This window comes from Choloepus didactylus, chromosome 23, assembly GCF_015220235.1.
Source record: "Choloepus didactylus isolate mChoDid1 chromosome 23, mChoDid1.pri, whole genome shotgun sequence".
NCBI classification, from domain to species: Eukaryota; Metazoa; Chordata; class Mammalia; order Pilosa; family Megalonychidae; genus Choloepus; species Choloepus didactylus.
The window spans coordinates 22905411-23465327 of NC_051329.1; the positions used below are offsets into that span (position 1 = coordinate 22905411).

At 42.7% G+C, this 559917-nt stretch overlaps 2 protein-coding genes and 1 pseudogene across 2 annotated transcripts; 2 read left to right on the forward strand and 1 right to left on the reverse strand.

Moving 5' to 3' along the window:
* The first annotated feature begins 308 nt into the window (after positions 1-308).
* On the forward strand, positions 309-165535 carry GRK3 (G protein-coupled receptor kinase 3). Its single transcript, XM_037816792.1, has 21 exons — positions 309-553; positions 43384-43460; positions 86771-86844; positions 101924-102025; positions 103847-103921; positions 107925-107986; positions 112304-112355; positions 114044-114135; positions 115553-115652; positions 122156-122234; positions 124003-124133; positions 126273-126367; positions 130581-130688; positions 142719-142785; positions 143384-143484; positions 147895-147961; positions 149677-149772; positions 153040-153202; positions 155446-155582; positions 157858-157971; positions 158917-165535. Exons 1-21 carry the CDS (start codon positions 441-443, stop codon positions 159076-159078), a joined length of 2067 nt encoding a protein of 688 aa, XP_037672720.1. The 5' UTR covers positions 309-440; the 3' UTR covers positions 159079-165535.
* On the reverse strand, positions 133756-135954 carry LOC119519102 (annotated as a pseudogene).
* Positions 165536-193233: 27698 nt separating the features above from the next.
* On the forward strand, positions 193234-449780 carry MYO18B (myosin XVIIIB). The gene is made up of 43 exons (XM_037816981.1): positions 193234-193380; positions 195136-195294; positions 200814-202136; positions 202666-202732; positions 203562-203674; positions 205056-205232; positions 209741-209939; positions 211835-211977; positions 212816-212916; positions 216215-216278; positions 225962-226106; positions 247432-247605; positions 250462-250552; positions 252941-253133; positions 255570-255650; positions 257699-257846; positions 264166-264325; positions 267095-267278; positions 268094-268316; positions 272272-272381; positions 288492-288557; positions 293194-293322; positions 295170-295313; positions 298012-298101; positions 310475-310594; positions 310910-311018; positions 314786-314907; positions 317487-317641; positions 321257-321380; positions 322060-322260; positions 326567-326677; positions 330239-330343; positions 348400-348552; positions 363791-363904; positions 364872-364988; positions 367165-367248; positions 368230-368367; positions 371135-371320; positions 407194-407324; positions 418555-418599; positions 419162-419299; positions 446192-447440; positions 449656-449780. The coding sequence occupies exons 1-42, from the start codon at positions 193342-193344 to the stop codon at positions 447426-447428; spliced, it is 7713 nt and encodes a 2570-aa protein (XP_037672909.1). The 5' UTR covers positions 193234-193341; the 3' UTR covers positions 447429-447440; positions 449656-449780.
* Positions 449781-559917: the final 110137 nt, after the last annotated feature.

Here is a 559917-nt window from a genome sequence, read left to right on the forward strand (position 1 = left end):
GAGGAGGAGAGGAAGTCCTCGTGGTCACCCCGAGGGGAAGGCGGGAAGGTGCCTGCGGGTAACACAGGCGCGAGGCGAGGGGCGGGGAAAGCCGGGGTGGGCGGGGCCTGGCAGATCAGCCCAGGCGCCGAGGGGGGACCAACGGTTGGGCGCGCGCTCCCCTGTTGACCCCCCGCGGAAGGGACGGGGGCGGGGGCGCGTGCGCGGGGACACGCGCGGAGGGGGGCGGGGCAGCGCGCGGCGACCCCGGCGGGCGCGAGTCTGAGGCGCGTGCGCGCGGGACGCTGAGGCCGCGCGGGGCGCGCGGGCAGGCGGGGGCGCGCGAAGGGGGGGCTGCCCCGGGGCGGCCCCCCCACGTCGGGGCGCGGCGGGCAGGCGGCGGCGGCGGGAGCGCGTCCCGTCCGGGTGCCGAGGAGCCGCCGCCGCCGCCGCTCGCCAACATGGCGGACCTGGAGGCCGTGCTGGCCGATGTTAGCTACCTGATGGCGATGGAGAAGAGCAAGGCGACCCCGGCCGCCCGCGCCAGCAAGAGGATTGTCCTGCCCGAGCCCAGGTACCGGCTCCCCGCGCCGGCGCCGTCCCCCGCCCCGCCGCTCCCCGCGGCCGCCAGCGACCCCCTGCGTCCGGGAGGGTCGGGCGCTCTGTCATTGCTGCCTGGGAGCCGGCGACCTCGGGGAGCGGGCGCTGCAGGCGGGCCTCGGCGTTCCCATCCCCGAAATGGGGGCATCGGAGGGTTGTTGGGGGGACGCCCGGAGAGGGAGCCCGAAAGTGCCCAGCGCGGCGCCCCACAAGGGGCTGGATGGGATGTGGTTGTGACTTCGATGATCCTCGTCGCCCCCTCCCGCCCCAGACCCGTCGTCCCTTCCTGGCCGGTCTCTGTCTCTTCATCCAGCCCTATCTCGGAATCCACTCCCTGCCCCATTTCTGCCCTCCCCTCCCTGTCAATCCCTATAGCCCCATCCTTATGGTCCTGCCTGCTCCATTGCCTTGGTTTCCCCTGCTCCATCCCCTTCTCTCCCTCTGCCCCATCCCATTCGTTCTCTACAGTTCCATCCTGGTCGTTCTTTCCCTGGATCTTGCGATGCCCCTTCCCAACTCCCTTTTCCTCTCACCTCCCTCTGGGCTCTTTAGTTGCGGAGTGCAGGCTTGTTTCCTTTTGTCCCAGGTACTTAAACCGGTTTTCTGTGCTTGCTCCTCTGGAGATCCATCAGTTGAAGTCAACTTCCTGGGCTCCTTTTCCTCTTTACCGTACCCCAGGCATTAATGAGTGGATTCCAACCCACCCAGTTTTCTTTTTGGTGTTCAGCGACAACTGAACTGTGGTTCCTCAACTTGTAGGTCTACTGGTGGCACTTTATTAAAAGGCTGAAGCGGGATTCATTTAAAAACGAACATTGCACTGGCCGTGTTGCCTTTAACAGCGACTTCCTTTCCCTTTTCCACCACTTCACCAAAGGTCTTGGCACAACCAGCTCTGAAATTTGTGTGTAGAATAAACATTAGTATCTGTACCAGGAAAAAAAAAAACCGAAAAATTCCTTGTTAATTCACCAAAAAAAGACCCGGATCAAATTGGTCAGGGGCTTGTTAAGGTCCATTCTGCATCGTAATTTTATCTCAAATAACTTATCCTTGTAGAGATTGCTTGGAGATATTAACTAGTAAAAGACTTAACTCTAGAAAAGAATATTCTTCAAGTTAATAGTGAGTTTCAAATAATATACCAAAGCAAACAGTGTAGGAGTTTTTTTCCTGGTTGCTTTCCTAATCAGCTCCATTATGAGTTATCCTGTAAATGTAGATCCTCAACTCTAGATTGCTCTTGTGTGGAATTGATGATAAAAAGAAGTATCTTCTTTGTGGTGCATTTGAAACCATGCAACTTTGTAAAACATTGGAATCTAAACCAAAATTATTCTCAGTTTTGAAAGTGTCAGTTCTTAGAGGATTGTATACCCAAGATTGTTGCCTTACATAAGAAATACATTCTTCCTTTGATGCTTAAGTGATCATCAGATCGTTTTTACAAGTCCATTCATTAGCCTTACAATATGGAAAATATTGGTCCCTTAGATTTATTTGTTGTGAAAAGCCAAATTCATGCTTGCTAGATATTTTTGGCTTGGTTTCCCTTCTCAGCTCACGCAGGGTGTTAGTTTGCAGGTGTGCTCTTTGAAAAACAGTGCCAAGCAGTGGAAACCAGGGAAGAGTGCAGACCTTTCTGGTGTGTTGTGAAATTAACATTCCTATTCCCGAATTTTTCTTAAGCTAATTGAAAAATCAGTGCTGTTTAAAATTTCTGGCAAATGGGAAACCAAATAAAACAAGGACCCCCAAATCAAACCTGAATTTCATTACAACAAACAAGTATACATATGCTTAATTCCTTTTTCTCCTGCCTTTTCTACTCTTTTATCCACCCCTCCAAGAAAGAACAGGGAGACCTAAATATGTAGAGTTTCTATATATAAATGCAACAAATCTCAGCTCCTGGGCTTCTTTTGGGGGGGGGGGATATCGTATTACTAAAATTAGGAACTTTTTTTTTTTTTGGTTTTAAACTTAATGTGACTTCTGCTTTTTTTAGTGTCTCTTGAGAACATACTTATTGGCTTAGGGTATTCACTTCCTTGTATGAATGCTTTTTTTTTTTTCAGTGGTATTCTTTGGTAGTGCTTTCTTTTAAGAAAGAATTAGTGGGGAACATATTTCTCTTGACATCTTAGAATTAAGCAATGTCAACAGGAAAGTAATTTTAGGTAGGATGCATCTCTTCAATGATTGTTATTTTATTCCTTTTTTTTAATTAAAAAAAAGACTCTTGAATTAGGCCATTGGAACCTCCTCTAGGGATTCAGATTTGTTTTCTATTTATCTCCACTGCTCTGGCTATAGTTTTGTGATGTAACTGTTCACCTAGTAAATTGTGCTGTGTTAGGGTTCTGTTAGATTGAGATTATCAGGTAAACATCTTGCAGATTTTTCTCTACCACTGGATGGCAGTTGGTAGTTTGTCTACCTGCTTGATTTTGGAGGGGAGGGAGAGTTGGGGGATTTCTCTAAACCAAGCAAGAAGGTTAGTTTCGTGTTAAAATGCCTCAGCCCAATGACTCAAAAGACTGGTATGACTGTGTTGGTAAAGGATACTGGTCAAATGTTTTCTGGTACGAGTTTCTCTTTCAGCTTCATTTTGGAATAGGTTGTGTGATCATCAGTCTCTGGTATTCTTGGTAAAGACGTTTAGATTTGTATTTTTAGTATCTAAATGAGAAGTGTACATCTTGGCATTGGTCTGTCACTAGTGACTTTTTATTTCCAGCTAATAATTTGGAGTCTCTATTGTATTTCTACATGCTTCCTTATTTTAGTTACTTTGCCTTTTTCCAACGCTTTAAACAGAAAAACAGAAGTAGACATTATCTAGCTAATTTAAATGAAACTCTGGGTCTGCATTTCCTTGCCTATTATGGGAGAATCTTAGAAAATGGAACATTCTGCCCAGGGGAGATGTGCTTCTCTGAGATAGCAAGAGGCAAACATTTTGTTATGTTGGCACGTTATTCAGTTAATGAACCGATAAGTGTAAATCCTGTAAAAGCTGACTGTTTGAATTATATAGCTGCTTTAGTTTACTGCAACGTTTGTTGGACTAATGTAGCTGTTAAAGGGATCCACTGGGAGTAATAAACTGGGACCCCCTGGGCTTGCCACACTGTCCTAGTTAAAACATGGGCATTCAGATGAGCATGCCAGTTGTTTCGAGCCATATTGGAAAAGAAATGCTTTTATTTAAGTAGGATCTAATTCATAAGCTAAGCCCTAGAAAGGGCCAGCTTCTTAAGTCCTGGCGTGATCAAGACCACTTCTGTATCAGGCTCTGTTACTCTTTTTCACCGTTTCAAATAAAATGCAATTCACTTGTCTTTCAGTCACACCTAGTTGAAAGTAGTTGAGTAACATGCAATTGTTCTTTCTCCTGGAGTCTAATATTTGTTTATTGGACATTGAAAATTTTGTATCATCTCTTGCAAAGCCTAACAGTTCAAGTGTTCACACAGTATAATAGGAATATGCCTGAAAACAAAAAATTTTAAGATGCTTTATAACTTTCTAGAGGTATTCTGCCTGTCCATAAGGACATTTGTGATGCTGCTTTTTACATATGCAGAACACTTTATCGAGATATTACTCAGAGCCAGGCATGGCGATACGGTGATGAACCAGTCACAGCCCCTTGCCTCAAGCAAGCTTACAGTCCAGTGGAAAGTAAGAGTTCAGTCAAAAAGATGTTTACTTTGACGTGTTGTCAATTGCTTGAAGTGTCTATTTAGCCACAGACAAGTAGCATTTGATAACTTTCATTATTCTGGGCTTATAGAACACATTATATTTGCAAAGTGCTTTTACAATAATTTATTAGTTATTCTCTTTGAAGAACAAGCTACACACAGAATACAGAGTATCATGGTAGTTTGCATACTCTTTTTTAATCATATTTTTATTGTAGAATATAACATATATACAGAAAAATAACAACTTTCCAAGTGCAATTTAACAAGTAGTTAGAGAGCAAAATTCAAAGAATGTTATAGGTTACGATTCCACAGTTCCAGTGATTTCCTTGTAATGAAACAACATATATACAAAAAGGTACTGTCTTCCAAAATGTGATTTAACTAGTAGATATCTAAGAAATTTCCAAAGTTATTATGAGTTATAGTACCATAGTTTCAGTCATTTCTTGATTGTGAAATCTAACATATATACAAAAAGGTATAGCTTTCAAATTATAATTTAACAAGTAGCTATATAACAAATTTCAAAGGATGCTATGGGTAACAGTTCCACCATTTCAATTTTTTCCTTCTAACTATTCTAATACCCTAGCAACTAAGGAGAAGAAAATTATATAAAGATTCAGTTTTCATTGCATATTCTTATTTGTAAGACCATAGCATGTAATTGATCTGGAAGAGTGGCTTACTTTCTTCTTACTTTAGTGGACATGGAGGAGTAATTTCTCTAACTCCCATCTGTGGGTGATTGGTGGAAAACATGAAATACTCCTCTTTGTTCAGGTTGTAGGGTGTCCTGTGCCTGCATCCCCCTGCTGTTCCCACCCCCCACCCCCAGGCTGACTTGGAACTCAAAAGTTAATATATGGCTGTCTCCAGGGAGGTTCTAACTAAAAAGTAGACATGTGTTTCCATATATTTCCTTTCTCATATATTTATGGCCCCGAGTTTTAAATTGCAACAAACAGCTTAATGAATGAAAATTACCTGCTGGATTTTTTTGATGCCTTCAAAATATAAAATGACTAGCAATCTTATCAAGGAGAGCTAGCATGGCTATAGCATTCCAATACTTGAGAAATGATTGAAAATCCCCTGGTTTACTTAACAGTTTGTGGCTGACCAACTTAGTTTTCAAATAGAAAATAACTAAATTGTATCTAGCATAAACTAGTAATGTTTTAAGGGGTTTGAGGAAGGGAGAACACAGTATTTCAAAGAAATTGGGACTGGTAAAAACTGAGTTAGTAAAGCAAAAAACCTGTTTAGTCCACAGCAGTCACTAGAATTAAGTTCTAGCAGAGCAGGGAGTTTTGTCTTTTTTATTCATTGATGTTTGCCCAGGGCCTAAAAAATGTGCCTGACACATAGTAAAAATGCTCATGAAATAGATGTCAAAAGAACAAATAGCCTACAGGAAGAAAGTATTCTTTGGATAGGATTATTTCTATGTATATAACAGTGGTGGGGTCTTCTTGCTTCTTTTTCACTAAGGTACACATTCAAAATGTAATTTGTTTTGACTTTTCAGCTATTATTTCATTCTTGGTCAAAATTAATTTGTGGCTGTGACTTGAAGATGCAAGTGCTGTGTGTAGTTGTCAATTCTTAGAAATAAATGTTCTAGTACAATCAATTTTGGACCCAGAGTCTGTCCCAAGTTGCACATTGTGAAATGGTTTGCATCAAGAGCCTAGTGGATCTCTCCGAGGTACAGGCAGTCCCAGCTTTTAGATGCAGTATGTTCTTAGAGGCAGCCTCTTACAAGTGCTTCCCTGTTGTTCTGAATCTGGCTTTGCCACACATCTGCTTGGACAGGAACTGAAACTTGAAACTGTTGGATGAAGGTGTTAAGGCTTGAAGAAGACAAGTGTGGGTCTTTGTCAGACAGTGGCTGGCAAAATAGTAGAGAGAGGGAACACCCATAAGCCTGACAAGGGAAAGAGAAGTTTAACTTACATGAAGTAAAAATATCGTAGAGACCACTAATTGAGAGCTTAGCCTATGCCCGATAGTTTGCATAAGAAGTTTATTTGTTCCCCACAATCATCTTCTCAGGTTAGTAGCCATAGCCCTGTTTTACAGAAGAAAGAACCGATGCTCAGAGAGGTTAAGGAATTTGGTCCAGGGAACGGCTGGCAGTGGCAGAAGCAGGATTCAAGCCCAGATTTTTCTAAGTTTGGGCTCTTTCCACCTGTCTGTGCTCTTCCCCGCAAGGAATAACGAACACCCTTGCCTCTTACTTTGCAAGGGATTGACTAAACCGTTAATTTTTTTTTTTTTTATTTGGAGGAAAAAATCAATTAGTGGACATTCTCGATCAGCTGCTAGAGCAGCATTTTGAAAAGTCAGGCCCATCCTCAGAGACTTGATAGAGAACAGCTGTTCCTCTGGGACCTGCGAAAACGGTAATTATGACTAAGGGAATAAGCTGTTTGTTCCTTATTTCCCAGGAGGAGCTTGAGGGTTAAATGCCTGTTCTGTTTAAAGCAAGAAGCACAGTCTTGCTGCTGTTAATGAGAAATTGTGCAACAGAACGCCTCACCCACCTTGAGCCTCTAAAAGGGCTTTTTACCTGTATCATTATTTAGAAAAAGCAGAAACTCCAGGAAAACAACATGTATAACTTTTTTTTGCAATGAAAGTCACTTTCTCATTTAAATAAACTCCCTTTGTTAATGAAACAGTATATTTGAAGACCACTCTAGGTGGAAATATATTTTGTGTGCAAGATTGTTCTTTCTCTTTATCATTCTCTGGACATTGGCAGAGGGGGAATGGAACTGATTAACTTGGCTACTTTACTCCCTTATTATTAAATCATTTGTATATTAGGCAATTTGCATGCTAATAGGGCTGGATGTTCTGGACCTACCTTGGCTTCTTCTCTTTCTTGCTTCTTTATTCTTCCCTTTCTATTTTTATCCTCGATTAGAAGTGAGAACCCCTAGGCCTTTTTTGACTGCTGTATGCATCTAAAATGCTGGAGGAGCAGCAATAACTTTGCTTCTAATATCCTGTACATGTATCTCCTTATTTTGGAAGGCTTCTCTTGGGTCATCTATGTGCAAGCTTCAGTGTAGAGTATAAGCATATTTTAATGCTTTCTATGTGGGACATTAGTAGGAAAAAACCCGTTAGAGAATACAGTGAGGATATTTTTGCCCTGCAGATATTTTGTGATTGGTGATTTGTGTAGGTCAGCCTTCACTCTGCCTTGGACCTGTATAACATAATATATGATAATTGAAAGGAGCCAGCCCAGATTTCCATCTTCAGGGTGCTTGAAAGCTGACCTGTGATCGCCAGCCCCAACTTTCCTGGGCCATCCCTACTATCTGTCATACTGTAGTAAAAGAAAAAGTTCTAGACCAGGGCAAGGAATATGGACCTGATTCCACTGGAAACTTTCCATGGGCCCTCAGTAAGTCACTGAAATTCACTGACTTGGATTTCCCTATCTGCAAAATAGGGTGTCTATTCTTTTCTGATCATAAAGTGTCCCAATAAAAATCTCTGTCTCTTGTGGGCATTTTCTACCAATCTAATCCCAAAGGAAAATATCGAAAGAAACATTAAAAGACATGATTTTTTTCTTTGACTTACACCATAGGGTTGTTTTAGGATTATGTGTGGTAAGAGATGGAACTGCACCTTAAAAAGTACAAAAATCATAACAAATAAGGGAGGATTGCATGGTGACTTTTGGGCCTTGTTCTCTGAAGAAGTAGCTAGGAAGGCAAGATTTCTTAAAAGTTGGATTGTTGGTTGGGGCAGGGAGAGGAAACGTTGACCCTCAGACCCAGAAGTGGATGAGCTTCCCAGATTTCTCCTCCATTTTCTTCCTCTGGTTGCTCATTGTGGCACTGTGTGTCTAGGACCCTTTCCCTATGGTGCCTCACTCAGTTCTTTTTCCTCCCTCTTTCCCTCCCTTCCTCCTTCCCTCCCTCCCTCTCTCCCTCCCTCTCTCCTTCTGTGTCTTCCATTCCATCCATCCATCCATCCATCCATCCATCCATCCATCCATCCATCCATCCATCCATCCAGTAGGCACTGGGCTTTGTTGGTTTCTGTGCAGAGGAGTTCACAAATATGCTACCCTTAAATGTATATAATTAGGCATGTAGGTGCATTGACTCATTCTTCAGAGGTCCTTGCTTCAGTAAAATGAACCAAAAATCATAATCCAAGGCAGCTGGCTTCAGTATTGAGCATAAGGTGATTCATTCTAGCCTTTCTCAGACATTAACAGATTGCGTATCTGTATGCTATATATAACATATGTAGAATTGTGGTATCTCATGCTGGAAAAGATCTTGGAGGATATCTAATTTAGTTGTGCATGTTATGGATGACCTACCTCTATAACATCCAGCTGGAGTGATTCCATCTGTGGAAGCTCTGTGGTATTAGAAAGTTCTCTTGTCTGTGCCCTGATCTCTTTCTATCCTTCTGTGGTCATGCAAAACAAGCTTAATCCCTCTTAATTATGACAGACCTTCAAATATTTGAAGGCAGGTAACTTAGCCTGTGATGTCTAGAATCTGTCCCCATCTCCTTTAGTCATTCCTCATATTCTGGCTAAAGTCTGCATAGTGCTTTGTGTTAATTTATGCTCATCAGTCTGAATATTCTCTAGCCAAGTAAGAATATTTAAATTTATAAAGACCAAAAATATCTGTAAGATTATCATAATTAACTTAGTAGTGGTAAAACCAGCAACAATCCTATTTTGAGTATGTGTCCCTCTAAAATTCTGTTACAGGGAGGACTCTCTTGGTTCCTTGGATGATTTGAAATGATTACACCAGTTTGATTAGGAGATTAATGTTTTATCAAAGTTTGGAAGTTAGGTATGAGTTGCATATATATTATGACAATAGCTGCCATATACTGAGTGCTAAGTGCTAAGCACTGTTTAATTCTTAGGTAATTATGGGCTAAAATATTTTAGGAAGAAAGTGAGCTTTAATTATGCTGAAAAAGTCTTCGGAGGATGTTAGGGATAGATTTCATATATTCGAGAACATGCAACCCAGTTAGCTGGGGAAGACAGTAAGTTTCTTTAATTCCGGCAATAAAACTTTCTTGAAGAACGTGCCCATAGTATTTGTGCTTTGTGTGGTTAAGTCAGCTCATTGTTTTTCATTATCTTATCTAGAAAGATAACTCTGGTTATATTTTCATATTTTTTCTTTTAAATTTTCTCTATCTGTATTGCTTTTGATAAGAGGTTGAATTAGAAATGAATGAAAAGTTACATTGGAAGGCATTTACACAGTAGCTGTTAAATACCGCAGACTTTTATTTTGCACTGTGAATGTCTGTGGGTGTGATGATATTTGGATATATCTTCCTTTAAAAATAGGAGGCTTTTGGACTTTGGTGATGATGGGGGCCTATACTCCATTTAAAAATGCAACTGATCCTAATGGGGAAGGTCAAGGAACTTTAATATGTATCTTTAATCTGGTTCTACTTCTTTAAATTACATTTACTATTCCTTTTCTTATATTATAATGACCCCCCCATTGGGAAAGGAATTATGCAATGAATCTTGTCATCACAGTGTTAAATATAGAATAGAGTATAAAGTTTTTGTGCCATCTTTTGCGTTCCATTTTGGATCTGCTTCCTTTTGTTTTCCGTGGCAGTGGAGAAAAGCTTGATATTTATGTAAAACATTCTTGTTAGAATTGTTCTATAAGGGAAAGGTTATTTCTGCACAGTGACAATTTCTAAGTAAGGAATGAGAGAATACTTATGTTAATGACCCCCCCCCCCACCAAAAAAAAAATTAAAAAAACAGAACTGTGAGAGTCTGTGGTCAGAGCGTTCTCAGATATTTTATCATTTGGTCAGTTGGTTGATTCTAGTAGATTTGAGACTTTTATTTTTTGTGGAAGACCTGTGGTATCTCTGGGCTTCTGCCTCTTAAAGGGATCTGCTTGATGCTGGATTGGTAGTATTTCATAGTGTTATAGGATTATTTTTTAAAAAAAATCAGGTTATGTTGTAAGAAAAGCTTATTTTTCTCTGGCTATTTCATACTGGAAAAATTTAATTAGGTAGATGGTGGAAACTCCTTCATATGAGATTAGTTTTAAATTAAGAATTATGGCTTATGGCTAGTCTTATTACCATCTGGGGTAGGACAGCAGACAGAAAAGCAAGATGAATTTGAAATGCCTTAGTGATTCTAACCTGTTTAAACTCTTTCCCGCACTCTTAGGAAACATTCTCCAAAACTGGGTCATAAATTGGATCAATATTGAAATGATCAGAATGGGAGGCCAACTTGCTAGAATTACCATTTAGAACATTGTATATATGTGCTAACTTGTTAAACCCAGTGACAGCTGATAATTTATTTCATAGTTAAGTGATAGATTTGAATTTGGAGTAAAAAAAACAAACCCATGTTTTAGCTTTTAGTTTTTTTTTTTTTTAGTTTTTATAATTAGTAGTAGGTGAAGCTTTAAAAAAAAATGGTTACTCAAGGCACATCCTTGTGGCAATGTTGGGATGTGTTTTGTCTATTTGGGGAAACACTGTCTTTCTCCTAAGATGCAGGTATTATTACTGTGGAGCAGGGGCGGCTTTTAGCCTTTCTGACTCAGAAACTAGCTTTTATCACTGTAGTATCATAGATGTGCTGTCCATCCATCTCTGCTCGAGACTCATATCACTCAGCCAAGTTTGCCCGACCAATCCATTCTCTTCTTGTAGGCAGTGGTTCTTATTTTAAATTAGAGACTCTGATGAAGTTAGGGGTCCCCACTTCCATCATGCATTTACATATATATTAGATTTATCTGAACAGCTAAATTATAATTAGACTGTCAGTTTTGCTGCTTTACGTTAAAACACTGGCTCTTGCAGGGGCCTGGGATCCTAGAGTCTGAAGGGCTAGCACGTTCTGTCTTGAGGTTTGCCCACCTGAGAGCCTACTGACAGCTCAGACTTGGGGTCGGATGGCCGGGGGGGGGGGCTAGTGGTTGGCCCTTCGGCTCCAACAGTTGTGATAGAGTCATCTTGCCATCAGGCTGTGCTTGACTCTGGAGGTGGAATTCTTGAAATCCCTGATAGTGGGTGGCTTCTGCAACCATGCCTGTTCTCCCCTCCTGCCATGTTTCCTTTTCTAATTGGTGGGCAGGCCTACCCTGGATTTGGTACGACAGTCAATGAAGTCATGGCCAAGAGTAGCCAGCCTAGCTAGGAGCCCTTGGCATTTTCTTTTGCCCTCTGTGTTGTGTCTTGATTTAAAATTTTTATTCTCAGAGGGCAATCTTGTCTTACTTATTTCCAGATTCTTGGAGATGGCTCCATAATAATAATCATCCCCATTTTAGAGGGAGCAAATTCAGGTTCAGAGAGAAGTTAATTGCTCAAGATCACATTGATAACAAATGGCACAGCTGAGCCTCAAACCAGGTCTTCTGAATCCAAATTCTAAGCATTTTAGTGGAAGCCACCAGACCATCTTTTACCAACGTGAATTTTATTCTAAGAGGAGAAGAGTCTTGGTTTGGGGTAGAGGAACGTCATCAAATTCGGTCAGTGACACCATTTGAAATGCATTGTCTTCATTTGATAAGGGATCTGAGGAGGTGCTCCAATAGCTTATATAAAATTTCACTGGAGGCTGATTTGATAATATTTATGAATGACTCCTTAGAAAATAAGATGTCATAAATTTCATGTTAACAGGATAGTTAATGATGGTAGTGTTATAAATACAGAAAGGGTACGTGCCAACAGTTCTTAATATTCTCTTACTCCAGGTGTCTCTTTGGAATTACAGAAGTACCTTTATTTATTTATTTTTTTAATTAAATTCAGTTTTACTGAAATATATTCACATACCATACAGTCATTCATGTTGTACAATCAGCTATTCACAGTACATCATATAGTTAATGCATTCATCACCACAATCTATTTCTGAACATTTTCCTTACATCAGAAAGAATCAGTATAAGAATAAAAAATAAAAGTCAAAAAGAACACCCAAATTACCCCCCCATCCCACCCTATTTTTCATTTAGTTTTTGTCTCCATTTTTCTACTCATCCATCCATACACTAGATAAAGGGAGTGTGATCCACAAGGTTTTCACAATGACACTGTCACCCCTTGTAGTCTACATTGTTATACAATCGTCTTAAGGAGTCCAGACTACTGGGTTGGAGTTTGATAGTTTCAGGTATTTACTTCGAGCTATTCCAGTACATTAAAACCTAAGAGGTATTATCTAGATAGTGCATAAGAATGTCCACCAGAGTGACCTCTTGATTCCATTTGAAATCTCTCAGCCACTGAAATTTTATTTGTTTCATTTTGTACCCCCCTTTTGGTCAAGAAGATATTCTCAATCCCACGATGCCAGGTCCAGATTCATCCCCGGGAGTCATATCCTGCGTTGCCAGGGAGATTTACACCTGTGGGAGTCAGATCCCACATAGGGGGGAAGGCAGTGCTTTCACCTGCCTAGTTGGCTTAGCTAGACGGAGAGGGCCACATCTGAGCAACAAAGAGATATTCAGGAGGAGACTCTTAGGCACCATTATATGCAAGTTTATCCTCTCCTTTGCAGTAACGAGCTTCATAAGGGCAAGTCCCATGATGGGGGCTCGGCACATCAAACCACCAGTCCTAATGTTTGTGACATCAGCATCAGTCCAGGTGAGGAAGTCCAACACTTCCGCAAGAAGTACCTTTATTTTAAAAAACAAAATTTAAAATTCATCTCTCCCTGCCAGTAGGTAAATGGATATTCTTGGCTTGAACATATGTGTCAGTTACTCTAGGTATACGTAGGATTTTTTTAATGTTAAGTGTGATAATTTTGTTAGTCGTACATTATAAATGTGATAGAAAATTAATGAAACAAATTGCATATTTAACTTATGCACAGAAAGATTTTTGAGATCACCCTGGGATAGAGTTCTGTTTATCAGGAATCCTTTTGTGCATCTATTTATGACTTGCCTTCTTCACCTAGGGAAGTGAGTTAAACTTTTCTTTGTCATTCAGAGACTGTATAGATCAGTCTCAGTCTTTTGAATTGCTACATATGTCATAGAGTCATTGTCTTCTTAATTCTATGTTCGTAATCATAAGTGAACATCCTTGCATGGTGTCTTTTGGACTTATGTGTGAACTTTTCTCTAGGATAGAAACCTAGAACTTAGAAAGATATGGGCATTTTCAGTTTTGACAAATGATGCTAAATCATCCTCTATATTTTAAGGATAAATAGAGCTGCAAAGAAAGTTTAAACTTCATTCAGAAGTCTTACTGTTGGCAGTAATGCTATTGTTAGTTTGAAATTAGTTCATCTAAATATTATAAATATATTCTATTTATATAATATAGTTGGTTAAAGCAAAAAATAATTTTTATTGTTAAGGACCAAGATTTTAACTGTAAATGAAGAGATGCATGAGAATAAGATAGGAGTTAAGTAAAAACTCTCTAGGGCTAAACTTGAATTGGAAAGTTATTTTAAATTCATGATTTTGTTTTCCTTCCAAACATATGTATGCATCAGCTCCATCCACTGAAAAGCCCAAGAAACAATTATAGTCCTGTAGCAGTGGGCAGCCCTGCACAACCGAACCAGATTCTGGCTATGGGTAGGAAATGTCTGACCTGAGCCAGGAACCTCTGTTATCTGTTTTATCAGAGTGGACATTGTATCTAGCAAACACAGGGCCCAGCAAGAAGGGGCTTCCACAGGCATCAAAAAGAATGTGATAGCAGTTGATTGAAACACTGTGAATAGATACAATCCTACTGTGGTAGGCAGAATAATGCCTCCCATCCCAAGACGTCTACGTCCTCTTCTCCAGAACCGGTGAATATGTCATGTTATATGGCAAGGGGGAATTAAGGTTGCAGATGGAATTAAAGTCACTAATCCATGGACTTTGAAGTGAAGAGATTATCCTGGATTATCTGGTGGGCTCAGTGTAATCACAAGGAAGGCAGACGAGTCATTGTCAGAGTGATATATCCAAGAGGACTTGACCAGCTGTTGCTGGCTTTGATGATGGAGGAAGAGGTCCACAAGCCAAAGAAAGCAGGCAGTCTCTAGATGCTGGAAAGGGCAAGGAGATGGATTTCCCCCTGGTGCCTCCAGAAGGAACATAGCCCTGCTGACATCTTGATTTTAGCCCTGTGAGACTTTTTTTCAACTTTTCACCGACAAATCTGTAAATTAATAAATTAGAGTTGTTTTAAGGCACCAAGTTTGTGGAAATTTGTTGTAGCAGCAATGGGAGACTAATACACCCTTGATATCCAAGAATGAGATCTGCAAACAAAAGAGAACAAGACAAAACACGCAGTAAAACTAGGAAACCAACTTTGTCTATGAAAATCAGCAATTAAAAAGGCAGAGAATTAAGCATTTATCTTGTCTTTTCTGTAAGAACTACATTTTTGGGTAACCAGAAAGGCCTAGTTGATGAGGCAAAATTCTTCTTTAGAGAAGAAATGCAGCAAATGAATGAGGAAGGAATGATGGAATTAGAAAATCACCATTTTCCGGTTTTTAATAAGAATACTGATTTAGGCAAAGATTGTCAATAGTTGAAATGTTGATGGGGAATTTTAAAAGGAGAATTTTTAAAAGGAGAGATTGCACTATCCCCAATTGAACTTACTAAGCAATTTTTGAATCATTAAGAGTGAAATAACTATGTGACTCCTTAAGTGAGGCAGTATGACATACCAGGACCACTAGTAAGTATTTCTGCACCCAAAAGGTAAACTGGAATATCATCAAGTCTTGAGAGCTAACTTTTAGTTTACAGGAAATATGGAGATAGAAGAACAAATTAAATGAGGAAGGAAACAAACAGACGCATACAGAATGGGGTCGTTCTCCAGGACATCTGTCCTGGTTGCCTGTGTAAGTCACTGGCATGAAGATAAAAGTGGGTGATAGGGAGGAAGGGGTGCTCTAGGTTGATACAGACTTAAGAGAGAGAGCGATCAGATCAATGCGTGAATTGCCATTGGATCCCAATGCAAACCCACCAAGTCTACGAAACACAACTCAGAGAATAATGGAAATTTGAATAGGGACTAGGTATTGGATTATCTTCAGGAACTGTTTTTATTTCTGAGGCAAAGTTGGGGTGATAATGGATTGTGGTTATGTAAGGAAAATGCCCATATTTTCTAGAAATGCAGACTGAAGTTGTAGGCCTGACGTGACGTGGTCTGAGATTTGCTTTAAAATGCTTCAGAGAAAGGAGGGAAAGAAGCAGCAGGCTGAAATCTTGATAATTGTTGACTGTGTTGTTGATTGAAGGGATACAGGGGTTCATTAAACTATTCTTTAATCTTTTACATGTTTGAAAATTTTTCTCAATACTTTTTAAAAACATTTGAGCAGGTGGTCAAGTGTTAGATCACAACTATGTTTTTACAGGGCCAGTGAAAACCCCAGTTGTCCCAATGTCATTTATAAGAGCACCCATGACTTAGGATATAAATTCCTATGAGAGTATCATACAGGTGCAAAATGTACTGAATCTCAAATAACTTACACTGAAGGAAGGGCAGTGTGCTTTTTGGAAACTGTGTTAGATGACTTTCAAAAGGAGGCTTCATGACACGGATTGTGAAGATGTGGGTAGAATTTTAAAAAACTCATTTACAACCAAAGAGTCCTGAGTAATTCAAGTGGTATGGACAGATTTATAACCTCTAGGCCTGAAGACATGCAGTAGAAGGATGAGAAAAGAATTGAAGAAGGCTGTCAAAGAGAGGAAATGTATTTCTTCTTAAACAAGAATTTTGCCTTATCAACTAGGCCTTTCTGGTTACCCTAAAATATATCTCTTTTGATGTATTTTAGAAAAATATAGCCACTTACTCTCTGAGTTCAAAGGACTTCACTGAACTTCATTCAGGTCATGAGTATATTTAATCGTACCCTTGGTATTTAAATTTAGAAGAAAAAATAATAATCTATATTATTTAAGATAATATATCCCTGAAGCATACTGTACATGCCTAATGAAATAATGCAATGTGAATCACTCTTGAGAAAATGACTTTAATGACTTTCTATTTCTAGACTACTTAGATATTTGTTAAAAACATTTCATAATAATTACTTTAAAATGAGTGTTTCCTAATGTGTTCCTCTAAACCAGATCTCACTAACTAATCACCAACAGGACCATTATGAAGGAAAACAAAACTTCATTAAAAGAAGTGAAACAAATCTGAATAAATGGAGAGATATAACATTTTTTGGGGTACAAGGACTCAATATTGTGAAGATGTCAGTTTTCCTCAGATTCATCCACAGATTCAAGACAATACCAATCAAAATCCAAACAAGAATTTTAAAGAAAGAACCTGACAAACCAATCCTCTTGCAGGAGAGAAAATAGGCAAAAATAACCAATACAATTTTTAAAAAGAAAAACAACAGATCTGCTCTACCAAATATAACACATTGCTTTAGCAATTAAAACAGTGTGGTATTGGTGTAGGAATAGACATGTAAGTGGTGTAGCCAACAAAGTCACATGTATGTATCTACTTGTATTCATATACAAGTGTATGGATAAAGGTGGCAGTTTTAGTCAGTAGGGAAAAGATGGCGTGTGATAATTGGTTATCGAAGTTGTAGTCATCCCATTACATGCAGGAGTAAATTCCAGAATGTTTAATGAGCCTAATCATAAAAATACTAAGATTAGAAAAAAATATGGGATTATATATTTTTATTTCTCTGGAGTGCAGAAGGCCTTTCTATAGAAGCAAACTCCAAACTCAGCAACCATAAAGGAGATTGATGGATGTGATGACACAATTAAGAATTTTTGTGTGACAAAAGACATTGTACACCAAATTAAAAGACAGGTAATAGAAAATTTACATTGGCTGATTTGTGGAGCATATTTGTGTTTGTAAATCTACTGACCTAGACAGTGCTCCTTTTACTAAAATTCCGAGTAGTTCATGTTGTCCTAGGGAAGAGTGGGGTGTAGGAGGGCTGGGGCTGTGTTTGGGTGGTGAGGAAGTTTGGCAGTTTGTATGAAACGAGTCAGCCTTTTTGCCAGTGGAAGAAACAAAACGTCATCTGTCAGTCTTGTTACAGAAATGGAAAGGGAGTGTTTGCTTTAAAAAAACCATGAAAAGCCTGACGCTAACTTCATGGATAGTGTTCTTCTTACACAGTAATAAAAATAAGCGAGTTCAAAAGTGGGCACTGTTTGTGGTCTGGCGTTTTTCTCTGTGTACGTTTTAAAGACGGTTTTTGTCTTTTGTGCATTTCATTCGATTATTTGGTGCAGGCTAACAGGATTTGTAAGGCCCTTCACAAGCCGTCCATTGCTTGGCCTTGGTCTTCATCTTTGCCAGTCCCCCCCTTCGATTCTGTAGTTCAGCCCCGTAGAGCCGGTCTTCCATAGCACCCTGTAGTTGCCTTGTTTGAAGCACACATGCCACATTGTACTGGACGTGACTTCCTTCTGGAAGGACCAGGATAGGGTGTGAGGCCTGTGTGTCCTTAGTATCTGGCACAGTGCCTGGCTCGTCCAGAGGATGCAGTAAATATCTTTTGAATGAATGAATGTTTAAATGACCAGCTAATATCTAATGGATGTGACTCTTTAGGGACAGCTGGAATTCTTGAGTTCTTTTGAGTGTCTGAAAATATTGTATAGGCTATAAGATTTTTAACTTCAAATTTGGATGGATTTGACATCATAACTTTTTTTTTTTTTAAACTAAGTAGAATAGTTTTCTCTAACCAATTCTAGGGTAGTTTATATGAGAAAAATTCTAGCCAATAGAAATTGGTAATTAATTAATGATTAATGAAATATGCGAATTTGAAAAACCCTGGGAATTAACTGGGGCAAGGGCAGGTGTTGTGAGTAGAAGTGTAAAATCTTTGGGAAAACTTTTTTGAAAGAATTTCTTTTGTTTTGAAAATTGATTTTGATTGCTTTGCATATTGCTGTAATAGGCCAGGCTTGATTCTGGCTTTTCTGGCTTGGATTTCCTTCATAGGCTGGGATGATTTGAGAAATTTTGATAAAGGGAAACTTCTTTGACCTTTGATTTGAATTGGAAGACCGTCTCTATTAGGGTGTAACTCAAGCTGTTGTAACAAAGAGGCCCTGAATTGCAATGGCCCAAAGTCAAGGCAACGCCACCAACCAATTAGATGAGGATCTCTTTGGTGGGGGCTGAGACATCATATTTTTAAATTCTGCCCAGGTGATCCCAAAGAACAGCTAAGACTGAGAACTACTTGTCCAGAGTTCTCATGAGCTGTCCCTGGGGGGACGTTAGCTCTGCAACCTGAGGCCATCTGCCATCCTCACTGTGGGATCTCCCTCTCTGGGACCAAGGCAGGTGCTTCAGTTACAGCCATTTCTGAAGCCAGCAGAAGAGGAGGGAAGGAAAAGCAGTGTGGCCATTTTAAGGTAGTGTTATTAGTCAGGGTTCTTTAAGGAAACAGAACCAACAGTTGATATCTGTAAATATGAGATTTTATGAAAGTATCTCATGCAACTGTGGGGATGCATGAGTCCAAATTCTGTAGGGCAGGCCATGAGCTGGCAATGCTGATGAAGGTCCTCAATGAACTCCCCAGGAGAGGCTGGCCGGCTGAAGAAGAATTGAATATTCTTTCTTCTCCCTTAGAAGTCTTTAACTGATTGGATTAAATCCAACTGATTGTGGAAGGCAATCCCTTAGTTGATCATAGATGTAGTCAGCCATAGATGCAATCAATTGACTGATTTAATAACCCAGCCTTGTGGTTTATTAACCAGCCACAAAATGTCCTTGCAGTAACGGTTAAGCCAGTGCTTGCTTGACCAGACACCTGGGTACAATCACCTGGCCAAGTTGACACATGAACCCAACAATCACAGGAAGTGATATGGAAGTAGTATATAGTGCCTCTCTTTAGATTCCATTGATGAGAACAAGGTCACATGACTATATCTAGTTGCAGGAGAGGTTGGGAAAATGTAATAGGTTGGATGGCTGTGTGCCCTGCTAAGTGTTGAGGTGGGAAGGTTTCCATTACTGAGAGGTAGAAGAGTATAATGGGTCCCATACCATTCATTAATTAAAAACTAATTTTTTTATCAGTTATAAATGACCATTTAAAAAATTGATCAGTGTTCAGTTATCTCATATATCTGATGATTATATGCATGTGAATAATTATACATACACACATATATATGCAAGCTATTAGCGGGAGGCAATGACTTGGTAGAGGCTTGCAGTTTTTAGTTTATATTAGTTATAAAGTAACTGGCTGCTCTTTCTTACATTATTTCTAAGAGTTATTTAAGAGTGAAAACACTGCTTTTGGTCTTTTCCTGTTCTTAAAAATTTATTTGACCTCCTTTAGTGCAAGCTGTTAAGACAGGCAGAAAATCGATTTTAGACAAGGTGTATTCCAGTGCTGTCAGTTAAAATGTGGGATCGTCACACAAAGTTTACAACAACTTCAAGAGTGCAGAGTCTAAGAATGTTAAGATCAAATAGATATATCATTTTTGGTAGGGTATCACATTTTATAGGGTTCCTCCTTTCATTATATACCCTTCATTATGTAAACCTTTATTGGGTACAAATTTAGTATTAGTGAATTAATTTTATTAATCTTCCTGTATTCTGTAAGAATATTTCCAGACTCTTATTTGATGCTCAGTAAATATTCACTACTTGAATATAATTATGCTATATACTTTCATGTAGTTTATTTAGAAAAATGATACATTTTTCTTCGCTTTGTGAATTTTTCACAATGACACTGAGTTCTCTGATATGCAGTAGTATTGGAGGTGAGGAATTCAGTGTTAGGATGAATGATGGTGTTCCTCAAGAATTCACAGTGTACTGGGAGACACAGGGACTTAAATAATTACAGTACATTGTGGGAAATGACACGACAGTGACATAACTACATGCAGTGGAAATGGAGGTGAGAGGGTTTTTCTCTGCGACAGCTGGGAAGGCTTCCTGGTGGTGACTTCTGAAAGGGATCCTGGAGGATAAGGAGGAGTTTCTCAAGTAGAGAAGGGCATTAAAGGGAATGGTATTATAGAATTATTGAGCTGTGAAAGAGTCTGTTTTTATCTCATGGAAAGTAGAAAATTCAAGAGTCACAGCTGTGTGAGAAAGAGCAGAAAGATGAGGTTGATAAGTTGAGGTCTATGTTGGAAATGGTTCCATAATGTGCTAAGGATTTCAGACTTTGGACAAAATGAGAAGCCCTTGGAATTTTTAAGGAGAGAATTATGTGGCTAGATTTATTATATTTCATAAAAATTACTCTTGGAAGATACTACAATCCCTCCTCAGTAGCCTCCTTGCCCCCAATACCCCTTCTTCCAGTGCTTTTCCACACAGAACAACCCAAAGTGTAGAATAAAACTGCTTATGGTTCATTGCTGATTTAAAATATTTAGATGAAAGGGTGAAAGAGCTCTGAAATGAAAACTAACCAATTTGAAGGGATGGTTTGGATTAGAGTTTTAGTAGGTGTGCCAGTTTGGATGTATTATATACCCCAAAATGCAATCTTTGATGCAATCTTGTAGGGGCAAATGTATTAGTGTTGATTAGATTGGAATTATTTGAATGAGTGTTTCCATGGAGATGTGACTCAATCAACTGTGAGTGAAACGTTTGATTGGATAATTTCCATGGAGGTGTTACCCCACCCATTCAGGGTGGGTGTTAATTGGATCACTGGAGTACTTTAAAAAGAGCCACACAGGCCCAGACGCAGAGCAGCTGTGAGTGACCTTCTGGAGAGTAACTGAGAGAGACATTTTGAAGACAGCTGTTGAAAGCAGACTTTTGCTCCAGAGAAGCTAAGAGAGGACAAATGCCCCAAGAGCAACATTTTGAAGAACACACAGGAACTGAGAGAAGAGCTAGAACACAACCCGGGATTAGCAGATGCCATCCACGTGTCTTCCCAGCTTAGAGAGTTTTCCTGGACGCCATTGGCCATCCTTCGATGAAGGTACCCAGTTGTTGATGCCTTACCTTGGACACTTTATGGCCTTAAGACTGTAACTGAAGAGTATGGGTTACGACAAGTGGGGAAAGGGGCAATGGGGAAATAGAAATGAGGGTAGGGTTGCTGTTTGAGGTGAAGGGAAATTTCTAGTAATGGATGGTGGGAAGGCGATAGGATTACAACATTCTAAATGTGATTAATCCCACTAATGGAATGCTAGGGAGGGGGTGGAATGGGAAGATTTAGGCTGTATATATGTTTCCACAATTGAGAAAAAAAAAAAAAGAAAAAAGACAGTCTAGATGACAACTGAAAGCCAAGGATGACCCTGGATGGGATCTGAGGATGGAGGACAGGAGGCTCAAATGGACACAGTTGAGACATAAGGAAAAGGAAATATAGAATGTAAGCTTTGTGTCATTGTTGAATCTCTTGTACTTCTTAGCTGCGCTTAATGGGATTGCATAAAAGAATGTTCTTGTTCATGGGAAGTGTATATGTGAATTACAGTGTTTGTTCAAGGATGTGTGCAGCTTGCTCTCATATGTTCAGAAGACAGAGCAAGAGATGATGGATGATAGGGAGGGAGGGAGGGAGGGAGGGAAAGAAATAGCGGTCTGACAACATGTTAAAGTTAGTGGATCAGGGTATTGGGGGTGGGGTCAAGGAATGCTGGAGTTCTGCGTATGGGGTGGGGTTTGTATTGTTTTTGCAACTGTTCCTGTAACTTTGGATTTATTTCAAAATAAAATGTAAAAGAAAGAAAGAAACAAACAAAAAAGACTGTAACTGTGTAACCAAATAAACCCCCTTTAAAAAAGCCAATTCATTTCTGGTGTTTTGCTTAATGGCAGCATTAGCAAACTGGAGCAGTAGATTTGACTAGGTAAACTGAGGATCCCATGAAATTTGTTCATCCTTCAAAATGTGTCTTTTGGAAAAGATGACTTTTTTTTTTTGTGGCCAGTGAAATTTTAAGTATGTTTAGTATCATATTAATATCAGGTTATATGTTGCAAAGAAAAAGGCATTAAAAAGAGAGTGTGGACTGGCAAAATATTGTAGGAAAAATAATAAAGGAACTTAAATTCGCATTTAGCTTAATTGAGTTGTGTGTCTTCTGAATGTAGCTTGTTACATGCTGAATTGTTTAATGTTGTGTAAATTATATACAAGGTTTTTTCAGCCAAAGATCTGTCTATCTGGTGAGCTGAGGAAACTTAGGAAGAGTTGACAGTAAACTGTGTAAGATACTTTTACAGATTGCTTCAGAATCGACTTGGTGTAGTATGGTTTTAAATCTTGTGGTAAAGTTTTTATTGTGACTTGGGATAATGTGGTCTGTTTTGAGTATTTAATCAGTAGTTAGTGGAAAATATTTCATAAGTCCATATGAAAGAAAGCAATTTCATTTTGGGGGAATTAAATCTCGGTATGGCTGTTTAATAATCTTATCTTTAAAAAAATATTTCCTTCCTGGGTTTCTTAATGGTCAGAAATAGTAACAACTATCATTGTGTGGTGCTTATAGTTTACAAAGCACTCTCTTATCATTTCACTTGTTTTTCACAACTACCCTATGTAGTAATAATTTGTTTTTTACAGTATGGTACATATTACTTTAAATATTTGATTAAATGCATTGTATTTTGGACATTAGAATGAAACAGAATTAAACCTTATATAGACTATAGAAGCTTTTAATAATTGGAGATTTCCTAGTTATGCTATAAACGTTATAGTTTCTCTGTTAGGAAGACGTTGAGATACAATCTGGACTACCTATTCTTTGGTCAGTATGGACCACACCTATTCTTTGGTCTTTCAATCACTTTAGTTGTAGAAAAATTAAAAATTTTAGGATGTAATATATTATACTTGCCTTGCCTTTATATAGCAATATTTATGACACACAATATTTATGCATTAACATTTACCTTGCCTTTATGTATCAGGACCCCAGTAGGCTGTGGCAGGTGGGGTTGCCCTAGCTTCAACCAGGTGTTACTCAATTTATTTTTTTAATAATCCATGGGACTGTAATCAATTATATTTATATTATATCTGCTTTATTTGGGCAAAGAGGGATGTAAAAGTAATGATCTAGGAGTCTAGAGGCCAGGATTTGATAATTTTAAACTTTCTGTAATGAAAATTTCGAACATGCACAAAAATAGAATAGTATAATAAAAATGATGTAACTATCACCCAGCTTAATCAATTATCAATCAATAGCTGATCTTGTCTCATCTTTACCTTGTACTTTCCTTTAGATTATTTTGAAGCATACCTAGTTATATCATTTTATCTGTAAATATTTCTATATGTGTTCCTAAAAGACATGAACTCTTAAAATATAAAAACATAAGCACAATACCATTGCCACTGCTAAAAAATTAACACTTCTTTAATATCATCAAATATTCTCTTTCTTTGTGTACATATTTTTGTTAGTTCATATTAGTGGAATATTACAATCTGTCCTTTTGTGTCTGGCTTATTTCACTCAGCAATTATGTCCTCAAGGTTCATCCATGTTGTCGCATGCTTCAGGACCTCATTCCTTCTTATTGCTGCATAATATTGCATTGTGTGTATATACCACATTTTGTTTATCCGCTCGTCTGCTGAAGGACACTTGGATTGTTTCCATCTTTGGCAATCGTGAATAATGCAGCTATGAACATCGGTGTGCAAATGTCTGTGTCCCTGCTTTCAGATTTTCTGGGTATATACCAAGTAGCGGAATTGCTGGGTCGTAGGGAAACTCAATATTCACTTTTCTGAGGAACTGCTGTCTTCAACAGTGGCTGTAACATTTTACATTCCCACCCTCGGTGAATAAGTGTTCCTATTTCTCTACATCCTCTCCAGCATTTATAGCTTCCTGTTTGTTTAATAGTGGCCATTCTTATAGATGTAAGATATTTCATTGTGGTATTGATTTGCATTTCAGTAATAGCTAATGTAGATGAACATCTTTTCAGGTGATTTTTAGCCCTTTGTATTTCCTCTTCAGAAAAATGTCTATTCTTATCTTTTGCTCTTTTTATAATTGGGTTGTTTTTCCTTTTATAGTTGAGATGTAGGATTTCTTTATATATACTGGATATCAAACCCTTATCAGATATATGTTTACCAAATATTCTCTCCCGTTGAATTGGCTGCCTCTTCACCTTTTTGACAAAGTCCTTTGAAGCACAGTTCAATTTTGAGGAGTTGCCATTTATCTACTTTTTCTTTCATTTCTTGTGCTTTGGGTGTAAGGTCTAAGAAGCTACCTCCTATCACTAGGTGTTGAAGATGTTTCCCTATATTTTCTTCTAGGAGTTTTATGGTACTAGCTCTTATTTTAGGTCTTTGGTACACTTTGAGTTAATTTTTGTATAGGATGTGAGCTAGGGGTCCTCTTTCATTCCTTTGGATATGGATATCCAATTCTCCCAGCCCCATTTATTGAAGAGACTATTCTCTTCCAGTTCAGTGGATTTGGGAGCCATGTCAAAAATCAGTTGACTATAGATCTGAGGGTCTATTTCTGAACTCTTAATTTGATTCCATTGATTGGTATGTCTATCTTTGTGCCAATGCCATGCTGTTTTGTCCACTGTGGCTTTATAGTAAGCTTTAAAGTAAGAAAGTGTAAGTCCTCCCACTTTGTTCTTCTTTTTAAGGATGTTTTTGGCTATTTGAGGGCCCTTCTTTCCCTTCCAAATAACTTTGATAACTAACTTTTCCATGTCTGCAAAGTAGGTTGTTGGAATTTTGATTGGTATTGCATTGAATCTATAGATTAATTTGGGTATAATTGACATCTTAATGACATTGAGCCTTCCTGTCCATGAACACAGAATGTTTTTCCACCTATTTAAGCCTTTGATTTCTTTTAGCAATGCTTTGTTGTTTTATATGTACCTTTACATCCTTGGTTAAATTTATTCCTGATACTTGATTCTTTCAGTTGCTATTGTGAGTGGAATTCTTTTCTTAATTGCCTCCTCAGTAGGTCATTACTAGTGTATAGAAACACTGCTGATTTTTGTGTGTTAATCTTGTATCCTGCCACTTTGCTGAATTTGTTTATTAGCTCAAGTAGCTTTGTTGTAGATTTCTTGGGATTTTCTAAATATAGGATCATGTCATCTGCAAATAATGAGAGTTTTACTTCTTCCTTTCTGATTTGGATGCCTTTTATTTCTTTTTCTTGCCTAATTGCTCTAGCTAGAACTTCTGGCATAATGCTGAGTAACAGTGGTGACAGCGGGCATCCTTGTCTCATTCCCGATCTTAGGGGGAAGGCTTTCAGTCTCTCACCATTGAGTAGGATGCTGGCTGTGGTGGGTTTTTTCATTTATGCCCTTTAGCATATTGAGGAAGTTTCCTTTGATTCCTACCTTTCAAAGTGTTTTTATCAAAAAAGAATACTAAATTTTGTTGAATGCTTTTTCAGCATCTATCAAGATGATCATGTGATTTTTCCCTTTCAATTTGTTAATGTGTTGTATTACATTGATTTTCTCATTTTGAACCACCCTTGCATGCCTGGAAGAACTCCACTTGGTCGTGGTGTATAATTCTTTTAATGTTCTGTTGGATTCAATTTGCAAGAATTTTGTTGATAATTTTTGCCTCTATGTTCATTAGAAAGATTGGTTTGTGGTTTTCCTTTTTTATAGTATCTTTATCAGGCTCTGGTGATAAAAAGAGTGATGTTAACTTCATAGAATGAGTTAGGTAGTGTTCCCTTTTCTTCAGTTTTTTTTTTTGGAAGAGTTTGAGAAGGAAAGGTGTTAGTTCTTGGAATGTTTGGTAAAATTTCCCTGTGAAGCCATCTGGCCCTGGGCTTTTCTGTGTAGGGAGGTTTTTGATGACTGATTGAATCTCTTTACTTGTGATTGATTTGTTGAGATCTTCTATCTCTTCTCAAGTCAGTGTAGGTTATTTGTGTGTTTCTAGGAAATTGTTCATTTCATCTCAGTTGTCTGTTGGCATATAGTTGTTCATAGTATCCTCTTATTATTTTAAAAATTTCTTTGGGATCAGAAGTAATCTTCCCCCTCTCATTTCTGATTTTATTTATTTGCATCATCTCTCTTTTTTTTTCTTTGCCAGTCTAGCTAAGGGTTTGTCAATCTTGTTGATCTTCTCAGAGAACCAACTTTTGGTTTTATTGATTCTCTCTTGTCTTTTTGTTCTCCATTTATTTCTGCTTTAATTTTTGTTGTTTTTTTCCTTCCACTTGCTTTAGGGTTAGTTTGCTGCTCTTTCTACAATTTCTTCAGTTGGTCAGTTAGGTCTTTGATTTTTAGCTCTTTCTTCCCTTTTAATGTAGGTGTTTATAGTTATAAATTTCCTCTCAGCACTGACTGTGCTGCATCCCATAGGTTTTGATAGGTTGTATTCTTGTTTTCATTTGTTTCCAGATATTTACTGATTTATCTTGTAATTTCTTTGTTGACCCACTGATTGTTTAAACTCCATATATTTGTGAAAGTTTTGGTTTTTCAGTGGTTATTGATTTCCAGCCTCATTCCATTATGATTAGAGGAAGTGCTTTGAATACTTTCATTCTTTTAAAAATTATTAAGACCTGTTTTGTGCCCCAGCATATGATCTATCCTAGAGAATATTCCATGAGTACTTGAGAAGAATGTACATCCCAGTGTTTTGGGGTACAACAATCTATATATGTCTGTTATGTCTTATTCATTTATCATATTGTTTAGGTTCTCTTTTTCCTTATTGATCCTCTTTCTGGTTGTTCTAGCTATAGAAGAGAACGGTGTGTTGAATTCTCCCACTACTATTGTAGAAACATATATTGCTCCCTTCAGTTTTGCCAGTGTTTGCCTCATATTCTTTGGAGGTCCTTCATTGGGTGCATAAACGTTTATGATTGTTATTTCATCTTGGTGAATTGCTCCTTTTGTTAATATGTAGTGTCCTTCCTTGTCTCTTTTGACATCTTTGCATTTAAAGTCTATTTTATCTGAGATTAGTATAGCTACCACAGCTTTCTTTTGGTAACTACTTGCATAGAGTATCTTTTTCCATCCTTTCACTTTTAACCTATTTGTGTCTTTGGGTCTAAGATGAGTCTCTTGTAAACAGTATATAGATGGATCATATTTTAATCCATTTTGCCAATCTGTTTCTTTTAATTGGGGAGTTAATGTGTTAACATTCAAAGTTATTACTGTATAGGCAGTTCTTAATTAAACCGTCTTATCCTTTGGTTTTTCTTTGTCAGATCTATTTTTTTCTCTCTCTGTCTTTATTCTTTAATTTATCCTTACTAACACTCTTTAATACTTTGCCCCCCTCCAAGTCTCTTTCTCCTTTTTTTTTTTTTTTTTTTTTTTTCAGCCATCGGAACTCCCGTTAGTATTTCTTGCAGGGGAGGTCTTTTGTTAACAAATTCTCTCAGCATTTATCTGTGAAAATTTTAAACTCTCCCTCACCTTTGAAGGACAGCTTTGCTGGATAAAGAATTCTTGGCTGGTAATTTTTCCCTTTCAGAATCTTAAATATATCATACCACTGCCTCCTTGCCTCTATGGTGCCTGATGAGTAGTCAGCACTTTATCTTATATGGCTCCTCTTACATGTGGTGATTTGCTTTTCTCTTGTTGCTTTCAGGACTATCTCCTTCTCTTAAGCATTTGACAGTCTGATTATTATGTGTCTTAGAGTGGGTCTATTTAGATTTATTCTATTTGGAATTCTTTGAGGTTCTTTGATTTGCATATTTATGTCTTTTATAAGGGTTGGGAAGTTTTCCCCAATTACCTCCTCAAATAATTTTCCTAGTGCTTTACTCTTCTCCTTCTGGGACACCAGTCATTCTTATATTTGTGTGCTTCATGTTGTCCATCATTTCCCTGAGAGCCAATTCAAATTTTCCATCTTTTTCACCATTTGTTCTTTTCTGTGTTCATATTCAGTTGTTTGGCCTCTAGTTCACTCACTTTTTCTTCTGACTCTTCAAATCTGCTGTTATGTGTCTCTAGTATATTTTTAATTTGATCTACAGTATCTTTCATTTTCTTAAGATCTGCTATTTTTCTATTCTTTCAAATTCATCTATATGCTCTTCTAGTATCCTCTTGATTTGTTTTATTTCTTTAGCTAACTCATTGAAGTTGTTTAGGAGATTTGTTTGAACATCTTTGATTAGTTGTTACAAATTCTTTGTCTTCTTTGTCTTTTGAATTTGGTCATTTGGCTTGGCCATATGCTTCTTTATGTGCTTTGTGCTGGTTTCTTGGCATTGATTATCTTGATAAGGTTATTTTGAAAGTTGATTTCCCTCACTTGTCCAAGATTTTATAGTTGCTGGGATTTGTGTTGAAGGTCTCCTTTGGCACTTGGTTTGTCAGTAATTCCCAGCCAATGCAGGAGGTGCAACACTTTTTCCAAAGTTTGTTAGAGGCTAGGCAGAAAAGCATTTTGCCAGACTTCACTTTCCCTGTTTTCCCAGCAGTTGGCACTCTTGGGCCACCTCTTCCTCACAACCTCACCTCTCCCTGACTGCGGCAGCCCACTGGGTAGGGACCCAGCCAGGCAACAATCCAATCAAGGCCATAGGTCTCTGTGCACACTGGAAGCTGCTGGCCCTGGGAGTGGGGGAGGCCCTGTGCACCTTGGCTGAGACCCCACCTGTGGGCACATTGTGCCTGGTGATGCTCAGGTTCCCATGTGGAAAGACCTCGGGCTGCAGGACTGAGAGGTTCAACTTCCCCAGCCAGCAGCCAGCCCAGGAATGCTTTGCTTTTTTGCCAGCCAGCAAGACCTGGGTTTATTTTAGGGCAGTGCTTTGACTGTTGGGTTGTCCATATTTCTCAATCAAAACAGGGCGGGTACCTGTGCAAGGGTGTAGACCAGCTCCAGTGGGCCTGGGATAGGGTCTGGAGAGAACCTGAAAAGTCTTACAGTTCCCCTGCACTTTCCAGGCTGCCCAGCAGATGGCACTGTATAGTGACATAATCATCCTCAGAAGCTGTTTACCTCCTAGAGCCCCAGCAGCATCTGACTGGGCAGGGCTGAACCTGCATGGTCCCTGTGCTCTCACCTCCCTGGCCCAAATCTGGCACAATGTGGGGCTTTGTCCCCCACTTTACTTGTGGCAGAGGAGTCTCCCAGCTGCCCCAGTCTGCAGCCATCCCCCAAGCAATGATTGGGCTCCCACTGTTGGTTTCCTCAAGGACAGGGGATGGGCACTAGAACCTAAGGCTGGAAACACAGTCTCTGTCCATGTTTTCTCAGACTCTTTGTCCCTCACTGATGTGGGCCTTGAAATGTCCTCCTCTTTCATCCCCCGGGTCCCCAAACAGTTGATTTGGGTATTTTCCTGGCCACTTGCTGGTTTTAGGGAAGATTTTGCAGTTCCCTCCCTGATCCTCTGTTTTGGAAGCTCTTCCTTGCTGCCCTTTTGTATTTCACCCTCCCCTGCAGCTTAAGCCCTGCTGGTCCCTGTGGGCTTGGGTCTCTGTGTCTGGATATTGGTGGGGATCTGTCTCCCTGCTGTGAGAGATTTTATAGACTGTGTCCCTGATGAGAGGCCAGAGGGATCCTGGCTGCTGCCTCTGGGCACTTCCTGAGCTGTGTGGGAGGGTAGAGGACCAGCTGGTCCAGGATGGAAGTTTCCTACCTGATATTTTTCTTTCTTCGATTGAGCATTTGTGGGATCCTTCTCTAGATTATACCTTATTCCAGAGTTCTGAACAAGTGAGAATTGTCCTTTTTTTTTCACTGAACCTCTGGGGAGAGGTTTTCAGTAGCTGTTTATGTCACCATGTTGATGACATCACCTCCTATGACTTGGTTTTATTCCTAACTCCTCCAATAAATGCTGAACTCTCAACAGCCTCTTGCTTCCTCTGGCCCTCCTGTAGATGTTCCTGATGTCCATTATGATTTCAGGGTCACCCCTTAGTTAATTCCAATCTCTTTTTCCAGCTCATTCATTTTTCTGGTGGAGGGAGCCACCTGTAAAAAGGCTTTTCATTGCCCTTTTACACCTCCACTGTCCCTGGAGTCCTTCATTTGCAGAAGAAATTCAGACAGAGAGAGAATGATTGATTTTTGAAAGTTAAGCCAACCTTGCATTCCTGGGATAAACCTCACTTTTTTTTAAATAGTTCTATTTGCTTTGCTTAAATTTTGTTTGGAATTTTTGCATCTATGCTTATGAGGAATATTGGTCTGCAGTTTTTTGTAATGCCTTTGTTTGGTTTCGTAACATAATGCTGGCCTCAGAGGCTGATTCTCTTCAATTTTCTGGAAGAGTTTGTGGATAATTGTCAGTATTTCTTTCTTAAATGTTTGGTAGAATTCACCAGTGAAGCCATTTTGGCCTGGAGTTTTCTTCATGGGAAAGTTTTTATCTACAAATTCAATTTTTTTTTCATTTTTATTTAGATTGTTCAAATACCATACAATTATCCAAAGATCCAAAGTGTACAATCACTTGCCCCTGGGTACCCTCATACAGCTGTGCATCCATCACACTTAATTTTTGTTCAATTTTTAGAAACTTTTCATTACTCCAGACAAGAAATAAAGTGAAAGATGAAAAAAGAAAAAAAGAAAAGGAAACTCTAATCCTCCCCATCCCTAACCAACCCCCCTCAATTGTTGACTCGTAGTATTGACATAGTACATTTGTTACTGTTTATGAAAAAATGTTGAAATACTACTAACTGTAGTATATAGTTTGTAATAGGTATATAGTTCTTCCCTATATGCCCCTCTATTATTAACTTCTAATTGTATTGTCATACATTTGTTCTGGTTCATGGAAGTGATTTCTAGTATTTGTACAGTTGATCATGGACATTGCCCACCATAGGATTCAGTTTTATACATTTCCATCTTTTGACCTCCAACTTTCTTTCTGGTGACATATATGACTCTGAGCTTCCCCTTTCCTCCTCATTCATACACCATTTGGCGCTGTTAGTTATTCTCACATCTTTCTACCAACACCCCTGTTCATTTCCAAACATTTAAGTTCATCCTAATTGAACATTCTGCTCATACTAAGCAACCACTCCCCATTCTTAAGCGTCGTCCTATGTCTTGGTACCTTATATTTCATGTCTATGAGTTTACATATTATAATTAGTTCCTATCAGTGAGACCCTGCAATAATTGTCCTAATGTGTCTGGCTTATTTCACTCAGTATATTGCCCTCGAGGTTTTGTCATCAACCCATTTTTTTTTAATATGGTTTTGTTCACTCACCATACATTCCATCCCAAGTAAATAATTGATGGTTTTCTGCATGGTCATACATTTATGTGTTCACCACCTTCACCATTATCTATATAAGAGCATCTACATTTCTTCCACAAGGCAGGAGGGAGAGTCAAAGAAGGTAGAGAGGCAAAAGAAAGAGGAAAAAAAAAGACAGCTAGGAAGCAGCAAAAGGAAAAATAACCTTAAATCAAAGTAGAATAAAGAATCAGACAATATCACCAATGTCAAGTGTCTAACACGCCTCCCCTATCCCCCCCTCTTATCTGCATTCACCGTGGTATATCACCTTTGTTACATTAAAGGAAGCATAATACAATGATTCTATTAGTTACAGTCTCTAGTTTATGCTGATTGCATCCCTTCCCCAATGCCTCCCCATTTTTAACAGCTTGCAAGGTTGACATTTGCTTGTTCTCCCTCGTAAAAGAACATATTTGTACATTTTATCACAATTGTTGAATACTCTAGATTTCACCAAGTTACACAGTCCTAGTCTTTATCTTTCCTCCTTTCTTGTGGTGTCTCACATGCTCCCCACCTTCCTCTCTCAATCGTATTCATAGTTACCTTTGTTCAGTGTACTTACATTGTTGTGCTACCATCTCCCAAAATTGTGTTCCAAACCACACACTCCTGTCTTCTATCACCCTGTAGTGCTCCCTTTAGTATTTCCTGTAGGGCAGGTGTCTTGTTCACAAAGTCTCTCATTGTCTGTTTGTCAGAAAATATTTTGAGCTCTCCCTCATATTTGAAGGACAGCTTTGCTGGATACAGGATTCTTGGTTGGTGGTTTTTCTCTTTCAGTATCTTAAATATATCACTCCACTTCCTTCTTGCCTCCATGGTTTCTGCTGAGAGATCCGCACATATTCTTATTAAGCTTCCTTTGTATGTAATGGATTGCTTTTCTCTTGCTGCTTTCAGGATTCTCTCTTTGTCTTTGACATTTGATAATCTGATTATTAAGTGTCTTGGCATAGGTCTATTCATATCTCTTCTGTTTGGAGTACGCTGTGCTTCTTGGATGTGTAATTTTATGTCTTTCATAAGAGATGGGAAATTTTCATTAATTATTTCCTCTATTATTGCTTCTGCCCCCTTTCCCTTCTCTTCTCCTTCTGGGACACCAATGATACGTACATTATTGTACTTTGTTTCATCCTTGAGTTTCCAGAGACATTGCTCATATTTTTTCATTCTTTTCTCCATCTGCTCCTTTGTGTGTAGGCTTTCAGGTGTTTTGTTCTCCAGTTCCCGAGTGTTTTCTTCTGCCTCTTGAGATCTGCTGTTGTATGTTTCCATTGTGTCTTTCATCTCTTGTGTTGTGCCTTTCATTTCCATAGATTCTACTAGTTGTTTTTTTGAACTTTTGACTTCTGCCGTATACATGTCCAGTGCTTCCTTTACAGCCTCTATGTCTTTTGCAATATCTTCTCTAAACTTTTTGAATTGATTTAGCATTAGTTGTTTAAATTCCTGTATCTCAGTTGAAGTGTACGTTTGTTCCTTTGACTGGGCCATAACTTTGTTTTTCTTAGTATAGGTTGTAATTTTCTGTTGTCTAGGCATGGTTTCCTTGGTTATCCAAATCAGGTTTTCCCAGACCAGAACAGGCTCAGGTCCCAGAGGGAAGAAATATTCAGTATCTGGTTTCCCTGAGAGTGTGTCTTAGAAAATTGCTCCACCCTTTGATGCCTTGGGTCACTGTGCTTTTCTGCCCAGCAGGTGATGCCTGTTAGCCTATAATTCTTGACTGGTGTGAGGAGGTATGGCCGTGTTCCCCCAGGCTCTGAGGTCTGGTTCTGAATGGAAAGGGCCCCACCCCTTTCCTCCTAGAGAAGACAGAGCCCCCAGGTGGAGGTCATTAGCATTTCAATGGTCTCGCTCTCTGCTTGTGCTGTCTCCACCCTTTTCTGCTTCACAGCCCTGGAAACTGAAAATGACTGGGGCTTTCTCCACTGAGTCAAAAAAGAAACAGATAGTCCCCTTCAGACCCAGTCCAAGGCAACCCTCCGGCTCTCCCAGGTCAGTCATCACTCATAGCCTCTGTCTGTTTTTTGGGGATGCGTACCTGTAGTGAGCAGTTCACACTCGCTACTTAAAACCCCAGTTGGAGCTCAGCTGAGCTATATTCGCTTGCTGGGAGAGAGCTTCTCTCTGGCACCACGAGGCTTTGCAGCTTGGGCTATGGGGGAGGGGGTCTCACGACTTGGATCCGCAGGTTTTACATACAGATTTTATGCTGTGTTCACGGGCATTCCTCCCAATTCAGGTTGGTGTATGATGAGTGGATGGTCTCGTTTGTCCCCCCACAGTTATTCTGGATTATTTACTAGTTGTTTCTGGTTTTTTGTAGTTGTTCCAGGGGGACACTCCTCTCTATGCTGCCATCTTGCCCCTCTCCCAAATTCAGTTTTTAAAATAGTTATAGAGCTAGTTGGGTTACATATCCCTTCTTGAGTGAGTTTTGATGTTTTGTGTTTTCCAAAGAATTTGTTTATTTTACCTAAGTTGTCAAATTTATTGGCATAAAGTTGTACATAATATTCCCTTATTTTTCGTATCTGTAGATTTACTACTCTCTCATTCTTGACTTTGGTAATTTGTGGTTTCTTTCTTTTTTCTCTGATCAGTCTGACTGGAGGTTTAGTAATTTTATTGTTTTTCTGAAAGAACTAGTGCTTGAGTTTATTGATTTTTCTCAATTGTCTTTTTCCTTATTTCTCTATTGTTTTCATTGATTTCTGCTTTGATCTCATTTACTTTCCTCTTCTTACTTTGGATTTAATCTTCTCCTCTTTTTCTAATTTCTTAGTGTTGAATCTGAGATAATTGATTCAAATCCTTCTTCTTTTTAAAAATAGGTATTTAGTGGTATAAATTTCCCCCTAAGTATAGATTTAGCAGCATTCCCCAAATACTGATTTGTTGTCTTTTCATTTTTATTCAGTTTGAAGTCTTTCTGATTTCCCTTTTGATTTTTCTTATGATCAATAGGTTATTTATACTGTGTAATTTAGTTTCAGAGTATTTGGAGATTATTGATTTCTAGTTCAGTTCCGGAGTTGTAACCTCAAATCCTTGTGGGTCTTTCCTGAGCCCTGTGTAGTTTTCTCACATGGAAGCCCTGATCAGTACTCTACTGAATATCCTGGGGTATCCCTAGTTTCTCTCTGGGCAACTCTCTCCTGTCCTTTCCTGTACTCTGTCATATGAACATCAGCTGCCTTGATCTCCCCAGTCTCCCAGCTTTGTCTCCTCAATCTTAAAGGAGTTCACTGTTCTTCACCTGTTACCCATCCCTGAACTGTGCCCTAGAAACTCTTAAAGGCAGTAAGCTAGGGCAATCATAGGGTTTACCTAGTTTCTTACTTCTCAGAGTTAACTTCCTTCATTGCTGAGGCCCAGTGTCTTGAAAACCACCTTTTCCCATATATTATTTCTGAATTTTTGGTTGTTTTAAATTGGGACATAAAATCCAGTCCCTGTTACTCCATTTTGGCTAGAAGCGGAAGTCCTCTGTGCTGTAATTTGATGTTTCTCTGTTCTTTGTGTTTCTGATGAATGATAGTTAAATCTAGAGGCTTGATTAAATAGTTTTTGTGTTTTTATTTATTTTTGGTCAGATTACTTTATAGGTGGATTTGTCTATTTCCTTCGGAAGGTACATAATGTCAGTCTTTTTGTGATGTTATCAGCCACTGATGATCATTGTTTACATCTGTCAATTCAATAGTGGTTGCAAAATGATGATATTTTTGTTTGGTCATTCCTTCTTTGCTTGTTAGCTGAAATATTTCTGTCCTGTATTTGGCCAGTGGGAGTTTATTTAGGTTGGTTCCTGAGTGCTTTCTAAAAAATTTTCTCAACAATTTCAAACTTGAAGTAAAGTTGCAAGTACAGTACAAAGCACTTTCCTTTTTCCTGAACCATTTGTGATTAAATTACTGATCTGATGCCCAGTAACCCTCAAATACTTTATTACGTATTTCCTACAAACAAAGACTTCTACATAACCACAGTACAATCATCAAATGCCCTTGCCTGCTAATTCTAACATCTGTGTCACTTCCGGATTGGTTCTGAGTGACTGATTTTTCTCCTCATTGTGGGCTGTATTTTCCTGCTTCTTTGCATTTCTGGTCATTTTTTATGAGATACCAGACATTGTGAATTTTATCTTGTTAGATGCTGGATATCTTGTATTCCTGTAAATATTCTTGAGCTATAATTTGCATTGCTCCCATATGATGTGGGTTAAGTTCCCATATGATCATTGAAATCAGGATATTAGCCTTGACCCATTACTAATATCCAATCTTCAGAACCCATCCAAGTTTCCATTTGTCCTAATAATGTCCTTTATAACAAAAGGGTAACAGTTCAGAATCATACAGTTAGTCGTGTCCCTTTAGTCTCCTTCACATTGGAAAAGTTTCTTAGCTTTTCCTTTGCTGTCATGAGCTTGACACTTTTGAAGATTATGGGCCAGTTATTTTGTAAATTTCCCTCAGCTTGGGTTTGTTTGATGCTTTCTTCATGTTAGATTCAGGTTCTCCTTCTTTGGCAGGACAAATTTTGTATAATATAAATATTTCATTAGAAGTTGACTAGAAAACCTGATAAATTTGAATAATTGTTAAACTAGTTATTTTTTCATAAGAAAAGGCAAGGAAGTTTTAGGAAATGAATAACTTAAATTTGTACCTGTTTTTATCACTCTTATTCCCAGATCTCTCAAAGGCTGGGTTCTTCCCTCTATGCATCTTTGAAAAACAGCCCAAAGTATAGAAATATGAAAAATGCAAATTTGGGTAATACTCCTGATTCTTAATGAATCAGTTACGCACTGATGCTCCTGCTTGATTTAGATTACTTTTGTAATTCAAATTGGGCTTGTAAGTGGAGTGAATATTGTTATTTTATGAACGTCAAGCGCAGTATACATATGGAAAATCTCCATTAAGACCAGGCACATTCATTGAGCTAATAATAAAAAAATGCAAGATATTAAAAATATTAGTAGGAATTGAATAGTGCAATGAAAAAAACCAAGGGTAAATTATGAGAAGAATCCAGAATTGTAGGAAAAACTAAAGATATAAGTATGGAATAGGTTTTTTTTGGTCAAAGAAGTTAGATTCTCCAGGAAGACTCTTACATAAAGATGTGTATCTTCTAAGAATCTAGTGACTCTTTCTCGGAAGGGAATAGTAAAAGTCATATCATAGTAGAAGTTGTATCTAAGAGGTTAATTAGGAAAAAAATGGAAACTAAGAATGCAGTAGTAAATTGCTGTATTTGATGACTCTGGATTTCTAGAATGTTTCTGGAAAAGCCTATAAGAGTGTTCATGGGGAAGAATGATAGGTGAATGATAGTCATGATAATTGAAAAATTGTCATGATAGGTGAAAAATCAATCATAATATACATGAAGTATTAGAAAATAAAAATCCTTTGAAGAGGAAGGAAAGATTGTCAGTCTTTGAAAAGAAGTGGTATAATCTGTGATTTGAATTTAGACTCAACTGAGTTTAGATTGCCTCAATCAAGGAAATATTTGACAATATGAAAATTGAGAGATGAAGAAAATTTTAATACTAAGCTTTTACTTTTAAACTCTCCTATTTGAATACTCTCCTATTTGAAAATTGTATCAAATGTTAAAATTTTGGAAAAACCTTTTTTCTCCATTATTTGATTTATTCACTCAGATGAAAATTTGAACAGGAGAGTATTATGAGTGATTAATTATAGCTTCGTGTAATTAAATGTAGAGGCAAGTAACTAGTTAAGATTATGTACTATTATCATTAGTGATAGGGCTGTCCCTGGCATAGTGTAACATTTGTTTTTTGTTATGTATGTTTTGCAACTTATTTGTAAAGTAAATGCTGCACTTCCATGAATGACTCTACTGAGACTCGCCATTTGCTGAATGTTGCTATGATTCAGGTGATGGACTTTATGTACCTAGAATCTGATTAATCATGGCACTTGATTCATGGCCCTGTTTCATCTTTGATGTATGCATGGCCCTCTTTTATATTATTGAATTATTTATTCTTTGTTCATTCCTTCACTTTCAGTAATATAATAAACGCTTCTGGAGGCATCATGCAACCTGAGAAGAAAGAGTAATTTTCCTCCACTTATGTGCTCCTCCCCTATTCCATCCCATGGCCTCCCTTTCCTTTCCCACAAAAGCAACCACTCATTATGAATTGTGTGTGTGTTTATCATTCTTTTACCTCTGTCAGAATTTACGGTTTATCACATTTATGTATTCCTATTTATTATATTGTTTATTTTTGGCTTTACATTTAGGGTATCATGCTCTTTGTTCAAGAGTTGTGGAACAATATCAAATGGTCTAACAACTGAGTAATTGGAGTGTCAGATGTATAGGAGAAATAGAGGATAGGCTAAAAGAAATATTTGAAGAAAAAGTAGCTGAAAACTTTGCAAAAATGAACAAAAGACAAGAAACCAGATTCAAGAAGCTCAGAAAGCTCTAAGCAGGATAGTGTGTGTGTGTGTGTGTGTGTGTGTGTGTGTGTGTGTGTGTGTGTGTGTGTGTGTGTAGGGCAGGGCTGTGGGGATTGTAGAACCATGCACATCTAGATACATCATTTTAGTATTCTAAAAATATTTTTCAACATGAAGCTGAAATAAAGAATGTTTTCAGAGAAAGGCTGAAAAAATGAACTGCTAATTGACCTACACTACAAGAAATGTTCGAGTTGGTTGGTTAGGCAGATGTATGCTATGAAATGGCACGTGGATCTATACAGAAATGAAGAGCACCAGCATAATAAAAACTAGCCTGAATATGAAATACTTAAAAAAAATTTTTTTTTACATTGTAAGAGAATTGAATTTCTAAAGCAAAACACTGATAATATATCATGAAGTTCATAATATATGTAGAAGTAAAATCTATGAACATAATAGCATAACGGATAGGAGGGGGGCATGTAAATATGCTATCACAAGGTCCTTACACCATGCATGAAATAGTAAAGTATTATGAAGGTGGACTGTGATAAGTGGAAGTATATATTGTAAACCCTGTAGCAACCACTAAAGAAGGAAAGAAAAAAAGTAGTATATTAAGCTAGTAGAGGAGATAAAAACGGAGTCATAAAAAACCAAACAAACAAAAAAACTGAATCCAAGAAGAGTCTGAAAAATAGAGAAAAAGAACAAAGAATGGACCAGAGAAGATTCAATGTTATTAAGATGGCAAATCTTCCCATATTGATCTATGGATTCAGTGCAATCCCTATCAAAATTCAAATAGGCTGTTTTTGTAGCAGTTAAATAAGTTGATCTTAAGATTTATATGAAATGCAAGGGACTTAAAATAGGCTAGACAATTTTGAAAAAGAACAAAATTGGAGGACTTTACTAGCTGATTTCACAACTTACTACAAAGCTTCTGTAATCAACATTGTGTGGTATAAGGATAGATGTATAGTTTAGTGGAACAGAATGGGATGTCCAGAAATAAACCCTACATTTATGATTTTTGAAAAAATGCCAAGGCAGTTCAATGGGGAAAATGATAGGCTTTTCAACAAATGGAACAATTGGAAAAAAATGTATATTTCATAAAGCAGTTTTATGGAGATACATTCACATACCGTACAATCCATCTAAAGTGTACAATCAATGGGTTTTAGTATAATCACAGAATTGTGCAGTGATCACCAAAATCAATTTAAGAACATTTTCATTACTCCATAAAGGAAAACCCCATACCCCTTAGCAGTTGCCTCTCAATCACTCTCTTTCCCCTGCCTTATATAGCCACTAATCTAATCTGTCTCTATGGATTTATATTTACATTTTTATAAATGGAATCATACAATATGTAGTATTTTGTATCTGGTTTCTTTCACTTGGCATGTTTTAAAATTATTGTTTCTTTTTAATTAGAGAAGTTGTAGGTTTACAAAAAGGTCACGTAAAAAATGCAGCATTCCCATATACTCCTCTGTTGACACTTTGCATTAGTGTGGTACCTTTGTTACAATTTTTAAAGAATATTGAAATATTACTGTTAACTATAGTCCATAGTTTACATTAGTGTATTTTTTTTTTACCATATACCACCCTACTATTAACACCTTTTAATAGTAATTACATTTGTTATAACTCATGGAAGAACATTCTTATATTTGTACTATTAACCACAGTCCATTTTCCACAGCAGTGTTCACTGTGTTCTACAGTCCCGTTCTATCTTCTAACTTTCCTTCTAGTAACATACATGACCCAAAACTTCCCCTTTCAACCACAAACATAATTCAGTGCTATTTATTACACTCACAATAATGTGGTACTGTCCTAGTTTGCTAATGCTGCCAGAATGCAAAACACCAGATATGGATCGGCTTTTATAAAAGGGGGTTTATTTAGTTACACAATTACAGTCTTAAGGCCATAAAGTGTCCAAGGTAACACATCAGTAATCGGGTACCTTCACTGGAGGATGGCCAATGGTGTCCGGAAAAACTCTGTTAGCTGGGAAGGCACGTGGCCAGCGTCTGCTCCAAGTTCTGGTTTCAAAATGGCTTTCTCCCAGGAAGTTCATCTCTAGGCTTCAGCTCCTCAAAAATGTCACTTAATTGCTCTTGGGGCGTTTGTCCTCTCTTAGCTTCTCCGGAGCAAAAGTCTGCTTTCAAAGGCCATCTCCAAAATGTCTGTGTAAGCTGAAGCTCCTCTTTCAGTTCCAGTGCATTCTTCAAAGTGTCCCTCTTGGTTGTAGCTTCTCTTCAAAAGGTCACTCTCAGCTGCACTGAGTTCCTTCTGTTTGTCAGCTCATTTATATGGCTCCACTGATCAAGGCCCACCCTGAATGGGTGGGGCCACACCTCCATGGAAATATCTTATCAGAGTTATCACCTACATTTGGGTGGAGTGCATCTCCATGCAAACAACCTAATCCAAACATTCCAACTTAATCCCCACTAATATGTCTGCCCCACAAGATTGCATCAAAGAATATGGCTTTTTCTGGGGGACATAATACATTCAAACCAGCACAGCTACCATCACCACTATCCATATCCAAACATGGACAATCATCCTAATTGGAAATTCTGTACAAATTAAGCATCTGCTCCTCATTCTCTACCCCCATTCTATCCCCTGGTAATAGATTCTAACTCTAAGAGTTTGCTTATTATAATTAGTTCATATCAGTGAGAGCTTACCGTATTTGTCTTCTTCTGTCTGGCTTATGTCATTCAACATGATGTCCTCAAGGTTCATCCATGTTGTTGCATGCATCAGGACTTCATTCTTTCTTACTGCTGAATAATATGCCATCGTATGTATATACCACATTTTCTTTATCCATTCAGTGGTTGATGGACAGTTGGGTTGCTTCCGTCTTTTGGCAATCATAATAATGCCACTATGAACATTAGTATGCAAATGTCTGTTCGAGTCTCTGCTTTCAGTTCTTCTGGGTATATACCTAGTAATGGGATTGCCTGGTCATATGTCACTTCTATACTTAGCTTCCTAGGAACCACCAAACTGTCTTCCAGAGCGTCTGTACCATTTTGCATTCCTATCAGCAGTGAATGAGTGTTTTATTCTCCAAATCCACTCTGATACTTGTAGTTTTCTGTTTTTATTTTTTTAATTGGGGCCATTCTAGTAGATGTGAAATGATATCTCATTGTGGTTTTGATTTGCATTTACCTGATACTGATGTTGAGCATCTCTTCATATGCTGTTTTATTTGTATTTCTTCTTTGGAAAAATGTCTATTGAAGTCTTTTGCCCCTTTTTAATTGGGTTGTTTGTCTTTTCTTGTTGTTGTTGAGTTGTAGGATTTCTTTATATATTCTAGATATTAAAACCTTTATCGGATATGTGGTTTCCAAATATTTTCTCCCATTGAGTAGGTTACCTTTTCACTTTCTTGACAAATTCCATTGAAGCACAAAGGTTTTTAATTTTGGATCCCTTTTATCCACTTTTTCTTTCATTGTTTGGGCTTTGGGTATAAAAGTCTATAGATTCAACACAACCCCAATCAAAGCCCCAGCAGGCTTTTTTTGAAATCTACATGCTGACTTTAAAAACTTAATATGAAAATGCAAAGGACCTAGAATACCCACCCCTCAAAAAAAATTGAAAGTGAAAAACAACGTTGGAAGACCTAAATTACCTGATTCCAAGATTTATTATAAATCTGCAACAAACAGGATAGTGTAGAATTTGTGTAAGGATAGACAATAGATCTGTGCAACATGATCTATTGTCATCTGGAGATGGACTCACATAATGAGTATTGAGTTTCAACAAAAGTGTCAAGGACTTCAATGGAGAAAAGATATATATATATATATATTTTTTTTTTTTTTTTTCAAGAAATGATACCAGAACAGTGAGCTATTCTATGGGAATAAAATGAACCTTGATTTTTATCTTACACCATACACAAAAGTTAATCTGAAATGGATCTTAGACCTAAACTAAAGCTTCTAAAAGGCAATATTGGTTAACCTCTTCATGACCTTGGGGTTATTGAAAGTTTTCTTAGCAGACTGCCCATCAAAGAAAAGAATTGATAAATGGAACTCATCAAATTTAAACACTTATGTTAGAAAGATTCCACAAAGAAAATGAATGTGAGGGGCTGACTGGAAGAAAATATTAACATCACATAAATGTGACCGCGTACTTGTTTCCAGGCTATAAAAAGACCTTTCACAACTCAGTAGTAAGACAAGTCACTTAACAGTTAGGCAAAAGTACTGAATAGAATACTTCACAAGAAAAGATATATGAATTCCAAGAATCATGTGAAAGATGTTCAACATCATTATTTGTTGGAGAAATGCAAATTAAAACCACGATAAACCACTATATACCCATCAGAAAACTAAAATTAAAAAGACTGACAGACTGAGTGTTGGCAAGAATGTGGAACTACTGTAACTTTCATACATTGTTGTGGGAGTTTTAAATGGCACAACCACTTTGGAATATAGTTTGGCAGTTTATTATAATGTTAAATATAGTTTACCATATGACCAGCAATTTTACTGCTAGGTATTTACCCATGAGAAATGGAGACATATGTCCACAAAGAGTGGGCTTATGCACAGATATTTAAAGCAGCTTTTTTCATAATAGCCCCAAACTGGAAACAGCTCAAATATATATGAACAGATGAATGAGAAAACAAATTGTGGGATAGTCCTATAATGGCATACTATTCAGCAATAAAAAGGAACTAAATGTGTTTGCATACAGCAACATGGATGAGGCTCAAAAAGATTATGTTGCACAAATGAAGCCAGATACAAAAGCCAGCATCCTGCATGAGTTTATTTCTGTGGAATTTCTAGAACTGGTACAAGTAATCTATATTACCAGAAAGCAGATTGGTATTTTCCTGGATTGCAGGATCTGGAGAGATTGACTGCAAAGGGACATCTTTTGGGGTGCTGGAAACAGTCTTTGTTTTGGTTAGGATAGTGGTTACATGGGTATATGCATTTGTCAAAAATTCACTGAGTAGTACACTTAAAATATGCATTTAATTATATAAATTATACCTCAATTAATTTTAAAAAGTAAAAAAAAAGAAATTAGTGCCAAATTGTTTGGCTGTGAGGTTTCCAGCTTTGCAGTCAAGGATGCCAGCAAGAGGGGCCTCTCAAAAACTTTCCTCGTTGAAACGAGACATCTATATGTTTTCATTTTAGGGATGGTTCTTCATGATCAAGACCATGTTTTTAAAAATCTGTTATTCTTATCTTTCAGTATTCGGAGTGTAATGCAGAAATATCTTCAGGAAAGACATGAAATAACCTTTGACAAAATTTTCAATCAGAAAATTGGTAAGTCCTGCTTGTTCATTTGGCATACCGTAAAGTCAGTAGTGATATTGGGTGACAACAGAGTAATGTATAAATGCTGCCCTTGCTACTTTATATGGTTTATAGCTAATGTGGAGAATGAAGGAAATTTCATGTAATTAACAAGACACGTAATGATTACTTATGTTCCCAGCAATATATCTTGTGAATAAGTTCTTGGGAAACAAGTTTAACTCTGGATTTATAATGTACTTTGCGGGGGGGGGGGGGGTTGTTAAAATCAGAGGATTGGGTACTCAATAACTGTTTTAGTTTCCTAGGCTGCTGTAAAGCAAATACCATGATATGGTTTGGCTTGAACAATGGGCATTTATTAGCTAACAGTTTTGAGGCTAAGAAAATGTCCAATCAAGGCATCAACAAGGCGATGCTTTCTTCCCGAAGATTGGCTGCTGGTGATCCTTGGTTGTTGTGCTACTGGCAAGGCACATGGTGGTGTCTGCTGGTCTCTCCCTTCTCTTCCAGGTTTTGGTGAAGCATCTTGCTTCTGTGGCTTTCCCTTTCCTCTCTCTCTCTCTCTCTCTCTCTCTCTCTCTCTCTCCATTCTGTTTATAAAGGGCTCCAGTAGTAGGATCAAGACCCATCCTGAATGAGGTGGATCACACCTTATCTGAAATATCCTTACCGAAACGTCATACTTACAGTGGTTTAACACCCACAGAAGTGGGTTAGATTGAAAAAACATGTTTTTGGGGGAGGTACACAGAGCTTCAAACCATCACAATAACCAAAAAGAAGTTCTTTCTATGTAGAACCTCGATAAAGCTCACTTGAGGTCCTCAGCTTCCCTTACTGCTGTTTTACTCTCTGTGATCACAGGGAGTTGGGCTGTGTCTTCATAAACTGCATTCTACTCTTGTGGTTGGCTCTCTTCTTCCAGAGCTTGGGGCTGGATTGATCTTGTCTGTTTTCACGGCTTTATGGGATTTGTGTGCCTTTCTTACTCTCCATTCGGAGTCTCTGCATAGCAGGCCATGGGGGACTTCCTCTGTCAGATACATTTAGGTCTGAACTTATCTGCTCCCCAATCCTGTGCTGCTGGTTAGGATGAAATATCAGTATGTGACCAAAAAAGTCCTAACCAATGCCCAGCTCTGGCCAATGCTGGTCTCGGCCTGAACGTACGTGTTATGTAGGGTGCTCTGCAGTTGCGTGGCGGTTAATGGATGGAGAACTTATGAGGAGTGAACAGGATTTGTTTTCATGTATCATCTTGAGGCCTATGAAGAAATGAGGTATTATGTTCCCTTTTGCCTTCTAAAAGGCTGGCAGTTTGTTTAGAGCTGACTGTCAGCAGGGTTAGATAAGAGCTGTAGTCTACATGCTTTTTTCTTTTTATTATTCCCACAAAACAGCTCCTGCTGTCCAGAAATTTCCTAAACAATATTTTGTTCTCAGCCAGGGTAGGATTCATCCTTTGGTCTGCCATCTAGCTATATTATTAATCTGCCCATAGTTATGTGATAAATGGATAGTTCTAGGACTTCTACATGAATTCAGCATAGCTGAATATGAGAAAATTTGATGCTCCTTTCTTTCACTTTACTTGCCTCCCACAGTTATTCAGATGGTTTGTTGAGGTATGGTGCATTGTAGTTTTCAAGTTATTTTATTGCTGGAGGGAATTACTTTATTTAAATGCCAAGAAATTAAGATCTTATTAAACTTCCCTAGACCTTTATTTCTGTTTGTGGTCTTGTTTCCATGATTAACAGATGTCGACTAGATAGGTCCCTTTGAGATGGAGTGTTCTTAGAGGGATTTCTGGGTTGCTTCTTTCATGTACAGATGAGGAGAAGTAGGGCACTGGGAGGTGAAGCGACTTGTGATTCTCTGATCACCTCCCTTTCCACTCTAATAATTCTTTAAAGACTACTGGGAAGGAAACAAAGAACATAAAATGTTACCATTGAGGGGGGGCTGTCACCCAGTAAGAACCAGATAGATTTTTTTAGAAAGATTTATGCTACTTTTTGTTCAAGTATGGTAAGTAAAATAGAAACCAGTGCAGAAAGTCTTTGGATTTTTGTGACCATTTCTTACCGTGTGTTCGAAAGTTATTAGTCTGGTGAGGCATTCTTCATTAGACACAGCTTCTGTGATAACTCGTGAAGTATAGTGGTAAAAAGGCAGGTGATGTGACATGGAGAAGGATATGAAGTGTGACCTGTCTGTCCTGTGAGGGCAGTTTGTGGATGTCACATATTGATATTTCATCCTGATCAGCAGCATTGGATTGGGGAGCAGATAACTTAAACACATTTGGCTTTCTTCTCATTTGTTATTGCTGCTTCTCATTATTTCCGTGGTGCATGGTTAAACGTCATGTACATAAAGGCTTTCTTTTGCTTCTGATTTTGTACTAAATAAAGAAAATAAAACTATCTTGATAACAAGATAGAGAAAAATTCCATATCTTTAGGAGAGAAGGTGTATTAGTTAGGGTGCTCTGGGGAACCTAGAGAACTCACGCACCTGGGAACGCATGAGTCCAAATTCCATAGGGCAGGTAGCGAACTGGTAACTCCGATGAAGGTGTTCGATGAATTCAGGAAACTCTTTATTGGCTAGCTGAAGAAGTCCCCTCTCTTTTTCCCTTAAAAGTCTTCAGCTGATTGGATTAAATCCGGCTGATTGAATTCTCTCATTGCAGAAGACACGCCCTTCATTGATGTAAATCAGTCACAGGTGCAGTCAATTGACGGATGATTTAATAAACCAGCCTTCTGGTTTATTAACCAGCCACAAATGTCCTTGCGGTTACACTGAGGCCAGTGCTTCCTTGACCAGACGCTTGGATACCATCACCTAGCTAAGTTGACACATGAACCCAGCCATCACAGAAGGGAAGAAGGAGTTACTTAGCTATTTATTAATTTTTAAAAATCTATTTTCCTACAGCTTTACTGAGATATAGTTCACATACCATAAAATTTTCCTGTTTAAAGTAAATAAAGTAAATAGTGTTCAGTGGTTTTTAATATATTCACGGCATTGTGCAACTTCACCACAATCGAATTTTAGAATATTTTCAATGCCCCAAAACTAACCCCATGCTGATTAAGTCAGTCATTCCCCATTCCTCCCCCTACACTCTGACCCCTTCCAGAAACCAGACTCTATGAATTTGTCTATTCTGGACATTTTACTTAAATGGAATCATAAAAGTCTTTTGTGATTGGCTTCTTTCACTTAGTTGAATGTTTTCAAGGCTCGTCCATGTTGCAGTATCAGTACTTCATTCATTTTTATTGCTGAATAATATGCCATTGTATGCATACCTGTATTTTGTTTATCCATTCATTGATTGATAGGCATTTACATTATTTTCACTTTGGGGCTATTTTGAATAACACTGCTGTGAAAGGAAGGAATTTAACACATTAGTCCCCTGGTATTAAGATGTAACCCCAGCAGTTCTGATTCTAGTTTCTGATCTGCACTGAAGGTCCTTTCATCCATTGTCTTTCTGTTTCTCTCTCTCTTCACTAACCCCTATCCTGTCTACTCCACCACAGTCCCCAACACATAAATCTCCAAAATGTGTCTTTTTCCATTGTTTGACCCTGGCCTTGGAGCATTTGATCTGAGCCCCTCTGTTATATCTTAGCTTCCTTCCTGCACAGATTCTTCCCCAAGAGCAGCTTCACTGGGCAGTGATTGCATGCAAATTTTATCTCAACAAAGTTTTTAAACATTTTTAAAAAAACATTTAAAACAAAGAAAGAAATAATTCCTTATTCCCTTCTCTCCAGTTTGGAAGTTTGGAGCAGGGCAGGAGAAGTTGAGTATAAACTTGTAAGATCACAGGAAAGAATAGTGACTGATTGTGGGGTGGGGAGAGAGTCGAGGTAAGCAGGCTGCCTGCATATCCATAATTATGTTTCGACATAGCGGTCTCTTTTACTCCCTTGTGCCTAATGCATGTCTCCCTCCTCTTTTTGCTGTGTAGTATTTTCATTTTCTGGCTTGTATCAGGATTGGGGAAGAATGGAAGGTGGACCATGAAAGAGTATAGTTGTCTGACTCCAGTTCTTCTTTCTGTCTTCCTATTTCAGCCTGCCCCTTCTCGTCTTTATCTTTTCCCTTCTGTTCCGTCAGCCCCTTTCTCTGGCTGCCTCCACGTGTTACCTACCGCCTCACTCTTTCAAGCACCCTCTCCTTCCCCTATCTCCTCGTGGTTTTCCTGTGCTCTCTTATTTCCCTTTCATCCCATCTTCCACCTATCAACTCCTTGCCTCTCTTTCCATTCCTTACCAGAATCCCCATTATCATAGGGTTGGGGGACTGTCCTCCAAAGTGTGCTCCAGCAAACTTGTAAATTCAGCTGTATTTTGTGAAATGACAAAATGTAGAAATCTTTTATTTACTTGGCCTCTGAGGCTTTGCTGAGATAATGGATGATGAGCAGACCTATTGGTTACATCCTGAACTGGTTGGTATTTCATTAGTTTCCTTATCTATGAAAGTGGGGATAATTATGGTGCCTACTTCATGAGGCTGTGTGAGGATTCAGCAGCTAATGTGTGTGAAGCCTAATACAAAGCTTGTTTCTCAGCACATGCTCAATGAATAAAAGCTCTTCAATGAAATTGTTCATTATGGAAATTTTTAGTCATGCCTCAAAGTAGACTAGAATAATGAACGCCTATAAACACATCACCCAGATTCATATTTTTCAAGGTTTTTCTATACTTGCTTCATCCATCCCCTTTTTGTATGTTGCTGAAATATCTTAAAGCCATTGGCAAACTCCTCATATCATTTCATCCCTGTACGTGTCACTAAAAAAATATGAATGTTTTCTTGTATAATCACATAGCTATATCTCAATCAGCAAAATTTATGATGATTTTTAGTATATTTTAATACTGGGTCTGTAGTCACATTTTTCTGATTATCTTAAAAATGTTTTTTTACTGTTGGTTTCTTTGAATTAGGATCCAAATGCTGTCCTTGTAAATAGTGTCTCTTTTACCCTATACAAGTCTCCCCACTAATCCTACCCACCCACTCCTGGGGTTGGTGGTGGTGATAATTGACTTATTGAAGAAACGGGGTCAGTTTATTAGGATGTCACATATTCTGGATTTCCATTATGCTTCTTTGTGGTGTCATTTAAATTGTACCTCCTCATTTCTTATAGTGAAAGCTCTAGATTACATTTAGATTCAACTTTATTGGCAAGAGTACTTTGTAGGGGGTGTGTATTTTATACCAGGAGGCACACAGTGTGTAGCGTCTCTTTGTTATATCTCTGAAGGGTGTTCAGGGGTGGTAAGCTGTCATGTTCCTCATCAAGCTGTCGTCTCCTGTTGTGGTTTTTCCTTCCCATTGACGATCCTTGCCTAAATCAATTATTTTATTAGAAAATGGCAAAGTGGTGGTTTTTCTAATTGTGCTATTCCTTCCACAACGATTAGCTGGAATTCTTCTTTCAGGAAGAACTTTGACCCACCAACTAGGGCTATTTGGTTACTTTTGAATAAAGTTCATATGGGAATGGCAGGTGAGACCTTACTCCGTGGATGAGTACCGTGAGTAATGTGGCAAGAAGAGATTTTGCAGCTCTGTTTCCAAGACTGTGATCTGGGTTGGCTTAACCTGAACACATGAGCCCTTTAAAAGCAGAGAGATGCCTCAGGCTGGTAGCGGAAGAGGAAGTCAGAGGGATTGGAAGCATGTGAAGGATTTGATCTCTGTTGCTGGCTTTGAAGGTGGAGAGGACCACATGGGAAGGAAGGCCGGTATCTCTAGTTGCTGAGAACAACGTCCCACTCACAGGCAGCAAGGAAACAGGAAATTCAGTCCCACAGCCACTAGGAACTGCATTCCACCAGCAAACTCAATGAGTGTGGAGGCAGATTCCTCCCCAGAGCCTCTGGATAAGAATCTACACTGGCTGACACATTGGTTTTGGCCCCTTGAAATCCTAAACAGAGAACCAAATCAAGGCCACCTGGATTTTCTGACTTTCAGAACTGTGAGATAGTAAATGGGTGTTGTTTTTAAGTCATCGAGCTTGTGGTAATTTGTTGAACAGTAATAGAAAACTAGTACAGCAGGGTAAATGCTTAATTCTTTCTAATTGCCAATTTTCAGAATAAAGAAGTACATGACAGCTGCTTTTATCCTCCTCCTCATTATATAGGAATTATATGTCTTAAAGGATACCAATTATGCTGATTCCTATTTTTCTGTAAGTAAAACTTACACATTTAGATATTGACATATTATTCTTGGTTTGGCTCATTGAAAGAGTGGTTTTAAAAAGATACTGGTTGTTGAGGAGACAATAAGACAAACCGATCAGTTATGGTTAAGATTATTTCGTTACTATTTTCCTGCTATAAAATATATTGAAATTATAATTTCATCATATGTGAGTAGAGGCACATGGCATTTGATAAATTCCATGTGTGTCTGTTGACAATCTATTTAGCTTCTCTGTCTGCACATTCACTCCTGTTAAAGGAGGATGTTTCAAATTATAAGGAGACTCCAAAATAGATACTTAATGCATGAAGTATGCAAATGTTATTCTCATGTATAAAGAACATCATGGTTAATGCAATATTATATCACGTATTGGCAAGGATGACATTTTATTTTATACCACTGAATTCAGAGTTTAATACCGAGTTTGAATATTAATCTGTTTGAATTTGTGTTGGTGTCTGAAATATGATTTTTGGCAAAAAAATCTCTGCAATTTTTACTTTAAAAAAAAAACAGTTTTATTGAGATGTAAATCACATGCCATAATATTCACCCATTGTGTAAGTGTATAATTTAATTCTTTTTAGTAAATTTACAGTTGTGTAACCATCACCACAACCGAATTTTAGAACATTTCCATACCCCAAAATATCACTCATGCCCATTTATAGTCATTCCCTTTCCCCTCCTCAGCCCCAGGCAACCACTATCTGGTTTCTGTCTCTATAGATTTGCCTTTTCTGGAAATTTCATGAAAATGGAATTATACCATATGCAGTCTTTTGCGTCTGGCTTCTTTCACCTAGCATAAGGCTTTTGAGGCTCATCTGTGTTGTTGTTTGTAATCAGTACTTCATTCTGTTTTGTTGCTGAATAGCTTTCCTTATATGGCCAGACCACATTTTATTTAGCCATTCACCAATTGATCGACATCTGGATTGTTTCTACTTTTTGGCTATTGCAATTACTGCTGCTATGAACATATGTATACAAGTGTGGACATGTTTTCATTTCCTTGGGGTAGATACCTAGGAGTGGAATTGCTGGGTTGTATGGTAAGTTCATGGCGAACATTCTTTTTTTTTTTTCTGTCTTTTGTATGCCTATATGATATGTTAGAGATAACAAAGATGATAATTTACTTTCATTTTCCATAAGGAGGATATGATATGACTACAGAAACACAACTACTATGCTTTAAGTAGGTTTTTTTTCCCCCTTAGTTTTTTTTTTTTTAAATTCAGTTTTATTGAAATATATTCACATACAATACAGTCATCCATGGTATACAATCAACTGTTCACAGTACCATCATATAGTTAGGCATTCATCACCACAATCTATTTCTGAACATTTTCCTTACACCAGAAAGAATCAGAATAAGAATAAAAAGTAAATGTAACAAAAGAACACCCAAACCATTCCCCCCCATCCCACCCTATTTTTCATTTAGTTTTTGTCCCCACTTTTCTACCCATCCATCCACACACTAGACAAAGGGGGTGTGATCCACAAGGCCTTCACAATCATACTGTCACCCCTTGTAATCTACATTATTATACAGTCATCTTCAGGAGTCCAGACCACTGGGTTGGAGTTTGGTAGTTTCAGGTATCCATCCCTAGCTATTCCAATACACCAAAACCCAAGAGGTGTTATCTATATAGTGCATAAGAATGTACACCAGAGTGACCTCTTGACTCCACCTGAAATCTCAGCCACTGAAAGTATTTCGTCTCATTTTGCATCCCGCTTTTGGTCAAGAAGACACCCTCAATCCCACGATGCCGGGTCCAGACCCATCCCTGGGAGTCATATCTTGCATTGCCAGGGAGATTTACACCCCTGGGAGTCAGGTCTCACGTAGTGGGGAGGGCAGTGAGTTCACCTGCTGAGGTGGCTCAGTTAGAGAGAGAGGGAGGGCGGCATCTGAGCAACAAAGAGGTACTCAGGGGGAGACTCCTAGGCACAGTTATATGCAAGTTTACATGGCTAACATTTTAAGAAATTACCAGACTGTTTTCCAAAGTGGCTGTACTATTTAACATTTACATCTGCAATTTATGAGAGTTCTGGATTCTTCACATCCTCATCAACACTTTTTGTCTGTCTTTTTAATTATTTCCATTCTAGTGGATTTGAAGTGGTATCTCATGGTGGTTTTAATTTGTATTTCCATCACGGTTAATGACATTGAACATGTTTGTGTTTATTAGCCATCTGTATATCTTTTTTTGGTGAAATGTTTATTCAACTCTTTTCCCAATTTAAGAAAGTTGTCTTATTATTGCATTTTAATTGGATACAAGTTATCATAGATATAATTTACACATATTTTCATCTAGTTGGTAGCTTTTCATTTCCTTAATGGTAACTTTCAAAGTACAAAAAGCTTTAATTTTGATGAAGTCCAGTTTATGGAATTTTTCTTTTATGAATCATGCTGTAGGTGTCATATCTCAGAACCTAACTGAAATCCACAAAGATTAGCTTCTGAGTTTCTTCCAGAAGCTTTATTGTTTTAGCTGTTAAATTTAGGTCTCTGATCTATTTTGAGTTAATTTGTTTGTATGGTGTGAGGTAAGGGTCTAAATTCATCCTTTCATGGGTGAATATCCAGTTATCTCAGCACCATTTGTTGGAAAGACTATCTTTTCCCCCACTGAATTGTCTTGGCACCTTTGTTGAAAGTTAATTGACCATAAAGGAAAGGGCTCATTTCTGGACTTGTAATTCTGTTCCACTGATGCAAATGTCTGTCCTTAAGCCCGCTCTACACTGTCTTGATTACTGTAGCTTTATAGTAAGCTTTGAAATCGGGAAATAAAAATCCTCCCAATTTGTTCTTCTTTTTTCAAAAATTTTTTTGGTTGTTCTGTGTCCTTAGTATTTCCAGATGAATTTTAGGATCAATTTTTCAATTTCTACCAAAAAATCCTGCTGGAATTTTGATAGAGTTTATTTTGAATCTGGAGATGAATTTGGAGGGCACTGACATCTTAACCATGTCATGTCTTCCAATCTGTGAAAATGCAATGTCCCTCTCTATATTTAGGTCTTCTTTAGTTTCTCTCAACAGTGTTTTGTGGTTTTTAGTCTTGTGTGCCTTGTTGAATTTATTCCCAAGTCTTTTCATCTTTTTGATGCTACTCTAAATGTAATTGTTTTCTTAATTTCACTTTTCATTGCTAGTACATAGAAATAGAATGAGTTATTTGTGTCTTGATCTTTTATCCTGTGATCTTGCTGATAGTTTATTAGATCTGTTTTTTTTTTTTTTGAGGGGGATTCCTTAGGCTTTCCTACATAAAGGGTCCTGTTGTCTATGAATAAAAACAGTTTTTCTTCTTTCTTTCCAATCTGCCTGTGTTTTTTCTTTTTTTTCAGTATTTACTTTTCACTTTGATTTCTAAATTTTTTTTATGTTGGTCTTAAACATGTTTAGCATGATTTCAAAGAGCATTTCCTAGAAATACTGCATAAATCATATGTAGCGTTTGGGGTTAAGACAATAAGAAGTATACTTGTCATGGGCTGTGAAAACAAAAGTACATGTTTTATTATAAAAATAACACATTGGAAAAACAGAAATTATTACCTTACATAGTCCTTTTTTTAAAAAAAAATTCTCAGCAGTCCCTATAGAAATTAAAGATGGACACAGATATGCCATAGGTGCCTATTAAAAAATTGGAATTATACAAGACCACAGAAATATTAAAAACACAAGCAACAGAAAACAAAACATTTTAGGATTTCTTTTTTGTCAGTTTCAAAAGTACAAAGTTCCCAATCAATTTATAAAGATTGCTTGAAGTGTTTTATGCTTTAAAGAATAATCGATCTTCTGACCCAATGGCTGGGGGTTACATTATAACCTCATTATAAATTCAGAACCAAAGGCTGGGGTTAAAATACGTCTTCATCATAAATTCTGAATCAAAGGCTGGGGTTAATTACAGCAAATTGAGCACTTTTCCACGTGGTTGTAGAGAGCACAATCTTAACCTGGGAACCAGCTTCTCTCTGTGTGTTTGCTTTCGTTTCTGCCTTTGTTGGGAAGTGTTTGTTTCTGTCACAGTGAAGGGACTTTCCCTGACAAATGCCCCAGACTGACAGTCTCCAAGCCAGGTTCTCACCCTCTCTTATCTACAAAACTTTCTGCAGCTGAGAGCAACCAACCATCACAGAGAAGAAAAAACCAGGGCCCCAGACAATTGTGCATCAATTAGCCATGCCTTTTTGGAGACTTTCAGTGAGGGAAAGAGTTAAAGATACATTTAAATTTTCAAGTAACAGCGATAAACACTTGACTAAGCACAGCTAATTGGATTTTCAATTGAGAAGGCAAGTAGCAGCTTGCTGCAATTGGTGAAGAGAACCTAAGGTAAATTATGACTACTAAGTCTGCACAGTTTCAAGTTGGATTTCTTAATAAAAATGCTGTCCAGAGAGGAAAGACACTGGGGACGGGGGCAAAGCAGTTACTGTAAAACCTGCTGGCAAGGTACCCTTTTTATCTGACTTCATTATCTATGTTGGATTAAACATGTCTGGGTAGTAGTTCCTATTGATGGAGTCTGCTCAAGCTAGGCCAACACCAGCTGCCCTTGCAGCCAGCCTCTAGTGCTGTGAACATTTGGGACACTGGAGAGATTTGGGGTAGAAGTAAGCCAGTTTTCAAATAGGATGAAGGGTCTAAAGCAGTTCTACAGAAAATTTGGGTGCCTTTTTTTAAAAAAAAACGAAACAAAACAGTTTATTAGGGCTGGTTGTCCTTTCTAAAGTCATTAGTCACGTGCTAAGAGCAGCTGTAAATTACACTTCCAAAAAAATCCAGAAAAGCTGCATTTTACTGGAATAAGACAATCCTTTAATGTCTGTGAATCACTAGAGCTATAGGAAGGCTGGGATCTGACAACTAGACACTGGACTTGCAGGCTGGCACATATAGCTATGCTCTTTTAAAATTTTGCTATCTAATATTCTCTGAACTCTTCTGATCCTGTAGTTGATAGTAATTACTATTAGTTTAAGTCAGCGATGGCTCCCTCTGTACTAAACACTGTACCGAAGATCTTATATGCAAGGTAAAATAATGTGACCGTATGTTCTGGGTTGCTAATGCTGCCGGAATGCAAAACACCACAAATGGACTGGCTTTTATAAAGGGGGTTTACTTGGTTACACAGTTACATTCTTAAGGCCATGAAGTGTCCATCACCAAAGGGTACCTTCACTGGAGAAAGGCCAGTGGCATCAGGAAAACCTCTGTTAGCTGGGAAGGCACGTGGCTGGCGTCTGCTAGCTTCCAGGTTGCGTTTCAAAATGGCGTTCTCCAAAGTGTCTGCATCGGCTTCTGACGGCGTCTTCAAAATGTCTGTCTCAGCTCCAGCTAGCTAAGACCTCCTTCCTTCTGAGCTTATATAGTGCTCCGGTGAACCAATCAAGGCCCATGCTGAATGGGTGGGGCCGCACCTCCATGGAAATTATCCAATCAGAGTTATCACCTACAGTTGGGTGGGTCACGTCTCCATGGGCACAACCTAATCCAACTAAATCAACACTAATATTTCTGCCCCTACAAGAATGCATTAAAGAATATGGCTTTTTCTGGGGGACATAATATATACAAACCGGCACAGCATGTTTACCCATGTGTTACCCACCTCGGAAGACATGGAGTGAGGCTATGATGCCCTGCCCTTCAGGACTGTGCTATAACTGCCTATCTGGCCAAGAAAAGCTAGTGTGAAAATTAGCATGCATATGGAGTGACCTTGTTTTTTAAATTAACAGGCTCAGACTCTGCAATTCCTATTCAGTATATAACGACACTAAAATTCAGAATTTGGGGCCAATGCCCAAAGATCTCCCTGTCGGTGGTCTATTTTATGTGCTTTGCAGAGTGAATCATTCACATCCCAAATACGTTTTGGCTGCTTCATCGGGAATGCCTCATTAAACAAAAAGGTGGATGAGAAAGACCTAGAAAGTGTCAGGCCACAGGATTCTTCCCCTCCCCAACCAGCTCACCCTGCAAAAGATGTGCAGCAAAGTGTGGATGCGAAGCTGACAGACTTCTGGCATTGCGGTATTGAACAGTTGTTAAATGTGTTCACTACTACCAAGGAGTCCCTAAGATTCGTGGAAAAGGCTGCTGGCTATTTTTCTGAGGCATGAATTTAAACCCCAAGGCAAGTGTGGGGAAACTTCTTTTTTGGCCAAGAGGTAGGTCTAGCTGATTGGCCAGCTGAACTCACCTGAACTCACTTGCTCTCTCCCTGCTGGGGTTCACCTATTTTAGGAAGATAATTGTATGTGCTGGCAATATAAACAAGTGTGGGGTCTCAATATATATTGCTAGAGGATGCCAAGGATGTGTTGAACATCATAATAGAAAAGTTATTCATATGCTTTTTGAACTGACAGTGGGGGACGACTGGATGTTTTTAGGATCTTAAGAACTCTCAGTGGGTTTTGAAATTCAAGGTGGAACTGCATTGTCATAATATCCCCTGATTTTATGTCTTTTGGAAATACCTTTTCTGAGGCCTTATTCTTAATTTATTTTAATATTTCTACTTCTAGTCAAAGTCAGACCAGGCAAGGTAGAGATATGCTGTGAGGTGATTATTAGGCTTTGCTTAAAATTTATTGTTAAAAATTCAATCAGTTATACAGTGAGTTTAACTATGTGCCTTGTATTCTTGTAAGCACTGGGGAATGCATCAGTGAACAAACACTGTGTCTTTACAGAGCTCACCTGCCATGGGGATGAGGGGAGACAGACCAATAAATAAGTAGAATCTATTCTGTCCCCATGGTGGTAAGCATTATGGAGAGTAACAGAGCAGAGAATCCTCAGGGTGTGCTGGAAGGGATGGCTGTTTGAATAGGTGTGCTTTGAAAAGGCCTCACTTACAAAGGGGTATTTGAACCAAGACCTGGGAGGAGGTGAGGGAGCCCAGGCCCTGAGTTCTGATCTGGTGGAGGAGGGTCAGGGAGGGGCTTTGGGGAACAGGCAGGAAGGCTGGGGCCTCATGGATGAGGAACTGAGAGGAGGCTGGGAGCTGTCATGACCGGAGCTGAGTGGGGGAAGGGGGAGGTGGAGGGACCTTGTAGGCTTTTCCTTGGCATGAGATGGGACACAGGGAAGTTTGAGCTGCATGAAACCTGGGCAAGGAGGCAAGGGTGGAAGCAGGGAGACCACTTAGAAAGCTTTTGCAGCCTTCTGGTGAGAGGTGGTGGTGACTTTTCAAATGGGGTGAGGTGAAGTAAAGGAGGTGGGGAAAAGTCATGGAATTAGATATTTTGAAGAAAGAACCTATAGGATTTGTAAAGAATTGGATTTGTGATACAGAGGGGGTGGAAAAGAAAAAAAACCATGGGAGAGAAGAGGGGAGAAGAAGGGGTTTGCAGGGGACCCAAAGACCTCAGATTTTAGTTATAGCCGAAAGGTGAAGGAAGGATTCATATAAAAGGTTAAGGATGTAGGGTGATGGTTTTGTTCATGCACCTTGGTATCTTGATTTGCACAGTGGGTTATTTGCTGATATTTGTCGTATCTCCTTTGCATTCTATACAAAGAGAAAAGCCAGGGCAGCTTTTTAAAGAAGTAAATGCCCTTACCTTGTCTGTAAGATACATTTAACTCTCCAAAGAAATCTTTATTTTTTAAAAGAAATTTTCATTGCATTTGCATATCAATAAAAGAATAACTGGGTTTAAAAAATCATTGTTGACCTTAGTGTTTGCTCTTTAGGAAACCATTTGCTTACTATATAATTTATGACTATTTAAGATTTTAATTAGTTTTGTTTCATGACTTCTACTTTTAAACCTACAAATGGGTTTAGAATTGGTTGTTGAAAAGAACTTGAAATAGAACAGCTTACTGGGGACACTAATTTGGGCCCTTTCCTTCCATTGTTACTTTATAGTCTATTATTTTCAGAATATGCCTAATTTTGTCCTCATGAGGTAACAAATACATGTGAATCCTCTTGTTATTTATGTTTGCTTTACTGATTGGTAAGCTGTATGCTTGTTGTGCTGTTTTGAATCTATTATGTACCCCAGAAAAGGCCAGGTTCTTTTAATCCAATCTTGTGGGGGCAGACCTATTGTGGGTGGGAACTTTTGATTAGATTATTTCCATGGAGATGTGACCCTGCTCATTAAAGGGGGTCTTGATTAGTTTACTGCCATCCTTTATGAGAGGATAAAAGGTAGAGACACTTTGGAGAGATGTTAAAATATGTAATCCAGAGTTTGCCCCTGGGAGAAGCTAAGAGAGGACCCCCAGATACTTAGAGAGAAATGCCCTGGGAGAAACAAGCAAGGATGCCCAGAAGGTGAGAGAGAGAAGCTAAGACAGAAACCCAGGGACATTTTGGAGAAAGCAACAGAAACCAGAAGCTAACCCTGGGAGAGGCCCAGCAGACTCCGGCATGTGCCTTCCCATGTGACAGAGGAACCCCAGATGCTATTCACCTTTCTTCAGAGAAGGTATCCTCTTGATACATTTTCATGGCTTTAGAACTGTAAATTTGTGAACTAATAAACCCCCATTGTAAAAGCCAATACATTTCTGGTATATTGCATTCCGGCAGCTTTAGCAAACCAGAACACTTGTGTTATTGCTTTTAAAAAACAGATTTAGGTAGAGAGGGAGGCGGGGCAAGATGGCAGACTGGTGAGCTGTATGTTTTAGTTACTCCTCCAGGAAAGTAGGTAAAAAGCCAGGAACTGCGTGGACTGGACACCACAGAGCAATCTGTCTTTGGGCATACTTCATACAACACTCATGAAAACGTGGAACTGCTGAGATCAGCGAAATCTGTAAGTTTTTGCGGCCAGGGGACCTGCGCCCCTCCCTGCCAGGCTCAGTCCCGGGGGAGGAGGGGCTGTCAGCTCCCGGAAGGAGAAGGGAGAATTGCAGTGGCTGCTCTTATCGGAAACTCATTCTACTGATTCAAACTCCAACCATAGATAGACTGAGACCAGACACCAGAGACTCTGAGAGCAGCCAGCCCAGCAGAGAGGAGACAGGCATAGAAAAAAAACAACACGAAAAACTCCAAAATAAAAGCAGAGGATTTTTGGAGTTCTGGTGAACACAGAAAGGGGAAGGGCGGAGATCAGGCCTTGAGGCGCATATGCAAATCCCGAAGCAAAGCTGATCTCTCTGCCCTGTGCACCTTTCCTTAATGGCCCTGGTTGCTTTGTCTATTAGCATTTCAATAACCCATTAGATCTCTGAGGAGGGCCGTTTTTTTTTTTTTTAAATCCTTTTTGCTTTTTCTAAAACAATTACTCTAAGAAGCTCAATACAGAAAGCTTCAAAGAATTGAAATTTGGGCACGTCAAGTCAAGAGCAGAGCTAAGAGAGCTCTCAGACAAAAGGCAGTAATCCAGTGGCTGAGAAAATTCACTAAACAACACAACTTCCCAAGAAAAGGGGGGTGTCCGCTCACAGCCACCATCCTGGTGGACAGGAAACACTCCTGCCCATCGCCAGCCCCATAGCCCAGAGCTGCCCCAGACAACCCAGTGTGACGGAAGTGCTTCAAATAACAGGCACATACCACAAAACTGGGCGTGGACATTAGCCTTCCCTGCAACCTCAGCTGAATGTCCCAGAGCTGGGAAGGGGGAGCAGTGTGAATTAACAGAGCCCCATTCAGCCATCATTTGAGCAGACTGGGAGCCTCCCAACACAGCCCAGCAGCCCAGAACTGCCCTGGGGGGACGGCACTCACCTGTGACATAGCACAGTCATCCCTCAACAGAGGACCCGGGGTGCACAGCCTGGAAGAGGGGCCCACTTGCAAGTCTCAGGAGCCATACGCCAATACCAAAGACTTGTGGGTCAGTGGCAGAGACAAACTGTGGCAGGACTGAACTGAAGGATTAGACTATTGCAGCAGCTTTAAAACTCTAGGATCATCAGGGAGATTTGATTGTTAGGGCCACCCCCCCTCCCCAACTGCCCAGAAACACGCCCCACATACAGGGCAGGCAACACCAACTACACACGCAAGCTTGGTACACCAATTGGGCCCCACAAGACTCACTCCCCCACTCACCAAAAAGGCTAAGCAGGGGAGATCTGGCTTGTGGAGAACAGGTGGCTCGTGGACGCCACCTGCTGGTTAGTTAGAGAAAGTCTACTCCACGAAGCTGTAGATCTGATAAATTAGAGATAAGGACTTCAACTGGTCTACAAACCCTAAAAGAACCCTATCAAGTTCAGCAAATGCCACGAGGCCAAAAACAACAGAAAATTATAAAGCATATGAAAAAACCAGACGATATGGATAACCCAAGCCCAAGCACCCAAATCAAAAGACCAGAAGAGACACAGCACCTAGAGCAGCTACTCAAAGAACTAAAGATGAACAATGAGACCATAGTACGGGATATGAAGGAAATCAAGAAGACCCTAGAAGAGCATAAAGAAGACATTGCAAGACTAAATAAAAAAAATGGATGATCTTATGGAAATTAAAGAAACTGTTGACCAAATTAAAAAGATTCTGGACACTCATAGTACAAGACTAGAGGAAGTTGAACAACGAATCAGTGACCTGGAAGATGACAGAATGGAAAATGAAAGCATAAAAGAAAGAATGGGGAAAAAAATTGAAAAACTCGAAATGGACCTCAGGGATATGATAGATAATATGAAACGTCCGAATATAAGACTCATTGGTGTCCCAGAAGGGGAAGAAAAGGGTAAAGGTCTAGGAAGAGTATTCAAAGAAATTGTTGGGGAAAACTTCCCAAATCTTCTAAACAACATAAATACACAAATCATAAATGCTCAGCGAACTCCAAATAGAATAAATCCAAAAAAACCCACTCCGAGACATATACTGATCACACTGTCAAACATAGAAGAGAAGGAGCAAGTTCTGAAAGCAGCAAGAGAAAAGCAATTCACCACATACAAAGGAAACAGCATAAGACTAAGTAGTGACTACTCAGCAGCCACCATGGAGGCGAGAAGGCAGTGGCACGATATATTTAAAATTCTGAGTGAGAGGAATTTCCAGCCAAGAATACTTTATCCAGCAAAGCTCTCCTTCAAATTTGAGGGAGAGCTTAAATTTTTCACAGACAAAGAAATGCTGAGAGAATTTGCTAACAAGAGACCTGCCCTACTGGAGATACTAAAGGGAGCCTTACAGACAGAGAAACAAAGACAGGACAGAGAGACTTGGAGAAAGGTTCAGTACTAAAGAGATTCGGTATGGGTACGATAAAGGATATTAATAGAGAGAGGGAAAAATATGGCAAACATAATCCAAAGGATAAGATGGCCGATTCAAGAAATGCCTTCACGGTTTTAACGTTGAATGTAAATGGATTAAACTCCCCAATTAAAAGATATACATTCGCAGAATGGATCAAAAAAAATCAACCATCAATATGTTGCATACAAGAGACTCATCTTAGACACAGGGACACAAAGAAACTGAAAGTGAAAGGATGGAAAAAAATATTTCATGCAAGCTACAGCCAAAAGAAAGCAGGTGTAGCAATATTAATCTCAGATAAAATAGACTTCAAATGCAGGGATGTTTTGAGAGACAAAGAAGGCCACTACATACTAATAAAAGGGGCAATTCAGCAAGAAGAAATAACAATCGTAAATGTCTATGCACCCAATCAAGGTGCCACAAAATACTTGAGAGAAACATTGGCAAAACTAAAGGAAGCAATTGATGTTTCCACAATAATTGTGGGAGACTTCAACACATCACTCTCTCCTATAGATAGATCAACCAGACAGAAGACCAATAAGGAAATTGAAAACCTAAACAATCTGATAAATGAATTAGATTTAACAGACATATACAGGACATTACATCCCAAATCACCAGGATACACATACTTTTCTAGTGCTCACGGAACTTTCTCCAGAATAGATCATATGCTGGGACATAAAACAAGCCTCAATAAATTTAAAAAGATTGAAATTATTCAAAGCACATTCTCTGACCACAATGGAATACAATTAGAAGTCAATAACCATCAGAGACTTAGAAAATTCACAAATACCTGGAGGTTAAACAACACACTCCTAAACAATCAGTGGGTTAAAGAAGAAATAGCAAGAGAAATTGCTAAATATATAGAGACGAATGAAAATGAGAACACAACATACCAAAACCTATGGGATGCAGCAAAAGCAGTGCTAAGGGGGAAATTTATAGCACTAAACGCATATATTAAAAAGGAAGAAAGAGCCAAAATCAAAGAACTAATGGATCAACTGAAGAAGCTAGAAAATGAACAGCAAACCAATCCTAAACCAAGTACAAGAAAAGAAATAACAAGGATTAAAGCAGAAATAAATGACATAGAGAACAAAAAAACAATAGAGAGGATAAATATCACCAAAAGTTGGTTCTTAGAGAAGATCAACAAGATTGACAAGCCCCTAGCTAGACTGACAAAATCAAAAAGAGAGAAGACCCATATAAACAAAATAATGAATGAAAAAGGTGACATAACTGCAGATCCTGAAGAAATTAAAAAAATTATAAGAGGATATTATGAACAACTGTATGGCAACAAACTGGATAATGTAGAAGAAATGGACAATTTCCTGGAAACATATGAACAACCTAGACTGACCAGAGAAGAAATAGAAGACCTCAACCAACCCATCACAAGCAAAGAGATCCAATCAGTCATCAAAAATCTTCCCACAAATAAATGCCCAGGGCCAGATGGCTTCACAGGGGAATTCTACCAAACTTTCCAGAAAGAACTGACACCAATCTTACTCAAACTCTTTCAAAACATTGAAAAAAATGGAACACTACCTAACTCATTTTATGAAGCTAACATCAATCTAATACCAAAACCAGGCAAAGATGCTACAAAAAAGGAAAACTACCGGCCAATCTCCCTAATGAATATAGATGCAAAAATCCTCAACAAAATACTTGCAAATCGAATCCAAAGACACATTAAAAAAATCATACACCATGACCAAGTGGGGTTCATTCCAGGCATGCAAGGATGATTCAACATAAGAAAAACAATCAATGTATTACAACACATTAAAAACTCGAAAGGGAAAAATCAATTGATCATCTCAATAGATGCTGAAAAAGCATTTGACAAAATCCAACATCCCTTTTTGATAAAAACACTTCAAAAGGTAGGAATTGAAGGAAACTTCCTCAACATGATAAAGAGCATATATGAAAAACCCACAGTCAGCATAGTACTCAATGGTGAGAGACTGAAAGCCTTCCCTCTAAGATCAGGAACAAGACAAGGATGCCCGCTGTCACCACTGTTATTCAACATTGTGCTGGAAGTGCTAGCCAGGGCAATCCGGCAAGACAAAGAAATAAAAGGCATCCAAATTGGAAAAGAAGAAGTAAAACTGTCATTGTTTGCAGATGATATGATCTTATATCTAGAAAACCCTGAGAAATCAACGATACACCTACTAGAGCTAATAAACAAATTTAGCAAAGTAGCGGGATACAAGATTAATGCACATAAGTCAGTAATGTTTCTATATGCTAGAAATGAACAAACTGAAGAGACACTCAAGAAAAAGATACCATTTTCAATAGCAACTAAAAAAATCAAGTACCTAGGAATAAACTTAACCAAAGATGTAAAAGACCTATACAAAGAAAACTACATAACTCTACTAAAAGAAATAGAAGGGGACCTTAAAAGATGGAAAAATATTCCATGTTCATGGATAGGAAGGCTAAATGTCATTAAGATGTCAATTCTACCCAAACTCATCTACAGATTCAATGCAATCCCAATCAAAATTCCAACAACCTACTTTGCAGACTTGGAAAAGCTAGTTATCAAATTTATTTGGAAAGGGAAGATGCCTCGAATTGCTAAAGACACTCTAAAAAAGAAAAACGAAGTGGGAGGACTTACACTCCCTGACTTTGAAGCTTATTATAAAGCCACAGTTGCCAAAACAGCATGGTACTGGCACAAAGTTAGACATATAGATCAATGGAATCGAATTGAGAATTCAGAGATAGACCCTCAGATCTATGGCCGACTGATCTTTGATAAGGCCCCCAAAGTCACCGAACTGAGCCATAATGGTCTTTTCAACAAATGGGGCTGGGAGAGTTGGATATCCATATCCAAAAGAATGAAAGAGGACCCCTACCTCACCCCCTACACAAAAATTATCTCAAAATGGACCAAAGATCTCAATATAAAAGAAAGTACCATAAAACTCCTAGAAGATAATGTAGGAAAACATCTTCAAGACCTTGTATTAGGAGGCCACTTCCTAGACTTTACACCCAAAGCACAAGCAACAAAAGAGAAAATAGATAAATGGGAACTCCTCAAGCTTAGAAGTTTCTGCACCTCAAAGGAATTTCTCAAAAAGGTAAAGAGGCAGCCAACTCAATGGGAAAAAATTTTTGGAAACCATGTATCTGACAAAAGACTGATATCTTGCATATACAAAGAAATCCTACAACTCAATGACAATAGTACAGACAGCCCAATTATAAAATGGGCAAAAGATATGAAAAGACAGTTCTCTGAAGAGGAAATACAAATGGCCAAGAAACACATGAAAAAATGTTCAGCTTCACTAGCTATTAGAGAGATGCAAATTAAGACCACAATGAGATACCATCTAACACCGGTTAGAATGGCTGCCATTAAACAAACAGGAAACTACAAATGCTGGAGGGGATGTGGAGAAATTGGAACTCTTATTCATTGTTGGTGGGACTGTATAATGGTTCAGCCACTCTGGAAGTCAGTCTGGCAGTTCCTTAGAAAACTAGATATAGAGCTACCATTCGATCCAGCGATTGCACTTCTCGGTATATACCCGGAAGATCGGAAAGCAGTGACACGAACAGATATCTGCACGCCAATGTTCATAGCAGCATTATTCACAATTGCCAAGAGATGGAAACAACCCAAATGTCCTTCAACAGATGAGTGGATAAATAAAATGTGGTATATACACACGATGGAATACTATGCGGCAGTAAGAAGGAACGATCTGGTGAAACATATGACAACATGGATGAACCTTGAAGACATAATGCTGAGCGAAATAAGCCAGGCACAAAAAGAGAAATATTATATGCTACCACTAATGTGAACTTTGAAAAATGTAAAACAAATGGTTTATAATGTAGAATGTAGGGGAACTAGCAGTAGAGAGCAATTAAGGAAGGGGGAACAATAATCCAAGAAGAACAGATAAGCTATTTAACGTTCTGGGGATGCCCAGAAATGACTATGGTCTGTTAATTTCTGATGGATGTAGTAGGAACAAGTTCACTGAAATGTTGCTATATTATGTAACTTTCTTGGGGTAAAGTAGGAACATGTTGGAAGTTAAGCAGTTATCTTAGGTTAGTTGTCTTTTTCTTACTCCCTTGTTATGGTCTCTTTGAAATGTTCTTTTATTGTATGTTTGTTTTCTTTTTAACTTTTTTTTTCATACAGTTGATTTAAAAAAGAAGGGAAAGTTAAAAAAAAAAAAAAAGATAAAAGACAAACAAGGGAAAAAAAAAAAAAAGATGTAGTGCCCCCTTGAGGAGCCTGTGGAGAATGCAGGGGTATTTGCCTACCCCACCTCCATGGTTGCTAACATGACCACAGACATAGGGGACTGGTGGTTTGATGGGTTGAGCCCTCTACCATAAGTTTTACCCTTGGGAAGACGGTTGCTGCAAAGGAGAGGCTAGGCCTCCCTGTATTTGTGCCTAAGAGTCTCCTCCTGAATGCCTCTTTGTTGCTCAGATGTGGCCCTCTCTCTCTGGCTAAGCCAACTTGAAAGGTGAAATCACTGCCCTCCCCCCTACGTGGGATCAGACACCCAGGGAAGTGAATCTCCCTGGCAACGTGGAATATGACTCCCGGGGAGGAATGTAGACCCGGCATCGTGGGATGGAGAACATCTTCTTGACCAAAAGGGGGATGTGAAAGGAAATGAAATAAGCTTCAGTGGCAGAGAGATTCCAAAACGAGCCGAGAGATCACTCTGGTGGGCACTCTTACGCACACTTTAGACAACCTTTTTTAGGTTCTAAAGAATTGGGGTAGCTGGTGGTGGATACCTGAAACTATTAAACTACAACCCAGAACCCATGAATCTCGAAGACAGTTGTATAAAAATGTAGCTTATGAGGGGTGACAGTGGGATTGGGAATGCCATAAGGACCAAACTCCACTTTGTCTAGTTTATGGATGGATGTGTAGAAAAGTAGGGGAAGGAAACAAACAGACAAAGGTACCCAGTGTTCTTTTTTACTTCAATTGCTCTTTTTCACTCTAATTATTATTCTTGTTATTTTTGTGTGTGTGCTAATGAAGGTGTCAGGAATTGATTTAGGTGATGAATGTACAACTATGTAATGGTACTGTAAACAATCGAAAGTACAATTTGTTTTGTATGACTGCGTGGTATGTGAATATATCTCAATAAAATGATGATTAAAAAAAAATAAATGCGTGTAGAGAAAGCTCTAATACAGCACAGAGTGTGATAAGTATCAGGAGAAATTACTAAGTGCTCTGGAAATTCAGAAGAGGGAGATGTAATGACTCAAATGTTATTCTTCTGAATGTTCAGAGAGAAATGGGATGTAATTTGGTCTCCCGGACTTAACACTTTATCTTTAGAACCCAAAATTTAGGGTACATAGTGTAAAAACTGCTATCATCAAAATGTGCCCCTTATTTTGTACTAATAGCCTATCATATTTTTAACCAAACTTTGTAACATGCAGAATATTAAATTCAATTGCTAAAAAAAAAAAAAAAAAAAACAGATTTATTTAGACATATGCCTTCAATAAACTGCATCCATTTTAAGTATAGAGTTCGAGTTTGACAAATGTGTACATCCTTCTTCTAGCTACCACAATCCATAATAGACATCATTTCCATCATTTAAAAAAATACACTCTTGCTGCTTTCTATTCAGTTCAGCTCATCCCTCGGCAACCATGGATCTGCTTTCAGCCATAATAGATTGCAATTGCCTTTATTAGAACTTCACACAAACAGAATCCAGCCCTGCACACTCTTCTGAGTCTGGTTTATTTGACTCAGCATCATGTTCTTGAGATTCATCGACATTGTTGTGTCTTTTGGTATTTTGCTTCTTTCATTGCTGAGTAGTATTCCATTGCATGGGCTTAACACAGTTCTCTTGTTCATGGACATTGGACTGTTTCCAATTTGGGACAATTATGAATACTGCTGTGGATGTTTGAATACAAGTCTTGTGAATATATGCTGTCATTTCTCTTTGGGAAATACCTAGGAGATGAATTGCTGATCCGGTACAATAGAGATGCTCACATATATGATTATTGTATTTTCTTGATGAATTGCTCCTTTATCATTGTGAAATGTCCTTCTTTATCCCTGGTAATGTATTGTTCTGACGTCTACCTTGTCTCATATTAAGGCCATTCCAGCTTTCTTGATATTAGTGTTGGCATATGTCTTTTCTCCATTCTTTTACTTTTTAACCTGTGTCTATATTTAATATGTATTTGTTATAGGCAGAACATGGTTGAGACTGCCTTTTTTAATCCAGACTAACAATTGCTGCCTTTTGATTAGAATATTTAGACTGTTGACAGTTAAATACATAAACTATGTTAAAGGGATTTAAGTCTCCCTTCTATTTATTTTCTATTTGTCCCCTTTTTCCTCCTTTTCCTGTCTTGTTTTGATTTGAGTATTTTTTAGTATGTTATGTTCTTGCCACTACTAGCTTGTTAGTATACCTCTTTGGTTTATTTGTTTATGTTTAGTGTTTCCAGGTGCCTGGGCTTCCCCAAACTCCTAGTCCCCTCCCCTCAGCTCTGCTGGGGATCCCGCTCCCTGCATCACTGTCCAGGAAAGTACCTCCAGGCAGAGAGCTGCCCTATCCTAGGGCCCCCTAGTTCTTTCCCTTCTCTCAGGGACCACAGCCCTTCCCACTTCTGAAAACAGTTCTTGCATAGTTTTTGTCCGGTGTTCTGGTTGTTTACGGTGGGAGGTTGAGTCTGGCCCTTGTTACTGTATTATTACTTGAAGCGTACATTTCTGATTTCCCTTTTTGAGGTAAAATATTTGGCTTGGGGTGCGAACGTAGGTTAAATATTTGAAACGGGAACTACCTATAATATCTAAGACATATAGCATCATTGTTATAACTTCACACAGTGATCGGTTATCAGATTACCCATACCAGCTCTGAAGGGAAATGCTTTATATACTGTGCTTATAAAGAGCTGTATCAGTACAGTTTGAATGATAACAGTTATTGAGCCATTAGATGCTCAGTGCTTTACCTATATGATCTTATTTAGTCCTCAAAATAACCCTGCAACAGGTAACTGTTAACCACATTTTACAGACTTGTTCATTGTCTTGCAGATAATAATGAACTGAGCTGAACTGATCTTATAGAACTGGAGTCTTCCACACTCCAAAGCTCCAGCACTTGGTCACTGTACTAAACTGACTAATCGTGATTAAGACATTTTTGAAAATTTTCCCAAATATGTAGTTCAACTGTTTTATGAGGCAGCAGTAGAGTTCAGATTAACTAGTGTCCAGATTAACTAGTTTGCAAGCTTCCATGAAGCGTGGTGGTTAGTTTCTTTCTGAGAAAGCTACTTATTGCCAGGACAAAAAGTATCATTGATTTGCAGTTCTCAAAAAGGGTTGTTCTGTAAAAACCAAGTATTTTATGTTTTAAAGTTGTTACTTGGATAACAAAAGTATGAGAAACATATTTTACTTCAAACATTTCTATATTTTGAATAAAATTCCATTTTAAGCTTGAATAACCTACAGGATTAAAGTTGAAGTGTATAGTTTTGACTGCAATAAACATTTTGTGTGCATGGAGAAAACTTTGGAGCTTGAACTCGGTATAGATCTTTATAGGTAAATAGAAATTTTGGAGAAAGGAAACATAATTTAGCAAATATTTTCTGTACCATTTTAATTGTTTGGTCAATAGTATGGTCTAATCCACCTAGTTTGATGTTATCTGGATGCTTACTATGGATTCTCATTGTCAGTAAGGATTTGTAGCTGACATATGCTTTATAAGCACATTTTTATGTTTTTATGTCATTTATAAAGATATCAATAAATGATTCTTGCACTATAATTTTTTGACTTTTGAAAGAGTTAACTGCTGAGCCTTTTACCACTGTGTTGGCTTGTATATATTACGTCCCCCAGAAAAAGCCATGTTCTTCAATGCAGTCTTGTGGGGGTAGACATATTAGAGTTGATTAGATTGGAGTTCTTTGAGTGTTTCCATGGAGATGTGACTCAATCAACAGTGAGTGAAACATTTGATTGGATAATTTCCATGGAGATGTTGCCCCGCCCATTCAGGGTGGGTGTTAATTGGATCACTGGAGTCATATAAAGGAAGTCACAGACACAAGGACCTGAGAGCAGCTGAGAGTGGACAGTTTGAAGAGGAGCTGTAGCAAAGAGAGGACAGAATGCCCCAAGAGCAACACTTTGGAGAATGCCATTTTGAAACGCAACCAGGGAGCAAGTAGATGCCAGCCACATGCCTTCCATGCTAACATAGGTTTTCTGGATGCCAATGGCCATCCTTCAGCGAAGGTACCCGATTGTTGATTCCTTACCTTAGACACTTTATGGCCTTAAGACTGTAACTTTGTAACCAAATAAACCTCCTTTATAAAAGCCAATCCATTTCTGGTGTTTTGCAAAAAGGCAACATTAGCAGACCAGAACAACCACCTTTGTTAAGAGATAGTCACCTAGAATTTAGGCTGAAGGCCTCTATCAAGCAGATATATGTGGTGGGGTTCTTAGAGAATCTAGCTTTGTAGCCAATTTCAGTGTAATTGTTCCTATTTATGACCAGTGTAATTGTTCCTGTTTATGTTAACTGTGCCACTCTTCTCCATGCCACCCCAGGTCCGACCTCCTAGGCCCTGTGGATGCCTCTCTCCCTGTCACTCATCTTCCACTCCTGCTGCCATCACCTTACCTTATACCTTTGTTGCCCTAATCCAGACAGTTCAGGCCCTTCCTAACTGACTCTCCAATTCTCATTATTTTCTTTTTCCAACTGTTATGAGGTAATCTGAAAAATACTATTTTGTCATGCCACATTCTTTTTCTAAACCTGTCCTTATCACCCACAGCAGGATAAAGCTCCATCTGCTACTGTCATTTGAGTTACAGTCCTCATCTTTTAATTTTTCGTTTTTGTTCTAGCACTCTCCTTCACTGATTTGTCTTTTTGTTCCATCATCTCACACCTTCATTCACATTCTGTCTCTCTCTTTGGGCCACCTCCTTTTATCCTATGCTTTTCTCAGTTTAAACTGTTTTACTTCTGACCAGAAGTAATCTGTTTTCCAGTGTTCCTGCTACACTTTTACTGTCTGTAGCATTTGGCACTAACTGGGGAAAATATAGTATTGCTGGGTACCTCTTTAATGTTTCCCAAATTGGAGTATAAATTCCTTGAGACCAAAGATAATCTCTTATGCTTTTTTTTCCTTTGCAACTTTAAGGTATCTAGTTCAGCATTTTACACATCAGAGGAACTGACATGAGTTTTTTATGGTTTCTTTTTTGGGGGGGAGGTTGACTTTTCTGCTTCAGCACAAAACCCTTTCAGTTGCCATTACCTATAAAACTCTTATTGGTAGCATTTAATGTAAGAGTATATTTGTATACTATAAGATTATTTTCTTACTCTGATAACAGCGTAAATAATAGCCCATCAGTTATATACGCAGGTGTCTCCTCCATCACTGTGGCTATCGCACCCCAAGCGTCTGTGCCCTGTTGGGATGGGTGATGGGATGATCCGCCGCGGAAATAGAATAGGACATTTGGGGGGCTGTTTTGGGTACGCAAATCATGGAATAGCAGCTGTGTCAGTTGTCCTCCCCTTGCACAAAGATTGGAAGGAGTGTTCTCAGATAAAGCCAATATTGCTTCCTGTAGCAAGATCCTCACTTCTGGGAAATGGTACAGGGCACTGGGTGTAACTGCCTTTAAAAAATTGTGAATGAACTCTTAGAGGTTTTTGCAACTTACCATATAACTTTAAAAAATATCCATATCATTGAATTGGCAACTTACTATAGTCAGTAGGTTGTAAGTTAGAACGAATTTGGGTGAAATAATCACAACCACCGTCTTGTTGCTTTAGTTGGTAGTCATTGCATATTTGTTAAATTTCACACTGCCTGTGGAATCAGGCAACTACCTCACGTGAGTGGCTTGAGGTAATGAAGCATCAGGCAGAGGGGCGTGATGGTTGATGTTTACAGTCAGGGTTCGCCTTCCCGTCCCAGGAGGGCAACTTGAGGGGCTGGTGGTGGCAGCCTCACCACCGGGCATTCCACTATTATTATTTTATTCTTTTGAGCCTGGAAGGCTTTTGATAGCATCTTCACATTCTAGTAGAAATATTCAGGGGGTGGAGGTAGGCAGGTACTATGAGCACATAGGGAGGGATGAGCCAAGTTCCTCTTTTCAGGTCGGTTTGGGGAATGGGATGAGGTTGCAAAGGGCCCTCAGGAGACAGGTGTCGTGGCAGCTCGGTGTTATGGAGCAGAGGGCTCTAGGGGGATGGAAGGGGACAAGACTTCATTTTAGCAACTTTCAACTTAGCTCAGGGCCTGCTATGTGAAGGACAACAAGCCCCTGCCCTAAAATCCTCAGATCTGGGTTTGAGAGCTGCGTATTTCTTATTCTATAAAACAGTTGCCCGCTTATAGTGAAAACTATTCCCCAGCAGGCTTTTGGCATTTCAAAGCTTTCAGCAAACACTGAGTTAGTATTGTATGACTGCTGAATGCCTAGTATTGGTATTCTTTAAAATGATGTCTCTGCCTATTGGATGAATTCCAGACTTCTTTCCACATTGAAGCCTCCACAGTGTGATAAATCATGTTTTTCCACCACTTCCCTGTAGGAACTTGCCCTGTCCAAATTTGAAGGCTCACTCGTTCCTTATCTCAACTTAAATTTCCTGCCCCTAGGCACTTGTTCATTCTTTCTTTCTCCTGCCCATTAATCTCTCTAAACCTAGCTTATTTCTTCCTGAAATCTGTGACCATACCACAGGCCGTGCTTCCCCTTAGTAAATTGGTCAAGTGTTTATTGAGTCAACCGAGTCCTAGCAATTGTGCTAGGGATTGGAGAGAAGTATAAACAAGAACAGGCCCTTTCCTTCATGTAGCTCATAGCCTAGTGAGGGAGATAAATGAGTAAATCAGTGCTATCTGTTGAAATAGGAAGAGGCACATCCTTAATAGGACACAGGCTGTTTCAAAGGCCAGTGTCGTGTTAGGAAGCGCTCAACGTGTTTCCGTCGATGCCAGGACCATGACAAGGAACTGGGAATGGGCACACGGTTCACCTAACCAGATGCCAAGGGCCTGCAAACCAAGAGTCACAGGGTCCTGGAGCAGCAGCACAGAACAGGCCCCGGAAACTGCTGAGCAAAAGACCCATAAAAGGAGTAAAAATGGGCAAAGGCTTCAGAAAAACAGGTCATAAAGAGGAAAAACAAATGGATTTTAGACATATGCAAAGATTAACCTCATTCAAGAAGAAGAGAAGTGCAAATTAAAGGTACTCTGTAATATTATTTTTTAGTTTTTCAAATTGGCAAAATATCCACAGATTTAATAACATATTCCTGATATGGGTGTGGGTTTAAAAACAGACATATTAGCTGTTGCTGGAGGGAGTTTAAATAGGTACTACTCCTATGGGGGATAATTTGACCATGTCTATTAAAATTGCAAAATGCATATAGAGCCTTTGACTCAGCAGAGTTACTCTGAGTCATGTATCCTGCAAATACACTTGGATAGACAAGAAATTTTGTATGTAGAGGGTTATTTATTGTAACAGTTTTGTAAAAGAAACGTATTGGAAACAACCCAAATGTTCACCAATAGGGAACAAGTCGTATAAAGTATGATATTCCTTGCAAAGAAATGCCATGCAGCTGTAAAAAGGAACAAAACAGCTCTCCATAATTGGTATTGAAAGGTATTCAAAGTGTAGAGTGTTAAGTGGACAAAGGCCGATGCAGATGGTGTGTATAGTGTGGTGGAAAAATAAGAGTTCATGTTTTTGTTTTTCTTTTTATTGTAATAGAAGGGAGCAGAAGAGCCTGTTAACAAGGAAACCTTGAAATTTCAGGGGTTTTACACATAGACGTTTTATTTCTTTTGTAACCACGCAGGGCAGGTGTGCCAGATTAGCTCGAAGTTTCCTTCCACATGCTGCCTCAGGGAACAGAGCTCCTTCCATCTTTTGGTGCTGCTGTCCCTTAGGAACTTGGAGTCCTCTGTTTCTAGCTAGTAAAAAAGAAGGTGAAGAAGTCAGACCAACTTCTTAAAAGCCTTTGGCCTGCTGTACACCACTTCCTGGTGCAGAGTACACCTTGGATGCAAGGGCGTTGCAAGCAGCTGCTTTCCAGCAACAACTCCACTCTACTGCAGCATAGTGTGAATTTCTGGGCTCACAGCTAGCCACATCAACTGCATTTGTATACCAAGAACTGCCTGAAAAGATACAGGAAACTTCCAGCTGTTACCTTGGTGGTACATTATTGGGAAGATGTGGGACAGAGGTGGGAGGGAAACTTTCCACTTTATGCCCATTAATAACTTTGAAAAATATTGGGTACATTTCATCCATTCATAAAATATAAATAAGTGCCGTATAGCAGGATAATGCCTTGAAAGTGGTGAGAACCCAGTGCTGTGGGAGCGTAGAAGAAGGGCAGCTCCATCTAGCCTGGGGAGACATTCAAGGTTTACTGCATTATGTCATATTTGGTTGAAGTCCTGAAGGTAAGGTGGATGTTGCCCAGGTAAAGTGGAGAGGGGATGGGGTGGTGGTGAGAAAGGGAGTGAAAAGAGTGCATGGAAGAGAATTGCCAGATGGTTGGTGAGAGGGAGTGGTGCAGAGAGAAGAGAAGGTTGCTTCAGTTAGAGATAGAAGGATGTGCGAGGATAAGTTGTTGAACTTCAGGTGCTTAAATCCGGCTGTGGTGGGCAGGTAAAGTGGCCTTACCTTCATATGTACTAATGTACTAATGTACATATGAAGGACTTTGGATCTTATCCAGAATTCTGCACAACACAATGAAAAATTCCCAAGCAGGAGGATGGCATGATCAGATCTGGGGTAGCAGCCTGAAGGATGAATGGAAAAGGAGCTTGGATGAGTAGCTGGGAACCGAGGGAGGGTGCTGTGCAGTAATCTGAGGAAGTCATGCTATTGTTTGAGTTCAGCATTTCTTGCCTATCAAGTGGAGATTTGGCACTTAGCTAATACAACGTAATGAGGTGTTATCTTTTTTGAGTATGTCTCTCAATATCTCCAATCAGATTATAATCAATTTGAGAATGACTTCATAACAGTTTATGTTTATAGTATCATTCCATAAATACTGATTGGTTAATTCTCTTTTGTTTTAAATAAACTTATTGAAATATAACATCCACCTAGAAAAGTGCCCGTATCATAATTGCATAGCTTGGCAGGAATTATCACAAAGTGAACATGGATGTATCATTTGGTTGATCCTCATTCTATTTCTTCCTTGTTAAATTGTGGTTGGACTCAGCACATTCACCCTCCTACCTTACCCTCCTGGCCATGTATGCCCTTAGTGTTCTCTCATACCCTACTCTCCTTAAGACGTTCCTTAAGAACATTTTGATAATTGTTCTTAGAGAAGTCTTTAGGCCATATAAATCAGATAGAGTATTTGAATAATATGTCTGTTTTATTTTGAATTTTTTAAGATCTCTCTTTATTTTAATCATCAGTTTGTTTACTGTTAGATATTCACAGAACTGTGATAAATGAAAAAAACTGACCACAATCTGGAAAGAGTAATTAGAATTGTGGTATAGGCAGAAAATTTTCACTTTTCTATCATAATTATGTAATGAAGTATTTTAAAAAGACCTAAAATAGTAAAAACTATTGGAAGGGTTTAGATAGAATTTTCTTGACATTATATTTACATATTTTCCTTCTAGCCTCGGTTTCCTTTGTTGCTTTTTCAGTTAAGAGCTAATTGCTTAGAACATTCCATGAGTTTTTTTTTTTGGCCACATTCATTATCATTTGTGTTTTTGTTTACTGGATTCTTAATATTCAGAGCCCCAAATCTCTCAATTGTTGCAATGAATGATCCCATTAATTAATCTAAAAATATTTTATTGACACTTTGGAAGAACATATATGTGTTCAGTTTAAATTGGAGTGGGATGAGTAACTTGAATTTCAGAACTCTATTTTCAATATTCCTAAACTACATTTCTTTTATAATCTTCTCCTTCTGAAAGGTTCTAAATCAAGAGGTGAAAGTTCTTGTTTTAATAAGTAGAGTTCAATAAATTATAAATGTATTTAAGGCTTACATGAAATAGATATAATTAGCTAAATATTTCAATTTGTATTTATTTAAAACTATTGAAACTTGGAAGGAAAAATGAAAGGAAGCATTATTTATTGGGAATCTGGGTTTGTAATCCTCGGCCAGGAAGCATATGCCATCCTGTGGGGGAGATTTTAATTTTTATACCTGTATGCTTTTTCCCATTATTTTTATGAGTTTGCTTTTCTGTTTGTCAATTTAAGATTTCCTTTATTTTCACTTTTGTATCCTGGATATGTCAGAGTTGTAGTTGTTTCTGACCTCTGTATTAGCAAGAATCTGTAATTACTTATTTCAGTCTTATGCCTATATGTGTGAATGATTTTATCTTCCATGCAAGGGTTTGGTTTTTGAACTAAGAATGAGTTTTACATTAGTAAAGGGTGGTTATTAAACAATAACATTCTAGCCATTTACCAGTTGGATATTTGAGTTGTTAGTCTTTGGACATTTATGGATGTAATGTGCTATATACATCTGTGTATGGATTTTTGTATGAATATAAAAATATGCATTTTCATTTCTCTTGGGTAAATACCTAGGAGGGGGTTGTTGGGTCAAATGATAAAGGTATGTTTAACTTTATAGGAAACTATTTTCCAAGCTTACTATTTTGCATTCCTAGAAGCAATCTATGAGAATTTCAACTGTTTTATATCCTCACTTGGTATTGTCTCCCTTGCCCCCCCATTCTAATAAGTATATGTGATATCTTACTATGGGTTTAATTGTACTTCCCAAAGGACTAATGATGTGAGAATCTTTTCATGTACTTAATTGCCATTTATAAATCTTCTTTGGTTTGTTCATATGTTTTCCTCATTTTTAAATGTTGGATTGTTTTTGTTCTAATTATTGAGTTTTGAGAGTTTTTAAATATACTTTGGATGAAAGTGTTATCAGATATGTATTTCACAATTATCTTCTCCAAAGATGTGGTTTGTCTTTGCATTTTATTAAGTGTCCTTAGAAGAGCAGAAACTTTTAATTGTGATGAAGTTCAGTTTATCAACTTTTTCTTATATAGATCATGTCAGACTTAAGTAATCTTTGCTTATTCAAGGTTGCAAAGATTTCTCATATTTTTTCCCTACAAATTTTATATTTTGAACTTATATATTTAAAGCTGTGATTCATTTTGGTTAATTATTGTATATGGTGTGAGGTAGGGATTGCATATTTTTGGGATTAGATGCCCAATTATTTCAGCACCATCTGTTGAAAAGAATTTTTTCCTCTTTTCATGGAATTGCTTTTACACCTCTGCCAAAAATCAGTTGGCCATATGTATATATTTCTGGACTGACTTCTGTTCCATTAATCTATGTATTTATCCACTGCTCCAATACTATATTATCTTGATTACTGTAGCTTTATAATAATTCTAATAAGTCTTGAAATCAAATCTAACTTTCCTCACTCCCCAAAGTTGTTCTAGTTCCTTTGCTTTTTCACGTAAATTTTAGAATTAGTTTATTGATTTTTATAAAAATCCCTACCTGATTTTGACTGAGATTGTGTTAAATCTGTAGATTGATTTGGGAAGAATTCACATCTTAACAACATTGAGTTTCTCAGTCCATGAACATGGTATCTCTCTTCATTTATTTGGCTTTGGGTTTTCTTTGATTCCTTCATCAGTGTTTTGTAATTTTCAGCATACAGATCAGGCATGTATTTTGTTAGATTTATTCTTACAAATTGAATTTTTTTGGTGTTATAAATGGCACTGCTTGCTAAATTTCAATTTCCCATTGTTTATTTGCTAGTATGTAGAAATACTTTATCAATAGTGGATACTCAACAAATATATGAATAAATGCATTAATTAGTTTATTTCTCAAACAGATTTTAATTTAGCATTATTTTGAGTCCATTATCTTTCAGTAAAAAGGCTGATTCTAGTATTTCAAGACAGTTTTTACAATAGTTTATTCTTGTTGTGTTTTAATGTTTTGTTTTTTTGTTTTTTTTCCTAACTTTTGAAAATTTAAAAAGAAGTGCATTAAAAATAATTTGATTCTTAGGATTTTTGTAGTTTAATACATCAGAATTATGGCAAGTGTTCACCATCTGTGTTTGGAGTATTTAATTTTTACTGCAGAACTGTCATGTTACTGGCTTCTTCTCCTGACTAAGGAGCTTGTCCCTGACTTTGAAGGTTTTCCAACAGCCAGCTTGCTTTTGTCCATTCTCTTTTCTTCTTTTCTATGACCTCATGATAATTAGTTATGTTTAAATATTCTTCACTATTCAATGACTTTATGCTTTGATTAGTCTTATTTTATTTAAAATAAGAGAAACTTGGAGTTGAAAAGATTCTGGAAATTAACTAATCCGAGACCTTTTTCTTTTAAAGTTGAGAAAATATACAAACAATTAGAGAGATCTAAATCCATTTTGTTTATTTGTTCACCTGGAAAGTTAAGACATGAGGTATAATGTATAATACTGTTGCCTGGTTTAGAGACAATTCTAGTGTGGTTGATGGGGCTGTCTCATGGTATCTGGTATGAGTTATGATATTGGATGACAATGACAAAGGAAATTCTTTTGAGATGCTTGAAGGAATTGGAGGGAATTTTAAATAATATGGGAGGTGGTATTCTTGCTTAGGGTGGTTTATTCTAGAGATTACATTGAAATGCAATACACAAAAGCAACTTTAAAATTGGTAGAAAAGATATTTTTAGAGGACTCTTGGAACATGTAATTTTAATTTAGTACATTAAAGCACTCCCTCCTTTTTTTTTTGTTTTCTCTCAGAGTTAATTTGTTATAGTGAAGTTGATATGCATTGCTCTAGTTAAATAATATTAACATTTCCATTATATTGTGTTTGTTCAAGGATTTAAAGTTCTATGTATTTTTTCCCCAGAGCAACCCTACAGTTTTTAGGAAAATAAGAAACTACTAATTAAAAAGGGAATAAATATTTGAAAAGCAATGTTGACAGCTATAATTTTTATTAGTCACACAAAAATTTATTTGTTACAAACCAAATTTCAGTTTTTTTCTCTGGAATAGTAAGATAACCTCCTTTCCCAATAATTTTATGGAATTTTAGCCATTAGTTTTATGAGTTTACCTTTTTATTATAACATTGCTTTTGATATAGTTTCAAACTTAGAGAAAATTTGCAAGAACAACACAAAAAAACATACGTACCCTTTAAATAGTGTTCCGGTTTGCTAGAGCCGCCATTATGCAAAATACCAGAAATGGATTGGTTTTTATAAAAGGAATTTATTAAGTTACAAGTTTACAGTTCTAAGGCCATAAAAGTATCCAAACTAAGGCATCAACAAGAGGATATCTTCTTTGAAGAAAGGTTGATGGTGTCTGGAACACCTCTTTTTCAACTGGGAAGGCACTTGGCTGGCATCTGCTTGTCCCAGGTTGTGTTTCAGCTCCTCTCTCTCAGTTCCTGTGCATCCTTGCTTCTTTCTCCTGGGGCATTTCTCTCTAAGCATCTGGGGATCCTCTCTTAGCATCTCCGGGGCGAACTCTGAGCGTCATCTCTTAGCTTAGCATTTCCACTCATCCTTCTTTCTGTGTCTGCAAGCATCTCCAAGTGTCAGCATCTGTGTTGGCTCCTGAGCTCTCTTAAGTAGTCCAGTGAACCAATCAAAACTTACCTTGGATGGGCAGGGTCCACATCTCCATGGAAATAATTCAATCAGAGTTACCACCCACAGTTGAGTGGGTCACATCTCCATGGAAATATCCTAATCCAAATATCCCACAAAATTGGATTAAAACACGGCTTTTATAGGGGCCATAATATATCCAAACTGGCACAAAAAGCTTTACCATTTTTATATATTTTCCCTCATTTGCTTTATCATTGTGTCTCTTTCATTATGATTTTTTCTGAACCACTTAGAAGTTGGAGACATCACACCTTTTTACCATTATGTGTTTGTCTGTATGTCTTAAGAAGAAGGTCGTTTTCTTATATAACCAGTAATTTTCAAAATCAGGAAATTTAACATTGATACAGTACTATTGTCTAATCCATGGGCCATATTCAGATTTTATCATTTGTTCCCCAAATGTCCCATTTTGCTATAATTTTTTCTGTTCCAGCATCCAAGCTAGGATCTTGCTTGAATTAGTTGTAGTATCTCTAGTCTTCAATATGAACTAGTTTCTCATCCCTCTTTGGCTAGATCTCTTGAGTGTAACATTTTTAAAGAATACAGGCTAATTATTTTGTAAAATGTTCATTTATTTTGACTTGTTTAATGTTTTGTAACAGATTTAGGTTATGCATTTTTGTCTAGACCATAGAAGATGCATTGTGTGGTTCTCAATGCCTCATTATATGGCTTTGTCCCAATACTGGTCATGTTAACTTTGATCACCCATTTAAGGCGGGTATTTGCCTGTGTTCTGCACTGTGAAGTTAAGAGTTTTCCTTTTAATCCATTATTCTTATTTATTTTGATGTTCACCTTGTCCACACAGCTGGCTCCTGTGTGCTTTTGGTATATCTTCACTGTTCTTTGAGCACATCTTTACTTTCGGGTGCAATGAGATGTCTAATGCTCATCTTGTATATTCTCTGTGTGCAATGAGATGTCTAATGCTCATCTTGTATATTCTCTGTGCTCATGCTCAGAAAGCAATCAGCCTTTTAGTTGCTTTTAATGAAGAATAGTGTTTACAAACCAAAATTTGGGCACTAGAAGCACTCCTTGCTACTGATAAGTCATTGCTTTTAGGTCCTCAAAGCAAACAGAAGAAGGTGTGTATGTGTGTGTGTGCCACGCACGTGCGTGTGTGTGCATGTGTGTACTTTTGTTTCTTCTGTCGAATCTGTTTGAAACAATGGTTTAAATGGGTATCCCCAATTGCAGTCCAATACCACAATGTACATTCTGTTCTTCATTTTTTCCACATTTTATATCTCTTCTCCAAGAAGGCTCCCATTATCCTCAAAGTATTTACTCATTTTTGTAATCCTATAACATGTTGTAAGTCGTTTCAGAACTCCTAACTCATACTATTGAGAAAAACAAACTGACTAACTCAAGTTAAATGTTTGTTTGCAGTTCTTTTTTAGGGTACATCTACTTATAATAATTTACAGAATTGAATTTTGGTAACTGCATCAACCCATGTAACCCACACATCTACCAAAATACAGAACATTTTCATCCCCAGGAAATTCCCTCATGTTCTTTCCCCAGTCAATTTCATTCTGCCAGAGACAAGCACTTTTCTGACTTTTTTAAACCATAGATTAGTTCTGCCTGTTACAGGACTTCATATATTTAGAATTATACATTATATATTCTTTTGTGTCTAGTTTCTTTTGACCAGCAAAATGTCTGACATTTACTTATGTTGCTGTACATATCAGTAATTTGTTTTGTTTTATTGCTAGCTGAGTAGTATTCCATTGTGTTAAAATGCCACAATTTATTTGTGAATTCTGTTGATGGACTTTGGATTGCTTCAAATAAGTTATGAATAATATTGCTATGAATATTTGTGTACAAGTCTCTTTGGGGACGTTTGTTTTCATTTTTCTTGGATAAATACTTAGTAGCAGAATTGCTGGGTTGTATGTTAAGGATATGTTTAACTTGATAAGAAATTTCCAAACTGTTTTCCAAATTGATTGTACATTTGTTCATGCTCATCAGCAATATATGAGAGTTCCAGTTGCCCCACATTCTTGCCAACATTTGGTGTTGTCAGTCCTTTTAATTTCAGCCATTCTAGTGAGTGTGAAGTGGTTATCCCAGATTGGTTTAACCTGTATTTACATGATGGCTAAATGACGTTGAGCCCTTTTCATGTGCTGTCTCTTTCTTTGTGAGGCATTCAAATCTTTTGCCTATCTTTCACTGGGTTATTTTTTTCATTTTGAAATCATTTTTTTGTAATGTATATGTAAGCTAGATAAAAGCCCTTTTTCAGGTATAAGTTTTGTAATATTTTCTTCCAGTCTGTGGTTACTTTATTTTCTTAACAGCGTTTTTTGATGAGCACAAGTTTTAAATTTTGATGAAGTCCAATTTATCATTTTTCCTGTACCTGCCTAAGAAATCTACCTAAATATTTTCTTTGAAGACATTCTGTATATTTGCTACAAGCTTTTTGATTTTAGCTTTTACATTTATTTCTATGATCATTCTTAATTTAATTCTTTGTAAGGCATGAGGTAAGGGATAACTTCCTTTTTCTTTCTCTAATTGGATGTGTTTTTCCAGCACAATTTGTTGAAAAGACTTCCTTTCTCCATTGAACTGCTTTGATGCCTTTGTTGAAAATCAGTTGACCCTGTGAGTGTGGGTCTATTTTTGGACCCTGTATTCTGTTTCATTGATTTAATTTTATGCAAATATCTCACTGTCTTGATTACTATGGCTGTATAATGAGTCTTGAAATCAAGTCCTATAAGTCCTTGAACTTTCATCTCCTTTCTCTAGGTGTTTTGGGCATTCTAGGTCTTTTGAATTTCCATTTAAGTTATGTAATCAGTTCATCAGTTTCTTTAAAAGGGCCTGCTGGTATTATGATTTGGAATTGCATTGAATGTGTAGGTCCATTTGGGGAGAATTAACATCTAAGCAGTGCTGAGTCTTGGAATCCACAAAATAAGTGTATCTTTCCATTTATTTGTTTCTTATTTAATTTTTCTGAATAGTGTTTAGTAGTTTTCAGCATAGTGGTTCCTATATGTCATTTATTTATTTATTTCTAAATATTGATTGTTTTTATTACAAATGGATTTCTTTTTAAAAGTGTGCTGTGAATACGTAGAAATTAAATTGTTTCTTGTCTAATGACCTTGTACCCTGTGGCTTTGCTGAATTTACTCATATTCTAGGTGAGTTTTGCTGTATAGAAAACCAAGTTGTCTTGAATAGAGTCAGTTTTAATTTTTCCTTTACAATTTGTATAACTTTTATTTCCTTTTCTTGTTTTATTGAACTGGCTAAGATCTGTAATACAATGTTGAAGAGAAGTGTTGAAGGCATGTTCTGGCCTTGCTTTATCTAGCATGTTCTATTGTTTGTTCATCTCACAGCTATTTCCTTGAAGAGGTCTTATTGCCCATTCTATCTGAAGTACAGCTTCCTCTTTTTATCATCTATCCCAGTATCATATACAATTCCCTCATATCATTTACCATTAGTTATGATTATTACTAGTTAATTTTTTGCTGTTGGTCTCTTATATCAAACTGTGGGCCCCATGATGGGAAAGCTGTCTTCACTGTTGCACCCCCAGTGCACAGCACACTGGCTCTTAGTAGGTTCTCAGTAAATGTCTAATAAAACAGTCAGTGTTGGTGGGAGCTTTCTGCAATTTTGCAGTCTGTCCTCTTCCCCAGTATTGGAATCTCCTTGGCAAATCTTAGGACAAGTATTATTTCTTGCAAGATTTTTTCCCACATTTCTCTTTACCTTTTTTTTGATTTTTAGAACGCTAAATTTCAAAGTTTCTTATAGAAACCACTCATTTAATACTTTGAAAAGCTGTCAACTCATTGCTATATTATAAAAAGCAACACAATTTTTTTGTACTAACTTTTGCAAAATATAGTGTTAGCAAGTTGTTTGCCTTCCCTTGGTGTTATATACTCTAAAAAGTTAATCACTATTCAGGCAATTTACAGTGGTTCAAATACAGAAATAAAGGTAAATGTATTCCATAATTATCTAGTAGGCAGGTGTTGGGTCACTATTTTTTTTATTCTTTAAACTCTGGGGAAATTGCACTGATGAAGTGAATGTGTAAGGCAGATTATTGCCTTATTTTTTTGCCCTTTAGTTTTTGTTCTAATCTGAGTAATGCTTCATTTGCTTTTTATGTAATTTAAGGCTGATGAAGGTAAATTGCTTTCAGACTGGAACACAGTGATCTAGAATGTATCCAAAAGGCAAAATATCTTTCTTCTTGTTTCTCCGTTGTAACAGCAGCTATGATAGAAAATAAAGCCTCAGTTTATGTGCAGACAAGAAGCTACTGCTTTTTTATGTAGTATGTAATAATAATTCTTGGTTCATCCTACATATTGACAATGGAAATTGCACAAAGAAGGAGGTAAAACATTCATTAAACCCTCTGCTTTCCTCTTACCCTTCTTTCTTTTCATCTCCTTCCTTTCCTCCCCTTCCTTCTTTCTCCTGAGCGCTGCTATGTCACAGTCACTGGTCTAGTTGCTGCAAATATGTATGTAGAGGATAAGACAGATGTGCTCTGTCCATATGCAACTTGTATTATAGTGGGGGAGGCAGACAATAAAATGCAAACAAACATGGTGGTTGTAAGTGCCATAAAAACATGGTGTGGGAGGGAAGACACAGAGGGGGAGAATGAATGAGAATCAGAAGACCTTGCTAAGGAGAGGGGTATTGGAGTTGAGTTCTGAAGGCCCAGGAAAAGAATGTTCTAGGGAGTGGGAGTAGCAGCAGGAAGTCCTGATTAGGGATGGTGTATGGTGTTAGAGGAATTGAAATGCGGACACTTGGCCTAGGCAAAGTGAACTTGGGGGGAGCAGGACGAGATGAGCCTGGAAAGGAAAGTAGGAACCACGCTGCAGAGGGCCTGATAGGCCTGGTGAAGCATTTCACTTTTTGTAAGTGGATCGAAGTGGAATTAGAAAGCCAGTGGCCCTTGTGTGATACTGTCATTTGGACATTTTAAAAACATTTCTAATATGAACAAAACACCTAAGTTGAAATTCTCACTTTCGTTTTCTCTTCCAAAAATAGGAAAAGAAATACATGAAGCAGAAACTGACAGAATTGAGATTAACAAATTCACGTTAGAATTGGAGATTTCAACATCCTCTGTCAGTAATGGAGAGAACAATAAGTAGATAATCAGTAAGGATCTAGAAGGCTTGAACAACTCTATTCAACCAACCTGATTTAATTGGTCTTTTTTTTTTTCTTCTGAAACACCCCACCCTACAAAAGCCAAATATGCTTTTTGTTTTTTTCAAGTACCCATGGAACTATTCACCCTCATATCACCCAGATGGACCAACTTTGGGCCAAGTACAAGTCTCAATAAACGTAAAAGTATTGAAATCACAACAAGTATGTTCTTTGACCACAACAGAGTTAAATATAAATCAGTATCAGAAAAATACCTGGGGAAGGTGTCACAGGTTTGTCTCTACACCTCAAACCTGTGCTCTCTGTTAGAAAAGGCCTGAACCTTATCAGTCATGATTCAGTCAGTTTGGGCTTCATCAAGTAACATCCCACGCAAATAAGAGTATAGGGACAGACAAGTTTAAAAGCAAAGCTCACTCAAGACAAGAATTCTAATTCAACACATATTTACTAAAGGAGCACTTAAGATAAAAGGAACAATTTTACAATGTAAACATAAATTGATGTATTACCAAGCCTGGGGACTTCTGCCCCTTCCAGATGTAGCTGGATATGAGATCAAAAGACCCCTCCAGTTTAAGTTAAAGAGTATGTATAGAGCCTTTGATTTAGGATACATTTAATTAAATCATATTCTATTTTTATATTTGACCCACGGGTGGTGAACTACAGGTGGGTCAAAAATAAAGGAGGGTATTCATGGCATTATTAGAGATTCAAACTTAACCTTGAATGTTTATAAAACTTTACTGAAAATATTTCTACTAATTAAGCTATAACTTCTGTAAGAGCAATACAATATACCCTTTATATAAAAACTAAAAATTAGAAGAGACATTTTTGTTGCTTATAGGTAACTTATTAAATTCCTTATTTTATTCTGTAATTTTCTAGCCATTACATCATATTATGTTCCTCACTTCCTCCTTTTCTCCTTGGGCCTATTTAGGCTCTCCCTCAGTACAATCTTCTAATATAGGATTCGAAGAATATGAATCATCTGTCCCAGTTATTATAGTAAGGCCTTTCCACTTCATTTCATTAGGAGATTATACGTGAGCATTTTGGGGTAAAAGTTCTGTTACACAGGCTTCTATAGCAAAAGGAACAACTGATTCTTCACTATCAGAATAGAAAGCTTCAGGTGGTATATGAGAGCAGCAAGGCTCCACGGCTGCCTGACCCTACACAGAAAGAAGGAGCCAGGTCTTCATTATCAGATTCCTCAGTAGAGATATCATCCTGTGGCAAAAGACCCCGAATATTTGGAAATTAAATGCCACACCTCTCAATGACCCGTGGGCAAAGAAAAAATGACGAGGAAAATTAGAAATTAACTTTGAAATGAATGACAATGAAGAGACAACTATTACTTTTATTTCAAATAAAAATATTAATCTGTGAAAAGGTAGAGATTTGTGTCCTCAACTCCTCCTTGTCTGCTGCTTGAATTGCAGCACCCCTCAAGTTGCTCAGTCATGTGCGCTTGGCTGTCCCTCCTGCTGCTTGGTGGCACCTGGCTCTGGTGAAGCCGGCCTGGCCTGTTCAACGAGGGAGACCTAATCATTTTCTTTTAGTTCAGGTGACAGAACACTGACCATTTTCAAAGGTCGTGTTTCTGGAACTATGGAGGGGAATTTATGGAATAGTCCCAAACAAATTCAAGTGACATGATTCTTACGCTGACATTAATTAAAATCTTGTCAGAGCTGCTTCCTTTCAGTCCCACCAGGTGAATTCTGGTCCATTCCCTCCCGCCATTTTAGGCGTTTTGTGAGTCTTTCTTCAGTTCCCTTCTGAGATTTCTGTTTCTTTGGATACTTCTTAAGTTGTTTCCACTTTTTGGAGTTCTGTGGTCTTTGAGAATCTCCTCCCTTGGTCTGGTGTCAGTTTGTCCATTTCAACTTCATTCATTCATCTAGGCTTGGCTATGTGCGAGGCATTAAACTAGGCTCTCAGTTTGCAAAGGGGGTGAAAGATAATTAATTAGAGCATGGTAAGGACTTTGACAGGGGTGTGTTTGAGGTCTTTGTAAATGCATTCATTCAACAAACATTTTGTGACCTCCTACTGTGTGCCAGACACCATGCAGGAGAGTCTCATCAGAGAAGGCTTCAGAGCAGTGGTAGCTTTGGAGTCCACTTTTGAGGCTGGGGAGCGGGCATTCCAGGCATAAGTAACCAATTGTTTAAAGGTGAGGAATGGAGTGTGAAGGCACAAGGGGTGACCTTGGGAGAGGTAGTCTGCTCTGTCTTCATGGTGGAGAATTGGGGGTGGTGAGTGAGTGGAGAGAGGAAAGTCTAGAAAGTTTATGAAAGTTCACCTGTCTTTTTAGGGGGCTTAGTCTGGTTTCTGTGGGCACATTATTTATTAGCTCCATGGGGACACTTAACACTCCATACTGCGAATCTGTCATATCTCTCGATTGCTATTCTACTCACTATAGCGGCGTTTTTAAAAAAGTAGGGGCAGAACAGGTATGAATAGAGAAGGGGTGCCCCCAAAGCAAGGAGCCAAGAGTGTAGTATTCTTCTACCTGGAGTTATTTCTTTCCAGGGTATAATCAGTCTCTTGAAATCTTTTATTATTATTATTTTTTAAGTAGGGGGAGGAAGAGGAAAGATATAAACAAATTACTTTGAGAATACCCTGTAGGGTTAAATTTCAATTTATTGTTCACCCTGAAATCTTTTATTCTTTTCCTTTAGGTTTCTTGCTATTTAAAGATTTTTGTTTGAATGAAATTAATGAAGCTGTACCTCAGGTGAAGTTTTATGAAGAGGTAAGAAGAAACTGTTTTACTAATGCTTTTATTTCAAAAGTGCATTTAAGTTGTACATTGGAAAATATTAAGACTCCGAATGCCATTTTGCAAATATTTAGAAATTCATTGAAAGTAATTAATGGTAAAGATATAATATGTGAATTGTTAGGGATGCTAAAAACATCTGTATAAAATGAACAAATTATAAAAATTATATTCTTAAGGGCATCAGAGGGATCTGAGGTAATGAAGAATAGTTGGACTAAAATTCCAGAGAGGGGAGAATCATTCAGAGATCTGCTGAGGATTAACCAGCTGTTTTACTTTCCATGGATACTTGCTGATTCTGGACAACACCAGCAGCCAGAGGGCTGCTGCAGGATGAAAGAGAAACTAGCAAAGGGAGTGACAAATTGTGGGACTTGGGTGTGGGGCTCAAACACACAACTGTTTTCCCACTGACATTTGGTGAATTCTAAGGCTGGAGGGTAGCTGAAGAGATAGGCCAAATGTTTCTGGAAGGCACACTGAAATCTCTGACAGCCTTATGTTGGAATCATAGACCTGCTAGGGTTGGAGTCTGAAAACAGAACAGGCAGGAAACGTAAGCCCTAGAGGGAGTGGCTGATTGACACTGAAGATCTACAGCTACTGATTCTAGGTGGAGCTGGAGAAGAGAATTGAGACTTGGCCCTTGGTAGAAGGCTGCTTCTGGGAGGCAAAAAAGCCAGAAGAGATTTCTGGGTCTAAGGTTAAAAAAAACAACAGAGACAAATTGGAGGAGCCCCAAATACATAGTCAGTCTCCCTCTCAAGACATATGCCATATTTTGAAGCTGAGTGGGTCAGGAGGCTAAGGACCTGAGCTGGACACCTCTAAGGGCAGAACTGAATCTAGTGGTGAGGAGAGATCTCACATTAAAATCCATGGAGGGCCTTGCTGTAGTAACAGGGACAAACCAGAAGCAGATTGATTCACTAAATAAGTGGCAACCCAGACCAAGCCAAGCTTCTCTTCTCTCTTCCATAACAGAGAATAAAGGAACCCTCTGTCTTTTATGACGGTGGAGGGTAACAACATCTAACGAATCTACAATGTTCAGCATACAGTAAAAAATTACTAGACTTGCTAAGAGGCAAGATCATATGACTCCACAAAAGGCAGTAGAAACAGGCCCACAGAAGAATCAGATCTTAGAGTTAGCTGACAAATACATTAAAAGAACTATGAACAATATGTTCAAGATAGTAGAGGAAAAGATGGACAAAAAAGAAGGAGAGAGAGGGAATTTCAGCGTGATTTGAATTTTTACCAAGAATCAAATGGGCATTCTAGAACTGAAAAATAAAATACGTAAAATTTAGAAATTGATGATTGGGTTCAATAGCAGATTGGATTAATAAACAGGAAAGCAGCTCAGTAGATAATCTCAAACTAAAGCACAAAGAAAAAAATAAATAGAAAAGAAAACAGATAAGATCATTAGAGATGTGGGTATGCTGAAAAGATCTAACATGTGGAGTTGGAGTTCCAGAAAGAAAAAAGACAGAATGGTGCAGAAGCTATATTTAAAAAGATAATACTAAGAATTTTACAAAAGGATGAATGATATTTGTTTACAGATTCAAAAAGCTTAGAAAACCCTGAGAAGAACAAATACAAAGGAAACCTAACTAGGCACACCAGTGTAAGATTATGGAAAATCTATGACGAAGAGATAATCTTTAAAGTAGCCAGAGGAAAAATCAAGGCATATTACTTTTAAGGAAGTAACAGCGTGCCTGTGACATCTTAATAGAAATGATTAAAATAAAAAAGAAAGAAAGACGATGAAAAGGCCGCCTTTCAAGTACTGAAAGGCAAAAAAAAAAAAAAAGACTGCCAACCTAGAATTCTATTTCTCATAAAAATTTCCTTCAAAAATGAAGATGAAATCAAGATATTTTCAGACTAACAAAAACTGAGGGAATTTGTCAGTAGTTGGCCTGCATTATAAAAATACTAAAGAGTGCTGGGAAAGCTGAATATTCACATGCAAAAGAATGAAATTGGACATTTACCTCACACCATACTTAATAATTAGCGCAATATAAATATAATGCAACATAAATATAAGAGCTAAAACCCATTATACTCATAGAAGAAAAGATAGAGGGAAATCTCTAGAGCCTTGTGTATGGCAATGGATTCTTAAATATGATGCCAAAAACAAGAGCAACAAAAGAAAGAATAGATAAATTGGACTACATTAGAGTTTAAAACTTTCGGGCATCAAAGAATATTATCAAGAGAGTGAAAAGGTAACCAACAGAATCATATATCTGATATGGGTTTAATATTCAGAATGTATAAAAACCTCTTACAACTCAACAAAAAGACTAGCCCAATTAAAAAATGGGCAAAGGACTTGAATAGACATTTCTCCCACAGAAGATTTACAAATGGCTGATAAACATTTATTATACCATCAAAGATGTGTATTGTAATCTCTATAGTAACCTCTAAAAGAATAGTTAAAGAATGTATGTTTAATAGGTTAAAAGAGAGAAAACTGGAATAAAACAATATTGAACTAATAAAAATGGCAAAAAATGTAATAAGTATGTAAAATAGTTGGGTCAAAATAGAAAATAGTAAAATGGTAGATGTAAACATAATAGTTAAATAATGTAAACAAATTAACTACTTCAAGTAAAAACTAAGTTTATCAGACTTGATAAAAAAGCAAAACCCAAATATATGCTGCTTATAAGAGACATATTTTAAACAGAGCAATGGCAAGGATACATTATGCAAACATTAACTGAAGCAAAACTGATCTAGCTACACTAAATGTCAGATAAAGTACATGGTAATGCTCCTTTGAGATAAAGTAAGGAATTTCATAATAATAAAGGTCAGTCCACCAGAAATCTTTCATAATCTTAAATCTGTATATTATAAATAACACAACTGCAAAATATATAAAGCAGAAACTGGAAGCTGTGAAACAAGACAAGTCCATAATGCTGAGACATTAGCATACACCTTTGAGCTTACAGAACAAGCAGACAGAAATTTAATAAAGATATGAATAAACTTGACATATACAGGACACAGCGCCCAGCAAAAATAGAATTCACATTCTTGAAAGTGCACATGGAACATTTATCAAACTAGATCTTGTGCTGGGCCCTAAAGAAAGCTTTTACACGTTTCAAGATTGAAATTGTTCAGAGTATGTTCTCTTGCTACGATGGAATTAAGTTATAATTCAGTAGCAGAGTTAACTAAGAAATCTTTAATGCCTGGAAATAAATACACTTCTAAATATTTTATAGATCAAAAATGAATTAAAACAGAAGTTAGAAAATGTTTTTAATTAAAATATATTTAAGAAATGACATACCCCTGTTATTAGCATGATGTTATCTTTACCCTAAAGCATTTAAAATGGTCTAAAGAATAGCATAATTAGGCCTGATGTTAGTAATTTTTGTGCAGTGTTGAAAATTGGAGGGATTTTCCTTTCCTTGCTTGTTTATTGGTATTCACGAGAAGTTGATTTTTTCTAGTTTTTATTACATTAACATATTTCCAGGAAGGATAGTCAATTATATGTATATTTAGCATCATTTTTTTCTAAAAAGCTAAATCCGAAAGGATTTTACTCAGTATGATGTAACCTTACTATTTCAATCTGAATCATGATTGGACATTTATCTGGTTGAGGGTCACAGCTTGGTCTGTCAAAAAAAATCTTTCTTGTATCCCTCATGGCTTCAAATCTCCCATTCCTACTTCCACTAAATTGCTTTGTCACGAAATCTCCTTGAGAAGATACTTTTACTAGGTGGAAACAGATGGGCAACCAACAAAGGATTAACAGTCACTTGGGGTTATTTCTTAAGCACATATTGCAAATATGGTAGCAAATACTGCTGGTGCGTTTCCATTGGTGTTTCTTTGTTGGCTTCCTCCCCAGCCCTCCTCATCTCTCTTCCAACTTGGCAAAAGATGGATATGGCTCATCAGGTTATCCCTTGACCATGTTCCAAAGTTTCTCAGCAACGTGTCCTTTTTACTCCAGTCTTTTATTGAACATATCACCCACCCTTGAGTGTTCAGTGATTATTCTATGCAGAAGGCTTCCAACCGTGCATCTGCAATTCTGACGTTGCTTCTTACCTTCCACCAGAAATCTCCTTCTGTCTTCTGGATATTTCTTAATGAATCACCTGCTTTTTCTTCAAACTTAAGGAATATAAGACCAAATGCAACATCTTCCCACTGTGGCCAGCTCTCCCCAATGAGTTTACTGTTTGTATCAATAGATTCAAAGTTTTCTAAATCAGTACAGACTTTAAACATTGAAGTTACCAATAATTCTCTGGCCTCTCTTTTTTCGTGCGTTTGGTGGACTCGTTAGTTTCTGGTTGTCATTTTACAACTCCAATCCACATAAAGCTCTGTTATCAGATACCTTGAACTATACATTTTGCACATTGTATTGCCAATCTCCTGTGTCCCCAAACGTTTAACAATTACCCATTTCCAGTGGTTTAAAGTCCTAATTGCTTATCCTGGCATTCAAGTCTCTGTATTAGTTATTATCTACCTTTCCCTCCTTATCTTTTACTAGCTTCTTGCATAGAATTTCCACTTTGGCCAAACTTGACCATCCAGCATTCCCCAAACCCACAAAGCCTATTGCTCTTAATGCTAATTTACTTGTCCTTTCCTCAGCCTAGAATACTGCTTTCTCTTCTCGGCTTGTTGAAAGCCTAACTTCTCTTAAGGCCTAACTGGATTTCTACATTCTCTAACAAGTCTATTGTACACTAACCAAGTCTTCTGTGATTGCTTGCTGTCTGCAATGTTCCTGTAACACTTAGCACATTCTTGCTTCTTATATGAACATAATCAGTAGTTTCGTCTAGACCATTATTTGATTCTAAGCCGGAAAGCCTAGCTAGGTGCAGCTGTACCTCTCACTTGCTGTGAGATTGGGGCAAGTCATTCAGCAGACCCTGAAGCATCTTCCATGGGTCAGTCCCTGAGCTTACAAATGTAAACAAAGCCATTGTCCCTGTACTTGAGGAGCTCACATACGAGGACTTAATATCTGAGCTTCAGTTATATCATATCAGCTGTAAAATGAGGTTGGTAATCCTCTCCTGCTAACCTTGGAGGCTAATTTTGGGGCTAAAATAGGATGCTGGATGACAGATTGATTTCCAAGCTATAATAAGGTGTTCAGGTATATGGGAGGGCATGTAACGTAGTGCTTGAGAGTTCCAGCTCTGGACTCAGACTGCCTGGGTTTGGATTTGGACTTGACTACTTGCTCGCTGGGTCAACTTGAGGCAGCAGTTTAGCTTCTCTTTACCTGGGTTTCCTGAACTAAGCATGAGGATAATGGCAGCCTGTCTCATAGGGTTGTCATGCATAGGTGCAACATACTTGGAATATGCCTGGTGTGTAGTAACTGCACAACAGTGTGTTGATTTACACCCTTCTTTGTTCCAAATAAATTTTAAGGTAGCATATAAAACAGAGTATATTATAACTAGATTTAAAAGTAAGTCATGGAAAAGTGAAAATAAATATAAGATCAGAGGTAAAGTTAGTATATAGAATTTTTTTCACTTATTCAACAAGTATTTATTAAATGCCAACATTGTATGAGGTATTGTTTAGATCAACAAGATAGACAAGTCCCTTGCTTTCTTCAAGCTTATATTCTGGTTGAAATAGACAATAAACAAGTAATAAATAAACAGGAAATGTATCAGGAAGCTATAACTGCTATGCACTGACTCAAAACAGGAGGGTGTGATATATTGTGACTCGGTGGCCAGTTTAGATAGATGAGTCAGAGACTGTATCAATGAGGAGGTGATATTTAAGCTGCGACTAGAATGGCTAGTTTTTGAAGATGGAAGCAGTATGAGAAGAGGATTCTAGGATAGAGCCCACAACTTTAGTGGGAAAGAACTTGGCATGTTTGAGGAACTGAAAGAAGACAAGTGTGGTGGGGCTTTAGTGGGTGAGGGGGCCAGGTAATACGAGATAAAATTAGGTTGAGGAGAGAGGCAAGATTTGGGAGCCAGAGTAACAAATTGAGATTTTATCCTAGGACTCATAAACAGTTTAAAGCAGGGAAGTGTCAGGTGTAGGTCAAGTAGGTTGATGTGATAGTCCTCTACATCTTCACTCATTTTATATTTAGTAGTTTTATCAGTTGCTGAGAGAAGGGTGTTAAAATCTCTACCATTGTAGACTTGTCTGTTTCTTTTATTGTCATTTTAAAAATATAGTTTGAAGCTCTGTTATTAGGCTCACACATATTTGTTATTGTTAAGCATTTCTATATGAAATGTCCCTCTAGCTCTGGTAATCCTTGTCTTAAAGTTGACATCACTGAATATTATTGTAGCCACTTTATGCTTTTTATGCTTACTGTTTTAATTGATAGATCTTTTCCCAACCATATTCTTTAAATCTGTTTTTATATATAAATTTTGTCTCTCTTAGACAGAGTTGAAGTGTTTCACTTTCTCCCCCATTCTGATGATCACTGCTTTTTAAATTGTGGCAGTTTTAGATACTGTATTTATCCTATGTGGGGCCTGAATTTCTTGAATCTGTAAATTTATATCTCTCACCAAATCTTGGAAATTTGGGGTCATTCTTTCTTTCTTTCTTTCCTTTTGTGTTTTAAGCAGTTTTATTGAGATATATTTATATACCATACGATCTATCTGAGGTGTACGGAGAATCTAGCCATTCTTTATAGGAAGAGAATCTTATCATAGTAGGAGTTGTATCTAAGAGGTTAACTGGGAAAAAATGGAAATGAAGAATGAAGTAGTAAATTGCTGTATTTGATGACTCTGGGTTTCTAGAAAGTTTCTGGAACACTCCTGTTCCAGCTTGCTAATGCTGCCGTTATGCAAAATACTAGAAATGGATTGGCTTTTATAAAGGGGGTTAATTTGGTTACAAAGCTGCAGTCTGAAGGCCATGGAAATGTCCAAATTAAGGCATCAATACAAGTATACCTTCACTGAAGGAAGGCCAATGGCGTCTGGAAAACCTCTGTTAGCTGAGAGGGCACGTGGCTGGTGTCTGCTGATCCCAGGTTGTGTTCCAGCTTCTCTCTCAACTTCTGTGCATTCTTCAAAATGTCACTCTCAGCTGCTCTAAGGTCCTTCTGTTTGTGAGCTCTTTTATAGGATTCCAGTGTTTAAATCAGGACCCACCCTAAATGGGTGGGATCCGTATCTCCATGGAAATAATTTAATCAAACATTTCACCCACAGTTGATTGAGTCACATCTCCATGGAAACACTCAAAGGATTCCAACCTTATCAACACTAATGCATCTGCCCCTACAAGACTGTGTTAAAGAATATGGTTTTTGTCAGTGGGACGTAATATATCCAAACTAGCACAACTCCTGTAAGAGTGTTCATGGGGAAGAATGACAGAGTCATGATAGGTGAAAAACCAATCATAATATACATGAAGTATTAGAAAATAAAAATCCATTGAAGAAGAAGGAAAGACTGTCAGTCTTCAAAAAGAAGTAGTATCATCTGTGATTTGATTTTTTTTTAAATTAGCTTTGTTATAGATTTTTCAGGGTTTCAGTATGTAGAATCATGTCATCTGCAAATAGGGAAACTTTTACTTTTTCCTTTCCAACTTGGATGCCTTTTATTTCTTTTTCTTGCCTAACTGCTTTGGCTAGAACTTTGAGTGCAATGTTGAATAACAGTGGTGACAGTTGGCATACTGGTCTTCCTGATGTTAAAGGGAAAGCTTTCAGTCTTCCACTGTTGAATATAATGTTAGCTGTGGGTTTTTCATATATGCCCTTTATTGTGTTGAGAAAGTTTCCTTCTATTCCTAGTTTTCTAAGTGTTTTTTTATCAAGAAGGGGTGCTTGATTTTGTTATATGCCTTTTCTGTGTTAACTGAGATCTCAATTGTGATTTGAATGTATACTCAGCTGAGTTTAGATTGCATCAATCAAGGAAATAGTAGAAAATATGAAAATTGAGAGATGATGAGAATTTTAATGCTTAGCTTTTACTTTTAAACTACTTATATTTCCAACCTCTCCGATTTGAAAATTGTATCAATAGTTAAAATTTTGAAAAAACCTTTTTTCTCCATTATTTGATTTATTCCCTCAAAAGAAATTTTAAACAGGAGAGTGTTGTGAGAAATTTATTATAGCTAGGTATAATTAAATGCAGAGGCAAGTAACTGGTTAGGATTATGTACTATTACATTACTGATAAGGCTGTCCCTGGCATATTGTAACATTTGTTTTTCATATATATGTTTTGTAACTTATTTATAAAGTAAATGCTTCACTTTCATGAATGTCTCTACTGAGACTTGCCATTCACTGAGTGCTTACTGTGGTTCAGGTGCTAGACTTCATGTACCCAGAATCTGATTAATCATGATACTTGATTCATGACCCTGTTTCATCATTAATGTATGCATGGCCCTCTTTTATATTATTGAATTATTCTTCATTCGTTCCTTCACATTCAGTAGTATAATAAACACTTCTGGAGTCATCATCCAACCTGAGAAGAAAGAAAGAAATTTTCCTCCCTTTATGTGCTCCTCCTCTATTCCATCCCATGGCCTCCTATTCCTTTCTCACAAAAGCATCCACTCATTATGAATTGTGTGTGTGTTTATCATTCCCTTGCCTCTGTCAGAATTTATGGTTTATCACATTTATGTATTCCTATTTATTATATTGTTTATTTTTGGCTTTACAATTAGGGTGTCATGCTCTTTATCCAAGAGTTGTGGGACAATATAAAATGGTCTGACATCTGAGTAATAGTAATTGAAGTGTCAGATGTATAAGAGAAATAGAGGATACGCTAAATGAAATATTTGAAGTTAAAGTGACTGAAAACTTTCCAAAAATCAACAAAAGACAAGAAACCACAGATTCAAGACTCTCAGAAAGCTCTAAGCAGAATAATGCGTGTGTGTGTGTGGGCGGGGGCGGGACTGAGGGGACTGTAGACTACACACAGCTAGATACATCATTTTAGTATTCTAAAAAATATCTTTCCAACATGAAGCTGAAATAGAGATTTTTTTCAGAGAAAGGCTGAAAAAAATGAGTTTCTAGTTGACCTACACTATAAGAAATGTTCAAGTTGGTTGGTTAGGCAGAAGGTGTATGTTATGAGATGACACGTGGATCTACACACAGAAATGAGGAGCACCCGTGTAATAAAAACTAGCCTGAATATAAAATGCTTTTTCTTGTAGGACAGGACTCTTGTTAATGAATTCTCTTAGCTTTTGTTTATCTGTGACTATTTTAAACTTTCTCTCAATTTTAGGACAGTTTTGCTGGATAAATAATTCATGACTGACGGTTTTTCTCTTTCAGTACCTTAAAATATATCACTGCCTTCTTGCCGCCATGGTTTCTGATGTGAAATCTGCACTTAATCTTATTGCATTCCCTTGTAAGTGACAAATTGCTTTCCTCTTGCTATTTTCAGAATTCTCTGTGTCTTTGGCAGTTAACATTCTGATTAGTATGTGTCTCAGAGTGGGTCTGTGGGGTTTATTCTGTTTGGAGTATGTTGGGCTTCTTGAATTTGCATATTCATATCTTTTGTAAGAGTTGGGAAATTTTCAGTCATTATTTACTCAAATATTCTTTCTGCTCCCTTTCCCTTCACTTCTCCTTCTGGGGCACCCATGATGCATACCTGTGTGTACTTCATGTTGCCAATCATTTCCTTGTGACTCTGGTCAATTTTTTCCATTCTTTTCTTCATCTGTTCTTTTTTCTGTTCAAATTTGGATTCTTTGTCTTCTAGCTCACTGATCCTTTCTTTCCCCTCTTCAAATATGCTATTCTGTGTCTTTAGAGTATTTTTAATTTCATCTATTTTTGTCTTTCACTCCCATAAGATCTGTTATTTTTCTTTATATGTTTCAGATTCTTTCTGTTCACCCAGTGTCTTCTTAATATCCTTTATCTCTTTAGCCATCTCCTCGAACTGCTTTAGGAGATTTGTTTGAACATCTTCGATTAGTTATTCTAAGTTCTGTATCTCCTCTGGCTTTTTAATTTGTTCCTTTGACCTGGCTATATCTTCTTGTTTCTTAGTTTGTCTTGTAATTTTTTGCTGGTATCTGAACATCTGATTATCTTGATGAGATTATTCTGAAGGTTGATTTCCCTTCTAAGATTTTGTTATTGATTGGGATTGTTTTAAAGCTCTTCTTTGGCACTTGCTTCATCAGTATTTCCCAACCAGAACAGGGCCAGGGTCCCATGCAGGGGTTTCGGATCAGTTCCAAAGGACCATGGGGAGAGGGTCAGGAAATCACATTCCCAAGACTATACTTTCCCAGCCTACCTAGCAGGTGGGGCTTGTTGGCAATCTATTCCCTACAGTCCTACAAAGGTAAGTTATTTTTTAGCCCTCTCTCACCTCTGCTCCTTAGGTGGGTGGAAATAATGGCACTGTGGGTGGTGCGGGTGTCTATCTGAAAAGGGCCAAGTCTCCCAGACCCAGAGAACCAATTTCACCTGCCAACAGTTGGATCTGAATTGTGCCCATCCCCCTATGTTCCTGAATGGGAGGGCTTCCCCTACTTTCCCAGTCCGCAGCCGCCCACTGGGTAGCATCCAGGCTGACCAGAAACTGCTGGCCTTGAGGGCGGGGGATGGGCACTGGGAACTGTGGCTGAGTGATTCCCTCTCTGCAGTTTCTCCACCTGTAGATTCAATGGCACCGCGAGCATCATGGGCACCTATCTGGAAGGAGCCAAGGCTGCAGGACCCAGAAGTACAATTTTGCTGGCCAACGGTTGGATCAAAACAGTGGTGTTTCCCACTCTGTTCTTGGGTGGGAGGGCTTCCCTGACTCTCCCAGTCCTCAGCAGCCAGGCAGGCAAGAACTGGGCCAACCAGAAGCTGCCAACCTCAAGGATGGGGGGTGGGCTCTGGGAACTGTGGCCGAGTTGAGTCACTTTTCCCCAGTTTCTCTGTTGCAGATTCTCCATCACAGTTTCTCTATTTCTTTGTTCATGTCTTCCTTGTATGTTGTACGGTCCTCCACTGCTCTCCTGAGCTCCAGAACAGCTGCTGTGGACACCTAACTGCCAGCATCAGAGGCACATTGTTGCTACGTATTTGCTGTGATAAGGCCATTCTGTTATAGCTAATTGATAGCTGACTTGATATTCTTTAATCAGTAATCTTACTGATAATAAAAAATGAATTATTAATTATAGCTGCCTCTCCTTATTCCACCATCTTCCCAGATGTCCATGATTTCTTAAAACTTTTTTTTTCTATCTTAATCTCTCTCTTTTCTTTTGGGATTCCAACTGTATGTATGTTTGACCTTTTGTTCTTGTCCTACATATTCCCTATGCTCTTTTCAATTCTTTCCTCAATCTTTTTGGTTTCTGTTTTTCAGATTGGATACTTCCTATGAATCTGTTTTCAAATTCATTGACATTTTTGTCATTTCTATTCTGCCATTATGTTTGCCATTGAATTATATTTTTCTGTTGTAAAATTTCCATTTGGTTCTTTTTATAGTTACTATTTTTTAGCTGAAATGCCCTATCTTTTAATTCATTATATGTACATTTTCTGTTATGTCCTTGGCTATAGTTATAATAGCTGCTTTAAAACCCTTGTCAGATAATTCCAACATCTGATTCATCTTGGGTTGGTTGTTGTTTGTTAATGATCTTTTCTTTTGAATATGAGTCACGCTTTCCTGTTTCTTCATAAGTGAAATAATTTTAGATTGTATCCCAAACATACTTGTTATATTGTGGGTTCTTTGAATTCTGTTATGCTCCTCCAAAGGGTATTATTCTTTTTGCCTCTTCCCTATGTTTGTGTACCTTTGGCCACTCTTCAATACTTTTGTGTAGTTGTATTTTATATATTGCTCAGAGTTTATAGTTGTTATCTCAGGAGGGTTGTTCTTTTAGTATTAACTGGCTGTTACCAGAAGCAGAGTCTGGGTCTGTGATGTATTTTCAAGGTAAAGCCAACATTGTTTACTGATCAGTTGGACGTAGGGGGTGATGTTGACAGGTGTGTGAACAGAAGAGTGGAATCAATTATGATTATTCTTTTTTTTTTTTTTTTTTGCTTCGGCACCTGTGAGGATGGTTTTACTCATTTTTGTGATAAAGAAGACTAGGGGAGAAGAATGTTTGGGGAGTAGAGAGGAGGTGGAAATCAAGAGTTTTAGTTAGACATGTTAAGTTTGAGATGCTTTTTAGGTATTCAACTGGAAGTATCAAATAGGTGGTTGGGTATTTAGAATCTGGGGCTCAGGGGAAGAATTGAGCCCTAGAGATCCAGATTTAATCCTTAGAATGTAATTGTTATTTGAAACCATGGGACTGAATAGCTTTACCTAAGGAAAATGTACCTAGTGGAAAATGAGTGCCTCCGTTCCATGCTTGGAGGCAGTTCAGGATTTAGAAGTCAAGCAGAGGGAGAGGGGGAAGAGCTACCAAAGGAGTATGAGAAGGAGGAGCCCATGTGACAATCCCTCTGGACAGCGATCACAGAAGTCAGGAAAATAAAGATTCAAAGAAGCCAGGGGTGGACCGCTGAGTTGAATGCTGCTGAGAAGTCATGAAGTAAAGGACAAAAAAGACACCCTTGGATTGGGCAAGGTGGAAGCTGTCGTTGACTTTACCAGATCATCTCACTGGAGCATTAATGCAGAAAATGTGACCTGGGAGAGTGGAAATGGTGACTGTTGTGGACCAAAAGTGCCTGCTCTTAGAGTTCAGGTTATTTAGGCTACATGTTTGGCTATAAGCTTTGTGATCACCAAAGCGGAAAGAAACTACATGATCAGTGAGTGTTTATTATTGGTGAAGATGTTTCTGTCCTGCTGTTGGGAAGGCTTTTGACCTTGAACCTAAACATCTGCCTGCTCAGGTTACTTGGACACCTAACTGCCAGAATCAGAGGCACATTGTTGCTACGTATTTGCTGTGATAAGGCCATTCTGTTATAGCTAATTGATAGCTGACTTCATATTCTTTAATCAGTAATCTTACTGATAATAAAAAATGAATTATTAATTATAGCTACACATTCTTTAGGCTCTTACTTTGCCTACTAAGAGTTATTTATTCTGTTGTTCAAGTCAGGGTTTATAAGCCTCAAGGCACTAGGTAAAGGCAGTATTGTGGTTTAGAGTATAATTTGCTAAAGATACTAGAATTTTCTGTATAGTAAGGTTCTAACAGTTCATGGAAACTTCCATAGAATCAACATTTATTTAGTGAGGTATCAGTTTGGTTTCTGTACCATGATTGTTATAGACTTATTGGAATAGACTTACCGTTCATTACATTTGTTTACAAGGGCAGTAGTTTCATAAAGACTTATTATTGCTTGAGCAGGTTCATATGTAAGGGAGAAACATTTGCCTTTGGTCTGTTAACATCCTACCTGTTTTAGCCTAGCATCTGGGCATTAGCCTTTTAACCTGCCTAAACCAAAACACAACAAAAGGAATCCACAAAGCCAAAAATCCTTTGTTCGCTTTTCTGCCTTTACTTTGGATTTTGATGTCTGGCTTCTGCTACCATGCAGCTACCGTACTTGCATCCAGTATGATACCCAAACTCTCCGGGCTGCTTCTCCTAAATTAACTTAGGGTGGTTAAGCACAGTCCTTTGGTTACACTAACATGGCTGGAATGCATCATATGACAGTGTTTTCCTCTTGGGTTGAGTTGGGCCTTTCCAATACTAGTCTGCCTGCTGTTATGTCAGGTTTTATTGTCTATTCCAAGAGTGGTCCAGTCTAAGCCCTGACAGAACATAAGTGTGCATTTCACCCATCATAGTGAAACACTGACTATCTTTCAGAACAATTGAGATGATCCCAACAGTTTCTCAGTGTACGAATGGGTTAGCCTCCACATGGAACCTTAGCATCTCTCTCTGTCTCTCTCTTTCTCACTCTCTCTCTCGTACACACAAACCCACCCCACCGTGACTTTACTTCTATTAAGAAATATATAGGATTTACTGGTTTTGATTTCAAAACTGTCAAATCCAGACTATAAAGTAACAAGGTGGTTTTATTTCCATTCAGTTTATCCTCTCTCCCATAGGAGTGGTTACCCCCATATTTTATCATACCAGAATAAAGAACACTGAACATAATAAATTGCTATCTATTGGGAACACATTTTCCAAAAATAAGTCCTACATTTTAATCATTCATTGTATTGAAGATCTTTGCTACAGTCCTTCTCCTAGCTCCATATTTTGTCCTTTGGATTTCTTGTCCTTTGGATTGAAAGTATTTCTATAAATAAATGGAAGCAATTCTCTGATCCAGGCCCTTCTGTTATCAGGTTATAGAGCATGTGGGTCATTCCTACATGCGGCAAATGTTTCTAAAGCACATTTTATTATTTGGCCTATCCTAGCATCAGGCTGTCCCTAAGTGTGTCACAATATATACTATTTAAAGCAACTTTTCTGTTAGTATGTTTATAGTATAGATCAGGTTCCAACTTGAAAAACCAGTGCTCTTATCTATGGGTTAATTCCTTACCAAAGTTTTATTTGTTTTAGTAGATTAAAAAAAAATCTCTTTGCAGGAATCTTGACAGTATTTTTTGTTTTTGTTTTTCACCTGTGTGTTTCATAGCAGTGTAGTTGAGTGAGACCCATCCTCATCATAATTCTTAGAACTGAATTACAGCCAAATATAAATTATTTTTTCTTTGGAGAGAGAATTGACAAGGATGAATAGTCTACAGCTCAGATGTTGTAAGATAATTGTAGCTGTGACAGTATGTTTCCTAATATTGTGTTTCTATATTTAAATGATAGGAAAACTCCACTTTTATGTTTTTAGTTGAATTTAAATTATTCCAACTCATTATTACAGCATTAGAAGAAGTTGTTTCCTGTGGAATAGCCACAATGATTTACTTTATCTTGTGTGGAAGTGGTTCCTGCCTGAACTGGTAATGTCTTTTAATAAAGCAAGTTTGAAGGTATACCTGCCTGACCATGATAACTTTTAAAAATATAGATAAAAGAATATGAAAAGCTTGATAACAATGAAGATCGCCTTTGTAGAAGTCGACAAATTTATGATACCTATATCATGAAGGAGCTCCTCTCTTGTTCACATGTAAGTATTTCTTTGTGTTCCATTATACTTTGGTTCTGATAAGTGTGAGGTGGCATTAAATGTTTCCAGAATGAAAGTAAAAGACTAGGGGGTGCTAAAAAATTTAAAATTACTCATCCAGAATGGAACCCATTTCTTTCTGTTTTGTAATTTGTTTCCTGATACCCCTATCACAATATCTGTCTTCTTCATATACTCTTCCTATGAAGCTGATACTTTCACTGCAAAAACTGGTGAAATAAAATAGCTAATTTTAACCAATTGAAGAAAAAGTTGGTCTCAATTATAGGCTTATTTTTAAAGAAAACTAAGGTTTATTTTCATTAATATCTATATATACTTAAATAATTAGGCTAATCAATTTGCCCAAAATAAATCTTAAATGGCTTCTTTTGAATTGATACAATTGTAATTATTGTGTTGATTTTGTTTGTTAATAATTATGATACTCAAAATATTGTTTTTCTTTATGAATCAGATAAACAATCCAGTTCATTCAATAGGACAAACTAGGTTTCTAGGAAATTATTCCATCAGGAGTGAGTAGAAAAATTTAGTAATGAAAATTTCCCATGTAGTATCCCTAGATTAGGACCATTTTCCAAAGGAGTGGCCTAACAGTCATGAACTGTACTGTGCAATGCAATAACCACTTGCCACACATAGCTATCTAGGTTTAAATTAATTAAAATCAGTTGGAATTCAACATTTAATTCCTCAGTTCCTCCTCAGCCACATTGTGAGTGCTCAATAGCCTCATGGGGCTGGTGGCTTTTGTGTTGGGTCAGCACAGATACAGAATATTTCTATTATTGCAGAAAGTTTGATTGGACAGCACCAGTCATAAAGTTGATCTATTTTAGTGCTTCTGTAAACTAGGAGTCCCAAGATTGGAAGAAACCCATTTATTGTTGCTTGTGAGCATCACCCTGCTTTCTAGTCTGTGTTTAAGTACGTGTTACCTTTATTGTGTTGTTTACGGTTCTTGTTAACATTTGAACAACTGTGGCTAAAGGTAAATCTCATAGCATACATTCTGCTCTGTTCTTTGAACCCACTTAACTTGCTGAAAGAATTTCTGAGCTAGAGCTAATTACCAGTGCTCTTTGCCTTACTGCCTTGCTGGTTATGACTGAACCCTTAGGGAATGCCAAGTGTTTGACAGAAAAGCTTCTGCAAACTGGGCTTCATGTAACTCAGCAGTTTGGAAGGTTTTTGCAGCATGATGTTGTTTTTAAGCCTTTCTTGTGAATTATTAAAGAAGACACAATCTGAAGATTTGGGGGAGGATACAGTTCGTGGTTTTTATCAGTGGAAACTCCATTCTTCTTTTGGAACCAATTCCACTCTGTGCCGGTTACAGCAATCCTTTCCCTAATTTAGAGCCTTTGTCAGTCTCGCTTGGCTTTGTAATCCTGGCCTTTAATTTTTAGGTTTATTTCATGAATTTATTTTCTCACAGATAGTAGAAATTTTACATTTTTAGGATCCCATTATTAGCTAATTTAATAAGGTGATAGTAAGATTCTTAGCACTTTAATATTGCAGTTATCTTGAACTTCTGTGGGATTAGGTATGTCAATCTGCTATGCCCATCCATGCTCGTTGTCCTTCTCAGCATGTTATCTAAGAACTCGGGAAGCTTGCCTGTAAAATATCCAACAGATTTTTTAAACAATTCATGTTAATATAATACCATAGGTTACTGTTTGTTAATTGTTGTGTTAAGCTACCTGTTTTGATATTGTGCAACATACAGAGATCTGTGAAGTTTTATTGTTATTTTTGTGGGAAAAAATTAATATTCTTAATTTTTAAAAGCCATTCTCAAGGCAAGCTGTAGAACACGTACAAAGTCATCTAGCCAAGAAGCAAGTGCCATTGACTCTTTTTCAGGTAAGATAAAATTATTTCAAAATAAATATATCTGATTTCCATAATGGTTGGACTTGAGGATGTTCTTTTGAGGATACGTAACTGTGCTAGAGGAATTGATTTATAAGACTGTATACCAGAAGGTTTTCTGGAACAATTAAAGTTTAATATTGCTTTTCTTATAATTGAAATGTGATCTTGTGACCAAATCTTTAGCAAAAGCTTTCCTGAAAAAGGTTTTTAGAGCTTTCTAGTAACATTATTTTCCATATATCAACCAAGATATGACATGAGGAGGTTTTCCCATTTGCAGGTGATTTACTTTGACATTCTCAGTATCTGTGATGAATAGGACTTTACAGGATTTGCTAGAGAAAAAATACTGTCCTTTCAGACCATTTCTGGTGACTTGAGGTATTGACTGAAATTTGCTATTAGAGTATTGTTTTAGTCAATAAAGTCTTTTAGGCACTGCGATTGGCAATTCAGTTTGCTACTTGAATTGCCAATTTAATTTTTAAAAATTTTTTAGTGTCAGAAGTGTTGATACTTGCAAAGATTATCCCCTGGTTGAAATAAGATTTGTTTTCAAGATTCAAGGGCGATGTTTGAATGACCTTTCTGAGTCATGACTTTGAGTCATGAACGGGGAATTGGATTTACCTTGGCTTCTGGAATCTTGAATGCAGTACAGTCATATAGACTTAAATTGCAAGGCTTGGAAAACGAAATTAATAGGCCTCATCTGTTTGCTGCTCTTTAGAGTTAATGGTTTCTCCTCCTCACAAAGGCCATCGCAAAAGCCATTTCCATTCAGTGTGTTTTCTATAGAGATGGCAGTGGCTTGCAAGCACACGGTCAAAATTCTCAGCTGAATAATATGCCTTTTATAGTTTCTATGAATTATAAGAAATATGAAAGAATACTTTTAAGTAATGTAATGATTTTCACAACTGAAAAGAATTCATTTATCCTTTCCTTGGATTATTCATTTTATTTGTTTACAGTGAGATAAATTGATTTTTACTTTATCTCCTTATGATGGTTTTTATTTATTTATTTATGCTTGCAAAGTGAATTTGATTATTCTACAGAGCAAATACTAATCTGGTTCTTAGAGCATCTGAATACAGTAACAAATTAGGTGTTAGCTGCCTGTCAAAATATTTAGATGGACTTTTCTTAAAATGTAGTTCCTACTCCTGTGGCCTAGTGCCCATCCCTATGGTCTGATTGATTATGGGCTCAGGCTCTGAAATCCACCGACCTGGGTTTAAACCCCAGGGCCTCCACTTCCTAGCTGGGAGACCCTGGGCAAGCCTCTGCTCCCCTACTGACTTCCGTTTCCTCCCCTGTGAAATGGAGATAACAGTGGGTCTCCCTCAAAGGTGGGATTGTGAGGTGTTAGTGGAAAGGTACACATGAGTTGCTTCTCACAGGTCCTGCCTGCCCCAGTACTCCATAAATATTAGCTATTATCCAATCCTTTACATTCAAAAAGTACAAAGTAACCATCCACTTTTTGTGGTCTCCATGATATTTTAGTGTGAAATTTAGTTTTCAGCTGACTTGTATATGGTGCATAGATAGTCTTTAGTCAATTATATTTATCATCGTTAAACTATACCTCATAATACATGAGTTTTGCAACTCTGATTTTAGCTTTTCTTATAGCACACATGATATTAAAAACAAAACAAAACAAAACTGATCCAGGTGAGAGCCAAAGACCATCAAGATTCTTTTCATGCCTTCAAGGAAATTCAATTTAGAAGCTATTTCTTCAGCATATCTTTCAAAAACACTTTGATTTATTTTGCTCATTAAAAAATGAATGAAAGTAATATTCTGGTAAAATAGATCTAAAATGGGTGGTATTCTTATTTCAAGGGTGAAATAAGAACTGTATTAATGCAATTCAGTGTGACAGGTACCATCAGAACATAGTAATTAAAGAATAAATGCAAGTTAAACTTCTGGTTCTCCTGTTCATATTAACCACAAAGTCAGTTGAATTTCTTTGTGTTGAAATTTCTTATCAAGGATAAAAAGATAGTAAACAGAAATAATCTGAAAGTAAATACAAAATGCTTCCTGTTCAACTCTTTCTGTTTGCAAAACTGACTTTAGAAATAAGTACCTGCATCGGCATATTTGGTGGCAGGGGCCCATGTGGAGCCCAGGCTTATATCTGGGTGCCTAAAATGTGCCAGAGATTGTGCTCAGCTCTCGACATTCTTAATCTTGTTTAATTCTCACAAAAGCTTTATGGATGAGTTTTGATTCACCCATTTTACAGATTAAGGAAACTGAGGCGCAGAAAGGTGACGCTCCTTGCTGATGATCCCATTATTGACTCTGGTTTTGCATTGCTTACCCAGCATCTTTTGTGTTTCCTTCTATTTGAAAGTATTAATAATGGTGTATTATGTGTGCTCTTGAGAATTTCTAGTAACTTTTATGATTACTTTTTATTTTATTAATGGAAGGTGTGTGGGGTGTTTGATAAAATATGGAAGAAAAACATTAACATAATAGCTTTGTAAATATAAAATCTGTGCTATATAAATTTAGCCTTTTCCTAGATCTGTGAATTCTTTTTGTGTTTGTTTTTTGGGGTCTTTTGAACATCTTGAGTCTTGCTGGTGGCCCTTGGTCTTTTGCATCCAGAGGACTTGACTAAGATATTATATGTGGTTTGAATGTTTGCTGTCGTGGCGTCACAGAATTTCAGGGCTGGAAAGCACTTCAGAAAGATAGTTCAGTCTCCCCTTTTACTGTCAAGGGAACAAGTCCTAGATGGTTTCAGTGACTGGTCTCAGCGTCTGCCCAGACACTGCAAGGTGGCAGAGGCTGCCCTGAGTGTCCTGATGGCCAGGCCAGCATCCTTTCTGTGAAAGAAGTCAGTCTCCTTGCAGAGCTGCGGCTGCCTTCTCACCTGGCTTTGGTTACTGTGGCTTTCTGCAAACTTCCCACTCTTGTCACTTGGTTTGGGCTGTTCTTGATCTGGACATTTCTTTTTGCACACTTTCAGGATGGTCTCTGAAGGCACAGAATAGGTTGAATTTTTAGCATGTAACGAGTTTAGGGCAGCAAGATAGTTTCCCAAACTATCCAATCGACTTTAGAGATGTTGCTGTTTTATATTTTTTTATAATTTTTGGTTTAAAATTCATCACATGGAAAATGAAAATTTATGCTGTTAATAAGTAATAGGTAAAGAAGCATGAAATTAATTAAAGCAGGTTTTTGTTCTCCATGAGGGGGAAAAGAGCACTGCACAAGTCAGCCGGGAGACCTCTTGTCAGTGCTGGCGTAGCTATTAAGTTGTTGAGGAACCCTGGTGAGTAAGCGTCCACCCCCACTCCTCACCCTCCTTCCGTGGGAGATGAGGAGGTGGGGTTGCGCCCTGTGGTTCCCTTTAGCTCTGTGATTCTAAGAGGCACAAAAGCAATAAGTAAAATAGCTAATTAAAAAAAAAAAATTTACTCCACAAGTCTATTAGCATTTAGATGATAAAAGTACTAATGCTGATTATAAATGCATTTCAGTCATTTACAAGATTGGCTACATAATGTATGAGGCCCAGTGCAAAATGAAAATGTGGGACCCCTTGAATTTCAAGATGGCAGTGGTAGAGCATTAAACCAAGTGCTGGACTCTTCTAAGTGTGGCCCTGGGTGAGTTCTCAAGGACACACACTAATGAAGCCAGCTCTGGTCATTTAAGAAGTGTCTGTGCCTTGCCAGCACCTGTGCTGTAGATATCCACGGGAAAATAAGACAGAGCTGTCCCTCCCTGCGTGGAATTCACAATCTAGTTATGTAGATTATCATTAAACAAATAATTGTGGTGATGAATCCATTCGTGAAAATCGTGACAAGTACTGGGAATGAGAAGGACAAGATGCTGTGGGAGTGTAGCTTTGGGAACTTCACGCAGTTTAAGTTTCCCATTGGCTTTTATTTTCATTCTAATATTTTACTATTTATGTGGTGTGGAATTTCTTTTTTATCCTTTCCAGCCATATATAGAAGAAATTTGTGAAAGTCTTCGAGGCAACATTTTCCAAAAATTTATGGAAAGGTATGAAACTTTATGTATAAAATTTTATATTATGTTAGGTGTACCTTATTTTACCCATTTAGAGCTGTCCTTAAAATGTATGTTAATTAATTCATTCAACAAGTATTTGTTGACCATGTGCCAGGCTTTGTGTTGGACGATTTTCTTAGTACATCACAGTATAATGTTAGGGTTTGCATAGCTTCATGCCACTCTGAACTTCAGTTCTTTAGCTTTAAAATAGTCTACAGTTTAAATAGACTATGAAACCTCAATATTAAAAATATCTTATAGGGAGGCCTTTTCTAATACAAGCATGACTCTATCGTTTATCTGATCCAGTTGTTCAGATTTTGAAATCTAATCACCCGAAGTGAGACAAGCCTGTACCTCATTCTTTATGTACTTATAGAATTTAAGGGTTTAGACATTAACTAATTAATTAATGGTTGTATATATCATTAATATATCTAGTAAATATGTCCCTTTGGTTCACTCAAACTCTGGAGCTTATCTGACATATTAAATTCCGAATTTTTCAATGATGCCCATGAAAGTGTTCAGCTACTGTGCTTGTCAGGCACCGCATCGTCAACTCCTCAGTATTTTGAGAGGTGCCTCTGTGACAAGACATCATTGGAATCGGACTTCCTAAAATTGAATCTGCAGTCACACTGCCTGTACTTTTCTTCATAAACTCAGCTAATTTCTAGACAAATGACATGATAACTGTGTCTCATTGCTAGAGCAGTGTGCAGCTGTTCACTAATTGCCCTTTTTTTAAAAAACAAATTCTACTTTTCTGCAGTTTTCTTCTCCGCATATTCAAAGAAGTAATTTTAAAGAGTTGTGTTGTGATTCTACTAGAGTTCAAGAGATAATTTTATCCTGGAGTAGAGTCAGTACTTTCGGAAACTGTTATTCATATGAATGATGACACTTCCCTGAGTAGTAACAGAAACTTTGCCAAAGAGCAGTGGAATCAAACCCAGAGGCTGGGGCTGCTGTTTAGGGCCGAGTCCCAGCCAAGCCCTGGGCTGTCTCCATTTGGTGCATCTAAAATCTGACCTTCCCCAACCCTTGGGTCAACCTGCTTTTGTGTGATCCTTATGTGGGATCAGAGAGATGGGGATGGTAATTAAATTTGGGGAAGAGACTTTTCCCTGAACCTCTTGACACTCTTTCCCCACCATGAGGTTAGCATATGTGGTCTTTTTCTACACTGAGTTAGCCACTCATTCTTAATGTTACAGGAAAGACAAGTGAAGCCGTTAATGTCTAGGCAAGCATGCACATTGCATTTTTGGAAGCAGTTGCAATTTTATATAAATGAATTCTTTTCAAAGTCAATTTCTTAAGTACATAATTAAATGAGTTAATTTTTATACCTCTTTAGTTCTCTTTATAGGAATACATTCGCAAATAAGAAAAAAAATCCATTGTCAGATCATGCATTTTGATTTTTGGGGTTTTGAAAAGTGCTCTCACAGCCCTTGGCTGCAGTGTATGGGCAGGTCGTTCGGCTTCTCCCGTGCCACTACAGGGACTCCAGACTAAGTTCCAGGTTGGCCTGATTTGGGGAGGGGAAGGCTGTCTGGCTTGTAGATGAGGCCTGCTATGATCCTGTTTCAGGTAGGGAGTGTACTTGCTCAGCAAAACAAAGGCTGGGTCAGGGATCGGAGTTAGAACCCCTACCCTTGTGACATCACAACCATTTCTGTATTTTTTACTCCTGATCTTTCCTTAGAGATACCTCCCTGTAAGCCTTCTCAAGGGCTCTGCCATGGTTCCCCTTCTGTCAAGAAACAGTATTCAGTGGCCCCCACTGAGACACCACTGAGCTTACTTACAGCTGTATTTAAATAGCAAAACTGGTGCAAGAGTGTTCTTTTGCAGGGGGGTGGTTTTTTGGGTGGTTTGCCAAGTGGTAAGAGATACGGACCACCATCCCTATTGCCACCTTTGAACTCGAGATAATCTGTGAGAGAAGAGAGTTAGGAACTAGCCCAAGAAACCCAGTGAATTCTGAAGTGCCAGTCTTGGATTTACAAATGCAGAGTGTGCCCAAATATGGTTTTGCTGTTTTGCATATACCATGCTTTAAAAAAAAACTGCTTGAAATAACTTTATTAGAAACTCTCAAAATACAAAATTGAATTTTATTTTACCAACCTCATAAAGATGTGAGGAGGATCAGTGAAACACTCTTTGTCATTTAGCTCCATTGAAAAAAGATGCTGTGTAATTACAAAGAATTCTGCTTTTGATTTTCAGCTTACTTATTAGCCTCAGAAATGTTTTTAAAGGCTTCTTAGAAGGCATGTTCAATGAAACCCCCAGGGAATTGTGGTATTTCATTGTGTTAAGGCACTGTATTATAATGCAGGATAACACCTATAACTGGTAGTTTGTAAGCCTGTCCTTCCTTTTTTCCTTCCTTCCTTCCCTCCATTCATCCATGTGTCCATCTGCTCATTCATTCATTCATTCATCCATCCATTCATTCATATCTCTATATAAAGAATCATGCTAGAAGCTAGATGAGATACACCATCTCTAAAAATACTCTGCTTTCAAGGAGGATTCTATCTAGAATGTATTTCTTTTGTAAATCTTTTTTAAAAACAAATACCCTGTGGATATATTTTGCTCATTAACAAAACAGTAATCAAAATAATAGCTTTATTAACTAGATATGGGATAGATATTTTTCTTATTTCATGGGTGAATAAAATACTCCTTAAGCAGTTGAGTGAATTGTGGGAGCATATCAGTGCAGTAGAAATTATTGCACCTTTGGATTCTAGTCTGAGAGTGTCCCTCCTGCACCATTTGCATCTTTGAGAGGCATTACCAAGTAGCAATTAAGAGGTCACTCTGGAACCTATTGGCCTGGCTCCACCTACTCCCTTACTATAACCTCAGGCAAGCCACTTACCTTTTTGATGCCTCAGTCTTCTCAGCTATAAAATGGGCATCACAGTTGTACCTGCCTCACAGAGTTATTGGGAAGATTAAATGAGCAACACCTGGTGCATGGTGTTCTAGTTTGCTAATGCTGCTGGAATGCAAAACACCAGAGATGGATTGGCTTTTATAAAAGGGGGTTTATTTGGTTACACAGTTGCAGTCTTAAGGCCATAAAGCATCCAAGGTAACATATCAGCAATCGGGTACCTTTACTGGAGGATGGCCAGTGGTGTCCAGAAAACCTCTGTTAGCTGGGAAGGCACGTGGCTGGCGTCTGCTCCAAAGTTCTGGTTTCAAAATGGCTTTCTCCCAGGACGTTCCTTTCTAGGCTGCAGTTCTTCAGAAATGTCTCTCTTGGTTTCTCTTGGGGTGTTTGTCCTCTCTTAGCTTCTCTGGAGTAAGAATCTACTTTCAATGGCCGTATTCAAACTGTCTGTCATCTGCAGCTACTCTCTCAGCTCCGGTGCATTCTTCAAAGTGTCCCTCTTGGCTGTAGCTCCTCTTCAAAATGTCACTCCCAGCTGCACTTTAGAATGTCACTCTCAGCTGCACTGAGTTCCTTCTGTTTGTCAGCTCATTTATATGGCTCCAGTGATTTAATTTAGACCCACCCTAAATGGGTGGGGTAACACTTCCATGGAAATTATCCAATCTGAGTCATCACCCACAGTTGGGTGGAGCACATTTCCATGGAAACAACCTAATCCAAACGTTCCAACTTAATTCCCACTAATATATCTGCCCCCACAAGATTGCATCAAAGAACATGGCTTTTTCTGGGGGACATAATATATACAATCCGGTATACATGGTAAGCCCTATTTAAGTGTTTGCTACTTTTCTTATGGTTATTTGTGAACGTTAATTTTTTTGCCATTTAGATCTGTGCTACCCAGTAAGGTAGCTGCTAGCCACATGTAGCTATCTGGCACTCAAAATAAGATGTTCTCTAAGTGCAAAATACATACTGGATTTCGAAGATTTAATATAAAAACAAGAATATTTCATTAATAATTTTATTTGATTATGGCATGTTGAAATTTTTTGATGTATTGGGCTAAATAAAATATATTAAAATTAAAGTACATATTAGGCTCTTGTTATCTTTCTGCTGAACAGTGCTGATTTGGACAAAATGTTTCCAGAGCATATGACAATTAAAGGAGAAGCGTGAAATCTTTCATATGAATCATAAAATAGAGCCGTGAACACTGGCAAATGGTTTTTGAAAAAATATTTGAGAAAAGTTACTCTATTTGAGAACCGATACAACCAACCATGCAATTCTAGTTTATCTTAAAACATTGCTCTATAAATTCAGTTAATTTGATGTTTAACTTTTCAGTAATGATTCATATTCTTTTTTAGTGACAAGTTCACTAGATTTTGTCAGTGGAAAAATGTGGAACTAAATATCCATGTAAGTATCTTTTTTTTTTTTTAAATAAAAACTTCCTCTGGCATAACCCCATGAGAAAATTCTCTATTCTGGAGAATGATCCCAAGGGAGCAAACATTGCCTAAACAGATGTCATTCTTACAGCCTTATGAATTAAAAATTCATCCTTCCATACCAATTATAAACAATTTTACTTTTAATTCTCTTTTGTTGTATTCATATAAAAATGTATTTGTTTATTTAAAAAGAGACATTTTAAGCTACAATTGACCTTTTAAGAGAAATAGAAGTAACAATTCAAGTCTTCTGCTTAATATGACTTAATATGTTCTTGTCTTTTGCTATCCAGGTAAAGTTCTTTTTCTTTTCTTATCAGATGAAAATCAAATAATAAAAATGATGATATCTTTTACTAGACAAAGGTTTTATCTTGTTTTATATTATTTTGAGAATGAAAAATCCATCCTCAAATACAAGCCACTTTCTAACATGTATATCCTTGGTTTTTAGTCTTCTTTTAGCTTTCAATGTCAGTAATTCTAGAGCATAATCTTCACTTCACTTTTAGAATGCACATTTCTTCGGACAGTGTGTCTTACCGTCTCTTCCACATTTTCCCTTCATAGACTTGCAACTGGGCAAAAGAAATAATCAACTGGATTTTCTTTTTGAGTTTTTTACTTCAATGATACTGCTAAAAGAAAAGTCTTTTTAGCCTCCCTTTTCTATCACATTTCCTGGCAGGATTTAGAAGAAACAATAAGCAATAAGGCACATTAAAAAAAAGTCCTATATCAGCTCTGAATCTTTCCTGTGCATCTGCTACTACAGCAGATGACATGTGCTTGTGGACTCAGGGATCAAACATGAAGCCTGTGGACCAAATGCCCATCACTTGGCTGTAGATACAGCATTTTAACGGTTGTTTGGGGGATGAGGGAAGAACCTTTGAAGAATGTGAACCTTAATTTGCCAGAATATGTAAATTAGTAGGTAGGCATTTGGTACTGTCTGATGGCCTCTTACTATATAGGCTTTTGTACCATTTAACGCTATCAAACTCACTTACAAAGCAGAGCATTCCTGAGATGTTATTGACAAAAGAGAAGTGCTTATGAATAAAGCCTCTTCATGTGCTTTACTCATACTTAGTCTTATTTCATGCTCACATGCCCAGCAGTAGTCCTCTTGATTCACTGATGTTATAAAAAAAAATTCACATGGCCTGCATCCATCAGGCTTTCTGATCATATGGCCCACTATTATGAAAACATAGATGCCCTTAATGTTGAGTCATATTTTCTACCATGTCACTTCCAGGAAATGTTGGAATGTTGGAATGTTCCCAAACCTTCGGCTTTTGATGTCTTTCAATTTTGGTTGGAAATTTCACACTCGCTTGTCTTCCATGTATACATCTAATAATCTTAGATTGATGAGATTGGAAAAACAGTCTAATCTGGTTCCCACACTATCATCTTCCCATTGGCCTTTGTTTTGTGCCTCATTTACCTTGGAGGTCAAGCAGGTTATAGAAGGTTATAGAAAGCCTCGTTACCCTCATACATCTAATCTTTCAGCTTGAAGAATCGTTCATGGGAAGGATAGAATTTGTATTTCAATAACTATATAATTTGCTTGAAAAAATCTTTCTGTGTGCTTAACATTTATGCAATTTTGTATTTTCTTCTTATGTTTTGAATTCGCAGTTGACCATGAATGATTTCAGTGTACATAGGATTATTGGACGAGGAGGATTTGGCGAAGTATATGGTTGCAGAAAGGCAGACACAGGAAAAATGTAAGATTTTTATGCTGATACGTTTTACTGGAAAAAGGGGTTTTATGTGTGTGTCAAAAGACAATCTCTACATAGAAATATGGAAGCTTGTGATCTTGGTCTTCAAGTAATTTACCTCAGAAAGAAATTGAATGTATTTAGGACAAAATGGCAGTTTAAACAATAAACATATATTGGGTGTTCACCATAGTGGAAGCTCTGGTGAGGATCTAGGGATCTAGAGATGAGCAAGAAACCATTCCTGACAATCCGGGAGTGCTGCCTTCAGTCTCCCAGGCAGATCATACTACAAGGAATTCTTTGCTTTGCAGAAGAGAAGTAGTCTTCTTCTAAATAATGACCTGCCTCCCTTAATCAAGTCAAACATGATTTAGTGTTTACAAGTCTTGGTTGACACAACATTTCAGTATTATCAGTTTCATAGCTCAGGAGATTGGGTGCTGGTGAGGGGAAAGTCGTGCTGACATGTCAGCAGTTGTAAGGCTCCGTCTCTCATCCAGTACGTTTTCTTGTGGGAGGTTGATGTGAGGTGATTAAGTGCATTTGAGCCAGCCAAAAAGTGAATGGTAGAGTTCTTTAGTAGGTGGGATTTTTTGATTTTTTTTTTAATACTAGAAGCAGGTTTCTCATTCCTACTCCTCTAAGTGAATACATTTCTGAATGGAAAAATAGGACTTAATGAACCCAGAATACAAGTTTGATTTAGTGACAATTGTGTTAGAACAAGGGGCAAGTTGATGTTTTTATCCACTTTTTGGGAGTTCTTATAACAAATCAATTAACAAGACATTAATCTCTCTAATTTCTGATATCGAATTGGAAAATTTGTATCTGTTTTGATATAATTCATGACATTACCAGTTATGATCAATTAGAAAGAATGGATTTTCTGTGTCCTACCAAGATAGGGTAATTGTCCGTATTGCCTACCCCAGCTATGTGAAGTAGTCCATCAATTTAGAATTTAAGGTCACACATGCAGAATGTGAATGTAATCGACAGCGCTGCGTTATATATTTCAGTTGGTTAAGAGAGGGGAGTTTTAGATTATCTGTATGTTACTAGAATAGAAATTAAAAAAAAAAATAGAACTGTACAACATAAACAGTATACCCTAATGTAAACTCTGGACTCTACTTTTAGTATATAATTATAATAATATTGTTTCATCATTGTAACAAAGTTAACACACTAATGCAAAGTGTTAATAATAGGGAAAAACTGTGTGTGAGGGGTGTGTGTATGGGAACTCTGTATGATTTTTCTATCAACCCACAACTTCTCTAATAAAAAATAATAAAGAAATAAAAAGATAAAAAAATTTCCTAAACATAAACTTTCACCAGTATGATGTGTATTGTTTAAATGTCTAGATATGTTTGCAGAGTAGATTTTTCAATAATATTTATATTTCTAGGTATGCAATGAAATGCTTAGATAAGAAGAGAATCAAGATGAAACAAGGGGAAACGTTAGCCTTAAATGAAAGAATTATGTTGTCCCTTGTCAGTACAGGAGTAAGTATTCAATTTTGAACTTTGCTTTTGTTTCTTTTTTTGTGCTATAGCGGGATAATGTACTTAAAATATAGATTTTTTTTTTCCAGCTGATTACAGGCTAGCCAGTTCTTAGGTGGGTTTGGAATCTGTAGAAGGAGACAGCAGCGCAGAGTTGATATAAACAGTGAATATTTAAAATATTACTGCCGTTTGAATTTGAAAGTTAGAAAAGTGCTGACAGCCTTTGTGATGCACACCCACGACTTCTCCGCCCTCTTGTGCCTATTTATTTGTCCTTGACTTCTTCCTTTGCTCTGCTGTTGGCACTTTGCGACGTAACTGGAATAGGGAAGCAGAGATGGCAGAAAATAATCATAACAGAAAAATCGTCACTTGAATATCGTTGAGAATTCACTGCGCGACTGAGAAGGATTGACCCAGAGAGAAATAAGTAAGAAAAGCTGCCCTGTGCTTCATGAGTAAATAGAGGGGAAACCCTTTGGTCTGGTCAAATCTGAATTTTCTCTTCAGGGTTGTCCGTAGTCAGTGTTTCATTTGAAGGTGACTTTATCTTCTCAGCTCTTGCTACTTTTTACCTACCGTGGACTTTGGTCATTTCCATTTCGAGCCCTATGTTTCCACTTGGTAGACATTTTACTTGCGTGTCCACCTGTAGCATCTAGCAGCCGACGTTTGCCCTGCATCATCTTTATGTGCAAAGCAGCTGCCCATACATCGTTCTTCTGTTAATGGTATTACCCAGGCTCAAAACCTTGGTTTTTATTTATTTGTTCAGGTGTCAGAAACCTGTGTGTGTGCGCGCGCGCATACTGTGTCATACAGCCTTCCGATGAGTCACTATATGGAAGGAAAGGCAGGAGAGAGAGTGGAGGTGCTGGGCCCATACCATGTAAATCACCTGCAAATTTAATGGTCAACACTGAAGCAAGGAAGGTTTATAGCAGTGAGCTATGTGGGGCCTCTAAATATCATCGCTGGATGCTAAATAAGGTCACCTTGACCGAGGATGTGAAAGAATCGATTTTTAGCAACGAATTAAAGAATCCATCTCATCCAGTAAATGAGGAACCTGAGACCCAGAGAGATTAATTTCCTTGCCCAAAGTCTCTGGACTCCCTGGCCAGTGTTCCTTTCTTATTGTCACTTTATAGGTTGTGTGATTTTAGTTCAGTTTATCACTTACATTTGTTGTATCATGGCTTATCTTTTGCTAACATTAGTTTTAAGTGGTTCTAGAAGGGCTATTTGCTGTCAAAGCAAAAAAGGGAGTATTATACTTTAGCTAAACTATAACACATGAGAACCCATACAGTAGCTAAAAATAACTTTCTAATTATGTGCTTCTACCTTCTAACATATGCACGTTAAGCATTTCAAATATGAGTTATCTCGTGTGGGTGGCCGGGTTTTTAACTGATTGGAATAGCAACCAAGAAGCCTGTGTACTGTATTTGAATCAGTAAAATTGGCATTGGCTTCTGTTTTCTGTTGGAAATGTCTTTGTTTTGGGGAGTGTTTGAATTTCAACACGGATGTGTGCTTATTGCAGATTTTAAGTGGTTCTTAAAATATTAATTTTTAACGGGCTATCTCAAAGCTCTGGGTATTTATTCTCACAAAAACCTATGGAAAAAAATGTGGGTGTTGGACAAGTGTAAGTACAGTTCTCATGTAGCATTTTTGTATTTATTTTATTCAGGTGAGGGGCTAGTTATATATGGTACCTCAGTGGCCTAACTCTAAGGATATATGTTTTTAAAATTTGGGTCCCTACTTTGAACTAATTTAAAAAGAATTATTTATATTTTTATCCAACTATCAAAAGTATAAATTTTAAAACTTATAAATACGTAATTTAACTAGAAGAATTGAAGTAAATTTATTTGGGGTTGTTTTTGCTAATCAAAGGCTACTTCTATGGGTTTTTAGTAATTCTGAATTTAAAAATTACTTTGTTGAAATAAACATTAAATCGCTCTGTATCAATACAATTTCCTAGGATGTTAGTATGAAACTGAACTACATTTACTCGTAACAGTTTTCTTTTTGGTGGAATTTTTTTTTTTTTAATCTCAAATTGAGCAGTCTAGCTTCCTTTCCCAGTAGACAGTAGGAAATACTTTTCCCAATTTTATTCTGTAATTCTTGGATGGTAACCTAAAGGGAAATATGCATGTTTGAGAACCAGAATAAGTATTCCATAGCTGAGAAGGACAATGAGCAAATTCATTAAATAAGTCATTTAGTGTTCATCGGGAGTGTTATTCATTCATTCCTTCAACCATATTTGAGTGCCTAGATTGTGCCGGGCACTTTGCTACATGCTGAGGATCCCAAAGCTTGACTTTGGTGCCTGCTTTTATATGGCTGCCTAGCGTGGGAGAAGGGAACTCTCGGAAATATGTGGGTAACTGGGTCATGTGAAAGACGGGCGCACAGGAGGAGGGAGTACGTCGCCTGTGCTCCTGAGCCAGAGGCAACCTGGTGGTGCTTGTGCATGTTAGGTCCAGAGAAGGGAAGAAGTTTCAGGAAATTGAAAGAAGGGCCAGTATAGCAGGGTCTGAAGTGATATGAGAGAGAGAGAGAGAGAGAGAGGGAGAGAGCGAGCGTGAGTGTGCGCCAGACCGAAAGAATGTTCTAGGTCAATATGGAGGATTTAAAAAAAAAAAATCTTAGAGCAGTTAGAAATAAGGTGTTTAAATTGGGGGTTGTCATGATAAGCCTTACAGTTTGAAAAGATTGTTTTGGCTATAATGAGGAGAATTATTTTTAAGGAAACATTTCATAGTCCCATTTTATCATAGTTTGTGAGTTCCTGCAAAGTGCAAGCTGTTTTGCCCAGTGCTGGTGGAAATTCAAAGAGTGTAGTTCTTGCTTAGGAGCTGTACTTAAGGATCTGCCCCTAAAAATCCGCTAAGTCTTTTTGTTACCCGTGACTTGTAATCAAGGCAGAACCTCTTAAACATAATTATCTGTGGAATTTTATCAACACCATTCATTAAATTGCTGTTTTTTTTATATTGGTCATTATTCAGTTCTTTGTGACCCAGAATCTACAGGAGTCTCATTATATTATCTCTTCTGCTCAGTGCCATTGAGAGATGAAGGATTGTAGGCTAATGAGTTCTGTAGGTGTACCCAAATTGTATCCCTTTAATGGCACTTTTATTTTACATTGCTGTAGAAATCTTACCTTTGTCAGTAGTGTAGTCTAATGAGAAGAACTCTACAGAGGGTTAGGAGACTTGAGATTAGCATCTTGGCTGGCTACCAAATTTCTTTGTGACCTCAGGCAAATCATTTCCCCTTTTTTTGGGGGGTGTGTGTGTGTGTGTGTGATTCTGTTTCCTTGACCTTAAAATAAAGAATTTGGACCAGGCGATTTTTTTTAAAAGAGCTCTTCCTATTCTGATAGCCTATGATTCTAAATCTAAAATTCATGTCCCACCTTAATAACAGAATATCCTTAGTGTACTTTAATCTTTTGCCATTTTTCTCAGGGCTGTCAGAAGGATCATATACTATCATGTTTAGAAATACCCCTTGGAAGGATCTGCATGACCCTTGGTGAAGTAGGTGCAGTTGACAACTCAAGCTGGGAAAGATCCTGGCTTGACTAAGTTTCATGTCTACTAGGTTCTCTGCTGGACAGATGAGTCACTCCTCAGATCAGGAACAAGAGCATGTGGGAAATCCCATTAAGAAGGGGTGTGAACTTTGAAGCTGAATGAGATGGTCATCTTCACAGGCTGTTGGGTAGGGCTGATGAAGCTTAATTCCAAGTAGGACAGTGCCCACCGGAAGGTCACGTGGCTTTCCACAGAGAAAGAATGGCACCTTTCCAAGGCCGAAAGGCAAAATAAATGTTGAAATCAGTAAGCACTAGCACCATCTCAAGAGAACTCTAAGGAAAATTAGGCAATCACAAAATGAGTTTTGTAATTTATTCTGGAGTGATTTCCCCCAGAAGATTTATGGGAGTTGAGTTCAGATTTATGAATTTTTAGTATATAGGAAAGTGTTAACTTAAATTTATCTATATGTCCTCAGCATAGAGGTTTGCACAATGCAAGTTCAGCTTACAGATTATTCTACTGAAATTTAATAATTCTCTTTGGCATTTAATAATTCTCTGTTTCGATTAGGAAAGCAGATATAGATTATTTGGTTTGGTTGAATAGCAGGTATAGACTGTAAATAGAGAATCTGAATGGATCTAGTTATAGGCCGCATAGCACCGATGGATTTTCACAAGGGAACATGTGCATATTCAGCACCCAGATTGGTATAGAATGTTACCAGACTCCAGAAGCTTCTTGTGCCCCTTTTCAGTCACTAACCCAAGGTAACTGTGATCCAACTTTCTAACACTGTAATTTGTTTTTTGCCTGTATTTGAACTTTTATAGCTGTACTCTTTTTTTCTGGTCTAATTTCTCTCACTCAGATTTGCTTGTCAGATTAATTTCTGTTGTTGCTCAAAGCAGTAAGTAGTTCATTCTCGTAGCAGGGTCAGCAAACTGTGGCCTGTGGACCAAATTTGGCCTGTGGCCTTTTCTGTATAGCCCATGAACTAAGAATTTTTAAAAAAATAATTTTAAAGGATTGTAAAAGAAAATAGCCAAAAGAAGAATATGCAACAGAGACTGTATGTGGCCCGTAGGCATAAAATATTTATTATTTAGCCCTTTACAGAAAAAGTTTGCTGACCACTGTTCTATAGTATTCCATTGTATAAACACACCGTAGTTTATTCTACTCTTGACAGACCTTTGGGCTATTTCCTGGCCTGGGCTGTTTTGAGTAGTGCCGTTGTGAACATTCTTATGCAAGTCTCTTGATGGGTGTAAGTACGATTCAGTGTGTGTGTGTGTGTGTGTGTGTGTCTGTGTGTGTTTTGCTGGGGAGGGGGGTATACCTCAGAGTGGAATTGCAAATAATGCAGCTTTAATAGGTACCACCAAACAGTTTTCTAAAGTGGACCATTTTACACTTCCACCAGCCATATATGAAATTCCAGTAACTCCCTACCTTTGCAACGCTTGGTATTGTCAGTCTTCTTAATTTTAGCCATTCTGGATTTTAGTCATAGCACATTGTGGTTTTAATCTGCATTTCCTTGGTGATGGCTGAGGTTGAGCATTTGTTCACAGGTTTGTGGGCCATCTGATTGCTTAACTTTTGTAACATGCCTGTTTAAATTTTTTTGTGTCATTTTTCTGTTGGGTTGTTTGCCCTTTTCTTTATTGATTTATAAGAGTTCTTTATATATGCCCTTTTTTATTAATTTATAAGAGTTCTTTATATATTTTAGATATGAGTCCTTTGTGTATTTATCGATTGCAAATATTTTCTCCCATTCTGTGGCTTGCCTGTTTACTCTGTTAAAGTGTCTTCTGATGAACTGTTCTTAATTTTAGTTTAGTCCAGTTTATCAATATTTTTCTTTATTTTTAGTGCTTTTTGTGGCCTGTTTAAGAAATCTTTGTGTAACTAAAGTTCATGAAGATATTCTCTTTTGCTTTTTTCTGGAAGCTTTATTGTGTTACCTGTCACAGTCAGATCTGCATCTTCCTGGAATTGACTTTAGTGTATGGTGTGAGGTAGAGGCCAAGGTCCATCCATGTTTTATTCTATAGATATCTGATTGCTCCAGCACCAACGATTAAAAAGACCATTGCTTCTCCCCGCTTCCTGTGTCACTTTATCACAAATCAAGTAATGATTAGGATTCTCTGTTCTGTTCTGTTGGTCTGTTTGTCTGTCCTTGGGCTAATACCACACTGTCTCAGTAACTGTTGCCTTATAATAAGCCTTGCTCTCTGACTCTATAAGTTTCCCAGCTTTGTTTTTCTTTAAGAGTATCTTAACTTTTCTTGGTGATTTACATTTCCATATAAATTTTAGACTTGGCTTGTCTATATTAATTTTAATTAAGATTGCTTGGAATCTATAGATTAATTAGGGGAAAATGTACCTCTTTACAATTGAGTTATTCAATCCCTGACCATTGCATATTTTTCCACTTTCCAAAGCTAATTTAATTCCATTTTTAGTCTCAATGTTTCAAGAGAATAATACAGAAAACACTTTCCCCTCTGTGGTATGGTTCTTCCAACTTCAGAATCAGAGATTGAAATGGATATTTGACTACTCAGAACGAAAATGTAGACCAATAAAAAGAAAACCAAGGCAGTAATATTACTTGTCTGTAGAATCCGAGTCTTTTGAAAAGGAAGTAATTAGCTAAAGTCATGATTGAATCTGAGTGAGCAAAGACCTTAAAGTTCATCTACTCCAGTTATTATTACTATGTCTCTATGCATTTTATCACGAGACCAAATCCATTTTATTGTGATTATTGAATTAACATGTGGGTATCTGTGCTTCTTGAACTGGGCAGGGGCATAGAAAAAATTCCACAGTACAGTGTTTGGTGATAGATGTGCTTTTCAGGAGAGCATTTGCTTTTCTAATAAACATATGTTTTTTTTACCCTAGGATTGCCCTTTTATTGTCTGTATGACCTATGCCTTCCATACTCCAGATAAACTCTGCTTCATCCTGGATCTGATGAATGGTATGCAAAGCTTGGGAAGTCTCAATTCATTGAAAGACTGGGGCATGGTGTTAAATCTTAGCATGTGTTAATCTAGGCAAACCAGTAAGTTGGGTAAACCTTTTACCCTTTGATTTTCAGTTAAACTTTATTTTAAAATCTTGAGTGTGATTTCCCTCTGGCCTTTCCCATTCTCTCCCCAGGAAGTTTCATTTTCTAGAAAAGAATTTCATAAAATACTGATAGTGATACTTGATTTTCTGGAATGCAGCTGACCTAGATCTTTAATTAGCTTGTTTCCTGGCTCTCAACATTTAATAATGAAATACCTCATAAGAATATAAGCCAAAGATAGAAATGTATTTTAGAAACCAGCTTTGAAGGACTGACTTTGAATCAGTATAGATTATATCCCAATTTTCAGTACCTTGTAAATCTGCAGAAACTACAAAAGATGAGCTGGAGAATTCCAGAAGATTTGGAGCTAGAAAAGTAGTTTTTTCTAGTACCATAAAGTGGCATGGAATCTGTTTTTAAAGTACTTTTGTCACAAGAGCTCAAATTAAAAAGCAGGCAGTTCAACAAATTAAATACCCAGTTCATTTGAAGTTTTGTTTTTTGAGTGTTTGATGTAAAACCTGATCTGTCCAGCAACATGAAGGAATTTCACAGACATAATTGATGAGTGAAAGAAGCCAGACACAGTAGCATATCTACTATATGATCTTATTTATGTGACTGTCAAAGAAGGTAAAACTAATCGTTGTTGAGAGAACTCCGAGTAGAGTTAACATTTGTCGAGGGGTGAGGTACTGATGGGACGGGCATGGGGGAGCCTTCTGGGATGCTGGAAATCTTTTACATTTTGATCTACAGTTATGTAAACACTCACTGAACTGTATGTTTAAGACTTGTGCACTTTGCTTTTTGTGAGTTATACCTCAGAAAAAAGAGAGAGGGGAAAAATCTTTTTTATCCTCTCTTTGGTGATAACTGTTTTTTACCTCCCCTTTTTAAAGGTGATTATCAGGTTAACCATTTGCCAGAACAACATGCATGTGGATGTATGTCATTTCTATGTGTGTGAGTGTGTGTATGTGTGTGTGTGACACACACTTGTAACAGCAAGGGCAATAAAGTTGGGGGCACATTAGCATTTGTAAATCAATAGAGGCTTTTGTGACATAGTTTATAAAAGCATTCCCTTACCCTGTTGGTGGCATTCTCTGTCTCCCTAATTTGAGGCAATATGATTATTTTCACTTTCCAATGTTTCATTATGAAAAATTTCAACCATATTAGCCAAGTTGGAAAAATTTTCCTGGGAACACCCAAATACCTACCACCTGGATTTTGCCAGTTAAAATGTTACTGTATTTGCTTTAACAATCATTAACCGTATGATAGGTTTTTAATTTTGTCTATCCAAAGAGCCAGTTGCTAAGCCCTCTGTTGGATTACTACATAGGTTGATTCAGTTATTAGGCATGAGTTCGGTAATCCAAGAAGATTAACTAATTCACCACTGATAGTGTAATTGGGAGCTGTGTTACTGACCTCAGAAGGATGGATTTGTTTTGTTATATTGTCCCAGCTATAGCAGCATTTCACATTTATCTTAAGTTTTCCCTATAATTTGTAATGTTTTTACAAATTGCAGAAATCAAAGATAGACAAAACAGAGGTATCGTTTACACTTTTCTAGTGTGTTGTAGCTATACGGATGACAGTGAGTTTTGTTTCCTTTAAACTAATGCACTTTGAATTAAATTCTGAATCTCGATTTCAGGAGGTGATTTGCACTACCACCTTTCACAGCACGGGGTGTTTTCTGAGAAGGAGATGCGGTTTTATGCTGCTGAAATCATTCTGGGGCTGGAGCACATGCACAATCGGTTTGTTGTTTACCGAGATTTGAAGGTAAGGAGAGTTCACAAATACATTCTGTTTCCTAGGTCCGTGTGGTAGGCATTGAGGTAATGGCCCTCTGCATGTGTCCTTCTCTTTCACAGTGTCCTGTCATTTTCCTACTAGCCCTCACCTCAGTCCAGGTGGAGGACTCATTGTCTCTTCTAGACGTCTCTCTATACCATGTCCGCCCTCGTCATCATGGGAACCACAGTGCCCAGTACAGTGCCTGGTGCAGCTCATAGGCTCAATCCAAATTCCTAATTGATTAGTGAAAAGAGAGGGTAGGAATTTTTTTGGTGTTGCCTGTTTTACCATTAGTTGTAATTCAGTTAATGTTCACCAAGCAACTGATCTGGCCGTGGCTCTTTGTGTTAAAATTGGGGATGTGCAAAGATAAACAGGAAGAGAGCATGTATTTTACGGAGCTTGTGAGCTGCTGAACTGTGACACAGAATGGCTGAGTCATAACTCATCTGAGGCAAGGCTAATCCTTTAGGGGGTGGAGTTGCCTATCAGCCTGCAAAATTCCCCCCAACAGCCATACTCAGTGCTTCACATTGTTTTAAGATTTTCTTAAAAATCATATAGCCCCAGACTGCTATGCTTCAGTTTTTGTTCTTGTTCTTTTTAAAAGCTCACCGGACTTGGAAATAATTAAATGGGTCTCTTCTGAGTTTTTGTTATTTAGACCATGGTGTTTGATCCTGAATTCTGTGTTAACTCAGCAACAGTCTGAAGACAGGAGAGAGATAAAAGTGACCCTGAAAAACTGTAGAAATGTTATGCAAATATGTAAATATATAAGTAATAATAAGAAGAAAAAGGATAGGGGTGACAATTTCCCACTAGGGTGAGGAGATTTCAGAAGGATATGCTTGCCTGCTATTTCAAGTTGCTCCTTGAATGATTCCACAATGGCCAACTGAAATGTTCAGTTTGTGTTCCTTTCTCTAGGAAGCTAAGATGTTTTTGGTTAGCTTTCCAAGGTTACTTTCTAAGAATCTATAACGTTCTATTTTATTTTTGAGCATATTACAGAGTGTCTTTTCAATCATGAACTACTTTGTAACCTTTAAAGTTTTCTGCAAGTGTAAAGTATTCCCTTATTTTTCATGTGAACTTCAGAAAGAAAAAATGCTTTTTTACTGAGTTAGAAATAATTAGACATTGGTTGGCATGTGGCATTTTATTTCTTTCCACAAGTTTTTCAGAAGAATATACTGCATGCTGAAGGCCCATGGAGTGCTTTTAAAATACATTTTAATTTAAATTTATAACCACTTTCTAATTATCTTTATGATGTGTTTTTGTTTTCTAAACTATTTAGTAAACACTGGCATTATTTAATTTCTATTCAAATTTAATTCTAGTCAGTCATGATTATTTATGCTTCAATTTTATAATCACATGCCATTTTTATTTCAAGCAAAACAGTTGATCTCCAGCAGAAAAATATTATTCAGATGACTGTAATTCAATGTATATTGGGGAGAGGAGCTTTGTTTTCCATGATTATGCTGACCAAATCTAATCTTAATGGATACATTTCATCAGAGTTGTGGTCAAATCATATTTGGTCATTTGGTAGGACCCTGTGTTGATTATATACTAATGAACAGTAATGACATTTCTCAGGATTAGTATGGCACCGTGGACTATTTTGATTTCTTAGGTCAGGTATTTGTGCATTCTTACAAGATTCCTCTCTGTTCTGTCCTTCCGTGGCCTCATTCGCAGGTGTCCTTGTGGTCCACATAAGCCCAGGGGCCAGTGACTCGCTGCCCATTGTTGAGAGCCACCCCGTCCTGGCCGTGTTACAGTTCTCGGTCCAGTGAAAAGGAAATGCTTTACCCGCAATGAACTGCAGTCTTAACCCTCCAGTGTTTCCTTGCCTGGGCTTCATTTTCTAATGAGTAGAGTCATTCGCCCCTGCCATTACCACTTTCATTCTGAAGTTAACATTCAAAATATTATTGTCAGCATCACGTCTGAGTTTGTTATGATGAGACTTAGTTATAATTGGTGTTTAGGATCAAACTATGATAAAATAATGAGTAGAATATCAAGTATCTCTAGTTTTAGAAGTTCTCAGAGGCCCTGTGATATTTTGGGACTCTTGAATAGACCATCTTTCCTGTGTTTATTTAGCCTGCAAATATCCTCTTGGATGAACACGGACACGTGAGGATATCAGATCTCGGTCTTGCCTGTGATTTTTCCAAAAAGAAGCCACATGCGAGTGTGTAAGTAAGCATGTCCCCTCTGTTCAGTATCATAACTCTAATGCAAATCGTTTATTTGGTCAGGCTATTTGCTCCCTATATTTTCTCTTGCTGCCGTGATTTTCCAAATATGGTAAGGCTAGATTAGGGGAAGCTCCAGCATCACAGGTTGTGGGAGAGAAGACGAGAATGGCGAGCTTCATATCACTCTGTCTGGGGAGTGGGGGACATAAATGGCCCCACATTGTAACTGACCCTACTCAGGGGCAGAGTGGTCCGTCGGAAGTAGTAGGGGACTCAGCAGACCTGTGTCCATGCTGGCTCTGGGACCCTACGTCATCCAGTCAACCTATTTGACCCTCAGTCTCTTCCTGTGTAAAGTAGGGATGCTAATAAAGCCGTCAGAGTTGTTACCAGGATCAATGAAAGGGCCAGTGTGCCAAGTACAATGCAGAAGCAACTGCGCAGAGCTCTCCAAGGAAGATCTCTCATATCAGATTTCACACTGCATATATTTTTCCTTCTTTCTCAAAAGGCTCCTTTTTTTCTGATGAGAACTTAGGAATCTTATTTATTTTTATTAAAGAAACAAATCATCTACTTGCAAGTCAAGCTTTTAACTCAGGTCATAGTATAGATTTGGGTATTACATCAACTCTCTCAATTGCCATGTGGAGTTAATGGAGGCCACAGTATTTAGCCAGTGCCTGACACCTCAGTGGACACCAAGCTGCTTCCAAAGGTGCATCTTGACCCTGGCCTGAGGAATTCTCCAAAACCTGGGGTTGTTAAAATGACAGCAGGAATGTTAGCTCCCCCAGAGCTCTGCAGAAACTGAGTGGAATATGTTCCGGTTTTAAATTTGTTTCTTTGATGTCGGTTTATCTAGGCAGGCAGTATGGATATGGTGTGCACTTTGTGAGAAAGCAGATGACTTTTGCTTTATTTTTTTCTTTCTAAATGTGTCATTCTGAGCACTGAATCTTTTAAAATTGCATTTTCATTGTACACATCTTGAGCTAACATTCATCACAGTGTTGCATGGTATTGAAGAAACTCTCTGGAGTCTCGTTTCATGCATTCCTGCAGAAAATTAACTACAGACCCTTCTTTTTGTGTAACTAGAAGGAAAGTGGTTCTGAATTGCAATACTTTATGAGGGACTGCGTTAAATTGGAACTGCCTTTTTAAGCTCTGATCAAAGGTTAATAGTGAATAGCACCATTTCTGTAAACATGCTTCTCTTTTTTCCTACAGAATCTGGGATATGTTGATAAAAGCATTAGCATTTTGCTACCACTTTACAATTATTAGGCCAGAGCCTGTGGTTGTATAAGCTTCTCCCAGGGAGTTCATCAGACGCTTTTAAGAGAGTCATTTGAATTTTTAATGCCACAGCTACTTGGTATGCTAATTTCTTCAATTTAGTAGAGTCATAACTAAGTATGAATCCAAGAGTTCGTAGAAGTTAATCTTCCAAAGGAATTAACTTTCAGATATAGGGTTATTTATTTACTTACAGGGCATAGCCTACTTCTTACTGTAATTCACATCAACTCTGAAAGATGGGCTGCTCATTGCCTGCTCTGGAAAGCATAGTATTTGAATAGCATCTTGAAAGGGGTGGGATGGAGAAGGTTGGAGTCCATGTTTAAATGATGGTAAATGAAAGACACCACTTGAAAAAGAAATAGACAGTGAAATACTATATTTTAAAATAAAGAAGGCATTTTGTAACTAAGATAAAGGAATTGAAGTCAACAGAGCTGAGTTTGAATCCCTTTCCCATGTTGTATCAGCCTCATTTTTCTCTGCTATAAAGGGGAGGTAATAATGATATTACCTCATGTGATATTTGTGAGGGTTAAATTAACTAATTCTTTCAACAAATTATTATCAACTTTTTGCTGTGTGCCAAGTGCTGGGGGTGGCACAATCCTGCCCCCCTGGGGACTGTCCACCCAGTGAATGCGTGTCCATGGCGGGTCCAGTGGCAGCAGCCTTGGTGGTTTTATTGGTGAAATATCAGCTGTCCTAGGCATGCATAGCTAGAGGCTTTTAATATGTCTTAACATTACAGAAACCACCCGATAAATTATGGGTATTATTATCTACTTTTGATCTTATGGACAAAGAGGTTCAGAGAAATTGAGTGACTTGAACAAGGTCACATAGCTTAGCCCTTGTGTAGATAGAATTCAGATTCATTCCTGTCCAATCCCAAGGCCTGTGCTCTTTACACTGTCCAGGTGAATCCTCTGAAGCTTTGAAATGATCTACTTAGAACGAGATTAAACATTTTTGGCTGGAATTTCACGCTGAACCTGATTTCTAAGTTCTTCTCAAAGCTGTAGATGTGATCCCTGGACTTTATCTAGTGCTGGCCTATCCCTCCTACAAAGCCCATGGCAGTCTCATAATCGAGGACCTGATGTGAGGCCTAGACTTAATCCATTTAGTGACGGAATCACAAATTATTGTAATCAGAAATTATTGGAGTAGACATGAAAAATTAAAGGAAAATGTGGGGGGTTGAGCAGATTGTCAGTGACTAATTTGAAAACTCATTTATTTTATCTGAGAATACAAAACTGTATGTCTCATGGCACAGCGTCTTAAAATGTTCAAGTGTTCTTTCGGAAATTAATAGTGGTGTGAATGTGCAGGAGAATGTTTCAGGAAGCACTGGTAGCTGCCGTGTAGACACAGTCGGAAAACCACCAAGGCAGGCAGTTGGTGTCCTTGCTTTAACTGTATGTGGTGTAAGCTCAGAGGAGAACTGATCCACAGATGCTTGTTCTGTTTGTCCTTGTAGACTTGTTTTCCATTCCAGAATTTAATTTTGAGCCTGAGAATTAGAAAATCATAGGTTTTGAGAGAGCCGCAGTGAAGGTCACCATAGAGGTCTCTCCAGGCAGTACTGAAAGCCTGCCCAGAAAATTATTTGGACCTGCCTCATAAAACTCAGCTTTTGCAGTGTGGTCCAATGGCCTGACCCCGCAAAATGCTGAACTCTAACTGGGAAGCTTTTCAGAGTGCTGGATCTGCCTCTGTCGACAAGTATCCATTCTCACTGACAAAACTCTTTCCAAATATACCCATTGAACAGAGGGCACTGGACCAATATAACTTTTTTTAATGATCTAGAATCATTTTTCACTGTTATTGCACATAAGTAAATTGAAGATGATTTATGATAAAATAAGAATTGAGATTAAGATCCTACATGTGCTGAGTTCTTCCTCTGCAGCACTATTCCAGGCCCATTACATATGTGTCATCTCACAGCAGCCCTGCGAGATAGGTGTTATTTTAATCAATCATTTTATTGGTGAAGAAACTGATGAAGGGGTTAAGGGCCTACAGATAAGGCTGTTTGCAGAGGCCTTTTCAGACTGAGTTTCTGAAAGTTCCCTACAACTACCCTTTACACTTTAAGATGGAACACTGCATGCTTAGCTCTTCAAGGAGGATGGAGAATTATAGAATGGGAAGGGATTTAGACTTGCAGATAGTGCAAATGATGCATAAATTGTTGTCCTCCCAAGTGACTTTCTCAACTTCCTGAAAATCCTCTTCCCATTGCTTAGCTGAGTCCTTTAATCTGTCAGCAGCTTTTGAAACATTACATGTGATTTCTCCATCACATATACTTGTTGGCTTGTGTTCCCACTTCTTTCCCAGGCCCTGGGGTCTGTTCCCCGACTGTGACTAAAGGAAGTAGCCCCCCAACATTAGCACATGTGATCTCGGGTCCCCAGCACGGGAAGCTGGCACCCCCCACAGGGAGTGGATGTCCCCAGGCCTTCAAGATCCTTCTCACTCGACGTAGTCCTCTGTCTTCTTTTCCTTCTTCCCTTTCCCCTGCTCCCCCAGCCCCACCACATGTGTCTGCACAAGGACCCTCAAAAGGGCAGGAGATCTTTTGTTCTTCATAGAAATAGTAGAGAAGGCCTGAGATTCAGATTTCACCGCATAGACTGTGGAGCTGGCATTTTTCATATTTATCTTATATGATAATTCATTTATATTAACTCATACACTAATTAAGGCAGAAAAGATTGTTTTCTCATTGGATGTTCAGTGATTCTTGTTTGCGTTAAAGCATGATTGTCCCCTCCTCGTATACAGTTGCTGTCACTTAATGAATGGCACCTGAGCCTCTTGGTGAGCTGTTAATGTCTGGCTGGGTAGGCATGCTCTGCCAACCACGTGTGTGCTTTCCTCTCCCTAGGGGCACCCATGGGTACATGGCGCCTGAGGTGCTGCAGAAGGGGACAGCGTATGACAGCAGTGCCGACTGGTTCTCCCTGGGATGCATGCTTTTCAAACTCCTGAGAGGGTGAGTGAATATATCCTTCTAGTGCTGTCATCACAGCATGTATTGGGATCAAAATCCAGAGTATTTACAAGTGACCAGAGACTGATATTATTGTATTTTAAAGCACACAGTGATCTTTAAGGCACATACTCATCTAGAAGATAGGTTTGACTCTTTCTGTCTTAAAAAAATGAGTTTCTTTTCCAAAAGCTTATAGGTAAAAACTTAGAGCTAACTGTTTTTGTTCCATACTATGTGAGTATTATAACACTTTTAAACCTACAGTAAGACTGCTTTGAAATATTTCCATTGATAAGCCATTTTCTGGTAGTAAGTGTTGTTTTGAAATGTAGAGCATTCTTGAGGGTAGGATAATATTATTTCCTAGAAATTAATTTACTCGTGATTGTCCTGTGAATGTAAAGCATGTTGAGGGTTACCAAAAAAAAAAAAAAAAAAGTTGATGACCCAAAGTAAAGACATTTTAAAGGTTTGCATTTATTTGTAAATATGCCAAAATTCATTTGTGTGTGTTTTTTAAAGCTAGTATTAAAAAAACCTTATGTTTTTATGGGTCAAGTATAATAGATGATGATGAAATTTAGTGGAAGAGATTGTGAACCCAAAGTGCTTTCAAAATGTTCTGATATTGAACACATAACAATTATGTTAATCTTTCCATTGATTTAAGAAAGTTTTTTAATGGGAATCTTAAGTTTTGTTTGTTTTTTTATTTTATTTTGAAATAAATTCAAAATTACAGGAACAGTTGCAAAAACAATACAAACCCCATACACAGCATACCCTGACCCCTCTCCCCCGATACCCCGATCCATCAACTTTAACATGCTGTCACACCGCCATTTCTCTTTCCCTCCTTCCCTCCCTGTCTATCATCCATCATCTATTGCTCTGTCTTCTGAACATATGAGAGCTAGCTGCACGCATCCTTGAACAAACACTATAATTCACATATACAATTCCCATGAACAAGAACATTATGTTATGCAATCCTGTTAAGTGCAGCTAAGAAGTTCAAGAAATTCAACATTGATACAAAGCTTACATTCTATATTTCCATTTTTTTTTTTTTTCCTTATGTCCCAACTGTGTCCCTTTGAGCCTCCTGTCCTCCATCCTCAGATCCCATCCAGGATCATCCTTGGCATTCAACTGTCATCTATTTAGACTGTCTTTTTTTTTTTTTTTTTTCAATTGTGGAAACATATATACAGTCTAAATCTTCCCGAGAATCTTAAGTTTTTTAAGTATGTTTTTGGATATTCTTCACTCACCAAGATACAAAAAGCACTTTGCATTGAAATTTCCCAGTCAAGATTTTTTCCCTTCAGTATTTCTCCTGTGAACACAGTCCCTGTTAATTTAGCCTAATTGAGCACCACTACATCTTATTCTATGTAGCACATTCCATACTTTCCCCCAAACTACTTTCTGAGCACCCATGCTACTTCCTCAGGACTCTGATAATCCAGTTGTCCTCTGCTCAGTGTATTCACTCAGGAACTGCAATTATATTATTGCCTAAAATGTCAGGTCCTGTTTTCCTTAATCGAATTATTGGATTTCTGGAGCCTGTGAGGCCTTGATTCATGTTATCAGACTAACTGACCTAATTAGAGAGTTTATGCAAAGCCAACCAGAGGAAACCATTTCCTCATTTAAGACGTTTTTATTCACCATGGGCACACTGTGTGCAGAGCGGGTGGCTGAACAGGTACGCCACGAGTCTTGATTCAGCGTATAATTAAAGACAGAGAATTCATATCTATAGGATTTTGAGATGAGAAAAAGCTCTGTGCAGTGGTTAAACTGTTGAATGCATTAAGTCATGATGCAAAAATCACTCAAAGTGCAACAAGGAAGCCTGCAGAGCTGGCATTTGGGGCTTTGTTTGCCTATTTCGTTTAATTTTTAAATTTTACTATTTTTGATCATACACTGGGGAGAATCTGGCATATTACTTCTTTACTTTTAAAAAATCTGGGGTTTTGTTTTATTTATTTATTTATTTTGCTGGCCATATTTTATTTGTCCTTTTTCTTTATACAGGATAACCAAAGATACAGACAGTATCCAGTAAAATAAAATAGATGAAACAAATTTCTAAGGCTGTGATGTCACATGCTACATTTAACCTGATTTTTTTCATGCTTTCCTTGGAACAAGGACTAGATCATTCAGTAAAAACATATAGTAAAAAGAAAATATGTCTTATCATGTACAACTTTTAAACTACAGTAATGATGTACCTTAATTACTTCCATGCACACAGATCTAACATTACAGGTTTTTCAAAAAATAAATACAATCAAGACTTCTAAAAAGTAATTCCTAATTTTTTTTTGTGCATAGATCAAGCACCTCCAAAATAAAAATTCCTGTATACAGTGGGTACTTTACATAAATTGAACACTTAAGTAAGTTAAGTATGTGGACAGCCTTGCAATAAGCTGACATTATATATTCAGCTAGGTAAGCAACAAACCATAGTGCAAAATGGAGAAAGTGTATTTGCAAATAAGTTTCAAAACCTAGGTTAACTTTTCTACAGTTAAGTACAGAAAATAAACTGATTTGTTAAAATACATAAGATGTGATGTATTAACATTTCACTATAGAGAATGCATACCAGAACATTTGTAAACCGTGAATGAATCTTATTAAGAATAGTTTACTATAATAAACTCTGGCAAGATAGAAATGCACATTGGGAGGCCCTATGGGTGGTATATGTTTTGCCACCTACTTTTTTTACCATGACATCGATAACACATACGTGCCAAATTTGTCATTCATCTTTCAGTTGCTGCTGGTATCCTGTGTTTTAAGAAATTTGTACAGTATGAAAAACTTGAAAATACTCATGAAAAATGTTTTAGGAAAAAAACAGATATTTCCATGCAATTATGTGCAGTCTCACTGTGTAAATTTCAAGGCAAGATTTTTGTGTCCTATAAAACAGATCGTTGTTCTTTGAGAGATTGAGTCTGGATTTTAAAAACCAGGAACTAATGAAATTCTTATTAAAATGACACCATCTGATTCAAGTAAAAAAATGACTTAAAAACTAGTGATAAAAAGACAAAACACATTTCATGAAGAATACGAAGAGAAATGTCTGCTGAGTGTTTTTGTTCAGAAGTTTCAGAATGCTGCCATATGTTTTATGAGGAATTTGAGAGGAAGCTTTCTTAGCAGGTTTTACTGTGGCCTGTAGTGACTTAAGTGGAGACCCAGCTGGACTGGGAAACTGTGGGATGCCTCTGGGTTCAAGCTGCTTGTTAAAAAAAGAACTCCCCATTGTTGTTCAGAAAGTCCTCCTCCTTTCCCAAGCTCCCCTTCCTTTAACTGGCTCAGTTTCTAGCATTTCGGCATCATCTTTCCTGCTAAAAAACCTGTGCAGGTAACTGATATAAGTATTTTCCTTCTCAGTTTGTTCATCCTTCCTAACCGCACGACAAAACTGACTTAAGACGAAACAGTCCCCCTCCTCCTCCACTCGCTCACAAACTGGCTATCCCAAGAAGACTGCTACAAAACTTCTAATTGAGCCAAACTTGCCGTTCCTTTTTCCTCTTTTTCTCGGCTTACAGACTTTGATATCAAGCTTTTCATTTCTAGTTGAGACACTGAGCTATTCAATGGATCAACAACATCAGTAGCTCATGTTGTGAACTAAGTTGAATAGTTCCTATATAGAGGAATCAAAGTCAAATCCCCGATGCTGTTCCCTTTCTTTTCCCGCCATTGCTCTGATGCTTCTTCTAGAACTCTCTGGGCTCTAACCAATCCATTCCTTTCACATTTGATTTGCCTTTCTTATCAGAGTTTTCTTTGCTTTGTTCTTTCCAATTGGAAAGATCTGTAATAAGTGTGGATTCATAATAATGATTAACTTCACTCTTTCTCCAAATTAAGTTATCTAAACATGATGATGACCTCATTTGGTAGTTACAAGTCTGGCTACACTCCATATCACAATATTTGTTTTCATAATGCACTTGATACCCCAGCAGGGCTCAGTAGAGTAATTGGTACCAAAAGCAGGATCCTCCAGATAGTTTCGTGATCTCCATCCAAATGTTTTCAAGGATCAACTTGTACTTATTCTTCATCAAAGGAATCAGCAGAGCTCTTGGGTCAAGCTGAACTGCCTCAGTATCAAAATTGTTATGTATAAGCCAAATCATGCTCTGAAAACTGACAATCACAGTACCTTTCCCAGTTGTAAAGTGACTGTGAGTTTCATCCATAAGCAAAATGTCCTCAGCTTCATCTTCAATATGAAAATGATGACTTGAAATTGGTTCATCTGTTGGAAAATAATATATGCTCAAGTAAGGATGGGAGAGTGCTTTTTCTGCTGTGAACTGGTCCATGGGGCTAAATGTCAGAATCTGTTCCAAGAAATCCAGTGCTTCTCAGCTAATTCCTGGACAGCTGAGATAAAAGTTTGTGTGGCTCAGTCATGTCATTTCCAATGTAAACTGGAATCATGCTGAGAACGCCTGACAATCTGCCTCATGTACAACAGGAATAGATTCTAAAATCAGTTGCCTCTGTTCAAGTTCATGTGCACCTGCATAGAGGGTTTTACCAGTCAGCATTTCAGCAAAGATGTGGCCTGCAGCCCACATGTCAATGGCTTTAGTATAATTATTAGAAGAAAGTAGAAGACGAGGAGACCTGTGCCATTTAGTAACCAATTCTTCAGCAAGGTGACCCTTTTGGAAATAATTGGGTTATGATCACCCATCTTCAGCACTAATTCTTCAGTATCAATGAAAAGATGATTAGCTGGTTGGAGATCTCTGTGCAGCGTGTTTGCAGAGTGAATGTACCTGCTCCCACGTAGCAGATGATACATGAAAAGTCTGGCATGCTCCTCCAGTAAGGCGCCCTGCTCCAGCACATTAGCTGAGTCTGTCTGCATGTCCTCCTGAACAATGTAAACACTGTTCAGTTCAGTAAGAGAGCCCACATCGTCTGTTAAGTGGCTTTAACTGGGACCAAGCATTTCAGATGCTTGCACAATGTTACCATGGTCAAGTCTTCTGATAATTTTCACGTCATGTAGTGCCTGGATCACCACACTCTGGAGATCAGTAAGGACAATTTTCTTGATGGCTACTCTCTTGTCATAGTCATTGCCGACAATAGAAGAAACCAAGCCCTTGCCTCCACAACCCAGTGGCTTTAAGTCCGTATACCGAGAGCCCAGAACAAAACCATGAATGTTCAGGAGACTTTCAAATTTCTCTGTCATTTTGCAACCCTCACTATTGCCTTTGTCTTTTGGATTGTTGATCTTGTGTAAATAAAGAAGAAAACTGTCATCAAAAGGAAAGATCTTTCAAAAAGAGAAGAGAAAAGTAATTTTGCTTCCACAGCAAAGTGGTTCATTTTGCATATGCCAACCAGGCCATTGTGTTCCTCTTAGATAATAAATCAAGTAATGTTTAATATTAGCTCTGTGTAATTCAACAGTGTGATTTGCGGCTAATAAAGTGAAATCTGTCTCAATTGGCTATAATTCATGTTTGGAGTACTTAATTGGAAGGTGTTAATTCCTCTGTGATGTCCTTGAACAGGCTTGAGTTCAGTATGGCTCCTGTTGAGTGGAGTTTGAATGACAGAAAGACATCCAGTGAATGATCATGAGGATGGGATGGAATGGATAAGCTAAGAACAGAAAGGTGAAAGATCTGGATTTATGGCCTATATGGAAAGGGGAGCCATACGATTGGCTTCAGCCATTGGAAGGCCCATCTTATTGGAGGGATTAGATTTATGCTGTATAGCTCCAGAAGAGAGGCATCTTGAGGGGAAAAATATTTTTTTGATACAAGAATGTCCACTCAAGCCTTTGATTACCCAGTGAAGGAGTGTTCTGCCTCACAAAGAACAAGTTTCCTGCCACTGTCTGGAGGACCATTTATGGAGCCTGGAATTGAAAGAATTCTTCCAGCAGAGGATAGATTGGATTAGCTGACTCTTCCCCACTAAGATTTGTGATGTTATGCCATTCCTATTACTTGTTCCGAAGTTATCCACAGGAAAAAGATATAGTGCTAAAACCCAAAAAAGCAGGGAAATATTTTTTGTCTTAAGTGATTTAAATTAAGTTTGGTAAGCATTTATTGAGTATCTACAATATGTGAGAGACTGTGCTTGATGCTGTGGTAAGAAAAACAGGGAGAGGCAGAGACCTTAAGGGCCTTGCAGTCCAGGAGGGGAGGAGACAAGTGCACTCAGACAGGGCCAGGAACAGGTGGGCCGCACTGACGTATTCAATAGCCCTGTGATGTGGGATCCTGGAAATGAGAGGACCAGTCCCGATCTGGAGGAGCAGGGCAGGATTCACACAGGATTTGGGCGAGGTAGACTTTGAAAGAGCAATGGGTAGGATTACAGTACAGAGATTTGGGGCGGGGGAAGAATGTCTTCTGTACAGAGGGGACAATCGGGAGCAGGTTGTTTTTCTCTGTCAGTGACCTGTGAGCAATGGTCAGCTGATTATCAAGAGGGGAGGTGTGATGGAAGATAATTTTGAGGCTGTGGGAGCCCTTGAAGTCCATGCTGTGCAGTTTGGGCTTTATTCTCTAGGCCCCAGAGACTGAAGGCTTTTCAACAAAGGAGTGGTATGGTGGGGTTACTTTTCAGTAAGATGATTCTGGCAGCAGCAAGGAGGGCTGCAGGGACAGAGACAGTGTAGGAACAGAGGCCACAAGCACTTGAGGTAGCACAGCAGGACTGAGACTGGAAATAGAAAGGAGGCAAAAGATTTAATAATATTGTAGAGTTAGAGCCCATAACCCTACAATGGATTTTCAGATGGATCTGGAATATTGAAGGGTGGGAGTTAAAGATGGTACCAGAAGATTCATGGTAACTGGGCGAATGGTGATATCACTACCAAGATTATTGTTTGTAAAATGTCAGTGGATCAAACTCAGCCGATGTTTAGTGAGGGCCTTTCAGGAGCAGAGCTCTCGATGGGGTCTGCATGAGGTGTGACTGTGCTTAAGAGCCTTGGTTTCCTCAGCTGTAAGCAAGAGGCAGTGTCACCTGTCCTACCTCCTCACAAGGTTGCATGTGGGCAAACCTCGAAAATATGAATATAGGTATCCTATACATTTTCATGTGCTGTACTTTCTAGAGCTGTATTTTCTCAGTCACAAGGGGCCTAAGAAGCTGAAACAAAGTGGAGCCAAGAAGTCCAGTGGGAAGAGCACTGGTCTGGAGCTGGAACCTCCTGGGCACAGATTCTGCAAGTCACCTGTCCCCTCTGCATCCTAGCACTCTGCAGCGGGCAGGTCACAAGGAATGAACCAGACACCATGCCAGCCACTGCCTAGTGCTCATCCTCAGCCAGTGGTCCTCAACAGGGCACATTTGGCAATGCCCGGAGACATTTTTGGTTGTCCCAACTGGAAAGATACTACTGGCAATTAAGGGGTAGAAAGCAGGGATGCTGCTAAACATCTTACAATGCACAGGACAGCGTCTGCAACAATGACTTCTCTGGTCCAAAATCTGAACCGTCTGTGATTGAGAAGCCCCACTCTACAGTAAGTCCATCCCCCTTCCTTCCCACATTTGTGCAGTAAGGTTGAACTGGTGATCGCCAAGGGTCCTTTTCTATGATGTAATACTCTCCCTGTCCAATGTCCCATCACTTCTGCTGAAACTCTTTTCTGTACCCCAGTTTGTATCGACACTTGAAGAACTCCAGCAGACATGGGGAGAAGGAATCTGGGTGGGAGAAAGTTGCTGAGGTATGCCAGTTTGAAACTCTTATGGACCCCAGAAAGGCCGTGATCTTTTAACCCAATCTTGTTGGGTGGAAACTTTTGATTGAGTGTTTCCATGGAGATGTGACTCACCCAACTGTGGGTGAGATCTTTTGGTTAGATTATTTCCACAGAGGTGTTACCCCGCCTATTCAGGGTGGGTCTTGATTAGATCACTGGCATCCTTTAAGAGGAGAAGCTAAGAGAGACATTTTTGAGAGAGAAGCTAGGATGTTTGGTCCAGAGTTTGTCCCCAGGAGAAGCTAAGAGCCAACACAGATGCAGGTGCTTGGAGATGCAGACAGAAAGACATTTGGAGATGCTAAGCTAAGAGATGAAGCCCAGAGTTTGCCCCGGAGAAGCTAAGAGAGGACCCCAGATGCTAGAGAGAAACTCAACCCAAGAGCAAAGGACCAGCAGATGCCAGTCATGTGCCTTCCCAGCTGACAGAGGTGTTCCGGACGCCACTAGTCTTTCTTCAGTGAAGGTGTCCTTGTGTTGATGCATTAGTTTGGACACTTTTATGGCCTTAGAACTGTAATTTGTAATGTAATAAATCCCCTTTATAAAAGCCAATCCATTTATGGTATTTTGCCTAACGGCAGCTTCAGCAAACCAGCACACGAAGCTTGAGAAGGTGTGTTCTGTTTCTGGACTCGAAGCCATGAGTTGTGGCATTCATACACCACGAGAATTTTGGGGTGCTGGTCACTACTGCCATTTTGAATAACTTTGTCAGATACTTGACAGCATCTGTGTATGAAAATGTTCCATGTTGCAAATCTGTGGTATTGTCGCCATGATCCTCAGTCCAGGTTTAAGATGTCTGTAAAGGAAAAGAGTCGACAACGTGACAAGAATCTTAATCTTGAGGTTGTCACATTGTCTGTCCCGGAAGGTGTCAGACGTAAAGAGAAAACCAGGGTGGTGGCTGGGAGAGTTGAGCTCTGTCTGTGACCCTTAAGTTTGTTCCTGATAGGGAAAAAAGGAATGCTGATAAATATTTTGGTTCAAAACACATATTTTATTTAACCTGCCCATCTTTTTGGTATTTTCTAAAATAAAATTTGTGAGTTTTTAACTGTAATAATAAATGCATTATCTTTGACTCCTTTTTTCACTGTGAGTTTGATGTATCTAAGGTAGTTTGTGTGTGAGTTTTTTCCCTGATCATTTATCATCTCTTGAACCATTTCCTCTCTCCTTTGGATGAAATGTGCAGGCCACCCACAAAGTCTGGAATACCATTTGACTAATTGTATGTGTGAATCTGATTCCTTCTGACATTCCCTAGTGCAGTCAGAACATCCACGTGTTGTTAAGAAAACTCAGCTCTACCTTGTAAGTCATCCACAGGCCTGTTACTTTCTCCTATTTACCGGGGAAGGCATTGGGGAGCAGCTGTGATCACACAGGGTCTGCAAGTACCACGTGCCTCACTCAGAATGGAGATCATTACTATCCAAGGCTTTCTTTAACATTTTCCAAAATAGAGGCAGAATCTTTGGTTTCGTTCACAAAGAATAATCAAAAATGCATTGGAAACAGATGTGCATCAGGATTTTCACTTGAAAGACCAAACTCTCTCAACATAGAATTGGGTAGCTGAAAAGCATAGCCGATTATTTCTTACTGAGTCAGACATGGAATAGCTATATTTATAAAATGGGAATTGTAGTGCTAGGGCCCATGTGCTGGAAACGTTTTTGGCACGGCTAACTTTAACTCTGGTCCCCTTGCAAGCCTCCCTCTTGTGTCATGAAAGACTTTTTAAATTTAGCACAGAGCGTTTCTGTCAGAACACAGCAGTCGTTCTGGACAAGTGTCGGGCACAGCCCTTTCCTTCCGGCGTCGGATGCCAGCGAGTACATGGAGGTCAGCAGCAGGCCCGGGTCCTCTGGTTTGCAAACAGGAACCAAATCAGAAGGATTTGCCGAAAAGCTGGAGAACTGTGCCCAATCCCTTCTTATACATTAAGGAAAGTCTGGAGTGGAAAGAGCTGAGTGTCAAGCGGAGAGACTAAGGTTTTCAATAAGATTTAATAAACTTTTATTCCTTTTCTCTCGAACTGTAAACATGTTGATATTTTTATGTATTTTGCATAAGAGAGAATGATAGATAGTAAAATTATCTTACAAATAACAAACCAATGAATCACTAATATTTGTTTTTATATTCTATTTGCTTTTTAAATGCGGTAATTCTACATTTTCTCCTTGGAAACAGTTAAAGTGAAAGGACTATTTCTGATCGAAATAGATCTTAAAGATTAGCGTATGTTTGCTCGGGGCTAATTTACCTTGTTTTGGTCTTTTTTCTTAAATTAATGAGATGGAAATTACTTTGTACTTAATTGCATGGTAAGGAAGAAAATAAAGCATTAGAGTGCCCTCTCTCGTACAAAAAGAAAATTAAAATATTTAGAGATGATAAATTTTCTTCAGGAGATGATTTGGAGTACAGCTGAACTTATGGAGTGCGATGGCCAGCTCAGCAGCAGTTATCAGCAGGGCAGTGATAAGTGGGGTGTCAATTCTTTTTTTTAATCCCATTGATTTATGTGTTCAACACCCTCATCTATTTTATGGAGTTAATGTTAAAATATTTTGCATAGTATCTTGCCTCAGATTATGTCATGTATGCCTTATAAATGAATTTATAGGATTAGCATTTTACAGGCACGTCTTGCTGTAAGAAAACTCTAAATATATATCCCATCTTTAATTTTCAATTACTTCATCATTTTTTCTCTGGGAATGATAAATATTTATGGCTTTTGTAGTTCTATAGTTTTGAATGAGCAGTGATGAACCCATAAGGCTGTGGTTTTCTAATTTGCATATTTAACAATGTCTTTTAATAAGATTTCCTTTAAAAGCCAGATTCCCCAGAGAGTTTTTTTTTTAATAGACTTTATTTTTTAGAGTAGAAAAGATTATGCAGAAAGTACTTAGTTCCCATCTACCCCTCATCTCCCCCCACTACCATAGTTTCTCCTATTATTAACATCTTACATTAGCATGGTTCATTTTTTGCAATTGATGATTATAAAATTGATTGTATTGATATTGATACATTATTATTAACTAAATTCATAGTTTGTGTCGGGGTTCATTCTCTGCATTGTACAACTCTATGGGATTTTACAAATGCATAATGCCATGTTGCTACCATTGCAGTATCACACAGAATTGCTTCCCTACCCTAAAACTCCTGTGCTGCTTCACTATTCATCCCTCCTCCTTTTTCCCTGAACCCCTGGCAACCGCTGATCCTTTTTACTAGCTCTGTAGTTTTACCTTTTTACTAACTCTATAGTCTTACTTTTTCCAGAATGTCATATATCCAGAGTAAGAATAATTCATTTGACACAGCTTATGAAGCAGATATTCATTTTGTAAAGGAGGGGGTGTCATCATTTTTAGTTTCACAGTTACTCTGTTAGTACCTACTGTATCCCAGCATTGTCTGGCCCCTCACAGGTGCCTTATTTCAGTTGCTCCCTTCAGCATTTCTGTGCAGTAGGAGATATCATCTCCATTTGGGAGAGGAAGGCATTGACGCTGAAAGTTTGCATTTCTGGCTCACAGTTGAACAGCGAGTAAGCAGTCAGGTCACCACTGGGGGCCACCCAGCATTCCTGGATCTTCACTCCGGGACCTTCAGAGCTCAGAAATGAGTGAGCAACACTCAGAACTCGGGGAGGGGGTGGCGTGCAATCAGATCATCTTTTTGTCATCTCGGAATGGATTGCTTAAAACTACTGGTTTCCCGGGGGGTCCTGTCCACCTTGATAATTTGGATTGCTTGCTGTTCCTTGGGTTGTTTGAGGGCTCAATATCCCTTTTGCTAACAAAACAAAACAAAACAAAAACAATAAAATTCCTTGAAAATTATTGTTAGCGCAACCACTATTATGAGAAATTCTATGTAAGTAACTCATTTATATGAATACCTGTTCGTCAAACATACACGTATATATTTGATGATATTTTAATTGGAAACCACAATTTCATTTTTAAATGAGGGAGCAAGTAAGATTTAAGGCTTGTTCTTTCAGGACCTAATATCTTTGATCATCATTTTTTTCTCTGGGAATGATAAATGTTTATGGCTTTTGTAGTTCTACAATTTTGAATGAACAGTGGTGAAACGTAATGCTTTACCCAAATACTAGTCAGTGATGTATACTAAATTACCTGATGTCATATTTTGAGAGAATATTCCTGTTTCTCAGGCACAGCCCTTTCAGACAACATAAAACCAAAGATAAGCATGAAATAGACCGAATGACACTCACCGTGGTAAGCGGACTAAAAATTAAACTCCTATTCTCATTGTAATTTTCATGTTTCATTCCATTAAGTCTAGTGTAAAAAGTTTTGTTCTTGAAATAGTATTTATACTTTATATATTTCTATTTTTAGAAATTTGTTATATATAATATAAAACAATATATACATCATATGTATATACTATATTAACTATAGATATGTAGGTAAATATAACATAAAATAGAATGTACTTATATATATTTATAGTTGAATTCCTAAGAGAAAAATGAATGGAAGTAGATAGCAATGCAAAAATCAAGATTTACTAACAAACTGCATGAGGAAGATGTAGAAAATTGGAACAAAACTAAAGAAATCAAATAAAAGGAGAAATCGCTGTGATGCAGAGGAGCAGGGAAACCTTCTGAGTCTTGTGGCCTAGCCCCAGCCTGTTAATTGACTTTTCAAAAGATTAGTAACCTAATTCTGTTTCTATAGAGTAAATATTAATTCAAAATGAATCTGTACATTTTTATACTATGCTTATCCGAGGAATAACCTTTAAATCTGGTGTGAGGGCGTTGTTTTCATAAATGGATTTTTGAAATCTTTCAATTCTTTTCCCCAGAATGTGGAGCTTCCGGATACGTTCTCCCCCGAATTAAAGTCCCTTTTGGAGGGCTTGCTCCAGCGAGATGTTAATAAACGGCTTGGTTGTCATGGAGGCAGGTGAGCCACTGTTTCTACCTTTCGTTATCTTCACCTTTTTAAAAATTACCTGTTCCTAGTCATTACAAATCTTCTATTTTAATTTGAGGGGAAAAAAAAATCACGAGGAAATATATGCATGCTCTCTTATGTGATTTGTAGGTAACAAGTTGAAAAAAATTCCTGTTTAACTTTAAAAATGTGCCTTGTAGATGATAGAAATGAGTTCTGATATTTCATAGTGCATTTGGTAAGTTTTATAATGATTATATTTGTAATTATGAAAGTTGGATATAATGATCAGGTCCTCATGTATTTTCTCTCCTGCAGGACTGACCAACTTCTATCCTGCTATCTATCTTACCTTCTATCTTGCTGTTCCTACCAAAAAAGAAAAAATATATATATGTACCTGGAAAGCTTATAGATAAGAGCTTGTAACAGCCTTTCCCGGACCTCTCTCCACCCTCAGTCTGGCTTTTCTTCCCATCACTAGGCTTGCTTCTCATAAGAAACCAGTGTTAACTGTATGTTATGTGTTATATATAATTGGAGTTACATATATGTGTGTACATATTGCACCTATATATTATTATATGTGCTTGTATGCCTATTTCCTCATGCATATTTGAGAGATTACCTATTCCTGCTATAGTAGATGAGGATCCAACTCTTTCATTCCTCTCTACATAGCCTCCCTTTTACCCCACCTCTCAAGAGAGTTGAAACATTATTTTTGGTTCTCTTTTGCTTATCTTTGTAGCTTTAAATTATATACTTACACAGTTGTGCCTTGTTCCTCTAAATAAGAACAGTCTCTTGACTGCCCACTTTATAAATTGAAGATTTTAGCATTCCCCTCTTTGCTTTCAATTCTCTTCTTCTCTCTCATTGACTCATTACTGTCACATTTATTTTTGTTTTTACATTGTTAAATTGCTCATATTTGCTCTCCATTCCGTGATCATAATCAACACATGCTTTGTGCATAGGTTGATTTCAGAAGTTGCAGATGACTCAGTAGTATTTACCCTCTCGTGACAACAGCAATGTTGTTCCTTACGTATTTTCTACGAAGCCTGGTAATGAACCTTAAGTTGTTTTGTTATTCTTTTCTCTCTCTATATATATATCAAAAGGTAAAAACATAGCTGTGTACTTTCATTTTTTCCTGATATTTCTTTCAGGGAAGGCTCAATTTACCACCTCCAGTGACAGCTGAGTGCTTGCTCTCTTCTCCCCAATCAGTTTCATACCATCTGACACTTCTCTTTTTCCCTCTCCTGGTTTGAATCTGTCATTTATTAGATCCCATGCCTTCTGTTTTCCCCTTTTTGCTAGAGCATGTTCTTAAGTAACTTCCTTAGAGAAGAGGTGTGGGAAGTAAGCTTTGTGGGTTCCTACATGTCTAAAAATATCTTTTTGCTTCCTCATGCTTGATTGATATCTTGGCTGGATATAGAATTTCAAAATTGAAAATAATTTTCTCCCGAACTTTGAAAATACTGCTCTCTGGTGTACAAGTGGACAGGGATGGTCATGAGACCTTGGTTGTCACCTGTCACTGCAGGCAGTCTGAGTCCCTCTCACTCGGAAGGTGCATGGTCTTCGGCTCAGGGAATGCTCTGATTTGATGTATTTGACATTTCCTCCACTCTGTTTTCTTGGTTCTCTTTTAGAACTCCTAATGGATGGATTTGGGGGTTCTAGATAGTTCATCTGTGCCCCTGATCTTTTCTTATATACTTTCTGTACCTCTGTCTTGATTGTTTGTTCCGCTTTTTGAATTTCTAACCCTTTTATTGGTTTCTTTTAAAGATCTTTAGCAGTTTTAATTTCTTAAAAGCAGAACCTTTAGAAGTCAACCCCATTAGAATAAACACCCAGCTCCAGGATATGGGGAAAGGATTGTGGGGGGTGTGTGTGTGTGCATGCATGTGTGTGCATGATACCCAGACTCCCAGTCAACATTCTGTCCTCAGCCCCTATCCCCCACCTCCCAACGCCTCTGCCCTCCCCTGTGATGATCCCAGGAGCTCCACACACAGGCTCTGTCCCCAGGGCTGCGGCAGTGCCATTCCTTGCCTTCAGTCACTGCCCTCTGTCTGCCCCCATCTTGTCTGCTGATGGTCCTTCTCTCACTCTCTTTGTGATGGATTTACATCTCCATGGTCCTATACTATCATTTTCATGATTACTGGGAAGGAGTGAAGCTCCATGTCTGAGCTCAATCACTGGCCTGAACCAGAAGTCTTCTCTCCTGGATCTTTTTAGTTGCTTGGATATATGCAAGTAAGCTTCTTATTTAGCTTCCCCCATTTACTGTGTAGACAGTGACAGACACAAAAGGGAACAGAAGAAGAAAAACATCTGGTGAAAAATACAAAGGGGCATGCTTTGGCTTTCATTCATCCTTTCACCCAGTGTTTACTGAGCACATACTGTGTCCCAGGTAGTGTTGGGAGTGTTGGGAATGAGGCAGTGACGGGACAGATGTGGCCCCTGCCTTCCTGGTGCTTAAAGTCTAGAGGGGGAGAAAGACATGGTACAAACAGTTGAATAAGTAAGATGACTACAGACTGTGAATCATGCTGAGAGGAGATAAACAGGGTGGTGGTGGGTGGGATGCCAGCCTTGGGAAGTGTCGGGGGTAGAACATTCCAGTGGGAGGGATAAGTGAGGGTAAGGCCCTGAGGCAGACTCAAGCTTGCCATGATCCAGAAAAGCAAGAAGGCCAGTGTGGTGAAGCCGGGGAGCAAGGAGGGTCCAAGCTAGGCCAGACAGGCTGGCTCAGGCCAAGTCCCACAGGCCCTGTCGTTAGAAGTGCAGTGGGGGAGCTTTGGAGAGTTTTGACCAGGAGAATGGCGAGATTTTTAGTAAGGTTATTTGGATGCTGTGGGAGTGGCGTGGGGCTGCAGACTGCGGGTGGGCAAGACAGGAGGCAGTTAGAGCACTCAGGCTTGTACTCCATTCAGTGTTTCTCAAAGGAGAGCGCGTTGCAGGACATTCAGCATTCCTTTGCCTGCCCACTAATGCCAGTAACCTCATGATCAAAACCACTACCCTCACCCTGCTTTGGTTGAGAATCGCCATGAGACTGGAGGTGGTGAGCAGTAACCGGGTTCCAGACTTGGGTTGGCTAAGGGGTGGGAGGAAGAGAAAGGATCACGGATGATCAGGGCTGTTGGCCTGAGATGGCAGGAGGTGTGGGGGGCCAGGCTTGGGGGACAGTTTAGGCCCCTTACGTTTGAGCTGATGATTAGACTTCCCAGTGGAGGTGTTGGGTGGGCACTTGGACATAAAGGCCCCTGGGAGCTCAGGACAAAGGTTGGTGCCTGAACTAGAAATGTGGGATTGCCTGCAAATAGACTTACAGGCCCGGGGCAGAGTGCGGTCCCGCAGGCAGTGTTGGTGCATAGGGGACCAGCCCTGGGGTTCTTCAGGTCAGACTGAAGCCCAAGCAGCAGGGGCCTCAGCCTGTGGGTGGGGAGAGAACCCCTAGTGCAGTGTGTGGGAGGGTGCCTTTGCCTGGCACAGAGGTTTAGTTGTTTCAAAGTGTACAACTTCTGTGCTGCATAAACTAAGCTTTAGTAATGATCTTCAAATGACAACGTTGTTTCCTGACATTAATAACTGTACTTAGTGTGGTTGCATCACTGAATATTCTTGTTCTTAGATAATACACATGGAAGTATTAAGTGTTCAAGGAGCATAATGTATGTAACCTGCTCTCAAATGTTTGAGAGAGAGAGAGGGAAAGAAGAAGAACAAATGTGGCAAAATGTTAAAAGTTGGTGAATCGGGGGTATCTGGGCAGAGTTTATAGGGGAGTTCTCTATATTGTTTTTGTATTATTTTTGCCACTGTCCTGTACGTTTGCAATTATTTCAAACTAAAAAGTGTTTTTAAAATGATCTTCAGGAAAATTTGCTTCATTAATTTATAAGGGGGGTTGGCATGCACCATTGTATTAGCTTTCTAGTTTGCCTTCAGATAAATATTTGATACTTCATATTCCTATCATTTTTATAGCATAATTTGTAGATATTTACTGCAAATTTATTTAATGAGTAAATCTCTGTTTTATTTCTTATTTAAATCATATTCTCATGACGGCAGAATCATTTGATATGTATGTGTGTGTGTGTGTGTGTGTGTGTGTATATATATATGAAAACTAAGTTATCTTAAACTAGAATAAACATCCTAAGTAAATTATCATATTGGATAATATTCTTAGATTCAGCATGCAGTATCTCTAAACATCAGAACATTTCCTGTGTTGCTTTGAAAGAAGCATATTTAACTTGCTTTCTTAAACTGGAAATAGTTGTTCCTCTGTGTTCTTAATAGGAGGCAATTTTTAAAAATTAGTTCTTATATTTACAAATGCATACTTTCCACTGTTATGACTTGTTCTTTCTTCTACAGTGCACAGGAAGTAAAAGAGCATTGCTTTTTCAAAGGCATCGAATGGCAGCATGTCTACTTACAAAAGGTACTCCCTCTGGGACTTCACTGGGCTCCGGGTGACGCAAGCTCTGCTCTCTTCTCTGTTTCCCTACCCACTGTGGCTGCCTCCCGCATGCTCGATCCCCAGAGCCCCTGCTCCAACTTCCCTTTCCCACAGTATACTCTTCTCCCCAAGCTTTACTGAGTGCCTAACTCCCCTTGGGGCAGCTTCTTTCTCTTCATTTCCCAAATATTAAAAATTTGGAAATACTTTCTATATAAATGTATAAATGTGAATTGGAGCTGCTCTCAAGCTAATTAAGATATCCATACAATTGAGAAATTTAAAAAAAATTGGTGCATTTTCTTGAATCCCTAACTTGATGTGCATGAATGTATTTTTTCATAGAGCAATATTTGTAAGAGTCTTTTGTCTCAAACTGACCTATATTTTTTTTCTAGTACCAAATAATTTGAGAGATAGCATGATTTCGTATTAACACAATTCCCTTTCCTTATTTTAAGGTTTATTATACTCTCATTGACACAGGCAAACATCCCGAATTAAATTTTTTAAAGTATATTTTCAGCTTTGGAATCATTTTCACATGAATGCAAACTGTAGAGAAATGATGATCTTGAATAGGAAAGAGGACTTATCTGGTAGTCCTGCCCAAAAGCGAAGCTCTGGTCGTTGCTAGGACTGAGGATTCTGGCCAAGTCTGGTTCCGTTGCACATCACAGCTCTAGCCGCTTGAGTGTGTTGCTGAAGCATCATGTGCTCACGTGCTTTTTCTTTTTTTTTTTTAAATTCATTTTATTGAAATATATTCACATACCATGCAATCATCCATGGTCTACAATCAACTGTTCATAGTACCATCATATAGTTATGCATTCATCACCCCAATCTATTTTTGAACATTTTCCTTACATCAGAAAGAATCAGAATAAGAATAAAAAATAAAAGTAAAAAAGAACACCCAAATCATCCCCCCAATCCCATCCTATTTTTCATTTAGTTTTTGTCCCCATTTTTCTACTTATCCATCCATACACTAGATAAAGGGAGTGTGATCCACAAGTTTTTCACAATCACACTGTCACCACTTGTAAGCTATATTGCTATACAATCGTCTTCAAGAGTCAAGGCTACTGGGTTGGAGTTTGATAGTTTCAGGTATTTACTTCTAGCTATTCCAATGCATTAAAACCTAAGAGGTGTTATCTATATAGTGCATAAGAATGTCCACCAGAGTGACCTCTCGGCTCCGTTTGAAATCTCTCAGCTACTGAAACTTTATTTCATTTCATTTTGCATCCCCCTTTTGGTCAAGAAGATGTTCTCAATCCCACAATGCCAGGTCCAGATTCATCCCCGGGAGTCATATCCTGTGTTGCCAGGGAGATTTACACCCCTGGGAGTCGGGTCCCACATAGGGGTCTCACGTGCTTTCTTAAAGTTGCGGAGGCGGACGCAGAGTGATAATGCAGCCTTGGGACACTTTTGTTTTATTTAATAATTATTTAAGACTTCAGATGTTAGTCTCCCCCTCCAGTCCCTTTAAATTATTCTAAAATCTGGGGTCTTCCTTTGGGCCTGCTCAATGCAAAACACTGATGTGAAATGTGGTCTAAGCTAGGCTGCAGTGCAGTGTAGCCTGTTGACGTCCTGCACCATGTTCTTTCGTAGAATACTAGGATGGGACAGGGCCGTAAAGGTCACCTGATAACTGTACCCTACTTCTTTGGCTCTTCCAGTACCCCCCACCCCTGATTCCTCCCCGAGGAGAAGTCAATGCTGCTGATGCGTTTGATATTGGCTCATTTGATGAAGAGGATACCAAAGGCATTAAGGTACACATGGTGGGCAGGGGTTCTTTTTTGGGGGCTGGAGGAATGGATTTTCTACTGGAAACCAATTAAACTTGGTGATTGTCCTCATATTGGGCTGTTTGTGGAATGTTAGCTTACAAATGGTTACCTATATAATTAATGTACAAGTCAAAGACCTAAACTAGTTAAGGACCCTGAAAGCTTTTTTTGTACTACTAATTTTATTTTTGATAAACTGCAGAATGGTGAGTTTTTAGAATATTTGTGGTTGAAATAAAATGTGAATGTATGCTAAACAGGAAAAAACAATTATGTAATATCAAACCTATCTCACCTAGCATGAAAGAGCAGTCATCTTAATTCTCTTAAGTTTTTAGATCCCTTTGTTGGGATGAAAAGAGCAAACAGCATGAAACATTTTGCATTTGTCAGTCAAAGGTGAAATAATCACTTTTTTTTTAATATAATTCTCTGCATTTTCAAACTTTCATTCATATCATTATTCTTCCATGTAGAGGCAAGACATAATTACAGGTGGTGAGTCATGAGAGAAAATAATCCTCTTTAGCATTCTAAGTCAAATTGTATTACTACGTGTCAAGCTGTTGTCTGCCCCCACTTACAGCAGCTTGCCCTATGCACTCCCACTCCCTCCTAGAGCCTCTCGGTCTCTTTTGAGCTGCCTGTATTTATGTCCTTCTTACTGTGAGCAACCTCATTATTTCTACCACATGGCTTCAGTCCCCTCCAGAAGGCTGCAACACTATTAAAACACACACCTGTGAAGTGTAAAAGAAAGGGCAGCCAGCAAAATGCAGGGTCGCAGCAGGTGCTCTAGCTGGAGACGCTCTGGGCTGGAACCAAAAGGGGCACGGGGACAGAAGAGGTGGGCACATGGCTGAAGAAGGATGTGTAGATTGGTGGGAAGGAGCAGCACGAGGAGGCTGAGTGGAGTTAGGGAATTGGGGGAAGAAACAGCACTCTGTTAGAATTGAGAGTGTCGGGAGGGGAAGGGCTGAGTTGTAAAGGTAATGGAGGTGTTCACAGGGCCAGCTGCCCAATAGGCACCCGGTAAAGTGGGCCACGGCCATGGGTGGTGGCAGAGGACTGACCGACACAGAGACACCCTCCATGGTCTGGAGCAGTGGCTCTCCTAGGGGATGCTAGTGCAACCGATAACCATATCTGTGCCCTACTATGCATCATCTGTGGCCTGAACAAAGAATAAGTGTCAGGTGTATATGTGCTACTTTATGTCAGCACCCCAAAGAGCAGTCCAGTCACAGAGCCATTTAAAAGATTACTGCTGTCACAATTGGATTTTGCCTTTAGATGCATTTACCATCCATCAGTGGGTATTCAAAATAACTTCTTTTATGTGGGAGCCCACAAAAATTTTTGATGTTCAAAAGAGAGTCTCACTCTGAAATTTTTAAGCCAATCGCAAGACTTTGGAGGCAGACAGATGGGGCTCACACCTGCCACTTATTAGCTGAATGAGTTTGGTCCATCTACTTAGGCTTGTTTTTCTCACCTGTAAGGTGGGTGGTTTTCACTGGCAAGATTTCTGTGAGGATAAATGAGAAACCCTGTGAGGCCACTGGTATATGATCCATACTTAACAAACTAGTTGCTTCTATTCTGTGGCTTTGGCTCTTCCTGACCAAGAGCTCATAAGGAGGACACTTAAAACCACAGATAATTTGTGGCAGGGCCACAACTAGACACGAGGAGCTGGGTCCTGGTCACTGTGGCAGCTTTGGTCAAGCTGGGGAACTTTGTTTTAAGAAACAGCTTGTCCTTGTCTTTCAAAAGCAGCCCAGATAATACATTGTTCTTTAATAAAAAGCTCATGTGATGTAAGCATAAATTCTCTTCTTTGTTCATTTTTTAATGACATATTCCAAGTCTTAAAGATGCAGATTTTCTGTAATTATAGAAGGTAGATAAGTTTGTATACGAAGCCAAAGTTGAGCACGTTGAGAACGACTGTCTTGAAAAGGAGCAATGTTTTCCTCTTGGCAAGCTCTTCAGAAGCTGTCCCCAGGGCTCCTGAGCACAGGGTACTCATCAGGTCCCCGGTCCTTAGACCCCCTGCATGGCTATGCACACCTCCAGCCACCCTCAGAGCAACTGAGCATTTCAAATCGGGGCTTAGCATGGGCATCTGAAGAATATTGGAAGGGGCAAAGAATCTCCAAATCAAAGTGATCTCAAAGTCAACACACTGTCATAATAGGTCAGTAAGAAGAGATGGATAAGGCCCCAGATCTGGACCTGGGTTACTTTGCTAAATGATGGTTGGCTGCACCTTAACCTCTTGCTCATTCTTTTCCTTCTAAGTGACTTGCCTTTTACAGTATCTAGCCTTGTCTATCTCTCAGGCAAAGGATGAGCAAATTAAGTCTCTAAAGAGTTGGTGCTTCTGAAAGACAAACGTGTTATTTTATAACAATAGTTGTTAGCATTTCTGCCATAAAACTGTAGCTCAAATACATAAAAAAATCATTTTCTTTGCTTTTCTTCAAAGCACAACCTCACTTATGGGGAAGTATGAAGAATTTTGACTAATATTTTGGAAGATAAATTTTGTCATTAAGTGTAGTTTTTAAGATTAAGTTGACGAAATTCTCCATGTATCCTGAGCTTTTTAAGTACAAATATGATTATACTGTTAAACTTTGATTAGTTGGAAGGTTCAGGGAATGAATAGTAATTCCAACTTGGTTTGTCAATTTTTTTATCTAGCTTTTCAGATTAATTGAAGATTAGGTTAGAAAATTCTGTTGGCTTCTCCCTTGCAATGGTGTCTAAAAGATAAGGGATCTTTTTTCCTACTTTTATAAATAAAACAACCTGACCATACTGACTTTTTATTGTGTTGATTCAGAATCTTTCAGTACCTTAAGTAAACTCCGATAGACTTTAGTTTTCATTGTCAGAAACGTAGTAAAGATATAGAAGATTAGGCTGAATTGAACTAATCCATGAGTATCCTTGGAAGGGTGTTTTCCTCAGTAAGCTTTTGTTACCAGATTATTTTTCTATTTTTATCTTTTTTTCTGAAAATGAAACCAGTTATAATTGTTTGTGGATCCTGGTTGCTTGAGTTGTCATTAGTAGAGATTTATGACAACAAATGAATTGTCTCTAAGTGATTATATGCGATCGACCAGTATTCTTCCTATATATAGTTTTGATACAGTCACCATAGAGATGGTGCTTTTGAATCTGTTGCCTTTTTAAGTATGTTAAATCATTATTGTCTTGATTTCTTAAAATAATAAGCTTCTTGATTGCGACCAAGAACTCTACAAGAACTTCCCTTTGGTAATCTCTGAGCGCTGGCAGCAGGAAGTAACAGAAACTGTTTATGAAGCAGTAAACGCAGAGACGGATAAAATCGAGGCAAGGAAGAAGGCTAAAAATAAGCAACTTGGCCATGAAGAAGGTAAAATAGCTCATGTGTCTTCTAACATTTCCAATACAGTGAATTTTTAAAATTTCTTGTAAAGCCAAAAAATAGTTGGATTATGAAATACTTTCTAGTAGAGAAAAAAATGCCATAAATAGTTTTAGTTTTATCTGTCTTGAAGGAGCTCAGCATAGTATTTCAAAGCCTTTAGTCAACATATAAATAAAAATGGATCAAGAGAGTTACTAGTGTTTTGTTACCATGTCCTCTTATCTTGGAGTGTTTGGAGGCTAGTTGGGAGGTTTTTCCAGGAAGAATTCAAATAATAAAGTGTCAGGATTAAGGCTGGCTTCAGGGGTGTATAACCTGTAAAGTTGCATAGGGCCCCACGCTCGACTTAAGGCTCTGTTGTTGTCATCTTGAAATGCATAATAATTTTTTGACAAGGGACCCGCATTTTCATTTTGCACTGGGCCCCATAAAGTTGTGTCCAGTCCTGATGAGGCACTTGGCATCACATATGTCACTTGTCAGTAAACAGCATTTACAAATTGCATTAAAGAATTGCTAAACTATATTTTTATTTTAAATAACTGAGTGCCTTAGTAGGTTTTCCAGAGTAGAACACAAAACATCCAGCATGAAATACACCGGCCTTTCTTGATTCCCTAAATATGGTCACTCTCAATTTTTCTAAGATTTCATGAATTTGGGATATTTATTTACTTTAGTTGATGATTATGGTAAGATGTTATTTCATTTTGCCTCTCAACTAAGACCTTTGTGAAGTTAACAGTATATATAATAAGAAAAACTAGAAACAATTTTAGTCTTTTAATAGGTTACTTTAGTGAGGGCCTCTCGATGCAGGACATATCAGCCTGATCTGAGAGTTTCCGAGGAACGGTTGTCTTCTACTTAGAAAAATATCCTTGATTCTCAATTAATTATTCCTTACATAAAAGTTGCCTGAGCTCACCAAGGAGATATTGCAGCCTTTTAACTGCTCACTTCAGTTCTGCAAGGAAAGGGGCTTTATTTCTAAGCTACTCTTTAGAGAACTCTTGAGATCACTCTGGTCTGTGTTTACCGCAGCACACTTCACACAGGAAATTGTATCAATGATAATTTGCTCAAGTGAAGGCCAGGATGTCATTAGAATCCTGACAAATTGGGCCCAGAGAGCATATATATCTTAACAACCTTTTTGAAGTATATCCTTTTAATTAGAGCTACAGTCAGATCATCTAGCAAGTTAATGAGTTTATCTTCATTATCTAAGTTATTAATTTGTGCATATCCAGTGCTTGGTTGGAGGTGTCAGAAGTCACCGTTAAAGAAAACTGTAGTCTAGACTTAGATCCCGGAGGTAAAAAATGCAGTACTTATAATTTAAATATACTTTGGAAGTGCAAGCGCATTTTCGATTAAACTGGCACGTTCATCAACTCCACCCCATCACTGCTGACCCCCCTTGGCCCCCTCCCAACTTTGCTCTTCACCCTCTTAGTTATTTATCTCCACATGATACAGCGTGGGTTTTGCTTCTCTGTTTGTTGTCTGATGTAAGCTCTCTGAAGGCAGGATTTCTGTCTGTTGTTCTATAGCATGCCCAACACCTAGTCATTCAATTCATATTTGTTGAATAAGTGAGTGAATAAGTGATGAGTGTGATTTTTAGCACAAATCACCAATGCCCTTAATGAATTTAATGCAAGCCACTTAAAATAAGCATTTCTTTTTAAGAGACAATATTCATCATGAAAATATAATCAGGACTCAACATGAGTTTGAATTAGCTTGGTCTGTTCACATAGCCATATATTTGAGGGACGAAAATTTTTTATTGTTGTGTTGCCTAAGCTTACTTGGACAAGAAACTCTTTGCATTACTATTATTATTTATAAGATAAAAGGTAGATTAAAGGGGGAATATCAATCCCAGCTAAAAGCAAAGATACTTTGAGGATAACGTGAATTTAAATACTTTGTTTTCCAGTTCTCATTATATATAATGAAAAATAGTTTGAAAGCAAATTAAAATTATTAAATTAATTTATCAGAATATTGAAAAGCCACCATGTAATATGTTAATAGCGACAGAGCTGAAAAAAATCTCTGTTCTTTAGAATCTTGGTTCATATGTGTTTAAAAATTGAAATAATGTGTTATATTTATGCTTTTTCCAGAAGTGTATAATCCTTTTTTTTCTAAGTCTAATCTTGATAAGACATTCTGTCTCACAACTACTTAATTTATACTTATTTTATATTCCTTAGATTATGCTCTGGGAAAAGATTGTATTATGCATGGGTACATGTTGAAACTGGGAAACCCTTTTCTGACCCAGTGGCAGCGTCGATACTTTTACCTCTTTCCAAATCGACTTGAATGGAGAGGAGAGGGAGAATCCCGGGTGAGTCTAAAGCAGTCATACTAAGCAGTTACTTTCATTGTGGTCAATGTCATCCAGTTATTTCATATTTCTGACATGTTTTATAAAGTATCCCCTACTGTGTATATCTATTCTAATGTGTATACATGAGATTTTAATGTTCAAACTTTAATGTTTAAACTTACAAGTAAAGGAAGAAGTTTATAATATCTGAAAATAGAATATGCTGTATAGTGGGGTCACAAGTACCACATCGTCAGATGGGTTTGAAGAAGTCTGGAGAACAGCAGGGTAGGTCAATAAAGAAAAAACACCTGGGAATGAGTCAGACAGAGATGTTCAGATTCACAGCTCAGGGTCTCTGGGACTTCGAGCTTGTTATATTGATTCTCTGAGCCTCAGTTTCCTCATCCTTGAAATGAGACAAATGTGACCTAAATAGAAATCATAATAACTACTTTAAGTTTTGCATGTCTATCATAGGCCGGGCACTGTAAGGGAAAAAAAAAAGGTCTCATTTAATCTATTTAGCAACCTTTGGGAGTCCGACCCCCATTTTATGACGAGGAAGGTAGGGCTTTGAGAGGAAATGTGTACAAGGTCCCTGTCCATCAGCTGTGGCGTGAGGGGGTGACTCTGAGACAGGGCTGCCTTGCACCCAAGTGCTCTGTGATACGGCCTCCCCTGGGTGGGGTCTGGTGAAACTGCCAAGTGACGTGAAGCCGAGATGATTGGCCCCAAGGGGGGGTCACCCATCATCACTTCCTTTTGTCTCCACCTTTTTGGACAATTTGTAGAGGGATTTCATCCTTTAGGTAGGAAGATGCAGCTGCTCCTTCAGGTCCTTTCGGGAGCTAATATTTGTGACTGAGATGAAGAGAAACTTCTGATCCATATTGTCCCTCTCAGCAAGTCAGCAGCATTTATTAAGCGCCTACTGGGCGAGGAGCCCAGGGCTTGCCCATCATTGTGGAAGGTGTGGCTCCTGCTCTTGGGGCAGGGAGCTGGTAGTCATTGTAAGCAGGACAACGGTCCCAGATGTGAAGAGCACAGTTTTTTCTCCCATTGGTTCTCCCAGGGTCAGAAATATGGAAAGGACGAGGCCCAAATATTGTATATTTGACTTTGGAATGTGTTTTTTAATCCCTTTTGATGAAGTTCCATTTAATTACAGATGATCACAACTGTGTATTATCACATTTCTTTAAAAATAAACTGGGTCTTCGCACTATTACTAGTTTTGTAGAAGACTTTTTTTTTTTTTGAAGTTCTTAGGTTCTGAGTTCCAATTAGTAAGACTCTTTGGAGGCCCTGAATTTTAACTCAGTTGCTAGTCAGTAGAAAGTAGCTCCCCAAAGTTCAATCTTTTTTCCAGATAATAAGTGGATCTGGGCATAATATGCATTTATTATGCAGTTTACGTTAGTCACTGTTTTGCACATTGAAAGAAAGTTGTCCCACTTTTCAGGATATTTGAAAGCTTAAGACATGCAAATTGAGTCTAGGGGAATAAATCTTCCTTTGATTAATATGGGATGCAATAAATTATCTTGCCTTTAAAAGATTCAATATTCAACGTTTTATTTAAGAAGCTACATACTATGTATGGGCCGATTCGTAAGTGTAAATAAGGGAAAAGAAAACTTGAGAGTTTATGATGATGTTGTTTTTCATTTAGGATTCCTGGAGTATTTACCCCAAAAAACATAAAATGGTAAGGTAATCATGACACTATAGCATTCACCTTAAGCTATAATGCTATAGACCTTATGTTACAGTCTTTTCAGGATGTCACCTGTATTTATTTGTAACATCGTTTTGATATTATCATGATATTGTTAGCTTATAAGCTAACATGACCATACATTTATTTAGTTGCCGTTTTAAAACTAAATTACACACCTTTTGCTCATGCAAATCATATGTAGCGCTTCATTGTTCCCTCACAGCTTGATTGATAGAATTCAGATAAGTGTGTGCTACAGAAATGTATATTTGAGATTCATAATCATTCAAAAATCAATTTTGTGTTGAGGGAACAGCTTTGCTGTTTTGCCTTATAGAAACATTTCTTTCTTGCAGCTTTTTTTTTTAGATATTATAATTTGAACTTTTGTATGTGTTCCTTCTAGCTTTTCTCCCCCTACTTCTAGAACATCATCAAAGAAAGAAAAAAAATACTGATTTTTTTTTTTTACTTTCTTCTAAGCTGGTAGTTCTCAGTATTATGTTTAATTTAATGTAAGCAATTATGTAATAATTTGAAGTAATTTCAAATTTTCATTTTTATGGTTAGCAAAATTTACTGACAATGGAACAGATTCTCTCTGTGGAAGAAACTCAGATTAAAGACAAAAAGTGCATTTTGTTGAGGATAAAAGGAGGGAAGCAATTTGTCTTGCAATGTGAGGTGAGTTTTTATTTTTCTTAGGTAAAATATAAAAATATATATAAAAATTCAAAGATGTCTTCTTGGTCATAAAATATGTTCTTACTCCATGCTTTATCACTCACACACTTGGCAAGAAAGCCCCAGTGACAAAGTTTTTAGCAAACTAACAGGTTTTGTTTTTTTTTTTTTTAAAGAATCAAATATTTGAGAATGGCAAGAGACGGGAGTGCATGAGATAAGTTGATTACCCTATCTGGAAATTCGGTCCACTATTTGATTTGGCCCAGAATTTCATTTGTTCTATAACTTTCCAGATCTTATCTTTCAACCTGTTTGAGGTTGAGGTTTTACATGTTTTTATGAACATAAGACACCGCAGTATCTTATGCCATCTTTCTTTTCCCTATAATTATATTGTAGCTCAAGTTTTGCTGATTTAATTCCCGAACATTTTTCTTACTAGGGATTATGTGTGTTTGAAGAGCATATTTTGAAAGATAAGCCAGCAGTAGAGTTTTAAAAAGCCATGCATTAATAACTTCATTAAGCAAGTATGAAGGTTCTTTTTTAAATTGTCAAAACCTATCCATAATATTTGATGTTATCTCCATAATATTTGATGTCTCAGCAGGATCCTCTATAGGCGGGACATACTATTTTATAGACTTCAGTTGTTGTAGGATGCAAAGGTAGTGTCTGCACAAATTAAAGGCAGTCTTTTTCCTAGTGGGATTGTAACAAAATCATTCCAAGAGCTTTCATAGGCCTTTCCTTTCTCCCTGCAAGGAGACTCCAGGAGTCCCTGTGCCACCCACCACTGGGAGGCAGAAAAAAAAGCACTCACCTCACTCATCTGGGATCATTTAGGCATTCCAAGAAGAGTGGCAATCATGAGAGTCTCCCAACACCTGCTGGCAAAACTAACAAACCTTTCCCAATTCCTGCACTTATATGTCAATGTAGAGCGATCCCGAGTTTGTGCAGTGGAAGAAGGAGTTGACAGAAACCTTCACGGAGGCCCAGAGGTTTCTGCGTCGAGCCCCGAAGTTCCTCCACAAGCCTCGGGCTGGTGTCGTGGAGCTCTCCAAGCCGCCCCTCTGTCACAGAAACAGCAACGGCCTTTAGTGCCCAGGGCAGAGAGGGTCCTGGAGAAGACTGCCTCGAGAGCGCCCACTCCCCCGGACGCAGCCCTTCCCGGAGAAGTATGAGGATTAGACACTGGATCTGCTTATCGCTGGGGTTTCTCCATGCCTGGGAAGACCCAACGCGCCGAGAGGCTTCTGCGCCTCAACCCAGACCTCCCTGGGCTCGGGGTTGGCTTGCCCTCCCCTGCCTGGTGCCTCCCTCCTCGGGCACATTTGTCCACACTCGAAATCTACTGAGGAAAGGAAGGTTCTTCTTTGCTAGACACTTATTTTTGGTACAGGCTGAACCTCAACCTTGAAATGATTCCTACTTATCACTTAAATTTTTATGTCTGGTATCAAACATATCTTAGACTTTCCAAGACGGAATTTAAAAGTCTTCAGCGTTGGGTAATCGATGGCCCTGAGTGTTGCCATATTTTCTCTATAAACAGTCATTGCTGATTTTATACGTCTTTGTCCATGCTACCGGGAAACGAAGGTCAATGGTGTGTTTCTTTTCCTTCTTTTGTGCAACGGTGTGAACTTTTTACTGTCCTGGGGTAAAAAGCTGAAGATATTTTCTGAAAATGTTGTACTCGGGCCTTTCACCTTGCAAGCTGCTCCTTCACCCCTCCTGCCCTGCCTCTGACAAGGACATACTGAGGCGTTCGTGAGTAGATGGGAATGAAGATAGCATAATCTCAAATTTTATGGTATTAATTAATAACTTAAAGCATCTAACAGTAGATCACTGGAAAGGTTTACAATGATTCTGAAGGCAAGGGGGTAGAGTTTTAGATTTCAGGGCAATGGCAATTTACAGATTTTTTTCACGTCATTGTTATCTTTGAGTCGGCGGGTGTTTCTGTGCTGGTGGGTGAGTCTGTCTTCTGGGTTTCAACAATAAGCAGTTGTGTGGCGCAGTAGTTCTGGTTCCTTTTGCCTCTGGAAACACATCAACAATGGATATGTAGAAGAAGGTAAAGAATTTCTCTGTTGTACATTTCAGTATAATTTAAAATTAATTTTATTGAAAAAAAGAATGCTGAAGAATGAATGTGTTTTAGTGGGTTAACTGTGCACATTTCTTTTTTGTTGTCCCTCACCTGTCATTAGTGAATAACACTTTGCACTGGGTTGTTCTATGACAGTGGTAACATTAGAATGTGAAGATCTTTTGCCTGATCCCAGCAGCATTCCCCTCCCACCCTATGGTTTGTTTTTCTTCATTGCTTTCCGAGCCCTTTTCATGCCCCCAAATAAGTGCTGGGTTGTAAGAATCAGTGTGTTTCCCAGCAAAGTCCTCCATCTCATCAGACTAAAAAAATAATAATAATTTTAAGTCACATGTTTGTCCTATTCTTGGTGTAATTTTATTGTATGTCTCTAAGTTAACTACTAACAATATAAATAACTTGACATTATAATTGACTGCATCATGTCTTTGATATTTTTAGTGGTTCCACATCTTTGTTTTTATATTCGCATGCTGTGTCCATTGAGAAAGTAAGCACTTTTTCATGAAATTATATTTTGAAAGTTTGGAAGATGATTTATTGAAACAATCTGTTATTTTATAGATGTTTCTTTGGAAAAAAAGTTTTGAAGTTCATTCTCCACCTCAACTACTGTTTGGGGTTAAAATGAACATAGATCTTCTACTATATGCAATTTCCAGTATGGAAGGGGATGTGTACTATTTACATGCATGCCCCTTATTTAAAAGGGAAGGATAATATTCAAATTCTGTTAAAAAAGAGAAGAAACAGGAAAGCTGTTGAGCTTCTTAAAGAGTGAGCTGGCACTCTCAGCTACGGTCAGTTATAGCTGTGGCTGTCCTGTTGGCACCTTATTGCCAAGCTGACACATGTTCAGCACTTAAGAGCTGTAGAGAAATAGCTGAACCGTCACCTCTCCTGGATAGGGTACAGGGCCTTGGGTGGAGAAGGCTTGCTGACCCCATCCAGTCTGGGCTTAACAGCTATGCCAGAGGATTCAGAAAAATTATTAAACTTCCTAGAGTGAGCCATTGCTCTTACTTGCTGTAAAATTGAGCCCATTTACATCTACTTCAAAGATATATTTGCTCTGGAGTAAAACATAAGGTTAATCTCTCTTTTAGAAAAGAAATATGAATTGGAAAATAGCCCGAGAGCTCTTTTGTCTCAAGCTTATTCCAAGGAAAATTTACACATCCCCAATTAACATTTGATTTATCCTGATGTGGCTGAGAAGTACATCTAAGTATAATTTGTTAAGAGTACACTGTGAGGTTGGAATGAGCTGCTTACTGGGGCAGTAGCAAGTTGTGATGGGGTCTGGTTTGGGGGTCCTGGGCGCATCCCCACAGCTGCTCTAATGGGACTGTTTCTGCTGGAAGAACTGAAAACACTGCTTTGCCAGCACCTGGTACTCGTGTGGTCAAAGGAAAAGTCAGTCGGTGTAGAAGTCTTTGTACCAGGCCATTTTAGAAGGGTTTAAGAGTATTACATAATTCCTAGATGTTTGATCCTTCTTACATTTGGCCTATTAAAAAGGACAAAAGTCAGCACAAACTTTCTCATTGTTTTAGATTTATGTGGTTGGGATATTTTAACATTGTCAGTGAAGATTATTGACATGTATATTATATTTATAAAATTATGTTATAATAAATCTTGATTTCATAATCAAAGGGAATCAATGAAACAAAGCCTAAAAATAAGAGATTCCTTTAAGCTGCTATATAACATGTGGAATAAATTTAAAACTTTTGTGAATCCAAGTTTATTCCTTTTATCCTAAAACATTCTCTTTGGTTCATTTACCCACTGACTTCATGAATTTGGGCTTATTGTTTTTCCTTCTTTATGTTTATGTATTTATGCTATTTCAGCAAAATGTCTGGGAGTTAGCTCTTATTTCACCTTTAAAGCACTTGTGCCTCTGATTAGTCACTTCCCTGTCATTGCAGTTTCAAATTCTGTGTGTAAAAAGGAGAGGCCAGTTATTGAGGCATTCTGTGGAAAGTGTGCAAAGTGTGCATCCCGATCAAGAAAAACAGTGACAACAGAACCCAATCTATCGTAAACAAGGTCTAGCTTTGATTAGAGGTTTCAAATATGCCATCCAGGTAGTGGGAGCAATTGTTTTAAGGGCCCACCGGCCATTACCAAATAGTGTTTACTGGTTGGCAATGGGATTTAATTAGATTAAAAATAGCAAAGTATGTTTCTTCTGATGTTTTTTTTTCGTTCTCTCAGAATTTGTAACTGGGCCAACTCAATACAACATTTGACTTTTCATGGAGTTGTTTTTTGTGATAAATGTTTCAGAATTTTAACATATTAAGAAAAAAACAAAGTTCTCAAAGTTTGACCTTGATCAGATGATGTAAATCTGTACACATACTTTGAAATGTGCTGATGTAAGATAAGACTTATTTGTATGATTTAATCACATGTAATTTTTTCTCATTTATGTTGAGGGAAAGGTTTCTATGCCATTCAAAGGTGTTTTTGCCAAATTAACTCCTCCCCATCCTGCATGAGGGATTGACTTCCTTAGTTGCTTGTACCTGGGAAGGATTTAGGCTTCCTTCGGGTCCGTGGCAGGTTGGGAGGGCATGGGGATGGGTGGGGTGGGTGTCACAGACAGAAGATAGTGGTGGGATGGGGCAAAGGAAGAAAGTTAATTTGCTGGTAAAAATCATTCCCTTTCAACCATAAAGCCCCAAAGAAATGACTTGAGTTAAGGGCTGTTTTTTTTTTCTTTTTCTTATAGCAGAGTAGTTGAATAATAATTATTATAAGATCGCGCTACTTTATTTTTGAGTTTGGAGCTGCCGAATGTACTCGGATGCCATTTGCTTTCCATCAGAACTTTGCGCAGGCGTCATGTTGCTCGGGGTGTCATCCAGGTGTCCCCGAGGTGAGGGTACACCTGGGTCCAGAGCACAAGCGGCTCTGGCAACCTCTGCCGACACGTGACCTCATGTGCGCTCTCAGTGAGTTGTCTGGTTGGTCAGTTGTGCTCATTGTTACAAATCCATTAAGGTTCTAGTAAAACCACTAAAATAACAAGATTTGGCTGTGTTCTTTGTGAGATTCATGATTCAAGAGGGAGCTTTAATTGTTTAAATTTTACAAAAAGAATTTCTTTTTCTTAAAGCTCCAATGTGATTTTCCCTGCCACATAAGGTTTACTTGAGAAACTTGAATTAATTACTGAAATTCATGCTCATATGAATGTTTTTATCCAACACATTTTTAAAAAATTTTTTATAGAGTTACAGAGAGTTGAACTCTGAAATGACACTCATTTGTTTCCCTAAGTAATAGTGAATATTACATTTTCTTTGTCCTCAAAGAACTGAGACCTATGCTATTAGAACAGAATAACGATATGTCCATTCATTCCTGCAGGCTTGGACGCTGCAGATGCTGCCCAATCCCCCCAAAGGCCTGGGGGTGGGGGGTATGGACGGCCAGTCCCTTCGCTGGCTCTGGGGCCAAGTTCCTGATGTTGCCATGGTAGTGTTGATTGATAAAGGCAGACCCCAAATTTTAAATTGCTTTTATCTTAAAAACACACACACACACACACAAACTCCACCACTACAGAAAGTGAGTTAACGGTAAATGCATTTGATTGAACACATATAGGAAAAAAAAAATTTTTGAACTGCATTTTGGAGAAGTCTTATAGCAGAGTTAATTCTTCTATTCCCCCTTTAGAAACTTCCATGAAAACTGGCAAATGTGTTTCTACATTTTTGGTTCTGTCCTAAATATAAAATGTCTTTGATGAAAGGGTAGGGAATGGAGAAATATTTCCAACTGTATACTCAAATCACAACAGACTTGAAACTTAATTTTTTCTTAGTTGATTATATTTCATGATGTATATATTAATGTGGTTTATAAGCTAAACACAGGTCATTTTTAGTTCTATTGTTAAATTGTATTTTTCTGTGTTTTAACTAATTATAATAGATTTGCCTTTTTCCAGGTAACATAAAGATTCCTAAGCTGCATATATAAAAAACAAGAGTTCTATTTTAGCACAAAAGCATTTTATATTATTTATTGAATCGTAAATTTGTTTTAGTCAAAAGCATCCCATATCATTTCTGCTCCTTTTTATTTGTATAGTGCGTTATTTAAAGAAATGGCAGTCCTTTTTCTGTGTTTCATAAAATAAAATTGAAATGATATTTTTTCCAATATGACTAATTTACCCTTTTGGAAAATTAGAAGTTTCCGTAAATGTAAAGTCAACTCCTATATAAAGAGTGTAGCAACGCGGGGGCACCCATGTCTTCTCACTACTCTGGAATATTTTTAACACTGACTTATCTTCTGGTCTGTGCTGAGAGGCGTACGCACTTTGATCGTCCCATCCGACAGCAAGCTTGCTGGGAAATCCTGCTTTCATCTACCTCTTCAGAAAGCCTCCTGCTTGTTTGCAAGTGCACTGAATGCTTTATTCTAGTTTGGCTGTATTATAAGAGAATGTCAGTGAGACATTGTCTTGTGATTCCTTATTTCCCAGGTTTGTTTTTAACACCCTAGTGTTATTTAGGGACTCTTGTGAGCCGGGCAGATAGAAATAAATCCCTTCTATGTATACTTTAGGATTTGAAGTTCTACTCTACAGCATAATGTCTTAACCCTTATTGTGCCAGAATCTCCCAGATTAGCCTTGCCATTGCCTCAAGACTTGATTATTGCACCTGATTTATCAGCTACTAAATGGGAAGGTATTCTTCTATACTCTCCTTCGGCTAGCCCTTCTTTAGACATGACAGGCTGTGTTTTAAACCACTGCTTTTAGGACTAGCACATTTGAATGTGACATTACTCCTCCGTTTCACAATGGTTTGGAAAATGAGAATCCTAATGGCAAGAGCCCTCATGTATGATTAAAATTTTGCAAGAGGTCTCCCTGTCTTAATTTTGAAGGCTCCCCTTAATGATTCATGCAAAATAGAATGAAGGTCTTTCTCTGTGAGAGAGAGTTTGTCCTCACTTGCTAATATTTTTCTTTGCCTGATTTCATAGCTACGTATCCATCGGACAGTAACATTCACCATATTCATGGCAAAGTACAAAACCATTAAAGAAATGAATCAGTTTTCTCTTGTACGTTGCTCTTCCAAGTGAAGCCAGTGAACTAGATATTGTAAATCTAGATATTGTATCTATAAAATTATCATTTGTTTTATCTCTTTTCATATTTATTGTGCCAGTGAAGGATTAAACTCCCTTCTCAGTATACTACTTGATAGTGCACTTTGAAATTGTCTCCTCCGTGGAGATCCTCATCCAAGTCCACGGTCACCACCTTGCCTGAGATGTGCCACACGGGTTCAAGTCACACCACCTGCGGCAGTTTTTTGGGAGCAGCGAGGCTGGTTTCTGTGTTGGTGAATTGCTTATATAACAAAATCTCAATAAAAAGAATCTGTGCAAAGATACTCTGGTGTGCTGTTTTCCCCCCTTTCAATGACCACTTTCCTTTACTGAGTCATCAGAAGATGACTCATTTTAAAGAACCCTGACTTTGGGAAATTCACGCAGAGGCTGATTTCATGGAAGAGAAGGGGACTGCCAACAAGCATCCCTGCTGTTTTCCTGGATGGTTGGAGCACAGCCAAGGTCACAGTTTCAGGAATTTGGAGACTAACAGCTTCTGCCTACCATAGGGCAGGTTGCAGGGAAAATGTCGGCCTCGGCAATGAGGAAGCCCAGTAGGTCCATCTTGGCTCCGGGAAGGGGACCCCTGACTCTCCACCTCTGACCTCATGGGGATGTGCTGAGGGGACAACATGGCTCAGCCACTTTAAACCAGAAACCCCAGGAGGAGGTGGTGCCGGATCACGGCCACCCGGGCAGTTCTGTCTGCTCCTGGATCTACAGGTGGGAGGCGGGGCTGTGTACTCGTGTTCATAAGCTGGAAGCACCTCCTGTCTCCAGAAAGAAGTCATGGCTGGTCCATGTAGCCAGTGCATTTCCCTCACTTGCTGATTGGAAAAACATTGAGCAAAATAGTTGACAGGAGGCCCAGTTTGGGAGTGTGTAGTCAGCTCTGTGGGCAGAGGGCAGCAGTGGTCACGGAACCCTGAGTCTGATGTGTTTTGTGACCAAGGGCTGCTCTCCAGCAACAAGACCTCAGAACTCTCCTGACAGCTGCAGAAATCAGCTCACTCCCTTGGCATCAGAAAGGAGGGGATAGTTTGGGGGACTCTACTCCCAGCACGCTGTTGGAAAACCACGTAATCTCTTTGGTTCTCAGTTTTCTCATCCGTAAGATAAAAGGGTTGAATTAGATCTTGAAGGACCATTCCAGCCAAAAAAATATCCTCCAAGTTTCTGGAGTAAGGGTAAGTGCAAGGGACTTATATTGAGATTATACTTGGGAAGCAAAAAGGAAATCGTTCCCATTCTTCCATGTTGCTTTAGGAATAATTGTGCTAATCTACCCCTTTAAACTGTGAGTTCCTTGGGGCTGTAGCCCCTTCCAATTTATCTGGGCACTAACCAAGTACTGAATTGAAGGTGAGGAATCTAAGGCTTTCTTTTACCAGTTTCGATACTACAATAAAAAAAAAAAAAAAAAAGGTTTTTCAGTTCAAATTATTTAGGCTGGCTCTTTCCAGGAGGTAGATAAACCAAATAAAACCCTCAGCCTTTCCTTTGGGCTCACATACACAGCACCGGCCGGGCACATAATTGATGGAGTCTGGAGGGGAAATTGACTCTTAATCTTTAATAGGGAAGGGAAAGGAAAGACAGGCAGTTACGGATAATCACAGCAAGGAAGTGCTTTGGCCTGATTGGTGGTGATCACAAACAACTGGCTTTTATATTTTATTTTTGTTTTTTGTAATCTTAGTAACTGGCTAAAATGCCCCAGTTCTTTCTTAACCCTTGTAGAGGTAGACACAGTCTTGATTCGATAGCCTATAAAACATGTCTCTGTGTGAGGGCACTAAAGGGTAGGAGGAAGTGGAGTCAGTTTGTCTGGGAGTGATGCCAGGCTCCCCAACTTACTCCCTGGGTGATCTCCCAGTACCTGCACCTCCTCATCCGAACGGTGGGGATAAGTAGCCATATCCATTAGAGGTCTTCTAAGCATTCAAGAGTTGTAACATAGTGCTCACAATAGTGTAGCCTGAATATTCTGAACTCAGTATTCACTCGGTACAGACTAACTTACTCTATTAGTGTTGTGAACTCTGTGGATCCACAACAGGGTATTTTGAACTACAGCTCCCTGCCCCAGGTGGGGAAGTCCCATCCAAGTGGAAGGACCTCCTGGTTCTCATTTCAGAAGCTAAGTGGAGAGTTGGGATCCTTCGGGAGAAGGTGGGAATGAGTCCCTCTGACTGCCTTTAAAATCTGCCCATCTGGCCAGTCTGAGTAAATAAATGCTTCTTTGAAATGTAAATAACTGAAATGTATTTAAAAGTACCGATTTACACCAATAACTTGAACTGCTCATGGGTACATGTGTTGTGTTCCAGCTCCTCTCTCAGCTCCTGTGCATTCTTCAAAATGTTGTTCTTGGGGTGTTTTGTCCTCTCTTGGCTTCTCTGGAGCAGTGTCAGCAAAAGTCTGCTTTCAATGGCCGTCCCCAAAATGTCACTCTCAGCTGCTCTGAGGTCCTTCTATTTGTGAGCTTTTTTACAGGACTCCAGTGGTTAAATCAAGACCCACCCTGAATGGGTGGGGTCCACAGCTCCATGGAAATAAGTCAATCAAACTTTTCACCTATAGTTTATTGAGTCACATCTCCATGGAAACACTCAAAGGATTCCAACCCAATCAACACTAATACATCTGCCCCCCACAAGACTGTATCAAAGAACATGGTGTTTGGGGAGACATAATACATCCAAACTGGCAAAGAGAGGAATGCGTGACATTAGATTCTGAGGGTGTTTGAGCAAGGGGAGCAGAACATGAGGCTGGAGGAGGGGGTTATCAATTTGGGAGTACTCTCTCCCAGCATACAAGATTTTACATCCTGACAAGGACCCCAGGTGACAGTGCAGACTCATGACGGTGGAAGGAGGGATTAAATAGCTGAGAGAGGTGGGCATGCTTGAGGGGCTATACAAAGTAAGGCCAGAAGCCCCACTGGATGGTTTTGGCCCCAAGATGGGGTGTGCAGCAGGACACACTGAAACCATCAGGAATGTGCTGATGAGAAGGGAAACAGTGCGACTAAGAAGTTCAGTGGCAGCTCTCTGCAGGCAGGGCTAATAGTAGGAAAGGTTTTATGGATCTACAGTTGGTCATTCAGTCATTCAAGAAACACTGAGCACCCAGCATGAGCCGTGTAGACTGGGACTTCCATTGAGATCTGGGCTCCAAAGGGGAACCCAGAGGCCCAGCAAGGGAAAGACACTTCCCTAAGGCTCGCAGTGAAGAAGCGCCTGGGATTGGACCTGGCCTCAAAGCCTGTGCCCTTTACATCTTACTTGACTCTTCCTGCAAACAGGGTTCTGAGATCTCTGTGCAGACACGCACCCTCTGGGCCCTGGTCAGAGGGGGAATTTGGGGGCCTGTCTGTGAGGACACTCCCACTTCACACTGCAGGCAGCTCCAGTCTTTGGTTCACTCGTTACATCACTCACCCAGGCCCTGTGCTGGGTGATGGGATGAACCAGAAGACTACGGACTGGTGAGGGACGGACAGACAGGCAGCTAGAGAAAGCATGTCACAGGACCAGGTCCTCAGACACTTGTTCCAGCCCAGTTTTCATGCACTCAGTTATTCATTCCATAAGCACATGTTGAGCACTTACTGTGTATATGCCAATTAAACAGACACAGACACAGGCAGACAGCTAACCCTCATTGTCACAGAGACAATGACACACAGCACAGGCCCCTAGTCATTCCTGAGGGTTCTCGATGGTCACATATGCAAACACACCCAGGATGGTTCTTCAGTTTATCAGCATGCTCATACATACTCACACATCGACACACACACATACACACAGTTCTCTGATATCGATGGGGATAATAGGACCCCAAAATGATAGAAAGCATCCCTTAACAATCAGAAGCCAGACAGGTGCAATCATCCTAATGAGTGGCAAGATGAGAGGGGCTGCCAGGGGATCCTGACCCTCAGGGACTTTGGAGACCAAGAGAATGTAGCATCCCTTGGGGCAAAATAGATACGCCACCAACAAGGGACCTATTCAATTGGTACCGTCAAAAAAATTAAGAATCATTGATCAAGGTGCTGAGGTCAGTCTCCCCAATAAAACATCACAATCCTATTGTCATTGTCATTTTGGGAACCCAGAGCTCATTGAAGAAGAGGCCAGTCTCCAAGAGGAAGGACCTGCAACCCATGGCAAGACTGCCCAGTAGTGACTCCTCTAGCTCTTCCCAAAAGGGACCTGCAGATGTTTGCACTGTCTGGACACCCCACAACATGGCACCATGATCCACTCCATGGGTGAAGCCATGCTCATTGGATTGGGGGAGCCAAAAGTGGCCAGTTTTGCAGAAGTCTTGCTAAAAATGCATCCTCTTTCTCGTCCTTTCCTCTCAGCTAAGGTACGGGGCCTGGAGACTGGGTGACAAAAGTTTCCAAAGGCCGCCTTCAGTCATAGCTGGTCCAAGCAATACTTGATTGTCCTGGGTGGTAGCAGCCAACCCATCAAAGGTGCCAGGGAAATAAGGTAATGATGTGCCAGGCTCCCTCAGAATGGACAATTCCCTTCAAGTCAACCGAATCATCCCTCTAGGGCACAACTCACAGTGAGCCCCCAGCCCTGGGCCCAGAGAGTCATTTCTAAGTGTCAAACCCACCCTTGTAGAGAGGCGGGGCAAGATGGCAGACTGGTGAGCTGTATGTTTTAGTTACTCCTCCAGGAAAGTAGGTAGAAAGCCAGGAACTGCGTGGACTGGACACCACAGAGCAATCTGTCTTTGGGCATACTTCATACAACACTCATGAAAATGTCGAACTGCTGAGATCAGCGAAATCTGTAAGTTTTTGCAGCCAGGGGACCCGCGCCCCTCCCTGCCAGGCTCAGTCCCGTGGGAGGAGGGGCTGTCAGCTCCGGGAAGGAGAAGGGAGAATTGCAGTGGCAGCTCTTATTGGAAACTCATTCTACTGATCCAAACTCCAACCATAGATAGACTGAGACCAGACACCAGAGAATCTGAGAGCAGCCAGCCCAGCAGAGAGGAGACAGGCATAGAAAAAAAAACAACACGAAAAACTCCAAAATAAAAGCAGAGGATTTTTGGAGTTCTGGTGAACACAGAAAGGGGAAGGGCGGAGATCAGGCCCTAAGGCGCATATGCAAATCCCGAAGAAAAGCTGATCTCTCTGCCCTGTGGACCTTTCCTTAATGGCCCTGGTTGCTTTGTCTCTTAGCATTTCAATAACCCATTAGATCTCTGAGGAGGGCCCTTTTTTTTTTTTTTTTTTTTTTTAATCCTTTTTTCTTTTTCTAAAACAATTACTCTAAGAAGCCCAATACAGAAAGCTTCAAAGACTTTCAATATGGGCACATCAAGTCAAGAGCAGAACTAAGAGAGCTCTGAGACAAAAGGCAATAATTCAGTGGCTGAGAAAATTCACTAAACACCACAACTTCCCAAGAAAAGGGGGGTGTCCGCTCACAGCCACCATCCTGGTGGACAGGAAACACTCCTGCCCATCGCCAGCCCCATAGCCCAGAGCTGCCCCAGACAACCCAGTGTGATGGAAGTGCTTCAAATAACAGGCACACACCACAAAACTGGGTGTGCACATTAGCCTTCCCTGCAACCTCAGCTGATTGTCCCAGAGTTGGGAAGGTGGAGCAGTATGAATTAACAAAGCCCCATTCAGCCATCATTTGAGCAGACTGGGAGCCTCCCTACACAGCCCAGCAGCCCAGAACTGCCCTGGGGGGACGGCACTCACCTGTGACATAGCACAGTCATCCCTCAACAGAGGACCCGGGGTGCACGGCCTGGAAGAGGGGCCCACTTGCAAGTCTCAGGAGCCATACGCCAATACCAAGGACTTGTGGGTCAGTGGCAGAGACAAACTGTGGCAGGACTGAACTGAAGGATTAGACTATTGCAGCAGCTTTAAAACTCTAGGATCACCAGGGAGATTTGATTGTTAGGGCCACCCCCCCTCCCCAACTGCCCAGAAACACGCCCCACATACAGGGCAGGCAACACCAACTACACACGCAAGCTTGGTACACCAATTGGGCCCCACAAGACTCACTCCCCCACTCACCAAAAAGGCTAAGCAGGGGAGAACTGGCTTGTGGAGAACAGGTGGCTCGTGGTCGCCACCTGCTGGTTAGTTAGAGAAAGTGTACTCCACGAAACTCTAGATCTGATAAATTAGAGATAAGGACTTCAATAGGTCTACAAACCCTAAAAGAACCCTATCAAGTTCAGCAAATGCCACGAGGCCAAAAACAACAGAAAATTATAAAGCATATGAAAAAACCAGACGATATGGATAACCCAAGCCCAAGCACCCAAATCAAAAGACCAGAAGAGACACAGCACCTAGAGCAGCTACTCAAAGAACTAAAGATGAATAATGAGACCATAGTACGGGAGATAAAGGAAATCAAGAAGACCCTAGAAGAGCATAAAGAAGACATTGCAAGACTAAATAAAAAAATGGATGATCTTATGGAAATTAAAGAAACTGTTGACCAAATTAAAAAGATTCTGGACACTCATAGTACAAGACTAGAGGAAGCTGAACAACGAATCAGTGACCTCGAAGATGACAGAATGGAAAATGAAAGCATAAAAGAAAGAATGGGGAAAAAAATTGAAAAAATCGAAATGGACCTCAGGGATATGATAGATAATATGAAACGTCCAAATATAAGACTCATTGGTGTCCCAGAAGGGGAAGAAAAGGGTAAAGGTCTAGGAAGACTATTCAAAGAAATTGTTGGGGAAAACTTCCCAAATCTTCTAAACAACATAAATACACAAATCATAAATGCTCAGCGAACTCAAAATAGAATAAATCCAAATAAACCCACTCCGAGACATATACTGATCACACTGTCAAACACAGAAGAGAAGGAGCAAGTTCTGAAAGCAGCAAGAGAAAAGCAATTCACCACATACAAAGAAAACAGCATAAGACTAAGTAGTGACTACTCAGCAGCCACCATGGAAGCGAGAAGGCAGTGGCACGATATATTTAAAATTCTGAGTGAGAAAAATTTCCAGCCAAGAATACTTTATCCAGCAAAGCTCTCCTTCAAATTTGAGGGAGAGCTTAAATTTTTCACAGACAAACAAATGCTGAGAGAATTTGCTAACAAGAGACCTGCCCTACTGGAGATACTAAAGGGAGCCCTACAGACAGAGAAACAAAGACAGGACAGAGAGACTTGGAGAAAGGTTCAGTACTAAAGAGATTCGGTATGGGTACAATAAAGGATATTAATAGACAGAGGGGAAAAATATGGCAAACATAAACCAAAGGATAAGATGGCCGATTCAAGAAATGCCTTCACGGTTATAACGTTGAATGTAAATGGATTAAACTCCCCAATTAAAAGATATAGATTCGCAGAATGGATCAAAAAAAATGAACCATCAATATGTTGCATACAAGAGACTCATCTTAGACACAGGGACACAAAGAAACTGAAAGTGAAAGGATGGAAAAAAATATTTCATGCAAGCTACAGCCAAAAGAAAGCAGGTGTAGCAATATTAATCTCAGATAAAATAGACTTCAAATGCAGGGATGTTTTGAGAGACAAAGAAGGCCACTACATACTAATAAAAGGGGCAATTCAGCAAGAAGAAATAACAATCGTAAATGTCTATGCACCCAATCAAGGTGCCACAAAATACATGAGAGAAACACTGGCAAAACTAAAGGAAGCAATTGATGTTTCCACAATAATTGTGGGAGACTTCAACACATCACTCTCTCCTATAGATAGATCAACCAGACAGAAGACCAATAAGGAAATTGAAAACCTAAACAATCTGATAAATGAATTAGATTTAACAGACATCTACAGGACATTACATCCCAAATCACCAGGATACACATACTTTTCTAGTGCTCACGGAACTTTCTCCAGAATAGATCATATGCTGGGACATAAAACAAGCCTCAATAAATTTAAAAAGATTGAAATTATTCAAAGCACATTCTCTGACCACAATGGAATACAATTAGAAGTCAATAACCATCAGAGACTTAGAAAATTCACAAATACCTGGAGGTTAAACAACACACTCCTAAACAATCAGTGGGTTAAAGAAGAAATAGCAAGAGAAATTGCTAAATATATAGAGACGAATGAAAATGAGAACACAACATACCAAAACCTATGGGATGCAGCAAAAGCAGTGCTAAGGGGGAAATTTATAGCACTAAACGCATATATTAAAAAGGAAGAAAGAGCCAAAATCAAACAACTAATGGATCAACTGAAGAAGCTAGAAAATGAACAGCAAACCAATCCTAAACCAAGTAGAAGAAAAGAAATAACAAGGATTAAAGCAGAAATAAATGACATAGAGAACAAAAAAACAATAGAGAGGATAAATATCACCAAAAGTTGGTTCTTTGAGAAGATCAACAAGATTGACAAGCCCCTAGCTAGACTGACAAAATCAAAAAGAGAGAAGACCCATATAAACAAAATAATGAATGAAAAAGGTGACATAACTGCAGATCCTGAAGAAATTAAAAAAATTATAAGAGATATTATGAACAACTGTATGGCAACAAACTGGACAATGTAGAAGAAATGGACAATTTCCTGGAAACATATGAACAACCTAGACTGACCAGAGAAGAAATAGAAGACCTCAACCAACCCATCACAAGCAAAGAGATCCAATCAGTCATCAAAAATCTTCCCACAAATAAATGCCCAGGGCCAGATGGCTTCACAGGGGAATTCTACCAAACTTTCCAGAAAGAACTGACACCAATCTTACTCAAACTCTTTCAAAACATTGAAGAAAATGGAACACTACCCAACTCATTTTATGAAGCTAACATCAATCTAATACCAAAACCAGGCAAAGATGCTACAAAAAAGGAAAACTACCGGCCAATCTCCCTAATGAATATAGATGCAAAAATCCTCAACAAAATACTTGCAAATCGAATCCAAAGACACATTGAAAAAATCATACACCATGACCAAGTGGGGTTCATTCCAGGCATGCAAGGATAGTTCAACATAAGAAAAACAATCAATGTATTACAACACATTAAAAACTCGAAAGGGAAAAATCAATTGATCATCTCAATAGATGCTGAAAAAGCATTTGACAAAATCCAACATCCATTTTTGATAAAAACACTTCAAAAGGTAGGAATCGAAGGAAACTTCCTCAACATGATAAAGAGCATATATGAAAAACCCACAGCCAGCATAGTACTCAATGGTGAGAGACTGAAAGCCTTCCCTCTAAGATCAGGAACAAGACAAGGATGCCCGCTGTCACCACTGTTATTCAACATTGTGCTGGAAGTGCTAGCCAGGGCAATCTGGCAAGACAAAGAAATAAAAGGCATCCAAATTGGAAAAGAAGAAGTAAAACTGTCATTGTTTGCAGATGATATGATCTTATATCTAGAAAACCCTGAGAAATCGACGATACAGCTACTAGAGCTAATAAACAAATTTAGCAATGTAGCGGGATACAAGGTTAATGCACATAAGTCAGTAATGTTTCTATATGCTAGAAATGAACAAACTGAAGAGACACTCAAGAAAAAGATACCATTTTCAATAGCAACTAAAAAAATCAAGTACCTAGGAATAAACTTAACCAAAGATGTAAAAGACCTATACAAAGAAAACTACATAACTCTACTAAAAGAAATAGAAGGGGACCTTAAAAGATGGAAAAATATTCCATGTTCATGGATAGGAAGGCTAAATGTCATTAAGATGTCAATTTTACCCAAACTCATCTACAGATTCAATGCAATCCCAATCAAAATTCCAACAACCTACTTTGCAGACTTGGAAAAGCTAGTTATCAAATTTATTTGGAAAGGGAAGATGCCTCGAATTGCTAAAGACACTCTAAAAAAGAAAAACGAAGTGGGAGGACTTACACTCCCTGACTTGGAAGCTTATTATAAAGCCACAGTTGCCAAAACAGCATGGTACTGGCACAAAGATAGACATATAGATCAATGGAATCGAATTGAGAATTCGGAGATAGACCCTCAGATCTATGGCCGACTGATCTTTGATAAGGCCCCCAAAGTCACTGAACTGAGTCATAATGGTCTTTTCAACAAATGGGGCTGGGAGAGTTGGATATCCATATCCAAAAGAATGAAAGAGGACCCCTACCTCACCCCCTACACAAAAATTAACTCAAAATGGACCAAAGATCTCAATATAAAAGAAAGTACCATAAAACTCCTAGAAGATAATGTAGGAAAACATCTTCAAGACCTTGTATTAGGCGGCCACTTCCTAGACTTTACACCCAAAGCACAAGCAACAAAAGAGAAAATAGATAAATGGGAACTCCTCAAGCTTAGAAGTTTCTGCACCTCAAAGGAATTTCTCAAAAAGGTAAAGAGGCAGCCAACTCAATGGGAAAAAATTTTTGGAAACCATGTATCTGACAAAAGACTGATATCTTGCATATACAAAGAAATCCTACAACTCAATGACAATAGTACAGACAGCCCAATTATAAAATGGGCAAAAGATATGAAAAGACAGTTCTCTGAAGAGGAAATACAAATGGCCAAGAAACACATGAAAAAATGTTCAGCTTCACTAGCTATTAGAGAGATGCAAATTAAGACCACAATGAGATACCATCTAACACCGGTTAGAATGGCTGCCATTAAACAAACAGGAAACTACAAATGCTGGAGGGGATGTGGAGAAATTGGAACTCTTATTCATTGTTGGTGGGACTGTATAATGGTTCAGCCACTCTGGAAGTCAGTCTGGCAGTTCCTTAGAAAACTAGATATAGAGTTACCATTCGATGCAGCGATTGCACTTCTCGGTATATACCCGGAAGATCGGAAAGCAGTGACACGAACAGATATCTGCACGCCTGTGTTCATAGCAGCATTATTCACAATTGCCAAGAGATGGAAACAACCCAAATGTCCTTCAACAGATGAGTGGATAAATAAAATGTGGTATATACACACGATGGAATACTACGCGGCAGTAAGAAGGAACGATCTCGTGAAACATATGACAACATGGATGAACCTTGAAGACATAATGCTGAGTGAAATAAGCCAGGCACAAAAAGAGAAATATTATATGCTACCACTAATGTGAACTTTGAAAAATGTAAAACAAATGGTTTATAATGTAGAATGTAGGGGAACTAGCAATAGAGAGCAATTAAGGAAGGGGGAACAATATTCCAAGAAGAACAGATAAGCTATTTAACGTTCTGGGGATGCCCAGAAATGACTATGGTCTGTTAATTTCTGATGGATATAGTAGGAACAAGTTCACAGAAAGGTTGCTATATTATGTAACTTTCTTCGGGTAAAGTAGGAACATGTTGGAAGTTAAGCAGTTATCTTAGGTTAGTTGTCTTTTTCTTACTCCCTTGTTATGGTCTCTTTGAAATGTTCTTTTATTGTATGTTTGTTTTCTTTTTAACTTTTTTTTTCATACAGTTGATTTAAAAAAGAAGGGAAAGTTAAAAAAAAAAAGAAAAGAAAGAAAGAAAAACAAGGAAAAAAAAAATGATGTAGTGCCCCCTTGAGAAGCCTGTGGAGAATGCAGGGGTATTCGGCTACCCCACCTCCATGGTTGTTAACATGACCACAGACATAGGGGACTGGTGGTTTGATGGGTTGAGCCCTCTACCATAAGTTTTACCCTTGGGAAGACGGTTGCTGCAAAGGAGAGGCTAGGCCTCCCTATATTTGTGCCTAAGAGTCTCCTCCTGAATGCCTCTTTGTTGCTCAGATGTGGCCTTCTCTCTCTGGCTAAGCCAACTTGAAAGGTGAAATCACTGCCCTCCCCCCTACGTGGGATCAGACACCCAGGGGAGTGAATCTCCCTGGCAACGTGGAATATGACTCCCGGGGAGGAATGTAGACCTGGCATTGTGGGACGGAGAACATCTTCTTGACCAAAAGGGGGATGTGAAAGGAAATGAAATAAGCTTCAGTGGCAGAGAGATTCCAAAAGGAGCCGAGAGGTCACTCTGGTGGACACTCTTGCGCGCACTTTGGACAACCCTTTTTAGGTTCTGGAGAGTTGGGGTAGCTGGTGGTGGATACCTGAAACTGTCAAACTACAACCCAGAACCCATGAATCTCGAAGACAGTTGTATAAAAATGTAGCTTATGAGGGGTGACAGTGGGATTGGGAAAGCCATAAGGACCACACTCCACTTTGTCTAGTTTATGGATGGATGAGTAGAAAAATAGGGGAAGGAAACAAACAGACAAAGGTACCCAGTGTTCTTTTTTACTTCAATTGCTCTTTTTCACTCTAATTATTATTCTTGTTATTTTTGTGTGTGTGCTAATGAAGGTGTCAGGGATTGATTTAGGTGATGAATGTACAACTATGTAATGGTACTGTAAACAATCGAAAGTACGATTTGTTTTGTATGACTGCGTGGTATGTGAATATATCTCAATAAAATGATGATTAAAAAAAAAAATAAAGATACATAAAGGGACCAAAAAAAAAAAAAAAAAACCCACCCTTGTAGACTGACAGCCTTGACAGGACATCAATGACAGAGAAGCGCCAGGAGACAACGTCTCAGGACCTGGCCCTGGGTGGGTTGATGTGCCACCTGCCAATGAGTTAGCATCATGGGGAGTAAAGAGCCCATCATCTTCAATTTCTTCATGGGGATTAGCATAAGATTCCAACGCTGCCCTCCATGCGGAGACCCAGGGGAACACCCCCTATCCTCACCCCGCAATCTCTTGCGTATTTCATAGACTGCCATTTCCAAAGCAGGCTTTGATTGGCTTTTTTATGAACTTCTAATGGAATGCCAATCTCAAGACCCAGAAGGAAAGAAGACTCCGGGAAAATCTTACTCTATCAGCTCTCAGGGAAGAACAACAACCACCTGGAGTTTTTGTTGACATGGTCCTTACAAGGAACAACATGCCATGCTCCAATGACCGTGGGCTTCAAAGTCAGAAAATTCTGGCTGTGAGTCCCAATTCTACCCTTCGCTAGCTGTGTGAACCTGCCTGGTTTTCTTAATCTATTTTTTTCATTTAGTTTTTTTTTTTTATTAAAGAACTTGTGTGTGTAATCATGCATAAAATACAGGATGCCCATATCCCACCCTATGATTAACACCTTGCATTGGCGTGGAATATTTGTTACAACTGATAAAAGCAGATTTTTATAATTGTACTATTAACTAGAGTTCATGGTTTAACTTAGGGTTCACTATGTAGTGCATGGATTTAAAAATTTGTATTCTGTACCATATATACATCTTAACATTTCCCCTTTACTTAATCTTTTAAAACATTTTTTATTACAACAGTTGTAGGTTAACAGGAAAACCGTGCAGAAAGTAGAGTTCTCCTGTAACTCCCCAGCCCCCCTGCCATACACACACACACACACACACACACACACACACACACACACAATTTTTCCTATTAATAACATTTGTCATTAATACATCCCTCCTTTTCTCCTTCCAGGCAGTGGTCGGTGCACTTTTTACAGTGTCCAGTTTGGTGTAGCTTTCAGGATTGTGTTCTTGGAAGGCAGCACTGCCTGGGTTTGAATCCTGGCCCTCCAAACTGCCTGTTGGGCAAGCTGGTTAACTGCTCTGTGCCTCAGTTTCCCCATCTATAAAATGGGCACGGGGGAGACCCTCCCTCCTTGGGTTGTTGTGAATATTAAGTGTGTCTGTCCAAACGCTCAGGAGCGTACCTGGCTTGTGATCACTGCTACATAAGCGTTTGCCGTGTTTACCTGCATCGATTGTTTAATAAGAGGCACTGACATTAGTCCAAGTTACTTCCTTCCCAAGTCCAGTGCAGACATGCTGAGGGGAATGCAGAGCTGGGCATCTGCAAGGGTCCGGCGGGCTGTCTTCCCCGCCCAGATCCTGAAGCCTCCAGTTATCCGCGTGGGACAGAGTGCGGGTGTGCAGCCCGAAGGCACAGGGTGACGGGTGAGAATGTGCTTGCGTCGGGAGCCGTCCCCTCCCCTGCTCAGCGCCACCAAATATGTCCATGCTCTCCCGCTGCCTGCTCAGCGCCACCCCAGGCTGCCGACTCCTGGCCAGACTTGGGGCTCACCGGCTAATTTTAGAAATGACTTGTCAACTCAGCTGCTGCTATCACATTGGCGAGGGGGGTGGGGAGGGCGGGGAGGGGCGATCAGGGGAAGGGGATTCATGTAAGTGTTTGAGGAAGGGTGATTCTGATCCTTGTCCTTCTCCCCTGCCTTTTCGGCTTGGTGGGGTGTCTTCGCTGCTAACTGGGGAGCCCTCTCTGGCGGTAGCGGTTCCTGGGACCCGTGGCCTCTTGTGAAGAAGGTACTGTCGGCCTGGGGTTTTATGAAGGGCACCTTGTGAGCTGATGGGCGAGTTTTCATTCCAGAATGTGTTTTTGGGGGGCTGCGGTGGCAGGCCTCCTGTCTTTCAGTCTATTTTAGGCCTTTCTGGCGTTGAGAATGCCTCACTGGTTGCCGGTTGTGGCTGTCTTAGAAAACAAGAGTATTTAGGGGCAGGATTTTAGAACAGAACTTTCAAGGCTCACCCTTGTCACGGCCCAGCTGTTTGGGAATCATTTTAGAAAATACGTTTAGAGTCATGAAATAACTTCCACTGTGGAATGTTAGCTGGCAGGCTTCAGGGTTCTTATTTGGCCTCAACTGCCAGTGATTTCAGCTTAACTGGTTTTCGATTAAGTCAGGGAGTCCAACTCCCCTCCTTTCACATTTCCAGCCCTGCTGAGGATAAGCCTTAATTTTAATGGCTTTTGTTTCAAAGCTGTGTGTGTGGTGGGGGGAGGGTGGTGGTGATTCATGGCTGAAGGTTTAAATATCATGCAGCGCCCACTTGATCCTCTGTTCTGTTCGAGGGGAGGTGTTTTACCTGGCACACCCGTTTCCAGGCATTTCTTTGAATGGAGCAGATTCACAGGCTTCAGTGCTTGGCAGGGGGTGCTGGGGGGGCTCTGTGCTTTGACACGGCCCTCCCGCCAGGAGCTCGGGAGTCACGAAGACCTCACCGGCTGCACGTCTCAGGCACGGAGGTGGCTGGAGGGAAAAGCCCTGGACGGCTCCAAGTTCCCCAGGCTGGCCTTGACCTGCCTGTGCAGGGACCTGGGATTTGGTCCCATGTGGCCCGGAAAACTTAGCTGTTACTTTCACTTTGTGCCATCCAAGAAGGTGGCTGCCGGTTTAGTGCACCAGTTTACGGAGGTCAGAGCATAACACTTGGGCTTCTAGTGTGGAACAGGACGGTGGTCCCCTCGGGGTGTCATCTTTGCTACTGGCCTGAGCTGTGCTCCCCTGTGTCTGGGTGATAGGTACAGGCTGTGCTGGGGGGAGCAGATGAGAGAAGAGAGGCACCCATGTGATCTTGGGTTATGGATGGTTCTAGGAATTAATAGCAGAGAGAGAGAAGTAAAGGGGAGAGAGAAGGAGGAGGTGGAGGAGGAAGGAGGGAAAGGAGAAGAAAAAGGAGGAGGAGTAGGAGGAGAAGATGGAGGTAGGACAGGAAGGAGAAGAAGAACGAGGAGATGGAAGACAAGGGGAAGAAGAAGATGACGACAACAGTGGCTCCTGGTCTCCTGAGTTGTTTTGAGGGCTGCACATCAACAATTAAACATTTGGTGCCCCCTGTCCACGAGCCTGGTCACCTTGGGTGGCCTGGTTTTGGCTCTGTGCACCTGTGACCTCTGACAAGTCCCTTCCCCAATCTGAGCTACTGTTTTCCCTTCCCAGAACCCAGGGGTTTGGGCGAGACCATCTCTGGGATCTCTTTGAGGATTCAAAATCCAGGGCAGTGCTCTGTCAAGTGTGTCTCGTCCACTGCCTCCATTAGCCTCACCTGAGGAACTTTTACAATACAGATTCCTAAGCCTCATCCCCGACGTACCAAACACTCCTGGGGAAAGGGGCCCAGAAACCTACAGATTTAAAGCCTCCCAGATGCCCATCAAGTTGGAGACACACAGATTGATCCAGGGTTGTCCTTTGAGCTACCAAAAACCACAGAGGGCTGCTGCTCAGCACCCACCTTATCAAACCTGGGGAATGTGCACAATGCTTTAGTGGGGTCTGGTTATTGCAAAGACTTGATCCAGGCCAGTGTTCACCCAGGAGAAGGACTGGACTCTCCTGATGGCATTTTGAGACTAGAACAGGGAGGGCCCTGAAGCTGAAGAGAACCTCCCTGTGCTGCCAAAAAAATGAGAATACTGGCTGTGCCTATTCAATGCCCTGATGAGACAGGCCTTGCTCCGGGTCCTGGCTTTACCCAGTGCTTTGCAGATAAGGGCAACCGGCAGGACGGTCCATTTTGAAGAGGGTTTGGTTACTGTGGTGTATGGCAAGCAAGTTTTAAATTACATGGAACAAAATTATTTGGAAAAATGGAGAAGGTGGGTCTGAGACAACTGGAGGACCCCAGAGTACTACCAAATCAACCCCATCTGCTCACAGATGGGGCAGCGGATTCACAGACAGGTGGATCAACTTGTTCAAGGATGCACAGCTCCCCTGTAGCAGCGCTGGGCTTAGAATAGCTGCCGACTTCAAGGCTGGTGTTATTCAGGGAGCAGCCTGGTGCTCCCCATTTTAGGAATAATAATCCGACCCTGCCCATTCCTCACTCCTCAAATCTTTATCTTCTTCCTCCAAGCTTCAAAGGAAAGGGTGAAGCCTCAGCTCTAGTTTGAGTGGAGGCAGCAAAAATGATATCTATTAACACAAGGCCTCAGCATCACAGTGACGGGAGCATTCACAAACATCAAGGCAGATGTCTCCCTCTCTCTCTCTCTCTCTCTCTCTCTCTCTCTCTCTCTCTCTCTCTCTCTCACACACACACACACACACACACACACACCATTCAGCCTGAAGGATCCAGTGACCCAATCAGCTTGCTCTGAATCACCTCCCCTGCAAGACATGACTCACCTAGGTCTGTAATTTTCCTTTTTAGCTCCGATTCTCACTGATGCTTAATTACTCTTAAGAAATACAGTTTCTGCAACCTAAGTGTCATCACCAGGTGAAATCATAAACAAAATGTGGTGTATACCGACAAGGGAATATTATTCTGCCATGAGAAGGAATGAAGCTCTGAGACAGGCCACAACCTGGATGAAACTTCAAGTCATGTCCAGTGAACTAAGCATGTTCCATGAGGACAAATACTGTGTGGTGTCACTTATAAGAAATAACTAGAAATCACAAATTTGTAGGGACAGAAAGTAGATTAGGGGCTACCAGGGATGGAGGGAGGGGGGATTTGGGCATTGTTGCTTTATAGGTAGAGTGTTTATGAATTTGGAAAGTTTTAAATTTAAAAAAAAATTTAAAATTAAGAAAAATACATAGTTTTGGAAATGAAGGAAAGATCCTCAAGAGACAGCAAGGTGGGTTTCCCAAATATGCAGCTGGTACTCCCATTCAGAGTGGCAGGAATTTCAAGGCTCAGACTACCAAGGGAATTTTTCTCCCCCAACAAAAGATTGAGTGCACTTTCAGCTGTTTCTTGGGAACCAATTGGGGATTGAGTTTCAATTTCATGGAGGGCAGCTGTATGCTGTATTAGCTGTAAGTTGAGGAAGAGACGGTTGCTCAGTGAGATTAAGTGTCCCATTTGTGCTTCATTTGCTATAAGTTTGGGCATGAGTCATTAGTTCCATTTTACAGATGGGAACATGGGACTTGGGGGCTTAAGTGACTCAAGATACACAGAGAGTGAAATGAAACTGGGACTCGGGGGTCCTTTCTGCTAGAGATGTATATATTTAGTCTAATCTAATAAACAACATGGGCTACAGAAGTGAATTTTCTAACACTGATTAACAGGGACAGATAAAGCCTGTTCTTATTCATTATCTCATTTAATCCATTGCTAAATCAAGGGGGGAGGGTGAGACTTTCCCAGTTTTATAGAGGAGGAAGCTGAGAATCAGAGAGGTTTAGTGACTCACCCAGGGTCATAGAGCCAGTATGTGAGTGATGGTCCCAAGAATTATTTAATCTCTGGCACAGGTGCCACCTCTATCCATTCCTGTGCCCATGGCAGACATTGCTAGTTGATCACAGAAAGCTTTCCTGCTAAATCCAGGGTGGCTCAGAAGCCTTCTCAATACAGAAGAGTTGGTGCTGGCATGTAAGAATAACACCACTGGCTATCCCTGTGCCAGGACATGAGACCCATCTCGTGGGGTCCAGTGTCTCATCAGGTGGTCAGAGTGCTGGGAAGCAGTGTGACCAACCTAGGTCAGTGGGGTGACTACAGATATGGGGAGGGGAGATCAGATGTGCTGGAGGAGCCAAGATTTTTCTCTCTAATCATTTTTGCTAAGAAAAACCCACTGCATGATTTAGGGGTGGAAGATGTGGGGAAGGTGATGGCTTGTCAGCCACTGATAGGAAAAATGTTTAGAGGTTTTAATCAGTCTGGGACTTGATGTGAGTCAACAGGGGACGTGGGTGCTGCAAACACACATTATGGCTCAGAGGCATACGGAGCCCCTGTACCTGTCTGCTCCTCGGGTACTTGCACCATCTCGTAAAGTGGACAAGAAATGCCCATGCCCCATTTGACAGATGGGCGAATTGCAGCACAGAGAGGTTGAAGGACAGGCAGAGTGGGGCCCCAGCTTAGGTCTGAGAACTCCAGGACTGATGTCAGCCCAGCGAAGGGCGGGAACCCACTGCCTTGCCCCGTGTGGAGAGAAGTGCCCATGTCTGCTGCAGAGCACAGCTGAGGAAGCTCCCAGGGACAGCGACTGGTGCGCTGAAGGACATGGAAGTCATGTCACCCGAGAAAATGGTTGAAGGCTCCCGAGGAGAAAATAGCTGGTGGACTCGATAGGTGTCCTGGACCTCTAATGTTCTAGAGAGCAGGACTGGGGCCAGCGTGTGGCTACCACATGAGATGGTGAGTTGCTGTGGGACCTTGGCAAAGTCACTTCCCCTCCCTGTCCACAACGGAGGTGTTTTTTTCCTTTTTTTTTTTTTATTAGAGAAGTTGTAGGTTTACATAAAAATCATGCAGAAAGTAATGAGTTCCCATATACAACCCCCCACACCCATGCACACAGTTTTCCCTATTGGGGGTTTTATGGTCTCCAAGGGCCCTTGCAGCTCTGGTTCCAAAGCAAAAAAGCAATTAGAGCAGACCTGAAATGTCTTACTTAGTACTGACCTCTCTGACATGGGACAAACCCAAGAGAGGACTTCCTCCAAGAGGGCTGGATGTCTAAGGCTCTGTCCACATATAAATGTCTGTCATTCTCTGATGGCATAGGTGAGAAAACTCCCAGGGACAGCGACTGATGCACTGAAGGACATTGAAGTCATGTCACCTGAGAAATGATTGAAAGCTCCAGATGAGAAAATTGCTGACAGACTCCTGGAGCTCTCGGATGCTCCAGAGAGCATGATTGGGCTCAACGTGGAAACCATGGGTGGGCTGGGGCATAAATTCCCTGACCCCTAGTTCCTCCCACACAAGGTCTGCTGCCAGTGCCTCCCACTGGCCAAACTCAACCGGAATCAGAGAGCCAAGGAGCTGGGGTTGGGGACATAGTCCGTCGGGGGCAGCTGTCTGGGACACAGCAGGTTAGAGACAAATGGGGGGATGGTGTATGAGGCACCCGAACATGGGCTGAGCCCCCCATGAGCCTGCATGGACTAGGGGCCCTTCCCTTTGGGAAACAGCCCCAGGCTTGGCTTCCTGGGAAAAGGGATCCAGAGTGGCGGCAGCCTAAAGAAGTTACTTTCAGAGAGTGGGCCGCATGGGTGCTGGAGCCGTGGCCTCGTTCTGCCAGGCTGTCATCCAAAATTCCCCTCAGCAGCTCTTCTCCTTCTCCAGGTAGGAAGGATGGCTATATAGCCATCCTGCTCTGGCAGGACGTGGATGGCTCACTCCAGTGGGGTCATTTGAGGACAGCTATTAAGGGCATTATTTATCAGAGGGGGGCAGGATTTAATGCAATCAGCAAGGGCTCTGCAAACATTGGCCTGCGGGTCAAATCCAGCTTTCCACCTGCTTTTTTTTTTTTTTTTTTTTTTGTCTTTTTTAAAATGTACTTTTATTGAGATAGATTCACACACCATATAATCCATCCAAAGTATACAACCAATGACTCACAGTATCATCACATAGTTGGCAATTCACTACCACAGTCAATTCTAGAATCTTTTCATTAATCCAAAAAAAAAAAGAAAGAAAAAGAAAAAAGAAAATCCAAAACATCCTATACTACTTATCTCCCCCATTTTTTTAATGTTTTATTCACACACCATACAATCCATCCTAAGTGTACAATCAATGGCTCTTGGTATAATCACATAGTTACGCATTCACCACTAGAGTTAATATGAGAATAGTCTCATTTCTTCTGAAGGAAAAAAATCCCATACCCTTTATATCCCCGTTATTGACGTTTAGCTTTGGTATAGTGCCTTTGTTACAATTAATGAATATTACAGTGTTACTGTTAACTATAGCCCTTAGTTTGCATTAATTCTATTTTTTTCCATATACCATTCCATTTTTGACACCTTAATAGTGATGTACATTTGTTCTTGTTCATATAAAAACTTTCTTATATTTGTGCAATTAACCGCCATCATTGTCCACTCTAGGTTTTGCTAAATTACACAGTCCCAGTTTTTATCCTCTAGCTTACCTTCTGTCCACCTGCTTTAAAAATAATGTTTGATGGGAACACAGCCACACCCATCACTTGCATTTACCTAGGGCTGCTTTCAAACTACAAAGGCAGAATTGAGGAATTGCAGTAGGGACCTTATGGCTCACAAAGCTGAAAAGGTCTGCTATCTGGCCCTTTGCAGAAGTCTACATAAAGGGTTGGTGCAGCACTCTGGGGTTAGCAACAGTGGGAGCTGTTACCTCCCCTGGGCCTGACATGGCAGGAGAGGAGCTGTCACCTAAACAGGAAAGGGAAGGGAGTGGAGAGGGCTGCTTGAAGACAGCCATGGCAACCCAGCAGGGAGGGAACTGGGGCATGGGCACCCTGACCGTGATTCCCATTAGCTGAACCCACCTAGACGTTGGAGCACTGGAAGCTGTTGGTGGAGGCCTCACTGCCCAGAGTCCATAGGAGCAGGGTAGAAGAGGTTGAGGTTGGGTCTGGAGGGGCAACCAGAAGATATGCAGCTCAGGGGCCAAGGACAGCAGGTTCAATTCTCCCAGCATCTTTGTTTCCATGCTATTTTCTGGTGCCTGCCTGCCTGACCTCCATCATGGCCATCAGAGAGACCAGGAGTTGGCCCCTGGATGGTCACCGCTGAGCCTCTTTGCCCTGCTTAGCTCATGTGCTGCTCCCAGGGGCCACCTCTTTGGTCTGCTTCCGGGACCTTGTGAGCTAGCTGGGGAATGAGCATTATACTCCTGCACCAAAACAGGGGCAAGGCAGAATTCAACATGAAGAGTGACACTAGCCACGTGACCAGCTGGAGCAGAGGCCAGGGGATTTGGGGGTGATTGGGCAGAGGATCAGGAGGCCACTAAAGAGCCCTGGGAGAGTGGCACTGGCCAGCCCTGAGGGATGGTGTCATGGAGGAGGAGGTCCAACAGGTTTATGAAAGATGGCGGACATAAGAGACAGGAAAGGGGAAGGAATAGGCACGGCGACAGGCGATGCCTGGAGGCCGATGTGTTACAATGGCCATGAGCACAGCCTCTGAAGTCAGACTGTCTGGGTCCAAGAACGAGCTCCACCACCTGTTACTGGGGGCAGGGCTCTTCCCCTCCTGCTGCCTGAGTCTCCTGAGAGGTGGGTACATGCAGAATCTGTCTTAGAGTGTGGGGCAGATCAGCAATCAGCACGGGGTAATGGGTAATTGTTGGTGGCACTATCATCAACAGCCCTGATTTTGTTGTTTTTGGTGGGAGGCCAGAGATGCAGAGTTGAGTAGAAGGAGCAGGGGCTTAGGCATCTGAATCATCCCCACACCCTCCAGTGTGACCTTAAGTGAATTCCTTAGCCTCTTTGATCCCCAAACTACCACACATCCAGTGCCCAGGCTGACACCAAAGGGATGCTAAATATCAGTGCCCCTATCCACCCAGCCCTACCTCTGAAAGTACCTACTTGAGTCAACTTCTTAGGGTTCAACTACATGCCACCAGGACACATGGCACCTCCAAGCCCCAGCCTGGCACCCCAGACAGGCCTCCTCTTATCATCACTACTGTGGGGGCAGCTGGAGGGACCAAGCTTTGAGTCGGAGCTAAGTGTGAGTGGGAGGAGTTGGGACATCTGGGTCAGGACTCATCACTGCCTTCTTGCTGGGTGACCTTGGGCAAGTGCCTCAATCTCTCTGTATTATGGTCTGCGCTATAGGACTGATGCCAACCACGTGGTGCTGTCAGGGAATGAAATGTAATAATGGATATTTTTTAAAATGTTTATAGTGGTAACATATGTAACACAAAATATCCCATTTTAACCATTTTTAAACACACAATTGATCACATTCGTAATGTTGTGCAACCATCACCACTATCCATTACCAACATTTTTTCATCACCAGAACACAAACTCTGCACCTATTTAGCAATAATGCCTCATTCCACCCCCTTCCTGTTAATCTGTAATCTGTAATCTACTTTCTATCTCTATGAATTTGCCTATTCTAGATATTTCACATAAATGGAGTCATACAACATTTGCCCTTTTGTGCCTGAACTATTTCATTCAGCATAATGTTTTTAAGATTCATCCAGGTTGTAGCACTTCATTCTTTTTTCTGGCTAAATAATATTCTATCATACGGACAGACCACATTTTGTTTATCTATTCATCTGTCAAAGGACACTTGAGTTGTTTCCATGTTTTGGCTATTGTGAATAATGCTGCTATGAGCATTGGTGTACAAGTATTTGTTGGAGTCCCCACGTTCAATTCTTTTGGGGGTGTATGCCTAGGAGTGGGACTGCCAGTTCATATGGTAATTCTATGTTTAACATTTTGAAGATCTGCCAAACTCCTTTCCATAGTGATTGATTTTAAGATAATTAATTTCCATGTCTAGTAGAAATTTAAGAGGCGTTGTGGTCAATTTAAATGTAAGGATCTATCCCAGAGCTTGGCATATAAGAGGTTCTCCCTAAACATGAATCATCTCAGGCTAGGTCCCCTCTTGAGGACTCCAGATCAGCTTCAACCATGAAATAAAGGAAACAATCGAGAGCAGCTATAGGTGATCAAGCACCTGCTTAGTATATGGCATCCTCCCATTTTACAGCTGAGGAAACAGAGGCTCAGAGAACTGCCAGGGGTAATGGTGGTGGCAGGACTTGAACTTGGGCCATAACATGCTGCCCCACTGTGTGTGGATCCAGAAAGCACAATGGGGGCTCCAGAAATCCCTGCCATAGAATTGTTGCCAAAGGCCTACTCTGTGCCTTCTCAGCCACACTCCTAATCATTCATTCATTCACTCATTCATTCATTCAACAACTATGTGCCAGGCTCTGGGGCTACATCAGTAAACAGAACAGATGAAAATTCTGGTCTTTGTAGGGCCAGGTTCTAGAGAGGGATTCAGAAATTAAACAAACAAAATATAAAATAGACAGCATGATGGACAATGACCAAGTACTATGGGGAGGAAAAAGCAGGGTAAGGGAATGGGGGAATCTGGGGATGGGAAGCAGTGCTGCCATTTAAATAGGGTGGTGAGGTTGACTCATTGAGAAGATGACTCTGAGTAAAGACTTGCAAAAGGTGAAAAAGTGAGCCATGCAGCTGTCTGAAGGAAGAGCATTTGAGACAGAGGGAACAGCATATGCAAAGGCCCTGTGGTGGGAACTTGCTTGGAAGGGTGCAGACCATCCAGGAGGTCAGTGTAACTAAAGTGAAGGAATAAGGAAGAGAGTCTTTAGGGGAGATGGTCAGGGAGAAACGGCAGGTCCAGATTGTGAGAGGCTCTGTGGGTCACCACGAAGACTTGGGCATTTATGAGGCAGGTGAAGTCACTGGAGAGAGCTGCTGTGTTGGGGGCCGAGGTTGGGAGCCCCAAGGGCCCCCTCAGATCCAGCATGTGAACACAGCCCCCCAGCTGAGGCCTGGCTGGAAAACGGTTTCTAGCCATCCCTGTTCACTAGTCTCCCTCACCCCGAAAGGGGAGACTTGAGAATTTGTATCATGAGTTCTCAGTGTCTGGGGCCTCCTTCTGGGCTTAAAACAGCTGATGAGGCAGGTGTGAATGTCAGGCCTGGAAGAGAATGTGGCGATAAGAACACTTGCTTAAATTAAGGCTTGACAAAGCCTCCCAGTAGGTTTGGCTCCTGGCCGTGGGTTAGTGGGGCTGGCTGAGCCTTCGAGGGGGCAGGACATGCGGAGTGAAGGCCCCACACGGAGCTCCCCTCTCATTGCCCCCATGTGCTATGCCCTTCTGGGTAGGCCAGCAGCCACAGCTGAGGACAGCACGAACCGACAGCCAGGATTCCCCCTGGAGCTGCGAGGCTGAGGGCGATTCTTGGGAAACAGCCGCTGGCCTGTCCCAAGCTGGACAGGAAGGGGAGCAGCCTCCTCACGTCAGGCCTATTCATAACCCAGCTTTCGCTCCCCAGGCATGAAGCGCAGTGGGCTCTGTGAGTCACTCGGGGGCCTCTCAGGTATCTCCCGAGGGGACAGTGGGGGAGTGGGTGTCTTTGTCCCCGTCCTCACTCCTAGCCCCTTTCCCCTGGGACCTGACTTCATGCCTATTTCCAGTCTCAAGTGCCTCTCTGAGTCCTGCCCTGACAAGTTGGAAAGCCCACATTATGGGGACGTTTTCGCAAGCCAAAGCCTTGGCTGTTTGCACTTGAACATATTTCTAGAGTCTTCCCTAACCACAAATGAAATGTCCCTTCTTGGCTCTCGAGATCGTGAAACTTCCTCCTTGTGAGGCTCTGTAAGTGCTGGGGGCCCAACTAGCAAGGTGCTGATAGCTGTTTAACGACTGACTCCCCGAGTAAAAGCCCTGATCTGCAGCGTGAGCAAATTTCTGAGGTGTAACACTCCTGAGGCAGATTTCCAGCTATTAACGCGATACCACACGATGCAGGGATGGAAAGAGATGGGCACGGCGGGACTCTCGCGAGATGATGAGGCACCGCGCCAGGTTCTCGCGAGAGGATGAGGGCACTTCACTAGGTTCTCGCGAGAGGATGAGAGCACAGCTCGGGGAAGTGGAGCTGCTCTCCTGTAACGCGAGAACGCCCTAAAACGTGGCAAAGTCTTTTTGTGACAGAAGAGTCGCCTTGAATGGCATATTGCAGGCTGGAAAAGCTTTGGAAATTTCTTGGACAATGGCTGCTGTGGTGGCCAGAGCCCCGGTGGGGGCATTTCCTAGGAAGAGGCTGAGAAGGGTGGGTGAAGAACACTGCTCAGACGACTGGGTGAGTTCCAAGCTGGGAGCAAGAAAATTCGAGAAAATTCGAGAAAAGCCGGAGGAAGAAGAGAGTCCTTCCCCCCACTCTAAACCCCCTCGGTTGAATCTTGGTGTGTTTCTTTCCAGTCTTTGTTCTCTATGAGGAATGTTTTGTAATTTGCTCACTTTAGACAGTTTGTGTGTGTGCAGTGTGGTCTCCCCTTTTCACTTCACGGGCCAACGCGAGAGCACCTTCCAGAATCACTGCAAATGCTTCCAAATTCCTTGCTGCAGGTGGTGCAGCCATTTTTGAAAACTGGTTTGTAGTTTCTTAAAAAGTTAAGCATAAATTTATCGTATGACCCAGACATTCTACTCCAGGCAATCTACCCAAAAGAAATGAAGACGTGTGTACACAAAAGCTTGTATGTGAACGTACATAGCAGCGTTATTCCCAGTAGTGGAGGCAACCCAAGTGCCCACCAACTGGTGAATGGGTAAAGGAAATATGATATCCCCTTATAATGAGATAATGGAATGCTATTCCACAACCAAAAGAAATGAAGTATAATACACACAACATGGATGAACATCAAAAATATTAAGCCATGTGATGAAGCCAGGTGTCAAAGACTATATATGGTATGATTCCAGTTACGTGAAATTCCCAGAAAAGGCGAATTTCTGGAGATGGAAAGAAGGTTAGTAGATGCTGGGTCTGAGGATGGGAATGGGGTGTGACTGCAAATGATGGGTGTGCCGGTTTGAATGTATTATGTCTCCCAAATGCCTTTCATTATCTTTGATGTAATCTTGTGTCAGCAGACCTATGGTGTTAGATTGTAATTCTTTGAGTGTTTCCATGGAGAGGAGCCCCACCCAACTGTGGGTGATGACTCTGATTGGATAATTTCCGTGGAGGTGTTGGCATGCCCATTCAGGGTGAGTCTGAATTAAATTATTGGAGCACGGTTACAAGATCAGACAGAAGGAGCAAGCTGCTACAGCCAAGAAGGACACTTCGAAGAAAACACAGGAGCTGCAGATGAGAGAGTTTGAAGACTGCCGTTGAAAGCAGACTCTTGCTCCAGAGAAGCTGAGACAGGACAAATATTCCAAGTGCAACTAAGTGACATTTTTGAGGAACTGCAGCCTAGAGAGGAACATCCTGGGAGAAAGCCATTTTGAAACCAGAACTTTGGAGCAGACGCCAGCCACGTGCCTTCCCAGCTAACAGAGGTTTTCTGGACACCATTGGCCATCCTCCAGTGAAGGTATCCGATTGCTGATATGTTACCTTGGACACTTTATGGCCTTAAGACTGTAACTGTGTAACCAAATAAACCCCCCTTTATAAAAGCCAATCTATCTCTGGTGTTTTGCATTCTGGAAGCATTAGCAAACTAGAACAATTAGTGTGAGGGATCTTTTTTGGGGGGGGGGGGTATAGAAATTTCCTAAAATTGGATTGTGACAGTGGTTTCACAAGTCTGTACATTTATGAAAGTCATCCCACTGTAAACTTATGATGGATGGATCTTATGGCATGCAAATTTACCTTAGTAAAGCTGTTCAAAAACAATGTCCCTGAAACACCCTCTGCAGTGGATTCATAACATACCTTTAAGAGTATGTACTCTAATTTACTAAACTTTCTCCAATTATTGAGCACTTCAGTTGTGTCTGCTTTTTTGATGGTATAAATAGCACAGGAATGAACTTTTCTGGTTTAGAACTACTTCCTCATAGATGTTTCCAGAAGAGGGCTCTTGAGGTCAAAAGCTATGAACATTCTTAAGGCTTTCAATAGGACTGAATCAGATCAGCTGGGCCAATTGAGAGTTGCGATTTCCTGCTCTCTCCTGATCCCCCCCACACACTGAGAAAACACACACACACACACACACACACACACACACACACACACACACACACACACACTGGCTGTTCTTGGGGGAACTGTGACTAGAAGGGGTTTCTGGGGACTGGTGTGCTCTGTTTATTTTTTGAATTGAGGTATGATTAACGTACAGTAAAATGTTCAATCAGTTGTACCATTGGATGATTTTTAAAAATATATGACACACCTTTGTAACCATCATTCAGCTCAAGTTATAGGAAAGCTCCCTCCTTTCCCTTCTCTGCCAAAGCTAACAGCTTCTCTGACCTCCATCACCAAGGGTTCGCTTTTGCTGTTCTTGAATTTCTTATAAATAGAATCATAACGGTTTTTTAATTTTATACAGGTGAGTTCTTTAGGCGAGAGCTGCTGAGCTGTATGCTCAAGTTGTACTTCTCTGATTATATGTTATACCTCAAAAAGTCGAAGAAAAAGTGTGGGGTCAAGGGAAAAGGATATCAGGGCACTGTTTCCCATGCCTGCGGCCTCCTTGCTGACCATTGCTTCTTGCAGGAGTGACAGTGAACTGAGTCCAGCTGTGCCACTCTCCCAGGTGTCTCAGTTGAAGTCTTTGGTGGGGGGTGGGTGGGGGTGGGGAGCAGAGGTGGGAGCTGGGCTGTGCATTTGAGCTAATCTTGCCTCTCTCTTCTCTCTCCTTTGTTTTCTGTGTCAGTGCCTTGTCCCATCATCTCATGTACTCCGTGTGTCTATAAAGCCTCATTCCGTGCTGTCTGGCAGGGAGCATCATCTCATCTCATCTCATCTCATCTCATCTCATCTCACGGCCCTGGCACTGCCCCAGCATGGCCATCTCATCACGTCTTGCCCTGTGGGAGCAGAAGGAAAGTGATGCTTGGGGTCAGGGCTATGGCTGCAGGGGCATACTCGAGGCTCGAGGATAAGTCGTAGCCCAGGTGGCCCAAGCCGGGCCCTCCACCTTCCCTCTCGGGCCAGGAATCTGACATTTTGCTCTGTGGCATGTGCAGCCCACTCCCATCTGCTCACAGCTTAGCTCGGTGTTGGTGACCATGTCCTCAACTCTTCCCATGGTTTCCTGGTGGACGGCTTTTCCCTGTTGTTCTTGCTTGGCTGGTGGTGTGGAAGTGAGAGTTGAACAGCCATCCCATCTCCATCTCCATGGCAGTTCTCATGAGCACAATGGATTGTGTGGGAAAGGGTGTGTGGGGTGGGGGGGAGGTCGGTGGGAAGTGGAGGCAGTGCTCTTGGCTGCCATGTTTATCATCTGGGGATGAGTTTCCCTTATCCCTTCCTTCTGTCACCATGGAAACTGGAAACAAACACTTCTATATGTGGTTTGATGAATTGGAGGTGGAAGGATGGGGTAGGCCAGAAGCTTCTTTCTTCCTGCCTTCTGGGAAGTTGAAAATTTTGAAGGAAGCAGATGTTAACACATGTTGAGTGAGTCTTAAGACTTGCTCACACTTAGGAGTGCGTGTCACTTTGCATCTGGAGGGAAGAAGTGTGATGTGAATGTGAGCCCAGCATCGCATACCCTGCCCACCCCACCCCACCCCACCCCCAAGACCTTCTCTCTTCCTGGCAGAGGTCTGCATGTACCAGCCTTCTCCCATGGCCTCTGCTTTGTCTCCTGGCCTCTCCTGTCTCCTTTAGATTCCCCCTTTATCTGCTAGGCTGCAAAGAGCAAGTCTGCCAGACACACACAGAGGACCTTGATAAGAATGTTATTTTAAACCATTGTGTAGCCCTTTCCTTATAAAGCACTGATGTTTTTGTTCTCACGGGCAGTCAGGTGATGCTGATTAAAGCCACAACCCAGTTGGCCACAGCCAGGCCCATGCTTCAGACCCTAGGGCCACTGTGGCCAATGAAGGGGCTTCAGCCTTAACCCAGGTCCAGCTAGTTCTGCACCACATTTCTGGGGTAAAATGTCAGTGTCTACTTTTTTAGGACCCAGTGTTGGGTAGTCCCTTGCTGCCCAGGTTTAAGGACCATCAGGAAGCTATAGCATTAGGTCAGTTGAGTGGGCTGAGGTCACACGGTTAGATCCGTACACAAACCTTGGCTGTAAGCACTTTCTATATTACCGTGTTCCTGGCACACAGTAAGTGATGAATAAATATTAGCTGTCATTAGTTCTGTTATATTAACTCTAATAACTCTAGTTCTATCATATTAACTCTTATAGCCCTTTGCTATAAGCTAGGGTGGGGAGTGAGAATGTGGATGGTTCCCTGTGATCCATCCCCTTCTGGAAACTAGAAAAGCTCCTTCTGGAGTAGGTCTTCCCAGAGCTGGGTCTGTTGCTTCCAAGGAAGGGAACTGGTGGCCTTGATGGTCTAAATTTGTATCATTAGGACACTTGGTCCAAGCTGAAAGCACATGGACTGCTATAACCTCTGTTGTTCGCACATTTCATTTTCATGCACTATCATGGGGCTTCCCAGAGCCCTGCAGAGCCTCACCCTGCTTTGCTGTGGCCTCCCATTGATGGGCTTGGTCATGTATGTCTCTCTTAGTTCCCCTTCAGGCTCCATCACAAACTCTTTGAAGGGCAACTTGCCCTCGCTGGTTCAAGGTTCACTCATTGAGTGCTCTCCTTTACTTCTGCAAAACAGATTCGGGAGGAGGATAAGAGCCCACCACCGTCCTCGCCCCCTCCCCTTTTCTCTGTCATCCCAGGAGGCTTCATTCGGCAACTGGTTCGAGAGACTGAGAAAGAGTCCAAGGAAGTGAGACGGAAGAATCAGGCAGTGCTTGCCTCTCCAGAACGAGAGGTAAGTGGCCCCACCGAATGGGTACCAGCCGCCTTTCAGTTCCCACTGTCCTCTCCTTTGAGTCTCATCTGTGCCACTTGCTATCCTGACTTTGCTCAGGCTGTCGTCACTCTGAGGAATGATCTTTCTCCAGCTTAGCCCCTTGAGCTCCTTCCTATGCACCTTTCAAATCCCAGCTCAAATAGCACATCTCTGGAAAACTTCTCCAATTGCTCTATTTCCTTTCTTTCCCACCATGTCCCCTAAGCCTGTCTTACTTGTAATCCATATAGTAATTATTTCATCACATGATTTATTTGACTAGGAATTCCGTAAGAACAACAACTAGCTCTATCATTCAACTTTGTATTTTGAACAGCTCTCATAGTAGCTGGCCCATAGTTAGTGCTCAATGAATGTTTAACGAATGAATGAATGGTATCAGTTGATATATAGTTGGTGGGAATCATTTTACCCCTACTTTTGCAGAAAGGGAAGCCTAGATACCAGCTAAAGATGTGTAATTAGTTCACTTTAAGCAAAGATATCCAGTTGGTACTCACTGGTGTAGCTGTAGTGGTCGTTAAAATATTGAAGCCCTAACATATCAGGTGGTAAATGGCCACGGCCCCAAGCTTCCTGAGCTCCAGCAGCTATGTTCACCAGGCTCTTCGCCTGAATCCCTTGGAATGGTCCAGTAATTAAAGGATTAATGCTCTGCACAGGTAGAGACCTCTGTAGCATGATCCAGCTGTCATCCCTGTTGATTGTTTATTTTCCTAAAAACTCATAACTACTTTGAATAGCACTGCTGGGGTGAAATGATGATTGGACGAGATGTAGCCCCTTGTTTAAGGACTTGCAAACTTGTCCCTGATGGTGGCCAGCACGATGTCCCTTCTTTTCTCCAGCTCCTTAGCCAGGATGCTTGGGCAGAATGACCAGGCCAGACACCAGAAAGGCAGCCTTGGAGCCCTGGTCATCTTGGGAGTAGCCCTGTGTCAGGCAGTAAGGGCATTTCCGGTGCCGCCTTGAGGCCAGATGAATGCTGCAATGATTGGGCAGGGAGGTCTGGTGTTTGCTTGAACCAAATAGCCATCCTGCCTCCCCCTCTGCCCTCAGCTGTTGTTTGCCGGCCAGTCCCACATGTGCCTCCACCCATCCGTTACAGCTACATTAGCGAAGTCCCCTAGCAGCTGAACAGCAGCAGCTGCCAAACATTCCACCAAGTCTTTATGGGGCAGGATGACACAGGAACACAGGTTCTGTTCCCACCCCTGCTTGACCCAAAGTGTAATTGAGGACCAAGGTCAACCCCAGTAGGCTGTTGTTCAGTCATGATAAAATGTTATGAGGTTATGTTTATCACTAGACAAAAGCGGTATCACTCATTTGATATCCTGGGAAGCAATGAGGTGGATGCGATTGTACCCACTTATTGGAGGTGGAGACTGAGGCCCAGAGAGGTCAAGTGACTTGTCCAAGGTCCTGAAGCCAGATAGAGGCAGAGCCAGGGCAAGAACTTGGATGTACGCCACTCTACCAATCTGCAGGGGAAGGACCAGTCTGGTGAGGAAGGTGGCTGGTGGTGGCCACAGAGGGGTGGGGAGGAAAGGTTCCAGGAGGCTGAGGCTGTGCTGGAGTCTCTGTGCAAAAGTTAAGAAGCAGAGCTGAGCATAGGATGGGGATGGATAGTCACTGCTGGGTCTGGCTGGAGGTAGAGCCAAGATGTTGGAAAGGCAGGCCTCAGAGCACAACAGGTGACTGTGCCCTGGGCCAAGATACTCCCCAGGGGCTGAAGAAGGGGAGCCTCAGAATATGTTCCTGTGAGGGAGCAAGCCCTAATCAGTTCCTACCATTTCATTTTCTTGTCCCAATCAGTAAATAACTCTGTACACTCTCCCCTTGTCCCAGCAAAACTGTTTCATTCGATCCTCTCATATAATCCTTGGAAGGAGTTACATAGTCCATTCTCATATTGCAGGAATAGAAAACAAGGCTCAGGGAGGTGACCTGATTTTTCCTAAGGCCACCCAGCCAGGGAAGGGCAGGGACAGGCTGCAATTACACTGGTGTAGAAAGAGACCTGTTTCCAGTGTCAGCAGACCTGGGTTCTAGTTCTAGCACCACCACTCTGTGTGGTCCAGGCCAAATTCCTTTCCCTTCTCTCAACCTTAGTTTGCTCCCATAATATGGATATGCTGTCAGTTTTCTCTCTGCCCCAGTAATTCTAGGGGTGCTACCTGCTGATGTATTCAGAATGTGCAGACGGGACTAAGAGCTCAGTGACTATGAAAGTCCAAAGCTAGAAAATTTGTGAGAGACTGGGGGTGGTTACCTTGCTTGTCCTATCCCCTTGTTACTGTGTCCTCCATGGTGGTTGGTTAAAAATAAGGCAGTGACTCCCTTTTTAAAAATTTAAATATATTTTTTAAAATTGTAGAGTATAACATATATACATAGAAGTGATAACTTTCCAAGTGCAATTTAACAAGTAGAGAACAAATTTCAAAGAATGTTATGGGTTACAGTTCCACAGTTTCAGTTATTTCCTTATTATGATACATAACATATATGTAAAAAGGTAATATCTTTCAAAGTATGATTTAACAAATAGCTATATAGGAAATTTCCAAAAATGTTATGAGTTTCAGTACCATAGTTTCAGTTATTTCCTTATTGTGAAATATAACATATATACAAAAAGATGATAGCTTTCAAATTACAATTTAAAAAGTAGCTATAGAACATACTTCAAAGAATCCTGTGGGTTATGGTTCCACCATTTCAATTCTTTCCTTCTAGCTATTCTAATACCTTAGCAACTAAGAAGTAGAAAATTATATAGAGAGTCAATATTCATAATCCTTTGTTAAATTCCATCTTGTCTGTTGCTACCCATTCCTCTAGTTTAATCACTTTCCTGATCTTCAGGATGTCTAGGCAGTGACCACCCTAACTTGCTCATGTTGAAAAGGGGTGTTAACATTATGGGAAAAGGGGACACATCTGGTTGATGTTCTTGAAGAGGCTGTTGCCTTATGGTATTGGGACTCACCTGGCGTAGGAGTTCTCTGGAGGATTTCAGTTTCTGAAGAATAAACTTAGTGAGTGAAATTTTATAGAGTCTCAGATAGGAACCCTGGTATTCTTTAGGGTTTGCGGGACTACTGTTGACTTGGGCTTATTATACTGTGGCCATTTGGGATATCTAGTTGAAGCGTGCATAGAAGTAAACTCCAGGACAGCCTCTCGACCCCATTTGAATTCTCCCAGCCTCTGAAACCTTACCTTGTTGCCTTTCTTTTCCCTCTTTTGGTCAAAAATGCATTCTCAAACCCTTGATGCCAGGGCCAGGCTCATTCCTGGAATCCGTCCCATGTCGCCAGGGATACTCATTCATCTGGGGGATCCTGTCCCACTTGGGGTGGAGGGTGATGAATTTATTTGCAGAGTTAGGCTTACAGAGAGAAAGAGTGACTCACTTTTGAAGATGGTGTAGATGGCAGCGAGATTTTGTGTGTGTGGCTGATCCCCCTTCCAAGGCTGTGTCCTGCCTGACTCCAGGAGATCAGACTGAGCCACTCGTCATAGGACTAGCACAGTGCTTCTCAGCCCTGGATGCACATTGGAATCACCCAAGGGGAGGGAGGGACACTATCCCGACCACTGACTTCAAACTCTAATAAGACTGTATAATAATTAATGCACTAGCCTTACAGTCAGAGAGACCTGGCTCTGCATTTGGTCCCTTGGGCACTTAACATCTTTGTGTCTGGTTTCTCATCTACAGTATGGGGAGAAGCCCGGAACCTCTCTTGGTGATTAGGAGGATCAAGTCAGATATTGTAAGAGGGGGATTTGGAGCCCATTGCAAGGGATCTATAAATGATAGCCATTATTATTATCACTTTAAAAAAGTAAAGATAGAGGCTGTGCTCTTGAGGCAACCTAACCTAAAACAAGAGAGAGACACAAATGGAAGCTAGGATGGAATGCAGGATGGGGTCATGGCTGCGGCAGGTATACTAGCACGGTGCTTGTGGACTTCATGGATGAGGGAGATGGTTTCTTGCTGAAGTAGTCAGGCACAGATTTGTGGAGAAGGTGGTATTTGAGTTGGGTATAGAAGGATGAGCAGGACTTGAACAAGCGAAGAGGGGAGCAGTGTTTCAGGAAGCAAGCTTGACATTAGCAAAAGTGTAGAAGGGTTGGGTATGGGAAGAGAAGCCCTGATGTAGCTAAAGCTCGGGAATGATCAGGGACAATTGGACCAGACTGGAGGTTGGGACTGTTCACTGAGGATCTTGCATGTCAGATGGTGACACTGAGTGATTTTCCTGTAGGCTGTGGGTAGCTGCCAAAAACTTTTGATCAAGTTTAAAACGGTGCTGGCAAATTGGAGGGACACCAGCTCAGAGGTTGTGACAATGGTCTGTGTTTGAGAAAGGAGACACAGAGTGAATCTTTGCAGGGTGGAATCAACATGATCCTGGGGCCGGTTTGAATGTAAGAGAAGGACAAGAAGCCCAGAGTCCCAGACATAGGCATCAGGGAGGATGGTGGTACCACTGTAGGACAGAAGAACCCAGACTAGGGCAGTGACGAAGCCTGTGTCAGGTTAGAACAACCGATGGAGCTCTTTCAGGCTGGTTTGAGGGTGAGGGGCTGTTCAGAACTGTAGCCACCTGGCAATAAAAAGACAGTGGGGATTCCTTGGGTGATATGTAACCCCAAATGTCTAGGTCAGGCAAGAGTGGAGGAGCCCTGGGGCAGAAACCAGAACCCTTGCTTGGTCTGGGCCATGGAATGTACAGATCAGGGCAGCAGAAGTAGCAGCAGTCTGTGTTTGTTCAGTTCTCTGCAATCTCCAAAGTGCTTTTCCACATCTCGTCCTACAAAAGATCTGGATGGTCAGGTGGTATCTGCCTTTACTGGGGGGAAACTGAGGCTCAGAGAGGAGAGGTGATGTACATGGTCACCCAGCTATAAAGTGTTAGAGCCAAGACTTAAGCAGGTCCTCTGATGACAGATTCCAAGTCCTTTCCCCAGTCCCTTCCTGGCCTAGCAGGAAGAATTGAGGCAGAAATAACAATAGTAATAACAGCAGTAGCAACTGCTACAATTATTGATAGTTTGCTCTGTGCTGGGCTCAGTTTCTGTATATTATCACAAATCCTCACACCCACTCGGCAAGGTAGGCCTTTATAATCCTTATTTCATTGGTGAAGAAACAGGCTCAGAGACGGGAAGAGATTTACGTAAAGCCACACAGCAGAGTCAGAGGTTGAACTTGGGTCTGTCAGGTTGTTCGAAAACCACTCTCTTCCCACTCATCACATGGTTTTGAGGTGCTGGGCCAAGGTCCAGGGTGTTGGGGTTTGGCTCATTGCCCAGCACAGTGCCTGTTGGAATCTTGGAGGTGCTTGAGGACCTTAGGATGGATGAATGGGTGGGTGAACAAATGAGTGAATGAATGAATGAACACTGGAACAGTTAAGTCAGCAAGCAATTAAGTGTGGTTGTGGTCTCTCTCCTAGACCCCAGACATTTCCAACAGCCAACCCACCAGCAAGTCTGACAGTGGTACCAAATCTGGAAGCCAACAGATTTCCCAGAGCAGCCAGTCAAGCTCACCCCAGGACCCACACATTCCGGGCAAGGAGAGCGAGGGGGCCAGCAGCACGGACTCTGTGCTGATGACCAGCATCAATGGCGAGAAGCCCCAGGACCCGAGCCCCAGTGGGGTACCAGTCAAAAAACCCCTGCCTTTCAGGAGGGGTGTGAGGAGGGGTGATGTCTTGTTGATGGTGGCCAAGCTGGACCCAGACTCAGCCAAGCTGGAGCAGAAGACCCATCCCCATGACTCCCTCACCTGCAAGTCCCCACCCCCATCCACAGACCCTGGAGGGGCAAAGAAAAGAGGGACTCCAGCTGCTCCTGGTAGCCCTCCGGCCAGCCCTGAGGACCTAGCCCAGAAGGCTGAGGAGACCCTGACTGGGGGTCTTCGGGACTCAGGCCAAGAAAATGTGCTACTTCCAAAAGGCGAGAAGGGTCAAGACTCAGTGGGGAAGGGGGTCAGGGCCCCCCAGACCAAAGAACTGAAAGGGGCTGAGCTCCAGGGGAAAGAGAGGCAGGGGACTAGGCCCCAAGCCCAAGGGTCATGTGAGGGAGAGCAAAAAGAGACAGTAGAGAAGGTCAGAGAGGACCCTCAAAACAAGATGGAAAAGGGGACTCTCTCCAAGGATGCAGTGGATGAAGGGAAGCAGGTTGGGGCCCAAGTTCAGATGAAAAAGTGGGGAGGTTCCCTGGACAGAAGGAGCAAGTGGGGTGATTCCCAGAATAAGAAGGACAAAGGTGAGCATCTGAGTAAAGGGGAGAAGACAGGTGAACCTGAAATCAAGATAGAGAAGACAGGCAAAGTGCAGGGGAAGGTGGGGAAGGTAGGGGGACCTCCGAGTATGACTGAGAGAGCAGGTGAGCCTCAGAGAACAACTGAAAAGGCAGGTGAACCCAAGACTAAGATAGAAAAGGTGGGCCAACCTCAGAGTAAGTCCACGGAGGTGGGTGAAGGTTGGAGTGAGACACAGAATGGTTGTAAAGCCCCAAAGGAGGAGGTGGCTACAAGCGGGGAGTCCCCAGTGGCATCTGAGAAGGAGGACCAGCTGGAAAACAGAGGGCAGAAAGCCAAGGAGCCCTGCCAGAGAGCAGACAATGGGGCCGAGGCCCTGGAGATGGAGCTGGCAGGACCCAGCCCTGTTCTGGAGAACCACGTGGAAAGGCCTCAGACACAGAAGGAGAATCAAGAGGGGCCAGCCCTGCAGGAGGCGGGCAAAGGAGGCCAGAGCAGAGACTCGGACCAGGTGATGGGGCTGCAGCCCCTGGTGTGGGAGGGGTGGACGATACCTTCCAGGGATGGAGAGGCAGGAAGCCCCTGGGGGTGTACAGGGAACTGGAAATGGATGGCTGGAGCAGGGGACAGACTCCAGAGGTGGGGGGACAAGCACTTCTTCTTTCAGGGGTCTTGAGGTTCCCACTGCACCTGTCCCTGGAGTGGGATTCTCTGTGGAGTGAAGGAAGGCCCCAAGAACATGAGGTGGTCCCTCGTGGCTGAGATTACTGACATCACACGGTAATTCTCAAACTTGGGGGTGCACAAAAAGTATGTTGCTAAAAGTGCAGATTCCTGGACTCCACCTTGGAGGTTCCCATTCAAAAAGCCAGAGGCTTGGGCCCAGGAATCTGCATTTAAATAAGCCTTCCCCAGCGAGATTCTGACTTAGTCTGACTTAGGTGGTTCCCAGACCTCACTGTGAGAAACCCTGATGTAAGAGGTTCACTCCACACATAGAGGTGTCATTTTACTTTAATTTATGTGATCTTCGTTCTCAGGCTCCTGAAGACAGATGGTATGAGGCCGAGAAAGTCTGGCTGGTTCAGAAGGATGGATTTACTCTTGGTAATAGGGGTATTAGGATCATCGGGAGGGGAGGGGGGGTCTAAGACTTTTCCACTTTTGTCCTCTGCTCCAACTGCTGCCAATCATATTGGCCAGGATCTGATTACACTTTGCGGGGAGAAAAGTGGGGTAAGGAGCAGCAGAGACCCAGGATGGGGATGGGTGGCTTTTTTGAGGTGAGGATAGTTGATGGTCGTTTTACCCTTGGCAGCTGGTCTACTAGATGTGTTTTCAGTGGCATTCAAGCATTCATTCATTCATTCATTCATTCATGCAACAAATGTTTGGTTCTTACACTATACAAGGTACTCAGAGTCTAGTGCAAATATGTAAATAAATTTCATCTCATGAGTCGAATCCACTTTCAGTGATTGGTGGTAGCTGACAACAGCGCTCTACTCGGTAGCAATTCTGTGACCCAGTCAGAGCACAGCTGGGAAGAGGATTATTGATGCCTGTCATGGGCACTGGAAGGGGAAATGGCAGCCTGTAGGCCAGATAATGTAGGCCATTATCTGGCATCTCAGGTCTAGGTATTAGATGGTTCAGTGCAGCTGGGTGTCTGGGTGCCTGCTGTGTGCCTGGCACTGTGCTGGCTGGTAAAAGTCCAAGGTGAGTTGAATCCAGCTGTTGTCCTGAAGGGGCTTGGGTCAGAACATTCCATGTGAATAGGCCGCAAGGGGAAAGGATGCAGCCCCTTTCTGATCTGTCCCAGGCCCCTCTCCAGCTTCCTGTCCTGGCTCAGCAGCCTCAGTCTCCACTCCTTTCCACCCCATCCCCTCCCTTTTCCTCTCCTCTCTCTCTTTCTCTCTGGGATTTCACCCACCAGCAACAGTGCTGAAGCCAGATGAGGGAACAGCTGACCTTCCGGCAGGAAGGGTACGACTTTGCATCGATGAAGACAAAACCATCATGGAGGTGGATGAGGAGCATATTCATCGGGTGAGCCCCCTGTCTGCCTCCCTACCTGCTCTACACCCTCTTTCCTCACCCCCACAAGGGATTCCTTGTACCTGACTGCAGATACTACTTTGACTTAATGCCTTGGAGGGAGTTGTAGGGAAAAACCCCTTGAATTCATCGCTCTATAGGAGGGATATTGTTAGGGGGTCATTTATTCTGTCCAATGGTGTCCCCTTATGAGGACACATCAAGAGACATGTTTGTCAGGTCTTGGTACTAGGAATTCTGATTTATCCAAAGAAAAAAAGCAATTTTTTTCATTTCATGGACATTGCAACTCATGCTGCAGAGCATGAGTTTTCCCTTTTCACCATGGCTGCCAGGGAACTCCGAGTCAAATTTGCTGCTTACCACTTTCCGTGGCAGAGATCCTGATAGCCTATATTTTGAGCATCAATGTTTCTTTTATTTTTGCTTTTTTAAAGTTATGTTACAAATATTTTTGTAGTATTCCATAAATCCTTTTGAGGATAGTCAGTGTATACTGATGGTGGTGGTGGTGGTGGGGATCTTATCTTGACTCTTTCCACCCCTTACAGCCTACTGATTGACAAGGAATTTCCCTCAGGAACTCTGTGAGGGCCTTGATCATCTACCCCTTTAGCTGCTCTGCCCACCTTAGGCCCTCCTCTCCCACTGTTTTTGGGAATTTGCCGAGGCCCAGAGCCCTCAGAAGAAAAGATGACCCATAGGAAGGCTCAGAGTTGACCCAAACCTCTGAGCATTAGACCTAGAAAACTCCCTAAATCTGGAAAGAGCAGTAGGAAGCCTCCTAGAATGAGTTTCTCAAGGAGAAGCTTCAGCCATACCTTGTTTCTAAGGGATTGCTGCATGATGGGCTATCAAAGAAATAGGGTGTTTTGGCCATTGGCCTTCACTCCTGGGAGTCACAGAACACATCCAGAGCTCCTCACGACTCAGTAAAGGAGCAAATAGTGGATGTTAACCATACTCTGGAACGCCATCAGTCTTTTTGTGGGGTTTGGGAATACAGAAGGCACCCTGTGTCTGTCTTGAGAACTCCCCCCCCCCCCCCGCCCAGTGCAGTGGGTGCAGGAAGGAAGGACCAGCTTGAGGAGAGGGGTGGCTTTTAGGTTGCCCCTCAGAGCAAAGAGGAAGGGTGGTCCCATTTCATTTGTAGGGTTTCATCACGCTCTCTTCAGCATCCTTGGGTTCTGTTCTGGTCTTCAGCACACAGCTCCTTAGAGACAGGATCGCCAGAACAGTGTGTATGTATGTGTGTATATGTGTGTGTGCGTGTGTGTGTGTGTGTCGGGTATTGGTGGTGGTGGTTTGGGGGCTGGTAGGCAATTCTGGGAACAGGAGGAGGCCAGAGGAGACGCTGAGCAATGATTCACAGGCCAACCCTCCTGAGCTGGACCAGGCCGAGGACCTGGCCACCCTCATCAGCGTGAACGAATCCAGCGTTCTGAACACACTTCTGCACCGCTACCGGGCTCAGCTGCCGCACACCTGCACGGGGCCTGACCTGATCGTCCTCCAGCCTTGCGGACCCTCAGCGCCCTCTGTAGGGAAGGTGAGGCAGGGACATGGTGGGCAGGGCCTGGGTCCCAGTACGGGAAGGAGGTTGGAGAGCCGAGGGGTTGGGGCAGCATCTGACCAAGAAGAAGATTCTGGAGCATTGTTGTACTCTATGGGGCATCATGGGGAATTGGGGACCATATGACCCCAGTTCCCTAGAGGGGAAGGATGAGTAACTATTAGAAATAACCACAGCAGGAGCATTAGAGGTAATAATGAGAAAATATTGAATGAATATTAATTACATGTCAGGCACTGCTTTAAGCACCTTCACATATTAATATCACCCCAAAAAGGCAGGGACTACCACCAGCTCATATTGCTGGTGAGAAACGCTGGCTTGGTCAAGTGGAGCCAGAAGTGAAGCAAAGGAGCTGGGAGAAAGCACAGTGCCAGGCTCCTCGGTTCCTCTCAAAGCTATGTCAGACTCTCAGTAGTCCTGCACATCACCCATATAAATAGGGAAACAGAAGCCACAGTTCTGTATATATATTTTTTCCTCCCAATGATGGCCAATTTCATTGATGGACAATAAGAACAAAAGAAGTCTGTCAGCACCACCTTGTGGCAAGACGTGTCATCACAGCAGAGTAATTTGTGCCCAGTCTTCATTCATTCAACACATACCGATTGAGTGTCTCATTGCCAGGCAAGGAGGAAACAGCAGGGAACAAGGCAGGCAAACACTCCCGCCCTCGTGGAGCTTCCATTCTAACGGGAACATGGGTCATAAACTAAGCATAATGCCTAGGTATATCATATTGTGAGAAGAGCTAGGAAAAATAGAGGGGGATAAGGGGAGTGAGAAGTGTCGTGCCTAGGACATGGGTGTGGGGGACTTCAGGAAAGGCCTCCCTGAAAAGGTGACATTAGAGCAAAGACTTGAAGGAGACGAGGGAATGAGCTCTGGGTAAAGAGTGTCCCAGGTGCAGGGAACAGCCTGTGCAAAGGCCCCATGGTGGGCGTAGGCCTGGAAGACTCAGGCAAGGAACCCAGAGTGGCTGGAGCGGTCTGAATGCAGAGGAGGGGATAAGCAAGGAGGTTTGGGAGAAGCAGGGACCAGGGTCTTGTTGGGCTTTGTCAATAGTGATAATGATTCTGGTTTTTACTCTGAGCGTGATGTGGCTACTGGAAATTTCCAGCAGAGCAGAGACATGATCTGAATTGTGTTGTAGAAGGATCCTGTTGGCTGCCTGGTGGAGGATAGACCACAGGGGGCAAAGGTGGAGGCAGGGAGATCTGTTAAAGGGGAAGCATCTTACCTGTGTGTGGTTCTGATGACTTGGGGAAGGGGAAGTCCCCTAGAACACCTGCTGATGTGCTGCAGGTGCCTTGGAAATGTGATGGCACCTCTCTGGTCTTGGTTTTCTCATCTGACAATTGGGGATAAAATGCCCTCTGGAGCCCCGTGGGACATTCCTAGGCCCAGCATGGTATTAAGTCCCTTGAAAGGGGGACAGTGGCCCTATGCATACCCCAAGGCTTCTCTTCTGCAGGCTGACCCACCCCCACCTCTTCAGTCTCCTCCAGGCCCCCCAGCCTGGCTGTACATGGTCAGGGGTCCATGAGGCCTCAGAAGCTCTGGGTGGGTGACAGCGCACATGTGCACTCTCCCCTCCTTTGCTGTGAGTGCCGTGCTGTTGCAGCCCAAAGCCTCCAGCCTTCTGAGAAGCTGAGTGACTCTTTCGGCTCCTTAGAAGCCCTTGGGAGAGGCACCGCCCACAGCACACCAGGTCCCCATTGGCCGCTGTCGATTGAGGCATCCATTTCTGAACCTGGACGCATATGTCTGAAAGTGCAGGCTTTGGGATACACCTTGTAAGGTGGACCTTGAGTCACATGATAGCCTAAGCCCTGGGGTTGGCAGGTGGGGGTGCTGCCCCCTGCCTCCCCTTCCCTAAACCCATCTAATCTCCCACACCCAAATCCACAACAAACCCGTCCTTTGGCTGAGTCATGTCTGATTCCTCAAATGGCCACCAGGTGGCAGCACAGACCTGCTTGTGATGCTGGGCCACCTTGAAGGTGGCTTGCGTGGGGTGCAGGACAGGGCTGGGGGCCAATCTCACTGGGGGGCTGGCACCCTGGCAGCTGGGAGCTGCTTGTGTGCCTGGGAGGGTGCAGGTCTGCGTGCACGGGAGTGCAGATGTGACTCCGTGGGATGTCGGTAAGCATGCCTCTGGGTGCACGAGTTTCTGCGGCTGTGGGGTGCAGCACGGTCCTATGAGCAAGACTGGATGCACACACTCACAGGCATGTGTGCAGGCATGCAAGGGCATGTGTGCATGCCCGTGCCTAGGGATGTGCACTAGGGCTTGGATGTGCAAACTCCCTCCTTCTCGCCCCAGGCAGTGAGTCCTGAGGAGGCCTGTGGACAGGATGGCCTGTCCCTAGAGATCTATTTTTTCCAGGGTGGATGTGACTCCAGGACTCTGAACCCAGGACCCCCTGCCTACCTGATGCTCCAAGGCTGTGTCTAGCCAGTGTTGGGCCTTGTTCTGCTTTTGCCGACAGCTTTGGGATCTTGCCAAGGCCTCGTGTTTTGCATTGTGATAAGGCCTTATGAGTGTTTCCAGTAGTTTTGGGGCAGCAAATACCGGCAGTGGATTGGGGGACTCTCAGCCTGGAGAACCACACTGGGGAGAGCAGATGGGGCCTTGCAAGGCCCACTGGTTGCCCACTTAGCATCCAGGCTTTGGATGTCCTCTTCCAGCTGCTGCTCATTCCCAGCACCCCTTTGGTGCTCTTGGCTGACCTCAGTGTCTCCTTTGGCCTTTTCCCTTCTCCCCAAAGACCACCCTTGGCAGACTTTAGTTGAAGTCACCAATGACCTCCATGCTGCCAAATCTGTGGTCAACTCTCTGGTCTCATCTTACTTGACCTTCATTTGAAGTTGGAAGCTCTCCCTTCCTTGGCCCCAGGGCTCCATGCTCTTGTTTTTCCTTCTGTTTTACTGGCTGCTCCTTTTCAGCCTTCTTCACAGCCTTGTCAACTCCCTGACCCCTCGACTTCGACTTTGACTTCGGAGTGCTCCAGTCCACGCACCTCTTCTTTGCTTTAACCACCCACTTCCTTGGTGATCTCATCCAGGCTAATGGCTTTAAAGTGACTGCTGTTTGATATAATTTATCTGTTTTGTTTATTGTTTGTCTCTTCCCACAAGAAAGCAAGCTCCACAGAGGCAGGAATTTTTTTTAAGTCTGGTTTTTTGAAGTATAATTTACATCCAGTAAAATTCACCCTTTTGGTGTGCAGTTCTATAAGTTTTTGACAAACATTTATAGTCATGTAACTGCCACCACAATCAAGATACAGAGCAGATGGCCCCAGAAGGCTCTCTGGGTCCCTGTGTAGTTTTCCACTTCAGCAACCACTCACTGTTTTCTGTCCCTATAGTTTTGCCTTGTCCCAAAGGTCATATAGATGGAATCATACAGTAAGTGGTCTTTTGAATTGGCTTCCTTTCACTTGACACACTGCAGTCAGATTCATCCACATTGTTGCATTTATCATCAGTGTAACCGTTCGTTTTACTGTGTGGATGGACTGGTTTGTTTATCTGTTTATAGAGTGACCAACTAACTGTCCCAGTTTTCCCAGGACTGAAGGGTTTCCTGGGGTGTGGGGATTTCAGTGCTAAACCTGGGATGCTCTGTCACCCAAGTTCACTAGTGGAAGGACATTTGGATGGTTCCTAGTTTTGGGTGATGATGAATTATAACCAACTGCAGACAGGGCTTGTTTGTGAACATAAATCTTCATTTCTCTTGAATAAATACATAGGAGTGTGATTGCTAGGTTGTAAGATGAGTCAGTCTGCTTTCCTGAGTGACTGCATCCTTTAACATCCCTGCCAGCAATGTATGAGAATTCCAATTGTGCTGCAGCCTCTCTGTTTCTTTTGACTTTTTTTTTTTGGCCATTTTAATAGGTATGTATTGGTACCTCGTTATGGTTGGCAGGGATTTCCTTGATCTGTTTTGGGTAATGCCGTCCCCCAGTGCCCAGAGCAGTCCCTGCTACACAGTAGTAGGCCCTCAGGGAACTTTTAACTGAATGAAGAATGAATGGCTGGATGAATGAATGGATGGAGTGGAAGGGACTTCAGGTATCACCTGAGTCTGTTATGGCACATGCACGGCATGTCCTTCCCCACTGCCTCACTCCCATTACTGATCAGTTCTCCCACTTCATCCAGCTGCCTCATTTCAGGCAGTTACCATATACCAATTTGAGTAGCAAGTGAGACGAAGCCCATGGGCTAACAGAGCTCTAGTTCAAGCCTCTCACCAGGCCCAGAGATGGATAGTAGGCTGCCCAAGGAACTCACAGTGAGTCAGTGGTAGGACTAGTCTTCTGGGCTGGGACTCTTCTATAAAATGTTAAGACTTCACTGATGAATGCTAGAGTGAGGATGGGAGGTGGGGACATGGGTCCAGCCCTGAGGCCTTGGGTGGGGCACTGTCTTGAGGTGGGAAAGCTAATGCCTGGATTTTCCTGCAGGTGCCCAGGGGCCGCTGGGATGGAATGCCTGCCCACATCAGCTCCCTGGCACAGCGGGCTTATTGGGCAATGCTGAGCCAGAGGAGAGACCAGAGTATTGTGGCCCTGGGCCGGAGTGGCGCTGGGAAGACCACCTGCTGTGAGCGGGTTCTGGAGCACCTGGTGGGGCTGGCAGGCAGTGTGGATGGCAGAGTCTCAGGTACAGTGGTCTCCAGGTGTCATGTAGCAGGGCGAGGGCAGGGAGGGGAGAGCTGGAGGGCGGTGTGGACTGCCCCTCTTTATATCCATTCAACTAGCATTCACTGAGCACCGGATGTATGCAGACCGTGTGCTTGCTCCTGAGTGGGGCTGCCCCTAGCACTTTGAGCACCTTTGTGTGAATTAGGAAAAGGCACCCCTCGCTCAAGACACTAGACTGTCATCTTCCAAAACAATCATCACACGTTGACGTTAAAACCAGATACTTGACTGCCATCAGCTGGGAAATCATACCAGTAAGAATATGCAAATCCATAGTAGAGGATGCAAATGATGCTCCCCTTGGATGTGGTGCCCTTGTGCAGTGCACAACCTGGTAAACTGTACAGAGGATCTAAAAGGCAAAAACAGAAAGCCTGGCTTCTGCCAGAGAAGAGACCAACCTGCACATAGACACCAAATGCAAATCCTCTGTGCAAAGTGCTTACAGAGTAGATTAGGGAGAGGCAGAAAGAGCACAGGGTAGGGGTGTAGGAGGGCTTCTCTGAGGAAGTGGGCCTTAAAGAAAGAATGCCAGTTAATAATGTTAATAATGATCATAGTGTACACTTAGTGAACACTTGCGTGCCTGGCCCTGTTCAAAGCATATTAACTTATGTATTATTTAAAATAACCCAATAAGGTAGATAGTGTTATTACTCAGATCTTATAAATGAGGACTTCAAGACTCCAAAGGGATAACTAACTTGCTCAAGGCCACAGAGCTAATAAATCCTAGAGATGAGATCCAAACCCAGGCAGTCTGGCTCCAGAGCCTCAGCCACTGGTTCAGTGTTTCTCAACCTTGTCTTCATTATCTGCCTCCTACGAAATCTTTTTAGGCATTTTTCCCTAACTGTCCCCCAATCATTAAATTTCAATACCGCCTCTATACTGCATATCTGTTTATGTGATATGTGCGTATCTGTACTTTATACATGAAAAGTATCAGTTTTTGTCCTCTTGGGGGCAATATTGAGGGCAATTCTCTGTTGAGAAGACATGACCTAGGTGATATTTGGTTTTCTAATAATAATAATAATAACAACAACAATAATAATAACCACAATACCTGTGGAGACTTTTCAAAGCACTTTATATTATTAAATCCTTTAATTCTTGTGATACCCATATGAGGTAGGTGCCATTATTATTCCTGCATTACAGATGGAATGCCTGAGGCACAGGGAAGTTGCCAATGGCAGAGCTTGATTTCAAACTTGAGAGGCCACTTGCCTAACTACTGTGCTATGCTGCCTCTCCACCAGGGTCAGTCATGTGCTTTACTGAACAACTGCTCTATGGCTGACCCATGCTGGGAGCTGGGGATACAGCGGGGGCAGGGAGATCCCAGGCCCTGGCCTCCCAGGATGCAGTTTGCTGTGAGAATGTGTATTTGAAGGCAGAGGTCAGGATAGGTTGGATCTGGATGCCTAGCACAGTGCCTAGTAGGTGCTCAATAAGTAGTTGTGGCGAGACTGCAGGGCTTCCAGCCCCACTGCTGGGCTCTGACCTCCCTGAGGGCAGGTCTAAGAACATTAGTACCCTTCCTTCATCCCAGGCTCCAGCAGGCCAAAGAGGGCCCTAGAGCAGTCCCTGTCACCCAAATTCTGTCTCCCTTTACATATGGAGTCTTGTTCTCCTGCACCCTGCTTGTAGCAAGGGGTCAGGCCAGCAGTTGGCACGCAGAAAAATGTGTATGATGAAGAACTGGGAGGGGTGGCAAGGAGCCCATCAGGAGCTGGAGAGAAGATTTGGCCTGACCACGCACTGGTACCAGTGGGGAAGGTGGTTCTGGAGAGGTGAGGGTGGCAGTGGCTGGGCCATGGGTGATGCCCCATGCCATGTCCCCAACAGTGGAGAAGATCCATGCTGCCTTCACCATTCTCCGGGCCTTTGGCTCTGTGTCCACGGGACACAGCCACAGTGCCACCCGATTCGCTATGGTGATGTCACTGGACTTCAACGCCACAGGCCGGGTTACGGCTGCTCAAGTCCAGGTGAGACTTCTGGGTATTTGGGAGAGGGGGTACCTTCGAGCTGCAGGGCTCCCAGACCCACCCAGCAAAGCCACACCTCCAGCTGAGGCCCCCTTGAAATGTGTCTGGAATGGTCATTGCACCCCCAGCCCCGGAGCAAAGTAGTCCATCTGCATCTTGGAGTGTCGTGGGGATGAAATATTCATGAGCAAATATATAATTCAGCCGCTCATTAGCTGGGTCTTAAGAGCATAAACTCAAATTAAACAGATGCTCGCCAGCCCTCTATGGCAGTCTGTGTGTGACGAACACATGGCCTATTTGTTCCTATCTCCAAAATCACCCACACCCCTCCCCTTTCCCCCTCAAACATTCTGTTTGAACAGAAAATAGGATTAGGTTATTAGATGTGCTGCTGCTATGGGGAGCTGGGCTAATATCCAGACTCAATGAAAACTCCTCAGGGTCAAAAAAGTCTCTTTTCTATCCTGGCCCTGATATTTGACCATGAATCACGCTTTGGGGTCAAGATATTAAAGGTCTTAGTTAAATAAGAATATGTTAGAGGCTGGCCCTATTTAATTGTTATTGCCTTTGGACACCTTAATTGGAATGAGTCTGTTGCATTGGTTGATTATTTAGGTGGACCCTTAATTAGCAAGACAAAGGATTGACAAGTTTAGATTGGGAGGATGCCAGCAAAGATTTGAACTTGAGATGTCACCTCAAATCCATGGTGGGTTAGGGTGGATCACCCTAAAGGGACCTGCTGGGTAGCTGGGCACCAGGCATCAGCAGGTGTAACCAAAGCAACTCATTTCCCAAATGCAGACCCAGTGTTCTCCATCTTCCCCCACAGACAATGCTTTTGGAGAAGAGCCGTGTGGCACGGCAGCCGGAAGGAGAAGGCAACTTTGAGGTTTTCTCACAGGTGCTGGCAGGATTGGACCTGGATCTCAGGTGAGTGACTGGGGCAGGCAGGGACCACAGAGGCCAGTGAGACAAAGGGCACCTGACCTCCAGGGCCCAGCCTTAGCTCCTGCCCACAGTGGAGTGGCTCTGGAACTCTGTGCTTAGGAACATGGCCTCTGAATTCCAGCCTTGTGGAAACACTCTGCTCATGGTCTGGGTGACCTGGGTCTAGTATTGTCTATTCTGACCTCAGTTTCTTCCACTGTCGAATGGGAACAATACCTTTACTTCAGAGGATTAAGTGAGATAATTCCCATACAGCTCTTTATAATTGCTGGGGGTGGCAAAAGGCTGTCTGCTGGGGTGGTGGCATGTCAGTACAGGGCCTGATAGTAATGTGTGAGGAGGGCAAGGAACAGCAGACCCCAAGTCTTCCAGAAGTTTCTGAGCTTTGTGGGAGCCTTATTCTGTATAGGAGGGTGTGCCCAAATGGGTGCTTCAGGACAGGTGGGGAGACAGGCGGAGCAGTGAGCAGGTTAGCCAGATGAGCCTCATCTTGCAGTGCCTCCCCAAGGAGGTCATCTCTACCTCTCCCTGACTTTGCAGGGTACCCTTGGGCATGCAGCTCCCTCTCTCTGAGCATCGTTTTCCTTGTCTGTCCAAGAAGCAAGGTCCTTATGAAGCCCCAGAGAGAGGGGTGATGGTTCACCATTGGCCCTTCTGCACCCCCTGAGAACTCCTGCCTTCTTCCCCATCTGAAGGGCAGGTTCAACTTGTCGTGAGCCTCCTGGCTAAGGCTGGAGGGATACTGTCCCTTGTGGCAAGAGTACAGAGTAGAAAGGGCACTCCCGGGTTTCAGAGGTGGGTAACTGCATAGTAAAGAAGCTTCTGGAGGCCTTCAGGAGAACTTGGCAGTAGGGTGGTAGAGCATAGTGATCAGAGCTGCAGATTCTGGAGCCAGGCTACATGACTTTGCATCCCAGCTCCTCCACTTGCTGGCTGTGTAACCTTGGGCTAGTGACTTCACTTCTCTGAGCCTCTCTTTCCTCATCTTTAAAATGGGTGTTATAATACCTACCTCAGAGGGTTGTTGAAGGATTAAAGAGTGAGTAGGTATCCGATGCTTAGACTCGTGTCCAGGACATAGTGAGTGCTTTGCGTATGTCTGTTGTTCTTCTGGGGGATTTGATCTGCCCTGACACTCCTGTCACCCACTGACCAGGTGTGGGCTGAAAAGAACAGCCTTTGGGTCAGAGGGATGTATGTTTGAATCTGGCTTGGCCCCACTCTGAGCCTCAGTTTCCCCCTCTGTGGAATGGGTACCTGCTAGTGCCATCCCCTTTGCCATTTAAATGAGATCATCTTTCAAGGCAGCAGATACTACATAGCACATAGTAGGGTGCAACATGGAAGGGCGCAATAGGTAGATGCTGAATGATGGGAGTTTGAGTTCTGCTTTCCTACCCTGGGGCCTCAAATGAGAGCCTTCACCTCTCTAGGCCTCCATTTCTTCATCTCTTGGAACACTGAAGGACATGCATGTTCCTGTTCTGCCCTGGACCCCCAGGTCAGACCATTTCTTCTGTATCCCTGGGTGGGATTCAGGCTGTGGGCCTGAACCTATTGCTTGCTGGAGAGGGGGAAACTTGGGGCTCACCTGGTGATGGGTACAGGAAGGACAGGGCTGGGCTGCGTTAGCAGGGATTGCCAGGCTTCCACTCCAGGCCTGGCCCCATCTGCATGACTTCAGCGCTGGTGAGTCTGGCCTGGGTGAGCTTGGCATCATCAGGAGGCAAGACAAAGCTGCCACTGGGAGGATGAGGCCACTCCAGGTGCTGGGGTCTCAGTGGCGTGAAAAACATGTGCTTGAGGGGTCATGGGCATTCTGGGAGCTCTTTAGTTGTTCTGCCTCCAAGATATCTCCCCAGGCCATTGCCCTTTCTCCATCTCTGCTGCTGCCAGGTTGGTCCATTCATGGTGAAGTTTCTAGAGCACAAAAATGGGTTCCCATTTCCACAAATTTCCTTCCTTTCTCTCATTCATTCATGTGGCAAACTCCTATTCATCCTTCAAAACTCCTTTCAGAGTGCCACCTTTAGAGAAGCCCTGCCTGATTCCTGCTCCCTCAGTTTCTTCTTTATGCCGTTTTGGTGTCTGGTGGGTGCTTCTGATTCAACATCTGCCACACTGTGGTTTATGGGTCTCTCTTCCTCAGTGGATTGACTGTGGGTTCCCTGAATCAGAGACCCTACCTTACTCCTCCATGTCTCCCCAGTACCTAAACACAGGGCTTGGCATTGGATAGGAGCTCTTTAATTATTGGCCAAGCTGAACTTCCAACTAATGGAAACAGACCAGGCTGAGAGTGAACCAAAAGGAAAGAAACAGTATTTGATACTGTGAGAAAAGCAATAGAATGAGGATAACTGAGATCAGAGAAGAGTAATACCTTGCCCTCTAAATGGCAGGCCTGGAATTGGATTTGAGGCCTTTCTAACTCAAGGATCCTTTCAGGGAGTGAGAAGGAAGAGAGGGGTATAGAATCTGAAATGAATGAGGGGAGGGGGGCACTGAAGGACCTAGACCTGGAGGCAGAGAAGAGACTCCACTTCCCTGGAACCAATTTGAGCCCCCATGTGTAGACCAGGAACACCTAGAAGTGAGCCTGGAGAGGGGTGGAGGCATACATATGCCCCTCCTCCCCCTTTCCTTGCATTCATCAGGCCTTCAGGAGTGGGCAGCCCATCTGTAGGCCTCACTCTCAAGGAACCTGTGGTGTGAACACTGCAGGGAGCTTTGGAGATCATGTCCCTTACATGGTGAAGATGAGGCCTTGAGATAGGAAAGAGGGGCAGGATAGTGAGGGAACTAAAGGCTAGGGCTCTAGAGGTCAAAAGATCTCTGACTTCTGACTCTATATACATTAACTGTGAAGTCTTGGGCAAGGAGCCAACTCTCAGTGCCTCTGTTTTGTCATCTGCAAAATGGGAAGACTATTTGTACCTATGTACGAGGCTATTAAGAGTAATCTTAGAATTTGGCACATGACAAGGGCCCATTCATGTCGCCTATTCTAATATTATCTTAGAGTAGGCCACACAGCTGGTGAGAAGAAGACCTGGGATTAGAATCTGCTCCCTTGATTTTAGTCCATGACTCTTCTAGGGTTTCCTGAAGTGAAGGAAATAAGTGAGGAATATTCTGGAGGCAGGAGGTGTCTCATGGGCAGAGCTGGTGGAACTAGGGCTTGGGGCAGGCACTGGCACTGCCATGGTGACCACCTGTCCCACTAGGCCACTGCTGTGCACGGGGACCCTGCTCACCTCTGGTCCCTTCTCACTTCCAGGACGGAGCTGTACCTGCACCAGATGGCAGACAGCAGCTCCTTTGGCATGGGCATGTGGTCCAAGGTAAGTTGTTCCTTCCTGGGGTTCTGGCTGAGTCCCTGTCCCGAGGCTGGTATGGAAGGGTGATGGAGGGGTCCCCTGTACAACTCGATTCCTTTGGCACTGGGTTGTTTAGTTAGCATGGCTGGTCATGTGGAGGAGGTAGGAGATGCCTTTGTAGAGTCTGGGTTTGTTGGGGGAAATGAGACTTGTACAAATAGAGGGAACCAGGAGGTGGTGTACTTCATGGCAAGAGCATGAACTCAGGAGTCAGGCGGTCTGGGTTCAGGTCCTGGCTCTGACACTTATTAGCTATGTGACGTCAGGCATAGAACCTAACCTCTCTGAACTACTGTGTCCTCTTTGGTAAAATGATGATAGTAGTTGCATCTACCTCATGGGGTTGTTGTGAGGATTAAATGTGACGAGGTGCATAAAGTACTTCTCACAGGGCTTGGCCTAAATCAGTCACCAGGGTATTGACAGAAATGCCATTGGTGATTAGTGTGAGTAGTTGCAATTAGATGTGGTCTGTGAGGGGGCCTTGAAAGATGAGTATTCAAATTGCCTAAAAAAGCAAATGACTCACTTGTTTGTTTATTCCTTTATTCATTTGTTTATGTTCTAACAATGGTTTTCTGAGTCCCCATCCCCATACCTCCACACCTGTGCCAGGCTTGTGCTAAATGCTGGGATTATGGTCCTCATCCATGAATTTTCATCCTAGCAGGAGAGCCAAACATGGAAATTAATGCAATCATTCAGGATAAGGATATGCCAGAGGTTGCACAAGATGTTGTGGGAGCTAGAGGAGAGTGAGAGAGTTACTTGACTTCAGTTAGGGAGGGCTTCTTAGCAGAGAGGACATTTGAGCTGGGTTTTGAAGAATGAGTAGGAGTTCTTCAAGTGGAGGGGGGTGTGGATAATTTCAGCTCCAAGACCTTTTTCCAAACATACATGTCTGGGCAGCAAATGGTCCATATATGTCATGCCACATGTATAACTAAAAATGGATCACAGGCTTACATTTAAAACTTAAAACCATAAAACTTCTAGAAATGAAACATAGGAGGAAAAACTCTGATCTTGGATTAGGCAAAGAGAACAAATTGATAAATCGGACTTCATCAAAATGAAGAACTTCTGTTTGAATGACACTGTTAAGTTGAAAAGGCAAGCCACAGACTGGGAGAAAATATTTGCAAGTCACATATCCGATAAAGGATTCATACCCAAATAACACCCAAAACTCATAATTAAGGAAAAAAAACAGTAAAAAGATGGTCCAAAGATTTGAACACACATATAAGGAAGAAAATATACTGATGGCAAATAAGCACATGAAAATATGCTCACTATCATTAGTCATGAAAGAAATGGAAATTCAAATCATGATGAGATCCCATGATACAGTCACTAGATTGGCTAAATTTAAAGACTGATCATACCAAGTGCTGGTGAGAATTTGGAAAAACTGGAACTTTCATACATTGCTGGGGGTAATGTAAAATATTTCAACCATTTTGGGAAACAGTTTGGTAGTTTCTTTAAAAAGTTAAACTTAACACCTCCCATATAACACAGCCATTCTACTCCTAGGATTTATCAGGGGAATGAAAGTTTATGTCCATACAGAACTTTTATGCAAATGCTCATAACAGTTTTCTCTTAGGCAAAACCTGGGAACTATCTAAATGTTTATCAACAGATGAATTGATAAATACATTGTGGTATAGCCACACAGTGGAATATTGCTAAATAATAAAATTGGACAAACTATTGAGAAACTCAAAACCATGGGTGATTCTCAAAATAATTATGCTGAGTGAAAAATCTCAGATCAAAGTGAGCACATACCATATAATCCCATTTATGTTAAATTCTAGAAAATGCAAACTAATCTATAGTGAACAGAAAACAGATCACTGGTTTCCTGAGGACCGAGGGATGGGGAACAGAGAAGGGGAGGGATTACATTGCTGAATTCACAGAATTTCTGATTCAGTAAGATCTGGGGTCTGGCCTAAGAATTTTCATTTCTCATGAGTTCCCAGGTGATGCTGCTGCTGCTGGTCCAGGGACAGCACTGTGGTGGGGTCTGTTTCTGCATGGGCAGGGTTAGGGTGGACTAGGGTGGGGTGGAGTGATGTGGCTTCCTGTCTGTAAATTCTGGGGGCTGATACACTCCTTACATTCCTGACCACCCCCTCCTTTGAAGTGGGGGGAGCTGCTGTATGTTTTCTTTCATACTATTTCTCCCCACAATAGGGGACAGTAGAAGCCCAGACCTCAGTCTTAAAGACATAAGATGAGTGGTTATCCCAGCACTGGGTCTTCTCATTCATTTGATGAGTTTTGGCCACATGTATTCATTTAAATCAGCAAGAGAGTTGTTTGCTCTCTCACTGTTTTTGAGGAGAGAAAGGGCCCAAGTGGGGCTCATGTGAGCTTCTCCAGCTCTGACCTGTTTGTTAACCATCTGCATGAATGAATCTTTTACAGCATGAATCCATGTCAAGGATGACTTTGAAGTGGTTTTCTTTCTTTCTTTTTTTTTTTCTTTCTGTGTTTCTGTAGGATTTTTTAGACCAATTGATTTGTGAGAACTAGAAGGTGTTCCTTTGTTCTCTCTCAGCTCCCTGGCATGTATCAAGAGAGTGTTTTGTCTTTTCTCTGAGAACAAAAACATTGTCAGAAAACTCGATGGACTTTGAAACAAGCCTGGGCTAGTTACCAGGGTTGGGCACTCCAGGTGTAGTCTCATTAATGGAACTTGGTGGTCAGGAAATGCTCCCCCAAGAATGCTAAATAGGATTCCCTAAGGCTGTAAGGTTTAGCAAATAATAATTATACAGTATGCTCAATTAAATTTGAATTCAGATAAACATTGAATAATTTTTCAGTATAAATATATCCCAAATATTGTATACCCCTAGAGGGGTAGAGCCATGTCAAGGAAGCCTGCCTGGTGGATGTGACCACAAGCTGGTCCTAGAGTGAGAGTGAAGTTAGGTGCAGTGAGGCCAGTGTTCCTGTTACACCAGATATTGCAGGGGTTAGTATTTATACTAAAAAAGTCTATCTGAAATTCAAATTTAACTTGGCATCCTGCATTTTATCTGGCAACCCTATGGCCCGACTTTATCCTCCACTAAACCTTCTCCTCCTCCTCCTCCTCCTCCTAGTCGGTCCCCCTAACTCTTGATAAGTTCTACTTCTGCTTTATATGTGACTTTGGTCCCATTTTCTCATGATAATTCATTGATGACAGTGGTTAAGAAATGGATTCTGGAGTTTAATATGGCCAGGAACAAAATCCAGTCCAGCCCCTACAGCTGGCTGGCCTTAAGCAAGTGACTTCACCTCCCTGGGCCTCAGTTTCCTCATCTATAACCCTGGGGTAGTAGTAGTACCCCCTATTAAAATAAAAGAGATAAAGCACATGAAGCATTTGGATACTTGTACAAGGTCTGGCACTCAACCAATGTCAGTTATAATAATGATAATAATAATAATTATTGAAATGTTATCATGGGATGGCTTCTTTGGACCAGAGGGGTGGGATGCAGATGACAGGGCAAGGAAGGCCTCGACGGCCCGTGGTGGGAGCTTGGCTCACTCCCCAACAGCATGGCACCCTGCCTGCCCATGAGGCCTCCAATCCATGTTCCTTGACGGCACAAAAAAATCTGCACATTTTTTTCTCCCTGGCTTTATCTCTATTCTCTCCTAGTTTATATTCTTAATGAAATATATTTTTAAAATCACATTAATACATACTTCTTGTAGAAAAATCAAAAAACCATAAAGACAAAATAAAAAAACCAAACAAAACACATAACACATAGACAAAAACTAGGGCTAATAACTTCATTGGTAACATTTTAAGAGATTTTCTTTTAGCATTTTTTCTATGAATATTTTACATAGTTCAGAACAAATTGTATATCATTAAAACTTTCACAAACAATATCTTTAATGATCAGACTTTTATGGAGGAGTCATAATTCACTGAACTATTTCCCTAATGTGGTCCATTTGCATGGTTTAAAAAGTTTTGTGTTTGTTTTGTAGTTATCTATGATGTGGTAAGCATCTCTGTGCACCCATTTTTAGGCCTCAGTGGCTTTCCAGCCCCCTAAGGAGACGCTTCCAGTAATGGTCTGTCCTGTTGTCTCCTTGGTAACAACCTCTCATCACATATTACATTGTTCACTTTTGGTCTGTCTTCTTTCCACTGTATTATGCATCCTGCACATTGCTGAGTAAACTGAGCTGGGCACACAGTAAGTGCTCAATACATGCTTGTTGAGTGAATAAACAAATGAGCATGCCCAATTCACCACAACCTTACCCAAATTGCATCTTTTCAGTTTTTAAATCTCTGCCACTGTGGGAGGCAGAAATACTCTCATTTCATTTTCATTTATCCTTGCTGTCTTTGAAAGCCTTCTGTTGGAGAACTCAGGGTCCCTTCCCTCAGCCAGCTTGGGCCTCTGGGATCTGGGAATTCGGGATCAGTAGCTCCAGGAATCCTGCTAGTGGTGGACACCCTCCAGCCCAACCTCAGTGGCTCTCATTTGGGGACACTAAATGGATGCTTAATATCATCTCATCATCAGGTATTTATAGAGCACCTGCTAGGCACGTGTGATAACTCAGCTGATTCTTGCCTTCCAAGAACTCATGGTTGGGAGGTGGGGTCCACCACAGCCACATGCACAGACCATTCCAAGCCAGACAGATAAGTGCCTAGATACAGGCATGGGTAGCTTGTGGCCAGGCCTGGAGCAGGAGAGGCGTGTCAGGGAAGCCTGCAAGGAAGAGGTGACAACGAACTGGCCCTGGAGTAAAAGTGAAGTTAGGCAGGTGCGGTGAGCCCAGTGTTGCTGAGGCAAAGGCAAAAGATGGGGCAGTAGCAAACTGCAGTGTGGCTGGAGAGTGGGGCCAGGGCCCAGGATGACCTAGGGGAGGAAGGGGCACTGGCCTGGGGCTTGGTGCTTGCCTCTGCCCACTGACTGCCACTTCCCCCTTGTAGTCCTCGCCCTGCACCCTTGCTGTCTGCCACATTTCAGCTTTTAAAGGGAATTTATTTGAGATCTGAGGGGGCACCAGGAAACATTTGAAATCACAAAGCTTTAGTATTATTTTCTTCTCTGTAATTTATTTTTCTGCAACCTCGTCCAATTTTTTAAAAAAAGTGCCCAACAGCAGTAGCAATAATAACGAACCTGGCCTCCCAGCCATTTGCTTCTGGCTGTCACATTCCAGGCTCTGGCCCGAGGCACATTTATTTTTTATGACCTGTTTGTCAGCTGTGAAGGAATGGTCTCCAAACAGAAGGATGGGAGATCTTTCACTGGTGCTCAGGGCCCTACCAGGGACTTGCTCTTATTTCATCCCTCTAACAGCCCTTTCGGGTAAGGGGTTAACCCAGCTGTTTTTTAGGAGGAGTAACTGAGGCTCAGAGAGATAAAGTTACTAGCCCAAGCACTCACAGCTTTTAATGGGAGAGGCAGGACTGGAACCCAGGTCAGCCTGACTCTGAGCTTGGTGCTTTTCTCACCCTGTCATCTCAGTCATATGGAGTGGGTGAGGATCATGCTTTGCAGGGTCTGTCTGACCCACCACATTTGAATCCCGGTCCCTGCTGCAAGGGGGGTGCAGGTCACCTAAACTCTGTTGGTCTCAATTTCAACATCTGTGCAATGGGCAACACCCAACTCCTCAGGCCTCTGCCAGGATGGGGAGCTCCGTAGAGTGCCTGGCATGTAGTGACTCTGCCCTCCTCAACTGAGTGGCTGTGGGCAAGTTTCCCTCTTGGTTTCCTCCTTTGTCCATCAGAGAGACCCATGTCTGCCTCCTAGAGTAAAAGCACCCAGCATACCACAGTGGGTGCTCAATTAATGCCTTCTCTCCTCCCCCCTCAGCTGGGATTGCAGTGCCCAGAGAGGAAGTGGACTGGCCAAATGTTGATTGTGGGGCAGAGCCACTTGGAAACGGGCAGCCCAGCTCCTGGCCCTGTTGCTCTGCCCTCACCTTGGTCCCTGTGGGGTTCACCTGCCTGTGCAGTCACTGACGTTTGGCCCTAGAGCTGGCTCCAAGTCCAGGGGGTGGAGACACAGGGGCTGTGGCAGCCTAGACCTGGGTCAGGGGAGGGATGCTTCACAGACCCCTGAAGGGCATTCGGATCCAGGACTGCCAGAGGCCCCCATTGATACTCAGAGCCAGGGGAGGGGAAGGCCAAAGGCTGGTCCCCTCTGCCAGTGAGGCCTCCATTAGCCATGTGCTCCATCAGAGAGCAGCTCTCAGTCACAAGTTCCCTTCAGCCCTGCAAGGAACCAGCCTGCCTTTCCTCCCCTTCGTCAGACTTCTCGGCACCAAGAGGCACCTGTTGGGGTGACTGTTCCCAGGTCCCATGCCTTTCTGCTCAGAGGCCCTGCCTGTTCCCCAATTGCCCCTGTACCTTGCTTGTTCTTTTTTGCCGTCTGTGATTGCCTCATGCACCACTTCTTCTAGGAAGCCTCTGATCCTTCCAGTCATTCCCCAGCCTCCCCCATACCCCATCCCTGCGGATATTCACTCTGTGCTTTCATTGTTTGAATATCTGTCCCCTTCACTGGATTGGGAGCCCCGTGAGGCAGAGGCATGCCTGGGTGGTGTTCCATGGGGTAATGGGCATGAACTTGGGCAGCAGGGGAAAGGATATCTTCAGAAGGCGGAACTGCCAGAGCAAAGGTGTGGGGGTAAAGGGAGAGGTGGTGGTGGTGAATAGGGGCTGCCGCGTACCAGGCACCATGCTGACTGCTTTATACTCACGGACCCATTTAACCCTCACAACTGCTCTAGGAGGAGGCCACACCCTTAGTTCCATTTCACAGAAGTGGAAACTGAGGCTCAGTGTACCAAGTCACAGAACAGGAGATTGTGAATCTAGTTTCATGTCTGAGAAAGGCCATGTCCAGTTCCTTTGGACTCCAAATCCCTGTACTTCCCACCAGGCTGCTCTCTCTGAATTGTAGGAATATCCTGGGCACTCTAAACCCAGCCTGATTTAATGTAGGAGAGAACATTTTGGATTTTATCATTTTCACTAAATTACCTGCCGTTTCTGGTTGACCTTGAGACTGATTGCATCAGGCAAACCCTGGGCATCTTGTGATTCTACTTTTTTGTCCCATTGTTTCTTGTTTTGTTTTTTAAATGGAGATAAAACATACATGTAAAGTGCACTAATTTTAAGTGTTCAGTTCAGTGATGTTTACATTTTTAAACACACCTGCAGTTAACCCCCAAATCAGTCAAGATATAGAATATTTCCCGGTCCTTCTGAGGCTTCCTAGAACCCCCTCCCAGAAAACCCCCTCCCTATTAGATGTGTCCCCCACCCTGGAGTCATGATCGTGACTTCTCTCACTATGGGTTAGCTTTGCCTATTCTTGAGCTTCCCATACATGGAATCATGCAGTGTGTGGTCTTTTGTGTCTGGTGTCTCATACTCAACACTGGATCCATGGGATTTGGGCGATGTTGCGTGTACTGGTGGCCTTGTTCTTTTTCCTTGGCCTGTAGTCCTATGTCACTGTGCCCTGGACACACCACCATTTGTTCTCCCATCCTCCTGTTGGTAGACTTTTGGGTTGTGAGTTGACTTAGTCCATTACTTCGACATTTCTATTTTTACAATTTTGATTCAAGGAGTGGCTTTTGTCAGGGGGTTATGCAGAGTAGTTGGAGGGACAACTGGCTCTCTAGAATCTCAAGGAAGTGTAAATGTCTTCTCAGTCTGAATCATTTTAGATCAGAAACACACACACACACACACACACACACACACACATTTCCCCTTTCGTGTTTTCTGTTCCAAAAGGAGATACTAGGGGAGATAGGTAAAGAAGCCAATGCGCTTCAGTGAAAGTTTTTTCATTCCTCTCCCCACGAGTTGAGTGGTGGATGATGGAATCTGCCTGTAATTTAAAGTCAAATGCTGATAGCTGACAGTGGGAGCCATAATAAATGTGTTGCCACTGTCCTTTTGGTGTCCTTTCTCTGCTACTTTCAAATCTCATAAATAACCAAGAGCATGGTGGTTAAGATGCTTTCCTTCCCTCTGTTTGTTCTAGTGGAACAGCTGCAGTTGCTAGGTAGAGCTCCTGGTTGCTAGGGATTTTGTGGTCCTGTGGTGGCCCAGAAATATGATGGATCAGTGGGACATGCTTTTGCTATTAATTGAAATGTTTCTATAGTGAGTCTCTCAATGTCACTGTAGGCTTTGCTATTGTCCATATTGGTTGATGATCCTTGCAAGTTTCCCAGTTAGAAGTGGCTTGAATGGAGGCGACAGAGGCAAGTGGCTTGGACTGCGTGTCAGAAAGCTCACCTCTAGTCCTGTATCTGATGTTAATATGCTGTGTGGTCTTGAGCAAACATTGTCTGCTCTCTGGACATTAGACTTCACAAAATTCAAGGACCTCCCAGCTTTAACAGCCTACGGTTCATCACTTAGTTCCCGAAGCAGGCCAAATGCAAATCAGTTCCTCGTTTTTTTACTAGTGGATTATTGACGAAAGAATTCCAGTCCCCGGCTCACTTCCTCTCCACCCAGCAGGCTTCTGGGCTACATCTCCTTGGCCAGATGGTATGTGTGCAGGAGTTTCAGACTAATTTTAGTATTCAATCAAATGTAATTGGGATCATAAATCTGAAAGAAAAAAAATCCTGCAACCCATAAACATCTGATCATGTCATTTTCTCTTTTCTCCTGCTTAAAAATCTTTGGCAGCTTCCCATTGCTTGCAGCAGGGATGGCAGAACAGGTTCCATTTCAGTTACCACGGCAGAGTCGTTGGTGGAGGCGGAAAGGGGTAATGTCTCGAAACGAATCCAGACTCACTGGCTTGCTGTGGGATCTTGATCGATTAGTGATGTCTGCCACAGGTCCAGAAATGTAGTTGGGGGCACGTACCAGTATTTGCCACTCATGGCTGGAGTTCGGAGCCCAAATCCTTTAATCTTGTGCTTGAGGCCTTCATGATTGGCTCCTGCCAGCATCTTATGCTTTGTCTCCTCTCCTTCTCTATCTGCTCCACCTCCAAAAACAGCTTTGTGCCCATAACCAATCAATCACCTCTTGTCTCCAAAGATCACCACTTTGTCCATGTTGTTCCCTCTGCCTGTAAGGATCTTTATTACATTGAATTGGTCAACTCTGCCTATATATCTTTCAAACTTCAATAATAATTTGGTCTCTTCTTCTGTGACGTTCTTTTGACTCACTTATGCAGGATTAATTAGCCATTCTCTCCTCTGAGATTCCATAGTTCCTGCATACACCTGCATCCTACCAGTAAGCCCGTTTCACGGACATTTGCTTTTTTATTTCTTTCCATTTCTACCTTGAGAGATCCTTGAAGTCAAGTTCTGGGTTTTTCTCATCTTTGCATTGCCCAGAATGGAGCCCAGCACAGAAAAGCGCCTCAATAAATCCGTACTGAATGAACACACAGATGAATAAAATTACACAGCAATCCAAAGTCAGAAATGATTTTTACAACTTTCCCCTTTACAATTACTCCTCAGCGTAATCGTGGGTAATTTACTTTGATGATAAAGTGATCACATATTCCCCCAAGTCTGAGCTCAGCTTTAAGTTGCAAGTTTACATTTTCTCAACCATGATGGCTTCTTTTTCTTCCCTTTGCTCTCAGCCTGAAGACAAACAGAGAGCAGCAGCTGCCTTTGCCCAGCTCCAGGGCGCCATGGAGTTGCTGGGTATCTCAGAGAGCGAGCAGCGAGCCATTTGGCGGGTGCTGGCAGCTATCTACCACCTCGGTGTGGCTGGGGCCTGCAAAGGTAAGTCCTTCTTGCTGAGCTCATCTGGACGGCCAGCTGTCTCCTTTGGCAGGTGCCTGATAAGGCCCTTTTCTCAATGAGATAGGGACAGGTCCATCTGTCTTATCCCATGTTTCTGGGTCTGCACTTCGGGAGGTTGCCAAACCAGGCGTGGCAAGAAGGAAGCAGGGCTGGATATTTCAAGTCAACCTTTTTACACCAGTGCTGTCCAATAGCTCTTTCTGCTATGTGGAGGCACTCTATATCCATGCTGTCCTGTATGTTAGCAACTAGCTGTCGAGTGTATGAAATGTGTAGTGCGACTGAGGAACGGAATTTTACGTTTTATTTAATTTTGCCTACTTTACATTTAAATAGCTACATGTGGCTAGTGGTACTGTACTGGGCCGAGGAGCTCTGGAGCAAGTGAGGGAAGGTTGGGTCCAAGCAATGAAGGTGATGTTTCTATGTAGACATCCTGGAGATGCTCCCTTTCATATACACTAAAAGCCAGCTCTGCTGTCCTCCTCCTCCTGCATCTGCTCCATCTTCTTAATTGTCTGTTTGTAGATTGACCCTACTTCCAGTTGTTCCCACCACCGATCCCTGTCCGATCATTCACTGTACCCTGTGGCGTCATTGCTGTCCTGGCTTCTCTATCTTTACTCTTAACACCTTAGACCAGCAGTTTGCCTTTTTTTGTTTTCAGCCTGGCCTTTGTAGTAGCCTCCTTGCCAATGGTGTCATCCCTCCCTTGGTCCATCCTCATCATTTTCACTGTTTTTTTCCCTAAAACCTGTACTGGGCAAAGTGAAGGATATGAACGGCCCTAAGCATGTGGTCCTTTTGTGAGTTTGCCATCTTGTTTGCAGAGACAAGACTTCTAAACTTAAAACCATCAGTCAACCTTGTAGGCTGACTAAGATTGAGGATGTAATTGCATAGTTCAGAGTGGGAAAGCCATGAAGGTTCAGAGTTGGGGATGTGTGGAAGGGAGCAAACCTATTTTACCAAACAGAAAACCAAGGCTCAGAGATTCTAGATACAATAAACTGCAGGGTTAAGAGTGTGGCCTCTTGAATTGATTATATATTTTGGATGGATTATATGGTGTGTGAGTATATCTCAGTAAAGTTGCATTAAAACACACACACATGCACAAAGAGTATGCACTCCTGAGCGAGTTGAAATCTGAACTTCTCTGAGCTTCAGAGGCCTCCCCTTTCAATGGGCTAAGAGCTGGGTTGATATGAAGAAGAAGCTGAATTGGGTTGGGTCCCCCCAGAATCAGATCCAGAAACAATAATTTGTGGGTTAGGGTGGGGCATCCCAAGAAGCACCGAGATGGAAGTGGGGAAGTGAGACAGGGAAGGGAAGGCAGGCCATATAGGGTGCTTTGATGAATAGGTCACCTTTGAGAAACTTAGGCTCATTCCTGCTGGGAGCCTCTGGGAGATTCTGAGGAGCTTGCCCTCTAGTTGTCTTACCCAACAGGCAGGGAAGTTGAGATATTTACCCACCAATTCCTGCGTCCCCCTTGTTGAGGGTTGCTCCTGGGAAGTGTCAGCTCCCCATGTTTCCATCCTGCCACCGCATGCTGGTCTAAACATGCTCCTGCAGCCAGAGAAAGCAGAAGCACAGACAGATGCCTATACTGAGAGGCTGGGGTCATGTTTGGGGTGGCATGTTTGGGGGTGGGGAGGGCTGAGGGGCAGGTCACCAATAGCATCCAGCCCAAGGCATTCCCTCAGTAAAATGCAGCTCTAGTGATCAGGGTGCCTGGGTTAGGTGACTTTCCCAAGCTCACATCTGGCACTCAGCTCAAACAAATGCGCTCCCTTCAGGCACCTGCAAAGCTTAGGAAGCGGACAAGTCCTGTAGCTGTGCAGGACCTGCCTTCTGATTTCATTGTCAACCTTGAGTTCTCTCTCCCTCTAACGTGCCAAAACAGAGGCTAAGAGAGCCCTCGGGTTCATTGACCTGTCTCTAGAGAAGTGATGGAGGTCAGCTTGGTTCTAGAGCTTCTCCTGGGTCAGGTGGGTGCCCCCTCTGATGTGGGTTCAGGGACCTGACCCATACCTGTAATCATCTGTAATGATAAAAGAGAAAGTCACATATATAAATATTTTATTAATACATGATTAATAATTCCTCCTAGTCCCCCTTTCCCCCCTATCTTATAAATTATTTTAAGAGGAATTGCCTTCAGTCTGCCTGGGAGACCTGCCCAGATGATTTACTTACTATATATTCTGCTTTGGAAGATTTCATAATAGGTTGCTCTAAAATCAGCTATTAAGAATTTCAAAGTCGTATATAAATGTCTTTGCTTTGTGTCATAACAGATCATTTTGAAATATATTAAGAATCATTTCCATTAATCAGGTTTTTTCATTAAAATGATATTCTCCTTCCAGTATGCCTGGCTTCCTTAACGTATTTCGGGAGCCCCAATCCTACTTTTGAAAACTGCAATATCAGTCTCTGTAGGGAGATTTGAGGCCTTATAACTGGACTCAGTGTTTTTGAACTGTTAGAGCAATAACAGCCACCACCACTAATATTGGTTTAGCATTTGACTGTTTCTAAAGGGCTTGCACCTTTTATGTCTTTTGATCTGATTGGATTCCTGCAACAATTTGGTGAGGATGCATAGTGCCATGAGCAAGAGAGCACAGGCCGGGGATCAGTCTGTTGCATATGAATCCTGGCTCAGCCTCTCTGTGCCTCATTTTCCCCTTATGTAAAATGGAGCAAACAATGGTACCCACTGTGTAGGCTTGTTTTAAGGATTAAACGAGTGAATGCCAAAAAATGAGGAGCATAGGACCTAGCTTCCAGGGAGAGGTCCCTAAAGTAGTTGACTTCGTCTATTGCTTAAGAAAATGGAGGCGCAGAGAAGGTATGTGACACACCCAATGAAACACAGCTTATGTTTCTTAGTGAGATTTGGAACCTTGGCCTGTCTCCCTGTAAAGATATCTCTGCTGCTCCAGATTTTGCAATGAGCTGGGAGGGTCATTCTCTGGTGGAGAATTAAGGTGTTTTCCTGGGGCCCCGGGCTGAGTGCTATATATGATGATGTCATTGCGTCATCAGAATAGCCTCGGAGGGGTGAGAACTATTATGATGCCCATTTTACAGATGAGGAGACTGAGGCCCAGCCGGAGAGGTTCATCCCCATCCCCTAGGGCACACAGCTAAGCCACCAGTGGGATTTGGATCCAGGTCTGCCTGAGCTCTGAACCCAACCCCAGAAACTGCACCTTCTACCTTCCAAGCCCTGTGGGATTCTGCCCCCCTCCTTCACAGGCCTCCATGAGAGCTGGTGGTGTCATTTGGTTACAGTGGTTCCAAGGCATGAGCAATTATCTGTAGGCCTGGCTGGTCCCCCTACCGCCTCAACCACCCAGAAAATCTTTTATCCCTAGTGTCATGGGTCAGCGTGAACAAGGATAGGGCAGCAAATGTGACGGGAAGTGGATCTAGGCTGCTGACCAGAGGAGAGTTTTCCTTTCCACTGTTGCCCTCTTTCCCCCACCATGGGAGTTGTGACTTTCTCCTTCTCTTCTACAAGCTTTCTCCTCTTTTTTCTGTTTTAAAAGGCCACCATAGACAGAATGGTCCGGGAGGATGAGGTCTAGACCTTCAGGTCACTGCATGGTTCCAGCATGTTTGCCATCCCTGCTGAGGGTTTCTCCCATGAAACCTTCGGCACTGACATCACACAAGCCCTCCACAAAAGCCTCTTTATGCTACTCTGAGCCTCCTCCTGTGGGGGTCACATCCCCTCCCCTCCCCTATACCTACCAGATCTGACCATCTTTATTATACAGTGGGATTATTGGATTAAGGTCTGTCTCCCTCACTGGGCTGTAACCATGTGACTGCAGAGACTGTGCCTGATTCTGCATCCCCAGGGCCTGGCACATAGTGGTGCTCAATAAATATTTGTTGACTAATAAATCATCTTAGCAACTCTTAAAGGATGGGGGAGGCTGCCTAGTAATGATGAGGGATGGGAGGGTGTTGTGTGGTCAATAACATTGGCAGGTAGAAGGAGACAGCCAGACAGATGAGCAGATGGACAGAGGGTATCCATCTCACCAGTGGTTCCAAATGAGAACCATTCTGCTCCCTTGGGTATCTCCTCTAACTTTAGCTCTGGCATGCCTTCCATCAGCCAGCCAGATGGCTCCTGGGCTGAACCGTTTCATTCAAAATGAGCCTTCTTTGAAGAGTCAGGCATGGCCTTTGGATCTTGGGATCGTGTCCTCGTGGTGGTGGAGGAACCACATCCCTCCCTCCCCTCTGTACCACATCTGTACCCTCTTTCCATCTCTCAGGCTTACTGTCACTAATGGGTCCCTCAGGAAGGCAGTGGGAGGGGACTCTGGGGGCTGACACCACTTGGCAGGCAGAAAAACAACAGGTGATTTGACATCATGGTTGGTTTGCTATTAACCAAGGCTTGTGGCTGGAGCTATCCCTCAGGGGCAATTAGACGGCTGTTCATCCAAACTCACATATCTTTCCTTTGGCACAAAATGGCCCATGGAACAATTAGCTGGCACCTGTGTGTTTTGAATGGCAGTGGGAAGGATACTTGCTGGGATGAGGGGAAAGCTGGGGCTCAGGACTTGGAGAGAGCTGGATTCGAGTCCCGGCTTCCCCACTTCCTAACAGCGTGAATTTCCATAGGCAAGTGCTTTCATCTCTCTGGACCTCAATTTCCCTGCCTGTAAAAGGATAATTTTTACAGTTGTTTTACAGTCAGATCATGTACTCTAACACCTGGCACATAGGAGGTATTCAGCAAGCTGTAACTATTCTCTTTGCACAGCACTTCATTTCAGTTGTCCCTGCTGGTATACCCTGAGGTGGGCAGAATGGGGATTATTAGGCCCATTTGATGGGTGAAGAATCTGAGTGTCTGAGAGGTAAAGCTCCTTGCCCAAAGGCACACAATGAAACTTCTAAACTAATGAATGGCCAGTTCAGAACCAGAATCTGGATCTGGACTCTCAGCCCAATGTTCTTTCCACAGCTTAACAGAAGTTCCTGAGGTCCAAAGACAGTGCGAGGTAGTGGTTAGCACACAGTTGGAAGTGTCAGCCCCAAAGTGCTTGGTTTAAACAGTTAATCATTCCATTATCTCCCAAGGTGGGTCTGCAGTTTGGAAAGACTCAGCCGAGCAGCTCTGGCTTGGAGTCTCTCATGAGGTTGTAATCAGATGGTGCCTGATGCTGAAATAGTGGGGGGCTGGAGCAGCATGGATGGCATCTCTTCGAGCCATCTCGGATCTCTCCATGGTGGCTTGCTTGGGCTTCCTCCTGGCATGGCAGCCTTGGGACTCCAAAAGCAAGTTCCCAGTGAGCAAGATGGAAGCTGCATCACCTTTTCTGACTTAGCCTTAGAAGCCACACAGCCTCACTTCTGCTCCATTCTATTTGTTATAAGCGTGTCACAGCTTCAAGAGTGAGAGGAAATCAGATTCCACACATGAATGGGGGAGTGGCAAAGTTCTAGAACATGTAGGATGGGAGATATTGGTGTGGTCCTATTTTGCCACAGTGGCCTCAAGCAAGTAACTTACACTTTCTGAGGCTGAATTTTCTTGCCTGTAAAATGGGATTGAGAAGAGTAGTGACTTCATAAGTCTGCTGTGCAGATGGAATGAGATGCTGTGTGTCAGGAGCTTAGCACAGGATACTTAGTAAGGGTGCAATAAGTGTTAGCTGTGTAAATTATGGTGCTATAAGGCACGTAGTGTTCCACAGTCTCTACTTCCTGGCTCCCTTCTGAGTTGGCAAGAGGACACTCACTGGGACTTCTGCTTTCTGCTTTTATTATCACTGTTCCCCACTATCTTCTGATGCCCCTAGATCCCTCTTCCCACAGAAGAATAAATCAAAGATGAATTTGGTGGCCTCTTGGTTGCAAGGAACAATTTCTCTGTCTTGGGCCTCTTGGCTGTATGAGATTAAGATCAGAAATCTATACCCTTCCCAGGAATGAAGACCATTAACAGAACACTCTTGGAGTCTCCCATTTCTCATCCTAGCCCAGGGCTAGGGGGTCACATTCTTGCAGCAATGCTGACATGGAGAGAAGGGATCCCCTTTCTGTGGTTCAGGATGCTGAGTCTTGGCGAGGCCGTCCAACATTGCCACAGCCAAATAGCACCATGTGGTGAAGACTGGGTTAAAACTCAGGGCTCATTTGCCTCCAAAGCCTCTGGCTTTCTCTTCTAGAAGGCTGCCCAGCCAGCCCAGGTCCAGGAGGGAAAGAGGGCTGGTACATCCTGGGTGCTAGGGCCTCTTCTAAGAACTTCTTAGCTCCATCCAGTGACCCTTCCATCTGGAAAGTCATCCCTCAAAGCCCTTGCAGATGGTGGCTGAGCAGAATCAAGATACAAGAGCTCAGGGGCTAAAGGCGGGGCTCTGGGATGAGGCTAATGTGTGTTCAATTCCGGTTCTCTTGTGTGATCTTGGCAACTCCCTTGACCTCTGAGACTCAGTATCCTGGTCTATAAAAAGGGGATAATAATAGCACCTAACTCCTAGCTTGTAAGGCTTAACTTATTTAATTTCAATATGTAAAGCTTTACTGTTGTTATTATAATTATTAATGGGAACTCTGTCCACTGTCCAGGGGGAATGCCCGTTTCTAGTTCATTTTCCCAGGTGAAAGTTAGGAGGGAAGCTGACTTGGGTTGATGGTTAATCCTCTCCAAGCTCTATAGTCCTGTTGCTGTAAGAAATGACATACACTCTCCCAGAAAGTCTGAGTCCATTTGTCACTCTACCTGCTGTCCCTTATTATGCCACAAAACAACACAGTGGCCAGAACCAAAAATGGCAACAAGGATGAGTGATGCCTGTCTTAACAGCGATGTCATTTCACTTCCCTTTTTCTCTGAAGGCTGACAGGATGTTTAATTTATTTGTCTTTCACTAAATTTTCTGGTCTTCTTGTTGCTGACCCATTGCCTAATATATGACACAGCCAAGCCCATGTATTACCAAAGGAGGGGCATGTAATGGGGTGATGAGGAAGGCTGCCATCAGCGGTCAGCTTCCTGCCTGCTATAATAAAGATGCCAGTTACTGGATGGATGGGCCATAACTTGGGGACCCCAGAGGTGCCCTCTGAAAGGAGAGGTAATATCAAAACTGACAAGGACCCAGCCCCCTGCCTCCTGTTGAGTTGCCCCAACATGGAGCATCAAGGACTGTCCATCTGGGGATAGGAAGAGGTAGCTGAACACTCCCCAAAGAACTGAGAACAGAGGCCAGTGATCATAGTTACAGCAAAAAGATGAACATAAAACAATGACCATAAATTAAGGCACTTGGTGAAGTCTTTTTCTGTCTTTATTGTTTTAAAAAATTGTGCAAGCAATATCATAAAGTTGTCTTTTTATAAAATATGGAGACAATACAGAAGAATATTGAGTAAAAAAGCCAAGGTCCCTTCTCACACCCCAAATCCAACTGTCCTCAAAGCTGACCACCATTGTGGTTGACCTTCAGATTATTTGTGTTTTATTTTGTAAACTTTTTGTTTTGAAATAATTGTGGACTCACAGGAAGCTGCAAAAAATAGTATGTAGAGTCCTATGAGCTCTTTCTCCAGTTTCTCCAATCTTGATATTCTGTATCACTGAAGTAAAATATGAAAACCAAAACATTGACTTTGGCAATTGCTGGTAAGCAGACTATAAACTTTTTATTAGGCCTTTTAAAAAATATGCTTCTACAGGTCTAGTTAAGACCAGGGCAAGCCAAGCCAAAGGGTAAAGGTTGAAACTGATTGTGTTTTAAAACTTCAACTTCCGTGTGAGACCAAGGGAATAGATATCTATTTGGTACAAGATCTAAATTTTCTAAACGGTACAACTCTACAGCTGATTTGTTCAAACACCACAATTTCATGGAACTTTGAATAGGAAGGGAGATACGGTAGGTTAGTATAGGCTGGAGTGAAATAGTGACACATCCCAGAGTAATTTGGGCAGATAATAAAAAATATATTTACAGCCTCCCCCTCCCCAGCCCCGAGGATCTGGGGGAAGTTGCGGATGTGTTGGACATCCTCACCTGGACTGGTGTTGATGTTGTCACAAACATTGGGACTGGCAGTTTGATGTGCTGAGCCCTCGATCATGGGACTTGCCCTTATGAAGCTCGTTACCACAAAGGAGAGTCTAAACTTGCATGTAGTTGTGCCTAAGAGTCTCCCCCTGAGTACCTCTTTGTTGCTCAGATGTGGCCCTCTCTCTCTCTAACTGAGCCATCTCGACAGGTGAACTCGCTGCCCTCCCCCCTACGTGGGACCCGACTCCCAGGGGTGTAAATCTCCCTGGCAATGCAGAGTATGACTCCTGGGGATGAATGTGGACCCGGCATCGTGGGACTGAGAGTATCTTCTTGACCAAAAGGGGGATGCAAAATGAGACAAAATAGTTTCAGTGGCTGAGAGATTCCAAATGGAGTCGAGAGGTCACTCTGGTGGACATTCTTATGCACTATATAGATAACACCTCTTAGGTTTTAATGTATTGGAATAGCTAGAAGTAAATACCTGAAACTACCAAACTCCAACCCAGCAGCCTGGACTCCTGAAGACAATTAGATAATAATGTAGATTACAAGGGGTGACAGTGTGATTGTGAAGACCTTGTGGATCACACCCCCTTTATCTAGTATATGGATGAGTAGAAAAATGGGGATAAAAACTAAAGGACAAATGGGGTGGGATGGGGGGATGATTTGGGTGTTCTTTTTTCACTTTTATTTTTTATTCTTGTTCTGGTTCTTTCTGATGTAAGGAAAATGTTCAGAGATAGATTGTGGTGATGAACGCATAACTATGTTATCATGCTGTGAACAGTGGATTGTATACCATGGATGATTGTATGGTGTGTGAATGTATTTCAATAAAACTGAATTTAATAAAAAAAAAAAAGAGTAAGCTATAACAAAAAAAAATATGCTTCTAGTTACATCTAAGTATGTGATGAACATATAGGTAGGTGGATGGATTGTTGTTTCTCACATAAATGGATTCTTAGCATCTCCATTTCTATGCCCCTTGCTTTGTTTTTTTTCTTTTACTCCGCAGTGTCTTTGCCGTATTTCCATGTCAATTTGTAGTGATGTCCCTAGTTCTCTTCGTTGACTGCAGGGTATTGCCCAGAATGGATGTACCTCTGTTTGTGTAATACTTCTCCTACTAATGAACGTTAGTTATGGTTGTTTCCTGTTTTGTTGGTGTTATAACCACTGCCACCACACTTAACATCCTCCCACATAGAGGGTTGTGCACACGAGTCAGCATTATGGAGGCTTGGTTTCCTGGAAGTGAATTACTGGGTCAAAGGGTGAGTTTAAGGTTTGGCATTTTCAGGAAAATGGTCCATTTCACCTGGCCTGGATATTTACATGAGTTAGCTCGCTTCTCCTTCAAAGTCTATGGGGCAGCTACTATAGATATTGTGGTTATAAGTTCTGTTTTGCTGGTTGGGAGGCTGAGGCTCAGAGAGGCACAGTCACTGACTCGGGCTCATGCACCTGTAAGTGGCACAAAGCTAGACCTTTTGCCTTTCATGCACTGTGTCACTGGAGGTCAGAGAAAGGCTTTATGTGTTCACATGGGCCTGCTGCCTCCATTTTGAGATGCTTCCCCTGTCCCCTACTCCCAGATCCCAAGGTGAATGCTTGGCTTGTCCTCTCTATGCTTCTCTCAGCTCACTTCTTTTTACCCAAGTGAAGCATGCAAGGCTCATAGGAGCCAAGGCCAGGCACCTGCCTGCTGGCCCCCATCCTGAGGCTCCTTGCTACAACTTAGGACTCCGTCTTGTTCCCCTCTGACTCTGAGGAGCCTCATTCTTCCACACAGCACTGCTTCCTGCCCCTAATGAAATGAGCTTCACACAGGTAACAAGGCATTCTGAGTTCAAAGTATATGTGCGCCCCTCCACTAAGACTAGTCTTGGTGATGGGTCTAGCTGGTCAGGCCCAGCCTTCTTCATGTCTCAGGCTCTGAAGTGAAGGGATGTCGAGGTTGTCGAGTCAGGAGGGAGGGGCTGTAGGCTGGGCCTGGATAGCTACTCTGTAACAGCCTTTGGCTGGCAAGCTCAGACTCCCATAGACATGACTTGCCTGGGGCCCTGCCAGCCCCCAAGGAGACCTCCTGGCATGATCTTAAAAGGCAGGGAGTTGCCCACACACTGGCCCTGTAAGCATCCCTGCTGGGGTGGAGAATCTGAGTTCTGGAAGGCAGCTCAGATAGAGGCAGACCTGAGCCCAGAGACTAAAGCCCAGAGGGGGCCGATGGACTTTCTCAGGGTCACACAGTGAGGCTATAGGAAAGATGGGACTGGAATCCAGGTCTCCTGATTGGCCCCTTCTTCCCTTCATTCCTCCCTCCTTCCCTTCCTTTTTGTTCTTTTCCCTTACCTCCCCTCACCCCTTTCTTTTCCCTTTCTTTTCTTCTCCTCTAGGCCCTCAGCTGCCTGGGACCATCCTCATGAATCAAGACAAAATTTAGCCCAAGCAAGGGAGATAGACTCAAACAAGTGCTGGGAGGGAATTTTAGGCAGGAGAAGTCCAAGGTTCAGAATGATTAATCCCACTCTAGAGGTCCTTGAGGCTGGGTCCCATGAGCCAAATATTGACAACTGAGAAGAAATTAGGGAGGGTGACATAGGAGGGCTACTATGACAAATACCACACAATGGGTTGACTTTAACAGCAGCAATTTATTGCCTCAAGGTTTTGGAGGCTAGAAATCCAAAATCAAGGTCTCAACAGTCCATGCTTTCTCCGAGTCTGTAGCATCTGGTGCTGGCTTGCTCCAATCCTTGGGGTTCCCTGGCCTGCATCTCTGCCTCCGTCACAGAGTGGTCTGTCTCCTTGGCCTTCTCTGTGGCTTTCTCTGGCTTCTGGCTTCTTCTGACTGATTGGGTCTGAATTTCCTCTCCCTTATAAGGACTCCAATCATGGATTATTAAGGCTCACCCTGATTCAATTTGGCCTCATCTTAATAGGATCTTTGAAGATCCTATTAAAAAATGAGACCACACCTTAACTAATAATAACGTCTTTAAAGGTCCTGTTTACGAGTGGGTTCACATCCATAGAAATGTGCGTTAATACTTGAACATGTCTTTGTGGGGGGCAAGATTCAATCCCTAACAGAGGGTGTTATGTGTTGAATTGTGTCCTCCAAGAAGACGTGTTCAAGTCCTAATCCCCAGTCCAGTAAATGTGACCTTATTTGGAAATAAGGTCTTTGAAGATGTTATTAGTTGAGACCAAACTGGATAGGATCAATCTAGATCCAATATGACTGGTGTCTTCGTAAGAAAGGGAGAATTAGACACAAAGAGATGGAGACAAGGGGAGAAGACCATATGACAACTGAGACAGAGACTGAAGCCCAAAGGCGGCCAGCAAACCACCAGAAGCTAGATTCTCCCCTAAAGATTTCAGACTTCTATCTTCCAAAGCAGTGAGACCATGAATTTCTGTTGTTTTAAGTTATCTAGCTTGCAGTACTTGTTGCAGCAGCCCTGGGAAACTGAGACAGAGGTTGTTTTAGGCAGAGGAATCTGTGGGCAGAGGAGTGGTGTCTGGAATTGGCCACAGCGGGTTTGGCCTCATCTTCCCATCTACAGGATACCAACCTAACACCCCTCCTGGTGCTGTGGATGAAAAGTGGTACTGATTAAGAGAGGATGAACCATGGGAGGTACCCTAGAGATTTCATTGCTCTGCCCTTGGACCAAGCACCCTTGAGACCTGTCCCTGCCTGGGCCCCTTCGGGTCTGTTTGACTTTCCCATGGCCATAGGCCATGCATCCTCTATCCTGCCTGGCTGGTGGCTTGTCTCCCTGCCCAACAGCTGGTGTGTCTGGGCCTATTCTGGGCCATAAGCAAGGATTTGTTCTGCATTTTCTGAGCATATTGAATTCATTCATTAAGCTGGAATGTTTGTTCTGGGATGTAAAGAACTGTATGTATTTTATAAATACATGCTTAAAGTGGCTGATACTGGAAGGGGGGCTTGCTGGAAGCTCCAGACCTTGGGTCCTGGAGGGTGAGGTCGGGGAGACTGGAACCCCTGTCTCAAGGGTGTGGCATAGATATGACTCTGTGGTCTACCTGGTGGGAACCTGAACCAGAGCTGGGACCTGGGACTCAGGTCTCAGATCAGCGGAGCCAGTCACTGCTGTGTGGCCCTGGGAAAGCCTCTCCCTTCTCTTGATCTCCATATCTCATAAATAATATACAGCAGCTAACATTTATCCGGTGTTTACCGTGAGCTAGGTACTGTTTTAAGAGCTTTTGGCTCTTTGGAGTAGATGCTATTGTGACCATATTGCAGATGTGGAAACTGAGGCTCAGAGGGGGGAAGGAATTGTCTAAGGGGGATGGACTAGAGCCCTCTAGGGTCTCTTTTAGCCTTGATCACCAAAGAATCCATTAATCTACTGTTGGTTGGGGAACCATCCAACTTCAGTGGGAACTCCAGCATGGAGTCCAGGACCCACCATTTAGAGTTAAGGCATAACAAAATGCTAGTGATAATGACGAGGATGATAATGGTGGTAAGATTATTAGCATATCAACTGCTACTGTTTACTGAGATTATACTCTTTGCCAGGCATGACTTAAATGTTTTGCATGGATTATTCCACTTAACCCCATATGGTAGGTTATGCCCATTTTATGAATGAGTAAATTGAGGCATGAAGAGGTGAACTATGTTACCTGAGGTCATGAACTAGGGAAGAGGAGGAGCCCAATTTTGGACTGAGGAGTTCTACCTCTAAAGCCCATGGTCTTACTCATTGCAGTGGTCTATGACATCATCAAAAAATGGAATTAGTGATAGTACCTTTTGTATGGTTGTTGTGGGAACCAGATTAAGTGCTTAGTATAGGGCCAGGCTCATGGTGAGTATTACTGGACTTTTCTTGGGTCACAGAAAACAGCTTCAAAGGAAATGGTTTGAATGAAGGGGCCCAGATTGAGTGACCCCCTGCTCACCCTGCCTTGGTGGGGGCACGTGGATGTGGAAAGAGCATCAGACTAGGGGTCAGGTCTGAGTTTGGTCCTGGCGTCTGCCTCACTGGCTGGGTGCTCTCGGGCAAGTCGCTCACAGACCTGCTCCCGGCCGACTCCTGGGCCTTTGCTCCTGCGGTTCCTCTGTGTAGATGGCCCAGATGACTCATTGTTCCAGAGATCACCTGCTCTGGGGACATTCCCATGCAGCTTCACATCCAATGTCTCATTTAATCCTTTAAGCATCCCCGTGGGAGGGGAGCAATCCCATTCTATAAACAAGGAAACTGAGACTCAGATAGGGGCACTTGTTCAAGATCACACAGCCATGCTGAAACTTTGGATGTCCAGCCTCCAGTTCTTCCCACAATTCCCCCTTACCCCAGAGGTGTCACATCAGCTGTTATTCACCAGCCTCCTGATCAAATTAATCTGGGAGACCCCTGCACCTGATCTCCTCCTTTTGTAAATTTCCAATGCGTATCGGCATATTTAAGGTACTGAGAAGTCCTGCAGGAGAGAAGCACATTTTGCTGGGTTTAATCTGATGTTGCCCCAACCACAGAACCCTCTGTTCTCAGAATATCTGTTCATATTCCCCAGAACATGGAGGAACACCTGTTAGGAGTGGTCACTATAGATTGTGTTCCTAACTCATTAGCAATTTGTAAATGGCTCATTGGTCAGGCCCTGTTAAGAATAACCTTGCAGATGGACAAACCCCTGAGCATGTGGGCAGCTTTCCCCAAAGCCAGGTTGGTGAATGAGATGTCCAGGTATAGAGGGCTGCATGATGCCAGGGGGCAGCAGGAACATTCATTCGTATTGGCTGTAAGAGGCAGGAGGGTATGTGAAGCTCTGTCCTCCAAGAACAAGAAGGTCACATTCTCCATAGTTCTGACAATGAAAATTTGCTGGATGTCCCTCAGCAGAGAGCCGTCTGAATTGGGCTTGCTCCAGGGCTTGCCCTTTCTGATCCACTTATCCTTTATAAGGGGCAGAAATCCCAGAGTGTAATTGTGATGATGAGTTGACGTTTATTGAATATTTACTCATAGAGCAGATCCTGTGCTAAACCTGCTACACATATGAGCTCATTGATTCGTCACACAATGCCATGGGGTAGGTCCTGTTGTTATTCCCATTTTACAGAAGAAGAAACTGAAGCTTCCCAAAAGTCGCAGGGTTCTAGCAGTGGCAGTGGGATTTGAACGCAGGCCGTCTGTCTCCAGAGATCTGCCTTTTCCCTCCTTGACCTGTAGTAGCGACAGACTTTGAGTGTCTCTCTTATCTCTTACCACCAGCCAGTCTCCTTCCTCAGTAGGACCAGAATTGTCAGCCTCTGTGTGAGGAAATGTGAACCGGCTGTACCGGTGTTATAAATAAGTCCCATAATGTTGAGTAATTCAGCAGCAGCACGGCTGTTGTTGGAAGGAGAAATAACTTGGTTATTAATAAATGCAGGACACTTCAGTCATTGATAGTGATTGAACTCATGGTGGATAGGGGAAAACAGCCTGGGTGCTTTTCCCCTTTTTCTCTTTCTCTCTCTCTTTTTCCTTTTGTAGTGGGCTTAAAGGCCAAAACCTGCCTTTCTATCTCAGAAACTGTGCAGTTTTGTTGCTTTTCCCTGCTCCTTCTTTTTTTTTATCTTTCTTCCATTTTCTCCCCATTTGTTCTCAATCAAATCCCAGCTCTGCCTCTTACCAGCGGAACGACCCTGGGCAAGTGACTCAGGTGAGGCAATTTGCCCAGGGTCCCGTGTTTAGGTGAGGGCTCTTTCAGCTAAGCTAGTATCTCCTAAACAAGTGTCTCATGGAACATTTGACTTGCAATATACTTTATAAAAGCATTCTGAGGCCAAATAAATCTGAGCAGAACTTCCTCCTCTTTGCGATTCTGGAGCTATATTTTAAAGGCTCTGAAAAGTCCTGCCATTTAGAAACTTGTTTAACCAAGAATCTGCTAAACTGACTTGACAAAGATTCATTTCTTCCCCAGTAACACTGATGAATATCCCATGGAACGATTGCTTTGATGGGCCACTTTGGGAAACTCTGTCCCCCAATTGTACAGGCTCTCTGCCCTGCTCCACGTCCCTTTTGTGGCCTAGAGAGTTACAGACTCAACCCTACCTTGATAAACACATTGGCTGGAACCAGACCTCACAGCAGAGATGCACGTGACTTCTGAGGAATAGTCAAAAGGCAAAGAAACCTGAGCAGTGTGCTCAGGCTTTGGCTCCCCTCCGGAGAACCTTCCTTTGGCCTCATTGATTAAAGGAAAAACCAAATTGTGTTAAGCTGTAGTCATGCTTGGTCCTTACAGCCTCTGAGGCCCTATCTTAGCATAAGTGCAGATGCCAAGGCAAGGATTTAAGGGCAAAATGCTTATGTGGGACATGATCCCAGGAAGCACTGGGAAGGAAGCAACTTTAAAGGGTGTGGTATCAAGCCAGCTACCTCTGTAGGTAACAGGCTCAGTCCTGCTGGGGACCTCTAGGAGGCAGTATAGAACAGGTACCCTGAGTTATTCCACCCTTGGGGTGAGGAACCTGGGATATGTACCACCAGTTACCTTCAGTCATTGGTTGAGAGCTGCTCGTTTATGAGCAGAGCAGGTGCCAGCACCAGAAAATGCCCTTAAATGATAGGAAGCATGATAAAGGCCCTAAAGGGGACATGGGGCAATGACAGCTCTGCTCTAAGTCCACATACATCTGAGCTACAAACCCATACTTCTGTGAAAGCTCAACACAGATTTCAGGAGGCCAAGGCAGTTTTTCACATCGCCACACCCTGGTTTCCCTTTGACTAGATCTGGGCTAAGTCTGGAAGTGGACATACATGATACCAGAGGCATCTCTACCCTCATGCCACTGGCCGGGGAGTCCAGGGATCTGTATTCAAGTTCTGTCTCAGCCATTAATGTGTTGTGTGACTTAGGACAGGGTAGTTTCCCTTTCTGTGCTCTGTGGTCTCTACCATAGAATAAGGCTTAACAGCACTCACCCTCCAGAGTTGGGACACCAGCTGAGGTGGCACAGTTGTCCTACCCTTCAATGTGGACACACTCTGGTGTGTATCCTCCAGCCCATGGACCATTTGTCACTAAGAATAATAATAGAACTGGGATTTGCAAATTTTTTTTAAATAGAGGAGACTTAAGGCTAGGTGGTCCCATCTTATATGGATTTTATTTATATAAATGCAACCATACATGCAAAGGCAAATGTGAAACTAGTGGTACCAGATACATTTCTTTTCATATGCCGTGTACCCTAAAGGCAAGCCACTCATTTGCCATGGTACCACTGGAGGGAATGCTTGCTGAGTTGGACTGGTGGAGATATGTTGAAATACTGTATTTTATGGGCAAAGTAAGAGATTCTTAAGGGTAATTTTAAGGCCACTTGATTTTTTGCCTTAGAGTCTGACTTCAGAATAGTACCCTCATCAGAGGAGATACCCCTGCATGGAATGATGGTTAAAATACTGAGTTTTGGAGTCAGGCAAACTGAGTTTGAATCCTGCCTTCTCTGCTTATCAGCTGTGTGATCTTAGAAGGTCACTCTTATATGGCAAATGGGAATAATCATACTGATCTCATGAGTTGCAGAGAGAATTAAATGGGTGTGTTCAGTGTCTGCCATGGGGCAGGTGTACAGTGCATGCTGTATAATATTATGAAATTAGGGTTGCCTCTGTAATACTGTCAGGCATGTGCATTCTAATTCTTTTTCTTGGGTAGATGAGACAGAAGAGGGTGAAAGTTGGGTACAAAGGAGTGTTTCCTATAGACCAACATGTGTCCTGTGTAATTCTTACGAAAGAGGAGGTCGAGAATCCCTGGAATAGCATGTGAAACATTGAATTGACCCACTGGGCCCATGGGGTTCCTGTTTCCCACCAATAACCAGCAGAATGGGAAATTGACTGGCAACCAAATGCACACACCTGGGATGATCTCTGCACTTAGCTTTGAGATTATCTTGCGCAATGCTTCCTTACCTCTGGAGGGTGGTGAGAAACATGCTTGGATGTGATGTGATGCCCTGTGGAGGTGGGCTGGGGCAGGGAAAATCCAAAAGCCCCCTCAAGGAGTTCCTCTGAAAAGCCAGCTCTGTTCTTTCTGTCTTTTCCATCTCCACCTGTCCCTGTCTCTCTGCCTCTCTCACTTTTTTTTATCTTTTTTTTTTTTACTTTTTTTTGTAGCAATATATATACAACTCAAAAATATTCATTTAAATACTTTCAAATGTACAATTCAGTGGTATTAATATCACCAACATCCATTACTCATACTTTTTCATCCATGTGCAGAATGAGGTTGGACCCCTACTTTATACCATCTACAAAGACTCACTCTAAGTAGATCCAGGACCTAAACATGAGAACCAAAATGATAAAACTCGCAGGAAAAAACATAGGGATAGACCTTCGAAACCTTGGATTTGGTAGTGATTTCTTAGATATGACACCAAAAGCATGAACAACAAAAGAAAAAATAGATAATATGGACTTCATCAAAACAGAAAACTTTTGTATGTCGAAGGACATTTCAAGAAAGTGAAAAGACAACCTACAGAATGGGAGAAAATAATTGCTAACCATATATGTGATAAAGTTTTAATATCCAGAAATGTATAAAGAACTACAACTCAACCACAAAAAGACAACCCAGTTTTTTAAATTGGCAAAGGACTTGTTTCATCTTTTGTTTGCTCTTTGCCTGTTGTTGCCTCCCTCTGATGTAGAAGGCCATCTCTAAGAGCTGATTGTCTGGAAGGGTGTGGGAAAGGGGAACTCAGAAGTGTTCTCTTTCAAATCTTGGACGATAGGGGATAAGGGGGATAAGGAAAGTGGGCCAAGTTGGCCATCAGTGAGAAATAATCATTCCTTCATTGATTCATTCCTTCGTTTTGTCATTCCACATGTTTACGGAGCCCCTCCTTGTGCCAGCTCTGCTCTTACTGTGCCCTCATGCAGAATAGCAGGGTGGCTTCCTGCACAGTCTGAAGGTGGGAATCCTCGTTCTACCTCTTACTTCCTGAGCCATTTTGGACAAAAGACTAGACCTCACAGAGTCAGTTTCTGTATCTGTGAGTGATCTGAGAGGGTTTGTAGGCGATTAAATGAAATAAGGCTTGGAAACTAGGAAGCATCCAGCACAGTGCCTGGCACGCAGTAAAGCCTCAGTGCTTTGATGGCTATCGTTCGTTAAATGATGGCTCTGTGAGAGGAGGGAGCCATCTGTTTGTGGGGTATTTAAAACACCCTGTCTCCTTGGACACTGAAATCCCCCACCTTGGCATGTTCTGAGGTTTCCCACGATGCCCCTGGCTTTGGGGTAGGTGGGTGGGGAGGCGCTGAGCCAAAAGTGCATCCACCTTTCCATGGAAGAGAGGTTACTCAGGCAGCTCAGAACCCCTGGGGCATGACCCATATGCTAAGTGCACCAATTTATTATCCATGCCACATGGCCCCTTCCTGATGCAGGAGAGACACCTGGAGGAGGAGCCTGGGTGGCATCCAGCATTGGGCAGTCTCTGCTGGGGGTGATTGCTGCTTGGTTTTGCAGATGAAGGGAACTGGAATTTGATCAGTACCTTCTCAGGGACAAACGTTTTGCTGCAATTTCATGTGTAACCATCTCACTGAATCCTTGCAACCCTATGAAGAGGTGTTAGTGACTTTTTATGATTCCATTTTACAAATGAGGAAACTGAGGTTTAAACGGTTCTGCCAGTTGAGGGAAGACTGACAGCTGGAAATGGAAGAAATGGGAATTTGACCTAGATCCTGTCTGGCTCTAACACCCACATCCTTGCCCAGGTGCCACAGTGGGGTTCTCCACCTCAGGAAGGCTTTGATCTTAGCCCGTATCTGAGCGAAGGTGGAGGAACTGGCCAGACTTCAGGCAGCTGGGAGAAGATGCCTTTTCCTGAGGGAGCCCCATACATGCCTAGCTTGAGTTCGTTGGCAGGGTGCTTTCAGCTTCATCTGGGAACATCTGTCTTAAGTCAGCCAGGATTTAGTGAGTCCAGCCAGAGTCCATTCACTGCTCTTCTTTTCAGAGATAGCAATTGCCAATTCCCTTAATGACTTTTACCAGCTCAGCAAGGCTGCGGAAGGTCACTGCAGTTGGGGTGTGGGAGACTCCATTTTAAAGAGCTTTGAGGAAGGATGATGGGCTAGGAGAGGGACAGGGCTTCACCCGCCTAGGGAGTTATCTGCTATTAATTCACTTCCAGCCCCCATCACAGTGAGATGAATGTCTCATTCAGTGCTAATAGTCTCTAACACCTCTCCCTAATCCTCATCTCCCTTTTTAACAAAGACAGAGCAGGTTTCAGTCTCACAGGTAATGTGATCCTATTAGAATCTAATGACATTTTTGTGTTCATATTATATTTATTTATACTTTCCATTTATGGCAGGTGATAATGGATTCTCATTTAAGATAGGGCTGAAGCATTTCTTTTTATAACATATTTGTTTACATGAGAAAGATAAATGAGTCCATTTAAAAGCAGTTCTTATCTTGGGTCGTAATAGTATGGCAAATATTCTAAATGTGGTGTGGACGTCTGATTTTGGGGAAACATCATCATCACAACCATTGTCACCATCAGCATTATCACCACCGTCACCAGCATCATCACCACTGTAATTATCACCATCATCATCATCACCACCACCACGAACATCATTGTTTTCATTACCATCATCATCACCTTCTTCTTCATGGTTTTTTGTAAGCGGCAGGACTTTTTTTCACTAGTCGTGTCACTTCTCACTTCTCTGAGTTTCAGTTTCATCCTCTGTAAAAAGGGGATACTATTTTATGGTCCTCTTGTGATGAAGAGTGCTGAGTAACTGGCACATGGTAGGACCTTGATAAACAGTGGCTCTTTGTGATGCACCCAGTTACTGGGGCCAGATCTTCTTCTCCCTTGGTCAGTGTCAGAGTGCCAGAAAGAGGTTCCACTCCAATTCCAAATTTGCCATAAGCTAGGCTGATTCTTCAAGAGGTTTGCTTGGAGAGTTGGCCCTCATGATTAAGAAATCTCTTTTGGCAGCTGTGATTCTTATTTCAATGAAAGAAACACATTTATGGGAAGATTAATAGATGGGAAAAATTATTTAGGGATGAAAGTGTTATTTGTTTTAACAGAATTTTATTTATATTTGGATTACAAAATTAGTACAAAACCATGGTAGAAAGTTTGGAAAACACAGACTCTCCTCACCCAGATGCAACTGTTAACATTTTTATTATGTTTATAGAAGTTTGCTTGATTTACACAGTTGACATCATACTAGGGTACAGTTTTCTAGCTGGCTTTTCATTTAACAGTCAACTGTAAGCATTGTCCACCTTGTACTAAGTCTGTATTGCTAATTTTAAATGACTTTTTAACAATCCATAGAGTCACTCCCCTTTCTTCTTCAACCTCATCTGGTACCCACCCCCCTTACATTCTTGGCATATCTTTAACACACCACACTTGTTTCTGCCTCAGGACTTTGCAAGGCCTCCTTCTTCTGCATTTAAAGTTCTTCCTTGGTTCTTTATGTGGCCACCTCCTTCTCATCTTTCATATCCCAACTCAAGTATCATGTCCTCAGATCAAGCCCACCCTTATCACCATTGATATATAGCAACTCCCTGCTTTATTTGCTCCATAGAGAGAAAAAAAACTATAATCTTATCATTAGAAATTATCCTATTTATATGTTTGTTTACTTACTCATTCTTACTCCCTCAGTAGACTGCCAGCTTCACAAGCACAGGCACCTTGTTTGTCATACTCATCACTGATTAGCCAGAGCTCAAACAGTGCCTGTCACTTTGTGGGAGCTCAGTAAATATGTGTTGAATAAATGGGCAGCTGCTTGGGTGGTTTAGTTGAATGGATAGGTAGGTGGTTGGCAGAGGGTGGTGAATGGGTAGATGGGTAGATAAATAGATATGTGGGTAGGTAAATCATATTTTTACTAACTATTCCCCAATTCCACATTCAGAGTATTGCGCATGATATTTTTAATTGCTTTGAAAAAATGAAAAATGCAAATGGCGAGTGGGTAGGTTAAGTGTGTCTCTTGGGACACTTAATCTCTGCCCAGGGGACCGTCCTCTGGGGACCCAGACCTGAGAATGGGTAGTCCCAAGTTTGGGCAGGTGGCGAGATTCTCTGAGGTCCTCTAGGGTGCCCACCCATCCCATGCCCTGGACCTCACCACCATCCTTGTGCTTTGTCCCTTGTGCAGTGGGCCGAAAGCAGTTCATGCGGTTTGAGTGGGCAAACCATGCAGCCGAAGCCCTGGGCTGTGAGTACGAGGAGCTGAACACAGCCACCTTCAAGCACCACCTGCGGCAGATCATTGAGCAGGTGACATCTGGGCCAAGCCGGCGGGGCCTTGAGGATGAGGAGACCAGCTCAGGTACTGCTCCTGCTGCCTCTCTGGGTGGGCTGGGTCCCTAGTAAGCCAGACCCTGAGGACACAGCAGCATTTGCTCACCCATTCATCGAGGATTTATTGAGGGCCTGTGCTAGTGCAGGGGAAGCCACTCTTGAGTGGAGGAAGTGGACATGGTCCCTACCTGCATGGTGCATTAGGACAAATAGATAGCTCTGCCCATTGGTCACACAGGCTGCTGAAATGCAGGAGGGGGCTGTGGGCCATGCCAAGGGACTGAGGCATTTCATTGGATGTGATGTTTGTTGAGTCCCTTTAAGGTAGAGCTAGGAAGACTGACCTTCCTGTTTTAGGGGCAGGAAGAAGACCAATGTGGCTGGAGAGGGATGGGAGGATTGTAGGAGATGAAGTTCGAGAGTGAGAATCAGGTGTTTTAGTTTCCTCGCTGCTACAACAAATACCGTACAGTGGGTTGGCTTAAACCATGGACTATAGTTAATAGTACAATGATGAAAATGTTCTTTTATCAACAAATATACTACACTAATGCACGGTTTTAATGATAGGATATGATATTGGAAGTCTGTATTTTATGCATGATTTTTCTGTAAGCCTACAATTTCTCTTAAAAAAAAAAGCATCTAACAACAACAACAACCCACAAAATAAACAGGAATTTATTGTATTGGCTCACAGTTTTAGAGACTAGAAGGTTTGCTTTCTCCTGGGGTTGGTATCTTCTGGTTGGCCAACAATCTCTGGGGTTCCTTGGCTTTTCCATCACATAGCAATGTACATAGCGGCATCTTCTCCTTTCTCTTTTGGGTTCCATTGACTTCCAGCTTCTGGCTGCTCTCCGTGGCTTCTCTTTCTGTGGTCTTCCCTATAAGACCTCTAGTAATAGGATAAAGACCCATCCTGATTAAGTTGGACCACACCTTAAGTGAAGTAACCTCATCAAAAGGTCCTGTTTACAGTGGGTTCACACCCACAGAAATGGATCAAGATGAATAACATGTTTTTCTGGGGTATATATTTCCAAGCCACTACAGGGGATCAGATCAACCAAGAGTTTGTAAACTGGGGTTTTTATTCTGAGATTGAGGAGAATCCATGGGTTGGGGGTGGGGATTTTAAGCAGAGGACTTATGTGATTTGACTTACATTATGAAGCTTAGCCCAAATGAAGGTTGGGCAGTGAGTAGAAGGGAGACCAGCTGGGAAGCTGGTGAGAGACAGTGTGGCTTGGACTAGGGAAGTGGTGGTTGAGATGGGAAGAGGTGGACAAATTCAGGATATAGTTTACCAGTAGAGATGATAGCATTGGCCCTGGAGATTAAGGCAAGAGGGGGACCAAGGATGGCTTCTAGGATTTGGGCCTGAGCATCTGGAGGAACAGGGACTGCTTTTAACTGATGTGGAGTAAAGGCAAGAGCACCTCCTATTTCACCTGCCAAGATGAGAGTTGCTAAGCCCCAAGTGTGCAGCCTTCTACCAGTCAGATGGTTTGGCTGCAGGAAATGAGGTACAAAGGGACCTTCTTGGAGCCCAGGGGTCTCTGAGAATTCTGTGAGTAGTTCTCCTGGGGGCCCATAGAATCCTTGGAGCTGCTTCACCATCCAGGGACTTCACCTGGATGGCTGGTTTCCTTGGACTCCCCTGGCCTTTTTTCTTTCCTTCTAGGCTTGTGCTCTACTGTGAGCTGTGGTCTGCTTAAAGATCACCCCTCCTTTCTGACACACACACACACAGACACACACACACACACACGGCTTTGTGAGTATGAGTCAACCTCTCTGGTCAAGATCTCCAGGGTAGATATTTAAGCAGGCAGGGGACCAGCAAGTTTAGGAGAGATACTGGGAGGCTGTGGGTTGCCTAGCAACAGCCCAGGTTGGGGGTGGAGTTAAAGGAGGGATGGAAATGCTCTCAGGGCTATAGCAGGCTGACTGGAATGTACAAGTAGAACTCTTTCTCTAGACCCTAAGTGCCTGAAGATTTGGAAATTGTGTTTCAATTTCTGTGGATGGAAACAAAGAGTAAGGATTTGTGATCTGATTCCTCCGACACCTCTCACCTCAGTTTGTAAAATGCACCCTCATCAAGGCTGGCTGTTTTAGTGGGATGTATTCAAACTATTCCAAAAAGTATTGTGGTTTTTTGTGGTTTTATTGTGTGTGTGTTTTTTGTTTTGTTTTGTTTTGTTTTTTGCCAATTTGAACACTCGGAAGAATGTGGGTACCTAGAAATCCTTGTTCTCTGAATATTTCTTTAGAACAAAAGCCTGGGGTGAAACTGTTAAGTTAAAGTAGATGAACATTTTAAAACTTCTTATGCGAATTGCCAAATTTCCTCCAGTAAGAGGAAACATTTACTGAATGCCTACTCAGGCACTGGGCATTTACAGGCCAACAAAACCCGACAGTCCCCATCTTCATGGAACACTCAGCCTCCATGGGGGAGACACAGATGAACAAAATAACCACATAAGTAAAGATATGCAGCTCTAAGAACTATAAGACAAAACTGAGAAATGGCCTAATGGGAGTTGGAGGGGTCTGATCAGGGAAGGCCTCCTTGAGGAGGTGACATTCAGGCTGATCCACAGTGGATAATCAGGAGTTGACAAGAGAATAATAGGAGTTAAGCAGAGAGCATGTTGGAGAGGGTGGTAGGATGGGGTTATGCAGGCCTCTGTAGCTCTTAAGATATTTGAATGTTGCCCTAAAAGTATGAGGATGTGATTTCAGCAATTGGGAGGATGGACATATGGGGATTTTCAAAGGGTAGGCAACCCTCGGCTGCCTCTGTAGTGATGTCCTTGGCCTCAGACAAAGTTCTGATCATGGACATTGGTCCTTTCCTCCTTCCCAACAACAGGGCTCAAGATGACAGGTGTGGAGTGTGTGGAGGGGATGGCCTCCGGCCTGTACCAAGAGCTCTTTGCTGCTGTGATCTCACTCATCAACAGGTAATGGCAGCCTTTGCTGGGCACCAAGTTTGCCTCCTGCAGGCACACAAACAACTCAAGCATGGGGTGGTTTAGCAGAGTGGATGTTTGATCTGGAGAGTGCTGGGATAAATTTCCACTGTGGCCACCTATGGGGGCCATGTGACGTTCACAAATCCATTCACCTCTCCAACTTTGATTTCCTAATCTGTAAAATAGCTCTATTCCCCAGGGTCATTGGGAGGATTAAAAGAAGTAATGCATTTAAGTTACTTTTTCTAGTAACGATGATAAAAATACCAATAAATGTCCATCAGTTGCTGAATGGATAAATAAAATGTGGCATGTCCCTACCATGGAGTATTAATCAGCCATAAAAGGAAATGAAGTCCTGATACATGCTACGACATGGATGGACCTTGAAAACATTATGCTGAGTGAAAGAAGCCAGACACAAAAGAACAAATTTTGTATGATTCCACTTATATGGAATATCCAGAATGAGCAAATCCATAGAAACAGAAAGCAGATTGGGAGTTGCTAGGGGCTGGGAGGAGGGGAAGGGGGAGAGGGGACTGCTTAATGTGCACGGGGTCTCCTTTCATAGGGGTGAAATGTTTTGGAACTAGATAGAGGTGCTGGTTGCACAACATAGTGAATATACTAAATGCCATATGGTTAATTTTATGTTACAGGAATTTTACCTCAATTTAAAAAATGCCGATTATCAAAGCTAACAATTTTTTTTAGCACATCCACAGAGCCTGCACTCATTGTTTAACTATCGTTTAATACATCAGCCCATTTTACAGATGGGGAAACTGAGGCACTGGAGGCAGAGCTGGGATCCAAACACAGTGCTCTATCCCCACCTCATTCCGTGGAATTTTCCTGAATAACCTGCCACGTTGCTCTCATCCATTTGTTTCCCTAAATTTTCCAGCTGGGAACAGGGAGTGGCTGGTGTAGAATTTAGGTGTGGGCTGGGGTTTGTCTTTGAAATGTGTCTGGGGGCTGTGGGCACCAGAAGCCTCTACTTTATATCACCATGAGTGACGCTCTGAGCCCACCTTTCAAAACCCTTTAAGCAATTCTGTGGGCCGATCCAGAACACAGCCGAGGGCTTTCTTCCCTCCTCTGTGAAAGCAGAAGGCATAATTAGGTTTCCAAAATTCTGTTAAAGTGATGGGGCTGGTGCATAGCAGCAGAGTTGCCTTGGTTCTCTGATGTTGCAGAGATACAGAATCAACTCTCTGTATCACAGCTGGAGCAGTTGCCTTCTGATACCACAGATGCATTATCTAGAAACCAGGGGTTCTCAGAAAGGGGAGTCCTGGGAGTGGAAAATGAACTGCTGGGAGAAGGCCAAGGGTGGTGGCTTGGTTTGAGTTCTCAGCATCTGCACCAGTGCCGTGGGCATTTTGATGGTCACATTGCCCACCTACCACCATTTATTGGGCACCTACCAGGCGTCTGGCTTTCCCAGCGTTACCTGACTTCATCGTCATGCTGTCTGTGTGGTGGCTGCTCTTGCTAACACCATATTATGGATGGAAAAATTGGGCAAATAATAAAGAAGAGCTAAGGTTCAAATTAGGGGCCCTTCAAAGCTTATAGCTGATCATGTTAATCCTAGCAGATTACATTTATTGAGCACTGACTGAACTCCTGACCTTCCCTTTGGAACAATGAGTGTCTTATCACATTCAACTCTCTACCAGCCCTCTGATTTAGTCTCCATCATTAATCCTTTCATGGATGAGGTGGCAGAGGCTCAGAGAGGTCTAGTGAATCTTCCAAGGCACACAGCCCCTACATTGCAGAACTAGAGTTCAAGCTCAAGTTTGGCTGTTATAAACTTCTTAACTCCTGCATTCTAATGTCACTAATCCCTGCTCTGCCCACCCCACAGAGTTTTCTACAGCATCCATTAGGGTGAGAGCTTGGAAGAACTTTGTAAGCTATGAAACAGGACAAAATTGTTTTTTAATTTCAATATGTCACTGGGGAAAGAAAAGTAGGCTCTAGGGCACAACATATAGCCAACTTGCTGTGTGACCTTAAGCAAGTCATTTCACCACTCTGAGCCTGCTGGTTAAGTAACGTATCCTAAAGACCTGCTGTGTCCATGGGTCTTGAGAGGCACTTTCCATAGTTTAAATCCTTACTGCAGCCCTTAGAATCAGCCCCCACACCATCATCATTTCACAGTTGGGGAAACCAGGCTCAGAGAGGTTAAGTAACTTGCCCAAGGTGACACAGCCTGTGGGGGGTGAGCCTTCTGGGTATCCAGATACACCCTGCCTGCTGCCTCAGTTTCTCCATGTCTTCAATGAGGGAGTAGAAGGCTTGGACCAGTGAGGCTTTAAGACTCCAAGTCGTGATGGGGCCCCTCCCCTCTCTCCCCAGATCCTTCTCCTCCTACCACCTCTCTACAGCCTCCATCATGGTGGTGGACTCTCCAGGCTTTCAGAACCCCCGGCACCAGGGCAAGGACCGGGCTGCCACCTTCGAGGAGCTGTGCCACAATTATGCCCATGAGCGCTTGCAGCTGCTTTTCTACCAGCGGACCTTTGCCTCCACACTGGAGGGATACCGAGAGGTACAGCTGGGCTCAGTGGAGGGGGTGAAGTGGGGTCAGGGAGGGGTGGAATTCTGGTCCTTCAAAGGCGCCTTCAGTTCATTCTGCTGCTGAACAAAGCCCTGACTCCCAATCTGGGACCCAAAGTCTCTGCTGCTCCTCATCTCTCTCTGTGGCCCTGACTCCATTGTCTGTTCCCTTGCATCCTGCAGTCGAGAAACATTAGGGAACATGGGGCTCTCCAGGGCTTTGCTCACAAAGGATTCCTCCTTTGGAATGGCTGTCCTCTTTGCCCACTTCCCCCATGCTAAAGCCTCCTCCGAGAGTGAGGCTGCATCTTTACCAATGTGGAAAGTCATTTACATTCTGTTGTTGGCTGAAAACAGTGGCTTAATCACCCTTTTGGAGCACAAGGTGGCAATATTGAACAAAGTTGAAGTTGCACGTACTCTGTAGCCCAGCAGCTCCCCTTCTTGGGAGACACCTTAGAAATACTGTGTGTGTGGACCAGGAAATATGTACAGGCCTGTTTCTGCTAGCCCTCTATTCTCATTTGTTAAAAAGACATGCTTAAATTGAAATATAGCATTTATACATAAAAGAGCATAAATCAGAAGTATACAGCCGAATGATTTTATCCAAATGAACAATTTCATGTAACCACCATCCAGGTCTAAAATACATCACTAGCATCCCAGAAGCCTTCTTCACATCCGTTGGTGATCACTACCCCCTGCTTCTTCCCTGAAGGTCTCCTTTTTGACTCCAGAAAGTGCAAATGACAAAAGATTAGAAATACCAACATTGTTAATCAATAGGATAATAGGTATTGATATTGAGGTAATTTCCTAGGTTGTAGCCTGTACAGCAATATAAAACAGAAGCATCAAAATGGGTAAACCTTGAACAAATGACATTGATAATACCTGGTGTCTGATACTAACTTTGTTACTTCAAAGCTGTGTGGCCTTAGGAAAGTCACTTAGCCTCTCTGAGCCTCAGTTTCTTACATGTAAGATGGAAATAATAGTACTCTTGTATCAGTTACTATTTGCCACAATGATGATGCACAGGAAACATAGTTGCTTAAAAAATAACCATTTGTAATTGCTCAGGAGTCTATGGGCTGCCTAGGTAGTTCTGGTCAGTGCTGGGGTAGCCCTTGTATCTATGGTTAGATGGAGGTAAGGTCAGTGGCTCTGATGATCTTGGCTGGGCTTTCTCAAGTGTCTGTGGGTCGTTTGGCCATGGGCTTATCTATGGCACGTGACTCCTCTGCTTCACAAATGTTTCATCCTCTAGTAGGCTAGCCCAGGCTTGTTTCCATGGCAGCTGGGCAGGGTTCCAAGAGAATGAACTTGAAGCCTGGACTTGGAAGTGGCACAGTGTCACTTCTGCTGCATTTGACTGGTCACATGAAGTTCAAGGCTGAGCCTTGATTCAAGGGGTAGGGGAGTAGGCTCCACTTCTTGATGGAAGAAGCTTCACTGTCCCTCTGCAAAGAACATGGATACAGGGAGAAGTAGGAACTGGGGTTATTTTTATCATCATTTTTACCACACACCCTAAAGGGGCTGTTTTGAGCATTTAATAAAGTAGGGTAGAAAAAGCCTAATCTTATTAGGCATTCAGTATATGGTAGCAGCTATTATTATATTTTCCCCATAGTGTTTCACTTACTTCTGATTATCAAGGTAACATTTTCTTTATTTAAAAACTAGAAAATGCACAGAAGTGTAGAGAAGCGGAAAACACAATCTCCTTATAGCCCCATCATCCAGAAGCAGCCACTGTTACTGCACTGCTGTGTGTTATACCAGTCGTTTTTTTGTGTATTGTTTTTTCCACAGATTTGCAATTCTTCTGAATACATAATTTTGTTGCCCCCTCTTTTCCTCACAGCAATATATTATCCACATTTCCCCACTCCATTGACAAGTTTTAGTAAATGCACATTTTGACAGTTTTTTCTGATTCTGTCTTAACTCCTCTTTGGATCTACGGTTAGTTTTCAAGTTTAAGATATCATAAATAAGGCTGTGATAAGCAACTTAGCACACAGGGCTGTCTGGACATTTCTAATTATTTTTATTATCATAAAATTTTTATAATATAGTTATAATTATGATATAATAATATAAAATAATTACAATAATATAATATAATAATGTTTATTTATTATAATTTTTTTATCCATAGTTTATGTTTGTTCCCTCCAGTACCTAGCACTCAGTCCAGCACTTTTTGGTTCTAGTAGAAAAGTCCGGACTAACAAAGCTCTCTCGATGATTGCTGATGGCAAGGTGAACAGTATCAGGAACATTGGTTTATAATCTTTCTGCTCAAACAAAGACCAAGGGGTGATGAAAGTCCTCAACTCTTTTTCCTCCTGCAGAAGTTTTCTTCTCCATTCTAGCTCACTGATAAAGCTAACTTTTAAATTCTGTGATTTTCCAGGAAGATGTTCCTGTGCAGTTTGACCTTCCAGAATCTTCTCCAGGGGCCACGGTGGCAGTTGTGGATCAGAACCCCTCCCAGGTAATATGGTATTCACTAAACCAAGGGTGTCAGATGTCAGATGCCACACAACCTTTTTATAGAAATACCAGCCAAGTTGAGTCTTTAAGCTACTAGTTCTCAACACTCTTTGCCCCAGGAATCACCCAAGGGTGGTTGTAAAACCTGATGCTGGGAACTTACCCCTAGATTATGCTTACTTGATCTGTGGGTGTGGTCTGGACAATGGGATATCTAAAAGCTCTTCGGGTTGAAGAACCACTTGTTTTATGTCTAAGCCTAGGAGCCTGTGGTCTGAACTAAAGGGATTTCGGGGCCAGTGGCTCCAGCTACTCTCTCCTAGAAGGATCAGATGTTGAGATGAAGGTGCTGCCCCCTGCAGAGATTGGGTCCTTAAAGAATGGGGAGTAGGGGGTGATGTATTCAGGCCCCTGACCTACCTTGGGGGAAGACAGACTTTAGGTTGGGAGATACCTGAGACTTGAACTCACTTTTTCCATTCCAAACTCCAGACCTGCACCTTTGCTCAATCCTTTCCCAGACCTGCCCTTGGCCATTTAACTTGACATTTTTGCTCCTTGTTTGTTGACATGAAAACGCTTGGGCTGTGGATCTTGAAAGATGTGGATCCAGTACTGGTGACCTCAGGCAAGTCAGTTCACCTCTCTGGGCCTCCATTTTCTCATCTCCTTCTTGGAGTAAACCCCTGAAGTTGTTGTGAAAGTCAATGAGAGACTGCCCGCAGAGTGACTGGCACAATTCTTGGCATGAAGTAGGTGTTCCACAGGTGACGTTTCTTCTGCCCTTTGACACCACAGGCTGCCCTATACCTTGTTCCTCATCTCCTTTTGGCCCAGGGTGTTTTTCAGGCCTTCTGTCGCTCACAGTGGGCAAAGCTCCCTCATGCATAAGCCCTGCTGGCCATTGACTGTGGGTGTGCCCTTCCTGGAATCTCTCTCTGCCTGGTTCCCCCCTCCCCATCAGGCCTCTCATTTGAGCCACTCCTTGGAAGGGGCAGGTTTGAGGGGAGCACTCAGGCAGTGTGGAGAGGACGGGATGTGGTGTTCCCAGAGCCGCTGGGCTGTGGCAGGGAATAGTTACCTTCTGAGGGTGAGGTGGGTGTCAGTTTCAACTCCAATAAAGAAGGCCCAGGACACCTGGGATCCTGTTCCAGTCCTGTGATGTTTCCAGGTGACCCTGGATGTTCCTAACCCTCTCTGGGCCCATGAGGGGTGTATGAGGGTGACTAACAGTCCTGGTTTGCCTGGGACTTTCCCGGCTTTAGCCTTGAAAGCCTCATGTCCTGGGAAGTCCCCCAGTCCCAGGCAAATGGGGACAGTTGTTGCTTTACACATCACATTTCCTCCATAACCACTCAGTGCCATTTTCGCTTGTGCCAGCTCATTGCAGGCCCTAAGATAAGCCTCTTAAACTCCCTGGGCCTCTCTCAGTTTCCCATATGTAAAATAATGGGGTCACCTAGATGGTCTCTGAAGCTCACAGCTAGATTTAAAATTCTGGGTCTGTGGTTTTGAACCAAGTACCTTCTCTGAAACAGTCTTTGAATGCTTATGCTTTTTAAGATTTTAGTTTAAAAAATATTATAAAGACTTCTAAGAGAAAGTGATGCAGATGAAATTAACCCTTTCACGTCTGGCTGTGCCCAAATAGACCAGTTGCCCTATGAGTGTCCAGAAATGCATGCTCTACAGGGTGCTTTCCTTCTGCCTGTGCCCATTCAGTCCTCACCACAGCCCTCTGAGGAAGGTATTTGTATTCTCCAAGAGAAAATGGAGGCTTGGAGAGGTGTGGTGAATTGCCCAAAATCACCCAGGAAGGGAGGAAGAGGCAGCATTTGCACTCCTTACAACCAAGAGGTTATGAGAGCTTTGGGGGCTTCAACAATGAGAGCTTGGAGGCCCACGGGAGCCAGGAGCATGAGCCAGCAGTGTTCTGAGTCATTGTGACTGGGACTCAGATTCCCCACTCTCCATCGGTGGGAAGGGTGGCCCAGGACTTGGCCTCTGTCTGGGATCAGGGCTCCTCAGTGCCCCTGTTTTTCCCTCCAGGTCCGCGTACTAGCTGGAGGAGGTGTCAAGGATGCCAGGGGCCTTTTCTGGGTCCTGGACGAGGAGGTCCGGGTGGAGAGCTCCAGAGACAGCGTGGTGCTCAAACGTCTATGTGAGGCCTTTGAGAAGAAAGGAATTGGGGCCGAAGGTAAGGGAGCAAGGAGTGAAGTCCAACCTGGATGTTGGAGTCTGTCTTGTCAGCTGTAGTAAAAGTCCTGATAAGGCCTGCTTGGGCTCTTGAGTGTAGAGATGCATGTGTATGTGCACATGTGTGCTTTATTGCTTATGTGTTCATTTATTCATGCTCCAAACACATGGAGCACCTCTCTGTGCTGGGTACCGTCGTATACAGAGAGGAACCATTTCCTCATGGGAGGAAAGATGATGGACTTGCTAACAGGCAAGCTCATTTGTGTGCAGTGAGTCTGAGATGACAGGGTATGTGGCACTCTGATGGTGTGCTTCAGGTAGACCTAATTTCTCTGGGAGCCAGAGAAGGCTCTCATGGGGTGGTACATCCAATTAGATCTAACAGATGCAGGCCAAGGTTGGAGAGGTCATCTGGGCTCAGACTGCCAAAGCCCTGGTCTTAACCCTGGAGCAAGGAGAGGCTGTGAGGAATTTTTGGCAATGGGAGGTTTGTCAGATTCCTGTTCTGAAAAGTTCACCCAGGTTGCAGTGTGGAAGGTGGCCAGGTGAGAGAGAAACCAGCCTGCCCCATGGAGGGGACAGTGAGAGTGGATAGAGGTGGGCAGACTCTGGAGGTATTTAGCAGGTAAAATCCATAGCACTTGGGGATGGATTGGGTTGGGAGGGAAGGGGCAGAGAAAGCAGAGATCAAGACACATGCTGGGACAACGAGGTCATGGGACTTGCAATTAGTCATTCCCAAGTTTGAGTCTGACTATCCCTATTTTCTGCCTGTGTGACTCTGAGCAAACCTCTCTCTCACTTGCTGCATTTGTGAAATGGGAACATGAGTCGTCCCTGGCCTCCCCTTCTCCACAATTTCTGTTAAAAGGATGGATGAGATAATGTACGTGCAAAGCTTTGTTATCAGCTGCAAAGTGTTGGAAGTGTTATTGATGAGAATGAGGGTGTTGATGGCAGTGAACATTATTCCTGATATTTTGGGGGTTGGAGGGATAGCATATAGCTATCCAGGCTGGGCACTGTGCCCACTGCTTAGTGCATATCATCTGGTAGGGTCCTGTCACATATTTAGAGGTAGATCTTCTTGTCCCCATGATGAGGTCACAGAGAGGGTGACTGTCTAAGGGCAGGTCTAAATCAAGGGTTGTCTGGATCTAAAACTCATGTAGTCTCCACTCCACCAGGGTGCCCTCAGACATTTAAGAAGACAAATGCAGTCTGAGGTCTTATCTGTCCTGACTGACTTGGGCAATCAGGACAAGGGCTCTCTCACTCATTGGTTCATTCAACAAGTATTTATTGAGAACCTAAAATGTGGCAGGCATCACTTAAGCCTTGGGGCTACGTCAGTGAACAAAAAAAATATCTGCACCCTCTTGGGACTGACACACCCGTGGGGAAAGGGACACTATGGCAATTAAGTCTGTAAGAAGAAGATTGAGGACCAGGATTCTGATTGAGGTCACTGAGGGAATTAGTGTTGGTCAAGAAGATGCTCATGGGCTTAGCCTGGGACACTCCATTTTGAGAGGCTGAGGACAAGGAGACTGAGAGGGAGTGGTCAGGGGGGTAGAAGGGAAACCAGGAGAATGTGGGAGCCACAGGATGAAGGCGCTCGAGGTTATTAAACACTGCTGAGGGCCCAAGTGGGGTGTGGGCTGAGGAATGACTCTCGATTTGGTGAGGAGGAGGTCACCGGTGACCTAGACAAGCTCTATCTCGGTGGAAAATCGGGGTAAACATTCGACTGATCTGGTTTGTGAGAAGTTGGGAGAAGAGTCAGAGAAACAAGTACAGGCAGCTCACAGCACTGCCGTTGGCTGACCTGGAGCCAGCAGAAGCCTCCATTCCAGGTTGACCAGTGATGTCGCTGTCTGGGGCATTCAAGGTGGTTTCCAGCCCTCCCATCAGGAGAATGTTTTCTAAGCAGCAGCACATGATGGCTCCAGCAGTTCTATCTGGAACAAGCTCAGAGCATTAACGCCCAAGTTACTTCCAGAAAGGCCGGCTCTAAGACTGACCACCCCGGGCCGACTTCTTGGACTCATTGCCTGGGGCCCATGAGGCTTATAGAGGCCCATGAAAAAATGTTTTAATTTCTTTTAAAATCATAATTAGAAATGAACTTTTAGGTTGAATAGAATGTTTTAATAAATTAATAATATTAATATAGTCATCTTTATACAGTGTGTGTGTGTGTGTGTGTGTGTGTGTGTGTGTGTGTGTGTGTGTGTTTATTTATAGAGGAGGGGACCCACGAAGGCAAAAGTGCTCAGGGCCCAGGGAAGTCATAACGCAGCCCTGGACTGCCCTCACCCTGGAGGGGTCCTGGCGCTTGACTTGAGCCTAGCAAAGGTTCTCTCCCCTCCACTCCAGCCTCTGGGACAGTTACCTGGGTGTCTTCCCCTTTGCCCACTGGTGAATGAGGATGAAGGGGCAGAAGAAACTGCTGTTTGTGGAACCCTTCTTGTGAGCCAGGCATTCAACAGCCAGAATCTCTGCTCCTCATGCAGTGAGGTGGGTTTCACTATACACCCGGTACAGTGAGGTAGCTGAGGCCTTGGTCAGACCCTGTAGAGGCTGAGGGCAGAGCTGGCATTGGATCTAGGCAGCCTTGCTGCAATGGCCAGACAAATCTGTGATCACTCTCCAGATGCTGAAAGCAGCCCATGTCTCCACATTTGATGGGCTTGGGAATGAAGATGGGGGGTCAGGGTAGGAGGAACCTTACCCAGATCCAGAGGAAGCCAGGAGATAGAGCTGTGAAAAGCCCAGGCTTCAGGCCAGAGACCTGGGTTGGGTCCCTGCTCCCATGCTTAATTGCAGTGTGTGTGAGTTCTGGGAAGTCACCACCCTTCTCTGTAAAATGGTGTAGATGGTAACACCTACCCCAGAGGGCTGTACTGGGGAGCTAAGGTGTACAAAAGCATTTCTACATCTACCTTGCAGAGGTCGCCTGACACCTGTCTGTAGCTGTCCCCTCTGCAAACATGCTGTCCCATCACAGCTCCCTATTTATTTCCTTCTGGGCTCTGTACATACTCTGTAACGTTTTGTTTTTTACTTGCTCTCCTTGCTGGTCATCTGTCTCCCAGGCTACCTGTAAGCTCCCTGAGGGTAGGGTGCACCACTGTCTGTAGTCTTTTGTCTCTCCAGTGCCTGGAACCCAGCAAGCCCTCAGTGGCTATCTACAATTTTGCCTTCCCCTCTCCTCACTCACTTCATTCTAATCACACCACTCTCTTTGCCGCTCCTCAAGCACACCAAGCACACTCCTGCCTCAGGTCCTTTGCATTGGCAGCTCCTCCTACTTGGAACATTCTTCCTCCACATTTCAGTATGACTTGCTCCTATACCTCCTTCAGGTCTGGAGGGCCTTCCCTGACCCCACCCTACCCTCACTCCTGCCTCCCCTCCCCTGCCTTCCTTTGCTCCATTGCAATATTGCTGTCAGATGTCCAGTGTCTGCTCACCCTCCATCTCCCCTAACTGGAATGGCAGCTCCATGAGGACAGGGGCTAGCCTGTTCACTTTACATGCCCAGCCTTTAGAAAGTCATGTGATGCGGTGTACAACCAATGATTGTTACAGGATAGATGAATATGTGAAAACCTCAGTTATTCAGAATCAAATGACATGAAATTCTCAAATGCAATGTTTTCTGGGTTCCAACTTTTAGGCAAAAGAGACAGAGCCAGGGTCAGAAGCAGAAGGTGTCATGTAGGAAGTGGCTGGAACAGAAGATTTGGCTGCATTTGGGGTCCCTTCTTTTCTTGTGGGGCCTGATGGAGCCATGCCCAGACACTCTGGGTGGGATGCTGGAAGACCTTCAGTTACCCAGGGGAGTGACTGTTGCATCCTTTGTCCTGGACTGGCTGAGACTATCACATTAACCCAGAAATTTTTGGTAAACAAACAAACGAACAAAAACTTTTGTCTCAAAGGTTCTCCGATTACTTGTGAGATAATGCGTACATTCAATCAGCCAGAACACTTGAAGCCCTTTTAGCTAAGGTACATTTGCTGAGCATCCCCATCATGGGCTTCTGGGGTTGGGGTCTGCTCTTACAGAGCCCAGGCCCAGTGGACTGTCAGGCAGTGGATAGTCACAACCAAAGGGAGTGAAGACTGGGGCTGAGAGGGCCCCCAGAAGACCCTACTGCCATCTGAGGGGTCAGGGTCCTGCAGGAGGTGATGACAGCTGAAACCACGAAATAGATGTGCAGGTCAAGGCTGCCTCTAACGAGAGTTGCCATGGGGGTTCTGAAAGTAAAAGGCTCCCTGTAAAATGCTTTGATGAACAAAACTGTGGTGAGACAACCACCTCTGGGAGAAAGAGGTGAATGTGGGGAATGAGCAGGCCATTTCCTGGGGAATGAGACACTTCCATTGCTGGGCCACCATCCTGGATGGAGCCAGGCTTTGGAGCCCACAGACCTGAGATCTCGTCCAGCCTCTGTCCCAGTGTGTCATGCTATATTAGCTAAGCTGCCTCACCTCTCTGAACCTGTCTTATCCTCTAGAAACCAGCCTCTGTGATTGATACACATGTGAATGACAACATGTGTGTTAGTGTGCCCAGCAGAGAGTACCAAGCCATAGGTACTAATGGCCTTTCTTCTCTCCTGCCTTGGTCCCTTCCCACTCCCCAAGTTCGGCCGGAGCCCTCATTCAGAGCCTAGCTCTGTGTTAGCTGCAGGACATAAAGATGAACAAACATGGTCCCTGCCTTCCAATTGCTTCCAGTCTGTTGGAAGGAGACAGACATGTAAACAGATAGATGCTGGCAGCATTGAGGGCAGGGGGGATGGGGCAACTGTGGACTTATGTTCCAGACCTGGTGTGTACGTTGTTGCCTTTCCATAGGATGCTTTCCCTTTCCATTGGAATATGACTCCCTTGTGGCTGCATAGCTCTGAAGGGCTCAAAGGAGGCTCTTGATGCAACAAAACTTCACTTAACTGAAAGGGTTCTATGCTGGCAACTTCAGCTATCTGGAACAAAGAGACCTTCCAGGAAAACAAGTGACAGAATCCATGCACTTTACTCATTGGAAAGCTTGCAGACACTGATTGCATTTATTTTGCACAGTTTCAGGAAATGCAGGTCTCTTATTTCCTAGCTCATTGCAGTTTAGAGGTAGCAAATTAGGATTTGGGGGAAGGACTCAAAACCCCAGTACATGCAGGTACATTGACAATAGCAGGATGCAGAAATAGAAAGATTATTAAGAATAGTAGAAACAAGAAGCAAAGCAATACTACTGCTCCTAATAGTGATCCATCTGGAGCCATCCAGTGCAGGGACAGCTACCCTACATGGGTCAACTCAACCTGAGAGCATCACTACAGTTAGCACAGTATAATAAATGACCAGCAATTCATTCATTATTCATTCATTCATTCATGCATTCCACAAGTACTACCAGACTCCATTCATGTGCTGGGTATGATGCTGAGCCCTGGGGATCTGGAGCTAAATGCTTTGTGACTCTGGAGCATCAGCAAAGGGTTCAACCTAGTCAATAATAATGAGTAGCAGGAGTTCTTATTGAGTAGTAACTAGGTACTGGAACTAGAGGAAAATATTTTACACACATTATTACCTTTATGCCTTAGGCGTTTTAGGAGGTATGTATTAGTTAATTCACATTTAACAGAAGAGGAAACTGAGGCCCAGAGATCTAAGTGGCTTGGCCTCTTTATCACAGTGATAAATGGGCAAGTCAGGTTTGAACCTAGGTCTTCTCTAATTCTGATACTGTGTCCATTTCTCTCTCCTACCTTAATTCCTGCAGCCAAGTGTGTGCCAGCATCTCCCAAGAGAATTCTATGCCTTTGGTTGATGGTATTCAAGATGATTTTAGGTGGCACCCAAATATGTTAAAAATATTTAATAATTATGTATTTATTTCCACATAGGTTAGAAAAGAAATATGGCTGGCATTTCAAACTGGCAATATAATACTTCTTTTAAAATGAATTCCCTTAGGAAAAAATGCGAGTTGATTTACAGCAAATATTAAATAAATAGCAGCCCAGCAGCTACGTGAATATGGCAAAAGTTATGAAGATTGTGTGCAATGATGGTGTTTGGGAAAGACAGGTATCCTGGTTTTAAGAAAGAAAGGAGGCATATAATCCATTTTGTAAAAATAATGTGCACAAATTCACTAAAACAGGAGAAGTGTGGATGCCCAGTACTGCTAACTGTCTGGAAACAAATTTAATTCTGGAAAAAAGCATGCTTTTGGCAATACCAACCAATTGCTGAGTGTCCACTGCCAGGTCCCAACACTCCATGTCTGTCTTCAGAGACCTCCCCTCTGCGGACGTGTGAGCAGCCCCTGCAGTGTGAGATTGCCCATCAGCTGGGACAGGACCCTGTGCGCTATGACCTCACCGGCTGGCTCCGTAGAGCCAAGCCCAATCTTGCGGCCCTGGATGCCCCCCAGCTCCTGCAGCAGTCCAAAAGGTGAGCTGGGCCAGGGCTGGGGTGAGGGGTGGGGTACACAAGGGGCCGTGCTGGGTGTATGGGGGCCGGGCGGCACAGTGAGTGAAGGCCGATCTGGGAATACCATCCCTCCATAATGAAACAAAGGACTGTAACTCAAATTGCACTGATAAATTGTCTCCCCCTGGCCAGAGTGAATCCAGCCGAGGAGAGAGGATGGCCTTCTGGGGAAGTAGAACAAAGGCTGAAAGACTGCGACTTCTTATTTTAGCTTTTTGCCTTTCATTAAGTCTGAGAGATGAAGTGACTGGAACAACTTTTATGGACATCCTAGAACTAGGGGGTCATAAAACTGAAATGATACATTTTGTAGCATTAAAATAAAAGCTCACCCCATTCCCTGGCTGCTTGTCCTAGAAGTTGGCAGAGGGCTTGCAGCAGGCGCTGGTTTCAGTTCAGAGAATTATTGAAAAATGCTTGTCTTGGGGGTGAGTGTGCGTGGCCCTCCCAGGTCCAATGCTGAAAGAGCTTGAGGGCAAGAAGAGAAGGCAAGACTACCAGTAGGTGCTGGGGCATGAGGGTGGAGAAGGAACAGCATTACTGACCAAGTGGATAACACTCTATCAGTATTATCTTATTAATCCTTACAACACAGTAGGTATCATCAGCCCCATTCAACAGATGAGAAAATTCAGTCCCCAAGAGATGCAGTGGCTTGTCCCTGGTTACACAGCAAAAAAGTGGCAGAGTCGGGATTTGAACTTGGGTCTCAGAGATTCCTGGGGAAGTGCTCAGTCACTGTGGTCAAGAGTTGATGGGAGCTGGTTCACGGGCATCCAGTCCTGAAATGAGATCAAGGCAGGGGAGGGGGTGAAAGGTTAATGTGCACAGAGTGCTACTTGGGGAGTTGGGGAACCTGGGTCAAATCCCAGCCCTGCCCCTTGTCACCTGGGTGGCCATGGGCAATCACTTTTCCTCCTCTGGGTTCTGCTTCCTTCACCATAAAATAAGGGGTAGTTGAATTAGGCTTAGAAGATCCAGTGGCTCTCGCACAGCTTTGGAGTATGGCAGATGTTCAAATTCTGCTCTTGGCTCTTTCAACATGCATGACCAAGTCTCATTTTCATAATCTGAGAAGTGGGAGTGATGATGACAATTTTACCTGTTTGGTGGCTTAACATAGGGGACAGCATAATAAGAAGCTTCGTTCATGGTAGGCCCTTCCTTTCCTGCTCTAAAATCCTGTGACTCAAGGAAAGTGAGGGGTGTAGAGTTAGAGAAGAGTGAGGTGAACTTGAGTGGACCAGGTGACCTTGTGGGTGAAGGGCATTCTGGGAAGAGGGAACAGCATGTACACATCCTAGCCCACAGGGGTGAATGAGTAAATCCCATTAGGGTGCTGTGTGTGCCTTGCAGCCATCCATCCTCCCCTCGAGAGCCAAGCTTCAGTGTTTTTGAGAGCAAACAGCCCCATTTCTTAGAGTGTGGTTCTGTAGCCCAAAGGGCTAGATTCACTGGGATACTTGTTTAGCATTCAGATTCCTGGATCCCACCTGCTTTCTCTGGGGGGGTGGGGGGTGTAGGGGGAGGCCTGGGGACCTGCATTGGTGACCAACTTTCCAGGAAGTCCTCAAGCACACTCAAGTTTCAGAACCATTGTTTTGGTCAAACCCTTTTGTTACACACGTGAAGGAGCTGAGGCCTGGAGAGGACATGGGATTTGCCCAAGGAGACACAGGACGGAAGGTCAGGTCTCCCAGACCCACACAGAAGGCCTCGCCCTCCTCTTCCTGAATCAGGAAGTAGTGTCCCCAGCCCCCTCTCCTCTTGGGGCTCCTGCTTCCAGAGTGCTCCCCCAGCACACTCCCCAGGCTTCCATTTCAACATGAGTGTAATCAAACCAGTTCGTCTTTGTACCTCTGCTGTGCATTTGGCTTGCTTAAAACACCTGTGGCTAATTTGGGCAAGATTCATTTCCTTAATAGCTTGAATAGTTGGATTGGGCAGGAGAAGGAAATGATAATGTGTCTTCAGTGCTGAGGCCAGGGATGGGGTCTGGACTTGCAGGAAGGGAGGGAAGATGTCTGTATGTTTTCACTGGAAGGGTGAGGCCTGGGAGGCATGAGGTTTTCTCTGAGTGCCAGCTCCATCCTAGGGCACAGCAGGATCTGTTCAGTCTTCTTAGTCCTCTTTTGCTTAGACAAGAAGGCAGGCCAGCTCAGGTTTGTTAGAGCAGATACTTAAGGAGCCGGCCACCCTTCCCTCTCTTCTCAGAACTGCTACCTTACAGAGCCACTTAGGGATGGCACTACCCTTTGCTCAGGTATTAGGCTAGGCATTAGACTGACATTGTCTTGAGGTTCCTGCCAGTGAGTTATTCATTCTTGCATGAAGTATATATTAGCCACCTACTATATACTAGACCAGTTCTAGGGATAACCAAGATGATTTTGCCCCCTAAGAATGTGCAGTCTTGTTATATTTGTGCAGGTATATACATGACAGGGATATCCAATAAAAGGAGAGAGTTCCAAGGTCAGCAGAGGGAGAGAGCTTTTGTGGGTGGTAGAGAGGCATTGGAGGAAGGAGATGGCATTTGTCATGAAACAAAGGTATGCGTGGCAGAGGGGTCCATGTATAAAGAGGTAGGGGTTCGGATGCATGACTTGAGGGCAGGGTTCAGGAAGCAGATTAGCAGGAAGCAAGGTTGGCCCATTCCCTTCATCCCCATCCTGGGTACAGCCACCCTGAGTGCCCCCTAAAGCCACCTTCTCTTTCCCTTTCTGCCAGGGAAGAGCTTCGGAGCCTGTTCCAGCCCTGGGCCAACCTGCCCCCAGTCTGCCGAGCCATGGCAGGCCTGGAGGGCACCTCCCAGCAGGCTTTGCAGAGGATCTGGGCCGTGAGGAGGACTTTTGCCAGCAGCTTGGCCGCGGTGAAGAGGAAAGCCATGTGCATCCAGATCAAGCTGCAGATGGTAAGTGGGTGCCCCTTCCCAATTTAATCACAGCCTTTTCTGTCACACGTTCCTCACCTCCTCTGGAATGGGGTCGTCCACCTGCATCATCTTTAACCTTTCCAGCAACCTGGCAGGCAGGTATCACCCCACATTCTGCAGAGGAGGAAACTTAGGTTCAGAGGAGCTAAGAAGCATGGTCAGGGTCTCAACACTAACATGTTTGAGAGGCGATATTGAGAGGCTTCAGGAAATCCCCAGAAGCTACAGATTCCCCCTTGACTGGGGTGACAAATATCACAGCCACCCCACCCCACCCATCTTTCTCACTCACCACAATGCCTACACTTCCACCGTGAGGCCGTCCTTGGAGGAAGGCAGCAGGACCCAGTCCTGGATGTGAATATGTTACATAGACCAGAACACATCAATCCAATAGCAGATGGGAATGCTTTGACTTGTCAATGGTCAAGCTGAGCCTAGAAGGACTAGGACATGGTAATGATACATTTTGAAAAAAACCTCAGAACATATTATAGTGGAAAAGTCTTCAAACCAAGTCCTGGGTTCTAGTCCCAACTCTTACCCTAGTGGTCATTGTGACCTGGAATCAATTTCTTGTCCTCTCTGTGCCTCAGTTTCCCCATCCGTTAAAATAAAGTTCCCTTATTTCTTATAAGTTTAAATCAGGTTGTAGGCAGGAAGTCTTTGTTTTAGGACAGAGGTACTCCCCAAAGATGCCCAGGCCAAGGAAAATGTATATTTGGGGAGTTTCCAGACCCCTGTCTGTCTCCCCCTAAGACAGGTAGCCCTGACCCCTCTCCTCATTATCCTAGGATGCCTTGACGAACATGATCAGACGGTCCCAGTTACACTTCATCCACTGCCTAGTGCCAAACCCAGTGGTGGAGAGCAGGAGTGGGCAGGGATCTCTGACTCCACCCCAGCCTGGTGTAGACAAGCCAGGGGCAGGCGGGCCCCTGCACCTGGACATCCCAGCACTGAGGGCCCAGCTCGCAGGGTCCCACATCCTGGAAGCACTGCGTCTGCACAGGGCAGGTAAGAGACAGCCGGGGAGTGGGCACCTTGTCTCTTACTCCTGGGTCCTGCCTGCCTACCAGTGGCAGCCAAAGGACAGGAGCACCTGCTGTATGTCATGAGCTTTCCATGCAGCCCTGTGAGGGAGATGCTCCGATTACCCCCATTTTACAGGTGAGGGAGCTGAACTCAAAGGTGAAAGGATTTGCTCAAGGACACACAACTGGGCCATGGCAGAGCCGGATTTTGGACCTTAATATCTTTGAGTCCAAAGCCTATATTATTTCCTGAGTTAGTTGTAAGCTCCTGGAAGGTCTTATTCATCTTCCTTTCAGCAAGAAGTATCTGAGGACTGTCTATTTTGGGATAGGAAGTGGGATTTCCAAAATAGTAACAGGCTACTCACAGTCTGGTTTAGGAAATCAGTGTGGAAACAGATGATGATACTATGGTGTGATGAGGACATGCGTCACCCAGGGATACAGAGGGTACCGGGGTTCCTACTCTCATTGGGGCAAATGGGGAAACCTCATAGAGGAGGTAACATCTTAACCAGGTCTTGAAACATAAGAAGAGGCTCATGTCTCAGAGGTGGGGGGAGGGGGATCAGCCCGTACAGATGCAAGAGGTATGAAAGAGCTGGGTGTTTTCAGGGAATGGGGTTCAAAATGAGGGGAGAATTGTGGGAGTCGAGGCTGGAGAATCCACCAGGGAGGGCTGTGAATGCCTTCTTCAGGAGTTTAGCTTCAGATGGGGAGATGATGGAGTGGCAGGGAGGATGAAGGAGTTTTAATCAAAGGAATAAAATCTTCTGGTCTGTATTTTAGAAACCAAGCATGCATACAAGCTCTCCACCATTAGCTCATCTGATTAGTTGCGTTTGATCTTAATCCTTCCCATTCTTTCCTGCCTGCCCCTCAGTCCCTGGAGGCCACCACATCGATTCTCTCCGTGACAGTTAGAAATGGCTTCAGGTGCAGCCATTTCCTCTGCAGATGATGGGGTGGTTGGAGCTGGCAGGGAGTCTCGGGGACACCCATTTGTTTAATGTCTTTGCAGTGACTAATGCCTCAGCTTGTGGTTGCATCCCCATCTCTTCCCACAGTGTTAATAATGGAACCCTGGGCACGAAGTATTGGACAGACTCTGGGAGCAACTGCGAGCAGACGAGACCCTTCCTCCCCCAAGTGCCACATTGATTATCCCTCCTGCCTGCACAGCCACAAGCAGAGGGGGCAGATAATGTCACAGGGGAAGAGCAAGATGGTCACAGCCAGTGGCTCAGTCCCTCAGCCAATCAATTCTGCTTGACTGGTGGGAAGCGCTGGGCCTTTGCAGGTGCCCTGGATGGCTGTCAGACTGTTAGTGCTACTGTGTGCATGCTCTGGTCAGGGTGGCTCCTTCTCCTTCCTAGGGCCTCATGTCCTCACTGCAGCGTCTGCCCCCTCCATTCTCAACACAGCCCAACTCAGCCAGGGCAAGCTTTCCAACCAAGGAAAAGGTTGAGGTCTCTTGGGTGGAACCTTCCCTTTTTCCTTGTCTTTTCTGCTGCCAGGCTCTTCTGTCACTGTCACACACATATAAAATATTTTGACTTGCACAAAGAGATGCATACACATATGTCAAATGTTTATGATTTTTGAATACATTCATAAAGAATGTATATATACACATATATTCTAGTTTGCTAATGCTGCAGAATGCAAAACACCAGAGATGGATAGGCTTTTATAAAACGGGGGTTTATTTCAGTACACAGTTACAGTCTTAAGGCCACAAAGTGTCCAAGATAACACCTCAGCAATCGGGTACCTTCACTGAAGGATGGCCAATGGCGTCCAGAAAACCTCTGTTAGCTAGGAAGGCGGCTGGCATCTGCTCCAAAGCTCCGGCCTCAAAACAGCTTTCTCCCAGGACGTTCCTCTCTAGCAAGCTTGCTCCTCTTCAAAACATCACTCCCAGCTGCATTCTATTCAGTCTCTTTGAGTCAGCACGTTTATGTGGCTCCACTGATCAAGGCCCACCCTGAATGGGTGGGGCCATGCCTCCATGGGAGTATCCCACCAGAGTCACCACCCACAGCTGGGTGGGGCACATCTCCATGCAAACAACCTAATTCAAACGTTCCAACTTAATCCCCACTATTATGTCTGCCCCACAAGATTGCATCAAAGAATATGGCTTTTTTTGGGGGACATAATACATTCAAACCAGCACAACATACATACAAAATATATACATATATATGTGTATGCCATTTATCGAGTACCTACTATGTGCTAGGCACTGTGTAGCTGCATTTACTAATTGAGGTTGTTCTCACAGAGGCCTGGTATATGGTAAATGCTCATTAAATTTCAACTATCTTGCACTCAGGGAAGACACCTGATAAGTCTTGATTAACCCAGAGTTTCCCAAACCTGTTTAACCATTGCAACTATTGTTTTGTCTAAAAGTCATTACCAGACTCTGGAGCAAGAAGGCCTCCACCACTCTCCAGCTTTGGGACCCTGGGTACGTCTCTAGATTGTGCCTCCCTTTACTCTCCTAAAACAGCTCTATTCCCAAGAGAGTTTGGAACGGTTGGATGAGTTAATAAAGGAATAATGCCTGGACATGAAAAAGCACTCAGTACACATTAACTGCTTTTGCTATCACCATCATCATGTTTAATCCTCACAGTGAGGTGTGAGAGTGTATGTTTTTATCCCCATTTGACATGTGAAGGAATTTAATCTCAGAGAAGTAGGGTTTTTTGTCCATGGTCATGGAGTTAAATAAGAGCAGAAATGGAACATGAACCCAGGTAAGTCTGACCCAAAAGCCCTGGCTTATAATCTCCCAGCTCCTTGTTCTGTGATGTCAGCATCCTTTAAACCTGGTTTGAGACCTTCCTCTTCCTCCAGGAAGGATTCCTAGATTAGCCATGTACACCCATGATCACTCTTCCTCATGGTAAATGCATTTGACTTATTGTGAAGTGAGATTTCATCAGACCCTTCTCTCATCTGTCCACTTGTGGGGTCCTTCTGAGACAATCAGTACTCTACTATGGCCCTGCATCTAGGATGAAGTCCAAACCCTGAGATCATCTTTGGCTAGTCTCAACTAGATTATTTATAGTCACTGCCTGGGTTTGAATACCAGCTGGGACAGTTACTATCTGTGCAACTTTGAGCCGGGGGACTTTACCCCTCTGGGCCTTGTTTTTCAGATCTGTAAATTGGGAATAATAGTATAGGCCCCTGAGTGTCACAAAGAAGTTTTTATCCTAGTGGCCTGCACAAAATAAGCCTCAGTAAATGCTGGCTGTTGCTATGACTATGGTACAAACCATGTACTTCTCTACTCTAGGTGTTGTCTGTGAAATTCCCTTTTCCTGGACTTCCCTTCCACACTATGCCCTTCTGGAAAACTCTTATGGCTCCTTCTCTCTGTTGCTTTCCAGATGCCCCAGAAAAGGATGCAGCTCTGCCCATCATACATTTTAGACTTTAAAGAGTCAGATACTATCCAGTGCAACTACCAGGTTTAAAGTATGCTGACAGCACAGAACAAGGAGCTAGGAGGTTACAACCAGGGCTTTGGGTCAGGGACAACTTGTGGGTGTGGTAATGAGTATTAGAAAAAAGTAAAAAGTTTCAGTGGTCATACAGGTATGGGAAACTCTGGGTTAAGCAACGCTAATCAGGTGTCTTCCTTCAGCCTTTGATACTGATGCTAACATGCATTGTGACCTTCCAAGAGGCGAACGAATGTGCAGCTTTTTCAGATCTCCAGTGGAGCATTTTATTGGGCTTGTGTTCTAGGGAACACATTTGGGAAATGCCAGTCAAATCCAATCTCTCAAATTAGCAAATGGGGAAACAGAGGCCCTGAAAAGCGAGTCCACACAGCAAGTTATTAGCAAACGCCCTGGACTGGGTCTTCTCACTTGGATTCCATGTTCCTCTCTTGCCTGCTCCCACCACCCCAGGCTATGCTGACCGTATGGGGCTCACTCAGTTCCGCCGGCGGTTCCAGGTGCTGGACCCTCCCCTCATGAAGAAACTCATGTTGGCCTCCGAGGGAATAAATGAGAGGAAGGTATGTGAAATTGGGCACAAGAAGGGATGGGGATCCTGGCTGTTTTGGTTAAAGCCTGGTGAGATTGCATGCCAGACAGGGATTAACCCAGGGACATCTGGATTGGCTGGGACCTGAGAGCTGGGCCTTGGAGCCAATACCAAGGGTCGTGAGATTTGACCTAGGCACCTCTCCAAACTGCAATCCCCCAACGGCAGTCATATTTCTGGTCCTTGAACTCAAGATTTTTTATTCCAGGGGAGGGAAGTTGAAAGAGCATGTACCTCGGGGTCAAACAGACCTGAATTTTACTTCCATTTGAGGGTGTGTAAACGTAAACAAATTACTTCAGTGTTCTGCCTCAGTTTCCTCATCTGTAAAGTGGAATAAACAATACCTATGGCAATGGGGTGTTTTGAGGATTACATGTATTAACATAGGTGACATGCTCAGCACAAGCCTGACACATAGTAAGGAGGCTTTGCAAATACATTTTTATTCTCTGCCCAAATTACTCTGGGATGTATCGGGGCTTCATGCTAACCTATACGAACCAACCAGATCTCATCCCCTGTTCAAGGTTCCATGTAATTTTGGTGTGAATAAACTGACTATACAACTTAAATTATATAGTATGCTACAGAAAATATAGGTTTCCCACCAAATAAATGTGTCTTCATTTGGTCTCACATAGAAGTTAAGTTTTAAAATACTGTTAATATCATCCTTTTCCCTTTAGTCTGGTTTACCTTAGTCCTAACCAAGTCCATTTTGTTCATATCTCTAATTAAAGTCTGATCTCTTTTTAGCTTCTTTAACATTTGCTGTATGGGGTGATGCTGACATTCATAGCTGCTGAACTCTGGCTCTGAGTCTTAGGTGTCATACAGATACCTGAAGTTCCAGGGACTGACCAGGTTATACACAAACAGCTCATCATCTCAGAATTTAGAAATAACCATTACAACTCATGAATAGATGTGACTATTTTAAGAACCTACAATCTAGGAACCTTTACCATAAGCCTTCACCTGATAATGTATGTCCTCAGATTCAGTTCTCAGAGTTTGCACATTATAGTTAGTCCATATTAGTGAGGCAGCAAGGCATTATGATGTTTATCTTTCTGATTCTGGCTTATTTCTCTCAACATACTGTCCTCAAGGTCCATTCACCTAGGTGCATACCTCACAACTTCATTTCTTCTTGCTGCTGCTCAATATTCCATTGAATGTATACACCACAGTTCACCGTTTTGTTTATCAATCAATGTACGCTTAGGTCACCTCCACCCTTTGCAATTGTGGATACTGCTGCCATAAACACCAGTGTGCAGTGTCTACTCATGTCCCTGCTCTCAGTTCTTCCAAGTATACACCCAATAATGGGGTTGCCAGACCATGTGGCAACCCCACAATTAGCTTCCTGTGGAACCACCACACTGCCCTCCAGATGGGCTGCACCACTCTGCTTCCCTACCGACAGTGAATAGTTATATCCCTCTCTCCACATTTTCTCCAGCATCCTTCTGTTTATTTTTTAAACAATTTTATTCACACACCATACAATCCATTCTAAGTAAAAGTCAATGATTCCTGGTATAGTCACATAGTTATGCATTCACCTCCACAACCTATATGAGGACATTTCCATTTCTTCTGCAAAGAAAGAGGAAAAGGAGGGAAAAAATGAAGAATAAAAATATGAAAGATAGAAGAAAAATAAAAATAAAGTAAAATAGAATGAAAAGGTCATACACCACCACCACCACGAAGAATCCCACATCACTCCCAGATAACCCCCTCTTATAGATATTTAGCTTTGGTATATTGCCATTGCTACAATTAATGGACACATCTTACAATGTTACGATTAACTATAGACTTGTTTGCATTAATTGTATTTTTCTCCTTGTACCATACAATTTTCAACACCTTGCAGTGTTGACATTCATTTGTTATCCCTCTTTTTAAAACCATTCTTATATTTGTACATTTCATCACCATCAATGACAACTCTAGGTTTCACTAAGTTATACAATCCCAGACTTTATCTTCTGTGTTTCCTTCTCGTGTCATAAATGCCCCAGCCTTCCTCTTTCAACCATACTCACATTCATCTTTGTTCAGAGTACTTATCATGTTGTGCTACCATCACACAATATTATTGTATCCATTTCTGGATCTATACAATCAATCCTGTTGTACCTTATGTACTCCTCCAGCATCAAATGCCCAATTTCTAACCTCTTTCTATCTCCTGATAACCTGTGTTCTCAACTTTAACTCTGAAATATTGCTCATCAATGTTAGTTCCATAAATACCCATCCTTTTGTTTCCGGCTAATTTCACTCAACATAATATCTACTGTCTACCATTTTGACTTTTGGAATTTATGTGTCATATCTTATTGTTTATTTTCTCTCTCTCTCTTTTTTACTCTGATAGTCTTCATTTCTATTCTCTTCTCCAAATCTCTGTCTCCAGTGTTTTCCCATCTGCTTGTAGTGCTCCCTTTACTGTTTCTTGTAGAGCAAGTCTCTGTTCACTAACTCTCTGTGTCTGTCTGATAATATTTTAAACTCTCCCTCATTTTTGAGGGACAGTTATGCCAAATATAGAATTCTTGGTTGACAGTTTTTCTCTTTCATTTTCTTAAATATATCATGGCATTGCCTTCTTGCCTCCATTGTTTCTGCTGAGAAATCTGAACATAGACTTGTTGAGCTTCCTTTATATATGATGGATCACTTTTCTCTTGCTGCTTTCAGGATTCTCTTTGTCTTTGACATTTAATAATCTGATTATTAAGTGTCTTGGAATGGGTCTACTTGGATCTCTTCTGTTTGGGGTATGCTGCACTTCTTGGATCTGCAATTTTATGTCGTTCATAAGAGATGGGAAATTTTCAGTGATTATTTCCTTCATTATTGTTTCTGCACCTTTTCCCTTCTCTTCTCCTTCTGGGACACCCATGACATGTAATTTATGTGCTTCATATTGTCATTCAGTTCCCTGAAACCCTGCTTGTATTTTTCCATTGTTTTCCCTATCTGTTCTTTTCTGTGTAGTTCAGATGTCCTGTCCTCTAGTTCCTGAATCCTTTCTTCTTTCTCTTCAAATCTGCTGTTGTATGTCTTCATTCAGTTTTTCATCTCTTCTCTTATGCCTTTCATTCCCTTAAGTTCTGCCAATTGTTTCTCCAAACTTTCAAATTCTTCCTTATGTTTGCCCAGTGTCTTCTTCATGTTCTTCATCTCTTGCCATTTCTTCCCTCAACTTGTTGATTTGATGTTTTTAATTGATTTAGCATATTTGTTTGAAGATCTTTAGTTAGTTGTTTCAACTCCTGTATCTCATTTGAAGTGTAAGTTTGTTCCTTTAACTGGGCCATATCTTCGTTTTTCTAGTGTAAATTATATTTTTTTGTTGTCTAAGCATCTGGTTTCCTTGACTACCACAGTCAGATTTTCCGCAACCAGATGGGCCCAGTTCTCTAGGAAGAGGGTGTAATCAGTATCAAGTCTCCCTGAGGATGAGACCCAGAAAGTTATCAGACTTTCTTGTGAGGTCTCTACATGTGGTGCTTTTCCTATCCTACCCAGCAGGTGGCACTTGTCAGCTTGCAGCTCCCTACCAGCCTAAAGAGATGTGTTGCCTTTAATTCTCAGTAGATCCTGTCCCTGCCAGGGACTGAGAGTGTCAGAAGCCAATCTTAAGCTGTTTCTTCCCTGTCCCTCCCACCACTGACCCTAGGATCTGAGTTCTCTGAGGGAGGGCAGCCACTTGAGCTGGGCCCCGCCTCCCCCTTTTCTTAGGGAAGATAAGCCCTTTAGAGATTTATCTCCTACATTTGACTTCTTCCTTTGTCTCTTTAACTATCTTAACTCCACTCTTGCCTGGGTCAGTGCTGACAATTGAAAATGTCTGAGGCTTTCTCTAATGAGCTACTTAGAATGAGAGAAAAAAAGGAAAAAGCAAAGAAATTCCCTTTTCAGAGCCATTCCCCAGCCCCCCAGTTACCAGTCAAAAACCAGAGTCAGTGCCCGGTTCTGTGTGCCCCTTTTCTGGGCACACAGCCCTTTTTCAGTATTCTGAGCTCAGCCAACTCCAAAAGACTATGTTTTTAATTTATTTACTTATTTATTTTTTTTTTTTTCCGTCAGCCTTGCCTCTCTGCCAGGAGAAACCTCTGGGTTTTTTCCTGCTTGCTCTGGGTTTATCTGTGCTCATAGCTTGTATTCAATAGTCCAAATTCATTAACTAAAACTGTGGTTAGAGCTTGGTTGAGCTACCTTCCCTTCCTGCTAGTAGACTGCCTCTTTTTCCCGCAGGAAGTGTTTCAGCTCTGCCTGCTGTGCTGGTGGTGGAGGGATGCCTTCTGTGCAGTTTGGGGAGCTTTACTTACAGTTCTTATCTGTAGTCTCAGCCATTCCACCCATTCCAGACTGGTGTATGATGTGTTTTCGGTCACATGCCCCCCAACAGTTGTTCCAGACTATTTACTAGTTGTTCCTGGCTATATGCTAGTTGTTCCAGAGGACTAACTAAATTCCACATCTCCCTGTGCCACCATTTTGTCCCACCTTCCTCAATATATATTGCCTACTATCATCAGCATCAGCATCTTTCAAGGCCAGTATGATATAGCTGAGTCACACAGACTCTATGTTTGCAACCATGTTGAAGCTTTACCTCTGAGTGTGTGTGCCTGTGTGTGCCTGAGATTACCTGCATTGTAATCTTCAGTCAGTGAATCACATGGTGAGAAGAGTAAATAGAGTCACAATTCTTAGGTCCCCTTTTGGCTCTTCTCTGTACGGGGATTAGGGCACAGGCCACCCTCCAGCAGACAAAGCAGCACAGCCCTCATAAGACATTATGAGGAAAGGACACCAGACCTGGCTAGGGTGGTGCAGGGCAGTCCCCACTCTGGGCAGTAGCCTTCATTGGGAGCCATGGAACTGTGCCAGGTTTGGTGGCACCAGTCTCTCTCTGGATCTGTTTTTTTTGTTTTCTTGTTTTAGTTTTCTTTTTGGTGGAGGGGGGCGTGGGTTCCTTATTCTTGGTCCACCAAAACTTGAACCCTGTTCAGAGGGTCAGGGATGGAGACATTGAAAGCGTTTTGGCTTCTCTGGAGCTGAAAACAGCACAGGGGTGGCATGTGGGGGAGTTTTCTGCAGGGCAATGAGTGTAGCATAAGGAAACATTTCTATTCCAAACGACTCAGCAGTTCTCTGTTGTAGCCAAACCGAAACCACCTCCATACACTCTAGCGGCCTCAGAAAATGGAAAATTACAAGCAGAATGGACTTGGTTGGGAGTTTTTGCTGCTTCTTATTCCTTTTTTATTTGCTCACAAATTTCATTTGCTGCAGCATAGAATTTTGGTAGCAACGAAAGGGAACACCATCCTTCCTCTTATGAAAAAGCTGATAAATATTCATTTTCCAGGCAATGTGATGGTCTATGAATTATACATGAACACGTGCTCGGGTGGGCAAACTGTCAGCCTCTGTGTGCAAAGCATTTAAGACCTCAGGATTTAATAAGACAAGTTTGATAGCTGGAAAAGGTCAATATTGTCATTAGACACTAGACGGCGGCAGAGGGAACTCATTGTCAGGGTGTAAAATGGTCTCGATGAAGCCTCCTGTGTGCCTGACATGTGGCATCCAAATTTAGGTTTTTCATGCCAAGACTATTTCCCAATGTAGTACTCTCATTCAGTGTGTATCTGCTGGATATGTTGTGTCCCTGAAACAAAAATAGCACATGGCCTTTACCACCTATGCAGAAACTCTCATCAGAACCTATGCACAATGTGACAAGGTTAGAGAGCCTCACCCTGAGACAGCCCTCAAAAGATAAAGCCTTGCCACTCTGGTGATTATCACCATTTTTCAGTAGAGGCACCTGAGGCCATAGCCACCCAGCCAGGAAGTGGAAAAGCTGGTTTCTGAAGTTAAGCTCTCGGATTCCTCACACAGGCCTTTTGAACGGAAGCCCTTGGCCAAGCAGAGTGTTCAGTACAGTTATGTACAGAATGTACCTTCCATGGATGTGAACTTAAAATACTTACTATACTTATTATTGATTTCATCCAACTTTAAGTGCCTGCTTTGCACCAGGTCCTGTGCTAGATGCTGGGGGTATGGGGATGAACAGAATACAGTCTCATGGAGGAGAAAGACACCAAAACAAGCAATTACCATACAGAGTGATGGCTTTTGGACACCCCAGGAAAGGCCCCCAAGACTTTTGATATTTGCAGTAGGAGTGAGGCCAGGGCACTAAGAAAAGACACTTCAGAGCAGGTGACACTTGAGTTGAGCCTGGGAGGACATTTTGGAGAAATTGGGTAAGAGGAGGAATATAGGACATCCCCACATTGGGTATAGTGGGTGCAAAGACCTGGATGCATAGGAATGCATGTTTCGTTTAGTATAGCTGCAGCATAAAGGATGCCAACTAGCAAAGAAAGTGACTGAGGAAATTGGCAGGGGCTATACCTTGGGGTCCTTGTTAGCCTAGGCTGAGGAGTCTGGGATTTATGAAATGGTCAGCAATAGCCTGCTGACATGCTTTCAGCAGGGATGTGGCATGGAATACCTGATCTCTAGTCTTGGGACAGGCTTAAGCAAAGTAAGGAAGTGAAGTCGTCTCTGCCTATTACATAGTCCTTCTTATCCTGACCTCTAACTGCTCAGGACTACCTTGTCTCCTCTGGCCTATTGGCCAGAGAAACCCATGCACACACACTCAGGTCTCCAAAAAGACCCCCTTTCCCCTCTAGTCATCTGGGGTCCAACACCTCTCTCACTCCCAGGTTACTCTACCTGGTTAAGATTATGCTTTAATCTACACTGAAGTCCATCCAGGAGTGACTATGATGGTGGAATCTCAGGCAGGTCAGCGAAGGAGCTCTTTCAACTCACCTTGGCTACATCCCAACTTGTAGTCTCTTCCATTTCTCTCTGCTGCTGAGGCAGGAGTTGCCAAGTCTCTCTGATCAATGTGAGGAAACCCTTGGGCCCACCTCCTCCCCTCAGAGTATCTGCAGTGTTGATTGATTTTAGCCAGCAAAATCTCTGTCCCTGGGGATTTGATCTGAAGAGCACAGTTAAGGGCTGTCAATCTGTCCTCTCAAATGCAGCCATTCTTGTTCTGTCACATCCCCTCGCAGCCATTCCTAGTTTCCTCTGAATTCATAAGAGTTCCCCTCTGCTGGGAAGAGGTCCCTCTGAACCCATAGCTTGGCAGGTGTTGTCCACTCTCAGGGTGCTGAACTAATATTCTGGGACTCCAGGAGCCTTAGCCCTCTGGAATTTATTCATCAGCTTTTCTGTTCAACCTTGCTCCCCTTGTTGTTCCCCTCCAGCTTGTGTTTTATGTATTTTAATCATTTTTACATGTTTTCCATTCCATAGTAACAACCCAGTTAAACATGCATATTTGTTTGTTTTGGTAGGTTGTTTAGTTTCTGCCTTGTACCAGGCACTCATTTTATAGTCCCGAGCATGCAGAGACATTAAATAGCAGAGGCATAGTCCCGACCCTTATGGAATGACTTGATCGATGTATAAGGTAGGGATGCAATGGTTAAGAGCAAGTGTTTGACTGCCCTCCCCTCTACATGGGATCAGACACCCAGGGGAGTGAATCTCCCTGGCAATGTGGAATATGACTCCCGGGGAGGAATGTAGACCTGGCATCGTGGGACGGAGAACATCTTCTTGACCAAAAGGGGGATGTGAAAGGAAGTGAAATAAGCTTGAGTGGCAGAGAGATTCCAAAAGGAGCCGAGAGGTCACTCTGGTGGGCACTCTTATGCACACTTTAGACAACCCTTTTTAGGTTCTAAAGAATTGGGGTAGCTGGTGGTGGATACCTGAAACTATCAAACTACAACCCAGAACCCATGAATCTCGAAGACAATTGTATAAAAATGTAGCTTATGAGGGGTGACAATGGGATTGGGAAAGCCATAAGGACCACACTCCACTTTGTCTAGTTTATGGATGGATGAGTAGAAAAATAGGGGAAGGAAACAAACAAACAGACAAAGGTACCCAGTGTTCTTTTTTACTTTAATTGTTTTCATTTTAATTATTATTCTTGTTATTTTTGTGTGTGTGCTAATGAAGGTGTCAGGGATTGATTTAGGTGATGAATGTACAACTACGTAATGGTACTGTGAACAATCGAATGTACCATTTGTTTTGTATGACTGTGTGGTATGTGAATATATCTCAATAAAATGAAGATTAAAAAAAATAAAATAAAATAAAACCAGGAACAAAAAAAAAAAAAAAAAGAGCAAGTGTTTGAGAATCAGTTAGACTTGGGTTTGAATCCTGTTTCTTCTATCTCTTTTTTCCATTCATTCATGCCCCTTTATACTTTATAGCTGCGTGGTCATGGGCAACTTATAATGGGACATAGAAAAGTGCCTAGAATGTAATAGGTTCTCAGCAGAGGGCAGCCATTAGGCCATGAATGTGGATTTTATCGAGGAGGTGTTAGGCTAACAGCAGCCAAATGGTTCACAGAGTGGGCATCCTATTCAAAAGACAAGGATTCTCCATGCTACACTCTCTCGTTTATGCAGTCAATTGGGGAAGCACTTCCCAGCCAAGGTTCTTCGCTATTCCAGGGTTTCTCCCATTGCCTGTCTGGCATGTTCAGTCTCCTGTGAGATGTCAGCCCATATGCCGTTTGGGTGAATCCTTATTGAATTAGAAAGCTTTTTGCCAAATTCTGGTTCACAAAGGCCCCTGAGAATGGTGGCTTGGGTTGTTTTTTCTGAGGAATGTTCAAGGACTCATGATGAGGATGAAGGGTGCGTCATCACCCAGGAATGCCAAAGAGAGGCTTCTAACCTTAGAACTATCATCCATTAGACTAGGATTTACTGAAAATTAACATGCCAGGCATGATACTGAGCACCATATGTGCATTATCTTACCATATTCTCCCTGTACTTGGTAAAGTTTAGACTCCCAAGTCTGGCTTCTGTTCAATGTTGGCTGCCTGAGCTTTAGAAAATTCATAATTTAAGGCAGAGATATCTTGGGTACATTGAGAGTCATGTTTATGAGGGTGTGATGTTGACTTATAGTGAGGACAATGACCTATCTATTCTCAGTGTCTAGGCTGCTTCATCAAGTGAATCTCTCCAGACAGAAGTTACAGAGGTGGGCTTCTATGCTTCCACTGAAGTTTTATTTACTTTTTATAGAGTCTTAAGGTGGAAGCATAGATTATTGATTTGAGATTTTTTTTCTTTTCTGATATATTTGTTTAAAGGTATATATTTACCTCAAAGTACTACATTAGCTGCATCCTATAAATTTTTTGTTTGTTTTTATTCAATTTTACTAAGGTATATTCACATACCGTACAGTCATCCAAAGTGTACAATCAACTATTCACTGTACCATCACATAGTTGTGTATTTATCACCCCAACCTACTTTTTGAACATTTTCCTTGTACCAGAAAAAGTGAAAATAAGAATAAAAAATAATAGTAAAGAAGAACACCCAGAACATCCCCCACCCTATTTTTCATTTAGTTTTTTGTCCCCATTATTCTACTCATTCATCCATACACTGGATAAAGGGAGTGTGATGCATAAGACTTTCACAATCACACTGTCACCTCTTGTAAGCTATATTGCTGTACAGTCATTTTCAAGAGTCCAGGCTACTGGGTTGCAATTTGATAGTTTCGGGTATTTACTTCTAGCTATTCCAATGCATTAAAACCTAAAAAGGGTTATCTATATAGTGCATAAGAATGCCCACCAGAGTGACCTCTCGACTCCATTTGGAATCTCTTAGCCACTGAAACTTTATTTCTTTTCATTTTGCGTCCACCTTTTGGTCAAGAAGATGTTCTTAATCCCATGATGTCAGGTCCAGATTCATCCCCGGGAGTCATATCCTGCGTTGCCAGGGAGATTTACACCCCTGGGAGTCAGGTCCCACATAGGGTGTAGGGCAGTGAGATCACCTGTCAAGGTGGCTTAGTTAGAGAGAGAGGGTCACATCTGAGCAACAAAGAGGTACTCAGGGGGAGACTCTTAGGCACAATTATAAGCAGGTTTAGCCTCTCCTTTGCACTGATGAGCTTTATAAAGGCAAGTCCCATGATAGGGGGTTTGGCACATCAAACCACCAGTCCTCAATGTTTGTGAGCACATCAGCAACAATCCAGGTGAGGAAGCCCAACCCTCTGCATTTCCCCCCAGCTCCTCAGGGAGACCCTGCACATATATTTTTATTCTCTGTGCAAATTGCTTTGGGATGTGTCACTATTTCACAATAACCTATGCAAACCTACCAGGTCTTACTTCCTATTAAAAGTTCTATGTAATTATGGTATTTGAACGAACTGTGAGTTAAACTGTTAAGGAAATATCGATCTTCCATCAACTAAACATTTGAAGTTGTAAAACGCAGTCAGTATTGTCCTTTATCCTTTGGCCCAATTTGTCCTAGTCCTAACCACATCTGCTTCATTCATATCTCTAGTATAAGTGTGGGTCGTTTTTCCACTTTTAAAACAGTTGCTATATGTGCTAATACTGACGTTCATATCTGCTGAATTCTAGCTCTGAGTTTTTGGTGTCACACAGATACCCAAAGTTCCAGGGATCGATCAGATCATACACCAAGGGAACAGCATCTCGGAAGCTGGAGATAGCCATTACAATTCAGGAATAGATTTGACTGCTGTAAGAGCTTACAGTCTAGAGACTGTTACAGTAAGCGGTCCCCTCATAATGTTCAGTTCTGAGTTTACACATTGTAGTTAGTACACGTTGGTGAGGCATTATAGTGTTTGCTTTTGTTACTGGCATAGTTTATTCAAAATATGGTCTATGGGTTCCATTCACCTCCTTGCATGTCTCACAGCTTCACTTCCCGTAGTAGCTCAATATTTCATTGTATGCACACACCACAGTTCACCATTCTGTTCCTCAGTCGATGTACCTTTAGGCTACCTCCACCCATTGCAAATCATGCATACTCTCTCCATAAACAACAATGTGCAAATGTTCATTCATGTCCTTGCTCTCAGATCCTCCAAGTAAATGCCCCCTAATGAGATTGCAGGACCTTATGGCACCCACATGCTTAGCTTCATGTGGAACCACCCCACTGTCCTCCAGAAAGGCTATACCGTTCTGCCTCCTAACTAACAGTAAATATGTGCATCCCTCTCTCCATGTTTTCTCCAGCACTTTTATCCCTGTTTATATTTTTCCATACAATTTTATAGAGCTATAGTCACATACCATATAATTATCCACAGTATACAATCAGTTGTTCACAATTCATCATACAGCTGTGCATTTATCACCACAGTCAGCATTTCAACATATTGATTACTATGAAAAAAAGCTCTCTTTTTTACAAATAATAAAAAGATAATAAAAAGAAAAATAAAATAACATACAATACAATATAATAGTAGGGTCAGACAATAATACCACTACCAAGAATCCCATATCCCTCCCTTATTTCCCCCTCTCATACTTATTTAGCTTTGGTATATTGCCTTTGTTACAGTTAATGGAAGCATAATGTTACTGTTGACCATAGACTCCAGTTTGCTTTGATTATATTTTTTCCCCACTACCATCCCTTTCCCAACAAACTGTATGGTTGACATTCATTTGTTCTCCCACATGCAAGAACAGTTTTATATTTGTGTATTTAGTTGCAATCATTGAACACTCCAGTTTTTGCTAAGGTAAACAGTCCCAGTCTATCTTCTGTCTCTAACTCAGGTGTCATACATGCTCCTAGCCCACCTCTTTCAGCCTTACTCATGGACGTTGTTGTTCTATGTAGTTACAATATTGTGCTACCAACACACAGTATTATGCTAACAATTTCTGGGTCTATGCAATCAAGCCTGCTGAACATTCTGTAGACCTTCAGCATCAAATGCCCGATCTCTACCCTCTTTCTATCTCCTGTTAGCCTGTGTTATCAGCTTTTAGCTCTCAGAGTTTGCTTATTAATGTTAGTTCATATTAGTGAGACCATACAGTATTTGTCCTTTTGTTTCTGGCTAACTTCACTCAACATAAAGTCTTCAACATTCATCCACATTATTTTAGGTTCCATGTCTTTGTTCTGTCTTACAGCTGTGTAATATTCCATTGTGTGTATGTACCACCGTTTGTTTATCCACTTGTCTGTTGATGGATATATGGGCTGTTTCTATCTCTTGGCTATTGTGAATAATGCTGTGATAAACATCAGTTTACAAATGTCTGTTCGTGTCTTAACTTTCAGTTCCTCTGAGTATATACCAAGTAATAGAATAGCTGGGTCATATGACAAATCTATACTTAGCTTCCTGAGGAACTGCCACACTGTCTTCCAGAGTGGTTGCACTATTCTACATTCCCACCAACAGTGAATAAGTGTGCCTCTTTCTCCATATCCTCTCCAGCACTTGTAATTTTCCTGTTTTTTGGATAATGGCTATTCTGATAGGTGTGAGATGATATCTCATTGTGATTTTGATTTGCATTTCCCTGATAGTTGAGCATTTTTTCATATGTTTTTGATCCATTTGTATTTCCTCTTCAGAAAAGTGTCTGCCCATGTCTTTTGCCCATTTTTTAGTTGGGTTGTTTGTCTTTCTGTTGTTGAGTTGTAGGATTGCTTTATATATTCGGGATATTAAACCCTTATCTCATATGTGGTTTCCAAATATTGTCTCCTGTTTTGTAGGCTGCCTTTTTACTTTTCTAGCAGAGTCCTTTGATGTACAAAAGTGTTTGATTTTGAGGAGATCCCATTTGTCTATTTGTTCTTTGGTTGCTTGTGCTTTGGGTGTAAGGTCTAGGAAACTACCTCCTATCATAAAATCTTTAAGAAATTGCCCTACATTTTCTTCTGAGTCTTATGGTCTTAGCACTAATGTTTAGGTCTTTGATCCATTTCCAGTTAAGTTTTGTATATGGTGTGAGATAGACATCCTCTTTCATTCTTTTGGAAATGGATATCCAGTTCTCCAAACACCATTTATTGAAGAGGCTGCTCTGTCCTGGTTGCTTTGGCTTGACTGCCTTATCAAAGATCAATTGTCCATAGATGTGAAAGTCTATTTCTGAATACTCAATTCAATTCCATTGGTCGGTGTATCTGTCCTTATGCCAGTACCATGCTGTTTTGAGGACTGTAGCTTTGTAATATGGTTCAAAGTCAGGTATTGTGAGACCTCCCACTTCATTCCTCTTTCTCAAGATATTTTTGACTATTTGGGACACCTTGCTCTTCCAAATAAATTAATTTGCTGTTATTGGCAATTTTGTCCATTTTATTATTGTTTTTTGGGGGCGAGGATTTTCCTTACTTTTTCCCTATCATTCCAGTAGTCTCACTCCTACCTACTGCTGTTATGAACTCATTAGTTAGCCACTGTATCCTTGTGAGAGAGGCAGAATTACCCCGTGTTATAGGTGAGGGCACTAGGGACTCTAGAGGAGGTATGACTTGCTCAGGGCATTGGAGGGACAGAACAAGCTCAGGTGTCTCATTTCCCAGATTTGGATCCACCTCCATTACATCCTAGTCATGTGATCTTTGACAAGTCATTTCATTGTATTTGGCCTCAGGTTTTTCTGTGTAAAATGGAGATATCCTAGTATCTGAGATTTGAAAATAAAATGAGTTTTGAAGTATAAAGCACTTACAGCAATTCTCATTCAAAAACAGACCAAAAAAAAACAAAAAACAAAACCCTCTTTTCCATGAAGTAAAATGGCTGACATTTTATTCACAAAAGTGGCATTCCATATTGAGAGGGATAAGCCTCAATTATCTATACAGTTTTGATATATGGAATAGCTGACTCCCATAAAGATGAGAGGCAAGTAAGGACTTCCTTACACTAACATGGATTCTTGCTCTGTCTCTTCCACCAACTAGTTGTTGGACAGTGATTAATGTTATGTTGAACCTTATGAAATCGTTGATGTTTGACCTGAACAAGTAGCAATTTCATATGGTTCAATAAGATAGTAATATCAATAATAACAATAATAGCAATTAAGTACAAAGTCATTTACAAAGGCCTTTTCATGTATTCTCAATTGATCTTCCCAACAGCTGTATGGTCTAGGCAGGGGATATTATCACCATTTTGCAGGTCAGGAAAATGAGGGTCAGAAACATCACTCAAAGCCTGTGGTCAACCACTTATCCCACCATTTGGATCCAAGCTCTCTTATATGTAAAACGATGTCAACAGAACAGAATATCTTTGTTAGGTCTAACATTCTTGGCCACATATTAATATAAAAGGTTAGAAGCAAACAAGGACGTGGAGAATACCCTAATGTTGTAGAGGTTGGACGTGGGCTTTGGCAGTGTTTGGGGTATATCTAAGAAATGGATGTCTTAGTCTGCATTCTGTAATGTCTGCCAGATTTTGACCAAAATAGGGCTGGCCATGGGGGTGCAATAAGTGTACATAGCTGCTAATATTTACTGAGGATTATTATATGCAAGGTGCTATGTAAAGCCTTTCATAGCCACAGCCTCAGAATCCTCTGAAACAGGTGTTATTATTTTCCCAATTTTTCTGATGAGGAACCTGAGGCTGAGAATAAAGCTCTTGCCTGATGTCTCATGGTTTATGATTGATAAAACCAGGATCTGCACCCAAATGGATCCAACTCCAGATCTGGATTTTTTTTCCCCTCAAACATCTACCTTGGACTTTATCTCCAAGGTAGACTTAGAAAAATTTCACTGGCTTTAGGTACTTTTAAAATCCACCCATCTTATTTTCAACCAATTTCTATTTTGTTCTCCTCTTGGGCAGAGAGAAAAGACATTATGTTTTGGATATATTGGTTTTATGCATTTTGCTGCCAATGGCTCCCTTGAAACATTTTTGGCTAAAAAGTAATAAGTGAAACCACTGGTTTTTTGAAGGGGTCTTATGGAATATTTTCCAGGAGGTCAGAGGAGGAAAATTCCTCCATGATTGCAGTCTGGGACTAGACTTATAATTAGCATTTTGTGTGTGTGTGTGGAGGGATATCTTAGGAAGTCTTCTGTGATGCTCGTGACCCATGGAATGGAGACTCATCTACTAAATCACTCCGGTCGTATAATTCCTTTTGTTCCTTGAGTGTTGTAGTTACTTTTCTGACAGTTTGTTCTGATTAGACTTTCTGATTTTCAGTGAATGAAAGATCCATGAGTGGTTGTATGGGGGTGGAGTGGGAGGGGAATTGGCGGTCACGAAGGAACTAGGCATGACCCATATTTATCTGAGGATACAAATCTCTGGCTGGGTTGTTTCAGAGCCTGCATGACTATTTGACAAGAGGAAAATTCCATTAAGTGGCTGGTGATTTGGCCTAAGCTGCATCCAGGAATCTCTTTGAGTGAATTTGCTTCTCCTGCATGAGCCTGCCTCTCCACCCACAACCCCCATTGAATCTCCCTTGTTTGGGATTGTTCATTTAGTCATCATACTTATTGAGCTCCTACTGGATGCATAGAATAGTACCAGATTCAATGGAGGAAATAAGAGATTAATTAAACACAAGCTGTCCCTCAAAGTAGTCAAAATATAGGTTAGGGCAAAGTTAATGGCCATGTAATATATATTGCAAATATTTGTGAGAGTGAGGCAGTCACTGGAAAGCACAGTGAGAAAAGTATAGAGTGCTGAGCCACTTGTCACAGGGGGACTTAGTGACAAGAGTGGGTGAATTTTCTAGGGCCTTTGGATCCTCTGAGCCATCCTGGGCATGCAAAAGATACCTGTTAAAATGTGGTCAGACAGACCTTGAGTCAAATCTGGCTTTTCATTTAGTTTTGTACCTTCTAATTTCTTCTCTGTAAAATGTGCATAGTAATACAGTGACCCATCTAGGGTTGCTATGAGGATGGCACATAGTAGGTGTTCTGCACATGTTTCATCTTCTGGTGGGAAAGGTGTTCTCACCGTGGGCTCTGCTGGCCAAAGTTCACAGACACGTAGGACAGGCCCTCTCTTTCCCAATTCATCAGCTATCCAGCCAGTCTGACCTTCCTCTTGGGGATTCTCCAACCTTGCAAACCTCTAACTTCTTTCTTCTCTCCAGGCTGTGGAGGAGCTCCTGCAGAGCTTGGATCTGGAGAAGAAGACAGTGGCCGTGGGGCACAGCCAAGTGAGAACAGCTTCTTTCTTGTGACCCTCTGTCCTGTCAGGGACTGAGATGAGACTTGATTCTTGTTATAGCTCAGTTGTCCTTTGTCTCTGTGTGTCTCCTCTTCACCAAACTGAAAATGGGGCTAACAATTTTCTGCCCTGCCTATCTTACAAGGCCATGAAGATAAAATGTCATTATATGGGAAGAAATAATATGGGGAAACATCAGTGTCCTCAGAGGTCTGGAATATTTAAAATGGTAGCACTCAGTGTGACCTTATGAGCCTCATAAAGAGCTGTCATAAAACCTGAGAAGAAACATTCGAGTCTTCACCCAGAACCTTTTAACTTTTACTTTGCAACCAACTATAACACAACTGGTAAGTGAAAAGAAAGAAGGGGCTTGAGAAGAAAACACGTTATTATTAGAGTTGAAAGAAATAGCTTTTCTCAAACTGGTTTTGAGCTCAAAGGTCTTTCAAAGTTTAGAGAAGAATTTCACAGAGCCCTGATATGCTCATATAGCCTGTGGGTTTTCAAGAGGGAAAATATGATATTTATGGTTTCCAAAACTATTTGACCATGGAACCCCCACCCTTTTGTTGTTGTGGACACCCATTACCATCTCCTAGAATGAATTTTCCCACCCTTATAGTTTGGGAAGTAGGCACAGAGATTTTAAACTCAAGGATCAGTCGTGGATAAGAGAAAAGGGACAGGGATTAGAAATAGAAACTGGAAAAGAAATAGACCAGAGTCTATATTGCTCCATCCATCTTTCCACCTAGTTATCTACTGATTGATTAAAGTCATCCAATAAACCTTTGTCAATTGTTTTCTGCCTCCAGAATGCTGTGTGAGGTGCTGGGAAAGCTGGTCATGGCGTTATTGGCTGTTTATACTTCTTGGAGTAGTCTGCTCCATCATGCCTCTGAAAGCAGCCCTTGGCATGAAGAGCTCACAGTCATTTGTACCCCTTCCACCTCTCAGCTCTTCCTAAACACCTAGTATCCTCTCCACAGGTCCCTTGGACCTGCTAAGGTATATGGTTGGGGCTGTTACTCAATTGCAGCCTCAACCTGATTTCTCCTGCTGGGAGTTGGCAGGATCTGAGCCTTTGCAGATCTTTCTGTTAGAGGTAATAAACCTGTTGATTACTGGGCTCTCACTATGAGCCAAGTATTATGCTAAGGAACTTCATTTATTGTACCTCTTTTTGCCTCAAAGTCCCCTGTATCCCTGTTTCACCGATGAGGAAGCTGTGATCTGGGACCCTGGGAAGCAAGCCCCTTTTCAAGGTCTTATGAGTAAGTGGCTGGGAGTAGAGGCCCAATGCAAACCTGTATTTGTCCATATCCAGGCTATTTTCAATACGCTGTGGGTCCCATTGTTTATTAATGGAAACATACAGCACTTTTTTAACACATGGCGGAAATTGTTCTTCAGCTCCAGGAACGTCATCCTTCTGGTGCAGTAGTTCTCAAAGTGTAGTCCCTGGAACAGCAGCATCAGCATCACTTGAGAGCTTGCTAAAAACACACATTCCTGGGTCTCACCCTAGACTTACTGAATCAGAAATTCTCGGGGTGGGGCCAAGCAGTCTGTGTTATAACAAGCCCTTCAGGTGATTCCAGTGCACACTCAAGTTTGAGAACCAGTGGTCATTTAGACAATTGGGCCCTTCAATTCCAGCAGCTGTTGCACACCAAGGAAGGAAACAAAGGAAGATGAAGAAGGTGCTACACACATGTGGCAGGAGCAAGACGTCTTTAAGCCTAAACATTCCAATAATAAAACATTATTATTATTGAATAATGCTAGGAATTCACTAAGAAAGTGTCTAGCACAAGTTAAGGTCAATGTATCATTTTGGAAGCCAGACCAGGCAATAGACTGAAGTCATTGGGAGCAAGGGCAGGGGCAATTTCTTTGCAGGATTTGGCACTTCAGTGGGTGGGAAGATTGTGAAGCCCAGTGGAAAAATGAACAGGCAGACCTGGTCCACACCTAGGCTCTGCAACTACTTTACTATGGGAAACCTGAGTGAGTGATTTAGCCTCAGTTTCCTCATCTGTAAAATGAAGCTACTGCTCTCTATCTCTCAAGTTGTCTGTGGGAATCAGTAAATTGCCATTTAACAGGGGTTGGCCATCATTACTTGTTGAATGCGTGAATGCATTTGTCAATGAGACAAGATGCCTATCAAATAGGATAACATTATAATGTTAAAGCATTAAACAACTCTAATCTGTAAAATTATGAATAGGAGAGGAGCTAATTCCTTAGCAATACCAAATATAGAAGCAATTGCCATATCAGATTTTTAAAAATCTTGTCTTTCAGCACTTTTAGAGGAAAAACAGCTTGGAGAGCAGTGGTCTCTATGGATTCCTTGAATGTAGGGATGCTGGGATGTTATGCTCTGCTTGGGTCCGATAAGCAGCTGGACCCATGGAAAGTGAATAATTTAGATTTTCTTTGTGATTTTTCAGGCCCCAGGGCTTTATCGAGGCCTGTGCCGAGGGCCATGGCATTTATGAAAAAGGCACAATTCCATATGCATTTGGTCTTCTGGTTAGAAATATTCTAAAAAGGAAAAAAAAAATTTGAGATAAGATTCTGCAGAGGTGATGACTTATTCCCATTCTGTGTATGGTCGCTTCCAATTATCTTTTTAATGAAAGCTTCATATTTAATCAATAGCAGTTTTGGCAGCACCCGCCACCTTTTTTAATATATGAACTGGTGCTGTCATCACTTTGATCGTTGATTTTTTTTTTTTCATAGCAGCTTTTGGGACTCACTAGCTTGTGAAATTAATACAGTCATTATTGAGGCAATCTGATAGGTAATGAGTCAATCATGTCTTTATTTCAATGAGGCTAATTGTCCTGGTGGGCCTGGCTGATAGGAAGCATTGTGTAAAGCAGTGGAGGGTTGCGAAACAGAGTTAGCACTGATTGGGGGTGCCTATATTCATTTCCCACTGAGAAGGAACTCACTGCAGGATTGGACAAGCTGTCTCTGTTACTGAAAATAGGTTTAGGGTAATGGAGAATCAATTGAGACCCTTTGTTCCACCTGAAATCATATTGCAATTTACCCTCAAGCCTCAGGTGTTTGTATCATAATGAATGTGGAAATGAAGCTTCATGTTGATATTGAGAATGGGTGCAGGAGGTAAACCCAAGGTTCTGGGTTTAAGTTCTAGCTTGGTTGATCACCAACAATGTGAACTTAGTAAATTATAGAATGTCCCTGAGCCAATAGATTTCTTATAAGGGCTGTTTTGAGTATTAAAATGGGATAGTGGTAAGAACTTTGAAAAATGTAGATACCATACAAATGCTAGATATATTCTGGGATAATTGTAGTCTTGTTTGGAGTCAGGGAAATAAATCCTGGCTTTGCCACTTGTTAGTGGAGGATCTTGGGCAAATGATTTTTGTAGCCTTAGTTTCTCCCTCCATAAAATGGGGGATAGTAATAACCACTGCATAGCCCTTTATTCATGTAAAGGGCTGTAGCTGCATGTCAAATGGTTAGTTCAGATCCAGAACACATTAAAGTTTCAATAAATGTTAGCTTATTCCTATGCACTATTAATTGATAATGTCCTTGATTAAGATAGAGCTATTCAGTGCCTTGAAAGAAGGTGAACACCTTAGGGATTATAAGCCCCTCCTGGCAAAGAACACATGCAGTTATTCTTAGAATTAAACAGTATAAGAGCATCTGAAAAATGACAGCCTCCCCTTTATTTTTGCCTCAAATCCCACCATTAGAGCTTCTTTTCTTTGCCTCTGGGGAGTGATAAAATGTCTGCACCAAACAGGAGCTTCCTTATCATCTTGGCTGGAGCAGGCCTGGTCCATCTCTCAAAAAATCCTCTAATCCAAACCTCCATAACTCTCTGCTTACTCTTTTGCTAACAGTCACTCTGGGTTCTGGGCCCCTCATTTCAGTTCCCTGCAGTCTATTCCAGGCTGTGGGGTGCTGAGGAGGCATTGTTCACAGCGCTGTGGAGGCCAGCTTCTGTAATTGATAAGCCACGGCCTGGAAATCATGCACCATGAGCTGCTTTCCACTGGAGGCCTGAGTGCCCTCCATGCGGATACCAGCCAGGTTCAGGAGGGCTGTCCTCATTTCCCCACATTCTCTGCCCCTCCTGGCAAGGCAGGACCAGAGCACTACTTCTCAACTTACGTTACCACCTGCATCGGATCACCAGGGACACTTATTCAAAATGCACATCCCCAGGCCCCAGGCAAACCTACTGATTCTACCTTTCTTGGGGTGAGGCCAGGACTCTGCATTTCTAGAAATTCAATGGCAATGTGCACATGAATCCCTGGGGATCTTGTAAACACAGATTCTGATTCAGCAGGTCTTGGTGGAACCCAAGATTCTGCTTTTCCAACAAGCTCCCAGATGATGCCCATGCTACATGCTCAGAGTATCTAGGGGCTAGAAGAAGGGAAGGAGGAGCCATCAGGAGACAGAATGCTTTGGTTATTTAGACCCTCATTAAAGGGCAGCCACTGGCAAATACTTTGAGGGGGATGCAAAGGAAGTAATGTCTGAGCTGCAACCACCTCCCACTCCAGACAGTCTAAATCAGGGAAGGAGTCATCTGTGGCCTTCTCTCCTTCCAGGTTTTCCTCAAGGCGGGTGTGGTCTCCAGGCTTGAGAAGCAGCGAGAGAAGCTGGTGTCTCAGAGCATCATTCTCTTCCAGGCGACCTGCAAGGGCTTCCTGTCTCGCCAGGAATTTAAAAAGCTAAAGGTACAGAGGCGAGGGTGCCTCATAAGCCCAGCAGAGGCATGAGAGCCTGGAAAAGCACAGTCCCTTCAGGCCCAAGGGGTTGTAAGCTGGTGCTTCTCCCACCTGCCCTTGCACATGTATCCCACACAGGATATTGTGAAAATGCGATTCTGATCCAATGGGTTTGGGATGACCACAGGAGTCTACATTTCTGACCATCTCCCAGACCATGCCAATGATTCTGGTCCCAAAGGCCCACTCAGACTGGTGAGACTTTAAGAGGCGATTTGCAAGGTGTACGATTGTTTCAAGGACATTGACATCAAATCGTCAAGTATATCACCCTGATCTAAATTATTTGAGGTTGTCCAAGCCCTCCTGGGTCAGTTCATGATTTTAACCTGTCTTGTCTCTGGAGAACTTGGCTGTTATGGATCAGCAGGCAGGGCATGGGCTAGGTACCAGCTACTGAGGTCTTCAGTACTAAAGGTTAAAGTTCAGAATCTGTGTTCCTGCACCACCCCTGGCCACAATCTTCAGAGATGGCCAGAGACTGAATTTTCTCTCTTTAACCCGCACAATGGAACACAGCACAGGCTCTGGAGACAAACATGATCTGTGTTCTAATCCCACCTCTACCACTTACTAGCTGGGTAAAGATTAGATGAGGTAGTGTGCATTTAGTACAGGGGTTGGAAAATAGTATCTGCTCAATAAATACTAGCTGCTTTTACGTTAGTATTGTTAGTAGGAGTAGTAATTGCTGCTGCTACTACAATACTAGAGAGGAGTCTCATTATTCCACTTTATGTGAATTCAGGTGTATATGCACTTGGCAAAACCAGAAAAAGATGAGAACATTAATAATTAAAATACTGTGGGTGATCCCACTGGGGGAGAAATAGAGGTTAAGAGCTTGTGCTCTTCAATCAGACTGCAAGGGTTCTAATCCCAGCTCTGCCACCAAGAAGCTGTGTGACACTGGGCATGTGACTTTACCTCTCTGTACTTCAGTTTCCCCATCTGTAAAATGGAGATGGTAATAGTACTTACCTTCATAGGGCTTTCGTGAGGACTGAATTAAAGCATGTAAGATGCTCAGAGCAGCACCTGGTTCATAGAAAGTGCCAAGCTACCCAAGCCTTGGCTGTTGGGATGAAGGTGAGAGGCAAGGCTGTCCTGGACTGTCAGTTGGTATGGTTCCCACCTGAAATAAGAATGATGAAGTAGGGCAGTCATTCTCAAAGTGTGGTGCCCCAACCAGCAGCAGCAGCATCACCTGGGAATAGGTTAGAAACTCAAATTCTCTGGCCCCTCCCCAGACCTACTTAATCAATATCTTTGGGAGTGGGGCCCAGTGATCTGTGATTTCACATGCTCTCTAGGGGATTCTAATGTACACCAAGTTTAAGAAGCACTGTATTAGTGTTTAAATACATTTTAAAAAAAATACCTTTCCTCTAAATATAAGCTAGCAAGCATAATCATGGACATTATTTCTTGTGGGCTATTTCAGGGATTTTGAAGCATCCCTTTTGGCCTTATACATTGACTTTTGTATCTAATCCCCACGTAAGATATGACCCTATTGTATAGTATTTTCTACTCTTCCTATTATTGTTATTGTTATTATTATTTCATGAAGACTAAATTCTGGCATAATGCCTAGTACTGAATACCTGACATATTAAAAGGACTCCATGAAGGGAAACTTTGTTGTTTTTTTTAAAATTATCCCTTCCAGTACATATAGACCCATTTCCTCCATCCCCTTTGCTACCCTCTGCCTCTTCTCTTTGGGAGGGAAGCTTGATCTTAACCCAGATTGGAAAGAACCTCCTCAAGTCTCCATTCTCCTTCCCCTGCAGATTCGCCGGCTAGCCACTCAGTGTATCCAGAAGAACATGACTGTGTTCCTGGCAGTCAAGGATTGGCCGTGGTGGCAGCTCTTGGGTTCTCTCCGGCCCATGCTGAGTGCCACCTTTGGGGATGAGCAGTTCCGAGCTAAGGAGGTCCGTCTATGCAGCAGGCAGCCCACTGGATGACTACTCCCTCCTCCCCATCTCAATGTTTGCATCTGGGACCCACTCCCCATAACCCTTACCCTGACCATGCTTGCTCCTAAGAGCGCTGGCTATCCCCTTCGAGCTATCCTTGTGCTTCCTCAGTCCAGGTACATCACATCCTCCATCCAGAGCCCAACTACTCAGCTAGGCTAGTGGGAATGGTTAGGGACAGTGTTACTACCCCGGAGACATAGGAACACTTCAATTGCTTATCCCAGAGAGACTTGATGGAGGAATTTTTGACTTCTTTCTTACCCCCATTAAAAAAAAATGCAAACCTGTAATAAAGTCAAAAGAAGAGTACAGTGAACACCACTTTGCCCTTTATGTGGATTCACCAATGGCTAACATTTTTCAATATTTGCTCCCTCTCTCCCTTCCTATTACCTACCTACCTTCTGAACCGCCTGCCCATCCATCCATGCATTCATCTCACCTGTCTCTCTCTCCCTCTCTCTCTCTTCCTACCTACCTGTCTACCAACCTACCTACCTACCTATCCATCTACCTAAATAAATAAATAAATCCCCTCTGTTGAACAATTTATATAAGTTGCAGAATCTTGACACTTGACCCCTTAAACAATTCAGCATGTAAGAACAAGGACATTCTCCCCACATGAACGTGATGCCATCTCCATGGCCAAGAAAGTTACATTGATGCAAATATAGAGTCCAATTCAAAAATTGCCCCTTGTCCCTATATTATCCTTTATGGTTTTTTTTTTTAAATCTAGAATCCAGTCAAGATTTATATATTGGATTTGGTTGTCAGGTATCTTTAATCCTTTTTAATCTAAAATGATCCTTTTTTTTTTGGATCTTTAATGACAAGTTAAACAGTTTGGGCAAGAATGTTATCTAGATGATGGTACTGTTGCCTCATACCAGGGGTCTTAATATCAGCTTATCCCATTACTGATGATGCTAAGTTTGATCACTTGGTTAAGGTCTGTCTATTATAAAGGTACTTTTTTTTCTTTTTTAATTAATAAACGATCTGTGGGGTGACACTCTGATACTGTTAATATCATGTTTCTCCAAAATCTTTGAGCAAATAGCTTTAGCAACCGTTGATGATCCTTGTATAAATCGATTAACTCATTGTGGTGGCAAAATAATGATTTTCCTAATGCTGTCACTCCTTCTACTTCTATTAGCTGTCCCTTTTCTGTTTTTCTATCCTCCTATTTTTTGAGCACCAATCTGGATTCAGGGATTTTTTTTTTTCAATCAAAGTATTGTAGTCTTTGCTGTGTTCATTTTTTTAAATGCCCAAATTGTCTCAAATGTAGGCAGCCAAAAACCCCTTCAGGCTGGTTCCTATACCCTTTTGATCTGTCCCCATTTGCCTTTGAATATTTCCTTGCTTTCTGGCACAATTTGGCTCCAGGGTTACCTTTTTTTTGTATTCTGCCTCAGACAAGGAATCAGATATGCTCCTGGCTTCTGCCTCTAGCCCTCTCAGTGAACAGAGCTAGGAGATATCTGCATGTCTCCCCTCATTCCATATTTGTATCTTCCTTCTCCCATGTGAGAACACTGTTTGTTCATCAATATCTACATATTTACTTATTGCCTCTGCCGTACAACACACACATTTTAGTTTCAGATTCACTACACCATTGCCTCTACCACCAAGAAACTGTTAAGTGAAAATCAAAATTTCATTGCAGTTCTTTTTGTTCTTAGAAAATATCCTACTAAAGGGTGTACAGTCAGATTCTGCATTCAAGTTACTTGAGTTATTTTTCTTTTCTTTGTGGCTATGCTGTCCACTTGATTCACAGTCTGCTCCACTTGTTTCCATTTGTATTCAATTTTAGAGTTTGCTTTATGTTCATTCTCTGATTAAGTTTACTTTTGAATATGTGAATGACATACATGTCAAAAGTCTAAAATATAAAAATATATAATGAGATGTACTCAGAGAACACCCCCTTCCTTTCCTTTCCATGCTCTTACCACCCATCCTTTAGAGGTAAGTAACTATTGATTAGTTTCTGGTTTATCTTTCCTGTGTTTCTTTTTTCGAAAAATAGCCAACACATACATGTGCATACATGTACACACACACACTTTCTTCATTCCTTTCACATAAAAAAGGCAGCATACTGTGTATACTCTTCTGCAACTTGCATTTTTCACTTAAAAATATATTCTGAAAATCCATTTATAGAAATCTTACTAATTCTTTTTTATGGCTGCGTAATACTCCTTTGTGCCTATGTTCCATGGTTCATTCAGCTGGCCCTCTGTGGATAGACATTTAGGTTTCTTTCTAATGGTGGTGTTTAGGCATAGTGTTGAACCACTGGTGTCAAAGTGGTATTTGAGGAAGGTGAAGCACTGAATACACTGTCAACACTCAGGCATGCCCAGTTGCAGATTAAACAATGGTCCATTCTAAAGATTTGCATTCATCCTCTAGACTGGGCTGGTGTGGACCAGACTTGCATGAGCAGAGACATTGATTTTAGGAAACAAAGAAAGAAAAATGTGTCCCTCATAGGGAACTTAGCATTTGGGCACCATTACAGTTGCTCTGGCTGGATCACCCACTCCATTCTCCAGCTACTAGAAACACAAGTGGAACTTACATCACTGGCCCAGAATACCTTCTGTTAAGGTGTTTGTTTTTGTAGGAGGAGCTTACAATGCTGAGACGGAAGCTAGAAAAATCCGAGAAGTCACGGAATGAACTCTGGCAGAAAACAGGCCTGCTAGAGAGCAAGGTATGTCCACCCTCCTCCCTGGGTCCCTGTGTGGGATGGAGTTTGTTAAGGGGAAGAAGAATGACAATGTGCCTGGCACTGGTACTATGTTAAGCGGTTTACAAGCATCCTCCAAATAACCCCGTGAGGTACATTCTTTCATTTTATGGAGGAACAAGCTGAGGCCCTGGATATCAGGTGTCTTCCCAAGGACACACAATCAGCAAGTATAGAGCTGGAATTCAAATCCATGTCATCTGGCTCTAAAAGGAAGAATTTCTTAAATAAATTACAAAAGGACAAGAAAAAAATGATAAATTTGACTATATTAAAGTAATAAACTTCTGTTTATGAAAACAAAAATTAAGGCATACCACACACTTCAAGAAGAAATTTGCAACATACATTACTGGCAAAGAGTATCCAAAATATTTAAAGAACTTCTTCCCGTCAACTGGAAAAAGCCAGTCGCTCCAATAGGGAAAAAAATGGGCAAAAAATATAAATAAGCAGTTCCCAAAGGAGGAACTCTTGATTCAAGAGCTCAAATGTTCAGGTATTCAAATATTAAGTAAACTCATGGAAGGATGCTCAACCTAACTAGCAATCAGGAAATTCAAATTAACAGCACAATAGGGACCATTTCACACTTCAGGTTGGCAAAATCAAAAAGTCTGCTGTAGCCCAGTGTTGGCAAAGACGTGTAGCAGTGGGAACTCTTAAACACTGCTGATAGGAGTGTGAATTGATACTGTCACTCTTGAACAATTTGGCATTATCTACAAAAGTTGAAGCTGCCCATACCCTTGGCCCAGCAACTCTACTTCTAGGTACATATACTACAGAATGTCTCTCACATGTATATAAAAGACAAGAAGTTTGTGGCAGCGGCATTTGTCATGTTGAAGAAATGTAAACGCTAACTGGGAGTGTAGCATTAGAATGGATGAATGCATTGTGCTATATTAAAAATTAAGTTACCTAGAGTGAAAATGAATGATGAGGGGGGCAGACTATGGCCCGAGGTCAAATCTAGCTTGCCACCGGTTTTTGTTAAGAGTTTTATTGGAGCCCAGGCACACGCATTCATTTCTGTATAGTAGATGACTGTTTTCATGCTACGATGGTATAGGTGAGAAGTTACAACAGAGATTATATGGCCTGCAAAGACTAAAATATTTACTCTCTGGCTCTTTACAGAAAAAGTTTGCTGACCTATGAGTTAGAGACACATGTATCAGCATGGATAGACTTCACAAACAGAATGCTGAAGGAAAATGATTAAGTTACAAAAGATTACCTAGATATAATATCATAGATATTATGTTTTAAAATTTGAACAATATTATATTTTGATTAGGGTCATATACATATATAGTTACAGTGTAAAGATATTCATTGGAATGATAAACACCAAATTCAGAGTAGCGATTACTTCTAAGGGGTAGAAGGAAGGGACATGTGATTGGAGAAGGTTATCGGGGTCAGTGGGTATGGTTGCATTGGTGAAGTTTTATTTCTTCAGGTGGGTGTGGAGTTCATGGGCTGAGGATGAGAGTATGGACCAGGCAGTCCCTGCTCCCAAGGAGGTCACTGCAAATTATAGACAGACACCTAAACAAAGCCATGCACTGGAGTGGGGATATTTGAAGAGAACCTGCTGTCTGATTTAGCCTTTCAGGGCTGGGACTAGAGTGAGGCGAGTGAGACACCTGCCTGGGGTGCAAAAGTTAAGAGGGCACCAAAAAAAAAAAAAAAGCTTCTCAGAATCAGGATGAATAATACTTTAATGCAATATTTTTAAAAAATCTAAATTCAAGCCCCCCAATCCCCAAATTTTAAATAAATACAAATCCAAGGGCAGAGAGTAGGGTAACTCACTCTGTATAGTTGGGTCTGTTTTTATTTAAAATTTTGATATTTTGTATTTTATGGATGCTTTTGCATTAATTTCTTATTAAAATATTGATTGCTGAGTTTCTTTTAGCACTCCCTGTAATTTTGTACCTCAGGCAAGTGCCTCCCACACCTCATCCTAGTCCTGGCTCTCTTTATCCATGAAGCTTTGGGCACCACACAGCGTCCTGTTGAAGCCTAAATGGAACCCATGTATTCACCCTTTTGATAAATATGGATGAGCACCTCCCATGTGTTAGGTATTAGACTGGAAATCTCAGACATAGGGGACCAGTCAAAGTCCCTGTGCTCATGAGGCCTCCAGGCCAGTACAGAGAAACAGAACACAAGTAAAGAAATAAAGAAGCTAGTTTCAGATTGTGAAGTGCTACAGATGTGAACCAGAGGAAGGTAACAAACAGTGATAGGAGGTCAGGTGGAGGCTTCCATGGAATGGGTGTGTTTATTTCAGGATCCAAATGGCAAGATGTAGTCATCTATGAATACATCTGGGGGAAGGAATGGGAATGGCAAGTACAAGGGTCCTGAGGCAATGTGGGATAATATTTGCTAGCCCAGAGAATAACTAGAGCTTTCTGCACCTGGTGGTATTATTACTGACAATGTTGCTTGGTTTGTTTGGTGAACAATGGTAACTATAATGGGATTCATGACAAAGCCAACAGAACACACCCTTCTCATATTGACAGCCCAGCTTAGCCTGGCTGCTTCACCTGGAGAAGTAGAATGGAGTTTGGGAGGGCACGGTCTTTTCCACTCCTCTTACCCTCTCTGTGAGATTGTGCCCACTCTTCCCATGACAGGTTCTCTGTTCAATTCATGCCCACTGCCACAGCAATGCTACAGTATCAACTGTGGAATTGGCCACAGGGCAGGAAGAAGCGGGGGCTCCTTGCAGAGACAGTCACATCTGCACAGAGAGGCTAGGAGAAGCTAGGCTGAGAGGCTGCCCCCTGAGTCTGTGCCCCTCTTAAGGCAAAGGCAGTAAGGAGGAGAGGAAATGACATGCAGATGCCTCTTCTTCTCTGTAGAGATCCTAGGGAGCAAACAGCCTGACCTCTCTTGGTGGCAGTAGCAACGAGTTGAGTAGGGGATGTGAAAAATCGGAGAGCTGCGGGTTAGTTGGGAATATCTGTGACTGCCCTGTAGAAATCCCTTCCTCCTGAGTTGACAGTTGATTCATTGATTGATTATGAGCTGTCAAGTTGGACCCAGGAGGGGTTGTGAGCACTAGCTCCTGGAGGGAGATTTGGAGAGACGGTTGAGAGGAGCTTCCTTAGCAAACAGGGCAAAACCATGCAGGACACTTGGAGAAGGACGGGAGGGAGCTCAGGCTACTGAAACCTGAATCCAGCAAGCAAAAGTGGGCACTTAAGAATAGTCTGCCCATGCTCTTTTTTGTCTTTGTTTGCATCAGCAGGATTACAGAAAAGATACATGGGGCTTTGCCAAAATAAGATAAAATTTAAAAGCTAAGAAAATCAGAACAAAGGGAAAGAAGAATCAAAGACGGTACAAAGCTAGGGAAAGAGTTAGAAAATGAAAATTTACCCTGGTCTCACTTCGCAGCCTTTGCAAGTGCTGTTACCTCTGCCTGGAACACCTCCCTCCGACCCTCCTCACCTCTTAACGCTTCTTCATCCTCTTTCACTCAGTGTAGATGGTTCTATTACGAATATAGCTACTATAAACATTCTTGCAAGTGTCTTTTGCTACACATGATATACCTTTCTGTTAGGAATATACCTAGCAGTGGAATTGCTGGTCTTCAGTTAGTTCTATGTTGAGTTTTACTAAATGCAGAGCTTCAGAAAACACTAACTGTGTGAGTTTCACTGGCTCCATACCTCACTGATACTTGATATTGTGTGTCTTTTTCATTAGCTGTTTTGGTGGTTGTACAGTATTTTCACATTGTGGTTTTAATTTGCCCTCTGTCCCATGTGTTTTGGCCCATTTGGTTATCCTCTTTGACTAAGTGCCTTTTATGTCTTTTGCCCATTTTTTATTGGATGTCTGCTTTTTATTTCCCTGTTTATACCCTCTGAATATAAGTTCTTTGTTGGATGTACGTATTGCAGATATTCTTCTCTGCTTTGTGCTTGCCTTTTCTGACTGCACTAAGTTTGTGTTTTCTGAAGCTCTGCATTTTTTCAGTGCTGCCAGAGGGGCAAAGAAGAGGTCAAAGGGCTCCAGAATTCCCAAAACTATTTCAATTGTAGTAACTCCATTTTTTGTTGTTGTTGTTTGATTCTACGTTTTATCAATTCTCAGAAGAACATTTTTTTTCCCTACCATTTTACATCTCTGAAATTGGGACACATCTTACACTTAAAATTGGCAGCACTTTCTTTTCTTAGATTCTGTAACAATGCATCTTCTAATCAGTTGCAGCATATTAGGGCCCAACTAAGATTTTATTTGAAGAAAGTACTCTGACTCTCTCTTCTCCCAAAAGTTACCATTGGTTTAGATCATTTGCTTTTCTACCTTGAAGAGCATGAGAATCACCTGGGGAGCTCTTAACCCTGAAGCTTCCTCATCCCATCTCCTGAGGGTTTGAGCTGGGAGGAAGGTGGGGATGACCCTCTACTACTTCTGTAACAACCCCCTGGTGATCGTGATGTAGAGAGTTCCGGAGCCTCACTGCAAGAAATGCTGTGTCACAGAAGTGGTTCTCAGGCTTAAGATCATGTTAGAATCCCCTGGAGGACTGGTTAGAATACAGAAGCTGGACCCCACCCTTGGAGACTTTGAGTCATTCCGGGTTGGCCCCGGATATTCTGCATTTCTAACAGGTGCTTAGACGATGCTGAAGTTGCTGGTCCAGGGACCCCACTTTGAGAAACACTGGGCTAGAGAATTCATCTCCTTCCATGTGATTCTACTTTCTTTCACTTGACTGTTAAGATTTGGGGAGCAAATACACCTTCAGGTCTGTGCTGCTGTTCAGGACCTCTGTGCCCCACCCCTTGTCTCAGTAGTGGGGGAAAGAATTGATAGAAATGTTGCTGAAACATGTTATGTCTCATCAGTGGAAACTCTGTTTGACTGGGCTTATTAAAAAGAGAACATTATTGCAGAATGATTTAAGTGCTTCATTTGCGAAGGAGCAAGAGAGGAGATGAGCTGCGAGGAGCTGGCTATAAACATTCCTCAAGCGTGCAAAATCTGCCTTGATGCAAAGTGGGGTTTTTTTATTTCCACGAGGAAAGCAGGCCCAGCTTCCTGTAGGAAGTACCTATAAGGCTTTGGGAGTCCATGGGTATATATGGCAGGATGGTGATTTCTTCCCTCTCTGAATTATGTTCTGGGTTTCCCCCCAAAGCCTTGTTTATGGCAAAAAAAAAAAAAAAAACAAAACACAAAAAACACAAAAACCGAGGCCTGTGCTCTCCAGATTTCTGGCCTCTGTAGTCTGACTGTTTTTATATTTTGGAATAGAACTGCTGAAAGACTCCACCAGGATACAATGAGATTGGAGATTTAGGTCAGAAAGTCCATTTGTAAAGAGCTGAGGGAGTTTGGTCCTGAGCATGACTGACAGTTTATTGCTGGGAGGGGAGGGGGGTTGTACAGCCAGTGAGTGTCTAAGCCCCAGACACTTCCCATGTCCTCTGATGCCTAGTCCTGGGCTCCTCCAGTAGCACCGTGCTTCTGGGGACTAGATGGGAGCTCCTAGTCCCTAAGAGAATAAAATAGTCCAAGTCCCTACCTGACTCTGGTCTTTTGGGGCTAAACTGCCAGGGCAGGCTGGGGAGGGTCTCCTCCCAGCAAGGAGCCAGCTACAGAAGTGCTCTGCCCATTGCATGCCTATATTTATAGATGATGACAGTGGATTGGCAAGGACCCCACAGAGGAGGGTACAGCTGGAATGTTCTTTCTCTCTGTGTGCCTTGGTTTTCCCATATAAAAATTGGGGCATGATCTCTGTTCATTAAGATTTCTGCAGTCAAAGGCTCTGAGACAAAGAGACGCCTCATTTAAAAGTAAAAAAAAAAATTATTAAAAAAAAATCGGGGCATAATCTCTCCTCTGTCTACCTCACAAGGTTAGGGGTTAGTCCAGTGGCCTGATCTTGGATATCTGGGCACAGAGGAGCAGAAGGTCGAGCTAGCTCAGGTTCCAGGCTGCTGCCCTTGCATCTCTTCTGCTGTGAACTCATGGGCAAATTCTTCCAGTCTCTGAGCTTTTGTTTCATCATCAGTAAAATGGCAATGATAATAATTACTTTCTCTTCATAGGTTTGTGGTGAGGGCTCCATGGGGGCATGCCTTAAGTTATCTAATAAGCCTTCAAACATCATCATCCTTATTAATAAGCCTTTAAAATTTTTTCACCCCACCCCCACCCAGTAAACTATGATTTCATAAAAGATAATGACACACTTCAGCTATTTTTACAACCCTCAGTGTCTAGCGTAAAGCAGTCAATGAAATTGAATGAATGGAGTAATGCTGAATTTAATAATAAAAGTAACATTTAATGAGTGATGTGTCTGTGCAAGGTGCCGATAAGTCTTTTTCCTGTAAATCAAACTATGATGAAGGTGTCAGTGCATCCACTTTAGAGAGGAGGAAAGAGAATCCCGGAGAGGTGAAGTTATTTGTCCAACATCACACAGCTGGCAAGGGGAAGCTGGGGTTTGAGTCCAGTTCTGGCTCACTCTAATCAGGTACTTTCAATAAAACAAGCTGTGATAGAGAAGGAGTATCTACCAAGACTAGAAATGGGTTCAGGGTGAACTTCTCAGAGGAGAGGACTTAAAGGTGATGGGGGTTAGGCAGAGGGCATAGCAAGAGAAAATCGGAGTGCTGTGGTCTGGCTGGTAGGTGCAATTCTGATGACTGGAGTGTCATGTCTGCATGGAGTGGGTTTGGGGATGGGACTAGGCCATAAAACTCGGCCACATCCCAAAGGGCCATAAGAATCACGTTACAGGTTTGGACTCCATCTGAAGGTGAGGGTGGGACCAAAGAACATTTTCAAGAGGGGGTGTATTGGTGACATGATCTGATGAGTTATTTTCTCTTCTAGGTGAGGCATTTGGTGGGTGCGAGAGGCCCACACAGGCCCTGTCTGAGGCTTCTGAAAACCTGTAGCTGTCCCTTTTCCTGGGGGGAGCCCCATGACCAGTCAGTGATGTGACAGTAGCTTTCCCTGCCCCACCCCTGGATGCCCTCTCCGAGGCCTGATCCTCCTCTTGACGTCTTAAAAAAGCAGCCCCATTTCTATAAACATGCCAAAGGCTGTGCAACCTTCACTTTATCCCTCCTTTCACTCGTACATTTACTTGTCACCCCCAAGAGGTGGGTTGGTAGCTTGGTTGGCAGTGAGGGCTACCTCATTTCATATCCCAGCTTTGTCCCTGGCCAGCTGGGCGTCCTTGGTTGAATGCCTGCATCTTGCTGCCTGTCTTAGTTTCCCAGCTGCTATGACAAATACCACACAATGGGTTGGCTTAATGACAGGAATTTACTGGCTCACAGTTTCAAAGGCTAGAAGTCCAAAATTCAGGCATCAGGAGGCCGTGCTTTCTCCCCAAAGTTTGTGGTACTCTGGTGCTGGCTTGTCACAAAACTTGGGGTTCCTTGGTTTGCTTCCCACCACATGGTGACCTCTCACTCCCAGTGTTTGCTCTTCCGGTTTCTGCTGGCTTCCAGTGTCTGGCTCCTGTGGCCTTCTCTGACTGACTGTGTCTGAGTTTCTTCTGCTTAAAAGACTCCAGTAACCGGATTAAGGCCTGCTATGATTCAGGTGGACTCCACCTTAACTAAAAGTAACATCTTCAAAAGGTCATATTTACCCATGAGTTCACACCCACAGGAACATGGATTAAGATTAAGAACATGTCTTTCAGTGAGGTACATAGGGCAACCTACCCCAGTGCCTCAGTTTCCTCATCTGCAATGTGGAGACAATGTCAGTACCTTCCTCTCAGCGTTGTTGTGCCTTCTGGGCACGTGGTAAGTGCTACCTGTTAGTGGTTGTTAATGTGGTTACTATCTGTTACGATAACTTAGGATAGTGGGTAGTGTGTTGGACAGAGATTCTCCCTGGAAGAAATGCACAGGATGGTGCCCAGCATGCAGCATGCCTCTCTGGGGAAAGCCCTGGGAGCCTGCCACTAAGCTAGAGATTTGTTCTGAATTTTCCCTGATGCCTGAGTCAGAGCTGGGGGCAGATACCATGAGACTGAAGCTGCAGCTTAATCTCCTTGACAAACAGTGCACGAGCCAGGAGGCTCGCAGTTGGGCCAGCCTTTATTCTTTTGACTCATTTTCTCTTTTAGTGGCCAGGTTGATGTGGATGGGGGTCCACACCGCCTCCCTTTGTAGTTGGGGTCCAGATCTTATTTGAACTTCGATCCGTCCCCTGATGGCTGTTTGACCTTGGGCGGGTCACTTCACATCTCTGAGGCAAGTAGATAATGACTCATGTCCTGTTGACTCCCAGGGACTGGGGTGGGGGGATTGCCTCAGATGGTGGATGTGGGGAGGAAGAGAGTATGGGGGTTATGATCCAGGGGCTAGGGGAGTCGGGCTGCCTGGGCATGACTCCTGGCTGCTGCTACCTGTCAGCTGTGATCTTGGGCAAACCGCTTCACCTCTCAGTGCCTCTCAATGCCAGTTTCCTGGTCTGTGTTTTTTTTTTTTAAATAAAATGTTTGTTTTATTTGCAAATTATGTACTGAATATATTTTATGTTATGAGAAGGAATTGTGGAGGAATGAGAAGAGGCATCACCTTCCAACCAATGCCGTTTGTGTTCTCTATTGGAGATGAACATCTTTCTACTAAATCAGACATATAAACCAGTTTGGATTTCCTAAGTTGGAAAAGGAGAATTTGTAGCTAAAGAAATTAAGGCATTGCCAGTGCCTCAGTTCCTCTCAATGCCAGTTTCCTGGTTTGTATAAAGAGCATGACAAAACTATCCTTCTTGTAAGGTATTTGATGGGCTTAAAGAAGATGACATGTGCAAAGTGCTTAGCACATGTTACCCTCAGCATTTGATGAGGCTCAGCTATTTCTTATACAAGGGGTTATGATGAACAGATGCTTTGGTACAAATGGAAAACATACAGGGGTAGAGTAGAAGAGAGTTGTTATCTGCTGTCTGCAGGTAAGGTGGTTTTGGGGACTGAGGGTCCTTAAATGTAAGAGCCGAAGGCAGAATCCAGCCAAGACACATGAGTGCTCCCATGGTTTACTTGTCTCCCCATTTTGGCAGTAGGATCCTTGAGGGCAAGGCCTGTCTTACAGTAGGTGCTCACATAATACCTGTCAGATCCATGAGTGATGGCCCAAGGTCCCATGTGTACTCAAAATTTAATATCCCATCAAATCTCAATTACCCACTGTTCCCCCAAACTGCAAATAATGTCAGGGTTTATTGCTTCTATTCAACTCCATGCAAAAGGTGCAGAAATCCATTCACTCCTTCCCCTCATCTCTAGCAGACCTTTGGAAATTGTTTCTAAGTAGAAAGAGCATTTCTGATTATTTGGCCAAGTGGCAGATCCAGGGAGGTTTTCAAAATAATTTTAGTTAATCAGCCCTTGAGTAATCTGTGAGGACCCTTCTGGGTTTGCAAAGTAGGCTCTCCCTTCATTAAATTGGTTTGCATTTTGCATTCTCCCAACAGATGTAGCCATGGTACCCATTCCTCACCTCTAGCGACAAAGCCCCTGGGCCCTGCTTTGTGGGAAGAAGAAGGGATTTATGGGGACAGAAGAAGGTCAAGGGCTACTTGTCTCCATGAAAAGCGTTCTGTCACTTCCCCATTTTGAAAGGATTAATTGTCTTTTGGGCTCCTGCCTTGGATTCTTTGAAACTCAAAATTAAGGCATTAAATTAATTTTGTGCTCCCCTTGCTCAGGCCGATTAGCACAAATTAAATTTCACACTAATTGGCTAAGGCAGAGAGAACACAATCCCAGAGCCTAGGATTCATGCTGATCCTAGGGCTGGGAGTGGGTATGAGTGTGATTTGGGGCATTCCTGGCTTGCACCTGCCTATACTGTATGGCCATTGAAAATGAACACTTTTCCAATGCAGATGTCTTTACGTGCCCATAAGCAAATCTTACACATCTAAAGCCAAGTGTGAAGCCAAAATCAGAAAGTGACTCTGGCAATTTCTATGGCAGTGGTTCTCAAACTTTATTAAGTCACCTGGAGGGTGTTAAAATGCAGATTCCTGGGCCCCACTTCAGAAATACTGGTTTAGGAGGTCTAGGCTGCTAGAATTTGTGTTTTAACAATCTCAGGTCACTACAATGCAAGTATGCTCCCAGAACACTTTAGAGACATCAGTTTAAGAAATAGCCAAAGGAATCTCCACCCCAAAGACAGGTGGGAATACCCTGGGAGAGCTCCTCATTCATTAACTTGTTACTTGGTTCAGACCGATCTGGGTTCAAATATTGGTTCTGTCATTTACTTTCTGCTTGACTTTGGAACACTCCCACCAAGCCTCTCTTTTGCTCTTTCCATTGAAATTTGCATTTTGGTCTGAATAGTCTCTGAGGTGGTCAACCAGATGGGAAGCAGATGGGTTGGAGAAGGGGGAAAAGAAGGGTAGGGAGTGATGATGGGGTGAAGTAAAAAGTGCAGAGCAGCCCCAATTTTGGAAACAACTGTTTTTGAAAGATATATGTTTTGTTTTGTTTCTGATTCCAAAAGCACATGTTTGAGGTAAAAATAATTCAACAATATAGAAATACATCACATGGAAATTGGGGTCCCATGTGAGTCTCAATTCTGTGGGGAGAGCCCTATTAACAGTTCAGGAGTGCATTTTTCTGTGCAAATATAAATGAAAATGGGATCATGCCAAACATTCTATTCCATAACTTTGCTTTTTCTCCCACTTGGCAATATGTCTTGGGATTTTTTTTTTTTTTTTTTTTTTTTTTTAATGTAAGAACATATAGATCTCCTTCCTCCTTTGTGAGGCCTCTGAATGATGTGTGAGAGCAGCCTGTGAGCAGACAGTATTGACTGGAGGCTGGTTCAGAAGGGCAGCTATATTCCATTCTGCCAGGACCACTTAGCTCCCATGTGATAACACCCCACAGTGCCCGCAAGAGCCAGTCATGATGTGGAGGGTCTGAAGGAGAGCAAGGTATTTTGACATCTGCATACCCAGCATTTATGGGGCACAATCAAGATGCTTAATTCAAGGCATTTTTCAGCTCAGGCAGCTAAGACCCCAGAGATGACGAGATTTGTCCAAAGGCACACAACACATCGTTTGCTGTGTCTAGACTTGAACCCCATCTCCTGCCTCCTGACTTTAGTCACTTTCTCCCATGAGATGTGGTTGTCTGTTTCACGAGTTAATCCTGTTCTGTGCGGGGTCTTGTCTGAGACTGTGGGCCATAAACACTCCACTTGTCCACTTCTCTTCTGTCTCCTTTGCATATCCTTGAACACTGAAGGTTTAGAAGCCCCCTTACCTGACCCATTTGGCATCCATTGTTAGTTATGTAATTGAAAAAAAAGTCGGCTTAAGTGCAGAATCATAAAAAAATTAATGTTTTTTTTTTCATTTTTAACCTAAAATATGTATATTTTAACTCACTGCATTTCTGAGCAAGGGCCAAAGCCTATGGGTATGAGCCTTTGACTGGAGTCCCAAGTCTTTGTTAAAATACACCCCTAATACTTATAATAATACAGGTAATACTAATAATAATCCTGATGATACCCTGTTTTGATTTCCTTAAAGCAGAGCAAATGGGAAAGTAATTTGAATGGAGAAAACTAATTTACTTCGTTTTTCATTGTTTCATCCACACCTTTTGACGGCATTTTAAAAAAAGCAACTCACTATTATCAATTCCTTCCAAAACATTCAACCTAGTTTTCATGGAAACCCTTTGTGCAGTCATATTTTATAGGTTCATGTAACAGCCAATTGAACAGGTAATCACAGTGAAAATGCACCTGGCATAAATAGGTTGGGAACTCACACAACTGATCTTGGATGTTCATGACCAACTCTTGCAGGAGCAGAGGGGCTTTGGGGCACTGTGGAGAGGTGTGTGAGGTGGGAATGTCAGTGGTGTCGTACTAAAGGAACATGTCAGTCAGTCCAGTGAAGATTGGTTAAAAAAGAGCTTTCTACTATAATAGCTATTTTTAACTTAGCACTTACTACATACCAGGCACTGTGCTAAGCTTTGTAAGGATTGTCTCATTAATCTTCACAATTCTGTAAGTGATATCCCCCCTTTAAAGTTGAGAACTCTGAATCAGATAGGCATCCTGCCTTGTTCAAAGTCATACAGCTGGTGAGTGTGGAACCAAGAATTCCAACACACCAGGACCAGTCAAACCACAAAGAGGGTTGTTCCTCAGTGATAGCCAGTGATTTGTCCAAAGGTGGTCCTGTGGAGTGCACATGAGGGGAGAAAGGCTGGCATCCCCAGTGAGTGACTCTTCCTTGACCCTCTCCTGCCCCATCCCAGATTGCTGACTTGACCACAGAGCTCACTGAGGAGCGCTTCAAAGGTGACGTGGCCTGTCAGGCACTGGAGAGTGAGCGGGCAGAACAGCTGCAGGCCTTCCGGGAGGTCCAGGAGCTGAAGGTGAGTGGTCAGGGGTGACAGGTATGGTAGGGTAATTGAACACGGTGGCTAGGAGTGGTTGGACCTTCCCCCTTGGGCTCACATCTATAATTGGTAAGCCTAAGCAAGATGTACAAGTTTGCTGACTCCCATGCCCAAGGACCTGGGGTACATTTGGGTCTTCCTAAGGCTTGACCTAGGAGGTTCCACGGGTCAGAATTATATAGGAGGTGGCCAGTCCCTGCTCTTGGAGGTTCCATGAGTGAGAGCTATGCAGAGGTTGCCAGCCCAGGCTTCTGTCCAGCTGCAGTGTGGATCTTGGGGCCTTTCTTCCAGAGCAAGTATGAGGAAGTCCAGAAGAAATTGGGAGAAGTGGAGAAACAGTTAGAAGAATCCCAGCAGAAAATTCAGTTGAATGTCTTGGGAAGGAATCACACTGGAGAAGGTGAGCAGACTTGACCCTTGGTGTTGGATGCTGGTGGAGACAGCTTTATTTTTAATTAGTTCATGCATGCATGCATTCATTCATTCATCATTTATTCATATAGTCAAAGAGACATACTGAGAACTTTCTTTGGGCTAGATACTGCGTTAGGGTCTGGTATTACAGCAAAGAACAAACAGGCACAGTGCTCACCCTCTTGGAGCTTATGGTCTTGTAGAAGAGAGACATTAAACAGATAACCCAACAATATCCCAAATAATAAATTATCATTTTGATGAGTGCTGTTTAGGAACAATGCAAAGAATCATTAAAAAAAAAAATAGTGGCTTTATGGGCAAGCCACTTCTGTATTTATGTAAACATATTTGTTTATAAATTTTGAGGGAGGCAGTTTAGTGGTTAAAAATGAAGCCTGTGAAGTTGCATTTCTGGATTTGAATCTAGACTCCAACTCTTTTGATGGGTGACTTTGGGCAGAGAAATTGTTGTGCCTTAGTTTACTCATTTTTCAAATGGATATGGTCATAGATGATTAATTGAAAGTGTTTAGCGACATGGCTCTTGACAAAGAGCACTGAGAGCTTTTAGCTACTTTGTCATTATTATTACTAATAATAGCATGATTTCTATCCACTTTCCTAACTGTGGAGCAGAAACTGCTGCTATCCCCCTTTTACAGATATAGCTGTGTTGGGCACTCAGCAGTTGTTGAACAAATGAAGAGGTGGTGAGAAGACCCCTCATTTGCCCAGTGGCAGATGGCTTTTGAGTGCCAAGGGTTTCTGGTGGTGCCTGTCTTAACACAGCTGCCTAGAGACCCACATACCTTGGTCAGATGGGGTGTGGTGACATTGTTTTCAACTTGCCACTGTTCCTCCTCTTCTCCTCAGTGCAAAGGAGTCAGCTGAGAAGGATACCCAGTGTGTCAGCTTCTATTAAATGTTGGCCCCATTACTTTAGTTCCCCCCGAGAATTCATGACCTAGATGTGTCAGAGATACTCAGAGGAATGGAGGTCAGATGGTGGTGGTGAAGGGACAAGGCACATTTGCTTTCTACTCCGCTCTTGTTCTCCCATCATCCAGGCCACCCCTGGAGGAGGCATTTACCAGGAAGGTTAAGGCAGAAGTGTTTGAGATTCCCCTGATGTGGGAGACACAACCAGTTGGGTACATGTAATGAGGGAGGATGTGTTTGCACAGAGCCCACCACGTGGGATGGTACAGTTTCCCCAGGAGAGTGTCAGTACCAGTTCCGGGCTGCCTGGGATTCATGTATACATGGTGCCCCCCAATTTGTTTTCCTATGGAAGGATCTAGGAGTTGAATGAGATGGGGAGATGTGCTGACACATGAGCACATTAGTCACGATGCTCTATTGGCTCTCCACTGTGGATGCTCATTCGAGGAAGTCAGTCCACAAATATTTTGTTTCTCATTATGAAAGAATATACTCAAGCTGGAGTATAAATTATTTTTAGAAAGTTTTTCCTGTATGCATGTTTAAGTATTTAAAGAGAATCTTCAATGATTTACACTCAACACTGAGCTGGACACTGTGGGGGTTACAGAAAAACTTTATTTGGTCCCTGCACTCAAGAAATTTGAAATATAATTGGTGAGATTAGACAAACACAGGATAGTGAAGATCTGAATTATAAGTCCTGATTGAGAGTGGCATCCATGGACAGAAAAGTTGGAGATGAGATCAGTCTTGAAGGATGGAGAGTAGTTTCCTCACCTGCTCTTGTTGCCCACACATGCCACTCGCTCTGCAGCATGTTATATCACAGAACACATGGGCAGCTGCAGAAGTGCTTTCTGTTGCTTCCTCTTCCTTTTGCAGGCCATACTGCTTGCTACTTGAGACTTTTTCCCAGAGGAAAGCTAGGATTCTTTTACCATCATGATGTTATTTATCCTGGTAGCAACAAGAACAAGATAGGGCTAACTCCTTATTGTTACATTATATTAGTTTTCTGTCTGGGTTATTGATGCAAGGATCTCTATTAGGGTCACCATCTCTGCGACTTCAGTCTACCATCCATCTCTCCATTCACCCATCTACCGTCTACCCATCCATACCATCCACCCATTCATCCATGTACCTATCCAATGAAAGTAATTAAGCACTTACTATGAGTAGGCATTCTAGTAAGTTCTTGAGACACAATGATGAACAAAGCAAGTTTGCTGCCTTTATGAATGTGAATCTTCTTTCAGATTTCCACAAGCGCCCTGATCCTGAGAGCCCCTTGATCTCATTAGATTGCAGCTATATGTTCACATGTTTGTCTGCCTTGCTAGATTTCTTCATCTCGTTATATCTTGTCCCTGGTACTGAGTGGTGTACTCTATGAGTGGATGGATGGATGGATGGATGGTAGGTGGATGGTCTCTATCTTAAGCTGTCTACTTGTTGATATGTTTGCCTTGGCTCCGTTATCCTAAGGGGCAATATTCTGTTATTCATATGGTCAAAATATGACATTATAACTTAGGCTAGCCTGTTCATCCAAAAAATTTTCAGCACATAAGCAAAGGATTTTTACAGATTTTTGACCAAATCAAGGGATTGTTCTGTTATCTCATGGAGACACCTTGTGACTGGTATCCCGGGTGCTAGCATTCAGTAGACCCTTGAATTATTATTCATTCATTTATTTAACTAATTCACTTAATCAACAGTCATTGATTACATAGTCTGTGCCACCCAGTGAGGTTGGCCAGTAGCCTGATTCCATTGGGGTCTCTTTTGTTAGGTTCATTAAGCAGTCGTGAACATGCATTGACATGTTTGGGTGGCCCTCTATGTGTAAGGTGCCCTTCTAGAGGGTGTTGAAGACTCACTGTATTAGTCAGCGTTCTCCAGAGAAGCAGAATCAATAGGATATAGATAAATGGATGGACAGCTATAGATACATGGCTATATGGACATATATGGATATATGGATATATATAGATATATGGATATATATGAAGATATATATCCATTAAGAGATTTATTATAGGGAATTGGCTCACACAGTTATAGGGACTGGCAAGTCCAAACTCCATAGGGCAAGCCACATACTGGAAACTCCGATAAAGGTGATGTTGAAGTCCTTAGTTCAAATTCCCCAGGGGCAGCTTATAGGCTGGAAATTCCATCTAGAGTCAATGCTGAAGTTGAGGCAGAAATTCCTCTTACGACCTCTGAAACCCTCAGTTTTGGCTTTTTAAGCCTCCAACTGATTCAATGAAGAGACTATCCACATTGCTGATGATGATCTCCCTTGTTGACTGTAGAGGCAATTAACTGATTATAGATAACAAATCCCATCTATGAAATACCCTTACAGTAACAAATAGGCCAATGCTTGATCAAACAACTGGATGCCATAATCTAGCCAAGTTGACACATAAATTAACCATCACACTCGCAGATGACTAAAACAACTCTTCTCTCCTCAAATATTGTGCATTCTCCTTGGATAGAGAAAGATATGTGTACCCTTGTACAGAGAACAGAATAAGGAGACCATACTTAGAACCAAGTGAGCAGGTGAGAATTTCAGACAGCTAGAGGTGGTTAGGAAAGACTGCCTGAAGGAAGTGGTTTTTTAAACTTGGTCTTGAAGCAGAATATCTTTACCTAAAGTCTAAGTTCAAGTTTCAGGGACTCCATAAATATTGTGAAGTTGCACGCAAAGTGTGAAGAAAGTGGAGAAGAATCTCCCTCACTCACCTCACCTCTCATCCTGACCTCCCTGATTCTGTTAAACAGCAGATGAATGGCAAATGCGCTTCAACTGTGCTCAGATGGAGAATGAATTCCTCAGGAAGCGTCTACAACAATGTGAGGAGAGGCTGGACTCAGAGCTGACATCCAGGAAAGAGTTGGAGCAGAAGGTAAGAAGTAGTGGATACTCAGGGAGTAAGCAGATTCTCACCTTCATTGTGGGTGAGCAAGGTTGTTGGCCAAATCTGGGAACCTTGTTCCATTATTGCAGGTTATGCTGACTCTCATGGTGGGGTGGGCTGTTTCCTTGTGTGTTTTGTAAACCTTGATTCAGAGCTCATCTTCAGCAGATCCCTCTGCTCCTCTCTCCGCTACCCCAGTAGTACTAGGTGGTCTGCTTGGTGGAATGTTCCTCCTTTTTTCTCTAACTCTTCTGAACTTCTTTTGTGTGTTAAGGCTATTTTTTATTGTGAGTTGATAATCAATAGGAGTTTATAAGTTGTTTTTTACTTTTTATTGGTTTTAATGGGAATCTTTTGTTAACAAGATTGAGGACGTATCTCTCCAGAAGCACATTTGCACTTTCTTCTCCAACAGCCCCCAAGATTATCCTCAATTCTAAGTTTCTGATTTTACAACATGTACAAAGTATCAATTTGATCTCTAAACGCACGTGAGGCTCAAATCTGGGGATTCTGGTTTTTACGGGAGTGTTTTCCCCCCACTCAGAGCCAGGGTGACGATAAGCTTTCTTATTCCTGATCTAGGCTAGTTGGTGGAGTTTTCTTGTACCCAGTCACTGAGATGCAGCTCTTGTGGCTTCTAACTTAATGCAAGGGACTTCATTCTAACTCCCCACTTTCCATGTGGCCCACATCTTGTCTTCTATCCTTGTCTGGGCATTCAAATGCAAGCCTCTGTCTCTAGGGGTAAGTCTAAATTCATCAACTGCTCTTCTTCTTGTCCAACCTGTTGACAGAACATCAGGATCTGCTGTTACTGTGACTTTGTGTCCCCTGAATTTTTGATATCCTGACATTTCCTGTTCTTTCTTCAAAGTTAAGCTTGAATTTACAAATATCATGTAATCTTGGCTAGCTGTTATAGATGACTATAGTAGTACACCGACCTCTTTATGTGTCTTGCATTGTCTCAGCCACCCCCAGTCTACACTCTGATCAGTGGTGAGTGAGTAAACAGGTTCTTAGAAAAAATAAAATCCCTGGTGTGTAGTGTTTGCCAGTTTCCATGGTGTAAGTACTCCTACCATGGCCAATTTCAAACTACCATTGTGAAATGTCACTGAACATGGAGTTAGGAAGACATGTGTAGAAATGGCCCTTGCAATCAGTATAAGCCAGCTCCAGCACACTGCTGGTTCCAACCACACTCATATTTTTTCTCCTTTCAAAAAATGCCTTATTCTTTTTCACCTCTGGGCCTTTGCATGTGCTGTTTCCTCTTTCCAGAGCACTCTTCTTTGCTCTCCCCTTCCCTAGATTACTCCAGCTAGCCTTAAGATATTAGATTAAATTCTGCTTCCTCCAGGAGCTCTTGCCTGATATAGACTGGGTTGGGTGTCCTTAAATTGTTTCCTCAAACATAAGCATTATCATGCTGTGTTGTAATTATCTGCTCACTTCCATTAAGTGTAAGCTTCATGAGGGTGGAGGTCATGTTTGCCTGTCATACTGTTATATCCCTATTGTAAGAGAAAAGTGTCATGTGAACCCCTTGAGAGGTGGGCAAGGGTGAGATCATGTGGGAGTTTATGAACAATGGAAGTGAGACTTAGTATCCTCCTTGGTGGTAGTAGTGGTCTCTTAGTAGTTACTTCTGAGACAGACATTAAATTGTGATCCCCAAGAGACATTCTGAGCAGTAGATAAACACAAAAGGACAACTGCAAAAAAGCAGCCCAATTCTTTAATAACAGATTGTAAAGCTGGGTCAGTTTCCTCAAGGAAGGGGGATATTCATGCTACATTAAAAAGTAATAAAACAGCAACCTTTTCTGAGCGTCAGAATATAAGAAAACATCCCGTTTGCCTTCAAATACTGAATTTAGAATTACAGGCTTCATTAACTCAGCGTTTTGCTTATTTAAGGCAATTCTTTAATGAGGCCATTTCTTCAAAGCGAGTGTGCTGAGTTGCTCTCTTTCCCAGATCCAAACTAGGACATTTGGGAGGGTGTTTCCTGGAGGAAGAGGCAAGAGGCTCTGCTTTTCTCTCTGTTGAAGGCTGTGTGCATTCCTGTGTAATTCAGCTCATCTACTGCCATTTGCTGCCCTAAACTTCAGGGCCTCTTAGTGGAACAGTTTCTTGCTCAGATTCTCTAAGTGTGTCATTTTGGCTGCTCCTCACATTATCTCCCCCAGGTAATGCCAACTGATGAGGATATTAATTATATGATATTCATGGAGCTGTGAAGTTGAGGCGCAGTACCTGAGCAGGGATGGAGGGTGGGAGCTGGGCATGTTGGCAGGAGGATTATTGAGAAAAAGTAAAGACAGCTTTAAGAGATGGACAGAATTACCCTGATTTACTCCCGAGCAAACTGAGGCTCAGAGAAGCAGCTTTCTCAAGGTATCACGGGTAGAAAATGGCCAAGACAGGATCTTTCTGGCTCCAGTGCCTGCTCTCTTTCCATTATGCCCATCCTAGAAATGGAAGCTTCTTGAAATATAAAGCAGAAAGCTCTGTTCAACTCCAACAGAGGTGAATTATTCACTCTGTCACTCCCACAGCTCAGGGAGCTGCAGACTGCTTATGAAGGGGCCAAGAAGATGGCTCACCAGCTGAAGAGGAAGTGCCACCATCTGACCTGTGACCTGGAGGATACTTGTGTCCTGCTGGAGAACCAGCAAAGCCGAAACCATGAGCTTGAGAAGAAGCAGAAGAAGTAAGTTGCACTATCACCTGGGCTGCCAGGGTGGGTTGCATTGGTGCTGGGGTCTTCTGGGGTCTTCAGGTTCTCTTCCTGAGTACCCTCACCTCTGTCATGCCTCCTCATCTTTGGGACTTGACCCCTCTGAATCTGTCCTAATTTTCTTTCCTCTCCCCTTCACACCTTATTGCCATATGGTTCTACCAAGAATTCAACAAGAAAATGTTTTTCTTTTCTTACCCTTCTCTAGTTCTGCTACCTCAGGAAACTTCCTTGACCTCTCTGGTCCTTAACATCCCCACTTGTCAAAGGAAGGGAGTATTTTGGAGTGTGCAGGAAGCATAGCATGGTGCTTAGGAATGCAGGTGTCTTGCGGTCAAACAACTCAGGTTCAAGTCCAGCTGTGCCCCTTTCTAGTTGTGTGACCTTAGGCAAGTCATTCGCCCTTTCTTAGCTTCAGACTCCTTATTCATAGGTTGGGATGAGAGTGCTCCCTTATGGTAAGGAATAAATAAAATGGTTCATATAGCCAAATGGAGTAACAGTCATAGGAGAAAATGCTGAAACTGGTTCCTATCCCCATTGTTGAAAATGTGACAAGAGAATGAGGAGGAGGCCAAAAATTTGAGTCACTTCCCTTTTCATTTAGAACTTGCTCTTTTCAGATAAAGTGCACAAACAAGATGCTAGTCTTGGTTCTGATAGTTGCTGCTCTGTTGGGATGCTGTCACAGCTAGGCAGTGGTAGTCAGATTAGAATCCAGATCCCCACTCATGGGCTTTCTTATGGAGAGCTGCAGGGCCTGTGATGTTTCCATCCCTTGACAACTTGGCTGTGTCTTAAATTCTGTAGCTCACTTGGTGAGGGTAGTGGTGGGCAGGGGTTCTGATGTGAGCCAAGCTAGCCCTAATGGAGACTGCATGGGTGGCAAATAGGTACAACTCAGCCTCCTTTAGAAGGTCCAGAATAAAACACAGAAAAACGTTTCTATGTGTGCCAGACAGAGTTTTGCTGAGGGTGCCTTTTTTTCCCAAAAGACAGCAAACAGAATTATATTTCCACAGGGATAGCACAGATTTTGAACTTGATCTGCATTAAATTTTTTTTTTTTTTTTTTTTGTCATTTATTCTGGCACTTTCCTGAGCTGGCTGCTTCATGCTGAAAAAAAGATCTTTTGGGGAGTTTTAGCATGCCCCCCAAACAAGAATGGTATATTATCTTCTTCTTAATATCTTACTCTGTTTTCCTTTCTACCTCCCCATGCGTGCTCAGGCTAAACTTTTTCTCTGCCCTGGGAAAAATGGCTCAGTCCTACCTTGGTCACTTGCTGCGTGACATTGTTAAATGACACAAATGTTTCTAGGCCCCAGTTTCCCTATCTGTAAAATGAAAGGTGTAAACTCCATCATCTCCCAAGACAATTTTGGTCCCCTGTGGGTTACACTCCTGTTCTGACAGACTTAAGGAGGGTTTCAGCTCTTTGATGGGTTGACGACCATCCTCTAGAGTTTGTGCAGCCAGAAACTTCCATCTATCTAGTCCTTCCCCTAACCTCTTGAGCAGAATCCCCCATTCCAGGCACTCAAGAACCTCCTCACAATGTTCCACTAGAAAAGTCCCCATTTCTTTGTAATTAAATTTCCTCCTCTCAGAACTTACCTGTTCTGTGACTCAGCTCCCATCTCCTGGTCGAAGCTAATTTATGTTGGGATGCTAATTGCAGATAGCAGCAATTACCTTTCTAGGTGGATCAGAATTTTAGTAGGGGTGCCTGTGAGGGCAACAGAAATCTCAGTCTAATGGAATTTCAGGTACAGTGACTATGGTGAGGGAGAGATTTAGAAGTCAGTGATACTTCTTTGTGTTTCTGTAAGTTTAATCAAACTGTGGCTGTAGCTGCTTCCTGGGTGGAGTGATGTTTTGATGCTAGTAGAGAAGTCCCTGTCATCATCTCAGCTTCCAAGTTGAAAGTGGACTGCAGTGGTTCCATTTTGGGTTGGCTTCTTGTTGCTATGGTTACCAATTGGGTCATAGAGCTCAGTTCTGAGGGCTGATGGAACTCCCAGCCCGCTTCCTTGGGGTAAGCCCTGTGCTGGGTTCATTGACTCCCACAACTGTGGGACACTGGACCCTAAGCCAGCTTCAAGTAGGGTGAAGGTTGTGAGTGAATCCATCTGGTGTCAGGAAGTTGGCCAGTTGGTGTGCTCCATTAGCTGGGGTCTGTAGAAGCCATTCTTGAGCATCAGCTGGCCTGCTAAGTCAAAGGACTCCTCTGAACTATCAGTCACTCTGTGGCACCCACCATTTTACCCTACCTTCCCAGGGCATGGGCAAGTGGGTAGGAGACTACCTCAGACAGTAGAGAAGCTGGGTTCAGAGCCTATCTCCACCGCTTTGGAACTTTGGGCTGAGTCACTCCACCTCTCTGAGCCATCAGTTTCTTCCTCTGTAAAATAGATATAATAACATCTTTCTGCTGAATTGTTGTAAGGACTATGAGGACCCCAGCACAGTACCTGGCACATTTGGACTGTTGGATCATCACTGTCATCACAATGTTTCCATTCAGAAGAAGCAAGTGGTGCTTCTTGAATGTTGTCACCAACAGCCAATCAGAAAGTTCCTGGGCCGTCCCAACAGTAGAGCTCCCTTGTATGCCGGATGATTGTCTTTTTCAGGTGTCTGAGACTTCGGATGATCCTCTCATATTAGGAGACACTGGATAACCTAGTCACAAGGGAGAATTTCTTGTCACCAGGGCCCAAACCCAATGCCTAGTTCTGTCATTCTGGCCACACCCAGTTCTCTGGTGCAGTGGGACTTCCTGTTTGGGCTGAGGGCAAGTGAACCAAAGCCACACCCTGCTGAGGCTTGGCAAAGGCTCCTCCATTGGGTGTCCTCATCTGCAATAGGGGCAGAAGGTTGGGACAACTGAATGGGTGATTTTTTCATCCAGTAGTAACCATCATTGAGGGGAAGGTGGGCCCTAATGATGCATTTCCTAATTCCCTGAAAGGTTCTGAGTAGGATTGTCTAGTCTTTGGGTTTTCTGCTTGGAAAACAAATGAAGACAATATTGAATGTATAAATATCCATTTATCAATAATCATCATCTTTAACATGGTATATGAGTGCATAAGGCACACATTATAATACAAAATATGTAATATAGAATATCCCTTTTTGTGTGAAGATACATTTATTCATTTGATCATGCTGCAAACATTTATTAGGTGCCAAATCTGGGCTCAGTAGGGTTAAAGGTTCTGGGCATATAGTGGCAAACCACAATAGGTAAGTTTTTCTTATGTACCTATATATTTTTTACTTTATTCGTGAATAATCTGTATACAACTGGATTCTATTTTTATTTTTATCTATATATTATAACAGATTTTTAGTAAGTGTATCCAGTATTTTTGTGGAAGTTGTAGATAAACCCTAGGAGTTGCTCTTTGATACTCGAGATTCATACCCAACCTCCACAATTTTACATAAAATAATTGAGCAAAGCCTCCATCATTTCATTCTTTGTCTCTGGAGTAGTTCTTGGCAAATGAGCTGCCTTTCTCCACCCCTGTCCCAGTTTCCCCACTGTTGTGCTATGTCTCGCATTCTTCCTTGCACAGGTTTGACATGCAATTGGCCCAGGCCCTGGGTGAGTCTGTGTTTGAGAAGGGCCTCCGTGAGAAAGTGAGCCAGGAGAACACCAACGTCCGGTGGGAGCTAGGCAAGCTTCAGCAGCAGGTGAAGGTAAGGAGGTGGGCCTGGGGCCATATTGGCTCTTTGTCACCAGAATCTAGGAAACCCCATGGTGCCACCACTGCAAATGGTGACTAGAGAGAACACTTTGTGGGTGTCCTGGCCTACTAGGCAGCATAGGAGCAGACCCCAGCTTGACTTATAAAACAAACAACAGTTAGCAGATTGATAATCAAACCTCTCTAGCTTGAGGTCATGATCTCACTTTGGCCATCTGCATGGCTTCCAGGGTGTCCACCTGGGAAGTTTGAGAGGTGCAGCAGAGAATGAGTTAGTTACAGATGGCCCAAAGCTATTTGACCCCTGAAGCTGACTTTCTAACCTGGAATGGTCATTTCTGGAAGCTTGGCCTCCCTGCTCCAGTCAATGCCTCAGTCCCAGCCTCATCAGGCACATGGCAAAGCTTTAGCATCAGGGTACATACTTCCCTTACAAACTTTGAGATCTAATTCCAGGGACAGTGGCACTGTTGTCTCATGAACACCCTCACCACTGCCTGTCGGAGCTATCCCAGAGAGCAGCTCTCACTAGCAACCTGCAGAGGGCGCTCTAAGGAGCCCTGAGGTGAAGAAGACACATTGAAAAGTGGAAAGGCAGTTTCAGGGGGTCCTAGAGGTATCCCTGGGGCCATGCTATATGTGACTTGGATTCTGCTCTTTTGTCTTTGTAGCAAAAGGAGCAGGAAACCTTGCAGCTGAAGCAGGAGGTAGAGATGCTGCAGGCCCACAAACAGGAGCTGCTAAGGTCTCCCTCTCTGGGGCAAAATGGCATTGCTGGTTTAAAGGAAAGGCTCTGGCAGCTGGAATCCAGTGCCCTTGAGCAACTGAAAATCCAGAACCAGCAGGAAAACACCATTAAACAGCTGGAGCAGGTATGAAAGCTCTATCCAGGGGCCACGCCCTGTCCTGTGCTGGCTCCAGTTCAGAGTGATATTGTTCAAGTAGGACACAGACACCTCACTAGGCTGCTCCTCAAGCTTCTGTGGCTCCCTATTGCCCCCCTCCCTGCCCCCCCAAGAGAACCTCTAACCCCCTAAACGTGAGATTCTGATCCCCCATGATTTAGCCCTTGCCTTGATATCCCCTACTTAGAGAAGCCTGCTCTGATCACCTGGAGAAGTAATCCCATCCCCAGGCCAAATTCACTTTCTATCTCCTTATCTGGTTTGCTTTTCCTTCATAGTATCCTCCTCTATCATACTATACTTTTGTTTTTTCAATTTGCTCAATGACTCTATGTCCCATTAGGATGTAAGTTCCACAAAGGCAGGATTATTGTCAATCTTACTTATAAGTGTAGCCCCAGAACCAAGAATGAGGCTAGATGGTTGTGTTCTATGATTAACTCTTGTCCAAATAGCTAACCCTTTTTGAGCACTGCCTGTGTACTAGTCTCAGCCCTAAGCTCTCCCCGCCCATCATCTTGTTGACTCTCCACAAGAACCTTGTGTGGTGAGATGTTAGCATGTGGAAGCTAGTCTCAGAGACAGAATAAATGGCAGGGGTGGGATTTGGATCCCACATCATCTGACTTGACAGGTTTGAATACCTACTCTGTACACAGCCTCAGAGAAGACTGGAGTGCTATTCTATGGGAAGTGTAAAAGACCTAGGGTAATAAGGCACGTTTAGCAAACACTCTTGTACCAGTATCCTCGACCAGGTACCAGATGAATATTTTATTTGTCGTCTTCTTTGTTTATGCTCCCACCTCATTCCACAAAGAACTTGAGGCAACTTGTAAGATCTGTGCACAGTAAAATATAAGATTATACATATAACAATCTGAACCAGAAAAATACTCAGTAAAATAGACACCAAAGGGGGGTTGGTGCAGGGAATTGAAATGCAGACACATGAATCATGTAGTTTACACACTTAATAGTTTTAGCTCTAAAATTCCTGGTGGCCAGAGAGAAAAAGGAAATATGAGTTATGTGCTTTTTAAAATTATCCCTATGATATAAGCAAACCATTTTTTTTTCAAGGGGGAAACAAAGCTTCTCCTGATGCTTAACTTTACAGAAATTTCTCTTGTGGAATTTCACAAAGGACAATTATTTTTAAATGGTTTTAAGGCTGGAACTCATTTTTCAAAGAAATCTGACCGAGTAGTGTAAATATGTAAAGCATATAAGCTCTGAGCATCTCTGTTGTACTAGAGTGAGGAGACCTCGGTGCTGGCCCCTGCTTATCCAAGTCTGGTATGTCAGTTAAGGAACTGAGTCAGTGACTGGTGGAACAGAAAACAAAGCTCCTTTACTCTCTTGGTCAGCTCATGTTTGTTAAATACCTAATAAGGATGTAGGAGTAAACCAGACAGATCTGGTCCCTCTTCTCTCAAAGTTCATAGCCCTGCTGAGTATTATGGAGAAGAATGAGATGCTATGGTGTGAGAAACAAGCACTATTCCTAAAAAGGAATAAATGCTCACCCAATTGTGGAGAAGAAAAGAATTTATTCACGATCTTGCAAGAACAGGCATGCAACCAAAATACGGTGGTTGACACGCAGAACAATACAACACTGCATTATTTATGCCCTAAGCCTAACACACAGGTCCCTCCCCTGTTTCCCCATTGGCTGGATACTCCAGAGATTACAGCCTATTCGACAGACCTAACTAACCTGCTCAAATTTGAAACATTCAGCCTGCGCAAAATTGAAACATTCAAAATAAGTCTCCAGCACGAATTTGAAACATTTGAAACAAGAAACATTTGAAACAAGTCTCTACCCCTGGCTGCAACTGTTATGCCCGTTTAAGGCACTGACACCACTTCTATGCTTATGTGGCCTTTTTTCTTTGTTCTTTAACTGTAGAGCCAGTCTGAGCTAGTTAGGTAACAAGTTATGAGGCTATTTTAGGAACCTCTACACCTCGCCCCCTGCCCCCCAGTCTCCACCTTGCAAGGATAATGGGCAGATAAACAAGAGGACCGGCCACCGATTACAGCTTTGCTTCTTAACCCTCTGCCATTCCCCTGAGCTGCCCCCACCCTGTGTGAAAGCTAAACTTAATCTAATTCTCACATGTGGGAACATTTAGCTCACAGATCTGGTCTTGAGAGCAGAGTTGGGGGAGTAGTCAAGGAAGACTACCTGGAGTAAGTGACATTTACTAAAGCTGAAACCTGAAGGCTGAGTCAGAGTTGGCCTGTCAGAGGCAGGGAGAACAGCCTGTGCAAAGGCCTAGAGGCAAGAAAACCCTATGACATTTAAGGAATTATAATATGACCACATCAGTTGGGGTCTTCAAGGCAACTCACTGTCTGTATAATCTTAAGTGAGTCCCCCGTTGTGTCTACACTTAAGTCTCCTCATCTGAACAATGATATATGGAGTCTTGTCAATCATCTAGCCCCCCCCACCTCCACCCCCAGCTATGAATCTGTGAATGTTCACAAAGAAGTTGGAATCTGTAGGTCTTTAAGGAACAGGGAGGATGGCACAGCTCACACAGCAACCCTGTGTTGTATAAATGAGCAGGATCCTCGCAGAGCCAAGAATAAAGCAAGCACTGTTGAAAATTGTCTTAACTCTTTGAGATACCACCAGGGGCCATTCAGCACTTGGAAGCAGAAATGTACTACCATGATCTCAGGGACCTGAAAGCTAATGCAGCTTCCTAGTTTTCTGCCCTCAACTTATTCTGGAAGCAAGGCTGACTCAACACTTTCATCCATCTTTAGCTTCACCCATAACCTCATACTGCATTGTGCCCTTTTAGACATTCTGTAGATATTTATTGTTTATAATATAGCACTTTTTTTCCAGGGAATGTTATGTTAACTCGTATAAGCTCGGCATAAATGGTATTACAGATGTCAGGAGTATCCACAGGGCTGGAAAAAATGAAAAGAAATATTGTATTTACTTGCTTAGACTCCTCATTTTGGATTATCTTCCTGTAACCTCTGTCATTTTAAAAGGAGAAGGAGGGAAGTTAACATTTAAAGTGAGCTTACATTATGTCAGGCACTGTGATAGAGACTAGGGGCTCTGATGTATGGTAGCCTTTTTAATTTTCATGGATGTCGTACATAGCAAGGATTACTATCAAAATTTTAAAAGACCAAAATTGTTTTTTTCAATATTTAATTTTCATGTTAGGGCAGTAGTTATGAACCTCTGTGAACTTGGTTAGAGGGGTTGGAGCAATACCGTAAATGGTTAGAAAGTTATAGATTATATAAGCCATCTACACCACTGGGTTCCAAATGTTGCTCCAGGGACCAACAGTCCAACAAAATTCCATAAAAGTCTTAAAATATAGATTCTGGGACCCTGGGCCCCAGAGATTCTGATTTAATAGGTCTGGAGTGAATCTCTAGAATTTAATTTTTTTTTTTTTTTTTTTTTTTTTTTTAGTTCATTAGGTCATTCTAATGGGCCACTAAACTTGAGAAGCAAGGACTTAGATCAATCTCTCCATTATGCAGATCAGAAGTCTTGAACTAGAACTGGAATCCATGATTTCTGCCTCCAATTCCAGAGTGCTTTTTACAATATCATACAGTTTAAACATCAAGCATAGATTAGTTCTTTGTCTCTCATTTAAGAGACCTGGCTGCTTCAAAGGAATACAGCTCTTAATTATGTCAGACTGCCAGAAAGGAAGAGGATAGTTTTTTCTGTTTTCAAAAAATTGTAGAAAGGAAAAAAATATTTATGTGCCAGCCACTATGCTCGGTACTTTGCATGGGTTATTTCACTTAATGCTCATAGCAGTGTGCAAAGATGGTAAAGTGAATTGCCCAAAGTAACATCTTAGTCAAGTTATCTCCCTCACCATGCTTTCATCTCTCAATAAATAAACGTTTGCCTACCATCCATCCACCCATTCACCCATCCAAAATACTATCACTGATGCCCATTCCAGGGATGACAAATTTGTTTCATCTCAAGAGTGTTGAGAAGGGTTCTGAAGCTGCATCTGAACTCAGTAGGAAAGACTGTGATTGATTAGTGATGTCTGTTAAGACCATGGAATGAGATAGAGGCAGCATTTGGCCTATTTTTCTAACATTTGTGACCTTCCCAAGTGGCTAGGAGGATAACATGAGTCTCATTCCTGCACTCTAAAATTGAAAGGTGCAGTTGAAATGCCATGGTTGATATGGAAGGCCAGGGGAGTGGAGTGGGTTACCCTCATGTTGCTATCCTTGCTGTCCCCAGCTCCGCCAGCGGTTTGAGCTGGAGATCGAGCGGATGAAGCAGATGCACCAGAAAGACCGTGAGGACCAGGAGGAGGAGCTGGAGGATATCCGCCAGTCCTGCCAGAAGCAGGTATGTGAGCAGTGTGCACAGCTGTGCTCTGGGGCCCTGGCAGATCCCAATCTGGGTACCCTCTTTCTGTGAGTGAGGAGGAAGCCAAGGCCTGGGGACAAGCACTTTCTGCCAACCACCTGAGACCTTAGCCCCCTGGGTGCTTTTGAGGGTGCAGGAGCAGAAGTACTTTCCCTAAGTATGATCCTGGCACTTCAAAAGCCTCTGGAACTGTCTGGCATGGTCACCCCAAGTTTTGTGCCAAGAGCCCACCATGCCAGGTGACTGATGCCCTTGGTAAGCAGTTATCAGTTTCAAGAAGAGGACCAGTCCCTTCTGGCCATTTCCCTCACAAGTCCAATAATTTCTTACATTTTTTCCAAGCTATTTGCAGAAATTTCAAACAGTGTGCAAGAAAGCCATAAACCCTTGAAATCCTATGATCCAGAAACCATCATCATTACTGTTTTTAAATGTTCTTTCATATCTCTCTTTGCTCCATATACGCACATACATATTTGTAGAGATATCATTTTACCTAAATGACTTCATGCTGTTTTGAGGCCTGTTATTTTCCCAGCGGTTTGGCATGAGCCTCATTCCATGCCATTGAATACAGATCTAGCTTACATGCTTAATGGCATAAAAGTGTTCTCCCTTAAGCATGTGCTCTAACTTATTCAACAAATTCTCTGTCATTGGACATTTAAATTGTTTCCAGTTTTCCACAGACCTCTGTGGAATCTGGCCTCTGGAATTCATATACTCACAGTCAAATCTTTGCTTTCCCAACTTGACATTTGTGTGATCTTGGACAAGCGATTTTAATCTCTCAACTTCAGTTCAAATCTATTGCATTCCATGGCCCATTGCTTGTGTTCAGTGCTGGTCACTGAAAGTCAGTTTATAAGCCACACAAGAAAGCCAATTTTGTGAGTTTATTTGGAGTCAGGAATACTTGTATCAAGCCCCAATTCCAGTAACTACCAATTGTGGGGCTTTAAACAAGTTGCATAACCTTGCTTATCAGTTTCACTTTTCTCATTGGTAAAATGGGAATAATAGTGTTTATCTTGCAGGGCCTTGGTGAAGAGATCTTATCTGTTCAGTGAGATAACAGGCATGGAAACATGACATAGTCTTGTTTTATAATCCCTGTTCTTTGTAAACTTAAAGAGCGATAATGGTGTAGATTGCCAGGGAGTTGGCCCTACTTTCAAAGCCTGGTGGTTGGCTTGCTCTTGGGTGGAATCAGTCTATCCAGGAGGAGGGGAGAGGGGCAGGGACTTGGTGCCTTGTAGAACCTACCTTGGAGCATCTCCTCATTAGCACCAGAACCATCCTGGCAGGGTTGGAGGGGGCCTTGGAGATTGTCAGGGCTCTGCAGGAAACCAGGCATCCAGCTCAGCAAATCTTGGCACCCTGTCCACTCTGGGGGAGTGTTAAGAGCCAAGCCAGTTCTTCACCTCTTCACCTGGAGTGGTTGAGATCGCCACATATCTGTGCCTGTCCTGCTCCTCAAATGTTCCTTTTGGGTCCACTTTAAAGCTTAGTGTCTCTGAGGATTCACATGGGCCATCCTGGGAAGCCAAGTGTGTCCCCCCAGAACTCCCCAGGGTTGGGGAAGAGCTGGTGATTTGGGTTTCAGCCATAACTGAGTACCCTTGAATAAGTCACATAACCTCCCCAAGACTCCATTTTCTCAGCTATGAAATAGGAGTGATGATAGAATCTGTTCCACCCACTCTAGATTATTGTGAGACTCAGATAAAAGAATGGGAAGTGCCTTGTAAAGTGCTGGGAATTATTTTTAAGGGGGAGGTTTCTGCTTGTTTTGCATTATTACACCTTAGGGGAAAAATGAATGGCTCTTTATGAACACCTACTGGGTACCATGCACCAAGCTGGATTATGTTTGCCAATTTATTTAATCCTCACCAGAACACTATAAGAATTTATTGTCCTATTCTGCAGATGAGGAAACGGGTTCAGAAAGGTAGAGTGATTTGCACAAGGTCACCCAGCTGAGAATTAACATAGCCAGAACTTGGACCCAGGTATGCCTAGGTCCAAAGCCCAGCTCTTAACCAAGACACCAAGATCTACCAAGATCAAGTAGGAAGCCCTTGATATAAATCAACCTTGGGTAATGCTTCATCTTCTACTGTCTCTTGGGATCAATAAAGTACATGAGCTTACCAAAATCTGATAAATCCTGCTGCAAAGAACCTGTTAACTCAATGGTTCCCACACTCACTCTAGCATGACTGCCCTCTCTTCCCCACCCCTACATCATTAACCTTGAATACTGTGTGCAATGGTATGCTACAGAACACATTCAAGGGAACTACCTTGCTTGCTCTATTATTTTTATTATTTTGTATATTTTCCTAAATGTTTTAGCTTGTCCAGTCTTCATTCTAAAAGCATATGAGAGCAGAGCACCTCATATATCTCACTCTTAAAGTTTTACAGTGAACTAGCTTCCTGTGTAAGTGACCATCAATTGGTATTTTCTCTCCCCTCCGTGGGTTAGGAGGCAGAAGCATCCAGTCTATGTTCACGTGCTCTTGAGTGAAGGTTGCACGAGTTTCTGGTGCATTCCCAGAGTTCCAGTGCCTGATGATGGAGCCTGAGCCAGTGCTCCGACATATTAGAGAGGTGACTCAGACCCTCTAGAGACTTTTCTTTGGATTTATTTATAAAGGGAGAGCATGAGGTCAGAAAAAGGTGTTTTTTTCCTTATGACAGACACTCACATTGACTTCACATTCTAGTGACTGCTCTGCTCAGTCTATCTCTCACCATGGCAGGAAATCAATTGTTAGTGACCTGGAAGAGAATGCTGATGGCTGTCTGGGGTGCAGAAAGAGCTGGGACTAAAGATAGGACACAGACTCCTCCCAGCAACAAGTGACGTGGCGTATGGTCCTCTGAACCTCTCTGGAACTTAGTTTGCCCATCTGTGAAATGGGTTCATTGATGGAAGGGGGTGGAGAAGGCAGATGAAGGGGATGAAATAACATACAGGAGAGAGGCAGGGCAGGGGAAGGGTGGGGGTTTGCAGAGGAGAGGGTGGGCGCAAAGCACGGCTCTAGTGGGGCATTCACTTCACACGAGTACCCGCATTTGCCCAGAAATTGGTGAGAAATCAGAGCCAATTGTAAATTAAATGAGTTGTACTTAGCCAAATAATCACAAATGTGATTTTTTTTTTTTACTGCAACACAGTATGTTTGATAAGGGAGGTGGATGCAATTTAATATGTTGGAAGTAATGTTGGGCAGAATGAGAGTGCCAGGACCTATAAATATGTAAGCAGCCTTGGCTGTAGGAGGAAATGGGGAATGGGGCAGTGGGCTTCACAGGGAAATGGCACGGTACTCTCCATAACTGGCCAGCTCCCAGTCTTTTAGGCCCCTGAGTTCCAATAGAGACGCCCCTTCTCTATCACTAAAGCAGCACTTGTGGAACTGGGTGAGGGGCTACCAGCTTCCCTTCCCCTTGAGGGTCTGTACCTTGCAGGGTCTGTCTGGGTGGCATTCACTCACCCATACATGCATCTGCCCTTTGTGTCCACAGCTCCGTCAGCTTGAAATGCAGCTGGAGCAAGAATATGAGGAGAAGCAGATGGTCCTCCATGAGAAGCAGGATTTAGAAGGCTTGATCGGCACACTCTGTGATCAGGTAAGGAGGAAGACACCAGCAGACACTGGGGAGAACACAATCCCTGCCTCCGAGTACCATCAGAGAGGTGGATTTGTGGGGAGCCCAGCTGCAGGGGCATCACTCCTCTGGTGGTCAAAAAAGGCCAGGAACCAGGCCTTTCAGCTGGCCGCCCTCTGCTTCCCCCAACTCCCTACTTCTCTACCAACTCTGTCCTTGCCCACATCACTGACTCTTCAAAGGAGACTTCCAGGTGTCATAAACAGCAGGGTTCTTGGAAGAACCTGAGAGAATAACCAGAGTGAAGCCAGGGAGCCAGGGAGCTACAGAGGAAGTGGCCCTGCCTTCAGTGGCTGTCAGGATGAGAGTGTGACAGGCTTCGCTCTCCTGGGCTGAATGCAAATGGCCACTGCTCTGGAGAACAAGACTTGCCAGAGGCACCCAGTGGCCAGCCAGACCCAGAGTTAGGCAAACCTAGCTTTGAACACCAGCCGGGCCCCTTCTGTCTTTGTGGCTTTGGGTGAGCTAGTCAAGAGCTCTGAGCTTCTGGAGAGCAGAGCCTGTGGGTTGTTGCCATGGTATACCAGGAAGCGCATCCACAGCACTAGGGACATTTTGGGCTGGATAATTCTATGTGGTGGGGGCTGCCCTGTGCATTGTAGGGTGTTTAGCAGCATCCCTGGTCTCTACCCACTAGATGCCTGTAGCATGCCCCACCCCCACCAACTTGTGAAAAACAGAAATGTCTCCAGACATTGCCGGATGTCCCCTGGAGGCAAAGTCAACCTCTGCCCACTCCACATTGAGAACCACTGCTGCAGTAAAGCAGCCAGCAGAGCACACAGCCAGCTTCTGATTTTGGACTTGGGGAGGAAATTTCCTGTCCCCACCTGTGCAGCTACATGAAACTCCAACATCAGCGCAAAATGCCTGTGGCTTCCACAATTTCTCTTAAAGTATCCTAAGAATGTATTTTAATGTATTTGCTTAACATGTGTTCATTGACTATTAATCAGTAATGATCCTCCCATCAATATCCTTTCCCCAAAGTCATTCACTTTATTCACAAAGGAAAGTGAGCTCACTTTAGACAGTCATCAAGAACAGCTAGCCAGTTCTCCTACAAGATTGGTGCTCATTGTGCATTTTCAAAAAAATCAATTAAATGAGTTCTAGAACAGGGCCAGCACAGCAGTGGGCAGTGAGTTGGAAGCAGAGGCAATCAACAGGACAGCTACATAACGTTGCTTCTCCTCTGGGTTTTCTACTCATTCAGCCCAGGAAATTGGTGCCCCTAAGTGCAGGGCTATTTACCTTGAACCCTTTAGCATCAGAGCGTGAGAACACAGCCCAATACCTGATTCTAGAATAATATAGGCTGGAATCACTGGGAGAAAGTTACATTATATTCTGCATAGTCCATTTGGGAAAACAAAGTAGGAAATCCAATAAAGAAAGTTGTTTTTTTAAAAATAGATATTGCTAAAATAAAAGAAGTTTTTGCATTTAAAGGTAAGGGGACGTTAGATGTCTAAAATGCCATCTTTGTCTTTATCACCACTCTAGGACTTTTTAATGAATTACCACATTTAATTCTTGTAAATGTTTTTATTAGGACAGTTTCCAAACACATGGAAAAATATGACAAATAATGTAATTGGCATTCATGTACCAAGCACCCAGAGTTCACATAAATTAACACCTTGCCTTGTTTGAGTTAAACATTTTTAAGGAAACAAAAACTTAAAAGAAAAATAGCTCTTGATGGCCCTTCCTGATCACGTTGCCCCCTCTTCCTCCTTCCTGCCCATCCTTTCTTCTTTCTGTCTTCAGAAGTAACCATTATCCTGAAGTTGGAGTGTATAATCCCAGTGCATGTATATTTAAACTTGAACCACATGTAGTACATATGATTCTTGTACTTAGCTTTGCCCCCTGAATTCTGTGTTTTTGAGATTATACATGCAGCTTTGGTTCATTCATTTTTGCTTGTTACACAATATTCAAAAATTTTTAAATCCCATTCTTCTAGAGTTGGCTATTTAGTTGTTTCCACTCTAAGACACAAAACTGCTGTTTATATTCATGTATGTGTTTGACTAGGTCGCAGGCAAGAAATTCTCCATGGTATATAACTAGAATAGAAATTACTGGATTCTGGATTCTAGGAATGTACATTTTTGGAATTATTAAAAGCTTGCCCAAATTGTTTCCCCAAGTGATTGTGGAAATTTGCACTTTTACCATCAATGTACAAGATTTAGCTTCTCCTCATCCCCACCAACATATGGCGCTGTCTTACATTGCTACATTTTTGCCAGTCATTGAGTGTAAGATTATAAGGTATGCCCCTCATTACTACTGAAGTTGAGCATTTTTCACACTTTATGGTTTTCTCTTATGTGAATTGCCTGTTCATGGACTTTGCCTTCCCTTGTTTTTGCTATTGGTCATTCATAATCCTAATTTATGCAAGATACTAATCCATTTTTGGTTATGTATTTTTGTAAACATCATTCATTTATTTATATCTTTCAGTAATGTTTATTTTTTCCCTAAAGATCTTGGATTTATTTGTTGGATTTTTTTGCTAGGATTTTTTTGTGGTTACTGTGGCTATTGTGAATATTGTATGGTTTTTCTATTCCATGATTCAGTTAGTTTTTGTGGCACATGGGAATGCTATTGATTATTATATGTCGACATTGTATTTTGTATGCAGCAAACTTGAGGAACTCATTATTTTTCATAACTCATCTGTAGATTTTTTTGGATTTTCTGCATAGATAGTCTTACATTTGAAAATAGGAATAGCTTTGCCTCTTTCTTTCCAATTTTTAGACCTCTTATTTCTTTTTCTTAGCTTATTTTGCTTGCTTTGACCTCTGACATAAGACTGAATAGTAGAGACAGTGGGTGTCTTTTCCTTGTTCCTGGCTTTAATAGGAAAGCTTCTAAAGTTTCGTCATATACCTGACATTTTCAGTCTGTGTTTGCTAAGTAACCTTTATCAGGTTCAATCAGTTTTATTCTATTTCTGGTTCTCTAATGCTTTTTTTTAAAAAAAAAATCAGGTTTATTGAGATATATTCACATACCATACAGTCATCCATGGTGTATAATCAACTGTTCACAGCACTATCATATAGCTGTGCACTCATCACCCCAATCAATTTTTGAACATTTTTCTTCCTCCAAAAAGGATGAAAATAAGAATAAAAAGAAAAGTGAAAAAGAACACCCAAAGCATTCCACTCCTCCATCCCACTCCATTTTTCGTTTAGTTTTTGTTCCCATTTTTCTATTCATTTGTCCATATGCTGGATAAAGGGAGTGTGAGCCACAAGGTTTTCACAGTTACACAGTCACACCATGTAAGCTACATAGTTTTACAATTATCTTCAAGAATCAAGGCTACTGGGTTGCAGATCGACAGTTTCAGGTATTTCCTTCTAGCTATTTCAGTAAACTAAACTAAAAACTAAAAAGTGATATCTATATAGCTCGTAAGAATGCCCTCCAGATTGACGGCTCAACTCCATTTGAAATCTCTCAGCCACTGAAACTTTATTTAGTTTCATTTCGCTTCCCTGTTTTGGTCAAGAAGATTTTCTCAATCCCATGGTGCCAGGTCCAGGCTCATCCCTGGTAGTCACGTCTGGCATTGCCAGGGAGATTTACACCCCTGAGAGTCATGTCCCATGTAGTGGGGAGAGCAGTGAGTTCACCAGCTGAATAGGCCTAGAGAAAGAGAGAAAGTCCACATCTGAGCAACAAAAAGGTTCTCTGGGGGAGACTTTTAGGCACAATTATAAGTAGGCTTATTCTCCTTTGTAGTAACAAGCTTCGTAAGGGCAAGTCCCAAGATTGAGGGCTCAGCCTACTAAATTGTTCTCAGTGTTTGTGAGAATATCAGCAATAACCCAGGTGGGGAAGTCCAACATTTCCACATTTTTCCCCAGTTCCTCAGTGGGGCCCTGCAAATATATTTTTATTCTTTACCCAAATTACTTCGGGATGTATCAGGATTTCACACTAATCTGTACAAACCAACCAGATCTCACTTCCTATTGAAAGTTCCATGTAATTATGGTGTTTGAATAAACTGACCATACAGGTTAAATTATTTAGTGTGCTGCAGAAAGTATAGATCCTGCACCATATAAACATCTCTTCCCTTGGTCTCGCACAGAAGTTGAAATTTTAAAACATAGTCAGTATCTTTACCCTTTGGCCTGATTTGCCTTAGTCCTAACCAGATCTGCTTCATTCATATCTCTAAGTGAAGTCTGAACTCTTTTTCAGCTTTTTGAACATTTGCCCTGTGAGATAATGTGGACATTCATAGCTGCTGAGCTCTAGCTCTAAGTTTCAGGTGTCACACAGATACCCAAAGTTCCAGAGACCAACCAGGTTATACACAAAGAGCTGAATATCTCAGAATTTGGAGATAACCATTACAACTCAGGAATAGATGTGACTGTTCTAAGAGCTTATGATCTAGAGACCATTATAGTAAGCATTCCCCTGATAAGCTGTGCTCTAAGATTCAATCATCAGAGTTTACACAATGTAGTTAGTCCTATTAGTGAGGCATTATGATTTTGTCTTTTCGTTTCTGGCGTACTTCACTCAAAATGCTGTCTTCAAGATCCATTCACCTGCTTCATTCCTTCTTGCAGTTGCTCAATATTCCATTGTATGCATACACCACAGTTCACCATTCTGTTCATCAGTCTATGTACCTTTAGGCCATGTCCATTCATTGCAAATTGTGAATACTGCCGCCATAAACATCAGTGTGCAAATATCCATTCGTGTCACTGCTCTGAGATCTTCCAAGTATATACCCCATAATGAGGTTGCAGGACCTATGGAACCTACATACTTATCTTTTGGTGGAACCATGTATCTGACAAAAGACTTACATCTTGCATGTATAAAGAAATCCTTTAACTCAATGACAATAATACGGACAGCCCAATTATAAAATGGGCAAAAGATATGAAAAGATATTTCACTGAAGAGGAAATTCAAATGGCTAAAAAATACATGAAAAAATGTTCATCTTCACTAGCTATTAGGGAGATGCAAATTAAGACCACAGTTAGATCTCATCTCACACCAATTAGAATGGCTGCCATTAAACAAACAGGAAACTACAAATGCTGAAGAGGATGTGGAGAAATTGGAACTCTTATTCATTGCTCATGGGATTGTATAATGATACAGCCACTCTGGAGGACAGTCTGGTGGTTCCTTAGAAAACTAGATATCAAGTTAACCTTCAATCCAGCAATTTCACTTCTCGATATATACCCAGAAGATCTGAAAGCAGTGATTCAAACAGACATTTGGACACCAGTGTTCATAGCGGTATTATTCACAATTGCCAAGAAATGGAAACAATCCAAATGCCCTTAAACAGACAAGCAGATAACCAAAATGGTTATATACACACACGATGGAATACTGTGAGGTAGGAAGAAGGAACAAGGTCATGAAACATATGACAGCATGGATGAACCTTGAAGACATAATGCTGAGTGAAATAAGCCAGACACAAAAAGAGAGATATTGTATGTTACCACTAATGTGAACTCTGTGAAAAATGTAAAATAAATATTTTATATTGTAGAATGTAAGGGACCTAGAGATGGACAGCAACTAGTGAAGGGGGAATGATAATCTAATAAGAACAGATAAGCTGTTGAGGGTAATCTCAATGTTATGGGAATGCTCAGGAATGATTATGGTTTGCAGATTTTCTTAGGTATGGTAGGAACTTGTTGGAAGCAATGTAGTTATTTTAGGTTATTTGTTTTTCTTATTCCTTTGTTTTATTTTGTTTGAATTGTTTTTTTTAATTTTTGATAAAGTAAAAAAACTATTGCATTAAAAATTAGCTTCAATATAGTTATTTTAGGTTATTTGGTTTTTCTTATGCCTTTGTTTGATCATGGTTTGTTAATTTTCTTGGGGTATGGTAGGGACATGTTGGAAGCAAAGTAGTTATTTTAGGTTATTTGTTTTTCTTAATCCTTAATTGCTTTGTTTTGTTTGAAATGTTGTGGGGTTTTTTGTTTATTTTTAATTTTTTGATAAAGTTAAAACAAAAGAAATTTAAAAACCACTGATTTATTTTAAAAAAAGAGACTGCACTGTTGAAGTTGCATTGTCTTGATCAGTTGTCTATAGATGAGAAGGTCTATTTCTGAACACTCAATTCAATTCCATTGGTTGGTAAATCTGTCTTTATGCCGGTACTATGCTGTTTTGACTACTGTTGCTTTGTAGTATGCTTCAAAGTCAGGTAGTGTGAGACTTTTTACTTCATTCCTCTTTCTCAAGATATTTTTGGCTATTTGGGGCATCCTGCCCTTCCAAATAAATTTGGTTATTGGTTTTTCTATTTCTCAAAGTAACTTGTTGGGATTTTATTTGGTATTGCATGGAATTTATGAATCAGTTTAGGTAGAATTGACATTGTAACTATATTTAGTCTTCCAATCCAAGAACATGGCATGTTCTTCCATTTTTTTTAGGGTGTGGTTTGATTTCTTTTAGCAGTTTCTTACAGTTTTTTGTGTATAGGTCTTTTGAAGTCTTCAGTCTATTCCTAAATACTTGATACTTTTGGTTGCTATTGTAAATGGATTTTTTCCCTTGATTTCCTCTGCCTGTTGTTCATTACTTTGGTATAGGAACACTACTGAATTTTGCATGTTGATCTTGTAACCTGCCATTTTGCTGTATTCATTGATTTGCTCTAGTAGCTTTGCTGTAGATTAATCTGGATTTTCTACATATAGGATCATGTCATCTGCAAACAGTGAAATTTTTACTGCTTCCTCTACAGTTTGGATGCCTTTTATTTATTTATTTATTTTTTGCCGAATTGCTTTAGCTAGAACTTCCAGCACAATGTTGAACAACAGTGGTGACAGTGGGCATCCTTGTCTTGTTCCTGATCTTAGAGTGAAAGCTTTCAGTCTTTCCCCATTGAGTATGATGCTAGCTGTTGGCTTTTCATATATTGCCTTTATCATATTGAGAAAGTTCCATTCTGTCCCTATCCTTTGAAGTGTTTTCACCAAGAAAGCTTGTTGAATTTTGTCAAGTGTCTTTTCTGCATTGATTGAGATGATCATGGGGTTCTTCTGCTTTGATTTATTGAAGTGGTGTATTACATTAATTGATTTTCTTGTGTTCAATCAACTTTGCATACCTGGAATAAATCCCACTGATTGTGGTGTATGATTCTTTTAATGTGCTGCTGGATTCCATTTGCGAGTATTTTGTTGAAGATTTTTGCATCTATATTCATTAAAGAGATTGGTCTATAATTTTGTTTTTGTAGTATCTTTGTCTGACTTTGGTATTAGGGTGATGTTGGCTTCATAGAATGAGTTAGGTAGCTTTCCCTCCTCTTCAATGTTTTTGAAGAGTTTGAGCAGGATTGGTACTAATTCTTTCTTGAATGCTTGGTAAAATTCACATGTGAAGCCAGCTGGTTCTGGGCTTTTCTTTTTGGGGAGCTTTTTGATGACTGACTCAATCTTGTTACCTGTGATTGGTTTGTTGAAGTCGTCTATTTTTTCTCAAGTCAGTGTTTGTTTTCATTCATGCTTTTCTAGGAAGTAGTCCTTTACCTCTAAGTTGTCTAGTTTATTAGCATATAGCTGCTCATAGTAACTTCTCATTATCTCCTTTATTTCTGTGGGGTCGGTAGTTATGTCCCCTTTCCTATTTCTGATTGTATTTATTTGCATTCTCCCCCCGCCCCGCCGCCATTAGCCTATCTAAGAGTCTATCAATTTCATTAATTTTCTCAAAAAAAAAAAAAAAACTTCTGGTTTTGTTGATTCTCTCTATTGTCTTCTTGTTCTCCATTTCATTTATTTCTCCTCTAATCTTTGTTATGTCTTTGGGAGTTAGTTTGCAGTTCTTTCTCTAGTTTCTCCAGGTGAACAGTTAACTCCTCTATTTTTTTCTCTTTTTTCTCTTTTAATGTAGGCATTTAGGGCAATAATTTTTTCTCCAGCACTGCCTTTGCTGCATCCCATAATTTTTTGATATGTTGTGTTTTCATTGTCATTTGCCTTGAGGTATTGTTCTAGTTTGCTAATGCTGCTGGAATGCAAAACACCATAAATGGATTGGCTTTTATAAAAGGGGGTTTATTTTGTTACACAGTCACAGTCTTAAGGCCATGAAGTGTCCAAGGTAATGCATCAACAATCAGGTACCTTCACTGGAGGATGGCCAATGGTGTCCGGAAAACCTCTGTTAGCTGGGAAGGCATGTGGCTGGCATCTGCTCTAAAGTTCTGGTTTCAAAATGGCTTTCTCCCAGGACATTACTCTCTAGGCTTCAGCTTCTCTCCAGTCTGTCACTCACAGTTGCTCTTGGGGCATTTGTCCTCTCTTAGCTTCTCCAGAGCAAAAGTCTGCTTTCACCGGCTGTCTTCAAACTGTCTCTCATCTGCAGCTCCTGTGCTTTCTTCAAAGTGTCCCTCTTGGCTGTAGCTCCTCTTCAAAATGTCACTCTCAGTTGCTCTTGGGGCATTTGTCCTCTCTTAACTTCTCTGGATCAAGAGTCTGCTTTCAATGGCTGTCTTCAAACTGTCTCTCATCTGCACTACTCTCTCAGTGTTCTTCAAAGTGTTCCTCTTGTCTGTAGCAAGCTTGCTCCTTCTGTCTGAGCTTATATAGTGCTCTAGTAAACTAATCAAAGCCCATGATGAATGGGCAGGGCCACACCTCCACAGAAACTATCCAATCAGAGTCATCACCCACAGTTGGGTGGGGTGCATCTCCATGGAAACACCCAAAGATTTACAGTCTAATCAACACTGATATGTCTGCCCACACAAGATTACATCAAAGATAATGGCGTTTTGGGGGACATAATACATTCAAACTGGTACAGGTATTTACTAATTTCTCTTCTAATTTCTTCCTTTACCCACTGGTTGTCTAAGAGTGTATTGTTTAGCCTCCATATATTTGTGAATTTTCTGACCTTTTGCCTGTTATTGATTTCCAACTTCATTACATTATGATCTGAGAAAATGTTTTGTATAATATGAATATTTCTTAAATTTGTTGAGACAGACTTGCTTTGTGACCCAAAATGTGGTCTATCCTAGAGAATGATCTATGAGCACTTGAGAAAAATGTGTATCCTGCTGTTGTGGGGTGTAGTTTTCTATAAATGTCTGTCAAGTCTAGTTCATTTATCGTACAATGCAACATCTCTGTTTCCTTATTGAGCCTCTGTCTAGATTTCTGTCCATTGAAGAGACCAATGTATTGAAGTCTCCAACCATTATTGTAGAGGTATCTACTTCTCCCTTTAGTGTTGTCAGTGATTGCCTCATGTATTTTGGGGTATCTTGCTTGCTGCATAAGTATTTATGATTGTTATGTTTTCTTGATGGATTGACACTTTTATTAATATATAGTGTCCTTCTATGTCTGTTTTAACTGTTTTACATTTGAAGTCTGATTTGTCTGATACTTTTCTTGTTGTTGTGTGCGTGAAATATCTTTTTCCAACCTTTCAGTTTCAGCCTATTTCTGTTCTTGTGTCTAAAGTGAATTTCTTGGAGATGGCATATAGACGGGTCCTGTTTTTTAATCCATTCCGCCAGTCTATGTCTTTTTGTTAGGGAATTTAATACATTAACATTTAGTGTTATTACTGTAAAGGCAATACTTTCTTTTACCATTTTGTCTTTTGGATTTTATATGCCATATCTTATTCTCTCTCTCCCTCTCTCTCTCTCTCTCTCTCCTTTTATCCTTCCTGATACTCTTCATTTCTACACTCTTCTCCAAATTTCCCTCTCCTGTCTTTTCCTATCAGCCTGTAGCACTCCCTTTAGTATCTCTGGTAGCACAGGTCTCTTATTCACAGACTCTCTCAGTGCCTGTTTGTCTGAAAATATTTTATTCTCTTACTCATTTTTGAAGGACACTTTTGCTGGATATAGAATTCTTGTTGGCAGTTTTTCTCTTTCAGTATCTTAAATATATCATGCCACTGCCTTCTCACCTCCATGGTTTCTGTGGAGAAACCTGTACATAGTCTTATCAAACTTCCCTTGTATGTGATGGATTGCTTTTCTCTTGCTGTTTTCAGAATTCTCTCTTTGTCTTTGACATTGGACAATTTGATTGGTAAGTGTCTTGGAGTAGGTGTATTGGGATCTATTCTGTTTGTGGTTCACTGTGCTTCTTGAATCTGTAATTTTATGTATTTCATAAGAGTCAGGAAATTTTCAGTGATTATTTCTTCTATTATTCTTTCTGCCCCTTTCCCCTTGTCTTCTCCTTCTGGGATACCCATAACATGTATTTCATATGCTTCATGTTGTCATTCAGCTCCCTAAGACCCTGCTCATATTTTTCCATTCTTTTCCCTATCTGTTCTTTTGTGTGTATGATTTCAAGTGCCTTGTGTTTCAGTTCACTGGTCTTTTCTTCTGCCCCTTCAAATCTACTGTTGTATGTCTCCAGTGTGTTTTTTGTGTCTTCTGTTGTGCCTTTCATTCCCATTAGTTGTGCCATTTGTTTTTTCAAGCTTACTGGATTCTTCTTTATGGTCATCCAGAGTCTTCTTTATATCCTTCGTCTCTTTTGCCACACTTTCCTTCAGCTCATTGATTGATTTAGGAGATTTGTTTGAACATCTTTAATTAGTTGTTTGTATTCCTATATCTCAGTTGAAGTGCTGGTTTGTTCCTTTGGTTGGTCCATAGTTTCATGTTTCCTAGTATGGCTCATTATTTGTAGCTGTCTAGGTATCTGATTTCCTTGGTTAGTTTATTCTGGAGCTCATTTTCACTCTTATACCTAGGGTTTTCTTGTTGGTTGGCTTTGTTCTCTATGTGTTCTTTGGCGTTCAGTTCAACTTATTCTAGACCTCTAACATAGCTTCTGTTTAGCTGATCAGAATTTTTCACCTCTTGCTTTTCTTGTTCTCACTGTGCCTCTTTGTAACTTTTTTATGAGAGGGTCTCCCCAGATATGATTGACCCCAGTGGGATTTTCCCAGTCCAGAGAGTCTCAGGTCTCGGGAAGAGGGTATGAAGTTTCCTTGAGAATGAGACTCTGCAGGTTGTCGGGCCCTCCTGTGAAGCCTGTAGAATCTGTGCTTTTCCTATCCTGTCCAGCAGGTGGCACTTGTCAGCTCACAGCTCCCCATCGGTGTAGAGAGGTGCCTTAGGTGCCTTTAATTTTCTGCAGACCCTTCCCTGCCAGGTGCATGACTGACTCAAGCTGTTTTCTGTTTTCCAGCCCCTGGGGTATGAGTTCTTTGAAGGAAGAACTCTAGCTGGGCCCCACCTACCCCCCTTTTCTTGAGGAAGTTACGCCCTTTAGGGAATTGTCTCCCCCATTAGACTCATTGCTTTGTCTCTCAGACCTATTTTAGCTCCACCTTTGCCTGGGTCAGGCAGCCAATTGCAAGTATCTGAGGCCTTCTGTAATGAGCCTCTTAGAATAGTTATTACAAAAAAAAGAAGAAAAAAAAGAAAGAAAAAGAAATCCCTTTTCAAGGCCTTTCCCCATCCCCCAAGTTTTGTCAGTCCTGATATGGACTATTTAAAGATATGCCCTTTAGGCTATTGTCTGTTTCACCTGAATAGTTACTCTGAGACAACTTTAATTCCACCCTTGCCTGGGGCAGTGCTGAAGCAGGAGCTCTGATGGGCTATTGAAAAGCAAAAAGATAAAGAGCAAGAAAAGAAGAAGAAGAAAAAAATCCCTTTTCAGAGCCGGACCCCAGCTCCCTGTGTTTGCAGATGGGAGTTGGTATGCATTTCTGTGTGCCCCTTTTTCTTGGAGCCCAGCCTTTTTCCAGTGTTCTGAACACCTCCAACTCCAGAAGTCTCTGTTTTTTTGTGTTTGTTTTTGTTTTTGTTTTTGCTGTTGTTGTTAGCCCTGCATCCTCTCTGCCTGACTGAGTACTCCTGGTTGGTTTCTTTCATGCTTTCTCTTGGTATATCTTTGCTTGGAGCTTTTATCCAGCAGTCCAAGTTTGTTAATTAATTCAGCAACTGGGGTCGGGTTGAGCTCCCCTTCCTTGCTCCCAGCAACAGATTGTTTGTTTTTCCCTCAGGGAACCAGCTCCAAGACCATCTGCAGTGCCTGTGGGGGACAGGGAGGGGCACCAGCCCCCTGGCCAGGGAAACGTACAGGTTTTCACTGTGATCTCAGCCATTCCACCTGCTCCAGACTGGTATACAATGTGTGACTGGTCACAGACATCCCTGAAACCACTGTTCCATACAGTTCCTGGCTATTTACCAGCTGCCCTATAGGAGTAACTAGATTCCACACCTCACCACTCCACCGTCTTGCCCCACTTCTCTAATGCTTTTTAAAAGGAGTGTTTGATTCTTGACTATTATCAGATTATTTTTCTACAGTTGTTAAACATCATATGACTTTTTCTCAGTCTACTAATGTAGTGTATTATTCTTGGTATATTATGATGTAGTCTGATGCATTTTCTGGATAAATTCTTCTTAGTCCTATGTTTTTAAATAGATTGTGCTATTAAATTGCTAATATTTTATTTAGGATTTTTAAAACCAGGTTCATAAGTAAGCTTGATTTATAATTTTATTTTCTTATGCTCTCTGTATCCAGTTTTGTACTAACCTCACAAAATTAGTTTGCAACTATTTTTGAAGCAAATTTTTATAAAATTTGTATCATGAGGTTCTTGAAGGTTTGATACAACTTGACCGTAATCCATTTGAGCCTAAATTTCTTTTAGGTCATAGGGGAAACATTTGATTACTGGCTCCAATTTCTGCAAAAGTAATATTCTTTTCATTTTTGACTGAATTTTGTTGACTGTGTGTTTTTTTTTCATCAAACTTTTCAAATAGGTTGACATGATTTTTCATTCATCATGAAAAATTTTAAAATTCTGTTGTATCTGAGGTTGTTTCCTTTTTTTCAGTTATTATAATGTTAACTTATGACATTTCTTGTTGATTAATATCATTTAAAATATTTTTTAAAATATATTTAAGAAAAACTAAACTTGAATTACTGCTTTAGTGTCATCTTCACATGCTAGTCATTTTATCATATCCTTTATGATTTCTTCCTTTAACCTGTGAGTTATTTGGGAATTGATTTTAAGTTTACAAACATCTGGGGTTATTTTGAGTAATTTTTATTGTTGACTTGTAATTTAATGGCATTGTGGACAGATAACATAGTAGAATTCATAATATTTTTTTCTCTGAAATTGTGGAGATCTCATTGTTGTCCCAGTTCATGTTCAATAGACTACCCATGTGACTCATAAAGAATGTGGCTATTTATGGAATATAGTGTTCTAGACATGGCAAATGGATCAAGCTTATTAATATGTCATTTAAATATTGTATTTAAATATAAAAGCACAAACCATAAAGGAAAATGTTGAAATATGATTATATTTTTAAAACAACCTCATTACTTTGTTTTGTTTTGTTTTGTCTGCTTGATCTCTTTGTTTCTGAGGGAGTCCTAGTAAATTCCTACTATGATTGTAGTTTTGTTAAATTTGGTCTATAATTTTGTTATAATTTTTCCTTATATATTTTAAGTTATATTTTTAGGTGCATCTGAGCTCATTATTGCTTTATTTTCTTTTGGTGGATTGTTCCTTTGATTATTATAGGGTGTCCTGTTATCTCAGTGAATGACTCATGTCTTCTTTTATTTTGCTTGACTTTTTGGTTAATGTGCCTGAACTACCTTTTTCTATTCCTTCATTTTTAAACTTTCCAAATGTATGTGTTATATCCATCTGTATGTGCATATGTGCGTATATTTCTTTTACCAGCTGGATAATTTTTAATCCAGTTGTTTAGTCTTCATTTTCATAGGAGAATTTAACTTAGTTACATTTATTGTAACAGCTGATATATTTGAAATTATTTCTATTACCTTATTTACACATTTAGTGTTTGTTGGTTTATTGTCCCTTTAATTTGCATCATTTTATTATTCCTTTCCTGTTTTTTTTTTTTTTTTTGGATAGATTGATAATGTTTTCTATGACCTCTTTTCTTTTACTGTTGGTTTAGAAGGTACAAACCATAGTTACATTATTTTAGTTATTACCCATAAATTTTAAGATACATACTTAATCATGATTTTTACCTTAAATACTTTAAGTTTCACACTAATGCTATGGTGTCTATTATTTACTTCTTATAAATGAATAAAATGAGGCTCAGAAAGGTAAAGCAAGACTTGCTCCGGATCATATAGCTAGTTAGTGGCCTAGGTGGATTTGAACTGAGGTTTGTATTATTTGAAAGCCTGCACTTTTTAAAGTCCAACAACATGCTGCTTAAAAGTGATAAGCTACTGTTATCTAGAACGATTCTTTTGTGGACAATCGTATTTCATAATGTTATCATGCAGTCCAGCTCTGCCATTAGTTTACAGGCCAACCATCAGGAATGTATATTCTCTATCAAAGCCTCAAGTTTCCCATCTATAAAGAGGCTATCTGATCCCTAACATTTCCAGATCATATTTTTAAAGTGCTCAGAGAGTTCTTTGACAATAGTCATTTCTCAACTGGTCCAAACAATTTGCCTTTATGATAAATGGTAAAACAATTGAGTTTTGAATGTAGTTAAAACAACGCTAAACATCATTTAGATTTATTGCCTAATTATTCACCAACTTTATCTGTGTTTGAATCTTTGTGCTGCAAAATGTGAACTTGCACAATGACATTTATTTCCCATTAACCAAATGAGATTTTCTTTTGCCCTCCTTCCCTGTAGCAATTCATTATGAAGGGGAGGATGACTTCATCTGGAATTTTATTGTGAATTTTGTTTGTAGTGGAAAGGAAGTGATGCTAACATTTTCAGAATCTTTATGACATTGGCAATGGTAGAATCTAAGCCATCCCTACTACATGGTCAATGCTAATGTCAGGGAATGTCCCTGATTCCAGGATGCCCCACAGGAGAATTAGGATGTATGCAAGCCAAGAGCCGATACAAACATAAGAATAAGTACAAAGCATGGTAAAGAATCTGGCCTGGAGTGAGTAAACCTGGGTTCAAGTAACAAATCTATCAGGCACTCTGGTGCAGTGGTTAGGAACATGAATTCTAGAGCTGATCTGTCTGGGTTCATATCCCTGCAAGGCCACTTAGTAGCTGTGTGACCTTTAGCAGATATTACCTGTCTGTCAGTTTTATCAGCTGTAGCTCTTTCCCCATAGCAGTACATACTCTAGGGTCCCACACAGCTGGCACCAGGTAACGTTTCCTGCTTTGGACGTGCCAACCACTCAGAGGTACATATATACCTGACTGTTTCTCACCTCTCAGCCTTTTCTCAGGCAGTCCTTCCCAGCAACTCTTCCACTCTTCTACTTATCTGCTAAGACTTTTCCCAGATCCCATCTAGCCTGAGCTAGATGACACTCCTCTGCATCTCCATAACACTATTGTTGTTTTTTTTAATTAAAGAGCACAACATTCCTCTCTGATGGTATATTTTACTAGAATTACCTCTTTCCGGTCAGAACAGCTGAGTTCATATTCCAACTCTGCCACTTACGAGCTATATGATCTCGGGCAAATTATTTAACCTCTGTAAGCTTCAGTGTCATCACCTGCAACATGGGAATTATATTCCTAAAACCTCATAGACTCATCATAGGATTTAATGTGTTAATATCCATTAAATATTTAGAACAGTGTCTGGTACATAGAAAACTCCCTGTAAATGTAAGCTATTACTATTTTTATAAAGGCAATAATATCTATTTTAGGAGATTGTCACAAGAGTTTGAATGTAATTACTATGTGAAAAAGAGCCCAACTCAAAGCCAAGCACTCCAGTCAGCTTATCACCATTCTATATCTCTATCTCTATGTCTGTCTTTCTACATATATATGCTATATATATATACACACACACACACATACATGTATATGTATATAATTCCATAGACCAAGAATTTTTAATTTAACAAAGAGATACATCTGTAAACAGAAGAGGCTCTATGCTAAGAACATATTCATTTTTCAAAGAATTCAAAACCATAGATAGAGAAATAGTCATGTAAGATCTCCAGGAACACATTCTGGGTCATCAGACAGTACTCATAAGCCTTTATATTTGTAAAGGACTTGACAGCTTACAAAGTGCTTTCCAATCCATTATCGTGTCTGATCCTTGTCTTATCTCAACATGGAGGACAGGAATTTTTTTTTACTCCCTCTTTTATAGCCAAGGAAACTCAGGCTCAGAGATGTGTCATGACCCAGCCAAAGTACCCACCACCAGCAGGTGGTGAGCCAGAGTTTAAAACATGAGCTACCTCATTCTAAATCCCATGTTCTCTCCAGAATATCACAGGGTATTCTGATTGTCTTAGGAAACAATCAGAACTTGGCATGGAGGCACAAATACCCAGGTGTGTAGAAACTAAGTCGAGGCACCTGCATCTCATTTCTTTTAAAACGCTCCATCCACTCAATGGCACAATGTTCTATCCTCTGGTCTCCTGAAGAGTCTGAGAATGGGGCTTTTAGTTTCTTCCAAAGATGTTAACCCACTGTTTTTTCAGTTCAGCATACCATCTCTAAAGGACACTGCTAGCTGTCAGTGCTTCATGTCAGGCCCCAGTGTAATTCTGTGCCTCCTCTGGTTTGTCTAAGCCTGTATTGTTGTCTATATCTCTATCTCTTTATCTATGTCTTTCTACATATATATACTATATATATATATATATATATATATATATATATATATATATATATATAGTAAGCTCACCCTCTTGGTATCAGTGCCAGCTCTGGCTTCTTCAGGACCCACTTGGCAACTGTCCCCTTGGAGTGCAAATTTAGGATTTGGGGGAAAGGAATGTGCTCACCTCCATGTCAAGTCCTTCAGCAGAAAATGACCTGCCTGTTCATAACTGGCAAAGGGGACCCTCTCAGGGTCCAGGAAAGCTTGATTTAGGCCTTCCAATGCAACACAGAATTTATGGAAGTATAATATGCTGTCTTAGTTTCCCAGGGCACTGTAATGAGTACCATCAACTGGATGGCTTGATATAACAGAAATTTATTGTTTCACAGTTTTGGAGGCTAGAAGTCCAAAATCAAGGTGTCAGAAGGACCACATGCCATCTGAAACCTGTAGGGGAGAATCCTTCCTTGCCTCTTCTAGCTTCTGGCAATCCTTGGCACTCCTTGGCTTATAGATGCATTGCTCCAATTTCTGCTTCCTCCATCTTCACTTGGTCTTCTCCCAGAGTGTCTGTCTGTGCCTCCAAATTTCCTCTTCTTATAAGGATATCAGTTATATTGTATTACAGCCCACCCTAATCCAGTTTGGCTTCATCTTTATTAATCACATCTTCAAAGACCCTATTTTTCCAAATAAAGTCAAAGTCATAGGACTGGAGATTAGGACTTCAACATATCTCTTTTGAGGACCCAGCTCAACCCATAACACATACATACAGAGAAGCATACTCTATCCCACGTGTACGCCGTGATGAATTTTCATAAACTAAATACACTCATGTAACCAGCACCCAGATAAATGATATTAACAGGCCCCTGAAAGCCCCTGCACCCCCCACTCCATGCCTTGTCCAGCCACTGCCACCATGGGTAGCACTCTCCTGACTTCTGGAAGCAGAGTCTGGCCAGTGGCAGAGGGCTTTGCTTCTCATGTGGTTTCTCACAAGGTGAGGGGAGGCCATATGATTGACTTTGGTGCAAAAGATGGGTCAGGCTGTGATAACAGTAATGATAACAACTTGTATTTATTGTACTACTTTATGCCAGGCATTTGCCTAAGTGTTTATTTAATTTTCACAGCAGTCCTATGTGGTTGGCGCCATTTCCGTTTTTCAGATGAAGAGACTGAGGCTTGGAGAGAAGGGTCTTGTCTGAGGTCACACAATGTGTGAAAGTGGCAGGAACAGTATTTTAACCCAGGAGACTGGTTTCAGAGAACTTGGATCCTGACCATTGTTTTGTCATCTAAGTTCACGGGCCTTCCCTTGGTTTCCAGATCGGCCATCGGGACTTTGACGTGGAGAAGCGTCTTCGGAGGGACCTCAAGAGGACCCATGCACTCTTGTCAGATGTGCAGCTCCTTCTGGGGACCATGGAAGATGCCAAGACATCAGTCAGCAAGGAGGAACTAGAGAAAGTGCACAGTCAGGTGGGTGTGGTGGCGTCCCCTCAGAAATGGGCTGGGGAGGATGTTGCAGGCAGGTGTGTTTTCATGATGACTATTCAGAGACATCACAGAATGGTTCTCCCTCCAGGGGTGAGCAGGGCCACCATGCTGACCTCTGACTTTTCAGACCTGCAGGGAGCTTGGGGGGATTAGAAGGACTGGGAGAATCCCTTCAAGGTGGTAGGTGAGGAGTTGAGGTTTATAAACGGCTCAGGAGTCCTGTTCCCATCTTAGAGGTGAGGCAGAATGCCAGTCTTGAGGGCCTGGGTAGATTGGGGTCCTGAGGCCAGTATGGCTGAGTGTCAGTTATGTGTGCATATTTGTGTGTGTCCTGCATGAGTTTTTGTTGACCATAACTGCTGGGTATAAATCGAATAGTAATCATGCTAATAATACCCAGTGTAACCCTAATAGTAACAGTGACAACAAACAATATCCCATTTGACTGTCTATTAGAATACCAGTGATGATCATGATATGATATTGATCAATAGCTGCTACTATCTGGAGTCCCCACTGTGTACTAGGTATTTTGTACATGTTGTCTGAGTTGTCAGGAGAGCTCAGTGAGGTGAGGATCATCACGTCTGTTTCACGAGTGGAGTGATTGGATGGCAGGGAAGTGAGGTGGCCAGCCCAAAGTCATAGGTGGAAAGTGGCAGAGCCAGAATTCAAACCTAAGTATCTCAGACTCCACTGTTAAAGGGTGCATGGGAAGGATGGCCGGGGCAGGAGCCGAGAAGTTGGGAAACACGATGGGCATGGACTGTGCTAGGAACAGGTAGTGTAGCCCAGGGCGGCTGGTATTGAAGGGCCTGTAAGGATCAGATCCCGGCAGGGGGATGGGCGCCCTGGGGAGAGGGGTCTCAGAGCCATATGATATAGCAGGACTTGGGATTCATTGTCAGTCCCCAGTGGGGAGCTGGAAACACATAGGGAGGCTCAGAGCCACGCTGGGGTGTCATGCCCATGCATCCACTGTTACCCTCTGGTGGCATACCTCCTTTGGATAAGCCGTTCTGTGCCAACCCCAGGAGCAGGGAGGTGAGAGGCAGTTCTGCTGCTCTTCACCCCCTCACCTTCTTGAAGCATTGCTGCTCCTTCCTTCTCCCTTCTGGGTCTTCTATCTGCTGGCCTCAGTCAGGTCCCATGGCTGGGACTTCTTGATCTTCACAGAATATCCCCAGAAATTCAGATAGATGATCGGTGGTATTTAGACTGGATCCCACCCCCCCCCAAAAAAAACAATAAGCTTCATGAGGGCAAGGACTGTGTTTTATTCCTCTCTGATGATGTCCACCCAATCCCTTGCACATAATAAATCCCAGTAAATGCAAATATAAATTCCCAGTAAGTACCAAAAAAAAAAAAAATCCAGTAAATACCAAATAAATGCACGTAGTACCTGCTGAGTAAATGTTGAATTCAAATGGCTTGTCCTCCTTGTTTGACAGATGAGGACACCAAGGGACAGGGACATTAAGGGATTTGCCTGAGGTCACATAGCCTCAGACCTTAAATGCATGTCCCCTGACTCCAGACCTTCTGGAGAAGTAGCTCATGATGGTCAGCAGTCCCCAGGAGGCAGTGGGAGGCAGCAGGGTATAGTGTCAGATATAGGAAACCAGGATCCCAGAGTGTCCTCTGCTTCCTGTCTCTGGCCTCAGTTTCCCATCTGCAAAATAAAGGATTTCAGGTGGAGAGTATTAGCTAAACTAGAAGACTGAAAACAATCTGAACTCCAGTCTTTAACTGGCGTTCACCAGATTTCCCCACAAATGTCTTTTTTTTGTTCCAGGATCCAGTTGGGGTGCCACATTATATTTAGTTGTCTTGTCTGCCCAGGCTCCACTGGGCTGTGATGGTTCCTCCTTCTTTCCTTGTTTTTCCTGACTTGACATTTCCGAGGAGGACTGGCCAGGTGTCCGATACAGGGGCCCCCAATCTGGATTGGTCTGATGTTTCCTCATGATTAGACTTGAGTTTTGAGTTTCTGGAAAGAATGTCACAGAGGTGAAATGCTGTTTAAACCAGAAGACTTCCAAGGGTTCAACCGGCTTGAAAATTCTGTGATTCTCAGCAGTCTCCTTCATCAAGTCACTCTCTTCTAGGGTGACCCACCTTCCTGGCTTATCCAGGACATTCCTGGATTTAGCACTAAAGTCCCATATTCCAGGCAACCCCTCAGTCTCAGGCGAGACCAGAATGGTTAGTCACTCTACTCTCCTCATTTCAGAAAACCAGAAACACCTATACTTGAGTGCATTCTCTCACTTCATCCTCCTGACACCCCTTGGGGGGATGGTATTGTGCCCATTTTACAGATGGGGAGATTTTGTTCAGAGGTGGAAAGTGATGTGCTTGAGATCACAGCAGTGGGCAAGTGGCAGAGCTGGGATTCAGATCCAGGCCGTGATTCTCAGTGCAGAATCTGGGAGTTCTTTTGCCTTGTGCTGCCTCTTCCTGCCTGTTTGGCAGACAGGTGAGCAGGGAACCCTGAGACTCTGATTTGCCTCAGGAGAGCAGAGGAGATGTCTGAGTATTCAGCCAGGGACCAGACATCTCAGGCTCATGAGCCTGTGCAGCAGAGGGCCACATGCCCTGCCATAGTCCCCCATCAAAAGGTTCTAGGTGCTACCTCACAGGTGAATGTTCTTGAAACGGAACCACAGTGCTTTTGTTTCTTCTTCTTTCTTTCTTTTTTTAGTATTCATGAGAAATCCCCCTCTGCAGGGTTAAAATGTGTGTTCTTGGAAAATAGTGGTATTTAATGAAGGCGCCTTGAGCTGAATCAAAGAGCCTCATTCTTCTGAAAGACCTGCTTCCCTGTCTCCACATCCAGCTCCTATCAAAGGGAATTCACAGCCTTGGCTTTCTGTTGCTGTTGCCATGGCAATTGTTATACGGATGGGATCGCATGGACCAGAGGTCAGGGTAGTTGCTTTGGCTCCCAGCACACGTGTCCCGGATGCTGGAGTCGGAGCTAATCAAATAAAACAGCGATGACATTGGGCACTGCTGCATCTCCTCTCAGATGTACACTGTTTATCCTTTGCTTGCAGGCTCCAGGGCAGAGGCAGAGAGAGCAGACGGAAGGGGGAAGGAAGAGGGAGCTCACTTGGCCACTGGCTGCGTCTTAAATGCTGGGTGTGGTTCTGAACAATTTCTTTCATTCCTTCCTTCCTTCCTTCCTTCCTTCCTTCATTCTTTATTTCTGCAGCACCTACCTTGTGAGATAGTAGGTGTCCCATGGTTAATAAGGCAAGTGTGGTATCCATGCTTGTGGAGCTTACATTTCCTAAGACAAGCAGATTATGCCACATATAAATAGAATAACTACACCCTTGAATTCAATTGATAAAGGAAATTAAACAGGGTTCTAGGATATGGAATTGTAGGGGTCTCATTTAGCTGGGGTGGTCAGCTAAACCACCCTGGAAGAGAGAAGCAGGCAGGTACCAGAATGTGCAAGGCCTGGAAGATTTGGATTTTATTCCAAGGGTTGATGGGAAGATCTGGCTTGGAACACAGGGTCTACTTTTCTTTTTTCTTTAACAACCACTTCAGGGGATTCTGATGCTGGTCTTTGGATCTGTGTTTGGGAGCCAGGAGCCTCGTGATCCTTCAAAACCCTCTTTCAAGTTAGGTGGAAAATACATCCGTTTTGCAGATGAGAAAACCGACAGCAAGCTTGTATTACTGTGATAGACCTTAGTTTTGTTCAACCTATTTTACAGTGAATTAAATTTTGAATCAAGAGAACTGAATCCAGCACTTGCTGATTTTGTGATCTTTGGCAAGTGATGTGACCTCCCTGAGCACTTTGTAGTGGAGTGTGGTCAGTTCCTGATGTCCCGGGTGCTTGTGGGCAGCTGATGAGGGCTCTGTGGCCTTTACAGCTCACTCACTGTGATGGCAGATAACCTAGAGAAAGGCTTAGTCTGTAAAGAGCATGGACGAGGGAATGTGTTTGAATATGTCTATTAGAGAACCAGTGTTCATTCAGCAGTTATTGATACAATGTCTACAATAAATTTGGGGCTGGGCTGCAGGATAAATTGGAAAAGACAAAGGTTCCTGCCCTCAAGGGCCCCCAGTTCAGGACAGCAGCAGACCTAGAAGCAGATGGTTGCAAGGCAGGGTGGTGAGCTCTTTGAAGAGAATGTTTGGGTTAGCAAAAGAGGATGCCTTTAGCTTTGCTGAGGGAAGGGAGCTGGGGACTTCAGCTGTCCTTTAAAGATGGAAATAAATAGCTGGTTTGAGAAGATGCAGGTGGGCATCCTAGGAGGAAGCAACAGAACATAACAGTGAAGAGGCACATGGTGATGAGAAGTGTGTTCAATTTGGTATGATTATTGTGGGTGTACAAAGTGCCCAGGAGATAAGGACAGAGAGGATAGTGCTGATGCCTGAGACTGGAGCCAGTTCACAAACTGCTTAGTGAGCTTGGCTCTGGAGCTTGGACTCTATCCCAAAGGTGATGGGGAGATACAAAAAGCTACTGAGCAGAGACGTGGTCAGAAGTGCTTGTAAAAGGTGGCAGGATTCCAGTCCCCAGTGAAAGCACTGATGTGTAGACCGTCAGAGCAGCCTGGGAGGCTCCCTTAGCCAGAGCATCTTCCTAGAGCCCCTGTGTTCTCCCCACATGGACCCTCTCTGCCCATTGCCACACCGTTTAGAACCCTTTCGGAATCATTTGGCTCTTTCTGTCTTAGTTTCCCTCTGTGGGGAGGCTTGGCTATGTTTCATTTGCCACCTGAAGATCCAGACCCTCCTGAGGAAATCCAGTGGCAGCATAGGACTAGCAGTCACACCTCTTGGGTTCATATCTTCCTCTGCTACTTAACTAGCTGAATCATCTTGGGCAAGTCATCCTGCCATTCAGGGCCTCCATTTCCTCGTTGGGGCATAATAATTACAGCTTATTGGGCTGAAAGAAGACTACTACACCATGGATGTGAAAGAATTTTCTAAACTGAAAAATATAAGGCAATGATTCTAAAAGGTGGGTCTCCCCACAGCTTCTTTGGAAGACTTGAGTTTTTGATCACATGATTTCATAAGACCTTGTAGAATAGGTAGGCAAGACAAGGTGTGTGGTTGGTCTAAAGGCACCTGTTCTTTAAGAGCCGATTACTAATTAATTCCCATGAAATGTTTCCACTGGAAACAAACTAATCTGGAGACAGAAGCAATTCCAGCAACCAAGATACATAATTGAGATAATCACTGTGCATAAATAACATCTGTGAGTAGCAGATGCTGGCACCTGGCTCCAAGGAGAAAGTGGAAGATGATACCTGCTTCAGGCAGTGGCAGTTGTTTTTTGCTTATTATTTGTTTCATGTCTTTGACCTTTGTTTCCTCCCCAAAGGAAATGTTATTTGCTTTTTTGCTAACTAGAGAAGGGTTTGCACTGAACTCTTTAGTTGTTTGCTTCATTTATTCTGGGGGCTGTATTCAGCCTCTTCCTATGATGAACAAGTCTGTCACCAGATCTCAGTCATGGGTACCTCCTAAATAGCTCTAAAATCCATCCTCTGCAGCCCTCTTGTAACAGGCCACCTATATTTCTCACTTGGAATCCTTGCAGGTCTGCCACTTTCCAGTCTTTTCTAAGCAATCTTTCTTCCATCTGATCTTTGGAGAGAGAATTTTAAATTTTAAATGAGATCTTGGCTCTTTGTGGTCAGAATCCATCAGTGACTTCCAGTTGCTCTCTGAATAAAGTCCATGTTCTTGAACTTGACCTACAGGGAGGCACAATAGCTCCTGGCCTCCCGTCACCTCTCACCAGCAGCTTAGAATGGCTTAGTGTCCTCCACACCATTCTCACCTCTTTGCCTTTGCCCAAGCTGTGGCCTCTGCTGAACCCTCACTTCTTCCCTCGGATCCCTCTTTGCATGATGAGCATCTAATTATCCTTGAACTTGAGTCTTGGCATTATCTACTTGGAGTCACCCCTGACCCCCACGGGCTGAATTAGGGCCTCACCTCTCTTCTTTCACAACCCCCTGGGTTTACCTTCCATTGTAATTATCCCTTTGCTTGCCTGTTTGCCTCATTTACCCACCAGCTCCTTAAAGGCAGGGATTTGAGTGAGTAAGCACATTAAAAGACCTGTCCAAAGTCACCAAGATAATAAGAAGTCAAGCTGGGATTTTGAACCCAGGGAGTCTGACTCAAAAACCTGTGAGCTTAAGCACTACCCCACACTGCCAAGGCACCTCCCTTGGGCCTGCTACTGTTTCTAAGAAATAAAATCCTTCCTGGAAGGCCTGGTGCCCCTGAAAGGCCTTCCAGTTGGGGATTCAGACTCCACTCCAGTTTTCACTCAGGAGTGATGCTATTAGGGCTGGTTCCTCTTTTACACAATTATCTCCCAATGGGGGTAAGCTAAGAGCCTGAGGTCCCCCCATTAGTGCATAGAAGACTGATAACCCCAGATTCATCCCCAGTGTCCTTAATTGGGACGTTTGTCACCATGTGACACCCATGCTTCCATTATTGAAAATAATTAATAAGCCCTGGAAAAATGACCCCAATGGGAGTCTTTTGTGTGAGTGGGCATCGTGGGAACCCTTCTCCCTAGACAGAAACCACAGAGCGGGTGGACTTGATATTTTATTTGAAGAGAAGTTAAAAAAAATAGAGATTATGTTGGAGTGAATTAATTCAATATTAATGTATCCTCCTGTCAGAGGAGATAAAGACCAAATTATAATTGGTTAAAAACATGGTTATCACAGGCCTGTTCATCCCACAAATATTGACACTTCCAATGCTGTGATGAATGAAGTAGAAAAGGCTGGTTTCACTAGAGGCAGGAAATGCATCTGTGCTTCTCCCTGTAGGACCTGTTACCATCTAGTCCTGGAGGACAAAGCCCCCAGGGAAGCTGAGCAGCCCAGCAGGGTGGCACTAACCATCACAACAGCACTGACGTGAACGTTGGCTGTGCGCTTATTCTTTTCCAGGCATGGTGCCGAACACTTGAAGTCATGGCCTAATTTGATCCCCCATACCCACTTGCATATTGTGATTTCCATGACAGAGGGGCCTGTTCACTTTTGGGGCCCAGTGGGCAGGAGAGTGTCTGCACACAGTAGGTTCTCAGTGAGTGCCTGGGACTGACCACGAGGGTGAGCTAGCACTATGTCTGTGTTACACAGGAAAAGAAGCTCAGAGAAGTGGAGTAACTTGTCCAAAGTCAGAGTTAGACTGAATGGGGACTTTTAAATTTTTTATTCGGAAATAATTTCAGACTTACCAAAAAGCCGCAAGAGTGGTTCAATTGATTCCTGCATATCCTTCACCAGATTCACCAATTTTAACATTTGCCACATTTGCTTTATCATTCTCTCTCTAATATGTATTTTCTGAATTATTTGAAAGCAAATTGTAGACATGGTAGGTACCCCTTTACCCTAATCCAAATCATAAAATTTAACATTGATAAAATACTATTTTCTAATCCAAGGGTCAGCAAACTGTAGCCCACGGGCAGTACATTCTCACTGTGGAGAATTTGAATAATACAAAAACAGACAAAGGACAAAATAGCAAACACTTATCATTCAATCACCCAGAGATAGCCATTGTTCACATTTTACCATATTTTCTTTTAGTCTGGTTAGTCATATATGCATACATCTTACAAAGTTACCTTATAAAGTTTGCTAAACATCATTTCATGAGTACTTCTCTGTGTGATTTCTTCTTCATAAATATAATTTTAAATGGCTATTTAAATATGGCTGCACAATATTCCATGGAAAGGTTTTACTACAGTTACTAAACCATTATCCAGTTCTTCAATAACTGGGTTGCTAAGGAAGGGTTTTTCTTTCTATTTTAATTATAGACATTTGTAGACATTCCCAAGTAGAGAACAGAATCAGGAACATCCTGTGTACCCATAATCCAGGCTGCCCAGGGACAGTGGCAGTCCTATCAGTGCCTCTGAGCAGACGTCTCTATCTTGCTCCCTCAGGAAACAGTGCTGAGTCCCTGCTGTGTGGGACCAGGGATGCACAAGGCCAAGTTGGCCCTCCAGGAGCCTGCCATCTGGTAGAAAGATGGATGTCAGATAGAGTCACGCAAACATGGTGCCCTTTAGGGAAAGAATGGGGTGCTAGGCTGTAAGGAAAGAAGGGATGTAAATGTGGTGGGGGCAGAGAGGGCCTTTTTTTAGTATTTTATCTTGCATTTTTTTTTCTACTTTGGAGCATCAGTCTGCAACAAATCTATCATCACCAGAGAGAGGCCAGAAAGAAGGTTTTTGAAGTCTGTTAAATCATGGAGTATCTGAGCAGTCTTTAGATCCTATAAGACTAAAAATTAGGAAGGACTTTTGAGCCCTCAGAGAAATAGAATTAAGACAAGTAAAAGGAGACCTGCTTCAGTCAGCAGGTGGTAAGCACATGCCTCAGCACTTAACAGAAAAAGCTGTGGATTTAAAAGAGACTGCAGTTCAGGATCTGATGGATTACCTTGGCTGTGTGACCTTGACAAGTTAACTAACCTCTCTGAGCCCGTTTCCTCATCTATAAAATGAGGCTAAAAATGCCTACTTTATAGAGTTGTTACATGTTGCAAATGAAAATAAACATGGTAAGCACTCAGTGGAGAGCAGTTATGATTTTTCTAATACTAAAAATAATGAGTATTATTACTCTGAAGAAAATGGAGAAAATAAATATTAAGGAAGAGTTTTGATATGTCGATGGGTGATGGACTCCTAGCAGAATGTTAAGGAAAATTATGGAAGGGTTGGAATATACACCCAGATTAAGGACACAGAGGGTAACTACCATATAATCTTGGGGAATTTTCCCTGGGGTCACTGGAATCAGACTTCTGAGCTGGACAGACAATTAGTGGATCTGGCCTGACATTGTTAATTCATTGGCATTTAATAATTTCATTTGGTGCCAGAACTGTCTATAGTCTGAGTTGTTGGTGATTCCCTTCAGGGAAAGTCTTAATGCTGAGGGTTGATTCTCCTGAGTGCCCTAATGGGCTGTCAGGGCCTGGAATGTGTTGAGATTAGCTCTGCCAATGACACCATTTCTTAAACAGAAAGCTTCCCTGTGGCATTCACGATGCAGTGTTAAATCCCGAGTTGTTCAATGAAACCTAGAAATCTAGGTTCTAACCACTTTGCTGAAATATCAGAATTTTTCCTCCCCCCCATCATTCCATACATCTAGCCAATGCATCTAGTAGCTTAGTAAGTCCAAACCAAATGTTTTGCCCAGGTATTTAAAGCAGGCAGATGGCTTTGCATAGGAAAGTAATGCTATTCATTGGTTTGTGGTTGATGTATCTGTGATGGGAATCTCAATTGCCCTCATACTGAGTGAAAAGGAGGTGTGTGTTGGGGAGAGAGAATACCTGGGATGAACTGAACAATAGAGAGAGACTTGTGCAGAGGGAGCCGTGTGGTGGCCCAGGAGTAGTGTGGATTTGGAGTTGAACTTGGACAATCACTTCTCCTTTAGCTGCAGCTTCTGTATTTATTAAATGATGATTCCCTCCTTGTAGGCATGTTGAGGGGTATAGTGGTAATGAACATCCAGTGGCCCACACATGCTTGATTTAGTGAGCATTGAAGAAACCTCATTGCCTCCTCTTATCCCCCATTAAGCAATCAAGAAGGGTAACATTTTTATTCCCCCATGGGTAAGGATCCATACACAAAAGATGTAAACAATAAATGATTGTTATTCTTACTTCATCACAGGGTTTTGGATAGAACTACTTTGATCAGTTTTTTTTGTCAAAATAGCATCAACAAACACTATCACCAATGGTCTTGAACATTTATTTACTCTGAGGCCACCACTGTGTATGTAGTATCTCCTTTAATTAGCTCACTCATCCTGTGTTTGGCAGGTCTTTGGGTTTCAGGTAACAGCAATCCAGCTCAAATTGGCTTGAGAAGAGAAGGAGAAACTAGTGGAAAAATACCTGAAAATACTGGGGCTAGGACTGCCTTCAGGCCTGATTGGATCTAGGTGCTCCAACCTTATCATCAATGGCATATCTTTCATTACCTCTTGGCTCAGCTTCCTCAGTGTCAGCCACATTCTTAGGCAGACTCATTTTTCTTGATGGGAAGGGGGCCCCCCGCCACTCCAAGCTTACATCCTGCCATCAGAGAGAGGGAACTTCATTTCCAGCAAAAATCCTGAGATTAACTTTCATTCGATCTGACATCAGCCATGTTATTACCTCCTGGTTATTATTAACCAGACATTATTGCCCAAGGAGGTAATGCTCTTAATGGCTAGGCTGAGTCACATGACCTTCTGTGAGCTCTGAGGGGCCAACTTCATCAGAACCACATGGACTGGGCTTGGGGGATGGATATTTATTATATTTATTTCAGAGAAGATAGGGTGCTGCTTTCAAAAGATGAGGGCATGGATGCTGGACAGGTGCAACAGCAGAAGTCCCCTACAGAGCATCTGTGGTAGGCCCTACTGTTACAGATGGAGTGTGATGTAAGAGCCTGGACTGATATCCCAGCTCTGCCACTTAACTGCCTGTGTTACCTTTGGTAAGCCATTCATCTCTGTTCCTCTTTTTCTTTACCTGCAACAAGAATGGTTATTGTCCCAATCTCAGACTATTGGTGTGTGAGTTAAATGAGTTAATTCATGAAGTGTTCAGAACTAAGCCAGGCACATAGTAAGATAAGAGCTCACCCTCATAACCAAGAGGTGATTGACATCCCTTAGGTTTGTGCAGTACAACTGATGCAACTGTACTCAGCAGTCCTGCTAAATGAATGCTAACTATTATTTCTTCTGTTTTGTGGATGAAGAAAACAAAGCTCAGAGAGGCTTAGTAACCTGCTCAAGATCACAAGGCTTATAGAGGTAGGAGCTGGGACTGGAACCCAGTTCTGCCTGACCTCTGGGTCTGCTCTTAATGACCATGTGATGCTGTGTGATGTTGAACATGCTACCTTGTGGTAGATGAGGAAGCCGTCTTGGGACAAAGCAGCCCCTTCTGTCCTTTGATTCTAAAAGGCACTCATCTCATCTTACCCTTCTGAACTCCAGTGTTCAAAGACCTTCAGTGTCATCCCACGGTCACTGAATGGTCTGGGCCTCACAGCATATCCTGGGAACCCAGGCCAAAGTTCATAAACCCTTAATATATGCACAAGGTTGGGAAGAATGTTCCCCATCCGTAGTGTGGGGAGGACTAGGGAAGGGCAGGATGCTGGTTTTACAGAGGGGTCCTCACTCAAGGGACTGGGAAGGAAATGAAGCCCTCCTTAGATGCCTGCCTTTCAGAATTTGAGCAGATTCTGGGACAAGATATCTGACTTAATGAATGAATGAAACATTGTGAGGGAGAGATGAGTTTTCTGACTCTTGAAGGTGTTTTTATGCTTTTTCCCCCACATACTTGTGACATTATTATATTATTTTATAAGAAATAGATTTTACAAGAAATATAAAAGACAATATTAACTTGATTTTATTAAAAAAATGAGTATTATTTTATAAGAAATAGATTTTACAAGAAATATAAAAGACATTATTAACTTGATTTTATTTAAAAAAATATGAGCTTATGCTAAGGTCAAATCAGTTGTCTCCTGTCCAGCCTCACACTAGACTCTGGAGAATGATGGAAATCATAGGGCCTTTATCTCACTCTTAGCCTCTCCATCCTGGGTTATTGAGGTCTGGAGGTCTGATATCAACCTAAGAGACTCCGTCCACAGGGAAGAGGCTGGTATAATATGATGGTGACTCAGTGCCAAAGGAATGAGGTGTCACCTGTCCCCTTGGATCCTCATTGCTACTCTGGCTGTGCAGCTGGAGAATAGACTCCAATAACCCTTCCCAAGGAGTTGCTTGTCATCCTAGCAGCCTCCGGCTCCCATAGCTCTCTGACTTCTCTGCCTGTTGCTGGTCCCAGAGAAGTCATTTCCCAAAGCAGCGCTGGGCAGAGCCACTGAAGGATCCGATCTTGGCCCTAGCATGACTTGCCACCCGACTTCATAAAAACATCAAACAGCCCCAATATGGAAATAATGAGCAGTGAGTTATTCTTATGCCAGGTCATCCATAATGGAAAATCAGCTGGAGATGGCTCTGTATTTCTTCCTGCTCCCCAAAGTGTAATAGATTGAAATTTTAAAAGCTCAGTATTAAGATGGCTTGTCAGCAGCAGCCCTGGAGCCTGCCCTGTAGAACTTTCTGGTCTCGCCCACCCAGATCCTGTTAAAATCTGGACCTGCTTGACTTGGGTACCTCTGGGGTCAGCAGCCTCCCCTCCACCCAAATGTATCACTCATCCCAGCTACCAGGGAGCTTAAAATTTCTCCTTAAGATTGTCAGTCTTAAGATAATCCTATCTCTAACCCAGTGTGAGCTAAGAATAACACCAACAGCCGTCCCCTTTGACTGCCCTCTCTTATGTTCATCTCTGTCTGGGGATGAGTTGTCCTACTCCCTGCTTGTTCCATGGAGAGAGGGGAAAGGGAGGAGCATTTCTGGATCATGCACCATAAACCTTCTGTAAAATGGGGATAAAAATAGGGCCTCCTTTCTGGGATGGCTCTGAGGATCAGCAGGATCAAGCTGATGAAATCCTCAGACCAAAGAAAGAGCTCAGCAGATGGAACTGCTCTGCCCTGTTGAGTTACTTGTATTGGCTCTCACTGGCCTCCTGGCTCTGAGCCAAGCTCCTTAGCCTGGCAGCAGGACCCTGCGTGGTGCTTCCCCTCTGCCATTAGTTATCTGACATCATCTCTGATGACGACCCATCTGCTCCTATCTGCCTTTTGTGCTCTGCACACCCCACTGTGTATATCCTTCCATTTAAACCCAGTCATTCGTCTCTCTGCTTCCAGCCCTTCCACCTTGACTAGGGCACCCCGATCACCGTCCTGGAGGACCACAGCAGTGTCCTCACTGGTCTCCCTATTTCCATTCTCGTCCCATGAAAGCCTATCCTCCCCAGAGTGGCTAGAGGGAGATCATGCCACTCCCTCTTTAGAAACCATCAGTGGTTTCCTGACAGCCTGAAAATAAAGTCCAAGCTTTGCACTCAGCTCAGAAGCCTTGCATTGGGACCCCTGTCCATCTGTTCTACCTTACCTCTTACCCTCTCCCTCTTTGCACCTTCTCCCAGCTATGCAGCAGTCTCTGTGTTCCTCAGCACCAAGCTGATTCCTGCCTCAAGGCCTTTGCACTTGCTATTACTGCTGATGGGGCTCTCTTCCCCCTAAATATGTACATGCTTTGCATCCTTGAGAACTGAGCTCAGATGTCTTCTCATTGGTAAGGCCTTTGACTTCTCCACAGATGAGGGGCTGGTTTTGCCTGTGGAGAGCCCTCCTTTCCAACTCCCCACCTTGCTAGAGGCTCTGGAGATGCCGCAGGAAGGCAGGACTTGCCTGACATCCCATTTCTTCTGTGGATTATGCTCTAAACATGCCAATCACCTCCTTTTGCTCTAAATCATTTTTCTCAGTGTGTCTCAATCCCTCCCAGTCACCGAGGGAAGTGGGCTGCCCTGTCCTCCATCGCCAAACCCTGCACTGAACCCAAATGCAAAAACACATTGTTTTCAGGGGCTTGAAAAGGGGGATTTTGTAGACTGGGTCTGCTGGTGGCAGGTTGGGCTGGAACCAGAGGTGCGGTGTGAGAGATCCAAGATAGTAGGGCAGGGCCTCAGACTCGGGCCAGCCTAGTTCCACACCTCGGACCAGGAGCCTCCCTGCTCCCAGCCTCGATTTCTTCATCTATACAATGAAAATATTAGCAGGGCACATCTCACAGGCCTGGCATGAAGGTTCAAAGAGAAAGTGCAAGTAAAACCTTTAGCACAGTCCTTGACAGGGAATGGTCAAATAAACAGTGGCCTTTGCCCTCCCCTTCTCCCATCATTGTCATCATCATCATTGTTATCAGCATTATTGTTGTCATTGTTAGTATTATTTTTCTACCATCTGGGTTTGATTCCTGGACATCCTGAGGAAAACAGCCTCTGCCCAATTTTGGGAAGAGATAAAAATAATCCCAGGTGGGCTCTGCACCCAGAAGACCAGTCGTCCTCTGGGTGGCCTCTGCCTTGGCCCTCTTGCTTTCTTTTTAGGTCAGTGGAGCCCCCACATGTACTCATTGGTCCAAGGAGGCAGAGATTTTATGCCTGCACATTTCACTGGGACTCGAGCTTGCCTTTTATTTTTTCTGTCTTTTAGTACTCCAACCTTAATATTGTTAGTGGTTCTGGAAGAGCGGCGGCCTTGGTCTGGGTAGCATTAGTATCTTTTCCCTACACCTATGTTACTTTGGGCAAGGCACTCCCTCTCTCTGAATGTTTCCTTTAGATGATTTCTAAGGGCATTTTCCACTCAGAGATTCTAGGGTTCAGAAATCAAGGGGAAGCTGCTAATTGCAGAATGGACTTGGGATTTGCGCATGGATATGGTTTCCTCTGATGGGAAGTGTCTGTCTTTGGGGGTCAGGAAGCTATGTCAGTGGCCCCACTTTGCTAGGACAGGAGGCCTACTATGTTTAGGTGGGTGAAAGCGTGAGAAAGGGACGCTTTGTTTTAGTCACTAGCTCTTAACCTTCAGGAACCTAGTGAAATCTGTGAACCCAGGAAAATGCTCACATGCAGAATATTGTGCACAGATCCTCTGAAACCTAGTTAAGGCTTCTATGTTGCAAGTCCCCACTGACCTTGAAGATGCCTCTTCCAGGAAGCCTCCCCAACCCCTATCCTGAGTTCTCCCCTCCTGATGTTCCCTCTTCCCTGTACTCTGCAGAGATGTCTTTGCTTGTCCCTGACTGTCTTCCCCACAGGACAGCAGGGGCCAGGGTGATTCTGTGTCTGCCCCATACCTGATACTGAGTGGGTGTCAGTAACTATTTGCTGGATGGAACTGGGGATTAGCTCCTGGCACTGAAGTGGGGGAGGCTTAGCCTCATTTCATGGGGCAGTGCCTATTCAATTTTGAGTGGGCTTGGAACCTGGCTGCCTCACGTGCAGACATATTTCTGTCTCCCAGTTGTGAGTTAATGAGTAGTCAGGAAATCATGAGAGTCCCTTGTAAATTACTCTGCTGCCTGAGAGGGCTGGGCTAGGCTGGGCTGGGCTGGCCTGGAAGGGAAGCACATTCAAGGAAGCAGCTTCACACAGTCTCTTCTCTTCTCATTTCCTCTCAACCTCCTGCCTGGTGCAGCTGGAGCAGAGTGAAGCTAAGTGTGAGGATGCCTTGAAGACACAGAAGGCACTGACCACAGACCTGGAGAACATGCACAGCGAGTTGGAGAACATGACCCGGAGCAAGAGCCTGGTACCTGTCCCTCCCTGCAGTCATGGGCGCCCAGGCTAGGGCAGGCCTCTGGGAGCTAGCATGGGCTATTGTGTGCCCAGCACTGTATGATGGGGACAAGGGTACTTAATATGAACCTACTGTGTGCCCAGCACTGTATAAGGTGGACAAGAACACTTATTGTGGACCTACTGTGTGCCCAGCATTGTATAAGGGGAACAAGGGCACTTGTTATGGATGGCTTAAATTTGAACTTAATATATTCAGAATACTAAAGTTGAGGTGTTGTTATAGATTTGTAGGTAAAGCTTTGTCTCAGGATTCTGATTGGCCCTTTTGTTCCAGATTTTGCTTGCATTAAATTAAGGGGAACTTGGTCCTACAACATTTAAACACACACACAAACTCACAGATATATACACACATGCAAGTAGGCAGTAATATGCTCACATATAAAAATACCAGAAACATATACACAATAAATACCCTCAGAGGTATAATGTAAAATATACAAATTCATCCATCCATTTAATTCATATTTATTGAGCACCTGCTATGCCACAGCTACTGTGCTTAGTGCTGGGGATATACCTGTGAACAGAATAAAGTCCTTGTTGTTGGGAGAGTATAGGAGTCTACACTCATATATAAGAACAATGCATATTTTAAAATGTGCATACTTAGATTCCCAGGTGGACTTATACATATATCCATTCATGCACTCACACACTGCATTCACACAGTCACATGCAAGCCTGGTACACAAACACACATGCACACAGATGTCATACATGAACACGCAGCTCCCCCCTTGCCAGTACACATTCTCACACACACACCCACAGAGTGCATTTGCACACCATAGCCACCCTTCCTGGCAGATGGCCACTCACCTAACATACCCCCAGGAAAGCCCCCCTCTGTTCTGCATCAAGCCCAGACTGCCCCACTCCCACCTCACCCCAACCATTGTCCTGCCTTCCTCCAGGTGGATGAGCAGCTGTACCGGCTGCAGTTCGAGAGAGCGGACCTCCTGAAGCGCATCGATGAGGACCAGGATGACCTGAATGATCTCATGCAGAAGCACAAGGACCTCATTGCTCAGGTAATGGATCCTGTGGAAGAAGGCTCGGGGTATTTGGGCTGGGCAGTTAGAGAAGGTTGAGAATTGATGTGGTTGGGTGACTCCCTGGTCCTAGGACCCTGGAGGGATAAATACCATAGAGATAATATGAATTGTAAAAGTTCATGCAGCCCTAAGGGAGGAGAATGTCATCTTCAGGTGATAATGTGCATCTCGGGAAGATATTTCCACCAAGAAAGACAATGAGAGTGAGAGTAACTCTGATGTATTCAGACATCTGTCTACCCACCTACCCATCTATGTACTCATCCATTATTCCACCTTTCAAACCTCCCAGCCACCCACCCACTTGTCTGTCAATCCATCCATCCATCCATCCATCCATCCATTCATCCATCCATCCATCTTTTCATCTACCCACCTGTCTGTCTGTCTGTGTATCTGTTTATCTATCTATTTCTATCATCTGTCTATATCTAATGTTTGTTGTCACCTACTGTGTGTTGGGCTTGTGAGAAATGCTGAAGATACTGTGGTGAGCAAAAGCACGTCCCATTCCTGCCCTCATAGAGCTCACCACTTAATGGGCTGGAAAGACCTCATCACATAGCCACCCAGATCCAAGGGAAGACTTGCAAACTAAGCTAAGCATCCGGAAAGGAAATCAACATAGTTCCATGAATCCTGACCTACGCTGGGGATCAAGGAAGATTCCCCTGAAGAGGTAGCACTTGGCTGGAGAGCTGAATGGGGATCAGGAGTTAATTAGATTGGAAGGGGGCAGCAAGGGTTTGGGGGTAGGGTCCAGGCAGAGAGAACAGCACATGCAAAGGACCTGGGATTGACTTTGAGAGGTGAAAAGGAGGCCTCTGAGAGGATTGTGGTATGAGATGAGCTCAGTGAGGCCTGCAGAGAAAGGCCAGATAGGGGTCTCAGAGGGTGTGATGAGTTTGGATTTTATTTTCTATTCAATGGGAATCACTGATGAGCTTTTTAAAGGGCTAGATAGAGGAGGAGTAGGTGACCAGCCAGGATAATGCCCCGGATTAATGGCTCCATGAGAGCAGGGTTCTCCTCTGTCTTGTTCACTGCTGTATCCCAGAGCCTGGAAGAGTGCCTGGCATGGAGTAGATGCCCAGTAAATAGCTGTTGAATAAACGAAAGTTTCAGTGATCCAGGTGAGGGTCAATGGCAGTAGCACCTGGGAGAGCAGAAGGGAGGAGTGAATGGACTCAGGAGACAAGGGCAGGGCGTGGAGAAGCAGAGGCTGTAGGTGGAGCTGAGGGATGTGACGAAGGCCACCCCACCAGCAGATTTCTGATCTGCATGACAGGGACATCAGCTCCCTCCAGGAGCAGCTAGTGTCTTGTCCGATTGTGTCCCAGAGGAAATTGAGGATAAAATGCCTGCCAGCCTTCAAATGCCTCTTATAGCGAATTCATCTGGGAGAATTGCTCCCAAACAGGGAATAATAATATCAAAAATAAACAATTATATCATCAACATTATAACAATAATAACTAGACCATGCCATCTTCTGAATTTGTGAATCACACTTACTGTTTTCCAAAATGGAAGTTTCTTTGTTTAATTACAAAAGCAATCCATTGCATATGCCCAGTGTAAATAATTTAAATAATAAATGCATGTGGAATAAAGAAAGTTAGGGGCCCCCTGCCCTCTGGAATCTCTCTCTTCAGAGATAATCACACTCAACAGTTTGTTTCTACTTTTTCCAAGGACCTTTATTCTCTACTGCCTCATTTAATCTCTGAACAAACTCTGTTAAGCAGACACTGTCACCTCATTTTACAGATGAGGCATTGAAAGGTCCTGTGGCTTGTCAAGGTCAGTGGCTGTGTCTAGACTCCCACTTACCCAACACTCAGGATAGTTCTCTCCCCATGGAATCTGGTCCCTAGTGCTGAGGTCACCTCATTTCTGTCTGGGCTCTCAAAGGTGTATAATGAAGTGCTGAACAATTAACCAAAACCATGGACTTAGGTAATTGTAGTGACTCAGTGAACACTGGGATGAAGGATGTTGGGGAGGATGTGAGAAGTAACTTTTGAAACCAGCTATCATCATAGAAGCTCAATGTGACTTAAATATCTGGGGTGAGAGGAGAGGTTCTTTGGGGAATGGTTTCCCAGCAAAGCCTGTGGACCTAGGGTAACATTTCTTTTTGTGTCGCCAGTCTGCTGCTGACATCGGGCAGATCCAAGAACTGCAGCTGCAGCTGGAGGAAGCCAAGAAGGAGAAGAACAAGCTTCAAGAACAAGTACATGCTCACAGCCCCTCTGGTGCCAGTATATTGTGGCCGGTTCCCTCTGGGCCCTTACACTTGGGCTCCTGGAAACTGTTGTTCATTCACCCATCCCTTCATTCATCAAGCACTCACTCAACTCCATTGTGTGCTAGATGAGTCAAGAACAATCCCAGCAGACAGACAGACACACTCACAACACACACACGCACACACATACACTCATACTCATTCTTGTCTGGGCTTGTTCAGCATCCAAAGATGCCCTATGCAATGAGACCCATCAGCCACTCAGTGCAGGATATTTTCTCTCTGAGAAAATGGCCTAGAGAAAAAGGGGATGATTTGTGCAAGACAGGATTATCACCCTTTGTGAAATCTTCCTTTGAATTCATGGTACCTCCAAGCATCCTTGACTCTCCCACCATTACCTAGAAAGGTGCTATTCATGAATGTCTCAAAGCTCTTTGAGAGTTTACATATGCCTCCCAAGAGGTCCTGTCAGAGTGATGGGGTCTCAAGCAAATGTTCAGGCATAATAGCACAACAAAAATATTAGTGTCAGTGGCCATTTGCTGTTTGTTTATTACATACCAGGCATAATCTCGTTCAATCCTCACAATAAAAATAAAGAAACTTGGGGAGGAGAACTGACTTGCCCAGGTTCACACTGCTGGAAAGCTGTGGAGCCAGGCTTTGAACCTAAGTGGTGGACCCACCCTTGGATATATCTCTTTATGCTTATGCTAGCTGCTCAGACTGGCTTTGCTTCTTTATCATAGCATGGAAAGGAGGTGATAGAAGTACTGATTAAATGCCCTGTTTGGGATGCTGGAGGCACAGGAAGCATCACCTTCTAGTATTTAGGACCCAGGGGCAAGGCCTTATGTGAGGGTCCAATGAGGGTCAGTCCTCAGATGAGAACCCAGCAGGGCTTGCTTGTTCAGACATTCAACATGTAACCAGCAGAGAAGGACCTCTCGGGTTTGCCCCCAGTTGCAGGTGGCTCAGATGCGCATCGAGTACCTGGAGCAGTCCACTGTGGATCGAGCCATCGTCAGCAGGCAGGAGGCCATCATCTGCGACCTGGAGAACAAGACAGAGTTCCAGAGAGTGCAGATTAAGAGATTTGAGGTACTTCTTGGCATGTAAACACTGCTTGGGCTTGGAGCAGTTAGGGCTGTTGTGTAAACTCCATACAGCCTCCCACCCTCCATCCACTCGTATGGTTTTATCTGTGTATCCATTAGTCATCCATCTCCCATCTAAATTCCCTCCCTTCTTTGTTTCACACCACCCAACAAGTCACCTTTCCATCTGCATCTATCCATCTGTTTATCCATCTCCATCCACCATCACAGTCTATTCATCCATTCCCTCTTCCATTTGTTCTTCCTTCCTCCCTTTATTATGTCTTCTCTTCCTCTATTATTTTTGTCTTCATCCCTCAATACCTCTGTCTGACCAACAGTTTATCCATTGACCCAAGTCTGTCCATCTCCCTTCATCCACTCATCTACTTAGGCACCCAATACTCATTTTGAACAGAAATTTATTTTACTTGCATAGTATGTGCAAGGACCTGTTTTAGATCATTAAAGGCAGATGTATAAAATAGATCCCACTTTCCTAAAGCATCAAGCTTTGTAGGAGATGTGGGTAGGGCATGTACATAAATACCCATAACCTAAAGAGAGAGGGCTGTGGGGTTTGGAGGTCGGAGGTCCTTTCAGGATGAAGTGGCATGGACATTGAATGACCGGGGAGTCTTGGCCAGTGATCACATTTACATTGCCCCTGGAGTGGGAGCACAGGTGTTTACCTCTTCAGCTCAGCACAGCATATTCATCAAAGTCCTTTCACATCAGTCACTCCATTTGATGTTCACCATAAACCTGAGGGGCAGGAAATATAGGCCCCATCTAATGAATAAAGATGATGCCAGAGAAGTCAAGTGACTTGCTCAAGTTAAAGCCAGGTAGTGGCAGGGGCTTGAGAAGACTGACACCTGACCTTCACTCCTGGTCCCTGGTTTCAACTCCTCTGCGGCCAGCTTGCTCAGCCACACTAGACAATGGGAGGTTGTGTTCCTCACTCTGAAACATTTGATCCCAATCTTCCTTTGGGCATTAGGTCTCCAATAAGGCAGCTGAGGCTGAAGGACAGAGTACAGTTCCCCTCTCTCTTGACCTCACTGATTCTCAGATATGCTTAAAGAATCCCTAATGGCCTGATTGTCTCTGCCCATCACATGAACTTTGATCAATTCTATTTTAAATGATGAAATAATGTTGGGCTATGTCAAACATCACACTTTTTATTTGATTCTAGCATAGTCAAGTGATAACAGAAGAAAAGGAAATTAGGGCAGAAAATCTTTAAATTGAAAAATTCTCTCTCCAAATTCTTTTTCCCTCTACCATCATTATTTGAATTTAGCAGAATCCTGGGTCCAGGATGTAGAGTGACAGCATGCCTCAGGGACACAATTTGAGAACTATTCTTCCTCCTTATAATCCTCTTGCTTCCCTTTGAAACTACTGCTAACCTCCACCTGAAAGGAGAAGGGGAACTGAATAGTAAAACTTTTCTTTTAGGCCATTTTTTCTGTCTCTGATCTAGAGTCTGTTTTTCCCCCTGTCTCCCTGTCTCCCTGTCTCCCTGTCTGGAACAGAACTACAATGGCCTGAAATACTCATGCGGGTTCCATCTTGTGTCAACACTTGAGTATTTGCCCATCAGGATCAATTGGTTCCAGGATTGTTGGCCAACTAATGAATTCTACCAAACAGCCATTGGGTTTGTTTTCTGTAGCACTTATGACACCCAAAGCACTTTTCTCTCTACTGTTTCATTGTGTCCTTATGGATTTTTCCCTACAGGAAAGACAGGATGCTATAAAATTATTAGGGCTGAGGCTCATGGGAGATTATCTGATTAAACCCCCTCATTTAAAAATCAAGAAACCAAACCCCATGTTGGGGAAGGGGTTTCACCCACAGCTTTAGTGTTCTCTCCACTGCAGCACCCCACTTCCCAAACCTTGAGGTGAATGAGGGCTGCTATAAATATTAATAATTTCCAACACTTATTACATATGTCCTGTGTGCCAGGCAGTAAGCTCACCCTTCTGCATCGTTTGATGCATCTCTCTGACGTAGATATTCCCATCATTCCCGTGTTAGTTTCCTAGGGCTGCCATGACAAAGTACCACAGACTGGGCAGCTTAAAATGACAGGGATTTATTGTCTCTCAGTTTTAGAGGCTAGATGTGGAAAGTCAAGGTGTTGGCAGGGCCATGCTTCCTTAGAAGTCTGAGGGTTCTAGCACTGATTTGTCAGCCATCCTTAACTCAGTCTCTGTGTCCATCACATGGCCATCTTCTCTGTCTGTCTGTGTCCAAGTCTCCTCTTCTTATAAGGTCACCAGTCATACTGGATTCTGGCCCACCTTAACCCAGTCTGGCCTCATCTTAACTAATCACATCTCCAAAAGTCCTATTTCCAATAGGATTACATTCATGTGACCAGTGGTTAGGACTCAAATATATCTTTTTTTTTGGGGGGGTGGGGGCGTGGGGCACAATTCAATCCATCAAAATCCCTAACTCCCAGAGAGGTTAAATAAACTGCCCAACATCAAACAGCAAGGAAGAGGTAGACATAGAATTTGAACTCAGAGCATCTTTGAGGTCAGGGTTCTCACTGCCTCTCTGAATAACAGTCATCATTTTTCATGTTTTTAAAGTAAATTCTAAATTTTTGTATTATAAGTTATGATCATTATCATGATTATTTTATAAATCATGCAGACTCAAGCAAAGGCTGTCTCCTTCTGGAGCCCCCCGTTTCATGCCTGCGTCTAACTGGAAGGTGGGTGTGTTCCCTCTGCCCCTCCTAGGTCCTGGTGATTCGGCTTCGGGACAGCATGATCAAGATGGGTGAAGAGCTCTCGCGGGCGGCAGCATCCGAGTCCCAGCAGCGGGAGAACAGCCAGTATTACCAGCAGCGCCTGGAGGAGCTGAAGGCAGACATGGAGGAGCTGGTGCAGCGGGAGGCGGAGGCAAGCCGGCGATGCATGGAGTTGGTAAGTCTACAGGTCCTGCCTGGGAGTCACCATTCGATCCCCAATGCGGACTTTTACACGATGGAGGGTTCTGGATGAGGCAGAACCATCTTTTCCTCCACCAAGAAGAAGGCTTCTCAATAGGAGGCTCCTAGGCTTTTCTCTCTGGCCTCTGCGTGGGCCCCAAGCAGGAAGACATGTGAAGGGGATGGGCTGAGAGGTGACCCTGTATTGGCTGCCAGCCCTGGGGGCGGGCCCAAAGTGGGCCAATGGCAGTCACTGCTGCTGGATGCAGGCCAAGCATGTTTACATCGCAGACTCCAGTCTTTCTTTTCCTGTCTCACACTTTCCACTCCAATGCCAACTGGGAAAAGGAGGTATTCATGGTTATTGTGCGTTTACCTTGCACCAGATGGTAACAGCTATGTAATCCTCACCATAACCCGGTGAACTGAGAATTACTCTCCCTATTTTACAAATGAGGAAACTGAGGCTTCAGAGAGGTACAATAATTAGTCTAAGGTCACATCTAGTCAATGTCACAGCTATTTCTGGGCTAATAATAGCAACAACAAGGAAATAATAATGATAAAGCCATCCAAGATTCTGGGTTAAACATTTCTCATATAAATCCTTATATCAACCCTGTGACATAGGTGTTATCGTCATCCCCATTTTGTGGATGAGTAAACGGAGGCACAGGGACATCCACTTGCCCCACTTCAGGCTCAGAGTGGTATATTCACTTGCCGATGGCCAACATACGCTAGCAGGAATTCGAACCCAGGTCTGTCCAACTCTGTAATCCTGTTTTTAGACCCCTGGTATGGCCCAAAGCACATTTTAAATTTTGTTTCCTGCTCATAACTCATTGTATTTTTCTGAGAACAGTTTCCTGCAGACATCACAGAGCCTCTTCACTTAAGACTCCAGATATCACATTCTGTGACTTGGAGGGCCTCTGGCAAGAGCCGTTGTTGGACAGCCCGCAACATACCAAGTCCCAGCCCTGGGATCTCAAATCACAGTCATTTTCTCCTTCCTGCCCTATCCAGCCTGGTTTTGCGACAGGTCTCACCAGCTTATCTTCCTGTGGCAAGTACATTTCTCGGGCCACTGCCTCCAACAACCAGTGACATCCCAGTCAGCTCTGCCTTTGACAAGCCAACATCCTGGCTGTTCTTTGGGGGGAGACACCGTATGGAGATTGCGGTTCCCAAACAAAGTCCAGGCCTCTGATGGCAGTTCTTCCACCCCCATGGCCCTGGGAGAGGGAAAAGGCTTTTTCCTCCAGTTGGCAGGATGACTTTCTCATTAACCAGCCCTGCTTCTCATGCAGCTGAGTTCTCCTCCTGCAAGCTCTGGCCAAGAGTGAAAGTACAGCCTCTCTCCGTTGATGTCTTCTTTAACTGGCAAGATACTCAGTCATCCTGGTCAGATCAAATAATGTCTTTCTTCCTCTCTCCTTTGCTCTCTTTTTCTTTCCTTCTCCTCTCCTCTCATTCCCTCTCCCTATCCCCATTTCCATGGCCAAATTATAACCTTAGAGGCCCTAAAATGCTGAAACGGTTATTAACCCCCATAGAATTTATTAATCAATATTAAAACAACACAAAACCACAAAATGCAAAGCTTGAATATATGTTGTTATTAAACCTGCATCTTTCTGTTTTCTGACTGTAAGATTCTGGATAAATGTGTCAAAGCTGAACTTTTCTCTCTATTTTGGCAGATTTGTGGCTGGGAGGCATGTAAGTTTCCTAAGGTGGGCATAATAAATTACCACAAACTTAAAAAATAGAAATTTCCTGCTTCGGTTATGGAGGCCAGAAGTCTGAAATCAAGGTGTGGGTAGGGCCATGCTTCCTCTGAGGGCTCTAGCGGAGAATCCCTTCTTGCCTCTTCCAGCTCCTGTGGTTTCAGGCATTCCTTTGCTTGAGGCAGCGTCTCTCCATTCTCTGCCCTCTTCTCCACATGGATTCTTCTCTGTGTCTGTGTGTCTCAAATCTCCCTCTGCCTTTTTCCTATATGGACTCCTGTCATCGCATTTAGGGCCTATCTGGATAATCCAAGATGATCTCATCTTGGGGTCCTCAACTTGATTATGTCTGCAAAGACCCTTTCTCAAATAAGGTCACTTTTACAGGTTCTGAGTGAACATATCTTTTGGGGGCCTCCATTGAACCCACTTACAGAGAAGCGAGTGTACTTTCTGCTTGGCTGGAATTCTAAAACGGAGCATAGTTTACCTATTGGGTGATCCAGCACAGCCTATTGTTTCCTTAATGTATCTTTAGGGGAGCATGGCTCAGATGGACAATGTTACAACTTACTTGTGGCCTCATGTATGTCCTTTGGGCCCTGGGAAATATTCAGAGAAGTGAGGAAGCCACATTCTTGTATCACTCATGTATTCACTTACTTATTCCACACATACCTATTGAGCACCAACTATGGGCATGGTACAGGGAGAGGCACGGTGGGGATGAGCAAGGAATCTTAAGGCCCCTGCTTTGTAGAATCTCACTGTGTGGATAACACTCGAGAGTTAACAGAGCACGGTCATTTAAGATGAGCCCTGTTGCTGAGGCCCCTCCTTTTGGCTTGACAATCCTGGTGGTTTCCCAGGCTTCTAGGAAGAGGTTACCCCACCATCCAGCTTCATGTTGGTGTCATCACTTTGCCTTCCTCTTTCCCATCACTGTAAGAGAATGGGGCAGCTGCTCAGTGCCCTGCATTCTTTTTAATCCTCACCAGAACCTTTCAAGGCAGCCAAATAACTGGTCCATTTGTTCATCTGATTTGTATGCATAGTTTTTACTATGGGCTACACCCCATACTAGATGCTGGTGATCTAGTGGGGGCCAAGACACATCCTTGCCCTCAAGGAGCTTATACTGCATGGGGAGATAACCCAAAAACCGTTGCTGATGTATTTCATACAAATACAGAGTTTGCTCAATAAAGGGAGTTCAGAGCTCCCACAGGCAAAGCAAGGGACCTGCATGCAGTCATTTAGGGGATTCTTAGGAGGCCAGTTGGCACTAAATCTCTCTCCATGCCATGTCACCCCACAAGTCCATATCTTTGGCTAAAGCATTGCCCTCTTCATCTTTCATCTTTAAAATGCAAATTCCTCTGGGAGAGATAGAATGAGCTTCTTCACTCTACAGTTCAAGCATTCATTTATTCATTTCCTCAGCAACCCTTACTGAGTCATTCTACACTCAGGCCTTTGTATATGTTGTCTTCTTTGACATGTACATCAACTCCAGCAGGTGGGCGTAGTCCCCCCTTCACAGATGAGATGTGGAGGTGCAGAGGTGTTAAATGCTGTACTAGATACCACAAACTGGGTGGCTTAAAAACAGGAATTCCCTCACAGTTCTAGAGGCCAGAGTCTGAAAGAAAGGTGTCAGCAGGGCTCTGCTACCTCTGAAGGCTCTAGGGGATAATCCTTCTTTGCCTCTTCCAGCTTCTGGTGGCTCCAGGCATTCCTTGGCTTGTGGCTGCACCACTCCAATCTCTGCCTCGGTCTTCACATGGCCTCCTCCTCTGTATCTCTGTGTCCAAGCTTACCTCCTTTCTCTTATAAATCCAAAGATACCAGCCATTGGATTTAGGGCCCACCCTAATCCATTATGACCTCATCCTAACTTGATTACATCTACAAAGACTGTATTTCCAGAGGAGCTCACATGTACAGGTACTGGATGTCAGGACTTGAACGTATCTTTTTTTAGGGAACACATCTCAACCCACTGCAGGTGCCTTGCCTAGTGCTGAAGGTTCATGGAGTGGCAGAGCTGGGATTGGCATCCTCTGTGTGTCTGACTCTAAAGCTGTCACTGTGACATCACGCTGCCCTTTTGACAAACCCCTCTAGAAAATAGCTCTGATGTGGGAAGCACCCTGGCTGTGGTGAGAAGCAGGAAGTATGTTGATGGATCTCTCCTCATTCCTACCTGCCTGTCCCCAGCCTGTAGTGTTTGTCACTGTTGCTGTTGTTTCGTGTGAATGATTTACATTCCCAGCTGGTTCACTGGCACATCCAGTTCAGGATCAATTACTCCTCTGATGAAACTTCTCTCTCCAGAAAAAAGAAAAATGAAGTTTTGCCATTAATTTTAGTAAATGTACTATTCCTGGTGACTCCAAGAGCCATTATGGAGAAAAGAATATTCCGGCTCTTAATCATTCAAGCCTCTTTGTCCCTGGGGCAATGAGACAGCTTGTCCACAGATTTATATCCTGTTGGTTTTCAGTAGTTCTGGAGCTCAGGGGAAACTTAGCCCCAGGACAGGGCCTTTCAAGGAAGGTCAAGGGAAGCTGGGAGAGCCAGTGGTGATCGAGGAAGGTCTGCCCTCTGTCTGCTTTAGGCCAGATGCACATTAGAGGGCTGAACATGTTGAGCTACTTTTCATCATCTTTGTCTAACTCTCTTGTCTCAAATTTCACCTGAGCCAGGTGTCCTTTCACAAGCTCCCAAGGTTTTGGTGCCTCTGCTCACTCAGGGCATCCAAGAGTCACCCAGTGACTCACACCAGAAATTAGAGTGGCCCATCCCTTCTCACTCACAAAGATTAATGGCCATGCCTGCTGATTTTACTCCACTGAGGTGTTTTTCAAATCTGTCCCTTCCTGTCCCATCCCTGTTTTTTCTCTCTTTACTCATGCTGCATCCCCTCCAGTCTAACCTTCTGCAGTTACCTCCTAAAACTTATCTCCCCACTGTTCCTCCATTCTTGGTCCTCCCTGCAGAACATCTTTCCAGGAGGGACACATCTTACTGAGTTACTCCTCTCCTAAGAAACCTACCATGGCTCCTCATTGCCTTCAGAATAAATCCAAACTCCTTCCCATGGCATGCAAGATCCTATGAAATCTAGGCCCTGTAGATTTTTCTATCTTTGGTTGTTTGTCTCTCCACACCTTACATTTTCTATTGAAACACAAAGGAAACTTTGTGGTTCCCAACACCACATTATTTCTTGACTCACTGCCTTTGACCTTGTGTATCCCTCTGCCTGTCTACTTACACTTCAAAATTCAGGTCAGGTCTCACCTTCTACAGGAAGTCCTCACTCTTATCCCTTCTCCTCACTAGTTAAGTACCACCTTTGTGTTCCTACACCCCCTGTGCTCACTCCATCAATACTTATATCACCCCGGTATTATAATTGCTTATTTTCTTGCCTTCTTAGACAGACAGCCCCTAAATTGGATCTTATTTAGCTTTGGGTTTCCAGCCTCTACTTTCACATTCAGACATAGAGTAGATTTCTCAGTAATTACTTGCTGAATAGTTTCCTCAATGTTTTGAAGTTTTACCTCTTGATAGATAGAACACCTCAAAAATGTATCTTAAAAATTAGAACTTTGAGATCAATGAGCTTTTGTTTATATCCTACTATGCATCTAGCCCTGTGCCTTATGTTATGGGAAATTTAGACATGGATGGGTGAGAAACTGTGCCCTTGGAGATTTCAAGGTCTAGAGGAGAAGATGATAACTCTGATCACAATGAGATGTATGGGCAAAAGATGAAGTGATTTGGTGTAACCAGGGGACCTGGAGAAGATTTTATGAAGGATGTACTGTTTGAGTTTCTTAAATGACAGAAGCAAATGTTGGCTGGAAGCTTTGGGGGGAACAGTCATCCAACCATGTACATTGTTACTTCCTCACACCCACATTCAGCAAATGTCTAGTGAATATTTGCTGTGTGTCAGGCAATGTCCAGACCTTCAAAAAATCAGAGATAAACCAGATGGTTTAGAAATATGGACACAGACTCTTCACCTTCTTCTTCATGCCTTCTCTTCCTTCTTTCTCATTTCAGAACCACCACCACCACCACCACCACCCTCATATGCCAATTGCAAATCTCAAGCTCTCCCCAATCCCATTTGCTTTCTCCTGCTCCCCTCGCTCTTCTTCAGTCCCCACTCACCTAGGCTTGGGCATGTCATTTCTTTCTATCACTTTCTCACAGAATTGTTTTTACTCTTCTTGGTGGGGGTGGTAGAAAGAGCTCTGGACTTGCAGTTGGAGACCTTGGGCAGCCAGGTTAACATTGCAGTACCTCTCTTCCCCATCCATAAAACAAGGAGTGTGTAAGGCAGCCTGTCCCATTGGGTGGGTGTGAGGAAGAAATGAGATGATGTATGTTCAAGTGCCAAGTGACAGCACACAGTAGGCACTTAATAGATGTTACTTTATTTCCTGTCTCCTTCCTTCTTTACTCCTTCACAGCCTCTCTGACTTTATGTCTTCACTCAGACTTTGTCATAAGTCTACCAGTTCCACTTAAAACTTCCCATACAATGCCCACGATGGTTGATGGTGATGATGGTGATGAGAGTTAGTATTTATTTACCACTTACTGCACACTGGGCACTGGGTTGAGTTCTTCACATGAGTTCTCTCATGTAAGCCTCACTCTTTGAGGTAGGTACAGTTATCCCTGATTTCTGGATAAAGAAACTAAAAGCCAGAGGTGAAGCAGCTTCACAAAGGTCTCATTCCCAGTGAGCGGCAGAGTCAGAGTTGAACTCAGGTCCTACTGACTCAAGCCATTTTCTTATTCATAAGCCCTGGACACACAGTATTTACTCATTCAAGTATATTTTTAAAAACAGTAATCCTAAAATTAATATTGTTTTTGATTTTCTAATCCATGGCCATTGACAATGTCTCTAGACATTGCCAAATGTCCTTCACAGCAGTGGCGGGGGGTGGGGTGGGGGGTTGAAAACCACTTATCTGATCTAATTATCACAATAACACTTGAAGTATCTATGAAACTGGGACCCAGAGAGGTGAAGTGACGTGCCCAGTGGAATGGGGGGTGGGGGTGGGGGACATCCCCATCAGGCAGGGAGAAATTCAAGAATAGAAGGAGGGAGCTCAACTCTCTATACATGGCAGGGGGAAAAAAAGACTGTAGCGGTTTCAGCAAAACCCAGTCCCAACCTTTCCAAGACCCAGAGGCAACTTCACAGCAGAATCTAATTCTGAGTGGAATTGAAGACCTCACTGCAGACTGTGTACTTTTAATAATGTTTAAATAAAATATGGGAGCATGGGTGTGATCTTCTCACCAAGTCAGGCTTGTCAGCAGCCTGGGCTAGGTCGTAAATAGTTAATAGACAACCACTTATGGCTCTACTTTTGTTAAATCCAACATCAATTATATATGGCCCATGAATCTTTTATTTGGCATAACTTTGGGGTTTATTTTCTGCCTTTGGAGGGGGGTGTAAAGAATGTGAGGCCTCAAGCAAATGAGGGGACAACTGTGAAGGCCTGTCCCCACTCTGTATTAGTGAATTTCCATGAACAGAGAAAGGTTTCCATTGATGCAGTTGAGAAGTTGGGGTGAATTTGGATCTTGAAGGACTCTGCCAGACCACCAGGAAAAAGTCTTGGGGAAGCTCTCCAGAATAGGTGGATTCCCTGTTTGTAGTGTTTGCCAATTGCCATGGAATAAATCCTCCCCTCAGGCCTGATTTCAACCTAACATCATGATCTTAGCAAATGTGGAGTTGGAATGCAATGTGCAGTAGTACTTCATTATGTAGCATTTCCACCATAAAGATAGAAGAGATGTAAATAACCTCAAAAGCATAGACAATAGTAAAATGTTAGTAAAATAATTAAGAAACTATGTACTTTGTGTATTTATTATCTTTGTTTTTAATTTAATTTACTTAATTGTAAGTTTTTATGTTAATTTTTACTAATAATTGTGTTTAACAAAAGGCTCACAAAATTCCTGAAAATTTAATATTAACTCTTGCAAGCCAGTGCAAGCCAGTTCCAGCACACTGCTGGCTTGGGGTCTCCTTGGGGTGGAGGTCCCCATACCCCAGTTCTGCAGCTGCAGTGGAGCAAAAGGAGCATAAGTTTAGAGTCAGAATGCTCTGAAATCCAATCTCATTGCTCATTATTTCTTTGAACAAGCTTACTTCTCCATCAAAACTGTGTCCTCTTGATTGAGTTCCTTTACCTCATGTGTAAAATGGGAACAATCACATCTGCTGGGAAAGACCAAGGCAAGTAATGCATGCATACATAGCTACTCCTGAAGGCATGCTGGCTCCTCCATCTTTCCTCTGGTGCACTTTCTCCTGTCTTCTAAGAATCTGGCCACATCAGGTAAGGGCCTTAGGAAGTTCAAAGCCACATTCTGTTTTGTTTTTGCTTTGATTTTGTTTTTTTGGGCACCCTGTTAGAACACAGGCCCTTCCCACTACCTGTCCCAATGGCATTCACCAAACCCCAAGGTAAGAGGTTCATTTTTTTAAAACTTATTTTTGGAAATTATTTCAAACATATGGGAAAGTTGAAAAAATAATACAAAACCAATAAAAGAACTCCAATATACCCCTTACCCAAATAACCAGATTTATCAATTTTAGGCATTTTGCCACATTTTTTATCTATCTGCCTACCTATCTAGGTATCATTTCTAAACATTTGAGAGTAGGTTGCATATGTCCTTCTCCTTGAACATTTTTTACTTCTGTGTATATTTCCTAGGAACAAGGATATCCATTTATGTAACCACATTAAATACAATGTGATCAAGTTGAAGAAATTTAACATTGATATAAAGCCTGCAGCTCATATTCAATTTTTTTCAATTGTCCCAAAAATACGGGGATCATTTCTAAAATCTCTCAGTATTTTTTCCCTGCAAATGACTATGAACTTCAGAGCATAAAGGTGAATTATTTTGGCTGGGAACCGACGTATTTAAAAATGCATTCCATATGGAGGGCATTTGGGGCCAGGAGCTGGGTGTAAATAACACCTTTTATGGCTCTCCTGACAGGAAGATAGCTCTCCTAATTACTGCCCCATTATCTTCATCTGATCCAAAATGGTCCAATACGTTTATCAACTCCATGTTCGTTGGCTGCTTTCACTCCCCGTTCTCAAGCCTTGGCCTTCTCAGAGCTGAGGGGGAAATGGGTATTCCTATCTCTCCCCTCCCCCAGGCCCCATGGGTTCCCGTTTGTCCTCTTACAAAAGTTTCTGCACAAATAAAACTTGGTCCTAAAAGGAACTTGGGTATCTGTGCAGCCGGCTTCTTCCAGGCTGGCTTTATCCCGAAGGGTGAATGTGCTTGTCTCAATTCAGGGGGTGTTATCAGCTAATGAAATGAGTTTCTTTGCATCTGCCTGTGAGATATCTTGATAATAAAATCCATTACCGAAAGCCTACCTAGGAATAATTGGGTCTATTACTCCCTGACTTGTGGCTTTGTTTCTGCATTGAAAACAGGCTCTCCAGCAATTAATCAGAATTTAAAGTTGCTAATACCAATTACAAATAATGTGCGGAGTCTGGAGATGGCAAACAGAGGAGCAGATACTAATCTTGTCCCCTGAGACTTCACCAGTTGAACCTTTGTCACTTCAGACTTGCTGGAAATTAGAGTAACTTAACTCTGCAAAGTTAATTACTTAGAAAAGAAAGGGGGGAGATATTGATTGAGTGGTGCAGGTGTACATTAAATTATTCAAATAAATCCAAATTCAGGTTGTTTAGAAGAGATTATGCTCCACTTAATCGCATGTCAGGGAAGCTTGGGAAGGTTGATCTTCACAATTGAAAACATGATCATTGTCACAATTTGACATCTTCAGAAGGTAGTGGTCCCAAGGAAATCTAGGGAACCCAGAGTTTGATTTTTCATATTCTGAATTCATTCCCAACCTATAATTTGGTTTGAAGGGTAATTTTTCTCTCTTTTTGGTGTTCTTTGTTTTGGCTGAGCTTAAACAAAGAGAAGGAAGAAGGGGGGCCTCAGAACTTGAGGCTAGACAAATCAAAGGGAAAGCAAGAGCATTTTTACTGGAAGAATTGGCTAGTATGGAACTGGAAGTATATGTAGTGGGGAGGGATGAGTGAACTTGTCTAAGTTACAGCTCTTTTGGTTGTAAGTGACAGAAACAAAATTCAGACTGGCTTAAGCCAGCTCATGTAATGAGAAAGTCTGGTGTCCTCTGCCTTCAGGCACAGCAAAATCCAGAGCTCAGATTATGTCAGTAGGCTGAATCCAATGTCCTGGAGCCAACTGGTGCCCCAGAGTAGCTTGTGCTCATTGTCTTCCCAATTTGTTTTCGGTGACATCACATTGTTAGCTTGATATTAGCCATTATGAAAGTTATTTACGTCATGGCCTTTTCTTTCCCAGAGCCAATTTTATACATTTACCGGCACACACTGGCTGAATCTCTTTCCACCTCCTCTGAGTTAATCGCCATTCTTAGGCAGGGTTTCCCTTCTTAGTGACAATAGAGTCAGAATGACAAACTACCATCTGATAGACCCCAAAGATAAGAGGGTCCCTTATACCCAATAACTGAAAACAAAAGTCCAGGAATGGAATCACGTTGATCCTAATTAGCCTGGTTTAGGTTACCTACCCTTCCTTGAAGTTCCTAGCACTGGGACCTGAAGGATGCAATCTCTGGACTGTTTTGGGTTACGTACCCAGACCAGAATGCAGGGGTAGAATCTGCCCCATCCTAACTACATGGACTGAGAGTGGAAGAAAAATATTTTCCCCAAGGAAAACCAGAATACTGTTCCAGAAGAAGGGGAAATGGGTTTCAGGAAAGTAAACCTCCCAGATGCCCACTGCAGAAGCCACATCTGTTTCTCTTGACCTCAGTGGGTTCCCTCTGCTTTGCCCCAGGCCCTTGTAGGTTTCCTCTTCTCTGCTTGTTTTCTTGCCTCCTACTTGGCTTTTTTCCCCTTTGTTTTTTTCTCTTCTGTTACTCTTGAAATTTGGAGCACCCTATAAGTAGGATGGATCAAAGAGAGGGAAAGGAAGCCAGAAGGGGGAAACCCTATTTTCCCTTCTCTGCCCTCAAAGGAGCAGATCACCTGGTGGTAGGGGCCTACCTTGAAGCCAGGAGACCTGGTTTCAAGCCCCACTTGTGCTCTAACTGTGTGACCTTGCACACATCTCTCTCCTTTCTGGACTCACTTTCTCTCTCTGTAAAATGAATATTTTGTATCTAAGGCTCTTCCTGCTGAAACATTGACCAAGTTCAGAACATGTTGGTCATGGAGCTGGAAGCTTTGGTTGTGTCTCAAGGAGCTAATAGTCATGGCAGCATCCTCCTCTGAAGCAAAGACATCCCTTTTCCCCAAGACCTCTGCCCAGAGACACAAGATCCCAAACCTGAATGCATATGGGCCCCTTCATCCCATCCTTCTCCAACCTTAGATTGATGGGAATTCCACCTCTGGTTACACATCTGCAGCGTTGGAGAAATCGTTACCTTTGTTGACCACAACCTCCCTGTGTATCCCTCCCTCTCTCTAACCCATCCCAGATTGATTATATACCTGTCCCACAGCTGGATTCCAGGTGTTTCACCTTATCTCTGGGGATAAGGTTTCAAAGGGTAGAGATACACCCCCTTGCTTCTCTCACCAGGGAAGTGGCAAAGAGTCATCCAGAGGATGTCAAGTTTTAATTTGTTTTTTAAGTAGCCAAACCCTCTTTTAAATCCAGAGCTGATGCAAATCTGCAATAAGTAGAGCAGACAGAAGCAGAGCTGCCCATCTGGTCTTACCTTCTCTCCCACTCTGGCCCCTGATACAACACAAAACATAGCCTAATAACCATGGTCTAGACTGGGGATCAGCAAACTGTGACCTGTGGGCCGAATCTGGTCTGTCACCTGTTTTTGTAAATAAAGTTTTGTTGGAACACAGCCAACCTCATTTGTTTACATATTAGTTATAGGTTCTTTTGCACTACAGTGGCAGGGTTGAGTAGTTGTGACTGAGACCATTTATCTCACAAAGCCTAAAATATTTACTATCTGTCCATTTACAGAATCTTTGCCAACCTCTGCTCTAGAACATTGTCTGGCACATAGTAGACACTCATAAATATGTGTTGAAAGAAGAAAGAACTTGGCAGAAAGGGCAGAGAACTGGGAGTAAGGAGACCTGGATGCAAATCTCAGTTCCATCACTTCCCTTACTGTGTGACTTTGTTCAAGGCATTCATCTCTCTGCCATCTGTTATAAAGAGGGGGATTATCACTGCATCTCCTTCACAAGATTGTAGGGAAGACCTAATGAGATAATGTTTTTAAATGCTTAACACAGTGCCTGGAACAGAGTTAATTCACTATCACCATCACAGTCATCACTATCACCACTGTCATCACCTTCATCACCATCATCATCATCACTACCACCCCCACCACTGTGACCATCAGCATCACCATTATCACCACTGCCATCACCACCACCACTACCACCATCACTACCTCTTCATCACCACCACCACCATCTTTGTCATCACCACCACCACCATGAACTCCATCATCATCATTACCAGCACCACCACCACTATCATCATCATCATCATAAGAGTGAGACCCAAGACAGAGGCACCACAGAGCCCCTTCAACATTAGGTGAGCTCTGACCTTCAGAGCAGAGGTAGAAGCCTAGGCCGGAAAGTCATGTCCCCCACATGCTGTGTTGCCCCAACGAACACCCCCCGCTTCCTGCCCTGTGACTTGCTATTGCATAGATGCATCTTGTTTGTGCTCCGTGTCCTGGATTCAGCTTCTTTGGAATTCTGCCCTATCCCCCAGCCTAACATTGGCTGCATTCCAGGTAAAAGACTCAAGCCCATCCTGCCACCTGTCACCTCTGCCACCCGCCTGGATAATTAGAATCAACACATTAATTTTCCTAACAGCATTCTCATCTTCCCCCTTGAAAATTTTCAGATGGAAAAAGAAAAGCAAAAAGAAGGTATATCTCTCCTTGTTCAGGTAATTTGCAGTTGTCTGCCGCTGACATCTACCCAGCTGGGCAGTAGATCTGGCTTTCCTATTTGCTTTTGGTGGGAGTTGATGTGGTCGATGTTATTAAAGTTTGGCAGAGGTTTAGAGGCATAGCATCCTGCTGGAGACAGACTTATAAACCAACACTCAGGGGGAACCCTTCAGACTCCTGCCTTTGTGAGCTAATTGCATCATGGGTGGGAAGAAAAAAAGAAGACCGATGTCACTTTTCAGCAAACAAAAGGAAAGGAACTCAAGAAATAAGATGGTTTTCATTTTCTTGGGGTGGGGGTGGGGGTCCTCTTGAGGATGTGCTAGGTAGCAAGCGGATGCTGTAAGCCAGGGGTCAGGAAATGTTGTCTGTAAAAGGCCAGATAGTAAATATTATAGACTTTGTGGGCCATATGGTCTCTCTGTCACAACAACTCAACTCTGGTGTTATAGTGCAAAAACGGCCACAGATAATGTATAAATGAATGACCGTGTTTGTGTTCCAATAAAACTTTATTTATAAAAACAGGCAGTGGGGCAGATTTGGCCCATGGGCTGTAGTTTGTCAACCCCTATTGGAAGGAAAAAGGGAGTAGGGGAAGGACAGCAAAGCTAGATTTACACCCTTCCAGATTGTCCTGGGCAAGTCATCAATCCTCTCTGAGACCCAGTCTCCTTATCAGTAAATGGATTAAAAGGTAGGAAATTAAAAGAGTGTCTTGCACATATTAAATGGTCAACAAATTTTAACTCTCCCAATACCCACTCCCTCACCCCGGCTAAAATATCTGAGGGAGTAGAATATAATGAAAAAGTCCCCCTGGTTCCTTGCCTGTTGGCCCCTAGCTATGGTTACAGGTTTGGTAAGGCAGATCTTTTAGTGGCTCATTTGAAAGTCGAGCAGTTGCCTTAAGATGGTCCTTCTGTGATCCGTTTTACTGGTGGCCTCCCACCAAAATATCTTTCCTGGCACAGTCTGCCCCATTTTTATTATGGAGTTGCTGCCTCAGCTGGAAAATCCCAAGTACACAAATTAAGATTCTGTTTACACTTCTAACTCTTAGAGTGAGCAGTTCATGTTAAATAAAATGTTGTGCCTTGTGGCTTTGTGTCCACAGGTCAAAGATGATGTGTTTGAAATCTACTAACTACATTTGTGTTTTGATTAGTATGATTTCTAGGCAGGGTCCTAGGGACAATTCAGACTTTGGTGTAATGATACTTACAATCATGATGCACTTAAGCAGAGGGAAAAAAATTGCAATTTAAAGAAAAAATGTAAACAGAAAGAACACTGATTTGTGATTCTGTGTTTTTTAAATTTGTTTCTGTTACGGATGTCAGCTAGAGGTTGATTTCAAGTTGAGTTATGTATAGTTCATATTCTTATTATTAATAACAGCCTATCATTTATGCCATTTTGGGCCATATATCATTTAATTTTCCCCAATTCCCCATGGCCTAGGATCTTCTGTCTTCAAAGAGCGGTAGCCTTGGCTGCAGAAATGCAGAACTTCAGTCCCAGCCCCAAACTGTTGAATCATAACCTGTGTTTAAACAAGACCCTCAGGTGACTTGTATTGCAAGTGAGGAGCATGATGTAGGTGTTTCATTTACATCTCATTTACGAATGAGAAGACTGAGGCTGAGCGAGCTTGAAGACACGATCTCCTTCCATCCAGACCTTAGCTACATAGTCTACTCTCTCTCCAGTTTGGCTTAACTGCATTAGTTATTTGGTTGTTTGGTTTCTCTGTCTTTTCCCCCTTTTACACCAACTACTTCCTCTTGTTAAAAGCCCCTTTCTTCTTGACCCTCCAGTGTGGCCTCCAAAAGCTGGCCCCACACCCAGTGGGGGTTCAGATATTTACTGTTTGTTGAGTGACTTCACAAAACATGTGCATATGCAAAACTGAGAGCCAGCTTTACAAAGTAGGGGCTGGCTGTCAGTCTCAGTCTTTAGGGTTTCCTTAGCACATCTGTCCTTCTGTACTTTGAGTCTTAGGACACAGAACAACGAGTCTTAAAACCTTGGAACTATAGAAACGGACATAGATGAACAGAGCCCAAGGGCTCTTAAAAGCTTGGAGTCGCTCCAAGTTTTTCCTTTGGAGTGATGATTTCAGGAGACAGGACAAGTTCCCCACTAGGGCTCCCAGACATTAAGATTTTCCTCCCTCCCTACAACATATATGATGACCCTAGAGTGATACTGACTGATATGGTATACACCAACCTTATGGGGCTGTTTAAATTTAAGTGAATTAAAATTAAAGAGAGAAACCAATTCAGCTCTACAGTCATACTGGCCACATTCAAGTGCTCAATAGCCTCATGTGCCCGGTGACTACTGTATTGGATAGCACAGCCCTGGAAATTTTCAAGCAGACATATCCTTCCACGTATAATCCAAATTCATCCCCTTTGTTCCCATCCTATTCTCCTCCATTTCCTCTCAGACTTCTCCCCAGGGTGGAGCTAGCTAGACCACATGCTACTTCATTTCCAATTCCTCTTTCATGCACACATGGCTTTTCTCATCATCATACCATTGTCAAAAGCAGGGGAACGTATTTCTGAAACAACCAAGAAAGCATTGCATACCCAGCTGAGCTTCATTTAGTCCCTCAGCTTCCTAAGGTCAAACCCCAATAGTGCCTTGGTTCACCCTAGTCATGGGATGGCAAGGATATAAATGTTGCCCTCTCTCCTCTGTATTTCATCCATTTCTCCGTAAGGCCCCCACTGACCTACATTTTTTTGAATGAGTTTATTAACTAAACCTTTTTGTGTCTGCTGAGTAATGCTCATACCCTTCCCTCCTCTGATACAGCAGCACTCCCTAATTATCAATATGGCTACTCAACATTTAGACCCACAGAATCTTAACATTTTGAAGTATACGACCTTAGAATCTTCAAAGCAGAAAATCTTAAGGCTTGTTGAATCTTGAAACATTAGACATACATAATATTAAAATCTTAAGTTGAACCATATGAATTTGCCATTTGTGTAGGTCAAAAATAATCGAATATAGTTGATTTCATGTGGTTCAACCAACAGAAGCTTGGAGTATTGGAATCCAAAGATTGTTAGAATTGTCATGTCCTACTGCTACAGAATGTTAGAACCTTAGAATTTTAGAACATGAGCTGGCAAACATTTTCTGCAAAGGACCAGAGAGTAAGTATTTTCAGCTTTGTGGACCCTATAGTCTTGGTTGCAACTTCTGAATTCTGTGTTATAGCATGAAGCAGCCACAGACAATAATACGTAAACGAACAGGCATGGTTTGGTTCCAGTAAAACTTGATTTTCAAAAACAGGTGGCAGGGCCAGATTTGATCCATGTGCCATATTGTACAGCCCACTTTGGAACATAAAAGCTGAAAGGGTCCCATCGAGCACTTGCATTCGCACAGGAAACTCATGGTTGTTCATCAGTGCAAACAGACCCTATTCCAACACGGAGCCACTTTAAGGGCAGTTTTGCCGAGTTCATACCATCTCTCCCCAGACAGCATCTGGCCTCCAGAGAGGGAATGAAGGCAAGAAGGAGCCTTGGGGTAACATTGCTGAAGTGCTTCCTGGCAGTAGGGAAGAGCCAAATAGCCATATTCCAGAGCTGAGATAAAGTAATGAGCGGCTGCCAGAGTCCCCACCTGGCGGTGGAAGTGCTGGCCAGCCCCTGTGAGCCACCACCCTCCATCAGAGGCAGGAGCTGACCCTGAGTATCTAGAGGGCATAACTGATGGACCCAGCAAGGGCCGGTGGGCCCCAGCTGCGAGGGGTATTTGATGAGGCTGTTCATCCAAGAAGCATGTGCAACAGGGCTATAACCTTGAGATGTGGAGGAAAAAGAGAAAGAGAGCACACGGCATAGCAGTTGTTTTTCTCCCCTGCTGAGTCAATAAATGAATAAATGGACCATGAGTGGCCAAGTGTCTGCTGTAATTTTAGTCTCCATCAGAAGGAAGATCACAAAAGTGTATGTAGGTAACTCCAACATCTTTGTTCCACTGCTGGGAGCCCAGGCTCCCTAATGTTACATTCTGAGAGGAGTCTGAAAGAGGGGTAGGGGCAGTCTGGGAACTAACATTTCTTGTGGGTCTACTATGGGGAAGACAGTATGCAAGGTGATTTCAATGCACTGTCTAATTAAGTCTGCATTTTCTACCTTATGAGAGAGGTAATATTTTTATCTTTGTTTTCTTTTAAGAGGCATAGAAGAGATAAAGTGACTTGCCAAAGGCAAAATAACTAGGAAAAGTAGGCACCTGGATATGTAATCTGATTTTGACTCCAAAACCTATGCTGTTAGCCACATTGCTGGGGCTTCTTGAACATTTTGTGCATCCAGATCACACAGGGATGCTGTTGAAGTACAGATTCTGACTCAGCAGTCAGGGCAGGTGGCTGCTAGGGCCGCCACCGGCCCAGAGACCTCACTTAGAGTAGCTGGCAGTGCATCATCCTTCCTCCTCCTTCCAGCCAGAGGGAGGTATATATTTTTAAGATGAGCAGCTAAATGCAGTTCAGCCAGGGTTGTGATTCTCATCTGTTTGGCTCCAGAGCCTGTGTCTTTTCTATCACCTTCTCGCATGGATCTTAGATCTTCAGCTCAGTTGTTCTCAACCGGGATCAATTTTGCTTTCCAGGAGGCATTTGCCAGTATCTAGAGACATTTAGTTGTCACAACTGGGGAGATGCTACTGGCTTCTAGTGGGTAGGATCCCACTAAAGCTCCTACAATGTACAGGATAGCCCCTTACCACAAGAAATCATCTGGTTCACAATCCTAACATTGAGAACCGTGCTTTAGCTCAGTATCCTTCAGTTCAGAAAATTAAAATCCACCCAGAGCCCCTCTCTGGAGGCCACGTAGAGCCTTTAAATCAGAGGAGTTAGTCAATGTTTGACCCAATACCACTAAAGAGTGGTCATGGATAATATGAGCTGTAACAACCAGAAAGTCCATTCCAAATCAATGGGTGGAAATTTCCATTACTTTGACACAAGGCTGTGGTGTTTACACCTCTGTAATATCCTCTCGCGTGAGCAGATGGAAGCCAATCAAGTCCAGAAATCATTGTCTTAATCTCTGGTCATTATCACGCCTGGCCGTGCACTGTGTATTGCATCCTTTTGCTATTTATGTAGCACACACTGTTTTCTCCTACAGTAGCTCCCAACCGCACCCCCCCTTTCCCAGTGATACTGCATTGACTCTAGTCCAAGCCTGCGGAAGGCCAGAATCTGGCATTGATCACCAACACCAATAGCTCCACTCCACGTCCTCCCTCATCAGTTCTTGTGGGAACATGTCTAATACTACACGACTATTGATGAGGGATGATTTACCTGGGAGGCAGTGTTTCTTGTTACTTACTTGAGCTTGTTCATGATGGTACTTCAGCTTGTTGGGAACTCTGGCTGGGGCTTCATTCAGTAATGAGGGGAGCAGATGTGCCTGAAAAGAAAAGTAGGTCTCTGAAAAGGGAAGAAGCACTAGGATAATAATGACCTCCTATGCTTTCAGTCCTTCTCCATTTACAAAGCACCTGGGTGTAACTTGAGAGTTGCAATAACCCTGTCTGGGAGAGACGGAAGTGATTGATGCCCATTGTAGAGTGGAGGGCACAGACTCACAGACATGCTCATTGGTGCTTGGGGAATAGTGCAGATGGGGGCCCCGCTTCCTGGTCTGGACTCCTAGCAGCGTGGGGCCACTGGGATGTCTCTCTGGCTCACCTCCCTGGCATAGCTGTGGCTGCAGTCACTTCAGTCTCTGCTGGCATGGATGGCTTTGTTCAAGGGGCAATCTTCTGAGTCCTGTATTGCTGGACCATGACTACAATCCCCAGTCAAGTCTCTCTGGGGACTTCTCTGGACACATGAGGGTGTTAATAGGGTCAAGAGCTAACATGACCCGGGGGGGGGCTGGCACATAGGTAATGATAATTTTATATGATTCACAGGCATGTTTACATGACTTTGAACTGGCACTGAGGGAGTAGGGACATAGGATGAGCATGTTTGTGTTGAAAGGGAACAAGTGGGGCTCTGGGGACCACAAGGAGGCATGAAATAGTGTGGCCAGTGGGAGATGAGGGACTAAATGAGTAGTGTGAGGGAACAGGAGAGAAAAGGTGGCAATGAGAGAGCATCAAAATAGAGAAGAGGAGACCCTCCAGATTTGCCACATTTCATAAGCTGTCACACACACACACCTAATTCTGAGAAAGCTGGTGCTTATGCAAGCGCTTGCTACGTGCTAGACAATGTGCCAAAACTTGACATCCATGAATTCTCTATGTGTCCCCACAACACAGTGATGCTGTTGTATTCCCACTTTATAGATGAAGAAACTGAGGGTCAGAGGGGTGACAAGACTTGTCCTGGGTCACACTGTGCACATGGTGGAACTGGGTTGCATGCCCATGTTCATGTGAATCAGAGACCCGTATTGGTAAGATCTGCTGCCCACTGCCCAAATCATGAATTTAGAGCGTGGAGAATTTAACACTGAAATACTTATTTGCCGTCTTCTAAGCTCCAGGTATTGGGCTAGGCATTTGGAACATAAGGCTGAGTATGACCGTACTCATATAGGGAGCTCAAGTTAGCAGGAAATTTGAAATATGGAAAATAATTACATTGTGAAGGGATATATGCTTATCCCAGTGGCTTATATAACTGCTAAGGGTGCGGAGATGAAAAGTGGATTATTCTACCCAAAGGAGGCAGAGAGGGCATCATGAAGGAGGTAACTGTGGAATGGGTCTTGAAGGATGAATAAGAGTGTTGCTTGTCAGAGAAAGGATCAGGCAGGAAAGAGTATTACAGATGGTGGGAATGGTAGGTGCAAAGGATCAGAGGCATGAAAGACTACAGCAAGTTTGGGAGCTGGTGGGAACTTTGGGGGTTACCGATATATGGAGTACAGGAGGTGAGAAGTGGAAGATGTTCAGAAGATAGTTTGGGAGAAAGACCGAATAGCTTGCTCTGCTAAACCATGAAGTTTGGACTGTGGGAAATGAGGAGCCACTGAAGGCTCTTAAGCCAGGGAGTAAGAAGATCAGGTTTAAAGAGATTCCCTTCTTACTTGCTTTGCAGAATACAGATTGAAGAGGGGGCTGGAAGGGAGAGCGGAGCACCAGTTTAGGAGTTTGTGAGCCCTTTGAAGATAGTGATGAAGGCTAAGGTGATGATAGGACAATGGAGAGGAGGAGAAAGGTGCAAGAGATTAGCCCACTGTATTGAGTTACTTAAGGCCCAGAGAAGAGACCCTGGGTAAATAATAAATTGTTTCCACACTGAACCTCTTCAGAGGTTTAGTGGCCACTTTGGAAGTTTCAAAGTCCAGTTTCCCTATTTCCACAACCAAATGGCTAGTGAGTTGAGAAGAAATATGACTTGCATTTCCATTTAAATTGAAATAAAACATGTCAAGGTAGCTTGAAATTGCCGTCTGGAACAATGGCCCTGTGATGCAGGGAGGTGTCATGTCAGTCTATGTGGTACAGATAATTTTTGCATTTGAGACTTAATTATGTTGATGTAATTATTTCCCTGTCGGGAAAATTGGATGGCACAGATATGTCATATTTGCATTTGAGCAGAAAAATGAAATGCCTTTTTTCTTTTTTTCAGAAAGAAAGAGGTGGGTAACCGGGAAGTTAGAAGCTGGGGGTTTGGAGTTTACCCCAGGTCATGATGTCTGTTTGCACCTGGGGGATTTTGAAGCTTCTGCTGGGTGTGGATCCCAGGGACAACCATCCTCTGCCCCTCTCTGATGGTGTTGCCTTAGAAGTCATTTCTTGGAGTGGGGAGACATTTTGTATGGCTGGGAAAGCTACAAGCTCTGAATAGTGAGCTGTAAGGGAAATTTAGATTGCATTTAGGTCAACGGTTTGCACACCTTGTAACTTAAAGACCTAAGGCAAAGGTTGCCCACAGGTGTCTTGAAGGCTGATCACCCTCCCCTCCCAGTCCCCATCCCACCAGATTGAGAAACCCTCCACCACATTCCCTGTCTGGGTGTGAGGGTCCTGTGTCCACCCCTGGAGCTCTACCCCCTCCCATCCATCATGGGAAGCTTGGGACCCTGAGAGCCAAGTCCAGTTCCCCTCCTCACCATAGGAGTCCCAGTCCGTGGCACATTTATTGTCCAAGTAGTTAGAGCCAGTATTTTGGAGAAAAGGCCAATCCAAAGTGGGTGAAAAGGACAGAGTATGCATTTTCTAACAGAAAGACAGCCTGAGTGAGAAAGGCTTGAATTCTAGCTCTGCCTCTGCCACCCAGTGGCCCTGCAACCTGGCCAGGTGACTCCTTCTCTGAGCCTAAGTTTTGCCGCCTGGGATGAGGAATATCCATGAATGTGTGTGTGATCTATGAAAGTGCACAGAAAATTTACACATGGCTTAGACTTCCTGCAGGCAAGATCTCTATTATCCATATTTTGAACAACCCAAACTGCCTTAAATTGTTAACCTTCCCAAAAGCTATAGAGGCCTTCAGACAACAACTGGGGACATTTTTGAACAATCAGCTATAGCGATAGGGAGGAAAAGGAAAGACTGCCAAGCCAGTGCCTCGGGTCCCATGCTCTTCTGTCTTCAGATGATGGAGACTCCCAGCAGAAAAAGTGGTGGGGGGAGGGGGAGAAGGAGGAAGGTTCCGCAAGAGTTCCCTGCTAGACTGCATAGCTAATTCCATACTGTCTTTATCCTAAAACCACGTTGCCTGAATGTGTGTCAAACGCATGTTTCTATACACATAGGCAGAAATGAACACAGGCTGGACCTACAACAATACATTCGTCCAGAGTAGTCCCCAATTAACAGATTCAAGGGGGATTTTTGACATTTTCTTTCTTTGCTTCTTTCTGTATTTTCTAAATTCTCAGAAAAGCAAAGCAATGGTGTTTAAAGAAAAGAGGCTGTGGTGAGTTCCTAGGCATGGGAAGAAGTTCAGGGTAACTTCAGTACAGGGATTTCTTTGTGGGTGAGGGAATCCGTTGAAAAGGCCTGCCTGCATGTGCAAAACTTTAAGTGTCTCTGTGGTAACCAGCTTCCAAGATGGCTCCCAATGAGCCACACTTCCAACAGGCACACCCCTACGGAGTCCCCTCTCACATTGTATCAGGGTTGATCTGGGAGCTAGTAGATTACACCAGTAGTAATTGTGCATCATTTCCAAGGCTAGGTTATAAAAGACATTCTGCCTTGTTCTCCCTTGGAGCACTTGCCCTGGGCGAAGCCAGACACCATGTCTTCAGGAAGCTCAGGCAATTCAATGGAGAGCTCTCTTGGCAGGGAAATGAGCCCACCTGCTAACAGCCCCTGAGGAACGCAGGCCTCCAGCCAACAGCCTTGTCAGTGAGCCAGCCTCAGGCACACCTTCAGGTAGCCACAGCCATGGCTGACATTTGAAGTAATAGCTGGACGTACATTTGGATGTGTTATCATGAGAGATTCTCTATCAGTTTCCTGTTGCTCTTGTAACAAATGACCACAAACATAGTAGCTTAAAACAATGTACATTTGTTCCCTTACGGTTTTGGAGGTCAGAAGTCCAAAATTAGTCTTTTTTTAATGCAATTTTATTGAGATACATTCACATACGATAAAATCATCCAAAGTGTACAATCAGTTGTTCATAGTATCATCATATAGTTGTGCATTCATCACCACAATCGACTTTTGAACATTTTCCTTACTCCAAAAAGGATGAAAATAAGAATAAAAATAAAAATAAAAGTAAAAAAGAACACCCAAAACATCTCATACTTCTTTTCCCTCCTGTTACTCATGTTTCCTTGTACTATTCTAATACACTGATAACTAAAAAGGGAAATCTGTAAAATACATAAGAATAACCTCCAGAATGAACTCTCGACTCCATTTGAAATCTCTCAGCCACTTAAACTTTATTTTGTTTCATTTCTCTTTCCCCTTTTGGTCAAGAAGGCTTTCTCAATCCCATAATGCCTGGTCCAGGCTCATCCCCAGGAGTCATGTCCAACGTTTCCAGGGAGATATACACCCCTAGGAGTCATGTCCCACTATGTGGCAGTGAGTTACCTGCAGTGTTGACTTAGAGAAAGAGACCACATCTGAGCAATGAAAGAGATTTTCTGGGGGTGACGCTTAGGCACCATTATAAGTAGGCTTAGCCTCTCCTTTGCAATAATAAGCTCTGTAAGGACAAGCCCCACAATCGAGGGATTAGCCTGCAACAATGGTAGTCTACAATGCTTGTGAGAATATCAGGAATTCCCCAAGTGGGGAAGTTCAATATTTCCAAATTTTCCCCAGTCCCTCAAAGGGGCTTTGCAAATACTTTTTATTCTGGGCTCAGATTACTGTGGGATGTATCCGGGTTTTATGCTAACCTGTACAAACCAACCAGATCTCAGTCCCTATTCAAGATTCCATGTAAATATGGTGTTCGAGTGAACTCACCATACAAGTTACATTATATAGCATGCTACAAAAAAATACAGATTTTCCACCAAATAAACATCTCTTCCTTTGGTCTCACACAGAAGTTGAAGTTTTAAAACACAGTCAATATCATCCTTTTTCCCTTTAGTCTGGTTTACCTTAGTCCTAACCAATTCCATTTTGTTCATATCTCTGATTAAAGTCTGATCTCTTTTTCAGCTACTTTAATGTTTGCGGTATGGGGTAATACTGACATTCATAGCTACCCAACTCTGGCTCTGAGTCTCAGTTGTCACACAGACACCTGAAGTTCCAGGAACCAAACAAACATTATACACAAACAGCTCATCATCTCAGAATTTAGAAAACCATTACAACTCATGAATAGATATGACTATTATAAGAGCTTACAATGTAGGAACCTTTACCATAAGCCTTCCCCAGATAACCTATGCTTTCAGATTCAATTCTCAGAGTTTGCACATTATATTTAGTCCATATTAGTGAGGCGTTACAATGTTTGCCTTTTCGATTCTGGCGTACTTCCCTCAGCATACCGTCCTCAAGGTCCATTAACCTAGTTGCATATCTTACAACTTCATTTCTTTCTGTGGCTGCTCATATTCCATTGTATGTGTATACTACAATTCATCATTCTGTTTTTCTGTCGATGTGCCCTTAGGTCACCTGCATCCATTGCAAATCATGAATACTGCCATCATAAACACCAGTGTACAATGTCCATTCATGTCCTGCTCTCAGTTCTTCCAAATATATACCCAGTAACAGAGTTTCAGGATCATATGGCAACCCCATAGTTAGCTTCCTGTGGAAGCACCCACACTGCCCTCCAGATGGGCTGCCCCCATTCTCCTTCCCTGCCAACAGTGAATAGGTATATCCCTCTCTCCACATTTTCTCCAGCACTTGTATCCCTCTGTTTATTTTTTAAACAGTTTTATTCACACACCATACAATCCATTCTAAGTAAACAATCAGTGATTCCCCATATAATCACATAATTATGCATACACCACCACAATCTATATGAGGACATTTCCATTTCTTCCACAAAGAAAGAGGAAGAGGAGAAAAAAATGAATAAAAATATAAAAGATAGAAGAAAAATAAAATACAATGAAAAAAAAGTCAAACAACAGCAACAAACCAAGAATTCCAAATCACTCCCTTATATCCCCCTCTTATAGGCATTTAGCTTTGGTAAATTGCTTTTATTTCAATTAATGGAAGCATCTTACAATGGTACCATTAACTACAGACTCTAGTTTGCATTGATTGTATTTTTTCCCTTGTACCATCCAATTTTCAACACCTTGCAATGTTGACATTGATTTGTTCTCCCTCTTTTAAAAACATTCTTATATTTGTACATTTAATCATCATTCACCACTCTAGGTTTCACTAAGTGATAACAATCCCAGTCTATTTTCTGTCTTTCTTTCTGCTGTTATACATGCCCCTAGCCTTCTACTTTCAATCATAGTCACACTCATCTTTGTTCACAGTACTTATAATATTGTGCTACCATCGCAAAGTATTATGCAATCTATTTCTGGCTATATACAGTCAATCCTGTTGAACCTTATGTACTCCTTCAGTATCAAAGGCCCATTTTCTAACTTCTTTCTATATCCTGACAACCTGTATTCTCAACTTTAACTCTGAAATTTCACTCATCAATGTTAGTTCATATTAGTGAGTCCATGGAGTATCCATCCTTTTGTTTCTGGCTAATTTCATTCACTGTAATATCTACTGTCTACCATTTTGTCCTTTGGATTTTATAGGTCATATCTTTTTTTTGTTTTTTCTCTCTTTCTTTTTACTCTTACTGATAGTCTTCATTTCTACTCTCTTCTCCAAATTTGTCTCTCCTGTCTTTTCCTATCTGCTTGTAGTGCTCCCTTTAGTATTTCTTGTAGAACAGATCTCTTGTTCAGAAACTCTCTTATTGTCTGTTTGTCTGAAAATGTTTTAAACTCTCCCTCGTTTTTGAAGGACAGTTTATCCAGATATAGAATTCTTGGTTGGCAGTTTTTCTCTTTCAGTATCTTAAATATATCATGCCACTGCCTTCTTGCCTCCATGGTTTCTACTGAGAAATCCATATATAGTCTTACTGAGCTTCCTTTGTATGTGATGGATCACTTTTCTCTTGCTGCTTTCAGGATTCTCTCTTTGTCTTTGATATTTGATAATCTGATTATTATGTGTCTTGGAGTAAGTCTATTCAGATCTATTCTTTTTGGGGTACACTGTGCTTCTTGGATCTGAAATTTTATGTCTTTCATAAGAGATGGGAAATTTTCAGTGATTATTTCCTTCATTATTCTTTCTGCCCCTTTTCCCTTCTCCTCTCCTTCTGGGACACCCATGACATGTATATTCATGCACTTCATGTTGTCATTCAATTCCCTGAGACCCTGCTCATATTTTTTCCATTGTTTTCCCTATCTGTTGTATTTAGTGTAGGATTTCAGATGTCCTGTCCTCTAGTTCCTGAATCCTTTCTTCTGCCTCTTCAAATCTGTTGTATGTCCATTGCATTTTTCATCTCTTCTATTGTGCCTTTCATTCCCATAAGTTCTGCTGATTGTTTTTTCGAACTTTCAAGTTCTTCCTTATGTTCACCCAATGTCTTCTTTATAGCCTCCATCTCTTTTGCCATATCTTCCCTCAACTCGTTGACTTGATTTTTTAATTGATTTAGCATATTTGTTTGAAGATCTTTAATTAGCTGTTTCAACTCCTGTGTCTCATTTGAAGTGTAAGTTTGTTCCTTTGGGCCATATCTTTGTTTTCTCTCATGTGAGTTGTAATTTTTTATTGTCTAGACATCTGGTTTCCTTAATTACCACAATCAGATTTTCCTGGAGCAGACAGGCCCAGATCTCAGGAAAAAGGGTGTAATCGGTATCAGGTTTCCCTGAGAATGAGACCTAGAAAGTTGTTAGACTTTCCTGTGCTGTGCTTTCTAGATTCTGTGCTTTTCCTATCCTGCCCAGTGTAAAGAGATGTGTTGCCTTTAATTCTCAGTAGACCCTGCCCCTGTCAGGAGCTGAGAGCATCAGAAGTCAAGCTTAAGCTGTTTCTGTTCCCACCCACCCCCACCCTAGGGTCTGAGTTCTCTGTGGGAGGGCAGTCACTTGAAGTGGACCTCACCTCCCCCTTTTCTTAGGGAAGAAAATCCCTTTGGGGATTTATCTCCTATACTTGATATTTTCGTTTGACTCTTTGACTATCTTAACTCCACCCTTGCCTGGGACAGCTCTGACAATTGAAAATGCCTGAGGCTTTCTCTAATGAGCTGCTTAGATTGAGAGAAAAAAAAAAGGAGAAAAGAAAGAAATCCCCTTTTCAGAGCCAGTGCTCAGACTCCCCAGTTACCAGTCAAGAACCAGAGTTGGTGCCCAGTTCTATGTTCCCCTTTTCTTGGTACACAGCCTTTTCCTGGTATTCTGAGCTCAGTCAACTTCAAAAGCCTCTGTTTTTATTTATTTGTATATTTTTTTTCTGTCAGTCCTACCTCCTCTCTGCTGGGAGGAACCTCCAGGTTCTTTTCCTGTTTGCTCCAGGTTTATCTGTGCATATAGCTTGTATTCAGTAGTCCAAATTCATTAATTAAAACCACAACTGGAGGTTGGTTGAGCTACATTCCCTTCCTCCTAATAGACTGCTTCTTTTTCCCACAAGGAAGTCTTCCAACTCAGCCTGCCATGCCAGTGAGGTAGGGGCACCAGTTCTGAGTTTGGGGAGCTTTACTTACAGTTCTTATGCTGTGATCTCAGCCATTCCACCCATTCCAGACTGTGTATGATGTTTGTCCAGTCACAGATGTCCCCCAACAGTTGTTCCAGGCTATTTACTAGTTGTTCCTGGCTATATGCTAGTTGTTCCAGAGGACTAGCTAAATTCCACACCTCCATATGCCGCCATCTTGCTCTGACCAAAATGTGTCTTAAGAGCTTAAAATCCATGGTGTCAGAAGGGCTGGTTCATTCTGGAGGCACCAGAGGAGAATCTATTCCTGCCTCTTTCAGCTTCTAGAGGCCGCCAGCAATCCTTGTCTCCTGGCCTCATCTCAATCTCTGCTTCTGTCATCACACTGATGTCTTCTTCCCCATTGACCCCTCTTGCCTCGCATAAAGACCCTTGTGATTACATTTAGAGTCCACCAAGATAATCCAGGATAATCTCCCCTTGTCAAGATCCTTAACTTAATCACATCTCCAAAGTTCCTTTTGCCATATTAGGTAACCTTCGCAGGTTCTAAATATTAGGACATGGGCATGGTTGGGGACCATTATTCAGCTTACTGCAGATCCTGACCCAGAAACATCCAGGTAAGCCACTCCTGAATTCCTGACCCACAGAAACCATGAGAGATAATAAATTATTATTAATGTTTTAAGTCACACTATTGGAGTAATTTGTTATACAGCAGTAAGTAATTAATACAGGCTTGGGGTTATAAAACAACACTTGATTCTGTAGTACTTGAAAATCAAAATTCTATATTTCTTATAACTTTTTCCTTGAATTATACATATAAGAAGTGTGCAGATCTTTTAAGTGTATAGTTTGATGAATTTTTACAAATCTGAAAACTCATGTCTGTCTTCAATATGATGATTGAGACTTTTGTGCTCTGTACTAGTCATCTGCCTGTTTGCTCTCAAGTCCATCCAGCCTCTGCTCTGTTTTGCTCTTTAGTTGCAGGAAACTGCATTTACTGGTTTCCTTGCCTTGTGGAAGGTTCAGCCAATGAAAGGTATTGGTGGACAGTTGAAGGGTAGGAGGAGAAAGGCAACCAGGGTTTTTGTCTCTGTCTTGTACTGCCCCAGATGGCATCTCTTACATCACTCCTCTTCTGTTAGACTCCCTTCCTCCATGAACCCAGCCAGAACTGGGTAGCCCTTGTTGAGGTTTCACCTCCCATTGGATAGCCCAACTTCTCAGCCTTTTTCTTTCCAGCCTTAGGTTGCTAGTGCCTTCCTGGTATTGCTGGTCTGTTTGCTTCTCAATGTGTCCATCACCTGGATAACCAGTTCCCTGTATTAAATTCCTTTTGTGGAATTACCTAAAGTGATTTCTATTTTCCTGACAATACAGGTTCCTTCAGGGCATTTTATAACATCCTTCTGACTTCAACTAAAGGTATCAGGCTCTTTGACTTCATTTTCTGAAAAATTAGGATGTCCTCACTGCACAGTGCCTCCAGGCTTCACGTTTTCAGAGCCTTTACTCAGAAAGAAGAAAATGTGAACATTTGTTCTGTAGTAAGTGTGTGCCTCTGAGTTGGATATGCCCAGTGCTGGGTACACAATTTTACATTATTTCATCTGTTCCTTATGTCAACCTTTTTCCAGGAAATAAAACTGTCATTGTAACAGATGAGGAACCAAAGGTCAGGAAGAATTGGTAGCTCTTCAAAATTCACATAGTTGCTGCAGGTTTCTTCTTGTTCTAAAGCCAGTGCTTCTCCCCGGTTGGTTGCAACTCTTCCCTTCCTCACCCATCAGGGTCTCCCCATAAGTGTGGTTAGCTTCAGTTCCATAGGGTACTCACCAGTTTTCAAGGTGAAATAAACCTCCCCCAAACAACCAACTACTCTGTCTTCTTCGAGGATTCAGAAGGCACCTCCAGGGGCACTGAAATCATTCCTTTATGCATATCAGAGCTGGGGAAGTTCTGCTTGATGCTAGCAGTTGAAGCACAGGGCAGCACTAGCATGAAGTGTTTTGCTTGATGCTTAAGAGAGTGGTGGTTGCCTGATCTTTGCAGCAATCGACTAGACATGCCTGCCCTGGGTAAAGAAAAGAGGGTGGGGAGTTGCCAGCTATTTTGCTTAACCTTCAGAAACAGGCAGGACAGAGCTTGACTCTGCCTCTTACTTTTTAGCTGTGTGACTTTCAGATCTTTGATGAATTTCTCTGTGTCTATTAACATGTAAAACATAGAATAAAAATTTGCAGGATAATTATGAAGGAAGCACCTTGTGTAGTGATGGCCATCTTCTTCCCAGTTCCCCTTCCTGCTGGAGATTGGGCTGTTTTCCAACTTTAAATAGGAGAATCTGATACATGCTTTTGGGTTTTCTAAGGGGGCATGCCAACTCCTGCCTTTCCTCCAATGGGACTGAACACTCCCTGCTAATTTGCCATTGCCCAGGTGGTCTTAGAGCTCTTGCCAGACTTTTTAATTTTTTCTCCTGCTGCTTCATTTCTCCCAGGCAAGTGACCCTTGGACATTTTGAATGAAACATTGAACCTCTCCTCCCCTTCCCCAGCACACAGGCATCCCTGGATGAAGCAGGAGCAGTTAGAGGTAGAGGGGAGAGAGCTGTGGGCTGCGGGTCCAGACACCTGGATCCAGGAGACACATGACGGGACCCTCTGAGGCTCAGCCTGCTAGTTTGGGAAAAGGGACAAATAACACCTGCAGGGCTGTCCCACTGAGCAGATGGATGGGGAAAGTGTTTGTCACAGTGCCAGAGACAAATGAAGTCCTATGTATTTTTTTAACTTTCTGATTATAAAAGTAATTCATATTCTTTGCAGAAAATCTAGAAGAGTGTAAAAAGGAAAAAAAAATCACCTGACATCTCACCGTGCAGAGACAATAACCATTGAAACCATCTGTTGTTATATTCTCATTACATTTTATGCTTTTATATAGTAACTGACTCTGAAGGTTCTTGTAAAAATTACGTGAGATGAAGTATTTTAAACACTCAGCTGAGTGCCTGTTCATATGCAAAATATAAATAAATATATTAATTGTTAGTTCATTCAACAAAGATTTACTATGTTAAGTATGGTGCTGTGTGTCAGACACTGGGAACATGTGCATGTGTGTAAGTATACATACATGCATACGCATACATATTTATATATACATATTCATATGTTTATGCATATATGTATGTGAATATATAAATATATACACACATACACTTTTTAACACAGGGCTTTGTAACATTAAGTTTCTGTTTTCACTGCATTGGAAGAAAGTTACAGGGTGAATTTTCAACAAGTTTGGGGGTATTTTGTGGGATGGTTTGACCTATAATATAGACTATGTGGCACATGTGAAATTAATTTTGGGGCGTCTTGCAGGAGTAGCTCAAAAGGTTAGGGAGACAACCTCCAGAGCTGCAGATGCTGGTGTATGAGAGTCCTGTGGGTTTGCAGATGGGAGAGAGTCCTGTGAGACTGAGATGCTCTGGGCAGAGAAAACAAACAACAGTTTTAAATATTAGCCTCTAATTGAATGTCTTCAGAAGAGGAGACACTTCCAGTTGCAGCCACTCATTATCAAATGAACTGCTTCCCATGTGGGCAACCCTGTATGACATGCTCCAGGGGAAGTAGCTTGCAAGTTTAACAAGGGTTAATGATTCTCTCAAGCAATGCTGGGGAGGCCAGCAAGTATGCATTTTGTCTACACACTACACTTACATTATTGTAATCATCTCTGTATACATTGTGTATATTATGTATGCATTTGTAAGTGTGTGCAATAACCCTTGCCCTTCCTTCATTCACCAGCAATAGTCATACAATAACTCTGTTCATTCAATCTCAAAACATTTATTGAGTGCCTGCCAAGTTCCAGGCATTGCCAGTACAGGTAGGTTAGGTTTCTGCAAAAAGGTGAGGGTAAAACCCCATGGAAGTTAGGACCTTATCTAACTGTATCGCCTGTACCTAGATCGGTCCGTGCTGGCACATAGTAGATGCTCGATAGATATTTGTTGAATGGATGTATGAATGAAAGAATGAATGGTATATGAATATATAATATATACTAACGTGTATGTGTATGTTCTGTATCTATTGCAATGTATATATCACAAAATTATTGTTATAAATTACTCTGGGCATATGGTATATTTATTAGTGGGTTTTTGCTATGTATATATTTTCTAAATGGTTTTGTATCCTAAATTTTCCCCAAAACTACTTCTCCGGCTCCATGTCTCCACAGAGAGATAACAACAGGGTATATCAAGCTCATACCTGGCCTCAAAATACAAGTCCACTGGAACATAGCAGTCCTGATTAATCCCGAGCATTATTAGTCCGATGCAATAATTTTTACCAGCCCACTTACTGACTCCCAAGCCTGACAAGGAGTACCTCCCTTGTGCCTCTTTGTCCCTGTGTGCGCCTCCCCTCATATTTCTCAAGGGGTCTCTGGCTGGGGCCTTTTGTTGCTTGCCTCTAGGAGTCTGTTTGGGGCACCACATCAGTTTAATGATTTGGTCTCTGCAATCAGTGGATTCCATTTGGTTTTCTTATTGAAGCAGGAAAGGTTTGCTGATTGCTGATTACACCAACTCTAAATTTTCCAAATTCCTCTCTTTGGGGTGTTTCCACTAGCCTGTGTGTGTCCCCTGGTAGCTGGAGTAAGGAATGTGGAAGATGAGGAGACACTGTGGAGAGGTGAGAGGTTGTCACAGACCCCCTGAAGCTCATCTTTGGTATACCTGCCCTCATCTATTGATGATTTTTCACGCTCAGCTCTCCTCACTCTTCCTAGCTAACTCATCCTCTGCTGCTCCTGTTTTCCACCCATATCTTCCCTCTGCAGAATAGTGAAAAGGCTTTGGAGCCAGAGTCCTGCATTCCGATCTCCTCATTCTCACTGTGTGACCTTGGAGGGGCCTCCTCAGTGACATGGGGACAATACCTCCCTTTCCTGAGGCTCCTCATGGGGATTAAATGATGGCAGTGCAACCATTGGCCGAGCCCTTCCTCTCTGCCGAGCTTCACATATATCAGCTCATTTACTCCTCACAACAGCCCTGTGAGGGAGGAGCTCTTAGTACCGCATATAACCGATGAGAAAACACGGCCAGAGAGGTTGAGTAACTTGCTGAAGATCACACAGCTAGTGAGCAGTAGAGCTGGAACTCAAACCCAGGCAGCTTGGTTTTAGTGCATTAAGGTGCTTTCATATTTTATGGATCTGACCCATTTCAAGTGACCATTTCCTCTGTCCACCTGCTTAGTCCTCGCCCAGAGCCACCCATCCCTGAGACACAGCATCTGTCTCTGACCCTCTCCTCCTCCCAGCAGGAGGCTCTCTGTGGATGTAGACTTTAGACCCTTGCTGCATCTTCCTCATGACACTGGCTGGGGGCAAAAGGGCTTGTTAACCCCACCCATCCACCCACCAAAGTTCCTCCATGCAAAACAGGGAGGGGACGTTTCTGCTGCCTGCTCGCTTCTCAGAACAGGTGGCTGAAAATGTCTCATCTGAGAACCCAAGACCTGGGTGCTCATCTCAGCTTTGTGGTTTCACAGCTGTGGGACCTTGGACAAGTCATTTTGCTGCTCTGACCCTTAGTTTCTTAATCTCTGAAATGGACGTTCATTCAACCAACTTTTGCGGAATCCAGTGTACTCACCATGTGCCTAAAATGGCCCAGATGTGTCGACTCCTGCTAGGATCTAAGGCAGAAGTCTGGATTTCTCTGCCTCTGTGTCATAACAGACACAGGCGCCATGTCTCCTGGGAGATGACCAATTCCCAGTGACACCGTCATCCTGACCCACTAGGAAAATGAGCTTGGGCAAATGTTCCCTTAAGCTGCTGGGACTTTGCCCACAGACAGTTTTCTCTGTGTCTTTATGAGCTGACATGCTGGCATCCTGGGGTGAGCACCCTCCTTGCCATCCTGCCGTGTGTGTTATTTTCCCTGACAGTCCACTGGCCTCCCTCCCAAAGGCCCCTTCCTCAGAGCGTCTCTCACCTTGTCAGCACTGAGATGGGGATTTCACAGCTGGCAGCTTCAATCAACTAAAATTTACTGCCAATCCCTGCTCACACTCCCCCTACTTCTCTCCACGCCACCCCCTTCTCTCATCAGGTCACCTCAGCCCTCAGGCTTGCTTAGCCTTTGCCTGCTGCCTCTCTTTCTCTCTTTAAAATCTAAAAGGGCTCAAAGTCAGTTAAAAGATGCAGACTTGCAATACAGTGAATGGACATGCTGGGCTGCTAAGGAGAGCTGGGCCTCTCCCTGTAATGGGGAACAGCCATGGCCCTTGCTGACTTCTGTTGGGGTGTGCACATGTAGCCCCAGAAAGAGCACTGGACTGGGATCCACACAGGCTGAGTTCAAATCCCGGATATTCTCCTTACCACCCTTAGTGACTTGCTGGCCAAAGTTTCCTCATCTGCAAAATAAGGAAAATGGTCCCAGACTCAGAAAAGAGCTGTAAAACTGCTCAAGATCACCCGGCTAGTGAGTTAAATGGGGAGCTGGGAATGGAACTTATATTTGACCCTAAATCCTTATATTTTCTCCCTTCCGCTTATGGTATGTGTGTCTTCTTTTTTAAGAATGGTCAAAAGATAAACTTTACATAATTAGAAGAGTATAAAAGAAAAATTTCATCCATAACCCCACTCCATGTCCACCCATAAATACTCTCAACTCTCCAAGTGTTTCTCCCAGCATATGTGGGTTATTTGCACAGAGATGGGCATGCTATTGCTGTGTTCTATTCCACTTGCTTAACGCTATTTCACGGGAGCACCCCACCCTGCCACAATCCTTAGTCCTAATGTTAGTGGCTGCCTCATAGCATCCAAGTGACCCTCTGGGATTCCCCTAACCAGTCCCAATTATGGGATGATGAGGCAGCTCCAGGTTCTCCATGTCATCAACAGCACTGCTCCCAGCTTCCTTGGGTACAGAGCTGTGCTCTGCCTTTGATTATTCCCTTGAGGATTAATTTCCAGGAGTTGGGATTCCTGTTTTAGCTCAGAGTTTCTCAACATCAGCACTATTGACATTTTTCCAGGAGAAGTCTTTGTGGTGGGGGGCCGTTCTGTGCATTGTAGGATGTTGACTAGCATCCCTGGCCTCTACCCACTAGATGCCAGTAGCATTCCCTACCCCCCGCTGAAGCCGTGACAACCAAAACTGTCTCCAGACAAGACCAAATGTCACCTAAGGGGCACGATCCACCCAGCTGACAACTGCTGTGTTAAATATATTGTGAAGGGAAGTCAGACTTTCTGAAGAGTCTGGGAAAATCCTGTTAGGCCACTTCACACCCACTGGAATAGCTGTTATTTGGAGCAAAAGAAAAATAAAATGGAAAATAAGAAGTGTTAAGGATGTGGAGAAACAGGAACATTCACGTACTGCAGGTAGGAATGTAAAATGGCACAACTGCTGAGGAAAACAGTTTGGTGGTTCCTCAAAGGATTAAACCTAGAATTACCCTATGACCTGTCAATTCCACTCTTAGGGATATACCCTAAAGAACTGAAAGCAGGGACTTGAATGGATATGTGCACAACAGTGTTCATAACAGTAGCTAAAAGGTGGAAGCAACCCAAATGTCTGTTGACAGATGACTGGATCAACAAAATGTGGTCTACATCAATATGATAGAATATTATTCAGCCATAAAAAGAAATGAAGTTCTCACACATGAACCTCAAAAAACATTAAGCTACGTGAAATAAGTTAGACACAAAAGGACAAATATTGTATGATTCCACTTATATGATATGCCTAGAATAAGCAAATTCGTAAGACAGAAAGTAGATTAGAGGTGACCAGGAGTTGGGGGGTGGGGAGGACAAGTGGGGGATTAGTACTTATTAGAGACAGAGTTTCTGTTTTGGGGGAAATGAAAAAGTTTTCATAATGGAAGGTAGAGATGGTAGCACAACATTGTGAATATAATTAATACCACTGAATTGTATACTTGAAAATGGTTACTATGGCAAATTTTACTTTAAATATGTTACCACAATAAAAATATTCTGATTAGGACAGTATCAGAAAATAAAGGAATGCTCACTGAGAGAGGAATCAGATGCACTAAGTTCAGGTTCCAGTGCTGTCGTTAAGGCTTCACTTCTCAAGGCCTCAGTTTCTTATCTGTAAAATGGGGCAATAATTGAGACCCACCTGTTTAGCTTGTTCTGAGGACTGAGTCTGAAGTCATGCATGTAAGGCCCAGTTCTGGGCTGGGCACTCACAAAGTGCTCAATAAATGCCAGCGGGTGTTTGCCTGCCCCACTAAATGTTCCATAGTTTCCCGTCTTTGCCTTTGCTGCCTTTGAGGAGGGAAAGGTGGAGGAGTCTAGGTGGCAGAGTTGAAAGGAAACCATTCTTGTTCTACCGTCCACTATCACCACCACCACTCCAGGCCCATTAAGGAAGAGGCTCAGCTTATGGAACCAGCCTCTGTGGCTGGTCTGGGCAGCCACTCCAGGCAGCATTGATTGATTTGTGCATTTACTTACCCATCCCATGTCCTGCATGCCCACCAGGCACTGGGCACTGTGGTAGCACTGAGTAATAGCATGGCTCTGGGGCCAGACACATGGGGTTGAGCAGTCCCTGCATGGGAGGGTGAGCTCTGTCCTTGAGGCACATTCTGGAGGCCACTGAGCAGCTGTTTTCTCCTCTATAAAATGTGGAGAGATGTGCTCATCCATAGAGAGCCCCCCATGGAGGAACCACCACATCACGGGCACTCAGCCTGGGATATGTCTTATCCCCAGAGAACATGAGGGTGGGCAGGGTTCTTGCCCAAAGCCATCATGTGCTTGTGTTTCTGTCTCCAGGAGAAGTATGTGGAGGAGCTTGCAGCAGTGAGGCAAACCCTCCAGACAGACCTGGAGACGTCTATCAGGAGGATTGCCGACTTGCAGGCTGCCTTGGAAGAGGTGGCATCCAGTGACAGTGACACAGAAAGGTAACCTGCAAGGGGCCAGGTGAGGCTGGATTCAGTGGGTGGGCTTCACCATGGGGAGCTCTGTGACCTACAGCAAACAGAGCTCCAGCTCTCAGGTCTGAAGGCCACATCTGCTGGGAAGCCAAAGGCTTTTGGAAGGTAGGAGCAATAACTGCACTGCTTAGATGGTGAGAGACAGGATGCTTCCCAGCTGGTATTAATGCGCCCCACCTGTCCCCACCCCCGCTACCGCAGAGCCACATGGTCCGGCTCCTAAAGCCTGTGGCCTGGCAATAGGTTGGGGTGGCTGCAAAATGAACTCAGGCTGTGTGACCTTGGGCAAGTTATGTGTCCAATCTGGGCTTAATTTTCTCATCTGTAAAATGGATATCATAATATTAGAATGAACCTCATGAAATTGCCAAGAGTTGACCATTTTTCACCTAAAATTGGTAGTTTCATATATTCAACCCACCACCTACTTCATAGGGTTGTTAATGAAAGTTAAATGGGTTAAAAATATGAACAATTTTTAGGGCAATGCTGGGGACATTTAAATGCTGTATAAGTGCAAGCTTTGTTTACACAGGATAATGAGTATTATTTTACTAAGGCAACAGCCAATACAAGGGTGCAGGGTGAGAGGGCTGGTGATTGGTGAGATCGCCCAAGTTCAGTGTCAGGGATTCTCTCCTTTCTCAGAAGGCAGGCTCCTAACCACCATCTCCACTTGAGTCCCAAGCTGCCGCAGACCACGTGTGGGCTGCTCAGTCGAGTTTGAGATTTCCTAGCTAGGCATATGGACCCAGGCCTCCAGCCACTGCAGGTGGCCCAAAGCATCTGTTACCCAGAGCTGCCCTTGTAGGGAATCACAGCCCCCATCCCAGTGTCTGTGGAGAAGTCTTGGCAGGAACAGACCTCTACTGCATAGCTGTGGTAAGGAACAGGGTGCCTTAACCTGACCTGCAGATGCAATTCCTCACAAAGCCCCACAAGCCACCCCCACAGCCACGTGTGCAGGCTGCCTGGGAAACCAATCCTTCTTGGTCTTTGTCTTGGTGGGGGCTGGTTCTCGCTGCAGCCAGAACAATCAAATGTCAGGCCATGGCATCCAACCCTCTCTGTTTCCCCAAGGGGCTCCTGGACCAGAGAATTTCAAAGTCACACAGCAAGTAAGAGTCAGGCACTGAGTCAGAATCCAGCTTGGCTGAATTTCCCACCCGGATCTTTGTGGATCCCTTCCTTCTTAACAGGGTGGGGCAGGGGCTGGCTGCTGACCTGCCGGAGGTGCAGGTGAGCTGGGGGCAGGAGCAGAAAGGACCAAAAGTCCACTGTGGTTTAGCCAGTGGGAAAAGCCGGACATTGTTATCAGAGCTCACATCACCTAGTGGGGAGAAAAGGCTAGAAGGGAACCCACCAACATTCTGATACTGAAGGAAGACATTAATGATGGTTTAATTGTTTCTTTTCTTCAAGCCTTATTTAAAGTTTCAGAATTTCTGGGATGAACACATATGCACATGCTTAGCTAAGCTAGCACCCTCTTTAGGAGATTTTGCACATTTATGTTAGTTATTACTACACCGATTTTAGGATGTGATCAAACTCGTTCCCTTGATATAGTCCTGGGCTGTTCATAATATGCTCAGAGGCATGTAACCTCAAACTCTCCCATGTGTTCATGCTCAGCTCAGAATCAGCAATAAGGAGACCCAGTGGACTCTAAAACCCCTATTCTCCCCTCTAAATAAAGGGCTTTATCTAAAAACTCTTCTTCAGTTTGTGCAAAAATGCCTTTTATGCCCATTACAAGTGTTTCCACCATTCTCTGCTAATTTGCACAGCTGCCAAACTGCTGGTGAAATGGCAAATACTGACATTGCAGCAGCTTCCCAGCTCCTGATTACATTTAGGATCCCCCTCCGCCACCCCCTCCTCCAGTTTTATTAGTATCATGGTAGAACTTACGCCTGTAATTACAAACCCTATTGTCGCTATTACCCGCTTGATGCTTGGGCTGACTTTTCTATTAATAGAAACCCTACAGCTTTTGCATTAATTATAATGGGAATTAATGCATGCGTACTAGCTGTTTTTTGTGGGGTGTTTGTTTGCCAATGAGCAAAATCTTTGAACCATTTCAATTGTGTACCAAAGGATTGCTTTTCTAATAAACAATAAAAGTTAAAAAACAATAACAAAATTAGAGAGAGGCAGAGGGCCCATGCTTGGAGGTGTGGGTGACAGGCTGGGCAGAAGGTGTGACAAGAAGCAAGTAACAGACTTCTCACCTGGGGTGTGAGATCCTGGTGATGAGGTCATCAAGGGCCACAGATTTCACTCCAGACTCTGTTCATGGGGGATCCTTTAGGACCAGCCCTTACCCTCATCCTAGTAGAAGACACCTTTGTCTGTCCACACTCCAGGTGGCAAATGCTCAGACAGACCCCATGCTTCACCCCTTGTTCTGATCCGGCTGTTCTGGGCTCCGGGGCCTGGGCATGCTGGAATCCAATTTGTACTAGCTTTCTGTCTGCACTTTCATCATCTTTTGTCTCTAGGGCCTTAAATCTTCCTCCCCCCAGGGCTTCTGATGCCTTTTCCTCATCTGGATCTCTGGTTTCCACTCAGCACCTGAGTCAGTGTTGCTAAAGTTGCAAGAGACCTCACCTGTGTTTCAGAGTTGTTTGGAGACATGAAATGACAATAGAACACCAGGTGTAAAGAGAAACACTGTGTACTTGGAAAAGCCCCATGCAATGTGTAGGATTATTGAGATTGGAAGTGGGGAAGAAATGAGGAGGACATAGGCTCTGAGTTTCAACAAACCTGAGTTCCAAGCAGAGATCGAATTGTTAATTTCTGCATGGCCTTGAGCAAGTTTTTCAATCTATTCAATTCCTGGACCTCAGTCTCTTCATCTGTAAGATAGGTTAATGATTGGAAATAAGCAAAAAATTGCAATCCCCCAGTGCAGTGCCTTGTATATATCAGGGGCTCAGCAATTGTTAGTTTCCTGCATTTGTTCTTTAGATAATTCTTCCTAAGCACCTTTTCCATGCCCGGCACTGTGCTAGGTGTTTGTGATCTCTCCCTGCTTCTTCTTGTTTTTCTCCATGTTACAGATGAAGAGAATTGAATAGTTTGCCCAAGGTCAGGCAGAAACACACTATTGGAGTTGTGACTAGATTCCAATGCATTGAATTCCCAAATGCTAGAGAGAGAGAGGAAGAGAACACAGGTATGGTCCCTGCCTTCTTGGAACCTACATTCTAACGGGGTGGAGCATGTGTGTGTGTGTGCGCACATGTGTGTATGTGTGTGTGTGAGACAGATGATGAATAATGTAAACAGACCAAAACATAAAACTAAAATACATTAGGAGTTATAAAGGCAGAGAACATAGCACCGTGACAAACAGCAGAGTAGGTGGAAATGGGCTCTCTGAGACCAGGGCATTTGAATGAGAAGGAGCCAGCCGTGGGAGAGATGCAGACAATGAGTGGGGAAAGAGCTAGGCACGTTCTACCGAGTGAAGGAAGGCCAGTGCACCCTGAGTAAGGTGGCGAAAGAGGGAGAAGTGGCTCTTCTTCCTTCTGTCTTTCCCTTCTTCTCTTCCTCCTATTCCTCCTTCCCTCTCTTCTACATTTCTAAAAAGTCAAACATCTCTTGAAATGGCTCATGGAAATCCACTGAGTCCCCCACTTCCTTGAAGTGTCCCAGAACCCCAGGCAGGATCAGCTACATAATTTGTGGGGTCAGGATTGAAATGAAAATGTGGGCTGCTTGTTCAAAAATTATTAAGAATTTCAAGAGAGCAACAGAAATGCATTAATCCAAGCACAGGTACTTCTGAGCATGGGGTCTTGAGGAACTGCACAGGTCACACACCCATGAAGCCGGCTGTGATCCCATGGTGGTTCTTAGGGAGCATTTGCTAATTCCCAACAGGCCTTGAACCTAAATCACTGCCTTCTCACTTGATGTGAGATTTACGTACAGCATGGGTTTCAGTGATACCACAGGACTGCAGTGGGGTGGAGGGGATGCCCACAAAGAAGTCTTAATGAGTTTAAAAGAATTAATATTGTACAAACCCAGTTTCTCTTGTCACAGTGTAACTGAATCAGTTATCAAGAGTAAAAGGAAACAGGGATTGCTGGGCTGCTTAGCCACTGTCCAGGGCAAAGCTCCCAGCACCTACCCTGGAGCCCACACAGCCTTTACTCTGCCCCATCCTGGCAGCTCCATACTGTGCTTCCCTCTCGGTTGTCTCATCATCTGGGGTGAGAAGTTTGGATTGGAGCCTGAGGGACTGGGTCTGAGGTACTTCTCCAAACTGAGCTCTCAATTAGGATTCAAACCCACCACGGAGAGAGAAAGCTTCCACTGGAGGTGAGGTTCTTTGAGAAACTTGTTCGAATTATGAAAAGTCACATTTCCCCATGTTGGGAATTTCAATAGGCCTTCCAGGCTGGAAACGTGGCTGCGTGCTTAGAAAGCCAGGCAGACTGTGCGGCAGAATTTAAACATGTACCATCCTGCACTAGCGACCCGTGTTGTAACTTAGACAGTGGCATCAGCCTTCTTAGATTAATGGAGAAATGCTTTAAGCTGTTCCCCCAGGCCTGGAGCTTGCTCATTACTCATGGAAGGAGGGATGCACTGACTGAAAGACAGCCCTGTCTATTCCCAGCCCAGAGTCTGCGGCAGCTCTGTTTCTTGCCTTGGCTGGGGTTTCGGGGATGGTGTGGTGGGGTCAGTGAATGACCTCTGACTCCTGGATGTGCTAAGTGTTTCAATTCCAGCTAGCTTAATCTGAGATGAATGATCTGGAAAAGAGTCCTCTTTTGCTTGTCTTGAGGGTTAGTTGGAAATTCTCCAACATACATCTTTTTAACCAGGCTGAAGGCTATAGCAGGACAAGTAGAAAGATCTGGGTCTAACCAAAGACTGCAGCTCCACTGAGGGCATAATTCTGAGTTAATTTATGTATTGGTCAGCCCAGGCCCCAACAAAACACAAAGTTTCCTGGCACATATTGGATAGTCTTTGGACTTGCCCACATCCCTTTTCTTACAACTTTCTTACCTATATAGTTAGTCTCCCATGAGTGAGTAATGAGTATGTCCCAGGCCTGGAGGGATAGCTTAAAGCATTTCTCCATTAATTTAGAAGGTTGATGCTTCAGTCCAAGTTAGAACATGGGGCCCTCCTGCAGGATAAAACATGTTTCAATGCTGCCGCACAGGCCACCTGGCTTTCTAAGCATGTTTCTAGCCTGGAAGGTCTGGATACCCAGCTAATGGAGATTTCAGGAGTCAAGACTCCAAACTACTTTTTCTTCTCTGGCATTACAAGAAATAATAATAAACTAATTATTAGGTACCCTTTTCCAAGGAGTCACTTTGCACCAGGCACACGCTACGTGTTTTACATGCATAGTCCTCACAACTCCCTCAATTTGGTATCATTATCATCCCCAGTTCCCAGATGAGGGAACTGAGGTCCAGAGAAGTCAAGAAACTTGCCTGAGCCCACACAGTGAGTGATGGGTCCATGATTTGATTTCCAGGCTGACCCATAATCCATGCTTTTAATGATCAAGCTCTGCTGTCGCCTGCCAAGCATACCCCTTCTTCCTCCTTTCCCTTGTTAAGGTCTTTGTCCTCTGTAAAGTAACTGGCCTGTCATTGCAGCCAGCTTGTGTCTGTCGCTGTGATGTGGGGGCCAATGAATTTGTGTGTTACTCCCCAGAAATGTTTGCATTTGGACTGGCATTGTCTGGCAAAGACTCACCCTAAAGGAATATATCTGAAGACATTTAATTAATTACCTTGCTCATTAGCAGTCCCCTGCTTACAAATGCCTAGCCCAAGTTCCTTTTTTTAAAGCCACATGCACAAAGGTGGGAGAAAGAGCCACTGAATGCATGTCAGGTGAGGGCCTCAGCCCTGGCTGTCCTGCCAAAGCAATCAGGACCATGGGCAGGCCATCTGCTCTTCAGGGGCCTCTCCTTTGCCCCCTCAGTAGACAGTAAACATTGATCAACTTCCTGTCAGGATGGGAGGTAGACTAGGGAACAAGGCAGGCATGGACTGGCATCATGAAGTTTGCAGCCTCGAGACTATTTCTTCATATGGTGAATGAGGGTCAATGGTTTTCTTTTTTTTTTTAAGCAAACTCTTATAGAAAACCCTAGCTTAGGATGGAGTACAGAGGAAGGTTTGGGGCTGAGCCCCGCTTCTAGGTCCCTTGTCCCTGACCTGTGGTAGCCCCTGTGGGGTCTCCCAGAACTTGAGGGCTCCATGAACCGTGGTCACAAACTCCAGTCCCCGCCAGAGCCAATAATCTATGACTGTATGAAGTCAGCGTGGTGACAATTTCTACCCATCTCGTTTAATGCTTCTCAGGATCAGTCAGAACAAAATTCCCCCTGCTTCTGCATGAAAGTCTTTCCCACCCCCCTGCCCCAAGCCTCCACTTTAGACCACCTCAATATAAGGCATTAGGTGTCTTCAGCATCTTCTCATAGAATAAAGTTGTGATGTGGTTTCCAGAAGCCCTTCTCAATCCAACCTGTTTATTTTAAACATACTCTTATTTGCTGAGAACTTCCCAGATATGGCAGGCAGCATGTGGTCCACGTTGGAGACCACCCTTGCTCTGGATGATGTCTCCTCATGGGTGGGCAGACAGACTGTCTGGAAGGCTTTGACTACCACCTTGGAGGTTCTTTACCAAATTCAGCATTAGTAGTTTGCAGGTAGAAGCAACACATGTGCAGATACTATAAAAATATAGGATTATTTTTGATAAACTCCCATACCTATATTTTTTTATTTGTCCTTATGGCTAGTTCTTTTCCAAAGTCTTCCTGTTTAAGGGGGAAACTAAATTTGAGATTGGCTATTGGAATAGTCAGTCTGGCAGGAACCAGAAGGCAACCCCAGATAAGGAGAGCATAATAAAGGGACTACTTACCAAGGTGATGGCAGGGTGTAGGGAAGCCACAAGGGATGGTGCAGCACCTGGGGACTAGCAATGACTGTAAGCTTTAACCACTGCTAGGCTTGAACAGATGAGGAGAGGGTGCAAATGTTGGAATCCAGAGAGAGAAAGAGAGAGAGTGGGGTAGAGAGGGCTGCCTGACAGAAGGAGCCAGCCTAAGGAGACCCAACAGGGTGAAAGCCAGAAGAACCACTCCAGCTTTCCTCTCCTCCCACTTTCCTTTCCACTGTCAGCTGATTTCTCCATTAGCTGAGCCCCGGGGAAGCCGGAGGGCAGCAAGCCTGTTGATGTGGTCCATATAGATTGGCCCCCCAGGCACAAAGCAGGTGGAGAACAGAGGAGAGTGGATGGGTTTCTAGTTTGGGAGAAAAGGAAAGGGCCCTTTCAGAAGGGGGCAAATCTGAATACTGAGTCCACCCGTGAAGTCAGGATAAATAGGTGGACAGCAATTAACACCAGAACATGCTTTGATTAGTTTTTGGGCTGTCTAGACTTTCCAGAGTGTTGGGTTCAACTAAAGATTGTTTTCCTGTCAAGTCAAGTATGGGGAGAAGTGTCCCTGGCTGCCAAACTGAGAAAGCCCCTGCACCAAGGCAAGTTGTATTAGGATTATGGAGACATTACAGTGCCCAGGCTCTCCATGCCATTCCAGACTCTATAGCTTGGGCCACATGGGTCTTTACTCTTCCTTATTCCATGAGCATTGCAGAAGGTGTGCTCCTCTTTCCTGGACTGCCCTTCCAAAGGGCCACATTCTCAGCAACGTTGGTCAGCTGGAGCCAGTGTTCTTTACCTGGGGTCTGTGAACTACCAAGTCAAGGGAGGATGTATCCATGCATGAGTTCCAGATAGTTCCATAAATCATCAGAAATTACACAAAAAAATATGAGTCAGTGTTTGTACATTCTGGAAGTTGAAAATTCTGCATTCTTCATAACAGGTTCTCACAAAAGGCCCAGAATGCCTGCTCTAAGGCCTAAATGCATTCTCTCCATTTCATATAATTTTCAAACATCTGAGCTGGACAGAGTCTCAGAGCTCATTGGTCCAGACCCTTATTTCACAGATGGAGACACTGAGGTCCAGAGCAGGGAAGAGTCTTGGCTAAGGCTACTTAGCAAGCCAGTGACCATGACGGCACAGGAATTCAACCAGCCTGATGCTCTTTCCACAGCCCTGGTCTACCACAGAGTCTCAGAAAGGGCTCAGATCATTAGTGGAAGGATTGGGGTTCAGTTGACTGTTTCAGTTAACAAAGTTAAAAAAAAAAAAAAAAAGGAGGAGGAATATTTTTAAACAGTTTGTTGAAAGATGCATCAAAAATTTTTAAGTAGATCTTCAGTAGGATTTAGGATCGTTCATAAAAAGTGCTTTTGTTCTATTACAGGGGTTTCCTATTGCTGCTATAACAAATTACCACAAACTTAGTAGCCTAAAATAACATTTATTATCTCATAGTTCTGGAGGTCAGAAGTCCAACATGGGTCTCACTGGACTTAAAGTCAAGGTGTCAGCAGGGCTGCCTTCCTTTTGGAGGCTCTAGGGGAGAATCTATTCCTTTGAATTTTCCAGCTTCTAGAGGCTGCTGCATTCCTTGACTTGTGGCTCTTTTCAGATCTTCAAAGCCAGCAACCTTGCATCCCTCCAACCATTCACCCCCAGTCACATCTCTCTCTAATCAAAGCCAGGAAAGGTTGTCTGCTTTAAGAGCCATGTGATTAGGTTAGGTCCACCTGGATAATCCAGGATTGTTCCCCATCTCAAGATATTTAACCTTAATCACATCTGCAAAGTCCCTTTTGCCAGGTAAGGAAATTGAATCACAGGTTCTTGGAATTAGGGTATGGACATGTTTGGGGGGCCATTATTCTGCCTACCACAGGGTCATTCACAAGAACTTTTGTTCTATTGTACGGGTTGGCAAACTTTTCCTTTAAAGGGTCAAATAGTAAATATTTTAGGCTTTGCAGGCCATTCATTCTCTGTGTTCCAGTAAAACTTTATTTACAAAAACAGATGTTTATTTACAAAAACTGCTGACCTGTACTTGGAAACCAAGTATCTGATAGGTGTTTAATATCCAGAATTTATAAAGAACTACTACAACTCAACAACAAAAAAACAAACATCTCTATAAAAAAATGGGCAAAAGACTTTGTAGAATAGACACAAATTACCAAAAAGAACATGAAAAGATGCTCAACATCAATAGCTATTAGGGAAGTGCAAATCAAAACCACGATGAAATACCATTTCACACCCACTAGAAAGGCTACTATTTAGAAAATAATAATAACTTTTGGAAAGGATGTGGAGAATTTGGAACACTCATTCACTGTTGGCAGGAATGTAAAATGGTGCAGCCACTGTGAAAGACAGTTTGGCTGGCCTCAGAAAGTTAACTACAGAATTACCATATGACCTGGAAATTCCACTTCTAAGCATATAACCTACTTTCAAAACAATTGAAAGTAGGAACTCAAATAGTTATTTGCACACCAATGTTCTTAGCAACATTATTCAGAATTGCCACAAGATGGAAGCAACCCAAGAGTCCATCAGCAGACGCATGGATAAGCAAAATGTAGTATGTATATACATATAATGGAATATTACACACTCTGAAAAGGAATAAAGTTCTGGTACAGGCAAAAACGTGGATGATATTTGAATATATCATGTTGAGTGAAATATGTAGACATTAAAGGACAAATGTTATACGATATGATCTCATGGACATTAAATAATTAGAATAAGCAAATTCACAGTGTCAAAACTAGAATATAGGTTACTAGGGGCTGGGGTAAGTATAGGGAATGGGAAGTTAATTCTAATTGCTGTAGAGCTTGTTTGGGGTAATGGAAAAGTTTTGGTAATATACAGTGGTGATAGTAACACAACTTTGTAAATGTGATTAACACCATTGCATTACATAGCTATACATGGTTAAAAGGAGAAATTTTAGGTGGTAGATATGCTGCTAGAGTAAAAATTAAACAAAGAAACAAGCAAAACAACCATAGGACTTTACAACACAAACAATGAATCCTAATGTAAACTTTGGTTATAATTATTGGTACAATTATAATAATAGTCTTTCATCAATTGTAACAAAGTTACCACACTAATGCAAAATGCTAAAAATGGGGGCGGGTATACAAGAACTCCGTATTTTCTACCTGATTTTTCTGTTCAGCCACAACTTCTCTAACAAAAAAAAAATGAAAAGATATTTTCTTCAAAATCTGTAAATAAAGGAAATAATAAAACCCATTTTTTAGCTTTAAAAAAAAATAACAAAAAAACTGCTGACCTGTATTATATTGGATTCCCAAGGATTCTCCACAAGAACTTCTGGTCTGGACTGGGCTCTATGCTGAGCCTGAGGGCTAAAGGGATGAATAAGATATGTTCCTGGCCCAGGAGGGGCTCTTGCTATCCGGTGGGGACACAGGCAGGTAATCAGAAGCTCCAGGGGAGGAGAGCAGTGTGCGGCCACATCTTCTGAGAGGAGATTTGCCCAGCTTTCAACAGGGAATGAAACCAGGAATTTCCAGCCTAAGGAGCCAGGATTAAAATGACATCTCAGGGGTCTGAGGTTTATGCTTTGACTTCCATGTTCATACACATGGGTTAAAAGCATGATCTTAATGAGTTCCTACAGGCCTGGGTTTCAAAGCTGTACAACCTTAGACAAGGGTGTCAGGTTTCTTATCTCTCAAATGGAGACAGGTAGAGTGACTAAATGAGATGATGTGCAGAGCATAATTGTTAGATGAAGGAGTAATCCCCAAAGAATTGCTGCTATTGTAATTAGTCTCAGAGTTTCCCAGGATGCCCTGGAAAGCAACTCCCTATTTCTAATTTGCTAGAACTCACAAATAACATAAAACCTTACTTTTTGGCAATAATGATATTATTAATAACAGTAGTACTAGCTGTGCTAAAATAAGAGTAGGCGTACCATTTAATTAGCACTATCCATTTGCCAGGAATCATGCTGAGATCTTACAAAGGTTTATCTCATTTACTCTACTCCACCCTCTAGTGGCAGAGCCCCATTATTAGCACATTTTACAAAGGAAGTCAGTGAGGCTCAGAGAAGGCAAACAACTTGCCTAAGATCACACAGCAGCAAAAGTTTGAAGTGAACCCAAGGCTGTCTAACATCATAGATGGTGTTTTTCCCCAGCCTCCAGATGCACAAGGATAACAGACTCTTTTTTGTGTCTTTTTCTAGTGTCCAGATAGCAGTGGATGGTTGTGGCAGTGGCAAAAAAGAGATGTAAGTTAACCTCAAGGCCATGGCTCTCTTGTGTCCAGTTTGCAGAGGAAACATCTATGACTGGTTGGAAAATTGTCAGCTCCAGGGTCATACATATAGCACTGGGAACATATTATTTGAACTCTCCAACTTCTTTTAGATGGAGACAAGCCCGTCATTTGGTATAAAATTTAATGCCATGTTTGCTCTCAAATTGGAGAAGCTTCAATATCTGGATTGGAGTGTGGATTTTGGTATCTCCCCAAGGAAGAGTGCAGTGGTTAATACAGTGGGCACTGGGGTCAGAGAGACCAGGGTTTGCATCCCAACTCCATCAATGACTAACTGGGTGTCCTTGGCCAAGTCATAAGTTTGCCTCCCCAAATCCCTAGTACTCCCCTCAGTATAATGGGGATGTCACTGGTTCTCCTTGTCTCAGGGATAGTATTGTGAGCACTGCATAAGGTTCTGCATGCACAGCACTGAGTATAGCATCTGGCTATGCAAAGGGGCAAATATTTTAGTCTAGTTTCTGTTACTGTGGTTGTCATTGTGTTGACAGCATTCTGCATTCCGGTTCTAGGGATAACGTGTCCATCCTCAGCTCCCAGCCAGAGAACAGTCTGCAGTCCTGGTTGAGCTGCACTCTCTCCCTGGCTACAGACACCATGAGGAGCCCCTCCCGACAATCAGTCAGCAGCAGCCAAGTACTCAGCCCAAGGTAAGAGTATCTTTCCGCTACCTCTGGATGGCCTGTGGCTTGAAGAATCTCAGACTTTGCAGGTTACTGTTCAAGTCTTCCATTTCTTTTGACCTAGGCAAAGACAAGCCTGTTCCTGATGGTTTGAGGTTATGATATTGCCGCTTTCTATATGGATCACTTACTCTCCCTGAGCCTCTACTTTCTTATCTACAAAGCAGGGAATATAATTGTATTTACTACTCCAAATGGTTGAAATGATGAGAATCTAATGTAGCCCTTCCTAAAGCATAGTTTTATATATTTTTCTATTTTAATGGCTATGAATTTATTTATCATAGCTGCCTTCTATTTAAAGAAGTCATACTGGTTTTCTACTTGTAGAAAGTTATGGATATAAATTTTCTTTATAAACAAATTTATTTCAGTTTTTAAAAGCAAGTATCATTTTAAAGAAAGTTGGGTTGGGTGATTTCTCACTTGGAGAGTTTAGCATTGTGTGACTATTTGGATTTTATCTCCTCCCTACCACAGAGAGAGATGAATTCAGTCATGACCTGAGCTGGGACCCTCACAAAGATATAAGATTCCAACAGTGGATTGCCCCAACCAATGGATCTTAGAATTCACCTGGAGTTGCAGGACTTAAATCCATCTTCCCTTTTGCTTCTCAATTCCATTTCTCTGAGCTCACTTGGTTTTTCTTTGCAAGGGCACTTCTCTTGTAATTAGGAGTTAATGACCATAAATCAGAAATTATGGATTAAGCAGATGTGTTAGTAAGATGAAATATACAGTGCTTCTGTGGTAACAGAAGGACCAATGTGATAAGATAGAAAGAAAAATCACATACTAATGGAGCAAACCCAGACAACCCTTCCCAACTTAAAAGTTTGCACTGAAGCAGAGGGTTGTCTCTACAAAAAGAATGGGGTGGGAGTTCACGCTAACCTTTCACGCACATTCAGCAAATGTCTGGCAAATGTCTGCAGATGATTTTAGGCTGAAAGATTTGATGTTGAAAATATCAAAGGGAGTCTCCAAAAATGGGGTGTATCTGAGAAGTTAATTAAAGCAAAATTATCTGATTACTACTCTTAATTAAAAGCAAAGGACTCATCTTCTGTGAACCCCAAATGATGAAGACTTTTTTCTCTGCTGGTAATTAGATACCTTTGTTTTTTCCAGTGTGAATGCTCATTAACATAGTATCAAGGTTTTGTAAAGTAGGGTTCATGATAAGGATCCTTTACCCTTGGATTATACCTGTGTTGTTTGGGACCTGTTTGTGTGAGAGAGGGCAGGCTGTAGTGGTTTCAGTACATGGTCTGAAGTCAGAGTACCTGGGCTTCAGTCCTCTATTTGCTCGTCTGCCGCTGTGAGGCTTCAGGCAAGTGGCTTAACTTCTCTGTTCCTGTTTCTTCATGAGTAGTAAACCAGAGCTGTTGTCAGGAATAACAAGATGGTACACCAATTACTCTTCACACCATGGCTGGCACCTAGAAAGCAAGAAAATTAGCTGTTTTATTAGTAGTATTATCTATTTGATGCTCAGAGGAATCTGGGAAGCAGATATCATTACCTACGTGTTACAGAAGTGGAATCGAGAGGGAGAGCGACTGGTCTGTGTATAGATGGTTCCCCAGCTCCTGCAGCTGCCCCTCAGGCAAGGTTAGCACTCCAAGAGAGCCCCCTCCATAGCTCCTTCCCTCTTTCCCTGCTCTCTCCCCTTCCAAGCCCTTCGGCATGTCCTGCTGCAGTTCAGAGTGGAGGTGTCTGAACTACAGACAGCTGTGGGGCAGGAGGCAAGGAGGATATTTGCTCATTTGCAATAAGGGACCATAAGCTCCTGCAGTACCCCCAGGACAGGCACACAGCTGCTGTTTAATAAATAGCGGTTGAGTGAATAGTTGACCTTACACCAAGGCTGGAGCAGAGTGAGTCCCCTCTGCATTCACTACAGTCTCAGTTCCTTTCCCAGAGGTATCCACCATCTTCAGTTTGGTGTGTATCTTTCCACATCTTTCTCTATGTACTTATAAACATGTGTGTGTACCTATAGCAAATTTATAGCATTCTGTGGGCTTAGAAATGATATCATGGTCTATTATGCCATACAAAAATTATTACAACATGCTACTTTTCCTCAACAATATGCCTTGGAGGCTTTTCTTATCAGTACACGTAAGTCTATCTCATGCTATTAAATTCCTGAAAAATATTTTAAAATTGCACAATGGTCTATTTACCTATAGTCTTCTCATTTCACTTTTTTTTTTTTAATCATTTTATTGAGATATATTCACATACCACGCAGTCATACAAAACAAATTGTACTTTCGATTGTTTACAGTACCATTACATAGTTGTACATTCATCACCTAAATCAATCCCTGACACCTTCATTAGCACACACACAAAAATAACAAGAATAATAATTAGAGTGAAAAAGAGCAATTGAAGTAAAAAAGAACACTGGGTACCTTTGTCTGTTTGTTTGCTTCCCCTACTTTTCTACACATCCATCCATAAAGTAGACAAAGTGGAGTTTGGTCCTTATGGCATTCCCAATCCCACTGTCACCCCTCATAAGCTACATTTTTATACAACTGTCTTCGAGATTCATGGGTTCTGGGTTGTAGTTTAATAGTTTCAGGTATCCACCACCAGCTACCCCAATTCTTTAGAACCTAAAAAAGGTTGTCTAAAGTGTGCGTAAGAGTGCCCACCAGAGTGATCTCTCGGCTCGTTTTGGAATCTCTCTGCCACTGAAGCTTATTTCATTTCCTTTCACATCCCCCTTTTGGTCAAGAAGATGTTCTCCATCCCACGATGCCGGGTCTACATTCCTCCCCGGGAGTCATATTCCACGTTGCCAGGGAGATTCACTTCCCTGGGTGTCTGATCCCACGTAGGGGGGAGGGCAGTGATTTCACCTTTCAAGTTGGCTTAGCCAGAGAGAGAGGGCCACATCTGAGCAACAAAGAGGCATTCAGGAGGAGACTCTTAGGCACAAATACAGGGAGGCCTAGCCATTCCTTTGCAGCAACCGTCTTCCCAAGGGTAAAACTTATGGTAGAGGGCTCAACCCATCAAACCACCAGTCCCCTATGTCTGTGGTCATGTTAGCAACCATGGAGGTGGGGTAGGCGAATACCCCTGCATTCTCCACAGGCTCCTCAAGGGGGCACTACATCTTTTTTTTTTTTTTTCCTTGTTTGTCTTTTTTCTTTTTTTTTTTTTTTTTTAACTTTCCCTTCTTTTTTAAATCAACTGTATGAAAAAAAAAGTTAAAAAGAAAACAAACATACAATAAAAGAACATTTCAAAGAGACCATAACAAGGGAGTAAGAAAAAGACAACTAACCTAAGATAACTGCTTAACTTCCAACATGTTCCTACTTTACCCCAAGAAAGTTACATAATATAGCAACATTTCAGTGAACTTGTTCCTACTACATCCATCAGAAATTAACAGACCATAGTCATTTCTGGGCATCCCCAGAACGTTAAATAGCTTATCTGTTCTCCTTGGATTATTGTTCCCCCTTCCTTAATTGCTCTCTACTGCTAGTTCCCCTACATTCTACATTATAAACCATTTGTTTTACATTTTTCAAAGTTCACATTAGTGGTAGCATATAATATTTCTCTTTTTGTGCCTGGCTTATTTCGCTCAGCATTATGTCTTCAAGGTTCATCCATGTTGTCATATGTTTCACCAGATTGTTCCTTCTTACTGCCGCGTAGTATTCCATCGTGTGTATATACCACATTTTATTTATCCACTCATCTGTTGAAGGACATTTGGGTTCTTTCCATCTCTTGGCAATTGTGAATAATGCTGCTATGAACATTGGCGTGCAGATATCTGTTCGTGTCACTGCTTTCCGATCTTCCGGGTATATACCGAGAAGTGCAATCGCTGGATCGAATGGTAGCTCTATATCTAGTTTTCTAAGGAACTGCCAGACTGACTTCCAGAGTGGCTGAACCATTATACAGTCCCACCAACAATGAATAAGAGTTCCAATTTCTCCACATCCCCTCCAGCATTTGTAGTTTCCTGTTTGTTTAATGGCAGCCATTCTAACCGGTGTTAGATGGTATCTCATTGTGGTCTTAATTTGCATCTCTCTAATAGCTAGTGAAGCTGAACATTTTTTCATGTGTTTCTTGGCCATTTGTATTTCCTCTTCAGAGAACTGTCTTTTCATATCTTTTGCCCATTTTATAATTGGGCTGTCTGTACTATTGTCATTGAGTTGTAGGATTTCTTTGTATATGCAAGATATCAGTCTTTTGTCAGATACATGGTTTCCAAAAATTTTTTCCCATTGAGTTGGCTGCCTCTTTACCTTTTTGAGAAATTCCTTTGAGGTGCAGAAACTTCTAAGCTTGAGGAGTTCCCATTTATCTATTTTCTCTTTTGTTGCTTGTGCTTTTGGTGTAAAGTCTAGGAAGTGGCCTCCTAATACAAGGTCTTGAAGATGTTTTCCTACATTATCTTCTAGGAGTTTTATGGTACTTTCTTTTATATTGAGATCTTTGGTCCATTTTGAGTTAATTTTTGTGTAGGGGGTGAGGTAGGGGTCCTCTTTCATTCTTTTGGATATGGATATCCAACTCTCCCAGCCCCATTTGTTGAAAAGACCATTATGGCTCAGTTCGGTGACTTTGGGGGCCTTATCAAAGATCAGTCGGCCGTAGATCTGAGGGTCTATCTTTGAATTCTCAATTCGATTCCACTGATCTATATGTCTATCTTTGTGCCAGTACCATGCTGTTTTGGCAACTGTGGCTTTATAATAAGCTTCAAAGTCAGGGAGTGTAAGTCCTCCCACTTCGTTTTTCTTTTTTAGAGTGTCTTTAGCAATTCGAGGCATCTTCCCTTTCCAAATAAATTTGATAACTAGCTTTTCCAAGTCTGCAAAGTAGGTTGTTGGAATTTTGATTGGGATTGCATTGAATCTGTAGATGAGTTTGGGTAGAATTGACATCTTAATGACATTTAGCCTTCCTATCCATGAACATGGAATATTTTTCCATCTTTTAAGGTCCCCTTCTATTTCTTTTAGTAGAGTTATGTAGTTTTCTTTGTAGAGGTCTTTTACATCTTTGGTTAAGTTGATTCCTAGGTACTTGATTTTTTTAGTTGCTATTGAAAATGGTATCTTTTTCTTGAGTGTCTCTTCAGTTTGTTCATTTCTAGCATATAGAAACATTACTGACTTATGTGCATTAATCTTGTATCCCGCTACTTTGCTAAATTTGTTTATTAGCTCTAGTAGGTGTATCGTTGATTTCTCAGGGTTTTCTAGATATAAGATCATATCATCTGCAAACAATGACAGTTTTACTTCTTCTTTTCCAATTTGGATGCCTTTTATTTCTTTGTCTTGCCGGATTGCCCTGGCTAGCACTTCCAGCACAATGTTGAATAACAGTGGTGACAGCGGGCATCCTTGTCTTGTTCCTGATCTTAGAGGGAAGGCTTTCAGTCTCTCACCATTGAGTACTATGCTGGCTGTGGGTTTTTCATATATGCTCTTTATCATGTTGAGGAAGTTTCCTTCAATTCCTACCTTTTGAAGTGTTTTTATCAAAAAGGGATGTTGGATTTTGTCAAATGCTTTTTCAGCATCTATTGAGATGATCAATTGATTTTTCCCTTTCGAGTTTTTAATGTGTTGTAATACATTGATTGTTTTTCTTATGTTGAACCATCCTTGCATGCCTGGAATGAACCCCACTTGGTCATGGTGTATGATTTTTTTAATGTGTCTTTGGGTTCGATTTGCAAGTATTTTGTTGAGGATTTTTGCATCTATATTCATTAGGGAGATTGGCCGGTAGTTTTCCTTTTTTGTAGCATCTTTGCCTGGTTTTGGTATTAGATTGATGTTAGCTTCATAAAATGAGTTAGGTAGTGTTCCATTTTTTTCAATGTTTTGAAAGAGTTTGAGTAAGATTGGTGTCAGTTCTTTCTGGAAAGTTTGGTAGAATTCCCCTGTGAAGCCATCTGGCCCTGGGCATTTATTTGTGGGAAGATTTTTGATGACTGATTGGATCTCTTTGCTTGTGATGGGTTGGTTGAGGTCTTCTATTTCTTCTCTGGTCAGTCTAGGTTGTTCATATGTTTCCAGGAAGTTGTCCATTTCTTCTACAATATCCAGTTTGTTGCCATACAGTTGTTCATAATATCCTCTTATAATTTATCTAATTTCTTCAGGATCTGCAGTTATGTCACCTTTTTCATTCATTATTTTGTTTATATGGGTCTTCTCTCTTTTTGATTTTGTCAGTCTAGCTAGGGGCTTGTCAATCTTGTTGATCTTCTCAAAGAACCAACTTTTGGTGATATTTATCCTTTCTATTGTTTTTTTGTTCTCTATGTCATTTATTTCTGCTTTAATCCTTGTTATTTCTTTTCTTGTACTTGGTTTAGGATTGGTTTGCTGTTCATTTTCTAGCTTCTTCAGTTGATCCATTAGTTCTTTGATTTTGGTTCTTTCTTCCTTTTTAATATATGCGTTTAGTGCTATAAATTTCCCCCTTAGCACTGCTTTTGCTGCATCCCATAGGTTTTGGTATGTTGTGTTCTCATTTTCATTCGTCTCTATATATTTAGCAATTTCTCTTGCTATTTCTTCTTTAACCCACTGATTGTTTAGGAGTGTGTTGTTTAACCTCCAGGTATTTGTGAATTTTCTAAGTCTCTGATGGTTATTGACTTCTAATTGTATTCCATTGTGGTCAGAGAATGTGCTTTGAATAATTTCAATCTTTTTAAATTTATTGAGGCTTGTTTTATGTCCCAGCATATGATCTATTCTGGAGAAAGTTCCGTGAGCACTAGAAAAGTATGTGTATCCTGGTGATTTGGGATGTAATGTCCTGTAGATGTCTGTTAAATCTAATTCATTTATCAGATTGTTTAGGTTTTCAATTTCCTTATTGGTCTTCTGTCTGGTTGATCTATCTATAGGAGAGAGTGATGTGTTGAAGTCTCCCACAATTATTGTGGAAACATCAATTGCTTCCTTTAGTTTTGCCAATGTTTCTCTCATGTATTTTGTGGCACCTTGATTGGGTGCATAGACATTTACGATTGTTATTTCTTCTTGCTGAATTGCCCCTTTTATTAGTATGTAGTGGCCTTCTTTGTCTCTCAAAACATCCCTGCATTTGAAGTCTATTTTATCTGAGATTAATATTGCTGCACCTGCTTTCTTTTGGCTGTAGCTTGCATGAAATATTTTTTTCCATCCTTTCACTTTCAGTTTCTTTGTGTCCCTGTGTCTAAGATGAGTCTCTTGTATGCAACATATTGATGGTTCATTTTTTTTGATCCATTCTGCGAATCTGTATCTTTTAATTGGGGAGTTTAATCCATTTACATTCAACGTTAAAACCGTGAAGGCATTTCTTGAATCGGCCATCTTATCCTTTGGATTATGTTTGCCATATTTTTCCCTCTCTCTATTAATATCCTTTATTGTACCCATACCGAATCTCTTTAGTACTGAACCTTTCTCTAAGTCTCTCTGTCCTGTCTTTGTTTCTCTGTCTGTAGGGCTCCCTTTAGTATCTCCAGTAGGGCAGGTCTCTTGTTAGCAAATTCTCTCAGCATTTCTTTGTCTGTGAAAAATTTATGCTCTCCCTCAAATTTGAAGGAGAGCTTTGCTGGATAAAGTATTCTTGGCTGGAAATTCCTCTCACTCAGAATTTTAAATATATCGTGCCACTGCCTTCTTGCCTCCATGGTGGCTGCTGAGGAGTCACTACTTAGTCTTATGCTGTTTCCTTTGTATGTGGTGAATTGCTTTTCTCTTGCTGCTTTCAGAACTTGCTCCTTCTCTTCTATGTTTGACAGTGTGATCAGTATATGTCTCGGAGTGGGTTTTTTTGGATTTATTCTATTTGGAGTTCGCTGAGCATTTGTGATTTGTGTATTTATGTTGTTTAGAAGATTTGGGAAGTTTTCCCCAACAATTTCTTTGAATACTCTTCCTAGACCTTTACCCTTTTCTTCCCCTTCTGGGACACCAATGAGTCTTATATTCGGACGTTTCATATTATCTATCATATCCCTGAGGTCCATTTTGATTTTTTCAATTTTTTTCCCCATTCTTTCTTTTATGCTTTCATTTTCCATTCTGTCATCTTCCAGGTCACTGATTCGTTGTTCAACTTCCTCTAGTCTTGTACTATGAGTGTCCAGAATCTTTTTAATTTGGTCAACAGTTTCTTTAATTTCCATAAGATCATCCATTTTTTTATTTAGTCTTGCAGTGTCTTCTTTATGCTCTTCTAGGGTCTTCTTGATTTCCTTCATATCCCGTACTATGGTCTCATTGTTCATCTTTAGTTCTTTGTGTAGCTGCTCTAGGTGCTGTGTCTCTTCTGGTCTTTTGATTTGGGTGCTTGGGCTTGGGTTATCCATATCGTCTGGTTTTTTCATATGCTTTATAATTTTCTGTTGTTTTTGGCCTCGTGGCATTTGCTGAACTTGATAGGGTTCTTTTAGGGTTTGTAGACCAGTTGAAGTCCTTATCTCTAATTTATCAGATCTACAGCTTCATGGAGTACACTTTCTCTAACTAACCAGCAGGTGGCGTCCACGAGCCACCTGTTCTCCACAAGCCAGATCTCCCCTGCTTAGCCTTTTTGGTGAGTGGGGGAGTGAGTCTTGTGGGGCCCAATTGGTGTACCAAGCTTGCGTGTGTAGTTGGTGTTGCCTGCCCTGTATGTGGGGCGTGTTTCTGGGCAGTCGGGGAGGGGGGGGTGGCCCTAACAATCAAATCTCTCTGATGATCCTAGAGTTTTAAAGCTGCTGCAATAGTCTAATCCTTCAGTTCAGTCCTGCCACAGTTTGTCTCTGCCACTGACCCACAAGTCTTTGGTATTGGCGTATGGCTCCTGAGACTTGCAAGTGGGCCCCTCTTCCAGGCTGTGCACCCCGGGTCCTCTGTTGAGGGATGACTGTGCTATGTCACAGGTGAGTGCCGTCCCCCCAGGGCAGTTCTGGGCTGCTGGGCTGTGTTGGGAGGCTCCCAGTCTGCTCAAATGATGGCTGAATGGGGCTCTGTTAATTCACACTGCTCCCCCTTCCCAGCTCTGGGACATTCAGCTGAGGTTGCAGGGAAGGCTAATGTCCATGCCCAGTTTTGTGGTGTGTGCCTGTTATTTGAAGCACTTCCGTCACACTGGGTTGTCTGGGGCAGCTCTGGGCTATGGGGCTGGCGATGGGCAGGAGTGTTTCCTGTCCACCAGGATGGTGGCTGTGAGCGGACACCCCCCTTTTCTTGGGAAGTTGTGTTGTTTAGTGAATTTTCTCAGCCACTGGATTATTGCCTTTTGTCTCAGAGCTCTCTTAGTTCTGCTCTTGACTTGACATGCCCAAATTTCAATTCTTTGAAGCTTTCTGTATTGAGCTTCTTAGAGTAATTGTTTTAGAAAAAGCAAAAAGAATTTAAAAAAAAAAAAAACAAAAAAACGGCCCTCCTCAGAGATCTAATGGGTTATTGAAATGCTAAGAGACAAAGCAACCAGGGCCATTAAGGAAAGGTGCACAGGGCAGAGAGATCAGCTTTGCTTCGGGATTTGCATATGCGCCTCAAGGCCTGATCTCCGCCCTTCCCCTTTCTGTGTTCACCAGAACTCCAAAAATCCTCTGCTTTTATTTTGGAGTTTTTCGTGTTGTTTTTTTTCTATGCCTGTCTCCTCTCTGCTGGGCTGGCTGCTCTCAGAGTCTCTGGTGTCTGGTCTCAGTCTATCTATGGTTGGAGTTTGAATCAGTAGAATGAGTTTCCGATAAGAGCAGCCACTGCAATTCTCCCTTCTCCTTCCCGGAGCTGACAGCCCCTCCTCCCCTGGGACTGAGCCTGGCAGGGAGGGGCGCGGGTCCCCTGGCCGCAAAAACTTACAGATTTCGCTGATCTCAGCAGTTCCACGTTTTCATGAGTGTTGTATGAAGTATGCCCAAAGACAGATTGCTCTGTGGTGTCCAGTCCACGCAGTTCCTGGCTTTTTACCTACTTTCCTGGAGGAGTAACTAAAACATACAGCTCACCAGTCTGCCATCTTGCCCCGCCTCTTCTCATTTCACTTTAAGTTGGTGTCCTGATATTCGTTATTGTCTATAAGGCTTCAAACAACACGCCTCCTTAAGCACATGGGCAAATGATTCTCTGGGTCAAAAGACATTTGCATTTTTAATTTGAATACATACTATCACATAGATCCTACCAATTGCATTTTAATTTGAATAGATACTAGCTCAGTGTTCTTTTTACTAGGAGACTGTATAATAGTACAGAAGAGGACCCCTGTGTTCCCCAAATTACCTGCATTACAATAAATGAGCTGCTTGGACATTTCCAAATTGACTCAGAAAGAAGGTCACTCTGAAAACAGAAGAGAGGGAAAAAACAGTCTTCTGTCAAAAAAAGTAAAACCATTCCCCATATTATTTATAGGGAGATGTCAGCTCAAGAGAAATACACCTAAAGCTTTATGATTTACAGCCCAGGAATTGTGCAGCTGCTGCTGATAAATGCAAGAGCTTCTGGAGACGGAGACAATAAATTACCTTCTTGGCCCCCAGAGAGGGAATTTATGGGCTTGGTAGTAGCAGCTGCTCTGTGTTCACGTGTCTCCCTCCAGGTGGTACCAGGCCATTGTGCTGCCTGCCCACCTCTCCAATGACCCTAGGAGGGTCATGGCCCTCCTAGAAGGGAGTCTCAAAGAGATGGTGGGCTCCTCGCTCTTTCTTGTCCTCATAGCACATCAGACTTTCCAAGTAGGGTCCAACCCCGTTTCACACCCCACACCCAACAGAACCCCAGCCTGCTCGCTCACACCGTGCATGGGGTCCATGCTACTAGCAGGCATTAAGTCATCCAAATGTACAGACTGCTAATGTGTCTTGTCACTGGTCAGTCATTTCTGTCCTTCCAAGCCACCGTTGCTTGCCTCTAGCCCGTCCCCCTCACTCTCATGAAATACCTTCAACTTCTGTTTCGTTAAAAGAAAAATACTAAGGCTTTCAGATGTGAAATGACCTCAACTTGCTGCTGTGCCCTTTAGAAATTCATCTCTTTCTGTCCCCATCTTTTCTTCCGTCTGGTCTCAGAAGATGAGATCCTGTCCCATCTGAGGATGATTCGTATCCCATTCCCTCCTGCACCCTATAGTGCTCCCATCATCCGATGTCCTCTCTCTCTCTCTCTCTCTCTGTCTCTCTCTCATCCTCAACTTCCCTCGTTCCAGTGATTCTTCCTTTGCAGGTTATAAACACATTCATCTCCTCCCCATCTACTCATATCCTATCCCATCACTCTGTAGTCCTGTCAAGTTATTACTTTCTTTTCCTTCCCTACAGAGCCAAGCTTCTCAAAGGTGATCTATACTTACCATCTTCACTTGCTCACTTCACATTTATGCCTTAATTTACCTCAACCTGAAGCCTGCTGTAATCGCATCACTGAAACTTTTCTCACATTTCAGCAGCTTCCAAAGAGACAATCAGGAGACCCTCTCCAGTCTGCTTTTTTCTGGACTTCTCTGCTGCATTGGCAACTATTGCACATTTCTTGGCACTCTCTGTTCACTTGGCCTTGTTGACATTTCTGCTCCTTGGCTCTCCTTAAACTTCTCTTTCCTGGTATCTTCCTTCTAACCCCGTCCCCCAAATGCTGGGGTGCACAGGATACTGTTCTTGCCTGACTGTGTCTCCAATTGACCTCCTCAGGCTGTCCTCACATTGTGAATTTAGCTACCCAGCTGTAAGTGGATAATTCAACTCTAAACCTCCAGCCCCAACATACCCCCAAGTTTTGAACTTATATCACCACCTGGATGTCTCTTGGTATCTCAAATTCAACATGATCAAAAGAAAACGCACCCCTCCCTACCCACTGTAGGTGTTATTTTTGTCTTCTGTATCATTTGGTGGTTCTGTCATTCATAAAACCACCCAAGCAGGAACCTTTGGAGTCATCTTGGGCTATTGTCCCTTTCTCTCATTGGATATTCAACTGATTTCCAAGTCCTGTTTATTCTGTCCTCCTGAAACTAATAGCTCTTGATTCTTTCTACTTCTCTCCATCCCCATTTCCAATACTTTTGAACTGGGCTATCATCATTTCTCTTCTAGATTATGGCAAATCTCTTTCAATGCCACCTTCCTTTAGTCCATCCTCTACACTTCAACTACTGTGATCCCTCTAATTAAAAATCTGATTCCAGTGGTTTCCCATCACCTACAGCAAGGATCAGCAAACTACACCCAAAGGTCAAATCTAGCTAGTAACCTGTTCTGTAAATAAAGTTTTATTGGATCACAGCCATACACATTTTTTATATGGTCTGTTACCAGGGCTGCTATAACAGGCACCACAAAGTAGTTGTCTTCAACAACAGGAATTTATTCTCTCTCGGTTTTAGGTGTAGAAGTCCAAAATCAAGGTTTTGGCAGGCCATGCCTTCTCTGAGTCTGTAATATTCTGGTGGTAGCTTACCTCTGTCACATGGCAATCTGTCTTTTTCTGTCTCCTCCTGTGGTTTTTACTTCGATGTCCAAATTTCCTTTGCTTAGAAGGACTCCAGCCATGTAGGATTAAGGCCCACCTCGATTCAATCTGGCCTTTTACATCTGCAAAGATCCTATTTACAAATGCATATCCACAGGACCTGGGGGTTAGGACTAGAACATGTCTTTGCTGGGGACATGATTCAATCTACCACAGTGCCTTTGCACTGCAGTGGTAGAATTGTGTAGTTGTAACAGGGACAGCATGGTCCACAAAGCAAAAATACTTGCTATCTGCCTCCTTAGAGAAAAACTTTGCTGCCCCTTGTCCTACAGAATAGGATTCAAACACCTTAGCCTGGCATATAGTGCCCCTGCCCACCTCTGTTCTCTTTTCCCTTCATTTCTCCTTCACACTTTGTGCCCCATATGGCTCATTGCTCTGTCTCATACACAAAGCTATTTCCTACCACTGGTCCTTTGTTAATACTCCTAACTGGAACACCCATTCCATCTTTTCTCCTCTTGGCAAAGCCTTACTCATCCTTCAAATCTCAGCACATGCATCACCTGCCTCAGGAAGCTTTCCCTGACTCCCCAGCTGAGCCAGATGCCCCTCTGCTGGGCTCCCACAGACCCTGCATGTTGCTCTCCCGCTCTCCCATAGCACTTACTACATTACATTGATATAATCTCTTTAGGAGTCTGTCTCCCACATTAGGCTGTGAATCCCTTAAGGACAGAAACCTTGTTTTTGTCTTTCTTGAATGGCAGCACCTAGCACAGAACCTGGCACATAATAGGTATTCAATAAATAGTCATTTATTTAATTGTCATAAATAAATAAATGATGGGTGGATAGAAATTTGATGACTTCTCATGGTGATTAGAAGGATGATGCTAATATCAAGAACCAACGATGGATTTTCCAGACTTGTTATCTGTCTATCACAGAGCAGGTCTTGGCAACATGGTACCTAGGATTGATGGAATGTAATTGGAAAAACTGAAAGTCTGGGGCATGGTACCCCCATAGAGCAAACTGAGGGCAGACACAGGTGGTGGGCTCAGAATGTTAAACTAGGGTCTGGCAAGGGGACCTTGATGACACACTTCTCTTCCTGGGATAAGGAAAAGACAACAGTCCTTAGAGCTGGTAGACCTGGTTTCTAATCTGAGCTCTGCCACTTACTACCTGCCTGACCATGAGCAGTTTACAGAGTCTAAGTCTCAGTCCCTCCTCTGTGAAATGGGATTAATGATATCATCTTGCAGGATTAAAGAATTAGTAGCTATAGAATGGCTGGCAGAAGGCCTAGCACCAAGTTGGTGTTTAATAAGCAGACGCTCCCTTCCACCCCATGCCTTCAGCACAGGCCAGGTGACACTATTCTGGGAGGCAGTGAGGTTGACAAGGCAGGACCTGGGAAAACTATAACTGGGTGCTCCACGTGCCAGAGATTGTGTAAGTGGGCTAGACTTCCAGGAGGAAACAGTGAGTATGGCAGATTTTCTTGGCAGTGAAGATGGAGTTTTAGTGAGCACAGGTTTAAATATTTTGAACTTAACGTGCTTGGGGACATTCAAGTTCAACTGCCCAGAAGGTTATTAACTCTGGCCTGGATCCAAGGAAAGACTGGGTCTTCTCTGCATAATGTATTAGTTAAGATTCTTATGGGTGTAGGTGACATAAAATCCAACTCAACCTGGCTTGAAAAAAGAAAAAAAACAAAAGGGAAATTGATTGTGTCATGCAGCTGGAAAACCTAAAGGTAGAAAGGCATTGCTAGATCCACAGATTCAAAAACTACCATTGGGATTTGGTCCCTTGCCACCTCTCTGCTCTGCTTTCCTCTGTGATGGCTCCTTTGAGAGGCAGCACAATGACAGCCGGCAGCTCCAAGCTCATGCCTGCACCACACCGAGTCCAACAGAAAAGAAGACTTCTTTCCTCTCAACAAGTCCACAAAACTCCCAAGCCTCGGATTTGGCTCCAAGTGAGTCACATGTCCATCGCTGAACCCGAGTGCGCAAGAGGAATAGAGGTGCCTCTGGCCCTAGGCCTGAGTCAGTGTTCTCACCTGATGCTTGGAAATGGGGTTATGCCCACCGAGACCACAGGAGCAGGGAGGACGGAGGGCTTTCCCAAAGGACAGTGTGGCACCATCACCTGAGGCAAGGGAACATACTGGGTCAGTAAAAAACAGTAAGCATAGCAAGTGTTCGCCACCAAGGGGATGAACTGTGTGATACACAGGATGATAAAGAGAGAAAATGGAGAGAGAGAAGGAGAGGGGAAAAAGAGAGAGAGACAGAGAGAGACAGAAAGAACATGTTAGAGTCTTCCGGGTCCCCATTCTGTAGCCCTTAGAGAGCCAAACAAAATTGTGTATACTGGTCAGAAGCTTTATTTACACCTATGTTTTCATGTCTGAACTGTCACCAGATAATTAGTGATGCTTTGATTTGAATTTATTACTAAACCCAACTCTTCACTGTTGCCATTGGACTTGTACCATATTGCAGTGGGAGCATGGAGATTATTGTATAAATTATTCTCACTCACATAATCATCATGATTTTAATTACTGTATAATCTTTGCTAATTACTGTTGTATGTATCATTTGCCTTGGTTCCGACTGAACACAACTGCTTTTCGTTTGGCCAAAAGATGACAATACTACTTTGCCTTTTTCTGGGAAAAAATTTGCTTTCTGTAAACATTTGCAGCCCTGTACATTTGGCTTACAGATCTTAGTTAAAAAAAAATTACTTGGACACCACCACCCCCCACCCCCCACCCCATCCGCGTCTTCATTTGTATTTATTTGGGATAAGGCTGGCTTGAATTAGTAAAAAGGTCTAAATTATAGGGTATTGTTTTAAAAATAAAGTTGCATTGCTCTCAAGGAAATGCAATTATTCTACTACAGAAGTGAAGCCAAGGATGGATCACGTGAGGCCTGCTTAAATGATTATATAAGACTCCTGTGTAATTAGCTCATTAATTATGTATATGTGAATGGATGGTACTTAGTGTTAAAAACAGCTTGTTCTCCAAGTGAGTTAAGCATCCACTGCTAATCTTATTTCAATAGTACATTTATTTACTAACCTCTGCGTTCTTAGGACTGGAGCTCAGGATAATTTTTAATCCATTCTGAATATACTTAATGAATGAGCCTCTCCTGAATTTGGTTTTATGTGTTCCTAAGACACAAGGGTTCTTTTTAGTTTTATCAGTGTTAAGATTAATGAGAAAGATGTGGAAACTGAGACCTCAGAAATGTTCAATACAAACATATTAACCATGGAGCCACGGCCTGAGCAAGTGAAACCCAGTGAAGAAGTCTGGCTCTGGATGCAGGATTCATCCTTAGGGCTAGCCTGACTCTTGGACAAGTTTCCTTAGCAAGGAGGGCTGTTTCCTGTCTGGAGCTCCAGGTCTTGGATGGTAGGTCTGCTGACCTTTCAGGAGATTTGAGGCTCACCTAAGTTAGCTGCAAGTTTGCTTTTAAAGCCATTTGGATTAACAATTGAGGGTTTAGGATATTCTCTTAGAATCTGTGATTCTCTAATTGAGTTGAACTTTTGCTAAACAAAGTTATTAAATATACATACAGGAAAGTGCGTCTTGATTAAATTTTCAAAAATTTATTTTGGTAATGGTTACCAAAATCAAGAACCACAGTGCCACTATCTGAAGGCTTCTGGTATCCCTTCAAGTCATGACCTCCCAAAGGTAACCACTATCCTGAATTTTAACACCATAAATTAGATATGCCCAGTTTTAACTCTGTGTAAATGGGAGCATAGTATGTAGTCTTTTGTCTGGCTTCCTTTTTTGGATATTATGTTATTGAGATTCACCCACATCGTTGTATATAGAGGTAATTCATTTGTTTTCCTAGGGCTATAATCCATAACAGTGGTTCTCAACAGTGGTTCTCAAATGCCCCTCGCTGGGACATTTGGTATAGTCTGGAGACATTTTTGGTTGTTACACCTGGGGGTGTGGAGACAGGTGCTACTGGCATCTAGTGGGTTAGAGGCCAGGGATGCTGCTAATCATCCTACAATGAACAGGACAGTTCCCTACCACGAAGAATTATCTAGTCTAAACTGTCAATTATGCTACTGTTGAGAAACCCTGGTCTATAATATTCCATTGTGTGATTGAATATATGATAATAATTAATTCTATTATTATTTATGTTGTTTCCAATTCAGCACTATTATAAAGAATACTATCATGAATACAATTTTGTACCCATCTTCTGTTGCATGAATATTCCGATTTCTGTTAGATGTGTACCCAGGAATAGAATTGCTGGGTCATAGGCATATTTTAAGCCTAGTAAAGACTATCAAAATGCTTCTACCTCTTTACATCCCCACTGGCAGTGAGTAAGCATTCCAGTTGCTCCACATTCTTCCCAACACTAGATGTCGTCATTTAAAAAAATTTTTTTTTAGATTCTACTGGGTATTACATTTTGGTTTTAACTTGCAATTTCCTGATAAATATCCCTTTTTATGCCCATTCATTTAAAACACCATTTTCATGGGGAACTGGTGCTTTTATGAATAAGTCTGAGACTTTATATGGCTATTGCCATTGCACCATGCTCAGCTGAGGCAATGTCTGTGCATAGAAAATGAAGGGATGCATTGAAAATTCACTTAAAAATGTTGAATCAAAGTGTGATGAGTGAATTGGAGCTTTCAATTACTCTATATCTCCAGAACTATGTTCTGTGTAAACATTATGGAAACTGCATCAGAAGTTAGAAGACTCAAGTTTTAGAGCCAGTTCTTAATTATCTCAACAGTATGTGGCCTGGAAAGCTCTTTTCCACTCTGTTTCTCCAGGTTTAGAATAAGGAGTTTAGAACAATGAGGTCCCAGCTTCTTCTCAAGTCTGATGTTCTAGAAATTGATAAAATTCTGCAGAAATGAAAACAGGTCTTGGCATGGGTTTAGAAGTATGGAGAATTCACTCTAGCTTGTGTCTTGAAAGCTGATTTTGAATCTATTGTTTTTAAGTCAAGAGAAGTCACTTTGATTGGTAGGAAGGGTTAGTGGAATTAATAGTCTGAATTAATCTGCCCAGGTGAGGCAGATGAAGGCTTTTGTTTGTGCTTTCTACATGTTCATATTCTCTCATCTGTTGTCTTCTCCATTTCTTCATTCTTTCTATTGCATAAACTTTCCTTGTACTCTTGTACTTGCTGGGGGTTTGCATGGAAGAAAAATACAGTCTGGTTCAGAAACAGTCTAGTTGGGAAATACAGGTAAGCAAATAGGCAATTATACTGCAGAACATGGGGAAACAACAGAGGTTTTGAGTCAGAGGGGGCCTTGTAGCCCAGCCTGGGAGGTAGGTAAAGGCTTCTGGGGAACATGGAAGGATGAGTAAAAATGTCTGATTTTCTTAAAATAGAGCAATGGTTCCTAGGTGGGTATTTCAAAATCACCGGTAAAGTATCTCTCCCTCCCTTCCTCCCTTCTTTTCTCCCTTCTTTTCTTCCTTCTTTTCTTGTTTCCTTCCTTCAAAGGTACCAGGCACCATCAACTCTATTGGCCTCCACTTTGATTTGAAAATTGTTGGCATATTTCCATATTGACTTTATCTCTATCATTATCACCTTCTCTACTTATATCTGTATCTAAACATATTTTCTTATATTGCTGAATGATTTGAAAGTAAGTATAAAACAGCATGACAGTTCTCCTTAGTTTACCATCTTTCTCCTAAGACTAAGTACAATTTTCTAATCATTGTGCCATTATTGCACCTAAGAAATTGAAATTTCCATAATATCATCTGCTATCCCATTACATTCATATTACCCCAAATTTCCCTAATTTTCCTAATTGTCATATATTGCTATCTTTTTATAAAGAAGGATCTTATTTAGGACGTCCATTATATTTGGTCATTGTATTTATTTGATCTCTTTTAAACTAGGACAGCTCATTTACCTTTTTATCCCATGAAATTGATTCTTCATAGCATTCCTGGAGTGATTCTGATGGGCAGCTCCTTTTTGAAACCACTGGCCCTAGTACATGGTTACCAGTAAGCATGTGTGGGTGGAGCGAAGGCACATTCTACCAGACTCATGGGAAGTTTGTGGGCAGGGTCCACTGAGGACAGTACAGTTCAGTGGATTGGTTTTTAAAAGTGTCAAGGGCTAGTAGACGTACTCTGGGGCCCAACTGCCCCAATGGTAACTCCAGTCCTCCCAGGGTTAGCTCAGAAGGGAGCAGAAGCTTCCAGATGAAAAGTTGGGAATTGACCCTGCCCCCAGTTAAAAAAAAAAAAAGTGTCAAGGACTCGGCACCAACTTAAACATCAGAGAAAACACCCTGCGGGCTTGAGAGTTATCTTGTCTCATAAAAATCATCATAAGGAATACAGGATATGTAAAATGTCTGTTTCCTGACTCAAGTCTCCACACCTTCAGGCCAGGAGTAGCCGGGACTGAGGAGGGTGGACCACTGATTTCACCCCCTGCCCCGTTTGCAGTCTCGCTTGCTTCCTTGGTTATCCACCCCATGGCTTCCTGCTTTGCACGCCTTCTCTATCAGCTGCGTGCCCTTCTCAAGCCTTGGTCTCCTTATCTCACTGTAGAATTCAGTGAGTTACTAGCCCTTACTTGTCAAGGGTTTTGCAGATTGGATAAGCAAATATCTGGAAGGAGGGATCTTTTTCTCTTTAGTAAAAGTGTCTTTCTCAACTCCTTGCCACCACCCGAATCCTACATTCTTTCAAACTTGACTGTTTTAGTTTCCTGGGTTGCTCAAGCAAATACCATGAAAAAGGTTGGATTAAACAATGGGAATATATTTGCTCACGTTTTTGAGGCTAAAAAAAAGTGCAAACCAAGGCTTCATCAAGGTGATGCTTTCTTCCCAAAGACTGTAGCATTCTGGGGCTGGCTGCTGGTGATCCTTGGTCCTTGACTCCTCTGTCACATGGCAATGCACATGGCAACCAATCCTGGCCCCTCCATTCTCTTCCTGGTTGAATTTCAGCTTCTGGCTGCTCCCTGTTACTTTTCTTCTGTGTCTGAATTTCATTTCTCATATAAAGGACTCCAATAATAGGATTAAGGCCCATCCTGATTGGGCTGGGCCACACCTTAACTGAAATAACCTCATCAAAAGGTCCTATTTACAATGGTTCATACCCACAGGAATGGTTTAACTTTAAGGACATGTTTTTCTGGGGTACATATAGCTCCAAACCATCACACTGACTCAACCCCACTTTCTCCGGAAAAGCTGTGCTGATTTCTGCAGCACCTACTGCTCTCTCCTGTACCACCCTCCCATTTCACTTAGAGTCCATGGTTTGCAGTAATCTGGAACTTCTTGCACCACTGACTTTTCTTCATGGGTTTATCCAGACTCCACAACTCCAGTGTGTGTTCCAAGAAGAGAGCGAAGCCCATCTTCTGGTACGGGCTCAGCCTTAGCATGATATGTAGTCAGACAGACCTAGGTAAGAGTCTTGGCCCTACTATTTCCTAAGCAAGTCCATTCCCCTCTCTGAGTCTCAGTTTCCTCATCTGTAAAATGGTACAACAGAGAGCACTAATGGGCAGTGGAACAGAACAGTTGGAAGGCATGGGTCCTGACATTGATCTCCTCTGTTTAAATCCATGTTCTTCCATTCATTTGGTGACAAGTTATTTATTCTTTTTAAGCCTCCTTTGTGAAGCAGGAAGACTGCAATAGCATCCACTTTAGAGGAGTGTTGTGATGATAAAATTGAGTAATGCCTACAAAGCTTAAAGGCACAATACATGGTTTTGTTATTACACAAAATTTAATGTGATATGCAGATCACAGGGGCTTAAAAATATCTCATGTTCCCCAGTGCATCATGCACAATCCTGGGCACCATGTCACCTTTTATTACAGACTATCAATTGTCAGAGTTTTGTCGGAGTTACAAAACCTTCAGGCCATGTTAAAAGCACATCTGCCTTCCCATCCCAGGCTTTGCCAGGATTGAAGAACATTGATACATTTTTAATTTCCTCTCTAATTTCAGGGTGTGGATGAAAAATGGGGGTGACAGAATGCCTTTGGGGATGATTCATGGTATCATTAAATGGGCATAGAGTTTCCTGTAGATACAGCTGACCCAGGCTCTGCTCAGACTCAGACCTGGGAATTAGTGTTTTTTGCTGTGTGAGTATGTCTAACACCAGTGAAACCAGTATCTTCTTACCCCATTCCTCACTTTCTTTGTTCATTACGTCTCTGTGAACTTTGAAAAATATGTACACATAGATGTGAGTTCAGCTGGTTGAGGTTTCCATTCAGGTGTTTTCCTGCCTCCTGACATTCTGTCGTCTTTGAGGCAGGTGAGTGAAGTGGTAGAAGGGAAAAGCCTGGGCTTCAGATCTGGTCAACCAAGGTTAAAATCTCAGTCCTGTCTCTTAGCAATAGGACTTGAGCAAATGGTTTCTAATAGTGGGCCTCAGTTTTCTCATCTGCAAGATGGGATGATGGTTCTGATCTTGATGAGATGATGTCTGCAAAATATGTGCACATAGTAGGTGCATTTCTCATTCATTCAACCAATATTCATGGAGCATTTACTATTGTGGTAGGCACTAGAGATAAAATGATGAAGCCATATTCATGAGCTGTCCTGGCAGGCAAAGGGTATGGTCCAAGCAGGAGAGGCTGTGGCAGCAGCTGGCTCATTCTGAGGCCAAACCCACCACATCCCTTTTTTGTGCTACTCAGAACAGGCTCATAATAGGAATTATTTATTCTAGAACTTCTGCCTCAATCTGGAGTCTAGCCATGATTAAAGGGGGCATCACAGAGAAAATAGAACAGGAGTTAAGATTTTTAAACATACATTTATATTAGTAATGTTTCAAAATGGACAAGTAATATATGGCAACTATAAGATTTTAAAACATGGTATATATATACAATGGGATATTATTCAGCCATAAAAAGGAATGACATTCTGATACATGCAACAACCTAAATGAACCTTGAACACATCATGTTGAATGAAATAAGTCAGACACAAAAGGAAAAATATTATATGGTCTCACATATGTGAAATAATTAGAATAAGCAAATTCATACAGTCAAAAACTAGAATATCAGTTACCAGGGACGGAAGTAGTGGTAGGGGATACAGCGTTAATGCTTGAATTGTACAGAGTTTCTATTTAGGGTGATGGAAAAGTTTTGGAAATGGATGTTAGTTATGGTGGCATAACATTGTGAACGTAATTATGTATTTGAATGTGGTTGAAAGGGGAAATTTTAGGTTGTATACATGTTACCAGAATACAATTTTAAAGAAAACCATAGGACTACACAACACAGTGGACCTTAATGTAAACCATGGACTATAGTTAATAGTGCAATTATAATAATAATCTTCTTTTATTAATTGTAACAAAGGTACCACACTAATGCAAGGTGTTTATGTTAGGGAGATGTATATGGGAATTTTCTGCATGGTTTGTTCTGTAAACCTATGACTTCTCTAATTAAAAAATCTATTTTATTTATTAGTAGTAATGTTTTTGAAATGAATGAAGAATAGATGGTAAGTTTAATGGCAGCATCCTTTGCCCTGCGTGAAGGGCTGAGAGGTGGGTGGAGATGTAATTGGCCAACAGTCATGGGGATTGACCATGCATATCACATGCATCTTCCCTAATTCCTAACAAAGCCCTAGGAGATGGGACAGCATCGTTCCTACTCTTGCAGCTGAGCAGGTTTGGGCTTCAAAAATGCCTGACTAGGAAGTTACAGAGCCAGGATTTGAACTCAAGCCTGTCTGCCTCTGAAGCCCATTTTTTTCAGTCTTGCCTATTAGAAAGAGCAGAAACTCTAGTATTTCTAATTTTCATATCCCAGTTTTTCTAATAAGCCTTCATAAACTTAAACACTTGGTATTAGAGCATTTTCATATATATTCTCTTTTTCTTAATTCATGTAAACATTTATTGGACACCCACCATGTGCCAGACATTGGAGCTGCACTCATTCTTGAATACTTCTTTATTGAGCTCCTACCATGTGCCAAGGAACTGGAATTTCACACCTTCACCCAACACTTGTTTATCAAGCATCTACTATGTGCCAGGACACTGTTCTAGGCACGGGGGTATAGTACTGACTAAAACAGACAAAATGCCCTGCCCTCATGGAGCACTTATCTCCACAATATTACAAGGGTGATCTGGTTTCCCCCATTTTGCAGCTGAGAAAACTGAGGCCCAGAGAAGTTAGGTGACTATACAAAGGCCACATGGCTGGTGAGTGGCAGAACCAAGCTGCAGATATGTTACCCAGAGAAGGTTAACACAGGAAACACTCTTCACCTGGCATCACATCATGGGGTCCAGGGAAAGATTACAGAGAAGTGTGCCCTGGCTTTGGGGAGAGCCAACCTGGGATTGGAACCCCAACTCTGCCACTTCCTAGCTGAGGGTGCTTAAAAAGCTCACCCCTCCTCACTGTGCCCCAGAAGTCATAATCCCTATCTCACAGGGCTACTGTGAATATGATACATGAACTTGGCAGTCAGCTCCAAGGAAGCAGGAGGCTTGTCAGCTTATTCTCCCTGTATCCCTGCCATCCAGCCCAGTGCTCAGTGCACAGTAGGTGCTCAGCCAGGGTGGCAGTTACAATGGTCACTGACTATCCCCCTCCACTGTATTATGGGACCAGCCCCGGCATCTTTGAAGCTAGATGCTCAAGGAATGTCCTGTGGCTCCTTGTCTCAGCAGGGATGGTAGGAGAAGGCCATTATTTTTTTTTTTGCTAGACTAAGGGGCAGGCAGAAGAACTTCCCAAGATGTTTCTAGAGTATTTCCTCAGAGAATGACAGTGCCCCCGCCTAGCATTTGTCCACACCTGTCTCCCAACGGCTCAAAGAGCCTTCTATACATCATCACTCTCCCTGGCCAAGGCTCTGGGAGGCACACACAGCAATATCTTGATTACCTGCCATCCATCCATCATTCAAAGCAAGTGGAGGGGACCGCCAGCCAGAGCCAAGCTGTCTATGAGGACAGATGGAAAAAAAATATATGGGTCTTCCCAGGCCACAGGATGAAGACAAAATGTGAATGAAGTGTTCAAAGAAATGAGAGGCTCAGCCGGCAAAATTGGGATCCCTACCCTGAAGCCTGCTGGAGGGAGTCTACATTCAGATTAAGTTCTGCCTGTTTCTACTCAGAAAGGAGAGGATACAAAGAATTTCTTACCTTGAAGGGCGGTGCTCACAGAAATCACTGAGATGTAGGTGGGTTTCTAGAACATAAACCCAGGAGGGAGCCCTCAGCTGGCCGGGTGACTTCTTCCTTCCTTCCTCTCCTCCCCACCCCTCCCTCCCTCCTTCCTCCCTTCTTCCCTTCTTTCTTTCTATCCCTCTTTCCTCCCTCAATCCCTCCTCCCCTATTCTCTCTCCCTTCTCCATCTCTCCTCCTTCCTCCTCATTCTTCTCTCTGGCCCCCCAGGAGTCTTACACTGCCTGACCTGCATTCTTGTTTAAGCCCACCAAGTCTCCCAAGGCACCAGACCACCCTAGGGCCACGGACTGCCCCAGCCTTTCCCATCCTCCTGCGGAAGATGAGCAGGGCAGAGCCTCAGCTGCCGGCCTACAGTGTCTGCAACCCTCCCCTCTCTCGCTCTTGCCTTTGCCCTTCACACTCCCTCTTCCTTCTCCTCCTTCATCACCACCACTGGTCTTTATCTTCTCCCTCACCCATTATCACTTCAACTTCTTTCTTGTTTGTGCTGCTTCCTCTTATTTCACTCTCCTTCTCCTCTTCATCCTGCTTCTCTTTTCCCTTCCTCCACTTTTCTTATCCCACCTACTTCCTCTTCCTCATCTACCTTGATTCAGTTCAATGACATTTACTGAGTATTCCCTGCATGGCAGGTAAGGTGCTAACTCAGAGGATGCAGAAGTGAGAGCTGTCAAGATCCTGGTAGTAAAGGCTTATAGTCTATGATTTCTCTCCTCTTCTTCTTTTGCCCCTTTTTTCTACTTCCTCTGCTCCTCCTGCTCTTCCTGCTACTTCTCTTCCCTTCCTTTCCTTGGTCCCTGTCTTGGCATCTGCAGCCAGCAGCAGAGGTGGACGCTGGGTTGAGCAGGTTGTTAGAGTCCTGGGAGATGTGGCTAAAGGAGTCCTCGGTGCCCCATCCTCACGTGGCAGCCAATGGATGAGCCTGAGTGCCCGAGACACATTCATCACGCCCGCCTCCTTTCAGGGCCCCAGACAGGACGGAAATGACTTTTGTCAGCTCTGCAGCAGCCCACTGCTCCTGGCAGCTCCAAGCTGTTTATTAAAAGAGAAAAAAAGAAAAGAGTGTGAACACTATCTTGCCGTGTATTAGGGGAGTGATTCCAAAGCAATGATGTTGACAAACACACCTTCAGGTAGTCATAAAGGAGCCCTCCAGCTCCTCTGCCTGCCTCTGTCTGGCCTGTGACAGAGATGGAGGGTGACAGCCAAGAGTTGGGAAAGGAGGCAGCCCTTAGCTATTATTTGAGTAATCAGGTGCCAGTCTTGGTGCCAAGGGCTTTCCTTTCATTCTCCTGCGCTGCCCATGAGGCAGGCCCTGTGACCCCAGGGAGGGGGAACGGGGAAGAGTGCTTCCCCCAGGCAAAGAGAGCAGCAAATTCAGAAACAGAAGGGCTTGGTGTGTCCCAGGAGGCCCTTGTGGTTGGAGCAGAGTGAGCAAAAGGGCGGCTCCTAAGAGACGATGTTGGAGAAGGAGTAGGGAGTCCGCCACCCAGGAGAGGGGCTGAGGGTGGCAGGGAGAGTGGGGGAGGGAGGTCATCATCAGAGCACCACCACCTTGACTCCTGTGTTCCCCTCACTATCCCCAGACCATGGCTTCGACCCTCCTCCCCGTCTCCTGCAGAGGGAATAAGGAGAGGCAGATGAGCACAGCCAGCCCTCTGCCCTGCCACTGGTGAAACCCTTCAACAGGGCCCGGTATTGCCATGGCAACCTCCCACAGCTGCAGTCCTGGATCTGGGGAGGTTCCTGGCAGCCCCAGAACAGAGAGGCTTAGAGAAAGTTGAAGCCCAGAAGGGCAGTGCCAGGTCCCTACCTGTTTCCCTGGAAAAGATCCTGCACCCCCACACTATTCCCTCCCTCCCCTCCCCTCCTGGACATCAACCTTCGGGAGACTTTGGCTTGGCTTCCTTCCCAGATGCAAGAGTCTATTGGTCCTTGTAGGCAGTTCTTTTCCTTCTAAACCATCCTGTGTGATAAAGGGCAGAGGTGGCGGTGCCACACTGTGGTGAACAAGAAAGCTTCCTCAAAGTCTGCGCCAGCATCCCAACCACACTTTGTGTACAGAAGGCTGAATCCTACCATCATCCCTGTTATTACTGTTACAGCAGCTACACGGGCAGACACGTGGGCCTCATCACTGGAACCTATCCATACCCTGCTTTCAGCTGTCATCCAGGTCTGAGTCCTGGCTTTGTCCGGAAGGCCACAACTCTGACCCTTAGCACCCCTTTTCCTTCATAAATTATCACGTTGCTGGTGGGCGGGAAGGGGGTAATTTTTCTTGGAGGGAAAACAAATAGACTTTATTAAAGGAAAGGTTGACAGACTCCAGTCTCTCTCTCCTTTAAATGATGCCTTTTATTTTACGGTCTATAATTTCACCCCACTGCCAGGCTCCTACTTTTCAGAGGCAAAGCATTTTTGGCTCAGCTGCTGCAAAAATCCCTCTGCACAAAAGCCAAGCCTGATGTAGTCCCAGAATAGAAACCTTCTGTCCTCTTGTATGTAGTCCTCATTTCAAGATGATTCCATGTAAATCTTTCTCTTTTTGGGGGGGCCACCATTTTTACCACCGACCCATGAAACAATCAGGGAGCATGCACATTGAGATGCATATTTGGGTCATTGACTATCAGAACCCCTGCTTGCTGGAACTGTCTTCTGGGTTTGACCCAAAACACATAAATAACCCTCCAAGGGTCCCCCTCAAGTGTTCAAGACCAAATTACTTATTTCACAGAAGGCTCTAGGATGGTAGGTCCTATCTTGTCAGATACAGCGCCTCATAAATCTAAGTCATCCATCCTAGCTGCAGTTTTAATATGCTCAAACATACTTAGCTGGGTTTAATTATAGACAGAAATTGCAGTTCAGAAAGCAACAAGAAATCATTTACATGGCTTGAATTTGCACATTAAATCATACGGTTCATTTGAGAGTGCGGTATGGATGGTGTTTCCTAAGAAAAATAATATTAGTGCCTCCGCTTAGTAGCTCTCACACTGATTGCGCAAATTGCATGAATTGCACAATTTCCACTGATTGCATTTTTCTTCTTGGCGCAGGATGAACAAAGAGGCTGGAGATGCTGAGAGGACCCAACCAGCATCGGTGCTAAGCGGAGGCCGGGATGTCCACAGCAAGATATCAGGAGACAAATCTGTGTCTTCCTTCTCCCTCCACCGGCAAAAGTATTGCCATTTTGGAAATGGCGAAGGGTTTGGCATCCAGAAAAAGCACATGGAGAAATCAGGAGCTCTTTCTTCCTCCTCATCCTCTCCGAGTAGAGACACATCCCCACTGTCTGGGGAAAAGCTGCCCAGTCCTTCAGCGGCCCTCTCAGAGTTTGTGGAAGGTCTCCGGAGGAAGAGGGCTCAGAGGGGGCAGGGGTCGGTGCTGGGTCTGGAGGACTGGCCCACCCTACCCATTTACCAGACCACCGGAGCCTCCGTGCTGAGGAGAGGGCGGGCCGGCAGTGATGATGGAGCCCTCTCGCTGAGGTCTGGGGTGAAATCTCCACCGGAATCACAGGGCGTGACTGGGACGTCAGCAGGCCTTCTGCGGTCCACCAGCCTGAAATGCATCTCTTCTGATAGCCTGGAGTCCACGACCCCCAAGCCTGACAAGCTGAAGACACGGTTCAGTTCCTGCGAGTCCCTCTTAGAATCAGGACCAAACTCTGGCAGAAGACTGAGCTCACCGACCCCTTCCAGGGACGTGCTCTTGTCACCCACACTGCGTCCTCGGAGGCGGTGTCTGGAGTCCTCACTCGACGACTCAGGCTGTCCAGACCTAGGCAAGGAGCCGCTGGTCTTCCAGAACCGCCAGTTCGCCCACCTAGTGGAGGAGCCTCAAGGCAGTGACATGTTCAGCTGGACGCACCCCAGCCTCAGCTACAAATGCAAGACCAAAGTGGATTTCGATGACTTCCTCCCGGCCATCCGGAAGCCCAACACTTCTTCTTCCTTCACTGGAGCATCCAAGGATGCACAAGGCAGTTTGCAGCAGTCGAACCTCCACTTTGAGACAGAGGAAGCTGATCGTTCCTTTCTCTCAGGGATCAAGACCATTTTGAAAAAGAGCCCAGAGCCCAAGGAGGACCCTGCTCACCTCTCTGACTCATCCTCATCCTCCAGCTCCATAGTGTCCTTCAAAAGTGCGGACAGCATCAAGAGCCGACCGAGACTGCCAAGGCTGGAGGGCGATGGGGGAGAGCACATGTCACCAGAGAACAGAGAGCCAGGGACAGGCAGGAAGGATGACGATGTCGAGAGTATCATGAAGAAATACCTCCAAAAGTAGGAACCAGTCGAGGTAAAAAGAACAGGAAAACAAGATAGGCCACCCAAGCGTGGCAGCCTTGAGAAAACCAGGTGCTTGCAGCAACTGTGTTGAATGCCATAACTGATTTCTATAGAGATCAGGATTTTTAGAGGGATTTAGCTGAAATAATGCAGTGCAGGATACAAAGCTTATCAGGAGCCTTCATACCTGAAAATACAGACATGTTGGAAAGCAAGGGGTCCTGTGGGACAAGGCTAAAGAAAGCACTGGACTTCCAAAGTTTCTCCCTTGTCTTGATTTTTTTTCCAGCTGTTCTTTCCACGTGGGATTGGAGGAGCTGTGATAAGCATTCTGCCCACATTATGACCAGAAATTTGTATTGGTATCAGAGAGCCACAAACGGAGGGGTAGGTGAGGCACTGAGAATTGCAGAGACCAATGCTTAGCTATATATAGAGAGAAACTGTGGTCCACGGAGAGGAAAGGCAAGTGCCAAGGTCAGAGGGCAAATATGTGCTCTCCTAGTCCCCGTCCTAACCCTGCCACATCTCTGTGATAAAGGCAGGAAGAGAAATTAATTGCTGATAGTGGCTTACATTTATTGAGAGTATCAAGCAGTCATCTAATACTCACCTTTAGTACTCAAAGGGTGGTTAGTATTACTTATTCCCATTTTACAGGCTGACAAATTGAGGATTAGAGCAGTTATGACACTCCCTGCAAATCAACCAGGCAGAACTGGGATTCAAAATTCCAGAATCCACACTTCTGTCTACAATACTTTTCCTTATGTACATATGCTAAGCATCTTCATGAATCAAATCAGAGCTGCATTGATAGAGCTAGATCTTTAAAACAGTTGTCCCATTGACCCCCAAATTGAGTTAGACCTTAGAACCACAAATCTAAAGGAGCATTGGAACTTGCAGACTTCAGCCCCACCAATGGACAGATGAGAAGCCCAAGTCCCCGAGTGACCTTGATGAAGGTCACCCAGCGAGTCTGCCTAGCCATCCTGACTCCCAGTTCAGCGCTCTTTGCCCTAAGATAGGACTGGCCACTGACAGAAACCCCTGAGGGGCACTTCCACACCTCATGGCAGTAAGCACTCCACTCCATGGCTCTGGACTGAAAGGCAAAACCCTTTAGGACAGGCTGAACAGTGGAAGAGGAGTAGAACCTCCCTCCAGGTTCAGACTTTATGCAAAGCCTCAGCCCAGGAGCCTCCAGCCTTTATAAATCTCCCAATTACCACATCTTAGTGCTCACAGCAGCTCGAGGCTTAGCATGCTCCATGCTCCATGGTGCAAAAGGCCTCCTTGACCAAAATGAGCCACACAACCTCCACTTGTGCAGACCTGCTTCTTCAAGAGGCACCCTCAGCCCATCAAAAAGTCATTCCCCCTTCCGCGGAGACAGGCTCGGACTGTATCAGAGCAAATTAATTTGACTTAACATGGCCCTTCTGTCTGCTCTCAATTACGGAGTAAAGATCCGATATTCATTTACATTATTATGCTCTCGGGGACAGAGAAAGCAGTTTCAAAGGCCAAGTAAAGGGCACATGTCCAAAAGGGGAACAGTCTTTAACAGAAGTCTTCACAGAACATCTTGTCTCTGCCACTTTTTTTTTTGTTTTTTTGTTCCATCCCCTCCCCCAGCAAGTTTCTTTCTCAGGGATTCTTACCATAAGAACAGAGCACCTGCCTAAAATTTCTCTTACCCTTAATTTCCCTGCTAGAGTATTGAACTAAGCAAGGCAGCCCCATTGCTCACAGTACAATGCAGGTGTGTCATGGGCTTTGGAACCAGATAGGTCCCAAATCAAAGCTCATTTCTTCCCTGCAACTAGCCAGAAGGCCTTGGGCAAGCAATGCAACCTCCATAAGCCTCCATGTCCTCAGCTGGAAAATAGGATAGTGACACTGAGTTCCTAGAGTAACCCTGTGAGTTCAGTGAGAATGCATGAATCCATAGCACAGATCCTGGCATGTGGCAGAGGCAATAAATTGTCAGGGTACCTTTCCCTTGGAAATTTTGGTCCTTCCAGAAATTGGTCCCAAATTTCCATCTCCACTTGTTCCTCTTCTGCAGCTTACTCTCTTTTGTTCCTCTTGGTGGAGTCTGTATTATAATGGCCTCAGAGAATCTAGGACCCCAGACTCTTCATCCCTTTTCAATCTGCCCATCAAAACTTCCCCTTCCCATGTCCCATTCATCAGCTCTGACTTACCTTTTTTTCCAGCCTCCTGAGATGCAGCTGCTCTTGAAGACTTCCTGATGCCACATCTCTTTGGGGAAGGAGAGACTCACTGGCTAGGCCTCCCTAGGTGCCCTCAGCCCAGAGCCAGCCAGCATGGCCACCCTCAAGAGGAGAGGTGGGCCCAGCAGAGGCATAGCCCTTGGGAATGCAGGCCTCCCCACGTGCTTGGTATGAAAAAATAAAGTGTTGGCTCTTTGGCATCCATGCCTTCTCTCTGTTCTGTGACCATGTTACCTGGGACTCTGGGGAAGCAGCAAGTAGGGTGTAGCTGGGGTGGAGGGGTTCCAAGGAATGGAACCAAACCAAACCATACTGCTTGTAGTCTCAGGTGCATACTGCTATTTCTCAGCCTACAAGACTACATGTGTGGCCTTCTTCCTTCTCTCCACCTAGGCAGTCTCAGCATAAGTGTCACCTCCTCTAGGAAGCTTTCCCAGATACATCAAGCTGAATCCTCCTTCTCCATGTTCCCTTAATCCCCATGCTCACCTCTATCATATTTCCCTTATCTATTTACTTATATACACATGTGTACATAAGTATGTGCAAGCATGCAAGAAACTCTGAGCAAATTAATGAACCCACACACCCTGAATGCATGTGTATGCAATGACATACATACATCTCTACAAATGTACGCCTACATCAACACTCAAGAACCTGAGAAATCCTCACAGCCCCTGCACACCTCCTTACTTACACAGCCTATGAGGCACATGCTTAAACACGCGCATGTATCCTAAACTACACTCTCATAAGCACACCTTCGAGTCCCATGGCTTGGATACCTGTTTCTTCAAGCATCCTTGTGATACTAATAATGACAAAACTGTCAGCTAATGTTTCCTGAATACAGACTCTGGTTGGCCCCTGTGCTGAGCCTTTTACACAGTGCATCCCACTGCAACTTTACAGAAAGACCTTAGAGGAAAGCATGCCTATCACCCCATTGTATGGAGGAGGAAATCAACTTATGCCCACATTTACATAGCACTGCTGCCTCTGTCTAAATTCCCACTGGCACAGACTCCATGTCCTGTTCAAGATTGGCTTCCTTCCCCAGGACCCATCTGAAGGATCCAATCACAGCTCCTGGCAGGAGGAGGAAAGTCCTTTTTGTATCACTGGTGAGAGCAAGAGGGAGACATCTCAGCTCTGACCATCCTGCCTGAGCCTTTGAGGAGAAATGGGAAGGGGAAGAGAGATGGGACAGGAGGGAAGCTAGAATTACTCTGGGTGCCCTCCCTGGAAGAAGGACCTCACTGTCTTCCTGCCTCTCTGAATGTGTAAGTCGTGGAAGAGCGGGCTCTGTTCTTTCTGATCAGGCACATTCTCCCACTTGGTGAGTCTAGAGGCAAATACTATTTGAAGAGCATCCCGCACCAACCCACCACTCAGAGGAGGGGCCCCAGCTCACTGGAGAGAGCTGGTACATATGCAAGGGGCAGCCAGAGGCCTTGGCAAGCAAGAGGGCATTATCTGAAAGCTTACCAACACCTGAGCGGAGGGTGAGGGTGGGATACATCAATGGTCCATGCACCAAGATCTCCTAAGTCTTCATATAGTGGGGTGTCATGGGGTCTGGGAGTTGGGTGAGCCCCAGATATAGTCATATCTCTTGCTGGCCTCAGTTTCCTCATCCTGGCAATGGGAATAATGGTTATGAGGCTCTAATGATATTTGGGAATGGGAAATTGTGTCTATCATACTTTGCAAACCTAAGTGGTGATTTAATATATTAGCAATGGTAATTATTATTCATGTAACGATAAGATAAATATGTCCCAAGCACCTGGTTTGGTCCGCAAACAGGAGTGATTATGAAAGTCAGGAAAGAAGTCACACCACCTTCCTGGTATTGGGGTTTCAAGGACATTTTCAGGGCCTAGAACCCAAGAGTTGCCCTGAGCTCCTCTTCCTGTGCCAGCAGGAATAACTCATTCAAGAAATACTTGTTGAGCACCTATTAAGTTCTAGGACTGTTCTCAGCACTGAGGATTCAGTGGCAGCCAAGGCATAACTCCTGGCCCCTGCTTTTCTGGAGCAAATAGCTGGGGAGTCAGACAATAAGCAAGAAAATAAATAGACTGTCAGAGAGCAAGAAGTACTGTGAAGAAAAATAAAGATGAAATTATCTTGCAAGTTCCCTGTTAAAAATTTATAGGACGTTTATTTTATGAAGTACATTTTTGTAAAGGAAGAAGCCTGTCATTATTCTTCAGTGAAGTGCAAGTAATTTATCCAAAAAGGTTAAATCCAAGTAATAACAGGAAAGCTTTCCTCATTGTTCAGCAGTAAACACAAATCCTTAATGTGCTCATGGGAAGTCAATTTAACATCATAGAAGATGACCTCTGTCTCCCTGCTTATCAAATTGCCAACCCAACACAGCCTGAAGCAGTACCTTGAGAAGGTTCTTATTCACCTTGACCCTTTTCCTTCCAAGCCGACTCCAGAAATTTCAGAGTAGATACCAGTGTCATGGCAGCACGTTTAGCCCAGCACACAGGGTAGTAAGCATCACCCAAGCTTCATTTCTTCCACTTCTGCTACCTGGAAGATCAAAATGGCTAATCCACTCTGTCTCTCGCATCTACTTGAGCTCATTGAGTTAACTTCTTTCTAGGCCTCCCTTTACTCATCTGTAAAGTGGATCTCAGAATTGCAAAAGCCCCTAGCATCCTTGTGAGAAGTCAAACACTCCCGAAGTGCTTAATGCAGTTATTGCCACATAGCTCGCAGGAAACGGTGCCACCATTGTTCTTTGGGTTCTGAGTTACCGCTCCCTGAGTCTAAGTCTAAGGCTCAGCCTATGTGTCTGTACCCCGGCTTCCCTGCTACCGTAACACAAGTTATTTCAAAGGTAAGGGTATTGGAGGTTACTGAGCCAGATGGGTTAAATGGCTACCCAAAATGTTTCCTCATGCTTTTATACCCTGAGGCCTTTGTTAATTGGGTGTCCAGGTGTTAGAAGAACCCTAGAGCACATCTAGCGCTAGAAGAGAGCTCATGGTTGTTTCCCAGGTGAGGAAATTAAGGCCCAGAAAAGACATGTCCAAAGACAATAGCACTGGTGAGTCTGGTATTCAATTAATGTTGATTCATTCAACATTTACTTATTAGTGCCTCACCCCACCCCCAGCTCTGGGGCAATGTTGCAGGCACCAGAGATTAAGCTAAGAATGCAATAGGCAAAGGCCCTGTCTTTGTGGAGCTTGCAGTTTACTGGAGGAGACAGGAAATTAACTTGGAAATAGATACATGGCCATCCTCCCCCAACCCTCATCCCCAACCCCAACCCCGCCACCTGATGCCCATCGACAGCTCACCTAGTACGGGTCATTGTCCTGTGTCTGCTCCATCCCAGCCCTGCCCAGAGCCCTTCCCAGGCCAACAGAGACCCAGCCCTGTCCCAAGGCCCCTGGCTATCTGCACAGCTCAGGGCTGGGGAACTGAGGTTCTGCATTCTTTCCCAATCCCAAAGATTGTAAGTGGAGAGGATGGGAGAGGAGAGGCTGTCGTTGCAACCAGAGAGGCAGCTGCTGAAGGCTGCTGAAGGCAACCTCAGAAGACTCTGGATTTGACTAATGGCCTGTACAAGCTCCCATTGCTGTCCCTGGAAGAGGATGGGCAGCCGAGACTGGTTCCCACCTGTATTAGTTAGGGTTCTCTAGGGAAACAGAATCAATGAGAGGTATCTATGAATATAAAATTTATAAAAGTGACTCACACAACTGAGGGTATGCACGACTCCAAATTCTGTAGGGCCGTCAACGAACTGTCAACTCCAATGAAGATGTCTGATGAACTCCTCAGGAAATGAACCGGCAACTTCGACGAACTCCTCAGGAAATGAACTGGGATCTTTGACGAATGTGTTCAATGAACTCCTCAGAAAACAAACTGGCGACTTTGACGAACTCCTCAGGAAACGCTTCACTAGTTAGCCGAAGAAGAAGTGAAGGTCCTCTATCTGTCTCTGTCACCCTTTTTTAAGAACCATCACATTTCCCATGCTATGTATGGCTGTGAGGAGCCACACACTGTGTTTGGTGATATTCAAACATTGCTTTTCTTTTTTTTTTTTATCTTCATTTTATTGAGATATATTCACATACCACACAGTCATACAAAACAAATCGTACTTTCGATTGTTCACAGTACCATTACATAGTTGTACATTCATCACCTAAATCAATCCCTGACACCTTCATTAGCACACACACAAAAATAACAAGAATAATAATTAGAGTGAAAAAGAGCAATTGAAGTAAAAAAAGAACACTGGGTACCTTTGTCTGTTTGTTTCCTTCCCCTATTTTTCTACTCATCCATCCATAAACTAGACAAAGTGGAGTGTGGTCCTTATGGCTTTCCTGATCCCATTGTCACCCCTCATAAGCTACATTTTTATACAACTGTCTTCGAGATTCATGGGTTCTGGGTTGTAGTTTGATAGTTTCAGGTATCCACCACCAGCTACCCCAATTCTTTAGAACCTAAAAAGGGTTGTCTAAAGTGTGTGTAAGAGTGCCCACCAGAGTGACCTCTTGGCTCCTTTTGGAATCTCTCTGCTACTGAAGCTTATTTCATTTCCTTTCACATCCCCCTTTTGGTCAAGAAGATGTTCTCCATCCCACGATGCCAGATCTGCATTCCTCCCCGGTAGTCATATTCCACATTGCCAGGGAGATTCACTCCCCTGGGTGTCTGATCCCACGTAGTGGGGAGGGCAGTGATTTCACCTTTCAAGTTGGCTTAGCTCGAGAGAGAGGGCCACATCTGAGCAACAAAGAGGCATTCAGGAGGAGGCTCTAAGGCACAACCATAGGGAGGCCTAGCCTCTCCTTTGCAGCAACCGTCTTCCCAAGGGTAAAACCTATGGTAGAGGGCTCAGCCCATCAAACCACCAGTCCCCTATGTCTGTGGTCATGTTAGCAACCATCGAGGTGGGGTAGGCAAATACCCCTGCATTCTCCACAGGCTCCTCAAGGGGGCACTACATCTTTTTTTCCTTGTTTTTCTTTTTTTTTTTTTAACTTTCCCTTCTTTTTTAAATCAACTGTATGAAAAAAAAGTTAAAAAGAAAACAAACATACAATAAAAGAACATTTCAAAGAGACCATAACAAGGGAGTAAGAAAAAGACAACTAACCTAAGATAACTGCTTAACTTCCAACATGTTCCTACTTTACCCCAAGAAAGTTACCTAATGTAGCAACATTTCTGTGAACTTGTTCCTACTATATCCATCAGAAATTAACAGACCATAGTCATTCCTGGGCATCCCCAGAACGTTAAATAGCTTATCTGTTCTTCTTGGATTATTGTTCCCCCTTCCTTAATTGCTCTCTATTGCTAGTTCCCCTACATTCGACATTATAAACCATTTGTTTTACATTTTTCAAAGTTCACATTAGTGGTAGCATATAATATTTCTCTTTTTGTGCCTGGCTTATTTCACTCAGCATTATGTCTTCAAGGTTCATCCATGTTGTCATATGTTTCACGAGATCGTTCCTTCTTACTGCCGCGTAGTATTCCATCGTGTGTATATACCACATTTTATTTATCCACTCATCTGTTGAAGGACACTTGGGTTGTTTCCATCTCTTGGCAATTGTGAATAATGCTACTATGAACATTGGCGTGCAGATATCTGTTCGTGTCACTGCTTTCCAGTCTTCCGGGTATATACTGAGAAGTGCAATCGCTGGATCGAATGGTAACTCTATATCTAGTTTTCTAAGGAACTGCCAGACTGACTTCCAGAGTGGCTGAACCATTATACAGTTCCACCAACAATGAATAAGAGTTCCAATTTCTCCACATCCCCTCCAGCATTTGTAGTTTCCTGTTTGTTTAATGGCAGCCATTCTAATCGGTGTCAGATGGTATCTCATTGTGGTCTTAATTTGCATCTCTCTAATAGCTAGTGAAGCTAAACATTTTTTCATGTGTTTCTTGGCCATTTGTATTTCCTCTTCAGAGAACTGTCTTTTCATATCTTTTGCCCATTTTATAATTGGGCTGTCTGTACTATTGTCATTGAGTTGTAGGATTTCTTTATATATGCAAGATATCAGTCTTTTGTCAGATACATGGTTTCCAAAATTTTTTTCCCATTGAGTTGGCTGCCTCTTTACCTTTTTGAGAAATTCCTTTGAGGTGCAGAAACTTCTAAGCTTGAGGAGTTCCCATTTATCTATTTTTTCTTTTGTTGCTTGTGCTTTGGGTGTAAAGTCTAGGAAGTGGCCGCCTAATACAAGGTCTTGAAGATGTTTTCCTACATTATCTTCTAGGAGTTTTATGGTACTTTCTTTTATATTGAGATCTTTGGTCCATTTTGAGTTAATTTTTGTGTAGGGGGGTGAGGTAGGGGTCCTCTTTCATTCTTTTGGATATGGATATCCAACTCTCCCAGCCCCATTTGTTGAAAAGACCATTATGACTCAGTTCAGTGACTTTGGGGGCCTTATCAAAGATCAGTCGGCCATAGATCTGAGGGTCTATCTCCGAATTCTCAATTCGATTCCATTGATCTATATGTCTATCTTTGTGCCAGTACCATGCTGTTTTGGCAACTGTGGCTTTATAATAAGCTTCAAAGTCAGGGAGTGTAAGTCCTCCCACTTCGTTTTTCTTTTTTAGAGTGTCTTTAGCAATTCGAGGCATCTTCCCTTTCCAAATAAATTTGATAACTAGCTTTTCCAAGTCTGCAAAGTAGATTGTTGGAATTTTGATTGGGATTGCATTGAATCTGTAGATGAGTTTGGGTAGAATTGACATCTTAATGACATTTAGCCTTCCTATCCATGAACATGGAATATTTTTCCATCTTTTAAGGTCCCCTTCTATTTCTTTTAGTAGAATTGTGTAGTTTTCTTTGTATAGGTCTTTTACATCTTTTGTTAAGTTTATTCCTAGGTACTTGATTTTTTTAGTTGCTATTGAAAATGGTATCTTTTTCTTGAGTGTCTGTTCAGTTTGTTCATTTCTAGCATATAGAAACATTACTGACTTATGTGCATTAATCTTGTATCCCGCTACTTTGCTAAATTTGTTTATTAGCTCTAGTAGCTGTATCGTCAATTTCTCAGGGTTTTCTAGATATAAGATCATATCATCTGCAAACAATGACAGTTTTACTTCTTCTTTTCCAATTTGGATGCCTTTTATTTCTTTGTCTTGTCGGATTGCCCTGGCTAGCACTTCCAGCACAATGTTGAATAACAGTGGTGACAGCGGGCATCCTTGTCTTGTTCCTGATCTTAGAGGGAAGGCTTTCAGTCTCTCACCATTGAGTACTATGCTGGCTGTGGTTTTTTCATATATGCTCTTTATCATGTTGAGGAAGTTTCCTTCAAATCCTACCTTTTGAAGTGTTTTTATCAAAAACGGATGTTGGATTTTGTCAAATGCTTTTTCAGCATCTATTGAGATGATCAATTGATTTTTCCCTTTTGACTTGTTAATGTGTTGTAATACATTGATTGATTTTCTTATGTTGAACCATCCTTGCATGCCTGGAATGAACCCCACTTGGTCATGGTGTATGATTTTTTTAATGTGTCTTTGGATTCGATTTGCAAGTATTTTGTTGAGGATTTTTGCATCTATATTCATTAGGGAGATTGGCCGGTAGTTTTCCTTTTTTGTAGCATCTTTGCCTGGTTTTGGTATTAGATTGATGTTAGCTTCATAAAATGAGTTAGGTAGTGTTCCATTTTCTTCAATGTTTTGAAAGAGTTTGAGTAAGATTGGTGTCAGTTCTTTCTGGAAAGTTTGGTAGAATTCCCCTGTGAAGCCATCTGGCCCTGGGCATTTATTTGTGGGAAGATTTTTGACGACTGATTGGATCTCTTTGCTTGTGATGGGTTGGTTGAGGTCTTCTATTTCTTCTCTGGTCAGTCTAGGTTGTTCATATGTTTCCAGGAAATTGTCCATTTCTTCTACATTATCCAGTTTGTTGCCATACAGTTGTTCATAATATCCTCTTATAATTTTTTTAATTTCTTCTGGATCTGCAGTTACGTCACCTTTTTCATTCATTATTTTGTTTATATGGGTCTTCTCTCTTTTTGATTTTGTCAGTCTAGCTAGGGGCTTGTCAATCTTGTTGATCTTCTCAAAGAACCAACTTTTGGTGATATTTATCCTCTCTATTGTTTTTTTGTTCTCTATGTCATTTATTTCTGCTTTAATCCTTGTTATTTCTTTTCTTGTACTTGGTTTAGGATTGGTTTGCTGTTCATTTTCTAGCTTCTTCAGTTGATCCATTAGTTCTTTGATTTTGGCTCTTTCTTCCTTTTTAATATATGCATTTAGTGCTATAAATTTCCCCCTTAGCACTGCTTTTGCTGCATCCCATAGGTTTTGGTATGTTGTGTTCTCATTGTTATTCGTCTCTATATATTTAGCAATTTCTCTTGCTATTTCTTCTTTAACCCACTGATTGTTTAGGAGTGTGTTGTTTAACCTCCAGGTATTTGTGAATTTTCTAAGTCTCTGATGGTTATTGACTTCTAATTGTATTCCATTGTGGTCAGAGAATGTGCTTTGAATAATTTCAATCTTTTTAAATTTATTGAGGCTTGTTTTATGTCCCAGCATATGATCTATTCTGGAGAAAGTTCCATGAGCACTAGAAAAGTATGTGTATCCTGGTGATTTGGGATGTAATGTCCTGTATATGTCTGTTAAATCTAATTCATTTATCAGATTGTTTAGGTTTTCAGTTTCCTTATTGGTCTTCTGTCTGGTTGATCTATCTATAGGAGAGAGTGATGTGTTGAAGTCTCCCACAATTATTGTGGAAACATCAGTTGCTTCCTTTAGTTTTGCCAGTGTTTCTCTCATGTATTTTGTGGCACCTTGATTGGGTGCATAGACATTTACGATTGTTATTTCTTCTTGCTGAATTGCCCCTTTTATTAGTATGTAGTGGCCTTCTTTGTCTCTCAAAACATCCCTGCATTTAAAGTCTATTTTATCTGAGATTAATATTGCTACACCTGCTTTCTTTTGGCTGTAGCTTGCATGAAATATTTTTTTCCATCCTTTCACTTTCAGTTTCTTTGTGTCTCTGTGTCTAAGATGAGTCTCTTGTATGCAACATATTGATGGTTCTTTTTTTTTGATCCATTCTGCGAATCTATATCTTTTAATTGGGGAGTTTAATCCATTTACATTCAACATTATAACCATGAAGGGATTTCTTGAATCAGCCATATTATCCTTTGGTTTATGTTTGTCATATTTTTCCCCTCTGTCTATTAATATCCTTTATTGTACCCATACCGAATCTCTTTAGTACTGAACCTTTCTCCAAGTCTCTCTGTCCTTTCTTTGTTTCTCTGTCTGTAGGGCTCCCTTGAGTATCTCCAGTAGGGCAGGTCTCTTGTTAGCAAATTCTCTCAGCATTTGTTTGTGAAAAATTTAAGCTCTCCCTCAAATTTGAAGGAGAGCTTTGCTGGATAAAGTATTCTTGGCTGGAAATTTTGCTCACTCAGAATTTTAAATATATCGTGCCACTGCCTTCTTGCCTCCATGGTGGCTGCTGAGTAGTCACTACTTAGTCTTATGCTGTTTCCTTTGTATGTGGTGAATTGCTTTTCTCTTGCTGCTTTCAGAACTTGCTCCTTCTCTTCTGTGTTTGACAGCGTGATCAGAATATGTCTCGGAGTGGGTTTATTTGGATTTATTCTATTTGGAGTTCGCTGAGCATTTATGATTTGTGTATTTATGTTGTTTAGAAGATTTGGGAAGTTTTTCCCAACAATTTCTTTGAATACTCTTCCTAGACCTTTACCTTTTTCTTCCCCTTCTGGAACACCAATGAGTCTTATATTCGGACGTTTCATATTATCTATCATATCCCTGAGGTCCATTTTGATTTTTTCAATTTTTTTCCCCATTCTTTCTTTTATGCTTTCATTTTCCATTCTGTCATCTTCCAGGTCACTGATTCGTTGTTCAACTTCCTCTAGTCTTGTACTATGAGTGTCCAGAATCTTTTTAATTTGGTCAACAGTTTCTTTAATTTCCATAAGATCATCCATTTTTTTATTTAGTCTTGCAATGTCTTCTTTATGCTCTTCTAGGGTCTTCTTGATTTCGTTTGTCTCCTGTACTATGGTCTCATTGTTCATCTTTAGTTCTTTGAGTAGCTGCTCTAGGTGCTGTGTCTCTTCTGATGTTTTGATTTGGGTGCTTGGACTTGGGTTATCCATATCGTCTGTTTTTTTCATATGCTTTATAATTTTCTGTTGTTTTTGGCCTCTTGGCATTTGCTGAACTTGATAGGGTTCTTTTAGGATTTGTAGACCAATTGAAGTCCTTATCTCTAATTTATCAGATCTACAGCTTCATGGAGTACACTTTTTCTAACTAACCAGCAGGTGGCGTCCACGAGCCACCTGTTCTCCACAAGCCAGTTCTCCCCTGCTTAGCCTTTGTGGTGAGTGGGGGAGTGAGTCTTGTGGGGTCCAATTGGTGTACCAAGCTTGCGTGTGTAGTTGGTGTTGCCCGCCCTGTATATGGGGCGTGTTTCTGGGCAGTCAGGGAGGGGGGGTGGCCCTAACAATCAAATCTCCCTGGTGATCCTAGACTTTTAAAGCTGCTGCAATAGTCTAATCCTTCAGTTCAGTCCTGCCACAGTTTGTCTCTGCCACTGACACACAAGTCCTTGGTATTGGTGTATGGCTCCTGAGACTTGCAAGTGGGCTCCTCTTCCAGGCTGTGCACCCCGGGTCCTCTGTTGAGGGATGACTGTGCTATGTCACAGGTGAGTGCCGTCCCCCCAGGGCAGTTCTGGGCTGCTGGGCTGTGTAGGGAGGCTCCCAGTCTGCTGAAATGATGGCTGAATGGGGCTTTGTTAATTCACACTGCTCCACCTTCCCAACTCTGGGACAATCAGCTGAGGTTGCAGGGAAGGCTAATGTCCACGCCCAGTTTTGTGGTGTGTGCCTGTTATTTGAAGCACTTCCGTCACACTGGGTTGTCTGGGGCAGCTCTGGGCTATGGGGCTGGCGATGGGCAGGAGTGTTTCCTGTCCACCAGGATGATGGCTGTGAGCGGATACCCCCCTTTTCTTGGGAAGTTGTGGTGTTTAGTGAATTTTCTCAGCCACTGGATTATTGCCTTTTGTCTCAGAGCTCTCTTAGTTCTGCTCTTGACTTGACCTGCCCAAATTGCAAGTCTTTGAAGCTTTCTGTATTGGGCTTCTTAGAGTAATTGTTTTAGAAAAAGAAAAAAGGATTAAAAAAAAAGGGCCCCCCTCAGAGATCTAATGGGTTATTGAAATGCTAAGAGACAAAGCAACCAGGGCCATTAAGGAAAGGTCCACAGGGCAGAGAAATCAGCTTTTCTTCGGGATTTGCATATGCGCCTCAGGGCCTGAGCTCTGCCCTTCCCCTTTCTATGTTCACCAGAACTCCAAAAATCCTCCGCTTTTATTTTGGAGTTTTTCATGTTGTTTTTTTTCTATGCCTGTCTCCTCTCTGCTGGGCTGGCTGCTCTCAGATTCTCTGGTGTCTGGTCTCAGTCTGTCTATGGTTGGAGTTTGGATCAGTAGAATGAGTTTCTGATAAGAGCTGCCACTGCAGTTCTCCTTTCTCCTTCCCGGAGCTGACAGCTCCTCCTCCCACGGGACTGAGCCTGGCAGGGAGGGGCGCGGGTCCCCTGGCCGCAAAAACTTACAGATTTCACTGATCTCAGCAGTTCCACGTTTTCATGAGTGTTGTATGAAGTATGCCCAAAGTCAGATTGCTCTGTGGTGTCCAGTCCACGCAGTTCCTGGCTTTCTACCTACTTTCCTGGAGGAGTAACTAAAACATACAGCTCACCAGTCGCCGTCTTGCCCCGCCTCTCAAACATTGCTTTTAAGAGGCAGGTGTTGGGGTCCAAGATGTGGTTTTAGCCCAGGATGCTGTCCTACAAATCACTCCATAGACTCTATACATGCAAGGAAAAATAAGAGAAAATAACCCAAAATTCTGCTTGGTAACTAGCTGCAGGAAGGCCAGCAGCCCTATGCTGAGCCCCATGGTAAAACTGTGTTCCTAGCACAGGCCTTCAGCTTGGAGGAGGAAAAGGAGTAGCCTATTCAAGCCTGTCCTGTGTCCCACTCCCATAATCTCAAGCTTTTGTCGTCTTCCTGCATCAGCTTGCCTGCGAATAGCGGTGGGGGTGGGGGGTGGGGGAAATGGCTGTGTTTGTGAAAGCCTTTGGCCTTCACTCCCCCACCTCCTTGCTCAGAGCAAGTCTACAGCAAGAGGAGGCACTAACCAGTGGATGCAGTCCTTTAAGTCACCTTCGCCCTGCTCCTGGTAAAACTGGGTCCAGTGACTATCCCAGACTCTGACCAATTAGATTAGCAATTCTTCAGTGCTCAGAGGTCAGGGAGAGGGATGCTAATAAGGAGTCAGACAGAAAGTTAAAATGAGAGGAGAGGGTTGAGGATCCCCTTTCCCTGAATGAGGCACTGAGGCTCAGAGAGGACAGAAGCATAAATAGGCAGAGCTGGGATTTGAACCCAGGGCTCCAACTTCAAACCCAGGCATTCCTGGCAATAATACTGTAGGCCATGCTTGACAGTTAATAATGTGCTTTCATATAAGTCAGCTGATAGAACAGGCCCATAAATGAAAGCACTTCACTTTCACCATCATCCCCCTGGTCAAACAAAGCCAGCCCTTCCTGCTTTCTGGGAGCTAGCTGGGCCTGGTCTCTAGGGACAAGCTTCACTTTACTCCTGGCTTTGCCATTTTTTAGCTGTGACTTCATGTGGTTTACTAAACCTCTCTAAGCCCTGGTTTCTTCTTGAGCAAAAAGAAGGGGAAGAGGAGACTCTGATTTTAGAGACTTTCTAGCTCACCGGAGCATCAGAACAAGGACCATCACACCCATTTGACAGGCGAGGAAACTCAGGCTCAGCGAGGCCAAGTGGCTGAGCCAAGTTAGCAGAGAGGGAGCTGGGACTGGGATTCAGAGCTCCTGACCTCTGGCTGAGTGCTCTGCCTAAGATGGTCACTTTCTGGGCTCCTTCCAATCTTGTAGCCTGGTGGTCTGGCCAGGGCAGGGAGAGGCTGAAAGGGGGTTCCAGCCCTGGCACCTCTGTTATCAGCTCTGATCATAAGTGACCTCCTTCAAAGGTGGGATGGGGGTAGATGGGGAGTGGGGGGAGTGAGGGGAAGGTTTTCCCCCAGGCGCCTAGCCTGCTCTCTCGGCACCCTTATCTTTCAGGGAATCCAATTTTACACCCAATGGATTGAGTGACTTATACCAAATTGCCATGATGTGCGAAGCCACCAGATGGATTTAAACATGTCCTTCTCAGAAACAGGAAGGTAACTGAAATTACTCTTGCCACTGATGGTTCATTGGGTATCTCAATTAGAGCTAGGTGGGCTCCATGGCTTATGGTCCACAGAGTGCTGCCTACCAGACCTGGCCACGGAAGTCCCCAGGGTGATTTTGGAGGGCAGGGGCAGGGACAGGCAGGGGGGGTTTCTGTGGCTGAGGAGCAGACACAGCTGGTAAAGCCTTTCTGATTCCAGAGCATTGGAATTGCCCCCCTAGGTGTCAGGCTGGCCTGGGTGTCAGTGCTAACTTCAGCAGAGGGTAATTCACCGTGTCATGATTTTCTCAACTATGACATGCAGACAAGTATCCCAAATGGCTGCTTCATTGTGGGGAATAAAGGAGACCATAGGTGTGAAAGTGGCACATAGTAGGTCCTCAATAACCTCAGCGTCCCTTTCTTACACTAGGCTCTTCTCCTGACCTCCCCATACAAAACCTTCCCGATGCTCTCAGCGCCTGTTTCCCAGAGCCCCGGGGAAGCCATTCTGTTCCACCGAATAGGAAATATTTACATTTTCCTTTCTAAAGGCAAATGATTTCCTAGAAATGCCCAATTAGTTCCCAGTTTGTCTGGCAAACCAGAACAGAGATGCTTGAGGGCCGTAAAATTCAACACTGTGCCTCTCCCAGCTCCACTTTCAAAAGCCAGACATTCCTTTCACTCCTGCTAGTGCCCTCTTCACTCCCTTGTTTATTCATTCATGAATTCATTTAACAAACATGTGCTGAACACCTATTATGTGTCAGGTATGGTGCTAGGCGTTGGGGAACCAAGAAGAACAAGACAGCCAAGGTCCTACCCTCGGGGAGCTCACGGTCTAGTGACCACAAGACAACATGTTTACAAGTCATCCACGGTGCCCGATGCATTAAAAATATAATAGTGATGACAATAATGACAACAGCTTATATTTCTTTTTTTTAATTGAGGTCGAATTTATAAACAGTGGAATGCTCAGATGTGAAGTGTGCCGTTGTATTTTGACAAATGTTTGTCGAGACATTTTTAATCACCCCAGAAAGTTCTCTCATGCCTCTTCCCAGTCGATCCCCACCCCCCACAAAACAACTGTCTTGATTCGTATCAACAGGTTAATTTTGCCTTCTCTAGAATTTCATATAAATGATATGTTACAAAATGCACTTTTTTGTGTCAGATTTCTTTCACTCCGCAAAATGTTTTTCAGATTCATCTATGTCATTACATGCATCAGTAGTTTTTTTTTTTTTTTTTATTGCTGAGTAATATTTCATTGTACAAATATACCACAGTCTTTCTTATCTGGTTTCCTCTGGGTGGATATTTAGATTGTTTCCAGTTTGGGGATATCATAAAGAAAGTTGCTATGAACATTTGTGTGCAAGGATTTTTATGTTCATTGTTTTAATTTCTCTTAAATACCTAGGAGAGGATTGCTGGGTCATGGGGTAGGTGTATATTTAACTTCCGCCATACTTTTCCAGAGTGATTTGTCATCTTACATTCCCACCAGCAGCATATAAGGGCCCCGGCAACTTCATGTCCTCACTAACATTCGGTGGTGATGATCTTATTTTAGCCATTCTGGTGGGTGTGTAGCAGTATCTCATTGTGATTTTAATTTGCATTTCTTTCATGACTAATGATGTTGAACACTTTTTCCTGTGCTTATTGGCCATTTGCCTGTATTCTTGTATGAGGCAACTATTCAAGTCTATTCTTTAATTGGGTCACTTGTCTTCCTATTATTGAGTTGTAGGAATTCTTTATATGTTTTTGATACAAGTCCTTTGTCAGATACATGCTTTGCAACATTTTCTTCCAGTCCTTGGCTTGCCTATTTATATTTTTAAAGGTGTATGCAATGGTTTGGAGGTTTTATGGACCCTAGAAGATCATGTTCTTAAAGCTAATCCATTTCTGGGGGTGTAGACCTATCGTGGGTGGGAACTTTCATTAGGTTAATTCAGTTGAGCCATGCCCCAGGTGGATCTTAATCTTCTTACTGGGGTCCTTTATAAAAGGATGAAATTCAGAGAAAGACACAGAAGCACAGAGCGAAAGCCATGGAAGCAAGAAGTTGAAAGCAACGCAGCCTGGAAGAGAAGGAAGAGACCAACAGCTGCCGCTGTCTGCTTTTCCATCTGACAAAGGAGCCCAGGTATCATCTTGAAGATGCCTTGATTTGGACATTTTCATGGCCTCAGATCTGTAAGCTTGTAAACTAATAAATTCCCATTGTTAAAAGCTAGCCCATTTCTGGTATACTGCATTTCAGCACCTTTAGCAAACTAAAATAGTGTATTTTGATGAGCAGAGGGTTTTGTTTTTTATGAAGCCTAATCTTTACTTTCTTTTATGATTCGTGCTTTCTGAACCCTTTTCAAGAAATATTTTTCTACCCAAAGGTCATGAATATATGCTATTTTTTCATTCTAACAGCTTTTTGTTTTAGCTTTTATGCTTAGGTCTTCGATCACTCACAATATACCAGGGATTGTGTCAAGTGTTTTAACGTGGAGTGTCTTATTTAGTTCTCCTTAACAATTCTGTACAGTAGGTACAGACGTTATCTGTATTTTTGCATATGTGGACTCTCATTTAGATCTCCAGTTGGGTTCCTTCATTTATTCCCTCGCTTGTTCCACAAATATTTATCTAATATCCACTTTTGAGTTCAGTGGAACTACAATTGACCTACAAGTTGAAGACGCTCAGTTTCTGAACCAAGAGAACCTGGGATATGCAGGGGAGACATTTAGAGAGAGGGAACACATGGGCAAAGTCTCAGCAGCCAGCAATGATCTCGTTGAGCTAGTTTGTCCGATGAACAGTGAGTGTGGCTCATTGCAGTGATGGCCCCAGTTCTTCACCTCTCCCTACAGCCTTGCTTTGTCGTGTGAACTTGGAGCTCCTACCGTAAAAGCAGAGTATTTCTTTCCCTATGTGACTTGTTTTAGCCAATAGGATGAGGCAGAAGTTCCAAGCCTAAGTCTCAAGAGGGCTTGTTGCTGCCTTGCTGTCCTATGTCTCTATGATCCACCATGAGAACATTCCTGGGCTGGCCTTCTAGTGGATGAGAGACACATGGAGAAGAGCCAGCTCACCACAGTCATCCAACCGAGGCCATCCTACATCAGTCAGCTGCCAGCCAGCTGATCAGCCAACCCCCAGTGTGTCAGTTGGGTCATGTATGGAGTTAGGAGTGTAAGATATTTGGGGGTGGGGGTGGGGAAGGAAGTTAACACCTGATAAAATGGAGAAGGAAGCCAGACTGGGCAGGGAATGACTTCAGGCCACCACGCACATCTGACACCTGTGAAAGGAAGGCAGCAGAAGGATTGGGCAGAGCCTCAGACTACGATGCAGATCTGATGAAGTCCCAACCAACCCAAAAGGGCACTCTGGAGCAAAACTTGCCCTTTACGGGAGTCAAGCATTGGGCAGAAATGGCCGGGCTGTGTTCAGTCATTAGGTTGAGCCCTGCGCTGGAAGAATGTCACCCCAACTTGAAAACTGAGGGAGATCCTGAAGGCACCAATAGCTGGAGGCTGTCATGTAACAGCACTTCTTGCAGCTGATCAGAAAAAATAATTTTTAAGGGAGAGCCAAGCAGGGCACCCTCACGGCCGCTGTGCCCGTCATGCCCAGACAGGTGAGAAAGCCAGGTACAACCTACAGAGCTGAGACTCTTCGACAACCACCCCAGACACGTGAGCCATAGACACTATTGTATGCCACTGGGCTTTTGTGAATGTTCGTTAAGCATCGCTATTGTGATAATAGATAACTGATACAATGAGATAGTTCTGCTTTCAACTGACCGACATCTCATTTCTCAGTGGGGATGGATGGAGCCTCTGCTCTAGTCAAAAATAACCACTTTTATTTATTTCATTTTTTTTAATTCATTGTGGGTGTGCCTGACTCTGTCAGGCAATCCATTTCCATTTAATAATGGCTGTGCTTATGACTTCATTAAGTATCGATTTGTAATGATTAGTGCAATTGTGGCACTCCAGCAGCTGTGGGGCGGGGGCTGGGGGGGTTATGCAGCAGCTGGCGGAAAACCTTGGAATTCATGCTTATACATTTATACACTTGATGCTTGTGGGTGGGGGAGTGGGGATTGTTGGCCAGTGCTCATTGAACTTGTGGAAATGCCATAAATACTTGCCTTTGAGGAGAGGAGAAACTTTCACCTTCTAACTCGTGCTACTCTCAGAATTATTCTGAAATGGGGCACCACAGTGGATCTGAAAGGCTCAGAATTGCCCTCAAAGCCCCTCCTAAGTATTTACCACTGACACCTTCAACTCCTCCCTATCACCTCCTTTATTCAACCCATCAGATGGTCTGTTGACTATATCTCTAAAATATGCCAAACAGGTCCATGCCCTTCCACACCCACCACCCCAGTGCCAACCTTCTCAGAACTGCCACTATCTCTTACCTGGATGCCGTGGTCATCTCCACCAAGACTACATATTTCCTCCCTAACCCCTGACCGTCTGTTATTAGCCCAATAGCCAGAGTGATCTGCTTAAAATCAAGGTCAGATCAAGTCACACCTCTGCCCCAAATTCTCCCAAGGTTCCCCATCTCACTCCAAGTAAAGACAAAATCTTTACAATGGTTGTTTGCATAAATGTTGTTACAAGACAAACCACCCCAAAACTTAGTGGCTGACAATGACAATATATTATTTCTCACAATTCTCCAGTTCTTCTCCTTCGTGTGGCATGGGCTGGGGCACTGGGGCAGCTGGAAATTCCAGAATGACCCCACTCAACTGGCTGAGTGCTGGCTGTTGGCTGGGAGCTCAACTAGGGCTAACAATTGGGTGCCTAAGTTTTCCTCCATATGTTCCTCCTCCCATGGCTGCTTGGGCCTTTTCCCAACATGCTGACTGGGTGCAAGTCCAAGTATTACAAGAGGTGAAACTGACAGTTGAGGAGCTCCCAAGGCCAAGCTTTGGGAAATACACAGCAAGGCTTCTATTGTATTCTATTAGTCGGCTTATTTGTATTGCAATAGGGGACTATAAAAGGGCATGAAAGTTGATAAGTGTTGTTCATGCAGGTGGGGGGTGGGAGGGGGCAGGCAGTAGGAGCTAGCCTTGCACCCTCCAATCTGGTTGTACTAGCCACACGTGGCTATTGAGCATTTGAAGTGTGGCTCATCCGAACTCAGGTATGCTATAAGCATAAAATATATACCAGATTATAAATATACAATATGGAAAAAAGTAAAATTCATCATTGATAATGTTTTATATCTTATATATAAAATATTATATGATAATATATTGAAATGATAGATTATATTAATTATATACTTAAATATTATATTCAAATATATTTTATAATTTTATATGTTTAATAATAAATAATTTTATTACAGGTTGAAATGATAATATTTTGGAGATTCTGGGTTAAATAGGAAATATTACATTTAATTTCTCCTGTTTATTTCTATTCTTCTGAATATCTAGAAATTTTACAATTCATAAATTAACTCCCATTCTATTTCTATTGGATGGTGCCACTTGAGACCCTACGTGCCTCTCTAATGCCACACTCCTTTCAATCACCAGCTCCTGCCTCACTGGCTACCTGTCACTCCCTTCCCTGCCTCTGAGCCTTTTCCTATGCTGTTCTCTGTGCCTGGAATGCTCTTCAACTTGAAGCCCACATGGCTGGCTCCTTCTCATCCATCAGATCTCAGGACAAATGTCTTCTTCTCCCAGAGTCTACGGAGGCTCTCCCTGGTTATTTTATACCTTGCCCTCTGTTTATTTTCTTTATGGTCCATATCACAAGTTGTACTTTATTTATTGCTCTGTTCATTTATTGTCTGTTTCACCCATGAGTCAGTAAATTCCACGAGGATGGGAGTATTTTCCTGTCATAAAGCAGGAACTCAAAATACTATTGTTAGATGAATGCCCTGAAAAGACTTGTGGCATAAGCTGAAGAGTTCCCAAACTCTCGACCAATGAGATGAATGTATGAACTCCCAGATCATAAAAGCCAGTCTTAGATTTACTAGTGGTGGATGATGATAATGATGATGATTATTTCAGGCAAACCCTTTAACTTGCAGATAGGAACTGTTTGTCTCATCCCAGTGGCTCAGTGGCTACCTAGCTGGGAATTAAAGATCTACAGGGAATTCTCTGACACAGAGGGACTGGGCAGGGAGCACCACTCCTGCCATCTGCCTACAGAGTCTTTTTCCATCAGCAGAAATGAATGTGGAGCGGAAATCGACAGACTTCCACACTTTTGGGATCTGACATTTTTTTGCCCTGCGGAGCAGAAGAAATCTCAATTCTTTATCATGGTCTTCGGGGCTACAAATACATGGTTGATGCTCAAGTTTGTTAGAGTGTTTGCTTGACATCTCCCCACTATTATAAAAAGGAAACCTGGAAAGGATTGGGCAGATGTGGATAGGAGCACACCAGGCTTTTGGGAGCAGGGAGACTGCTGAGTGGCTCCCCCGCCCCTGCTATCAGGTCCCCCAGGTGTTTCCCAGCTCCCAGCACCAGGAGAACCACACAGTCATCGGGGATGCAATAGCAATGGAAGACAAAAATTAACTATCTAGAGACCCAGTGTGTATTTTAAGAGTAGTTGAAAGCAGAGAGTGGGACATGAACGAAAGAGGGATGGTAATTTGATTTAAATGTAATTGCTTTGAATGTGATAAACACACACGACTCTGGTTTTGGAAAGATTGAGTGGAAGAGGATGTGTTTCCCATAACAGGCTACTCCAGAGTCACAGGTCTCCAGTACCCTTTATTTAAGCATTGCGAAGTGCAGTAAATTTATTCAAAATGAGATAATGGGTGTGATTGCATTTTATAAACTTTAAAGTGCTTGGCAAATGAAAGGCGGTGGTTATTTTGGCAAGCATAACGTGTTCCTGACAAAACAGTAATAAAGGTTCCAAAAGCACAGAGGTTGGGACCATCCTGTTCACCGCTGCCTCTGGGAGACACTAATGCATAGCTATTGAATAATGAGTGACTGATGAAGAAATGAATGACCACAGGGCTGGGATTCCAGAGCCCTGAGTTTGCATCCTGACCCCACCTCTGAGGGGCCTTGAGCAAGTCATTTCATCTCTCTGAGCCTCCATTTCATCTGTAATCATAGCACCTGCCTCGGAAAATGGCCCAGAGGAATCAATGAGAAAATGCTTCACAGTGCTGGGCACAGTGCTTGGAACACAGCAATTGCAAAACAATGGCAGAGCCTCTTTTGCATTGCAAAGCCAGAAACCAGAGTAAATACATCAGAGCTTCTGAACTGAGAGTACAGCTGGCCTCACAAAGCGATTCTGATCCAACGTTGGAGTCAATTTCAGTTCTTACGAGAAACAGCCTATGAAAAACAGCCCTGTTTATCTCTGGTGGAAAATTAACTTATAAAACAAATAAACAAGGGTGAACACCATCCATCAGGCTGCGTCAGTGGGTACATGGAAATTGATGGGTTGTCGTGAAATGCACGATCCCTCCCAAGAACCTCTATGTAATACGAGTTGGCAGTGTGGGGAAAATAAGCCATTTATCTGTGGCCAGGGATGGGCTCCTAGATACGCCTGTGGTGTCAGGATTATATACCGCCAGCAAACATTTGGGGCCCCAGGGTGCAATTGGTTGGAGGCCTGGCATAACTGGAGTGGGAAGGCGTCCTCGGGAGTTTTTTAGATGAGGACTGTGGATCAGAAGTATTCTCAGCCTCAGACACGCCTCTGGGCCAGGCTAGGGGAGTTATTTAAAGCTCCGTTCTGCAGCCACTTTTTCTGCAGGTGTTGGATAGAGGGACGATGAATAACAAATCTATTGAATAGAAGAGGGTCTGGTGACAAATCGTTTTTATCAAATCGCCGGGCCTCATTATATCTGAATTTTTGGACAGGATATAGTAGGAATACATGGCTTAGCCGCTTTCTAGTTAATTGGCAAGATTCTGAACCACACTATGCTTCAACTTCAGTTTCTTTATCCTTACAATGAGGATAATAATAGTGTTAATTCCCTGCTATTCTCCATAAAGTAAAAGAACAGTGGCAGGTATATATAAGATGCCCAATAAATACTAGACATTATTTATTTTGCTCATGGACAGTGAAGAGAGGGGCCTGAGAGGGTCCAGTGGGGTCCCTTTGAAGGGTCCGAGGTTGGCTAGGGCTGGGTTGAAAAGTGTTGGGAAGTATTACACAGTATGTCGACAAAAGCTGTTGGAGGGAAGCTGGGTTGGGTATTACATACAAGGGTAAGTGTGACTTTGAGAGAGAGGGAAAGAGATGAAGATGAAAGGTCAGAAAGCTAGTTGCTTGCAGGAACAGAGTGTTCTGGACTTGAATGACAAAGTTTAAAGAGAGAGAGAAAGAAAAACAAAGCCAAGGTTTTCTTGAGCATTTACTATCTGCCAGACTCATGCTGGGTATTCTGTGTACATGGTCTCCCTTAATTCTCACAATCAGGCAAGATGTAGATCCTTGTTCCCATTTTATAGTGAGAAAACAGGACTCAAAGGTGAAACGCTTTGCCAAAGTCACAGAGCTAGTACGTGAAGAGATAGGATTTGAATCTCATCTGTTTCCAAGTGAGTACCATTTCCTTCTTAAAAAGAAAGAAGTTTCATTGTAAAGTAATACCTGAATAGAGAAAAGAAGGTACCAAAGGTATACAATGAAAAATGTTTCTTTCCACCTGCAACCCCCCTTCCTATTCTCCAGAGATAACCATTCCAGTGATTTCTTGTTAATATTTCCTGAGACTTTTTTTTTATGCATAGACAAGCACCAATTGTGAAAAAAAAATCCACAAATTTTAAATGCATGCAGCATAACTTAAAAAAAACAAATTAGAGCATGTTAAATAAATGTTTCTGCACCTTGCTTTTTGCACTTAAAAATAAACATTGGAAATTTCCCCATATCAGCACAAAAAGGACCACCATATTGTTCCACTGCATAAATGTACCATAATTTTTTAACCAGTCCCCTTTGGTGAGCATTAGATTGTTTCAAGGCTTTTTACTGTTGCAAACAATGGCTGTGATGAAAAACGTTGTATGTGCATCTTTGAATACCTATTTGAGGTCATTTGTAGGATGAAGTCCTAAAGGTAAGTGTTAAATCAAAAGGTGAAGTGCGGTTTTAAAATTTAGTGGCTTCTGCTAAAATGGCAAGTTGGTGTGGTTTCCACCATTCTAGAGCTCATTCTTCTCGTTGTTGGCTATTCCCTGTGCTTGGTTTGTTAGGGGTTAAAGGCACAGTTATGGGGAATAGGTTTCCTTCCAACTTGGCTGCAAGTTGCTTTGGGATGGTTTTGATTATTCCACACATTATCTTCTTGTAGAATACAAAACGTCATCTCAATTTATAGAGTTGGTTACAAGGAAAGAGATGGCAATTCACCAATTCATTGTTTGTATCAGGTCTGTGCCAGTTTGGATGTGTTGTGTCCCCCCAAACGCCATTATCTTTGATGTAATATTGTGTGGGCAGACCTATCAGTGTTAATTAGATTGTAATTCTTTGAGTGTTTCCTTGGAGATGTGTCCCACCCAACTGTGGGTGATGACTCTGATTGGATAATTTCCATGGAGGTGTTGGCCCACCCATTCAGGGTGGGTCTGAATTAAATTACTGGAGCACTATATAAGATCAGACAGAAGGAGCAAGCTGCTACAGCCAAGAGGGACACTCTGAAGAATGCCCAGAAACTGAGAGAGGAACTGCAGTTTTTTGTAGGGAGGAAGAAAGCCAGGCTAAATAAGGTCCAGCATTTTGCCCATGGCCTCATAGCTGGTGCCAGGGCTGGAATTTACACCCATATGTGTCTGTATCAAAAGCCCATGCCCTAACGGGCTAATCCCCTACCATCCTTTTCAGTGTCTTATTAGTATAATCTGTGTTGGTTCAAAGGTGTGCTTAATTTTTATAATAGGCCCTTGAGCCTCTTGGGAGTGAGCCTGAAATTCATGGTTATCTAAAATTTTTCTGGAGACCTAGAGGGTGTCCCTTGGGGGAGACGAAGCATGAACCCTTAGGAACTACAGAAAGCATACCAAGGCTGGAATGCAATTGTGGATAGTGGAAATGGCACATAGAGTGTCATGGAGGTGAGGGATTCTAGAAGAGACCACAGAATTAGGCAGGGACTAGCTCATGAAGGGATTTGGTTTTATGATAAGGACATGAGAAATCTTTGAAGGGTTTTGAGCTGATTTTCCTGCTAAGAAAATCACTCCAGTTGCAGAGTGGATGGTGCATCAGCAAGGAGCACTGCGAGGGGCTGGGGCCAGCAGGGACATGACTGCAGTAGTCCAGGTAAGAGGTGATAATGGGTGAACTCAGGGAGAGAAGAGATGATACAAAGGAACCAGAAACTGATTGAATGTGGAAGATGAGTAAGAGGGAAGAACCCAGGATGCCTCTGAGGTTTCAGGTCTGGGCAACTACTGTTTTCTCAGGTCACTCCATAGCGGGGACTGCAGTCCCAAGAGACAGTTCTTCTGTGTTACCTGCTCTCAGGGGCTCCCACTGAAGAACCTGGGCTGTGAAGTGTGTTGCTGAACCCAACTGTTCCCAACTGCATTTTTGCCTCCCTCTTATTCCATAATCCCAGCCCAATGGAAGGGGGTTGTCAGCTCCTTACCAGGGCTCAATAAAACAGCTCTCTGCTCACCCTGTTCCCCAGTCCTATGTGCTCCGGTTCCCTGCCAGGAAAATCTACCCAGGCAGCAGAGCCTCATGCCAGGGACATGCAATCCCCTGTTAATGTGATTAATTTGGATAAACATATGTTGGAGAAGCAACAGAGGGTGAGCTCCCCTCGCTGAATTAGAATGAGCCGTGTTGACACTGGATCACTCAAGCTTCAAATTTGGAGGCAACTTCCAAAAGGGTATGAGGCAGGGGGAGGGGAGACCAAGTTATGGAATTTCAAGGCATGGAGAACTCTTAAATTTCCTCAAGGAGAATCTCCACATCACACTCGCTTCTTCCAAAATAGGAACCCACCAAAGAACCCTGTTTCTCCCCTGGCTTTGATTCTTGGAATCATGAACTCATGGCTTTTTTGCTCTGAATATGAACACTGTGAAGATCTTGCTGAATAATTTCAACTTGCAGAAGAAAAGACTGGGAGCCAGAAAGTTTCAATCACTTGCTCAAGGTCAAACAGGCCTTAACTGGAACCCAGGTGTCCTCACTCTGAGTCTCATCTGCCTTTCACTACACTAGAGTTGCTAAGGTGGGGCAGGGGGCACGTAACAGGGCCGAGAGCACTGCAGAGGAATTGAGGTTTGTTTTGTTCTTCCTAGAGCCCACTGTTGAGATAGTGTAGCAGAGTAGGCTAGAGGTATGGCCCTAAAGTCACCTGGACTCAGGGACAGAGTTTGGCCCTGACACTTACCGTGGGACCTTGGTACAGAGAGTTTGCCTCGGAGTCTCGGTTTCCTCATAGGAAGAATGGAGGATGATGGTGTTACTGACCTTGTCCTTATCATGAAGATCCAGTGGAATAACATACATAAAGTGCATTTAAGCAACACAAAATTTTGAACATCAGCCATGTGCCTGGCACCATGCTAACATCAATGCTGAACATTCAATCTGATTCCATCTTCACAGGGCTTACAGCCTAGTAGATAGTAAGCACTTATCAGTCGTCATTACCAACTACTTTGTATATGCCTTACCCCATGCTAGGAATTCTCATTTATTATCTGTGATCTTCAGTCAAAAGCTAAGAGGCAAACCTACTGTAAAGCCCCAAGGGCTTTTCTCTTTAAAACACTAAGTTCATTTAGGCATGGGATAGATACGATGATACTCCACCCACTGTAACTGGGCCCTTGGTTACAGGGTACCACAGAGTAGTACCTGGGGAGAAACTACCTCCTGTTACATCCCATTTACTGATGTTAGGAAAAGCATTTTCTGATGTTCTTGTATAGGCTGGGATTTTTGTAACTCAGAGCACTGAAGAAGGGCTTGTCTTCTCTAATCCCGTGAGAGTGAGGTTGCTAAGGAGACCATTGTCATATTAAATCAGTAAACACTGAGATGCTGATAACTCTAATGAAAGGGGGAGACTTTAAATTGGAGGATTCATGGGGATTGGTGTTGGCAAAGGGGATCAAACCGCTTTGTAACTCTTTATCTTTGTGTTCACCATGAGGCAAGAGAGGAGGCGGGGAAGACAGAGAAACCCTGCAGGAATCTTCTAGCTAATCAAGAAATCTAGGTTCCCTATGTTTCCCTCTGAAAATCTTGTGCCTTACACTTTAAAGCAAGTGATTAAGGAAACAGGAGAAAATAAAGAAAAACAAAATCAGGGAAGCCAATTTAGGAGAAAGTAAATAGCCTGTTTATGGCTGGATTAGGAGAAGCAGCAGGCATCTGATGAGGCAAGGGCTTTAGACGTCAAACTAGCTTGAAAAGAGTGGATACCCCTGGATGAACCAATTCTTCGCCTGAGATGAGCTCATTCTGCTTGGTTACGAAAAGTAAAGTAAAAAGCATCCATCCATTCCCTGATCGATAGCAGACTTGGCTTAATAAAATGTACCTACATGTGCTCAACATCATATATCAATAGGGAGTTAAAATAAGATATGACACACCCATTAAAATGGCTAAAATCCAAAACACTGACAACACCAAATGCTGGGGAGGATGTGGAGCAACAGGAGTAATCATTCATTGCTGGTGGGAGTGCAAAATGGTAAAGCCACTTTAGAAGACAGTTTGACAGTTTCTTACAGTTAAACATAGGCTTACCATCTGACCCAGCAATCATGCTCCTGGGTTTTTCACCCAGTGGAGTTGAAGACTTACTTCCACACAAAATCCTACGCATGAATGTTTACAGCAGCTAAATTCACAATTGCCCCAGATTGGAAGCAACCAATATGCCCTTCAATAGGTGGCTGGATAACAAACTGTGGCGCATCCATACAACGGAATATTACTCAGTGACAAAAAGAAATGAGCTCTGAAGCTAAGAAAAGACATGGAGGAAACTTAAACACATTTTCCTAAGTGAAAGAAGCCAGTGTGAAAAGTCTACGTATTGTATGATTCCAACTATATGTTATTCTGGAAAAGGCAAAACTAGACAGTAAAAGGATCTGTGGTTGCCAGGGGTTCAGGGTGAGGATGGAAGGGAATTATAATGAAGCATGGGATTTTTAGGGCAGTGAAACTATTCTGTGTGGTACTGTACTGTTGGAAACATGACATTATGTGTTTGTCAAAACCCATAGAGCTGTACAACACCAAGGGTGAACCCTGTTGCAAACTATGGACTTCAGTTACTGAAAATTTATCAGTATTGGCTAATCAGTTGTAAGAAATGCACCACACTAATGCAAGACATTATAATAGGAGATACTGTGTTTAGGGGAGTATATGCAAACTTTGTATTTTCTGAGCAATTTTTCTGTAAACCTAACACTGCTCTAAAACTAAAGGTTGTTTTTTTTTTTTAAAATGCCTATGTAAGTATTTCTTGCAATAAAATATTTATCACAGGATAAAAAATATTGATTGACCAGATGAATAAATAGTATTCCAGGTTTGGGGTTTTGAGTAATGCACACTAATGAATATGAATCTATCCAAGTGTGATGGTTTGAATCTATCAGGTCCCCAACAAAAGCCATGTTCTTTATTGCAATCTTGAGGGGGCAGACTTATTAGTCTTTTGACTAGGGCGGGACCTTTTGATTAGGTTGCTTCCATGGGGATGTGACCCACCCAACTGTAGGTGAGACCTTTTGATTACATCATTTCCATGGAAGTGTGACCCTCCCATTCAGAGTGGGTCTTAATTAGATCACTGGAGTCTTTTAAGAGAACTCACAGAGAGAAGGAGCTCAGAGAAGCTGAAAGAAACATTTGGGGAGAAGCTAAGATATGTAATCCAGAGTTTCCCTTGGGAGAAGCTAAGAGCTGACACAGACCCAGACACTTGGAGATGCTGGTTGATGTAGACAGAAGGACATTTGGAGATGCTAAGCTAAGACATGAAGCCGTTTTCCCTGGAGAAACTAAGAAAGGACCCCCAGATGCTCAGAGAGAAATGCCCCAGGAGAACCAAGCAGAGAGGTGGGAGAAGCTAAGAGAGACAGAAAGCCCAGAGACATTTTGGAGAAAGCCATTTTGAAACACAACCTGGGAGCAAAGGACCAGCAGACGCCAGCCACGTGCCTTCTCAGCTGACAGAGGTGTTCCAGATGCCATTGGCCTTCCTTCAGTGAAGGTATCCTCTTGTTGATGGCTTAATTTGGATACTTTCATGGCTTTGAACTATAAATTTGTAACCTAATAAATCCCCTTTATAAAAGCCAATCCATTTCTGGTATTTTGCGTAATGGCAGCATTAGCAAACCAAAACACCAAGATATATTCAAATCTGGGGATTCCTCAGTTGAGTTTCTATTGTAAGTACTGAGACTGGGTCTGTTTAAAGGCAAAATAGAAGCCCACCAAAGAACTCTGTTTCTCCTCTGGCTTTGATTCTTGGAATCGTGAACTCATGGCTTGTTTGCTCTGAATGTGAACACAGTGAAGATCTTTCTGAACAATTTCAACTTGCAGAAAAAAAGATGGAGCCAGAAAGGTTCAATCACTTGCTCAAGGCCAAACAGGGCTTAACTGGAACCCAGGTGTCCTCACTCTGAGTCTAGTCTGCCCTTCACTACACTAGAGCTGCTGGTTCATTGTGGGGTTTCAAGTTTCTTCACAGAATTTACCCATGGTTATGCTATCTTACATTGGTACTGAACTGAGATATTAATTCCCGCCTCACCTCTCTCCCATTCCCTTCCCTTTTACAGGACTTAGCATCTCCGTTGCCACCACCTTCAGCTTCTGCTCAGCTCTCCGTTCCCTGCAGTTCCTGTTCTGGCCAATCCCTGCAGAGAGGGAGAGGGTGATGCAAGGGTGAGGCGGTAGGGGTAGGGGTGGGGTGGGGGAGATGGACAGCTGCCAGGGAAGAAGCTGTGATTTGGAGGCCTTTTGGTGGCATGCACACACAAAGAGACTAAGAAAGATTGGCTTTTTCAAACAGCATAAATAGGAAACCACTGGGCCTGTGTGTTGGCTGCCACATAATAAATGTGCTTGCTTTTTCATAACAACATTTTAAATCAGTAATTGGCCCAACAGGGGACACAAACTGTACACTGAGATACAGAATAGTACAGAAAATCTCAGAATGGCTTCACTTCCCACCAAGAGAGCCATCTGCATGCCAAGCCCTGTGGGGACACACTCCTGGCATTTACAGAAGTGAGATGTTCAGAACAAGAAAGAGCTTTAGAGGACAGCCATCCTGGGGTCCCTGGCCTTTTCTACATCAGAAGGCTCTTTGATATGTCTCTCCCCTTCCCGTGGGGCCCAGGTTTTAAAAGATGCAGCCAGTCAACTAAACTGCCCTGATCATCTAAAAGGGGGGGTTGTTTTCCCAGATCATAACCAGGGATTATATAACTAATGATCTCTCAGTTAATATGGTGCCTCTAAAAGTTGCCAGTGGCTTTCTCATCTCAAATAATAATAATAATAATAACAGTAATAATAATATAATTTATTTGATGCTTACTGTTCTAGTTTGCTAATGCTGCCGGAATGCAAAACACCAGCAATGGACTGGCTTTTATAAAGTGGGTTTATTTGGTTACAAAGTTACAGTCTTAAGGTCATAAAGTGCCCAAGGTAAGGCATCAACAATAGGGTACCTTCACTGGAGAAGGGCCACTGCCATCTGGAGAACCTCTGTTAGGTGGGAAGGCACATGGCTGGCTTCTGCTTGCTCCCAGGTTGCGTTTCAAAGTGGCATTCTCCAAAATGTCAGCGTCAGCTTTCAACGGTCATCTTCAGAATGTCTCTAAGCTGCAGCTAGCGTCTGGGCCTGCATGGCTCTTTTAAAGTACTCCAGTAAATCCGTCAAGACCCATGCTGAATAGGTGGGCCCACATCTCCATGGAAATAATGTTATCAGAGTTATCACCCATAGTTGGGAGGGTCACATCTCCATGGAAACAACCTAATCCAAAGATTCCAACCTAATCAACACTAATACGTCTGCCTCCACAAGATTGCATTGAAGAGCATGGCATTTTGGGGGACATAATACATCCAAACCGGCACACTTACTAAGTCCCAGCTAAGGGCATCATAAACCTTATCTTATTTGATCCGAACTAGATTGTCACGAGAGTGTCCTCATTTTATGGTGTAGGAAACTGAGATACAGAAGAAATCTGGAACTTGTCCAAATAGGCTCCAAACATAAGTTTATCAGACTACAAATTCACTCTTAAGCATTAGAAGCTACAGCCTTTCATTCTTTCATTATGCTTTTGAAATATTGACAGCCATTTGGGGGAATCCCCAGTAATCTCTTCACAAGCCTTTGCAAGGTTGGAGGCCCCAGTTTAAGGATTTTTGCTTTGGTCTGAACTTTTCTCTGAATCATTAAGGAGACAGAGGCCCATAGAGGATTGGAAACTTACTCAATGTCTCTCGGCTAGTGAGTAGCACAGCTCATTTTAAATTCTAGTTTTTCTAATTCCTCTTTCTGAGATCTTTATACTTCATCCAGCCTCAGCAAGTGTTTCAGTTTCCTGGCTGCTAAAACAAATACAACACAATGGGTTAACTTAAACAATGGGAATGTATTGGCTCATAGTTTTGAGTTTAGAAGTCCAAACTTGAAGCATCAGCAAGGCGATGCTTTCTTCCAGAAGACTTGGCATTCTGGGGCTGGTTGCTGGCGATCCTGGGTCCTTGGTGTTTTTGTCATGTGGCATTGCATATAGTGGCCTCTCCTGGCTTCTCTCTCTATCTGCCTTTCAATGCCTATAAAGAACTGGATAGTTAATCCATTAATCCAGATAGAAGCCCAACCTGAATCAGTGGGGCTGCACCTTAACTGATGTAGCATCTTAAGGATATCTTATTTACATTGGGTCCACACCCAATAGAATGCAGACCAAGATCAAGAACATGTCCAAACTGCGGTACACAGTTCAATCCACCATAGCAAGTAACAGTTGAACACTTACCAGATGGAGAGCCGAGAAGTCGCAAGGATATCATCACTTTCCCAGTCTATACCCATAACAGACATTTCTAATCCATCTTGGGATTCTTTCCTGCTGAGCCTGGAAGTGCTCCATGCAGGCACTACCAACCAACTGGAGTTGGCGTATGAGAGAAAACCAACTTAGAATTACCACTCTACCCGACACTGGTCAAGGCCCTGGAGAGAATACAAAACAAGTACAAAATGCATGTTTGCTTTTAAAAATATTACTGTTTGCATAAAATTACTTCAGTCTAAAGTAAATTCTTTCAAAGTATTAAGGAAGGCCAATTTCTAATGCTGGTGATTTCTAGAGACAGACAAATTAACAACGCTGTGAGTTGATGTCCATACCCTGATCCAAGGTCAAGATAAACCAGGATGGGGATTGAGGTGGGGCCCGCCTTGAGGACACTCAAAGTGAATGGAAGATAGTGAGATAGTGGCCCCTGGAGAGCAGGTCAATATGAGAAGACAATAACCTGAGAGTAATCTGTGGGTGCATGAAGCAGAGGAGAAGAGAAATACAATCTGACCAGGGGAAAAGCCAAAATTAACAGCTGAAAAAGAAGGTGGTATGTCCTGGGCTTCAGGACAAAACTAGGATTCAAAGGTTGAGGGAGCAGGTAAAAATTTTTGATTTATATATATATTCAAGGCTGCTGCACAAGATAGCTCTTCCCTTTGTCCCCACTCCTTGCCCTGTGCCTGTGTTTATAGGGTGGCCATGGTAAAAGGGAGGATAATGGAATTGGGAGGAGAGGGTAATGTAATATTGGTCCTTACAAAATCTTTGGAACTCTTTGCCTCTCTGTAACCATGTAGTCAAATTTTCTTAAGATTCTTCCAGGCAAACAAGACTATGTCTCATTGGTTATTATTTCAGTTCCTTGGGAACCACGGCTACTGGGATGATAGATCTTGGAAGCTTAACAAAGAGAGTCAACAGAGCCAAAGGAGGAGGACCCAAATGTGGAGTGAACGAGATGAAGATGGTACAAGACACTAAATCTATAACAGCCCTATACCAGGCTGGGCAGAAAGGCATATGCAAATGCTGAAACGAGTGGCATGGCTCTGTTTCCATTTGCTATTCCAAGAAATGAGAGTTTCCTGGAGAAAACTTTTCTTCGAGGGAGAAGAGCTATTTCCTGGATGTGTCAAAGCTCAGTTCACAGGCCCCTTCCATAGGTAAGGACAGCTCAGGGTGGGCTTCGGCTGTGCTCTGGGCATCAGCCTGAGCTAAGCAGCCGACTGCACTGCTTTGGACCAATTCCAGCTTTGAACCTGTTGCCATTGGTTTCTCCATCTTCAACCTCCACAAGGTAGGGGGGAGTATTTTTTTTATTTTTTAACTTTATCGAAAAATTAAAAAAACAAAAACAAAAATACATTTCAAACAAAACAAAGGATTAAGAAAAACAAATAACCTAAAATAACTACTTTGCTTCCCACAAGGGGTTTTAAAGAATTATTCTCCCAATTCCACAGGCAAAATTAGCCTCTTCAAATCAGTGAGAGAGGAGGCTTTGACTGGTGGTTCATTAGGGACAATTCAAAATCAAGCCCTGGTTGTTCCTGTTTTCCCTCCTGCCTGGGGCTCCCTTGAGTTCTGAAAAGGTTGGAGATGACATGTGGGTCCAGGTTGCGACATGTTGGTGCATCTTAAAGACACATGTTGTCACAGTGTAGTAGATTGTTGTGATAGCCTGGGACAGACTTTGCTAATGAGCAGCTTAGAAGACATAATTTTAAACCTAAAACTATTCATAAATCATTCTTTTATTAATCTGGTGCAACCCAGATTCTATTTTGGTTGGGAGAAGTAAAGAGGTTCACCTTCTGGGAATCAGGTGCCAAAGATGACAGCTATCTGCACAGACACCCAGGCTCCCTTAATGGTCTCTCTAGGGCAGGGGTCGGCAAACTACCCACACCTGCCTACTGCTTGTTTTTACTTTTATAAAAAGTGTTATTGGAACACAGTCATTTGTTTATGTATGCTCTGGCTGCTTTCATGCTGCAACAGAAAGATGGAGTAGTGACCTTTGTGCTTTGAAAAAGTTTGCTGATCCCTGATCCCTGATCTAGGAAAACATCTTGTGTTTTGAAGCTGGAGGTCTGTGCTGGTCTGTGATCTTCCACCCCCTCTCCTGTTCTGTTCCGCGTTGCAGTTCCCTTGCAGCTGCATTTGAGGTTCTTGCATCAGCTGGCTTCTGTCTGGTTGCAGCAATGGCAGGCACTGAAGGATACTGGAGAGAGAAATGATACATGTGCGCACAAACACGTGCACACACACTTCATCAGCACCTCCCTTAGTGACTGTGGCCCTCTGCGGCCTGAGCTCCTGTTGGACCAGTCCACTGCGGTATCACCTTTTTCTGGGGATCCCCAGAACCTGAGCTCCGCCTCCCTCCTTTGAACCTCCAGCGGAGATGTGGTAGGGTCTTCCTGTCATGTTATTCTCTGGGATGGCTCGCTGTTACCTCTTCAGCTTCCCAGCCCATCCATCGCCTGTGTAACCAGTTCCCTGTTACCAGATCCCCTATTTTAAACCCACAGATTCTTTCTGTTTTCCTGCTTGGATCCCGACCAGTACAGGTCCTGACTCTGAATCTTAGGCCAGAGTTTGGAAGTCCTATGAGAGTTGGCTTTGAGTGTTCTGTCTTGATTGGGCTGGTAGAGTTTTGCTCTGAATCCTCAGTGCCTCTGCTCTCCCATGTGCTGGGAGCAGAAGGCCCCATTAGCTAAGGAGTCCCAGCGAGGACCTTGGATGAATGTTCTGCTCCATTCCCTGTATTGCTCTCCTGCCCACTGTGAGATGGGTTCCCCACTAGGTGACACAATTGCAGCTCCCAGCTCCTGGTTTTTCCGGACCCTCTAGCACACCCATGCGCTATGCCTCTGCAATCCAAGAAAGGGCATCAACCTGGAGCTCTTTGCTCAGTCCTGAACTGCCCACACTCCCAACATACCCCTGCCTAACTCCAGCCTCTAGGTATTATAACTCTAACTTTACTCCTGCCTCAGATTCTTTGGCCTTGGTTTTGTCTGCATTTGGGTCACGGTCCTCCCTAACCCATCCACTTTTTGAAATTTTTAAGTTGATTCTGAGGAACAAAAAGACTCCGTGGTCAAAACATTTTAGAAAATGCTGGATTAAACAAAATTAGAGGTCTCTTCACTGCAGGACTTCTCAGAGCCTTTAAAATACCAGGCAATTGAGGTTGCAACATTTTCAAAACTAATTTGAGCAAGGAATTTGTGTGGGTGTGTGTAGCATCTCATGGGACTAAAGATCCATGAAAATTATATGATATGATGAATATTTGCTCTTATTTCCTGACCAATTTGCACCTTGCCCCACCCTCTTCTTCTGGGGCCCAGGTACCTCTCTCCAGTTGGAAACCTTTTCTGTCCAGTGTGGGTGGGATTGGCCCCTCACCACCACCTCCGGCATTAGGGTTGGGGATGTTATCTAAACTGGACCAATCAGTGTCCTTGCTAGAACTTTTCTGGCAGGAGTTTCAGGGAGGACTGAGTTGCTAGGATAATAGTGTGTGGCTATCAGAAGGTCAAATTGCTTTCACGTGGAGAAAACTTGTTGGCGTACAAACGCAAGCCAAGAGACATGAGAAGAAATGAGAGAGAGAGAGAGAGAGAGAGAGAGAGAGAGAGAGAGAGAGAGAGAGAGGAGCCCTGACGATGTAACCTGAGCCCTGGGCCCCTTCAAGTCTGAAGCTGATGCCATTCCTTTGACTTTTTAATTGCATAAGTTCATAAATTCTACCACTCCCTTTTAAAATTTATTTTTTGCTTAAGCTAATTTGAGTTTGCTTTTTGTCTGTCACAAATGAAATATGCCTGGCTACAGTTGGAGGCACACAGCCTCCTCCGGATCAATGTATACACCACGCCACCTTGGGAATCCCCCTGCTGGCTCTGACTCCTCAGAACGTAGTCCCCAAGGTCAGCCCCATGGCCAGTCTCCCTAAGGGATAAGTCTATATGGAGAAGAGGGGTTGAGCATGGAGCAGACAGATGGAGCAAGGCAAGCATACAGCACAGCCTCCAACCATAACTGATCTTTCCAATGCCAGGTCACAGCTTCAGCTTTCCGGGACTTGGTCTTGGACAAACCCACTGGGCTTTGGGGAGAGTCTTCAGGGCATGGCCATCTACCCCTGTGCTTCCCCCTTGAATTGTGCCATGTTTTGCCCTAAGTTTCTTCTTTCTTGACTGCTGCACGGTTCCAACACCAAAGATCATTGATTCCAACCCTGGAATAATTTACTCGATGCAACTAGAAAACAACATATGTTGACTTGAATGATGTTCAGATTAATAAATGAGGAACTCCAAGGCCTTCCGGCTGAATGGCAGTTTTAATTCAGAAATTACTCATGTGGAATGGCAGGAGTGCCAAGAGTACAGGTGTAAACAAGTAGCAGAAATGAGAAGAATCTGATGCATGAAGAGAAAACAATGAAAATACCACCTCGTATGCTCAACACCACTCACCGTTGGAAAGAAGCTTCCACAGTCTCACTGATACCCAAGCCATCCATTGAGTAGGCAGAGATTCTGTCCTTTTTACAGAGATCATAGAGGTGGCCAAAAATAGGAAGTGACTCACCCAAGGTCATGTAGCCAGAGGGGTCCAGGCAGGCTTGAATACAAGTCACCTGGCTCAAGTCCAGTTCAGGGGCTGTGTTGGCTGTTCCCACGTCTGGTCAGTGTGGACTTGATTTCCCAGTTTTGTAGCCGGTGCACGTAGTGGGTCTGCACCTAATCTTCACCCCAGGCCTAAAGTTTGTCCTCCATCAGTAAAACACCATTTTGCTGGAATGCCCATATTTGTCTTCTACCACCAATCTTCCCAATTGCCCTCTGTGAAAATTATGACTATTGATTCCAGCCCATAAGTATAAAGGGTCAGAGAATGAGAACAGTATGATATTGCTTAATTAAGAATTTTCTTTATTTTTTTAAACAATCATTCATGTCTTGATTATCATGATGGTTTAAGACCTATTATGGCATCTTAGAATATGTAAAAAACAGCATGGGGCATTTTTATTTACTTCTTAGAATAAATCAAAAGTATTTTTTTGAAGGAGGAAAAGTATTTTAAAGATAATACTTGAAATCAGGGTGGACACAAGTATGTTTTCATCATTCTTCACAAACCTAACCAACTCCGTAAAGACGACCCTAAGCAGGACAGCAGCCATCAGCTAGAACATTTTCTATGAAATGCCTTTTTCCCCAACTCCATCATAATTTTCATAAGGTGAAAAATTGTGCCTGTCTGGTTTATCATTTTACATCCACAGTAGTAGCAAAGCTCTGAGCACATAGTAGGTTTTTAATTAGGAAATAACACAATGAATGAATGAACAAACCATTAAGATGAACAAACACAACTCACTCATTTGCTGATGCTAGATAAATACCAGCACCTGAACTTCATGGTCAATACGTCTTCTCATTCTGTGCACTCTACCATCATTTAGCAGAGCAGTTAATGATCACCTACTGTGTCCCTGGTGTGTCTTAGATTGAGAGCATCTCATATTCTTTTAGCACTATGGCTGTAAACACACACACACACATATCCAGATACACATGTAAAAAATATTTTTAAGAAGTCTTGGCTTGTTTCTCTCCTAGTCAGGCTACACCTGTGTGGCTTTTACACCTGTTCCTCTCCACACCTGTAACTACTTAACCTCCGTGCTCCCACCACCCCCAGCTGGAAGGACCAATCCTGCCTGCTGACAAGCCATATTTAAGCTCTGCTGCATGCACGCCCTGCGGCTGATTTTGGGTACTTGCCTACTTCCGCCCAATAATCCACTCTTGTTTCTTGTGCCCCGAGACCTCACCCCATGCCCTGCCTATCTCATCAACGATGGCCTGAGTCTCTGTCTCTGAGATGCCTAAATCCTGCCTGAGTCTTTTCCTCTTAGGCTCAGGACCCAGCCAGTGCAGGGCTTGAACGTTGCAGTGGGCTTCCCTGGTACTATCTTCCTTCCCCTCCACAAAGCCCTGCCACCGTGGAATCCCACGTCCATGCGCTCCAGAGCTTGAGCCGGTGCTGTGAAGGACAGGTCCCGCCCTGCCAGCTTGAACTTGCCTTGAGCACGGGGTCTGCAATGGCTCCTCCAGGCAGTGGGATTCACCCAGATGCTTCATGCTGCTCCACCCTGTTGTAAGTAAACCAGCAAAGTCTCGGGCTGTTGTGTGTTTATCTGCTTTGAATAAATGTGTGCATGACTCTTTCAGCTGTTAACTCTTAGAACAGGGTTTCTCAACTGTGACGCAATGGACATTTTGGATTGAATAATTAATTCTTCGTGGCAGGGGGCTGCCTTGTGCACTGTTGGATATTTAGCAGCCCCCCTGGCCTCTCTACCCAGTTGCACCCTCTAGTTGTGACAACCAAAGATGTCTCCAGGCATTGCCAAATATCCCCCTGGGGGCAAAATCACCCCTCCTGGGGAGAATCAGTGCTTTAGAAAATCCCCGCGGTTTCCTCTGAGTAGAGAACATATTGCTGGTCCCCTCTCTCACTTCAGGGATAGAAAAGCCTGTGAGTCACGTGGATCCAAAGACAATATCTGTTTTACTAGACTGCTGGGAAGGTTCACGCTGAAACAGTGGCAATCTGCCGCTTGTGCCTGTGCAGTCTCCATTCCCCATGATGGCATCCTGATTTTTCCTTTGGGAAAAATATCCCTCGGTCCATGGGGGTTTGGGTGGGGCTGGTCCTCCCGCCCCCCGGGGCCCCCCCCCCCCCCGTTTGATGCGGTCACGTGGCCAATTGGGTCATTCCAACCTCCTGGCCACAGGGACTAGTTTAGGGCTGACTTAAGTTGGTCCAATTTGAGTCCAGCCCTTGGGCTTTTGCTGAATTCTTAGGGCAGGGACATTCTTTTGCAACTAGGATTGTTTTGTTGGAAGGCAGCACACCTGGAGCTGTCTGTGGCCCTTTTTACCATCTTGCTGCTCTCTATAAATGGAGCCAGCACAAAGGAAAGTAGAAGGAGAAAGAGAGAATGAAGGATAGCAAAACAAACTAACAAGTGCATGCCTAGATACAGCCTCTGCTAAAGCTCAGTCCATCTTTGTATATCATGGGAGAAATCTATCCTCTATTTGTTTGTTTAAACTATATTGAGTTGAATTTCTGTAATTTGCAACCCAAAGGGTCCTTATAAATATATCTGGGATACGGAACAGCTAGCATGGAGCTAAAACATAATAGAAGATCAATAGAAAGTAAGTATTGTTACTAATTATTTAGCTGACTAACATTTAAGTGTCTAGTATGTGCCAAGCATTATGCTGGTAAGTGCTGGGACAAGCCATGACATTCTCGAAGGTTTGAATTCCTGATTCTATCACGTATATTTTGGACAAAGTTATTGCTCCACTCTGAGCCCAGGTTTCCCCATCTGTAAGAAGATGGGGTTGGAACAGACCAGATTTTACAAATAGGTGGCCACGGACTGGATCCAACCTTTCTTTTGTGTTTCATTTGGCCTGCACAGTGTTTTACAATTAGAAAATTTCATATGGAAATTCAGATTTCCAGCTTCCTCAGGAAAATTGGGCGAGCGGCCACACACCCATGAGCACATGGCCATGCCGGGCTGAGGCTCAGCAGTGGCTGCTTTTTTAGGAGGGGTGTATACTCTCTCAGCCACTCTACCCCGTCCTCTTACACTTGCCTGCTTCACTCAGCCCCATGACCTGCCAGCCACAAAAGCATTTGGGTTCGTGTTATCCAGACCAAACATCCTATTTCAGCTCCCACATTTTCTGAGAAGCCAGAACACACCCTCTAGGAATGGGAGACCAAAAGGCGAGAGGGTCCACGGAAAGAGCTTGAACCTAGATGAGGGGAGCTCCAGCTTGGGGAAGCAAGCTGTGATTCTAACCTCGCTTGGCCCCAGGTGGGTCCCCAGGCCCAGAGAAATTGCAGCAGCCACAAGACAAACAAGCCTAGATTGTCTTTCTTTGCTCTTCCTTCAGACAAAGAAAATCCCCCTCCATGTGAAGCCTCCTCAGCGGGCTTTGATGTCCCTCTTCCAACCAGCAGCACTTCAGACAGGAGAGGCCGGCAGGGGCAGGGCTCTGGGAACAAAGCATTTCCTGGTCTGCTAATTATTCTCCTTCTGTGTAAATAATTATCTGGAAGGAGGAAGGAAAAAAATCTTCCTGAGGCTAAAGAGCTAGAAAAGAGAAAGGAAGATGAAAAGGGGTTGGGGATTTGATGTGTCCCTGGGAGCTTCCTTGAAGAGAAAGCGAGGCACAGGCAAACCTTCCTGGGTTTCAAACAACTAGTCTGGGACTTTCAGAACCCCTGGCACTGGTGCTGTAATTAAATCCTGGTTCTGAAAGCTGGCCTGTGGATGATCCAACAGCCCTCAGTTCTGGCGCCTGCTTGAATCTGCTGGAGTAGAGACAGGGAATCTTAGAGATTGAGGCTCTGGAGGCACTCGGACCTGAGTTTGAACCTGGCATCGATGCTTATTATAAATATGATGGGGGAAGTTGCTTCTTCCTTCCTCAGGACCTGTACATATGCAGTTCCTGCCCCCAACTCTTTGTACAGCTTGTACCTATACATCTAGAGCAGACATTACAGGTGCTCCCAGAGCCCCTTGCACTTACCATTTCTGTGCACACCCACAACACCCATGTCCCTTTGCCTGAGTGTTTTCCCTGGACACATGAGCCTGCTTTGTCCTTACGCGTGGCAGGTCAGAAGTACTAGGGAATTCATGTCCTCAACCAGTGACTGATGAGTTAGAGGATAAAAACCCCAACTCGCTCACTCCCCACCCACCCCACCAGGTGGAAAAAGTCAGAGGTGCATGTTCTATGTTGTCTCCCGAGTGGCCCGGCAGGATTAAGCTCTAGTTGCCCAGAATGGTTTCTGGCTCAATAATTCACCTTTGATTGGCTGCCTCCTTTCTTGTTTCACCTCTCCACAAGTGTTGCCTGGATCCTGTCCTAAATAAACTACTTGCACTCGAGTCCATTTCTTAGGGTCTGCTTCTGGGGAACTCAAATGAAGGCAACAGCTTTCAACTCTGAGCTCAAATGTCATTTCTCAGGGAAGTGCTCTGTGACATCCTGGACCTAATCAGGATTTTTAGTTAAATGCAAGTTCTGCTCCCTCTCTTTTTTCGTTCCTGCCATTTGTAATTATATTTTTATATCTACACTTGGTTATCAATACCTCTCTCCTCCAATAGAATATAACCTCCAGGAGGGGAGGGGCTATGTCACTTTTATTGCATTCTCAGCTCCTGGTAGCGCCTAGTACGTAAGTGCTCAAAAATACTTGGTGGGCCCAAGTTTCCTCTTACATGAAATAGGGGTGAATAGCAATGCCGATTGCATGGGGAAGACATGAGGATAAAATGGCATCATCTATGCAAAGTGATTAACTAATTCATTGACATAGTGCCTGGAACCTAGAGAATCATCTAAACGCTAAATTCTCTGCAGCCTTCTGCTCTTTACCCCTCTCTTAGCCACCACAGATTTCACATACTTAATTTCATCACTTCTAACAGTTTGTGAGCTAGCCGTGATTGTCCCTTGGTCACAGGTGAAGAAATGGAACCTGGGAAAGGTGAAGTAACTTGTCTACAGTCATGCAGCACCCTGGATGCATGGCCAAAATTCAGAACTGGCTCTGCCTGACTCCAAAGACCCCCAACTCCTCCTCCTAGGTTCCCCCAAGTCTTGCTTTACAAGGATGGAAGTGGCTGGCTTCAGGGAGGCCTGGTTAGGGGCAGTTAAAATGGTTGTGGGCAGAAATGAGGAGCTGAGCCAAGGCAAACTCAGTGGGGGCAGAGAAGTAGAATGGGGGCAGAGGAGGTAAAGGGTAAACAAATGTCCGTGGTCAAAAGGAGTTAGGTTGGTCCTGATCATTTTGCCTTTGACGCAAGGATGTGTTTGAGGTTCTCCCTCGAGGTGCCGGAAGGACTGGTGAGTGGACATCCCAGCCTCCTAGCCTGACAGTTGGAGGAATCACCCTGTCTTCTCCCATCTTATCTCTGCAGGACAGTGAGGCCATTCATCAGCAGGGGACTCGGAGGCACCTGTGGAGGACATTTAGGAAAAATAATGAGAAACAGGACACCCTCAACCACCCCGCCGTCCACAAAAGAGTGTTTGCAACCAGGCTAGAAAGAAGAAAACCCTGCATTCCCGCTGTTTGGACACTCCCAGGCAACGTATCCAAGTAAGCAGGACACATTATCGTCTTATCTGCAAACTGGGGAGGCAGAGTCTAAAGAACCTGTTCCGGAGTTTTGTCTCTAATTGGGGCCAGATAACCAGAGCCCTAGCTTTGGGAGGGGTAGGGGAATTTCCTTCCTTCCTATGAGGATTTGAAGATAGGGGACAGTTGAGGTCCAGCTCAGTCTCTCATTGCAGCCAATTTGAGATGGCCTTGGCATTGTGCTGTGCAGCCAGGAGCCCTAATTGCGAGCCAGGGTTGTTCCGGCTGCCTCTGATGAGCCACCCTAGTTCTCATCCATCAAGGGCAGTAGCAGAAAGTGACAGGATGTGTCTCGAAGGGAATTGTGGGCTGACTGGTGAGGGTTACTGATATAGGTGCAGAATTAGCACAAGCCTCAGATGAACCTGGAGATGGGAATGGGGCCCATTCATTTCCTCTGTGTTGAGTGAGGCAGGTGGGTCTCCCAGGGATAGGGTTACAAACTCTAACCCTAACTCCACTTAAATTTGAATTTCAAATGGAAAACAATTTTTTGCATAAGAATGTCCCATGCAATATTTGGAACCTACTTATACTAAGTTATTCATTGTTTATCTGAGATTCAAATGGACCTGGGCATTCGGTATTTTATTTGCTAAATCTGACAACCCTATCTGGTGGAAGTGTAATGCAAACTTGTGGCCTGCAAGCTGAAATGTTTTGGTTGGGCCAGCACAGGGCTTCAAAAATGAGGAAACTTCTCAGAAAATCCAGACTTGCCCCCTGTCTTGAGAAGTCAGAGGTCTGTTCATGCTGCCCCTTTGCACCAGTCCACCACCCTCCTCACCCCTACTTGCTCATTTATGTTTTTTCACTGGTCCCTGTCTCATTTGAGTTTACACTCCCCTTAGTTTGCCTCAGGGTAGACACTGGTTTACTCTTTACAATGGCAAAACAAGCCATCCAGAACGAGAGCCTGGAGTCGTTGGTTGGAGGCCCAGCTTCAACATGGTGTAGCTCCATTCTCCTTCTAGGTGGGTCTTCAACTTCCCATCTTTAAACGGAAATGAGTCCTGCCCTACCTCCCTCTGGGATGTTATAAAGATAGAATGAAGGTGCTAGTATGAAAGTTTGCTGAGAGAGGAAGTAATCTTGACCATGGTCTTCGCCAGATCTCTATTTACAAGGTTCTCCCAGTTCACCCTCCACCCTGCAGCCATTGTAGACTGCAAAACAACATCCAAACTAGCATGCAAGGCTCAGTGGTTTAGCTCACTCACCCCATGAACTCCCACCTTCCACTCAGTGCTCCAGACCCTCTGAGCTCCCCAGTTCCTCAAACTCACCATGTACTCCCACACCCCAGACCCGGAACACGCTCTCTGCCCCTCGCCAGCTTGAATGTCACCCCTCCCCATCCCCACACTTCCTTAGGAGATGTCCTCCCTGCTCCGCATACCGCATCCCTCTCTCCTTCCCCGGTCAAAGCATTTCTCCTGCCTGTTTCAGCTACAGTCTAAGGATGAGAAACCAACCCTGGCTCCTTTGAACTGGAACAAGGAATTATTGAGAGGACCCTGAGAAGGGTTAACCACCAGGCTTCTGGAAAGTCACGGACCAGGGAAACATCTGGACCCATAAGCAGGAGTTTGAGGGTAGTCTCTCTAATACATTTCCATGGGTGACACAGTCCCAATTACTTTCTATCCCTGATATCTCTGATCAAAATTCAAATTCTTGGCCAACAGAATATTATTGGTCAGGGGAGACTTATAGGCCAGTGTCCATAGCCATCTGCGATTGGCAACCCCAGCAGGGAAATACTGGAGTAGGGGAGAGGCAGTTCTCCAAAGGAAAGGGGGTGGTGCTATTATCCCGAGAAGCAAGGAAGGGGACAGATGGACGACCAAGCCAACAGGTGTCCTGCATGGGCTTGGATGTTGCCATGTCTTTTTTATTTGTTCCATTCTCATTACCTGGACTATCAATTCCTTGAGATCAGAACCTGTTTTTTCCCCCACAGCATACACACATAGCCTCATAGTCCCAGAAACACAGTAGGAGCTCTGTAAAGATTTGCAGGATGAATGTAAGTTCTCTGAAAGGGGTTTTGTGCTGAAAGGTCTAACACAGGAGGGCTGCGGCTGCGACCTTTAGAAGGGCCTCCTTCAGAATTGGCCTTTAGCCGGTGTCTGGGAACTTGGCTTGCAAAACATTCCTCTGTTCCCTGACTGATAAAGTGGATTCACTGTGTCTAGACTGTTGCTACAAATGATGTGATTTATGGTAAAGGTCGGCTTTCCTGCTTAGAGTCTCGAATTTTGGTAGCTGCTAGACAGAATATCTACATGACCAGCCCCCAATTAAAACTCTAAACTCTGAGTCTCAAACAGACAGAAATATTATAAACTTGTTGCATTTTTGTTACTGAGGGGAAAGTGTGCTCTGTGTGACCTCTTGCACATGGTCTCCTCCAGATTCCACCTGTTTCTTTTCCCCTTGCTGATCTGACTTTGCATCCTTGCTGTGTCATCATAACAAACTATAGTCATGAGTATAACTATCTGCTGTGTCTTGTGAGTTCTGGTAAATCACTGAATGTATGCCTTGTCCTGGAGGCCCTTAAAATAGGACCTAAACTTTAAAGCAGGGTCTGCAATTTGCAAGGCACTTTTACAATAGCATGGCATTAATCTTCATAACCACACTATGAGGGAGGTAATGTTCCCATTGTAGAGATTGGGACACTGAGGCTCAGAGGGCTGAGTGGTTTAGCCAAGGTCATAAAGCTGGTAAATGGGAGATTGGGCCTATGAACCCGGGTTGTCAGGTTCCAAAGTCACCCTGTAGTAACCTCCCTTATAGGGAGGAGAAGCTGTCCCCGTGGTGTTAACCCTCTAGTGTCCAGAACCACTTCACTCTGTGAGACAAGGCTTGGCCATTGAAATGGGGGTGTTCCCTGTGGGATGAGTTGGGGGGCTCTCTCCCAGTGGCCAGCAGGCAGTGGGCTGCTGACGGGAAGGCAAGTTCTCTGTGTGGCTGTGAGGACAGCTAGGGCGGGTCCTTGGCACAGCAGAGTGATAATCCAGCCCCACGAGCCTCCTTGCTGCTGGTGATGGGTGAACTTGGCTTCTGGAGCCCTCTCCGCCCTCACCTGGCTCCTGTCTGCTTGATGCCTCCACTCTCCCTGTCCCCAGATCACAGAATCTTTCTCTGCGGATCGAGTAGGATGAAATGGGTTTTTCAAAACTTTTATGGGTGTCCATGGCTTTGAACCGACAAGCTGCAGATTTGCCTCCTTTCTTCCGTTGAGAAGTGTGACTTCTCTGTGCCGGCTTGACTCTGGCAATCTGAGTGGGTGGAGGGCTTCAGGGTTTGGGACATTGAGGGATGGGAGTTCGGGGAGATGATATATGAGTTAATTCCTCAACAAGGGGCTCCCAGTTTCCAAAGCCCTTCCACCTTGGATGTCTCATTTGAACTTCCCAACATCCCCTCTAAGGGAGGGAGAATCTCCCAGGTGTGGCTCAGGGAGGGGCATAATTTAGTCAAGTCTCTTAGCCAGTAGAATAACCCTGAACTTCAGATGTGGGGTGACTGCCTTGTTGGGGTAAACGTTTATCAATCACCTGCCTTATGCCAAGCACAAAGTAGGTGCTTAAACATATGCTCTTGTTTGAGTCTCATGACAACCCATGAGTGGAGGGTATTAGCCCCATTTTACAGATGAGAAAACTGAGGCTCACAGCAGGCAGCTGCTTTCCCAAGGTTGCACAGCTTGTCAGTAGCACAGTGGTATTTGCACCTGTATCCATTTGGCACTGGGCTCCCCAAATTCAGAATCCTTACACTATTTAGGTGTGTGTGGCCTGGGACATCTTACACCATTGCCACAAGTATTAATTGTTCATTTATAAAATGGAATTAATAATCAGTTAACTCACAGGGTGAGTGTGGAAAAACACAGACAACTCCTTAGGAAGCACCTGGTAGGAAGGCTCCAATTGTTGGTTCTCTTCTCTTCCCCACCCAACCCCTGACTCCCTGTGGGAGCCTATGGGAGCCCGTGGGGGCCTGTGGGAGCCTGTGGCAGCCCTCCACTCTCCCAGTCAGTTTCCCCATCCATGAAATGAGGGGGCTGATTCTGATGTTCCCTGAGTCCTTCTGGGGCTGGCATCATATATCAAAGGATAAGCTGCTCTCCAGAGAAGTCTTTTAAAATCATGCCAGCTCTGATCATAAGAAGCAGATCCAACCCACCCTCTGCCCACTTAAAAACAAGGGTGTGTGCAAGTCGTACAAAGACAGCAAGGTGGAGAGCATGCTCCAGCCTCTTTTAGGCACAGCTCCTGAGGAAAGACAGTTACAGTGTTGGAAAGTTATTTGTTAAGCTAAGACATGGGTAGAGAGAAAAGAGATAATAGAGAATTTATAGATGGTGTTAAATTCTCTGTAGCCTGGGTCATCAATCTAAATTCTTGCAGTGCTTGGTGGGTAAATGTAATGGTTAATTTCACATGTCAATGTGGCTGGGTTGTGGTGTCCAGTTCTTTGATTAAGCAAGCAATGACCTGATTGTTAATGTGAGGTTATTTCATATGGATTTGCATCTGTAGTCAGCCAATTGCATCTACAATTAACAAAGGAGATTTCCCTCAGTAATGACAGGAGTCTTCTCATCCAATCACTTGGAGATCTTAAAGCAGAAACTGAGGGTTACAGAAGTTGGAACAAATTTCTATCTTGTGTTCAGCCAGTCAGCCTCTCCAGGGGAATACAACTTCTCCTTCATTGGAGATTCTAGCTTGCCAGGTGGGAATGCAGATGCATAGATAGCTGCCAGATCTTCTGTATCATTGATTTTGGAAGAGAAGTCAGAATTTTGAAGTAACGCCTCTCAATTTTTAAATGTTGGCTTGAGTTTGCTTAAATATTCATGTGGTACCACCAGAACTGTTTGGGGTGCCTGATCTGGGCTATAGACTATTTGTTTGCAACCTCTGAGAAGCCAGGCCTCTCTTTGTCAGTATCTTTGTTACTGAATCCTCAAAATTCGTGGCACAGTTTGCCTCCACATCCTCCAAGATGGTGAGTTTCAGAGGCAAGGGAAGATGATATTTAAAGAAAAGTCAGCACCATTTAATTTCTAGCAGTTCCCTCAAATGCTATGTCTCTTCGTATCCCTATGCCTTTGTTCAAGAACTTCTGTACCCCATATAACATCTAACTGGACAACTCTTACTCAGCCTTCAAAACCCACTCCTCTGGGAAGCCTTTCCTGATCTTCACCCTCTTCTCCCAAGGAAGGGTTAATCCCTGCTCCAGCTCCACGTCCCTGCCACCCCAACTCCCCTTGTATTTGTAAGGGTCCCAGCTGAAACCAGATGGCACACTTGAGATGGGCAATTTGAGAAGACTTTAATAAAGGGGCTGCTTACAACAATGTGGACAGGATTTAAGGAAACTAACAAGGGATACGCAGCACCTGGGGCCAGCAATGTGTGGGAGCTGTTAGCACCCCTGGTCCTGAAGCTACAAAGGAGGAGTTACTGAGCTCACAGATAGCAGTATAGAGGCCTCAGAAAAGGGCCATACCCATCCCATAGTGCCCTGGCAGGAGGGGGCCAAAATGAAACCCAAAGCTCACTTTCCTCCCACTTTCCAATATCTCCTTGGTGTCTTTCATTGGCAGAACACAGTTGGCAGCCAGAAGATGAGGGGGTCCACTGATGCAGTCCATATGGATCAGCCTCTGAGAGCTGGAGCAGGTGGTGGAGGGAGGAAGGGCCAGCAGACGCTACCCAGCACCCATCATACCCTGTGTGGGTCTCTATTACAGCACTTGCTGTTTCACCCCATGTTCTCCACACACTGAGAGCTGCTGGAGGGCAGGGGATGTGTCTACTAATGTCTGCACTTCCCAAAACTGAACTCCTACTGGTGATCAGTAAGTGGTTATGAGAATTACCAGGTGTATGAAATTGGATTAAGGATTATCTCTAGATTCTGCATAGGGACAAAATAATCATGAACTTCTTCCTCTCATCCAATATTGTTTGGAGCACTTACTGTGTGAGGTATGATCCCTGTCCTCCAGGGGCACTTAATCCCAAACCAGAGACTCCCACAGTAAAGAAGGCAGAGCACACCTATTCCAAAATTTTCCATTGTGGATGCCACTGAACATTGGTTTGAAATGATGCTCTGAGATGTTATGTCCAATGTAAGGTCTATGAGTTAAGCAAGTGTCTTTCCTGCAGGACTTGTCAGAGCTTTTAAAGTACCAATATGTAGTATGAATCTCCAAAAGATAGCCATAGAAGGCAGCCCTCCCCAAAGTTATCCGGCCACAAGATCTTTTTCCCATGGAGCATCTTCTAATCTAGTTTGAAGGAACATATTTTGTAAAATACTGACCTTCTTTAACCAATTCATTCTACAGATTGGAAAACTGAGGCTGTCATCAACCAATGTCCAGCAGGGAGCACAATTTACATAAGGAAACAAATGCCATACTTGCTTCCCTTGAGCGGCCATTTGTTGTCTGCCTGTCTTTCTCCAAATTGTCATGTATTCTTTCCCAGTGAGTGTCTCCCCCAAACCATGATTGGGACTGGATGGGGAGCGGCTGGGGGCCCTTCGTAATAAGCACCCACAGGCTAGTGGCCATGGCTGTCTTGGAACATTGATCTCCTAACTGAGAGCTCTGGCCCGCTGTGAGATGGCACAACAATGGAACAGGAGCTTGCTGGGTTATGTCTGGAGGAAGAGTGCAAGGGGTAGGGAGGGACGGGGTAGCAGAGCACCACCCTCCTCTGGGGTGACATTGTACCATCTCCTGTGGCACAGTCCCATGACCATTGGCCACAGGCACTCTCAACAGGGCAGCCAGAACAGTGTTTCCAAATAATAAGCCTGACGACAGCTCTCCTGTGTGGGAAACTCTTCAGCATCTCCTTCTTGGCTCTGGGCAAAGACTCACTGTCTTATCATGGATTTTACCTTTCTCTTTTGCCTCATCCAGTGCCACTAACTGCCTCCTTGACCCTCTCCACCCCACGGACTATGTTTCTGCCCCTGTCAACATCTTCAGTTCCTCATTCACTATCCCGCCGCTCACCTGTGGGCTTTTACCTATACTGCCCTCTCCAGCCAGAGCCCCCTCTCCCCATCCTGTCTACCTGGCCAGCTTCTGTCACGAGAGGCCGTGTGCTGTGTGGTCAATGCATGGGCTCTGATGCCTGAGGGAGTGGGTTCCAACCAGCTGTGTGGCTTTGGGCAAATGGCCTTCTTAACCTCTCTGGGCCTCAGTTTTCTCATTCCTAAGGTGAGGATGATGATAATGCTACCTGCCTCAAAAAATGTTTTTTAAGGGATAAATAAGAATAACCCTATACCTGTCACATAGAACAAGCTCAAGAAACAAGAATTATGGATTCTTCTGTCCCTCAAGTTTCAGTTACTCTGCTGGTTTTCTAGGGCTGCCATAACAAACTGGTGGCCTAAAACAACTTATACTCCTAGTGCTCTGTTGGCTAGAAGTCTAAAGTGAAGGTGCCAGCAAGCCTTGCTCTCTCCGAAGTCTCTTGGAAAGTCCTTCCGGCCTCTTCCAGCTTCCGAGGGCCCCAGCTGTTCCTTGGCTTGTGGCAGCACAACTCCAATGTCTTCCTCCCTCTTCACACAGCCATGTTTCCTCTGTGTGTCTCTTTTGTGCCCAAGTCTCCCTCCCCTTTCGCTTATGAAGACTGGTCATTGGCTTTAGGGCCCACCCTACTCCAATATGGCCACATCTTGACTTGATGTCATCTGCAAAGACCCTATTTCTAAATAAGATCACGTTCACAGGTACCAGGGCTTAGGACTTGGACACATCTTTTTGGGGGACACCATTCATCCCACTATGCATACCCAACCTCTGGGGACCGCTCTGACTCTCCCAGCCCATGCACACATGCACATGTGCACACATGCCCGCAGCCTTTTTCTCCCCAGGGCACCTGTGTTTTATGCCACCCTGACTCCAGCATTTATTCTCTGGTACAAGCAATTACCTACTTACTTTTCTATCCCTCTGCTTCCCTCATCCATCAAACTAGGTGCTCTAGGAAGGCGGAACAGGGCTGGACTTATCGTAGTGGCTTTGAACTGGGCCTGAACAGTTTCTATCACTGACTGGTGTGTAGGTCAGAAAGAGGCAGTGTCAGGGCAGGCCACTGAGTCCTGGGCTCAGAAAGGGCAAGCATCTGCCCGAGGTCACACAGCCCGTCAGCAGTAAGGTCACAACGGGAGCCGAGTCTCCCGTGGTTCCTGCTGAAGCCACATCAAGGGGAGCCCAGTTCCCAGTCCTGCTAAGTTCTCACAGTGGGCATCCTCTCCCTAATTTTCAAAGATGTAAATGAAGAGCCTACTTTGGGTTTGTCTTTCTTTTTTCCCCCTCAATTCCCTGAGCAAACACACCATTTCATGAAAGAAAATGGACTCGGTTTCCTTTTCAGCAAAGCAGTAATGGTCTCCTTGTTGAAGCACAATCACTGACGGTTTCTCTTAAAGAGAGAGCTCAGGCACTGTGTTTCCTGGATAAAATGACTCCTTGGGGGAATGAGAGTGGGTTCCGGGAGAACCCGCCAGCTTAGATTTCCTTGGATGAAATGGGGAGCCCTGGTCTCTGGTTTCAGCTTTGCCCTGTATATTCCGGGCAGCCCGGCTGCAGGCTGGACCATCAGCACTGGTGCCCAAGGGACCACATTGGCTCTGTCCAAAGCAGATGTCCCTTGTTCTATTATGTTCTACTCCTCCCTGGGAGCAGCTGCAGGGGTTTTTTAAAAGGTGACCTCCTTTTAGTACAGAGATTATTCATGGGATTTAGAGCAGCAGGGGCAGGGTGGGCTTAGAAATCTATCCTAGCCACCTCTTTGCTTCTGGGGAAACGAAGGCTAGGATATAGGAAGCAGCTGGCGTGGGGGTCACACAGCAGGTGAGTGGCAATGCCAGCTGAGAGCTGTCCACTTTTCCACTGCACCTGGAGTCTCTGGCTCACTATTTCTGGATATCCCCGGCTGATGAATCAGAATGGAATAGATTTGGAATAGCCACTGGAAAAAAAAATAATCAACAACAACAGCAATGGCAGAGTGCTCCCTTAGCAATTGCAGGCTCCCTTGGGAAGCCCCTTCGTGGCCAACCATGCAAGAATTAGAATACAGATGATAAAAATATTCTCTAAGGTTTGTTGAGTATTGATTAGATGCCAGGTACTGCTTTATATTCATGGCCTTGTTTACTGTTCCCAAAGACCCAATGAGGTGTCATCACCCTTGTGCAGCTGGGGAAACTGAGGACAGAGATTAAAGAGTCTGTCCAAGGCCACACCACTGAGATGTGGCAAAGCAAGACACGAACCTGTTTTGACACCAGAGCTTGTTAACCGTTAGGCTATCCTGCGTCTTGTCCCACAAACATTTAGCGAGGACCAATCTTTGTAAGGTTCTGCGGTGGTTGCTAAACAGTCATGGATGAATGAGATACAACCCCTGTCCTCAAGGAGCTTGCCTTCTTTGGGGACAGAAAGGCACATAAATAAGCTGTGATGAGAGTTAAACATGGCAGCTATACTCCCTTTTATTGGTTTACTTTTCCAAAGTACTCATCTTTTCCTGATTTCCTTTGGACCCACACTTCCCACCAAGGAAGCTAAGGGAGGTATTGTCCACACTTGGCAGGTGCAGGCGCTGAAGCCTGGAGAGGAGAAAGTGCTGGCTCAGTTCACAGACCGAGTTGGTGTCATGCCCAGGTCTCCAGGCACCAGCTCACGTTCTTTATCCCCTAGACCACAGGGAACAGCCAAACGGACTCTTGGTGTCCAGAATTAGTTCGGAGGCTGATGATTAGTAAAAGCTCTGTTTGTAGTGTTCGTTTGTGAGTTTTCCTTAGTTCTGCAGATGAGGATGGCTGAGAAGAAGCCTCTAGATTCACTGGAGGTGCAGACCTTAGTGAGTTCCACTGACCTCATCACCACGTGGGCTTGTTCTAAGGGATTTGCTCTCCTTTGGCTTCAGTTCTTGGCCTAAAAAGCATAGCAAAGATAATTTTTGGAGCTTTAATCCTAACCCACAATTTTGCCAACATGTGCGGCAACTTTCATCCTCCCCCTTCTTGACTTCTCCCCTCATCCCCTCAAAAGCATACCCGTCTTCTGAGTCATGAAGAATGCTTACACTCCGCAGCCTCCCTCTCATTGCCATTTCTTGGGGAAATGAGTTTTGACCTTAATTAACTGTGCAGGAACTGGGCACACACATCCCACTGTGATCAGAGCAAAGAATTAGCCCTGAAGATAAAGAAGAAGAGTGCTGGGTCGAGGGGTGGACAGGGAGTGTCTTACAGAATTATAAAGTGAGTAAAGAAGCATCCAGACTCCCCCCGAAGGTGCTCATTAGTTTATTGCAAGGCTGGCGGCAGTCACGCTAGCGTGAACATTGGGAGAATGTTGCTCTGCACGTGAATGCTCAGTTCTTTAAGAACACCCATAGTAGTCCCCGGTACTGACCAGGCTATTGCAGCATCTAAGTAGCTGACCATTCCAAAGACTTCCATGTTCTAGATGGAAGGGGCAAGGGGCGAGTGTCTTGGCCTGAGAGTGAGTAGAGGGTTTGTGGTTTATGGCTGGAAATCTGTAAGAAGACGTGGGTTGCAATTTCAAGCCTGTTACTGATTCTGTGTGACGCTGGGCAACTTGCTCGACCTCTCAACTCCCTAATCTGGATAAGGAGGAAAATGCTTGTGTTACCCACTCCATGAGAATATTTAAAAAAAAATCAAAATCATGAGCTGCATTTCAAAGCCTGGTTTTGTGACCTCCAAGTTTAGTGATAATGACAATGATCACAGTCATTTTAATCTTCCAAAAATTTTGAGAGCAAGGTACCTGGAGCTGTTCTAACTGCTTTACATGTATTAATTCATTTAGTTGTTACAAAATCCTAGGACCTAGGAGATATTATAATATTCATTGTATACTTGAGGAAGCCATGGCACAGAGAGGTTAAATAATTTTCCCTGGGTCACACAGCCAATGAAGTAGACGCTAAGCACATGACAGAAAGGTATTATTGCCCAGAACAAGGTCTTCAGCTTCTATTCTCTCAAAAGGGGGGCTCCATGCCCATCCCCAAGCCTCCACATTGCACCAGGAAAAACTTTCCCGCCATGCCACCCTTGTGCCTCAAAACCTCAATGACCACCATCCTTGTTGTCTGCAGGACCACGTCCAAACACCTTAGCTTGGCATCTAAGACCACTCTTCATCAGCCCTCAAGCTTTCCTATCCCTCTGCCCTCTTTTGTTCCACAGTAAACACGCCAGCCACCCCAACTTCTCCCACTCTGATTATACCATGACTTCCCTACTTGGCAGCCGTGGCATGTGCTGTTCCCCTGCCAGGCATGCCCTTCCTTCTCTAACAAGATAACTCCTATTCAGCTGTCAAGGCCCATCTCAAATGTGTCCTCCTCAGGGAAGCCTTCCCTGATCTCACTTTCTCCTTCATGCTTCTAGATCCCTTTACACTTGTCTTTCTTATAACACCTAAGAAAACATTTTAACTTTTGGTAGGAGTTTCTGTCTCCTCTCCCTGCACAAGGGCAGGCATGCCTTATTCATTTCTTCATCCACAAAATTAACTCATGATTTGCTATTTATATTGTGTGTGTGATGGATGTGGCTTTTCTCAGAAGGAAGGGAAAGGAGTGTGTAGAGCTATTTCTCCAAGAAAAAGGATTAAAAAAATAGCACTACAGATTGACATTTGAAAGACCATGCTCAGCAGCTGAGGCCTTAGCACAGAACAAGAGAAAGAGCCAGAGCTGGGCTGTCAGATTGCTCCAGGTTTGAACCCATTCTCTACACTTGCCAGCTGTGTAACTGTGGGAAAGCCTCTCTGCTTTTCAGGGCCTGAGTTTCCTCATCTATGAAAAGGATAGAATCACATTCTCCTTGGGGAGATTGCTACAGAGATAAAATGAGAAACTGGAAACAACCCAAGTTTCCATCAACTCAAGAGAGGATACAATGGAACACGACAGCTGTGAAAATGAATAAACCACAGCTACACATGTGAATGTGACTGAATCTCAAAATCTTAACAATGAGCCCAAGGAGTGAGTCCCATAAAAATCCACAGCACGTGTGTCTATGTATATCAAGATGTAAACCAGTAGAATAAAACGCTCTATTGAGAAGCAAGATAGAAGAGTTATTAAAAACAGGGACTTGGGAACCAATGTGGATTCATGAGTGGACACCTCCACCTGGGAGAGTGGCTGTGGAATTATTTAACCTCCCTCTTCCTCAGTTTCTCCATCTGTAGGATGGTAATGAAAGGAACAGCCCCTACCTCAAAGGGTCAGTTGTGGGCATTGAAAGAATCAATACATGTAATATGCATGCTGACAATATATTAATATATGCTTAGAAGAATGCCTAGTGCAGCGTTAGCTCTATGTAAATGTGAACTCCCATTATTATTATTTTTATTATGTTATTATTAGTTGGAAACATATGCATAGTGGTAAAACTATAAAGAAAAGCAAAGAAATTATTAAAATAAAACTCAGGGTAGTGATTACTTGCAGGGGCTTCTAAATTATTGATAATATTGCTACATGAGCCAAGAGATGAGTATGTAGAATTCAGGCTATTATTATATTTCTGCTGTCTGTATAGGTTTCCACTGTGTTGTAAACGTATGTATGATGTTTCACAATGAAATTTTTAAAAGATCAAGTGGAATTAATTTCTGGAAAGGACCAGCACCTTTCTCCCCCACTCCAGGCTGAAATCTAGCCCCTTCTGCAGTCTCTTGATGATGCATTTGTCTTCACGAAGGAGGCCTCAACCTTCAGAGGGGAACTGATCTGCTCTGCAGGCTTCCCCATCCATCATCCTCCAAGAAGCGTGTTTTACATTCATCTGCAGATGAAGATAAAAGGATGGTGTGTTGCCCTCTTTAAGATTGCTGGCAGGATAAGCGTGAAGAGGAAGGCTTTCGTATTTTACCCTAGGCTTTCCAACAGTTGCCTTTCTCAGAAATGAAGAAGCTTGGTTTGTTTCTCAAGTGCTGTTTGAATAGGAAAAATGCATAAGGAAGAACAGAAGACTCTAAGCTCCCAAAAAGCAGCATCCCCAGGTTAGATTTTATTGTCGCTGCCATCACATTTCAGTTGAGCAGCCTGAGGTTCTGGAGATATTCCCAGCATGCTTGGAAGTTGAAATCCCACCATAGCTCTGAGATCAAAAGTTTTACAAAAATAATAATGGTAATTTTATTAAGCACTTGTCATGCAATAGACTCAGGACTAAGCATTTTATATGCATGATTTCCTATAATTCTCACAGCAACCTTATGAAGTACTCACAGTTATCCCCATTATATAACTGTGCAAACAGTTGTAGAAAGAAGACACTTGCCCAAGATCACACAGTGAGTGGAGGGGAACAAAGCCAAGATTTGGATACAAATCTCTCCTTACACCCATAGCCCCACTCATTCCTCCACAATGCTGGAGGAGAATGGTTCCCATCCCCATTTGACGATAAGCAAATGAGACCTGGGGGAGAGAAAGTCGCCAACCTGAAGTCACACAGCTGAGTTCCATCTGACCCCTGAGCTCTGGGGTTTAACCAGTCCTCATCCAATGCTCCTTTTTTTGTTAATAACAATGAAGAATTTTCTGTGAATATGTACCCCAGTCTACACTACACTCAAACCAGCGAGCGCAGAAAAATTACAACACGAGAAAAACTTAAGGTTTTGGCAGAATTGCTTTTATACCCTTATGCTAAAAGACGGGTGGTGTCCGGGCCAGAGTGGGCAGGGAAGTCATTAGAGGGTGTGGAATTGCGCCTGAAGGGGCAGTGAGCAAGCACAGTTTGCAGGCCCAGAACAGAAGAAAGACACAGGCATCGCTGGAAAAAGCTTACATGGTTAAGAACTAGAAGGAACAGACTGGAAGAAACAAGCACAGGTCACAAGAAGCTGTTTACAAGAAATCTGGGACAAATTGGTACCTTCACATCCCAAGGCTGGGTGTTATAAGGTTTTAATGGGTCCTATTTGCTCATTCCTTCCCCATCCATCTGTCTGTCTGTCCATCCGTCCATCCAAGTAAGTACTTTGCACATTTTGGTCACTGCTATATCTTCAGCAATTTCAGAGTATACATTCCATAACTACTTATCAAATGAATGAATGAATCCCTCCACCTGGAAACACTTACCAAGGGCCATCAATCATCCTGAGAGAGGCCATGGGGCACTCCTTCCTGGAGCTTACATGCTAAAGAAGGAGATGAAAATAAAGAAAATAAATGATAGCTATGCATAATGCCACATGAGTTCCATAGTAAAGCAGTGTGTCTTAGTGCAGTTCCCCCTAAAAGAGGATTCAAGTGGAGGTCATTTATTTAGGAGGTGATCCCAGGAAGCATCATTAAAGAGCAGGACATGGAGACAAGGAAGGGAAGAAAGCTGAAAAAGGACATATTAAAGAGTGGAGTTTCCTGTGGGCACCTGGGGCTCAATCCTGCTGGGGCTCTTTGAGAGACTATGAAGTATGCACCCCCTATTTGTCACCAAGGGGCAGGGGAGCTGGGATATTTTCCACCAACTCCTGCCTCTCATGGCAGGATGTGTATATGTCTGGATGGGTGTGATAGTTTATATTATGTAGGAAAGGTGTCTCTGGTAAGGTGGGGTTTGAGAAGAAACCAAAGAAAGTGTAAGAGTGGGTCATGCAAATTTCTGCGGGGAGAATGTTCCAGGAAGTGAGAAGGGCAAGTGCAAAGTCCAGGGTTAGGACCATGCCTGACACATCAAGGAATCATGGGGAGGCCATGTGGTTGGGGCAGGACCTGCAAGAAGGAGAGAGGTAGTGGTCTTTTTAGTCTACCTGAAGAATTTTGGCTCTGACTCCGGGTGAGATGGGAAATCATTGGAGAATTGTGAGTGGAGACGCAATACAATTTCATTTTAAAGGACCAGGTGGGGAATGGTCTGCTGCGGGATGGAGGGGGGTGGAGTCAGGGATAGAGGCAGGAAGACTCACAAAGAGGCAACTACAATGATGTGGTTAGAGATGATGGCGCCTTGGATCAGGAGAGTAACGGTAGAGGTTTTAAGAAGCCATCATATTCTGGACCAGTTGACCAAGATGACAGCATAAGATGGCTCAGCGTGCTGGTTCCCCACAGATTCTTGGAAAACCCAGCAAAACCTGGCAGAGCCACCTTCCTCAAAACTCCGGAAAACAGTGAAAGGGTCACAGAAACTGGGCGAGTGCCAGATCAAGAAAACACGGCTTTAAGAACAGTAGAAGTTCAGGGTGCTCTTGCTGATCTCCCCCAACCCCAACCCCTCCCCAGTGCAGTGTGGAGCCAGGTGCACTCCCGTTATGGAAACTGGCCCTGCTCCAGGAGCAGTCACCGCTGTGTGCATTCTGGGGTACCTGTATGTTGATGCCAAACTATCAGGTGGCAACCGAAAGACTGAACCAGGAAGCATGTCTTGGGCTCACTCTCCCAGAACTTGCCCTACAGGCAAAGCAGCTTGCAGACAGCTAAAGCAGTAAGAAACAATTAAGCCAAAGCAGCCCGGGGCCAAGGATTACTGTCATCAAGTCATACAGTAGAGCACACAGGTATGCAAGAGTGTTTCAGCATAAGAAAATCATTAACAGAATGAAGGGAAAATAAAACCACATGATCAACTCAATTGGTGCAGAAAAGGCATTTGACAAAACTCAGCATCGCTTCTTGATTAAAAAAACAAAAAAAATAAACATTTGGAAGCCTAGGAATAGAAGGAAACTTCCTCAACATGAAAAACAGCATACATGAAAAACCCACAGTTAACATCCTACTTAATGGTGAAAGAATGAAAACTTTCCCACTAAGATCTGGAGCAAGACCAGGAGGCCCTTTGTTACCTGTTATTGAACATTGTACTGGAAGTTCAATTAGGCAAGGAAAAGATGTAAATGGCACCCAAATTGGAAAGGAAGAAGTAAAACATTCCCTATCTGCAGATGACATGATCCTACATAGAGAAAATCCTGAAAAATCTGCAACACTGCTAGATCTAATGAACAAATTCAGCAAAGCAGTGGAAAACCAGATCAGCATGTAAAAATCAGTAGTGTTCCTATACACTAGGAATGAAAAATCTGAAGAAGAAATCAAGAAAAAAAAAATCTATTTACAATAGCAACTAAAAGAATCAGATACCTAGGAATAAATTTAACCAAGGAGGTAAAGGACTTGTACATGGAAAACTAAAAACATTGCTAAAAGAAATCAAAGAACACATAAATAAATGGAAGGGCATTTTGTATTCATGGATTGGAAGACTAAATATTGTTAAGATGCCAGTTCTACTCAAAGCAATTTATAGATTCAATGCAACTCCAGTCAAAATTCCAATAGCCTTCTTTGCAGGAATGGAAAAGCCAATCATTAAATTTATATGGAAGAGTAGGGGGTTCCAAATAGCCAAAGCCATCTCATAAAAGAAGAATAAAGTTGGAGTACTCACACTTCCCAATTTTAAAACTTATTACAAAGCCACAGTAATCAAAGCACCATAATACTAGCACAAGGGCAGACATACAGACCAATGGCATTGAATTGTGAGTTCAGAAATAAACCCTCACATCTGTGGCCAACTTGTTTTCAACAAGGGGGCCGAGTCCACTCAACTGGGAAAGAATAGACTCTTCAACAAATGGTGTTGGGGAAACTGTGATGCTGAGTTGGCCAAATGGATGAGTTTTAACGGAGTCTGTGACTAGAGATATGGATTTTATTTCGGAGTTGTCAGAATAAAGCTTGTAGTTAAAGCCAGGCGACTGGGTGAGGTCCCCTGAGGGAGGGCGTGTGAGGATTGGAAGGACCGTGTATTACTTAGGGTTCTCTAGGGACCACACAGCTGAGGAGACTTGCTGCTCTCATCTACCACCTGATGTTTTGCAACTGTGGGTATGCACGAGTCCAAATTCTGTAGGGCAGTCAGCAAACTGGCAACTCCAATGAAGATGTTCTACGAACTCCTCAGGAAACGAACTGGCAACTTCGACGAACTCAGGAAACGCTTCGCTGGGCAGCCGAAAAAGTGAAGGTCCTCTGTCTGTCTTGCTTAAAGACAGACAACTGATTGATTGGATTAAATCCAGCCAACTGCATCCTCTCATTGTGGAAGACACGCCCTTCGTTGATGTCATCAGTCACAGCTGCAGCCAATTGACTGATGATTTAATGAACCAGCCTATTGGTTTATTAACCAGCCACAAACATCCTGGCAGCAATGGTTAGACCAGTGCTTGCTTGACCAGCCAGCTGGGTACCATCACCTGGCCAATTTGACCCATGAACCTAACCATCACAGACCATGTCCTGAGATACTCTGGGGTATACAGGTTCAGAGGATGAGGAAGAACCAGGGAAAGACAAAGAGAAGGAACCACCAAGGGAGGGTGGGGTGTAAGAGGAAACTAGGAGCATATTTTGTCCTGGAAATCAAACGAAGAAAGAATTTCAAGAAGGGAAAAACCAATTATAAGAACTGCTGGAAGTTGGAGTCAGAAGAACGCCATAGCCAGCCCACTGGACGTGGCAGGAGGGAAACCGTCAGCGACCTTGCCAGCAGCCGTTTTGGAGCACCCTGATTGGAGTGGGTTCAAGGGAGAATGGGGGAGGAAAGATCAGAGAAATCTGGACAACTCTTTCGAGTAATTTTTTTTTCCTGAAGGGAACAGATGGTGGCTGGAATGGGATGTGAGGTCAAGGGAAGTTCTTCTGTTATTTTCATTTTGTTTGTCTTGTTTTAAGAAGGGAGCTGCTGTGGCAAGTTAGCTTGCTGATGGGAATGATCTGATAGAAAGAGACAAACTGGAGATGCAGGAGAGAATGGGATCTGTTGCTGGAGTGATACGCTTGATTAGGCACGAGTGCAGGAGGCTAGAACCCAGCGGAGGGGTGGGCAGTGCAGACAGGGCATTGCAGTAGCAGGGAGAGGCGGGTACAGGTGGTGATGAAAGAAACACGGCACAGGGAAAACCCATTCCAGCTTTCTCAGGGGGAAGGAAGAAGGCTCTAAGCTGAGACTGAGGAGGAAGAGCTGGAGGGTAGAGAGAGGAGCTGTGAAAGATGTCTAGCAGTGAGGGCTCAGCAACAGGCAGTGGGATGATGAGGTCAGTGGGCAGGAATTCCAAGTGGTACCAGTCGACCTGGCCGGGGGAGGGAAGCAGAGAGTTCTCCAGCCACGTGCAGCTGTGTGGCCACAGGAGCAGAGAAGGTGAGTACTTGGATTGAGGGTTTGCCAGGTGAGTGGTGAAGGAGGCAGCAGGACAGAAAAATAAGGTTGAAAGCAAAGGAGAAAGAAGAGATTCTGATAACGGGCCACCTACCTGCCTCCTCTTTCTTTCATACATGCACACTCATGTGTACACACGTACACAAACACACCTAGACACCTGGAGGGGACATGGAAGGAGGTGTTTGAAGTGCAGAAATATGACAGACCTGTCAGCTATGTGATTGCTCCATAACTGTGAAGGGAACTGCTCACATTTTGATCCTAAAGTTATTGTTTCATTTATTCTGCATCAATGTATCATTTCCCCCCTTCCCCTCCATCAAACCAGTGGATAGAAACAAAGAAAAACCATGAGCTCTGGGGAAGGAAGAAGTGGGGAGTGACAACCACAAAACCAGAAGTATGTGGCTGAGATAATTCTCATCCCCCCCACCCCACTGCCCCATGTGTCTTTAAAACAAAGGCCCCAGAACTTGAGGGGTCATTAATGATTCTCCTTTCTTCTCACCCAAAAGCCCCTGATTTCCTCCTGCCTCTCTGAAAGAGCATAAATCTAGACGGGGCTAATTTGGGACAAGGCAGACTCTCATCATTGTCTCATACAAGCAGGAGGGAGTTGTTGGAGACAGGCAGGAAGCCAAATTCAGCTGGGAGGTGATGAGGAGGTGGACAATGGCCAGTGATACGGGTAGGGTTGTTAAATCTTACTGGAAAAGACTCCTGATTGTGTGATTCAGCTCTTAGATAAAGGTGCTTTTTTAGCACAAATAGCTTTTTCTGTAATAGCCATTCCTTTTCTCTGGAATGTCCCTGGGAAGAGAGCCAGAGGACAAGGTGGATCCTGGGGTGCTCAGCAAGGCTTAGCTCCCCTCAGGCTCCTGGGCTCAGGACTGCCCAGGGCAGGGGACTGCATGTGGGGGTGCAGGAGAAGAGCGGGCAAAGAGTTGCTGCTCTTGGATCCAACTCGTCTGTTGTAAATGACTTCCCAGAGCCCTGTGCAAAGAAGGATTTGAGCTCAGAGGGAAAGCGTGCAGAGATTGATTAGCAATGCCTGCCCTGAGCACGGAAGTGGAGAGTGGTGGTATATATGCTGTATGTCAGCCATTTGTGATCCAGAGTGCTTTTGTGGAAAGCATATCCATCTGGTTAGATGGCAATAGGGCAGAGCATTGGATCAGTAGACCCTTGTCAGAAGATAAACCCAAGCCCTGCTCCCACCACTCTAGTACCCATGTGCCTTCAGGCAAGTGACTACATCTCTTGGAGCCTCTGTTTGCTCATCTGTACAATGGGAGGAATAATTACTACCTTATTGGGAGTTGAGAGAATAAAATGATTCTCAAAGCTCTCTGCACACTATGAACTTCTATACAGGGACAAGGCATTATTAACATGGTTGCAATTATTTCTATTAATTTTGGGTATAATGTCTACCATGTGCCAGGTACCGTATCTGGTGCTTTTATGTATATTATTTATTTCTCACAATGGCTCTGTGAGTTAGGTACTAATCACTGCCTCCATTTTACAGAGGAGAAACTGAGTTTCACACAGGGGAGGTGACTCACTCATTATCCCACAGGCAGCAGAGATGGAGCCAGGCTGTAAAACAGGCTAAAGAGATCCCAAAGGTATGGCTTTGAATCTCCACTCTGTTGATCTCTTACCACCACTAGCAGTGAGCCTAGCTCCCTGGGTTTGAGTCTCAATTCCTTTGAAGACCTGCTATGTGTCTAAGGCAACTCACAGCTCACCTGGAACCCCAGCTTCATATCTGTGAAATAGACTGTTGGAATAGACCAATGACTTCTAGACTGTGTTCCTCCAAGGCGTGAGGGAAAGCCAAGCCGGGGGTGGGGAAGAGGTTTGGGTGCCTAGCCCCACTCAAATCAGAGCCCTCTCAGTTGCTCTGTTTTTCATATCAGCTTTCCAGTCAGGATTTAATTTGAAAAGGAATCCTGCTGCTGAAAAGAAGTTTGGAAATCATTGAACTAGATGATAGCGGCTGTCATTTGTTTAGCATCTATTACATGCCAAGCCTTTCACATAAGCTATTTCTAACCCTCAATAACAAAACTACAAAGTAGGAAGTATTATCCACATTTTTCAAAAAAGGAGACTGAGGTTCAGAGAGGTTCAGTACCTGGGCCAAGATCACCTTGCTAATTGGGCCAAAACAGGTATTCCTGTTCAGATCTGATTTTGAAGCCCCTTGGTAAACCTTCAGGCTGATAGGCCACATGCGGTCGCAGTTGATTTGTCTGGGGGGGGGGGGCGGCCGGTTGTTGAACCCTCGGCTCTCGGCGTTGCTCGGAGGGTACCGGCGGCGGGGGCTCTTTCCCGGAGGCGAGGGCGAGGCGGGGGACTGGGCCCGGTCCCCGGCGGAGGCGTGCAAGGTGTGGAGGGCGGCGAGAAGGAACAGGCAGGACACGGTTCTTTGAGGGTGAAGAAGCCAAGAGAGTTTATTAGGGGTGAGCACAGGTTATATAGGCTGGCATAGAGGGCGGGGGTTGTTACAAGTCAATGCTGAGGGGATAAAGGCTAGGATTGGTTCTGAGAGGGTGCGGAGGTTAGGATTGGTTCTAAGAGAGCACGGAGGTTGTTTGAAAAGGGGCGGGAGTTGCTCTGGCAACGGTGTCTGGCAACAATGTATGCGCACTGGTGGTGATGGGAGTTGCACTGGCAACGGGGAGTGTCCGGGCAAGATAAGGGGGTGGGGAAAAGGCGGTTCCCTCCGGCAAGCCTCCCCTAACAGTGGTATTTTGGGTGAGGAAATGGGGCCTGCCTCCGGCCTCACTTTCCCAGGCCCGGGGGGCTGTGAAGGGCGCTGTTCACCCGTACCCACTACCCTCCCCAGGGGTGGCCGATCCCCTGGCCCAGGCCCGCCAAGTCGAAGCACGTAATCAGTGTCCCGCAGCCACATCTCTTCTTGATGGTGGAGTTATTAGAATCATTTCATCATTACTGTAAGAAAAGACATTCCTAGAGAATACCAGTCCAAATGACTGTGTGGAGGTCTGCCTAAGGGTTGTTAGGACTCCTCAACAATAGATCCCTATAGGAGACAAGGGCAGTAGTCTGTTTTAACAAGCAACCTTCCTGTTTTTTTTATAGCCATCCAAACATAGTTAGCTTCCATCGCAATGCAGAGCTGAGAACGAGATTTCACCAGCCAAGACCGCATGCCCAGAAAACTTTTTAAAGTCTTTTGGGAGCATCACTGGCAAATCTAATTTGAAATTCTTTCTCCTTAACACAGAGCCTCCTGTCAAAGAATAGGATTCTCATGCATATTTCATCTTGTTTCTTTTTAATTAAAAGCTATTATATACTTATTTTTACTGGCTGTAGTGGGAGGGAAATAGGTGTTGATTTGATAAACATTTGTTGAGTCCCCTTTTTGGGCCAGCTCTGGGATGGGCCTCGGGACATGCAAAGATGAGTAACCCTCAAGGGAGTTATAATCCAATTGGGTGTGTGTGTGGGGGGGAATAGATATGTAAATAAGAAAATATAATAAGGGATTCTGAGTCTCATGATGGAAGCATATTTGTTGGGGGAATTTCTAACTTGTGCCCTCTGGGTCAAGTTCTGCACATCAGCATATATTGAGGCTCTCATAAATATTAAATGTATGGTCAAAGACACATTTGGGAGTTTTATATAAATATCTAGATTTGGAGCTCCCTATGAAAAATCTGCTGGAGCTGAGAAGTAGCCATTCCTTCCTGGAAGGACCCACTTCTCCACTTTGCCTTAGTTCTCACCACCCCCTATTGTCCACTAACTGGCCAGCTGGGATTATTCATGCTGCCTCTAGAGGGTTTGTGTTTGTGAACCTTGTTAGGAGGGTAAGACAAAAGTACAAAGGAGTTGATGGTTAATTCTACCCGGGAGAGGGTCAGGAGTGGCTTCATAGTGAAGGTGACCATACAAGACATTACTGCTTTGGGGTCACTGGTCTTAACTTGCTGCTTCTCAGATTTCCCCCTGGGCTACAGAACCTGGACTCTAACTCCAGCTCTTGGTGACTTTGGGAGGAAGAAAATAAGGGGGAGGGAGGGACAGAGGGAGGAAGGGAGGGGTGACATCATGCGTCACCTTCTTAGGCTTTTTGTCAGACTCAAGCAAGGCATAGTGAACATGCTTGTAAAATTTAAAGCAGAATCCTAGAATAGTGAGAGTCTACTTTTTAAAGTTTTTGCCCAACTAATAAGGTGATCTTGGGCCAAGTACTGAACCTCTCTGAACCTCAGGCTCCTTTTCTAAAAACTTGAGTTAAACTCAATTTATTTGTTTTGCTACGAGACTTGTCAGAGCCTTTAGATAGTTGATAGATAAGAAGGATGGATAGATGGATGGATGGATAGATGGAAGGAAGGAGGGAAAGAGAAAGAGCTAAAGGATGTAAGGAAAGAATGAAGAATTAATCTCTCTTCATGTTTGTATTTCTGCATAAAATTTGAGGATGGAGGATTTTTCTTGAAGCACCCAGATAATTCAAGAGAGAGAGGGAAGAAAGGAACATTTTTTTATGTCAATTATCTGACAAACAGAAAAGTTTGGGTGTTTGTCCAACTTCCCTTCTGGGGTTGCTGCTTCTCTGTGGAGACATGAACAGACAAAGCCTCGCTCTGTTCCAAATAAATTGAACTCCACTGAGTTGGTCACATGGTTGCAAGCATGATGGAATTTTCTTTTGCTTTACAAAGCGTTTCCTCAAAGTTTGCCTTTGATTTGCCTACCCAGGGCTTTGCAGCCTCCCAGCTTCTCCCAGAGTTGCTCTTTTGATAAAGGTAGTGGATCTCTCTGGTTTCTGTTTTGTATGGCACATTGAAAGCCTGCAGGGAAGGAAGGTTCTGCCGGAAAATGAACAGTGCATTCCAACCCAGGCAACCTGAATTTCACGGTCATTCCAGGTTCTCAGTTCTACTCTGTGCAGGATCCCGGAACCACAGATGGGAAGGGCCCCTGGAGGACATCTCATCTCCTTATTCCATTCTGGGGAACTGAGGACCAGAGGGAGGTGGGGCCCTCCCCAGCATTCTGAGATTGTGTCCCCCTGAGACAAGAGGGGCTTGGTAGTTTTTCCACATTTCCATTTAGATTTTTTTTTTCCTTGATTGGCAATGGTGTTTGCTTATTTGATGTTGCTTGTTTTTAGCCACAATTTCCTCAGCCCTGCCCTACAAGAGACAGTATAGTGTGGTTTAAAAGCACGGCTTACAAAGTCAGATGGCTTGAGTCCAAATCCTGACTCCACTAGCTTTCCTGCTGTGTGACCTTGGGCAAGTTACCAACCTCTCTGTGCCTTAGTTTCCCCATCTGGACAATGAGAGTCAAGATAGATCGTTGTGAGGATTAAATGGGTCAATTTGTGTGAATTGCCTATTATCTAGAAACACTCTAAATGTGCTTGCTACTTTTATTTATTCGTAAATGCCATCATGTTTCCTAATACATTCTCTTTTAATACTCATATTGCATGTTCAACAAGTTTGCCTGAAAAGCTTCTATGTATTTTGGAAATCGAGCTTATATAGAGTCCTTTATGAGCATCAATGCACATTCATTCATTAAACCCAACACATATTTGAGGGCCTAGTAAGCGTACGCACTGCTCTGAGCAGAGGGGACCCAGTAGTAAACAGAACAGATAAAGCCCTTAATCTCTCAGCAATTACGTTTTAATTCTTACATATAAGCAAACTATTACCCACATAAGAAAAATTATTTTATTCATTTAATAAATGCTTTTCGGGAGCTTCTGGTGTTCCAGGCAGTGTTCCAAGCACTTTACAAATAGGAACTCCTTCAATCCTCACGACAGCTCTATCAGTGTCCCTATTTTACCGAGAAGGAAACTGAGTCACAGAGAGGCTATGTAACTTGCCAGAGGTCATGCAGTTAATAAACGGTGAAGATGCCCCAGTGTAGCCTTTTCCCCCATGTGCCCAGTCCTGGCCATAGAGCTCAGCCTTCAGCCTGATGTGATCAGATCTGACTATTGGCCAGGGACTGATCATTAACCTGTGGTCAGTGCCGGCCATTCTTACCAAACTAGCCAGCTCAGCACTGACCTTACGCCTTGAAATGTAGTGTTTTCTTCTTATGTACTATCTTGAGAGGGGAAGGAACTGACATTAAAGGGAAGTATCTCTGGGAAAATATCTCTGATTCCAAAGACTGGTCCAGATTAGAAAGCAAGAGGGAGGGTCCTTCAGGACACCCCCACTGGGGCATTTAAGAAGAAGGCCAGCGCTAACCGTCACCACCCCCTATTAACAGGATCTCAGAAAGCTGGAGTCTGACCGTCACTTGGGCTCATCACTGAAGAGTCCCTGATCCTGAAAAAGGCAGGAGCCAGTGAGTGCAAGTTCCCAGGAGGTGAGGGGCAGGCCTGTCCACTGAAGCCACAACTCCTAACTCTTGTTCCATTCCCCCCCCAGGGGAGGAGGCAGGCTTGAAGAAGGAAAGAAAGGAATGGAAGTATGGGTTCCATTATTTCATGAAATCTTGCTTACTTCTCTCAACTCCCTCCTTCTACCCCTCTGGGATCTCTCCAGGCATTATTCCCTCATTCATTCATTCAGTCAGTCAGTCAGTCAACAAACATTGACAGAGCTTCCATGCTCATGAGAGAGAGTCATTATAACACAAAACAGAGGAAGCACTAGGAGATTTGGCAGTCTGAAGGAGGTAACTGAGGGCTTCCTGGAGGTGGTGATGCCTAGGACTCTAAAGTATGAATGGCAGTCAGCAGGTGGAGCAGGGAAACAGGGGCAGGGGATCCACCTGCCAAAGGCCTGCAGGTGAGAGGGAACAGGGCACTCCCAAGGAGCCAGGAGGAATCCAATCTGCCTGGAGCAGAAGGCTGGGGCTGGGGTGGAATGGTGGGAAGTCGGGCAGCGAGTTGGACAGGACCAAAGACAGTGCGACCCAAACATAGAGCACCCATGTGAGAGCCAGGGCAGTGGTGGTAGTGCCAGGTCCACCCCTAATCCCTTTGGACTTTCCCCTTTGAGGCTCAGTCTCCACATCTGTCAATGAGTGGCTTGAACCCATTTGTAATCTACTAGCTCCCTTCCTGCTCTGACAGTCTACACTGAATTTCTCATTCTGGCTGCAAAGCCTCAAAAGCAGAACCTCGGGGCAGCCTCCTCCCTTGTCCTTTCCAGATAGCAAAAACCTTTCAGAGTGCTGCCTCCAGAGCCAGATTGGCCCAGGGTTCAAATCCCAGCTTCGCCACTTTCTAGTTTTAAACCCTCCAAACCTCAGTTCCCTTATCTGTAAAATGGGGATGACAGTGCACCTACTGCACAAACGTGTTGTGAGAAAGGAACTGAGCTCAGGTGGGTCAACGGTTCTGCAGGGGGCCTGGCTCCCGCCCCACCCCACTCCAAAAATGGTGGCTCTTGCAAGATGTTGTTCAAACATCTGTCCTTGGCCAGTCCCACCTCAGGATCCAGGAGAGTGACCATGATCTCCAAGGGCCTCAGTCTGAGGCCAGGAGGCTACAGACATGGGGGAAAAAGGGAACTAACATCTATTTAGTTCCTACAATGTGCCAGGACCGTGCCATCTCATCTCCTCCTCACGACATCAGTTATTATCCCTACTTTATAGATGGGAAAACTGAGGCTCAGAAGGCAAAGCAACCTGCCCCATAACCATCCAGACATGAACCCAGCTCTGTCTGATTCCACTAGCCCAGGACTCATCAAGCTTTTACTGCAAAGGGTCAGCTAAGAAAACTTTCAGCTCTGCCAACCACATAGTCTTTGTCGCAACTACTCAATTCTGCCATGGCACAAAAGCAGCCAAGGATGATGCATCAATGAGTGGGCGAGGCTGTGTTCAAATAAAGCTTTACTTATAAAAACAGGCAGCAGGCCAGATTTAGCCTGAAGACCATAGTTTGCCAGCCCTGCACTACATGCTACTTCCCCTGAAGCTGGTTCATCGTAATATCCTCCATTATTAAGCGGTTATTGCGTGCTACACACTGTGCTAGCATATAAGCACTTGAGCTCCATTTTCTGGCTTCATCCTTACATCACTTCTTGGGAGATTGTATTTTCCACCCTATTTCTGACATGAGAAGACTAAGGCTGCTCAAAACCCATATTTTGCACAAACCAATATTCCCGAATGAGGACTCTTCTGCAAACACTGTCTGCAAACACTTGCACATGTACCGTGGAGCCAGAGCCAAGAGAAACTTTTGGAGCCTTTTCTCTTGTATCACTGGAAATTTCACATTTTCTCCTGCAAGAGAGCAAATAAGAAGCAGCCATGTGTTTGCAAAGGTCGCAGAATGCAAATAAAGTGTTCGATGCTTCCTTCTCTCCTGCAGAAAAATTAAGCAAATACGACTTCACGTTCATTTTCAAGTCAGTTCCCTTGCTGGGAAGAAGCCTACAACCTGGGCAAGGACGGGTGGCTGGGAATGGAGGACAGAGCCAGACAGCTCGGAGAAGCCTCCCTTACCTGAAACAAACAGGAAGTGATGTGCCTCGTCACTTCCTGTGAACAGTAGAGGAGCTCATTTCTCCTTGGGCAGTAAATGTGTGCAGGGGACATGCCAAGTGGCACCTCTACCCTCAAGTGTCTCCTAACATGTTATCACAATGTAACAATTTTCACCAGTAAAGTTATTTTTCTAAAGGAAGCACAAGGCATAGTAGTCATTAACATACTAGTATAAATTAGTTAGATTTCCGAAGAGAAAAAATTCCCTAGACTTGGAGTAAAGAAATGTGGCTTTGAAGCCACTGTGGCTTCAGCCACTTTATCATTTCAGTGGCTACGGGCAACTCACATTTTCCTCCGCAGAATGTAGAAATTGAGCTAGATTAACTTCCCAGTTGGACAGTGGACTTGTGGTCTGTGAACACACTTTGTCTCTGCAGATTGTTAGCATGCTCTTTACTTTTATTTGGGAAGGTTTTAGACTGGGTAGATGCTCTCCAGTATGCCTCAGGCCCTGGTGTCCTCTGATGTCTCCTATCTGGCTGCCTCTCTTATTTTTTCATACCTGCCTGACCCAAAACTGTTTGATTTTGATACTTGACTGTAAACATCGTCTTTCAATTCTAAAACAATAAGAGAGGGCTGAAAGCTGAGCTCTAAAAGAATGCGACTCTGGCCAGGTGAGTTTTGATGAAGGGGAAGATAGAATATCTGTCTTCACAAAGTGTGTATTTGAGAAGGGTAGGGAGTGGAGAGAAGCATGAGAGACAGAGGGGATGGGGAGAGTTTCCCTTGGCCCATCACTAAACCTTCCAGAGGTCCATGGTAAACGAGCTCGTGGCAGCCGTCTTTTCCTTTTTTTATTTTTTTTTTTAAGCTCCTGTGCAATGCAAGGCATTTCTACATACACTTTCTCTCTCTTCCACAAAATAAGATAGAAATCGTTTTCATCATTTTATAGATGAGAAATGTGAGGCTCTGTAGGTTCAGACTTGTAAGTCACATGGCAGCCCATGACAGAGTTCCCCCACGCCTTCCATGTCTCTGTAAGGCTTCCAGCTCCCCTCTGTCAAGCTGGATGTTAAGGAAGCTCACCTCCCGGGCCAGGTGTGGGGACCAATGGCCTGAAGGAGAGCACAAGTGCTAGGCACACATGGGAAGCTACGGGGGCTCCTGGATCTCAGTCAATTGCAACTTTGCTATTTAATTTAGTCAATTCTAACTCACGAACCAGTTCCATTTCCTATTTCTGGTTAATTCCAGGAAGTGAGAAAGGAGAGGCCCAGAGGAATCCACTTCCTGCCAACCCCCTGGATTAAGGAAGCAATTCTAGAGCTGCTGCCTGTGCTCTGCCCACAGGCCTGAGAGACAGGAGGCGGCTGGCACTTAGCCAGGATCATTGCTGGTGCCCCTGTTTCCTTCCAATTGGCAAATTTTCTAGTCTTGTTTCTGAATAGCTCGGGGAGGGGGGCTTACACCAAAAATAAGACAAGGTTGGGGGGGGTCCCGAGGAGCCATTTCCTTGCAGACTCCATCTCAAGACAAAGAGGAGGCCTGTAAGGAAGGAGGGGCCGGGGCATGGTGGAAACAGAGGTCAGGCCCGAAAACCATTCCCAAAAGGAATAACTGAGTAGCCATTGGCCCTAGAAAAGGAGGTGATGGAGATGAGGCCAGGAAATTTGTGCAAAGGAAAAAAAAAATTCACATAGGCATCTCTTGGCCATACATTATCCTAGTTGATCTGAGTGGTTTCGTATTTTTCCTTTTATTGTCATTATTATTATATTGTCATTATCATTCTTCTCCCCAGTGAGTTTCATGGCCTGTTGTAAGAGGTTTTTCACTGGAAGAGAACAAAGCATAAATTCTCTTAACATTTTCCTCCCTCAGCCTGCAAATAACGACGATCCTTTTGCTGTGTGGGTTGACTCCTCAAAGTTAAGAGAATGGAGAGCTAGGCAGGCAATCCAACCAAGTGGGCCTCTGATGCCCACAAAGAATAATAGGAGTTTCTTAATTCCATAAAAATTTGTTGTGGTTGTTGTTGAGCTTTTCAAAGCCTGCTCAGAGAACCATCACATCAATAAGGTCTCACAACAACCATCCTTCCCATTTTACAGATGAGAAAAAGGGGGCCCAGAGAGGTTGAGTGAGCTTGCCCAAGGTCACACAGCAAGTCCCAGCAGAGTTGGGTCTGGACCTCGGACCTTCTGAGCCCCTCATCCAGGCCCATCCACCTCACCCCCTCCTCCAGGTGTCCACTCACATCCCAGGCCCGAGCCCAGCCAAAGGGTACAGACTGGACACTCGGCTGGGGTGGCCCCTACAGGGTGTGGGACGGCTATGGGTCCCCACACTGGCGGTGAACTTTGAGCTCCCCTATCTGGAAGGCCTGGATGAGCAGGGAAAGAGGACATCCGAGACCCCCTGCCACCTCTCTCAGAGCTGCAACCTGGGACATTTGCCTAATCCATCTCTATAACCTGTGTCCCTTTGCATTTCTCTTTGTTTCTATCTCTATCCCCGTTTCTGTCTCCATCACTTTCTCCTTCTTGCTCTGTATTTCTCTCTCTCTGTCGCCTCCCCCCACACACATACCCCTTATCTGACAATTTCTCCATTTCTCCCCTCTTTTCCAAGTGACATCAAGGAGATAAAAGCAGCTCTTTCTCTCCACATGGGTGGAAGCCCCTGATCTGGAAGGTATTCAATTTTCCACTCCCTTGTTCATTTTCAAGGTAGGTTTTCATGTCTCTTTGTTCCCTCCATTTGATACCATAATTGGGGCATTTTCCTGATTTCTTAATTCAGCAGCTCAATTTTGGAGATGTTCATTCCATTGTCCCTCCCAGGCCTCGTTTCCCACACTTTCCCGTCCCCTCTTCATTCATTCCACACCTGGTTCTCATAGTATCATCCGTTCGTTCCATGCAAATTAAAATAGCTTTTCTTTAAACTGAAACCCTGGTCCTTACAATTGATATCTTTCAGGGGAAAAAAATGTAACTGGTTTGAAATATCTTTGGATCACTTTAAAGATGTATGCACTGCTGCTCAAGTCAAACTGGCTGTCTTCAAACGCACTGCTTGCTATTCAGGGATGGAGAAATACAATAGGAAGTGGAGACAAAATGATTACAGAAAGCCTGTGTTTCACATCTTTGTTTCTCAGACTCTCTATCAAATATTAGCCACTTGTCTCAAGGTGAAAAAGAGGGGAAAAGGAGATCTCGGGTGGAAACAGCAGGAGCCATCAAGCAGCCTGTTCCCTCAGCTGCTGGATTTGGCTCACCACCACCACCACCCCACCCCACCCCCGGCGAGAGCCAACCTTGGGCTTAGGGCTCAGGCAGAACTGGGTTCAAATCCCAACTCTGCCTCTTAATGGCTGTGTGACCTTGGGCACCAAGTCTGCCTCTCTGTTTTGTCTCATTTTCCTTTTCTGTTACCCCTGGGATTGTTGGGAAGATCTATTAAGATAGTAGTGATAGTAGCATCATGCATTGATTAGTAATGCACTAATGTATGCTAAACACCCTCAGGCATTTATTTTCACTCCATCCTCAGTACAGTTCTGCAAGTTCAGTGTAATGATTTATACTCATTGCACAGGTGCAGACACCAAGGACCAGAGAGGTGCAGTGACTTGCCCAAAACCACACAGGCTAGTGTGCCCATGCCGGAATTCGAATCCAGGGCTGATTCTGAGGCCTGTGTGCTTAACCACACATGAAAATGCCCAACCCTGTGCCCTGCGTCTAGTACATGCTCAAAATTTTTTCTTCCTTCTCTTCTCTTGTAAAGGACACCGTTAGGACGAGGGATCCAATAACTCTGTGTGTTGCCCTCTGCAGGGTTCAGGAATAAAGGCCACTTTAATTAGCATAATAGTGCTCTTTGGGGCCAAAGTAAAGAGACAATAAAGCAACTCCCAGAGCGACAACTGTGTGGATCTCAGCCAAGCACTTGGTCCCGAAGTAGTGGAGATTAATGGTGCATAAAGTGGTGCAGCGGAACTATTAGGTTCAGCCTGTGGCTTCTGGAGGGTGCTCAGCCCACAGTGGTTTTGGCATCTGAGCTCTTCTCTCGCTGACTGAGGGAGTGTCAGAATTCCAGCCCTGTCTGTCCGGGATCAGCAGTTCCCTCCCACAAAGGAGTGGGGTCCGGCACCCCCTTTGCTGCCTTAGCCCTGGGACTGACTGCAGGTACCTGAGAGAAAACTTAGGGTACTCTCGTGACTGTTCGTTTCTAACTGCCCATTCTCCATCCTGTTTTCCAAACTTGTGGGTCTCAGGACTTCTTACACTCTTAAAAATCATTGCGCGTGACCACTGGAGGGTATGGGGGCTGATGAAAATGTTCTGGAATTAGAGTGCTGGCTGCACAACCTTGGGAATGCACTAAAGAAATTTATGAAAATTATTGAAGGCCTCAAAGAACTTTGGTTTATGTGGGTTATATTAGTAAAATTTACCATATTAAAAATGAAAATGGAAAAACTTTAGAAAACATTTATTAATTTATAAATAACAATAATAAACCCATTAAGCATTAACATAAATAATGTATTTTAGTGAAAATCATTTTATTTTTGCACAACAAAAAAATTACTGAGAAGAGTGACACTGCTTTACGTTTTTGCAAATCTTTTAACTGGTTTATTAGAAGTCGGCTAGACTCTCCTCTCTCCTTCTTCACTCAGTCTGTTGTGATATGTTGTTTGGGTTGAAGTCTATGAAGAAAATCCATCTCACTCAGTCATGTAGTTAGAAAAAGGGAAGCCATCCAGACCCCCTGAAAATATTTTGGGGACCCCCAGGGGTCTTCAGACCACATTTTGAAAACCACTGAATTTGGGATTGACATTTTTTATTCATTCATCTATTCATTCATTCATTCTGCAAATGATAATTCAGCAGGTAGCCAGGGGTGGGGAACTGTACATACAGAGGTGAGTAAACTGGCTTTTATTCTCAGTGCCTTGCTGCCTAGTTAGGGACAGACACATAAACAGGCTGTGTGATCATGGACAAGTGACATCGCCTCTCTGAGCTTCAGTCTCCCTATGGGTGATGGCTGAAAGCATGGACCTCTCAATCAGGCTAGCCTCAGGTAGACTGATGGCTGTGGGGACTGTGCCTTCACAGTCTGGATAATTTAATGATGATGCTGGTGATGTAGTGATGGTGATGGTGGTGATGATGATGGACTGCATACCAGACTCTGTCCTAGTATCACATTGAATCTTCACTACACCTCCATGAGTTATTTCTGCTATTCTCTTCATTTTACCAATGGGGACACAGAGAGGTTGAGTAACTTGCTCAAGCTCACACAGTAATTAAACAGCAGAGCCAGGATTCAAATCCAGTCAGGCTCCAGGTACTATGCTCTTGGCCATGACATCTTCAGCCCCCATTACATGTAGGCAGTCTCAGGAAGAGAGTCATGTCAGACGAGGTGGTAAATCTCTGGAGTGAAAGCAACCAAAAATACCAAGCTCATGCCAAATAAGCACGGCTGGGTTTATTCAGTTTTGTGTTTGCTAATATTTGATCTGGGAGAGTTAAATGGCATCGTCTCTCCAGAGAACCAAGGCAGACAGGACTCAGAAAAAAAGTTGATGAAAATAGCCCTAATTGTAATCATACTCAACTGTGTACAGTTTATAAAACCCTTCCATGTATGTTAGTTTATTTAATCCTCTATTTAAATAATGCTCACCAGTCCTCCCTTCACATCCACCCTCCACATTTTTTCCCTGCAGCTGCAGCCTTGAGTCAGTCTTCATCCCTGTGGTCTGGATTTTTGCTACAGTCTTTAGCTGACTCCCCCCACCCTGGCCCCAGCCCATCCACCCAAACGCCACCTCCAGGGAGGTTTTCTTCAAAGATAATGGCAGCAAATATGAACTGAGTACTTACCATGTGCCAGACACCACACTGAATGCTTTGCACAGATTTGATCATTTGCTCTTCAGCATAACTCTGAGTCACGTATTTTTATTACCTTCATCCCCATTTTACAGATGAGGAAACTGAAGCTTATAGAAGTCACGTAATTTATGCACGTATGCACAACTAGGAGACACAGATCTGGGATCTGCATGCAGCAGCCTGTCTCCCCAGCTTGTTCTTAACTATTGAGTAACCATGCCTCCCAGCAGCAAACCAACCTGATCATTCGCTTTCCTCTACTGACTCCTCTGAGTCCCTGATGCCTGCAAGATAATGTCACAACTTTCCAATAGAGTATCCAAGACATCAAAATGGGGTTCCTGTTATATCCTAGACTCTCCTTCCCCTAATCACCAGGCACCTCACTCTCTAGCCACACCAAACTCCTCATTTCAACTTGTCTTGTCACAATGCCACATCTATCCATGCTATTTCTTCCTCTGACCACCATGCCTTCCTCACCATGTGAACTCCTATGCAGCCTTCAAGACCCAGCCTCATATTGCCCTCCATTCTGAAGTTATGGATGAATTTTTGCTCTGCCAGAGTAATCCATTTCTACTTGGACTTAACCCTTAACGATTTGTGTTGTTTAGGGCATTGGAGAAGAGTGTGGATTGTGGACTCAGAATCCCTGGATCCATATCTGGCTTCTACCACCTATTGTGTATAACTATAGTCAAGAGCTTTTACACTTCTGAGCTTTGATGTCCCCCTCTGTAAAATGGGCCCACTAGCAGAATTTCCTATTCCCATCCTGATGATGCAGGGGGATGGACTTTTTGGATTACTGGAGAGGAGGATAGAGAGGTTGGCCAGGCCCACCTGGTCACTGACTCAGCTTCCTCCCCCACCCCCACCCCAGGTGAAGTCACCGATATGAGGATGCTGATGTCTTTGCCTAAGAACCAGGAGAGGCCCAAGAGCATAGAATTCCCTAGCAAAAGCATAGACTATATAGGTTCTCTCCAAAAATAGATGTAAGCCACAAATAAATGGAGTTTTAGGATGGCAAGAAACGAGTTCTCTCTGATCTGGCAGGCCCTTGGTTTCAGGATGTAGCTCTGCTCTCACAGAGCAGGAATTGGGATGGGGTGGGGCAGGGTCTTTGCCAGCCAGTCCACACCCACCTGGAGGGCTGCAGAGGGCCAACGGGAGAATCCATGAAAATCACTTACGCAGCACCTGGGACATAGTAAATACTTTGTACATGCTACCTGTTTTTAACTACAAGAGCAGTACAGCCCTATTCTTTTTCTTCTGCTTGTGACATCTCCCCATGGTCTCTTTGGGCAGAGAACCGGGGTCATCTTCCTAGCTACAAAAAGAACAGTTTACCCAGGCAAAGGGCCCTCCTGGGCATTTGAAATAACTGATGTGGGGCATGTGGACGTGTGTCCACTGCAGCACAAGCACCAGAATCCCACCTAGTCAACCCTCCCTGGCCCACCACATACACACACACGTGCAGACACGAGTGCATGCACACATGCGCACACACATGCAAACATGCACACAAATGCACATACATGCAGCCTCCTCTTGTCTTTCCAGTATCAGTCACTGTCCATGGTGCTTGCCCTACATCTGCCCTGACCAGCCTGGTTCAGTTACTCCTCTTCCCTCCACCTCCTGGCAGCTGTCTCTCCTCCAGCCTCTCATCTTTCCCATCTCGTTCCAGTTCTTGCCAATTGCCTCTGAAAATGCTCGCATCCCTTCCACACTCACTGACACACTTCTATCTGGCTTTTTTCCTTCCTATCCCATTCTGAGCCCCCTGGCACCTCCAGTCCAGTGTGGGGGCTTTCAGAGGCCCTCCTGCCCTCCGTACTTGAAGGGAGAAGGTGCTGCCTTTGGCAGGGTAGAGAGAAGCTGCCACCCTGGCACTGACACCACCTCTTAGAGGGATGATGTGACTGTGATGGTGAGATCAAGCATCCATCTGTCCACACCGGGGGCTCAAGGCCAGGGCCCTGGTGTACTTCTCCCCCATACCTGGGCCTCGGGACCCTTCACATCTGGTCTCCTCTGCCTAGGACTCTCATTCCTCCCACCTCCTCTTTGCTTGTCTGACTCTCCCTCCAACCTCAAGACTCCTCTTAGACACCACCTCCAGGAAGCCTCCTCTGATGCCCGGTTTGGGTTGGATACTGCCTCTGGACTCACGCAGCTGCCTCAGCTTCCCCCATTATACCACTTAATATACCAAATCATAATTGCTTAACTGTGAGCCCATGAATCCATTCTTGTTCACCCCATTTCAGGGCCTGGCACACGGTAGCCCTCAATCGATTATTTTAGGGAATGGTGACATGAACACTCTCTGCCCCCAATGAAACATGATTTGTGTGATTCTGGATGATTTTCTAGAATGTTTCCCGAATTTTCCCCCAGCACCAGAGCATCCATGCCAGGCTGCTTCCCAGCTTGGAGCTTTTCCTGGCTTGCATTGTGTTCAGTCCTCACTAAGATGATGCAGGATGTAGCTGAGGATCCAAGCATTGCTGTTCTTTGTCAACCTGGTCCCAAGGCCTTCCCTGTAGTCTATGCCATGGCTGAATTAGTGGGTGTTCACTTGGCTCAGAGCCATCCATTCACTCCAGTGGGTGAAAGCTCCATGGGTTTGGGCAGGGACTGGGTGAGGGGTCCACCTGGGGCCATGAGCTGTCCCCTTCTCTCCTTCCAGATGGGGAAGAGTTTCCCTCCAGCTGATATGGGCAGACGGGTCCTTTACTGCCTTGGGCTTAGGATAACCAGGGAGATGAGATCCACAGAGTTTTCTCAGCTAGGAGCACTGGGCAGCAGTCACAGTGTGGGTTTGTCCCTTACAAACTCCTTTTGGGCACCTGTAGCCCCAGACTATGGAAGTTTGGATCCTGGAAAATAATGTGCTGTTGTGGAGACGTATGATTTCTGCCCATTGTTAACCAAACACTGCCTTTTCTAGGGACCTTTGGTGGTATATTTTTACCTAACGGACATGAAAAAAACTTACAGCAGAAGGTATTTTCCAAAGATGGACACACTGTTCCATAGGCTCTTCTTACAATACAACTGACACTCCTTGGACTTAGAGATGGGGTCTACGTCCCCTTCCTTGAATCTCGGTGGGATTGGTGACTGCAAGATACAGTTCCCTCCTGGTGCCCAGTCTCCCCTCCCCTCCTCTTCTCTTCTTTTTCTCTCTTCTCCTCTCCTCTCCCCTCACCCCTCTCCCCTGCCCCCTCGCCACTCCCTCTTGGAACCCAGCTACCCTGCTATGAGGAAGCCCAAACCAGCCCATGTGGAGAGACCCTCCATGCCCTCCAGCAGACGCCCCAAACACCGTGCAGCAGAGGCGAGCCATCCCACTGTGTCCTGGTCTGAATTCCCAGCCCACAGAATCCGTGAGCATCTAAATGGCTGTTTTGCACATCAAGTTCTGGGGTATTTGCTATGCAGCTATAGTAATCGAATCAAGACCGAAACACAAAGGACATGGATCTCAAAAAAACTTTTGGCTGGATGAAAATTGGTCATGGGAGCATCGAGCTCCCATTTCCATATACGCGAGGGCTTTGACGGTGCATCAGGAGCCTCACCCAGTAACTACTAGATCCCATATCCATGTAGGTTTTCCTCTCCTAATCCTCCTTCAAAGCACTCCCTCATGAAAGGAATTTCAATAATAAAACTGAGTCACAGTAATGGAGAACTTGCCATGTTCTAGGCCCTGTTTAAGGTCCTTTACACAGGTTCATTGGATCTCACAACACTATGAGGTCTCAGAACCATCGTTATGTTTACAGATGAGAAAACAGAGGCACGAAGAGGTCAAGACACCTTGCCAAGATCACACAGCTAAGAAATGGTAGAGCCAGGCTTCAAATCCAGTTAGGCTGTCTCCGGCATCCATGCGCTTGACCATGCCACTAATAATTATTTGAACGCCCCATAGATGGTTGGCACAGAGTATTCCCTGGAAAGAAGACACAGCCTGCCAGCCCCATTTTGCCGTTATGGAAGCTCTCTGGCTCCTCCATGACCAGCCCCCACCCCAGTGGTGACTCAGAGGCAGCTTGGGAACACGGGGGTGGCTTCTCCAACAGTTCCTCTAGAGCAGGAGAACAGTTCGTTTGCTAAAGTAATTAAAACATAATCTGTGCTATTAAATTCCTACTCTATTTTTCTGCTGTATGCATTCCCCCCCAGGGCACCAAGTTATATGCCTTCCCTAATCACCACTGACATGTGACTCTACCCCCAGCTTTCTCCCAACCTGCCTTCCATTTGAGATGACAGGGGTTCGAGACAGTTTGTTTTAATGTCAGGAGCTACGTCTCTAATAATTATATACACACGCCCCATTTGCCAGGAATTCACTGTCAAATAAGGGGCTGGGTTGACAGCTCTGACGCCCCAGCCTTCTCATCAGCCGCAAATAGGGGTGCATGCCAAGGGCACGGGTGACAGCCCCATCGTCTTGGGAGTTCACTCGGAGCTGGCTTTCGGTGGCGGCAGGTGACAGTCGCTGCGAGGTTTGAACTGGAGGAGTGGGTCCTTGACAGCCCAGGCCATACAAGGAAAGAGCAACCCGCCCACCCCCAACACCTCTCCGACAACACATGGGGCTTTTTCACGTGAGAATTAAGTGAGACGTCCACATCCAATAGACAGAGGCTGCCACAGATCTCTTAGTTGGAAGCCTTTATTGGAGTGCCTCCCATGGGGTGGGAAGGGGAAACTATCATTTATTAAGCCCCTTCCCTGCATCAGACAAAGCTAGTCTCATTCACATTGTCTGAATCTCCACGATAGCCCTCAGATGGTATTTTGTCCCCATTTGATGGGGATAAAAGCACCCAGAAGTGAAGGGACCGAACCAAGGTAGTTCTGCCAAATGAGAATTTCAAAGCTCCCACTATGATTTGACATCATTTTGCCACTTGACACTCTAAATATCATTGCATGAAACTCCCCTCTGTTAGCCCCTGAAGCAACTCTCTTTTTGGGTTTCCTTCATTTCTCTCTGGCATTTTCTTCATGTCAAATTTCTGATTGAGGTTCTTCTCTGCTGTTTTGTCAATGAATGGCAATGCTCCCCAGGGATTTTCTATCCAAAGCCCTCTCTTCTTCTCACCATCCCAAACTCTCCCTGCAGGACCCAACCCAAGCCAATGGCTTCAACCTTCTGCTGCATGCTGGGAACCCCCAAATCCAGAGGTTCCCTCTGGGCTTTTCACCTGCCCACCCATCAGACCCCTACTGGACATCTCTTTTTGGATTCCCCATGGATTCCCCAACATATGCATGTACTCCTCCTTAGCTGGCCTCAAATGAGCACCAAGCTGGGACTGTGCTATATGGGGTGGGAGTGGGAGCAGAGGCTGGGGCAGGGGCTCCTGGTTAGGGGCAGCCCATTAGACTTGACCCACTGTCCAACAGGGACAGGCAAACCTGGTCCTTCCTGGGCAAGCCGATCAGGTGAGCCGGACCTAGCATCAGCGGCTGGTGCAGGATGGAGGGACAGCACTTGCCGCTATTGAACACCTACTGTGTGCCAGACACTGCATAGCGCTCTTACTTATTGAGCTGCCACTGTATTTTCCATCCTACACTAAGCCCATTGTGAGGAAGGATGTATTGTAAATATCCACATTGTACAAATGAGGAAACTGATAAGGAAAATAAGTGGCCCCAAGTCACACAGCTTATTAATTATGAGACCTGAAATTAGAGTGAGACTCCTGAATCGGAGTCTCTTCCACTCCGGAGTCTGAATACTGCCTCCATACATAAGAATATGCCTCCACCTGATGGCATAAGTCTCATCAGCCCCCCTTTGCAGAGAAGGAAACAGATTCAGAGAGGTACAGTAAGTTACAAAAGGTCACACAGCAGTGGCAATGTTGGGATTTGAACTCAGGTCTGTCTTAACTCCCAAACTTTCCCCTCTTCGTGAATGCAGCATCAGTTTATATGCCATAAACCCAGTGGGATGGGATGGACAGAAGCAGGTAACAGATATAGACCAGTCATTCTCAGTTGGCAATGTCCAGAGACATTTTTGGTTGTGACAACTTGGGTGGGGGTTGAGGGGGGAGTGGGGGGTGGGGTGTTGCGGGGGACGTACTGGCATCTAGTGGTAGAGGCCAGGGATGCTACTAAACTGTCAACACATAGGACAGCCCCCCCACAACAAAGAATTGTCCAGCGCAAAACATCAATAGTGCTGAGGTTGAGAAACCCTGATCTAGACCCTCCAGGTGAGTGGATGGGGGTTGAGGATGCACTTGTGTTCTTGGGGTTCCGAACATGTTGAGTAGGGGGCTAAGGATTGGAGTCCAAGGCAGAGGCTGGGCTATGTGCCAGAGAGGGGAGAGACAGGACCCACCTCTTCTAAACTGTGTGTCTTCACACATGTGGTCTCGCCTCTCTGGCCTCAGTTTCCTCATGTATAAAATGGGGACGGTAATGCCTGTCTTGTGGGAGGGTTGTGAGGCTAAAATGGGTCAACCCAGTGGCTCTCAACTTGAGCCAGCATCAGCCTCTCGTCCCCTGGAGAGCTTGTTCCAACAGATTGCTAAGTCCCACCCCCCAAACCTCTGAGTCAGTAGGTCTGGTGAGGGACCCAAGAATTTGCATTTCTAATAAGTTTCCAGGTGTTGATGATGAAGCTGGTCCAAGGACCACATTTGGAGGGCCACAGTTAGTTCATATAAAGAACTTAGCGTGGTGCCAGCATGTAGTAAATGCTCATAAAGTATCGGTTGCTTGTTGCCAGCCTTACCACCATCATCATCACCATCAGCAGCAGCAGCCTCAGTCCTTTGGACTGAGAACTTCCCGGCAAGAATCTTGCTGGCAAAGTTGACTGGAATTGTGAAGGCCAAGGTGGGAGTGTATGACTCAACTCTGGGTCCCCTGCTCTGGAAGAGGGAAGCCGAAGTTGAATGATGGGCCCAGAGTGCTGCCTCCCGAGCCAGTGGGGGTTGGCAGAAAGGGGAGCGTCAATCACTGGACTCAGCTGTGGGAAAGCAGGGTTGGGGCGTCTGCAGCTTTTATGCCCTTCAGAGTAGCTCTGGGGTTCCCTCCAGGGCTTTGGCTGCTAGCAGAGCTGAGTTCGAATCCTAACCCTGCCCCTCCCTGGTTGTTTGATCTTGGATTCGCCACTCCCCGTCTCCATAACTTCAGTTTCCTTGGTAAAATGGGGATGATGATGATAATATTTACTTCTCAGGGTTACTTTTTTTTTTTTTTTTGTACATTTATCTTTTTTCTGTGTCCTTTCTGAACATGTTTATTATTTCTACCACTTTTTTTATGTGTGTGGATTCCTTAGGATTTTCTATATACAAGATTATATTATCTGTGAATAAAGACAGTTTTACTTCTTCCTTTCCAATATGGATGCCTTTTATTTATTTTTCTTCCCAGAACCTCTAGTGCAGTGTTGAGTAGAGCTAGTACGAGTGGACATCTTTTTCATGTTCTTGATTTTTAGGGGGAAGGCATTCCTTCTTTCAACATGTTAGCTGCAGGTTTTTTTGTAGATGCCCTTTATCAGGTCAAAGTTTGCTTCTATTTCTAATTTGTTGATGGTTTTAAATGTGTTTTGTTTAATGCTTTTTCTGCATCTATTGAGATGATAATGTGATTCTTTGATGCTATTAATATGGTGAATTACATAAATTGATTTTCAGATGTTAGACCAACTTTGCTTTCCTGGAATAAATCCTAGTTGATCATGGTGTATAATCTTTTATATTTGGTGTGGCACTTAGTTTACTATACTAGTATTTTGTTCCGGATTTTTGTTTCTTATGAGGGATATTGCTTTGTAATTTTTTTTTCTTGCAGTGTCTTTGACATTGGTATCAGAGTAATTCTGGCATCATAGAATGAGTTGGGAAGTGTTCACCTTTCCTCTGTTTTCTGGAAGAGTTTGTGAAAGATTGGTATTAATTCTTTAAATGTTTGGTAGAATTTACCATTGAAGCCATTTGGGCCTGAACTTTTCTTTGTGGGAAGATTAAATTTCTTCTCATGGGTCCATTTAGATTTTCTATTTCTTTTTAAATTAATTTTGGTTCTTTGTGTCTTTTTGGGAATTTGCCCATTTTATCATCTACCTTGTTTTAAGGTTTTTCAGAGTATTCCTGTAACAGTCCTTTTAATTTCTGTAAGGTAGTAGTGATACCCCCTCTTTCATTCCTGATTTAAGGAATGTATGTCTTTTTTTCCTTGGTCAGTCTAGCTAAAAGTTTGTCAATTTTGCTGATCTTTTTGAAGAATCCACTTTTGGTTTCATTGATTTTTCTGTGTTTTTCTGGTTTTTACTTAATTGATTTCTGTTTAATCTTTATTAGTTCTCCCCCCACCTTTTTTTTTTTTTTTTTTGCTTGCTTTGAGTTCGTTTTACTCTTAGCCTTTTATCTTTTAAACAACAAAGTCAGTGCATCTTAGTTCACAACAACAGAAATTATTTAGCTTGCTTCAAAATTTAGTGTCAGTAATCCTTATTGATGGCATCTTGTTTAGATGTCCGTCAAGCTGTTTTAGTAACTGATTTTAAAGCAGAGCTATTCTTTTTTTCCATCAAAGCAGGCCTATCATTTTTATTTGCCACATAGATTTGATTATTTACCCTTGTTCCAATGAATTTTACATTCAGTGAACTCTTAGTAAACAAAATTTTATGAAGTTTAAGCATTATCACAGAGCCACTCTCCTGGCACTAGTCTCTTTGACCTGCTTAACGTTCTTTTCTCATTGTGGTTCTGTCTACACATCATGGGGTGGAAACATCAAGTTCATGAGCACAAACAGCAGATCCCATTCAACAGCAAGAAGAGTAGGGCTTGGCTTATCTTTTTTTTTTTTTTTTTTTTTTAATCTTCATTTTATTGAGATATATTCACATACCACGCAGTCATACAAAACAAATCGTACTTTCGATTGTTTACAGTACCATTACATAATGGTACATTCATCACCTAAATCAATCCCTGACACCTTCATTAGCACACACACAAAAATAACAAGAATAATAATTAGAGTGAAAAAGAGCAATTGAAGTAAAAAAGAACACTGGGTACCTTTGTCTGTTTGTTTCCTTCCCCTATTTTTCTACTCATCCATCCATAAACTAGACAAAGTGGAGTGTGGTCCTTATGGCTTTCCCAATCCCATTGTCACCCCTCATAAGCTACATTTTTATACAACTGTCTTCGAGATTCATGGGTTCTGGGTTGTAGTTTGATAGTTTCAGGTATCCACCACCAGCTACCCCAATTCTTTAGAACCTAGAAAGGGTTGTCTAAAGTGTGCATAAGAGTGCCCACCAGAGTGACCTCTCGGCTCCTTTTGCATTCTCTCTGCCACTGAAGCTTATTTCATTTCCTTTCACATCCCCCTTTTGGTCAAGAAGATGTTCTCCGTCCCACGATGCCAGGTCTACATTCCTCCCCGGGAGTCATATTCCACGTTGCCAGGGAGATTCACTCCCCTGGGTGTCTGATCCCACGTAGGGGGGAGGGCAGTGATTTCACCTTTCAAGTTGGCTTAGCTAGAGAGACAGGGCCACATCTGAGCAACAAAGAGGCATTCGGGAGGAGGCTCTTAGGCACAACCATAGGGAGGCCTAGCCTCTCCTTTGCAGCAACCGTCTTCCCAAGGGTAAAACCTGTGGTAGAGGGCTCAACCCATCAAACCACCAGTCCTCTCAGGGTTACTTTTGCAGACTAAAGAGGTAGTTACAGAAACTAGCCTGGCATAGTCCCTAACACAGACTCAACACTCAGGAAGTGGCCTGTGTTACAAGTCCCCCACCCTCCAGGTGAACTGAGACTAGAAAACATACGACCCTCAGCTTCCTGCCCTCAGAATCCAAGACCTGCTCAGGAGGCTGGAGCTCCGTGTGTGCAGATGTGTTTCAATTTCTTTGGTTCTTTCTCAAGCATTTATTTAATTTTTTTTTGCCTGTGAGTCCTCCTCAAGGCACCAGCCTCTTTAGCTAAAGATTTGAGTTGTTACCTCCCAGAGCCAATAACGCACCTCACTTCTCTGCCGACAAAAGTAAATATAATTAAAAAGTGATTATAACCTGGGACTACACTCATAAGCTTTTCTAGACCTAATTATAAAGCAAGTGCCAGTCTCCAGGAATCAAATCCCTCCTGGATGAAATCTTACTGATGCCGTCAGTGGCTTGCTGATGTGCAGTGGGGAGATTTGTGCTGCTGGCAGCAAGGTCCAAGCTGCAGGCAAGTGGGGCTGATCGAGAGTGAGCCTTGTCCGAGCTTTGATGACACTCCTAGTCCTGAGTTTGTTCATTCTGGGAGCATTGGTTGAACATCGTCCATGCATCAGGTCTGTCTGCTACGGGAGAGGGAATTGTCAATAAAGACAGAGCGATACATTTGTAAAAGAGCATTGGTCCCCACGTACCACCCTATGTATTTTATGTGCAAACCTACAACTTCTCTAATAAAAAATATTTAAAAATTAAAAATAAAATAATAAAAGAGCATGGGCTCATCACAGAAGCTAGACTAAACAAGCACATGAAAAGAAGCTCAACATCATTAGCCATCAGGGAAATGCAAATTAAAACCACAATGAGGTACCACAATGCACCTATCAGAATGGCTAAAATAAAAAATAGCAACAATACCAAATGCTGGCAAAGATGCAGAGAAATTGGAGCACTCGAACATTGCCAGCAGGAAGGTAATATGGGAGAGCCACCCTGAAAAACAGTTTGGCACTTCCAAATCAAAATAACTTTGCAATTACCAAACAATCCAGTGATTGTGCTTTTGGGAGTTTATCCCAGAGAAATAAAAGTGTATGCCCGCACAAAAACCTGTACATGATCGTTTATAGCTGCTTTATTTGTAATAGCCGAAAAATGAACACCATCCAGTTGTCCTCAGCGGATGAACGGTCAAACAAACTGTGATCCCTCCACACCGCGGGATACCGTTTGGCCACAAAAAGGAAACAACTGCTGATACATGGAACAACTTGGCCTAATCTCTAGGAAATTATGCTGACAAAAAAAGCAATCTCAAAAGGGTACATACTGTATGATTCCATTATATAACTTTCTAGAAATGACAAAATGATAAAAATGGAGGACAGATGAATGGTTGCCAGGAGTTAAGGAGGAGGTCTGGGGGTGGGAAGGGAAGTAGTTGTGGCTGTTAAAGGCCAGCATGAGGATCTTCGTAGTGATGGAAACGCTCTGTATCTTGCCTGTATCAATGCCAATGTGCTGGTTTGGATCTACTGTGCCACCAGAAAAGTCTATGTTCTTTTAATCCAATCTTGTGGAGGCAGACACCTCTAGTGTGGGTGACACCTTTTGATTAAGTTGTTTCCATGGAGATGTGACCCCACCCATTCAAGGTGAGTCTTAATTCATTTACTGGCATCCTCTATGAGAGGATAAAAGGCAGAGACATTTGGAAGAAAGTTCAGAGATGCTTGGAGATGCAGACAGGAAGATGTTTGGAGATGCTAAGCTAAGAGATGAAGCCCAGTGTTTGCCCTGGAAAAGCTAAGAGAGGACCCCAAGACACTTAGAGAGAAATGTTCTGGGAGAACAAGCAAGGATGCACTGGAGCTGAGAGAGAGAAGCTAAGAGAGACAGAAGCCCAGAGACTTTTTGGAGAAAGCCATTTTGAAACCAGAACCCAGGGGCAAAGGACCAGCAGACACCAGCCACGTGCCTTCCCAGCTGACAGAGGTGTTCCAGATGCATTTGGCCTTTCTTCAGTGACGGTATCCTCTTGTTGGTGCCTTAGTTTGGGCACTTTTATGCCTGAGAACTGTAAATTTTTAACTTAATAAACCCCCTTTATAAAATCCAATCCATTTCTGGTACTTTGCATAATGGCAGCTTTAGTAAACCGGAACAGCCAATATCCTGGCTGTGATATTGGACTATGGGTTTGCAGATGTTACCACAGGGGGAAAGCAAGTAAAGACTACATGGGTTCTCTATTATTTCTTTTAACTGCAGGTGAATCTACAAGTATCCCGAAATAGAACACATAATTGAAATAAAAAGCATCTGTTCCCTAGTTGAAACCTTCCAACGCTCCCCATTGCCTTTGTGATAAAATCCAAACCCCTGACGACCTCCACCAAATCACCCCATACCACCCACCCCCCAGACTCCAGAAACCCTGTTCTGACTTCATTTCAGCTCCCACTTGACGTTGAGCCCCCCCCTTGGGGTTTCCTCTCCTTGGAGTGTTTTCCCACACCTTTGCTCTCACCTTTGCTCCCTGCCGGCTCCTTCTCATCCTTTGGGTTTCCGCTGATTGTCACCTCCTTAGGGCGGCTTTCCCTGATCACCCTCCAGAGCTGCCTCTCCGTGGTGCTCTCTCTCACCTCCCCCTTTGTTTTTTTCCAATACACTTAGAGCGATTTGCAGTTATCAGTGTGTTTGCTGGTTACTTGTTTGCTTTTTCTGTCTTCTGTACTAGACTGTAATCTCCTTGAGGGCAGGAACCGTGTTGATTGGGCTCACGGGTGCTTCTCCGGAGTTAGCCAGTCGCCCAGCATGGTAGTGGGGGCTCAGTAAATATTTTCAGGCAGAAGTAGGGGAGGAAGGGAAGCAGGAGGGAAGAAGAGGAGAAGGGAAGGTGGGGTGGGGGCTGGTGGGGGGAATAAAGCGGAGAGCAGGGAGGGAAGAGGGGTCCATGGCGGACATCCTGGTTTTGGCTTGGGCCAGTGCCGTTTGTCAGAGTGCAGTGGTGTCCCAGAGAAGGAATAGTTTGGGGTGGGGAGAAGGGGGCAAGTACAGCTCCATTCTCAAAGTGTTAACTCCCTCCATCTCCCTGCCTACCCCAAGTCCTTCTGCAACTGGTTATCCCGGGTATAGGAAGAACCCCTGATCCAACACCAAATGCAGGACCAGTCATTGGTCAGTTAATCAAAAGGAAAATGGTTAGAACCGATAATAAAAATGACCTATTCCTTAAAACACTTTTTAAACGTAAAGACGTGTGCATTGATTCACTAACCTTATGAGGAGGGTGAGGCTGTTTCGCAGGGTGTGATTTTGCTTTGGGCGTTTCAGACGATTTTTCCTGCAGAGCTGCGCCCCCCCATCCCCACCGTGCATGACATGTGTCGTCCCTGATCTTTAACAGACCCCCACCCCCCGCCTGCTCCTAGTCGGATGACAGGTGTTCTTTCTCCAGGAACGCGCCTCTATTGAGCCTTTGCAAAGCATCCAGTTTCCTATTCACAGAAACATTTCCTTTTCCTTTCACACCAAATGTAATTTAATCGGTTTACTTAATTAAGTTGTGTCATTAGAATAACAAGTACCACCAGCATCAACAGGGTTGGGAACAAACACAACTGACTTGGAGGAGGCAGGTGACTCGGCTGAGGGTCCCTTGTGGTAGAAGCTAGTATGGAAGGGGAAGCTGGGGTTCGCTTTGATGTTTGTATTTTAAAAACACACACTAGACAACACACATTAGTGTTCTGTAAAAACGCTAGAAGCCAATGTCAGCATGGCATGGGGAAACAGTATACTCAGAGGTTAACTGGAATGTGCAAATTGGTAAACTATTATGGGGGGCAAGTTGGCAACAAAAGAGTTACAAATCGTGTTGATATTTTCTGTGCCAGATTCTTAGGGTTGTGGTGTTCATTCCTGTGTTCTTTAAAATCGTGAAAACTGGGGTGGGGTGGGGGGTGGGCAAGGGAAGCCTTAATAAAGAAAATGGTTAAATAAGTAGAGTACATCCATAAAATAGAATGCATGACAATTAAAATTCATGTCCTAGAAGACTATTTCATTGCACAGGAAAATGCCCACAATATGTTAAGTGATAAAGGCAGGTTACAATCTGATTGATACCGTGTAACCCCAGCTAAGGGAAGAAACACGAGTACTTATGAACATACGCATATGTGAATGCAGCATAGAATATAGACAGCCAGAAAATAAGCCAAAGTGTTAGCAATGTTTATCTCTGGGTGATATTTATTTGTTTCTTGTGCTTTTCTGTGGTTTCCAAATATACTACAATGAACATGTGTTACTTATGTAATCGGGAAAAAAAATGAAGGGTAATATTTTTTAAAAAAATTAAATGGTGCAGGTTGGTAAGAAATAACTGGGCCAGCCAGTGGTGGGGACCCAGTATAGCCTTTGTCAGCCACTTTGTGGATTCCACAGAGGCTCCAAAATAATTGCCTTGGCTATGGTCCTGCATCCCTAACCTGAATTATTAGAGTAACACACTTATATTAAATTCAAGCTTAGAGTCGGGTCACGCACTGAGTGGGTTAAACACAATACGGTAATCCTCACCACAATCCTAAGAATCTGCGTTATTAGTCCTGTTTTACAGGTGACATCATAGAGGCTCAGAGAGGGTGAGCATTTTGCTCAAGGTCACACAGCTGGCAAGGGGCAAGGGTGGAGTTCAGACCCCATTTCTCTCTGCCTCAAGATATAGCTCAACATAGCTCACTGGGCTGAGTCTTTAGCTGGCATCTATGGGATGGGGATCCCAAGCTTCAGCTACAATTTAACAGGAAGGGAATTTTCCATGCCCTTTAGGGTATTCCTGAGAAGACAGTAATGGCTACTTTTCTTCTCTGATCTGGTGGTGATCTGGAGTGGCCCCATTTTTCAGGGGAGGTAATTGAGGCTCTGAGGGGTGATGTCATTTGCCTGAGATCATAGAGCTGGGAGATGGTCCCCAGGTGGTCCCCAAAGCCCAGGCCCCGTCCACTGCCCTGGATCCAGGGGATGAAGCAGCCTCTGACAGGTCTGGGCTTTAGAGAACTGCTGCGTTAATTGCCAGAATCAATCTGTGCTGATCCCCCACACCTCAAGCTGCTGAGACACTTTCAGTGGCCTGGGAGCCTCAAAGCGACCACATTTCCAAACGTCCTTTCCAAAGAGGCCTTTATTGTTACCAACCTCAGCTATGTTCCCAGCCAACATTTCTTTCTCGAACAAGAAATATTGAAAGTGCCTTTGAGAAGGAAAGCAGAAGAGAACACTCACCAATTCCGTCTGGACATTCTACAGACGGTGTTCCTGGCCCACCCTCTGGGGCAGCTGCCGAGAGATGAGTTCTCTAAGTTTAAGGACTGAGAGTGGAGACGGGTTTATACTGACTCACCCACACTCTCACCTAACTCTGTCCTCCTTTGGAGCTCACATTTCCATCATCTCCCCACCCTCAACACTTATTGAGCACCTGCTGTGTACCTGGCCTGGTGCTAGGCACTGAGTTTGCACAGATGGACATGGCACCACTGTTTCCCACAGAGAGCTCACAGCCTAGAGTGGGAGGCAGTGAGGCAGACAGAGCTACCATTCATTCAGGTAGGAAATAGTTCGTCCACTTATTCATTCAGAAAAATATTTCGAGAGTAGCTAATCGGTGCCCCTGAACTGTGCTGCGACAGAAGGAGTAGCAGCCAGGTACTCGGGAACGCAGACAGAGACAGAGTTCAAGGAACACGATGTTTACTAGAGAGCGCCCCAGGGGTCGGCACTTGTGGATGGATGGGGACGGAAGCCGGATTGGGTGGCGGGAGGAGTCCAGCCTTGATACAAGGCCAGGGCCAGCCATGGCCAAGCCGCAAAGGGCTCTGGAGCTAATGTGGTCCTTCAGAGTTTCTCCAAAATTGGCCTGCAGGGTCCAGGCTGTCATACCCCACATTAGTCAGTTACTGGAGGTGGACCTCCCTGCGAAGGACGTGACCTTGGGTGAGGCGTCTTGCTGACAGCTGAGGGCCATGTGCCTAGGGCAGGTGAAGAGGGCCCTGGACAGCAGCTCTCCATGTCCATCATAGAAGATACAGCCACGAACAAGGGAAACACAATCCCAGCCCTCACAGGGCTTCCCTTCTAGCTGAGAAAATCTATTTTGTGGAATAGTTTTCCGGTTTGCTAATGCTGCTCTTATGCAAAATACCAGAAATGGACTGGCTTTTATAAAGGGGGTTTATTTGGTTACAAAGCTTCATGAAGGCCATGAAAATGTCCAAATTAAACAATCAACACAAGTATACCTTCACCAAAAGAAGGCCAATGGCATCCAGAAAACCTCTGTTTGCTGGGAAGGCACATGGCTGGCATCTGCTGATCCCGGGTTGTGCTCCAGCTCCTCTCTCAGCTCCTGTGTGTTCTTCTAAATGTTGCTCTTGGGGCATTTTGTCCTCTCTTAGCTTCTCCGGGGCACATGCCGGGCTAGCATAAGTCTGCTTTCAATGGCCGTCTCCGAAATGTCTCTCTCAGTTGCTCTCCAAAATGTCACTCTCAGCTGCTCGGAGTTCCTTCTGTTTGTCAGCTCTTTTATTTGGCTCCAGTGATTTAATTCAGACCCACCCTGGAAATTATCCAGTCGAAGTTCTCACCCATAGTTGACTGAGTCACATCTCCATGGAAATACTCAATTGATAGGTTCCAACCTAATCAACACTAATACGTCTGCCCCCACAAAATTGCATCAAAGAACATGTCATTTTGGGGGACATAATACATCCAAACTGGCACAAATAGGTAAAATTATACCAATCCATTCATCCATTGATCTATTCAATACTGGTTATATATCTACTGTGTGCCAGGGCACTGCCAGGGGCTGGGGATAGCAGCCAGCACAAGATAGACACAATCACCACCCTCATGGAAACACAAGACAGACCATTCCATATTCATTGATTTGGGTAGAATTGTGACAAGTCCTACCAAGGAGAAGCATGGGCTGCTAAGGGTTTTAATAGAGTTGTGTTCAAGGCACATAAGTAATATTGATGACAGGTGATTAATTCTGGGAGGATGTGTTCAGGGAAGGCTGCCCAGAGGAGGTGACATTTGAGCTAATAAGTTTTGAAGGTTGAGTAGGAGTTCGCAGGTAGGTGGAAGCAGAGGAAGGAACATTCCAAGTGGAGGAAACAGCCTGTACAAAGCTGCAGAAGTGTAAAGTCATGCCTCCAAATGGAGGAAAGGAAGGATTTGGACCTCCTCCCTGAACGGAGCTTTGGGAGCTCACTTTCACCTGAGAGCGGAGCAGCATTCAATGTTTCTGTGCACAGGCTGTGGGCTGGGCGCCAGCAACCGAGGCAACCAAGTGGCCGCTTTGAGGAGTTAATGGCAGGTGAGGATATACTGCCAATGAGCTTGGCCTGGTACTTTGGTCACCCAGAGGCACTGCCCCCTCCAACAGCTGCTGCTTTTCCAGCCAAGGGAACAGTAAAACGGCCCCAGTCAGTCCTTCCTCCATGGCCTGGCAGTGGCTGCATGTGCCCATTCGATGCAGACCCTTTCACAGGATGCTTTCAGCAGCTCTTGGGAGAAGACGGGTTTGCCCTTAGGTTTGTTTGCTGCCTCAGCCACGCACAATTAACTCTCTTTGCAAGGCTCAATAGAAACTTGATGACATCAGTCTCCTTTCAGAGCAAAGTGCCTATACAGCCTGCTTCTCTAGGATTAGTGAAATCTGGACCCTTTGGATGCTAACACTTTGTGCAAATGTCTCTTGCAGGTAGTTCCTTAGCGATAGTAACATTGGTAATGGGTAACGTTTCTGAAAGGCAGGCTACATGCCAGTCAGATTGCTACGTGCTAACCCACATCATCCCATTTGATGCTCACAAACCCTGTGAAGGGGGTGCTATTGTGATGAGAAAGCAGAGGCACAGAGAGGTTGAGTCACTTGTCCAAGGTCACACAGTAAGTTGCCTGGTCAAGACTCAACCCCTGCCCAAGCCCAAGCTCATGACCACCGTGCAACACGAACTCCTGCACCCCCTTCACCTCGTCCCTCCCCTGAATCCCCCATCGCCATCTAAAGACCTAGCTTCTTGGAGGACTCATGCCATTTTCTCATGATTTAACTACCAGGAAAAGGGTTTCCTCATTACAAACAACTCTCCCCAATATTAAATACACACAATAGGGAAAACTTGGTACATAAATTATTAATGTAGGAAATGTGAATCCAACAGTTCCACCACCCCAACACAAGGGTGGCTAGCATTTTGATACATTTCCTTCCAGGTTTATTCTGAGCATCGCTTTGGTGGTTGTCGCTTTGGCTTTCTGTAGTTGAGATGAATTATATGTACACATGACTATCATCAGCGTTGTTGCCCAGGTCAGCAGACATCCTATGTAATCATCATTTTTAATGACAACATAATATCCCATTGAGTGGAATTCCGAGCCCCAGTTTGGGATAGGGAGGTTGGTTTCAAATTTTCACCTTGTTACAAGTAACACTGAAGCGAACATGCTTCTGTCCATAAAGATTTTATTCCATATTTAGGATTATTTCATGAAGAAAGAATCTCAGAAGTACAGTTACTGCAGCACAAGTCATAAACAATTTGCAGAATCCTGATACCTGACTGTTCTCACTGCTTTCTGCAGGTGTTTGCAACGATACACGTGGCCTCTGGCAATGAATGAACCCAACGGTGTATTTTTCCTTTCCTTTATTTATTTATTTATTTTTACACAAGTAAGACACATTCTTCATAGAATAGCAGTGCAAGTTTTTAATAAACCTAAATAGAGGTTTCTTCCCCAAGGTCATGCCATCCATCTTTCTTTCAGATGCTGCCAGTTTAGCCTGCCCCTTTCTTATGGGGTCCCAGCTTCCATCGCCCGGGAGGGTTACTATAGCAGCATAGAAAACTTAAGATGATCGTTAGCTCTCATGAGTGCAGGATTCCAAGACAAGAATAGGACACTTAGGGCACCCACCTAAGTGAAGCCAGGCTTTAGAAGTTTTCAACAATAGCCTCATGACGGCTGGTGCCATTAGAATGTCCCGCTGGCATGTAGATGAGCTGCTGCAGCTTCAGGAAACCTGGGTACCACCAAGTCCATGCAAGCAAACCTCCATCATTGGTGGGGGGTCGGGGGCTGTTGAGGTCTTCATTCCTAAACCCCTTCCTCCATCCCTGTCCCCTACCTTGCTTCTAATTCTGACCTCATGACTTCTTTCTGGTGGATCGCTGTACCCACCTCAAACCAAAGCCTGGCACAGGGGCCCCATCTGAGACCTTGCTTCCTTCCTAGCTTGTAAAGGACTCTTACTCTTTGCCAGCTGATGGGCTATCCCCCTTCATGTACATCTCTCATATCTGCCCACTTCTCTCCACCCCACCCGACCCCTGCTGGCCAAGCCACCACCTTCACTTACCTGAGCTAGTGCAAAATCCTTCTCGTCAGTCTCCCTCCTTTTGCTCTCCCCCTATGGTCCATCTTGCAAGATGGTTATATTTTTAATGAAGTTAGAGTCAGCTCTATGATTCCAGTCTTGATGAATCTGGTTATAACCTTCCAGCGATTTCCTACTGGACTTTGGATAAAGATAAATAATCCAAACTTCTCTGCCTCTCCACCTGCACCACCCACTGAGATATTCCCCCATTTTCTCATTCTGCTCATCCCACAGACAGCCTCCCTCCCACCTCAAGCCTTTCTCATGCTGTTCCCTCTGCCTGGAATGCCCTTCCCTCTCTTTTTGCCTTCTTGACTCCTCCTCCTACTTCAGGTCTCAGCTAGAGCGCCACCTCCTCAGGGAAGCCTTCCCTGATCACCCATCAACAGGATCAGGAGCCCCTGTTGCACCTGGCCTATGAGTTTCCCACATTGCACATGTTCAAGTCTAATAATACATTTGGGCCGTTTTTTAAGAGTGAGTCTCTAACTTATGAGACCATAAGTTTCATTAGGGCAGGAAGCATGTCTGCTCTGCTCACCAGTTTATTGCCAGCAGCTTGTACAGTGTCTGGCCCAAAAAATATGCTTGATTAATATTTATTGAAAGAAGGAATGAATGAATGAACTTAAGTTTGGCGGCTCCTCTAGCCGAGCTGCCTCTCCACCAAAAAGCCCTTCTTGGCTTCTGTTCCTGACAAGCCTGGTGGCTGAAACCCAAATAGACTCCTTTATGCAAGTGGGAAAGATATTGTCACAAGAGTTAAAAGTTTTTAACTCAACTCCTAACCTCAGCTTTTTTCCCCGATGGCTTAAAAACCTATTTTATAGGAAGCTTCAGGCTTTACTTGACTGGTTTTTTTTCTGCAACGAATAACATTTTGTTTCATTGCAAAGCTGAAGCATCTCTAGCAACTGTGCCAGGAACAAAACCTTGAGAGAATAAGAGGGAAAAAAAAATCAGCTTTGTCAGACCCCAGAAAAAGAGTCTAACATATAGAAGGAATGTCAGATCTAGGAGCCCTGCTGCTTATCTCATAGATACCAGGTGTGCCATAAACTAAGGGTTGAAGGCTGTTTTAGGAATCCCAGTCACAGTGGCACCTAGACCCCAGGGGGCGGACAAGGGAAGATCAGATAGGCCCATAAGATGAACAACCACAAACAAGCCAAAAGGTCTGCTTCCTCCATATAGATAATACAGTGCACATCAAAGAAGAGTAGTGTGTTAGAACCCTAGTAACCAGTCAGCTCAGAAATTGATAAGCACTCACCCAGTCGAGGCACAGAACACATTCAGCAGGACCCTTCCCCAAACGTGAGTTTTTCCTTTAAAAAATGCTGCTCTCAGAAAGGGCTGGAGCCATTTTCTTTTCTTTCCATTGGCTCTCACCTGTTTTCATCCTCTAATAAATCTTAAACTTTGTACTCAAACTTTGACTCACTGCATTGTGTGAATTTCTGAACAACCTAACAAGCTTGATCAGGCAAAAATAAGCCTGGGAAGTCGCCTGGAGCCAGAGTTCCTGCAGGAGAACCTGGGCGGGGAAGCTGCTGGTGGGGAAGCCGGGGTGAGGTTGGATTTGTGTGCTGGACGGAGGCTGAGGCTCAATCTGGACCGTGATGACAAGCCTTGTGGTTAGACGTGTGGTCCCCTCGGCCAGACTCAGAGGACCGACTCTGCGGTGCCCAGGAGAGAGCAATAAGCTGGAGACGCGTCAGGGTAGTGCTTTTGAAGTAGAAATACCCATTCATTAGTTTGAAGGCAGAATGACTGAGAGGGAAAGCGCTGGATCTGGGGCCAAGAGGGGGCAACCAGGGGGTGCCATTGAGGATGGGCTCTGGGTGGCTGGAGGATACGGTCCCACCTGCATCCTTACCCTCAGCTCTTCAGAGGACCCCTTGGCATCTGCCTGTCCCATCAAGCAGAGGAGTGGTCTCTCTTCCGGTCCCAAGAGGTCCCTAACACAGGTGTGGTTCTGCAAGATGCCTCAAAGGCAGGACCACATCTTGCTTGTTCACCACTGGATCCCCAGCACCTCGGCTGACTCCCAGTAAATATCTGTTGAATGATGGATGGATGGATAGATAAGTAACTCTGCCAGGCAAAAAGCAGATGCTCAGTGAGCATTTGTTGAGTGAATGAATTTATCCCTGTGTGATTCCTTACGGCGTCCTCCATGTCTAATAAACCACAGGCGGTCAGAAATTTGACGAACAAATAAATGAATGGCCGAATAATGAATGAATGAATGACTCTTATCCCTAGTGCATACCCCAGGGCCTGGGAAAGAGTAGGTGCTCAGTAAATGTTTGTCAGTGAATTAATTATATTAAGTGTACAGAAATGTGCAAGAGCTGCCAGTTGGAAGTACAGTGCTCACCACAGAACTGTGTGTGGGTGTGTGTTTATTTTGTTTATTACTTCTTAACTTAGGTCTTAAAAGCTCAGAAAATAATCCATTACTAATGCTAAATTTTGAAGTCTGATGTGGGGAGTGCATGCCTAATAAGGGATAATAAATAAGAATCTGCTTGCTCACTCAGCAAGCAGTCCCCATGACTCTGATGTATACCTGAGTGTCAGATCACTGAAAACAGAGGCCATTTCTGGTGTTTTCATCACTGGATCCCTAACTCAATAGTGTGAATGTCCTATTCACAGTGGCTGAATGGAGGAACTCGTGAATGAGGAATTGGCACCAGGACTCTATAAAGAAGTAGGGTCCTGTCTTCTCACAGGGTGACAGCTGGAAATGTGATAATAGATGGCTGGAAATTCTCTTAAGAAGGTGGGATTATAGCCACAGAAATGTATGGACACCTGGAAATATTAGTCAAAGGAGAAGCATAGCTTGTGTTTACAGGATACTTTTTGGAATGGTGGATAGTTCTTTTGATTTGTGAATATTATAACTTATTCTGACTTTGTCCATAGCAGGGTAATATGTTGATATTAAAAAACTAGTTACATTCAATTCCTCATCCCCTTTTTCTAGCAGCTGTAAAGGGTCCTGTCAGATAACACTCCCCAGGGAAGGGAGAAAAAAGGAAGCAAGGATCAAAGTATCCGTCTTTGCATTCTGAGGAGACTCATGAATCTGTAACAGAAACATTTGCATTGAAAGCCATGGTTTTCAACTGAAAATGTCAAATGTTTGAGAAGGAAAAAAAATATCCTCCTTAAAAAAAAAAAAAAGCCCAGAGCTGGCTTCAGAGCTGGGGCATAAACCACAGAGTACAAAAGAATGCGTAAAGGAATAATACCCATTTTTCCAAGCTAGTGGGCTGAAAAGAGAGAATCAGAGGAAGTCCCCAAGAAGGACCTGGGGCACTGGCCCTCAGGCAGAGACTCAAAGAGGAGCAGGGACCATTGAAACTCCAGATAAATTGAGGGGCAGCCCAGGGATCCTGGCTTTCTAGACCCCAGAGTATGTTGAGAAGCTTCACATCCAACATGGTGCATGGGCCACATAGCAATAGCTGGGGAATTATGCAAACTGGAAGCAGCTATTCTGAGCTCCCCAAGGGTGCAGGTAAAGCCACTTCCTGATGAGGCCACTCAGCTGCAACAGGAAATATGGAATGGCAACCTTGGTGGGCTTTGGGCATGATTGGGGGTTTGGGGGTGGTCAACAGAGGCCAGCAAGAACAGAAGAATTTCATGAACTCAGATGCCAGCCAGGGATAAGGAAAGGGGAGCAGGGGTAGGGGAACAAACCTTCAATTCACCAAGTAGTTACCCAAAAAGAGACTCAGTTGCCTTGACTTAGCAAAGTTAACTTCTCACTCCCAGGGAGAAAAGAGGCTCATGAGCTAAGCTGAATTGATTAAAGAAGAAGACAACACACACAAGTCTGTGGCCAGTTGAGACAGTACATCTGCTGTGGCTAACTTCGAAATTAAATCAAGCCACTTGAGAAATACTCTTGGAGTTTCTTGAATTTGCGGCTCTTGTAGGGTTGCCAGATTTAGGAAACAAAAAGACCTGGCACCCATATTTTGTCTGGCAACCCAAAGCTCTTGGCCCCTCTTTCCCCCCTGCTCATGTGGAAGCAGACTGTTCTTTTTGATGGGGCACTGGGGTTCTCTTTAGCCATCTCAGAGCATCCCTGGTTTGGGATTTGCAGATAAGTATGGGCCCCTGAACCCATCCCCAGCTCTGTAGTGGCAGACATCACTAATCAATCATTGAGCCGCACAATTCCCCTCAATACACACTCTAGACAGCAACTACCGCCTTATCAGAGTTGGCATACAAGTTGGAATCAATTGCCCTCCCGGATCAAATCTGAATTCAGACTCAGTGAGGAAGAGAGCAGTCTTATAAGTGGCCATGCCAAGAACAGAACCAGAAATCCTAGCTCCCCAACTGGGCACTTTTCCGCTGGAGCCACAGGGCCCTGTTTTACTGGATCTATGTATTTTTGGGGATGGACATCAGTGTATCTCATATCCTATGTGTTCAGGAGAGATCATGTGTGCAGCACACCACCAAGGCCAGCCACTGGTGGAACAGGTTGCTGCCACCCCAATCGACAATTGACATTCAGGACCAACAGGGAATTTTTTCTGAAGCCACAATCCTGAGTTCAAATCCCAGCCCCTGCATTTCCTGGCTGTGCAACCTCAGGCCAGCTACTTACCTTCTCTGATCCTCAGTTTCCATATCTGTAAAATGGAGACTGTTAGTTTTAATCTTGCCAGGTTGTGGTGAGGATTAAATGAGATGACCTATAAAAAGCCCTGCCCCTGGCCCATATCAGAGGCTCACAAAGTAGTACTTGCTGCCATTATCAACCCTGCAGGGCAATTATGATGCCACTGAAATCTTGCTCTCCACCAGCTGCTGTTTAAAAGTCTTTCTTTACATGCAGGGCATCATATCTAGAGCTTTGTTAATGATTCATTTGCACCTAAGAGCAAGCAAGAAAAAATGGCACAAAATGAAGGACAATCAGTATGGGAAGTGCCCTGGGATCAAAGCCCAGTCCCTTATCAGTGTGGGATGTTCTGCAAATGACCTTGCCTGTCCATGCCTGGAATTTCTCACTTGCACGAAGGGCCTAAGGAGCGGGGCCTCTCGGTGGCTCTGGGATGGCAGCGGAGAGGCTGGCTGTGTGTGTCTGCTCCCCGCCAGGCACCGTGAGTGATGCTTTCCCACAGCATCTGCTCATTCCCCAACTACACTCTGGCCTGGCAAGCAGCCCCCAGCAGGCGAGGCTCCTCAGCAAGAGGAAATGAAGTTTGACTCAAGCTTTTTGTTAACACTCCACTGTGGCTGGAGGGAAGCGGGCTCTGGGAGGCGGAGCTCGGACAGGGGACTCGAAATCACACTTCACTGCAGCCTATAGATCCAGTCCAGGAGGAGGAAGGCAGAGAAAAGAATCAAATGCTGCCTCCCAGCCCTCTCATTTCTGGTCTTCTTGCCCACGAAAGGCTGCGTGATAACCAAGGTGAAAAGTGACCTCAATTGCCCTCAACCTTCAGCAGTTTCCAGATGATGACACTGAAGCCCAGAGAGGGTGAGCTGCCCACCCAGGATCACACAGCCTCACAACGGCCTGGACTCAAATCCACGTCTGAAAAATTCCACATCCAAACTGTTAACCAGCTAACCTGTCTCCCATGAAAATCTAGAGAGTTTACCTGGAGGAAAAGAAGGAAAGAAAAATTCATAACAATTGGGTGCATGCTATGGGTTAGCCAAGGTAGTGACCCCTTTATGCACTAATTTATCCACTATCACCTGGTTTGTTTTGATCCTATTTTACAGATGAAGAAACTGAGGCTCAGGGGCTTGAAGCAGCAGATCCGATGTGCCGTTATTAATAGACTCTGAAGTTGGAATCCCCACCTTAGCTCCCTACTGCTTGCTCTGCTGCCAGCAGCAAATGGCTTGCCCTCTCTGTTCCTAGTCCTTTGTCTGTAAAATGGAGCTAACAATAGTACCTCTTCGAGCGGTGGTGAAGACTGCAGGAGTTTATGAATACCAAGTCCTTAGAAAGCACTCGGCACAGAGAACGAGTTCCTTGACTGTTGATTTCGCCATTATCATTATAGTTGCATTGTTGTTGGCATTATCATTATTACCCAAGATCAAACTGCTACCAAGTCATGTAAAACCAGACCTGAAGAGTTCTCTCCCATCCCCATGTCCTTGCTACCAGGCCAGGGATGCTCAGACATGTAAACATCATGTGTCAGTCAAAAAAGTAAAAAACAAAATAAATGAAATAAAATTAAGACATATGGATTGATGTAGCAAATCCATTTTCTCTTAGTACCATCATTTCATAAAGCAAGGGCATCTTAACACCTAAAAGGTAGGGGGGAAGTCATAATCACAGGGTAGAGGAGAGTCCTTCAAATTAAATAAATGTGGCTTTCTGAGCCTTCTCTCAACATTAATCTTCTCCTTTCCCCATAGACCAGCAGAAACCTTATCAGAGCCAGCTCAGTTTTGCAGACCAGGATTCTGAAAGCACTGCCTGCCCTACCCCCACCCAGGCATTGGGAGGTTTGCATAGAGGTTTGGGGTGTCAGAGCACATTTTGAAAATAATGTGTTTTCAGAAACATGTCAGCTGATAAAAACTGGAGAAACAAAATTACATATATATATATATTTTCTCTTCTCCAGGTAATAGCCCAGATTCAACAAACCTGAGAGAGAATTTCTTACAACAAAACTCTAGTAACAGACCCACGCGAGTTTATCTTGCAATTTATAGCAGATCCATTAATGAGAAGCCAGGAAACTCCTGGTGTGAATGCCAATCTGGGAGTAAGCCCACGTCTCAGACACACCTAAGCAAACTCAGTTTTCCTTCTGCATCAGTCCTGCGGGGGCAGCAAGCATGAAGGGGTTCTGTCTCTGCAGCTGAGGCTGGGCAGCTGATCTTCTGGCCAAGCCAGCCTCCAGAGGGACTGGAGAACTGAGATGGAAGCATGCCCCTGTAGGGACCAGAAAGGAAAGCCCCAGCTTCCTTATGAGAAAGGGAGGCAGCAGGACGCAGTGAATTACTTGAATCTAGTGTCTGCTCCCTCTGACCTCTGAGTCTCAGTGACCACATCTGTAAATTTCACACGTGAAATGCCATTTGTATGTTAGGTAAAAAAATAAATAAATAAAAAGTTGATAATCAGAAAGACAGACAATAACAAGTGTTGGCAATAGGTGGAGAACCTAGAGCTCCCACATACTGCTGGTGGGGATGTAAAATGGTGCAGCCACTTTGGAAAACAGTTTGGCAATTCCTCATAAAGGTAGACATAAACTTACCGTACAGCACCAGACAATTTCACTGCTAGGAATCTGTCCAAGAGGAGTGAAGACACATGGGCACTCAAAGACTTGTGCAAGGATGTTCAGAGCAGCCTTTTTCCTAATTGCCAAAAAGTGGAAACCACCCAAATGTCCATAAACTGATGAATGGAGAAACAAAATGTGATACGTCTAGACAGTGGAATCTCACTCAGCAATGAAAAGCAATGAGCTGCCGATGCACAATACAACATGGATGACTCAAAAACATTATGCTAAGTAAAAGAAGCCAGACACAAATGACCACATATTGTATGATTCCATTAATACGAACCATCCAGAAAAGCCAAATCTATGGTGTTGGAAAGCAGATTAGCAGTTGCGTAGGTCTGGGGGTAGAAAAGGAGGGTATAGAAATGTTCTAAAACTGGATTGTGGTGATGATTGCACAAATTTATACATTTACTAAAAATCATTGAATCATACGCTAAAAATGGGTAAATTTACCATATGTAAAATTATACCTCAGTCAACCTGTCAAAAAAATCAAATATTGGCAATTTTTATAATTTCACCTAAATTTTGCTTATGGGGGTTTTGAGGTTTAAATCTACGTAAATACAATTAAATTTCCATTTGTTTCCACAAAAGTAGGTAAGTGTGTTAGATTGCTGAAACAGCTCCAATCACCTGCCTCTCCCTTCATCCACACCCTCGGCAACCCCCCACAAAGGGGTGGAGTTTGTTTCTTCACCCCTTGAATTCGGGATCCGCTATAGGACTTGCTTTGGCCAACAGAAGGCCGCAGAAGTTTCGGTGTGTAGGTTCTACGTCTTGCACATTTCCTCTTACTCTCTTGAAATCCTGGCAGCACCTTGAGAACAACCCCAGGCTAAGCCAACTGGAAGATGAGAAACACGTGGCCAGGTCACCTCTTTTGTTCCACCTTACAGCCAACCTACTGCTGGCCATGTGGGTGAGGTCATCCTAGACCTGCCTCACTCCAAGTGACTCTCCAGCTGATGACAGATGCAAGAGCAATTCCAGTACCAAGATCCACTGAGCTTGGTGCAAATCAACTAGAACCTCCCAGTTGACCCATGGACTCATGAGAAATAAAAAATGGTGTTTGAAGCCACTGAGCTTTGGAGGACAATTTGTTATGCAGCAATAGATAACTGATACAACAAGTTTTCACCATATTTGGGAGGTGGGTTTGGAATGGCCTGGCTGTAAAGTAAGGTGGTATAGCTGAAATGTGCTTCTGCCCAAGAGAAGCTGGGCCTTTGTCCAGCCTTCCCAAAACTGCCCTGTCCTCCATTACCCACTTTGACTGCCTCTTCTAGTTACCCAAAGAATTCGCTCACCCTAGTGGATGCACTAAGCATGGCAGCCTCGTGCTGGGCTCTGTCTACCCTACAGCAATCTTCATCAACAGAGTCTATTACAAGTGAGATACCATGCCAGGCCCTAAGGAGATGGAATTGATAACAAGATGCAGCTTTTATCCTCTGGATGCTTGCAGCTTAGCTGAGACAAGATGAGTACAGGTGGAGAGTTATGCTTATCACACTTTAAAAAAATTGTGATGTGGTCTTCTCTAGAGCAAACTTCTTAAATTTTACTGTGCATCATAATAGCTTGGAGGACTAGTTATACACAGATTACTGGGACCTACACCCAGAGTTTCTGATTCAGTAGGTAGAGTCTAGGAATTTGCATTTCTAACAAGTTCCTGGGTAATGCTGATGTGCTGGTCTGCAGACCACACTATGAGGACCACTGGGCTGTAATCTGAGTTTTTGAGGGAAGATGTTGCATCTTATTTGTCTCGGGAGTCCTCTCTGCCTAGTGTTTTAGTTTTCTCATTGATAAAGCACATATCATGCAATGGGGTGGCTTGAACAACAGAAATTTACTGATTCATGGTTTTGAGGCTAGGGAAAGTCCAAATCAGGCATCATCAGGTGATGCTTTCTTCCTGAAGGTTGGCATTCTCCAGCTGACCTTGATCTTTGGCTCCTCTGTCATATAGCCATGAACATGGCGGTCTCTTCTGGCCTCTTCCTTCTCTTCAGGGTTCTGTTGACCGTCAGCTTCTTGCTACCCTGGTTTTCTCTCTGTCTGAATTTCATTCTGCTTGTAGAGGACTCCAGTAATGGGAGTAAGACCCAGCTGATAGGGTTGGGCCACATTTTAACTGATGTAACCTCATGCAAAGTTCCTACTTACAATGGGTTCATACCAATAGGAATAGAATAAGTTTGAGAACATGTTTTTCTGGATTATATAGCTCCAAACCACCACACTAGCATTTGTTCTGAGCTCTTACTCTTCCTTCAAGATGCCCCTCCAATATCTTCTCATCTTGGAAGCACAAATTGACTCCCTATGTGAAGAGGATCACGCTTTCCTGTGGATTCCCACAGTGCCAAGCGCAGTTCTTTAGTTTATGTGAAGCTATTATGTATCTGTCTATATGCTTGCCATGCCAGGCTGTGAGCTCTTTGAGGGCAGGGATTGTGCCTAATTTTTTCTAGAATAAGAATAGTGGGCATATACACAAGTCTAGATAATGGCTTGGACAGATGGATGGATGAAGGGATGGATGGTGGATAGATGAGTGGATGGATGAGTGAGAGGATGGATGGGTGGGTGAATGGGTGAAGGTGAATGGATGGATGGATGGATGGATAGTGGTTGGATGAGTAGGAGGGTGGATGGGTGGGGGGTTGGATGGGTAAAGGTGAATGGATGGATGGATGGATAGTTGGATGCTAAATGGATTGGTGGACAAATGGGTGGGCAAATGGATGAATGACTATAATACAAAGCATTTGTTGGGAAGAAGCATATATTTAGCCCATAGAGCTTGGATCTTCAGACTTCGATTTTTACTTATTTCAGGGTTGATAAACAACTTCTGAGAGATGAATCTCTGCATTACTACCCTGTAGTCTTTCCTCTCTGGTCCTTGGTTCCCCCATTGGGCAAAAGAGAGAAGTTTGATGAGTTGACCACTAAGAATCTTTCAAACTTTGGCCTGCAATGATTCACTGCTGTAAAATGGGGGTTAATAGAAAAAGCCACAACACAGGGTAACTATGAGTATGAAATTAGCATGTAAATCTTTCTTGTCACAATTCCTGGAAGATAGTACCAGTCAACAAATGTCAGGTATCTTCCTCACCATAATCATTACCACCATCATCATTCCATAATGTACCTGGTTAGTGCTTTGCCAACCTGAGTCCATTAGTAATTCCACTCCTGCAGTTTTGAGGAATAACTGGTGTCTTGATAAAGTGGATTTCAGAGTAAAGATTACCAGGAATAAGGAGGATCATTTTATAATGATAAAGGGGTCAATTCATCAAGAGAGCATAGCAATTCTGAATATGTATGCACCTATTAACAGAGCTTAAAGGTATATGAAATAAAAACTGAGAGAACTAAAACTAAAAATTGACAAATCCACAGTTATATTCAGAGATTTCAACACCCCTATCTGAATAATAGATAGAACAAGTAAACATAAAATCAATAAGGGTACAGAAACCTGAAAAACATAACTAATCAGCTCCCCACAATTGACATTTATAGAGCACTCAGCCTAACAACAACAGAATACATATTCTTTCAAGTACACATGGAATATTTTACCAAAAGTGACCATATTCTGAGTTATAAAACAACACTGAATTAATATAAAATGATTCAAATTATACACAACATATTCTCTAACCACATGGAATTAAATTAGAAATCAATAACTGATGTCTAGAAAATTCTCCAATACTTGGAAACTAAAAATTCACTTCTAAATAACCAATGTGGCAAAATAGAAATTAAAAAGCATTTAAACTGAATTTTAAAAGCGTAACATATCAAGAATTGTTGGATGCCTCTAAAGCAGTGCTGAGAGAGAAATGTATATCATTAATTCTTATATTTGAGGAGAAGTGTCTCAAATCAATTACCTCAGTTTCTACCCTAAGCAACTAAAAGAGCCAAATTGAACCTAAAGTAAGCAGCAGACAGGAGCCAATAAAGAACAGAGCAGAAATCAACAAAACAGAAAATAAAAAAAGCTATAGAATCAATGAAAACAAAGCTGGTTCTTCGAGAAAATCAATCAAATTATTAAGCCTCTAGCCAGAATGAGCAGGAAAAAAGAAAGAAGACACAAACAATTAATGTCAGGAATGATAAAGGCACACAACTACAGATTATATAGCTATTTTAAGAGGCAAATTAGGAAATATTATGTACAACATTATGCAAGGAAATTCAACAACACATTCCTTAGAAAATGCCAACTACTAAAACTCACTCAAGAAATAGGGTATCTGACTAGCCCTGAATCCATTAAAAAAAAAAACTTGAATTGGTAGTTAAGAACCTTGTTACAGAGAAAACTCTAGGCCCAGATAACTTTGCTGGTGAATTCTACCGAATATTTAAGGAATAAATAACACAATTCAACATAAACATTTCAGGAAATAGGAGAAAAGGACTGTCTCAATTCATTCTATGAGGCCAGCCCTCCCCTGACACCAAAATCCAAGACATTATAAGAAAAGAAAACTTCAGGGTCACTCCTGAACATAGACACACAAAATTCTTAACAACATTTCAGCCAGTCAAATCCAATAACATGTGAAAGGATGACATCATGACTAAGTGGTTTATCCCAGAAATGCAAGATTGCTTAAAATTTTTAAATCAATCAAAATAAGTCACCGTATTAACAGACTTAAAAGGGAAAGCTAAATGATCTCAAGAGATGCAGAAAAAGCATTTGACTGCATTCAATATCAATTCCTGATGGAGAAAATTCTCAGCCAACCAAGAATAGAAAGGAACTTCCTTAACCTGATAAAGGGCATCTACAAAGAACAAAAATCTACAGCTCACATCCTTATTGGTGACAGCCTGAATATTTCCACTCTTAGATGGGGAATGAAACAATCTTAGACGGGGAATGAAACAAGGCCGCCCTCTCTTATCACTTCCATTCAATATTGTACTTGAGGCACTGAGATAGGGCAATGAGGCGAGAAAAAGAAACAAAAGGCGGATATTTTGGAAAGGAGGAAGTAAAACCAACTTTATTTGTAGATGGCATGATCATCTCTATAGAAAATGCTAAGGAATCCACAAAGAAGCTACTAGCAGTAATTAGTGAGTTTAGCAAGGTCAAATACAAAAATCGATTTTCTTTCTAAACTAGTAAAAGCCTTCTGAAACTGAAATTAAATTATAATACTATGATAGCAAAAAAAATGAGATGCTTAATAGTAAATTTGACAAAAGATAGTCAAGACCTGTGCATGGAAAACTATAAAATATTGCTGAGAGAAATTAAATAAGCATAAATTGATGGAGAGAGAAAACGCTGTTATGGATCGGAACACTTAATATCGTTAAGATGAAAATGCTCTACACATTGATGTACAGACTCAATGCAATCTCAATCAAAATCTCAGCAGGACTTTTTGCAAAAATTTACAAGACGACTATACAATTTATATGTAAAAGCGAAGAGCCAAAATAATTTTGAAAAAGAAGAACATAGCTAGAGGACCTACGTGACTTGATTTTAAGATGTATTATAGAGCTGCAGTAATCAAGACAATATCTATGTGATATTGGCACGAAGACAGACATATAGATCAATGGAATAGAATAGTCAAGGAATAGACCCGTACATATATGATCAATTGATTTTTAACAACGTTGCCAAGGCAATTCAATTGGGGAAAGGACAATCTTTTTGTCAAATGATGCTGAAACAATTGGATAGACATATGCAATATATATATATATATATTTATATTTATATTTATATACATATATATGAACCTTGACTCTTAACTCAAACCATATACAAAAATTACACAAAATAGATTATAGACCAAAATGTAAGAGCTAAAATTATAAAACTTTCAGGAAAAAACATAACAGAAAATCTTTATGTTGTTGGAGTTGGCAAATTCCAATCATATCTTTAATATGACACAAAAATCAGTCTAAAAAAAACAATTAATTGGATGAGATCAGAATTTAAATATATTTCTCTTTATGGTACACTTAAGAAAATGAAAAGGAAAACCACAAACTAGGAGAAAATATTCATAGGACACCTCCAACAAACCTTTTGTCTCTAGACTATGAAAAGAACTCTTGAAAGTCAATAGTAAAAAAATACAAAAAGCCCAACTGATAAATGGGCAAAGGAATTGAACATATACTTTACCAAAGGAGATATATGGATGGCAAATAAGCACATAAAAAGATGCTCAACATCATTAGTCAAAGTAAATGGAAATTAAAACCATGATAAGACACAACTACACATCCAGTAGAATGGCTTAAATTAGAAAAACTGATCATACCAAGTGCTGGCAAGGATGTTAAGTACTGGGACTCTTACATGATTCTGTTGGAAATGTAAAAATGGCTCAATCACTTAAGAAAACCATTTGGTAGTCCCTTAAATAAACATACACCTATTATATGATACAGCCTTTCCACTCCTGGGTTTTTACCTAAGAGAAACGAAAATTTATGTCTATGCATATCTTTCTAGCAGCTTTAAATACAGTAGAAATAACCCAAATGCCCATCAGTGGGCGAATGGGTAAATAAATTGTGATATATCCATACAATCTAACACTATTGGTATCTTGAACTTTCTGATTCACCTAGTGTGTCTTAGCATGTTTCCTTTACAGACTAGATTATAGGGGAAGTCTGTCTGATATCAGATAATTTAAAATAAAGCACTCTGAGGGTATATCCAGAGCCATTATCTATATTCTGAGATATAGGGATCCAACCCCACTTCCTTGCAGTTTTGTTTCAATACATCATATTCTTTAAAATATAAGTTAGCATAATTACATCTTCATACCTTTTGCAAATTGGGGGGAGAGGGAGTGCTCTTTGTTTAATGTAACTACACACAGGAATTTGGCTTGGAAAAAATGGTCATTGGCTTGGCTTAATTTTCTACCCTACCTTCTTTTGGTGTGTCTTTTCCTTCGCTTCAGATTCCCTGAGTCACGATTCTATCTAAGCTCTTGTTAACTCTGTCTGGGGAGAGGTAGTCTATTTTATGATAATGTGGGTTCAAAACCTGGCTTTACCACTTACTTGCTGCGTGATGTAGGGCAGATTACTTAACCTCTCTGTGCTGCAGTTTTCTCATTTGGAAACTGATATAGTCAAAGTACTACCATACTGTCACTCTATCACACTGTCTTAAGTGTCAATAGATGAACCCCCAGAGGAAGATTTATTTTAACAGGGTCTAGTTACAGGACATAGATTCTAACTGAGATTTCAGGGCCTACTATCTTGGATCAAAGCATTTTCTAATCACAGTGCGCATCAGAACTACAGGAGAAGCCCATTAAAAGCCCCTCTCTAAGGGATGAGGCTGGGAATCTGCATTTTAACAAACCCCTCAGACAATCCTCACTTCCAGGAAAGTTTGAGAATCCCTGATAATGGTATGCATATCAGAATATGAACTATTTTCTATCTCTTGATATCACGTTCTTATGTTCCTTTATCTTGAATTTCTTTTCTTTTCTTTTGTGTGGGGGCAGAAGATGGATGCTGCTCAAAAAGAAAACTTAATTACCTGGAAATTTTTTTTTCTTCCTACTTTATTTTTGAGACTTGTATAGCTGCATTTTTCATTTGTATATCTCTGCAGTAAAATATATGTAGAATTTTCTAGTCTGCATTCAGTTAACATTGTGTCATATGCATTATTTCTTTCTGATACATTTTTTTCTCATGCCTTCTCTTCCTCACCCCTAGCTTCCCCCTCCAGGTAAACATCTGGGGTGGACAGATAGATATGTGCCCACGTCTACACCCCTACCACCTTATTCAATACATCAAATTTTGTAAGTTTACTGTACCTATGGTTTCTCTTATTTTATGTATTTATAAGCACTCAATTTTTTTTTTTCTGAAAGCTAGATGAAAAAATAAATACAACCTCATAGGATGTGTTTAGCCCATGCCTGTGTTTAAAGCTTTACATAAGATCTCTATAGCAAGGAAGATTGCTTTATATTAACGAGGTTCATATTTACTCTTTTAGCCTCACCTGCGATTATTGGGTGACCTGGGGTCTTAGTTCATTAACACCATTAGTGCCTGTCAATAACAGAGAGTGTGCCTGAAATACACTAGTAGCTGAGAGCTCCGCAAGTCTTGTCTTTTCTAACGGAGGGCAACGTGGATGCCTTCCAGCCTGCTTGGATCCTGGTTCTCTGGGTTACTGCAAATCAGATCTGTCCCCGGGCCTCAGATGTCCCCTCCCTAAAAGACGGCTGTTGGGCCATTAGATGAAAGCAATGCTCCTCTCGATGTGCCCTGTGAACCACCTGCTTCCGCATCACCTCCACACTTAAAATGTGCTGGGGAGGGAGACACCCCCCACCCCTTGTCCCTGGAGCTACCGTTAAATATCCTGTGTGGTGGATCTCCAAACTCCTCCTTGTTCTTTCTCGGGCAGGAGCTACACCACTGTTCTTGGAGAGGCTCTAGGGACACCTGGCTACCTGCCTACCTGTTGCATGGCCTCCCACAGGCCATTGTCACTGTGGCCAGCCCCATCGTAGCTCAGGCCTCAGGAGGTTGTGCAGGCAGCTGATGGCCTCCCCAGCCTTGACAGGGCCTCCAAGTGTGCAGAAAGGAGGCTGGAATTTAGCCAACTTCACCTTGCAACCCGCTGGGGACCTGTCTTGCTTTCTAGAGCCTGAAATTAAGAATGAAATGCTGAGTGTCCAGTACAGAGCAGTCCAGAGCTTGGTGCATGTTTGATGAATGACTACAGAATGGTGAGTGAGTGGAGTGGCCTGGGATGGATCGTATAAGGAGCATGGGGCTGGGATGGTTGTGGCTCAAAAGTGAGCCCTTGCCCAATGCGCACAGAGTCAATCAGTGGACGCCGGGATTTTGAGAAGAGAAAAAGTTTATTTAGCAAAGGCTAGCCTTGTGAAGACTGGAGGGCAGGCCTCAAATCTGCCTTTCCAAACTGGAGAAACTTTCAGTGTTTTGAAGCATTCAAACCAAGGCAGGCAGGCTTAGGATAATAAGCAAGGCAGTTTGAGATGACAAAGTCAGCGGTAGTCTGATTACTGAGTTTGTGTAGAATGATTACATACTTAGGCTACTGCACATGTCAAGTGTGCTAACCTTGATTCGAACTGGCTTGGTTCAGCAAGATAGTTTAGGAATTTGGGTTGCATAGTTCTGGGCTGACTCATGCTAATCAATAAGTGCTATGTGCAAGGGCACCCAACTTCAGGGTTGCAAAACAAGATAAGGGGATACAACCACGGCCAGTCATGAGTTGTCTTGTTATTGTCCAGTTACAGGGTGCAGTTTCAAGACAAAGCATCTGCAAAACAAGGCCTCTGGGTTACAGCTCAGTCAGTGTGAATTCTGCTATTATAATTAGGCAGTTTTCTCCTAGGTTAACCTTCTTTTTAATGGTACATATCTTGGGGGTTAAAGCCAATTAAGGCTGGTCGAGCTGGAGCCGTTAAAAACAAGATCTTACCTACAAGGTGTGTAGATGGGGGCTTCGGAGATTGGAGAAAAGAGAAATGGAAACGTTTGCAACCTAGTCATGGAGGGAGCTGCTTTGGAAAGTGGTCATGGGGGCAGAGGTGGGGGAGAGTGGTGGAAGGGGGATATGAAAAACCGGTCAGGGTCTGCTACAGGATCTTAGGTGCAATGCAGTCGTTCAATGCTTGTCGGGCAAATGCATATTCAGTAAACGAAATTCAAATACCTACCATATAGTAGGTATTTTAAATGCTATTGTAGTAGATGCTGTGGTGCCCTCCCTCATCCGTTCAGCCCTTAACATCTTGTTTTGCAACCCTGAAGTCGGGTGCCCTTGCACATAGCACTTTATTGATTAACATGAGTCAGCCCAGAACTATGCAACCTTTAACATTACTAATAGCTGGTCCCCAGCTATTAGTAGCTGCATCTCTTGTCCTCAGGGCTTTCCTTACCGCCTTTATGCAAGGCAGGCCAGAAGTTCTGGGGTACTAGCTCATGTCCCCCAGCAGTCCTAGAACCAGACTGGTTGAAGTTTGCATATAAATACCCCAGCTCCTTCACTGCCCAGGGGGATAACTCTGAGATGTGAGCACTGCACTGTCTCCCAGGGGTACCCAGTGGGACAGAGCCCCAGTTGCCCACACTGGGCAACTGCTTCCTAACACAC

Excerpts from the sequence above, each read along its gene's own strand:
- GRK3 (XM_037816792.1), top strand. The coding sequence starts at position 441 with ATGGCGGACCTGGAGGCCGTGCTGGCCGATGTTAGCTACCTGATGGCG. Across the intron at positions 554-43,383 it reads ATTGTCCTGCCCGAGCCCAG|TATTCGGAGTGTAATGCAGA; the intron begins GTACCGGCTCCC and ends CTTATCTTTCAG. Across the intron at positions 153,203-155,445 it reads GCAACTTGGCCATGAAGAAG|ATTATGCTCTGGGAAAAGAT; the intron begins GTAAAATAGCTC and ends TATATTCCTTAG.
- MYO18B (XM_037816981.1), top strand. The coding sequence starts at position 193,342 with ATGGCCATCTCATCACGTCTTGCCCTGTGGGAGCAGAAG. Across the intron at positions 193,381-195,135 it reads TTGCCCTGTGGGAGCAGAAG|ATTCGGGAGGAGGATAAGAG; the intron begins GAAAGTGATGCT and ends TCTGCAAAACAG. Across the intron at positions 211,978-212,815 it reads TTACGGCTGCTCAAGTCCAG|ACAATGCTTTTGGAGAAGAG; the intron begins GTGAGACTTCTG and ends CTTCCCCCACAG.